General features: G+C 38.1%; 4 protein-coding genes and 1 non-coding gene across 7 annotated transcripts; 3 read left to right on the forward strand and 2 right to left on the reverse strand.

Annotated features, from left to right (window-relative positions):
• The first annotated feature begins 80,106 nt into the window (after positions 1 to 80,106).
• On the forward strand, positions 80,107 to 357,500 carry grin2da (glutamate receptor, ionotropic, N-methyl D-aspartate 2D, a). The gene is made up of 19 exons (XM_038302815.1): positions 80,107 to 80,420; positions 202,156 to 202,755; positions 205,518 to 205,655; positions 211,264 to 211,530; positions 221,072 to 221,259; positions 227,281 to 227,421; positions 274,688 to 274,802; positions 286,104 to 286,309; positions 288,183 to 288,351; positions 292,293 to 292,446; positions 305,393 to 305,518; positions 307,424 to 307,536; positions 309,286 to 309,402; positions 309,903 to 310,063; positions 322,371 to 322,440; positions 330,759 to 330,876; positions 347,047 to 347,108; positions 347,288 to 347,458; positions 352,150 to 357,500. The coding sequence occupies exons 2-19, from the start codon at positions 202,303 to 202,305 to the stop codon at positions 355,276 to 355,278; spliced, it is 5,898 nt and encodes a 1,965-aa protein (XP_038158743.1). The 5' UTR covers positions 80,107 to 80,420; positions 202,156 to 202,302; the 3' UTR covers positions 355,279 to 357,500.
• A 58,436-nt stretch (positions 357,501 to 415,936) lies between these two features.
• LOC119795017 (voltage-dependent calcium channel gamma-7 subunit-like) lies at positions 415,937 to 482,697 on the forward strand. Its single transcript, XM_038302821.1, has 6 exons — positions 415,937 to 416,144; positions 459,313 to 459,508; positions 461,614 to 461,700; positions 467,236 to 467,376; positions 478,036 to 478,181; positions 481,669 to 482,697. The coding sequence occupies exons 2-6, from the start codon at positions 459,313 to 459,315 to the stop codon at positions 482,188 to 482,190; spliced, it is 1,092 nt and encodes a 363-aa protein (XP_038158749.1). The 5' UTR covers positions 415,937 to 416,144; the 3' UTR covers positions 482,191 to 482,697.
• On the reverse strand, positions 422,865 to 422,947 carry trnal-uaa. The gene has a single exon. It is a non-coding gene; the product is annotated as a tRNA-Leu (tRNA).
• An 8,069-nt stretch (positions 482,698 to 490,766) lies between the features above and the next one.
• On the forward strand, positions 490,767 to 506,402 carry LOC119795055 (voltage-dependent calcium channel gamma-4 subunit-like). The gene is made up of 5 exons (XM_038302879.1): positions 490,767 to 491,387; positions 495,929 to 496,183; positions 503,286 to 503,369; positions 504,358 to 504,498; positions 504,740 to 506,402. The coding sequence occupies exons 1-5, from the start codon at positions 491,357 to 491,359 to the stop codon at positions 505,579 to 505,581; spliced, it is 1,353 nt and encodes a 450-aa protein (XP_038158807.1). The 5' UTR covers positions 490,767 to 491,356; the 3' UTR covers positions 505,582 to 506,402.
• Positions 506,403 to 519,790: 13,388 nt separating this feature from the next.
• Positions 519,791 to 529,935, reverse strand: LOC119795075 (voltage-dependent calcium channel gamma-6 subunit-like). 3 transcript variants are annotated; one of them, XM_038302911.1, is made up of 7 exons: positions 529,792 to 529,935; positions 526,186 to 526,841; positions 524,096 to 524,206; positions 523,821 to 523,929; positions 521,007 to 521,081; positions 520,399 to 520,536; positions 519,791 to 520,282 (listed from the first exon to the last, which is right to left on the reverse strand). In XM_038302911.1, exons 2-7 carry the CDS (start codon positions 526,393 to 526,395, stop codon positions 520,062 to 520,064), a joined length of 864 nt encoding a protein of 287 aa, XP_038158839.1. In that variant the 5' UTR covers positions 526,396 to 526,841; positions 529,792 to 529,935; the 3' UTR covers positions 519,791 to 520,061. The 3 variants fall into 3 exon arrangements, with proteins under 3 accessions (XP_038158839.1, XP_038158840.1, XP_038158841.1); XM_038302912.1 differs by having other exon boundaries at positions 529,780 to 529,904; XM_038302913.1 differs by lacking the exon at positions 529,792 to 529,935 and adding an exon at positions 529,184 to 529,460.
• Between the last annotated feature and the right edge of the window lie 5,338 nt (positions 529,936 to 535,273).

Genomic DNA, 535,273 nt, shown 5'->3' on the forward strand with positions numbered 1-535,273 from the left:
CTGCCCCCCAAAATGTCTGTGCACGCCTCTGCTGACAATAACTCTGACAAAGCATCCATCTTTCTTTCAGAAGCTACTCTTAAGTACGCCGACATCATTCAGTCCTATTTCATTCTGTTCAAATATAGAAAAGTTTGTCCTTCACTTTAGATTTCTATCCATTATTCATAGTAAGGTGACCAAGTCAAAACATTCTGCCATAAGGGTTTTTTGGTAAAATTAATGTTTAGTTCTGAAGTAACATTTTGAGTACATTGCACTTAGGTCTCAATCTCTGCTTTTTTGATTAGGTTTGTTAAATGTTAGCTGTTTGGACTGTGAATCATGATAGATTTCTTTTCTTTAAAAAATAGTTTTTTATGTTCCCAAAATTGGTCTTAATCTTCAATTTAGTTTTACTGCTTTTTTTAGTAAAGCTATAGTTTATATGCCAACAGGTTTATTATTACTATTTTGTTTTTCTCCAGAGAGAAGCATCCATATTTACATGGTTTTTGGCGACGTTTGGTTCTCAGATGTAATTGGAGTGAACAAAAAGCTTGCTGTAGAAACAGGTTATACTTTATGGGTCACTGATATTGACACTGCATGAAAAGTGGGATTTTCGTCAATATGCGGCACTGTAGATTGTCGTGGAACTTCAGGTTAGCGGCAGTTTACGGCAATTTGCAGGCTTCGCCGAAAACTCCCGTAAATTGTCAGAAATTGACGTGGAATTTCTTAGGCAGTGTTCCCCCCATGCCTCCCCCCCATGGAATTCTAGGGGAGGCTTTAACATGTAAATGAACATGCTGTGAGCTATACAAATGCAAATCAGGGTTGCAGGGGGGGGTTTTACCCCAAGTGACATCTTTCTAAAAGGTAAGAACATCTCTGATACAAAGAGATCAGGCTCAGTATAGCCTCTTACATTTTAGCTTGAATTGATTTATTTAATTAAAGTATAGAGACCAAAACAGATCTTTAGCTGACAGAGCAATACATTTAGAGCAGTAATTATTTTAAAAAAAATTTGCATTTAAGATAAAAAATAAAATGTTGTCTGTCAATATGCTCAATTCACAATTACTTAAGTGGAAAAGTTTCAAGAAATGATTCTGAGATGATTCACTTTATAACATGGCACATTATCCTGCTGGAAGTAGCCATCAGAAGATTGGTACACTGTGGTCATAAGGACATAGGTCAGCATGCTAAATTGGTATTAAGTGGCCCAAAGTGTGGCAATAAATATCCCCCAAATAGATGGTAGAAATAGATCAGGCTCAGTATAGCCTAGTTATAGACTCTTACATTTTAGCTTGAATTGATTTATTTAATTAAAGTACGCTAGATTACTGTGTATGCAAATGTTATGTAAAAAAAATACACAAAATAATTTATTTCAAAAATTAGTTTTAATCAGAATCAGTTGGTAAAATGAAAAAACAACATTAGAATCAGAATGAGGGGTCTGTAGAGATCACAGTCTCCTAGAGCTCAACTACTGTGCATAGTGGCATGACTACTGTGACTTTTTCTTTGGTCTTACTTTAATGCACAGAGGATGTATTAACCACACATCTTCTTGCAATGCGCTCAACTGGCAGAAATGATGCTGGGTATGACGTGTCTGTTCCCTGCAAGCCCCAAACTTCTATTGGCTTTCCATAAAAATGTCTTTCCGGATGGGGATGAAGCCAGGAAACTTGTGCAATAACATGTTTAAATGCAGTACCCTTTGACACAACATTAACAACAATAAACTGCTTTATAATGGCTGGTCGTAGTTCTGCTAGAGAAGAAGAAACGAGAAGAAACTGCTGATTGCTATCAGCGGACTGTCTCGTCAGCTTACCCAGCATACTGCCGACATGAATGAGCGGCTCACTCAGCTGGAGAATTCGATGCACTCCAGGTTGCAGTCCATAGAGGACAAGATGGCGGCTCTGCAGTCCAGCAACTTTGCGGGCTATACGAACTCGAGGAAGAGAAGACGGGTGCACAACGCCAAGCTAGCGGTAAATATATGTTCGATTACTGGTAGCTATGCTAAAAGCAGCCTAGCTTAGCTAGGCAAGCTAAAGATAACCTAGCCAAGCTAGGTAAGCTAAAAGCAGCCTAGCTACGGCTAACAGTACCCTTGCAAGAACATGCTTTATTAAAGTGTATTTTTTGTGATTCACAGGAAGCAGTACGCCGTCTTCACAACTCGGAGACTAATTGCAGGCGCTATGAACCGGAGCAAGGGTAAGATTTAAAGAATATGCTTTCATTCTGCGGTAAAAGGAAATGGATACGGATAAATACCGACCATAGCTGTCCTTTTTTTTTCACAGACTACTGTCGCCTCACAATGAGGCGGTGACCTCCTATTTGCTCGGAGCCATCTCGGCAAGTCCAGATTTGCACGATGTTGATAAGGACGACATTGTGTGTAAGTGACTTGTTTTAATGTTTTATCCGTCCTTGTTACTGTGACTTGCGTTTGATTTTTTATTCATACCACTCTCATTTAATTGTTTTCCAGCTGCCTGTAAGACGTATTATGAGACGGTACGCAGGAGCTTCAGATATACGCAGCCAGCCAACACGCTGCGTGCGGAGGCTGCCAGGCAATCTGCTCGGAGTCGGGCCAGAAGAAAGAGGGTAAGACTTTATTTGGTGACTATTTTTCAGGTGCATTGATAGAGGTGTTGTGTCCATACGCAGTGCGCTGATTCATTGTTTTTTTTTTTTCAGCTGCTGAAAGCGAGGCAGAGTGTGCTGGCAGATGAGGAAGTGGAACTCTGGAAGTCCGCCACCGTCAACCTCATGTCCGACGAAAAAGATGGCGTCGTCGGGGGTGTCTCTGGATGGATTGTACGGTCGCCGCCACTTCGTAGGCCGGATCTCACTGAACTCTGTGTTAAGCTGCAGTCCCGGTTAGAAGCGATGCCGAAGTACAGGGCCACACACAGCAGGCGTCTGCACATCGGACCTGCCTCGGAGGGAATGCTGCCTGTTACCTCCAACCCCGAGGAAGCAAATGGACCGTTCACGGACTTTTAATTTTTAGAAACGCATGTGTTTGGATACGCTTTGTATATAGTTGTGTGTGTGTGTGTGTTTTCAATAAAGCTCTTTGTTTGCATAAACAGCTTCCTGGCAAATGTTCATTTCTTGTATATTTCATTCATGTCCTTGATGGTAGCATAATTGTGTAGTAGTGTAGGATAACATAAATACACACCATATGAATGAATAAATATATATGAATAAATATATATATATGAATAAATATATATATATATATATATATATATATATATATATATATATATATATATATATATATATATATATATATATATATATATATATATATATATATATATATATATATGTAAATTTATGTGTAAATATATATATATGCCAACCAATCACAAGCGACTTTACTTGTTTAAAAAGAAGTGGTTCCGTCCAATACTCAGTAAGAAAATTAAAGCCTGGCGTGGCCACGTGTGGTTTTGCTGCCAATCACGAGCGATTTCATTTGTTTGAGAATAGTGGTTTCAGCCAATACTGAGAAGGTTATTCAAGCCAGACTTGGCCAGCCATGCGGGTTTGCTGCATTCATATGCTAATTAGGGCCATTAGTACAGCTGATCGCTCTCCACATACGTCATGGTCCGTTTCCGACAATTTGTGGCACGACAAACGCGGACAAGCACGGGTTGCAAATTGTCGGAAACTGACGAAAATCAGGCAGATCTGCGGGAGTTTACGGGGGTTTACGGGGACGAAAATCTCACTTTTCATGCAGTGTGAGAAGCGTATACGGAGGGTAAAACATGATGAAAGACAAATGACACTGATAACAAATTGTGGTGTTTCATTTCACTTAAGTGGAGGACAATGTAGATGGTTTCCTACATTTCATAATTGTTTTGCATCATCATGATACACATTATTTAACTATTGGCATGCTGCATGATTTAATTGTGTCAGAGACTAGGTGAATTACATAGTGAGGTGATTTTAAGGAAACAGTTCCACCAGATAATGTTCAACATGTGCTCAAGCAAAGAAATCATCTGATGCTGTAAACGTCATTGGCACAGACATAAATTTTCTGAACAATCGACTGTTCTGCTCCACACAAAGGGTGCAATGTGACATTACCGATGGTACATCAGACAGCTGACAAGTGTGCACCGTGTTCTACCTTACTGATCAGAACATTTGAATTTCAATCGTTCGACTGCTCTGGACTTAAAAAAAAAATTAAAATATTCAAAGGCTGAAATAATTATAGAGAGATTGTGTTCTGAAATCTTTGCAAACAGATTTTAATGGTTCTGTCTGCAAACCTCAGACACTTTATGTTATGTTTTTCTCATGATAGTATGATGAGAAAAAGCAGAGAGAGCATACTGTAACATTAGAAATTAAACTAACAAATACAGCAGAATGGGAGAATAGAGACGGAATGAAGCAGAATGATTAAATGGGGTCCCTACGTCCTCCAGCAATCTAAGCCTATAGCAGCATAACTATAGAGATTTCTTCAAGTTTTTGAATATTATTTTTTGTGCATTATGGATTATGGATGGATGCTAAAAAATAGCATAAAGATATTCACATTTTTATTTATACATTCTGTCTGGGAACTGGGAACAAATGTAAAGCAATATCAAACATTTTTTTAGGACTCATATATTGCACAATATTGAGCTTCTTTCTGAAAATAAGGTTGAAGAAACACATAAAATTAACCCTCCCAACCTAAATTTTCCTTCATCCAAATCAGTTACAAATGCAACGATAACTGAAAAATGAGAAAACTCCACTCAAGTGTCACAAGTTTGCTTCACAGTAATTATGTTAAAAATGTAATAAGCCATGCTCTCTTCTGGGTTCCTGTAGTCTCTAATGGAAGCAGCTCTTGCTTGTGGATAAAGCATTTTATGCTGTATTTGTGCGCTTGTTGAACACTCTAGAAATGTGTACAGAATGAGCAAAACGGATGCCTTCTTTCGTTGTGAAACTGTTGATTAGGTTGCCGAATGAAGTGATGTTAATTGCGTGTTACTGGATTTGGGCTCGGGGCCCAGGCCAGCTGCTGTCATCACAACAAACACAGACACCCTCTCACACACATGTGCCACTTTCTGTCTGTTTAAGAGGAATCATATTATTTGATTATTATTTGGAGGGAGACTGTAATCCATGATCTCATAATCTAGATTATTTCCAAGTGAGCTTTCACTTAGTTCTTTAATACCAGGACAACCAGAAAAACAAAACAAAAAGCCACTCTTAATGAGCGATTTAATTAATGCAACAGCTGGTGGTACTTGTGGAAAATATGAATCCTCGGAGAAGATAACCCCAAAAAAAAAAAAAAAAAAAGACAGAGTAGAGGGTTGGAAAAAGTGCAGAACATTATATTTTTTTATTTGGTGTAAAATATTTGGAACTATTTAAGTCAACTTAAACATCAATCAACATCCACCGGGTCGCCGGCAGTACGTTTGAAAATAACACCATTTAAACTTTTACCAAAATAGACATGCTATACATCTTTAACTTGCTGTTTCTTTAGCTTACAAAAGCTTAGATTGTCCATAATTAAACTGCCAAGTTCATTAAATGGATATTAATTAATAAAGATATAGGAGCAATATAAATCAGAATTTTGACATCATGCATTTGAAAGGAATACTGGAATATAAACAATCTTATTCTTTTCGTCCGTAAGGGTATAGGGATAAAAAGTAACACAACATTCCAAGATGAGAAAATGAAATGGCCACATAAAGTCAGTTTTTTACCATTTGAAAAATTCTATCCTTGTAGCTAATGCTAATTACCCTAGCTTTTACAAACATTTCTGACTGTTCTTTGGTAATATTATTTTCCTAACCTTCCACCCTACAAAAAAAAAGTGACCCTATCGATTATGGTTTCCAGATTTGATGCCCTGACAACCCTAGAGCCATCACGAGTGCTCCCTCTCAGCTGCCATCTCTACGCATGGTCCCCTTCAAATTATTTCTCATAAATCCGGCTTCTATTGCTTAAGTCCACATGAAATGTTTGGCTCTAGAACCAATGGAATTACATTTAAAACAAGGGTAACCATGGCTGATTTGAATTTTGCATCCAAGATATATTGCCAGGCGTAAACGGCACACAGACACATTAAGTGACTCAATCATTGCCATTGATCTCTGTTTATTCACGGGATTGTTGATAAGCAGAAAAAACTGAAGACACCTGCCACCATCTTGGTACACCCACTATAACGGATTGCATCATAAATATGCCTATGTGTTTATCATTTGACCACACATGTAGGCATTGGCTGCAAAAACTTAAGCTGCAAAAACAAGCTCCAACATCTAAAAATGTTGGAGCTTGTTTTTCAATGTAGTCCTGTTTCTCTGACTGTGACTAACTGTATGTGCTCTCTTTCATCCTCTGACAATTAACAGTACTTACTGTGGTCAAAAGAAAAAGCTGAAGCACTCTTGTGCTCGTTCTTGTAGTGTGGGCTCGTGCGAACACACTTCAGAACCGAATAATCTGCTGCAAAGAAGACCAGCTTGATTCACGAGACTGATGTTCACAGGGGTAAGACAAGTAATTTTCTTATATTTGTCGTTTGAGAAACTAGGCTCTCATTAATATATTTTACACTCAAAAATGTATTAAAATGGTCTCATACAAATACAGACTATCAGTGCTACTATATTCTGCATATCATAGGTTCAAGTCTATATATCCAGGTTCCAAGTCTGAAGCAGGAGTGTTGGCCTATGATTAAAGCAGAGTGCTTGCGCCCTGAGAACATTGTAAGTACCCGATTTGATCCCTACATCTTCCATTCAGGGCTCCTCAGCAAAACCCTTAACCCAACACTGCTCCCCAGGCACCACACAATGGCAGCCCACTGCTCCCCAAGGGGATGGATAAAATGCGCAGACAATGAATTTCACAACTGTGGCACAATAAAGGGATTAACATTTTATGTTTATAGCTCCCTTACTTTCAATTTTATAGCTCCCTTACATTTATAACTTAAGATTTTTGCACATACTCGGAATATGATGTTTGTTCATCGACATGCCCTGGTAGTTTTTTTGGCATATCACAGTGCACCATTAAAGTTTTCCAACAAACACTTTGCCACTGTGCGGGCCTTTTGGTAAGGAGTAGGAATGACATCTGCAAATTTGGTAAAATTATCCATGATGGAAAAGATGTCTTTAGTTCCACCTCTCTCCAGTTCAAGACATTTGAAATCCATGCAAAGGAGTTCAAGGGGTCAAGTGGTGTTAATGTTGACTAAGGGTGCTGCTCTCTCAGATGTTACATTTCTCTGCACCTACCTTCCTACCACATGTCCTCACCAATCTGAAACACCATCTCTTTCAGCACCTTACCATAATCTTTACCACTATGCTTGGTAAAATATCTGTCAATCTTGGTAGTGTACACACTGCCTAGTGTCTTTACCTGATAGGACATGAGTGGATCACCCTTTATGGTGTACACATGCGGCAAGTAAGGTCCCACGCTTTCTAAAGCTGACCCACTCGATTACCCAATGATTAGGTTGGGGTAGAGCTCATCGGATGGATCATCAACAACAAGAAATCTCTCGATTTTGCTGTACCTCTTTGGATAGTCAATTACTTGTTCATTTTGATTAATCACCTTTGTTAGCCCACTAACAATAACTGCATTTGGGATTTGAACCCCAGACCTTTGCACACTTTGGACATCAACTTCAGTATCAATGTTCAATTTATCTGGCTCCTAGCTGCCTCGCCAGTTCTGTAACCCTTGTTATGGTATACTAACTAGGCACAGGAAAATATCAATAGCAATAACTGGACCAATAACGGAATGCACTAGATTATTTTAGGAGCCAATATCTTGAACATCAGTAATGACACAGATAGCCATTTAGTTTAATTTGTGCAGCTACTTATTGCAAACCAACTAATTAGATGTAAACATACACTGTTTGAGGAACAATAAACACAAAATAACAAACTAACATAATAAAGCCGGCAAAATAAATAAATAAATAAAATACTCTTGTACTCAAAATCCATCTTTGTTGCAATGAGTCATTCTTTATATCATTCCTACCACACAGTCCATAGGAAAGGAGGAGCTGAAGGATACTGTGCACACTCAGTTTCACTATGAGTTGTCAGGCTCGCCACCCAGTTAACGCTGGGAATCTGTAGATCCTGGAAGCACTCCAGCAGGTGATGGAGCTTGGTCTTTCCTTAATCGTGTCTCCTAAAAAAAAAAAAAAACCTGACCTAGAGATAGACCAGATGCAGTTCCAACATCTCATTACAATTATTCTGTCTGCATAATGTTCACATTCTAATCTTCCATTAATCATCACCAATCATCAATAATACTTTCAAGAGATTTTCAAGAGATTTTTTTCACCAAGATTTAAATCTTTGTTAAAAGCTGAGAACAGTAAACAGTTCTGTGGCTGATCTGGCTTGTTTTGAGGTTTTCTGCATCCTTACACCTGTTTAGAAGACCTAGAGAGATGATCAATCTAAATCTGAAATTAAGGGCAAAACCTAAAGCTTACTCCATATTAATTAATATGTCATTGATTAATAGTTCTGATAGCCATTTGATTTAGAATATACACAATCCACATTCATAAATATGAATTAACATTCTAACATAAAGAATCTGATTTAAAAAGTATGTCATGAAGAGAAGAAAGCTCAACAAACTAGGATACTTATATGGATCTTGCAGTTCTACTCAAAACAGCGTTTCATCTTTACAGGCTCAATATATTCCTGACTCAGGACCTATTACTTATAATATTCATTTATCTTTGCACTTCAGGACTTTTCCATTTAGTTTCCCCAGATCAAATGGATGTTTGCGACGGAACATCCCATTTGGGTTACTTTTTCTAGAAAATGTAAAAATAGGCTTACTGTGAGCAACAAATGAGGAGTTTAATCTCTTCAAGACATTTTATGAGGTCAGTGAATGTTTCTTCAGGTTATTTCTTTTAAAAGAACAAAGATTAATGCAGGAAACAAAAAAAGAGTTTATATGGGTGATGTAAAGTCCTGTTTTGTGGACAGTGTCGGCATGTTTTCTCTGAAGCTGCAGAGGGAACTTTCCTTACCTCAGTACCAATGTGAGCATGACCCAGACTAGAAGCATTAATAATGTCTCAAAGATGGATGGATGCGACCACAGGTACATGTGTAATGTTAGAAAATGACTTGTCATTACTTGATTGCCTGCTTCAATCCCACCATTCTGCTGCAGACCTAAAACTAATGTTTTCTTGCATATGAAACCAGGTCACATGTAACTTTTACAATTGTGTTCAAACTCTTACCTGATAATTAAAATTAAGCTAATAATTGTTATCCTTTTAGCAGTGTGTTCACAAGAACTTTGTCGTAATCAATCACTCTGTCAGTAGGAGTCAAATTATGTTTCTCCTCATTGAGTGAAAAGGCTGAAGCACATCCTGTTTCTGATTAGACTGACCCAGATTTCTGATTTGTAGCATGAATGCTAATTTTAAGATGGAAAAAGGAAAGAGAATATTTGTATATGGGGAAGGGTCTGCTTGAACACTGAAAACAAAATTGGAATAAGGAATATAGCATGTTGGTGATTTCTTTTTTTAAAATTAAAGTACCCTTTTTCTTCATGATTTTTATAGGAGGACATTGGAGGGGTCCATTCTATTTTTTCCAACTTCTCTTTTAATTTCACGCTTGTAGCTTATCATAGTTGCACTGATTTCTATGTCTGTAATTGCTCTAATATGCACAAAGGAAATAAATAAACACAAGGTGACTGAAAACATGAGCCAAGAATTGCTAAAGGCCAACTATGCCCTGCATACATTTGGACATAAGTGCTTCAAACAACTGCATCATAAAAATAAAGTAGGGAACAAAGTCTATAATTCAAAAGGGAATTTTAAAGGAACAGATTTTAGCTGCAATTAGTCCGGATTCCAAAAGGAATCTATGAGAAAGGTTCTCTGAGAGACATTAGTTTGCACACCTTATAGAACAGCACTCGTGGTGCAGCCATCTGGCAAGTCAAAATAAAAAGTAATCCAGAAGAGAACAATTCTGGCACCTTTCAGCTCGGGAGGACTGTTTTTTTCACTCTGGATGTAAAATGTAGCTCCATTTTAAATGAACTTCTTCAATTAGTAACAAGTAATTGAATTAAGTTTGCCCAACATATTCAGTTAAATTCAATTCAGTTTATTTATATATAATGCAAATTAAAAAGACATGTCATCTCAAGGAAATTTACAGAGACAATTCAACCAGATCATAGAGTAAGAGTGGTGAAAGTTTTCTATCCAATGGAAACCCAGCTGATTGTAATTGAGTCTTTGACTTGACAGCATTTCTCACACCAAGCATGCTTGTAGCAACAGTGGAGAGGAAAACTCCTTTTTAACAGGCTCAGTGTGAGCAACCTTCTGCTAAGGGTAATTTCTGCTAAAGGGTAATTTTGTCAAGGAAATAATAAATTTCTCTTGAAAATAAATGGCATTTCCACTCTGGAGTTCCATACAATGCATTGTTATTCACAAAGGGTAAAGACTCATTTTATGTCAGGATGCTGCATTTAAAATTCCCTAAGATGTTTTAAAGCAATAATCAGAGTGGCTAATGGTTACCTATGTTTCATATTTTTAGTATTGTTAATTTTTTACTTTCTTTTTGTTCCAAAATATGGCATTTTCCCATTAACATTTACCGAAATGTACAGGGACAAAATGCTAAACTAACTTCCCAGTTCTCAGCCCAAAACTCTAATGACTTGATTCCCTTAAGCTACTCCCACAGTGACACTTTGAGGTAAATTGTTCACAGGTTGTTTTTGGGTGAAAAGAAGGGATAACAGCAGATGACAAACACTGTCAACAGCATTTCAGTCCTTCTAATCATGAGGCGTTACTAAACACTGCAGAAGGTATAGATATTGTTAGGTTTCTGTTTCTGTTATGATTTTCTTTTTAGTATTCAGTCTTCTTGGTTTTCCATTTGTTGTCCTCTCCTGCCCTCTTGTGTCTTCTTTCCCTTGCTCTGTTTTCTGTTCTGCCCTCACCTGTTTTCAATTCCCTCGTTAGACCTCTCTTTGTCTCTGTCCCCTTTAAAAGCCCTCCCTCTTCAGTTCCTGTTTGCTGGATCCCCGTCAAAACGTCTGTCTGTTTACCTTCCTAGAGTTTGGTTTCCCCTGATGTCTCCCTGGTTCTGGTTAGTGTTATTTTGTTGGATCTTTGATTCCTGCCTCCGTATCTGTAAACCTCAATAAACCCACCAAAATTCACCTCTGCCAACATGCCGCTTCATGACAGATATGGGGCATATTTTATTGGAAATACTGTAACTTCCCACAGGCGCCTTGCTGTTTACAATTTTAAACAAACTTAACTGTTGAGATTTCAATTAGAGTATTTGCTCAGACACTGGTTTAAAGTGAAATGTGCTGGCCTTAGCCAGTCTATTTTCAAAGCTGACATTTTATCAAAGTCTCTGGCTTCTCCAGTGCTTTTGGTGCCTGACTCACCTGCCATTGCAATTTTAGATTGCGGCTTGTGCACCTGTGGTCCTTTCAGTTCTGCACAGCATATTACCTGTATTGCAGTAATTGGACTTCTAATTAAGCTGATGATGTTCACCTCTGGCTGTTTTTATAGGTGCCATGGTGTGTGTTTACCAAAGGTGGATAAGCTTTGCTTGATCAGCTGAGATGCAATGGTATTGAATTCTAAAGAAGCTTAAGCTAACCTTCCCCTCGACATCAATCATCGGATGGCTTGTTTTATGTTTTTTAAATAATCATTATAGAAATAAGAATAGCTGGAAATGGAGACAAAATTTTAAAAGGTCTATTTGGTCCTTTTGGATTCTCCTATGTTTCCTAAGTTGATACTTTATGAGTTCCATAGGTGATGCTAAGTTCTTGTCCCAGTGTCAAAAAAGCAACAGGCAACATATTTGTTGTTAAAAAAAAAAAGCTTTTATCTTACATAGTAACTAAAATGAAATCACTACTGATCAATGTGTTTGCAGACAAACTTGGTCTTCATCGGAGTCATTGCCTGCTGTGGTTAACTCCAAGTTGGTTTAAAACATACATACAATGAAAACCATAAACAATTAACGCTAAGAAACGTAAATATGAGTGATATAAAGTAATAAAATAAACATGAATAAAAAAGCAGGGGATACATAAAAAAATAATATAAGCAGGGGATACATAAAAATTGAATATTTCTTATTCTGTTATATCAGGAAGTCCCAGGTATATTGTCCTTTAAGTGCAACAATCAATCAACTTTCTGATTCTTTGCTGTTGCTTTGTATCCAAAGACCTGCTTACAGTAGAAAGGTAAAAAACACACCAAACAAAAAGTATTATTTTTCCCAAACAGTGAATTTATTTACCACACCTGACTGCCAAGTAATTAATTGAACCTTCGGTAATCAGTCCTTATCCCCTGGAAGCTGCAGGTCTGTCTGGATGCCAATGTTTTGGTTTGTTGCATTGCCAGTAACTCAACCTGTTTACCATTCTGTCTGGCTGAATATCAATCTCTTTGGATATGTCCCTGTACTTAAAAGATGATTACTAAGTTTGTTCCTATCAGTGGCTTTGAGTTTTGAATCTAAAGTTATTATGGTAGTCAAAATTCAATGAGATGATAACCAAAAAGCTATTTAAAATTATAGAGCATCCTCAATACCCATTTTATTTTATTTTTTTTCAAACAAGTCGTATATTTTACTTCCAAAAGCTACTTAACACACTGGAATAATTAATTGTATTATTGCAAGACATTGGCTCTGACCTAAAAAATATTAACTCCTTTGATATCTGAGAACATTTGACCATGTAATGAAATACAATAAACATAAACCAAAAATATCATACTCAATGCGTGTTAAATCATCAAACATCCCAAGCAAGACTCAACATTATGTAATCAGTGACTTAAAGATAATTAAATCCCCTGATTTTAAACTTTTGCATCTAACTATTTATTCCCTGTTTTTACTGTATGATTGCTTGGAGGAATTGATTGACTTGTGTCAGGTGTTAGGAGGTAGTTAGTAATGAATGGCTTCCAGCACTATGTTAATCATGATTAACGAGCAAGAGTGGCCAGAAGGAAGAAAGCCTGACAATAGAGAGTCAGTGGGGTGCAGCAAACAGCAGAGTACACTCAGCAGGGGAAACTCGGCCTGACAAGGTCGGCCATAGGAACCCTTCAGCATTTTCAGAATCACATTCTCTTTTTTCTCTCTCTTTCTTTGAAGGTTCGCATTGTGCTAGCCCTAATCATTTGTCCCCATCATCTAGACTAAGGAATCCAAAACGGGGATATTAACATGTGTCAAACTAGGATGTGTCTACATAAAACAATGTTAAAACATTTAGTGTCCTGTTAACATACTTTAGCCAACAAATTACATAGCAGCAACATCTCCTTAGGCATTTACATGTGGTAAAGATGACTTGATGAGGTTCAAAGTGAAGATCAAAATGGGGAATAAAGTTTATTTTGGTTAATTAACATTGCTTCTTCTAGCAAACAACTGATAAATAAAAATTATTCTATCAGGTTTATAGATTATGGTCAGAAACAGATCAAATATAACCGACTGTTACCATAAAGAGGCTTGTTTAATTCAGATGTCAGAGGTTAGATGTTAAAGGAAATGGAACAGCAGATAAAATACCATTCACTTCAATCAAGGTTTACTGAATACCATCAATACATATGCCAGAGGATCACACATTCACATGCCTGTTAAGGGTGAGACACAACAGACCTATTTTTTCCATCCAATGTGAGCATAAAACAGATCATATGAAGTTATAGCAAGTATATCTGGTTGAAATTATTTGGGCAAGACAGACTACTTGCGATTATCTGGCTTGATCATGCTGGGGAAATTTTCAGTACATAATATGTGTAAATACATTATATTAATCTCACAAAGATATTGGTCCGCAGGAAGACACCCTGCACAGCCAGTATAACAAGAAAAGAAACACATTTCCAGCTTTAAAGTCAACCCAAGCAATGTGTCTCAGACCTTTTATTGAACCTTAGAACTGAACCAGCTCTATTCCCTCTGTTGTGAAACCCAAATATATTTATTGTCCACCCCAGGAGGGGTGGTAAATATCTTATTTAATCAGATATTATTTGGACTTTTATATGTTGTTTATGAACACACGCCCTACTGGCTCGGTGTTAGAATAACAAATGAAAGTATGAATCAAGCTCAAATCTTTTTCAGACAGGTAATTCTGCATATACATGGAATAAATTCACCACAACTTCCATTCAAAATATGATTTTATTAACAAAATTCATTCAGCTCCTATTCAAATATATTTCATTTAAAACCCTTTGACTAAAAAGTAGTGGAACTCAACAAAGCTTAACTACTATATACAAAGTGTAAGGGAAGCTAAAGTTGAAAAGTATAACCAATCAGACAATGCAATGGTATCACATTTTAGTATGGATTTTGTGATTGACAACGAAAGTTTATCTTGGAGAATTTTGAATGTGATTAAATGTCCACAAATTTCGACTGAATGGAATGTTTTCAAACCAATTCACAAATGTGTATAAACATTATTTGCCCAAATAATGTTTTATTCAATAATTTGCTTAATAAGGAACCAGTAACTTTTAGTTAAATTATTCTTTACCTTCTTTAAAATAACTATCAGTGAATAGACATGATGATTCTATTAAAGCTACAGTGTGTAATTTTCAGCGACATCTAACGTCCAGACTGCAGACCGCAGCAACATGAACATCTCCCCCCCACCGCTTCTCACCCCCAACAGTACGGCAAGCGTCACGGGACAAAATGTCTTCCACGACGTCCGCATCACCTACCTTCTCAAGTGATGAGGTTTGGTTACATAGATAATTTTACAGATAGTATTTTATTAGTCTGTGTGTTCAGTACCGTCTCAGTTCATCTCTCTCAACTTGCCGTAGTTACTTTCGAGCGTAATGGGCGATCTCGCAATCGCTAGTTTGTTGGCTCTGCGCTGCCGTAGCGCAAAGATGTCTGCCTCCATGGCTGCGAGACCCGCTCCTATGTAATTATAAATAACGAATTCTAAGGCAACGCAAATATTAAGGTTAAGAGGCTGAGCTCGTAGATGATGATAAATAACATAGTTATGTATAATATATTACATTTCTGACTGTATATCCCTGTAATTATTACACACTGTAACTTTAAATGACTTTTGGTCATAATTTGGTAATTGAAATTGAAATCAAATTGAATTCAGGAATGACTAGGGTGAGCCAAAGCAGTGACCTCAAACTAGAGGCAAAATACTTAGGATGTCCTTTCTGCAGCACCTCTGTTTTGCATATTTGTGTTATTACAGCAGCTTAATCCTTGAGTGCCGAGAGAAGCTCATTCAATGCAGGTTTTAAGACATTTTCCTTTTAAATTAGGGCAGGCTGGGAGAATGCGTCCTGCAAGTTAAAGGAGCCGACATCATGCTAGTTAACTCATTGCTAAGCCATAGATGGCCATCAGCTATGAGTTCAGTACCACCTTCACTGCTATCCAAAGAGGTGCATATTATCCATAGTATCAAGGCGGTTTTGTATTCACAGCCAAAGGAAACTGCACCAGAGTCTGTTTATTACAAGATCATGTCAAAAGAAGACCAAATGTTGCAACTGGAAATAAACTCTGATACTGCTCCATCACTATTCCATAGCTGGCCTGCATGTCAACATCATAGTTCATATCATAGAAAAACTATACATCTCTGACCAAGCAGCATTGCCCATAGTTTTTTATGTAAAAATATTACACTGTATGAGTGTCGCGTAGAGAGTATTTGCTTCACATAGATGTCACTGCTTTAAACCTAGGTGCTATGCAACTGTCCCAGAAATATCAAGTCAAAATACTTTTCAAATTTTCTTTTTACTATCCTGCTCACTTATTCTTTGTAAACCTTATTTCAGTGCAACACCTTTTCTTGATATCTCAGGTTTACTCTGGTGCAGATCTCGTACTTAAGGAAATTGTTTCACCTCTCCACTTGTTTGATAATTCCTGGTTTCAGTTAATCAAGCCATTTTTATATTGTCTTTATGGGTCATCATTTCCTGGCTTGATCTCAACAATACTTAACTTCAAACCAGCTTTTATAAGAGGAAATGCTGAAGACACTTGCATGATATGCTCAACTGTGTCTCATTGAATCCATAGGAGAGCTGCTGAATCTTCACATAAGATGTATGTTTAATCCATACTTACCAGCTATAACTGCCTGTCCTCTCTCCATTTTTAAAAATATCAAGCTGGAGCACTTAACTACACCTATTCTCTCAAATCTCTCTCCCTCCACACATAATTCTGCTCCACTCAATATAGTATTGAGTAAATCCACATTGATGAGACTCATATACTTCTTTGCTCTTTGGCTCAAATACTGAAGGATCTCAAACGACTCTCTAGAACTTGTAAGCTGCAGGAGATTAAACAATTTCTTTTTTAAACTCCAACCAAAACTAACATTTTCATTTATATAAACTGGGTATAAGGTAAGCCACTTTCATTTTAAAGTGTTTTTTTTTTTTCATTTTCACATAAATTTTTAGGTCTAGAAAATTTGTTTTAAAACCATCTTACTGCTGCCCTGGAATGGTTAACAAAGGCAACTGTAGTTAAAATTTCCTACTGATCCAAACAACACATGCTGGTTAAAGCTCTTGTCATCTACTCATGATTTGGTCGTAGCTCCAGGTATAATTATGTATTCAACTCACTCACATTTCTGTCTACAGATACTGGAGCCACTTTATGTATTCCTTTTTCTTGTCTTTCATTTCTATCAAATTTCAATAAACTTTTTGACCATGAAAAAGGCTAAAAAAAATATATTATTTGAGGATAATTTTTATAAATCTGACAAGTAGGTCTAAGTGTAACGATCAAGACAAAAGACTCAAATTCTCAGCCAGAGACACAGAATGAGAATTTAACTGTCCATTCTGAACTCAGGACTCCAGGAGGTCCAAGGAAAACTATGAATGGAGATATAGGTTAGTGGCTTGAAGGAGTTCAATAATGAAATGAAATGCATGAAACATAAAAAGTCAGATTTAATTTGCTGTTAGCTATTAGTTCTGTAATTGTTTTTTTTTTTTTTTAACAAATGTTTCTAGTTTAGCTGCCTCCGTTATGTTATATTCATGTGTTCTTGTAGTTTCTTCTGCATCAGCTGTTTTTCCCATAGTGTGCATACTTCTGCTATATCTCTGGATGTAGCTGGAGATTGCTTTTTTCATATACAAAGTCTATTTGAAAAGGTAAAATGTCCAACTATTTAGAGCATAATGAAAATGAAAAAAATAAATAAATAAATAAAATAGCTCTGGTCTGTTTTGATGATAACACATCTGGCATCTGTGCATTGTTTATTTTTCCCTTCAAAGGAGGCCTGAGGGAGGAGGAAATTACCTTGTCGCTCGTCAGTGAGCTGTTGTAATAGCTACTTTCGATTGGGCATATAACAGCAGTAAACATGGGAATGCAGATGTAGGTGTGCATCACAGGTGCTTCAATAAAATGGCAGAATGTGGGTCTGTGTTTTTTTTCAAGGTGCTGTGACTATCTCTCTCATATATATATATATATATATATATATATATATATATATATATATATATATATATATATATGTGTGTGTGTGTGTATCAACATTTACCCTTTGTGAATTACATATTTATATTTAAGTCCAAAATAAACTGACACAGAGTATTCATAATTTCCATCCTGCTTAACAGAAGCTCGAGTATACATTTTATATAAAGGAATAATTAACTACAGAGAAAATGCAAATTCTTCTTTCAGGTCGATTCAGTCTAAAGCCATGTTAGAATGTCAGATTCCTGTTAGGTTTAGCTTTGCATCATCCTTGGCTGTTGCTGCAACTCTGTTAACAGCATCAACAATGCAATTTTGTTTTGTTTTTAGTGTAGAAAAGCAGCGCAATCTACCAACATTTTTTTTATTGTAAGTATAGCTTTTCTCCTCTACCTGAGTGAACCTACTATGATCCTTTGTCATAGTAGAATGCTCTTTAGTACTTTTCTTTTGCATATTATAATGTATTTTGTGTTTTTTTTTCTTTTGTCAAATTGATATTTGAATTCTATAGTTCTGAATTGTTCTACTCTTCCGTTTCTATGCCTCTTTTCACCTGATTTGCTGTTTGTGTTTTATTGGACTCATTTTTCTTCCTGTTGACATCAAGTCTAATCATTTTGATCCATTTTGCATAGTTCTCTAGTTATTATGACTAGTCTGCTCTGTTTAGGCATTACCTTTATATTGTGTACTGTTTCTCCACAGCTGAGCCATCATCATGTATCTCCCCCAATTCACATTTGTGTCCTTTCCTTTTTGTCATACTTCTGCAACCTCATTTTCAGGTTTTAACCTTTTCATTCAAAAAAAAAAAAAAAAAAAAAAAAAAAAAGATTTAAGTGTAATTTTGTACTCCTGCTTGTTTGTGGTCCTCCATTTTCCCCACCAAAGCAAATGTTAACAGTTTAATTTGGAGTTTTAATGTCATATACCGGTATATATATATATATATATATATATATATATATATATATATATATATATATATATATATATACTTAAATGTGCCTTAAATGTATAACAGACAGTTTCAATCAATAAAATAAAATATTCAATAAAAATATTGTTGAACAAGGGATGTAACAAACCATTTGAATTAAGTACTTATTGCCTTCTGCTTTTTATGTGTCTGCCCTCAACAATATATTCAACATGTGAAAATATCCATATTTGTTAAAAAAATCTAATTGATAAAACTTCCCCATAGATAGATGGACTTGAGCAAGGATAAAAAAAAAATCCATGCTGCTTACAACGAACTATTCTTCAAATTGCCATCTACCTATAAAGGATTGCTACATTAACCAGACAGCAGTAGCAATCTTGGGTGTGCAGCTGTCAATGGACAGGATAGGCCCTTCAATAAATCAAGTTAAAATATGTGTCTGTGGATGTGAAAGTGTCCAAGTCTGCATATGTATGTCACCTAACTGACATAAACAACATTTCTGAGTGTAAACTCAGACCACTGCATAATTCATAAAATATTTGTGGAGAAGGACACACAATGTTATTAATGTTTAAAGCTGTATTTGGGCATTGGTTTTTCTTGCTTCTTAGGTCCGCTATAGCTATTCATGCTAGGGCCAGAAAATTGACTTGCAGATTCTATCATAAAGAAATATTTTCTTGTAATTTCTTCAGAAATATCTTTTGGAAACACACAAGCATGTGCTTTTACATGGAGAAACCGAACAGTTTACATCAGCCTGAATATACCATTAAAATGGGGAAACATGTTATTGGAGGCTTCATGCCCAGGGACCCTTTTTCTTCTGCAGTGAAAGCTGCCCAGAGTTATTGAGAAGACAAATGGAGCACAATGCATGACAGCCTAGGAAGAAAAAGGCCACCTTCCAGTACAATTAAATTTAAAGCACGCAATCAGAGCTAGAATAAAATGGTTTCAACATGTTATCACGTGTTAGATAAGAACACCCAAAATGCAGACAGTAATCAAATTGTTAATTTTAACAACTACACTTTAAAATGTTTTTTTTTGCAAAGAACTTTACACTGTAGATATGCAAAGCTCAAATAGACATTTATACACAGACAAAAATTTAAAAATATATGTATAATTTTACGACTTTGTATATCCTGTTGAAAAGTCCTTTTGTTATTTTGTTTTAATATAAACCTCAGTGGTCACATGAAATTACTGCAGTGTTTATGTAAACAAAGGCCTTATGTGAACATATCACGAGAATGATTTACAATTAGGAGAACTAATTATTTGCATGATCCTTTTAGCCAGATTCGTCAAATTCATTCATTCACTTGTCCCTGCTAATTTTTACCTGATGTTAGCACCTATTTCTCTTTCCATTTAGGCTTGCTGTCTGTTTTTTTGGATCCTCACTATGCAGCATTCTACTGTTTGTCTGGCTTCTGGTCAAGATCTAGTCCCTTAATTTAATTGTGGTTTAGTTTTATAAAAATCAATTGCCAGTTACATTAATTAAAACTTAATATTTATTTGTGGATAAAGAAACCCAAGGACAAGAAAGTTTTGAAAGTTCAACCATTTCTGGTAAATTAGATTGCTTGTTAATCATTAATTTAAATTATTATGTGTATGATTAAGTGCTAATAGCCCAGTGATAGCAACCTCAAAATTTAATTAAAATCTTTAAAATATAAATTCTGGATGATATTAGCTAAGAATTATGTATTTTTTATACTGATTTTTAAACTTGCAAACTTAAAATGAAGTTTATTCTGATTCTTATCCAAATTAATTAGCATATTACCTATTGTGTGCCATCCTATTGTTTTAAAATAACAAATCACTTGAGTTTTGTAAACATAAAATATGGAGATTTTAGCTTACACAGTACATTATCATTTGTGATGTAATATCATTTAGGGTATTCATATTTATTAGAATATGATTGAAAACTTAATTAAAGATTACTTTTGTAGAAATTCTACCAACACATGCCTTCAGTCATCACTGATATAAAAACTTGTTTTGTTCCACATGATATTCCACAGAGGGTTTTCCTTATTGGTGATCCCAACATGTAACTGAATAGTTCAAGATCAGTTTGCCAGCTGTTTTTTAATGCTATAATCACGTGATATAGAGGAGTGGACTGATTTGTGAAACAAGTGACTTTGTAGCAGCCCTTTCTGAGGTAGGCTAACTGATTTCTCTCTCATATTTTGCCTGTTTATTCATAGGCTATTATCTTGTAGACTGCATGAAATGATCTGATGATCACTGGGCTAAATGAGCTGTCATTAAGCTCTGAATATGGAGGACCTTTTCAAGCTATTGCGCCGCCCTTGTTGAGATCTAACTGTTTTGTTAATTTCTTTACACTCCTTTTGCAGCAATGATGATATGGATCTTTATTCGGTTGTTATGACAACATCAGGACGACATGTTGCATGGCTTTAGAAGAAGGAGATTGTGCTAAGGTCCAGCGATGCATTGAGTTGCTTTTACTGAGCAAACCTGTCTGTCTCCTTCAACTTGTGTGTCCTGTCCGTCTCTCTGCTCTTATGTCTCCCTGTTAACCCTTCCTAATTGTCCCCTGGGGACAATAAAGATTGGGCTGAACTCTGCAGTCTGTGAATGACAGAGTTGCCAGGGTAACACAGTCCAACTGTATGCAAACCTGTCGACCTTCGCAATTTTCTGTCCACCTGTCCATCAGACTGTCTCTCCTCCTGAGGGTGATCCATGGTTAAATTGTCCTTATGTTCAGTTCCCTCCTCCTGCTAATGCTCAAATGCCTCTCCTGCTTGTAGGTTTCCATCGTGAAATAGTCCTATAGCTTGTCAGGGGATTCTTCCGACCACCTGTCTCTCAAACACAACCGACTTTCAAAGCCAAGACCTGAATTTGTATTTTTTGTAACCATCTTAAAAGAGGGAGAGTAGAAAGTGATTAATCAAAAGCCAGAACTTCTCCTACTGAATGGGTTTCCTAGAATAAGGCTTTCCAGCTTATCGTTGGCTGATAGCAGATTTAAGATTTGGAGAAAAATTACTTTTTCACTGGCAGCTTTGCCAGCAGGAAGACTTTTCCAATGAAAAAGAAATGATGTTTTCAAACAGGACGCAGTGTAAAAGCTGCCAGCATAATGTGTCACACACTCTCTAAGCCTTGGATAGAGCTCGCTGGTATGACATGATGTGGTTGTTGTCATTATTTCTAACCTCAGGATTTTTAACAGTTTACAAATAAAGTGTTTCCTGCACACGTTTCTGTTGAAATCCCAGGGTTCTGTGATCAGAATAATTTAAACAACTTTTCTAAATACATAAAGCACCTGGAAAGTATTTATGTGGCTTAGTTCTTTTAAATCCCTTTTTTTTTTTAGAATCTCAACAAATTCTTCAGGTTCTACTCACAATACTCCTTTATGACAACGCAACATTTTTTTTATCGGTTTGTCGTGACAATCCAAATGGAGCTGAGGTTCAACCTGTTTCCAGTGGTCATTCTTACGTTGTTTCTCTAGCTTTCATGGATTTAAATTCATCTGATTGGACCTAATCAGTAAAGGCTTACACTTGTCTTGAGGAGGTGCTATAGCTTAGCAATATAAGAGATCAACCACAATGCAGGAAGTCAGAAAAACTGACTGTAGACCTCAGATACAGGATTGGCACACATCTGTGGAAGGGTCTAGAAACATTTCTGCAGTTTTACAAGTACCAATTAATCTACTGTAGTGGCCTCCATTAATGGCGAATAAGGCTGAAACCACCAGGGCTCTTTCTACAACTCGCAAAACTGTCTAAACTGAGTGAATAAGGAAAAAATATCTTAGTCAGGGAGGAGACAACAAACCACAATTCTCACTCTTTTGGAGTTCCATAGGTCAAAGCAGAAGGACAACCATGTCTGTAGCAACTAACCAATCTGGCCTGTGATGTGGTGACCAGATTAAAAGCATCTAACTAATAAAAAGAATCTGGAGCCCATCTGGAGTGTACCAAAAGACTCCATTCCATATCCTTCATTCAGTTCCATTCATGTACATCCCGTGGAGCACTTGCACAGTCCTCCTAATCAGTGAGAACTATTCAACATTCAATGTGTCTCCTATCAACATTAATCTCTAAATATGTAGCAAGACTTTTGTTTGCTCCAGTCTCATCCGCTGGAATCTGTGCAATTTCCATCATAACAGCAAAAAGAATGTTAACAAGATCAGATTTGTCAAGGAAAAATAGAGTAACAACAGATCTGTAATGAACCTCCTTTTTGTCAGGAACTTGAATAGTGGACCCAATAATCCAGCAGACAGATTTGGATGATTTTACACAAGTCTTTTGTGAAATCAGAAGGAAAGTAATGTAGGAATGGGAACTCTGGTCAGTGACTCAGAATTAAAATTCTGTGTGATCCTTGTCCCTCTTTTTACAAACACACAAAACTAAAAGAAACGGTTTGGTCAGAAATGGTCTTTATCCTGGATGCTGATGGTGGGTTTTGATTATGTCATATAAAACAAAGCATTCATGTTATGCTCAGATAAATCAACAAATAACAATATTGTGAATGAGCTCAAAGAAAGTCAGAGTGGAGCAAGACAGGAGGAACCATAGAGGCTGTAGGCGTTGCTTTGTGGAGGCAATCTGGAAGGGAGTGGAGGGGAAACATTACAGAGCATATGGAATTTCGAGGTCAACCCATGAGACACAAAGACAAAGTTTGACTGACCTGATGAGATAAAGACTGAACTATCTGTGGGGGTTCTTAGTTTCCATAAGAAAAAAAAAAGCTCCGGGAGTAAAACGTCAGTGTTTTTTTTACAATTAGTTGCTTAAGCAAAACAATAACCATAGCATTTATCTTGTATGCACTATGAGACAAAGACTAAACTATATTATATTAATGCCAGGCGTCAGATTTGGAGGAAACCACACACTGCTTATCACCTAACACTCGCCAATAAGAAAAGAGATTTATTTATTACCATTTGGATTGAGGAAAAAAATGCAGCAATGTTAATACACTGCAGAACTTTAGTGATATTGCATTAAGAATACAATGCATGCTAATTTTATGTGCCTGGAGAATATGGGGCTTGTTGGATTAAGCTTTCAGTACAATCAGTCCCCACATTTGGTGTATATTAAAAGTGGCTGGACAAAGCTGCTTCAACATTTTGGGATAATGTGATGAAGAAAAGGAAGGAAATAACTCAGAGAAAATTGACTTCACTGGAATAAAAAGTCTCTCCTTATATCATCAGGTCTTGGGGACCCTTTTTTAAAATAGTTCCAGACGTTCCATCATGGGTGTAGAAATAAGGGAGATTTTATATAGCCTACAGATATCTACTTGGAAGCAGAGTTTGTTAATATGTCAAATATTTAGATCAACAAAAGCAAGTCTTCACCCAAAGAAAAAGGTATAGATTGAGCCTACTCAGCATCCAAACTGTATCTGACAGACAGTGTGCAGGGTCATCTGAAGAGGGCTGAGGAGAAGTGATTTCCTATTAACCTGATAGATTTTGTGACAGACTGGACAATTATTATGAAGTCAGAATGTTTTATGCTTGAGGTCTCGTACCTACGGGGGCTGAAGGCTTAAATGGATCAAAAATGGTTCAACAAAGTATTACTTTTAGGATGCACATATATACAACTAAGCATTTGAATCTTATAATTGAATGTTTTTTCCTCTAATACTTGTGTTTGTTTTCTTTCATTAACTGAACATTATAAAAGCCATAATATAAGCAAAGCTGAATTTCTGAATTTGTTTAAAAGGTTTTCATAGAAATAGCTTTCTCAAAATGTTGAACAGTTAAATTTTTCCTATTCTGTTTTAAACTTTTATTGTTCATGATAATTACTGTACCTGTAGACCAGTAGGGCACTTAGTGAGCATAAAATATTTTTAAAAACATGAAGAACAACATTACCTTGAGAGATAAAAATATTTTTTTAATGTCTAAACAAGCAATTTCCATAAAGGTTAAACAAGATTTCAGAATACCTTTTAGAAATTAGTTAAAGGGTCTGCTAATCCTTGCAACAAACTGAACTTCGACTTGTTGGAAGTCTATACATTTTAAACCCCTTTTTAGACTGCTATATGGGAATCTGGGTAGTTTAATTTAAAGCCTCAAATTTACATCAAGTTTGATTTGCAATGGTGTCACTTCTCCTCCAATAACAGAAAGGGTCGCAATTACTTTATCTACCCATTTCATGTAGGAAAAGCATGTATTTTTCAACAGTAAAACTCTTCCTAGCCTTTGAATGAAGGCTAGTATTATTAGGGGTGTCAATAATACATAGTAATATAGTAAATTCTTCAAATTATTATCAAATCCTTCTTAGCTTTTCATTTTAGAAATTTCCTCTATACTTTTTTACATCTACTATATGGTATAACTGCTTTTTCTGTTGTTTGATTCTACCTTAGGCTTTTTTTAAGGTGACTTTAAATCTCTGCATAGCAGAATTAATTTACTTTGACAAGTTTGTTCAGTTAATTGGCGCATTTTTAGCAAGTTTTGCCCAATTTTCAGGGTTTTGTGAGGGAACAACGGGGAACAGCAGACCTGTGTTGATTATATATATTTTAATGAAGGGAAATAATAAGCTCAAAGACTCAGAGGAGACACAGGTTGATAATAGTTTAGAATGAGAAAACACAGATTCCAAACTCCCCAGCGCAGGGGGATATCCAATTTTACCACCACCCAGTCGATCCATGCAATTATTTCAAATAATTGTCAGAAGTTCAAACTGTTAAATTACAAAAGACAGTTGTGATTCAGAACAGATCTCCTTTTATACAGTTTTAGTTTTCCAGCCCATGCTACTGTAGAGGATAACTTTAAAGCTGATAAATAAATACATTTACTTGGTTAATATTTTCTTTTGATAGGGAAACAGTTGGGTTTTTACTCACATATTCAAGAGCATGTCCAGATATGTCAAGTGTTTTTTTTTTTATCCTTTTGCCGAAGACGAAAATAGTCTTAAAGGAATAGTACACCCAAAACATGATTAGCCTTCATTTTCTACTCACCCCCATGCTGAACAACACTCTGGAGTACTTTTTTGATATCTCAAATGCATCTGGAGATCTGGGAGGCTTCTTGCTGTCTGCTGACATTCAAATAATGGAGGTCTATGGTGCCCGAGACAGAAAGGTCCATAAAAGTCCACAAAAAACGTGTCAATATTCCTCCATGCTGCTCGTCCAATGTATTCCAAGTGTCCTGAGTGGGTAGCGTCCATAATTTACTTGAAACAAAGTAATTTAGAATGTTTTTAGAGCATAAACAGTAGTGTATAGGATTTCCTAAAAGCGCGTTCACGAGTCTACGGAAACCGCGGCAGACCAAACCAGACGAAAGTGCGCATTCAGCTCGGCAAAGAACTCATGCTCTTCCTCAACACTCAAGTCCTCAGACATTTTTCTTTCGTTGTTTCTTTCTTTGCACAGGTAAACAGCACATTTCTTCTTCTACGCTTGCATTATCGGCAGAGCAGACGCTGAATGCGCACTTTCATCTGGTTTGGTCTGCCGCGGTTTCCGTAGACTCGTGAACGCGCTTTTAGGAAATCCTATACACTACTGTTTATGCTCTAAAAACATTCTAAATGACTTCGTTTCGAGTAAATTCTGGATGCTACCCACTCAGGACACTTGGAATACATTGGACGAGCAGTATGGAGGAATATTGACACGTTTTTTGTGGACTTTTATGGACCTTTCTGCCTCGGGCGCCACAGACCTCCATTATTTGAATGTCAGCAGACAGCAAGAAGCCTCCCAGATCTCCAGATGCATTTGAGATATCAAAAAAGTACTCCAGAGTGTTGTTCAGCATGGGGGTGAGTAGAAAATGAAGGCTAATCATGTTTTGGGTGTACTATTCCTTTAACCTTGATCAGTGGATTTTCAGGGAAAACAAGCAGGTATAAATCGTCTCTTTAGAAATCTGTTCATATTTCTGAAAGCTGACTGCAACTGTGTTGTGCAAGTTTCCTAGAAGATTATGAATATATTAAATAAATAGAACTGAGAGTTATAGTTAATTAATAGGTCATTGAAAGCGGAGGTAAAACCAATTAATGTAATATTATAATTGTAAATTACTTCCTCACCAGGGTACTTAGTCCTTTACAATAAAATTGGACTCCTGGGTTGCCGGTTTATAATTCAGTTACCTTCGTCTATGGCTATCAGTTATCCATCACTAACCAAATAAATTAGAATAGAAGAAAGAACAGATTTTCAACTTTATTGTCATTACATTGTCACAAGTACAAAGCAATGAAATCAACTCTCTGCATTTAACCCATTCCCTTGGGGAGCAGTGGGCTGACATTGTGCGGCACCCGGGGAGCAGTGTGGGGTTAGGGGTCTTGCTCAGGAAGCCAGAGTCGTAGTACATGGGGGTGGGGCTGGAACTCAGAAGCTCTGGGACCCAAGTCCCTTGTAAATGGTCTCTGATCATTCAAATTTTACTTAAAGGAGTAACTATAAGGATCTGACCTGAGTGATAATTTGTTCACTGCATAAAATAACAACAAAAGGTTATAGGTTAAAATACAATCGTATCGTCATTAAAGTCGTAGGGAAACAGCTGTTCCAACCGTTGCATTTCCGAATTTTCCCGAGTGGTGCAGACTTTACATGAGTTAATGTGATTGGTTGTTTATCAAAGTGGCGGGAATGTTGTTTTTGAAGGTTCGCAAGTAAGTTTGGTTGTGGCTGGTGTCTCGGAAGCATCTTGCTATGCAGTTAGCAACTTAGTGCTTGTACCTTCCCAATGGGAAATTACATTGGGACCAAGTAGCACTTAGCAACAAAAATGTCAAGGAATGCTACGGACAGCGGAAACATGCAAGAAGAGGAGAGTTTTGTGTCAGAGGTCATATATGAGTCTCCTCAGTTCAGTTATCTGACAACTTATCCTTGTTAAAGACTGTTTTCTCTGTGTTAAAAATGAATATGGATTGCCTTCAGGGAGAGGTGGGAGATGTGGTAGTCAAGTCATCTTTATGTCATGTACTGTATTTGTTCTGCCCAGCTACTGAACCAGTAAACTGAATTGTGCAGATTGGAGTCACCCAACATATTCTCATTATCAGTGCGTATGAAATCGTACGAAAAGTTATGCACACTATTTCGTAGGTTTTGGACGTTTTTCCTCAAAAAACCACATCAGTGCGCATGCACTGTCAGACAGAAAAAAAAGCAGATCCGCTGACGGACGTAAAACTGGGAAAAACAGTGCAATCATCACTTATTCATGTCTCTAACTATGTTGCTTGCTGTTTTATATATTAGGGTCAGGGTTAGGGCTAATTGTAATTTATATTCTATATTCGTGAATGGTGCGTCAGATGCGCATGCGCATACGACGAAAAAAACGTCCAAAACATACAAAATGATGGTGCATAACTTTTTGTACGATTTCATACACACTCTTAATGAGAATAGGTTGAGTCACCTGGTTTAGTGGCTGGGCAGAGCATTTATATGACATAGAGATGACTTGTTGACTTCACACCTCCCACTTCTGTCTTCAGGCGAACATTTTAAACCGCTGGATACACTGTCTGCCATTTTGATCCTGACTGAGTATCTGCTCAAGAGGAGAAAAACCTAGAGAGATGGTGTTTGATGTCTTACCATAGCCTATCTAAAAAAGATACCGTTAGTTCTTCACAAAATAATGACTTTGTTTTTTTTTAAATCAAAAATAATGAAAGTATTTACCCTGGGTGCAAATGATTTAAAGAAGACATTGTTAGTGAAGCATGGTGGGGAGAATTTCTTCAAACTTTCTTCAACCTTTCCTGTAACTTTTTTTTTGTGAGTTCAGACGCTGTGATGATACCATTCACAATTATCTGTCCATTTACAATGTACTTCAAAACATACATGTAACTCTGGTCCCTTCATTATATTAAAAGCTTTCCATTCATGTGACTTCAGTCTTCCCATTTCAAAAGCATCTTTATAAAAGCATCTTTATCCTGTGGTTTGTGTGACCGGCAACACTGATTGTGGACACTACATTGTTGCTTTGATCACTGAAACCTTTTATTGGATCACAAACATACAGTGGAAAATTAACTTATTACATTGTGGAAAGTTTTATCATTTACAGGAAAAAAATAGTGTTTTTTTTGTAATGCACCACAGATTTACACATTGTAATATGTGAACATCTTTACTGAACCTCTATTGTTCCAACATTAGTTCTAATTGTACTGTACCTCAGATGTTATCATTATTTGCACATCAAAGGTGTTCTTATGATCATTTAAAGCACTGATTTTACAAATATTTCTTTGAAAGATGTACCTTTTTAAAATTTTGTAAGTGCCTAAAAAGGCATCTGTTCATTAGACAACACAAACGGCACTGTTACGCACACATTTCCAATCCATTAAGCTCATGAGGGTGTCATGGGAGAGCTTGTTAGAGCCATAGAGTACCTTAATGTGCTGGGGGAACGAGATGAGTGATGGAATAAGGTTTCCAATGTGCCTTTCATCCTCTGGTGTCTTTAGAGGTAGACATGTTAATAATCTGTATTCAGATTGACGACAAGACCTGAATTAATGCCCCTGAGTCATTCTCTCTTTTAGCCCCTACAATCCTGCCTGATCTAGTCATAATGCTGTTTATTTGATTTACAGGTGCTGGTCATAAAATTAGAATATCATGAAAAAGTTGATTGATTTCAGTAATTCCATTTAAAAAGTGAAACTTGTATATTATATTCATACATTACATACAAACTCATATATTTCAGATGTTTATTTTGTTTAATTTTGATGATTACAAATGACAACAAATGAAAATCTCAAATTCATCATATCAGAAAATTAGAATATTGTGAAAAGGTTCAAAATTGATGGCCCCTGGTGCCACACTCTAATCAGCTAATTAACTCAAACCACCTGCAAAAGCCTTTAAATGGTCTTTCAGTCTAGTTCTATAGGCTACACAATCATGGGGAAGACTGCTGACTTGACAGTTGTCCAAAAGACGACCATCGACACCTTGCACAAGGAGGGCAAGACACAAAAGGTCATCGCTAAAGAGGCTGGCTGTTCACAGAGCTCAGTGTCCAAGCACATTAATAGAGAGGCGAAGGGAAGGAAAAGATGTGGTCGAAAAAAGTGTACAAGCAAGAGAGATAACCGCACCCTGGAGAGGATTGTGAAACAAAACCCCTTCAAAAATGTGGGGGAGATTCACAAAGAGTGGACTGCAGCTGGAGTGAGTGCTTCAAGAACCACCACACACAGACGTATGAAAGACATGGGTTTCTGCTGTCCCATTCCTTGTGTCAAGCCACTCTTGAACCACAGACAGCGTCAGAAGCGTCTAAAGAGAAACAGGACTGGACTGCTGGTGAGTGGTCCAAAGTCATGTTCTCTGATGAAAGTAAATTTTGCATTTCCTTTGGAAATCAAGGTCCCAGAGTCTGGAGGAAAAGAAGAGAGGCACTTCATCCACGTTGCTTGAAGTCCAGTGTAAAGTTTCCACAGTCAGTGATGGTTTGGGGTGCCATGTCATCTGCTGGTGTTGGTCCATTGTGTTTTCTGAGGTCCAGGGTCAACGCAGCCACATACCAGGAAGTTTTAGAGCACTTCATGCTTCCTGCTGCTGACCAACTTTTTGGAGATGCAGATTTTTCTTTTTCCAACAGGACTTGGCACCTGCACACAGTGCCAAAGCTACCAGTACCTGGTTGAAGGACCATGGTATCCCTGTTCTTAATTGGCCAGCAAACTCTCCTGACCTTAACCCCATAGAAAATCTATGGGGTATTGTGAAGAAGAAGATGCAATACACCAGACCCAACAATTCAGAAGAGCTAAAAGCCACTATTAGAGCAACCTGGGCTATCATAACACCTGAGCAGTGCCACAGACTGATCGACTCCATGCCACGCCGCATTGCTGCAGTAATACAGGCCAAAGGAGGCCCAACTAAATACTGAGTGCTGTACATGCTCATACTTTTCATGTTCATACTTTTCAGTTGGCCAACATTTCTATAAATCCTTTGTTTTTATTGGTCTTCAGTAATATTCTAATTTTCTGATATGATGAATTTGAGATTTTCATTTGTTGTCATTTGTAATCATCAAAATTAAACAAAATAAACATCTGAAATATATGAGTTTGTATGTAATGTATGAATATAATATACAAGTTTCACTTTTTAAATGGAATTACTGAAATCAATCAACTTTTTCATGATATTCTAATTTTATGACCAGCACCTGTATGTTGATGTCTTTGATTCCTCTTCAAATTACACTGATGATCCTGCGATGGACTGGCGACCTGTCCAGGGTGTACTCCGCCTCTCGCCCATAGACAGCTGGAGATATGCACCAGCACCCCCCATGACGCCACTTGGGATACAGTAAAGGTGACGGAAAATGGTTGGATAGATTGATTACACTGATGATTTCACTAATAGTGTCAGCCAAAATTCTGATCAAATTGAGTCTTATATGTACACCTTGTAAGAAGAGCAGCTGGTTAGCATTTGATTAACAATAATATGTTAAACTAAAATCCACAACATCACATAACACTTAAAAATACATTTTAAAGAAAATCATTGGTAATCAAGTGTGTGAGCATTTAGATAAAAAAAAAATACAAATTCAGAGATGGAGGATCCCACAGAAGCATGTTCATCCAATCTGCACAGTGACCTGGTTCAGTGGCTAGTTAGAACTGATTTGTTGACTCTAGATCAGTAGTTTTCAACAGGTGAGATGCGCTTCCCCTGGGGGGTGCCAAAGAGTCACAGGGGAGGCGTTCAGAAATATAACTCTTTCTGTAAACATCTGCAGCAGGCTAATTGTTCGTGCTTGCATGGTTAAATAAGTAGGCCTAATAAAATGCATTGTTTTCTGACACCACAAAATAAGTCAGAAGGAAGGGAAGAGTCTATTAAATAGGATATATGATCCTGATTATTAAAAATTAGGTTTTACATGTTTCGGTGTAGAGAGCGAACCTCACAATGTGTGGTGTGCAAAGGAATGTTAGCAAATGACATGCTGCCATGCAAACTGCGGCATATGGAAACAAAGCTCACTAATTTAGTTAACAAGCAACTGAAGTTTTTTTGAGAGGAAACGTTATGAATTGCGGCGACAACAAGCATGAATGATTTAATTTGGCCCCACTAACATCAAGGCAACTGAGGCATCTTAACTGGTCTCCATATTGGGAAGGCAGGCAAGCCCCATACTGATGGAGAAACATTTCCGCTCCATGCAGCTAGGGATATGTGTTCAGTGATGCTGGGAGTAAGAACTGCAGCTAAAAGAGCAGGTGGTGAACAGTGTTTGCAAAAGCCCAATCCACGCCATTAAACTGGATGAGTCCACTGACGTTGCACACTGCGCTCAATTGATGGTGTACTACAGGCTCATTATGACATTGGCGTCTGTTTATTTCAGTTTGTTTGCTATTGAAAAGAGTCATTTAGAAATATGCTCTAATGAAAGTTCAATTTTAAAAGTAGGCCCTCTGTTTGTGATTTTCAGTAGAAGTTGCCTCTATGATGGAAATATTTGGATGGATGTTTTATAAATAGGCTTTTTTTATTAATGTACTTTGTTAAAAGACATACAATAAAAAAAATAATAAAAATTTCCAAGGGGTCGCTCACAATCAATGAATTTGAAAACCCCTGCTCTGGAATCCCCATCTATGCTTAAGTTTTACAACTATAGACTTAGGCAGTTGGAAGAGATAAACACTGAAGGATGCGCCTCAAACTACAAGTACAGCTTAACCCCAAAATTTGACATCCTCTTCAACTTCTCTCCATTCCAGACTGCCTCCATGAAGCAATGCCTACAGATTCTGCATATCTCACTTTCTCTCAGTTCCTTGAAGCCCGAGGAGAACATGTTTGGTTACACTTTACAATATTGTTAAGAGGCTGCACTGTTTCTAATTTGACTGACGTGACTACCCAACGTCCATGGTTGCACCAATTGCATAAGGCAGGTTCAGTGGTGGAAGTGAATACACAGACATTCCTGAGGTACAGCCTCAACTCCAAGCAGAAGCCTATAAAATATGATTAGCTAATACATAAAAAAGTGGCAAGATTTATTTTTGCAAATTGTAAAATTTCAATGTTATTTCCAATGCATGCATCAAATGTACAAAATTGTTTTTTTGTCGTTGTCATGGTTTTATCTCTGAGTTTTCATTGGTCTTATATCCATTTTCATGTTCTAGTTATTTTTGATTGTATTTGAGTTCTTTAGATATTTCTTGTTTGCCCTCTTGTGTCAGTCTCCTTTTCCCTAGCTCCATTCTTACCTCCGCTGTTCACACCTGCCCCCAATTTACTGATTAGCTGGTCTTTGTTTCTCTCTCCCATTTATTCTCCTACTGTTCAGTCACTGTTTGTTAGTTTCTTGTAATTTTTGGCCCCTGGTTCTCAGTTTTTGTAGATTTTGAGGATTTATGTTTTGGATTTTTGCCTCTGTTGAACCTTTAGTTAATTAAAACAGAAAAAAAAAAAAAAACGCTTCATCCTTTGTGTCTGCATTTGGGTCCTGTCAAACCTTCTGTCCAACTGTGACAGTCCTAAATAATTGTATAATCAAATATTTTTAATTTAAGTGATTGAAGATAATGCATAACTTTCACTCACTGATTTGTTTTTATCACTCATTTTACAAATCAATGTTTTTCTAGCTCTCTAAAAGGTAATTTAGAAATTTGCATTTTCAGGTATGTATTTACCAAATGTTGGATTAAAAGAATGATCAATTAAGACAGGGGTTTTCAATCTGACACAAGTACCATTGCCTTTCATGTTTAAGACGTCCCTCAGTGCTAGCACACCTGATTTAAATGATTGCAAAGACTCCTCAACAGCCTGATTCATTTAAGTCGGGTGTGTGCCAGCAAGGAGATATCTAACACATGCAGGGTGGTACATGACAAACAGTATTGAGACCTAATGATATAAAAATTTCACTGAGACTTATGGGGACTTATATCTTATTATTTTTTTCCCAGGCCAATCCATATATATATATATATATATATATATATATATATATATATATATATATATATATATATATATATATGTACTCTATAAAATGTGTATGTAGAAATGCATGTCTAAGCAGAATAGCTGCTTGGCCATCACATAGTAGCTAAAAAACAAATCTTGCCATACATTAATGATGAAAATATTCTCTCCCAGCTCATCCCAAGACTCTTTGCTTTTATGCTGTGGTGCTTTGGAGTAGAACAAACCTATTGTCATGTTTAAAAAAATTATTTTAAGATGTTTTCACCATAGTGAAATGGTGCTTTATCTTGATTTATCTTGCCTCATCTGACTTAGTAATCTACTTTTGTAATATTGTAGGTCTTGAGCACTTTGATTTTTTTCAAACGGGCTTTCAATTTTGTATTTTTTTTCACTTGCTTGTCATTTTTGATCCTTGCAATGTTTTTCGTCGATTGCAGCATTTTGCTTTTGCAGTGTTCTCCGTTGCATCTGCTTTTTGTGCCTGTTTGTTTTCTTGTAGTTTACATCATTTTCTGTTCTTGCAGCCTTTTTTCACTGCACTTGGTTTGCATCACTCATGTGTCTGCAGCATGTTTGGCTGTTTGTGGTGCATTCGGACGTGTGGTTCGTGTTTGCACCTGTCACTGCTTCTGTACTGATGACAGACTGCCGCAGCTGTCCTTCTGCAGCAGTTCTGCAACGGCTTTTTGAGGCATAGTAGAAGACATTTTCACAACATGAGCCTGGTCAAGGGGATATACAGCATCAAAACCATCAAACTCCCTTATATTCCATTTATTCCCCATTCTGATGTTCATAGTTTTTGTCCTTACATCTAGACACCTAGACAAATTGAATTGCTTTAGATTAATTAGATAAGTCACTATCCAACTTTATTAGGAAGATTAAGAATGTCAACCTTGTAAACAGATGGTGCCTTTTTTATTTTAGCACAATTTGTAGTGAAGAACTGGTCTCTATATCACAGCTCCACAATACTGAAGTATTCCTTGATTTGTCTCTGTTCATTTCTATGAAATGATTTCTCTGACTTTGCTTTCATTGATCAGTAAGGGCAAATTGTGCTGTTTGGTTGCTTTTTTTTTAATCAATCAACTATACCTCAAGAATCTTACCCTGTCAGAGAAATCACTTTGTGCTGGTTCAGTAGCACAAACTGTATTTTTATACTTACACACATACACCCTCTTCGCCAATAGAAAACCCTGGAATTCTTTTTCTTGTGTTGCATATGTTTAATTTGTAACTTATAAATTAATTCAATAATTAAGACAAAATTCCCCCGACTGAATAAAGTGGTCTGAGAGACCGTTTTCGCATTCGAAATTAACAATGAATTATGTCTTTGAGATATTTCTATCACCCCAGTAATCCATCCTCTTAGTTATGTATAGTTCCCCTAAAATATTATGAGATGTTTAGTTTACATTAAAAAAAATATAAAAAATGTAAACCTACAACTGATCAATTAAGTATTAAATTAATTCAATCACCAAATGATCCATCACTTCTCACCCTTGGCTTAAACTTATTTCAAAGATTCTCCATCTGTCAGGTTACAATATAACAGAATAGAAAATCCTTATATTGTCCCACAACGGGGAAATTCTGGTGTTTACAGCAGCAAAAAGATTATAAAAAAAATGGTCACACAAATGTGGACCTTAGAAATGCGTATAACAATAACATAATAGTGAAGAGTTAAAAATATAAACAAATAAAATACTGTACTGTAAAGTGTTTTAACAATATAAAACTGCACCTGGAGAATAGATAATCAATACACAGCTATGGACATTTTTACAGTAATGGAAAATAGCAGCAACATCCGATATGTGCAAAATGACACCAGCATGTTATTGAACTGAATAAGCAAAATCAGCATGAATATAACAATTTATTTAGGTTGTTGGGAACAGTGGTGATTATAAAGTCTTACAGCTGCTGGGAGGAAGGATCTGTGATAACGCTCCCTGGTGCATTTAGGGTCCAGCAGTCTGTCGCTGAAGGAGCTCTCCAGTTCTGTAACAGTTGTGTGGAGGTTTTAAGAGGACCCAAATGCAGACATGAGTTCACATGATTTAATAAAATGCAGATGGCAAAAGAAGCACATGTCCAGGAACAAATTAAAGGAAACCCAAACCAGGAGATGCAAAAGAGAAACACACATGAGGAGTGAAGCCATGAAGAGGATCCAGCAATGAGGAATGGCACAGGAGGTGTACTGCATATGGGCGACACAACAAAGAGCTGATGGGGAGCAGGTGTGAATAGAAGTAACTAGTAGTGAGCTACAGGTAAGAAGACAGGCACAAGGGGGCAACAGTTGGTAACTCAAGAAATACAACAAAGATCAAATATAACAAAATAGAAAAGAAACAAACGACCAACAAAACACAGAATGACATAAATCAAAGTGTAACTGAAAACTCAAAAAGAAACATAAATATAAGTCCAATAAGGGCAAACTTATGACACCATAAGATTAAATTTGGTCTTACATACTTGGAAAGCATGTCCAAACATCTAATTATACTGCAAATAGAATAAATATTGTTCGGGTATATTTTTCAAATATATGAAAGGCTTTGGATGCAACTATGGAGAAAATGGAATGATCCAATCATTACAGTTTATCCTATTAAATATGCAAGAAAGGCGAAAAAGAATGAGGACTCAGAGATCTGAGGTCGAGGTTTAGTGTTTATTTGATGCCAGCAACACTTTATGAAAAAAAAACTCTGGGGTAGGGGTTTTGTGCCAGTGAAAATTACCTACAGCATTTGCACTAATTCACTTTGTTACCTTCATGGCGGCTGACTTTTGATCCAACAGGAGGAAAGTAATCTCAGTCACAATCCTATTTCTTATTGATTCCTGAGCTCTTATTTAAGGTTTTTGTAGTTTTTATGTAATTTCTCAAACTTATTTTGTGTTTTTTGCTTTCTTGGTGGTCTCTTCCATCATTTGAAAGATAATCACTCACAAATGACATCAAACTACCTAGTATCATAATGGAGTAAACCTTTAGATGTAACAATGCAATTCACCAAAAGAATACAGAAGATCTGTACAAGCAGGCCAGAGGCTATAATCCCCTGATGTTGCACATTGTATTCCCTGCTGCTTCTCTGTCATATCAGGCCTGTGACCGCTACCTGCTGTGAATACAGACCAGACACACATCCACACACATTTATCTTAGAACAACATGCTGCTTTGAGGGTTAGTGATACAGTTTTATTTCTTCTCTTTTAGTTCCCTTACAAAAAAATTCAGAAATACTTTTAAAGTTGTTGGTATCAATAGTGGCAAACATACTTAAAGAAGCAATAAGTAAAAAGTGTTATTTCAGATAAACAAAAAGTTATTTTTCAAAGAACTAAATTTTAATTTTTTAGATGTGGTAAGATGTCACACATCATCTCCCTGTCTGGTTCTCCATTCTTTTGTGTTTATTTCCAGTCCAGGCTAGCTGTGCACCCCTGCATGTTCTCACTCGTAAACAGCTGCCACTCTGAGCTTACAACTGTAGCACAGTAGCAAAATGGCAGCCAGCACATCCAGAGGACAAAAAGTTCACCTTATGAATATCGGGACTTATCATTGCCACAGTGATAGAAGTGGCAAGGCAAGAAAAGGGACAAAAGGAGAACTAACAATTGCCTCCTGCTTCCAAGTGAGAGAGCAATTCAAGAGCAGACCCAGCTCCAGTTTGACTTGGAGCTAACTTTTCTCCTCCTGGATGAGTAACAGCAAGAAGTCAAATGTTGTTTTTGTCGGGGTAACATCTTCTTTAGACTTAAGTTTACATTTACAAAACAGACCAGGCAACAGAAAATCGACATACCGGTAGTCTTCAGAGAGTAAATATAACTTGAGGGCTGTCCTTCTCCCTCCTCCATCATATTGAAACACATGATCTACCAACAATATCAATATCTTTCATGCGACCCTAAATTCCTGATGGCTCCCCTGAATTCAAGACTTTTTCTTTTTGAAAGATACTCTAAATCTTAGAGGGATAGCTGGTGCTGAGATGATTAGTCAGTAGCTTGACCCGTTAGTGTTTTCTGCTCCCGGGATTTGGTATAGTTACTATGAGTCTTTACCCCGACAGAAACTTGAGTGTATTGTCTCTTTTACTATAAATCAAAATTAGATAAGGCTAACATTAGATCTCAAATGGCTTATCAAAATTAATTTAACAAATCAATGCAGTATAGGGAAAAGCAGGTTATTTTACAACATCATAATTGTTGGGATCTGGAGGTCTGTCCACTTTCTCCACCAAAGGGCGTACTAGATCTCCTGGAGCCGGAGCTGATTGCAACCACCTGTCGCTCATCTGCTCATCAGGAGATCTGTATTTAAGGAGGCAGAGGACTTCTCTCCAGTGCAAGAGTGTTTGCCAGTTACGGTTAGCAAGCCTGAGCCAACCTGCCTGTCTGAATCTCTGACTCCCTGAAAACCAGAACCTGAACCTGATCTGTTTTCTCCTCTCTGCTTCCTAGATTGAACCTGTCTGAAACCTGAAACCCAGAAGAGTGTCTCTGCCGGTCATCTGCCTGTCCGTTCTCTGAAGAACCCTGGAAAACTATTCCTGTCAAAGACCTGCCTGCCTGCTCTCTGAAAAAAATGGAAGGGAAACTCTATCGGTAATCTGCCAACACTCAAACCAAGCTCTGCCTCCGCCTAGCCCTCAGCCTGCCGACAGCCTCTGGACCCTCAAGGTTCCACCCTCAGCCGCTCAGCTCAACTCCTGTACAGGTACAGCCCTGCACACTCTCATCCTGCAAATTATCTGGACCTCCACTAACTCCCCTGTCCCCCTCTGCAGTGAACCCACTTGTGACCAGTCCTGGACCTGTTAACTCTGTGTGCATTTCAGAATCCACTCGTGACCAGACGAGTTACCCTTGGGATCTGTTTATTTTTTGTATTCCATCTTCTAAATAAACCTTTGAACTTTTATCCTGTCTCGGAGTGTTCTGCATGTGGGTTAGGCACCTGAAGCCAAACATGACAATAATATGTACTCAGTCTGAATTTCAGGGGAGCAGTCAATCATATTATGATTAACATTTTGTTATTAATTAAGTTAAACAAAAAACAGTTTGTGTCATTTTAATGAGCTTGATAGAAAGTAGTATTAAAATGTGTTATCTTTGTCTTCTTACAGTGATCAACAGTGCACTTAGTTATAAAATATTGCTTAATGCTCTTTTAAATCTACTTAGAATCCAAGAACTCAAACATGGAAAAATCTGCTTCTCATTTTACGAATGATCAGAAATATCTCTGTATTTAACTGAAAATGAAATGGGAGTCTAATTAACATGTTGAGTTTTACAAAGCAGAAAGATCCCAAAAATGAACATCTGTGCCTTACCTTGGATAAATAATTCTTAAAAAAAAATACAGGTTTATTTAGAGGAGGAGATAGAGACGGAACTGGAATCTAAAGGAGGGACCAAACCATCTGATATAATTTTTAAAAACACAGTTTGTATCTTCCAGAATAATCAACTGCAGCTCAACATGGTTATATAACTGAGGGCACATTCAATAAGGAATAGTACACAAATGGCCAAATGTTAGTAAATGTATCTCTTATTTATGATATTTTGTAGTTTTTACACAATCCCTGTTTCTGTTCTTAGATTATTAACTCTCTGACATTTGAATTAGTCTATAAAAATATATATATCATGTAATTTCTCAGAGACGAATACATCAATTTGATTTCATCTAGCTACTTACATCTCCACAAAAAACAAGACTTTTTTTCACTTTGTTAGAAGTGTATTGGTTTAATTTTTGTGTAATAATATTAATAACTGAACTTTATTGATTTCACATTGGAGAAATTTACTTGGAGAAATTACTAACCTAACCCTTGGAGTGTGGGTGGGGTGTTGCTCAGAGGCCCAAAGTGGCAGTCTGTGGGAGTGGGGCTGGAACTCAGAGCCTCAGATTCCAAGCTCTTTGCCCTAACCCCTAGGCCTCCACTCCCCAAGTACATAACGTCTACTTCCTCCTTTTTCTTACTTATTTTTTATCCTAATTATTTTTGTTCACCAAAATTGTATCTTAAATGGATATAACAATGTTAGCAGCATTTTATTTGGAATTGTCTGTGTGCTGCTTACAGCAATTCACTATGACAAATGAAAAGTAAAGACCCTAAAGCGTACTTTGGAAAATGTTTTAAAATATACAATAGTGACATTTTCATACAACTTTGAGAATGATTTTCTTTTCTTTGTGGTCTTCAATAAAATTGATGGTTATGATTTTGAACAGTGACTAGATTCACTGATATCACTTTGCATTTGATTATTTGCCACTTAAAACAGAGGTGCAGCTGGGACATCTGTCACATTTCTGTTCATTGATGATTTCCCACATCTAACCAGCTGGGAAAAAGCCTGGGGGAATTAGAGAGAACCAGTATACTTCCAGGAATCTTGCATTAACTTGTTTCAAAATGGTTCAACTTTCAGAAATTAGATTTAAACATTAAGGAATGTAAATACAGTAGTTAAGAGGTATTGCCAATGAAAATCACCTGCTACAATAAACATAGTCTTTGTTTTATTGTAACATTTAAATTTGGCAAAACTGACATGTCCAGGGTGTACTCCTCCCCTCGCCCATGGACTATTAGATAAAGGCAACAGCCCCTCTATAACACTGACAAAGGACTAAGCATGAGAAAATGGATGTATGGAAATTCTGCAAACTGCATATCTATTAAATAAATATCTAGTCACATTCAATGAATTCAAGTCTTGCTCGTACCTGTCCTCTTCCGCCTGTCAGGGACCGAATAGCAAGGGCAGCAGTCTCAGAGATTCTGGAGGAAGCCAAGACACATAATACCTTTGGTGTGACCTAGGCCTTCTACTGGGCCTTCTCTTGATGGGATGTTCTTCAAGTACCTCCCAAGTGAACTGTCCAGGGGTCATCTGTTGAAATTCTCTAAGTGATCTCTGCTTACTCCTCACAATGTCGAGGAGAAGCTCGTCCTCCACCAAATAGCCAACCCTTTCACCCTTTCTCTAAGAAAATGCTAGGCCCCTTTTTTCAGGAGGCCAAATTCAATCAGTTGTATCCACTGATCTGTAAAGCGAAAGCTTTGCCTTTTGACTCAGCTCCCACTTCACCACAACAGACTGATGCAACACTTAGCAGTGAACTGCATGTTATGAGTCTTGGCAGGAGGAGGCCAGTGCAACCATATCAACCCTAAAAAGCAGAAACGATACTTGCTGATGATTAAACCAGACCTCCCCTGCCCCTCGGCTGAAGGATTTAGAAATCCTGTCCAGGAAGGTTAATAAGATGACTGGTGATGCAGGGCAGACCTACTGGAGTCCAATACTAGATACAGGTTAGACTTTATGTTGGCAATACGAACCAGGCTCCTGCCTCGCTTGTACAAACCGGCCCCAAATGAAGGGCCACCAACTCCTGAATAATAGAGTGCCTCCCAGAGGGCACCAAGAGGGACATGGTCAAATGCCTTCTTCCAGGCCTCAATGCATGTGTTTACCAGTTGCGCAAACTCCCATGACCCCCCAAGCAGCCTGCAAGGGGTGTATAGCTGGTCCAAAGTTCCAAACTCTTTGCTGCTCCTCCTAAAGCCGAGGTCCTATAATTTGCTGCACTCTCCTCTCCAGAACCTCTGCATTCTAGGGGAGGCTAAGAATTGTGATTCCCTGTAGTTGGAACGCACCCAAAGATCCTCACTCTAAGAGGCTGATTATACTACCGCATCAGTGTGTCGCAGTGAGCGTGTTGCAGATATTTTTGATTTATGCCCAAGATTAAAGTGTGGTCTGTGCTATGTTATTCCACGCCACACCGCAAGAGGGACAATCACGAACTAGCTGTGGGTCTAGATACGGCCGAGGCGGTGAGGAAGTGGGGGAAAGTTTGTGCAACGACGGAGGGACATAAGGATGAAAAAGAGCAGTTATCCAGGTGGAAAAAGGATCCCGGCATTCTTGCTCCCCTCGCTCTTCTAACTGGTCCAACTTCATGAGTAGTTTTCCACAATGGCGGTTATACAAACAAAACATGCCGATAAAGCACCAAACAGGAAAAAAACATAATATAGAGCAGATGTAGATTTGACCAATCAGAGGCCTCGTGTCTGCGGCACTATCTGAGGTCACCTACAATTTGGGAGAGGTGCACCAGAGTGTCTGAGGTAGGGGCTGGGGCACATTTGCGTTCACTGTGACACACATGCAGGTGACCTGTTTTCTGAGTATAAATCAGCCTTAACCATCAATCCAACCTAAACCCATTTCAAACCCTAGTCCTAAACCTAATCCCTAAATAAAAGAGAGAAACTTTCCCCAAGGGGGCATTCAGCTGGTTCTCATGAAGACCTGTAAGTCCTTTTTTAAATGATTGATAGAACAAAAGTACAGATGTTGTGGAGTGTTCCCAGGGGTCCTGCCACTACCTCATGGTGGTTAAATCTATAGACTCACAATAATAATAATTATGAGTAATACTTTGTAGCAGTTTTTAAAGCAACTATTACAAAGCTGCTCTACATAAAAAAAATCAATCAGTGTAACAACATCAATGATTTGAAAGGAAATACACACTATGTTTATACCAACAGCAGTTTTAAAACTGTTAGGAACGACCCTAGTAGATAAGAATTTGATTAAAAAAATTAGAATATGAGAAACTATAAATGTGAAAACATCCCTTAAAAAAAATCCTGATTTATTCTCCTCAGTAAGTAAAACTAAGATAAGAGATTTTTCTCCTCATACTCAAGGGCAGAGACAGATGGCGCAATTTGACCTATGATATTACAAATATTTGAATTTTAAAATAATGACAATACATAATGTACTTACAATCTGACAGACCCTGACACAAAACAAAATTAGTTCAGGAATAAAACGAGGATCAGAACAAGTTAAAGCATCTGTGGGATCAGCTGCTAAAACAGGTCCGACACATGAAAGCTCCACCTTTCAACTTAAGAGACTTTTAGAATCTTAAAGCCATCTGGACCTGGTGAAGTTCATGCCTGATTGGATCAAGCTTTTTTTTTTTGGTTTGGCAAAGAAATGTGGACCAACAGATTATCTGCCAGGAGGTTGTGATGCAGTATCAGGTCATCCATTTCATATCTAGGCCTTCAGTAGTGCTCCATCGGAATCAATGTACCTCTTAATAATTGATTAACAACAATAAAAAAAAAATCTTACTAAGCATCTTATTAAGCTTCATAGAATCATTGCATTGCATATATATAGGCTTTACTACAGAAACAAATCTGGGATGCTTTAAAAAAAAAAAACTCCTACTAAAGTTGCATTTCACTCAGCAAAAACCAATTATTTGAACATAACATCCATTCTTCTGTCTTTCCTCAAGTGGAGCCTGATTACTCTGTTGGTCAGTTTATCTATGCATTTCAATTCCATCAAGTGGTTCTGTTCTATCGCCATGGAATCTTCTTTGATGGACACATCTGGTTTGTAATACAGGACCAATCCAATCTGTGAGCTGTTACTTCTGTCTGTCCTATCATTAACTATAAAACAGACACATGGTGCTTTATTAGCTTGCCTTCTTATCTATTCTCCCATCCTTTCAGCAGTACCTATGAATGAGTGTTTTTTTGTTTTGCTAAATGACCTACAAAACTCCTAATAAACAGACAGGTGGTAATGTGCAACTATATTTCTCCCAGCAATGAAAGAAAAATGCTCTATATAGTCACACCGATGCTTGGATCCAGCTCTTTTATTGTGTCCCCAAGATGAAATTACTGCCCCCTCCTCCCTCCAAATAAATTGTCACCTTTTCAGTGGAGCTCTCTTGACTTTAACACTTTTTCATAGCTGTAGATCCACTCTGGTTTCCCTGAGGATTTTGGAAAGTGATGTTGCTTTTGAGCTGTGTTTTGGTCTCTTGTTGCCACCTTTGTTAGGCAAGTCAAATTCACTAACCCTTTGTGGCCCCAAACACAATGCTGATCAGTGACAAATAAGCACACCCAGTAATGCAGGTTACAGTTTTTTACTTTTTTTTTAGGACATTGAGCCATGGGTTCCACTCATAAAGGACAGAAAGTAGCTCACAAATCATTTTCCTGTAAGAAGCTTAAACTTTCTTCACCTGCTTTTTCTGTCTTTGTTTGAATTCAGTCTTGAAGATGTCTTTGATAATAAATATGCGACTGAATCCATTTCTACATTTCCTTTAACCATTGTGGGTTTACAGAACAGCTTCACCACAGTATACAAATTTTTGATTGTCCAGCTTGCTATAGATGGAGTTTTCTAGCTCTGGTTAGCACATTTGAAAAAAAAGGGTTTATGTACATTACCTTGATGTGACTGTACGTTTCTTGGATGCAAAGGCTGGCATGTGCTTGATGCATCTGCAAGGTCAGCACAGCACAGTGCAGCCAAATTATATCATATTTGGACATTCATGCATAATGTTAGCATCTTGTCCAAAAATTCTGCATTGCACCCCTTCTAACATCTGCTATTACGTGGGCATTTCCTCATGGTAAATAAAAGGGGACAGGATATAGCTCCTTTTGGCAGGGGTTTGCAAATATAAGCAACATAGTAATCTTATTAACTGGCCCAGAAATTGTAAACAACTCTCGTAAAAAGTTTGTTTCACTTTTGATGTGGAACAACTTTACAAATGTTGGATACAACTCTGTCTAATTGCAGTAGATCAGCATGTCTACTGCTAATACTAGTCTGCGGGTTTACAGATCGTTTGGCAGAGTTTTATGAACTAACAAAGGAAGAGTCGGGACAGATAAAGCTCATTCATGTTTTTGTGCAAACTGTCCAGACAAGTCCGTACTTCAAATTTAAAGCGACACATCAAGTTAAAGCATCCAAGCTATCTATGGAAATAACTGTTTCTGCATACATAAGAAATCCTTTTTGATACAGATCTTTTCATCAAAACTGGATTGAACCTGCATTTTTATGAAGTTCTGTGTAATTTGGATAAATAAAGGCTTCACTGCACATACAGTATACCTTGACTGCATTGAGTATTTTCCATTTCTTTTTATATATTATGATCACACATTTTAAGGGTGAAATATGAGGTTCTATTGTGTAGGATTGTGCTTAATTTACCAAATGAATTTGAACTAGTTCATTTAATGTATAGGTTTTGTGCACTTTTTTCAGATTCCATAACAGTTTCTTCCCCCACTGCCATTAGATTGCTGAATGTTTTTTAAAATAGGTTATTTTATTTTATTTATTATATTTTGTTATTATAAAAAATAAAAATAAAACTGAAATGTTAGAACAGTGTGGGGGGAGGCACAGTGTAGAAAATGCTGAAAACAGCAAGGAAGCATAATGTGTCAAGCATAAACCTACTTTAAGTGTTGCCAGGTAAAAATATTGATTAGTTAAAGCAATAATTTCATTGACACTTTTATGTAGCCTATAAGGCCAACAGAACTTACTGTATTGTGAAGGCCTCTAAGCAGATTTATTTAACCCTTAGAAGTGAAATAGTGGCTTACATGTAATGGGTTAAAATATTTAATATGAAAACTGTTTGAAATGATTTGAATGTTCTGTTTTTCTGATATTTTAAGGTAGTAGAGAAGGTCTTGTAAGTCCTGACAGTATGTTATTGACAGTTAGTGTAAAACACTGACTACTAGAGAACAAGCTGCTGAAAATGCGTTGTCTTGCTCTTGTAAGATTAGCAGTTCCTTAAGTAATCCCCTCGTTATTCACCACTAATTGTGATCAGTTTGAACAAGGGATTCCAATTCCACCATTCTGCAGCCAATGCTCCTCTAAATGTGGCTACCCTCGAATGAATCCCCAGCAGGCTGTCAGATCCCTTTGGCTTCCCTCAGCTCTGTAAACATCCTGAGCAGCAGCATCAGGGGAACAGGCCACCAAAGACTGAGAGGAAAGTAGCTCACAGTTTCTATTTTGTGTCATATTTTTGAAAGGGAAGGACCAAGAAAAGACAGCAGAAAAATGTGTCAGAGACTAGATGCATAGACATTTCCCTGCTTCTCTTTGTGAATAAGCTTATGATTACAAAGAAACTATTTTAAGAGATTAATCTTCATTTCTCAGAGGAGCTCTTTTACGCAAAGGAAAATTGGGGTGCTTGGTATTTCTGTTTAATGGGTCTATTTTATTTAATATTGAATTTACATTATAAGAAAGATGCCAAACTGTGACTAAAAAGGTCTTAAAGGATATGCTTCACCACCATTACAACAAACTGAAGCTAAAGTAAATGAGTCCTTTCAACCAACAATATGGATCCATCAGTTTATAAAGCTGCAAGTAAGCCTTGGAGCTCAGCAGCTTTTTATACCCGATGACTGAGGCTATTCATGTCACCATTTACATTACAGTCCTTTCTACAAGGCTGCCTGTAAAATATAATTTAACCTATTTCTTATTTTTTAAACAGGTTTCAGAAAGAAGATCAGTTGAATATTCTTTTAAAAATTGTATAAAGATAGACTTTGACATTTGCCAAATATTTAAACATACTGAATGTTTAGAAAATAATATTAAATGTTTATCTTTTACAAAGTTAATGGTGTTTCAATCAAACACCAATGGAAAGACTCAAACTGTCAGGATTTATCTCATGTTTGCTTTTAGAAATGAATTAAAATATGTGTGCTAACAATGTGAAGTGGAAAGCCTGGGATTTGTGTTTGCATTTTTTTCAAGGTTAAAGTGTGTATACACCGTCTGCAGAATGCTATACAGTGAGGTTCTTATTTTATATTTAACTGCTTAATGGGGACCTGTCCAGGATGTTCCTTCCCCCCAAAAGTCTGTTTGAGCATCAGTCTTCCATGAGCCTGTCGGATGAGAGGTAGAAGATGGATGTATGGATGGAGGGATGGATGAATAGGTGGGTGGAGGAATGGAGTGTTAAGAAACTAACATCACGCATGAATATTTCCAGGTTAATAAATGTCTTAAAAAAATATGCTCAGGAAAACAAGTCTACTTATTTATTGAATTCAAAGAGCAAATGTTACATTTCCTTTTAGAGTAATTCACATTTCTCATTGAGTTTATGGTCTTTTTCAAACATGTCTTTTTTAGTCAGTTTACAATATTTTCAAAATTCTTAACTTGTAGGGATATTGTCAAAACTGCAGTCTCATAGTAATGCAGAGTAATTACAGACTCAAACGATCCAGGAGAATGGCAGATGGGTCTCTGATTATAATCTGTGAATCTGCTTATGCTGGCCAAACACTGTACTATTTTTTTTTTTTACTTTTCGGGTGATTTTCCCCCAAAATTTTTTCGATCGGACCAAGTTCCATCTTTATCATGTGTCTGCGTCATGTAGGACACAGGGTATAACGAGTGGCTATTAGCCTCTCACGACCATGATCCGATCAGGAATCGTAAGGTGGGAGGAAAATCAAACATATCTGAAATTCAGTTGGACCTCAGTAGCTGTTTGTGAGAAAATCCTGCTGTTGAAGCATCGTTACGAGTGTCTACAATCCGATTTACCAGAACCTCATGCACTGCGCATGTGCAAACAACTTCCTCTTCTTCTTCTTCAATATTGACTGCTCTAACTTGCGCCATCTCTCGCTGTAGAGTCTGACGTTTGGTTTTTGGACTTGCAATGTGAGCAGTTAGATTGCATCAGAATGTTGGGCCATACAATGTAAGAACATACATTGTGAGCTGTAGACTTTTAAATCCTGTGATTTCATCATATAGTTTGAGCTGGAGCTTAGCACAGCAATTGAAAATGTATACAGTGTATGCTCAGCCTTAGCAAGGTGGGCCTCCAGGTGCTTTAAAGCAGCAGATCTCCAATTGTAGGTTGTGCTAGCAAGAGTCTTGTCTTGAGAAGGGTTTGGTTCATCTTGAGAATTTTTTACAAAAGCCTGCTTCACTGTCATATAAGAATAGTAATTTGGACCACAGAACAAAGTGTTGCTCATTTTCTTAATATCAAATTATACTTATTTTTTTAGGATATTCCAATACCGATTATTTTGACATCAGTCTAACTGATCCCTGATATGTTGCTGTTACAGTAACTCTGCCTTAGGAGGATTTTTTTATGCTGACATTGCTATTTCTTCCTCAAGTAACATTATAAAAAATGACAGTATTAATTCGACACAAGTCTAAATTGAAACAAAAAAGAAATATTTATAAATGTGACAGTGTTGGGTCCCGTCACTGATCTTGCGTCCTGACTACATGGCCACAGTGATGTCCTTTGCCTGACTGGTGTGGGATCATTTCACCCAAGATCAAATTTTGCCTGAACCCATGTGCTCCGTTAGCCTGGGTGCCATTCCGAACTTAGTCCCGCCCACAAAGTTTGAGGTCGGGAAGTTCGGTCTGGCTCTGCTCCATAGTAGCGCGAGTATTATCACCCACTGTCAGGCGATCCAATCAAATTGTCAGGGCAGGCTTTATACGATGATGGACAGATGACCAACAGTAACGTAATCAACCACGTGACCAATGCGCGCTTGGGTGACAACAATAATGGCTGCCGCTGGAGAGTTTAGGTGAGTAGATTCTGCTATTAGGTCTGTTCTAGAAGATATCGACAGCAAATTAATTTTAAAAGAGGAACAGAGAAACGCGATCAAGTCTCATCTTCTTATTATAGGCGTGCAACTGCACGCTTTGATTTTTGTGGACAACAACTATGCCTCGCTTAACATACGTCACGCACTCCGTTGCTCTTATTGGTTGTACGTCTGTCCAATTGAGTGCAGAGGCATTTTTTTCCTGGTTCGTTCGAAACACGCCCCATAATCACAGCTCTATGGAGCAGTATCAGACTCATATTCTGACTAGAATTGAGTCGGACTACGTCAGGCTAGTGCTCCGTACCTTTCCACATAAACAAATCAAACGAAATAAACAATGAATAATAAGTGGTGAAAAAAACTAATGTATGCAATCACATGATCTTAAGTTGTGGCTGCTAAATGGCCTTATCAACTGCCAAAGAGATTTCCATTATCAGCCAATGTCAATAGAAGAAAAAAAGATCATATCTATCCTACAAGAAATGCAGAATTTAAATCCTATATATAGGATTAAACTGTGCCTAGTGTATTTCACTGCACTGACTCCAGTCTCAGTTTACACCTTGTGAAGCTTCAAAAAAATTGTGATGCATTTTCTTTGTTGCTGTGTCCCCTTTTTCTACCACACAACTCAACCATATATGCATGTTTTGATGCAGCACTTAGTAAGCAAGCAGCTTCTAGTGGTTGGGATCAGTGACTGTTCTGGACATCAGTCCAGTCAGCAATCTTCTCTATGATTGTGCTGCCTAGTGACCCAGAAGGAGAGACAACTTAGAGGCTCAAGAAACCTTTGCTGTTTTATTTCTGTTGTTTAGCTGATTAGAGTACATCTGCATGACTTCCCAATATTTAACTTCTTACAATATTCTAATTTTCTGAGACACTGGCTCTGTTTTGTTTTATCATTTCTATGCCATAGTCATTAAAATTACAAGAAAATGGACTGAAAATACTTCATAAATCTGCATTATTTATGACTTTCATTTATTCTGTGAGGAAAAACAATATACTGAATTAATGGTTCTGGAATTTACACTTGTGCAGCAACGACTCCAAAAGACTAAGCTCTATAATTCATTGCTTGCATGTTTCTACAGTTATGAGTACTGGTGATTTCAGTGAGTGCTGTACGGATCTTATTTATGCGGGTAAAGAGGGACCCCCAGCTGCAGTCAATTATGATCACTAACGAGAAGTTAATGGGTCTCAATCTTGACAAGTTAAAACATATTCCACTCCCCTCTCACTAAAACACCCAGAGACCTAAATAGGGCCCTACTTATTTTTTCTTTTCTTTTTGCTTTTGATTTAGTAATTATACCTAGAATTAAGAAAAGCTCAATTCAATTAGTACATGCATTACATTTATAGACATGATCAAATTTAAGTTGATTAAAGCAGCATTTTAGAGCTGTAGCTTGAAGTGTTATGCTCTACATTTAGTATTTACATTTTTCAAAATTCTTGTGTATCCCCCAACATCCAGATGACTTTTGTTTTGTTGCATATATAAGCCACTCTGGTAAATATGTTCCCCCACAGCAGGATTATAAATCCCTTCAAAAAACAGATGAATTCTATGGCTGAGTCCTACTTCAGGGGCTCCATCGAAGACTGCTTTCTTAGATTGATTTTGCCAGAGATTATGATGAAGGCTGTCCCAATCCACACATACTCCTAAACACAAATGTACACAGCATCCTCTCCACCTATCTTTGAACTGCCAAGCAAACATGCAATAATTTTAATCAGTAAGAGCGTCTACAGTACAGCGAGTTGACGTCACAGCTCCTTGGAGCTCCTGTGGGTTTTTTACTACAGTGGAGAAGAGTAGTAATGATGATGATTTGGAGAGAGGAGATGTTTGCAGCATAACGGAGCAGAACTGTACTAAGTGTAAACTGGAGGTAAGAATCGTGATGTAAATTTTGCCAACAAATGTGTACTTTTACCCATTTTTTAAGAATTAGTAGGGTGTCCTTCTTGGCCTGATGATTCATTGACAGATTTGTCAAGCTCAGGCAATGATGGAGGCTATAAAGACAGACAGACAGACAGACAGACAGACAGACAGACAGACAGACAGACAGACAGACAGACAGACAGACAGACAGACAGACAGATAGATAGATAGATAGATAATCTATTTAATAAAAAGTAGATATTAAAACTAGTTTACGGATAGCTCTCCCCCATTCACTCGATACCTTGTTTTTGTCAATTGTTAAAACCATTGTTAGCATAATTATTGTAAAGTTTATATAATATTAATTTATATTGAAATTTTAAAATGGCAGTTTAATAAAATTAAAATAAAGATACAAGAGAGACCATAACTGTGGCCTCACCTTTATTTCGAAATGCCCACGAGCAGAATAGACATACTCGCTAAACTACTTTTGTGCATGGTTTATCTACCACCCCACAAAAAGATCACACATGCACGAGAAACTGCCGCTTCGAGAGGAGAAAATCGTTCTCCACGTGGGCCAGCTCCTCCCACGCACTCTCGGTATCGTGCGCACACGATTTTCTATCCAGCAGCCTGCGCTCTTGAAAGCTTCTCAGCCCTCAATCTGTTTTCTCCTCGCATGAAGGAAAATTGTGTTTTGGCAGGTTGGGCGGAGACAAACCTCTTCTGTAAGCCTCCTCCTGATTGGGCCTTGCAGACACGGTTTCAGTGACTCTTGCGCCTCCAGCCGTCGTCTTCACATATGGATGAAGAGCTGTTAGTCAAAGGCTTCTTGACACTACTCCCGTGTGATCACATATAGTTTAACATACATGTGAGTTTGTTCATTTTGCTCACAGGCATTTTGAAATAAATATAACGCCATAATAATTGTTTGTATGATGTTGATCAATATGATGTGCTTCCATGACTTTGAAACCGGTTCATGAATGTCATATGCTCCTTTAGATGATAAAACAAATGAAGCATGGTTCATGTTTTATTCAAAACTTAAGCCAGTGAATTTTTGCCTGAGTCTGAACTACATCCACATCTGTGACCATCTCTCTGCCAAAATACAGAAAAAAACACTTCTGAGCCAATTTGTGCAGGACATGACCACTTCATTTGAAATGATCATCCTGGCATTAGCCTCAAAGGAAAATTCAGAATTCCTCCTTTGATAAACCTCCCCTGCTTTTGTTTTTGTTGGGCTTAAACATTTTGGAGTCACATTTTGAAAGAGTTCCTATTATTCAATTTGTTAAGTTGCTATTGAAAAAAAAATAACAGAAAAATCTTGTATTCCTTCTAAACCTAATGACTTTCTGCACCATCCCTGGAGGCAAGAGCTGGCATAAAGCATTTCTGATACAATCAGGTTTTTTTCTTTGCTGTCGAGGAGTTGTAGAGAATTCCGCATTGGGGGGGTGGGGAGTAGGGGGTTAGAGTGATAAAGCCCAGCTTAAGGCAACAGTTACCATCTTAGTTGAATTTACCTTTTCATTTTGTCAAGGTCATTAAAAAAAACTATACATCTTGTAGAAGTTGGCTTGGTGGTTTGTACCCAATCCGTGGTCTGCTGCAATACAACCTAAGTAAATTTAGGATCACAAAAGGATGATATCTTCCCTTAGGACTTAATGCTAAGCAGCAGCCCTCTTGGTTCTGTCAGATGCAACCAGTTGTCAAGATCCTTGGTGGTGATTGTTGTGCTATTTTTGAGGTTATCGAACTAAGGGATCCTAAGGATGCTGCTATGCTGATTGCTTCTCCTGCACCTGTGTGGCATGCCCTGTGTGCCATCATCACCAGGGCAGCATAAGAAGACTGATTCACCATTCACTCCACCATGGAAGTGTTATCCTCTCATGGTAGCATTAATCCACTCAAGTGCTAGGTTTACCTTTATTTGCCTAAGCCTCTGCGTATCTGAGCCTTGCCTCCCTTCTCCTGTGTGCACAGTACACTCGCCCAAGGTTATACTACAGATTTGGATTCCTTCGTGACAGATCTTAAGCCTGTTAGAATACAGAAGTCCTGACTGTCACATTGGAAGATCTTCAGCCTGGAAGCTGTGGTATTAATGTATGATTGGTGCTGATCTATGTGACAAACCAAGATGGTCCATCCAAGTACGCAGATCGATCATCACCGTTGCTTCTATCTGCAGCAGCCACAGCCTTACATCAATAGTCATCTGGATATCTTTGTTTCAACCCCCCACAATCAAAAACCCTGGATAAACTTTTCCCTCCCGGGCGACATTAGGAAGTAGGAACAGCAGTGATCAGAGGAAAGTCCCACCAAAGAAAACATAAGGTATCAGTCTTCTATGAGGACAATACCTTGTGTGTTATTCTGCATCTAAAATGCAAAACTGCTTTAATCCACTGATCATTAATAGGGAATAGCCTTAGAAACCTTTAAAGCTCTAACCAGTTTTCTTCTTTGAAGCAAAATACTAAATATTTGATATTTAACTTGCTGGCAAGTTTGACCTTATTCAGAGATGATTATAGCACAATGAAACAACCATAATAGCATCTGAGCAGTGCCTTTTGGGTCTTTATAACCTGGTCTGTAATTTCAGTGCTGTAATGCATGCTGGGACATGTGGCTATAGTTTTTCACTTCCATAAAGGACCTACCTAACAGCACATAAGCCAAACAATCCAACCAGAGTCCCTAAGCAGGCAAATACTGGCTGAAAATAAAACCAAAGCTTTAAAAAAGGCAGACTGAGGTCATGTGGTTTGGAAATCGATTGTCATTTTCAGGCACTGCAGTAAGGGTTGGGTGTTATTCTGGATAATTCTCTTAAATTGGACAAACAGATAAGTACTATTACTAAGTAAAGCTGTAATTTAACTTCAACTCATTGCCAAGGCAAAACCGTATCTCTTTAGGTAAGATCAATCATCCATTCAGCATCATAAAGTAGTCCAGGATGTTTTTTTTACTCTTTTTACTCTACAAAAAAGCATGAACACACTATTGATGATTTAAAATCTGCATTTGCTTATTGTTTATCACTGGACATATTTTCAAATTTAAACAAATGTGTTAAATTAATAAACACTGATTATTCTGATCAGCTGAACTATTGAACCTTATTTCTACATGTTTACACAACTCATAGCACAAAATCATTTAACTGTCTGTTAAAAGTACATTATGCGAGAACAGAAGAAATCCGGTGCAACTTTTGTTGTATTATCCAAAAAAATAAAATAATAATAATTTTGAAAATAAAGATTATGCATACATACAAATATTTTCTTGGCCTAAATTATATAACCCAATCTGAAAATTTTGGAAATATGTAAAAAATCTTCCTATGATCGGTTCCAGTAAAACTACTATATTAAAACATATCTGGATCATGTAATTAAGAAAATAGAGCGTGTGAGAAAGGCTCTCATGCCAAAACAACAAAATGTCTTATTTTGAGATCTAAAAACTGATCTGAAATGTCCTCCCTCAGTATGTGAAACATTTCTGCTCTGAGTCTTTTGAAATCCATTTCTATGCTTCCCTAAAAACTGAAAAAGACAGTTTATAAGACTGTTGTTGAAGGATCACGTTACACCCAAATCAGTGTTTTAACTTATTTCTATAGCTTTTTATAAACTTGTGGCATCCTGGCATTCTTGCTGGAGATATAACCAGACTAACTTGAAGACTGTTCTCCTTCATTTTCACCAGCATGTGGACTTTGCAACTCGGGGTGAAAGCATTTTAGACCTGGTTTACTCTTACATCAAAGATTTGACCTCCAAAACAACAACCTCGCTAATCGCTAAAAGCACAGAACTCAGCTTTCAAGTGTGGTGATAAAGAGGCACATAGAACAGTGCGTGCCAACTTAAACCGTGCCATCAGATCATCGAAGCAGAACCACAGCCAGAAGATCTGGGATCTTTTCTACGATGCCAGCAACACCAGGAGGATGTGGAAAGGCATTCGGATGATCACGGACTACAACACACCCTCCACCCCGGTAGATGCAGCAAACACTGACTTCTTAAATAAAATGAACAACTTCTTTGGAAGGTTTGAGGTCGTAAACAGCACGGTCCAGCAGATTCAAGAACAGTTTCTTCCCCACTGCCATTAAACTGCTAAATTTTATATAAAATCAGTTCTAAAAAAAAAAAAAAAAAAACCCTGAATGTTGTAACTTTAAATATACAGTTGTATGTTTACATAATGTTTTTTCACCACAGTGTTTTTTATCACTGCTGCTTTATTAAGGCTGCACTTAAAAAAATGAAAAAGTCTAGAAAGCTGTACTAAATGAAATTTCATTTTGCATACAGTTGTGTGTACAAAATGAAAAAATTTAACCTGTCTAAGTCAATTACTGGGATTTATCTAAAAGCTATTTGTTGTTTAAGGGATAGGATAAGGTAATTAAGGAAGACATAAAAAATATATTAAAAACAAAAGAGAAAAATATTAAGAAAATCTGAAGAAACATAAAGTTAAATGGCCAGGCTGCTAAAAATTGAAATTCTGTTGGTGTGTACCTGTTTAGACGGCACTCAGCTTTCTTGCTTCGGGACCTTATCATGTTCTATGATTAAGGCAGCCTTGAGCTCCCTCCACATGGTGAAATCATAGTGAAGCAGGAGAGAGTTGTTCAAGCAATCTGTCTCTTTAGAAACGCCTTGGCATTCATGCTAAATGCCTGCCACGACGTCTGAGGTTGGAAATTTAGCAATTTCCTGCAGCACCTGTGGCATGAGGTGAATAGGGAATGGGAAAACCTTCAGCTTCCAATTTTCTGATTCCCAGATCATTTAAACTGATTAAAAATTTAATCAGGGAATTTCCTTGGCTGAAAACAGAGAATTTAGTTGGCATCCATTACTTTTTGGTATCTACCTCTTATCCTGTTAGATTAATTGATTTTAGCTGTGAGTCCCGTGCTCAAAAAATGCCTTGCAAAAGTATTCATGTCCCTTTAACATGTTCACATTTGGTCTGATTGTTAGGGCAGATTTCCGATTATTTCCTTGGAATTTTAAGGCATAAACCAACACAAAGTTTGACATTACCATAGGTTGGATGATGTTTTTGTGGTTTTAAATGTTTCTTTCAAAGACATGTGTTAACCTCAAAGGTCAAAATACATTAGTGAAGAAACATCAACATAAAGACCAAAGAGCACAGCCGAAAGGCCAGAGAGAAGATGAAGAGAGATTCAAATTGAGGTAGGTAATTTATGGAAGGATTTCCAGGATTTTTCTAGGTTTCTCTGCAAAAATGATTGGGAACTCATAATTAAAGAATAAAGTATTCATACCCTGAGCCAATAAAGATGAGACAGCCTTAGACAGGAAACACTATGTTCTGTAGACTATCCTTCATCCAAGCTTCACTAAAGTGTCTCCTTTAGCTTTCCACTCTGATTGGGTCAATCAGCTGAATTAGTGACTCTCCATCCCTCATTAATTATCCCCCGTCTCAGAATTTTGAGTATTGTCAGTCTGATTACTTTATTTGAACTCATACTTTTGTCTGATTACGAAAATAATCCTGTATATAAGCTTTTGCTGACCCTCCAAAAGCATTACTTAGTTAAGACTCTTCAGTTATTTAGAGAATTTGAAAACATGTTTTTACTTAATTTTGTCATAGTTATTGATGGTTTTTGTAATAGTTAAAAGAATGCCTGAGGGTTAATTTTCAGCTCAGACATACAATGAAATGTAATGGATCGGGTGGAGAGTTTGCTAGAGCCACTGCGTCTGAGTGTGCCGCCACTCATGGCTGACCTGACAAGCATGGTTGGGGGAAACTGGAGGGCCTAGAGGAAACCTACGTAGATCTAGGACAACCATAACCTGACTCCGCCAGATGGATTTGAGTAAATTGTTAACATTTGTTAACATGCCTATTTATACCTGCCTCTTAGTTATGTCATAGCAAAAAGTTGTCAGAGTCTGGAGTGGCCTTTAAAGTGGCCGAATCAAGTGAAAAAAAAACTGAAGTGACAGAGAGAAACTGAGGCTTTTGAAAATAACGACAGATGCGCCCACGTTGCCAGCCTGACTACTTCTTATGAGTCACTACATGTGCTTTCCTGATTTGTCATGCCACTGTCAGGTGTTCACTGCTATAGAGCCACACATCATATCCTTCCTTGTTCCTCCAACACACCAACTCTCAGACTTGTGTATTCTTTACCATTTAAAGTTTATTCCCAAAAATCAAATAGTCCGGACCCAAAATCTTTAAACTTTAACTGGAAATTTTAATGTTTCACATCGCATACGGTGTTAAAATGAGAAGGTTAAGGTTTTACACTCACATTCATGGATGAAATTTACTCTTGGTGTTTTAACAGTACCTTCTAATATTAATATACCTCTTGGTTTTCGATTTTTTTTAATATACACTGCTTAAAGAATAAAAGGAACATGTAAAAAACGCAAAATAACTTCAATCAAGTCAAACTTCTGTGAAATGTAACTTAATTGGCAATTATGAAAACACAATAAAGGATTGTTTCTGCAGGTCGGAACCACAGAACACTTCTCAGTACCAATGTGAATAAACTTATATTCATACATTTCATTTATGATATGAGCAAATCTACAGTTTAGATATCTTTGAGAACTGTTTTCACAAAAATCTATTGAAATAAATGTAATCTTTCATGTTGTTTTTTTCCATTTCTGATATTTCATATTTTTGGATTTGTTGCCAGTTTTCAGTGTGCAATTTGTTCACAGAGTCTAATAAGTTTAGTTATTCTTATAGCAAGTGCGACAGCCTGTATGATGCAAGTAAGCCAACACCACCCGCACAGATTTCTGTGCTTTTATTACACTTGTCAGATGAGTCCCTTCTGTAAAGTGTGTGCTTGAAGCCATCTGTGGTGTGTCCTCTCTCCGCTAGATGACCCTCGGAAAGGAGTTGCTTATGAGATTGGTTAGTTTATGCCATCCACATATCCAAATGTCCTTTTGATCAAGTGAAATTGGCCTGGGTTCACAGTTCTGTCAGTCTCTTACATTAGCACTGCCATAAATCCTGCGCATGCCCCAGTTAGCGTTATTGTCACCAAGATCAACACTGATGCAATTTAAAAGATAAGCATCAAGGACAATATATATATATGTATATAAAAAAAAATTGTCATTGGCAGGCCAACTGAAAGATCACAGAGTCTGTTTTTTTTTTTTACTGCAGCTGATTAATGCAGAATCTCTGGAAAAAACAAAAATGAAATATTTCAAGCAGAAGCTGGTGGCTTTTATTCAGCAGTTCATTCATTTGGATGACATTTCCATCAACACTGCACAACAGGTATGCAGGATTTAATTGGTTTCGGAAGCATTTCGGAAATATTGGTTGGATGATTCTACCCCTGTGGGTTTTTAAATGATATTAGGATCATTGATGGGAAATCCTAGATCATTTGTGTTTTCTGACTCTTTCTCAACCATGTCCCCTAAAGGCTGGTATTAACAAGTAAACTAATATTCCAGAAAATATTGGTCATGAAATTATACCTATTATTCTCATTTAAAGTACTGGACATGATAATTGGGAGCCTCAGAAATTACTTAAACCCATAATAATGCTTACTCCATAATATCTTATCTGGCTGTTAAATGTTTTTTGCATTTTAATCGACAAGCAAAAAGACTTAGTCAAGCAGATCAGTGCAGAAAAACAATCTCCGGGTCTTTTTTCCTATTTTCAGAGGTGAATAATAATCCTGGAAAAAATTGCTAACCTTGGGTTTTATTGGGGAGCTGGAATACCTGTTAGCAGAGTACAGCATGTTAATCTTATTTTAGAAATATAAATTAATACAAAAACATGTGGCAGAAATAACTTGTGAGCAAATCCAGCTTCTAAAAGTAAAAACCCTGCTTATGTTTAGTTAAGTAATTTGATGAAACATTAGTTCCTGTCTACTGTGGAGCTGGACATACAGATGGTTGGAATGAATCCCCGTCCAGCTGTTTTACTTACTGAACCTGGATTGCCCACCTCTGCCTGTGAGCAGTTTCCAGTTACTCTAACAGTAGTAATGATATAGTATGCTCAAATTGAATGCATGGTGGGAATGTCATGGTTGTCTAAAATTCACAGATGACCATGAATGGGCAATCTTAGGACGCAACAGAAAATAAGTGAAATGAGGAAGTTTGATGAGTTCTTTGATATATTGTTCCTGGGCATTACTGCATGGAGCAAAGGTGAGAATCTGGAAGGAGTTGTTAATGATAATTTTACAATTATTTTAGTGTGGGTGAAGCTTTTCAGGGATTTGGTACAAGATAAGACAAAACTTGACCTGTCATGAGCATTTCTGGGCATCTATGCGGAGGTTGGTAGGCTGTTCTGACTATAGCTGTTCAAGTTGTTTTACAAAGAGTTTTTTCAGGATGAGGCTCAGGGAGAATTTTAGAGAGGGATCCACATACAACTCCTTATTCCACAGATGTCTATACTGACCCCGATCAAGGACCGGGGGTAGCCTACAGGGTCTCAGCCCCCAGACTGGATATATGCAGTTCTTAGAAAAGGAATGTACCAGAAGGAATGTAACTGAAGAACACCTGAGAACCAGGTTTTCAGCTCTATGATCCCTTCTTACAGGCATACAACAACATTCAGATGGATAAGATCCTTATCCAATGTGGTGGAGAATATGAACCCTATTTTCTGAGGACAGTAGCCCTCCCAGTTCGTAAGGTACTGGAATCCTTAGGCTGAACAAGATCTAGGTAATTGGAAAGTTCGGATTGACTCTGAGAATTTTGGGGTGCCTAAAAAAACCTCATAGGACTATTGATAGTGGTGATTACATAGGGACCAATAAATGTAAAAGAATAATTTCAAATAATTTTTACTAGGACCTTAGTGTGGTGGCGGAACTCTCTTTCATTCAGTTAAACCCAAATTTGCTTGCTTAACCATTAAAAGATAAAATGAAAAGGGTCCTGGAACTACAGAATTGTTGGCAGAAGAATTAAATTTTTGGGATGCTACTGTAAGGGCTCCGATTAGAGGTCCTGGTGTGTGTATTCAGGTTTAGCCTCTGGAGGTAATTTTCTATCATCCAGAAAATATACAATCCTAAATGTTTTAACAACACTGTGTAACCTTTGACCCAATTGTTTGCTCTATTTGGAAGATGTCAAATTATTTTTTTAAGTAGATATCCAGCACTTGACAAATTTCAATGCTCAGATCAGGCTCCCCTTCTTAAAAAGTTGCCTATTTAACTCAACAGCTTCAAACAGGAAAGATAACTTTGCATAAAGTTGTGGTTAGGCTTCAAAGCAGATATGACACTTACCAGGTCAGAGATTTTTTTTTTTTCGGTTTTCTGTAGGATTTAATCTAGTGGAGAGAATGTGACCTTGTTTTTACAAGTAATTACTTCAATTCTCAATCTGCAGGTCCAAAAGTGGTCTGCTATCATATTCCAAAACACAGAGGGAGACTGTTTAATTTGATGACAGTGCAGTTTTGTAAGTTGCTTCTAGTGACTTAAGCTACATAGTGTTCCTTTCAGAAAAATATCAAGCTGTAGTAGATTATTTTTGCGAATTTTTGAAAAAGAAAATGCTCATGCACAACCCTGTATCCGCTCCCGAGAGGGAACACCTATTAAACGCATTTGAGAGTATGCACAAGCCCATTTCTCCTCGTGCACACTCTGTTTAAAATTTGCTGTTTGCATTGCTCATACAAGCTTACTTTCCAAAATAAGATTTGCAATTTTCCCACTATGTCAGACTCACCACCGGTAAGTGAAATAGTATCAAGCACATAGGAGGGCCTTACGTAAACATATCACCAGAATGATATATAATTACGAGGACCACTTATTTTGATGATCCATCTGGAAAAAGAACATCCTCCACTATACCTTTAACTGTACATATCTTCTCCTATCAATCATTGCCAGATGATCCTATCATGTCCCTAATGGTCTAGTCTATTTGTCCCATGTCACATGTCCCAAGGCGTGAAGTGCTTAAAATCCTTCTTAGGTAACAATTCAGGGCTGAAGTCGGGTTTTGAAAACGTGGTAAATGCTGAAACTTACTCCACGGTGAAGCCCTTGCATATGCACAGCATGACTTAGCGATGGTGCAATGACTGTTTATATTCTAGCATATGTTGTTAAGCTTCGAGAGCATGCCACCCACTAGTGGCTCGGCCTGTAAATTACACCCTATTAACATTTTCACTACTGTTGAGAGACTGGGAATCACAATTACAATTTCCTCAAGGTGGTTGTTGATCAAGAGGGAAGACGCATGAAGTAACGCATTGCTTGAAAACCATGTGTGGCCTGATCAACCCGGTCGCCCAATAGAGGGCGTCTAAAGATCAAGACCCAAAACACCCTATGACCCTGGATCCTTCACTGAAGATGTGTTCATGCTGCACCATCTGGGTGTTTCAAAATCTCTCATAAATGTATTAACAGTAAGAAAAGAATCACATTTTAATGGACCAGTATCTTCCACTGATGGCTTTTTTTCCACTTCTCTCTCAAGCAACACTTAGGATTTAATTCTGTGATTTATTACTTTTTTTCTCAAACCTCTTTTTCACTGTTGATCCTCAGCTGCTTCGGCATACTTTAGGCTGGTATCTTTGGCTGGCAACATATCATTGTTGTCTCACTTTGTAATTATTTGAGATAATGTCACAACAGTAATTTACCCTCTCCAGATCCATTCATTTTGTATTGAGACTTTTATAATTACAAAAATATGCAAACACGACTTTAATTTCTAAACGGTAATCCTCTCTATAAATTAAAAATCCTTTAAAATAGGGCAGGACGACCCTTTGTGTTTTCCATGGCAGAATTCCAAGGTAATTCATTTTCCCGTTGGCATTGTAAATTCCTCTGACATTTACTTTGTTTTCTGAACTTAATAAATTCAATGTGTTTTGTTCATAAGGCATAGATGACAAATATACCCATACACTGTTCTATCATAAGCTTCTCCTGGCAGCTTGAATTTGTAGAAAAGGATCCACAAATTCTCCATGAGGGAACTAATCCTCAAGAGGGCTCTCCATTTCCCTCCTCCTCAGGTGACCAATAACCGCTGACTGGGGCCGCCCTGTTCTCACTAGAATTCTGGCTCTTAGTCCCAGAAATGTACAAGACTTGATAGATATGACCAATCAGGAGTGAGTATATGAGTCAAATCCGATTCGTCTGTAAACATCTAAAAAAAATAAACGGCAGACATCCACCACACATTCATCAGTGATTCATCCTGTCTGAGTATTTGTTTAGTTGTACAGTCAGCAAACCCACATGGAACAAATTTTGATGTTTAAAAATAAAGCAGGCTCATTTTTCTTTTTGCCAGCATGTTTTTGATCATTTACAGTCTGCATTTTTCACAGATTTTATATAACATTTGTGAGGTAGTATGTACTATTGGCTACATGGCCTCTGCTCCTGTCTTTAAATTCTGTTAATAAAGAGCCTCTACATGCTGCTGACTGTATTGGAAATGTACAATACCTTGGGAGTATATTCCTCTCCCATAAAGTTTTCCACACTTATTTTAATGTATTTTATTATTCTATGTTAAAGAAGGTGCTGCATATTGATGCAATAATTTTTTTATGGCTTTTAAATAGATTCAGAACTTTAAATAAAATACAGGATTAAATTTGTTCTTGGAAGTGAAATGAATACATGAGGGTGGCCTAAAACAATACTGAGTTGTAATTTAAACTATGCATATGTGCTGCTAGCAGTGTTGAGAGTAACTACATTATATAAAAAATGGCGTTGGTAAGTGCATTAGTTTTTCGTAAAAAAAAAAAAATTAATCTACCTAACTACTTCTCAAATATTGGTAACTGACGTTACTTCCAATCAAACGCAGCACATTATTACAACTTCATTAGTTAGATATTTCATAAGCTAAATCGTTCTGGTGTTGGGACAGGGGTGCTGACAGACAAATGTGTTGTTGATTGGCTAAGTAACCACAAGCTGAAAGGAAAGAGGATGCCGCAGAGCTTTAATTTCAATGACGGCATTCTTAAAGAATTTCTTCTTGAGTCAAAAGCTAAATGTTTCTGTAATTAGCTCACAATATGCACAAAAACTTTATCACCCAGTTAGAAACCTCTAACCAAAAGAAGCTCCTCCCATCATGTCACAGTTATCGCTACTGTTACATGATTTAAGAAGAGGTGGACTGAGGTTTCAGCTTTCAAAAACCTACAATGCAACAATTGAGCTAATCCCTTCCCTTCTATCATCGCAGCCCCAGCCTCTGTACAAGAGATTGGAGGACTTCACCTATTCAGCCAGGCCAACAATTCCCTTTAACAACCGACCTTTCAGACACTTAGATGGGTATGGGGCATTGCAGCCTAACAAACATTTGTCCGTTCACAATTAGCATATTTTCAAAACAAAAACCAGGCTTATTTGGGCTACTGTGTAAAGCCTCAAACTCAAGGCAATTCCTGACATTTTGAATTGAAAAAGCTTCCTGGATGGGAAGCAAAACATCTTCAATCTTGGAAACAAAGTCTAGTGATTTGCTTTTAATTTTCTTCTCTTTTTTTTGGAGTCATCACTACTGACTGACAGCTGGCTGCACTCATGTTTCGCTTAATTCACTTGTAGGGTTTCCTGCTGTTTTCCTAGAGAAATACAGAGATTACACAGTCCTGGTAGGTTTATCATTTTAGAGTGGAAAAGTGTAACACTTGTTTCTATTGCAAAGTATATTTTATTATTTTCAACTCGCATAATAGACATTTATTATTTTCATAGCTATTTTAAAGCCAGTTAAATTGTTTCAACATGCAAATATATAGAGTTTAAAAATATATAATTTACTTAATTTCCCTTTTATCATAAAAAAATCATACCTACATATTGACTTTGCCACTCAATTGCGAAACTTCAATCAGTAAACTGGCACAGACTTATATTCATTATTTTTAGATATTTAATTCCTTTAAATAATCATTTATCTATGTTTTATAAATCTTTACTGTTTTGTTTTATTTTTTCTCTTTTCATGCACTCTCCTGATAGTTCTTATCCCTTCTCTTTCTCCCCTCCCTTTGTGTCTATTGTGTTATTTTACTCCAGAAATAATTTTCAATTAGGTTTCATATACAAGTACCAGGTAGAATCTTATGGCAACATTAATAATGGTCTGCTTCTGAAAGCAAAGCTGCTGGGCTATCGTCTAGCTCTGGGACGTCTATTCTCAAGGCCATAAAAGCAAAACAGAACACACAAAATTTTATTTAAGTCATTAATTAAATCAAACATTTTATATTTAAAGTTCCGATAGTCATCCAAATGTTACTTTAACAAGTAACCAGTTACTTTGATTGTGAATTGGAACTGGACTTAGTTTTTTTGAAGTAATAATGCAAACATAGTTTCTTAGCTCAAAACAAATCTATAAAAATCTGTGATGGATATTTTTTCCTGAGATTTTTCTATATTGTTAAATAAATGCAAGTAAATCATGTTCATGTTTTCCTCTATCATTATATATTGGTAGCAGTCATGTTTTTTTTTTTTTCCCATAAACCCATTATAAAAGGAAACCATTTTTAATCCAAAATCCTTCTAGAACAAATAAAAAATTGCCTCTTCATTGCCTTGGAAAGTTGATATTAGATTCTTTATTTAGCAGACAGGCACTGCAACAATACAGCTGTTAGTACAGTGTGCTTCAGAGGGAGTCTGGCCTGTGGTAGCAGGAAGTCCACTGGGATCAACAAGGAGCAAGGTATATCTGTCAGCAGAGAGAATGGATGAACTTTGAAATCCAAGCCTCAGGGCACCCAAGACACAAATCTGTCAGCCCTGAGAAACAAGGTGAGGAAACGAGTGTTGTCTGAGGTAAAAAACGAAGTTGTGAAGATGGTGAAACAACAGAGAGGTGGTTGCTGAGATTCCATTGGAGGCCAGAGAAGAGGTAACTTAAAGTTAGGTTGGCCTTTTCAATTTAAAAGCTTAAAACATATGTTATCATGAGCCTTTTGTGGCAGTCAGGGTATTTGTAAGCTTCAATATTGAAAAGCTGGATTTGATATGCTGCATCCAATCTATCGCAGAGAAACAACAATGTTAAATCAGGCTTGGCTTTTCATCTGGGTGGTCCTTATAACTTCAGAAACGTTGTTCTCTTTCAATGTCATTTTGATCACTTAATTAAATATTGAAACATTATTTTTCTTTGTTTGAATGAAAGTCTCAAATGAAATTTTAAAGGAAACCCAACCATTGTCAGAGTTACATGTATGTTATATTTGACACGTATACTGTATTTCTAGAGGTCTTATTGACATGTTTTTTGACCAGATGTCGGTAACAATCCCTTCAATCCACACATACAAAGAAATCAAAGCATTGAAAGCCAAGAAACCAGACAAAATCTCTCAGTAAATAGAAAGCAATCCTGCCCCAAATTAATATCAGCTGGTTCAGTCCCAAATGATGGCCTATAAAACGTTGTTTCTGGTATCACACAAGAAACATCTCATGATGGGTAAAAGTAAAGAGCTTTCTCAAGACCTTTGCAATCTTATTGTTGCAAATAATGATGGCATTGTTTACAGAAGGATTTGTATACTTCTTAATGATCAATGAGCACTGTTGGGCTCATACTTCTGAAGTGGAAAGGTTATCATCTCACCATAAATCGAACACGACTAGGGGCTTCTCGCAAGATTTCTGACAGAGTAGTGAAAAAATTGAACAGAATTGTTGTCCAAGAGCCAAAGACTTGTTGAGAGCTTCAGAAAGACCTGGAATTAGGATAATATAGTCTGGTCAGATGAGACCAAAAATGAATTCTTTGGATGCCATAATGCACAACATGTTAGGAGGTCCAATGGCACTGCATATCACCCCAAAAACAAAAAACCAACAGAGCAGTTTTGAGGTTGGAACATCATGGCTTGGGGCCGTTTTTCAGCTTATGGTACTAGCAAACTTCAAATAATTAAATAAATAATAACTTGAAAAATGTTCAGGGACATTGATCATTAACTGCTGCCATCTACTATGATGATGAAGATGAAACATGGATGGACATTTCAGCAAGACAAGGACTCCACACACCCTAGAAAACTCTCAATTGGTTTCAGGGAAAGAAAGCTGCCAGAATGGCCAAGCCAATCACCAATTAGCCCAGTCGATCACTTGAATCTATGAAAAGAACGAAACCTTCAAGATTTGAAGACTGTGTGGAAGAATGGGCCAAAATCACACATGAGCAATACATGCGATTAATTTCTCCATTCAGGAGGCGTCTTGAAGTAGTCACTGCCAACAAAGGTTTTTGCATAAACTATTAAATAAATGTCCTTGTGAAATTTCTCGTTATCACATATTACTTAATTTCTGGACATCTATGGTTTAAATTCTTTATATGTGTGGATTGTATGGATTGTTACCAACATCTGGTGAAAATGTTATGTCCATAGCACCTCTAGAAATATATTTACTGAGAAAAAGAATGGCGTGTTCAATACTTATTTTACCCGCTATATATATATTAGGGCTGAAACAATTAATTGGATTAATCATGAGTAATCAATTATTGAAATAATCATCAACTAATTTAGTAATCAATTAATCGTTAACTGGAGTGTAGAGACTCTAAAACATGCCTTTAGCTGAAAGAGCAACCACTTAAACCAGTAATTATATCAAGATTGTGGAAAAATATATAAACATTTTGCATTTAAGACGAAAAAACTTTTTCATCTATCAGTATGCTCTATCCTAAACTCCTCAAATGGTTTTAGTTTCACATGTTTTCATTTTAGTCTTCTTTGTGGAACGTTTTTCTATCAGATTATTAATCAATTAAATAATTAAAGATAACTGAAAGATTAAGTAATTTGCAAAATAATCATTAGTTGCAGCCTTACAGAAAAACTTAAAAAAGCAACAAAAAATGGTATAAAATGATAGAGCCAAGACCCTGTTGAACTTTAAGATGCAGTGTGATAAATAGAAAACTAACCAGGCACTGTTTAGTAGAAGCGGCACACAGAGCAGCAGTCAAACATATCACAAACCACTGAACATCATGAAGAAAGTACTCCAGAAGCACAGGGAATCCTTTACTAAATTCTCAAAGAGGAAACAGAGAATCTATAAAGAGTCCAGACCTTACTGGTGCAAGTATTTATTTGGTTGCACTTAAGGTTTGAGTACCAGACTATAGGATCAGCTGCTGCAGAAAATAGTTTAAGATCTGTTTACAAGATCTTAGGGAAAAAAAAGCCACCAAGATGCTGTAAATCCTTAAGCTCACAGGCCTGTGGTAAAGCACAAAAGCTGATCACATTGTTGGTCCTTCTGCTCAGCAGTAAATTTATGGATATTCAAAATATTTTATTTAGGATTAAGGAGAAGTCTGAAGACAAGGGTAACCCCCACCTCATCTTCACAGCCTAACAGTCGCCATCTACACATCTAACCTGGAAAGACAATGAACACTCAGAGATAGTTTCCCTTTATGTTAGAATTTTAAAACTTATTTCTTTGCAGAATTGACATTTGAATAACCTTCCAAAAATCTGGACACTGCTATCACTGATGTTATATGGCTGTCTTTCAGACATTCAGATTGTGCTCTATGTCGATTCTTATGATGCTAATTTTCTCCTCAGTGGATTTAAGTCTATAAACTGGGGCACACTGATAAGCACTTAAATGTCATGGAAAGCAACAGCAGGGCTCCATTGAGGCTAATAAGAACCTGCTTAAATTGTAGATTCATAAGCCAAAATCTGCAGATAAAACAAATTAGATAGTTAAAAAATACATTATGTACAGAGTGGAATTTTTACACGTTAATTTCTTTCCTATCAAAGCATGTCTTACAGCTAGTGAAAAAAAAAAAAAAAAAAAAGGATTTTTGGAAATATATCTAGATTTACCACAGATTTTATGTTATGGGGACTCTGTCCTTGTAGACTGCTGAGTTGACAGTTGTTCAGCAGACTGTCACTGACACCCTTCACAAGGAGGGTAAACCACTAAAGGTCAATACTAAAGATGCTGCCTAATAGCATGGTTGGATTCAAGCATACTGATGTAGACATAACTAGACACTAAAAGTGTGGTTGAAAAGCCAGCACTGACAACAGATGCTGATTTTATTTTCCAGCAGGTACTTCCTCACATTGCCTAAAGTGCCTTTGCTTGGTTTAATGATCATGGTATAAAAAAAATGTGTATCATTATATCACCAAATGACATAAAATCCTCCCTTTAGATAGAAAGAATGTACATTTATCCACCATAGTTTTGCTGTGTTGCAGTAGCTGGTGTATACATTGGACAGATCATTCATCTTTTAAGCCACAAAACCATGCACACACACGGCTATTCATGTTTCTGGGTTCTGGAAGGTTGCCTGCAGAGAACCTGCTAGGTGTATGCATGCTGGAACTACCCTGAATTCAAACCCAGGACCTTCTTGATGCACTTGATCACTGCTCCTTTGAACAGCTTTTTGTTTTAACTCAATCTAAGACACAAACAACTGTCAATGTTCTGATTTCTCTAGATACATTATATATACAGATGTTTATTTAAAAAATTTCTAAATGACATCTGCTCTGATTGTTTGGGGTTGAATAAACATATGTTTATAGATCATTTATTTATTTTTTATTATAATACTGCTTTCTACTAGTTCTTACATTTTCTGTTATTAAAATATTTCAGAGCTTCAAAGAGATGTACGCATACAGTATACTGATTTATTTGCTTGTAGAAACCTAATGCTTTGTTTGCTGATATGTTTAATTTTATCACCATGTTACCTCTTTAGAAACTTCTATAAAGTGCCGTCTGATTAGGGCTTAAAAAACACCTTGACTGATTATTTAATTCTTCTTTAAGATGTGTATAGTGGAGCCCTTGAGGCTTAACAAACATGGAAAAATATGAGAATGTGTAAAGTGTTTCTGATAGGATTAGGAAGTTTAACAGATTAGAAGCAGAACATGAACTATTATTTCCATTTTTACATTTTACCTCTTAAATTGTCATTTTTAAATACCAACCGAGTTTTCTGTGCCTTAAAGGAAAAAATCTTAGAATTTCATAACAAGTAAAGAACGAATGGCAAAGTAACAAACAAGTAAGTTGAGCTTTCTCCCCAGGGACACTGTTCTGAGTTTCATCATGAAGGTGAAGATTGGATTAGGGTCTATACATCGAAAAGAGTCAGCCAAGGTGATTTGGGTCTCTGATTAGAATTTGTGCCACACACCTTCATGTGGAAGTTTGTAGGGCATTTCTCATCCCAAGGGGAACACTGAGCAGACCCAGAACCCACTGCAGGCACTGTATGTACATATCCCAGCTGACCTGGTGAAGTTTTGGGATTCCTCAGACCAAACTGGAGGGAGTCACTAAGGAAGTCTCTCAAAGTCAGGTTTCATTATGTCGAGTTGGAGGTTAACACAAAATAAATCCAACATTTCTGTATCATTAGTAATATTTTTCATCATTTCCGTATGTTATACCCTCCCATCAGAAGTGAGTTTCTATCAAACTAATTTCCGTTCATTTGCAGAGTTTACACTTCTTTTGTCATCCCTTTATCCACATTTTTCTATTTTCTGAACACTGTGTTAATGTGTTTCCATAGTCTGGTACATGGACAGCATTTGGAATAAAAGAAATCATCCAAGGCTCTAGGTTAAACTGACCTTTAGATTCAGAGGAACTATTGATCAAGAGGATTTTTAAAGATTACAATGAAGTTTGACTTTTACCCTTGTATGCAGAGTTTAAAAATGCATTCTACAAAGAAAGGTTATTATGGGCAATAGAAAAACATCTCACACTGACCTGTACATACTGAAATAAAAATAAAAAAGCATAAAAAAACAGCGTTACTTCAGTTAAAATAGATAAGCCACTCCATCCTTCAAATCCATGCACCACTAATTTGTAAAAATATCAAAAACCAACACGAAACATAGTGGAATACACTGAGCTGAAGGAAACTGCTTCTCATGCCGCATCCAAAGATGAACACTGCATTTTTCTAATAGCGTTGGTTCTTCCTGCCATGAGCTTCCTACCATACATATGTTTTACTACACACTTTATGTTGGATTTCATTCCAAGCTCATCCTGTGGATAGAGGGAAAAGGCTATTTTCAGATGAAGGTAATCACCCATCATCATCCTCTGCTTCAGCAGGTCAGATATAAAGGGAGAAGCCGTGGATCTATATTTCATGGTAGTCATCCAAAGGCTTCTTGGTGGACAACCACAATAATTTCCATTGTTTTCTCCTGCAGGTTTGATGTTTTGCTTTATGATTTGTTGCTGCAGAATTTTTTTGTCTCACCATACTGCAGCGACTTAAATACAAAAATCAGCCTGAACTATAACCTTTCCTCTGCTGTTGGCTCTGTTAAGTCAGTATGATTCACCTTCATCCTTCTGGCATTTGTAATGCCAATTTCCTGGAAACTGAATCCCAAAAAAAAGAAAGAAAAACATTAGATTTTTAAGGAAAATTTGAAAGAAAATAATGTAAACTTTCAGGTTTTCTTGTATAAATATACTTGTTTTAATCAAATTTTTATGGATTAAAAAAACATTTCAATGAACAATAAATATATTTTTTCCAGTGTATTTAAAAATGCAACTTTTATCATTAATGACTCAATAAGATACCTACAGTAAGTATTACAGGTATAAAGGTGGGAAACAGAAACATTTATATATATAAGGCACAAGAGAATGAAACTGAAAACTCTAAATAAAGAATCATAAAGAAGATGGAACTTTTATAACAATAAACACAATTTTCTTTAAAGAACAAAAATCCAAACACAGAGAAGCTAAAAAAACAAACATAAATCAATCAGACTATGAAAGCACAAAGTTTGTTAAAGGCAAATATGGCCTCAATATTAGAATGGATGATGAACTGGATATGCAGAGAGACAGAGAGCCTTAGAAAAACTGTAGACGGCTGTTGATTAGCAAATACTGACTCAAAGTGACAGAGCAGAACAGAAAAAAAAGGAAAAGATGACTCTGTAGAACCAAGATAAAAAGAATAAAGAACCAATTCCAGATTGGAGTAAACAAAAATTGGCATGTAAATCAAGACCGCGTTATTCATTATGAAATATTACAGAAATTATATTATTTCAAACCCAATAAATAATAAATAGAAGGTAGTTGCTGATCTCTGGACCTGTGCCATTAAACTGCGGTTTGTACAGTTTGTTTTCCAGTGGGCTCACTTTGCTTAGCAGGTTTTTCACATTACATTGTTTCATTGCATGCAGTGCAATGTACAGCAATGTTTGGCCTGGTCTGATGAAACAGTCATGTTGGTTTATACTACAACACAATAGGACATTTCATCTAGTGTAGTTTACAGAATAGCCGGAATGGAAATGAGCTCACTTTCCATATGTTTTAAGGGGATATTTCAAATACCAGCATGATGACATTTTAGGTCTTTTTTAAAAAGAAGTTCAAACAAAAAAGGAATCGTAAACTTATCTAACCAGCTATCTTTGGTGTAAATGAAGATGTCTGTGATGATGATGGTGTAACTTGGTGTAACCTGCAAAAGCTATATATGTAACAATAACCAACCCATTTGTCTATACAACAGCCAACAGGGGCCTTTGACAGTCTTTAGCTAAGTGTTGCCTGAAGGGATGAGTAGCTAGAAGGTAAAATATTAACCTTTTTACAAAGATGGGAGTCCTGAACATACTTCCATAGCCGTGATAAATCTTTTAAATCTAGATATCAAAGAAGTATTAAACAAAATGTCTCTTATCTTCAGTTGGAAATGTGTTTATGGTAGGGGTCACCAACGTGATGCCCATGGGGCCCTCAAGGACACATGGGGTGCCCTCAGCATCTTTTGAAAACAGAACAATTCACCAGTGGACTATATCTGAAATGTTATTTTTTACTGAAGCTCTTATTTTAAAGCATTTATAAAGCATTTTATCATATCAATAAATTAGAACATTTGAGGATTTATATGGATTTCATAATGAGAATATCTAAAAGCAAATTCAAAATGAAAAGAAACAATAGAAATATGTTTATTATCAATGAAGTTCAGGTGAACGCCGACTCCTCTAGTTCATAGGTCAGTATTGGTAGCCCGTCCTATGACTCAGTACCCATAAAGTAGCCCTCAGCCTTGAAAAAGTTGGTGACCCCTGGTTTATGGTAACAAGGTTCTGATTGGTGCTGGCTACTTTCCATCAGTTCTGATATCGTTTGGGATTTTAGCTTTTAGGGTTAAATGTTTCACAACATCAGATGAATAGTTTTACAGAATACTCTGGAGTTTACTTGCATTTTATCCAGTGCAAAGATTCCACCCTTTTATTTAAGGGAAGAACATCAATCATGTTTACTAGGCGTTTCATGTTGGTTATCTTAAGGTTTTCCAAACACACACCTCCTCACATACAGTACATGATGACATACAGTCCTACTCGAACATCCCTGCTTACAGTTAAACAGACCATCAGCCCATTTCATAGACCCCACCTGCAACAGCTGCACTATACTCACTACATACTCATTTCCTATGTATATATTTGTCTTCTTGGGTCCTTGGGTCTCATTATGGCTTCATAATGACAGCAAAGATTCTTGATTCTGTGTCTGTTTCCCAGACTCCATCATTAATTCCCCTGTATTTCATGCATCTTTTTTGCTCTCATTCATCTTGGCTGTTGTCTCTGCTTATGGGAAAACTTCTTGACCCTAATCAAGCATCTGTTTTCCATGGCTCATTGCAGGTCATCCTCATTTTCAACTAAAATTGAACCACACAAGCAACAGCTATGCCTTGCATCTTGCAAAGTTAATATGAAGAGCCCTTTACTGGAGTATATGGAGCCACAGCCGATGCAGCACTGGCATCCTCGAATATTAACAATTAGTAAGAACATAAAAGTTATTCTTTACCAAAATCCATCTAAACATCTAAACTGAGAAGAAACATCTGTTTTAACAACAGGAAGACCTAGGAGATGTTGATCGATTTCAGGAGAAGAACCCCAACCCCTGTTGTCTGCTGGGCCGCTAGCAGTGCATACCGGGACAAAAAAGAGACTGAACAAACTGGTGAGAATTGCCGTTTCTGTCCTATGCTGTACTCTGGACTCAATGGAGGAAGTGGCTGAGAGGAGGGTGCTGTCCATCCATCATGGACAACACCTTCCACCCCCTGCACCAGACTGTAGAGGAGCTGAGCATCTCCTTTAGTAAAATACTTTTTGACCCTGCTTGTAAAAAGGAGCGCTACCGCAGGTCATTCATCCCTGCTGCCACCAGACTCTACAATGCGACACTACAACGGCAATAACTTGTGCAATGTATGATATGCAATTTACCATTTGACACCCTGTGCAATAACTGTTTCTCTATATTTGACACCCAGTGCAATAACTATATATATAAATATAAAAATCTATCCATATAAATACCCTGTTAATAACCTGGTATAATGGTCCTACTATAAAAAACACAAAATCAAACAAATAAAAAAATAATAATAACAAATAAAAAAAAGCTATCATATGTGGACGCACTTTATATACTGTATATATTCCATGTACATTTTTCTCCTTTGGCGCATTCTTATCCTTTGTCCATTAGAGCTGATGTAACAAATAAATTTCCCCACTGTGAGATCAATAAAGTCTATCAATCAATCAGGTTCTTCTTAACCAAATTCCATCTAAGCATATTCTACCACTTGTCCATCAGGGTCACAGGGAGCCAGTGCCTATCTCCAACAGACTTTGGGCAAAGGGGTTGCCAGTAGAGACTGACACGGGAGTGGATTTTCACTCCTGCGCCATCCCACTCCCACAGAAAAAAATTGTGTCCCGTCCCGATCCCGGGCCAGAGTAGAAATCTTAATCCTGTCCCGTCCCACTCCTGGTGAAATTACTCCCACTCCCATCCCGCTCCCATTCAGAATGACTCCCGCTCCTGCACCACTCCCATTCTTGTTGTCTTCAATAAGAAATCTGCCGATACATTGAATCTGAATTTCTATGAAGGGTCAGTTAAGTTCCTGGTTCTAACTGTAGTAACTGTTGGTCCATCCATTGTTGTTTTTGAGCACTGTTGGTTTTGGGTCGTGTAGTTTTTTTGACTCGCATGTAGGCTTCAAGGAAAAAAACTACAAAATGGCGGCGCCAGTACTGGATTTTTTTTCTTTCTATTTTATTTTATTTTTTGGCATCGATCCTAGTTTTTTTTTGTTACTATTGGTTTGCTCCCGCTCCCGTCTGCTCCCGTTAATGTTAAATCCTGTACCGTCCCAATCATGTGATCGTTACTAATACTGACTCCCATCCCACGGGAATCCCACGGGAATCCCGTGACCCATGGGATTCCCGAAAAAATGTCAGTCTCTAGTTGCCAGTCCATCGCAATGCTGCACAACCATGCACATACATGCTCTCACTTTAGGGCAATTTAGAGATTCCAGTCAACCTAATGGTCATGCTTTTGATCTATGGGAGGAATCTAGAGTATCTAGAGAAAATACTGACATGCAAACTCCACAAAGAAGGGCCACTGGGAGTCAAACACAGGTTCTCCTTGCTACAACATAACAGGACTACAAATTGCACCACCATGCATGAGGCTGACCAGGATCATCAAAATTATACTTTAAATAAGGATTTGTTCATTTCAAGCCATCAAAGGTAATATCAAAAGTTTGAGTATATTTATACATTTTCTTAAAAAACCATGGGGATTTCCTACCAAGAACATCATATCTGACTGGTAGCTAAGCCAGGCTGTGATCGATACATGGACCTCACTGTCTTGGAAATTAAGCAAATAGGACCCCAATATAGTAGCAATGATCCAATAATATCATTAGCTAATCTTGTGCTTCGCTATGCAGATATTCCCTCTGCACCAATATATAGCTCTAGCTGTTTTCTTAATAGTATTGAATGCAGCTTTTTATTTGGGCCTTTGGGAGCATTCCCTCTGTGTATAAAGAACTGAGCTTTCATTTCCAGATCATTACATGGGGGAAAAAGAGACGAAATGAACAAATTAACATACCCCATGTACTGTCAAAGGGTAAGATCCCTCCATTCACATGCCTCATAAATTTGAAAGAAGTTGTTCACTAAATGGCTACATTTCTTCATGTTTAGGCTTAAAGGGATACCGCAAATTACAAAATGAGATAATTACTTTTATTAGTTGATTAAAATATTTTAGGTAGAAAATCTTCAATCTTTGGCACAATTATCCACTAGAGGCATGTCATTTTGTTTTCTAGTCCTAATCAGCACTTGTAAAGATGATATTTTCCTCACCTTCTCCACAGTTAACTTGCACCCTGGGAGGCAAGGATTTTAGAGGCCAGAGGTTGAATCCCAGTGTCTCATTTACCACAACAACACTGCAGGGTAAACAAGCCCCAAAACGGCTGCCCGCCAGTGCCTCTGAGCTATCCTCTGATAATTAGGGCTTGTTTTTATGTTTCTCTGAGCCTGCTGCCTGCCATCTCTTTTCCATCTTTAAGCTAATATGCATGTACTGAGGCAGCTGGGTAAAAAAGGGGGTATTTTAGAACAATATAGTAAAAATACACACTTCATGAGCATCATTTTTGTTTTCAGTCTATATTTTCGGAGAGATGAATGTCCATGATGGGATGGTAAAAGATCAAGGCAGCACTCATGGATTTAGAGTTTTGTAAATATGGAGCCCAGAAAAACATTACTCTTCTCTATCTCTCTTTGTGCTAGTGTTCTGTCACTACAGAAACTGGAAACACACTGTGGAACAAAAACATCTATTTAGTCTTGATAAAATATGAAAAACACTAGTTATAGAATGAAGGTAAATTTTGTATGGATGTGAATGATTTTTAGATTAAGCTGAGGACTAAATCTGTCACTAACATCAGTGGGAGAAATATAAAAGGGAATGTGTAAAAACATGAAGGGGAAGGAAAATAAAAGATGCAAAGAAAAAATCCAAGCAGTAATTAACATTGACTTCCCTCTGTGTTGAAAAGGGAATGGCAACAAGAACAAGAACTTTTTTTTACTTTGATTACATGTTATTATAAAGTAGTTTATCAATCATCTTTGCACAGACTGAAGGCTGATCAGAAAACTACTTCAAATTATAAAGTGCATCAGAGTATGCACAGCCCAATGTAAAGGAAAAACAATCCAATAGGGGAAAGAAGGATGGGCTGTAGGTGTAGACAATGCAAAAAATCCATTCATCCGAGTTACACATGATTACTTTTTGTAAGAGCTTCTTTTTTTAATGGGTTACTCAGCTCTTTCGCAGACTTTTTCTAGGTTTTCTAAAAAGATTCCTCAGAGATTCTTTTTATCTATATATATATATGTATATATATATATATATATATATATATATATATATATATATATATACACTACCGTTCAAAAGTTTGGGGTCACATTGAAATGTCCTTATTTTTGAAGGAAAAGCACTGTACTTTTCAATGAAGAAAACTTTAAACTAGTCTTAACTTTAGAGGAATACACTCTATACATTGCTAATGTGGTAATTGACTATTCTAGCTGCAAATGTCTGGTTTTTTGTGCAATATCTACATAGGTGTATAGAGGCCCATTTCCAGCAACTATCACTCCAGTGTTCTAATGGTATAATGTGTTTGCTCATTGGCTCAGAAGGCTAATTGATGATTAGAAAACCCTTGTGCAATCATGTTCACACATCTGAAAACAGTTTAGCTCGTTACAGAAGCTACAAAACTGACCTTCCTTTGAGCAGATTGAGTTTCTGGAGCATCACATTTGTGGTGTCAATTAAATGCTCAAAAGGGCCAGAAAAAGAGAACTTTCATCTGAAACTCGACAGTCTATTCTTGTTCTTAGAAATGAAGGCTATTCCATGTGAGAAATTGCTAAGAAATTGAAGATTTCCTACAACGGTGTGTGTAAGGTGTGGTAAGGTGGGAGATTTGTACAGGGTAAAAAGGATTCTGAATAAGGAAGGCTATCACTCCATTTTGCAACGTCATGCCATACCAAGTGGACAGCGCGTGATTGGAGCCAATTTCATCCTACAGCAGGACAATGACCCTAAACACACCTCCAAATTGTGCAAGAACTATTTAGAGCAGAAGCATGTAGCTGGTATTCTATCGGTAATGGAGTGGCCAGCGCAGTCACCAGATCTGAACCCCATTGAGCTGTTGTGGGAGCAGCTTGACCGTATGGTACGCAAGAAGTACCCATCCAACAAATCCAACTTGTTGGAGCCGCTTCTGGAAGCGTTGGGTGCAATTTCTCCAGATTCACTCAACAAATTAACAGCTAGAATGCCAAAGGTCTGCAATGCTGTGATTGCTGCAAGTGAAGGATTCTTTGACGAAAGCAAAGTTTGATGTAAAAAAAATCTTATTTCAAATACAAATCATTATTTCTAACCTTGTCAATGTCTTGACTCTATTTTCTAATAATTTCACAATGTATGGTGGTGAATAAGTGTGACTTTTCAGGAAAACACAAGATTGTTCAGGTGACCAAACTTTTGAGCGGAAGTGTGTATACCGGTATATATATATATATATATATATATATATATATATATATATATATATATATATATATATATATATATATATATATATATATATATATATATACATATTATCAAAGCAGCACTCACATCAATTCATCAAATAACTAATTTAAAATAACATTTACCACATTTTGTCAAACTAATTATTTCCTTATCTTCACCAAATACTCAATCTAAAACTTAACAGACACCATGGTGACACCATCCCAGGCAGAAATATTAGCTGGGCTGCTGACATCAATACTTCTGATTATAGATGATAATCTTTGGCCTGTTTTGCAGTGTTTAGTCCTGTTTCTCTCCTAGACATAGCTATAGTCCTCATGGACTGAACTGTTAAACCAGAGTGTCAGTGATTGGGCGGTGTCTGCAGATCCAAAAAGTTGCTGATGGCTCATCTCCTTAGCTTTCTTTCCTAGATAGAGCCACCTTTGATTTCATTCAGTTTTTTTACATTATCAGTACATAAATAAACTGAATGAAATCAAATTAAACATGTTTGTTTCAATGAGGCAGCTCTTCTTCCTCTCACAAAATTATTTTCAAGGAAACTGAGAACTTTGGTAATGCTTACTTGGTTATGTACTTACATCCCTTTGGGAACTGACATTCATCTATCTATTGCCTTATCCCCAACTGGGTCATGAAGAAAACAGGTCCAGAATGAAAATATGTGTAATCCATCTCTCCAGCTTATTATTTGAGGAATGGTGATCACATCTTATAAGTTATTTCAATTAATGTAGGTCATAAATAATATGGTGTGTATTTTTTTCCTTAAAAATATCTGTTCCTTTTAATCAATAGAGAAATGCAGGATTAAAAGGAAAGAAGATCTAAATACACTGTAGCAGATCATCATTTAACAAAGAAAAACTTTCAAACGTAAGTAAGATCTAGACAGAACAAATAATTGCCTAAAGAAATGCCTCACACTTCAGTTGAGCTGTTTTAAATTTAGTTACAGCCACTGAACTCATTTTAATCAAATACAATATATATGAACCCTCAAAACAAAGTATTTTATTTAATCATTTGTGTTTAGCCCTGTGGTATCAATGCTTCATTTGACAACATTCTTCTACCTGTTAGTGGCTCTACATTGTTCATTGGAAACTACAGTATACATGAATTTCTTTATGAGTTTTCCCTTAACAAAGATTTCTTGCTGTAACTGTTTTCATACTGATATAGTTGGAGCTAAATAAAGGAAAACCCTACCAGCAAATACGTTGGATGTTGCAGAAGACTTGAAAAGTAGATGTTTTACTACAAAGCATAGTAATCAGACCTGGTCCTTAGCCAGAATTACAATGGATTAAATGTTTTTGATTACTTTGACCTCATTAGACTTCAGGCTTGGAACAGACTTGAGACACAGTGGCAGGATTTAATCCTTGCTGCTGAAAGATCCCCTAAATTTAATCTGAGTCAGACATTAGCCACACTTTTCAGACAATGATAATAAATTTATGACAAAGTTTGTAATGCTGACAAAGGGAAATGGTTATGATGAGTTTTACAAGGCACTTCACTCACAATCTGCAGGTTTACTAGTGGTTCCTATAGAATATCTAAAAGTAGAATGGGAGGCAGATCTTTTAGTTATCAGGCTCCTATCCTGTGGAGCCAACTACCAGTTTTAGTCCGTGAGGCAGACACCCTGTCTACTTATAAGGGTAGGCTCAAAACTTTCCTTTATGATAAAGCTTATAGTTAAGGTGGCACAGGTTATCCTGAGCAATCTCTATAGTTATGTTGCTATAGGCTTAGACTTCTGGAGGACATAGGGACCCCTTTTTCATCATTCTGCTTCATTCTATCTATATTCTCCCACTCTGCAAACAAGTTTAATGTTAAACGTTATGCTCTTTCTGCTTTTTCTCATAGTAGCTTCGCCTCAACACCATCCTTGAGAGAAATATCAGCTGTGCTGCCGCCATCAACACCTACAGTAGATGTTGATGGCAGCAGATGTTCAACACTATAGATGTCCAAGATCGGCCTGTTTTTCCATTGTAGTCCTGTTTCTCTGACTGTGACTCACTGGATGTGATCTCTTCATCCTCTGACATGGGAGTTTGCTTGGAGCTCGTCTACCTGACTGTATGTTTCCTGGATGGGGCCGCCTTTTACAGTTGCCTTTTGTTTCTCTGCTTCTGTCTCCTTGAACCCCAGTCGGCCTCGGCAGATGGCCGTTCACACTGAGTCTGGTTCTGCTGGAGGTTTCTTCCTCTTAAAAGGGAGTTTTTCCTCTCCACTGTCGCTACAAGCATGCTTACTATGAGGGATTGCGTTTGAGTCAATGAGTCGATGCAAACAACTGGTTTTCCTTAGATAGAAAACTTTGAATCAATTTGACTTTATGTTCTGGTGAACTGTAAAGTGCCTTGAGATGAAATGTGTTGTAAATTGCTGCTATATAAATAAACTGAAATAAATAAAAAATACATCAAGACAAACAAGATAATGATATATGTATTCTGACATGTACAATCCCGAAAAATTATTTTTTTTTAATCTATTTATTTATCTATTTATTTATAAACAATCTATTTATTTATAAACAAATAAAAAATTATGATTACATAAATAATGGCTTAAGACTTTTGCAATGACCTATGCTTAAATACCAACAGGAAAATGCATTTCTATAATAAATCCAAAAATTCAAAACATACATTTGTCATTTCTCTTTCATCATCATATAACAAGATGAGTAAGAACTCGGTTTTACACTTTATTAAGTATCTTAATGTCTACATAGTTCATAAAGGAAAGGAAGCAGAGGAGGGACTGAAATAAAATATTATAGCGGGGAGAGGATGTGAGTGATGAAGCTGATGGTGAAGAGAAGAAGGTAAGGCGCTAGAAGATACATTATAATTAAAACCACGGAAAGACCAAGTTAGGTTAATATGAAAGTAATGATTCCAACTTAGTTTAGCATTCAACACGTGTCGTTGGGAAGTGATGAGGAGAGGGAGGTGAAGGAAGGAAGGAGGGAGGAGAGGGAGGTAGAGAGGCGTTGCTAGGTGACGGAGCGTACATAGGCCTACTGAATTTTAACAAAATCACGGGAGAGGAGATAGTGAGTGAGAGGGACACAGAGGGTAGCAGCCAGCCACATGTAGCCTCTCCGAGTGGAGGAAAGGTCCAAGCTGTGCGCGCGCCTGATTCCTTCTCTTGGGTTTGATTTGTTCTTTTTCTTTTCTGGAGGGACAACATGTTTCCGTTTCATCCCGGGGACATTATCCCGCAACATTAGTATTGATCCGGCTGCATGCCGCAGGAAATGTCCAGCGGAGGGATGGACAGATGGATTTTGGTGCACGGGGAGAAGAACTGGAGAGCAAAAAGAGAAGAGGAAGAAGAGTGTGGGGCTGCTGAGAACGGTGAGTGGATTCCTCCCCTGTCTTCTGTCGGACACTTGTTTTCTGGCTCCCTTTTGGGTTTTCTCACGTTTGAAGGTGAAAACATTGCGCCACGTCTCGGGGAACTGTCTCCAGCTTTGCCCTTCATATCCCGGCGCTCCACTGCCTGATGCTGTTGCATTTCTCCACAGCTTCTCGTGCAGACTCCACTGTCACGGGCAGGACGCGGCCGGCCGGCGCGCGTGACTTTGACCCCTATGTCATTGATGCGCACGCACGCCTAACTGCTTGTGTTTTTGGCTGTTTCACACCGGCGCGCACAGACCGGTGTCTGGTCCGTTTCTCCCACCCCCCCCCCCCTAAACACCCCCAGCCCGGGCTTTAACTCAGACCATAAGTTCCGGTCAGTGACAGGCAGAAGCAAGCAGCTGTGATTCAGAGGTGACATTTCTGATAAGCCGCATACATGCGCCGGCGATCAGCGCACAGGCGTTTGCATCCTGTCATATCTCAGCAGGTTGTTGCGCATAGCCATCATATGTGAGTTATGGCTTTCTCCCCAAAACTCCCCCTTCCTCACCCCTCCTACTTTTCTCCCCCTCGGTGTTACCAGCTGTGGGGCACCTATTAGATCTGGGATCCGTCTTCTAGTGGTTTTGTGTGCGCGCATTAACAGCTGGTGCACCAAGGAACAAGCTGTTTGCTTGAAGATCACTCCTCAGGACAGACAAGGGAGTTCAGCATTCACAGGAGAATGAACCTTCATTTTTCCTCTAATCTAAATACACGCAGTTCCTCAAATCTCAAATTAGACAAAACAATTCAGGGATTGATAATAATGATGCTGATGATGCCATTTCAGCGGTGTGTGTGGGCTTGATTCAACAGTTTGTCTTTATGCTTCAGCCTGCCTTGAATTGAATTTCCAGTCATGTAGCAAAAACACACTAATCATCCTTTCATTTCTTTACAGCTGCCTGTGTGAGTCTACATGGAACAATTTGGCAGAGTAGGAGCTCATGGCCAGTGTGGCATTAGCAGGGAAGATTGATATTTTCTTGGGAGAATAGCGGGGCATGAAGCAATTATTTCTGTGTGTTGGCGCCTTTCTAAGTCTGATACTCCCATGATAAACACAGAAATGAAATTCAATTAAAATCTGTTTTTTTCCAAATCCAAGCAGACCGTTGAACATTAGCATTTTGCACTTGCTTGTCTGACCTTGTGGCCCTCTCTGTAGAAAAAAATAAAAGTAATAATTCTCTGCATCACTGTCTTCTTGCTTCCACCATTTTAAGCTCAAAGCTGCTGAGCCAGCAATATTATCCTGTTTGGCCCTATCCAGACACCCTGTCTTTTGTTGAAGTGGACTCTGGGTAATGGATAGAGATGCTTTCAAGCTGAAAATGATAAGATCTAAAAAAAAAAGAATCTCATATTAACTCTCATTTTCAATTTTTTTAAGGTCTCTGCCAAGGCGAGGCTCTCCAGAAATTAGAATGGTGTGGTTAGAGCTAAACAGACAGTTTTTATCCAATTGTCACGTGAGTTTTAAGCAAAAATGTTTTATGTTACAAAAAAGAAGTGTCAGGCTTGTTTCAATCTGCTGGTTTGGAGCAAATTAACCAGGTATGCAAATTTCACCAGGATTAATTGTTACACGTGGCTGTGATAAACAGGAAGGAGAGATGAATGGAGCATAGATCTGAAAAAAATGAACAGAGGTTTTCGGAAATGTGTTGCTATTGGGCAAGTTGGATTTGTTCTGTCCTGTAAACCAGTGGTCCTGCGTGCTTCAGACATGCTTGTGCTGCAGATTAACTTCATCAACAATTAGCAAGACCTCAGCAGCAACCAAGGGCTGCAGAAGCTTGGCAATCAACCACTTATTTTGGTCAGATGGAGGGAGGCAAGGACATCCCTCAGTACTGGGTTTGTAAACTACTATTGGTGAAGTTACACACTGTCAAGAGACAGAGAAAAAAATATGATAACAATCATAGTATAAGAGACAACACCCTTTTGTGGAAACTGCTGATCGGTCACGTGATGGAAATTTTTGTTTTCAAACATGTGTCCATTTCCTGTTAAGTGCATCAGAAAAGTCAAAAATCACCTCAAGCAGCAAAAAACTTTTTGAAATTGGGGGAGTTATTTTAATTTAAGTTAATTTTTAATTTCTGCATTAAACATTTGTAATGTAAATCTTCAAAATATGCATTAAACCTTGATGGAAGATGGCTAATGTAGGAAAAAAACAACAACACAAAACAAGGCATGCCATTAAATCCAGAGTTTCTGAATATTTGTGCTCTTGGAATGCAAGTAATGGATGAAGAAGTTGATAATTTCTTTGCTGAAATTGCAGACTTGTAGATGGTCACAATGCTCTGACTAATTAGTGCATCTTTCCATCACTGCGTATGTTTGAGGTTGGGAAATAGAATTGAGCACATCTGATTCGGCTCAAATGATAATGGCTGGACAAATAGGTCCGAGCCTCTCCAAAACTGCAGCTGTTCTGGGTTTTTCCAGTCTGCAGTCGTCCGTTTCTATGAAGCATAGAAAGGAATGAGCAATATGATTATGGGCAGCCAAAGCTCCCTGATGCACATTTGGAGCAAAGGCTGGCCTCTATGATTTGATCTCACAGAGGACCTGCTGTAGCTCAAACTGCTGAATAACTCATTGCTGGTTACAAGAGAATGAGCACTGACAGAGCACAGCTGTGTGTTACTATTAGGCTGCATAGCTCATGGAGACAGTGTCAAACTTTAAGCAATGTTCTACATGAAATCTTTTTGTCTTGAGTTACAAGTGGATGTCGCTTTGACATATGAGACATACCTAAGCATTATTGCAGATCTAGTACACACTATACTTAAAATGTAATATAATATAATGTAGGAGAAAGAAGAGAAGGTCTAGGTGAGGATTTTAGATGCACCATTTCTTCATCCGTTTGAGCAAAGAGGGAACCAATATAAGGTTATGCAGGTTGTATTAATGTTATGCTTTATCAGTGTACAACAAAGATTAACAAAATGTGAATTGGTTGACAATCAATATCTTGGAAAAATATTTTCATAACCCTAATGATAAAGAAAAAGTGTATTTGCTACAACTGCAATGTTTAGAAATAATTATAATAAAAAATAACATTAATAAATAACATAATAATAACAGCAATTCACACATCAGAGGTATTTGAAACATGCATCTGGATATACGGTTCAATGTCTTATAGGACTAAAAAGAATTTCAGAAATAACTGTGATTAACCAATAACTGAATTCTTCCTCCACTAATTTGGTAATCAAATCAAATCATTATCTAGCATAACGGCACACAGACTCTAAAACATGCCATAACCTATGCAATATTTACCGTTATTGAAAATAATATTGAATATCAATATATATATATAGTCCAGCAGAAAAAAAACAGACTATTTATTCAAGTAGGAATGGTTGGACAGACATCTGAAATTTAAAATCAGGGTTGCTTGGGACTCACTGAGGAGGATCCAACTTCCAGGTACAACTCCAATGCAATATTTACTGAAGTGTTCTTACTGGTGGTACTAGAGGCATTTGTGTAGGTAGGAGTCAACAATCTTGATTCCCATTCTGAAGACCATGACTAGTGGTCTGTTATGATTATTTCAGCCCTTCTCTTCTTGGTAAATTTTAGTAGGATACTTTCTATGAAACGCAGAAAAATGTGCTGCTATATTTTTATGTAATACTGGTTCAGGTAAGGAACCATTCTAGTCAGCCATCTCTGCAGCCTCCAACATTCAGCACAAAATGCTGATCTAAAAAAATCACAGTGCTTATCCAATTTGGGATTTTAGGAAGCAGCCTGATACAGCTTGTATTAGCTATCATTCTAACAGACTTTTGGGAGCATATCTACTCCCCTCACATTAAATAACAACATCTCTATAGTCAAGTAAAAAGACATACTTTTGCATTTTAAAGGAATTTCCTTTACCATTTCGGTCTCTGTGTAGCCACCAAAACTGGAGTAGCCATTGTTATCCGGGTAAACACTGTCCAGAGGAGGCTTTTGATCCTACATTTTCTGGATGGTATGACACATTTAGATATTTCAGCTTTCAGTTCTGATGCTCCTGATTGAAATAAGGCACACATGGAATGCAGTCATACCGTACACAAATACAGTATAATAGGAAGGGCAAGTGTCCCTAATGGAACCACCCGAAAACCATATTACAACTAGAGGAAAGCCAACGGGTATAAAAAGTAATGATTAAAATATCCTTTTCAGCTTTTTTATTTGAACACTAATGTAATAAATTTGGAGCACATAAAGACATGCCCTTATTGGACATTGTTATGACTCCACAGGGTCAGAAAAATGTATACTTCTGAGGGCATGTTGCTTAGATACTCTTAAGAATATGTATACATTAGCAGCCATTCAAAATTTCCCCTCTTTCCTTGCCTTACAATTCCTTTTTAAACATCAATCTTTGTACTACAATATTCTTTCAGTCATGATTTGTGGCCATTAAGATCTAAAGAGCGTTATCTCCTGTAATTCAGTGAAAGGGTGAGGTCAGAGTAAAAAAATATGAACGCCCAGGAGAAGGCCAGTTGCTTGAAGTTGAAGGGGATTCTGCTGGGAGATCAAGTTGGCTGCCATTTGGCTGGCTTTTGACTGGGAAGGGCCATTTGAATGGCTGCTACTGTATGTGCTCTATGTGTATGTTTCCACAACTTATCATGCAGGGGTGTAGTGATGAAAGTAGTGCAGGTTGGAAAATTGGAAACTGAAACTAGAAAAGAGAATTGAGTCAAACCTGAGATGTGCCAAGCCAGCCAGAAATGGTAGTTTGAATATAAATGAACAGAGAGATCTAATGATGCCATTGGACTGAACATTGTTTATGCCTTAAAGATATCTCAATTTAAGTATGCTATAGATCAACAACACCACCATGACTTATGCATATCATGCAATGATGCTGCAGTCTTTAGAAGTTAGTTTTAGAAAGTGAGATTTTTTTTGTAGTTAGTAAAACAGCTTATTAGCAAACTGCTCTGCTCTGTGTAACACATCACCTGCATCTGTTCCAACAGGCTTAGTGTGATAGAATTCAACAGCTTTTTTTTTTAGAGAGTATCTGTCAGTGCATAATTCCTCTTACTAATTAGGGAAAAGCCCTGCAATTTACCAAGGGGACTCACTGGCTTTAGACCAGGACTTTACCCTCATTTAGGTTCTCTGTGACATTTAGGTTGCTCTTTCATTTGCCTGGAATCTGGTTTTTGACCTAAATGGTTTTCTGGCCTTTTAGATTTTTGCTTTTATTGTGTGAACTGTTTAGATCTCTGCTTTGGTTTAGAAATTAATTCATGATTGATCTACAGACTGTGGCGTACCCAGGTCTTGCAGAAAAAGAAATGACCAAACTCTCACACTTCAATCTCTGTTTCTAACAGTGAGGGGTTTGTGCTGATGTGCTGTTTTATGCATTTAACAAATATTCTGTGGTGATCAAAATTCTCACTAAGGTGTAATTTTACTGAATAGGAAATGTAGGCTGGGGTACCATCATTTAATTAGTGATAGAAGGCCTTCGTCGTGAAACGCTTTGCTGCCATGCAGGAAATTTGGCACATATTTAAAATGCATCTGGTCCATCAGTCAACAATGCATATTATGCGAAACCTTTCCTAAAATGCAGCATTTTGTGTCTACTTAAACTCCACTATGCATTCCCGTCAAGTGGTAAACTGGATTATAATTTTCGCAAATGCTGCAATGTAAATAAAATAGGAAAGAGCCAACAGTTTCAGTGTAAACCTTCTGTGAGTCTAGTACAGTTATTTATTGTATTTATATGAAGGTGTTCCTTTCAGGTCCTGCAGGTTAGGCTGTGCTTTGGTTCATATTTTGGGTGGTTTTGTCTTTACTTCTGCTAGTTTTTGTTTCTGTATTATTGGATAAGTGTTCTTTAGTTTCTTTCTTGCTTTTTCCCCTGTTTAATCATTTCCTCCTTTGCCAGAGCCTTCAGTTAATTAATGATTTCTCCCTTTTCTCCACCTGTGCCCAGCTCTACTTAGGCAGTCACCCTGCAGTTGTTATTCATTGTACCGTTTGTTTTTGTCACCTGTTTCAATGCCTTAGTTCTGTTTTATTGCAAATCTTTATTTGAAATAAATCAGCCATTCACCATGCTGCTTCCCAGGGTCTGTCTGCCAAAAAAATGGTCTATTTTTTAAGACTGATTTTGCAAAAGTCTCGATTTACTGTACACAGTGAACATCAGCAGTCTCCATTCTTAACTTGTGGACACACCACATGCTCTTCTATTAAAGTTGTCAAAGGTTTGGGAAAGATTTGACTCAAAGGCTGGGAATCATACCAATAACAACACATGCCTTCCGAGGGACTACAGGATTACTTTCAGTGACTAAAACCAACTGTGTGAAACAAACATGTGATGAAACTTGTGAGGACTACAAGAAAAAACATAGAATAACGTGGAAGCAATGCGTTATTCTTCCAATTTGAACAGGTTTTTTTTTTTGTAACAGCAACACATGAAAAGCAAAAATTTAACATAGATCAACTTCAACGAAGAAGTCAAAATGGCTTGGATGCTGTTGCCTGTTTTCTTTGGTATAATCATGGTATGAGTTGGAACATGTACTGTACTGTTTATGGGGTTGAAATTGATAAGTGATCTAGAAATGTCTTCTATTTTAACAAATAACAATGTTATTTTTAATATAGAACAGGCATATAAACATTAAGGATCATTATTTTATGCATACAATTATTCATTTAAAAATGGTTGTTCTTTGAATTGTAATAGAATAGAAATATTATATTTTATTGTCCCACAATGGGGAAATGTGGTTGCGACAGTGGCAAAAGCAGACAAAATCCATCCATCCATCCATCCATCCATCCATCCATCCATCCATCCATCCATCCATCCATCCATCCATCCATCCATCCATCCATCCATCCATCCATCCATCCATCCATCCATCCATCCATCCATCCATCCATCCATCCATCCATCAACTTCTAAATCTTATCCCTCTGAGCCATAGGGGCTGGTGTCTACCTCCAGCAGTCTACGGGGGAACGGCGGGTTACACCCTAGAAAGGTCACAAAAGAGCAACATTCCTCTGTAGTTATGACTGGGAAGAAAGCATACTCAATTCAAAAGATAATAATGAAGTTTGGCTAGGAATTATTGCTTGAGTCTAATAAGTGTTATGGGTCCCTGGAAATGGGTAACCCTGACTGCATGGTTGCCGCTGTCCATGGTGCTGAGCAGTCAGGTTTATCCGGTTTCGAATTATAACGTATTAGAACAGTTTTACATTTTAACCCTTTGGTGTAGTTTCCCATTAATCCAAATTGTGATTATTATTTTTCTCATAACTTTAATATTTTAATGCATTTCAAAAATTGACCAGTGTATATTAACTAAAGCATGAGACAAAATTTATAAAAATTTAGAATTGTAAAAATAGTCAAAGAGGTTTTTTAAGAAGTGCTGAATAAGAATTGTGTTTGTCTTTTATGATTGAAATGAAAAATGATTTTATTTAGATGTATTTTAATAAAGATGATTTAGTGGAAGAGGTGCACTTAAACGTACCATAAGGTTAATGCTGTGGCCATAAAACTGTACCGTAGTCTGCTAACAATGCAGAACTGCTGCCTTAAACATATTTTAGCATTGGTCACCTGTCCACAGTAGTATGATTTACAGCTCACACATCATATATGATAAATGATACCCTGTGCATTAAAAATACAGTTTAAATTCACCGCTGCTTTCCTGCTGCCAACAGACCTTTGTCAAAACAACCACTGTCAGCAAGATCCATTCATGCATGCAAGTATCTCAAGCTTTGGATCTATATATAGCTTTGTTACCCCAAAAAAACTTTTATAGGGCAAAGGAATGAGAGATATTTGAAATTAAGTCAGACCTAACTGTCCCAGGTGTATCTATTCCTTAAATGACAAATAATCCTATAATCCGGGTGATCTTTTAGGCTGCATGACCTGACTCTAGGACCAGTTTTATGTTTCTTGTTTTATGTGTAGCTTTGAAAATCACCCAACACATGTAAAATTTTGCAAACCAGCCTAAGTCCTTAAGGAGTAGCAGATAGGAACCCCAGTCATTAAACTGCCACAAAGATTTCATTACCAGACAAACTTTCACTTTTAGCTGAAACTTTCCTAAAAAAAAATCTGTAGTTTCTAAAGAAAAAAAAAAATACTACATCCGCTTTTTCTAGATAATTGTCAAGTGAACTGATTAGCTGCACCTAGCTGCTGCAGTATTAGCCATTCAAAATCTTCCCACTTTCCTCAATGGCTCCTTGGCTGGTCTTCTACAGTACGTTTTTAAACTTTAATCTTTGTACAAAAATATTCCTTCTTTCATCATTTGTGGTGTGCTACTGTACTTTTCATCTTGAATGTATTAGAAGCCCTAGCAATGCGATCAGTGAAATGAAGTGGAAAACGTGTCTTCTGGTGATTGGAAGTAGCGGACAAAAACCTTTTTTAAATAGAAAATATCAAAATGTATTTATTTTATGGCTTTCCAAGGTTCATTGCTAAAATCATACTTTAATTGATCATTATAAGTCTAGGATCCCTCAGAGCCTGAGGGGGCTTGCAAGTGAAAGTAGCAGTAAATCCCTTACAGACGATGTAAACACCATGACTAGACATTCATGTTGACATCAGTGTTAAGAAAACATTTTATTGAATGCTTGTACTTCATGTTCATCCAGTACTAAGTTTGAAAAAGCAGTTTCTGACATCACACTAATTTTGTCAGTACAGTAGATAAGATGATATATCACACATGAGAATGAAGGCACAGCATGTTTTGGGAACAGAGTTCCCTTTAATAGCTTAGTATGCTGCTACATGAGTCAGAGTGCAGAAAAACTAAAGCTCCTGCTTTTAATGTAGCTGTGCTTTACCAAACAGGAGCAATATAGAGTTATGCTTGAAAGTTTACACACCCTCCAATTAAAGAAAATGATAAATTCATATTTGCAATTCAAATTACACATACTGAAAAGTAATTATTAAAAAACTGCTGAATGATAAATTTAGTAAAATTGAATGTTTATTTAGAAAAATGATTCTGTCCCAGAAAAATGAAGGTACCTTGCTCAGGAACAGTGAACCAACATATCTGTCAACAGGTGCAAAAGTCCTACTGAACATTTCCTCAACATTACAGAAAACACAATTTTAGTGTTGCTCAACAACATTTTTTTCAGGAACTCAGGCTTGTTTTATACATTAAATATACATATACATACATTTTATACAATAAAGTCAATATAATGTTTTTTTTTTTTGTATTTTTTTTGTATTTTTTTTTGTATTTTACTTGTCAATTTCAATTTATTTAACTGGCAGCAGATTTTTTTTCTGTCTTTAATGGAAGGGTGTGTAAACTTTCAAACACAACTGTATGTCTGTAAATAATTTAACTGAAATGCTTAAAGGTCTGAAAACAATCCTTTGTTGTTTGATTTGTAATTATCATCCAATCTGCCATGTGGTTTCTCTATAGGTCAGTGTTTGACAGGACTGAGAATGGTGCTGGAACTGTTAGCAGCAGCTGTTAGCTTTTTAGCAACAGACCTCATGGCATCTGAGATTTTTTAACTGTAACATGAGAGACAGCAGAATAAAAGGGGCTTATCCAAAGACATGGGAGTGAAGAATTGGTGAAGCAAGGGAAGAGGGTGATAAATGAAATAGATTAGAGCAAAATGAAGGCACAACAAGAATCAACTCCCCCACTTGTTGTGCGGAGGCGCCTCTGTGTAACTTGCCACCTGCTCTGCTGTGTTGCTGTGTTTGAATACAGCACTAGAACTTGTCATGTGTCATCACTTCCCACAATCCATCACAGCTTAGTGGTGGCGAGGCAGAGCAAGCTCGTCTCTTCCTCTCCTTCTCTCTTCCTATCTCGCTCTCTGTCTCTTTCTCCCTTTCCCTTCTCTACAATCGCAAGCAGTTAAACTGTGACATTGGGTAGACTAAATATATCGTCTCCCATTTAGAAAATCTTACCATGTGCTGTTCGTTGATCGGGTGTTCATGAATGGTTTTACTATGTGTAAAGTGGGATTAGTGTAAGTTAAAAACATGTCAACAGACTACTTGCACAATATGTTTACATCCTTTTTTTAATCATTTGCTCTTCCACCTCATGCCCTTGTAGTCATTGGATTCGCCCTTTAATGTCTTTGTTGTTGTACAATTTATATCCAAATTAATCTTTTCCTTAATGATTTTCCTATTATATCTATGAGTCTTCTATTCTATCCTCTTAATTCCCTTGTTTAAATTTTTCTTCCTACTTTCCTGCATTCTGTTAATTTGTTACTCATGATATCTTAGAATGTTTAACAGATACCTGCATTTTGTAGCACAGTAACTAGGTATTTTCAGGATTCTTTTTCCGCCTTTTGCTGTTTTTTAAAATCCCATTTTACTTTTGTTCTGTTCTGTTTTCTTCACTTCATATTTACAGTCGGTACGGAAAGTATTTAGAGCCCTTTGAGTTTTTCTTTTTCAAGAAATTTGCAAAAATTTCTACATTTCTGTTTTTTTTTTTCTGTGCTGTGCTGTGCTCTGTGCTGAGTTCACATTAATGAGAAATAAAATAAACTTTTTCGAATTTTAGCAAAAGAAACAAAGAGTGAAAAAATTTAAGGGGTCTGAATACTTTCCATACCCACGGTATATTCTTCATATTCTTCCCAAGGCTGATAAATACATTTTCTAAACTTATCTGATGTTGGAATCTGGTGGCAACAGGTTAAGGAGGGAAACACGGACACCCGTCTCTCTCCAATGGTGCCCTTTGATTCTGTAGAAGAATCCCAAGTTCCCTCCAGTCTATTAGTGATATGGAGGACTTCATAGAGGCTGTAGATCCTCGACAGACTCTCCTTCCAGTGGCCCATGCCTGGAAACTCTGTAAAGGGAGTCAGATGCCAAAGCAGCTCAGCACACTGCTAACAGTGCTCAGGAGCAGCCCATATAATCTACCCTGGAAGTCTGAGCTCCTCAACTTATCTCTAAAGCTTAGCTAAGTCATCCTACAGAGCAATCTCATTTTAAACTTTGGGCGTAAAAATGTACTTTGCTGTCTGTCTCAGCTCTTTTTTTTTGTAGGCTGAAGCGATAGGTTTAGATATTGAAGAAAGAAAATACAATTATGGAATAAAACAACATAATTTTCAATAATTGACCTGCTGATAACCGATTAGAGCTAATAAAGGAATACATGGCTTATTCACATCCAATGAGTGCAGCATTTCTAAAACAATTAATTGTTAGTGAGCACAATTCTATAGTCATCCAGGGGTTCATGTTATATTTATCAAAAGCAACATAGATAGAAATAATCCAAGTATGTTTTGCATTTCAGTGTGATTATTGATCCGCATTTAACCGTGGGAGAGCAGTGGGCAACTTTGACTGTGCTTGAAGAGTAACACGCATTATGGTTTCATCTAGATATCGACCTTTTATTAAATACTGATGTTGATACTCATTATTTTGATATCAGCCTAACCAATCCCTGCTATCTGCTCTGGATATTTTTGGAACGATTCTTCTTTCTTTCTATTAAAGTTTACACAAGTCTCAGTTGTACCAAAAAATAAATATTTATTGACAAATGAAACAAAACATTAACAACAGATAACAGATGGAGGGAGCAGCAATGCATGCAATTCAATTGTTTTCTTGGCATGGCTCCTGGATGCACGGATGAATCAGCCAACGCATGCATGTATCAACAGATACCGCACTGTAAATACCACTAACAGATGTTTTCATGTCTCTGCTTTGAACCAAATACTTGCAGCCCTTTCAGAACATGAGCGCCCTGCTTTGAACGCTAGACTATAAAGATTTGATGCATCTCCAGACCAACATTAAACTTTTTTTTTTCTGTAGTAACAATCAGACAGGGTTGGGATTTTAACCGAGAATGCCCTGTTTACCAGAAATACGTTTTGACCGACTAAACCTCAGTGCCTCATTTTGATGACTTTTTGTCTTTTTAAATTTTTCTAAGGTTGTCTTTGTTCGTGTATTTTGTTTTAACCTTCTTTTTTCAGATTTTTCCTACTCAGATCTAAAAATCATGTCCCCCACTCTACGACATTTTATTCTGACCTGTTTATACTTGTTTATCCTTCTTTAACAGTAGCAGTTGAATATTCTTGTATAAAGCAGGTCTTGATCTGCATCCATCTATTTCATGAATTTATTAATTTTTACACATAACTTTACGTTTCAACCTCTATACATGGTTCATTTGCAATTAATCAGTTGGCGTTATTATCTGCACCTCTCTCTTTTATTCTTCATTCATTCTTTTAACATCCAAACTGCCCCCCAACACACATACACACACACACTGAGCTAGACTGTTCATATCTGCCGATTTCTTTTCCTTACTTCCCTCTTTATCAGAATGCTCCATCAGCATCTTTGAGTAGATGCCAGAGAAAAGGAGATGGAGGACCAAAATTCAGCCCTAGGTGTTTTTCATCAAGTTTCGATATGATCCCCCCCATTCCTCCTCAATCACACACTTACACAAATATATACTAATATACTATTCAGTTTTGTGTGTTCTGTTTTTTGTCGCACCTCAATTTTCCCACTGGTCGATAATCCAGGTCTCTTTTTTTAACAATGTGGGCATAATCCTTAATGTACCCTTGGCATGTAGTATTAAACCCAGGCGATGGTTAGTTTGAGGTGAGAGAAGCGCAAAAGGAGGAGAAAAATATTAAAAGTATTCAGCTTGGAATGAAAAGTACATCTCAAACAATGAGGCAGAACAAAGGGATGACATTTTTAGAAAGGCACTCTAATAGTGTTATATAAGGTTATAAGTTAATGAGAGGAAGATAAATGAAGAGTGATGAATAATAAAAGTGAAGCAAATGGTGGAAATGGTGAAAAAGAGGTGAGGAGGTGATGAAACTTGAAAGAAATAACAGGAAATAGGGGAAGTAAGGTGCAGGCAAAGTGCATAGAGATGAGGAACAATATGGATAGAAAATGTTTTAGAGAGACAGGTAGGAATAATCTGTTTCTAAATAAAGAAGAATGCAAGAAATGAAACAAAAAAGAAACAATGAGAAAAACAAGGTGCAGAAAAACACTAAAAGCATATTAGCAGGTAGCAATAGCTTGAATTAAAGTAAAGCTGAAGAAAGATAAGGGAGACTTAAAGGGAGCAGAAGAGTTGATGGTCCAGGGCAAAATCCTGCAGCATCAATGTTCTTCTCAACACACAGAGTTAAGGTTTGCAGGTGTTTAGCAATATTTGTGTCTCCAGCAGGTTTGGCAAAACACAGAGGAAAAAAACAACACAACTTTAGAGTGATGGATTAATCAAACACCCATGTGATTCTTTTGATGAAAGAAATTTATGAGCCACTGATTAAATCAGAGCCAAATTAAGTTTGCTGTTTCATTTAACCTTGACTGGACAGAAGTAGCTCTACCCCCCTGAAAATAATCTATGAACTTCTTGTTCCTATTCCGCCTCTATGAAACGTATTCACACTGCCAAGGGATTCTCATCTATGCAATCATCATATCTACCTTTGATAAATGGGTTGGCCTTTACAGAAGCGTGTAAGATAGAAAATGGTTTCCTGTTGGCGAGTGCTTGGCTGCACATGGGAATTATATGTGGTCACATAAATGGCCCATTCTTTGGTACGTTATCTTTTGTGTTCAGTTGACTTTCTTAAATATTTCTGAATGCTTTCTTGCTTCTTTTTTAATTTAATTTTGACCCAGTTTCCAACCAATGAAAGCCGGACTCCTTTGTTGCTTAACATACGTTTCCTTTACTTTCAGAAAAGGGATAAAACATGCCTGAAAAGCAGTACAATGATTTTAGATCCTTAGTGAAAACAACAGCATGAGATGAAATATCTTTGAAAAGCTTTGTCAGTACTGATTTGAGCATATTCAACTTTCCTCGAACTACTATGCTTAGCAACTTTTTTAATTTATTGTTATTACTGGTCAAGAATCTTTATATCAGATGCAAATTTGACAGAGATAATGCACTTTAAAACAGCTGTTTTCACACATTCAAACAAAAACATTAATATAATAGAATTAGCAATAATGCTGTCTATAATCTGGTCTACAATTAGCATACATGGTTAGTGTCGTTAGCATTAATTCAATTAAATTAAATTCAGCTTATTTATATAGCGCCAATTAACAATGCATGTCATCTCAAGGCACTTTACAGTTCACCAGATCATCCAGTCAAATTGATTTAACGTTATATACCTAAGGAAAACCAATTAATTGCGTCGATTTATTGACTTGAAGCAATCCCTCACACTAAGCATGCTTGTAGCGACAGTGGAGAGGAAAAAACTCTTTTAACAGGAAGAAACCTCCAGCAGAACCAGGCTCAGTGTGAGCTGCCATCTGCCGTTGCTGACTGGGGTTCAAGGAGAAAGAAGCAGTGATACAAAAGGCTAAAAGGTGGCCCCATCCAGGAAACACACAGCCAGGCCGACGAGTTCCGAGCCAACTCCTTAGTCAGGATGAAGAGAGCACATCCAGCCAGTCACAGTCAGAGAAACAGGACTAGTCTGAAAAAGAGGCTGATATCCAACATCTATAAACAAAGGTGTTGATTGCAGCAACCCAGCTGATATTTCTCTAAAGAATGGTGTCAAAGCCAAACAGGAACAGACGAAGCGAAGCTACTATGAGAAAAAGCCGAGAGCATAACATTAGAGATTCAACTAAAAGATTCTGCAGAGTGGGAGAATAGAGATAGAATGAAGCCGAATGATCAAATAGGGGTCCCTATGTCCTCCAGCAGTCAAGCCTATAGCAGCATAACTACAGAGATAGCTCAGGGAAAGTTTTAAGCCTACCCTTAAATTCTGCATTACAGAAACACTTGATTTCTTCTTTACAAGATAATGTCGCTTGTCTTTGTGTATTCCTTAATTCTTGCCAAACTTTCGAGATGCAATATGTCTTATGACAGACAGAGATTAAAAGATCACAAAAACAAACCAGAGTAGCTTTGTTAAGCCTTCTTGTTATCTTGTGAAATGTGCAGCCTCAGAGATTCACAATTTTTTCTCAACATGTGGTAGAAAATACTATTTTCTCCTAAATGGCCTGTTAAATGTATTCTATCTAACTCAGGGTCTTTGCGCCTCAGCCATGGATGCTTTCCGGAGTGAAAAATGCTGCACCCACATGACTGATTACAACAAGTAGGCTATATTTCTTGACTTGTCTTTACTGTATGTGATGAATATTCTTGGTCCCTATTGGCTGTAAAATGGTTAAAAGCTAAATATTTTCCTTTCCTTTGTATTTTTTTTTATAAAACTAGCTCTTGATATGTAGAAATGAGAAACCACATGCATGCAAAATCAATTCCGGAATGTCTACACAGCTTAGTGTCAACTGCAGACCTTTTAACTTCAGGGTTAGCATAGCTAACCGCAGCTCGGCCCTGGCCCTTCATTTTTAATGCAGCTGCCTCGCTCTGGGCTCCCTCTTGATCTGTCGTTGAGGCAAATATTTGTCAATACTCCCTTTTCAAAATAAGATAACAGTATCCCCAATGTGTATGTTAAGAGTTAAAGTTGCTGGTCCTGGTGTTCAGGGCTGAGCTTATCTCATTCTCTAGTTGCTGTTTCTGTCGCTGCAACGTGCCTCGTTAATCCCCTGCCTCTGATTATCCAAGCAGGTACATCCGATACTTAAAGGAAACAATGTCAGGGATCAAAGGCACACTGTTTTGTGGAATGAGAGAGGAAGCTGAAGAAGAAGGTGAGAGAGAAAGATAAAAAAAAAGGACATTCAGCAGAAGATTCTGGAATCGAAGTGAACTAACCAGGGGCTCACTGGGTGTTTCTGTCTCTGCAAATCTGCATCAGCAGATTAATGTGGCTTTAGTCGACTGCAGGAGGAAACAAGTCGTTGGGAATAAGGGATTTGTTCAGTTCACCTGTGACCCCTACTGATGTAGATCTTAAAGACAAGGGCACTGTGGAATAACAGTGGATGAGCGGTAAGATGAAGAATAGAAGGGAAAAAAAGGTGAAGAGAAAGTAGATGAGGCTCCATCTTTAGCATTTTATCACCTAGGGATTCTACTCTCCGTTTCTTTTTCTTTTGCTTTTAGTGTATGTTCCCTTGTGAGTTCCTACATATCCCCTTTCCTTTGCTCACCTCTTCCCTCAAGTCCACAACCTTTTCTTTGTTTTGCTTCAATCAGATGGACGTCTAAGCTCAGTTCTTTTTAACCCTCCAGCCACTGTACATTGCTTACTTTTCTGCGTATTAGCCTTGAGCCAATATGAATGTCCTTTTCAGCTAAAATCTAAGCTGAATATTGTCAGGGGAGCTTTGAAGAGAGATATGCTGTTAAGAAAATGCCTGCATGACCCTTGGTCTGAAGCACCAAGCTCAAGTTAGACAAAATTTCACTTTCCAGGGTTTCAGTGACTACAGTGCAGTAAATGCAATGCAGTCACTTAGACAGGGTTAGAGTCATTGCACAGACCTGCTGAGGTATCAGACTAAGACTATCCCTTTGTTTAAAGACTACTACTTGTCATGGTCTTGGTTCTGTTGTTCTTTACTTTGCGCCTTGTTTTCTAGTTTTATTGGTTTAATTCCAGTTTTGTTGTAATTTCTAGATTTATGTTAGTTCTCATGTTTTTCTGTTGCCCTTTTGTGTGTGTGTGTGTTCCTTTCCCCTTGGATCCCTCGTTGTCTCCTTTCACACCTGCTCCTTGTCAGCTCGTTAGCCCTCCCTTTGTCTCTGTCAGCTATATATGCTCTCCCTCTGCTCTCACTCTTTGTTAGTTCCTTGTCTTTGCTGTCCTCCCATGCTGTTGTCCACCTACCTCGTCTCTCCCTGGCTCCTCGTGTTGGGTTTCCCCAGATGTCTCCTTAGTTCTGGTTTGTTTTTTATTATTAGTTGGATTTTTGGATTCCTGCCTTTGTTTAGGCTACTGTTTTTTTCCCATTAAACTCCAAGAAATCTCCTCAGCCTCTCTGCTTCTGTATTTGGATCCTCCAAACCACAACCAAACCCTGACACTACTAAGGTGGAGTTTATAAAGCACTTTGTCTGCAGCCCCCCCTTAAACAGATGGACTGCTGTGGATCTACAAGGCAGTTAAGACTGGATGAATACAGCAGGTCATGTATCAAGCTGAAATATATATCAAGATTTCCCGATGGACCTTTAGGTGTTTCACCACTGATATTAAATCATAAAGCTATAGCATTTGGAATAGAATAGTTTTTGTCTCCTTAAAGAAATATTTATTTTTACTCCTGGTAGCTTTAAAAATTGTTAAGATAATCTGTTAATTAGTAATCAAATCTTCTAAATACATATGATTTTCAGAGTACATTCATCGTCTCAGGTTTTGTGTTTAAGAAGTCTATAGCTTTAAGAAGTGTATGCTGAGATAGTTTTAAACAATTTATTGAAAAATCACGGTAAATATGTAGCAAGTAATGTTAAAAATTCATTACAAGATGTTTTTTGTGTTTATATTGACTTTGCATAATTCATTTTTCTTCCACACAGACACATCCAAATGTGAGGTATTAACTGTCAATTTCAAGATGTATGGCTTTCATGCATGAAAAGAAAATCCATGCTTTGATCTCCTGTGCTCTGTAAACATGTATTTGGTTGCTCAACGTAAACTCATACATGTTGCACAAACAGGGCTGATCACTGAGGCTCTTATGTGATCGCATTTCATAAGAGACATCCCAATACATTTTTTGTCCCTGGATTTTATTAAGACTCATTGAAGATGAATAAGATGAATGATGCCGCAATCCAGAGAAATGCACATAGATTATGACTCCATTAAAATGATTAAAATCAATGCCTCTGCTCTTTGAAACGTGATGCCAAACCCAGCTTGGAGCTCCAGTATCATCCATTACCTTCTTTTATATACCGTGCTTTGTCAGCATAATTCTAGACACACTTGTCCATCTGTGACATTTACTCTGTCCTGGTGGTCTGCTTTACAGCTTCTGCTGTGTGATACTTATGCCACTGTTGGTCATGTGGTGACAAGCCACTGAGCATTCAGGATCAGCTTGTCAAATAATTGACCCAAAATGTCTTTAATGCAAACAAAATCTTAATAACAGTCACCTATGATGGGAAAAAACAAACAGTAGTCAGGTTTTAGCACTAATTCTTTTGTTCTGCTGATGTACAAGGGTTCGTTGTCAAAACTGCTTTAATTACCACATGCTGCTGCTATGTCAGATCTAGTTTATTTACTGCTAATTACCAATGCAGATAATAACAGATCAATAAGTAATCAACCCTGAGAAAATCACTATAATAGTTGAATAGATTTTAAAAAAGGAGCCTCCCAATAGGATATATTTGCTACAGATTCTTTATCAGATGACAGCTGGGTGAGCATGTTGTTCCTTGGCTGGTGTTTGTCTTTGAGCTTTAAGCAGACACTTCATTAACATCACCGCAGATCAGTGGATGGGTACCACTGCTGCTGTGAGCTCTTCATGCACCGTGGAGCCATCCTGTCTTGGATCACTAAGGCTCCACTGCATGGTGATATTTAGCCAATTTCACTTTTCAAAAAGTATAAATGTTTCTGACCTTTCCTAATTAAAATAAAACTTGGCGACCGTGACATGTTTTCTATTTTATTGATCTTTTCCTGCTTTAGAGATGTGTGTTTATCTTTACCTCCTTTCTGGTGAGATCAATAATGAACTCTTGGTTATTTTTGACATTGAGCGGTTATTCTCTGTGCACCACACTGATATGACTGATGACAGCGGTTCAGCTCCAGAGACTTTTCAAACTTCACGGTAAACTTCTGTGTGTGTCAGAGGTACAGCTAATGGTGGAGGATAAGGCCTGTTTCTGTCCTAAATATAAATATATCTGAAATAGAGATTACTTTTGACCAATGGTGAAAAAAATCTGCAGAGAAATATAGGCTTCATAAATAGAACTTGCTACCTGCTTTGAGTTGTTATTAAAAGGTAGATTAATTCAAAGGATCTAGTCTAATAAAAGGCTTTGAAGACACATATACCATCCAGCCAGCCAGCCAGCTTGTGGCATTTGTGTCAGTAGGAGTAAAAAAATAATTCCATCATTCAAGAAAAATAAATAACTTTGGTTCAGCAGTGTATATAAACATATGTACATGAATTCCATTAACATAACTTGTGTTTCAATGAATGCATCCTGCAAAGTAAATGATTATGCAGATGTAAAGTAATATTTTCCTAAAGTAGGTTTTTTTGTTTGTTTTTTCCAAAAAGCACTAAGTACATTTCTCAAGCTAATTTAGTTTGTAGCTCTAAATGTTTTCTCTTACAGTAAGCTCTACTCTTAAGACGCCAAGGACCGTTGCTCTGCAGATTTCCCTCATCTGCTCACAGTCCACTAGGCTAATAGGATAATAAGGACCATTTGCTTCAAAAGGTCTCTTTAGTTCTACCTAAATCCTTTCTAATTAGGCAATTTGCCGACTGACATCCATTGTTCACTGTATTCAGAGATAAAAATGGTAGTGTATAATCAATGAGCTGTGTAGGGCTGATTTTCACAAAAACTCTTTACCTCTTAATCTTTGAACTTTCATGTTTCTCTAATCCTGCTCATTTTTTTTCAGATGTCTTTTGCAATCTTGTTAATAAAAAAATTATCTTTTTTTTTTGCTCTTTTCTTATTAGGGGATTACATGTATAATGTTCTGTGAATCATTTTAAAATTTTGGATAAAATTTCAGGTAAATGACTGAACGCAAAGGTTTCTGTAATGATTTCTGCTTGTTATGCTTGTGGCATGATATGCAACCTTAGGGGAAAAAAAGGAACTTTGTACAACACATTGTTTTCAGCTATAGCTTTGAATCTCACAGTTTACAGAGTCCTCTATGTGCCACTGAGCCATATTAATGAGGTGTTTGTTGCTCACCTTGTCAATGGCTGCGAGGGAAAGGTGTGATGCCACCTGTAGAACAAGCTAGTGGATACCCCAGAGATAATAATAACAGTAGGGTGTGACATAATAGAGCAATAGAATTGGTTTTAACTGTAGGTTCCCATGTTGGCTTTTTAGAACACCACAGCCAGCTCTCCAGGAAACTGACAATTGCTTCACATTCACTTCCAAAATTGGCACATTTTCTGAAACATTGTCTGTGCTTTGTTGAAATGCAGGTTGGGGATTTGATGTTAAAACGAAGTGTCTTTGTTTGCTGCAATGAACTGGAGACCTTTGCCAGATACAACCTGTTTCCAGCTTGGTGTTACTGTAACCCTATAATACACCACATGGTTATTTTAACCGTATAATGAATATAAACAATAATTAGGGGTGTTGAATTTTGTGCAGGAAAAAATGAAAACCAGCTGGGCCATGAACTACAACTGAACTTTGTTGAACTACAACTATAGTACCATTTGGCAATCAATGCAGTAATGCTTTATCCTTCTAACAAACCTAATGATTTTAAGTATAAAATTCCTAGTCGATCTGTTTAATCTAACGTATCCATGCAATGTCTGCTTTTCATTGTTGTGGCATCTCATATTTGATCTTAGCTCATTGTAATTTTTTACAGCAGCTTAAAAAAGAATTTTCTGGATAGCATGTCTGCATGATTTACATTTTACAGTCCTAATATGTTGACATGCATATTGAATATTCTTTCTCACCATTATCTGTCATTGCACTTATACCTCCCTTGACCTATGCCTATACATTACAATGACCCACCACAATGACTACATTCATTTTTGCATGCAGGTTTGAACCTTACTTTCATATGAACCTGAAACCTAGCCACAAAAACTGTGGCCATAATCCTTTTTAGCTTCGTTAAATTGCAATGCAACCCATAAATACTTGGATTTCATATCCTCCTCCCAGTGTTTTTCATGTTTTGATGATCAGCATATGCTCTATGACTACAGTCTAGACTCTAGACTGAAAGTGCTTGCAATTTTTATGATTTCAAAGCTACAAATCTTGGAGCACCTGGTTAGTTGACCAGCTGTGGTCACTTTAGTTTACATGTATTTTTTTTTAACACTAACCTTAAGAGCCTAGGAACAGAAGAATTCTTAAGCAAAAATATTTTGCTAAAGTAGCAGGAAATCTGTCAAGCATGCTGTATTTCCCATTAACTGTAGCCTACCCACCCAGGCTTTAAAATATTCAGTCTTTATGTGATCTATATAAGAAATCTGTCTGAAAACATTGACAAAAAATAATGAACTTCGCAACACTGTAAGACTGTAACCGCTGTGCTCAGAAGCTACCTCCCTTTAAAGAATGCTTTTAAATTTAACCCAAGTTTAATAAATGGGTGCAGCGAACTATTATGTTGAGTAAAGTTACTGGTTTTCAGTAAAACTTAATAAGAAATTGATGTATGACTCAAAGCAGAATTTTTAAAAGGATGGATAGTGTGTGCTGTACCTAACATTTCAGTGGTTAAAAAATTATTCCATTCGAGAAGAAAAACCTTGTTTTTTTAAGAAAGTAAACGTTTTGGGTAAATGTTTGTTTATCTAACCTTGTTAAACCATTAGGATGTGTATTATTCCACTTCAGTTAAGTTTTTAATAAGAGCCTTATTTTTAATTGTCTTTAATATGAGTCAATATATGTATTACATAAAAGTTAATTGTTCTAAGATGAGTACATTTCAATAAACTGCATTACAGCTAAGCCCAATTTTTTAAAGAATGTAGTTTATTGAAATGAGGAATACAATAGAATAGCCTTTATTCATCCTTTGGTTAAAACATCACCTCAATACAAAATCTGTTCACAATATATATATTTAAAAATATAGGATTTGAATGCACCAGAAAAAACCCAGAATATATGAGATTATGAAAAGTTAATGACAATATTACCAAAAGATATTAAAGACATTAAAGCTTTTAAAATATATTAGTAGTAGTTGTTCTGTGTGTAACTCTTGAATTTTTGTAAATTCAATGTTATCAATCAAGCACAAATATAACCTTTTTTCTTTCTTTTGCATATGCTGTCACCCTGTCAATACAGGGTTTGAAGAAGTTGATCACTTCCTGGATGATGTCTGTTTGGGTCATTAGGATGTAATGGTGCCTTTCAAAACTGAAAAGCTTTCACAGAGCTTTGGCCCAAAGAACCCACTTACCTGCAGGAGTGCAGAGGGATAGTAAGGAGGGACAGAAAACTGCTTGACTCTGAATGCTTTTAAAAATGCTGAGACTAATTTCACTTCTATTTTAGTTTCTGAGAACTTTAGCAAGCCTCAGATTCATTTTGATTTTCTAAACTCCCTGTTTAGCCTTATGAATTCCATTGCCTCTTTTGCTTTTGAAAAAAGTTTTATTTCTTTATTTTTCATCAATCAATGTCCAGGCTGGGAGGTTTTACACCCACTTTGCTTCCTCAACTCGGTTTAGCTGTCTACATCCTAAGCTCTTTCCTATCGTCAGATTTCAGTGACATCCTAAAAGATAAAACCTTCATATGGTTCTGATGAAAATATTTTTTCCCCAGATTGTTGAAGGTTTCTATTGCCGCAGGCCTCTTGTTTAATTTTTTAGGTTGTATACTAGTTGCTTTTTATTCTGAAGAAAACCACATACTTCTGTCAAACAAGGTTGTTTTCCAAATTAACTTAAGGTTATTTTTAACAACTATAAGACCAGTCATTGTTTCTCTTTTTGCCTTTTATTGGTGATTGTATTGCTTATATTGATCATTTTTTAGGGGAGTGGTGGCCTAGTGGGTAGGGCATTACAGTGTTGAAGTGCTCGAAATCGGTCTTGGTCTCGAGACCGGTCTTGAGACCATTTTTTGATGGTCTCGGTCTCGTCTCGGACTTGACCGCATTTGGTCTCGGTCTTGTCTCGGTCTCGGGCGCTGAGGACTCGGCATTTTATTTCGAGACCGGTCAAGACCACAACTGTGGAAATAACGGTAATCATCAGAATATTATCAGTTTCTTTAAGATCCTTATTTTTATTGGATGCTTGGATTCAAATCCAAGCAATAACCTGTCTTATTGGTAAATGCATGTTTTTTTGTGTTTGTTTTCTTTGTTTTTTGTTTTTTTTTTGTTTACCGCTGTCACGCCCACCCCCTTTCACCTGCGCGCGGCCTGCAGCACTTCGATTGAAAGTCACAAGTGGTTGTCTGAGAACGGGATAAGATGTCGGCCAAATCATCGGTTATAAAATTCGGCTATTTAAATCACAAAGAATATATTTGTAAAGCAACATTGAGAAAAATGCATACAGCACAATGTAAGTTCTGCAGTGCTTCACTATCAGAGACGGTAGGGACTATGTCCAACTTTTATCGACACCTTGAAAGAAAGCACGAAGGAAGGTGTGCTACGTTTAAAAGTGCTAACTAGAGAAATAAACTGCTTGGTCAAAAACAAACCATCTGATCCAGCAACAGGGTCTTAGAACTGACTAAAGTCAGTCAGGCTTTTGTGCACGTATTTCAGTGGGGTTTGTATTTCTGCAGATGTCAGTAGTAGCTCAGGGAGGAAGTGAAGGAGATCAAACTATTTTTTTCAACAAATTATCTGTCTCATAACATATTTTCACGACTTGGTGACAGATTTAGATTTATTTAAGAAAAGTTATATAATATAGCTTTAATCTGTATATGAAAGAGAAACATTTTTTCACTTTTACACATTTGCACATTGTTTTGAAATAGCACATTTAAAAACAACATAAATGTATGTACTGTTCATAAAAGGCAGAGAAAATACTATTTTGATCGACTTTGATTAATTGTTTGAAATTCTGTGATTACTACACAGAGGTACTAAATAAAGATATTTACGGTTATTCCAGTTCTCTGTGTTAAATATCTAGTTGTTTTTATGTGAATGTGGGTCCTTTAGATCAATTTTAGTGATTTTGATCATGTTTCACATTTTATTGTCACATACGGGCACTGGTCTTGGTCCTGACTTGGTCTCGGACCCTAAAAGTCTTGGTCTTGTCTCGGTCTCGATACACTCTGGTCTTGGTCTTGTCTTGGTTTCGGGTTAGGTGGTCTTGACCACAACACTGGGGCATTACGCTTGAAATCCAGAGGTTCTGAGTTCCAGCCCCACTCCCACAGACTGCCACTCTGGCTCCCTGAACAAAGACCCTTAACCCCCAAACTGCTCCCTGGGTGCCGCACAATGGCAGCCCACTGCTCCCCAAGGGGATGGGTTAAATGCAGAAATTAAATTTTGTTGCTCTGTACTTGTGACATTGAAATGACAATAAAAACTTTATACTTTATTCCTAAATGCTTTTTAACATTTTTATATTTTCTATTTCATTTTTTATTCGCTTTTACTGGACTCTGTGTCATTTAGCTTGTAAAGAGCTTTCAAAAATAAATTAATTAATCAATGAAAAAAAGAAATCAATTGATCAATCTTGAATCATGATGATGGAGAGGATGTCCCCACTAATTGACCTTCTCTGCCTTTAAACTGTACCAATGTATCAATATAGCTTCATTTTCATATACATTTTGACAAATTAATATAACTTGATAAAGTGTGATCAAATGCACTAATTGAAGATGATTTTTACAGTTCAGTTTTCCAGTTCAGGGCAGTTATCCTAGAATACGAATATAAATATGTAAATGATGTCCCTGTAATTTATGATCCACCATCTTTTTAAGCCAATATTTAATAGATTTCAATATCTTAAAATAAATCATCATGTATTACTCCCTAAATAAATCTGGAGATTGGCTAATTTCTGCTGTGAGACGAATCTGTAATAACCGCGCCTGATATCGCTTGGCTCTAACATAAAGTTGACTCACATGAAACCCACAGAGTAAAACTGTGTTGCTCCGTTTGTTTTTCATTTTAAAAGAGAGATCTTAAAACCTGTGGAAAATGATTTGGAGTATTTTGGAAGAAAAAGAAGTTAGAAAAACCAGAAGAAAGAGGATGTACATCTTTATGTGACATGAAAACATTTAGCTGCAGTAAATTCTAAATATGGAAATCAAAGTTATTGTCTTTTTTCCCCTCAGTGTTTGTTTTTCAAGGTTCCTCAGCTGAAAGCCTCTTTTCTCTAACCACTGATAAAACTGACCTTGTGAGTTTGTGTGCATCACGACGTGTCCTGCGTCCTGATTGCTGAGGAAATACTGTGATTATCTCAAGTGTGAGGTAAATAATTCACATGCTCTCAGTCCTACAAAGAACCTTGGTGGCTCTTGGGCATCTCCTGCCGGAAAACCACATTTCTGAGCATAGATGTCTGGTCAGAAAGGTCATTAATAATGCTTTAGTCTTCAAACGCTTAAGGTAATTCTGGTTACAATAACAGAGGGAGAAAGCTATGCAGTTGAAGATTTTGTCTCCTGTGCTTGTGAGCGAAAACAAAACAAGAAGAGCTGGTAGAATGATGAAGATATAGCTGGTTTATTAATCAAACAAGCTTATAAATTAATGCTCCTCTAGAAAGGAGAAGGCAACAACTCCCAAATGAAACAATCGAAAAGTACAGCAGTGGCTGGGTACCTAACAATGTATAGCATTGCTACCATAAATCGTTACCATAAATATAGTGTTCAGTATAGATGCCAACATTAATCTAGATTAATAGAAGGGAAATCAGAATAGACCTCCAGAATCTAACAGGCTCAATGAACAGCAGCCATTTAGAGGGGCACAGTAGAGCTAGGTTGAATGAACAGTTGATCTAAATAAGGATGAGAAGAAAAACAGAGCTATATAGACACAGCGCAAGTGGGGAAAAAAAACAATCGCTAGGAAAACAGAGACATGGAACAATGAAAAACAAGAAGTTTACAGGGAAAGACTTTACTCTTGATGTGAGTATTAAAAGTTGATGTCAAGCAACAAATAAAAACAAAAAAATAAAAGCCATAAAAATTAAATAAATCCTGACTTTTAATTAAGTATTCTAAACCAAAACATTAATAATTCTGCCTCTAAGTGACTATCAGGTTGAGAATAAGGTTGTTTAAAATAATACTTCAACATGTTTAAAGTGTAAATCCCTTAAGCTCAAGCTTCTAACCTCTTTCCATTCTTTGATTAACTCTGATCATCATTTCCATTTAAGTTTCTTGTGATTCATTCTGTCTGTATACATTCACATTTTTGAAGCCCGTCCTATGAAGGACAGCACTTCCTAATTTTTTAAATCCCAATTAGAACCCATGGTAAAAACTGAACAAGCTGATAGAATTCCTGAAAAAAACAATTAGGGTCACATTTTTTATTTTAGTCTTTGATTGCAAAATATTGAGAGAAAATATTGTTTTGTTTAGCCATAGTAGAGCCAAACAAAGATAAGACAATAAAAAGATTTTCCAACTATATTCAATCAAGTATAACACTGGACAGCAGACCTTATTTTTTTATATAACCAACAAATATTCAGCCACATGAAAACAAAACAGACGGAGAATTTAAAATCTAAATTTTTCTCTGTTTATTCTTACCTTAGATCTCTGGGTATGATATCATCACACCACTGCTAAGCCCCTAGAAATATGGTTTAATTGGATCACACATGAACCAATAACAGCTGCCACCAGGGGACTTGGCCTGCTTGAATAGTTCATTCATGAGGTGCCAAAGACTACAAGAGGATTATCTTTGCATGACTATCACATTGCCACCTGTGGAATGGGGGTTAACTTTTTGAACCAACTGCTTGATGTTTTTTTTATGTCTTCCTCATGCCAACCAGCCTCTCAGCCACAAGAGGAAGTCTGGATCTCTGGTTTTGTCAGCTGGCATGGCCTCAAAATGTCCCACAGAAGCTTTATTTGCCTTAACAGCTGTTTTGCTTTAAATATAATGGCTTGCTCTGTTTTTATTCTTAATATGTAATAGAAAACAATAACTTATTTCTACTTTATTTTATCTAAGTGAACAAAGTTGTTTAAGAATATAAAGCAAGGTTAGATTAAAGCCTGATTAGATAAATGCTTTCGATGGCAATGGATTAAACTCTCACTATGCAGTTTTGATTGATATTGGTACCTAAAGCTCTCAAACGGGCCTCTTAGATCACCTTCCCTTGCAGTCCACATGATAGGGTGCCATAGTGTGTTGTATGTTAACCCTTTTTTCATAAACATAGCCAGTTTTTAAAGGCCAATTTATACTTCTGACACATAGCCTCTGCAACCGTCAAATCTGTCCTTGTGCATGACCACGCCCCCCATGCAGAGGTTCTATAACCATCGTCACGAACCTCAAAAAAAGACTACACGACCTCAAGCAAGGCAAGGCAAGGCCAATTATTTGTATAGCACAATTCAGTACAAAGATAATACAAAGTGCTTTACATGATTAAAATACAGGAAGATAAAACAGAACCAAAGCAAGTAGGAAAAAATTAAAAATGAATAAAAAAAAAATGCAGAAACAAAAAAGAATATTAAAAACAGTTGGGTTAGCATTTGATCAAAAATTTCTCCTTGGGCAGTTGACAATTCCCCAGAACCTTGCCTTTTGTTCCACTACCATAGAAATGCAAAACCTTTCCCATTATCTACAGGTAATTTAACTCTGTCCGATATGCAATTTAACTCTGCCCGATGCACACCAATCCTATGGTGCCAACCTCTATAACTGGGGGGGATCCCACTCTAGATTACCGACGTCTCAGTAAAATTAAGTACCTTCTGGTGGCACCTACAACCTTCCTCTCACTCTTAGAGAGAGCCTCACGTTTCTATGTGAGGCCTTTTGGTTCATAGGTGGAACAAAACCTGAACTGCCTTTCTGCTCCCCAAAAAGAAAAGTTATCTTTTATTTTGTCTTTAACATTTTTATTTATTGCAACATTAAAATAACCTTATTTTCTTAGCAATTCATCAAAAATTTCTCCTTGGGCAGTTGACAATTCCCTGGAAACCTTGCCTTTTGTTCTACTACGATAGAACTGCAAAACCTTTCCCATTATCTACAGGTAATTTAACTCTGCCCGATATGCAATTTAACTCTGCCCGATACACACCAATCCTATGGTGCCAACCTGGATAACTGGGGGGGGATCCCACTCTAGATTACCGACGTCTCAGTAAAATTAAGTACCTTCTGGTGGCACCTACAACCTTCCTCTCACTCTTAGAGAGAGCCTCACGTTCCTATGCGAGGTCTTTTGGTTCATAGGTGGAACAAAACCTGAACTGCCTTTCTGCTCCCCAAAAAGAAAAGTTATCTTTTATTTTGTATGTATATTCTTTATTATTATACTAATGGTAATGCTTTTGAAATGATTAATTTAAAGAAAAAATGTTTTAGTTGAACTGTTTAACTAGAACGGTGAAAGGCGATCCTAAACAAATGTGTTTTTAGTCTTGATTTAAAGGAACTCAGGCTTTCCGCACTTTTACAGTTTTCTGGAAGTTTGTTCCAGATAAGTGGAGCATAGGAACTAAATGCTGCTTCTCCATGTTTAGTTCTGGTTCTAGGTATGCAGAGCAGGCTGGAGCCAGAAGACCTGAGTGGTCTGGAGGGTTGATACACTGATAGCAAGTCTGTGATGTATTTAGGTGCGAAGCCATTCAGAGATTTATAGACTAACAGAAGTATTTTAAAGTCTATTCTCTGAGATACAGGGAGCCAGTGTAAGGACTTTAGAACCGGGGTGATGTGCTCTACTTTCTTGGTCTTAGTGAGGACACGGGCAGCAGCGTTCTGGATCACCTGCAGCTGTCTGATCCACTTTTTAGGCAGACCTGTGAAAACACCGTTGCAGTAATCAATTCGACTAAAAATAAACGCATGGATTAGTTTTTCCAGATCAGATTTTTCCAAGCGGAAGTGCACAGACAAAAAGCAGCTGTGATTGGTCCTTGGTATGCCTTTCCAGCTGTCTGTGTGGTCGTCCTCCTCAATTCGTTGCGGGGGCGAGGCATTTTTAAAAACCGAGGAGTAATAACGACAAAGGATAACCATGACAAAAGGTTGATCGAGGAGGTTTGAAGTACAACCATTGTACGATGACTCAGACATGTTGTTTTGAAAAAGAAACACTCCCGTCGGGCACCGCCGAAGTAGTTTTCGCGAGTTCTCGAATGGGCTCCCGCAGCGCTTTGGCCGGAAACTGCTGTGCGTCCCTAGAAATTCCAGACGGACGTTGCAAACGTATACCAGCAAAACTGGTTTGCGACCAGATGCAAGCGCAGTTTTTATGTGTGCGGTTGCAGAAGTATAATTTGCTCTTAAAGGAATAGTACACCCAAAACATGATTAGCCTTCATTTTCTACTCACCTCCATGCTGAACAACACTCTGGAGTACTTTTTTGATATCTCAAATGCATCTGGAGATCTGGGAGGCTTCTTGCTGTCTGCTGACATTCAAATAATGGAGGTCCATGGCGCCCGAGACAGAAAGGTCCATAAAAGTCCACAAAAACGTGTCAATATTCCTCCATACTGCTCGTCCAATGTAATCCAAGTGTCCTGAGTGGGTAGCATCCAGAATTTACTCGAAACGAAGTCATTTAGAATGTTTTTAGAGCATAAACAGTAGTGTATAGGATTTCCTAATAGCGCCCCCATGCGCGCTCACGATTCTACGGAAGCCGGCAGACCAAACCGGAAGGAAGTGCGCATTCAGCGTCTGGTCTGCCGATAATGCAAGCGTAGAAGAAGAAATGTGCTGTTTACCTGTGCAAAGAAAGAAACAACGAAAGAAAAATGTCTGAGGACTTCAGTGTTGAGGAAGAGCATGAGTTCTTTGCCGAGCTGAATGCGCTGGTTTGGTCTGCCGGCTTCCGTAGAATCGTGAGCGCGCATGGGGGCGCTATTAGGAAATCCTATACACTACTGTTTAGGCTCTAAAACGTTCTAAATGACTTCGTTTCGAGTAAATTCTGGATGCTACCCACTCAGGACACTTGGATTACATTGGACGAGCAGTATGGAGGAATATTGACAAGTTTTTGTGGACTTTTGTGGACCTTTCTGTCTCGGGCGCCATAGACCTCCATTATTTGAATGTCAGCAGACAGCAAGAAGTCTCCCAGATCTCCAGATGCATTTGAGATATCAAAAAAGTACTCCAGAGTGTTGTTCAGCATGGGGGTGAGTAGAAAATGAAGGCTAATCATGTTTTGGGTGTACTATTCCTTTAAGACTATCTGTGTTTCTAAGACCTGGTTTTAGAAGCTTATAACTGCTGCCTTTCTGCTTTGGATTTACTCTCTCTGTTAAAAAATACAGGAGCATTAAACCAGCTGATGAGTAGAAGCTGTAGAGTAGAGGTTGGCACTTAATTGCATTTCCATGTAATCACATAAAAAAAAACTCGAATCGTGGAGACCTTTTTCTTTCCTCCAGCCCTTTAGGTGGCAGTAATCTACTGTATCATTAGGTTTGCTTCCAGACAACAGGGAAGAGAGAGTTGCCAGCAAGCAGGTCTATTCATGCCATTTAAGAAAATGCGAACAATGGTAACCAGGAGCCAAACATGTATGCTGATTTTCAGAAGGAAAACCATAATGATCTTTCTGGAAACATAAATAAATAAATAATGCAACTTTTAAATTGTGAGAAAACTGAACGTTGCTACTGTGGAGCAACTGTTAGTACTGATAACACCCTTAAAAAATGTATATCCTCATCAGACCTTTTCTTCTCTACCCTCACATTTTGACTACCTCTTTAAGCATCTTAGATATTGTCTTAATTTGTGTTTGTATAGATCTGTTGGTATAGATTTAAGTAAAATTGCTTCACATCTACTGTGTTGCTTGGATGTAGGTCCTTTGTACCTTTAATATAACTACAGTAAATATGCAGAAAACAAACTGTCCTATTTCAAATGCTGATTTTCCTTTTAAGTTACATCAAGCACTTTTGTGTAAGGATAGATATGGTTTTAACTGTAGAATTAACCTCTTATTTATGTAAAACTTCAGAAGTGTGTATCTTTATCGAGGAACTGAAATTGTTTCCTTTTTAGCAGCAAAATTGCTTAATTTTAGTGACTTTGTATGGAAAAGATACTTTTTCGAGGCCAACCCCAGTCTAAATTATGTACTTTGACTGGCCTGTTCTAACCCACAAACATCACTTGTTCTAAACCACTTAATGCTGTGGAATTGCTGAGCTCCACTAGTCCCACTTTTTATCTGCCTTGTATCTAACTCTAACCCTAAACCCACCCTTATAAACAAGCTTAAAATTTAAATATACTTACTTATAAACTTCAAAAGAATTAAGGAAGAGTTGCACCAAGAACTGCTCCATGTGAAAAAATGTTTTGGTGGGCGGGTGGTACATCAATAGTCTTACAAATGTAAATATGCTTCAAAATTTCCATTAAGATAAATCTGTTTTACAATGTTGTTGGTTGGTGCATTCATGTTTCCATTTTTATGTTCTTTAGTGACTTAATTTTGAGAAATCTAAAAATAATTTGTACCACTCAGCCAGTATCTTGTAAAGCAGCAGAAGTTAAATGAACTCAGTAGAAGAGACCAAAACCTGCTTCATCACTACTGTGTTAATCCAACTTTTAAAATGCACTCTCCAAGGAACTGTTCAACAGCAGCAGAAAATAAGCCAAGGTTGAAGCTAATTGGCACCAGTGCACAATAGAATTGGGAATGTTGGTTGTAGTTTTAGTGATTTTGAAGTGAACTTTTATTGAGATAAGGTTTGAATTTCAAGAAGATGAAAGCAACCATGAGAAATTTCCATGATCTCTTTGGCATACTCCAGAACTGGAGCTGATTAAAGCAGCCCTCAGCTTTTGCTCAAGCCCCCTTCTGTCTTTAGAAATGCTCTTCTACATGTTTCTGCTTTATGTTTTGAGTCAATGATTTTCTTTTTTCCTCTGCAGTATATTTGATCCCACCTGGATTGTATTGGGATGATTATGGGTCCCTTACATCTTTCCCTTATCCGATTCTTTTTGTTGATTTGTGGCAAAGCGGATTAGGTTGGAAACAAAATTATCCTAACTTAGGTTGTTGTATAATTGGTTTCTGCTCCATCTCTCTAAATAATCTAAATTCCATTCCGGTTTGTTGTGAGAAAAGTTTTTAACTTTTCATGTGTTCAGATTATTGACCAATAATAATAATGCCACTTGTAAACATTTGCTTTCCTCTAAGTAGATTTAACTGCTTAGCTTATTGCTTGGCTTACCTTACAACGTAAACAGTTTTAACCTTGTTTGTTTAAAGTGCATTTTTGTCAGTGTCTTTTTTCTCTACCAACCAATAAAAAAAAATGTAGCATTTGCAAGGCCTGTCTGAAGCACTCACATCATCAAACTTTTTAAATGTTTTCACAAACTAACCGCTGTGTGTTTTAATGATAGAGTATTCATTAGACCAAAACAGGTCAGTGCATATTGGGAAGTACGGTATATCAAATTTTTATCTTTTTTAATTTTCCAATTTTGTAGAAACAGCAACCTGAACTTGAATATTCTCATTAAACAAGTGAAATTAACTTTAAACCTTTTTTCACAGATATTAATATCCCAATATCACAGTAAAGTATAGAATACATACAACCACAGAATAACACTTTTAAAAGAATAAAGAAAAATATATTTGAAATGGTTAAATAACTACAGTTACAATTGCAGATTTATGTAGATCATGTTTGACATTTAAGGCATTTTAAGACAACTGTGTTAATATAAATTGAATGTACAAGTTATATTTGATTCATAGTTGCCTTAACCCCACCACTCCCATCAACCCAATGCATCCACTCTAAGCAACAGGAGATCGAGGTGGTCTGCTCACTTCTAAAGAGTGATAAAGAGTCCTTAGTAAGTTATTTTTATAATAAACTATAAAAAATACCTCAAAATAAACTGAATACAGCGAAATCTATCAAAAATGTCTGTACCACCGGCTCAACAGTAACCAGTTGACCTCATCAGCCTTCAGACTAAAAGAAACGATATGCCTCATTTCTGATTAAGGTATGAATGCAAGATCTCATACATCTTTAATAACTAAAACTTAACACATCTTCATGACAAATTGTTAGTCAGAAACATCCCAAAAAATTTGAACGAGGAAGCTCCCACCAGACATTAAAGCTAATCTTTGCAATTTGCACACAAATGGAAGTGAAAGTAAACCTAAATGTCAAGAGAGTATCTATATAAAACCAACCACTTTTTTTCTAATACAGACTGAAAAAATGAGAAAAGGTCTTGAATAGGAAATTAAGGACATTTTACTAATGTTGAGGTCGAAACTATTGAAATCAGATAGAAAGACATTTATTTCCCAAAAGAAATTCACTTTCATTTCATTTTGATGGAGCTAACCTTGAACTACAGACAAGGTCTTTTCTACCAGGTTAGACACATGCGGAGTGAGAGTCTCTTAAATATTTTTTTTTCCTTATGAGAAGGGTACATTAGTCTAGGCTTGATGTGGACAAGTGGCCCAAAGGTCAAAGATGTGACTGCAGCATAATTAAAATCTGATTTTTACCTAGAATGTTCTTACTTTTTTTGTGTCTTGAATTTTCTGTGCTCTCCTTTTTTTTTGCCCGAGTAAGATATTGATTTTTTTTTATTTATTTTTTTTACGTAGGATGATAGATAGAAAATGGATCTTTTCTGCAGCAAGACTTCTCTATGCTTCAGGTTTTATTAACAATAATCATAACATTGAATTGACCTGGTAAAGGTATCACTGAGAAAGAACATGTAAAATTCTATCATAGTTATTAGGTTCAAGGAGTTTTACTTTTGAGACAGCACCAGTTTACAAATTAATCTTAGTTCTACCAAGAGTTAGCCAAGGTTCAGTCAGCCATTGTTAGTGTTGCGATTGGAGTTACTGTTGCTGCTTCCAGGATTGTTAAGGTATACCTTCAGAAACGTCCAAACTTTCTTCATTAAAGAAAAGTATGTTATCGCACTCTGGAACAGATGCTTCTGCTTTTCTCCATTAACGTCTTTGCTTAGAGGTTGAATTTACCAGCTGGTTCCACTTGGCTGGTCTGAACTGATTGATTGTGTTACAACAACAACACCCCAGATGGATCTATATTATAAACCACCTTATACATCTGGCTGTTGAATTTGCCATGATTGCAGTGTAGTTATTTTAGAATTATGATTTGCAGGATGTTATGCAGAAATGCAAGTACCAAAATTGGTCCAGTAATCTGGATTGATTGCTTTGGCATAGGGGGTTATGTTTTTCTTTTGTTTTTTTGGCCTAACTTTGGGTGTAGTGCTTGTTTGATTCCATGAGCCATTTATTAGAACAAATTTCTGCTCTGTTCTTAAACCCAGCTTTTGATTTTACCACCTGCTAATGGTCAAGTAGCCTTAGAGACATACACTCCCTGGTTTTTAGTTTTTTTAGCCTATTAATGTAACAAAAAATAAATTAATTACAAATGTTAAACTGGTTTGGGATTCCCTTAAGTTTATATTTTCTGTTTGGTATACAGTAGAGATTGATCAATGTATGGAAATTACTTGATTAAACAAAATCCCAGGGAAATATATTGGGTAGGAAAACACAGATCACAGATTAATTTATTTTCATTGCAAGCTTAAAGAGCAAGCAGTTAGATGAATGGTAATATGGTTGCTTAATAACAACAGGTTGAAATCACAGCTGAGTGTCTTTGTTGACATTTCTGTTAGAAGGTATGCAGTGTCTTCATCCCAATGTCGAAACACCTTAATGTTATGTGAATACATGCTGCAACAGAGGGATGTATGTCACTCACAACCAAGTCTTAAGTAATCTGTTTTCATTGAGATAAGGTTAGGACCGATCCAAGAGCTTAACGTTAACCTACTGCTTGATGTTTGCCTGACTCATTAAAAACAAGTTGTTGTTTGATTGGGATCAAAGTCCTGTTTTGAAGACCAAACTATCTCACATTTTTAAACTACTTCAAATTTTGAGCCTTCCATTAAAACCAAATGATTAAGGTGTTTGAGGGTAACAAAGCAACCACTTCAGAGTTTCAAACCATCACAATGTTTCTCTCACTCTTAAATAATGTTAAACTCGAAGCGTACTAAAAAAGCCTCTATTATACAATCATCACTTCCGAGATGGAGTGAAATTTGCAGTAATCCATGTAGAAAGGGTAAAAAGAAAATAAGGGCTGGGCAATTACTAGCATTTGCCAAATAATCACAATATAGCAAACCTGAAATACCAGCACTGCATAGGAAAAGACTGATGAAGCTACTATGATGAGAAAAGGCTGCGACATTAGAGATTTAACTAACAAATAGTGCAGAATGGGAGAATAGAGATAGAATGAGGTAGAATTATGAAAGGGGGTCCCTATGTCTTCCAGCAGTCTAAGCCTATAGCAGCATAACTATAGAGATAGTTCAGGATAACCTGAGCCACTCAAACTATAAGCTAAACTATAGCAAAAAGGAACATTTTTAAGCCTAACCTTAAAATTAGACAGGGTGTCTGCCTCAAGGACTAACTTGTAGTTGGTTCCACAGGAGAGGGACCTGAATTAAATAGTCCAGCCTTGAAGTAGCAAATGCATAGGCCAGTTTCTCAGCAAATGATGGACACTTGTAGATAGTCCCAGTGGTGGAATCTTCCAAAAATAAGATCAAAATTGTTTCTGAAATAGAAAAAGCCAGCACACATGAGGCCATTGGACTGGTCCCGATTTGCACCCTGTTTCTACTTTGCTTAAAACCTGTGGCTGTAGCGGGACGCCTACCAATTTCACTGAACTGGAATTAGTTCTAATAAGCAACAGTCATGCCACAGATATACCAGGAGCTTTTTGATGGCTGGAAGAGTTGCAAATTCTTCAGGAAAATTAATAATAATTGAACTTTATTGATATCACATTGGAGAAATTTATTTCTGCATTTAACCCTACAAGCATGCTTAATGTGAGGGATTGTATTTGAGTCAATGAGTCGATGCAATCAAATGGTTTTCCTTAGATAGAAAACTTTGTATCAATTTGACTGTATGATCTGGTTGAACTGTAAAGTGCCTTGAGATGACATGTGTTGTGAATTTGGCGCTATATAAATAAACGGAATTTAATTGAACTCATCCCATTTGGAGCAGTGGGCTGCCATCATGGGGCACCCGGGGAGCAGTGTGGGGTTAAAGTCTTGCTAAGGGAGCCAGAGTGGCAGTCTGTTTGCGGTGGGGCTCAAACTCAGAATCTCAGGATTCTAAGCTCCATGCCCTAACCACTAGGCCACCATTCAATCAGAATTGTAGACATGGTTTAACTATATATGGGTTTGTGTTTACAGTTTGCAACTTGTGAATTGGAAGCAGTCCAAAGTGTAACTTTTATGAAAAGCAATCAATAAAGTTAGAAGTTGTATGATAATTCCGCTCAAGAAATACAAAACTCTAACTTATCAAATGACTGCGAAGGCCCCAGGAACATTTTGTTAAATTATTACAGCACTAATGTAATCTAGTTGTCATAAGAGGAAGATGAATTATTAAAGTGCAATTAAATGTTTGAATTAAGGGGTGATACTTATGTAATATAAAGTTGGAAGTTGATTTTAGCTTTGTGAAATGTTCCATCATGGAAAAAAAATTGCCTTAAGTCCTTCTTCTTATAAACAAGAACTTTTATAAGACTTTTCAGGACATATTTACATTTTACTTCAGCATATAAACCAGGTACAAGGATTACAGCATCAAACATCTTTGGTCCCCCTCAGATGTTGGCCTGAAGTTTAAAGCCCCTGACAGGAAGGTCACAGGAAGAGGCAATGTTGGTTGATTGCCAGAGACAGAGTAATTTTCCTGGCTCTTGTCTTTGTAACCTACTCAAACCCTGACCTTAGCATCCACAGGCCAAAGTAAACAGTGACTTCTTTAGACCACTTGATGACCAGACTACTTATAATTGCATGAAAAATAGTGGTGGCTGTAATTGATGCAGTATTGAGGTCAAGTTTCCTTTTACCTTTGGTAACTGTTCTAAAGCTCTATCTGCAGATGTGCTGGTTATACAGGAGTGATGATTTTTATTTTTTTTTTCAATTAGATTTTATAATCATGACAACATTCATTATGAACACAGCCTTTATTTGCTCTAGGGAAAATGGTATTTAATTACATCACTTGACTGGTGATTGTACATTGTGGGCCCATGTGGGGAAAGCCCTTGATTAGCTAAACTCCAGCTTTCAAGAAATCCATGGGAGAGTTACTGTTCCTGATGAATACATTCTGGCTGGACATGGTTAGACCATATTTGACTCACTAATGATCAGCTTCCCAGTGTATGCCTGACTTGAGGACATTGAATTCATATTTAATGGAAGCGGTAGGTGTTGTGCAGAGCTTATTAAAGCCGCAAATATGTGTTCCAGTTTTGCCCACCATCTGAATGGCAAATGAGCATTCGGTAAATTTTAATCAGCAGCATGTGTCAGGCTTGGGTCGCAGCAGAACAGCAATGAAATATGTTTAACCATAATTAGAGAGTCAGTGTTTGTTAAGGTGTTAAAAGTGTTTTATAGAGAGAATGTGTTTTTATGCAGCTTTCTCTGATATTCATGGATAGGACTTTTCGAGCAAAAAGCTGCTCCGATTGAGGGGCCAAGGGACTGCATTGCTCAAGGGCACATCAGTGCAGTAGGAGTCCTCTATTGAAAATGCTATCAAAGCAGTTTCTGTGTTTAGGGGGTAAAAACATTTTTTTGTTCTGCATGCCAATTACATTAAGTTGAATAGTTTAGGATACTGTTTAGATAATATCTATTTTTAAACATCTTTCAATTTCTTAACAGTCCTTCTATCCTTTTCCTTTCAGTTTACATGCATGCTTTAGCCTTTGATGCATACATAGTGTATATCCTCTGTACTATGGAAAATCAGCATATATTTCTAATAACTATGGGGGTGAAAAAAATGATAGAAAAATCTTTTTTTTTAAATACATTTCAAAGAGATTTTTTTTTTTTTTTGTATCTCCAGTACAGGATATGTTGCGCTGTCATGTGGGAAATCATTATCTTCTTTAGCTTTTTCAGCATCTTAAGCATTCTCACTTCCCTCGGGATCTTCAGCTCCACTCTGACTATATCAATGGCAGCCTTTCCTTTTTTTTTTATAAGAACTTCATTCCCTCTTTCAGTAGCATTCTCCTTATTTTTTAGTCAGATTTTTTCTAAACTAACCATCAAAAACTACTTAATGTCTAAATGTCACAAGTTAAATTAAGCTTTACAAAGCTGTTAAATATTGTTTTGGTCACATAAGAAGCAAGTGTAATAAAAAAAAATAGATGTTTTTAGTGAAAACAAGGTAGATGTATTTTATTTTCAAGAACAGGTCATAGTTATGATATTAATTTTACAGTAACTAATTTAGATATGGTGCAGAATGCTTAGTTTAATAAATAAGCAAATTTTTTTCCCCTCACTGTGTGGAATAAAAAGCTACTTGATATATCTGGACTTTAACAGTCATAGGTTCTCTTGTAATTGTCTTCTCTTGCTTTATCCGGGACTGGGTTGTGGGGGCAGCAGTCAGAGTTGCAGACTTTCCTCTTCCCAGACATCTCCTGCAGCTCTGCTGGGGGAAGCCCAAGGCGCTCCCAGCCCAGCTGAGAGACATGGTCCCTCGGGCATGTCCTGGGTCGACCCCTGGGCCTCCTCCCGGTGGGACGTACCTTCAAACCTGCTGAAGGGAGGCGTCGAGGGGGCATCTGCAAAAGATGCCTGAGCCCCCCTCAGCTGCCTCCTCTCGATGTGTCGGATGTATTTGTAGTGGTTAGTTGATACTACCAATCTTTATAACCTGCAAATGTCTTATATAAATCCTAGTATAGCAAAACAATTACTACCGGACTAACTTTTCTAACTGTTATTTGGCTGGAACACACACACATAGAAAATATTATTGGTTTCGACCGGCCATCTAGGTTTTAAACCCTATAGAAAGTTTGTGGGCGGAGCTAAAAAGAAGTATTTTATAGACTGAATTCCAAAGGAATGACCTCTGTGTCTGTAGCTGTTTTGTGAGGTTATTCTTCTTTTGCTCTCCTAACTCAGGTGATTAATATTAGCTATTAATAAGATGATCCTCATTTCCACTATTGCAAACAAGGCAAACACTACAATTTTTTAACAAATTATTATTCGGGATAAATAATTTAACAACCTGTTCAATTATATGTATATTGAACAATATCACTTTGTGTGTCCACTCAGAGCAGGTCTATTATGTTCGTTCATCAAACCCCTATTAATCCAAGTTAACTAGTATCTACTGTAGTGGTTGGCAAAGAATACTGAGAACTGTCAGTCTAGGTTAATTTCCTTTTAAACTGTCCAAACCTTGATTTGGCTTCACATTGCAGCTGTCCTGTAATATCACACCAGCTGACAGCTTTGCCTCTTGCACTGACAGTCCTTTAAATTTTAATGGTCCATTTGTCTTGTTTTCTCTAACCTCCTGACATCCTATTAATGTTGCACATAAACTACCTCAATGACCTGGGCCAAGATGACCGAGACCAATTGTGCATATTGTCAAAACATATTTCACCTCAACAGCTAGAGCAGCATTTTGCTTTAAGAATTTTAGCTGGCTGTTTTTTTTTTTTTTTTTTTTTGTGCTGGCAAAGCTAATAATAACTAATGAAACTGTTATCCATAACACTTCTACAATTTTAGAAGCGGATGGCTAGCTCAAGTGGTAAGTCACCCGTCCTGCAAACGGGAAGCCTGGTGGGCAAGACCCTTCACCCGGACTTTGGGTGGTTAGGGCATTGCACTTGGAATCCAGAAGGTCTGAGTTCAAGCCCCACTCCCACAGACTGCTACTCTGGATCCCAGAGCAAAGACCATTAACCCCACACTGCTCTCCAGGGTGAACTCTTCACTGCTGAGAGTTCATTTTGTTGATCTGTACTTGTGACAGTGTAATGACAATAAAAAAACTAAAAAAAAAAAAAAGAAGAAGCTTTTCCCTGTGGGATATAAAAGCAGGTTGATCTCCATGTGCCTCTATAGCAATTCTAGATATTGACCATAGTTTTTATAGTTATCATCTAAAATGATAAAACCAACCTAGCATCAGAATCTGTCCCAATTCCGGTTTGGGATTCCTTGGAACACTCACCTCTACCTCACCTCTCACCTCCACCTCCTATAATAACCAGAGCGGTACGACTCAATACTGCTCACCTTCTCCACAGGACTTCTCCTCAATTTCCTTGGTGTCTAGTGAAGGCGGTGGAGAGAATTCCTCATAGGACCGCTCCATTATGAAAACTCTTGTCAAAGTGATTGCTCTGCTCCTAATGTTTATTTTCCCCTGCTTCACTACCCACCCCAGCTGATATTTCCTACCTGCACATTACCTGGTCACCTTGACCGCACCTCCAAAAGATGTTGTATATTTACGTGGAAGTAAGGCTCTCTAATGGGATGTTTTTCTTTGAATAAACAGGTATGGAAAGCTACAGTAAAACAACAACGGCAAATGTTTATCTTAAAGTTTTCAAAAATACAATCAGTCTGTGAAATGATCTTTTACGTGAGAGATGAGTAACGTAACTTGGGTTTTAAAACTGGTTTAACTGAACTGGAAGGCTTATTCATTAGAACACACATTAAACTATAGGTTTTAAAGTAAAAACAAAAAAGACAGCACAATGCAAAAAGGAAATAAAACAGTTTGAAGAGTGAAGGATTTAATGACAAACTGTAGGCCAGCTGTGACGGTAAGATCCAAAACCATAATGAGAGAATGTAGCTAAGTGAACAAAGCAGGAACTGGTCCCGCAATAAATCCAAGGCTAACCGAATTAAACAAAATGATCTGAACAGAACCTTAACCAGAATGTAACACTGAGGGCACCGAGCCAAACGCTCCGTTTCTAACTGTACATGTCTAAATGTATATCCAGGACTGCAGGCTGAAAACCCTGCAATCTATTGATTTTAGCTCCCTTCTTTAAAATCTACTGTAAGCAACTAAATGGAGGCTTGTAGTTTCATCCAAGATGATATGCTAAAAAAAAACAAGGATCCAAATATAACCTAAATGGATTATACAGAGGTTTTTAACATTTTTTTATATAGAGAATTTAAGTTTAAATACTTAAGATACAGTATAGATTACCTTTTCCTGTCTGATGGCATGAAAAAAATAAAATATGGTTCTTGCGGACAAACAGGCTGCACTTCTTTTTATGAACAGAATCTGGCTGAAAAAGCCGGATTCTGTTCATATGTGCTTTCTGATTAGATCTTTATCAGGAATTACTTAATAACTTGGTGCAAAGCTAGAACATCTTGGAGGTTTTTTCAGAACCTTGGATGTAACGTTGTCAATAAAGGCACTTTCTGCTTTTAGGTCGTAGTAAGGTTTGTATTGAAAGCCAGAAACAAAGGAAATAAGTTGACTGTCTACAGTAGAGATCCTGTCTGGAGATGCAAGGACAACACATGTATGAAGAGGATATTGCAGGGATTTGTCTCTCAGGGGTGACATGAACACCAGTCTACACACCTTAAGAATATCAAACATAGCAAGCAATGTGGTTCAGAGATCACAACCTTTAAAAAAATTTTGATTTGGATTCAAGTTTTAAGATTTTACTCATTGTTTAGCCTTGCAATAGACTGGCGGTCTGCCCAGGGGGTACTGTGCCCTTCACTTATAGGCTACTGGAGATAGGCACCCGCCCTACCATGATGCTGATCGATAAGTGGGAGAAGATGGATGGATGTATGGAACAAAACCATCTAAATATCATTTGAATCTGCCTTTTTTTTGTAAACCAAATTTTAAACACTGAATTTTGTTACACCGTATTTTGAACACATTTTTAACAATTTATTTTGAACACTGAATTTTTTTATACATTGAATTTCTTATGTTAATTTTTTTTTCTGGTAAAATTCAGCTACAAATAATTCCCAGGCAAAAAATTCAACTGCAAAAAATTCAACTGTAAATGTGTCTACCTTTTGGTGAACTAAGCCAAACCAATCTACACTTGATGCAGTCGAGCAGCTTCTGGCCAATAAAATTGGCTCATTTGGTCAGAAGAAGAAAAAAGGTTTGCAGCTGGCTGCGGTTTCTGGATCAAACCAAAAGCCTTGGCAGACAGGGGTGCCGCCCTAACTATGATTTGCTCATTTATTTCACCCAGTCCGATTAGAAGAAAAACTCTAATAGCTGTCTATTAGTAGCTACCTGACGTTTTGTAATGATATCTTTTAAACAAGAAAAACAACTGTTGTGTCACATGACCAAATGAGCTAACTTCATTGGCTATAAGCTGCTCGACTGCCAAAAGGTCAACACATTAGCACCCTATTTTTTGCAGGCAAATTTTTACCAGATAAAATTCAGTGTAAGGAATTCTGTGTTTAAAATTTGGTGTAATTCGGTGTACAAAAAAGGCAGATTCCAATGAGAACATTTTTCTTCCATATGAATTGATCTTATGGTTTAACTTAACCGTAGTACTGTTTGGGTGCAACAATGTCATCTCAGTGCTAATAAGATATTCAAGCCTCTTAAAAATATATTTTTTTTACATTTTGCCACATAACCCCAAGAAACTCATTTACTTTAAAATGTATAATGTCAACATCAGTCTTTTAAATATTGCCTTCAATATAGTGAAAGCATGGTTGTGTGTTTTGGGGGCAGGGTTGTCTCCCTGAAGGATGTTAATCTTTGCCCCAGACTTTTTAGCCTCGAACAGATTTTCTTTAGGGAAAACCCACTTTTTTCTCCATTAATTTCTGATTTGAAAAGCTTCTCCTACGTCCTAGAATAAATGATCCTCACAGTATGAAGCTGCCCCCAGGTTGGGAGCTCTCAAAGGACTGGATGTGGACAACACTCTTTTACATCTGTCTTTGCTTCCAACACACCTCAATCAAATGGCTAAATTACGTGCTGAGCATCAAGCCAGGATCTCCAGATTAATTAATTGCCTAATTATCTGATTGTTTTTACTCACGTGTCTTAAAGCAGAGACACATCTAAATAGGTGGGGGATGCCTGACCTCCAGAACTGGATTTAAGGACTCCTGGTTTAGATTAGTGATGGGTCATGCTCATAAGTATCAGTTCAGAGAGTGTTGTTTTGACTGACAAAAGACTTGTAACCAGTCGCAAGGAAGGAAATGGGATCACACAATTTAGGCAGAGTTTGGTTCTGTTTCTATAATGGTCTTGTTTATGTGGATTTTCTGCATATAATTTGTTCCTTTGTTTTTATCTTGAATATAAGCTAAAAGTCAGCCGCCCTCTGGAAGTGTTCCAGGCATGTCCCACTGGGATGCAGCTTAAGGAAGTTCTCAGGCAGACATAGCTAAGTATAGTCTCCTCGACATAGTCTCTCGGCTGGCCTGAGAACACCTTGGGTTTCCCCCAGCAGTGCTGAAGGAGGTGTCTGGGGGCAGGAAAGTCTGGCAGTCTGTGCTGAGACTGTAGCCCCGATAAGCAGCAGACGAACATAAAATACATACACATTTGCCAACTTAACCTAAAATAGGAGGTTACAGATAATAATAAATAGATAGGCTTTTAGGACCCAACCCAATAGAGCCAGCTCTCTGAAAACAGCCACACTTTCCACTACTAATTTACATCATGAAAAATTGTTGTCATGTGTTATGAAAATAAAATAAAAGACACTTCTTGGCCAGCCATCGTTTCCACCCTTCCAATTTATAAATTTATTGTTGCATTTTCTTGTCTGTGTGACTTGATTTTAAATCAAACCTGAATTAAATTAGACACCTTATTTTGTTTCTTAATATGGGACTCTTATTTTTTTAAGGGACAGTTGTCAACATTATTTGTGCAGCTCCTCTTAAGTTACCAAAGACTATTTGCTCTTTCTCTGGTTAATTTTTGCCATCTCAATTTATGAATACCATGTTATGTGACAGTTTAACACTGATTTAAGATGTTTCACAACTCAATCTTTCCACAGTGCTCTGATTTGATATGTAATTACTTGATAACCATACATCCATACCAGTGAATGCTGCAATTCTGCAACATTTAGAGCGTATATACCTGTGTAAATGTTCAGTCATCCGGGTCAAACGGGCTTAAATTGGAAGGCAACCAAGACTTTCATTCAGGTTTTTTTTTTATACCTATCCAGGAGTCTTTGTCCTTTCTGTCAGCTCGCACCAGAGCATTTAGAGGTTAAGATGACTTTTGTATGGTCCAGTTAATTAAATCAGGAAGAGAATTCTTGCAACAAATCTGTGTCTTTTTGCAATTTCAACAGCTAACACCTATATTAGTTGACGAGATTTAGATGGTTATGCTTTTGCACCTTGTATTATTAAAATAGAACAGGGAGATGATGGATAATAACACTGCAAAGTAGTCAGCAGATTTCCCGCATTTAAAGCAGAGCACAGCTGCAGAATATTAGGTTTGTCTGCTTGTTTATTCTGATGCTGTTTCTAGTTAGTTTGTCCTTGTTTCTGTGCACACACTTGAGATAAGTGGTTTTACGTTACCTATGGTGAGATCTGTGTGACAAAATGGAAATACTCTCATCACAGATAGACAAACGGATTACAAAGAGAATCAATATTAGTGTCCCTGCAAGTGAGGCTCATACCAAAGCGAAAAATAACAAGGGGAAAAAAAGTGTTGTAAAAATATGCCTTGATCAACATCCAGGGGACAAACACACTTAAGGGGAACAATCCACTTTGGCACGTGCTATCACCTTTACCATCTGGCTTAGCTGTGATGGTGAGCCAGACATCTGCCAACATGGAGCCTGGACCGACTTCAAGGATGTGCTTGTTGGTTTTTGCTGCTGCAGCCCTCAGGGAAGAGTGAGATTTAAATCCCCCAGCAGTAGATGAGACCAGTACCGCCACTGCCCACACGGCACCACAAGAGCAGCTGGCTTTCCCTTTCTGTACCACTGTTTGTTTCCACAGCGAGACATCATGTTTTTTAACACTCTGAAAGCACAAACAAGAACAAATCTCCTGCCATTTCAGACTCAGAATATTCAGCATTCGGTCCAACTTTAGCCTGCTGCTGAGTCCAATCTAAAATGTTACGGTTAAATGCCTCCTTTATGGCAAACGTAAGATAAATCAACCCACATCCTTCCCTGGACTGTACTTAACATTTCAGTGTTGCAAAGTAGGACAGCAGGTGTTTTTTTTCTGTTTTTCTTCGAGTTATCTGGAGATTAAAAGCAATGGCAGCTTTGTGCTCGGACTTTACTCCTCTCATAGTAACCAAAGGCTCCAGATAGCCTCCAACTGCTCTCATTCAAATGTTCAGCCTTAAGTTCTTGATATGTGCCGGAGATTGGCTGCGCATGGCTTCTAATGGGCTTGTGCTCCGACACGTGTGGTTATAAGAGCGCTGATGAGTGGCAAACAGATGGATTCTGTCTTTCATATGAACTGAAAATTTTAAGTGAGGGCTCCAAACTGTTTTTCTGAGCATTGCTGAAAGCTTTTATTCAAACCGTTTAATCGTGAAAAATCTCCTCGCCTTATCTCCTGCAGTGCTGTCACCAAATGTGTACAGACCTTTCTCTGCTATTTAAAGACTGTCTAACTTTTGATGTTGGTCATATCCAAAAAGATCTTTAATTGCTTTTTTTCTATTTGCAGTATCTTCTGTATTTATTAGTTGCTTGTCAGATCTACCAACCATTTCCATAGACAAGAAAGAGATTTTGGGAGTTTCTTTGATTTTGAATGGCAGACCTCTTACTGGTATATTTCTTTTGTATCAGCTAAGAAATAATTAGTTACAAAAGTTTGCTGCAACATACTGAAGAAACAGGTAGTTCAAATGACAGTTGTGCTGTTTAAATCAATGAACCAGAATTTTTTTTTTTTTTTTTTTTAAGTAAATGCATGCATGTGTGTGACTCCTGCTTTCCATGAAAAGTTTCTAACACGTACAGGCACAAAAATAGCGGGTCCTGGACAAACAATCTTTACTAATTCAACATGAGCAGAGATTTGCAATTCAGATTTCTGGCCTGAAACACAAAAACGGGGCTGAGAAGAGGAGCTGATGTTGGCACGATGTGGCGTCCTATTCACTGCTCACAGGGATGTTCTCATTGTAGCTCAACAGGTGCATGATCTATTGTTGCAGTATAATGTGGCTGGAGGAGAAGAGGGGTTCTGTTGTGAATATTGCAGCCGTAGGGCTCAGGAACTTCACTTCTTTTAAGGATTTGTGAATATCAGTCTGAAGCAGACATTCTGTCCAGATCAAATAGATATTTTATATTTTCCTTTTTTGTATAGCAGTCCTTATATTTACTTTGATGGTTTGACGACTAAGGAAAAAACCACTTGAACATCAAACACATTTTTCTATTTCTTTTTTATATTTTATATTTCCTATGTGTAAATAGGGTGTGTGAAATTAGCCCACAAAGTAAATATGTTCGATTGTACATCCTGACCTTCAATGGTATCAAAAACACATCTTAGCATATATAGTATTTATGGAACATCTACCTCTAATATCAGTGAATAAAGTTGATTGTAATAAAAGCCTGAAGCATTATTTAAAGGTGGCTGTTGCCACTCATTTACCAGCACAAAATGAAATCTCATGGTCATCATGTCACAATAATTAACTCTTTTGCAACACAGACTGAAAAATGCACATACAGGTGCTGGTCATAAAATTAGAATATCATGAAAAAGTAGATTGATTTCAGTAATTCCATTTAAAAAGTGAAACTTGTATATTATATTCATACATTACATACAGACTCATATATTTCAGATGTTTATTTTGTTTAATTTTGATGATTACAAATGACAACAAATGAAAATCTCAAATTCATCATATCAGAAAATTAGAATATTGTGAAAAGGTTCAAAATTGATGGCCCCTGGTGCCACACTCTAATCAGCTAATTAACTCAAACCACCTGCAAAAGCCTTTAAATGGTCTTTCAGTCTAGTTCTATAGGCTACACAATCATGGGGAAGACTGCTGACTTGACAGTTGTCCAAAAGACGACCATCGACACCTTGCACAAGGAGGGCAAGACACAAAAGGTCATCGCTAAAGAGGCTGGCTGTTCACAGAGCTCAGTGTCCAAGCACATTAATAGAGAGGCGAAGGGAAGGAAAAGATGTGGTCGAAAAAAGTGTACAAGCAAGAGAGATAACCGCACCCTGGAGAGGATTGTGAAACAAAACCCATTCAAAAATGTGGGGGAGATTCACAAAGAGTGGACTGCAGCTGGAGTGAGTGCTTCAAGAACCACCACACACAGACGTATGAAAGACATGGGTTTCTGCTGTCGCATTCCTTGTGTCAAGCCACTCTTGAACCACAGACAGCGTCAGAAGCGTCTTGCCTGGGCTAAAGAGAAACAGGACTGGACTGCTGGTGAGTGGTCCAAAGTCATGTTCTCTGATGAAAGTAAATTTTGCATTTCCTTTGGAAATCAAGGTCCCAGAGTCTGGAGGAAAAGAAGAGAGGCACTTCATCCACGTTGCTTGAAGTCCAGTGTAAAGTTTCCACAGTCAGTGATGGTTTGGGGTGCCATGTCATCTGCTGGTGTTGGTCCATTGTGTTTTCTGAGGTCCAGGGTCAACGCAGCCACATACCAGGAAGTTTTAGAGCACTTCATGCTTCCTGCAGCTGACCAACTTTTTGGAGATGCAGATTTCATTTTCCAACAGGACTTGGCACCTGCACACAGTGCCAAAGCTACCAGTACCTGGTTGAAGGACCATGGTATCCCTGTTCTTAATTGGCCAGCAAACTCTCCTGACCTTAACCCCATAGAAAATCTATGGGGTATTGTGAAGAAGAAGATGCAATACACCAGACCCAACAATTCAGAAGAGCTAAAAGCCACTATTAGAGCAACCTGGGCTATCATAACACCTGAGCAGTGCCACAGACTGATCGACTCCATGCCACGCCGCATTGCTGCAGTAATACAGGCCAAAGGAGGCCCAACTAAATACTGAGTGCTGTACATGCTCATACTTTTCATGTTCATACTTTTCAGTTGGCCAACATTTCTATAAATCCTTTGTTTTTATTGGTCTTCAGTAATATTCTAATTTTCTGATATGATGAATTTGAGATTTTCATTTGTTGTCATTTGTAATCATCAAAATTAAACAAAATAAACATCTGAAATATATGAGTTTGTATGTAATGTATGAATATAATATACAAGTTTCACTTTTAAATGGAATTACTGAAATCAATCTACTTTTTCATGATATTCTAATTTTATGACCAGCACCTGTATAATATGCAGATTTAGGTTGAAAAAATAGAGGATGAAGAGCATCCTTAGCGGAGACTTAGGTATTGTGGATAATGTTCTTTTTGCGGCGGATCTTCTAAATAAGTGGTCCTCCTAATTGTCAATCATTCGGGTGATATGTTTACATAAGGCCGTCCTACGTGCTCGTTGACATTTTCCGTTACCTGTTTTGAGTCTGGCATATAGAAAAAAATTGCAAATCTTCTTTTGGAAAGTAAGCTTGTATGAGCAATGCAAACAGTACTGTAACCTTTGAACAGAGCGTTCACGAGGAGAAATGGGCTCGTGCATGCTCTCGGGAGCAGGTACAGGGATGTACATTTTTTTTTCAAGGTGGAGAGGTCAGGACTTTTTGAAAAATTTGCCAAAATGCTCCACTATACCTTTAAAAATGTAAAAACAAGAACATAAAGATGGAATGTAGCATATAGTATACAGTATGTTCATACAGTGCAGCTTGTGCTAAAACAGTCCATAAAATTGGTTAGAGGTTTTTTTGGTTTTAAGAAGGAACATTAGTGTCTCTCTGCAGGGGGTGATTGCCTTCACCGCTTTGGAACAGAAACTATTCCTGGGTCATTTGATTTGGATGTAATATTCCTGATACCTTTTCCTGACTGAACTGGTTCAAATAGTTTGTAGCCTGGGTTGGGGGGGATCTGTAGCAAAGTGAATGGCCCTTTTCTTGACTTCTGTAACATGAACCGAGTCCATATAGGTGGACGGTGTCCTACAGTTCTCTGTGGTGTCTTCATCAACCGTCCTTTCACCCCGTGCTCTGCAGGCTGCTGTACCACACTGTCGTCCAAAAACAGCATGCTTTCTACTGTAGACCTGTAAAAGTTTGTTAGTAGCTATGGAGAGAGTCCAAATCCTTTTAACTTCCTGAGAAAGACAAGCTGTTGTTGGAACTCCTTCATCAGAGGGGATGTGCTTCAGTCCAGAAGAGGTCAGAGGAGGTGTGAATTCCCAGAAACTTCATGCTGTCCACCTCTCCTCCACCTGCTTGTGTATGCTTTTTTTTTAAGCCTAACTTTACTACTTGTTTCCTATTTTTTCTACCTCTCTGCTATGGAAGGATTTTTATTGTTTTTATCATTAAATTTACCATCAAGTGAAGAAATTTTCCACTTTTGTTAAACCTAATCATCCATCATATTAACAAAACCATGCAGAAAGTTTCCTAAATTGGGTAAAAACTTTATTACATTTGATGAAAAAAAAACATATTTCTTGAGCTGAAAGGTTACAAAAGGTACACCTCCTTTTTAAATGGCATGCATAATCAATCAAATATATTTTACCTTTCTGCATTTAACTGACCATTTAATTGTAAACAAATATATATAGTCACCCCAACTGCAGCCCAGTCAGTAATAAAACTTTCTAACAGTGAATTAATTAGCTCATATAGCTGGAAGTGTTTAACGACTCCAGTAGACTTCATTAACGCTTTGCCCTCTGGAGAAAGTGGACACCCAAACTAATTTAAAAGTTTACCGCAAACACATTTACATGAGTTTTAAACACACAGGGAGATGGGAAAACCCCCCACCCCCCACTGCAGGTCTGTAATGTCAGATCTCTTCAGGGTCAACAAGGTTTTGTGTTGTCAGCCACATAAACACAGTAATTAGTTCTAGGTCTTTATTCCATCACTAAAGCAAAGTTTAAAGGCTGTGTTTGCTCTCCTACTCGTCCTTTGTTTACCTCATCTGGCCAAACTCTTCTTAAGAAACAATTAAGGTAATGATTGATACTATCAGAACCTGCATCACTCAAATATGCTTAAGTCTCTCCTGCCTGACTTTGCAGTCTATACAGTCGTACACTTTCATGCCTTGCTGCGGTAATGTTGAGTACTTTTGCTTGACTTGTAGCATTTTTCTGTAGCTTTGCCACTGAAAAAGTAGTCTGGTCCCATACTACTTGCAGACTTCTGCATAACCTATCTGAAGTTATGTGAAAGGTATAATAAATAGCCCTGCAATAGACTGGTGACCTGTCCAGGGTGTGTCCCGCCTTTCGCCTTTAGACTGCTGGAGATAGACACAAGTGCAACCCTGGTAGTTCTAAATGGAAAAAATGGATGGATGCATGGATGGTATGAAATAAGCCATTATTTGTGACAAAAAACAATTACAATGAAGTAACAATATAGTTTCAATAGTTAGTATAACATAACAATGTACAGCAGAGTAAAATATGAAAACTATCAATACCTCTTACAGTTACAAGTTACAACCAACCTTTTTGGATTTCATTTGGATTATTTGACATTATCCAAAACAAAGTAGTTCAGTGGTAGTAAAGAATGTGGCTTTAAAAGCTTTTAATAAATAGTATTTAAAAAAGATAATTAGAGCCACCTCTTTCTACAATCCCAGGAATGCTTTTAGAATCTTTGCAAATTACTTTAAGTTGAATCTGACTGGATGGAATATATATATATATATATATATATATATATATATATATATATATATATATATATATATATATATATATATATATATATGTATATTTGGAAGTCTTCCTTTTTGTACAATATGTTTTCAGCTGAAAAATCCCACTGGGACTGTAAATAGCTGTATATTTCTGTTTGTGTCTCTTCTTGCTGAAGCTCAGCTTCCCCAGCCTGCCTTTAGCATTTTCTACCGTGATGATGGAAGTTAAGCGTAACATGAAATGTGGGATTACTGCTAGAGTGTAGACCAGCAACTTCAGCCTCATTCTCATTGGACTTTCCCATTTTTTAGGTCAAATTAGAAATTAGATTTTTATAAGGATTACAATTTTTTTTTTCATTAGCTTTTTTTTTCTTCAGTTCAGGTTTATAAAAGGACATTAAGAAAAAAATATATACAAACACTATCCATTTAATTTTAAAAACAGTTTTTCTGAAATATTAAATGGTATTGACCATTCACTATAAGTAAAAAGAAAGTGTTAGATTTCTCCCTGTTATAATTAGCTTTTTCATCTCTTTGCATGTTTTGGGATTTTTACAACTTTGCAAATATGGGAATTGTTGCATTTCATTCTAGCGGGACAATGTTTAACACTTAGTTTTTTTTACCAAATCAGAGACAGTTACTCAGATTGCACTGGACAAAACGGGTTGGTATCCGGGAAGATATATTAAGATCACAGTATATGGATCTGACAGGAATGTTGAATACAGGCTGTAGAAAATGCAATGTAGCTCCTTATTTTGTCATTTTCTTTAATATCTTTACAAAAGCTCTGCTTTATCTGACCTTGGGAAATTGACTCCTGGGGAGATGAACAAGTTTCCTTAAAATGTTCCATCACCTCAGATAACCTGAACATAACCTTGGAATTCATTGAAAATAAAAACTGTAACAAATGCTTCTATGTATTGCTGAAGTCATATGTTTGGGGAATGTGTAACCTGAATCCTTTTTTTTAAGGTCCTCAGGTCCTCAGGCAGCCTCTTTTTAAAAACAGCAAGAAAATCATACTCTTTTAAACCTTCAGCAGGTTAGCATAAAAACTGCAAAATATCAATATTACATTATTAATTAAAGCAAGTGTCATTTATTTTTCTTTGGAAATTTCATTTGATCAGTTTTAATTAAGAATGCAATAGAGAACATGGGAAGAAAAGGTAATTAGTCTTCACAAAAAGCAATTGAATGAATGGGTTCAGTATTGTTTATTAGTTTTTTAAGTCACTAAAAATTTTTTATGTCTTCTTAATATGATAAATTTTGTGTTTGATACCAAACAGCGGAGAAGCTGGTACCTATCTCTGGTGGTTTACAGGAAAAAAGCAGGATACACCAATCCATCAGAAGGCAATACAGACATAATACTCTACACACTCACAATTAAGCGCAATTAAGAGTCACCAATTAACTTATATCATATTCGTCAACTGCATGAGGAAGTTGGAGAACCAGGAAAGAACCATGTATGAACATGCCAACTCCATTTGGTTAGTTGCACAGCTTACTGTCGCTAGTTAACTGCACAGGTGGGAAAAATGACTGGTAATGATGCCATCAGCAGAGCTGCATGTAAACAAAGTAGTTGGCACTGGATCAGGTGTACTTTCTATTAGACGACTCTGTTTGTTGCACCATTATTAAACTATACAATTTGAATCCCCACAATTTGAAAGAGAATGAAAACGAAAGAGAAAAAAAGAAAACCAGCAGAAAAAAAGCTAATTGAGGCAACATGCGAACATTATCTAAAAAAACAGAAGATAGAATTATATAAAAAACAGAAAACCCATAGGAGAAGTCAGTGCATGCTTTTTCAATCAAAGTGTGCCTTTTATATAATCCAGTTCCAGAGGATGGTAATTGATATGCTTTGAATCTCATGTAGAACTGAAACATGTTTTTCATTATAAGAAATAGGTCTTAAGACATTGTTGGAGCAAGATTCAATTCAGAGCACAAAAGATGTCAGGAAAGAAGTAATCTTCTGCTGAAAAAGAGGCAACTGCTTGACTTGATAAAATCATCTGTCTGAATGAATTATTAACAAAATGTCTCATTACCAACATCAGCTTTGTTCTGCATAACACCTCATAAAATGGGTTTATTCTTCTGCTTGAAATTGAAAACATCTAAAAAAAGTCAGGCTTTGTCCGCCTCGTTTGGTTTTAAACCTCCATCTGCTTTCATGTTTCTGGGTTTACCCTCTGGATTATATTTGATGTTTTCAGCAGTGGACGACTCAGAGAGGAAAAGTAGGCTTGGTAGGAGGAAAATGTTTGCTTCTAAACTGAGGCTTTCAGGCAGAATCATAGTGATGACTTGTCGTTATTAAATATTTTTAGTTGCAGGCTGTTTATGGAATTTCTTTAAAGTTTTAAATGATGAAGGCTTATTTTAAACATAAGCCATACAGGATATGCATTGAAAATGGAGGAATGAGCAGTCAGAACAGTCTGTTTTTGTCTTTAGTACAGCATTGGGACTGCAGCAAAAACTTTTAAAAGAATATATATTTCCTTAAAAAAGACTTCATAGTATTAATACTCAGATATATGTATCTGGCAGTAGCTTGAACTATATGTGTGGCTAATAGGCGGTCATGTTTCAGAATCAAAGAAATCTCACACAAGCAACAGTTGCAGGAAATGGAGATTAGGGAGCATGGGCTGTAAAATGGGTTAATGTTTCCTATGGGGGAATCAGTGTAAAATCTGAACTATCTTACCTTAAAGGTGCTACTCAAACAAAGAGTAGCCTAAAGCTTTTTCTTCAAACTGATTTCTTTTTCTAGGAAGACAAATGTTTCGGAGCAGTTGAAGTGAAATGGGCTGAAAGCAAAAAGCACTCTCTAACAATCAATGTAAACAAAAACTGCATACATCAGCAAGCAATGAAGAGTTGGAGTGGACAATAAATAGGAGGTGAGAAGTATTTGCACTGCTGAAAGCCTTTTTATGCCTTTAAGACACAAAGCTGTTAGACTTTGTCAGCAGCTTGGGCATGGGGAGCAGTAGCTGGTATAAATGAAAGAAGGCAGGTAAAATATCTGTAGCAGGCAAGCATGCCGTTAGACCCCCAGTGGTGCTAAAACGCTTTCCCTTTTACTCAGGGTTGACAGTCGCTGGGCTCTTTCTGCCCAATTTTGTTCTTCATTCATCAATATTTGAAAATAAAAAATTATGCTTGCTACTGTCAGGTCGCTACAAAACTGATTTGCTTTTCCATGAGTATCAGAGCTCCTTTTAAAATACTATTTTGAATCTTTTAGAATCCAACAGGCTAGGTCAACATCATATAAAAGACTTTGCCCCTCTTCCTCCTCCTCCTCTTACACACTAGGCCCTACTGCAGCAGCCCTTACAGTTCTCCTCTGATCCGTAGCATCAGACAAACAGGCATAGTCAGTGTTTGTTGAAGTGCTGACATTTGGTGCAAAATGAACCGTTATATTTAACATCATAGTAGCATGTGGTCCACAGAGCGTTGGTGCAGCGGATTCTTATCAGAATACGCTGCACCAACGCTCCCATTTCCCTGGGAGCGTTTCAGAGCGGAGCGCCTCTGAGCGGTTAGACTTTGCCATCACGTAATGTAAACAATAAAGTGGGTATTTGGTCTGTACAACTAGTCAGGGGCACTGCCAGGAATTAGGGCCCCCATAATAGATGTTGATTCTTTTTTGCAAACCATTAAATATTTTTTTTTTTTGTTTAACTTAGAAGCTCCTCCGGATCTAGTTTGCTTTTTAGCAACCGATTTCCAGGAGGAATGATTGCGGCATTAACACATTCGATGGGAGCCTGAGGTTAAGGTTTAAATTGGAGACAATTAAATAAATCGATCAATCTTTATATAAAGTCCACAGATCTTTCATTTGAATTTGCAAGCTTATTTTATACACCTAAAAAATGGCATTCCACAATTAATGCATATTGTTAAACTTTTTCTATTGAAATAAATTTTCTAATAGCACATCACAAAAAAAAAAAAAAAAAAGAAGTCTGAAGAGGAATTTCAAGCAGAATGACCATTAAGAATAGTCACCTTTCTTATGTTCTCCAACTGGCTGGAAAAAAAGATATGTAACAACTTGTCCCTGCATTTGCAGTGGAGGCCAGTTGCTCCTGCTATTTACTGGTAAAAATTGTTAGATAGCTGAAGACATCTGTTCACAGGACAACAGAGCAAGTAACAGAGACATAGAGATACTGTATGCTAATAGGGGATTTTAACTTGTCAGAACAAAAGTCAGACACCATGTTTTACCTTTTGAGAAACAGTAATTTCATTTCACGCCTTCCTCGACCTTTTAGTTGTCAGTCTGGCTCTTAGCATGACAAGTGGAACTAAATCAGTTTTGTTGTTTGCATAATGACTCACGGAATTAACATATTTCTAATCCTGGGGGTTAAATAAAAGTAATCATTTTGATATGGCGTGTCATATTTTAGTTTAAAATGACAGGTATACATTTTCAATTTTAAACCATGTGTAATGTGTTTGCATCAATTTGAGTCAATTATCACCTCAAATAAGAACTTTGAGACCTCTCTAAAAAACCAACTCATTGCAGTATTTTATATCTTTCTGTACTTATGTTCTCAGGCTTTTTTGTTCTTATTGTTGTTTTCGGTGCTTCCTTTTGAATATTTGTGATTAACCTGCTATTAACAAAAACTTTGTACTTTTTGCTGACATTTTGGACCAGTCAAGCATAAGCAAAATATATAGGGCCTCTAACTGCACTTATGCTGTGGAAGCTTCGAGAGCCATAGTTTGGCTGATGATCAAACTGCAGAGTTTCAGATGGGAAGAAAAGCAATGTTGCAGTCATATGTACTTAAAGCCACAGATCTTTTTCTCCTTTGAAATGCAAGGAAGATATGCTGTGTGGGAGATTTATTCTCACTCTCGGCTCGCAGTTTGGGGGGTCCACAAAAATCTTAGATGCACATATTTGCCTGAAGAAGAAAATAATCACACACAAATGCAAATGCACACATTAAGCCTAGATGGCAAAAAAAAAAAAAAAAAACTCTCAGGGAGGGATTGAAGTTTTTTGTAATATGACGGTATTTTTACCTTTCTCTCTTTGAAAGTCATGATCTCATCCTTTATATCTAAACTGAAAAATAAACTGCTCTTCTAAAATTGAAGTGTTTACAAATACTGAACAATTAATAATTTTTAAAAAGCCTGATGCAAATCCCATCATCAATAAAGACAACGAGACATTCATTGTATTCCATAAATGTTTCAAATAAAACCAGAATAAAGTGTCAGTAAATTTTGGAATTTGGCAGTTACATTGACAATAAATGAAAATTATGTTAACAGTAAGTGAACAATGACACATGTGTGGCTATGAAAGCCATGCTGGGAGAGCCTGAATCAATGTTGGAACTCTGTAAACAGCTTTAATTAGAAGACAAGCTAAGGCTGCAGCTAAAAATCTTTGGTTAAAGTCTTGCTTTCAGGGAAAACATAGTTTTGTGCTTGCATGCAATGTTAAAGTGAACCTTTTTGCCTCATGATTAATACATTGCTTTTTTAAGCAAAAAAAAAAAAAACATGCAAACAAACAACAACAACAAAAAAACAAAGCAATTTAACAAAAAATACTAAATATGCTTTTTAGGACACTTTTTGATGCTAAGTTAATGACCAACAGATTGCACACTTACAATATACCTTTAAACTTTCTCCACTCAACTTTACTTCTGTAACAATTTTTAATATAATTCAGTTTGCTACTGTACTGTTTCCTCCTGATATAGCACATAAAAGAATTAATAACAAAATAAAACTAGTATTATAAAAAGCAGTCAATATATATATATATATATATATATATATACATATTTATCTTTTTAAAAGCTAGGTACCTGAAGATTTTAGAGAAGATTTGAGAGCATAAAGGAAGTCTGCTTGCCTGATAAGTAGAGAGAATTCCTGTTAGAGTTTTGGTGAGAGGGACACATCTGCACATCCTCTTCAGAATCCATAATGGAAACGAATCTACCAACCTGAGAAATCAAGATAGAGCATGCAGATGAAAAGGATCTAACAGAAACTGCAATGCAATGTCATAAAGATATTGAATTTTTAGTTTTTTTTTTTTTTTTTTTTTACAATCCAAAAAATGAACCATAAGGCAGTTAATTGCTTTTCTAACAGGAGGAATATAAACTTGATTTTTGGTACTAGATAAAAGGCTTGCAGCAGCATTTTGGACCAGCTGTAGTCAAGCCTCTAATGTTTTGTTAGGAACAGCATAAGGTGCATTAAAGTAATCCTAATGAGTTGTAATATAAATAAGAGTTAAAATCTCAAAATGGTGCTGGAGCTGTAATGGTGCAATTTTGGCCAGATGTCTAAATTAGAAAAAAATAAATAAATAAAAAATGAAAAAAACCTTAACCTGACCACAGATTTTATCTCAGCATCCTGTTTAATTTCACACCCGGTTCTGTAGCAGTCTGTGTCATAAAGGACCTAAAAGGCCGGGGTCAGTATCTGGCATAAAGCTGCATTTACACTTTGTTTATTTTTCTATCCTTTTTTCTTTTGCATCTAGTAAGATTTCATGACAGTTTTTTTGTATGGTTTCTGTTCTTTAAATATTGTTTAATGATTTCTGATTTTGCTGAAAAATGTGATTATTGAATAAATGAATCATCCAGTCATCCAGGTCATAGTCAGTACAAAATGATGATTTTGAATTGAAAAAGCTTCCTGGATGGGAAGCGAAACGTCATCAAATTTGGAAACAAAGTCCAGTGGATTGTTGTTTTAAACCTTTTTGGAATAAATGAATACATAACTTATCACATGTAAACTATTGTTTTGTATTAACAGCTTAATGGGGCCCAAAATTAACTTCTAAACAACATTGTTTTTCCTCAGGTTACATAGAAAAAGTGATTAATTTTAATAGTGAGTTGTCTAAATATAAGTTAATTAATAATGATAATAATTATTATTGTCATTATTATTATTATTAAAAAAAAGCTTTTTATTCTGCACTGATGCAGATTTGCAATTTAAAGGTCCATTCACCCCACCCACTGTGTGGTTTGAGATGACTTTTAATGTGGTGAACCCTCCGTTTAACCACCAAATGGAGGGGAAGTGCTTAGGGGAAGTGTTAAGAGGCCGGTTTGGGTCTGTCCAGTGAATATAAAAAAACAACTTAAAAAAAAAATTTCTCCTCTAGTTAGGGGTTGTCTTAGAGCTGAAGTTATTTATTACACCCAGTATCTGGTATGGAAGGTGGTATATTATAGATGGTGCGTGGAGTCTCAAGCTGCAGTCTTCTAGAACCACTACTCTGCAACTTCTAGATACACCTCTAATCCAACAGCATTACACTTCGCAGTATTTAGTATTAAGAGATTAAGATCTCTTAAGATTGTGAGTCATGTTCTAAATATATGTAATTTGCGATGCAGTACTCAACTGACTGAGCTCCATTTGGTTTGGCCTTTGGATCCTAAATTTTAGACGACAGTGCTTCTTACGACACAGACACTACAATAAAATAAGGGACAGCCACAGGGCCAAAGATGAAGACTTGTCAGCTTGAAAAGAGCCAGCTGCTGAACATAGAAACGTGTGGTCATCGTTAAAGAAAATGGCCTTTTCACTATGAAGTAAAATCTGCTTGAATGCCCTTGAGCACAGCACTAAACCTTTTTTGTCGTTGTTCATTATAGTGTTGTCAATAGAACTTGGCGTGTGTCCTCTGTCCACAGTGTTACATTTTGTTTTGTGGAGAAGAAAATGGGTTTTATTTAAATTTCTATTTGAGTCCGTGAAAAGAAGTTAGCAGTTTCAAAAATTAAATTGTTTGCTCTTCCTTGTAAATCATTTAAAATGTGGCTGGCAGAAGATTGGTCTTTAAACCACTGTGACCCTCTTTGTATTATACTGATTTAATATGTTTCATAAAATATGGGACTTGATTATTGTACATAGTGTCTTTTTTGCAGTCATTCCAGATTTAGCCATAGTCTTAGTATTTCGGAAAAGAAAGTGACAATTTAATCATTTCATATGCAATAGTTTTAGTCAACAAAAAATTAAAAAGCATTCAGTCTAATTTTAGTCAAATTTAGTAAAGAGCAGGAAAAATAAGTAGGCTACTACTTCTGTAAACACTAACAAATGGTTGCAGCTTTTTCTGTTTATGTTTTGTTGACTGTTTTTGCTTCTATTTTCAGTGATTGCTGCATTTTTTGTTTGCAGTGTTCTTTTGTTGCATCTGTTTATTTGTTTTTAAATGTTTCATGGTTTGCATCAGACATGTTTGCAGGCGATTTCACTGTTTGTTGCACCTTTAAACATGTCGGCCACCATAAGGATCCGCCTTGACAGTATTACAAACATATACTCTCACCATATCACAGGAAATCTGCCTCAGAATGATGACAAGATAATACACTGCTCTTTTATCTCATCAATGGGATCAGTTACCTTGACAGCTGCACAGAACACAGTATTTTATTTTTATTTTTCATTTATATAACACTTAAATTCACATTGACCACTGTCTGTGAGATGGACGGTATACAAAGTACTGTAAATCAATAGGTCTTTTTTTTTTTTTTTTTTTAAACAAGCTGAAGACTTAAACATGCTATGGCCACTCTTAGGGGTGGAAGCCAGTGCTAAATAAGGACAGGATGGGGTTCATCCTACAGCTTTGATTATAACAACATATATAAAGGCAGAAAAGTCACTGATTTTGACTGTCCAACTTATTTCATCACTGTCTCGTTATCGACGTGAAAATAAAATGATACAGTACAAGAGAATTTCATCATTGTTAAAGGAAAAAAAAAAGATCACTGACTATAGACTCAATAAATAGAAGTAAGGGAGAAATTAGGTTGTTAGGTTTGAATGCTCAGAGGGAATGTAATAAATTGTAGGATTTGCTTGTTTTCATATCTTTAAATAATTAATCCTCCTGTTATCTGCTTGTTTTTTATTCCATGTCCCTTTATGGCAGATATAAAATTCACACATTTCAAGGGGTCTTTTAAATCTCCTCGAGGATATTTTGTGTATTTATAAGATATATGGCCTCTATTGCTCTTTTGAATGCATGCAGTCTGTCTGCTAATGTGTCAACAAGCTCACTGGGAGAAATCCTGGGTGTAATTTCAGTGTCAGGGGGCTTTGCTTCAGACTTTGACATCTTGTCTCTGGATCTTTCTGTCTAAAGGCACTTCGAAGTCATTGTCCATTAGACAGCAGTTTTAAGATGAACATATCTCACATTTAGCTTCAGGGATGTTCCAGCCAAGAATAAATCTCACTGCAATAAATGTTTTATGTATTATGTGTCTTGTATATTAAACATCATTTATTTCTCTGATGTTGACATATGTGGTTCCTTGGGTTTAGGCATACTGCGTGGTTACTGTCTGGTATTGTTGCTGCTGGAGGAGACAAAGATGGATGGTCGATAAGCAGGGGGAGGGTCAAAGAAGCAGCTGACTCAGTCACTGCCTTGTGCAGTTGAAGCCATTCTAGTTTTCAATAAGATTACTGAGTACAGTAGCAGCTTTATCAAACCCAGTACAAAAACATATATTTTACATATGACTTCCTTTGCATGCTTTTATGAAAAAAAAAAGACTTTTTTTTCCAAATTAAAAGGTGTTGTCTCTTGTTTAACTGTGCCTATGTATTAAGCTCTAGCAATTTTCTGGATGAAGCTGTAGAACGGTTACAGCTTCGATTAACTTCTGACTATTATTATTCTCCTTGAATTGCTTTAACAAATCCTTATTGAATGGAGTGGAGTAAGAAATAAACCTATTGCTGCCAATAATGTTGTACTTTCTCTGCCTTAATTCTCCACAGAAAGTATGGTAGGCCCTAGGACTTGACTAACTTTTTTTGCTCTCAAATCACTTTGGCTGGTGGTTTTTCAAAGTTTCCAGCCTCTTGACACTAACACCAACAACAATATTGTTGTATTAAACTATGTTTAATATAAATAAAGCTGACAATGGCATGTTAAAGTTTACTTAAACTAGATTTGCAGCATTTTTAATAGCAAATAATAACTCTTGTGCACATTCATATCAAGACTACATACAATCTTGAACACAACAGTTTTTTGTGTAACGCGACCTTTATATGAAAGCATGTAGAAAATACAAAGTAAAAATAGTGTGGTTTCTTACTGGATATGAAAAATTGGACAGGGAGGTAAAAGATTATAAAAATAAAGCAAAAAAATGAACTGGAAATCTTATAGGCTATTTTAATATTTACCTACAGCAAATGCACAAAACTTAGCTTTTGCATAATTAACTAATTTATGGTTTGATCTACCGTATGCCTGTAGCATTAGCACCTCCAGGTAATTTGTTTATGTGAACAGTTTATCTTCACATAGCCTTTTAAACATATAAACCCACTATTGAATTTTGTTTCACTAAATTTTCTCAAGGAACTGATTTATTAGCCCCACAGAACCAGCAGCAAACGTATCTGTGTCCATCATGACATTAAACATTTTGATGCTAACTCCTCAATGAAACAAGCCCTGCTGAATACTGATTCCAAAAAGAAAAAAATATATGTATTAAATAAATTACACAGAAGTTAAAAAAGGAAATACCTTTTTTAGCTTCTGTGTTAATAAATTAATTCATAATAAATAAATGTTTATTAACTCCATATAAATAATAATTAAAACCACAATTATCATAATACTCCATACCATAGTTGTCTATTAGTTTTTTTTTAATTCTTTTGCTCAACATATTTAGTAATTTTCTCTTGCTCATCCCCATTGACACTGTACAGACAAGCATTTGCTTCTTTCTACTAATGCCTATATATTTTTTTAAGTGTTTTCTTTTGTAATATGTAGCAGTGCACATGGTGCTGAGGAGGTCCTGTTTGGATCTGACAATGACAGTAGTGGGATTAGTATTTCTTGCATTTTATTTTTTCAAACATTGTTAGGATCAGTGTTTAAGTTTTTTCTGAAACCTTAAATGTGCTGCCAAATCATCGCCCTACAGCTTCACAACTGCTTTATCCACAGAGACCGCCTGCCTTAAGTATAATCATTTATGAATGGACCAATGAGAAATCAATCTGCACAAGCAATGGTCATGCAAGTCTTGATGCTGTGGGGTCACATTTCAATTTCTTTATTAATTCAGATGCCATTTGAGAAAACTTTAAAAGTGAATATAGAATGAAACCTGCCAGTGGAGCTAAGCAGAGTGTGTTATCTGACACTACTAAAATTTACTCTTATTTGGCAGCATGGTGAGTTGTTTTCTTTTTTAATGTCTCCTACCTTTCCCTTTCAATCCCCATAGTTGCAGTCAGTGGCTGATCAAAAGAGGTTGGACTTTGCAGAATTTTTCATCCCCACTGTCCCACACATGCTTCCTCCAGCGTGCTGGAACATGAATGATAAAACGCCTGGCACCCATTGTTAGGTAATGAGTTGGTGCTGAAGAAAAAGAAGTTAAGCTTGTTTCCAGGGTGTCCTGGACTCTGCCAGGGATTATTATCTTTATGATCTCTGGGCCTACAGTAGTTTGGGAGCGAAGGTTTTCTAGCTTTGAAGCCTTAGGACTGCATCATTTTTTTACTAACAGTCTTGTTCTGGGTTAAAGAGCCTCCTTATGTCTTGTTGCTCTGATGTGTCACAGTCAAGAAAGTGGAGAGCCATAGATCCAAGCTCTTAACCAGACCAAATGGTCTGCGTTTCAAACCTCGCCTGAGGCCATAAGAGATGGATTATAGCTGAAAGACAGAGATCTCAGATGCAAAGAGCAGAACAAGCTATCATCCTTGCAGCTATTGTGCTCAGTCTCCATATATATGTTTGTTTAACTGGGTCCTTTAGGGGAGCTTGGAGTAAAGCATTATCCAGGATATAGAGTTACCTGTAGCTAAGGGGGTTCTAGCATCTGATTAGTACACCTACCTGGTACCTTCTGTTGGCATTGCCCATTGGGAAAAGGGCCCAAGGCAGACAGTCAGTGTTTTATATCCCCCTTGGCTGAAAAAACCTTGGCAACCAAAAGAATGAGCCTGAAAGTGTCTCTGGGGCAATATATGAATGTTTCCTCCTAAACATTCTACCCCTGCAAGCTCTGAAAAATGAACATTTAAACATTAATCTTTTTAAAGCTGGAATTATTTTGATTGTTATGAATTGAAACTAAATTGTATTTGATTCTGTATTATATAACACAAATCGGATCTGATCTCTTTTCTCATAAGGTAACTTAAGTTTAAATTTGCTGTGAATTGATGCAGTTGAAAAAAATTCTACTGAATCAGGTTGCTAGTTTTGAATATGCCATGATAGTGGTGTGTGATATATCTGGTAAATGTATCATGTCTTTCATATCAATCAATATCAATTAGGGCTGCAACAACGAATCGATAAAATCGATAAAAATCGACTTTTAAAAGCGTTGGCAACGAATTTAATCATCGATTAGTTGTGTCGCGCGATTAATGCGTCATCCGCCGCCGCCGTCATCCGGGGGAAGAAAAAAAAATATGGCGGAGCGAGTCAGTGCCGCAGGTGCAGTGTTGCCAACTCAGCGACTTTTCAGACCCCTCCAGCGACTATTTTTCAAAAAAGCGACTAGCGACAAATCTGGCGACTTTTTACGGTGTCACTGGCGGCTTTTGCCTGCCGTGGGGCGCCTCCCCCATCCCAACGCCTTTCTCCCTCTCCCACAGTAATCCCTCTCAGCGCAGCAGTCAGAGTCAGAGCCGCAGGATTTTAGTGAGGAGTTTACCCTCAGCGTCCAGACTGCAAATGAAGCGCGCATGCGCCGGGATTGACGGCGCAAATTGATCACAATAATTAAAATAGCCTGCGCTTTGTAAAGCGAAAAAAGTCGTAACATGCAACTTTTGTAAAAACAAATGAACATGGCACGGAAGCACCACTGTTATGACGCAGCACCTGAAAAGAAAACACGTTGGAGCCTTCAATGGCAGTGAAGAGAGCTGATCAGCAGGATGAGTAACCATGTTTGTTACATTTTAAAGAGGGGAAACGTAACGTTAGTTTCTCAGGTAGCTCATCTGATGCTTTCCTTACCTTGTTAGTAGGTTACAGACAGTGATAAGGTTGGCTACTTATTTTACTTTTAATTTCATTTAAATTTGTTTAAGCAGCGTTTATATTTACTTTATAAATAAATTAACTTGCAAATTATGAGGGCAAGGCTTTTAAAGTTTAAATCTTCTGGCAAAGATAAAGAAAAGAAGATCCTGCAATTTATGGAAGTAAAGCAGAATAAAATCCAGTAAGATCAGTAATATGTCAATTAATTATCTGCCACATTTCCATGTAAATATCTGTCTTTGGAGGACTTGTTTTTTTTACCACCCCTAGTTCTCTCATTTTTATTCCAAATACAATTTATAATTTGAATCACAGGGCTATTTTTATCTCTATGGTTCAGTATTTTCTCAAGCAGCAACTTTAACTGCTATACTTTCCTGTCTTAAAAGGCAGAACTCTTCTAGTCTAAAAAAAACTCATTTGTTGAAATGGGGGGGCCTATTGTTTGAACCCCTTAGGGGCTTTTAAAAACAAAAATGCCTGTCTCTTTTTGCGCTTTATGAAACAAAGTAGCCTATATTTTGTGGATGTACAGCTACATTTCTCATGTAAGTTTGCGTAGTTTTTACACAAACATTTATTTTTCATATTGCACCAGTACAGTTAATGAGCAACCTGTACTTGTGTGCTTGTTTGTTCTGTCTAAAATGTTTATTTTGGAATAAAGAGGTTAATATAAAAAATGTTTTTTGTCCGATTCATCGATTAATCGAAAAAATAATCGGCCGATTCATCGATTTTTAAAATAATCGTTAGTTGCAGCCCTAATATCAATAATAATGGAGTAATGTTTATATATTTTTATATATATATATATATATATATATATATATATATATATATATATATATATATATATATATATATATATATATATTTATTAAGGATGGAACGGTTTATGAAAACCATCTGAACCGTTCGGTTCGACTGTCTCGGTTCGGTTCGCGTGTGTTGCGTTCGGTTCATGCGCTGCTCCTTTTTCTCATAGGCGAAGCGTTTACACTCCAGAGCAGAAGGTGGCGGTACTGCGACCAAAGCCAACCACCAGTAGTAAACAAAAAGTGGAAGAAGCGAAGCAGCGTAGCCGGATGTAGCAGAAAAAAAATCAGTTGTTGTGGAGAATTGTGTGTGTATGGCGAGTGGGAAAGAACAGGAGTTGGAAGACGCGCCAGCAGCACTTTATAGGTCTGCTGTATGGGACCACTTTGCATTTAGAGTGACCTACGATGACAGCGGAAAGAAAGTTGTGGATAAAAGTGCAACAGTGTGCAAGCATTGTGCAACACGTTTTGTTTATGCTAACAGCAACATGACCAACATGTCAGGCTAACCCCGAAATCCCACATACTCCATCAGCGCTCCGCTCCAGACGGCTGCACAAAGCAAAGCCGACAGCCTCCGCTGTGGCTCCCGTCCGCTCCGCTCTGAGTTCCTTGGAGATCGTAGAGGGCATGCGCGAGATGATTAAATTCAAAGCAGCAAAACATGCGGAAATGATCCATGGTTTCCACGAATCATTAAAAATAATTACAATTAATGAATTTTGGGGGATTTTTTCATTAATTTCATTAAAAAATTTTTTTATTAATTTTCTATCATTTTTATACATTTTTTTTTCAGTGTAACAATAAACCGAACCGGATTTTGTGAACCGTTCCACCCCTTATATATATATATATATATATATATATATATGTATGTATATATATATATATATATATATATATATATATGTATGTATATATATATATATGTATGTATATGTAGAGGGGTGAAAAGCCAGTTTTAGTGGATAAAACAAAGAAGTTGGAAAACAGGCACCCCAACATTATTTTTTCGTTTTGTGTCTTTGATTTTTCATTTTATTAGATTATATGGTGTTATTCATTTAGTCCATGTAATTCCGGTCGCGGCCGCTAGGGGGCGCTGACGCGTTGGCGGCATGAAAAAGACTGAACACACAAGAAGAATAAATCTTCCGGTTGAAGGTAAAGAAGCTCAACATGTGTGTTTCGTCTTTCTCATACCACAGCACCACACGTTGAGGGAAGATCATCGTACACATTACCCTCAGCCATCCGAGGTTGCCGGGTAACAAATTTGGGGGCTCGTCCGGGGTAGCACCTCCTGCTGGCTTGGTGCTATCTAAAAAACAAAAAAAAAACCTTGGGATCCTAACCTTATATGTTACATGAACTGATGCTCTAAGGGCAAGACATCAGGTATCCAGAGATGACGACGCTACATGAGCTTCAGTGGGAGATCCAGCAGCTGCTTCACCAACTGATTGATGACGCCAGAAGAGAGCTGCTTCACCAACTAGCAGTATCGTGCCAAGATGAGGTGGGAGAAGACGCGCCAGGGGAGGAGTCGTCCGAAGTGGAACTCTATGACTTCATTGTTGACTTTTTAAGAAGTAAACGATTGAGGAATTTGGAGGACCAAGGGATGTCGCGGCTGCTGGTGTTTCGTGACCTCGTTGATGAGCTACTGTCAGCACAAGAAACAGAGAACCCGCATCATTCAGTGGATGTAGACAAAGTGGCATCAGTGAACGAGACTGAGCAGATTGTAGCAGCATCAGTGTCGAGTAAGACAGTGTCATCACCAGTTGTTGCTGATCAGGTAACCGGGTTAGTAAAATTGACAGATGTTGCTGCATTACTTCCACGAAGAGAATTTCGGATTCATGCTGGTCAGATCTCAGATTCTGACTCAGATGTGAGTTTTAACTGTTTGTGTAAGCAAATTGATGAAGGATTGAGTGAAGGTTTCACTGAGGCTGAGATTATTAGGACAGTTCTCAGAATAATTAAACCGGGTACATTTAAAGATACGCTGATTACAAAAGATACTCTGACTGTAACTGAGCTGAAGCGTTTTCTCAGAGCGCACCTTAAAGATAAGAGCAGTACTGAATTATTTCAAGAACTGAGCAACGCAAGGCAACACGATAAAGAAGGTCCACAACAGTTTATGTATAGACTGATGGGGTTAAAACAGCGTGTGCTTTTTGCTTCTAAAGTAAGCACAGGTTTCCAGTATGACAAGAAATTAGTTCAGGGAGTGTTCCTACATTCACTCTATCAGGACATACATGAAAAATATTCATATGTCCGACGAGATCTCAAACCCCACCTTTCAGATGAGAAAGTCACTGATGACTTTATCCTAGAAGTGATAACAAAGTCAGTAGGTGAAGACACAGAGAGACAGAATAGACTAGGTCAGGCTCTCAAACCAAAAGCAGTTAGTGTCAGTACAGTGCAGATGGACAAGAAAAGTCAGAATGCAGTTCAGATGCAGGCAGAAGTCCAAGCTAATCGTACTGCCATACAAGAGCTAACAGCACAGGTTTCATCACTGACCAAAAGTTTAGAAAAGGCTTTAACACCTATTGTTGGTTCAGGGACTGAAAACATTCACACACCTTTTCCCCACCAAAACCAGCCAGCAAAGTCAGACGCTAAACGAAGATGTCAGCAATGTGTCTCCCAAGGAAAGGATAGCTGTAGCCACTGTTTCAAGTGTGGGAAAGAGGGACACAGGGCAATTGGCTGTTTGATGAAGAACAATCTGTCGGGAAACTGGGCGAGGTCGCTGGGACGGGACCACCAGTGACCAGAGCAAAAGCAGGGTCCCATCCCACTCCAAAGCTGTATCCTCAAGAGGGCGCACCATCGTCTGCCAGGCTCATCAAACAAAATAGCACTACTAAGAAGAAACATGTTGCCCAGCTGATTGGTGGTAGATGCACTGTGACATGCCAACTAAATGGGGCCGAGTTGCAGATGCTATTGGACAGTGGGGCACAAGTGAGCATAGTGGAGAAGTCATGGGTACAGAAAGCTCTACCAAATGTAACAATCCAACCTCTTGAGAGCCTACTACCAGAACACCCTCTCAAAGTCACAGCAGCAAATGGAACAGAGGTGCCATTTGATGGATGGATAGAAGTCCGACTCGAAATCAAAAGTATCAAATATGGTTCTGTGGCTCTCTATGTTCCGTTGCTTGTAAGTCAAGAGAGTATAAGCAGCCCGTTGCTAGGTTTTAATGTGATACAAGAAATCATAATGGGAAACACTGACCAGACAAACACCATCAACTTGGTGGACTTACTGTCAGAGGCTTTGAGAATTCAAAAAAGTAGTGTCGAAACTCTGGTCTCTGTGGTTTGCACTATGCCGTCTCAGGAAGAATCAAAGAGTTCAGCAGTGAGAGTTGGAAAGAAGGGTCTTAATGTTCAAAGTGGCCAAATCTGTGAAGTGAAATGTCGCATCAGAACGTTTCCAGGAGGAAGAGTAATGTTGTTTGAACCAGACATACAGAGTATTGTGCCAGAAGGGTTGGAATTATTTCCTGCTTTGGTTGATGTACCTGTTGGAGCTTCAAAAATGGTGAAAATTCCAGTCCAGAATTCAACCAACCATGACATTTTCTTACCTCCAATGACAGCTTTAGGAGTCATTGAGGAAATTGATGGAACCAAATCTATAAACATCTCTCTATCACCTCATGAACACGTTAGTGGACAGAGTGATCCACCCTTGTGCGCCGCCCATGTGAACTCGCTAAATAATGGGGACTCCACTAAAAAGGGAAACCATACACCTGCTCATGTACAAGAGAAATGGCATCCAAATGTTAATCTGGATCATCTCCCTGAGCATGAACAGGATATGGTACGCCAAATGTTGTATGAAGAATCGGATGTGTTTGCATCTGAAGAAGGCGACATTGGATGTATTCCTGGTTTACAGCTCCAGATCACCACAACAGATAATACCCCTATCCAAAAAAATTATAACTCTATTCCTCGGCCATTGTATAAAGAGGTTAAGGATTATATCTCAAACCTTTTGGATAGAGGGTGGATTAGAAAGTCAGTTTCAGCATACTCCTCACCTGTTGTCTGCGTGCGAAAGAAAGACCACAGCCTGCGTCTTTGTGTTGACTTCCGAGAGCTCAACCGTAAAACCACTCCTGATCGCCATCCACTACCACGCATTCAGGATCTGTTGGACAGTCTTGGAGGGAATTCATGGTTCTCCATTTTGGACCAAGGGAGTGCATATCACCAAGGGTTTGTGAGTGAGGAATCAAGGCATCTGACAGCATTTAGCACACCTTGGGGTCTCTACGAATGGATAAGAATCCCCTTCGGACTGACCAACGCACCAGCTGCATTCCAGAGATGTATGGAAGGCGTATTAGAAGGCATCAGGGATGAGTGCTGCGTACCCTATTTAGATGATGTCCTCTGTTACTCAAAAACATTTGAGGAACACGTCGACCATTTGAGACAGGTTTTCTGCAGAATGCGACAACATGGCATTAAACTTCGACCAGCCAAATGTGAGCTTTTCAAGAGACAAATTCGTTATCTGGGACGAATGGTTTCAGGAGAAGGCGTCCAGATCGACCCAAAAGATTTGGAAGCTGTAATAGCTCTGAAGGAGAAGAAGCCTCACACAGTTGGAGAAGTTCGGACATTGCTAGGCTTCCTTAGTTATTATCGATCCTTCATTCAGGATTTCTCACGACTTGCAAGACCTCTGTTTGAACTCCTTCAAAGCTCAGCCGACACAAGTAAGAACAACAAACCCCAAACTTCTAAGAGTCGAGGTTGTAAAATGAAAGAAAACACAGGTCAGCTTCCCTCTCGCACACCTGTTATATGGACAAATGAGCATCAGACTGTGCTTTCCAAGCTGGTGGAGATGCTGATTAATCCGCCCATCTTAGCTTATCCCGACTTTGATCGTCCATTTGTTTTGCATACTGATGCGTCAAATGAAGGACTCGGAGCGGTGTTATATCAGTCCCAAAACAACAAGCTGCGTGTTATTGGCTACGGATCAAGAACCTTAACACCTGCTGAACGTAACTATCACCTTCATTCGGGTAAACTTGAGTTCCTAGCACTCAAGTGGGCCATTTGTGATAAGTTTCGAGACTATCTGTATTACGCACCAACTTTCACGGTCTATACAGATAACAATCCCCTGACCTATATTTTGAGTTCTGCCAGGCTAAATGCTGTAGGTCATAGGTGGGTTGGGGAATTAGCCGACTTCCACTTTGATATAAAGTATAGACCGGGGAAGAGGAATGCTGATGCAGATATGTTGTCCAGACACCCAGTAGACCTTGAACAGTACATGGAAGATCATACTGAGACAGTGTCCCCTGAAGTTGTGTCTGCAGTGTGGCAAGGTAACCAAGCTACACAAAGCAATGATGTTCCCTGGATTGCTGCATTACAACTTGCTGATGAAAATGATGCTAACATACTTGGCAGTGTCATGACCATCATGCCTGAAAACATCAGGGAAGCGCAACAAGAAGATACAGCAATTAAAGAGATTGTGTCATTGAAACAAATAAATTGGAGTCCAAATGAAAAGGATAAAAGAACCATGGATAAAGAAACAAGGAGACTGTTGTACGAGTGGAACAAGTTAGTTGTGGAAAACGGACTACTTTTCCGGAGAACAGTACAAAACAGACAGCTAGTTCTCCCTGACAAACTCAAATCACTAGTGTTAAAGAGCTTGCATGACGACATGGGCCATGTCGGGCCTGATAAGGTGATTCATCTTGCTCGAGAACGCTTTTACTGGCCAAACATGCAACAAGACATTGAGGATTATGTGACCAAGAAATGCCAATGTATTAAACAAAAACATCCCAATGTCCCACAGAGAGCACCAATGGGATCCATCACAACTAGCGCACCATTTGAGTTGGTCTCTATTGATTATTTGCATCTGGAACCAAGCAAAGGAGGATACGAGTATATCCTGGTTGTCGCTGACCATTTCACCCGATTTGCACAAGCGTACCCAACCAGAAACAAATCCGGAAAGACAGCAGCTGAAAAGATATTTCAAGATTTTATTCCTCGGTTTGGGTACCCAGAGAAACTACATCATGATCAGGGACGTGAGTTTGAGAATAGCTTATTCCAAAGATTACAACAGCTCTCAGGAATTTCTCACTCACGCACTACTCCCTATCATCCGCAGTGCAATCCAGTGGAGCGACTGAATCGTACTCTTCTTCAGATGTTGCGCACGTTACAAGAGGAGAAAAAGAGTGAATGGAAAGATTATCTGCCACAAATCGTACATGCATATAATTGCACGAGGCACGAAGCGACAGGATACTCGCCTTTCTTCCTATTGTATGGCAGGGCTCCACGCCTACCAGTTGATTTGCTCTTTGGCACCAGGAGAGAGACTGAAGACTGCAACCATCAAACCTTTGTTAAAAAGTGGGCTGAAAGGATGCGTATGGCGTACCAAATTGCTGCCAACAACAGTCAAAAATCTTCAGCTAAAGGCAAAAAGCAATATGACAGACATGCCAGAGGTGTCACTCTTCAGGCAGGCGATAGAGTCTTGGTTAAAAACCTCTCAGAAAGGGGAGGTCCAGGTAAACTCCGCTCATACTGGGAACAGACAGTGTACCGCGTGATTGAAAGAGTGGGGGATGGACCTGTCTATAAAGTGCAGCCAGAGAGAGGGAACAAAACCATGCGTGTGCTTCACAGAAACCTGCTTCTGCCTGTCAATGACCTACCTCTGGAAGAGGAACTTCCTGTGAGAAAACAGACAAAACAGAAAAATCAGCGAACTGAAAGCTGCGAGAATGAACCTGAAATACATAACTCGGATGAGGAAGAAGAAGAGTTTACATACCACCATGACCTCCGGAGCAGAATCCCGTGTTATGGATTTGTAAACCCACAACAACTACAGACAGACCAAACTCAAAATCCTGAACAAGAACTTTTGACAAGACAGAACCAAGAAAATCAAAATAATCTGCGTGCAACGGCTGAGGAGTTCTGTCCCTCTGACAGAGAAGCAACTGTCAATAAAAGAGATGCTGCTGAAACTGAAGAAAGATCTGAGATGTGTGAAAGAGAGCAGGATCAGATGGAGATGGATGAAAACAGAGTGGAAAGTGATATACGGAGATCAGAGAGAAGAGGGAGACCAACAGAAAGACTAACATATGAGACCCTTGGCCAGCCATCATATAGCTGCTGGAGTGCAGGTGTTAGTCCGTTGCTGTTTAACCAACCCTTCACAATGACATCTGGTCTACTGCCATTTCCCTATATTCCATATCCATATTGTGTATCAGCAGTACCCTTCCATACAATGAGACTCACCCAAGAAATTGTTAATGTCAGGAGACATTTCTTTAAGTGAGGGAGAGTGTAGAGGGGTGAAAAGCCAGTTTTAGTGGATAAAACAAAGAAGTTGGAAAACAGGCACCCCAACATTATTTTTTCGTTTTGTGTCTTTGATTTTTCATTTTATTAGATTATATGGTGTTATTCATTTAGTCCATGTAATTCCGGCCGCGGCCGCTAGGGGGCGCTGACGCGTTGGCGGCATGAAAAAGACTGAACACACAAGAAGAATAAATCTTCCGGTTGAAGGTAAAGAAGCTCAACATGTGTGTTTCGTCTTTCTCATACCACAGCACCACACGTTGAGGGAAGATCATCGTACACATTACCCTCAGCCATCCGAGGTTGCCGGGTAACATATATATGTATATATATATATATATATATATATATATATATATATATATATATATATATATATATATATATATATATATATATATATATATATATATGTATGCAATATCCTACTTGAAATAAGGGTTGAGAAATAAAAGCCTTAATTGAAATTGCCAACCTAACTCTATTTAAGATAAATGATAACTATTAAAAAAAAAACTTTATCCCTACCACCAACTTTATTTAGTTTGATTGCCTTGGTTTGAAAGACTAAATCTTTTCTTCTGCCTCTCCCCTAACTCTGTTTTTGAAGCTGAAACAAATGTGGGGACGCTGCAGTGTTTTCATTCTGATTCTGAATTGATTTTAGGTAGGTGTTTTGGCCTGGCTCTTGTAGTAACCTAATGTGCAGAATGCAAAATAATCAATTAATACTTTATTTCTAAAGTGCTTAAAGAAATCATAATGCAACCAAAGTTCTGAATGAAGAATTCAGAAAAAAACACACACAGGTACAATTTAATAGAAGTATAGTAGGAAGAAATGGGGGTTTCAATCTAGTTATTGCAGGAAAAATACTTTCTGGTTTAAAACCCACCGCTGCCCTTAAGTACAGTGGATCAATAGTTGTAGAGAGAGTTGAAGAGCATAAGCTTCAGCTCGATTGTCTCTTATTTTAATGACAGTCTTCATGGCTTTTGGTCGCAATTGAAAAGTCCCTTGAAGCTCCGTTAAGAGAAAAACATTTTCGCTATGAATAAAAAATGCACTTTATAGACTTCACCAATAGATTTGTGTGATTCGGTGGGGTTTATAAACTAATACATAAACTGTTACCCCTTTTCAGGTTATTTAACTTCGAAAGAGAAGATTTGTTTTTCCTTACTACTTTGAACATAACATGGAAAAGCCTTTTTTTTTTTTTTGTCATTGTCACTTTATGTTTCACTGCATTTTATGAAAATAATTTGTCTTTCAGATGGTATAATTTTGGACTGTCATGCACAATCAACTTTCAAAACAACAGCCGATCCTACTCCCTATTAATGAATATAGATAATGATAAATCTGTTCTGGCCCAGAAGTTAGTTTCTATAATTTTTCAACAATTTCTGGCAGCAATCTGAGTGAGACAATGAAAGAGGGTTAATTTAAATGAAAATTAGATGGCTTGTTTAGAGCTTCAAGAGCCAAAGAACCTAGATTCTTTAAATGGTATGTTTATAGAATTAAAAAATCACAATTGAAATCTGACGTTCTTACTTTTTCTTAAAAGCACTTTGATTCCCTTTGATCCCTTTCAACTGTCTTCATTCATTCATTTTATTGTATTTGTATTCATTTTTGTGTAATTAATAAGCACATCTCCTACATGGACAATTTAAACTGACTCTTGATAATTGGAGTCAAGGTTGCTATTGATTTCATTCTGCATTACTGCAAACCAGAGAGCCACCCCTAGGCTGGTCGTCCACCTTTTCAGTTGTCCACACACAAACGCAAGTTATTGCTTTGTCGATAACATAAAACCACATAGCTTTTCAACTGTCATGAGTAGATCCTCACGCATCTAACATACACTTGTGCAAGCAGATCTGGAAACGGCTGCCTCAGGTATGTAAAGGCAGGGCTGCTTGTTTAGCCGTAATCTATTCTGCTGCAGTGTATGATTACTATGGCTGAGGAGTGGTCCTCCAGGGAATCACAGACCAATCAGATATACCCATTTAGTTATTTTGGTTTGTGCATTGGGCCACATTTTAACCATTGAAGTGATGTAGAGAAGTGTGAGCTTGTTACTTCTTGTTAAGTTGCAAAGCACTTTCCAGCTTCAGTGCACATCAAGTGTGAATATTTATGTGAACTTTGTAGATTGGGTTGTTCCTGCATTCTTTTAGAGTACCCTACCTATGTTAGGCATCTGATGATGACAGAGCTGTTGTGTTTGCTTAGTTCTTGTCCCTGCCAAGCTGCTGAAGCTCAAACACAAACAGCAGGCTGATACTGAGCAGATTAACTCGGGTCACACTAAATTCCCTTGAGCAGATCCATGCAGTGGTCAATATTTGGGCAGTAACATGGCCCAGTGGTTACAGGAATGTTCCTGTAATCAAAGCAGTTAAGCGGAAGTTAAGTACCCAAAGTAGACAGATTCAAAGCTGGATTTCAGACATGGTTTTTTTTTTTTTCTCCAAATCCTAAACATATTTATGAAAGGTAAGAATTGGAAAAAGGAGGTTATTTTTTGTTAACAATGTTGGTGATTTTATAAAGAATTGTTTTGCAATGCTTTGTAGACTGTCTATGTTGTTTCCCAATAACTGCTGGACATTGGCAAGAGAATCTGCCAATGTGTTATGTTATCATCCCAATAAATGGTCATTATTAGAGATAATCAGTCCCCTACCTACCAGTAGGCTCAGTAATTTGTTTTCATCGAATTAATCCAAATCCTAACCCTAAGGTAATTTCTGATCTGAAAATAATTTTAGTATTGATCAACACCTACCCAGCCAGGGGAGCGGTATTAGGAAAACCAGGGAGTTGTTTTGTTTTTTTCAAACCATAATCTGAAGGCTAAACCAACTGGAATCTAAACTAATATTCAAATTCTAGGTGAAGTATTTCTTTCAGAATTGAAAATAAAAACAAAATGTATCAGAAAGAAAAGCATCTATCTATCTGAAAGAAATCAAATCTTAAGTAGAAAAGGTCCTGTTTGACTGATGTATTAAAGCTTCAGATGCTTAGCTTTGTATCCTAATTCTTCAGAACATTATTTCCAGTCAACACAGAAAACGCTCTTGCTCTGCCTAATCTATTCATTAAAAATATGAGGAATAAAGAGACCAAGTGTATAAAAATCATGGCAAATTGCATAAGTATAACTACATAAAAAAATTTTTTAGTTGTTGATGTCTTACAACCATAGATCAAATTACAACTACAACGATACTAAGTAGTGAAAAGGGAAGCATGTTTTTTTACTTCGGAAAAGTTATTTTCCAGATACTTTAAATCTGGTCATCCTAAAACAAGGATCAGCACCCTTTTTAAGACTTAGAGCTACTTCTATACTGACCTATGAACTGGAGAAGTCAGTGCCTAATGAAGGGGTCCGTGCATAATAAAAAATAGTTTTAATGTTTCTTTTAATTTCTAATGTTTTTTTTATATTGTCATGTTGAATTCTCTATAAATGCAGATGTGATTGAAAATTAACAAGCGACATAACAAAATAATCAAGGAGTTGTGCTGTTTTCAGAAGAAGTAGAGACGCCCTATGTGGTCTCTGAGGACGCATTGGTTCCCCCGGATCATCACGTTGGGGAACTCAACCACCATGTTTCTCCCCTGAATATGAAGCCTCTCCTTTTGCGGGATTTACCTGTTTTTCATTCCATCCATCTTTTCTTTTGGTTCAGGTTGGTGTATAGTGTTTTTTTTTTTGTCAACAGGACCATGGATTGCTTTCAAAGAACGAAATAGAAATAAGAAATAGCATCTTCCTGCAATCTTCCATAAGGTTAGCTTTGAATTGCACTTCTCCCTCTATGGCAGCCAGCAGATAGTTCTCCACAGTTTCTCAAGACACCCGGGGCTGCTGGGTAGTTGCCCTCTACAGCCTCCTCCACGTCTCCTGGTGTACTGGCCTTTCTCCTGATACTGCCTTCAGCCTATGGACACAAAACTGACAGATGCAGTAAAACTTCTGGTGTGTCATCCTGGATGACCTGCACTACCTAAGCCATTTGCATGGGTTGTAGAGTTAATCTCATGCTGCCACGAGTGTGAAAACACCACTAACACTCAAAGGTGACCAAAACGTCATCCAGAAAGCATAGGTGCTGAGAAGTGATCTATGGTCCCCTTCTGCAGAACCACTCCTTTATTGAGTGTTTCTTGCCAATAATTTCCACTTATTGTCTATTCCATTTGTACAAATGCATATGAAATTGATTGTCAATTGGTGTTGCTTCCTAAGTAGATAGTTTATTTTCACAGATGTTTGATTTGATTGAAGTTATACTGTGTTGATTATGTGTTCCCTTTATTGTTTTGGTCTGTGTGTATATACAGTCATAGCCATTCAAAGTCACCTGTTTCCCATGTCACTTTCTACCATTCACGCAGTAAAAAATCTTCATTACTAAATTCTTTCCTTAAGCTCACAGTTTTAAGTGCTCTTGCCTTTGTATAAAAATGAGCAAGTTATTATTTTCATTATTAAACCCTTTTACCTGACCATTTCTACCTATGGTCTACCTGCACCAATGTATAAAAACCTCACCAGATGCATGTAAGCACCATTTCTAATCTACTCTTTGATTAAAAAACACATCCTGTAAATAAAGTTCATAGATACAAGTTAAACTTCTCCTGGCCAGTAAGTGTTGCTCTCACATTTGCTAGCTCTCCGCCTGTACCTTCACCAAAAGCTACAGTAATGCTAATACTAATACTAAGCAAAAGGAATTTTATTCTACTTAATTCGGTATAATATTATTTTTGCATTATTTAAAAAAATAAATCATTTTGATGAAACAGCTGTAGCTATGACGTTTAAAGAAACAATAAGTGAAAATGTTTCCACTAGGCGGGGCTTTTCATCACTGTAGACCAAAACATGATAGGTGATAAGTGAGGCCCATGTCTACCTTCACTCCATTTGCAGAATTTACTTTTTCAAAGTAAAACAAAGCTGAGAAACTAACTAGAAAAACAAACAAAGAAAAATATAAGGTATTTTTTCTGTGGTTGTGAACAAAACACAAATGTTATACAAAAGGACATAACACTGGGGCTTAGCAGATACACTATATTGCCAAAAGTATTTGCTCACCTGCCTTGACTCACATATGAGCTTAAGTGACATCCCGTTCCTAATCCATAGGGTTCAATATGACATCGGTCCACCCTTTGCAGCTAGAACAGCTTCAACTCTTCTGGGACGGCTGTCCACAAGGTTTAGGAGTGTGTTTATGGGAATTTTTGACCATTCTTCCAGAAGCGCATTTGTGAGGTCGCACACTGATGTTGGACGAGAAGGCCTGGCTCTCAGTCTCCGCTCTAATTCATCCCAAAGGTGTTCTATCGGGTTGAGGTCAGGACTCTGTGCAGGCCAGTCAAGTTCATCCACACCAGACTCTGTCATCCATGTCTTTATGGACCTTGCTTTGTGCACTGGTGCACAGTCATGTTGGAAGAGGAAGGGGCCAGCTCCAAACTGTTCCCACAAAGTTGGGAGCATGGAATTGTCCAAAATGTCTTGGTATGCTGAAGCATTCAGAGTTCCTTTCACTGGAACTAAGGGGCCAAGCCCAGCTCCTGAAAAACAACCCCACACCATAATCCCCCCTCCACCAAACTTTACACTTGGCACAATGCAGTCAGACAAGTACCGTTCTCCTGGCAACCGCCAAACCCAGACCCGTCCATCAGATTGCCAGATGGAGAAGCGCGATTCGTCACTCCAGAGAACGCGTCTCCACTGCTCTAGAGTCCAGTGGCGGCGTGCTTTACACCACCGCATCCGACGCTTTGCATTGCACTTGGTGATGTATGGCTTGGATGCAGCTGCTCGACCATGGAAACCCATTCCATGAAGCTCTCTGCGCACTGTTCTTGAGCTAATCTGAAGGCCACATGAAGTTTGGAGGTCTGTAGTGATTGACTCTGCAGAAAGTTGGCGACCTCTTCGCACTATGCGCGTCAGCATCCGCTGACCCCGCTCCGTCAGTTTACGTGGCCTACCACTTCGTGGCTGAGTTGCTGTCGTTCCCAAACACTTCCATTTTCTTATAATACAGCTGACAGTTGACTGTGGAATATTTAGGAGCGAGGAAATTTCACGACTGGATTTGTTGCACAGGTGGCATCCTATCACAGTTCCACGCTGGAATTCACTGAGCTCCTGAGAGCGACCCATTCTTTCACAAATGTTTCTAAAAACAGTCTGCATGCCTAGGTGCTTGAATTTATACACCTGTGGCCATGGAAGTGATTGGAACACCTGATTCCAATAATTTGGATGGGTGAGCAAATACTTTTGGCAATATAGTGTAACTACTCCTTATTTATAAGGCCCTTTAGCATTGCTGATGGGCTTTATGCTTTGCTATGGGAATGCATAATACTCAGCAACTGTTTTAAATGAGATGGAGTGAATGTCTGTTTTCATGATCCAATATTCAGCCTCACAGCTATAAAAGCATGGAGTGGTCTCTCTGTGGCCTCCAGAGGATCAAATAACCTGAATGTTCCAGTCTTTCCAAGGTAAAAGCGAGCTTCTACACCTCTAATGTGCTGCTGAGATTTAAGGTCAGCGCAAGCGGTGCCAGAGGAATCGCTCGGGTTGGAAAGGGCCCTTGGCAAGCCTTGGTGTCCAATAATGAGAAGTGTATATAGGGAATAAAGCAGAGGGCTTGTAAGCATCAAACACTTAGATGAAGTAAACTATTCTTTTACAACTATGGGCTACTTAAAATTACAGTAATGTCTAAAAACCTACTGGCCTGAATGACTATCAAAAATCCAATAAGTTCTACAAATTATAACTGGAATTAATATATCTGAATATGAAATTTCACATGTTGTTTAAAACAAATTTTTAGTAATATTTCAAGATTAAGCAAATAGTAAATAATAAGTAATATTAAATTAGCAATGTGTATTTGCAGTGTTATTTACACTCACTGGCCACTTTATTAGGTACACCTGTCCAACTGCTCGTTAACACTTAATTTCTAAGCAGCCAATCACATGGCGGCAACTCAGTGCATTTAGGCATGTAGACATGGTAAAGACAATCTCCTGCAGTTCAAACCGAGCATCAGTATGGGGAAGAAAGGTGATTTGAGTGACTTTGAACGTGGCATGATTGTTGGTGCCAGAAGGGCTGGTCTGAGTATTTCAGAAACTGCTGATCTACTGGGATTTTCACGCACAACCATCTCTAGGGTTTACAGAGAATGGTCCGAAAAAGAAAAAACATCCTGTGAGCGGCAGTTCTGTGGGCAGAAATGCCTTGTTGATGCCAGAGGTCAGAGGAGAATGGCCAGACTGGTTCGAGCTGATAGAAGGGCAACAGTGACTCAAATAACCACCCGTTACAACCAAGGTGGGCAGAAGAGCATCTCTGAACGCACAGTACGTCGAACTTTGAGGCAGATGGGCTACAGCAACAGAAGACCACACCGGGTGCCACTCCTTTCAGCTAAGAACAGGAAACTGAGGCTACAATTTGCACAAGCTCATCGAAATTGGACAATAGAAGATTGGAAAAACGTTGCCTGGTCTGATGAGTTTCGATTTCTGCTGCGACATTCGGATGGTAGGGTCAGAATTTGGCGTCTACAACATGAAAGCATGGATCCATCCTGCCTTGTATCAACGGTTCAGGCTGGTGGTGGTGGTGTCATGGTGTGGGGAATATTTTCTTGGCACTCTTTGGGCCCCTTGGTACCAATTGAGCATCGTTGCAACGCCACAGCCTACCTGAGTATTGTTGCTGACCATGTCCATCCCTTTATGACCACAATGTACCCAACTTCTGATGGCTACTTTCAGCAGGATAATGCGCCATGTCATAAAGCTGGAATAATCTCAGACTGGTTTGGAGTTCACTGTACTCAAATGGCCTCCACAGTCACCAGATCTCAATCCAATAGAGCATCTTTGGGATGTGGTGGAACAGGAGATTCGCATCATGGATGTTCAGCCGACAAATCTGTGTGATGCCATCATGTCAATATGGACCAAACTCCCTGAGGAATGCTTCCAGCACCTTGTTGAATCTATGCCACGAAGAATTGAGGCAGTTCTGAAGGCAAAAGGGGGTCCAACCCGTTACTAGCATGGGGTACCTAATAAAGTGGCCGGTGAGTGTATGTGCTGGTCAAAAAAGATACAAAGAAAGGTACAAAGAAGCAAAGCAGACAAGAAAACTTTATCAGTGTCTGATTTATAGACTTACATAATTCAGTTCAGTGGAAGCCCTCCTAAATTACATTATAGACTTGCTGTACCTTCTTGGCTGAAGTGAAATCAAAGGCAACACTTTCCCATCGCTGTATCCATACCATACCTCTATGATGATTAATACATTTTTTGTGATGTTGGATACAGCTTAATATGCTGCATCTGTAAGCAGGGGCATTCCTGATTTCTTTTCTTTTTTTCCCAATTTATTGATGTATAATTTTTACTACACTAGTTTTTCTGTTTCATATACAACTGATCAATTATATTTGTCTAGTTATAAGAAATTTGTAAATAATTTTTGCTTCATTTTAAAGTCCAGAATTTTCAACTTTAGCAGCCTTTCCCAAAGTAGGGGTGTGGACCCCCAGGGGGCAGACACACCAAATGGTGGGGGTCAGAAGATAGTTTTCACAATTATTGTGATGTGATCCCTGAAGGATATGGAGGGCTAAAGTATGAGATGAAATACATTAATTTGTCCCATAAAATACAAAAAAGTACCTTTTACAGAGAAATGCAAAAACATATTAAAATTGTATTTTTTATTTGTTTATTTATTCTTTCTCACACATGATTCATATACTTATTTTGGTATTTATAACAATAATTACAACACTAAAATTGATGGTGAGAATAAAATAAATCTATCTAATCCTATCAAAAATAAATTCTAAATGATGCAATAGAAAAATATTATTGTAAAAAAATTATTTAATATCCTTAATATTTTTGTTATTAATGTAAATAAATATAGAGTAAATTAATTATATGTATGTTCAAGGGGTCACCAGTCTGTTACATTTCTGGGTTCACAGGCAGAAGCATTTGAGCATTAGTGTATCTAGAATGAATGTTTCAGTTAAACCTGAGGGTATTCATATAAATATACAGTACATACACATTATGAACCATCTATGAAACATATGGACTACTTATTTACACTAACAAATATGTTTTACTGCAAACTTCTGTGAACTTAGAATGATACAAAATACTAGCAAGGAGTTACAAATAACAGATGGTGTTCCTTTCTTAGAATTGACTTTTTCCGTTACAACATCCCAAAACTTGAAGGAGCTTAAATGACAGTAAAATATTAATAAGGCCTTTTTTGATAAACTGACAAATCTCCATCTGCTTTTTGCTGTGATTGCTCCAGGAAGGAACAGATGATTATTGGGTACACAATAATCATCTGTTTAAAGCTGCCCATTTACAAAGCTGCATACTGGGGATCACTTGTATTAACTCTAATTATTTCTATTAGTAAATTAGGCTAATTTAAATTAACACTTTCCTCTTTGTATTAACAGTAGCTGGGATTCAAACAACATTTGACATTTCAGTCACAATTAAATTACTCTAGTCTTATTTTTTCTAGCATAATTTTTGCAGCTCTGTGGCATATTGAACATGTAACATTAGTCTTCATCAGTTCAAAAAGTATCCATAATCTTGGCCTTAGAGCTGCCAGGGCTTAGAGCCAGACAGCTGGCAAGATACTGGCAAGATGTGTCAGCTGACACTGGCTGCAGTGGGAGGCTGAGGAGATGCTGCCCTAACCAAAGGGTTAAAGGAATATCTAAAACAGCAACTGCTCTACACATGATACTTTTCTAATGAGAACAGGTTTGGGTTTCAGAAACAATAAGATCAGGATATAACCAGGAAATTACTCAGTTTGGGGTGTTTTTAATGGTGAGTAGAATGTGGATACTTTCAAATGGTAGAATAATTAACTTCTTAACAGCCACCTCACTTGGGAAATTCTCGTCTATTTTTGCATTCCAAAATGGAAAAGCTAATAACTTAGGAGCTGTAAGACCAAATTACGTGTGTAATACATTATTTGAAAGCTAACACCTTCTAGTTTCTGGATATGAAAATGAAATTTGAGTAAAACACAGACCAAGCTGCATCAGTTCAAACATGACTCCAAAGCTGTTGTTTTTATTTCTTAAAAATAATACCTTATTTGAACATCAGTAATACAGACATGCTCAAGCAAAGGCGTGTCTCATTTTATTACAGTTGTTCAACATCATGTCAATCACAAATGCAGAAAATTTCAGATCTCTGGCTACAACAGTTCCAGAGCTGTGGGGCTTTGAACTTTTGGTGTCAACCGAGTCTCCAAATCTCTCCAAATTGTGCCAAATGCTATTACTATGCTTTGTTTTACTATTTGACCCATAGAATAACACTGAAGCATTTTGATGGCCACAAAACATTTATAAAGCAAGTATTTTCCACTTTTTTTCAAAATCAGTGTATAAAACAAAATGTAACCTTTTTTACACCTACAATAACAAAGAAATCTATGGAAAATAGTGAAACTGCTGTTTTTCAAGCTAATATAAGCCCTAGTTTCTGAATATATATAAATTAAAATTTGGTGAGTAGAACTTTTAAGCACCAGAAACACACTATAAATTGAAGTAATTGTAATGTAACTATGAAAAATTGTGGCATTAATAACATACTGATTTTTGACATAAAGCATTTTCTTCAGTATTTTGGTACTTGCATTATTTCTGTTTTTCTTGTGGTCAGCAGGTGCTGTAAACGCTGCAGTCACTCTGCTGAGCTCTACAGCCATTGTCTTCATCAAAATATGAACACAAGGGCTAGAAATACATCACAGATTTAATCTTTAGTCTTAGAGCCACAGGAAAAACGATCATTAAAAGCTCCAATTCCAGATCTCTGCATGTAAGGTCAGTTAGCTGCAAATTATACTCCATTTCAGCAGTAATTTAGGGTTGACATAAAAGAATGGGAAAGTTTGTGCAAAATACTCTCTGACTGGAAGCAGCAGTATTGGGACAGATTTGTAGTAGTATTATCTTTTTACAAGCTTTGAAATGGATACATTTTATCTATCCTTTAAAACAGTGATAGTAGTAGTTTTAGGAGGGAAATCGAATGTGTTGTCAGAATTTCTATCCATCTATTTTCTGACACGCTTAATCCCAAGTGGAGTCGCAAGGGGTGCTGGTGCATATCTCCGGTGCATATCTCCATTGCAGGGCAACACAGAGACAAACAGGACAAACAACCATTCACTCACACCTAAGGAGAATTTAGAGAAGCCATTTAACCTAACAGTCATGTTTTGGGACTGTGGGAGGAAGTCAGAGTACCTAGAGAGAACCCCCGCATGCTCAGGGATAACATGCTAACTCCATGCAGAAACACCCCGGGCCGGTAATCGAATCTGAACCTTCTTGCTCCATGCAGCAGTGTTACCCACTACCCCAGAATTTCGATAAATATCAAAATCTTTAGAAGAATTTTATAACCTGACTAGTATTTTTCTGGAATGCTGTTTAAACGAAAGTTGGGCTGATTAAGAACAAGCATCCCTAAAGTTTTTTTTTTTCTAAATTAGTCTTAAAATATTATGCTTAGAGAATTCCTTCTCTACACAAGAGCCTTTAAATCTTATCCGTTTAGTAGTTTTTTTTTTTTTATTCTCTTCATTTATTTGGGTTCATGATAGAATGAAACCCCTAGTATCATGGGGTCCTGTTCACAAGTGAGGGGAGATTTGAGAAGAAGATAGATGGATCAGTGTAGCTGCTGCTTCAGTGCAGATGCTGCATCGTCCTGTGGTGGTGAAGAGAGAGCTGAGCCGAAGGGAAAGCTTTTGTCGATCTATGTTTCTACCCTCCCCTTTGCTCATGAAATATGTTTTATGACCAAAAGAAAGAGATCCGGGAAACAAGCAGCTAAAATGTGCTTCCTCGACAGGGTGGTTGAGCACTCACTTAGGGATAGCCTGAGGTGCTTGGTCATCAAGTCTTTCAAGTGTCATCAAGTGTTTAATGCAAGTCGTACTGGGAGGACACCCAGGGTATGGCCCAGGACACTGTGGAAGACTATGTCTCTTAACTAGCCTGGGAATGCCTCTGTAGAGCTGGAGGGGGTGTTGCCACATCACCCAGTCCCAGATAACTGGAAGTATGACTGCAAGTATTAGCCTTGATTAATTATTTAATTACCTTTGTTTAACTGCAATGTGCTTTTCCTTTTTTAATGTACATCACTTTTCTTGCTACTACAATGTGCTATGTGAATAAACTTGCCTTGCATGGCCTTGCCTTACAACTCAAAAAGAACAGTAGGGTAAATTTGACAACTGTAGCAATAGTTCATAACATTAAGAACATTATTATGAAACCCATTGAAAACATATTAAAAAAGATCCTTGTATTGGGTCTCACAGACAAAATAGTTCTGCTTAGTAAGAGTCAGAACGAAACTCTTAAGGGTTTTAACTCCAAAGGTGCCAAAAAAATGATGTTGCCTTGAGAAAAAAAATAGTTTTAGTATTTCCTATTTAAGCTCCGAAGTGTCTGGAAATTCTTGACACTTTGTGTTTTTTTCACAATGGTAAAAATGTGGAGAGCTGATTTGGTTATTATGTCAAAACCATAGAACAAAACTTATGTTTTAACATTATTAGATTACAATATAACATATGATTACTGATTTATTGATGATAAATATTTCCTCTATTTTCTTTACTGATTTGAAGTTTTTGTTGTTAATCCTCCATTCTTCTGAAAAACATTTGCTTTATAATGGTTTATGGATCTACAAAGACAATGCTGACTTTATCTTACTGGTAATGATCATGTCTGCATGTGACATGTCTTTTTATACAGAGAGGAAAACTGCAACCACTTCAGGCTGCATTTTTAAATAGTTCCCTAAGAGATTTCCTGGACTTCCATTCATGGACAGTAAATTAGATACAGCATCGATTTGAGCCAACGTTTGCGATTGAGTAGATATTAACATATAAACTATGGTTTACACGATGCACCCTCTGCTGCATGTAGGCTGAGTTCATGTAAAGAAATTCAAATGTTCTGATTTATTGCTGATTTTCAAGTTACTATAACCACAATACAGATTCTGAAATGCTTAAGTATGAACAGTTGAAAGATATCTAAATTATCGGAAATAAAAGTTCCTCAGTATTTAGATCGATGGAAACTCTAATATACCGTAGAAGGACTATTGAAGGTCATTTCAGTACATTTCACTACTCGGTCATTTCCCTTCTGTTGTATGTTTTTAATTATGTAAAAAATGGATAAATGAACAAGAAGAAAAAATACAAGGCTTTTAATGCTGTAAAGAAGCCATTCCTTGTAGAGCTTTCCAAATTTCCTGTTTTTGAAAAACAAATGTTTTTCTACTTTCAAAAAAAGAAATTATCTTGTGAATCCATTTTGTGCAGAAAGGAGCTGTTGTGGATTTCTAATTAAGAAGTGCATGGCAATTAGCAGTTATGGAAGTAAAGGCTATTAATTCCAGTTTTTTAACAGAGATATTGACCCCAAAGGCAAAAAAAATTTAATGAGTGGTGAAGTTTCAAGAATTTTGGAAAGCACCCTGGACATAGTATGAAAAAAAAAAAAAAAAAAAAAACTATTTCAAGGGAAGATAACGTAGCAACAAGAAGACAACCAACGTAAACATAAAAAAAACTTCCAGAGTAGCATGACATTCAGAAATAACTTTAAAGTGTGTCAGGATCAAGAGGGCACAGATGGAGATTTTGTTAATGACCTGTAGTGCAGATTCCCAACAACGGTCATTTAAGATTAATCCTGATTCCTTCTGCAAATAGTTTTTTTATGTTGGTGGTTTAACAGACCTCATGATTGAATGAATGTTGTAAAAGTTCACCCATGAATACTCAAGCAGAAGGTGAGGGAGGTCAGACATGATCATGAGATGAGCAATATTCTTTTAATTAACTTCATGTGAATTATACTTTCCCCTTCATCTCTAAGAGTAAGTGAAAAGTTCTAGTTTGGACAAAAAGGTTGAATTTGAGCGGTTCTATGTGTGTTAAGCCAGGTTTCTGTTAGAAAAAGATTTGGCATGTAACAGTTCTAAGGGTCATCATAACAGTTATCTGATATTATTAACTTTTAGTTTTGGATTTATGGATGGAACCCAATGTCATTCACAATATGATTCAGCATCACATCAACATAGTGGATAGTAACATCATGTCCACTGGACATGCTGTGCTCCGTCTAGAAAGGTGATGTGACTCACATCATCCACTGGAAAATAAACTTTTTGTGATCAGATCTCCAGTGATCAGCCAGTTTCCTGGCTGACAATACTACCTCAATTGAAGAGGCAAAATGAAACGTACAAAGACATGTTAGAAAATCACTCAAAGTATGTGGGTATCCAAAATTGGTGGTTTGTTAAGTCAGCCAGACCAACTAGCAGGAAGAACAACACAGAGGAGAAAACAGAGAGACGCAAAAACATTGTAATTTCATATGCATCAGGAATTTGGGATAAACTAGGAAGGATTTTCTTATGCTTTACTTATGCGATTCACTGAGGACTGTACAGCCCCCAATATTGGAAAAACTAAACAAGAACTAATAGCTCTGGGCAAGATTAAGCTGTACAGTTGCACTTCATGAACAAAGGACACACCTTTGAAGACAAAAATTGTCCATTTCGGACAGAGATGACAGATGGTTTGAAAGCGGCGCCAAGGAAGCAACTTTGTGAAAAGAGAAAAGCCATCAGTGAACAGAGGGGGATGATTGCCGTTTCAGCTTCCAAGGATTTTCAATACAGTCGTGGAACTCATAACTATTTGATCTGGATCTGTTTTGGAATTTGTGCAAGAGGATGGAATGTTACTTAAATACACCATCTTTCCAACTAGAGTTTGCGATGATGCGAGCCAACAGAACTGACAAAGTCCCCTGCATAGATGTCAAAATATCTTCAAAAACTGAGTAAAAGTCTAGCTGCCTTCCAATTTAAACATGTTTCTGGATGCCATAATCCAGATAACTGAGCATTTACTCAGGCACATTTATGTATATTGACATTTTTGGGGTCATCATAAATTTACCCTTTACCTTGCTTTGTATGAATTTCTTTTTTTTAACCATATCTGTAAAGATGGAAATAATGTGAACAGAATACGCTTAAAGAGTGAGCTTAGTGAAGGATGGGCTTTTTCAACCAGAATTGTGTAGAAAAAAAAACTGGGACTGGACTACTGGACTCCACTGGATTTCATTAGACCTAGATTGCTGGACTCACATGTTGTTGGTCTAAATGTTGGTTTTGGACAGAATGTTGCCACTGTAACTTGAATTTCCCGCTCTTTGTAATGTAGAAGTTCCTCCAGTTAAATGCAAAAAAGATTGATTTAGAACTCAATCTGATGGTTGATGATAATGACTGCTAACTGGGACAGTGCTTTTCCTTAGCTGAGGATTGCTTCGGAAATGGAAGCACTTAATTATGTCTTCAACAAGTGCTGAAGAACAAATGTGGGGTTTTGTGTGAATGTATGCTTGCTGTGCAGCTGTTGACCATCTGCCTTCCAGCTTGAGCAAAAGAAGCTCTCAAACCATGAGTGCACATCATGCACACCACAATAATAGAAGCCACAAGACTCAACTCTTACAGAGTTAGAGAACTCCCAACTTATAGCCTGTTGGGCAGAAACTTTTCACTTGCACACTTATACACAAAGGCAAGCCTGGCAGCAGTAATACACATTCTTACAAGCACATACACATATTGGCATACAGAGACTCAACACCAATAACTCACGGTGAAACCTTACAGTAAAAGTGCGATGGATGGCACTTGACAGCCAGCAGGAGATGGGTAACTGTTGGCTGTTTTTGTGTTGTGGGATTGCGAGACACGGGAGTGTCATGGAGCACTGCACAGTGACAGGGAAGGGAAAATGAGTTCAAAAGAACCAGCATGTGTGGTCGACTGGCAGATTGAAAAGGATGATTTCCTTGGCTGACTTGTATTCAAAGTCATATTAAAGGTCTCAGTAAAGAGGCTTTTGTATATGCATCCAAACATCAACTGAACTTAAAAGTGTTTTCAAGTTCTGTATGCTTCCAACAACCATATGATATTTTCCTGAATTTCCCAAGGAAAGAGAATTCCAAGTGTGGTTTGTTTTAAGCTTTCTGTCTTGCCCTGAGTTTTCATACTGTGGGTAACCTCAGGCACAGAGAGAATAAAACTAAGAGCCTTTTACAGGATTCAAAACTACAAAAAAGAAAAAAGAAAACTATTTTTCAGACTCAATGTTTCAGTTTTGAAAGCTACAGAAATCTATATAAATTAATGAAAAATAAAAACTCACAGTTACGATGATCATGATCCAATACCCAAAAGTTACAGTAATTAAATCAACCCATTGTCTTTCTTCATTGCAAAAAAACTAACTAACACCCCAGGCCTTCTGTGCCATGTCAGATCCTATCTTCCTGAACAAGACACCACCTGAAACTTCTCTTCTTGATGCAGAGCGCGATTTCCTTCCAGGAGAGGACCATCCAACTGGTCCCAGATCGATACCAGACTAAAGGCAGCTGAATGTGCTACAATAAAGCCTGAGCATTAGGATTAGTCATATTAGGTTTTGAGCTCCTATTTTTAAAATATATTCTTATTGAAGATACTTTTTCATTAAGCCAAAACACTTAAAACTCATATGAGGATTAGCCATCCATCTGTTTTAAATTCTAAAATGTTTTTTTTTTAGTTTTTATTATCCGTTAATGTTCTTCTAATTTCTGTCTAGATATGTCTTGATACCTGCTTTATAATATAAAGCTTAAAACATTTATTAAGGATTGAAGTCTGTAGTCTTGCAATCCCACGTCATGACCTCATGATGTACTTGAAAGATTCAACCTGGCCTGTCATTAGTGCAAAAAATAAAAAAAGTTATAAAAATGGTGTACAGTCCCTAAATATTGTATAGTCCCTTTTTTTTTATCTCAGCAGATTATCCAAAGTCTTGTTTATATGATTGAGAAAACCACTGGGAACAGATGTTCCTTCTATAGCAGATGGTATTTTCTTGAGTTCAGCCTATAGTCATTGGCAAACCACTTGCATCTTTTATGATTTATTTTGGCTTGGAGTCCAGAACAAGCTAGGCTGTTTTTTGGTTATATTATACATCTACTTCTGTAGATTCATCTGTACCTATACTCTTTTGTCTCAAATATAAGACATTTTAGTCAATGGTCTACCCACTTGCTTCATGGTCTTAAGGCATGATGGGGAGCTCTCCTCCTCGAAGGAAAAGATTGGGTTTCATTTTGAAAGATGAAAAATCTAAATGCATAGATTTCTAAAGACTGGATGTCTGTGATAGCAAGTCAGACAAGAGGATTCATTGGTGATTACTGCATGGCAGACTTCGTTATGGAAGACCGAGCAAAGTAAACCCAGAGGTTGTAACAACTACAACTGTCACATTTGCACCAGTTTTCTTGATAAGAGTTTTTTTTAGCTAATTTGAGAGCTGTACAGATTCCTTAAAACATTGACAGCATCTATAGATATCTAATTTATTAGACTAAAGGTGTTGGATAGGGCAGAAATTCATTTTGTAGAGAAACATGCTGTACATACAGTATGACCAGTTAACTTCCAGAGTATCTAAAATTGTTATGGTCAGCCTTTGTAAAGGTTTACAAAGGCTTTAGAGAGTCAGAGTGATTTAAAAACTTTGAAAACTGTACAGTGCACTGGAAAATGATCTAGAAATAAGTAAAAAATTATTAAAATGGGTGTATTTACCCTTAATTTGAGAAGGTAAATAAGGTAGTTTGCCAATGTAATGAGTTTTTTTACTATAAGATAATTAGATACAATGCACTTTAAATAAGACAATGCAATTGTGTTTTCTTGTTTTAGGGGAAAATTGTCCGGTTCCATTGGCAAAATGTCTCTTTTACCTCCTCAATCCAAGAACAAATGCACTTATTTTAAGAAAAAAATTACTTATCTAGATTTCGATTTTTTCCAGTGTGTACAAGTGTTGAGTGTGACTGAAGGTTTTAAAGGCTGAGTTGAACAACTTCCCCACCTGCTGCATTGTGCTGTTGTTTAGCCAAAAAACAGCTGTTGCTATACCAATTCAAGTCCTTAAAAATTATCCAGATCAACATTTCACAAAGTTATACAAAAGTATATTACTCTTGTTAGGATTATTTTATTGATGGTATGTGAGCGTGTTAAACCCTAATAATACCTGCCTGTTACATGTCAAAACTCATGTTTTCCGAAGTATTTTTTCTAAATAGGACAATTCTCTTGTCATAGAAAGTCAGCTTCATTATGTACGTAACAAAAATTCTGGAATGGAATTAGAGGAGTGTCCTTGATCTAACAATATAGTGTAATATCTTGACATGACTGGAGTCATGGATGTCTCCTCATTTACATATGGGTATGGTCGAATGATGTGCTGATATGGCATACAGCAGTTGTATAAATTGCTTCTTTAATCGTGTCACAGGGCCGACGTCACGGAGAAATGAATCTGTTTGGTAAGCACTATCATCTGTAACCCTAAGCAATTCCTCTGGTCTGAGTAAGATTACAAGTTATGTCTAAATCTGTTCTCATGTCTCATGGTTATTTAACACATATACATTATGAAGTGTTATTTAAACAGTTTGTCCTGATTGATCTCTTCTCAGGAAAGAATCGGAGAGAGAAGCTTCAAGGTGTAAACAGAAACCTTTCTTTTACAAAATCTTTGTGTTTCAGCCCACATCTGTTGGTTAATAAGTGTGATCTACGCCATTGGTTGATTTTCATGTAATAAGATTTTTTTCTCTTATTTACGGTTTAATATTATTAAACAATATATTAAGCCTGCTCAGTGGCTCCGTCGGATTTGATTCCCAGCCAGGGGTCTTTCTGCATGGAGTTTGCATGTTCTCCTTGTGCAAGCGTGGGTTCTCTCTGGGTACTCCGGCTTCTTCCCACAGTCCAAAAACATTACTGCTAGGATAATTGGCTTGTCTAAATTCTCTTTAGGTGTGAGTGTGTGTGTGAATGGTTGTTTGTCCTGTTTGTCTCTATGTTGCCCTGCGATAGACTGGCAACCTCTCCAGCCTCTCACCCGTAGACATAGGGTTAGGGGGACTTAGGATAAGTGTGATGGAAAATTAATAAATGTATAATATTTTCTCTTATATACATTTTACACAGTTTATTTTATTAGCTAACAAACTTACATCAGTGAATCAAACTGTTGTAGCCATATATTACAAGGACTGAGTTCATTTACTGGAAAAGCTTTGATGCTGTATATAATTAAATCATGTTTGTAACGAAGATCAACTCCACTCTCCCACCAGTAATGACGGTGTCTCATTTTGGCACGAATCAAAGAAAGCCTCTTTGTAAATTGATTTAACTTTAAGACAACAACATGGGCATCCTATATGGAATATTGTCTCCTTCCAGACATACGGCCGGGTCAAACACACACACACTCCTTTAACTCCGCCATCGTGGCCGATGGCTGTGTGGGCCTTTTATTATGTGCCTGAATAATGCAAAAGGTTTTTCACAAATCACAAGTGGTTCCTTGCCTCATTGCAGCCCTTACTGCCCAGCCCTCCCTGAGCGGAAGATAGCCCGACTATTTCTTCCTTTCATTTCTCCTTAATAATTCCTTCCGCCCAATTTTCCTCCATGTCGCACATTTCCAGTATCTACCACTTCCCCCCTTGCCACTCTACTCATTATGTTGTGCACTTACTGTAATTTATTGCCCTGACAGCTTTCTGTTTCCTTCTTGCAGCTCTATGTCTCCCCCCAAAATATAGACCAAATAAAATGTGATTATGTACCCTTACATCTCTGAGTTTATTGCTGTTCCTGCCTCTTTTTCAACTTCTCCTTTTTTTCCTTCCTTTTCTCTTAATTATATTTCCATCAGTTACACTACACCAGTGCTCATGTCCTGCTTCATCCCTGAAATGAAAGGTTTTTATCATCTTAATCTTCCATTTCAGTTGAGTTCTCCTACACAGAGTGAAAGCCAGGGAGAATTTGGAAGGAAACAGGTTGTTGAGTCAGAAAAGGGATGATGAGGTAGGATGGGGAGCTGGAGTTACGTCAGGCACCCTTCTGGTTTATTAGTAAGTGCTGTTGGGGAGAAAAGCCAATCTCAAAGGAGTATGGCAGTTATAGATTGTGTTTACAGTCATGGCAGAAGTGCAAAGGGGATTCATTCTGAGATGTTTTGGATTTCATTGCTGACCTGCTGAGATTGGATTCAGTTGGAAATATTAGTTTTGTCTTCTTCAATCAAAAGGTATTTTGATAAATTTAAAGATGAGAATGTAAAAGTACAAAATAGTGAAGCAAATAAATCAGTGAACTTTCCTGATTGGTAGCAGGGACAACATCTTTCACTCACTCAGTGCCAGAAGGAGCACCACCGCAGATCCTTCATCCCCACCTGTCAAACTGCTCAGTTATAAGGTTTAACTCATGCAACAATCTCAGTTTTTGCACATACCTTCAATGATTGTCAATTTAGCAAAATTCCATCCTCTGACACTGCAAATATCCATTTCATAATATACCATTGTTTTTAACTTAATTGTTTTGTTTTCATTTGTATTTATATGGCACAAAGTTTAATTAATACATTTTTCGAAGCTATTTGCACACCTCTTCTTTTTCCAAAAGCTGCTAAAAATTTTGAATTTCTCCATTGTGATGGAGACCACACTTATCTGATACTCATCTGGTACTTATTCGATCTTACTGAATGATTTAATCTAAAATATCAAGGTGGTAACAAATCATTGTTAAGGGTATTTTAAGTATAATTTAGTCATTTCGACGCCGTTTTCTCTTTTGTTTTTATTTTCTGTGATTGCAGCATTTCTCCTTTGCAGCATTTTCCTATCACATATTTTCTGTCAGTGTTACTTTTGCGTTTGTTGAGGTACAGATGCATAATTCTGCAGTACTTTTTAAATTTGGTATTTGTATTACATTGGCACCCTCCTTCACTATAAAACAAGTACATAAAACATTACATACTTAGAAAATATAATAAAGCTGTAGTAAAAAGATAAGAGCACCTCTGTTGTGAAACTGTCAATAAAAAGCTCACTTTCAGAGGATGTAAGCTTACAAACTTCCCTGTGGTCCATTGACATTATTATTATGGACTTTATTCTGGAAACAGTTGTTGACTTTTTTATTGACAGTTCGACTTTATTATCAATCCTTTTTTTTAAGTTCAAATTACATACTTGATACTACTCCACATTTCTATTATTTCCTATTCAATTACTATTATTATTATTATTATTATTATTATTATTATTATTATTATTATTATTATTATTTTCCACTATGGCCCTAATACTCCTTCATAGTATTACTGCAAGAAAAGAGCAGCCATATTTCCAAATTTGTCATTTGCACATGTAAATAAGTAAAATTACTTTGGTGCTTCCTGTTTTATGTTGAAGACCAAGACACGATATACCATATAGTGAAAGGTAATGCCTCTATGTTAAAAATTCAGTATTTTTGACATTACAATAAAATATTTCCCTTTGCATTTATCTTTAAAAAAAAACTAGGAAGACCTAGTTTTGTATCAATAAGGATCTTTTCTTCTTATCTTAAAGATCTTTTCCCAACTGTGCATACAGAATGCTGCTATGGACACAGCATCTAAAAAAAAAAATTTGTATGTTCAATCAGATGTTCTTCTGTTTTGTCAGAGTCCATGCATGGTGGAATAGCGTGATAAACTCACCCGCTGCTCATCCTGTCTTTCTCAACCATCCTCTCTGCTCTCTGTCTGTCAAAGCTCAACAGGGTCTGCACACCACAAATCATCCATATGTATGAATTCAGTTTCACTTCATGGAATAAATAGAGTATGTTTTTTTCCCCTTTTTTTTGGAACTGCTCATTTTGCAGTGCAATGGTTTCATTGTAAAGAAGATCCTAATGGTGTTGGGTGTGTTCACTAGAGGGGAAAATGTGTGTTTCAGTGTCTCCTTTTCAGCATGAGGGGAGAAGTTTGTGGAGGGCAATTATGTATATGAATGAAATAAGGTGGTCGACAACTAAAGCTAATGAAGGAAAGAAGGAGGAAAGTGTGTTGAAGATGTTTGAGGCGTGTGTTGAGCTCAGTGACTTGAAGATGATGCATTAGCTTGTAAGTTCTAGTACTCCCAGTCGAACCATCATTCTGACTGCATCCTATTCCTCATTCAGGAAGATTGATGCAGAGACACAAAATGCACAAACACCTGGAAGACAAACATAATTTAAAAAACTTTAAATAAAGTGACACAATAATTAGCCATTAGATTATTTTGATCTTCAATTCCCTGTTCATCCCAAAGGTATTGTATGCAACATACCAGAATTTGACTACTAAGGTTAAGTTCACATTGTAAGCCAATAAACTAGATCTAATTTTTATTGTCCTTATGCAACACATATCTGGGTTTTTCTCTACTGTCTGGACAGACCAATCCAAATATTTTCCTCTTTCAAAAAATCCAGATTGTAGCACTTCTTTATGTGGTACTAAATCAGATACTTTTCATCCAACGTACATGTTATCATCCAAGCTCTGTCTACTCATACAACCCTCCTCTCCACCACAGGAGTCACTGTTCCACAAATACACACTGTAAATAGTTCTGCTCACTTTTTTCCCCTAATCTTTTCATCTCGTGATGATGGGATCATAATATTGTTGTCTCCTATTGTTCAACAGCTTTTAATAACACTGACACCAACATCATGTTTTTTCTTTCATAAACTGTGCACTGCTGTGTGTGTCTGTCCTTCTGTGGATGTGGGTCATATTGGGCTTTTAAAATGTTCATACTGGTCTTATGGTGGCTGCATTCAATCTGAACAACCATATAGGAAAAAATCCTATATTAGAAAAAATACGTTAATTTTTATTCGGGGATTTGACCCCTTGTATTTTGTCATATCATTGGAAAAAAACTGCTGCTTTAGGAGTAGGAGAAACTATTTTTTTAATCTACATCAGCTATCAAGGGGAGTGAATCACTTTAATAGTGTTTTAAAATTCAAATAGAAAAACAAACTTTTTCTTCAGTAGCAATAAAGCCTTTCATAAAGCAATGAAGTGTGAATTTTTTATAAATGCTTTGAAAGGGGGGAGCATCTGGGCAACAAATATAAAATGAAAAAGATGATAGGTAAGTAGTCCAACACGGTATAAGGTTTTATTACCAAAACAATGAGATCAAAATTTTTATCTTTTTATGGTTTTCATTTGGACATATTTTGTCTTAAGAAACAAATTTGTTTTGTGTAGTTTAATACATTTAGGCCCATTCAATGTTACAGGCTGACAACTGGCAGTATAAATAAAATAGAATTTCCTCTGGCAAATTTGTACTTTGTCAGTCAATGTAGAGAGAATGGCTTGGGAAAAAAAAGAAAGAAAAAAATCAACTGGCAGAAAATATCCATAGGCTATGAGATGGGTTTAGACAGGGCTTGTGATTAGTGAGATGCATTTGTTAAAACAGCAAAAATAGAGGAAAAGCTTAAATTACAAAAGCATCGTTCACATCTATTCTAATGCTTACCAGCCCGTCTCATAGATCGGTACTTTGTTATTTTCACTTGAAGCTTTTGGTGTTTCCTTACTAATCCTTACATAAATCCAGGTCTCTTTCTGTATGTCAGTAAAAGGAAACCTTCTCTGCTTTAATACATAGTTCCTCTCTGTAAAATGGAACTGTGATAAAAAATATATTTTTTTATTTCCTGTCTGTTAAAAAAGCATTTCAGAATATGCTTCAAAAGGCTGCTGTTGTTGCAACTTCCACAAATACAAAGCTGTGGCTACTGCTGGCACTGCTGCAATATGCTTCATCCCTCATTCACACAAACAAGCACACACACCAACATGAACGTCATTATTTACAGAGCGAGTGTTTAGAGTCATGACCCTTAGCCCCCTGCTTGTTCTAAAACCAGCAGTCGCTGCTGCAACGATATAAAACAGGACACACAGCAGGTTGCTGCCACTAATGATGATCAGCTGGGTGATGGTTGTGCTCTCGACTAGTGGTGTTTTACAAGCCCTGGTGAGATGTGTTGATGTCATTCTGTGCTGCACGAATGAGAATGGTAATAATGTCTTTCTACCTTCATGCTCTCCCTTATCTATTAAATGTTTTAGATATTCTGATTTAAATAAATACAGTCAGAGCTTTATGGTGTCGTGTGTGTTTTTGTGTTGTGGTGTCTAACTACAAATTTTAGGCATGTCTCTCTCCATGCGCTTCAATGGTGTGAGACTGAGCCATCAATCAGCTCAGTTTGTAATGAATTCTGATGGCCCATGAAAGATAAAGGGGAGGAAAACGGGAGAATGAAGAGCAGGAGCAGAGGGAAGAGTGGGAGCAGGAGCAAGGGCGTGGCAGAGGAGATGAGGCAGGAGCAGAGGGGAAAATGCTTGGAACAATGAAAAAAATGATAAAAGAGAATAATGAGGGAGGGAACAACAGTTTCACGCCGCATGGGTTCATTGATTGATCACAGAAAACATAATTCAGTCTGGTCGCCCACTGTTCTTTTTAAAAGAGCAGCAGAAATTTTGCCATCATAGCTGCTTTCAGAGAGACCATTATATGCTGCATGTAACTTATTTCCCTAAAGTTAAATAAGGATGAATCTAATTCAGGAGGTTTTTTTTATTAAAACAGGCTCCTTCTTTGTGTTTGATGAAAAGCAAACTTCTAAATGGAGTTTCACATTATCTTAATGCATTTTTGCTGCCTTGCGGCTTCCATTCATTAAACGGCTTCTCTGCAAATACTCCTAGCCTTAGTGGAGTAAAAAAAATGGCAGTGACATTTAGACTTTTCCTCTCGCATCTCAGTTTATGACAAATTAACATAAAGCAAATACCTGTACATAACCTAATTAGTATGTACGTTTTGCTTGTTTACTTTAATTGCACTGTAAGTACATTTTCTTTCCAACGGAATGTAAAATTCACTTCGGTAACATTAATGGTACGAAGGATGTTAGGATGGAGAAGGTCGACCATCTCACCACAATAGATTGCCTGACATTTAAAGTAATTGAATATCATAATTAAATCCTTCTATATATGAGCTATCATAAAAGTGCAGTCAGAGGAATTACAGTGCCTTACAAAAGTATTCACCCACCACTATTTTCCTGTTTTACTAGAATCCAATCTGTAATTTAAATGTTTTTTTTTATGTCATGGATCTGCACAAAATCCGATTAATCTGGGGGAATGAAATGAGGAAAAAAGCAAATAAAAAAGGATGAAAATGTATATTAATATCATATAAATAAATGCCTTTTTTATCTAGCCCAAAAAAAAAAGGTTCTGGTGCAGCCAATTACCTTCAAAAGTTACAATCAGTTAAATAAAGTCCGCCTGTGTGAGAAACAATTGTCACATCTGTTACTATTAAAACACCATTTCTGAAATGCTCCAAGTGCTGAAACACGACTAAGCAAGAGGTATCACACCACAAAGACGGAGGAGTTCTCCAAACAAGTCAGGGACATTACATTGAATAGGTGGTTTTCATCAGCAGGAAAAAATCATTCAAGTCCAGGAAACAATGGATGCTGCTAAACAGCCGATATTATAGACTGAACCCGCTGTCTGAGATTTTAGTCTGAGATGGACGTTATTTTGCGGGTCAACCTTATATCAATTGAGTAGCTTAAGGGAAATATTTAAATGTGTTGAAATGGCCAGAGTTAAACTCCAGTCCTCAATCCAATTAGGAATCTGTGATAAGACTTGATTAGACATTGCAGTTCAATACAGTTCTGTTTTGAGGAATTGGCAGAAATTCTAATGGCAAGTTGGTGAAAAGTAATGAGAATGTAAAAAGGGGAGAACATTTTTCAATATCGGTTTGTCCATAAGTATTCCCCCCCTTAGCTACGAAGCCTCTAAATGGTTCTCTGAAAGGTAAAAAGGCATCAAACAGATTTGATGTTACCTTCTCTGTTATTTTTCTGGGTTGTTTTGCACTGTTTTTCTGATAAAAGTATTGTTGAGTTTTGAAAAAAAAAAATTGTACAGGCAGTGAAACAACTTTCCTTGAGGTCTGCATGTTGGCTAAGTTCAAAAGTCCAATCTGTGTTCTGATCAGAGAGACGGTGCTCTCCGGGGAAATGATCAAACACTCCGTCTCCTCAAAGGTTAGTTGGTGGGAGTGTTTTTTTTTTTTTTTTTTTAACAAGACTTATTTCTTTAGGAATTCAAGTAGTTCAGTCAGCTTGAAAGACTTAGAGGTTTCAACAAAACAGTACAGCTGAATATCATCTGCATGAAGGAAATATAATAGTATTATAAAATAGGTCAATGACCTATCCAAGTGAAAATATAGCAGTTGGTGCCACTAGGACCTAGAGGAAATATTCATTTTTGTTTATTGTATATGGCACCAAATTCACTTCAAGTCATCTTAAGGTATTTTACAAAAAACTAATCCTTAATTAGTTTAGTCTAGCGAATTTAGGATTATCCTATCTGTATGTTGCAAATTGCTAGATTATTAAATCCTAAAGAAAATAATCAATCATACTTTTGTGTTTTCTCAGATAGCGTGAAGGAAATATGAAACTGAAAGTAAGCATGAAAGAATAACAACAAATATAAAATGTAAAGTTAGGAGGCTTAGATTAAACATCGTAACACCAGATATTCAAAGAAGCTTACATTTTTTACATCCAGATTGGACATATTAGTCAGTTTCTGTCAGCTCTACATGCTGATAATTGAGTTTTTTTGTATTTCCTAAACACCACCGATCTTTTATTTCATCAGGTGAAAAAAGCCAACCGTTACTGGATCGCTCTTTGTGTAATAGGCTAGATTTTGATGGAAAATGTTGAAAAGTCTTCTGCCTCCCCTAACTTATAGAATCAGAAAATCCTTCATTGGTAAGAAGTGTTTTACATGTATGAGGAATTAGCTTTGGTAATTAGTTCCCAACGACAGACAAACACACAGTTGACATAAATACCGTTTTGATCGTATAATGTGGAATAAACAAATATAAGTCTTGCTGGAATATTGTGAGGAAAGTAAAAATAGTCCAACATTTTGCTGAAGGAGAGAAATGTGGTCAATATTTAAAATATACATTAACAATAACACCGAATTAGATTCATAGTATTTACATCTGTGTTTAAATCCACAGTGACACTTTCCCATTACATTATTTGCAAAAAAAGTCAGTGGGAGGATGTTGGACTTGTAAAATGGCTAGCATCAGACGGGATAAAACTTTATGTGGTGGGAAGTTGTGGTTCTGATGGACAGCAGAATCATGGCATAGAGAAAAGTATGAAGCAGTTTATGTCTAGGATGAGAACAGCTGCTGTCTTTCCTGCTTGCCTCTTGGTCTTACAGATGTGCAGTTGTTAAAACAAGGAAGACTGCAGCCAATCACCTTCCCTACACAGTGAATGTTATGCTGGAGCCAGCCGCCGTTGCTGTCCATGGCAGCAGTGTAACAGAGGGAGCATGTGAGCCTTCACCAAAATGTATAATATTTCCTCCTGATGCAGGAAAAGTGGAAAATACTGTAAATCCACTGGAGTTGTCAAAATGAGCTTTTCTATTATGAACTGCTTGTTTCTCAGGAAACACTGTCTTTTTGTCTTGTTGAATTCCATTCTAATAAAATGAAGTCCACCTCTTGAGGATTCGTTTAGAACACTTTGCAGATATGGTTAAAGAAGAGGCGGCATCTGCGAGTTATTGTTGTCACACCGGGTGTGACCCAGTGTGAAGATGCTCTCCGTTTATCTCTAAAATGGCCTGCTCTTTCAGCTTCAATCACAACTCTCCTCATAAACTTTAATTGCTTCTCTATACTCACTCCTTTCTTTTTTCTTCACACACTATCAGTCTTTAAATGTAATTCACAAGTAGAAAGCAAACAAACAAGACATTATTGAATTGCTGTCTGCCTTTCTTGTTCTATATCATTTTATATTGATCAAAGCTCACCATCATTTGTTTATATGAAGTCAATTATGGCTCCCGGCAAAACAGTGAGACAAGAGTCAGATAACACTGCAGTCATGTTGATTTGTAGTTTTTTTTTAACCCACATGCAGAATAAGAAGGAGACACAGTGTATTTTAAAGTTTTATTTACAAAACGCAAGAAGAATCCTGTAGCGTGGAATTGCAAAATATTGGTTGTAATTTTCTGGTTGGTCTGACTGCAGACTGATCAGGAAGGAGTTAGCATGGATCTGTAAGTGTTTGATTCAGCAGGCTTTGCAGACTGTACCCCAGAGGTCCAGGTGATTGTAAGTTAGAGTTCAGAGTGTTGCTACTTGCTAGAGATACCATGCTGGAGAGGGGGCAGGCAGGTGAAGAAGGCTGAGAGCTGCTGTTCACAGAAGAGACCTTTTCCATTAAGATCAAAGACAAACAGAGGTTCACTGGTTGTCTGGAACAATAACGGAGTCCACATTGAAAGAGATTCACAAAAAGACAAAGAGCAACAAGAAAGATATTCCTTTGGTTCGGTCTTTGGCTGGAATACCATCAGGGGTATTTATCCAGCGTAGAGAGATGATCCTTCACCTCGTTATAAGCTAGGCAACTAGATTGAGAAATGCCAGTTGTGCAGCAACACGGATCAGTGCAGCCACCTGCAAAGATCCTGAAAAAGACCTAGGTCGATCTATCTATCTATCTATCTATCTATCTATCTATCTATCTATCTATCTATCTATCTATCTATCTATCTATCTATCTATCTATCTATCTATCTATCTATCTATCTATCTATCTATCTATCTATCTATCTATCTATCTATCTATCATCTATCATCTATCTATCTATCTATCTATCTATCTATCTATCTATCTATCTATCTATCTATCTATCATCTATCTATCTATCTATCTATCTATCTATCTATCTATCTATCTATCTATCTATCTATCTATCTATCTATCTATCTATCTATCATCTATCTATCTATCTATCTATCTATAAAATTATTTTTTCTAATTTTTGAACAGATCTAGTACAATTTTTAAAACCATAATATTAGCATAAAGTACTTTAAAGCACATATTGTTAAAATAGATGAATAAATGAACCATGAAACTAAATAAAAGTAACATTCATTTATCATTACATGATTTAAATCATAAATACTCTAATCAATTTAAAAATGCACAATGGGAATTCTAATGGTCCATTAAATAATAAAAAATACATTTAAAGTAATGAAATACTTAAAAGTCAGTTAAGTTTGTATTTATTTATTATTGCCGACTTTGCTATATGTATACATACATATAGAATGAAGTAAGTATATTCATTATTAGTGGGTTGCCAGTTTGTTTAATACTGTAGTTGTTTTTTTTCGGGGTCACAAGCTGACATGACAGACCCCTGTTTTACAATCTTCAAACCTGGATTGATTTATTTCAAACCTGTGTGCTACATGTTCTTCTGGTTTTAATTACCTTACTCAGTTTATCCATTAATCAATCAATTTACGCTTAGTATATGTCAGGGTTTCGGTTGCGCCAGTGCCTATCTGCAGCAGTCTATGGGCAAGAGGCGGGGTACACCCTGGATAGTTCATCAGTCTGTCGTCAGTCCATTGCAGAGCAACTCAGAGACACACAACCATGCAACCACACACTCATGCCTAAGAACAATTTAGAACAATTAACCAAACAGTCGTGTTTTTTGGGCTGTGTTAGGAAGCCAGAATACCCAGAGAGAACCCATTAATGCATGTGGAGAACATTCAAACTGATGTTGTTTACAGTTATACATGTTGAGTTTTCAAGTTCTATAAAAGGCATAACCTTTTAGTGTTTACAGATTTAGAAGTATTATTAAAGAACAAGTTTAAAGGTGAAACAAAAACAACAATGGAACTGAACTGTAGAACCTTTAAAACATGTAAATTAGAATTTAATTAACCTAGTATGTCAGCTTGTATTAGGTGGGTCATGTACATCTTGAAGAATACCAAGTAAACAAAATTAAAATACAAGGAATATTTTGAATTTTCATTCGAATACCCAACACCAGAAAAATGCATCATTTTCTGCTTCAATGTTTCTCTTTGAAGATACTTTCATTATATTGTTTTAATCTAGTACATGTTTTATTAGATTCATTTATTTATTATGACCCGTGTGTGTATATAACCCTGATAAATTTGCCTGAAAGTAGCTTCTTGATCATCCAAAAAGGATTTATATCAACGAGGAAAGAAAAACCCTGATTCCAAAACAAGAGCTATCTTTTACACGTTTTCATATGCATCCAGGATCAACTGCATATAGCTGAGTGAATGTACAGTTGAAATATGTAGATGAATGAAAGGGATGGACTGAAATAACAACATAAAAGCAGCTGGAATCTGCAATTGCATCAAACAGCCTGGATTTCATATGCATGTTTCCTCCTTTTTATTTTAATTTTTTGGGGTGAAGTGTACCCCTCTCTATACATTTTTGCATCTGTCTGATCTACTCCGTTTGTTCTGTTTTATTTGATGCTGTATTTCTCACTTTTTCTGTCTTCCTTCTTTGCTGCAGAAAAGTTTTCAAGGTGGCCATTTTATTTGACAAAAATAAAACAGAAAAGGAGTAAAAGAAGTGCATAAAATAGATGAGTATCTGTGTCAGAATGCGGCCAGTGTAAAGAAATTAAACGTATGCAGATTGACATTTATTTTAGAGATCTACTTCCTGAGTTGCATGTTTGTAAATGCCTGCAGGTTATGTGCACCACCCTGCTTCTCAGGGAAAAGAATACTTACTGATGATCGATGATACATGAACAGCTCACCAACCGGGGCAGACAACATGAATGCTGCTACATAAACTGCACAACATGCCGGAGATGAAACCTAACAAGAAACAGCTTTGACAGTGTTTCTGCTTTTCAACCCCCATGAGGCTGGTTGTGTAGGATGTGTTTTGTTTTTACTAACAATGGTTTAATTTGCATGTGGGTTTTAATAAATTCACAACCAACAAGGATGTTTGTTTTGGATTTTCCACGCTGAATTTTCTAAAGTCCTATTATAGAGTTACCAACCAAATATCACAGCTCTTTTATACATACAGAGAGAGGTGACCAGAATATTAGTTTTAAATTACATTGAAATGGATTTTCACCCCTTATATTGATGAGCATCTTGGTAGTATGGAACTGAAAAATAAATTCCTCTGCAACACATTGACGTTTACAGCAAACCCTGGATGCAACATTTACAGAATTTTTCCTTTAAAGTTTGTAAGCAATAAAATGATGCATTGTGGTCACCATTTTCCTCTTTCTTTTGAATTAGTTATTTAATCTAAATCAAATCTTCTCTCCAATATGGTCATCTCTCTAGTAACATCACATAAGACATAACACATCTGATCAAAGATAGTTTTAGTTTTGTTTATTTATTCAAATATTTGCTTTCAATTGTTCAGCTTTTTCCTGTATGACTGCATAAAAATTTTAAAAGTTAGTTAACAGTTACCTGTTGTATCTGCTTCTATGTTCTTGGACTCCAGTCGTCCTCAGCAGATAGCTGCTCACACTGAGCCTGGTTCTGCTGGAGGTTCCTGTTAAATTGACAATTTACTCTCCACTGTTGCTGCATGCATGCTTGGTGTTTGGAATTACTGAAGAGTCAACAACAAAATGCAATCAAAAATCATTGCTTTCGGCTCATCCAGGATCTGGTTTTCCTTTACAGAAACGTTTAACCAATCTGACTGTCTCTGTAAAGTGCTTTGAGATGACATGTGTTATCAGTTGGCACTGTGTAAATAACTGTATTGAATTAAATTGACAAGAAAGTCATATTACAGATTAATTCTATTAATAGACTGGAAAAGCAAGATTTCACTCTCAAATGTCTTCAGTGATTATTTTGAGCCAAGTTTAGGACTTTTTTTTGTTGTTATTTTGTTGTTTGTTTTTTATTTGTAATTTTTTTTTTGTTTTTACCAACCATCCTCCCTGCAGAGCTGCTTATTCTTTTGCCAAAGAGTACCCCCTGGCAGATAGACTTGTACTAAGGCCAAATGTACATTATCACTTTGCCTAGTCATGTGATGCATCCGACCGATGCATCTGTAGCTTCTTTCAGAAAACAACGCTCTCTGGGCATGTTCTGATAATCAATAAAGCTGGTGGTGTCTTGCACAATTGTGAGCTTTCCAAAATATATGCAGAACTACCAGAAACCTGGAGTGGAGCACAGCACGGTCAATATAGAATGAAACACATAGATTAGGAGTCAGAAACCTCATTAAAAGATGAATGAATCATTGGCATTTGACACTTTTACTTTATAATTAGAATATTGAAGATGAATTAGTTATCTGATATCAATGGTCCATTGGCTTTCTTTAGGGCAACTCCTCCAAATGTGTTTTTATGTCAAGGAATGTGTCCCATACTCGAGTGGAAGAGAGATGTTCTGTGTATTCCTGACCAGCTATCTGGCTCTGTGTGATTGCTCCCTCATATGCTTTAATGAAAATGTTGGTTCATCCTTTCAAAATTCAGGCAACACATGGATGGATTACTTTGCCAGGAGAGTCAGGGGTTTAATCAAGGTGGGTTGATTTCGACCCACCTTGCTGTTTCTGTCCTTTCATAAACAGATCAGGAAGGCAGCCTTGAAGTGTTCAGTTGTAGGAACTTCATCATCCCCATTGTTCAAGTCAAGAGGAAAAATGGGAAATCCCATTACTTAAATGAACCCTGAACTCTTTGCAATTTCAATATAAAAAAAGCCTTTAGAATCTATGACAAGTAGGCCATCCACTGTAGTGTTAACTCTCTCAGCTAATTAGCTTGATTGCTGTGTGACCTGTGATTCACTGATATGAAAACAAACAAAGGAGAGCTGGTAGTGCTTTGTTTTTACTGTGTTAAAGCCACCATGTTAAAAGCAGGCAGTATCACGATTTCGGCCTCATTTAAGAATGACAAACTTGGTAATCCTTTAGCTTGCTCAAATTACAAGACCTTTTTGCAGCAACAGCACCAGGAAACCTATTAGTCATTGAATCAGCCATTCATTCATTTTATACCAAAGTATTCTTGAGCCAAATGTTGGGGTATTAGTTTGCTAGCTGAAGTCTGACCCAAATAACCCAAACGTTTGAACTAAAGAGAGAGAAATACTCAATGTGCTGCATTGTTGAAGCTCTGAGCTCAAAATGAAATTGTGCATTGGGCTGAAACAGTGTAGTTAAATGGGCCAAAAGTCCTCAGGACTGATGTAGGAGAGCGATAGTGCCACAAAAAACCACAATGACACTGTTATTGCTAACAGGGTCTGCCAGGTATTGAATCATTATGAGCTTATCACACACAACTGCTGCTCATTTGTTTTTATCTATTACAGGAATAAGGAAAATACATAACATTCAGATTCAACAAATTAACCTAAAAATGTTTTCTCAATTTTAATAATGATAATTAAAAAAAAATTGAATAAAATATTTTTTTTTACCACCACATCATAAGTGCTGCCAAGTCAGACTCAGTGGAATCAGCTTGGTATCGTTAGATAAAATAACCTGGCAGCCAGATTGATACGCTCCAGCAACTGGGATTAGTTCAACACATTAATAATCTGGGAGTGATTAAATTTCGATTCAGTTCAGTTTATTTATATAGCGCCAATACACAACACATGTCATCTCAAGGCACTTTACAGTTCACCAGATCATACAATTGATTCCAAGTTTTCTATCTAAGGAAAACCAGTTGATTGCATCGACTCATTGACTCAAAGGCAATCCCCCACACTAAGCATGCTTGTAGCGACAGTGGAGAGGAAATCTGATTAAACTTTCTGAGCTGAATGGATAAAGCGACACCTAGAGTCTACCTATCAAAGCTTGGTTACAGACAATTACAGCAACAAATTAGATGGCAGCAGAAGCCATAAGAAACAACAACTTACACTTCTACGGTCATCATGTTACACTTTTAAAGATGAAATTATGGTGTCTGACAAACAGATGTGATAGTCCTATCCTCCTGCACTCCCTGATTATTTTTGTTCGGCTTTAGGCTTGGCAGCTCTTGCTTTCATCAAAGCTTATGTCCCATCTGGAACCGTATAACATAACCGCTTACAGTAGATACTTTTGCTAGAAAACTATTTCTCAAAAACTATAGATAGATAGATAGATAGATAGATAGATAGATAGATAGATAGATAGATAGATAGATAGATAGATAGATTTTTTTTAATATATAGAAATGTTATTGAGCTCTCAGAAACGAGGCATTGAGAAACTTCACCTGTCGCCTGTAGGATTCATTTTCCTGTTTTACAGGTTAGAAAAGGGTATAAACCACATGAAATGAGTAAAAAAGTACTTTTGAGAAACACAGCTAAATGTGACATTATAAATCAGTCAGTAAACACTGAATTTTAGCTGAGTTTCAGAAAAGAATTGAAGAAGCTAAGTTAAGGCGACGCCGCTGGCGCCGTTTTGTGTTCTTTGGATATTTTTTCAAAAGCTCCTTTTTGGTCATCTGCTCCTAATTGTACCCTAACATTGTGTCAAGTGTTAATATGTAATTTAGAGAGTTTATATGTTTTTTCTTATTGTGAGAAAAAGCTTAAAGTGAATATTGAAATCTGAAGTTGTAAATACAATAAAAATATAAACAACTTAAAGGTGTTAAAAACAGGTTATGGATAAATAGTGAATTTTGTCAATGTAAAAAAGATACTTGGGATGAAAGTCATTTAATAAAAAAGTTACTGTACAAGAAGGACAATCTATTCTTGACACAGGTTAATTCAGTTCAAGACTCATCCTATCTATAACATCCTATCTTTGTGAAGCGGGATTTTCTGCGGTTACAGCAACCAAAACAAAGCTACGGAGCAGACTGGACATCAGTAGCACACTTCGTCTGTCATTTTCTCCGATTACGCCCGGCCGGTCCGTGAAAATATTGTCTGACATATAGCGGTCCGTGGTGCAAAAAAGGTTGGGGACAGCTGCTCTAGAGGTTATATATTCTTAAGACTGGGTCATGTTGGTTGTGATCATGTCTTGGAAATATCAACTGCAACATTTTAAAGTCTACACAGAAGTCTGATGGCTGCCAGAATTAAAGGGAAGTCTATATGCTTAGAAGTTCTAAGGAAGCATGGTGGAAATTAACAGGTAATCCTAGGTAAAATATTGTTGATTCAATATATTAACTCAATACTTTTAAATAAACCCTCCTTAAGAAAAAAAAAAGAAAACGAGACACACACAGGGTGGTGAGTTCTGGTTAAATTTTTTGGAACTTCTTTAATATCTGTGACTTTATTTTACTTTCAAGGAGCAGAACTTTCTTTTGAGCTTTTTACTGAGTTTTGACCAAACATTCTTCAGGCTGTCTAAAAACCTTCAAAGGTTTTTCTTTCCTTTAGAGGGGGGGGGGGCACAATGAGCAGATATGTGAAACTCAGCAATTTCTACCCATCAGTTGGCCCCTTTTACACTCACTGAACATTTCAGTGGGTGAAATTATAGCAGATTACTAAACAGCCTGGGAATTTTTTACCAGGAGCGCCAACTGAGTAGATCAGGTTCAAACAGGGCCACTGGGTGTCATGGCTGAAGTGTCCAACCAGATACCCCCTGTATGATTGGTTAAAGAGAAAAAACATAGGTGTATTTTTTTTTTTTTTTAGGCTCATTCAGCTGCCCTTAAAACTTTGTCACCATTTTCCTGACTTTATGACCTTCACCTTGTTGAGAAAGTGGAAAAAAAATGACATTTTTGGACCGACAGAAAAAATTTATGAAAATCAGTTCTTCATGAATTTGAGGAAAACTAGAAACACAAAGGCTGAGAGATGAATTATCAATCTGCTGATTATCCATTGTTAAGACATCATCATAAATGTGGCAGATTTAAATTAAGAGTAATATTTTGATGTCTCTTCATACTGGATGCATTTTTAACATGGAGGAGTGGCCCAGTTGTTGTTATAATTATTTCTTTATTAAAGAATAACACTTTTAAAACTTATGTTTAAAGTGAGCAAAGTTGAGCTCGGGTCAGGGTTGCAGTTTGAATTTGAGAGAATGAGTAAATCCCACATCCTGGAAATAATGACCAGCTTCCGTTAAAAGAACATGTTATAGCTGTACAGCTTTAAAAGCATATTTAAAGAGAGAGTGTGTACCATTTACCTCCATCTAACAGTGCACTAAATCAGGCATGAGACACCAACTATGAAAGCTACAGTGACATTTTACTCTTTCTGAATGGAGAGGACACATCAATCATGCTTTTCTAATCAGCTAAAATATATGAGGACATACAGTACACACAAAAAAAAAACCTTTAAAGGAAAAACTAAAAGAAGCTCACAGTCACGTGCCTGTAAGACCTTTCCAATCACTGGACAAAGGGTACAGAAATTGGAAGGTAGTATGATCTGGCCATTTTTTACCCCATCAACAAAATCATCAACCTGTGAAGGGGAATAAACTAAACTTTTCCCCACTGCAGCACTGCTCGGGGACAGAGAGGAGACAGAAAGGGAAATAGAATCTTTAAAATGTATAAATGCACTATCTGATAATGATCTGCAAAAGCAAAACCTTCTTTTGGGGGAGGAGTAATCAGTAAGTCAGACTGAAAGATTGTTGCTACTCCTCCTCCTCGCCCAGAATTTCTAGGTATGCAAAAAAACTAGCAGGAGTTTCCTCATTTATGCTCACACAATCCTCTTGCAGCAGCCAAGTTTCTATGAGTGACAATATGCTGATGAAGATTCTCAGTCATCCAGGTCATAGTCCTTCCATAATCAACCTGTCTATGATTGTTAAGGGTCGGTCGTTAAGGAGGTATTGGCTCCGGCTGGAGCGGGTAGGTGTGGTGATATCTGGAAGGGATCATGTCTATGACGGAATTGTATGTTACATACAATTCCATCATAGACATGATCCCCCATAGACAGGTTTCAGGTATTACAGGAGACGATCCCCCCCTTAAAGGCACACTATGCAACATTTTTCAGTTAATTAATGTGTTCCATAACGTTATGGATGATTAAATGAGTCATTTCAGGTTGAACAAAGGTATTCTCGGCCGCCCTGGTGGTCTGTGGGGGAAATACTGCACTTGCAACTGCAGGAGCACCGACCCGCACCCACAGGCTCAGAAGTCTCGTGAGAGTCAGTCTTGCTTTACGGCGAGAACTGCTAGACGCCCCCAGTTAAAAGCATTCTCGTTGCTAGCACAGTGGCAATCTTTGTGCAGTTATGCTACGTTCACGCAGCAAAAGCAGCAAAATCGCGTCTGCTGCTTCATTTTTGCTGCTTGTACCAGTTAGTTCTGACGTGCGGCTGAAGCAGCTTTGCTGCTCTGGCTGCGCGGTGCAAGACGCGCGAGACGGGACCTTTTGCTGCGCCTTGACGCGCATCAACCATTGACTTTGCATGTAAACTCGCTGCTTCTGTCGCGCCAGCTGCGTCCAGTGTGAACGCAGCATTAGTCATTCGCTGCTAAGCTCAAAACAACCGCGCCTGGCTTGATGGAGAAACCAGGAGAACAGCTGAGCATATTTACGACAGTGCACTTTTACTTTCGCCCTCTGGGGGGAGCCTCGCTGGAAAATCAACACCGGTTGCATAGTGTACCTTTCATGGCCACCCCACCCCCCCTTTATGACTGACCTTCAGAATCATAGACAGGTTTCAGATATTACAGGCTAACAATGGAACCAAATGACCCATTCATTGGTTACCATTTGCATGTTTCAAAGCAATACAATGCTTTTTCTATATAAGACTCAAACTCACTGCGGATCCAGACATTTGAATTAAGAAAGCTTCCTGGAGAGGTGGCGAAACGTCTTTAAATCTTGGAAACCAAGTCCAGTGGATATTTTTTTTACTTTTACGGTATAAGTGACAAATCAATTTGATTATCACAAATCAAGTCTTTAACTAGGAGACTTTTTGAAGAAAGATATCTTATGTCAAATAAACCACATTTAATCATTTTAACTTTTTACCCAATTTGAGTTATTTTAATATAATAACTACTAATATTAGTAAGTACTAACTACTAATAACTACTTTGGGAATCTTTTCTAATTTATTAGATTTTGGTCGTGGGCAAGACACTGTCTGGATGGAATAAAGAGTGGGTAACAGCAGAGAAGCTGCACAGAGGTGTGTTAAACTGCTTCCTGGTCTGCACCCTGGGTTGTGTGTAAAATTAAATTTGTTACACACTGTCCCTTTATAATATATCCATTAATCTAGAGTACTAACTTGCTGAAATTCAGGACACAAGTTGAGGCATACATAAAGATTTTCCATTGAATACTGAGGTCGATTAACATTGTTTAATTTTTGAGAGATGCCCTCACACTAATTCTATCAGAGGCAAACCTGAGTCAATGGAAATCATCCAGTTTATATGTGGTTGTTTTGTTTAAGGTTAACACTGCTTCACCTGCAGAGAAGGAGCCATGTTTAGCTGAATGATTCATGGTCAGTGTTTAGTTGAATAACAGTTCTTTTAAAATGAGAACATAATGGACTGGACTGAGTCACAGTCGAAAGAAAAAGGCTAGAAGTCTTTCAGAATCATTCAGACAATAATAATGAGTGAGTGTAAAAGAACATAAAGTGTCTTAAAATCTTAGGACAATAATGTTGTCTAGTGGGTTTAGGGCTATTAGTCAATCTGTTTTAAGTTTCGATTCAGTTATTCTTATTTATCAAGTCAATGTGGCCATCAACATGACACTAAAACCCTAGTTTTATTCCGATATTGTATTTAAGAATGTAAATGTGTGTAGATAGAGGTGTTCAAAACCAGTGCTTACTGGAAGTATCCTGCAGATTTTAGATGTTTCCATACTTATGCACAGCCTTTGATTGCATATTAACAAGCTTTGCTGAGCTGCAATTATCTGAATCAGGTGTGTTAAAACAGGGAAACAGCTAAAACCTGCGGGAAAGGAGCCCTTCAGCTCCATCTTTGGAAACCTGCTTAAATGCGATTGTTAAATTACTCTGATACTTGCTGGGAATGTTATTACTTGCAGCTGTTTAATTGCTTGTTAACAAAAAAAATACAATTCATCCAATGACAAGAAAATAAATGCCTTTAGTAATCTAGATTTGGACAAGGCAATTTGGCAAATTTTAGGGAGAAATACAATCCTGCCTCAGTAATGTTAGAATAAAATACATGACTTGTTTGAGAAAGCGGAAATAGCTTAAAAAATACATTTTTAGAATCATAGAATGAAATTATATCCTCCAGAAGTCTAGAACGTCGAAGCAGATGAACCTTACCATCTGCAGACTGAATAGGATGTTACTTCAGTCAACTTTAATGATAAAGCAAAATTATACTGCCACAGCCTACCTAAACAACACCAACCATCCCTTTATGAACAGAGTGCATCCATTTTTGGTAGCTTCTGGCAGAATAAGGCAACATTTATCAAAGCCTGCAGTAGCTCTTAAAAAATACAGCAGGATATGATGCTGTGGGAAATTTGGATCAAAAGGGTCAAATGATCAAAAGGATCAAAAGTCAATGAACCTGCCATCATTTTTTTGTAATAATTTCAGCAATGGTGGGTAGCAACCAGCTACATTTACTCGGTAAAATTTACTTCTGTTATTTTTAGAAGAAAACAAATATTTAGGAGTAGTTTATTTTGCTGTTTTAAGTAATATTCTTGTATCACTACTCTTAATTGAGAAAACTTTCTCTACCTTAGCCTCCAAGAGTACCAAACTACCTTAGGCGAATATGAAAACTGTTCTCCCTCATTTTTATCAACACGTGGATTTTGCTACTCGTGGAGAGAACACTCTGGACTTAGTTTATACAAACATAAAAGACGCATTCAGAGCAGCCCCCCGCCCCCACATCGGCTCCTCAGACCACCTTTCTGTGATGCTAATTCCTGCATACAGACCCCTGCTGATCAGAGCAAAACCTACAGTGAAGCAGGTGAGGGTCTGGACGGAGGGGGCCATGGATGCACTCCAGGACTGCTTTGAATGCTCTGAATGGGACATGTTCAAATCAGCAGCAACATATGACAACAAGATCAATGTTGATGAGTACGCCATGACTGTTTCAGCCTACATCAACCACTGCATCGAGGACGTCAGCACAACAAAGACCATCACCACCCGAGCCAACCAACGGCCCTGGATGACTGAGGAGGTCCGCCACGCGCTAAAAGCACGGAACTCAGCCTTCAAGTCTGGTGACAAGGAGGCACTGAGGACAGCTAGAGCCACCCTGAACCGTGCCATCAGGTTAGCAAAGCGGAACCATAACCAGAAAATCCAGCATCTGTTCCACGACGCCAACAACACCAGGAGCATGTGGCAAGGCATACGGGCGATCACAGACTACAACACGCCCCCTGCCCCGGTGGATGAAGTTGATGCTGACTTCCTAAACGGACTAAATAACTTCTTTGGGAGGTTTGAGGCACTAAATCGCACTCCAGCAGTGAAGGCTGTCCCACATCAGGAAGAGGAGGTTCTCTGCCTTGACACAGCCGACGTGTGGAAGACTCTGAGGAGGGTCAACCCGCGGAAGGCCCCAGGTCCCGACAACATACCTGGGCGGGTGCTCAAGGAGTGTGCAGGTCAGCTAGCTGGTGTCCTCACGGACATTTTTAACACCTCGCTGGAGCAAGCCACAGTGCCAGCATGCTTCAAGTCTGCCTCCATCATCCCAGTGCCAAAGAAACCTCAAGTCACCTGCTACAACGACTACCGGCCCGTCGCACTGACTCCCATCATGATGAAGTGCTTTGAAAGGCTGGTAAAGGAACACATCGTCTCCAGTCTCCCCCCAACACTCGACCCGTTCCAGTTTGCCTACCGGCGAAACCGCTCCACTGAGGACGCCATCTCCTCTGCTCTTCACCTGAGCCTGGCCCACCTGGAGGAGAAGAACACCCACGTGCGGATGCTGTTCCTGGACTTCAGTTCAGCGTTTAACACCATCATCCCACAGCACCTGGTGGGAAAGCTGGAACATCTGGGCTTCAACACACCCCTTCGAAACTGGCTGCTGGACTTCCTCACCAACAGACCTCAGTCAGTCCGGGTCGGTCAGAACACCTCTGATGTCATCACCCTCAGCACGGGCTCCCCTCAGGGCTGCGTCCTGAGCCCCCTGCTGTTCACCCTGATGACATATGACTGCGTCCCCAGGTTCACCACCAATCACATCGTGAAGTTTGCGGACGACACCACGGTGGTGGGCCTCATCAGGGACGACAACGACCGGGACTACAGAGAGGAGGTGGAGCAGCTGGTGGACTGGTGCAGTGAAAACAGTCTGATCCTGAACGTGGAGAAGACGAAGGAGATCATCGTCGACTTCAGGAAAAACCGCCCCCACCATGCTCCACTGCTCATCAACAGCTCAGCTGTGGAGGTGGTCAGCAGCACAAAGTTCCTGGGGGTGCATATCACGGACAACCTCACCTGGACTGTAAACACTTCATCTCTAGTGAAGAGGGCACAGAAGCGCTTGTACTTTCTGCGGAGGATGAGGAGAGCCCGCCTGCCCCCGCCCATCCTCACAACCTTCTACAGAAGCACCATAGAGAGCGTTCTGACCAGCTGTCTCTCTCTGTGGTGTGGAGGCTGCAGAGCTTCTGACTGGAAGAATGTGAGGAGGGTGGTGAGGACAGCGGAAGGAATCATTGGGGCTCCTCTTCCCTCCATTAAGGACATTTCATCACAGCGCTGTGTGTCCCGAGCCCGTAATATCATCAAAGACCCCTCACACCCCCACCATGGACTGTTCTCCCTGCTGCCCTCTGGAAAGAGGTTCCGCAGCATCCGCTGCAGATCCACCAGGTTGTGCAACAGCTTCTTCCCCACTGCCATCAGACTGTTGAACCTTTGATCCACAATCCGAACTCTGCACCTATTGCACATTATCGGGCATCAAATGCTGCTGAACTTTTAACTTTTAGCCCTTTAAATTGTTCATCTCATTGTATTTTTCAATAACGCATTTTTTGCACAAATGCCATTTTGCACTGAACCACTGCAACTTGCACACTGTCTCTTATCCTCTGCACTGTTCACACTTTGACCACTGCTGCACTTTTTGTATTTTTCTATAACTCGTGCCATTTGAAATATCAATGCAACGTTCATAAGCTGTATGTAACGCAATTTCGTTCTGTATGCACCCTGTGCATACAAAATGACAAATAAAGAAGTCTAAGTCTAAGTCTAAGTCTTATGTAAAGTCTATGATGAAAAATGATGATATGGAAAGATGTTATTTCTGCTCAAATGTGTTATTTTGGTTAGTGGGACAGTTAAGTTATTTATGAATTTAATATTTTGAGAAGGACAGATCTTAAGCAGACATGTTGCTTAGAATGCTCTGCAGACTGCTTATGATGACAGACTTTACATTGAGCTACAGGCTAAATGGTTTGTCAGGGGACTAAATAAAAAGTCTTTTGAAACACTAAAGTTAACACATTTTAAATTTAATTCAAAGGAATCCTATTAAACCTATTTCAGATTCATGGTAGAATGTTTGGAAGGATTGCCCTGCCTCTTTTTTAGGATGTTTCTTACTTTTACAAACTTTACGTGGTATTTTTCAGAAAATCTCCTAAAAGGCAAATATCTCTTTTATCTTTTATTGTCTTACTTAGTCATGAGCTAGAAACATTTTCAGCTTATTTAAATGTACCTGAAACTCAATAGGATTAAAAATCATCTTCATGATGCTTTTAAACAGATTTGATGAATTTACCCTGACACTTTTTAGGAGGAGAGGGAATCTTCCTTTGCAGTTGTGGGTTCAGCACTGCAAAGTGTCATTTATGTTCACAAGCAAACTGCAGCAAGAACTTCTGCTCTTGACAGTATTCAAACTGTCTGCAGCACACTTGTTAACTTTAATCAATACAGAGAAGATAATCTTGTCCTCTGAAAAGATAAGAAAACATAAAAGGAGCTGAGATTTTAACAATGCTGTCTGTAAAGTGGGTCAGTGCACAGGCAGAGAAAGAACGTGTTACAGCTACACTCAAATATAACAGACAGATCCATTATTTTTCTTTACACTTGCATTTCATTTCTTTTAACCATATAAAGTAACATAGCAAATAATAGTTTTTGTATTTTTTATTTTAAATACATTATTTTAGTCATTAGTTTTAAGTCATGAGTCAAAATCTTTAAATCAATTCCTTTCAGAGGATTTAATCAAACAGCCAAAACTAATGTTAAGCTGTGTTATAGCTGCAACACTTTCTGTAAATGAACATGCAATCAGAGATTATGATCATGCCAATAGCTTTTCATCCTCTGCTTGGCAGCCTGCAGTCCTAAAACTGTATCACATCCCCACTCTATCCTGTGCATACGAGACTCAGCAGCCTGAGCTTGTGCAGACAGTTCAGCCAAGGCCAACAGCATGACTAATGGCTGCTTACAATAGTAAGAGGTATGAGTCACATCATGCAGGCTTTCCGTGCACTCATCGATACATTTTCATTTAGTGACACCTTTGCCAAAATTAAAGAATTATTAGAGTCTATTTTTTTATTCCATTTATTCAATTACTCAAGCTTTATTTGATTTATATAGTGTGTTCCAACCTCTTGGAGGTCAATTGTTTATTCCTACAAATCCTTCCTGGTGCTTTGTCTGATCCTTCTAAAGAACGTTTTGCATTACATTTTTTCTTAAACTCGTACTAAATAAATAATACTGACAATTTATTTAAAAAATATATAGAAACAGCACTTTTGGATTGTAAAATCAGCACCTAAAACAGATATTCAAATTTGTCAGTGTTTAGTCACTGCTCTTTGCTTTACACTTACCTTACACTCTATCTTCTTGATAAATTAGTCCTAAAGTTTATTTTTATTCCAGACCCTGGTTGTTCAGTTTGAAAAATCAGGGATAACGATCCCTTGTATCTCTGCATGAACCAAGTAACAATAAAACCGGTTTAACCATTTGAACTGACTTTAAACTGGTATGGGCATCATTGAAGTTTAGCAGTGCAAGAAATTATTTAAAGATCTGCAGCTTATCTCTTATCTTGTGAGACTGTTATCTAGCTTAAAAAGAAAGTGCATTGAGTTTGCACTGCAGGATACCATCATCACTAAGACATTTTCATCGATTCTTCTCTCAGATATATTAAAATTGGTGTTAACAGCACTTGAATCTGAGTCTTTTCAAAGCACAACTATGTACATAATGTCTACATTAAATCTGGTATTTCTGTGCATGTAACATGCACTTTTTCCTTCCTGTTTACGCCAGTTTTCTTACTTTTTCACTGCAGTCTGTGGGACATGCCCATTGTTGGCAGATTCAAAGTAAGCCTTATGTGTAAGGGTCAACACATGCCTTTTTCTGTTGGATTTATCTTATTCTTGTGACAGACTGGTGACATGTTCAGACTGTACCTTGTTTCTCACCCATTGAACTTGGAGATAAGCAGGAAGCCCAAAGCAGCTCCGACCAACACCGCCTGGAGGAAGGAGTGAATAAAAATTTAAATGTTCTGTGAAGAAACAGATTGACTTTGATGCACGGTCGACATTTATTATTACAACCGTACGTTGAACAAGCTGTGGGTTCTCTATGAATCAAGGTAAAAACATGAATAAATTATTTACATCCGAATATATTCTCTAGATTTCCAGTAAGACATTAAAGTTTAATAAAAACTGCTCTGTTATGCAACTTCACATTATTCTCAGAGGGTAACAAATAAGACACCATAGTACTGTAAACTGAACGTTAGGTGTTAGATATCGTCTGACTGAGTTACAGATGTGTTTAGCTTTCATTAAGTAGTGGTAGGGGGAGTTTGGAAGTGATATACCTCAGAAGGGAGGCTTTCTCTGTGGGTAAGGAGAACCTTTATCATCTAGATAGCTAAACTGGCTGCAGCACAGTGGGATTATAGACTGGTAAGCATAACTTACCATGGAATGAAGCCTATACTGCTGTCTGTCGGTGCATTAGTGAACTACATGTGATATAAACTGCGTAACCATAAAAAATAATATATTATGTGGCGCAGTAATTTGTTTATTTTTTAAACTCTTCGATGCATTAAATTTCACCTATGCTTTTTTGTAATCAATGTCAGCGAAACTTTACAGCCTCACTCTGTGCTTCTCTGGAAGCCATCATTTTACTTAAACAGGTCTCAGTATATTAAACAGCCTTAAGGCGTAGGTTGATGCCTGACTCACTCTAAACGTGGTGCAGCTGCCGAGCGGGCACCACAAGGAACCTAAATCTTTGAAATCAATGTGTAAATTCAGATCAGAGAAAATAAAGTTTGGCCGTACACCATAAGTCTTGCACTGCACACACCAAACAGGAAAAGCTAAGTGCCAGAAAGAAAAAAAGTTCTGGTGGATTTTAGAATAAATTTGATCCACCAACCTAAGCTAACGACCAGTGAAAACAAAAACAGAGAGGCTGAGGTTGAGTAGGAATATATTATGTGCATCGATAATAAGTTTTGCCTGACAACTCCTGGAAGCAGCATAAGCCCACCTGAACGTCTGTTCTCCAGAGTGCAGTATCTGTAGCACGGACAACCAAGTCACAGCATTCGGTTTTAGTGATTTTCTGCAGCACAGCTGCTGCACCGCGTTCAGTGTAAGCCCAGCGCCACTGTCAGCTTACGGAGAACTCCTAAGAGTGGTAACAGCAATTAAAGGTGTTCAGTATGAGCGAATGAAATAAGAAGCAGTCAAAGGGCATTTGGTACAGTACTTCAAAGTTTATGACCGGCTATGCTTCAGATGTTTGGAATTGAACAGTAAGAGCAGTATTTAAGCAGTATTTTATGATTCTGTAATTTTGGGAACTTTGTTTAAGCACTGCTTTTGTTGTAACTCCATTTTCTGAAATTGTCTGAGCTCTGCTGTAATATCTGAACTTTGGTCATCACTCTTAACACAACTGGATTCTCGTGGCAAGAAATCCTTAAAATTAGGAAAATGCTTTTGAGTCTCAGCGGTTGCAGCTTTTGTCTCTGATATATATATATATATATATATATATATATATATATACACTATATTGCCAAAAGTATTTGCTCACCTGCCTTGACTCACATATGAGCTTAAGTGACATCCCGTTCCTAATCCATAGGGTTCAATATGACGTCGGTCCACCCTTTGCAGCTAGAACAGCTTCAACTCTTCTGGGAAGGCTGTCCACAAGGTTTAGGAGTGTGTTTATGGGAATTTTTGACCATTCTTCCAGAAGCGCATTTGTGAGGTCGCACACTGATGTTGGACGAGAAGGCCTGGCTCTCAGTCTCCGCTCTAATTCATCCCAAAGGTGTTCTATCGGGTTGAGGTCAGGACTCTGTGCAGGCCAGTCAAGTTCATCCACACCAGACTCTGTCATCCATGTCTTTATGGACCTTGCTTTGTGCACTGGTGCACAGTCATGTTGGAAGAGGAAGGGGCCAGCTCCAAACTGTTCCCACAAAGTTGGGAGCATGGAATTGTCCAAAATGTCTTGGTATGCTGAAGCATTCAGAGTTCCTTTCACTGGAACTAAGGGGCCAAGCCCAGCTCCTGAAAAACAACCTCACACCATAATCCCCCCTCCACCAAACTTTACACTTGGCACAATGCAGTCAGACAAGTACCGTTCTCCTGGCAACCGCCAAACCCAGACCCGTCCATCAGATTGCCAGATGGAGAAGCGCGATTCGTCACTCCAGAGAACGCGTCTCCACTGCTCTAGAGTCCAGTGGCGGCGTGCTTTACACCACCGCATCCGACGCTTTGCATTGCACTTGGTGATGTATGGCTTGGATGCAGCTGCTCGACCATGGAAACCCATTCCATGAAGCTCTCTGCGCACTGTTCTTGAGCTAATCTGAAGGCCACATGAAGTTTGGAGGTCTGTAGTGATTGACTCTGCAGAAAGTTGGCGACCTCTTCGCACTATGCGCGTCAGCATCCGCTGACCCCGCTCCGTCAGTTTACGTGGCCTACCTCTTCGTGGCTGAGTTGCTGTCGTTCCCAAACACTTCCATTTTCTTATAATACAGCTGACTGTGGAATATTTAGGAGCGAGGAAATTTCACGACTGGATTTGTTGCACAGGTGGCATCCTATCACAGTTCCACGCTGGAATTCACTGAGCTCCTGAGAGCGACCCATTCTTTCACAAATGTTTGTAAAAACAGTCTGCATGCCTAGGTGCTTGAATTTATACACCTGTGGCCATGGAAGTGATTGGAACACCTGATTCCAATAATTTGGATGGGTGAGCAAATACTTTTGGCAATATAGTGTATATATATATATATATATATATATATATATATATATATATATATATATATATATATATATATATATATATATATATATATATATATATATATATATATATATATATATATATATATATCTTCATACATGTTGAGGTTCCTGCCATGTCACTTTTGTTTTGTTGTTTCCTTTTTTTTCTTCTTTAGAAGCGGTGCTCTGTTGTCTGGTGCTAATTAATCTACATGTTGTTCCTATTATCACCTTGAATTGGCCATTGATCTAGCCGAGGGGTCCACAACCCAAACTGCTCCAAGAGCCATATTGGACCAAAAAAAACACAAATCAGTCTTATATAAGCCTCATATGGCAACAAAGGCTTTCATAGCCCACTATAAAAAAGGACTACGTTGGCTTAAATATATAAGCATTCATGATTAAATGTTTATCCTGGAGCAAATGTCACATAGCTGCATGAGCTGAGGGAGGAGCAGTGTGTGCTCTCACTGCGTGGAGTTCACCGCCCTTTACCACATGGTTTAGGTTTCGTTGTATTGATGAAATGATAGTAAACCAGTAAAGGAATCTTTCTATGGTGGAAGTGTTTCTGTTGGTTAGGAGTTGATTGAGTCATGAGGGACCAAGCTGGAACTGACATTCATCAGAGCAGTGCTCTCTCACCCCAAAATCCCACTTCCTCCATCTCCAGAAGTTCTGCAATCGCAATCTTTCTCTCACTCCCAACTTGGTAGTCGGCTGCCAATTTAGTATGCCTTCCCTGGAGATGCCTTTCCAAATTACTCTCTTTATTTTTTGACAACCTCTCATTACAAAGCAAACATGCAGGCAATCCTTCCGCATTGGTAATGAAAGCAAATAATTTGCTCCATTCTTCTTTGAATCCTCTGTTCTCATCAGCTATCTTCCCTTTTTTCCCTTTGGGATCAATATGAGATACACCCGCCGCTTTGTTTGCCTGGCACCGTGCTGCACTGAAACGTGTGTTGCAGGCTATGACCACTGATCTCCATGGCTGGGAGGTGAATGTTTGTTGAAACATTTATTGTTTAAATTTATTCATTTATTATACACATTTCTACAGCATTGGAAAATATAATGAATGTTTGTTTGACCTCCTGCACACCACATTAAAATAAAGAAATAAAAAAAAAAATCTTTTTTAATAAATCTTTGAAAAAGCTCCAGGAAGCTGCGTCGGGGGCACTAAAGAGCCACATGCAGCTGACCCCTGATCTAGACCTTTCATGCCCGTGACCTTCCATCTGTTTCTCAGTTCTATACTGTATGTCTACATTGTTTACAGTCATTGTTCTTCTGAAACCAGCCACATGGAGACAATGTAGCACTTAGTTTGTATTGAGGAGGAAAACAAATATTTCAAGGTTTTTTTGCGGGGTTAAACAGGCTGAAACATTTTTTTCCAACATTTGTTTCCTTTTAAAGAAGTGCTTCCCTCTTAAAGATGTCAAAACCAAGCCTATTTTGTGAAGTTTACAAGTTCAGAACTTAAAAAATAAAGATTAAATTAAATCAATTAAAACATATTTTGTGGAACCCACCTGCAAGTCTTGAGGCTAGTTTCTTAAATCATCTCTGTGTATATAAAGTTCAATTTTGTTTTCTAATCATGGTCCCAGTTAACACAAAATGTTGCTGAAAAGAGGGGTTTTGCCTCTTTAATTTATTTACAAATGAAATTGTGTCAGAATATGATTTATAAGGACAAAGATAAATGGGTTTTATTCTGAGTCACGTACATACCTTGTCAGCAAAAAGTAACTGCTATATAACACCCACATTAATGAACTGTCTCCAAATTTAGTCTATGTATGCATACTTTTACATTAGCGACAATTACAAACTATTTTTGTGGCTCAAAAATATAAATGGCAACAGACCAGTTTTCAATGTTTCTCTTTGTTTTGTCTGCAGGGTCTCCTTTTCACACTGGGTGAAGCATTGTAGGCTGCCAGGCTCCCACCGCCATCTCCTTCATCCTTCAAACAGAATCCTCCACCCTGCCTGGCCTCACCTGGCAAAACCCCATCAGACAACCACCACTGGCCCTCCCTTTACCCCATGGTGGCCCCAAGGCCTACCCTCTCACTGCTACTGGCAATCCTGGCCTGCACGGGGCCCGCACGCCCCTCGCCCCCCCTGCTCCTCCGGCCCCGGGAGAGAGAGAGGGACTCGGGTGGCATCAACATAGCCGTAGTCCACTCTGGCTCCTCCCTGCTCCCGGAGACGGCGGCGGTGGGAGGTGCGGGGGTTGGCGAGCCGGGTCTTGGGTCCGGTCTGGGAACTGGTCCGGGTGGAGGAGGAAGGGGGGTGACGGATACAGCCTCGTTGGCAGGAGTCGCTGCCATGGCCTCTTTGTCCTCTTCAACATACCTGTCACTGGCGGCACTTTCCACTGAGACGGTGATGACACCATCAGGCCAAGCCAACGTCATTTACCTGGCAGTGAATGAGAGCAGTCCAGGAACCCTGCTGTTGCAGCTGTGTGAGCTGCTGGCCACTACACCCCTACAGGTAGCCATACTACACAAACCAACCCATTTTACTCATACATTACTCCTGAGCTTTGCCATGAATTTGTCATGTCACTGAGAAAAAAAAACACTTGAAGCATTCAGACAAACCATATTTGAACAGACCAGAAGCCCCATATGTCAGTGATGTCCTTGAGGTCATGGCTGCTGAACTGTCTGAAATAGTTTAAAAATTCAGCTGATGTGAAATAGCAAAGGCACCCTTTAAGCCAGAAATAGTTCAGCTGCTCTGAAACTGTTCAATAAATACTGAAATTTATAGACGTTAAAAAGAAAAATGTTTTCTAATGAAACTTTTATTTTTCAGATTATCTTCAATACCACAGCTTTAGGACGTGATATGATTTTGAAAGTAAATTCTTACTTTGTTTTCATTATTTTTTACAATCTTCTTTCATTAAAGATAAAAAGCGTGTTTTAAGAAACAGCAAGACAAACCCAGCTATATTTAGCTGACCTACAAATGCGTCAATGGTGTTTATCTGCTGTCGTTTGAGTCTGTTGCTTTATTTTACATCAGAGTAAGGATAAGTATGAAGCATCTACATGAACCTAATCAACCACTGGCTGATGAAGAATCCTGCAAGCCAGTGAGAAGTTGAAACAGGCAGGTCATGGTTTTTGTATAATATTGAGTTCAGCTTAGTTAATTTATACGGTGCAATTCATAAAAATGATGCAAGTTTACACAACAAGTGGATTCAAAAGCAGTTAATAAGTTAAAAATAGTTACAGTAGCAGCCATTCAAAATGGCCCTTTCCAGTCACACGCCAGCCGAATAGCAGCCTACTACGCTGCAACTCCCAGCAAAATCCCCTCCAAATTCCAGCCACTGACCTTCTCCTTGGGGTGCTTTTTTTTTTTTTTTACTCTGACTCCACCTTTTCACTAAATTACAGGGTCTCACCAGGACACAATACTTCTCTTGAATGGCTACTACTGTATAATAACATTTAATCAAATTCAGTTTTTAATGTGACTGGTAAAAACCCAATACAATTATAGTGTACCAATCAATTTTGTAAAACATTGCTGTACAATTTTAATATATTCATTGCCCACCCCAGTAGAGGTAGTTAATGTTATTTAATCAGGCAATATGCAGACTGTCATGTATTGTTTGTGAACAAACAACCTTCTAAATGTGTGTTAGAACAACAAATAAAATTGTGAATCAAACTCAAATTCACCATCAAACAGATAACTGCACTTATATGGAATAAATTCATTGCAATTTCCATTCAAAATAAAATAGTTTATTAACAAAGTTCATGCAGCTCCAAGTCAAAAATTCAAAATTTCAATTAAATACTATTAACTAAAATTATTGAAACTTAGCTATTTGTACACAAAGAAGAAGGAAAGCATAGTTGAAAACTGTAACTGATGAGATTATGCAATGATATTACAGTTTAGCATGGATTTTGTGTTTGAAAACTATAGTTAATCTAAAAAAAAATCTCAATGTGATCAAATGAGGTTTTAAGTAGTTTAGAACAATCTGAATTTATTCAAATTGATGCAAAACACATAAACTTTTTATCTGTTTAAAATGAAATCAAGCTTGTTCTCTTGTTATAAAGAACAGCCCAGACATTTTAGCAAAACATCATGCAGTCCATTTTGTTAGCTTTGTCCTTACTCAACAGTAAACACATGAAATGATCAAAAATCATCAAAAGAAATATTGTATTTTTTCTGGAAGATCAGTCCCTAAATGTGTCAGACCTGCAAACTATTTGCTTCATGTGGAAGTCTAGAATTTTCTTTTATGACTCCCACCTTTAGTCAGCATTTGAAAGTTTTGAAAACTCAGAGCAAGTTAGTTGCAAGTCAGTCAAGGCAGCAGTGCTACCCATTGCGCCACTGAGCAGCCTACAGTACTTAAGCAGTATCTGTTACAATTTAATTTGAAAGCGATTCGATTTTTCTGCACCTCTGAGCATTATATATTTATTTTTATCTCCTTACATATCGCAAGCCATTCAATGAGGCATAGGTGACTTTTCATTGTAACGACCCATCACCTTCAGATGTCAACAGACATAGGCAGTTTAACTGATCTTCGTTGGGTTCAGTGACAAGGAACAATCAAAGATACACATTTTTGGAGTGCTAAAGGACTCCACACCCAAGGTATGCAAGAATGGCTAGCAATCTACCGACTTATGATTCACTCAGCAATGCGGACAATGTGTTGATGGTTTTATTCATATGGTTGCAGTAGACAGCAACATCCAATCAACCTAAACTCTATACAGCAGGTTGGAGAAATTTACAATCTGAGTCAGTTTTCCAACTAACTACAAATGCTGCATTCAGGTACAGTCAGTATACAACACTATATGTACTACTAAACATTGGCAATATGAAGTAAAACATTGTGATTGGTCCAGATACATAACAATAACATAAGTCGGTATTTGTGTGCCAAGTTAGGAGCTGCTTGGGTGTAGCAAGGCCTTTCAGAGTGATACAACAAATTCACGCCCAGTATGTGTATTTATGGTAAATGAGCATGTAAATATTGAATAGGAGGGGGCCCCAGAATGGAGCCTTCAAAGAACCCTGCATGTGATTTATCTGTTCTCTGGTTTAAAGTTGGTTGATGGTAATATTCTATTTTTATTTTTGTAAACATGCTATAATATTAAAGCTCACTCATGGTGTATTTCATTCTTGTATCTCATTCATTTAATCTCTTATAGCTTCATACCTAAAGCAAACTTTGTTTTACTTAGGGTTTGGTGTTTGAAGAGGAGAGACCACCGCCACCAAACCGCGCCCCTCTGGCCCCAATGCTTGAGTTTGTCTCTGCTCAGACTGGGGTTCCTGTTGTTGCCGTCGGGGGAGGAGCCAGTCTGGGACGGGAGCCACAGGTAAAAATGAATTACTTGTCATTGCATCATCACCACCCTTATTTCTTTCTCCTGAACCAAAGAAAGGACAGTCTTTGAAATACAATATGGAATGCCGCATTTTTCTGCTGTCGCATTAAACAGATTCTTGCTTTTATGTTGCTTAGAAACCATACTCTATATGCAAATAAGATATCTGATGTCCTTAAAATGAACAGCTTATTTCAATAATATAGTGAGTTTTTGAGGGTGGAACAATTAGAAAATATTTAAAGTAAGAGCTTGATATCCTTCCTTTCCATCAAAATACTCCTGGTATTAAATATTTGCAAGAACAGTTGAAAAAATTAAATGCTATTCTGTTCCCAAGTAAACATAAATCTTAGATTTTAGGGGGCGCTGTAATACTAGCCTAATATCAATCAAATAATGAGCTCAGTGTGGATATTCTGAGTATAATATCTACCTGGGGGGCATAAGTTGAAAAAGCAGCTCAACAATGACAGGTAAATTCATTAAGTGCAGCAGATTGTTTTAATCGGATCACCTTTACAAGATGGAGTTATATTTTTTTCATTGCTTGGCTGCTGTAACAGTTAATCCAGTTTACCTGGGTCTAAACCAGCTGGCATGTTAAAATAATCATTGATAATACATGTTGGTTTAAAACAAGAGGTGAAGTTGCTTTGAAAAAGTGCAGGTGCTCGACTTTCTTTTGGAATTCTTAAGTGAAATATGTAACGTTTTTTTCTTCATCTCAAAAACTAGACCACTGCATTCAGATGCTTGGTTATCCCATGAATAGCACCGCATTATAACCAAACATATCGGTTGCTGTAAAATCTGCTCATTCATTTACTACTGCTTGTATGTGAGGGGACTGGTATCTTTATTCAGCAATCTGTCCTTCGCAGTGCCTCACAGAGACATAACCATAACCACAGACGTAAGGACAGTTTAGAGATACCTAGCAGTTATTTGTTCTTTTTCCTTCTGGACTGTGAGTGGAAGCTGAAGTATCCAGAGAAAATCCATGTATTAACGGGGAGAACATGCAAACTCCATGCAGACAAAAACCAGACTGGGAATCGAACCAAGATTGTTCTTGCTGCAAGGCAGCAGTGCTGCAAACCGCCCCACTCTGCAGCCTTAGAAAACATTCCGCAACTGTTTTATACCAATTTTAACTACTGATAATATCAAGTCATTGTCTATACACAATTTTTTTTTCAAATACTGGATTGTAGGTATTTAATTCATTTTGGATTCCACAGGCCAGCCGCCAGTTTAAGAGTCTTTTTCTGTTGATTCACCCTTAAATAAATGAAAAAATCTAAAATAAGAAGTAATAAAAAATTGGAAATCTTCAGCTAAGTGTGCTCAAAAAATATATTTACATTGCATTGTGTTTTCTGATATAATAGCTACTATGAATGATAAATCAAAGTGACTAAAGTGGCATCATCACATAGTCCCCTGGGGGCCCTGGGCTCTTACAAAGAAAGACAAAAACATAAAACAAAGGATCCCTTTCTGAATCATGCTTTTCTGCATTATCTGTTAAAAATACAATTTGTAACCTTTTTTAAAACAACAAAACAACAAAAACAAAGAATCTATTAGAATTCATGAATAAAAGCTATTTGATTTTTCAACCAGCCAAGAAAAATAACATCACCTCCAGCTATAGGAAGCCAGTCTCCTATTTTTCAGAGAAACAAAAACACATTTTTTTTTTTTAAAGAACCAAAAGGCAGATAAGAAAAATCTTTTTCCTTTGACAATGAAAGGCAGCTCCTCTGTTGGATCATTTGCAATCGCTTTTCAAAGTAAAAACCTCCTTTTTTCACAATTTGTCACATTACAAGAATAAGCCTAAATTTATTTCACTGTAATCTTCTGCAACAAGGCACAATGAACTATTGCTTCACCAAAAAGGTAATATAAATTATGCTTTCAGATGTTTGTTTGGGAAAAGTATAATTCAGACGTGTATTCAGCCACACCATAAACAATACTTTGTTGAAGTACCTTTTTCAGCTACTGTTCCTTATAGCTCGAAATCCTATCCAGAAGGTCTCTGCCAGCTGTGCATCTACTAGATGTAATGAGAAGGCATATTCTGACATTTTTCCTTCATGTAATTATGCCAGGGCCCTGGGACACAGTGTGTGATTTAATGATGTGACAGATACATGGTTATTGTCTTATTTAACTGGTTGTTAAATTATCGCACTGTTTCCCAGCTGTGAACGTAACACCTCGCTCCATTCATGTTGCCCCACGTTTCCTATTTAATTATTAATTTATTTTAACAGACTACATTAAAAAAGGTCACCTCGCATCCTATTGCAAATTATATAATAACGTATAATGTGTGTATGCGATCCATTTTCAAAAACAGGCTCGGGGTCAGTGGCTGTGGCTTGCAATACATATTTTTTTAAGGATTAAAAACAGTGTGCCTGCAACTGTTTTTCAATTCAAAAACATGTTGAAAATTTCAAACTTAAATCAAATAAATTTCATTTTACAAATTCTATAATCCAGCATTTTTAGTTGACGTCAGCGCATCTGAGCTAACTGGAGCAGAGCAAAACCCTTGCTCTGGCCTATGAATTGAAAACCGCTCTGCGCTCCATCATATTTCTTCCGTTCCGGTCTACCACTCGCTTCACTCTCCACTCCGCTCAATGCTCTGATATAAATATATATATTTTTCTTTTTGTTATTGCCAATCAAAATCAAACCTTGAAATCAAAAATAGAAAACCTTTTCAAGCATTAAACGTTGTTTATCCTTTCCTGTAACTGTCTATCCTGTCTTTGGTGAAACAAAGCATTATTACAGCATCATTCTGCCATGTTTCATCGTAATCATGTTTTTGTCAGCTTAATGGACAGCTGTAGTTTTTTTATTTACATCTAACTGTAGGGCAGTTTGGTCCAAAGACACCAAAGTACCAACTTCCAAATGTTTGCTGTTTCTGACATGCCTTGCAGCAAAACTATATTCTTATGGCTTTTTCCTTTGCGACCCTCCCTTATAGGCCCAGATTCCCTGGACTGTGGACCTGATTTTGTTTTTTGGTCCTCCTGAGCTTTGGATCTCTGCTGGCCCCTAAAATAACTTTAGCCTCTTTTCTGCCTCACTGGTCATGTTTTCCTAGTCTGGTCTATCAGTTTAGGTCAACAGTCATTTGCAGTTAGTAAGTATTGAACAACTAAATATTTGTGAATGATGGATTGAACAGTGTGCAATAAGTGGGGTTTTATTTGTTATTTGTTTTTCAGTTTGACCCCAACAATGGATATACAAGAAGCCTTGTTTTTCAGTTTAATTTATTTTGGTTGATGAAATAATAATAAAAAAGGAAATCAGCTTATTTTGTAATTTAACGATTCCTACTAAAATTAAATACAAAGAAACAGATAACTTGTCTATGATTTTTTTTAAACATTTACTAATTTAATAGTGATTTTGTTTTGGAAGGATTATGGACTGCATAGTAATCATGCAAAGAACAGACGATTTTGTATCCTAATTAGATACATGTCCAGCAGGCTGAGTTGTTTGTAATAGCGCTTTTAAAGAGATGCTATCCAAGCCCAAAACAAAATACATTTATTTAATTTAGTACGACAGTGAGACATTACTGAAGGAAAAGCGCTTTCAAAGTGAGGAACACTGAATTCAAATGCTCTCCACATTTCTGTATAACATTTCCTTCCATTTCACACATTTTGACTACTTTTGTTCGTCCGTCAGATGTGAAAATAAGTTTTTAAAACATGGAAAAGCTGAAGGAATGGGAATTGTGTTGCTAGACTTTAACCAAAAAAGATCAGTGAGCACAAAGGCTGGATGATGGGTCACCATCTCTTCCAATTTTTAAAGCGCATCTTGAATCAGTTAACCTTGTGGCAACATGTCTTCTAAAATGTTGACTTGGGATGTGACATCACTCATTCATGGTTTTTCGTAAGCTTAATGGGGCTAGTAAACACATTTTAGCTCCATCTTCAAGAGAAACTCGGAAACATGATTAATGCTCCAGTCTTCAGCTGCAGAGCTTGCTCCTAGCATGTTTCCTTTACAGATCCCCCTCAGCCAGGTTGAGAAGCAGATAAGCTTATATTTGGAGTCAGACTGCTAGTTAGCTAGCTGACTGACTTCAGTGTAGTGAGACTGGAGGTGAGGTCTGATGCCATGGAGGATCGAACATTATTCCTGGAGGTTTTTCCCTTTGATCATCCGCATGTCTGCACAGAAGCAGAACCATGATTACTAATTTACAGATATTCCCTTGGCTTCTGGTGTTTTTTTTTTTTTTTTTTTGTGCAGTACTTGAAATGCAGCACTCAGAAAAAAATAAAACTAAAAACAAACTTATATTTCAGTGATTTATTCATGTGATTTATCTGTTCTCTGATTTAAAGTTGGTTGATGGTAATATTCTATTTTTGTAAACATTGCTACAATATTAAAGCTTAGTCATGGTATATTTCATTTTAATGTAATTGCATTTAGAGCTGCATTAATCTGAGCCATCCCCCCATCACATCTTTATACCCACTCATATTATACTACTTCTGTTATATCTAACAGTCCAAATGTGTTCACATCTGAACAACCTCTCTTCATAATCTATCATTGTACCAATGCATTAGCCTGGCCAGCCAGACTTTTATAATATATAGGCTAAACAGCTTATCAGTCTGGTAAAGGGCTGGTACAGCTTGATTTTAAGGGCGGGACTTACAGGGTCAGTGTCATCAGGTTGGAACCAATAAGATAACTACAGTATGGATATGAAGAAAAAAACAGTAGCAGGCACACAGTTTTTAAAAACCACTTAAAAAATCTGATGATATAAGCCCTGATCTCTCAGTATTGCTCTGTTGAGGTTGTCAGGTTGTTATGCTAGCAAATAGAAGCAGACAATATCATAGAAGCAGAAAGCATAGAAGCAGAACCATGATTACTAATTTACAGATATTCCCTTGGCTTCTGGAGAATGTTTTTAATTTGTGCAGTACCTAAAAAATAAGCAGCACTCAGAATAAAATAAATAAATAAAAATCTTATTTTATTTTGCTGTCCAAACCTACATTCAGTCCAATCATCAGTAAATATGGATTTTTCCATTTTAAAACTTTCCTCTTCTGTTGACAAAAATACAGTGGCTGATAGAAATGGATAGCTTTGTCACACTGTGCGTAGCTCATGCACATATGGTTATTAAAATGACTGCAGGGCACAGAGGGAGGCTACCACTGTTTCTCACATTCATGTTAAAGCTTTTATTTAAAAGCTGAAGCCGGATATGACAGACTGCTTCATTCCTCTGAGCCCCCCCTTAGAAAAACCTGAAGATATTAGACGCAAAGCAGAAAGAGCTCTAAGAAAAAGGAGAATGGTTTGATGCTGCCTGATGATCCTCTTTATGAATATGCTCCATTGTATACAACACTTGTTCAGCATGAGTGAATGGTACTTTATACTAAATATCAGCCTACATAAAGTACATGGAGTTGCAGGGCAAGTAATATCTTTTCTGATATTTATAAACTGTATTTTTATTATTCAAATTGATTGTTTGGCTTCAAAAATTGTTCTCTGCTAACAGGAGAGCGGCTCAATCTACCTTCAGTTCACTTGCTCCACAATGCTCCAACTCGAGGTCATCTTTGAAGTCCTGGAGGAATATGACTGGACGGCGTTCTCTGTTGTTACAACCCGTCACCATGGCTACGAGGACTTCCTGGCCATGGTGGAGGGTATGACGGATGGCTCGTTCATTGGCTGGGAAAGGAAGAGCGTGGTGGTTCTTAATGTGACAGACGACCCCGGTGGGGCAAGAACCAAGCGAGTGCTCAAAGACAACGAAGCCCAGGTGAGTGGTCAGAAACACAGGTGTCAGTGTTGACAGAGCTGTTATTTATGCTGAGATTTAAGTACTGCTAGGCTCTCAAAATAAAATTGATTTAAAGGAGAAGTCCGGCCAGCAAGGAATATCATCATTATCATTATCTATATCTGAAACTAATACATTTGCTGTGATTTAATGAATTTAGCATTAATCAGTAAAAAAATAAAACAATAATTTTAATTATGATCACCGAGTCTGGGACCAGCCATTTTTCCCCAAATATTGTAACACCTCACTCCTGACATCTTCAAGCAGTGACGTCAGGGTGTGGTAAGCCTAGCGCGATTCTCCCCGCTTTACAAGCAAAATCAATGGGAGCTACTAGACACATCTGCAATCAACAAGTTATTGAAGTTTTCAAGAGGACTTCACCGTTGAAATTCACTAGAACTGTAGTTAAAGTGACAATGCCCACGTGCATGGCAGTTGAATGTTGTAATACATTGGGTAAAGGTGAAAAGAGAATTTGTTATTTCACCTTTCGTCGTTTGATTGCCAATATGAAGAGGGAGGATTTGACATTACATTTTTGGCCAGAGAAAAAACATGTAAATGTTGCCAACATTTCAAAGAAAAATGTTTTCAAGATGACTTGGACGATAACGCACCAGATACAGCAGTGAGACTTGGTCAACCGCCGATACCGCACCGTGACGTCACAAACCGATAGGTGACAGTAGTGTTCTTTGACAAACATGGCTGCCTCCAGTAAAGCACATTAAATAAAAATTACTTTTAATTAAAAACACTTGTCATTTATTGGAGAGTATGTATGCTCAGCATTAGGCAAGCTGACATCTTTACTGGGGCCCAGGACAACACAGTCTTTTTGGGCCCCCCTCTACACCAAATGGAAAAATGGTCCTCACTCTGAGGGCCCTATATATAGTAAGCATTGCCAGACTATTGAACCTTTCCTGGGACATCCTAGAGCCCAGAAGGTTTTTTACTATCTTCATTTAACTGAAGGCCTGCTCATCCCCAGCGAGTTACAGGTAGAGATAGGAAAATATGAAGCAGGTTCTTCCATTTCCAATAACAATGTTTGTGTACACAGTTTTCTGTATTTTATGTTTTACATTTTCATCTAATCTATTGAGTTTAGTAAACTAGTTGATTTTTTTCTCTACTCATAGGAGAACAGTAAGCACGGCAGGTAAAATGTGGCCTTTTTTGACCTGCTGTATATTAGCCAGTCCCTAACAATTCCCTTCCTTGTGAGAGGTAGAATAGGTTAGATACTTTGGGAATTCTCTGCCCTCTGAATATTCTGGCATCTTATCTGCAATCTCTGATAAAGGCTTCCTTTTTTGCCATTACAAACATTCACTCAATCAGAAATTGTCATTTTTGTTGCGCACAGCGCAGGATCATTTAAATTAACTCGTGATCCGTCTCTGAGACACTATGCTCAGACTCTCTGCTCGGGCAGGAAGCCCCTCCACCTGCACTGCATTTCGACAGGGATGGCTCTCCCTGTCTTCTCCTCAAACACACCCTCCCCCTGCCACCTGAAGCTGCGACGCCTCAGCTGGCTCTCCTGCTCTGCCCTGTCTTTCACACTGCTTCTAGACCTCTGCCATCTCTCTGCTCTAATGGCACTAAGCTAACAGATGCTATAAATTAAAACACTACAATTAAAAGATTGCTTCTTACAGTCCTCTGAATGGACTTCATTCTTCTGCAATTCTGTTCCTTGACCTGTTCCTGATTCATCCTCAGTTTATTCTTAATATTTACTCCTAAAATCCCTCAAGCCTTTGGGGTCATCTTCCCTTTTTCTCTTTTTTTCTGTGCGCTACACTTCTGAAAACCTTACAATCTTAGGTTGCAGTGAAACAAACTTTAAAAGTTGCAGCCCGCCATTGTCCTGGTCAAACCATTTTATGTTGGGTGGAGGGAGTTATAATGGCCTATTATTTAAAGAAACTATATTATATACAGTATAGCCAATGTGGATATATTTATATATTCAGTTACTCTAATATAAAATATTTGTTTCTCAGTTATTTTATGTAAAATTACTTCTGCCTGTATTTTTAATGGTCAGATTGTCAATTTTGGGCCCTTCTCTCTGCTTTGTCCTGCCTGTCGGCGGGCTTGATCAGCAACCTGCTCAGATTAAGGCAGCTTAAGAGGAGCTAGGTAGTAAAGATGAAAACATAATGCCCAAGTGTAACTTTGTTTTATTCATAACTTGAAGGTAGAGATGTTAGGATGAAACTTCTTTTTACCCCTCATCTCTTTGCATGAGTAAGGTTAACAAGAAGATGTCTTCCTTTTATGCTTTAACATTTTTTTGCTCTAATTTTGGCTGTGGTAACAACATGACCTTTGTTAAAATAAGGCTCTGAAAAGAAATGAGTGAAAGCAAGGGCAGATCGAGCAAGTGGAGAACATTATGCATCTTACCTTGTGACGTTAAATGGGACATCAATTTAAAGACAAATGCTGTTCCTTTCCTTTCTATTCTTTTTCAAATTATTATTCAGAAGTGTGAAAGAGTCAAACTGAGAAAGGCAAACAGCTGCAGCTGAAACTCTACTAAATATTTGCCCTAACAAATTTTGCTGCAGCAACCAAGAAAAGTTTTATTCTTGGTTTCTCCTCTCTCAGAAAGTCCACTACTTAATAACAATAACAGAGGGAAAAATGCTCCATGATGGAGAGGTCACACTTTAGGAAGCTCTCCAAAAATATGCCTATCCTTTTTCTGCCTCTATGGCCTCTCTTGCCCTCAGGGTGTTGTCTTACTGTCCCTGTGTCAGCATCATCCATTTGAATTTAGCCTTTTTCAACGACTGAATGAAAACCCACGTCCTCGGATATCCTGCTTGCATTTATACCGAATGCTCACCAGCAGCCTCAATTGGTGGATGACCTAATTTATTTTTAGTCATCTAATGTCGATTTGCAAAAAGAATACTTATATCATTGACTTCTCGGTCTTAGTATGAGAAGGTAGGCAAGTGAGATCAGTTTATTGCATAAAATGATGGGGTTGTGGGTGAGTGGTATTATAGAATTTATAAGGCAAACCTACTTTAAACTCTACTTTAAAAACTTTTATTGTCAAAAGTGAAGCCTATGAGGTCAACAGGTGATGCCATTGTCACCTGTCCAAAATATATATGGAGAAAACATTGCTTTTTCAAAGTGAAGCATGCACAGCATCACAAAGGGTTATGACAAGGAAAATCCAGTTCAGATTCATATATTGAAAAAATTTTTTGCCCCTCTCTTTGCTTAACAAGAACAATGACACCCTTATCAAGAGGGTAATAGAGGGAGATAATAAAGGCATCTTGGTGAAAGTCACAAAGCCATTTGTGCTAAATGCTGCTGCTAAAGTGTGGAAACAAGTGTTTGCTTATCTGTTTCTATCTCATGGTGAAGGGAAAGTGGTGGATAGGCTTGTTCAATGCCAACTTCCTTTAAAGGAAGCTAAATAACCATTCTTACATCTAAAAAAAATACAAAAAACAATATAACAGTAACAGACTGGTACAAGTGGTAAATGAAATGAAACAACACAAAAAATGCAGTGGTTCAGTGAGCAACACTGAAACCATAATCCAGCAGAAAAAGAGCATCATTGCATCATAAACCCACCAATGCCAGGCACATGCATATAAAAACATGTATGCCACAAGAGAATATATCCTGTTTGCTTCCCTCTATTTAAAGTTTCTCCAGCATCCATATTGATCCCTAAGGGGGAGTGGTTAGGGCATAAAGCTTGGAATCCTGAGGTTCTGAGTTTGAGCCCCAATCCGACAGACTGCCACTCTGGATCTCTGACAACCTGACAATTTACATTGTTATGGTGGCCAAAACACTTGAAATTCTAATAAACTTCTAATAAACTTTTCAATCAGTCAAATATTTTCCCTGCAACTTGATGAATGATGAATATTTTAATAATGCCTATCAACATTTTGGCCATAATGCTGAGTCAGAGAAGGTTTATCATAAACACTTTCAAATAACAGTGGAAGATTAGTTTAATCAGGTCTCCCATATCAATAAATAAAAAAAAGCTTGTTGAAGATCCTGAGCTAAGACCTTGGATTGGATTGATAAATACCATAGCTCTACTTTAATCTTTTTTTTTATTCATGAGTGAATGGGTTTAAGAGATGAATCATTGCACTCTCTTTCATAATTCATAGTGCTGCAATAACCAGACATTAAAATCAGAAACAGCAGTCAGAAGGTGTTTGATCCTGATACACAAATCTGCTCTTCTGGGTAAAATACCTTGATCTATTGATCTCTTGGTGAATATGTATGCCTGCTGCTTTGGTGGCTGAGGAGAGGCTGCAGTGTGATGCAAAATTAGGAGTGAGTTCTTTACATCTGCATGTTGTTTTCTAATCACTGTAAGTTTTGCAGATTTTTTATTTTTTTTTCATACATGCCCAGCAGTCCATTATTTAGTTGTAATGAATAAAATAAAATAAAATAAAATCCCTTTCAAGTGTTTGATCTTGTTTAGCAAAAACTTAAACAGTGTAGGAAAAAACAGTTATACTGATAAACAAATTCTTTGGTTATAACATTCCTGGCAGGTAATAAATGGCTTAAAATCTTTGATAGAACTATGCACATATAATAAATAATATTTATTCTCTCTCAGAGGAAATCTATTTAAGAAACCATAACCTAAGAACTTGTGTTCTCATAAAGAAGACCTACTGCTGGTTTTCCCAACCATATTACAGGAAGCCGTAATCTGATAAAGTCAAATTAGTTTTTTTTCTCTCTGTTTTGGTTCCTTATGCAAGCTAACATTTACATAATTTTTCAATTTGCAATAACATACTGATTCCGTATTTTTTTATTAAAAGCTAGATAATTTGTCTGTTCTGTGAATTTTTTTGTTTCAGAGCAGAATGGGCAGGTCCTCTAACAGCTAAACACAAATGTTTTCAGTTTTCTCTGATTTAACTCTTTGTAACACACTTAGTACTTAGGATGATTGATTTTATTTGAATCCTCTGATCTGATTCAAAAGTAAAAAGATCTCTTTCTTACCGAGCGATTAAGCAAAGTCTTCTTAAAACATTGTGTTTTGACACCTTTTACTTTTTTACTTTGTTTCTTTCACTGTGTATGTAAATCTCGTAGTGTTACAAATTGTGATCCGATGAGTCTTTTTCAAGCGCACCTCAAGTTAGAATTAGCTTTCATTGCTTCACCCGTAGAAAATTCATGTCTCTAAAAAACATAAACAGGCCTTAACCTCTGAAAACCCTGCTAATATGAAATTATTGATGTTACGTGTTCTATGCATAATCTGAGGCACTCAGGAGGGTTTAGCGCTGCATGCGCCATTTGTTTTATTTCAAAGCCTGCCGTTGCTAATTAGCATATGGCACGCATTGCTTGATGATTTGTATCTCAGTGCTGTGACTGGTAAGAAATGCAGCAGCCATGCTGTTTCCTTCTGCATGCCTCATTCAAGGTTATCATTAAAGAACACAAAATAAACGACAAATCAAATATTTTAGAAAGAAACAAGCTGTGAAATGCTTTTCAAACATTGTCTTCCTTTTTATTTAAATGCTAGAAGCCTATAGCTTACCTAATGTTAGTTAAGTAACACATCGAGAAGGCTTCTAAACATGTTTATACTAGCACACATTTTCTGGGGTAGTGGCATTCAATTAGGCTTAATATAAAATCTTAAAGTATTTTAGGCTTTTAAAATATTGATTTTCTTGTTTTGTTTTTGTAATGATGTCAAGATACAAATTGGAAAAAGAAGAATCCAGTGATAAGTTGAGCAAACCAAATTGACATAACTTTTGGCTAAATGACGCAACATCAGTGAAGACGGGTTCACTGATTGGACCACAGATGTGTGTCATCATTTATAGTAAAACTATATTAGATTCTGTTGATAGCCAAAAGTAAAAATAAAAAATGTCTTAACATGTGCAAACTGGTTTTCATGGAGAAAGCTGAACTTAAAAAAAAGATACAATTTGTACTTTTGTGGCACCCGAGAGGTGCGATCGTCTTAAATAAAACAACCATAAAAACCAAACAGACTGCGGCGATTGTGAGCAGGGCTCTAAAAAGTTTAATTGGTTAAAATCCAATAAAAAAGAGATAAAAAGATAAGTTAAAAGGAAAAGGGTTAAAAAGAAAGATAAAAGATTAAAAAGAAAGATAAAAATCCAGATGGTGGAGATCAGCAGAGTCATTGGGCAAGTCTGTTAAAAGACGCGCACTTGGCGGGTATAATGGAGGGCACCGTCCACCCCAGCGCTGGGTCCTCGTTTCGGCACGCTGCGCGTGTGGGCCTCCCCAGCGTAGCTGGCCTGCGAGGTCTCCTCCAACACGCGCCTCTCGCCAGCGTGCCTCTGCGCCTCGCTCCATGACGGGCCTCTCTGCACCCCGCTCCGGTGCGCGTCTCTCCGGCGTGCGTCCTTGCACCTTGCTCCGGTGCGCGTCTCTCTCTCCGGTGCGCGTCTCTCCACCTCGCTCCGGCGGGCCTCCTGCCGTCAGTCCCCAAGGCTCTCCCGCTGCTTCCCTCTCACTCGCTCCGTCCGGCTCCCTCCAAGATCGGCCTTCCCCAACCAAACCTTCCCATGTCCGGTGTCTGTCTCACCAACCAAGCAGCTGCCTTTTTTAAATCAGCGTCCCAGTCGGCACGCTGCTTAGTTGATTGGGGACACCTGTGCCGTTGTGGGCGTGTCCAGGTGTGTGTGGCAATGTGGCCTCCAAACAAAATCCGAAAAAACATGCAACACACAAAATTGAAAACAAGCAGACAAGTTCAAAATAAAGAAAATCCAAAATTAGAAAACATGCAATAAACTTAAAAAAAAGGGCCACATTACCACACTTTGGGTCTAAATTGAGCTTAACTGTGTTTGTGGCAAACATTTTAATGTTTGTGCCATTGTTAATATTTGTAGATTATATTTTAGTGTGCAGACAGCACACATTCAGGGGTGGAGGATTTGCTAATCCAAATACTTCAAAACCCACACAGTGATTTATCAACCTGAAACTAATTGTATGCACATCTATTTTAAGTGTGTTTGAAAGTGAAATTCAAACTCACAATCAAACATGTCTGTGGTCATTGTGGCCACAAAGAAGGCATTTGTAGGCCAGCCAGACTGAAGTACATGAGCCTAATTCAGTCCGGTAAACAACTCTTGAGTCCAACCAGATATGTCCGGACCAATCACAGCGCAGGAGGCAAGACTTTACAATGGATGACTCTCAGCACCAAATCTACTCATAATGCAGCACTACATTTCTGCTACCGTCACAACAAGCTGGTGACTCCAAAGGAGCAATGAAAATTAACAATGTACTTGACAGCAAACCTTATATCCTCAGATGTTTGAGGCATAACCAGCAGAAAGAGAGTTTCTTCGATGGCTTGACAAGTTTCACAGACTGCAAAGTTACAAAAAAAAGAGCATGTTGATGAGAGTGTTTGCATCACGGTAGTTATTTAATCGGTTCTAACCTGATGAGGTTAGTCCCCCCTTTGAAAAAGCTTTACCAGACTCATATGCCGGGTATACGTCGTAACAGACTGGCTGACCGGGCATTGGTTGTATGACAGATTATAGAGAGACTAAATCAGCCTTTTATCACCCGAAGAACATCTCCAGGATTAAAGGACTAAAGTCCAAGCAGGATCTAGAATCACTGAATGGATCAGCAACTAAATACAAAACAGATCTGCTGTCAGTGTATCAACCTCCCAGAGCACTCAGGTCTTCTAGTTCAAACCCGAGCTAGAACCAAACACGTAGAAGCAGCATTGAGTTCCTATGCTCCACTTATCATCCATGACATGCCTTTCTTTTTTTAAAGTCCACTCTTAAACTGCCAGCAGCACATGCAATTTACTCATTCAAATAAGGCAAATTACCCACGATAATCCCATTTATTGCACATGCATTTCTTTTTTGTAAAACAATTTTCACTCCTTATTGGAATTAGCCCCAGGAATGTTGGAATTACTCTGTTATACATTAATGTATCCCACACAACTTTGTCTAATCTTTTAGAGAAGATTCTTATAGATAGTGACCATTATGTTATTGATTTATTACTATTTTCAAATGGTACAATAATGTGTTTCCTTAACACAAACAAATGAATTACATTTATCTAGATTTAAAGTACTTTAAAAGTTTTTTTCACTTTATAAATGTTAAAATTCAAATAACAAAGCCCTAGTATTACCATCACAGAATTATATCACAGCCTAGGTGGTGCACGTATGGTGTGTGGATTAAAGATTCATTTAATTTCATTTGTATTAAAGCAGCTAAGCTCTGACAAACACGGACCTGAAAACCCATGAGGACTCTAATTAAAAACCAAATTAGGTGTCCATCATTATAAAAATGCGAAGCTGTACAAGGTCTAACAAACTGCTGGAGTGAATGGTGGTTTATATGTATTGCTTGTTTGGAAACATCTTGATTCAAGCATCAAAGCAAAACAACAATTTTTAAGAGTAAAACAAGGCCAAGACATTTTTTTTCCCCCCATCAGAAATATGGATTTTCTATGTAAATGAGTCTGTCTATATGCTGACTGCTGAGGTGGTGTGATAGATGGGGATTGAACGTCTGCGTAGACCTCATGCCAACCTTGAACTGGTCCTCTGTCGGCTGAGTAGGAGGATCGGCGTCATCTGGCCATCTTCTCTGACGACAGTCACAGCAGTTAACATTCAGCATGTGATTATAACGCCACACGCCTGCTGGTATTGCTGCTGTTCTTCCATATTCCAGTGTTGACTGATTGGAGTTTTTATATGTTCACTTATTGTCTTCCGAAATGGTGGCACACATTTTCCCAAAGTGCTTCCTCTGAGCAATCATCTGAAGGACTCTTATAACCCCCCTAGCCTCTCACACACACATTCTCATCTTGCTATATGTAGTGAGAACCACATCTTCCATTCATTTTCTGTCAATTCAAGCCTTTCTATGCCCAAACCAGGGCAATAACCCTAACCCTAAACATTACCAGTGCTTAATGCAAGGGTTAGCAAAAAAGAAAGCGAGCACCATCAAAATATCCTCTCTTTGGCACAAGAGATGGTGAGTTCAGGGAAGTGGTCCTCACTCTGATGCCAAGAAAGGCACAAACACACAGACTGATTAATTTGTCTTCCTCTTGTTGATGGCGTATGAATAGAAAATAAAAATGCAATCAGAACAAGATTCCTAATTTTTTTGAAGTGGAACTTCTTATTTGTAAAGCATTTAACATTAAGTACAAATCTGCTACGCTATATAACATATTAACAAATTAATATCCTGCACAATGCTGAATAGAGTATGGAAGGTCATGGAACCAAGTGAAAAACTGTAAGGATTAAAAATGTGATCTTTATCTGTGTGTCTTTGCTCTGCATCCATCAAAGTGTTTAATCTAAATTGGTGCTACACTCTATTATCTCCTTGGTTTATAACCGCCACCTGAACGTCTTTGTCCTATAATCCTCTGCCAGGTCCGTCTGCTGTACTCCTCTCTGGAAGAGGCTGAGATGATTTTTCGGGCAGCCTGGGCAGCAGGACAGGCCGGCCCAAGTCACATGTGGTTTGTCGTGGGACCTGCCCTGTCTGGATTGGGCTTGGAAGGACTGCCAAAAGCCTTGTTTGCCATCAGGCCTCAGGGCTGGAGGGACGAGCCACGCAGGTATGAGCCAAGCAGCCGATTCCCCATAGGTCATATTTGGTTTTTAACTAACTTTCTAACAAGGTGAGATTAATGCAAACTCATTCCTCCTGGTCAGCTCTGCCTTTCACACAGATCTAGTGTCTCACCTCACATTTTCACGTCCAAACCAGATTTATCTTGTCATGCAAATCTCCTGTGAATGTGAAGCAAATCTCACAGCAGTAAAATAAATTCAAGAGAAAACTGACAGATTAATTTTTCTTTTCACCATTTTCCTAAAGAGCAATGGGCCATCAGATGATCCTAAACAAAGAAAAAATCAGATTCGTTGTTTACTTCACTTTCAGTTATTCAGGACCAGATGTATTAAAAGAAACACATATATTAAAAATTATATTATGTTTTCAGTGTTTCACAAAATACTCTTATCTTTATAATGTTTGGACCCTTATAACACAGCAAGACAGCTGTCTGTCTAATTACTTTATTCGTTGTTAGTGATTCTTTGCAGATAAACCTTTCTTTGGACATGGAAAAAAATGGCCTCGTACATTTTTACAATTGCTTCTTGACATTTTATGGACTAGAATATTACACAAAAAAGCGTTGTTGTAATGCCTGACTTATTCTATTGCAGGAAGTTCTCCTTTATTTAAAAGTAAGTTTATTTCCCTCATTGAATGAAGAATTTACAAGGATTAGGAAAGTCCTGCACTCCTAAGCCTTCACTAAAACCCAACTTGGTGATTTGAAAAATGCATGAGGATCAGTAAGAAAATAAACACTCTTTTTTTATACTGCAGAAACACTTTTTGTGAATCCATGTTGTTTTGCTACTTCAACATTCAGAGGTACACAAACCTGTTTTAAGGCATGCATGATGCATCCTCTGCAGGATTGATGTAATTTTACAGAGATTTTTATCTCGATTTTTCTACTTGAATAATTGATTGACTTAGTGTGACAAATCCAATAAAAAAAAAAAAAGACATTTACATTGGTCATCTCACCTGGAGATTAGTATTTCTCGGTGAACCCTCATTCCAATTAGCATTAATTGATGAAATTGGAAAAAAACAAAAACAAAAAAAAACAAAAACAAAGCACATCTGTCCAGGATAAATTTCCATTGAAATGTGTCAAGTCATTTTAAGCCTTACAAGCCATTTAAATCTACTGAGCTTTAGAATCCCTTTTCACCCTGACAAGCTACACTTTGCTTTCATCAGATTTTAATGCCTGAAAAATGTTTGCACACGCTCAACGCAAAACCCAAGAGAGCAACAAAGTTGTCACAGCCATGCATAACATGCCCATTCATTCTAATACACAGATGTTACAAGACAGAGGCAGCAGACCTAAAGGCGTTTGATAAACAAAGATGTCTTCCTTTAAATGTTTGATAGGGCCCAGCAGCTGAGTTGAAATGATTATTTAAATTTGTTCTTTTTCTAAAAAAGAAAGAGATAAATTTCCTTGTTAAGGTTAATGTTGTAACATCTGCCAAATGACAGCGCGGGATATGGCAACAGTAGCTTTATTGTAACAGGATGGGTTACTGTAGGCCGTAACCACGCCAACGACTGCAGACCAGCCACCTTACAGAACAAACCCAAAAACTAAAACTCTTAATCTCAGTTGCTGAAAAAAAACAGCGGCTCTTTCTAGAAAAAAATTAATAAACATTTCTTCCATTACGCTGTTCTTACTCGCTCCACACCTTCAAGGACCATGGGAAATTATAACATCCTAACATTTTACGCTACAATATTTTTACCCCGATTTGGTCTTCAAAATGTGCTTTTTCTAGCCTGGAAATCATTAGAAGATGCTTATTTCTGATGAAAATAGTTTTCTTATAGCTAGCTGATGGTGCACAGGAAAAAGTGTTGGAGAATAAGCACTTTTCTTTAGTAGAGGGAGAAGATTTTTTCACTTTCTCTCCCACATCTTTAAGAGTATTTCCAAAATGGTTTGTCCACATGGACCAATATCTGTAAGTCCTATATTTGATCTTTACAATTACTGCAAAATAAGGCTTATTGGATGGAAAATAAAAAAATGTACCCCAAAACAAGTTTTGTGACATTGAATCATGATGTAAATATTAATCAACCAATAAAGTAACTACCCAAATGATTAAACTAATCCATTTTCAAGATGGTGTTTTGAGAATTTTTGTCCATCCTTTCTCACAGAACAGCCATAAAATACCAGAAATGGACTTTACATTTTGATTAGTGTGATATGAAGTTATTGTTCACCCCAGGCCCCAGTCGGCCTCGGCATATGACCGCTCACATGGAGCCTGGTTCTACTTGAGGTTTCTTCCTCTTAAAAGGGAATTTTTCCTCCTTACTGTCGCTACAAGCAAGTTTGGTGTGAGGGATTGTCTTCGAGTCAATGATTCAATGCAATTAGGGGGTTTTCCTTACATAGAAAACTGAATCAGTTGGAATATATGATCTGGTTGAATTGTCTCTGTAAAGTGCCTTGAGATGACGTGTTGTGAATTGGCGCTATAAAAATAAACTGAATTGAATTGGTCATTCTATGAGTAAATATGTTTAAATTTCCTTTACCAGTATCTTTAACTTCATGAACCTAATAATTACTGACATGGCTGAGAAATAATATAACTGCAACCAGCCCCTTTATCCGTTTCATTGAGTATTTATGTTTACTGCATGGAAGACTACGTCTGTCTAAAGTGTCAGTTTCACTTTGTATGATACAACTAGAGGACATAAATAACAAAATTGGATTTTAAATACATTTGTTTATTAAGTTGTTTGGTATTAAAACCAAGTGTGAAATATAGAGTGTTAGAGTTTAATGGTTGAAATTAATCAGAGTCAGTTTTGACCTTAAAGGGCCTCCTTTAGCTGCAATGCATTACGCCTGCTGCAGAATCTTAACAGATATTTTCTCCAAGTCATAATTGGGATGTGTATCCGATGTTTCCCGAACACATTCAAGTTGCACGTTTTTTGCAGAGTTTAGAATTTCCCCCAGAGCTAAACAGTTATTTCGAGTCACGTGTAAAATGGAATTGTCATCGCTTTTTAAGCTGATTGAAAACATCAAACCCTGCGAGATAAGATTTTCATTTATCCTAGCTTCATCACTTTTCCTTCCAGTACAATCAGAAAGGATTCCAACAGAACATGCAAAAGGAAATGATCTGTTTCTGTTGAAATGGGAGCAGGAGGAACAAGCTGAGAGCTTTTTTGCAACTCTTTCGCTTACTTTTTGCTTATATGTGCGTTTTTATGCCTTCTGCTTTTATACTAGTCAAGCAGTTTTAGTCATAACTGAATAGTAATGTGTTTTTTATTTCTTTATTTTATACTCGTTCATGTTCTCAAACTATTATTGATTTAAACATTTTCTCTAATTCTCATTCGGAATTATTTCCCATTTCGTAATATATTCAAATAAGTTTTGAATTTGTTTGCGTAGCTTCTCATTGGTTTTTTTTGTTTGATGTTTTATTGACTTTCCTACCAGAAATGGCTGTGGAACATCCACTGACTCATTGCAATATTCAGGGTTATGCTGAAACACCCTAAAAATCCACAGCCGGTAGGATGGTGACAGTCACATTTTTATTCTGTTGAACTCTTGCCCTGTTACATTTTTTCAGTTTCTCATTCTTATTCCCTGTAGATTTTCAATGGCTGGGTGAAAAAAGCCATTCATTGAACATAACTTTTGTTTTTTTGTTTGTTTTACTCTGCTTTGTTTTCTTCGTTGTATGTTTCTATTTTTATTGTCAGCTTCATGTCAAATGGGACACAAGAAATTATTGCTTTTTTTATTGTCATCTCAAAGAGCCTTTCGCTTCTTTAAAGATTCCTGCAGATCAAAGAAGGAGCTATTAATATTTTTCACAGAAACCTAGATATTTTTATTTACTGGGCACATGCATAAATTTAGAACCCACCTTTGCTGTAGTATTTTGTGTTTCCTCTGTGTGATTTCAATCTAAATTTTATTTATTTATAATCAGCCATTATATCACACACATCACTGCTGGGTGTTTTGACGATTACCACTGCCTTCGCCCAGCATAACTTCATCCATTAGGAAGTACTTCTCTCATCAGGATCATTTTTTTTCATATCTTTTTATAAGATATATAATAGTTCCACCTACAGTTCCTTGTAAAAAATATTTAGACATTTTAAAATGTTTTTTATTTTGCCTCGTTGTAATAAAAAACTCTATAATATATATTTTCTTTATTTCTTTAACAAATTCAAGTTTAATTGATGCAGCATGAATATGTATCCAGTCCAAATCACTTTGATGAGTAAGATCCAGAGCAATTAGCAGACTTCAAAAATAATCTAATTGAATAAGTGAACCGAATAAGTGCACTTTGAAGCTCTCATGCTTTAGATTGCTTTACAATGCAAGTATCCTAAATCTTTTTAGTTGACCCGAACTTAAGCTTTAAGTGAACGCTACATTATTTAAGCAAAACAATGAACTGCCATTGACGATCAATATCTATTGTTTACAAATTACTGACATATGAAAATTGAAAGTGTTTGTAATTAAGTGTCAACATCCTTTATTACATCCAGGTAAACCGTTCCAACTACTTTCATCAAAGTGCTGATGAAGATTCTCAGTCATCCAGGTCATAGTTATTCCGTAAAAGTTTAAAAAATATCCACTGGACTTGGTTTCCGAGATTTAATATTTGAATTGAGAAAGCGTCCTGGAGAGGTGGCGACACGTCTTTAAATCTTGGAAACCAAGTCCAGTGGATATTTTTTGAACTTTTACGGAATACTTTTATCAAATCAAATTAAGATCAGATCTTTTTTGCTGAATAATTGCAACAAAATCCAATTTTAAATTGTCCTTATTTTTTGCCGTAACATACATTAAGAGTAACTGGGATCTTGTAAAATGTGATGGAAATATTTAAGGGCCTTTAATTACCTACAAGATGTTTGATTAGCAGGACTATGGTGCTAATGCTGAAAGTCTGTATGAGGGGCTGTGACTATATAAGAATCTTCAGTATTAATTTTTTTTGTAAAAATATCCTCATGCATGTTGACGTCCTGCAGGACAGGTTTTTTGTTGAAAATACAGATTTTAGCATGTACAGGACTCCAATGTAACACTGATCTATTAATCTACCTTAAGAGTCTTAAGTCACACCAAAATGATCTTTAACAATATAAACCCCCATATAAATAGGCTGTTAATCATCACGTTTAATTTTATATATATTTTTTGTTTGAATTGCATTTTTCTTAGCTGGTTGTTAATTGTCGCTATACATCTACAGTATATAGAATGTATCAATTTTACATTAGAAGCTGCTTCACAAAGCAGAGCAGCTCAGGAAAAATCTGTGGAGAGCAGCTGCTCTCTCCCATCCAGCACTCCATCAGAGATCTGCCATCTGAGACATGTTTTCACATCAAGACAAACTTGACTGATGCCTTGGTAGATCAAACAGAATTCAGGATGTGATGACTGTGCAATGGCAATACTGTTCTTTTAATACAGCACCTCACATACCCATAAAAAAATAGCTTTTTCTTACTGCAAAATAAAAAGTAAATAAAATAAAGATGAATACTATTATCTGCATAGCGAATTACAAATGCATTTACAACAACCCTCAAATAAATTATTATCTGTGGTAAATCATCAGAAAGTGTTGATTTAATTTGTCTTTTTTTTCTAACCTCTTTCAGCAAAATGTCTTTTTGCCTAAATGTTTTCTTTACCACATTTCTACAAAATGTACAAACTGAAGATAAGTGACAAGTTATGCTGAAACAGACATATTTAGATAAAGGAGATGCACGCCATCAATCATTTGTAATCCGGGTTATATTAAAGAAGTATTATTGTAATTTACACCGTATAGAGGTGTAGTTTTTTTTTTTTCCTTTTATTACTCTTGCTTAGTCAGTTTCCTTTCCTGTTGTGCACGGCAGTGTCATAGAAGACATTTGAAATGTCCTATTATCTCTGGCTTAAACTCTTCTCTTGTTGATCCTGCAGACGTATTGCCAAGGGAGTGTCTGTGCTCACTCATGGGGCGATGGCTCTGCGGAGGGACCAAGGGTCAAACAGTCGAACCCAATATGCAGGGAACTGCCAAAGTGATGGAAACCAGACCCATCGAGTGCCGGACAGAATCAGGTGAGTGCGGGTAGAAGAAGGCAGAAGGGGTTTCTTTGGTTATTGATGTAGTTTAAAACTGCAGGATGGGGTCAAGCATTGCCTTGCAGATCTGATAAAGGAAACAGAATCAAGAGCAGAGAGTTGAGTCATTACACCGCAGATACCTCAGTGAAAATACACATAGAGGTCAAATGAAAGCTTAATATTCAATAAAGTGCGATTTAATTAAAAATACTTCATGAATCCTGTTTTGTGTACATTCTAATGCAAGTTGTTTATATATGTTTTTTGTAAGCAGATAGTGAAAATGGTAACAAAAAGTTAAATAAATTGAAAAATGAACAAAAACATCTGTTGTACGTGTTGATAGCTTTAGGCTCGAAGGATCTTTTGTTGCAGTATGTCTTGCACAATCTTCTGGAGAGGATGCTGACATTTATCCATAATATATCACATTCCTATATATTTCCATAAAGTACTGCAGTAGTTTTTACATTTTAGATATGTTCTGTGGTGACCTGCAGACCAGCAGTGTGTGCAGTCCTAATTTATTATTGTTTTAAAAGCAAAGACTATTTGGTCTGTATTTTTCCTTTTATCTTATTAAGGTTTTTCATGAGCATCAGATGTGAACACATGTGTTCCTGTTTTGAGGCTGCTATTTTTCACAGATATTTTTTTTTTTCATACTGATAAAAATTATGCAGAATAAGTATCATAATAAATGTAAAGCTAGAGAGCTGATTAAAATGAAAATCCATCCATTTTCTTACACACTTATCCCGGGGGAATAGGTATCAGCGGAGTGCTGGTGCCTATCTCCAACTGTCTACGGGCGAGAGGCGGGGTACACCCTGAAAAGGTTGCCAGTCCATTGCAGTAAAATGAAACATGAACATTTTAAAATTATATAGAAAAAATAAATAGAACCTCTTCAACAGAAAAAAAGGAAAAAATATACAGGTGCTGGTCATAAAATTAGAATATCATGAAAAAGTAGATTGATTTCAGTAATTCCATTTAAAAAGTGAAACTTGTATATTATATTCATACATTACATACAAACTCATATATTTCAGATGTTTATTTTGTTTAATTTTGATGATTACAAATGACAACAAATGAAAATCTCAAATTCATCATATCAGAAAATTAGAATATTGTGAAAAGGTTCAAAATTGATGGCCCCTGGTACCACACTCTAATCAGCTAATTAACTCAAACCACCTGCAAAAGCCTTTAAATGGTCTTTCAGTCTAGTTCTATAGGCTACACAATCATGGGGAAGACTGCTGACTTGACAGTTGTCCAAAAGACGACCATCGACACCTTGCACAAGGAGGGCAAGACACAAAAGGTCATCGCTAAAGAGGCTGGCTGTTCACAGAGCTCAGTGTCCAAGCACATTAATAGAGAGGCGAAGGGAAGGAAAAGATGTGGTCGAAAAAAGTGTACAAGCAAGAGAGATAACCGCACCCTGGAGAGGATTGTGAAACAAAACCCCTTCAAAAATGTGGGGGAGATTCACAAAGAGTGGACTGCAGCTGGAGTGAGTGCTTCAAGAACCACCACACACAGACGTATGAAAGACATGGGTTTCTGCTGTCGCATTCCTTGTGTCAAGCCACTCTTGAACCACAGACAGCGTCAGAAGCGTCTAAAGAGAAACAGGACTGGACTGCTGGTGAGTTGTCCAAAGTCATGTTCTCTGATGAAAGTAAATTTTGCATTTCCTTTGGAAATCAAGGTCCCAGAGTCTGGAGGAAAAGAAGAGAGGCACTTCATCCACGTTGCTTGAAGTCCAGTGTAAAGTTTCCACAGTCAGTGATGGTTTGGGGTGCCATGTCATCTGCTGGTGTTGGTCCATTGTGTTTTCTGAGGTCCAGGGTCAACGCAGCCACATACCAGGAAGTTTTAGAGCACTTCATGCTTCCTGCAGCTGACCAACTTTTTGGAGATGCAGATTTCATTTTCCAACAGGACTTGGCACCTGCACACAGTGCCAAAGCTACCAGTACCTGGTTGAAGGACCATGGTATCCCTGTTCTTAATTGGCCAGCAAACTCTCCTGACCTTAACCCCATAGAAAATCTATGGGGTATTGTGAAGAAGAAGATGCAATACACCAGACCCAACAATTCAGAAGAGCTAAAAGCCACTAATAGAGCAACCTGGGCTATCATAACACCTGAGCAGTGCCACAGACTGATCGACTCCATGCCACGCCGCATTGCTGCAGTAATACAGGCCAAAGGAGGCCCAACTAAATACTGAGTGCTGTACATGCTCATACTTTTCATGTTCATACTTTTCAGTTGGCCAACATTTCTATAAATCCTTTGTTTTTATTGGTCTTCAGTAATATTCTAATTTTCTGATATGATGAATTTGAGATTTTCATTTGTTGTCATTTGTAATCATCAAAATTAAACAAAATAAACATCTGAAATATATGAGTTTGTATGTAATGTATGAATATAATATACAAGTTTCACTTTTTAAATGGAATTACTGAAATCAATCTACTTTTTCATGATATTCTAATTTTATGACCAGCACCTGTATAAGTCTGTAATAAAGTTTCTGACAGTAGTCAGCCTGTGAAGTACCTTCATATTTGTTTTCACCGAATAAAAAGTTGGAATCAATAATAGATGTGCAGGCTAATTTCCTGATTCTACAGGTTATTTGCTTCTGATATGAGGACCTATTTGATGTGAAATATTGTGTGCAAAAAATAAATAAATAAATAAATAAATAAATAAATAAATACAAATAGGGAGGATATAAGAATATTAAAATAACATAAGTTTCACAAACTAATGTCCCTTAAATTGCATGCTGCTGCTTGACCTGATGCAGTTCTGTTTTATTATTTCTTCTAATTTAGTTGAAAATGTATTCAAATAGGACAGCATGTACATATAAAACACATGGAAAATTGGCTTAGCGCTCAGATTTCAGACGATTTAATTTTCCTCTCCAGTAGGAATCTCACAGGAGAAAAGGAAGTGTTCCAGGGTTTAACTGCATGCTTGATTGGCTGCTGCTCTCTGGCCCCATGTCCTCAGGGAACTGTTTGGAGAAGTCATATTTTTCTGTTATTTAGCTGACGGGGTTACAAGAGCTGTCTGTTAACCTGCTGCCACTCTTACTCTGGAGATTTGAATATAAATGTTCTAATGCCACTCTGCTGGATTATATTGTCAGAAATTTGAGCCGTGAAATATTCTAAAATATTCCAAAATATTAAAGGAAAATATTTACTTTGTTAACTATATTTGTCAGGATATACATGTTAAGGCGCATGCTGAGACATAACGTGTTTTCTGAAATGTAATAATTGATAGTAAAGGATCTTTACTACAGTGTTAAATACATTTATTTGTAAATTTGAACAGAAATCAAAAGAGTGTTTTATACATGATGTACTGATGAGAGAAAAAACAAATTCCAACACAAAAAATGTTAAGGAAGTAAGAAATTCCAGATAACCTTCCTCTTCTTTTTTTTATAAATTTAGCAGTTTAGCAGATTAAATGTTAAATGTCTATTACAATCTTGCCAGTTATTTTCTTTCATTCAGTAGCATGGTTTTCTCTTACCCCGAGCTCATACAGAACATGGTGCGGCTGCTGTGCAGGTGGTGCAGCAGTGAGGCCTAATCATTAAAATCAATGTGTACACTCACATCAGCCACGGTGCGGACCGCAAGGAGGAGGTTTCGCCAGACGCCGCAGTGGTCTTCGCATCAAGCTCCTGAATTTCAGGACAGAAAGAAAAAAAAAAAAGTCCCAGTGAATTTCAGAATAAAATCACCGTACCAAATCTACACTAATCTGAGTAAAAGTACCTTCCAGTTGAAAAGTCAGGACAGCATGACCACACTTTGCTTCCACATTTAGTATGGCAGCATCTCACATAAACAGCAGTAAAACTTTTTACCTTGACGTATCAGCATATCTAATGTGACGTTCAGTTAGTCATACAGGTTTAAAGGACAAGATGTATTAATTCTTTTTATATACACAAAATACTTTATAGGCCTATTAGCCCTAAATCTGTCACATACCTTTTCCTTTGTATGGGTGGACAAAAAAACATTGTTAGACAAGTGATAAACAAATGATAGTTTCTTACACAGCTTCTTTGCAATCATTATTTAAAATAAAGTCCTTATTAGTTGACCAAAAAAAAAGGATATCAGAAATAAAACTGTTAAATATTGATGTAATTGCTTGATATATTAACAGCACTTACCATTATATCTATATCTACCTGGGCAGAATTAAAATATCAAGGCATCTCTGCTGGTAACTGTATCTACTTTCATATTTCATGCACTTGATACAAAAGGTTGGCTCTTCTACATAATCTCTTCCCCATCAATGCACTGATCAGAGATAATATAAATGTGACAAGAGCTTAGCTCACTTCATGTGTGAAATTGCAGGAGGTGCTTTCTGTTGGCTTGTTTCATGAGCCGGAAATGTTGAATCAAGTGGCATTTCAGTGTTTTTTTTTCCATCTTCACCAGACTCAGTAAAAATTAAAATCTTTCACTGTAAAGTCTGTGATTTTCAGCTTGAAAATATTGCTGCTTTCATTATTTATTTTTTAAACAATTTGCTTGAAGCTTGCATTATCCGGAGTCTAAAATGAACACTTTCTCTTTAGAAGAATCCTTTACTTTTACTTTCTGATCATTGTGACTTTGAAGTTCAGTGATAAGAAGACTATAAGTGATGTGGTGAATAGAAAAAATGTAAGCCTAGGCTGTAAAATAATCTGGTATCACTGTGAATTCTTTATTTCTGTAGTTGCTTAGAATAACTAAGCAGGAACTAATAGATAGTTTTACTTTAATTAAGGGTAGACAGAAAGATCAGATACGGTAAGGTACTGGCTAGGTAATTATTAGTTCCTTAGTAAATTCACTTTTCTTTAGGGTACACCCAAACATTATATAATAGGCAGGTGCAAACTATGTGAGTAATAGTTCCTCAGTAATTATTTGATATAATACTTGACTCAATTAAGTCCATAAAATAATACCTAGGCCATGATTTGGTAAAATATTTTTCTGTAATCAACTTCTCAGGCTTAGGGTTAATTCAGCAGCAGCAATGAGAATTTCTAAATTTCTACTCTAATCTTGCGGTAAAGAACCAGAAGATAAATACTGGTTATCTATCATTTAGTTTTTATTAGTTCATTTTTAGTCACCTTGGTAACACACCCATTAATTTCTATTTATTTACAAATAGTTTACTTGATATTAATTCCCCTTAGTTACTAATTAGTTTTTGTCCTTGGTAATTAGTACCTGATGAGTTACTCTAAGTTTTTCAGGTAACTAAGCAGTAGTCTCATAATAGGTCTGGGATTTATGCAAATACTGGTAACTACCGATTAGTTCCTTATTAGTTTTCTAATCATTCTCTAGTAGATAATCCAGAATCACATTTTGTGTACCTTATTGTAAAGTGTTAATCCTCAAAATCAAGTTCCTGCTGGTATTTTGGTCATGCTTCAATCTCACAATGAATGACAGTTGAATTTTGTGAAAAAGATTGTCATTGGTGTTATTAGATTTAAATGCATTACGACTGAAGAACCTTCTTAATTAAGGTGCCTTTAGCATGTCCCATAAAATGCGCCTTACAGCATACATTGCTATCAGACCCCTGTAATATCCATATAAAGGCGCAGGCATAAAAATATGTCCGAAAAACATTTCTGACAGTATCCTACCAAAACATTCATATCCTAATACCCTAATCTCAATAAACAATGTTGTACGGGTTAAACAAATGCAAATATCTAATCTCTCATCAAAATTTCTAAGCTCATTCTCTTGATGCAGTTTTTATTTGGAAACCATTATCATTGCTAATGTCTCTTAACAAATAAAGCACACCGGTCTTGTGCTGGTTAAAGCGAAAATTACTACTAATTGTTATGTCCTTTCATCTTTCAATACAAAAAGTTCCAAATCCACTTATGATCACATCATTTTCCTTCAATCTAGAGTCCTACTGTAGAGGAAGTGTTAATTAAGAGACCACATTAAAACAGTGTAAAAACATCCTGCTTGCTGCAGAAAAGTCCAGGTGACACTGTAACAGTCTGTCAGTATGTCTTTGGTATGGAAATGGAAGTCTAACTTACTAATTACTTCCTGTACAATTAAAAATGGTCTTAATTAAAAATTGTCTTAATGTGCTTTGATACCAGTCAATCAAAAAACTTTATAATTATAGGGGTGATTACCATAGGTTTACAGTCAATTCAATTCAATTTCAATTCAATTTCAATTCAATTCAATTCAATTCAATTCAGTTTATTTATATAGCGCCAAATTCACAACACATGTCATCTCAAGGCACTTCACAGTTCAACCAGATCATAAAGTCAAATTGATACAAAGTTCTCCATCTAAGGAAAACCAGTTGATTGCATCGACTCATTGACTCAATACAATCCCTCACACTAAGCATGCTTGTAGCGACAGTGGAGAGGAAAAACTCCCTTTAAACAGGAAGAAACCTCCAGCAGAACCAGGCTCAGTGTGAGCGGCCATCTGCCGAGGCCGACTGGGTTCAAGAAGACGGAAGCAGAGACACAAAAGCAGCTGTAATAGGCGGCCCCGTCCAGGAAACACACAGCCAGGCAGACGAGCTCCGAGCCAGCTCCCATGTCAGAGGACGAAGAAAGCACATCCACCCAGTCACAGCACAGCTGATGTTTCTTTCCAGGATGACGTCACAGCCAAACAGGAACAGACAAGGCAAAGCTACTCTGAGGAAAAGCAGATAGAGCAGAAGGTTAGAGATTGAACTAACAGATTCTGCAGAATAGGAGAATAGAAAGAGAATGAAGCAGAATGATGAAATGGGGGTCCCTATGTCCTCCAGCAGTCTAAGCCTATAGCAGCATAACTATAGAGATAGCTCAGGATAACCTGAGCCACTCTAACTATAAGCTTTATCAAAAAGGAAAGTTTTAAGCCTAGCCTTAAAAGTAGACAGGGTGTCTGCCTCACGGACTAAAACTGGTAGTTGGTTCCACAGGAGAGGAGCCTGATAACTAAAAGATCTGCCTCCCATTCTACTTTTAGAAATTCTAGGAACCACTAGTAAACCTGCAGATTGAGAGCGAAGTGCTCTGTTAGGAACATAAGGAACAATCAGATCTCTGATATAAGATGGAGCTTGGCCATTTAAGGCTTTATATGTGAGAAGGAGGATTTTAAATTCTATTCTTGATTTAACAGGAAGCCAATGAAGAGAAGCCAGGATAGGAGAGATGTGATCTCTCTTTTTAATTTTCATCAGAACTCTGGCTGCAGCATTTTGGATCAGCTGAAGACTCTTAACTACAGTTTGTGGACTTCCTGATAGTAAAGAATTACAATAGTCCAGCCTTGAAGTAACAAATGCATGGACTAGTTTCTCAGCATCACCCCTGGACAGGAGATTTCTAATTTTTGCAATGTTCCTCAGATGAAAGAAGGAAATTCTAGAAACCTCTTTGATATGGGATTTAAATGACAGGTCCTGATCAAAAACAACACCAAGATTTTTTACTTTATTATCTGAAATCAGTTTAATCCCATCCAAATGAAGTGACTGACTAATCAGCTTATTTTTCAAAGACTCTGGTCCAAAGACTATAACTTCTGTTTTGTCTGCATTCAGAAGCAGAAAGTTAAGAGTCATCCAGGTTTTTATGTCTTCAAGACATGCCTGTAATCTATGTAATGGGTTAGCTTCATCTGGATTTATAGACAGATATAGCTGGGTATCATCAGCATAACAGTGAAAATTAATCCCATGCTGTCTAATAATTCTACCAATTGGGAGCATGTATAAAGTAAATAGAATTGGTCCTAGCACTGATCCCTGTGGTACTCCACAGGTAACCTTTGAGCATGTTGAAGATCTATCATTAACATGAACAAACTGAAATCGATCAGATAGATAAGATTTAAACCAGTCTAATGCTGTTCCTTTAATTCCAACAAAATGTTCAAGTCTTTCTAAAAGAATATTATGGTCAACTGTATCAAATGCAGCACTAAGATCCAACAGGACGAGCACAGATACAAGTCCATTATCTGAGGCCATGAGAATATCATTAGTGACTTTCACCAGAGCTGTTTCAGTGCTATGATGAGCTCTAAAGCCAGACTGAAACTCTTCAAAAAGTTCATTATGGTGTAAGTGATCGCAAACTTGCTGGGCAACTACTTTCTCAAGAATTTTGGATAAGAAAGGAAGATTGGATATAGGTCTATAATTAACCAAGTCATCTGGGTCAAGAGACGGTTTCTTAAGCAGAGGTTTAATTACAGCAACCTTAAAAGCTTTAGGTACATATCCCTGAAACAGAGATAAATTAATCACATCTAAAATGGAGGAGGAGATCAAAGGGAATGCCTCCTTAAATAACCTGGTTGGAACTGGATCTAACATACAAGTTGAAGGCTTAGATGAAGACAATAATTTTGCTAATTCAGAGAGTTCAACTGGATCAAAGCAGTCTAAACCCGGTTCAGATTCCATGACTACCTCAGGTACAATCGCGGATAGAGGAGTGCTTATGATCTTATTTTTAATAAGATCAATCTTATTTATAAAGAATCCCATAAAATCATTGCTGCTAAGAGCAGGTGGAATGGACGGTTCAACAGAGCTATGGCTCTGGGTGAGTTTGGCAACTGTATTAAAAAGAAATCTAGGATTATTCTTATTCTCCTCTATTAATGAGGAGAAGTATGCTGCTCTTGCTTTACAAAGGGTCCTCTTATACAGCAGTAAACCATTTTTCCAGACTAGGAAGGACTCCCGCAGGCCTGTGGAGCGATATTTTCTCTCCAGTTTCCTAGCATTTTGCTTCAAAGTACGCAGCTCTGCATTAAACCAAGGAGCAAGCTTTCTATTTTTAACGGTTTTCATTTTCAAAGGAGCTGCATTGTCTAAGGCAGCACGCAGAGAACTAGCAACCCCATCAACAAAATCATCAACCTGTGAAGGGGAATAAGCTATGCTTTTGCATTCTGCAGCACTGCTCAGCGACAAAGAGGAGAGAGAAAGTGAAGCAGATTCTTTAAAATTTATAACTGCACTATCTGATAAAGATCTACTAAAATGTAACCTTCTTTTGGGGGAGGAGAACTCTGTTAAAGTAATCCTGAAGGTTATTAGAAAGTGGTCAGAGAGGACAGGGTTGTGAGGAAATACTGTTATTTCTTCACATTCTATGCCGTATGTCAGCACAAGATCCAAAGTATGAAGATGAGAATGTGTGGGACTATTCACATTTTGAACAAAGCCAATAGTGTCTAAGATAGCATTAAAGGCTGCTCTTAAGCTATCGCCTTCAATGTCAGCATGGATGTTAAAATCTCCCACTATGATGACCCTGTCAGTTTTTAATACCAAATCAGAAAGGAACTCTGAAAACTCATCTAAAAATTCAGAGTAAGGACCTGGTGGACGATACAAAGTTACAAAAAGAAGAGGTTTTCTTGCCTTGAAATTTGGATCAGGGAAATTAAGGGTTAAATGTTCAAAAGAGTTGTAGGTATTAACTGTTTTGGGAGTAATCAGTAAGTCAGACTGGAAGATTGCTGCTACTCCTCCTCCTCGCCCAGAACTTCTGGGTATGTGAAAATTTAAATAGCTTGAAGGAGTTGCCTCATTTATGCTCACATAATCCTCTTGCTGCAGCCAGGTTTCTGTAAGGCAACACAAGTCAATGTGATTATCACAAATCAAGTCATTAACTAGCAGACTTTTAGAGGAAAGAGATCTTATGTTAAACAGACCGCATTTAATTGTTTTAACTTTTTCCCCAATTGGAGTTATTTTTATTTTAATTAGATTATCATGATTTACTCCTTTAGGAATATTTGCTAATTTATTAGATTTTGGTCGTGGGCAAGACACTGTCTGGATGGAGTAAAGAGTCATTACCCTGATGAAAATATTTCTTTTTTTAGAATAGATATCATAGTAAATGTCTTAAGATAGGATGAGAGGATGGTTTGAGCAAGGAAGAAATAGAATACGTTGATGAATCGCAGCACAAATTTGTAAGCACATACTTTGTGCCAGATCCTTTAAAGGTTTATGTGAATAAAAACTTGTGTTGCACCGATACCGATAGCAGTATCGGACAGGGCCCCGAGACTGCACTAAAATGGTGGTATCTGTATCGGTGAGTACCAACAAATAGGCACCGATACCATTTTGAGAGCCAAAAGTTTATTCAACTATTGTCACCCATTCCAGGTAGGCAATTAAATGTTCTACTGGATTCCCTTTGTATTCTTATTTTTCCTGCTTCACAAAGGTAGGCTGCAGCTTTACAAAGCCATGATGACAATCCAAGACATGACATCCAAGTAGTATGCAGTTCTTCATATATACACACGCATCAATTTCAAACAGATGTTATCGGTATCGTATTGATATCGGCCCATGCTGCACAGCTAGGTATCGGGTATCGGTATTGGCGCCAAAAAATGGCATTGGCGCAACACTAATAAAATCCTATCCAAACCTGTAACCATACCAAAGGCTTATATTAAAACAAGGTGCAAATTAATATGAATGTATAAAAAGACAATACAGTAGGTGTAAAGAAAATTGCTAGTCTGCCTTTATTCATCAATTCAGTTTTTGTTCAGTTTTTGCATCTGCATTTGTTTTTACATCTGTTTTTGTAAATGCATGCAGTCATTGTGGACACAAGGGAGGCATTGGTAATAATAATTAATGCAGTGGAAAGGATATGATCCTTATGCAATTAAACCATCATGAGAAACACCTTTGCTGCATTGCAATATGTGACATGTTTATTTTTTATTTTTTAACAAAGACAAACAAAAATAAAAACAACAAAAAAAGATGTTAAAAGCCACTAAACAACGTCCATCAGTGAAACTGTAAAGTGACAATGAGGGGACAGGTGTTGTGAGGAGTAGGTGGAAGTAAATCCAGCTGTTTAGAACTTAATGTTTTTTGAGCTGGGCTACTTCCCAGAGTATATAATTTTTGCATAAAATTAAGTGCTTATTGTTATTGTTTAAAAAAAATATACGTTTAAATGTGGAAAGCTTTTAAAAAGACCAAAATCTCTCTCTCAGACACTCCCTTGGCAATCTCTTTAGTTCACAGAATGACCTATTAATGATGTCTGATATAAAGGTTTGTCTAAAGGATGCTTTAGCACCATTTTTGGAACACCAACATCTAACCAAAGCAAGCACATTACTTGATGAGAAGTAAACAATGTTTTTTTTTATTTTTTTTTTATTTTGTAACTCACTGACACCTGGTTGGCTGGGAAGTGAAGCACAACCACAATAAAACTTAGCATTATAAATTACTACAAAATTATGAAACGCTTAGAACCAGGTTAATGCTGTATGAGGCTGATGTTATTATAAAGATTTATTAACTTAAAGTTTTAAAAGTAATGAGAACGGAGTTTAAATTAATGCTTTCCTCCTCACGGTTTCACACCATACCTCATAAATCATTTACACAATAGAAAGTGTGTTTAAACAGCCTCATCAACATTGTGCTTTATCTTTTAATGAGAGGTGTTTGCAAACAACCTCCACACAATTTGCCTTTGTCCTTTCTAGCATTTTATATCAAGCATTCTATTGGCTCTTTTTATGTGCTGACAGCAAAAACCAATGTGTGTTTTAGAAAAAAAAAAGGCATCACTGTCAAAGCTCCATGACCCTAATCATTCACCAGAAGCCAGGAAAATCTCTGCAGTACAAGATGCTCAGAAAGCTGCACAAATATCAAGATGTGCACGCAGAGAGAAAAGAGAGATATGTGTGAGGACTTAAAAGGCAGGAAATATGTGTCATGCAAGTTTGGCAGGCAGAGCTTGAGAAGTGTTGAGGGGAAGGATGGATGAGGGAGGAGAGAGAGTAAATGGAAGACATAAATGACAGGAGACAGAGGCAAAGATAACAGTGGATGTGATGTGGATGTCTGCTTAGAAATCCGTTTGCAACTTCAAGCTGTACAATTACAACCAACGGAAGTCAGGCACAATGCAAACTTGTGCAATTAGATAAATGAATGCATGACAAACCACACAGAACAGTCAGAATGTGACATTTAAAACGATTGAATGCCTTCAAACAATCTGCAGCTCACTGGAACACAACAGGAAAATCTAACAGCCTACTGCATAGAGCTAATGTTGTTTAAGCACATACAAATAAAATGATAGATTTATTGGAAACAGCTATAGGGCGTTTGGACCTTTATATTTTCAGATTATTTTTTAGATGAATTTTTTCCTTTTCCAGCTGCAGGGAGGTGAAGCTTTTTAAAGTTATGTAAATGTCATCGACGTGGAAGACAGTCGGAACACAACAATCAAGTGCCAAATGTTTTTCATGCTGTTAGGAAAAAAAAACTAAATGTCATTTGATTCAGAAATAACAACCAAAAAGTGTACTTTCCGACCTCTGCTCAATTGCACATTATTTCTTTGATAATCTACAAACACAAGGGATGAAGATGAAAGGCTGAGAGGTGGATTAACCTGCTACAAAAGTTTCTCAAAGATCATGGTAACACTGAGGGGGCAAGTCTTTCTATTCCTTGAGACATTTGAAAGAGACTTAAGTTTTTTTTATTGATATTTGAAAGAACCTTTGATTGTTATTAGTGATGTTATAAGAGATATAAAACATTGAGGTAATAGTCCCTTCATATTCAGTAACACTGTCCACCACATACATCACTGTGGTCATGGTCTAGGTCGTGTGAAATTTCGAACAAAAAACTTACACTGTAACAAGACTGTAGTGGTCAAAAGAGGAGAAGAAGACCATCAAAGTCTATCCAAGTGTTGAATTATGCATGTCTGCAGTATGCACACTCAACATACCAAGCTCCTGCCCAGGATTATTACTAACAAGACTCTCCCATGCAGCCTAAAGACAACCATGGCACTGTTCTTTTCCTCATCCCACAGGACCCTTCCCTCTGTCCGCACTATGTTCTATCAAAAATTATCATGATGACTTTCAAGGCACTTCACCATCATGCCCCCCCATATCTGTCAGACCTCCTGCATGTTCCCACCCCCTCCCGTGCTCTTAGATCCTCATCTGCTTTGCACCTGTCTGTCCCCTCCGCCCGTCTCACCACCATGGGGAGCAGAGCATTCAGCTGCTCTGCCCCCCGCCTCTGGAACTCTCTACCACCCCAACTTCGAAATACGGACTAAATTCTCCATTTTAAAATACAACTCAAAACCCATCTGTTCAAGATTGCTTATTCTCTTTAAAAATATCAATTTCACTGTCACAGCCTCTGTATTTTTAAATGTTTTTAAATGTTTTTATAATTATAATTTTTATTTTTTCTGACACTTTTTGTTTTGTACGGTGACCTTGAGTGTCCAGAAAGGCGCCTTTTTAAATAAAATGTATTATTATTATTATTATTAAAAACATCCCAATATGAGCGCATAGCTTGATCATATGAGCCTGCAATAGAACAGAAAAAAAGAGTTGAGCAGAGTTGAGTTCTGTGTTCTTGGCATCTCTGCATGTGTATTCCTGATATGAATTCTTAACAATTATACTTCCTTTACTCACCAATGCTGAACCCATTATTATTAATAACATAGCATCGCCATAATAAACCACCACAATAAGGCTGCCGAAGCTTTGTACATCTAGTTCTTAAGATATTACATATGATTCTTCATAACGGGGGACATACTGTCTTCTAAACCCTTGAAGACTTCACTGAGGCTTTGGAAAGAGCAACCTGATCCTGGGTGAACTTTGTATCTAGATTAGAGGGATTTATACAATGTTAAAATTATGCTTAAAATTACATTTACAGTGACATGATCTCCTTCAAAGTGATTTAGTTGCAATAAGAAGTTGTTTAGTGCAGAAAAACTGAAATACTTGTTTTAAAATGTTTAGTATTTTTTGTTTTTATTTTAACTGTAGCTTTTCTTTGTGAAGTTAGCATGATATTTCTACCCATACTTGGCTTTTCTCTAAATGCTCTGGTTTTCCTGTATGCTGGATTAAGCTGTGTTTTGTTACTGCCTTAAAAATGAATGGTGGCATGTCCAGGCTTTGGAGACTGTGATAATATTTAGAGTGCTCTACAAATGTTAGCATTTGATAAGAGTATCTAATCATTGGTGTGCAATCTAGAAAAAACTATATTGTTCATAAAAAATATGTGTAACTTCTTTTTCTGAGTTATTAAAACATACTTTTTTTTTTTACAGTATCCTCCATGCACAATTTTTTGAATCTGAAAGTTTAAATCTGAAAGCATGTGTTTGCTAAAAGGAAATGTTATTGCCATAAAGCTACTTACTTCTGCATATCTGCTGTGCGGAGAAATGTTATTTTGTGCTTTGAAATCCCACGTTTTCTGTTACTTATGAACTTGTCATATACAGCAACTGGGGGGCTTTTAGAGAGAGATTAATGTCTTATACACTAGATTAAGATTCAGGAAAATAATACTTTTAAAATAAATGTAAATGTATTTTTTTTACTTATTTTGCAAATGTCAAAAGAGGTAACTTTCACCATATTTTTATTTTTTACCATCTGGCACTTGTTAGATCAGTGCTTCTCAATCCTGGCCCTGAGGTATCACTACCCTTCATGTTTTAGATGTCTTTCTGTTGCAGCACACCTGATTCAAATATTTCTTGGTGTGTTTGAAATCCGGTGGCTGCGACCTCCAAAGGACAGATTTGTCCGCCTCCTTTATGACCTTCTCAGCAGCTTTAAAGGGCTGCAGAAGCCTATTAATCACTCATCCATATAAGTCAGTCAGTCAGTTGTGTGGCAGCAAGTAGACATCTAGAGCATGTGTATCTGAGAAGGATGATTGAGAACCACTGTTACAATATGCTAAATAGGAAATGTTTCTGTGTATAATGAGCTTAGATGTCCTCAAAGTTGTGTCTGTCACTCGTTTCATTCTGATACTATGATTCACAGGACTTAAATTGCCACAACCATCTGCCCTGTTGCAAAATTGGATTGCTCCTGTTTTAAAAGCTTTATATTGTTACATCCACTTAACCACATGACAGTCTTTTGAGAGATTTAGACACTCATCAGATTAAACCAGGTAAAAGTTGGATTCATCCTGAAACTGAACCAATTGAGGGACTTCATTTAACCACTGCAAAGTCAGGAAGGTTTGGAGAAGGATTTAAGAAGGATTTATTGTTTTTAGACAGCTAAGTGGGTGGTAGGAGAATAAGTAAAACAGGAATTTGTGGTGAAGAAGAGGATTTCTGATAACTAATCAAAACAAAACATTATTGGTAGCTGGCAAAAAAAAAAAGGATTTGGGTGTTTGTTGTATGATAAAATAATTTAATTATTATGTTTTACTGTTTTATTAATGTTTTTAATTACATTTCGATACTTTAAGGTAACCATATATGCAGACAGAAAAGAAGAATAAAATACATGCTGGAAAAAAATAACTACAAAAAAACATATGCTACTGTATGAGGAAAGGATTTATTAGCAACTGTAAAAAATGACAGCACAATAACAATAAACGAGACTTTGAAACAGCAGATAGAAAAAAGAAACTGGAGGTAAGGGAACAATACAGGAAAGGTGAAATAGAAAAGGAAAAGAGTTGATAAGGAGCTAATGAAACTCAACTCAAAGTAGGTTCATCCAGGAAAACAATCATGCCAATTTCTGCTCTACTTTTCCCCTTCGATGAGGCCTTGACGTCACCTCGATAACTGGGCCCCTGTGTATTGTTTTAAGAGTGATTGGGTCTGCTTCGAAGTATGTTAGGACTGATCTTAAATCAGGGAAATCCAATATGTTGGGTTGTCTTGGGCCGATATCCTACTGTGTGTGGCGTATCCTCCAGGAAAATGGAGCAATCATCATTCCATTATAGCATCCTAGCGATTCTCTCTTTATCATGAGCAGTCACAGTGATGAGTCCTGCTTTGTTTTTATCTAAACCAGAGTCCTCCACAAATCCAAATTTTCAAACCCCTATCCACCCTCACTTATATAGCTAATAACTGAGATTGGACCCATTTTACCCATAATTAACCCCTTTTAAAACCCTGCTTGAACCATGACTAAGAAACTGTGACCCAAACCGTGATTACAATTTCTACAGACAAGCACTAAGTTTTACAAAGACTTTTTAGAATCAATGCATGTTTTTTTCAGCAGCACAAAACATCAAAATCCTCTTCTTTTGGTCTCCTAAATTTAAAAATAAAAACAATAAAAATAAGTTTTAATTATGTCAAATGACTTTGAATGACAATGTGAACACATTCCAATTGTTCTTAATTAATTTTAAAATTAACTTAAACTAATTCAAAATGGGGTGAATGAAATTTTTGTTCTCAAACATGAAGCCATATTGAAATGTCATATCCACCCCTACACGTTCTGCATATACTCCCCAATACTCATGAGTAAAGGTGGTGTACACCCTTGACAGGTTGCAAGTCCATCGCAGGACTCAGTAACATAAGTCATTGCAATGTTTTAAAGTCTATTTATCTATTTATCTAAGTTGGGTGGTACTGGGGTTTCGGGGATGGCCCAGGGGTGAGTGGGAAGCACCTAACTTGGTGGGGTTTTGTATGTATGCATGCCCAGGCCATTTCCTAAAGTGTAGGGCCCCCATCTGATGGTCTCTAGCTTCTGGAGGTCAGTTGGGCAGGCAGGGTGCTGCAAGTGCTGCTCTGCAGTCTGGTGGACATCCCTCCCTTTTGATTTGTGGCCCTACAGGGTGGAATATAATGCTCCCATCCTTTTTTTTTTCTTCAGGAATATGGCTGCTGGGGTGAGCTGGTGGCTGCCGGGCATGTTGGGGGCTCTGGGCCGTGTCCTTTTCATGAGGACAGTATGTCTTAATGCACAGAGAAATTATGGGAACTTGACCATCAGTGGGGAGCTGGTTCCCATGCTTAGCCTGCAGGGCTCAGGCTGGCAGTGTGGGTACGATTGGGCATTTGGTGCCCTGTGTTTTGCTCTCTGTCTCTTTGGTCTTCAGGCTGCTACTTTTTCTGCCTTTCTTACAAATGTGTGGGGAGCTTGGCTGGCCCGGGGTGATACTTTGTGTCTCTCTGGAAGTACTGCAGCCTTTTAAAGCTAGGTTCCCACTGCTCCTTCATGCTCTTACATGCTGGGGGCCCTCTACTTTTCTTGCTACACTTGCAAGAAATAGTGAGGACCGTGTGTCAAATCCCATGGACTTCCAATGGTTTTGAATCCTTTTTAACCTTTTCTCACTTACCGTATTTTCACGACTATAAGGTGCATATAAACGTCTTTTTTTCCCTCAAAATGTGTTGTGCGCCCTATGTGTGTTGTTACTGCGGACATTGTGGAGACCACCATGAGAACGTTAAAGGGGGAAGTGTTGGCGTGGATTGTGTATAAAAGAACAGGTATGTGCTTTATGCAGAACTCCTCATCTCCTCATTGAGGAGATGATGAAAGCGTGGCTGAGGGAGGTGTGTGTTTTTTTCCACGCATCACCATTGCTGTTAATCTGTGACTCCATGCGTGCCCATCTCACAGCTGATGTGAAAAACATGGTGAAACAAATGAACGCTGTGCTTGTTGTTATTCCGGGAGGTCTGACAAAGGAACTTCAACCGCTCGACATCGGTGTGAACCGGTCGTTCGAAGTAATGCTACCTTCATACCGGACGCAGCAAGAGCAGCAAAATCGCGTCTAATGCTTAATTTTTGCTGCTTGTACCAGTTAGTTCTGACGCGTGGCTGAAGCAGCTTTGCTGCTCTAGCTGTGCGGTGCAAAAGTGTGTCTGACGTGCGTTGGGTGGAGCTACTCTATCCTTTTCTTTGCCTTGCAGCTATATTTGCTGTGATCAGTGGGAATAAAGTAGTTTTAATATGTTTTTAAGTGAGAAAGTCCACCTGAAAATCATTGCAGTCAGTTCATCCAGATTACTATCCTGCCTTCTAATATTAGTTCTGTCGGAGCCGCTCAGACTCCCACATACCAGTGGTGCACTGTCAGTAGGATCGCATTCAACAGCAGCCTCTGGCCAGGTCGCCTCCTCGCGATTCACTGCGGCAGCTGGTAGGTGTTTTTCATCTAAATAATCTAAACTGCAGGCACCAGGATAATAAAAGCGAACATATTCTGCCGGCAGATTTCTGCATTTTAAGTTAATTTATGCGTCAATAAACTGTTTCAGAGGAGTGATCACAGCGCTCTGTGTCATCAGCGATGTGTCTGTCTCACGTCCAGCTCCCAGGTTTGATTAATACTTTGTAATAAATACATGAATAAAGCACAAACATACTCAGTTTTGCTCCCGCTCTATTTTTAAATACACAGTAGAGGTATTTAAACATAGTAGAGGACATGCACCTGTATATAAAACCCGCGCCCTATAATCCGGTGCGCCTTATGTGTGTGTTAAATACAGTAATGGCACACATAACTGAGACTGCGCCTTTTAGTACGGTGCGCCTTATGGTCGTGAAAATACGGTAACCCTGACCCTACCCATAAACCCTAGCCATAACCAGTACATAAATCACTTTAACCCTAAACTACGCTCGATTCACACCTTATCCTTAAATCTAACCAGGAAAATGTCCTCCACAACAACTGGACCGTATTTTACTGGTAATATAAAATAATGGTTCTCACTCAGATGCCCAAACAGGAACACACCCATGTACAAACATACATTTAATCTAATGGATTGAATTCCATACTAATGTTGTCAGAATATTAACGTGGCCTACTTACTTCTATGATGGACTGTTCCTGGATTAAATAAAGTCAATCACAAATTTTGGAGATTGTCTTTTAGAGCATAACTGCTCTGGCACATGTTGGCAATATGGTATCCCTGCAAAAAAAAAAAAAAGGTTTCATCATACTGTAGGTTAGACCAGATATATAGGTGATTAAAAAAACATGTCTTCTTTTAGAATTATGAATCTCATCTCATGTATGTGATTTGCTTTTTGTCAGATTTAAAAATTAAATCCATAAATTTTTGGTGAGTTAGTTCATTCAGCCTGTTTTTTAGCCACTCATGCAATCTGAGCTAATTATCAGCTGTGTTTCTACCACTCAGGTATGCTCTCTATGAGCACATTGGTGTTAAATTCAAGTTTGTGCAAAACTAGGCCATTATGTCTCATAGTTCACTGCTACACATTGAAACACAGAACTGCAGTATGTGAATATGAGAATTAGAAGAGATTAGGTGTAACCACAAAAATATTTTACATTCCAAGCGCGTATCCCAATTGATTTGTTGTTTTGGGAGAAAATAAAACATAAATTTTTCATGTTTCAGGCGGTGCATGCAGGCCGCATCTTTTTTTATGTTTTTAACTAGGACATGGCTCAACCTTCCTCTGTAACCTGTATCCGCCTCTTCGATGCCATTTAGCTTCATTTTCTCTCATATGAGCTGTCAGTGCATGTTCAGTGTTTTTAGTTAGTGGTTTGAATCTGAGACCGTGGCAGTGTCACAGCATCACCGAAGGGACCTGACATGTGTACTACAGCATCTTGTGAGATAAAAAAAATTCCTTGAATGTTTCATTTATTTCAGCCTAAAGCTTTTTCTCCGAATACATTTGAAACAGTGTGTAAGTGTATTTTCTAAAACACATACTGTTAAACATAAAATATATCCGTATCAGTAAAACATAAAATGACCGAAATTGGTCCAATATCAGCCAAAAACAGATATCTGATTATATGCGCCTACATCTCAAATCTCCTATATTAGCTTGCTGATAAAACTCTGTGCTTCTGTTTAAAGTTTTTACGACCCAATGATTAATAAAAATGGGTCAGCTGTTCTCATACCTATTGTCGGCTATTATTCTCAGAGACATACAATTTGATCAATTCTTTTCTGTCAAAGCTCAGAACAGAGGATCCAGTATTCAAGGCAAGACAGATGGGGTTACTCAAAAAAACGTATATAAAAAAAACAGATCTGTGGTAACAGCTGCTGGGGTGTTCATCGCAGAAAGAAAACACAGGTTAGTGACCATGATATTCTGACTGAGGATGATTATTAACAGGTGAGTCACTAACCTGGTTTAACAGTTCAATCTGTACCCATAGAATGAGGTAGGATCCAGCCAGAGGGCTGCGAACAAGATGTGGCAGGCGCCGCCCAGAGTGTCCGAGATGCTGCAGCTCAGAGAACATGCAGCAGACAAGATCCGAGCAGACAAAGGAAAGCAGGATAATCCAGAGGGTGAAAAGAACGTGCTCAGGATTCAGAACCAGGAGATCAGAAATCCAGACAGAAATCCAGGTTGGTAAGAGGAATCAGCTCCAAGTTCACAACAAACAAGCAGAATCTAGCAGTAGTCCATAGACAGGTCAGGCAAACAGATCAGACGGGAACAGGCAGACTCAATGATTGAGGGGTAGAACAATTCAGGATAGGGTAAACAGAAATTCTAAGGTAACGCTCACCACCGAGAATAATCTCGGGTGAACACTGAAAGCAAGCAGGTTAAAACTGATCAGACGTGAACAGGAGGGCCCAGTAGTTGAGAGGCAGAACAGGTATTCAGAAACACAAAGGTAGCACACACTCCCTCCACTGGCTTGAGAGAAATAATCCGGGCCTGATGACTGTTTAGCGGGCTGGTAAAATAGAAGCAGGAGCAGATGGATTAGATGAGCAGTAATGACAAACCAGGCAGAATTAGACAGTGTCATGATTGGTTATTAGGTTAAACCCACATGCAGAACACAAACGGAGGCTGAGTAAAAGTTTAACAGAGTTTATTGAAGTTGGATTGACACAAGAACATGAACTGGATCAGGTACTGGTCCGGGTTGGGTTCACTGATGTCTGCAGAGATGGACAGTTTGATTAGCCAGGCAGTCAGAAGATTAATTGAGTTTTAAGATTGTTCTGAGTCTACCTTGAAGGAGTCCAGGCTTAACTTGTGAGGGAGGGAACCGTTGGGTCCAGAGACTGTTGGTTCAGCAGAGTGCACAAGCAGCAGCAGCGTCTAGCTTCTGACTTTGAATGGCAGACCTTGATCAGAGTTTCCAGCTCTTCTCTAGACTGGAATCTTCAGGTTTGGCTCACCAGGGCTGGCAGGCAGGTTAAGCTCACCCAGAGCTTCAGACTTGAGACAGGTTTCCTGTGAGCAAAGACAGAGGCAGATAGAATCAGGTTTCTCACTTGAGATGACTTAGATTCTTTCTGGTAACAGAGGCTCAGGTTTGCTAACCAAACTAAGGTCAACACTGCGGCGTTGAAGGAAGGTCTGGCAGCTGCTTATGTAGGGAAGGTTCCTAATGAGCAGACGAGCTCCAGGTGTGCAGGAGGGCTCCAGCCCAGGAGACCCACGGCGCACTCTGCTGGAGAAAGGTGGTACATCCCCAGATCCCAACAGTAACCTAGTCCCTAAAAGAACACAAAAAACAGAAGAGGATCCTCGGCGCCCTCTGGTGGGCAAGCCTCAGGATCCCAACAGAGAGGTGAATAAAACTAGTAATTAAGGCAGCCGTCAGTGGCAAGATCATGACATTTTCCAGCTTTATGTATAATTAATACCGATATCCTGTAAGGTCAGTATCGGTATTAGTCAAGACTCAGAGCTGCAATATCAGTATCGTGTCAGAAAAGAAAAAAGTTGTATTTGGACATCCCTAGTATTAAATCTTAATGACTTTTTCTTCCATGTTAAAAAGATTTGTTTAGATGGAAACATATATTGGAGACATTTCCGCCAATTCTCTATGTAGACAGACAGACTATTTACTCATTTTCCTACAGTATTTGTAGGCAGAAGTTCTCAGAGTAGCATGTTGTTGTAACTTTTAACTATATGGGCGGAAAACACTATTTTTCATTTGAACATACAAAAAACAAACAAAAAACAACAATCATTTGTTGATTCCGTTTTTAATTTATCAGCGATGCATGCTAAAATCTCTTTCTCTTTTAATAACATTAAAGTGGCTTTAATTTCCAGTCTAATCTGTAAATCCATTGTCAGTCACAAAGTGTAGAGCTTGATAATTAAATATTTATTTACTTTTGTCCAGGAGGTATATAGTTGTTACTAAAATAAAATCACAGTGTATGAGACGGCTCCCATCTTTACATATTATCTTTTTCTTACTCGGCATGTTTTATTTTTATGAGCTATGAACAGATCGCAACATCAGGATGAGAGACTTAGCTTGTAGCTTACACTCAACCCCCTGCAGTGAAAGGCGAACAAGAAGACACATTCTCCACAAGGAGCCGCAAACAATCACATTACCTGAGTCTTTATTTAATCTGTTTGGGAGCTTGCAAATGTTCACCTGATCTCTGCAGGTGAAGGGCACAGAATATGCAGTTGACTTGTCACATTTGCTTCATGATAAATTACTGGTTGTCAGAACCTGTGAGCAGATCTCCTTTAGCTCTGTGCCTTCCTCTACCTCCACCGTGGGAGCTGTCGGCTCTGCAGAGCACATGGAGACACTCCCTTCTCATCCTTGCTTTGACCTGTTCCATCAGGCCTAATGAAAGCAGCCACATCGGAATGATGACAGAGGTGAAGTGCTAAGGTGAATATATGTGGCCTTGGTTTGTGCATGGAAATGGGAACTTAAAAGACACAATACATTTTTCCTGATGTTGTTTGATGTTGAAGGAGCTGCTTTTCTCCCTCAACTATTGCTCTCATTTCTTGCACTGCTATTTTCTTCTTTTCCATCTCTGTCTGCCTTAATAATTGTCTGTTTGCTTCTCCTGTATTTCCATCACTTGCTTTTTTCTGTCTGTATTTCTTATTGTGTCTCGACTTTTAGTTCTTTCTCTGCTTCTTGTCTCTGTGTCCTCTCTCTATTCCCTTTTCTGTTAAATGCTCTCCCTCCAGTTTTCTGTCACAACTATTCTTTCCTTTGGATGTTTCAGGGTTTTTTTTCTTTCAATTCTATAAGTTTCTGTTGCCATATGTGTAAAAGGAGCTTTAAAAATAAAAACTGGCCTGACTGTTCACTGTTTCAAACATATTTAACTAAATGTGCTGATATTTAAATTTAGTTTTTAAGTTTTTTTATGGTAACACTGACTAATAATTAAACAGTTTGATCTATAATCAACATAATTTTTGTTCTGTAACAGAAATATTAGATAGACCTCCTAATTAAAAATGTCATTTGTGCATTTTACAAAAACATTTATTGTGTGTTTAATAAAGTCTCGGGAAAAGAGAGCTAAAAATGCCTTCAATTATCTATGCTTAATGTAATTCTGTGCTATGCAGATGCTTTTCTCTGCATGCCAAATATCTTAAGGAACAGCATGATCTTATTTTCTTTCCATTTCAGCTAATTGGATAGCTTGAAGACCCTCATAGATTTTGTACAGTACAGACAACAGAACCCTTTCCATTCATAAAATATAATCTAGGAAAGAAAGACAGTAGCATCTCACTGACAGCAAAGTTGTAAGCACTGTTTTGCCTTTTATACATTTTTAAACTATCTATACAAATATGCAAATACCACCAAAAACTTTTAATATACTTTATACTGGGGTTCATTTATCCTTTATTTTATTTTATTTTATTTTTTTTAAAGCCTATATATTAAAATGCTTTTGTCCAGATGTTTGAACTGAAAATGTTCTTTGTTGGTCTGATATGATACTCCAGTCTTTAAGAAATAAAATGTTGAGTGTTCATTAGCTTTAAGCAAATGAGATCATAAACAAAAAAATTTATTTGATGCACCTGTATATAAAACAGGTATAATTAAAAGCAACAAATGACATCCTATGAGTCAATTTTTAACACAATTTCCTTAATTTTAACCTTAAATGACAAAAGTTTTACTTCCTATATCTCCTAATGAAAAGGGTGCCTGCACAGCCACCATAGATTAGGGTGAGGGGGTGGAGGAGGTGAAAGACTAAGAATATCTGGGAATGATGATCAACACTAGACTGGATTGGAAATCAAACACAGATGCTGCATGGAAGAAGGGGATGAGCAGACTATTTCTCAAGGAAACTGAGACCCTTCAATATGTGCAGCAAAATGTAGGAGATGATCTACCAGTTAGTTGTTACCAGTCCCATCTTCTTTGCTGCTGTATGTTGGGGCAACAGAATCAGAGCAAGTGACTCCAGCAGACTGGACAAGATCATCCAGAGTAGTGTCTCAGTAGTGGGTCTTAGGTTGTGGAGAGAAGGGCACTCAATGAACTGCTTTCTAACAATGGGGAGCTCCCTCTCCACCACACGCCGCCAAAAGGACAGATAGAGAAAAATCTTTCTTTTTTCATGCCATTACATTGTTTAAAACGTAACTCTTGTTCATTGCACGCAACATGTTTAATTTTACTGCACCAACTTGTTTTTGTTCTACTGGTTATTTATCGCTGGTCCATATTAGTGCTGTATTTATATTTTTAATACTTCCTGTAAATAAGAAAATTTTGTGCTTTTATTGTTTTTTTATTTATTTATTTATTTTGTGTTTCTTGTCTTGCTGTTGCACTGCAATCTCCCAGCTTGGCATCAATAAAGTACATCCAATCCAATCACCAGCTGTATTATCACCATCAGACAAGGAATCATTAGGTAGCGCCCCTGTAATTAGAAATATCTGTTTGGTATACATGTCTTATTAACCTTTAACTCTATCCTGTCATAAATGTTTCTCACCGTTCGGTTAGTGTACTTCCGTTTAGATTTTTGTCTGTTTAGTTGCAATAGTAAAAATGCTCTGCTTACAAATTAAATCATGTAAGTATGCTAATACCCCTTATGAGGTATCCCTCATCCCTGTATTTTAAGTTCACATTAGTCTTTTTTTGTTGTTTTTTTATGTTATTTTTTGCTACATATTTGTTTACATTTTTGTTGGTGCTTTATATCTGCACAAATCTGTACTCTTTTTGTCCCCCTTCCACTTATCTGTGCATTTTTCTGGTGGAAGTCTGCTCTAGTCAAACAGGGCTCAGGCTCAGCAGCTTTGTTTCACTTAAGCCTTAGCCTTCTCTGGAATTAGCCGACACATGTAATGTCAAGCTTTGCACATTTTCACGAAAACTCTGCTGAAATATTGCACGGTTGAAAGATAAAGAAAATTAAATATGCAGGATGAAACTTTGCAGTACATTGCATAAAATTAAATATCTTAATAGCTTAATTTGCAATTGAGTATGATTTTATTACATACATAGTGATGGATATAACCCTATAAAATTCAGCTTTCAAATGAGCTTAACCATTTAATATATCCTTAAACCACCAAAATCCCTGCACTATCTGAGATGAGGAGAAAGTACTACCAATTACCAATAAAAAAATAATTTAGGAAAACAAACCCTATCCCTTATTTTGTGTCCCCTTTCGGAAGCTGAGGTCTCAGGGCTGGAACCTGCTCATGGTCCTTCGCACTTACTACAGGACCAGGGGAGATTGCTCCTTTCAGGGGGTTGCACTAATACTCTGGAATGATCATCCGCTTTCCTTGCACTTACTTGATTCTGTCGATGTTTTTAAGAGTGAACTTAAAACCTATTTGTTTAAGAAAGCATTTTAATTCTAGTAGATTAAGGGTTGTTTTATGACCAGATCTTATGTGACAGTAAATTAATTTTTATTTGTATTGTAATTTTGTGAAGCACTTTGTGACCTCTATGTCTGTGAAAGGTGCTATATAAATAAACATTACTTACTTACTTACTTATCAGTAACTGTACACTTATGCAAAAAGCTTATGCATCATATGTTCATCATATGTTCATACTTTATAACCTCTTTTCATTATTAACATAAATCACGTCAATGAAGTACGCTGTCTCTATGTATGTACATCATCCATCCCCTCTCAGGTAATGGACTGGACCCACTCATATTTTTATTTTCATCCACGGAGTTTCAACATTACACCCATATTTCCTGTGTATTCGCCACATTTGTTTTCTTTCTTTCACCTAAGGACATCATTACCATCCATAGATCAAATTTTCTGAGCGTCGCCTCATGGTGGATAACTCCTAATACCAAGAAAATGTTGTAATTTGGTAAACATTAGGTTGGTTTCTGTGTGAAGGTTGTTGTCTGAAGCTCTTATCACACTGAATCTCATTTACCCATACGCTGAGAGCTAATAGCTACCAACTGGAGGCTCTCATATAAGTTCAGTGAGTGCCTCCAGTTGTTCAAACATTTATTATGCCAATTATTATAAAGTCGTTTGTAATGAACCAATATTGAACCCTGATCAAGTCTTCCGGGGGAGAGTAAATCTGTTTGTTGATGACAGTTTGTGTAGCCAATAAGCCATAAGTAATGTCTTTAACTTGTCTTTGTTGGGATACATTGCATCAATTTGGCAAAGCCTCTGCTCATGTCTCATACATTTTAGATTTTATCTTTAAGGTGAAATGTGCTTAAAATTGCAGTTTAAAAAAAAAGACAACCATGAGAACCATGTTAGTATAATAGTATTTACTTTATAGTTGAACTCTCTGCAGGGGAAATTGTTATTGTAATTCATCAGATGACATTCACTTCCTGAAAGTGTGAAGCTCATAAACATGTTTTAGTGTTCTTTCAAGTTGTGATGCTTCTGGTGATAATAATGTAATTTTCTGGTCTGCTAAAGTATCAGGTTAGTGTTAAATGGTGTGTGGGGATTTTTGTGTCAGAAGCTGATTTCTGTGTGTGATGACTGACATTTTGCTTCAAATGCTCAATAAATATGGTGTTTTTATCACTGCAACATGATTAGAAAAACACATTCTTTGTTGTTGGATTACTACTGTATGGTTGTAAATTGTATAAGCTACGTTCCATGTGACAAAATCTGATCAAAAATGGGTATATAATCAAAAATTGTTTAACCTTATCAATGTTTCCTTACCTTTACTACTGTGAAACATTTTATCGCAACTAAGTTGGGTTGAAAATTATTATTTTTCACTATATTTTTTACTATATTTTTTACTTCCTTTTGTTTAAGCATTATTTTGTATTAACTCATCAGTTATTCAACACAGAATTTTGAAAAGAAGCAATTCATATTTTATGTTATAACTTTAAATTACGCTGTTCATAAGAAGTGGAATTAACAAGTTGAACAAGATCAAGGTGACCTAAAATGACCTAAAACAAGATTGCTGCTTTGGTGGAAAATGTGGAAAGTGGAAAAGGTCAATAACAATGGCCTAACAGGTTTAAGCTGCTTGTTAAATGCTACTCTTTCTTATACGGTAAGCATATCCTTAAAAACCTTTGACTTCTATCTAAACCCCCTCCACCTTTCTAGTTATTTTTTTTTATATTACATCCTAGTGTTTCCAGATTCCGAAGCATGAAGCAATTACTCTTCTTCAGACCCAAGAGAAAAGGATTTTTTTCTTAACACTTCTCAATTTTATTAGTATTTTAGTATCTTGATCTATCCTGTGTTCTCCCTGTGAAATATGTAGAGGGCCTTTTTCCTTACCGCCTCTCCTTTTCCCTTGTGGCAACTCAAATGGTGAGCTGCTCACCTCAGATTTTATTGATTTTACTTCTTTGTCTAACACCAACAGTGCTTGGCTTTCATGAGCTCTCAAACCATCCATTCATCATTATTTAGAAATCACATGCTGTTGACATGAACTGGTGCTTCACACATTATTCGTGCTTTGCTGAATTCAAAATGACTCCATAGCCTTTGAAATGCAGTTTTGCCCTCTATCAGGGATCCTTGGCTACCCCATTTATACTTGACTCCCTCTTCCAGTCCCCAAGTGACATTTTTAAATGATTGAAGAGCCACACTTATGAGTTATCCCATTCTGATGTGGAAGTTGACACTGGACCTGGAAAGCAACAACTATTCTTTATTGCACCCCTCCAGGTATGTTTGAGCTTAGAAAGTCAAACACTAAAGGAAGTTGTGGACACCCTTCGAGTTGGCTCAGAAACATCTGTTTCCAAAAGACTAACATTCATGAACTTTTCTTACAAAAAGAAAGGATCACATTATACATTAAATAATTATAAAAGCTGGCTATATTATGCCTCTGAATAAAACTCTAACATCTGACACAAATCTCTAAATTTTGACCTGCTGCTTAAAAAGATAACTGTTAGCCTCAGGTTTCTGTTTTTAAATAACATATTGACTTTTTTACGAATCACAGTTATAGCTTAATACTCAATATTTTCAAAGTTTCTCTGCTTACATGCAAAGTAAAAAAGAAATACTAAAGCAAATATTGCCATAACCACAGCAATGCGGCTGTACTCTGTTTTCTGGGGTTATCTGATTTCTAGAGTTATTTACAGTAAATCCGATTCCCCATTCTCTAATTTCCTGAAATCGCACTCACCCATTTAAACCCCCATGTACTAGTTTGTCGTTGTTGTTTAACATCTAACGTTTTACAAGAAAATGGCCGAACAAGGAAATAAGTGGAACTTTTTTTAGTTATCTGTCAGATTGGCCTGCGAGTGAGAAAGAAGCTGATTAAATAGGTTAAACCATTTTACAGTTGCATTATGCAGCTATATTTTTGGTGTTGAGGAAATTCTAATTTAGGTGCGGTTTGTTATTTAAATTTAGGAGCAACAGAAAATATAAGTGAAGCTGTCAGTATGAAAATTTATTTAAGTATCCATAGCTCTAACTACTTAATGGGGTAACACACTTCTTCTTTAATCATTGTTACGTAAAATGCATCAACAGGCATTAGTGGGGCTTTTACTGCTTGGCAACTTTGCTGAAAGCACATGTTTGCTGAGACTTTTAAAAAAGGGGCTTTAACTTGATTCAAGCTTGATGCTTCTGTTAGACCTATGTAGCCAAATTATGTCCTTCACCCTTTGTGGAAAGACCTTACGACTGGACCTAGGAAATTATGCAACTACTCGGACAATTCAATGTGGAAAATACGACAAGCAAGCAACAGCTCCTACTAGGGAGGGTTCACAAATATATCCATCAGTGAACAGCCAGTGATTTAGCTCCTAAAAACCATCACTATCAACAGGTTGTGGAAACCACCTGGAAAGAAATTACTGTTGGTGTTGGACGGCACGGAGACGCTGTGAAAACGTAAACAGCTGTGTTTTCTACCTCCTTATGTATTGCAGTGATGTATGCTTTCTGTTTGTGCCAAACACGCCCCTATAAATGCTTCAGATGCTGTGATGTGTGGCTCATTTTCTGCACAGATTGTTACGTCAAGCCTGCAGAAGCAAAGCGGCCCTTCCTGTAGGTCTAACAATTTTATAGAGAGATGTTAATAGTAGGGTCCATGTGAGCAAAGTACAGATAGAAAACCAAGGCATACCAGTCCCTTGAATCATAATTGTACTTTTTTTCAAGATCTGTAAATGTCTTCTTTTTTTTTATTTTTTAGGGAAAAAATGGAGGCAGTATGACTTGAATTTCAAGAAACTCAGTTGAATAAAACAAATCAGATTCTATGTTTTACTGATGTCCATCTCTGCTGAGTCTTAGACACACAGAAAGAATTGTTGTCTTTACCTCCCTGTCCCCACACTTTCATGGTCACAAGTCTTTCATTTGTATGCGGTGATTCATGCACAGACCTTGTTCTTCCTTTTATATGCTGAGCCTACGTGTGCAAATGCATATAATACAAGCATTAGTCTCCTGAATGTAAGAGCGTTCCAGAGGATAGGACCTGGCCCCACAGCAGTTCTATCATGAAATAAGAGACTATGAATCATTTTTGTCAGAAGGAGAGTATAGAAAAAAGTGGGAGAAAACAATCAATGCAGGATGGGAAGGACAGTAAAAGGGAAGAAAATCTCTATTTAAAAAGTTTAGTTTGTGATCAAGAAAGTTATTTAGGTTGAGAGGGTGTAATGCAAAAATTGAACCTGGTTGCAAATGCAATTAAACATAACAAAATCGCATAAGTCTGGATTGGACAAATTCCCAATATACTGTATATTTTAAGTGAATTCTGGTGTTTCAAAAGAAAATTTATTTATGCACACCAGTTTTTGCAGTTAAAGCTTTAAACATTAGTTAGTTTCCATGCTTAACTCTACATCTACATTATTTAAAAAAAAGATCCACATGAGTTTAACAGGCAGATTGCTTTTCTGATCATCATGTCTTCTCTGTGTGCAACGGGTAAACCTGCTGTCTTATTCTACCTCTCTAGCTCTGTTTACCCCCTCTGGGTTATTTCCATGTAGCTGCCATTAACACATCAATATTTCTTCAATAATCATGTATTCTTGAATATAATTACTTTGCTCAGCCACTTTTCAAGTGGGACATAAACAGTTTATTTCCTTTATTTTTGCATTTTCCTTTGTTGAGTTAAGGGGTGCCCCCTAGGTTCTTTGCGAAAACTGCACCTCGGTCTGTGTCAACTAAAAACATATAAAGCACTTCTATAAGTTTGTGAATGGTGTGGCACAGACTGATGCAACAACTCAACGTGGAGTACATCTCTAGGTTTAAGCTGCTTCAGAGATGAAGAGATCCTTTAGTGAAAGCCTGTTACACTCCAAGGTGCACAAAGTAGCATTATCACAGATCCTTCTTTCTGACTGTTATATCTTCTAATCTGTGCCAAGCTGATGTCCAGTAAATGTTTACAATCATAATGATATATTCATATAAGTTCTCTACTCATTAAGTTTTTTTTTTATTATGTGATATTTTTATAGTTTTACCAGTTATTTCAGTGTTTTTTACATCCACGCATAGTTTCTGTCCATGCATCTTCTTGACCTCTTATTCCTAAATGGGGTCGAGTGGGGGATTGGAGTTTATCCCAATAGTCAATGGGCTTTTGGACTGTGGGAGGAAGCTGGAGGACCTGGAGAAAACCCATGCAGACAGAGGGAGAACATGCAAAATCCACATAGAATGGTCCTGGTTCCCCCCGGACACTAACCCAGAACCCTTTTGCTGTGAGGCAGTGGTGCTAACCACCATACCACAATCCTGCCCAAACATGCATAGTTTTTTTTTTTTTAATCTTTTTCATTTAATTTCATTTTATTTTTTTCATTTCATCTGACTATGCCATTTTCTTTTTGCATGAGAGTTTTCCTTTGCTATACACTCTGTTCTAACCTTGATTTTTTTTCCATTGTATCTGTATCTTGTATCTGTCATAATTCTTGGCACTTGTACTGGTTTAATTCATCATTCAACACACCAAGTCAGCTTTGCCCCGTCACCATCAGCCTTCATTAGTTTCAACTGTTACCTGACTATAAAACCAACTCAGAGACCGGTCCCTAATGCCAGATTATTACGAGCCATCGGCCAGTCCAGCATTCTTCTGCCTACCTGAACCCTATCGGACCTGTCTTAGTGTGTTTTGGGATCTCTCACATGTATATTCAATTCAGTTTATTTCTATAGCGCCAATTCACAATACATGTAATCTCAAGGCACTTTACAGTTCACCAGATCATACAGTTAAATTGATTTTAAGTTTTCTATCTAAGGAAAACCAGTTGATTGCATCGACTTTTTGACTCGAATGCAATCTCACACACTAAGCATGCTTGTTGCGACAGTGGAGAGGAAAAACTCCCTATTAACAGGAAGAAACCTCCAGCAGAACCAGACTCAGTGTGCGCGGCCATCTGCTGAGGCCGAACACGGTTTAATGGCATATTCTGTGCTGTGACCTTGCTCCCAGATTCTCCCCTGGATTGTCTCTGGATCTCAGATCACCTGACTTTGACTCTGGACTGAATCTTGGATTCCGTACTCTGGTTTGTCTCCTTGATCATTCTCCCTGTCTCTCATGGATCTGACCCTGTGCATTTTCTTGGACCAACGGGTAATTATGAAGGACTCCTCCAAACCAACCTTGACGGAATCAGGAATCAACAGAGATTTACCAGTGATGTCACACACCAACCGGCTTCCTCAAAAACTCTCAAAGGTGCCCCTCAAGACGTTCGGTGAATCCCTCCATATGCGACAGCTTCATATTTTAATACTCTATTCAAAGGTCATATATTTCCTCTGGTTGAATTCTGGGTTTTCTGTTTCCCGGTCATTACACTTTTGTCTTGTTTATGGCATGTTTACAGTACTGCTGACAAAAAAGAGATATGCAGGCCAAACAAATAAGAGGATATACTTTGTCAATGCACTTTACTGTTGAAGCTGTTGACAACACCAATATCCATCTGAATGCTTCGTTTGAGTGATCCTCAGCAAAGCCTCTTTTTCTCCACACACCAGTCCCAGCTAAACATTAACATAATCTCTGCACTGCCTGAGACAATTTGTCTGCCTATAAGTATCAAAGGCACTTTGAGGATGGTGTTTTCCTTCCATTTATCACACCATATGAATGAGAATGCTTATAGTGATGTCTGCAGGTCAGTATAAAAATAATTAAGCCAGTCAGGATTTTTGTACCTAGGATGCTCACCGAGCAATAACAACAAATTAATTATACCAGTTGCAATATCTTTAAAATAAATTCAGAAAGGAACACTTTTCTCACTCTCTGTTTAAGTTTGGAGGCCTATTTGCTCTAATGTACTCTGTCTTCTCAGAGTGCTGGGAAATTCTCATTTGGTTTCTCGAGGCAAAAGCTCTCAAAATGTTTAATTTATTGATCTCACAGTGGAGAAATGCACTTGTTACAACTGCTCAATAGTCAAAATGAAAAAGAAGGCAACAAAAGGAGGAAAAGGTGCATGGGGGTATACACAGTGTGTCCAAAAACACACATACATGTTAAATTCATTAAAATCTAGGACTGGTCAGCATTTATGAAGACTCATGTGTTTTTCATCAGTAGTCATCTACCAGGGAACATTCTCTACTGATCCACACATGAAGACTTATGTGTTTTTCATTGAATATTTGCTTAAGAAAGAGTCACTTGTTTGCTTTAGTTCTTACTTACTAATGTGAGAAAAGCTGAAATATTCCTTGAGATTAGCTCTAATTTTCGTTGAACTGGTCTCTCCTGTCTCCACTAATTCCAAGGTTTTATCCTTTTGATTATGGCTAACTGCTCTTTTACATTGCCGATAAGTTGATCCCTGTTTTTTCTCTGTTACGTTTATTGTAGAAATTGTTTGGTCAAAATTCCTAAAAGCATTCTCCTTAAACTTTTAAATTCTTTTCATATTTATTCAAGAAGTTTATTTACTTTTGTCATTACTTTTTCCAATATTGAGCACTGCGCATCAGAGTCTAGCAAACCATGAAAAATAAATGCTGACCAATCCTAGATTTTAATTATGTGAAGCATGAAATGGGCTCTGATCATTCTGCTTCACACATCACTCTCTCTGTCACAGTTTTTTTTTTCTTTTCTGCTTTTTAAAGCCCTATCTCTTCTTTATTTGATGCTCTTTCTTCTTACTTCTGAGGAGGTTGCCATGGTTACAAAGAAAGCTTTCTCGCATCAGGCAGCAAAGAGGCGAATGTTTCCACTGATGGAAAATCGCTAAACTTCACACATGGCTGCCATTATTGGTTTTATATTCTTGCAGAAGTGTTAACCATTATTCCATAGCGTAAATCACACAGACAGGCATATAACTCTTACTGTGCTTTTCTCGTCCCTCTGCCTGGAGGAACCATATTCTATCTGTTGGTGGCTTTTAATGTTAGAGTTTAGTGATGTTACTGTATATCTTCTGTATTGTATATCTTTGCTGTTTTGTTATAAGTTTTCTCTTTTTATGCACTCTATCCTGTCTCAATCTCTTTCTCTCTTCCCTTCGTTCTTATGCCCTCTTTCTTTTTTTTCTTTCGCCTAAATTATTTTCAATAAAAATTCATATACAGTTATCAAGCAGAACCTTATGGAAACAGTCATAATGGTCTGCTTATGAAAGCAAATCTGTTTGGCTATCATCTAGCTCTGGGACATCTTTTACCAGAGCTATATTGGCAAAACACAACACAAAATATAAATAAATAAATAAATAAATAAATAAATAAATAAATAAATAAATAAATAAATAAATAAATAAATAAATAAATAAAAATGGGTTGTGTAATGAAGCTACAGAACTGTTCATTAAAAAAAAGAATCACTTTTTATAACCTTTTTTAAACATATAGTCATCTCATACATTTTTCATACTGTCAATCGTGTCATTTGCTATTATTTATATAACCTTCTCTGAAGATCATTGTGACATTATGTTTTTACTGGTCATCAGAAATACTTCAACTCCAAATAAGCAGTGGGAGTTGTTCAAGATGTGTTTTCCATTTTGATTATCCAATGCTTGTATAACAGGTTTGTTCAATGTGCGATCTAACGGTGCTGCAGTCATAGCAGCTCCTCAGGCTGAGATGGCCTTCGTCGTGATTGGTTAGAACAAACAAAGCTGAGCTGACAGCAGGCCAACAGCAGTGCAGGAAGCCCAGGGTAAACTCTTATCTCCAAGTAATGGATTACAGGTGCTGGTCATAAAATTAGAATATCATGAAAAAGTAGATTGATTTCAGTAATTCCATTTAAAAAGTGAAACTTGTATATTATATTCATACATTACATACAAACTCATATATTTCAGATGTTTATTTTGTTTAATTTTGATGATTACAAATGACAACAAATGAAAATCTCAAATTCATCATATCAGAAAATTAGAATATTACTGAAGACCAATAAAAACAAAGGATTTATAGAAATGTTGGCCAACTGAAAAGTATGAACATGAAAAGTATGAGCATGTACAGCACTCAGTATTTAGTTGGGCCTCCTTTGGCCTGTATTACTGCAGCAATGCGGCGTGGCATGGAGTCGATCAGTCTGTGGCACTGCTCAGGTGTTATGATAGCCCAGGTTGCTCTAATAGTGGCTTTTAGCTCTTCTGAATTGTTGGGTCTGGTGTATTGCATCTTCTTCTTCACAATACCCCATAGATTTTCTATGGGGTTAAGGTCAGGAGAGTTTGCTGGCCAATTAAGAACAGGGATACCATGGTCCTTCAACCAGGTACTGGTAGCTTTGGCACTGTGTGCAGGTGCCAAGTCCTGTTGGAAAATGAAATCTGCATCTCCAAAAAGTTGGTCAGCTGCAGGAAGCATGAAGTGCTCTAAAACTTCCTGGTATGTGGCTGCGTTGACCCTGGACCTCAGAAAACACAATGGACCAACACCAGCAGATGACATGGCACCCCAAACCATCACTGACTGTGGAAACTTTACACTGGACTTCAAGCAACGTGGATGAAGTGCCTCTCTTCTTTTCCTCCAGACTCTGGGACCTTGATTTCCAAAGGAAATGCAAAATTTACTTTCATCAGAGAACATGACTTTGGACCACTCACCAGCAGTCCAGTCCTGTTTCTCTTTAGCCCAGGCAAGACGCTTCTGACGCTGTCTGTGGTTCAAGAGTGGCTTGACACAAGGAATGCGACAGCAGAAACCCATGTCTTTCATACGTCTGTGTGTGGTGGTTCTTGAAGCACTCACTCCAGCTGCAGTCCACTCTTTGTGAATCTCCCCCACATTTTTGAATGGGTTTTGTTTCACAATCCTCTCCAGGGTGCGGTTATCTCTCTTGCTTGTACACTTTTTTCGACCACATCTTTTCCTTCCCTTCGCCTCTCTATTAATGTGCTTGGACACTGAGCTCTGTGAACAGCCAGCCTCTTTAGCGATGACCTTTTGTGTCTTGCCCTCCTTGTGCAAGGTGTCGATGGTCGTCTTTTGGACAACTGTCAAGTCAGCAGTCTTCCCCATGATTGTGTAGCCTATAGAACTAGACTGAAAGACCATTTAAAGGCTTTTGCAGGTGGTTTGAGTTAATTAGCTGATTAGAGTGTGGCACCAGGGGCCATCAATTTTGAACCTTTTCACAATATTCTAATTTTCTGATATGATGAATTTGAGATTTTCATTTGTTGTCATTTGTAATCATCAAAATTAAACAAAATAAACATCTGAAATATATGAGTTTGTATGTAATGTATGAATATAATATACAAGTTTCACTTTTTAAATGGAATTACTGAAATCAATCTACTTTTTCATGATATTCTAATTTTATGACCAGCACCTGTATAAACCCCTCAAGGCCAGAAAATCTCAATCAGCATACATTTAAATGCCCAGAAGATTTAACAGGAGAAATGGGGATTAGAATTTTCTTTTCAAATTTTCTTATTTTTTTTTGTTATATATTTGTCTTTTGTTTTGTTTTGTTTTTGGTTTAGTTTATCACTCGTTTACTGGATAAAGTCACAGATTTTTTTCAAATTTTTTATTTTTCCTGTGTCGGCTTGGAGTGAATGGGAGGAAAAGGGTTTTAACCAACCAGCCTGAAATATTGCCTTTCGGTTGCTATCTTGTACCTCTTATTTTAATTCATCTTTTCATCCGTTCAAATTCTCCTGACTCCTAATACCTTTAACTATCCCTCTCTTTCATGTCATCAGTTAGAAAGTCATAAAGATAAGCTTCATTTTTAACAGGACGGAGGCACAGCTGTCATGTGTCTCACTAATCAATCTGTTGATCAAATTTCACCCCATCTCTGGTCTTACACTCTGAGCTTTTCTCAGCCTACATGTGAAGCAGCTTCAGCCCCTCCTTTACTAACCTGTCTTCTGTAGCCCTCTTCCTGCCCAAACGCTACTTTTTTTGTGATTCTTATATAAATAAAATTGCATTTAATAATTTTTTTTCATGAATGTGCTTTGATTGAGTTGGAATATTTCAACAGTTTAATGAATTGCAGGGTGAGCATATAAGTTTGACATATTCCCAGCTAACTTGACTCTAAAACTGAAAAAAGAAGCATCCTTGAACAACACTGAGATGGGTTTTGCACTTTGTGTTTTTGTGTAACTTTTCATCTTGATGGAAAGTGAATATTTGTGGTATGCTTGCATTTAGCTGAAGTTTTTATTCATTAGCCTTTTTTCCCACAGAAGATAAGCTTTTCCACAGCACGCTACCAACATCATGCTTCCGTGAGGTGATTGTGAAGAGCAGCCTTCATGAAGCATAACATTTTCCATGCTGACCAGGCATTTAACTATCTTCCCATTTACCAGAGTGCATGTTTAACTAGGTCCCCTAAAAGGTTTGTTTAAAAAAGTCTTTCTTGAAACTTCCAAACAGGCTTGATTTTTCAAAAAACATATCAAACAATTCACATTAGATTCTTCTAGGTGAGCTGTCTAACTTTACAGCTCTATAGTTACCAGATTTAGGGGCAACTATCCTCGTGGGATCAGTCACTTTAGATGCTCAGTCATGTTTTGCCTTCATGCCCTTTAAATTATATGACATTTTTCTTGTAGATGGTTAATCAATCTACCGGTCAAACAATAACATTTTATTTATAAAATGCTATACAATAAAACACAACCTTAAAAAAGTGAAGTAAAATAAAAAAGTAACAAGAAGGCTAATAGATGAAAATACATTATATCTAAATAGTATTAAAAATTGTGATCGTACAAGTAGACATCTTTTCGTGTCAAAAGCCAAACTGAACACATGCGTCTTTGGGGGGGGGGGTTGATGGAGTACAGAGAGTTCCACAGTTAAATCTAGCCAATGAAAAGCCTGATCCCACCACTGTTTACACCTCAACTGTGAGACCACCAGCAGGTGATGTTCAGAAGACTGAAGGGCTCTGCTGCATTGGTGGTGGTGGTGGGGGGCAAAATGTCCCTGAGTAAAGATGGAGTAAGGGCCGTGGATTGGCCTGAAAGATACAAAAGGATTTTTAGATGGATGCTGAACTGAACCTGGTGCCGACGGAGGGAATAAAGAACCAGAGTGATGTGGTCAAGCAGAGTGGCATTCTGGATGAGATGCCGACACTGCATGAAGTAATGAGTTGCTCTCAGTTGGATAAAGTTTGGATATATTCTAAGAACAGATTGGTTAGAAAAACAACCAAGCTAGTTGGTTAAAACTATTTTGGTTATAAGATGTAAATTAATGGTTATACGATGTAATGAGCAAAATCTAAGCAAGCCACTGATTACTGTTGTCAAATTTGTGTTAAGTAGTATTGCTTTCCACTACTAGTTGCCATTACTAGTGGCTTTAGCTGTAAGACAAAGACTCCAAATCTTAAGATTGTTGGTATGAAACCCATATTAGACTTTTGAAAGATTAGATAATACTTAAAAAGTATTTTCGGAAATGTGACTAATTTGTATTGGTTTGGCGCAGATGCGCTGATCTGTCCCAGAAGCATGATCCGTCCTGCACATGCACAAACAGATAAACGTCCGGGTGTCCATAAATAATGTAATTGTGGTACTAAAACTACTTATTCCTATCCTTAACTCACTAAAGAATGCTAATACACATTTAAAGAAAAATGTTTTATGACTTTTGTGAGACAATTTTTATGCTTTTTACATTTTCTTCTTTAAACCGCTTCTCTGACGACATCATCAGACATGCTCAGAGCAGTCCTGCAAAATATGATTAAACCGTGTTTATCTGCATTTTAGTTATTTCTTTCTTCAGATTATGCACTATATAGCATAAGGTTAAAACTAAAACATAAAACTCAAAAAGACTAGATTTATGTTTAAATCTAAAGCCAAAAAAGTTAGTCACCGGAAGTAGCATTGGCTCACATTTCCAGTGCAAATCGGAAGGCATTTATTTTCTCAGGAAATACATTATCATTATTATTAACCTTTGGCACATTATATTTTAGTATTTTTCCTATTTTTGGGAAGGGAAAACATCATTTATGTTTATAACAAAATAAAAGCGAGGACGGCCCGGATGTATAACTGGATGCGCATTCGCAAATGCGCTGATAGCGCATGCACAGGACGGATCGGATAGTAACATGCACTAGTACAAATATAGATTGGGTAAAAACACTGCAAAATTAGATTGGTTGGTTTAGCATTGCCATATTTGCACCAAAACTTTAGCTGTCTGTTTGAGTTTATATCACTAAAATGGCAGAAAAACAGTGTACATTAAATAATTCTTGTCTTCTAAGAAATTTGACAAAAAACAAACATACAAAAGATTTTATTATTCACATTAAGCATTACCAATTGTAAAGGAACTTAAATGGGAAAAACAAGAAAAACAATTACAAAAAAATCACAGATTATATTACTAACTGCACTCCGGTAGTAGTTGGTAACATGTTCACATTATGCTTCATGGACTGTGGGGATTGCTGAACCATTTAGGCCAAATGGTTCAATGCCTCATGAGTCTTCATCTCACCACTACTACTTAGTTACATGATTCTTCAATTTATTTCTGTTAGGTTAATGGTTTCATTTACATTTTGTGTCATTCTAATTGTTTTCTGGTTGTATTTGAGTTCCTATGTATTTCTTAGTTACTCTCTGTTGCCCTCTTGTTCCAGTCTCCTTCTCCTTGGTCATTTCTAGATCATTCAGTCCACACCTGCTCCCAATCAGTTAATTGCCCCATTATTTTTGTCTGTTTGGCTTATATACTCCTCCTCTGGAGTTACTCAGTGCTGGATTCTCTTCATTCCCTCGTTCCTCGTTGTTCTGGTTCCCGTGTTCCTTGATTCTGTCATTCTGGATTTATGCTTCTGTTGCCCCTATTCGATATTAAACCTAAAAGAAACCACCTAAGCTTCCTTCTATGCATTTCAGTCCTCAAAAAACCTCTAAAAAAGTTTTTGTTTTTACATTTTTTTTGAAAGATTTGTATTGTAAAGTGAAGCATGTTCAGTGGCATCCTGCCATCCAGAACTCAACCTGTTTTGCTTCCTCAGACTTATTTCTGTCTGTCCTTCCTTTCAATAATGTTTTTATCTTTTTTTCCTTATTCACTGCCTCATCCTGTTTGTCAACTTCTTTTGTTTTCGCCCTAGTAAGGCTTCACTCCATTTTTTCATGGTTTTAACCTCTAGTTTCTACTGCTTAACCTTATTCTCTACTAACTGCATCGAGGTAAAGTTAAGTTAGATAAAAATAGAATCTGAAATTGCAGATAAAAGGAAAATAAGACAAAAAATAAAGAAGGAAGCATAGAGTCACCATCAGAATAATAATACTTGGCAAAACCAAAGGAACTGTTTTCTTATGCCACTCTGAACCTTATAAAAGTATTTTTTTCTCTCTGGTGGAAGCCCTTGAAAGAGGAACTCTAGAGAGGCTTTAAGATGTCGGTCTCTATCATCTGCTCATGGACATGGCACCTGATCTTAGGCCTCATCTTTCTAAACTCTAGCAATGAGGTCTGAAGAGTCTGAATTAAATAGAGATTAATACAGAAGCACATTGGTCAGAGCCTTTTGGTCAAAGTTTTCTTTTCTGGTGGGTGTAGTTGTTTTTGTGGCAGCTAAGCTGTATTTATATTAGCTGATGATTTAAATCAGAGGCTGCAGGCTGAAATTATTACTTACACAATTCATATTGTGATGTTCCCACTGATATAATGGTTGCAGTGTTTATCACTGCTTTGCTAACCTGACAAATGCTCGATGGATGTTGTGATTATGAGGTGGGGAAGAATTTTATGTTAGCGAAAGCTGAAAGTGATTCAGCTAGCAGCCATCCCTTCATTTCAATTGAAGTGGGAGTCTAATTTCACTGTCATTCCTCAGTTATACTTCACCTGCGTGGATCTGGGATTTATATGAGCAAAATAAATACATTTGAAAAAACTCTTAGCTCATGTATTTATACTGAATCTTCTAAGTGGGGAGCTTGGAGGGGAGTGGCAGCCTAGTGGTTAGGGCATATAGCTTGGAATCCTCAGGTTCTAAGTCCGAGCCCCAGTCCCACAGACTGCCACTCTGGGTCTCTGAGCAAAGACCCTTAACCCCCGATTGCTCCCCGGGCACCCTACGATGGGAGCCCACTGCTTCCCAAGGGGATGGGTTAAATGCAGAGGTAAATTTCTCCACTGTAAGATCAATAAAGTTCAATTATTATTATAAGAGTATGATGAGCTCTCTGTGCCTGCAACCAGGAGAATGCTCAAATATAGCAGGAATGAAATGAACAATGAAAAAAATAATGCAAACGTTTTTGGCATTTAACTTATCTTATTTAGTTACTTTAACACTTTTGTGTTTTATGTGTTTTAACACTAAATTGTTTTATGTTAGCAGGGTAGGACATAAAACAATTGTGTTAAAGTACTTAAATATTGCATTATCTTTTCAGTGAAAACCAAACTCTTTATATGCAAAGTGGAAGCCAATTATACAGAAAATATATATATTTTTTCAAATAATATCGTGCTCATTACTGTATTTCGTCACCAACTGGACATAAATCCTAAGCCTATGTAGTAACATTGTTTGTAATGTAAATGCACTGTCTCACACAAACATTAATTAGACCCCTTGCTGTGTACATGTGCACCCCGGAGCAGGGTTCCTCATACCGTTTGGATCCTATTTACATGTTTCCTTTACATATCTTGAGGTACAGAGTTATCTAAAACTAATTTAATAATAATTTAGCATAATACTAGAGAGCTGGATGCAGAATTTGCAATGGACTGAAATTTGTTGCCCAGCAGGCCACATCCATGACGAGCTGAATCCACACAGAAAAATTAGAATCTAAAGATGAACCCACATGAAGCTGTACGTGCAATAGGCTTTCTAATACTTATAGAAAACTGATAATAGGAGCGATAACGGTGCTACAGAAGTAAAGAACGAAGGAAGACCTGGAGGGTAATAAAACAACAGATGCAGGTAAAACAAAATAGGAACGTGTGTGCTCCTGATGACAGCAGCAAAATGTGTTGATGTAAAAACCACAATAAAGTGAATAGATTATAAAACACAGCCACAACTCTGAGGTTCACCATATTTGCTGTTTGTGTCAAATCATACTTATTAAGGGAGGGACTTTATTGGCTTATATATGCAAATGTGCCTCACTTGTGAGGTGAGCTGTAAAAAGTTCTACTCTTTTGTCGTTTTTTTACAGCTAGCTAATAGCATATAATGGCTGTCTTATAACACATTAAGGACTTTCAAATATTTAAATATCATAGTTAGAGTTTCTTTTCATAAAAGACATGCACTGTATCTTTTTACAAATAATGCATAATAATATCTAGACTTGGGCAGCATAAAATTATTAATTTGATGAAAAAAAATATTAGTAACTATTTTATAAATTTCCAAAATACATTAATATTTACTTGTGGCCATGCTGCAGAGCATCTGTTTAAGTCTGCACCAACCTGACATATGAGGACACATAAGATGGAGCTCAAGTGTTGCCCGATTCTAGTAGCTCCATGATGGAGCTGAGAATGGTTTTGTTCATGCCATTACATTTATCCGATTTAAGAAAAAAAATAATAAATTGGAAGCAAAGCAAGGGTGGATATCAGACAAGCTTTGAGCATTGGTCCTCGCTTAAGAAGGCCAAATGGCTGAGAAGCCACACAGAGGTTGCTGCCTTTCTTCTGAAATGGTAAGTTAAATGTTAGGTCTAGGTTGCAGGCCACACTGTAAGTGGCAGGTACAAGCTATCACCTTTAAAAATACCACAAACAGGTTTTACTTTCTCCACAGAATCCTCAAACCTATTACCCCCAAGAGTTTGTAAAAAATTTCCCTAAAACTAATTTTAAGTTATCAAGGGAATATAAAATGTTACTGGAAGTAAAACTAAGCCACTTTGAGAAAAGTTGGTCTTTTTCATGTAATCAACTTGTTTATCCTAATTCTAATATGTGCAACAGTTAAACAATAATCAACCATTGCTTCAACTTCTCTGGGCATATGGAGTTCTGCGTTGACATTATCTCTTTTCCATCCATTAACAATGGTCTATTGTATCTGTCGCTTTTACAGATAACAAAGGGAGCACAGGAATCAGCTCTTATCATGGCTGACAGATATTTCAGGGACATTTCTATCAGTAAGGAACTCTCTTGGGGTGGGAGAAAAAAATTCCATTGAACTGAATGCTTTCTCGTCCTGTCCTTTTTTCATGTGTCGGGTTTTACACAAAGGCAACTGCACAGAAACTGTGCAAATGGCTGGCACAAAAATGCTTTCGTCTGCACTTATCTGCAGATCATCTACTGATAAGCCAGTCATGCGAAAACAAAGTAGGAGAAGTCAGCTGAAAATATGTCATCATGAAATCTTAGGTTGGCTGGAGATTTATTTGGAGTTGGTCATTGGACTAAACATGGAATAACTGAATGCAAAACAGCTGAGATTTCTTTGATCAATTAGATAAACTTTACTTTTAAAGCATGGACGAAATTTTGATTATACAATTGGTGGGATACAAGTATTTTTTTATATAACAAATTTTTTAAATACCTAAATAAACACGCTGTGAAATAACCCTGTAGAATGACTATAAAGGACTATAAAAAAAAGAAAAGAAAAAAAAGCCACCATATGTGGACAAACTGCATATATACTGATCCTGATATAAACATTTTGGTTAGTTTTACACTTATTAGGAGCTTGGATATATAAAATCACATTTTTAGATTCCTTACTTGATGATATATATATATATATATATATATATATATATATATATATATATATATATATATATATAAATAATTTTGACTTATCAGCACTTATCATTACTTATCCACCCCCAAGCCCCCCGATTATGACTGTGATTTAAAGGAACCTTAACTAATATCTGAATTCACACACTCGCTCACAGAAGAGATCTCAGGCTGGAGAGACTTAAAGGGACAATATGCAAAATTTTTTCGGTTAAAGTCACTAATTTTAATACATTTCCAAAAACTTCTGAGACCAGCTCTGCATATTCGATGCTTTGATTTAAATGTAGGGCATGCTCCACATCATAATGTGTTTGCAGAAAATAAGTGAAGCCCCAAAAGTTTACATATAATTAGGGGTTCTTCACCTGCAGTTCATGAAGGATTGTTTTTTGGGGGGTTTGGTTAGATTTTCTTTAAACTTTGCCTGTGTTTGTAAGGATGCTTTAATTAGGTTGCATCACTTAGCTTTTTTCCCTTTTTTTAATGTTTCTTGAGGGAATATATCAAAAGTAAAGCTATTGTGTTTTCTCTTCTGCTACCCCTTCATCATGAAGATGCTCCCTGCATCTAACCTTTCAGTACTACAAGTTCAGCTGAGCATTTTCTCCTGCAATGTTTGCATGGTTTGAGTTTATCTGATTTGTTCTTTTCTGCTTTGTGAGCCTGTGCAGAAATACAACTGAGGGAAACTTTTTAGGAGTTCTTCTCCCTTTCTGGCCTCTTACTTCCTGCCTCACATTCTCTTGTCTCATTTCTTTCACTCTGTGATCTCTACTTCACAGCAGTGACATTTTCCTGTTATATACACCAGTGTCTGTCTCCCTGAAGAGAAAAAGGTTTAATGTCTGCACCTAAACCTTTGGTTTCCTTGACTCATGTTTTTTTTTTTTTTTCCCATCAGAGTACAAACAGTCTCTGGGATGCCTATTAGACTATTTTGTTTTAGAAACCTGTGTAAATATAGAACACATTCCTGTTGGGAACTTATTAAGTGAACAAATAAAAGGGGTACCCTTTTCACTAGTATTGCACGGTTTGGTGAAATCATCTCTCTGGAATGTCCTAAACCATTGTTTAATTTAGCTTCCTCTCAGACCATTAGCAGCTGTTTTACATAATCAATAGAATAGGTGTATTATGCAACAAACTCCCTGAAGCATTACAGTGTGAAACCACATTAAACATTTAAAGAAAATCATTGGACAAAGTAGATGCTAAGACTCTTTGAATTGTGCTGCCTACTACTGGTAGAAATATGAAAAACCCTGACATATATTAATCTCTTGTGTTTTATTTAGGAAAAAAAAAAGTTCACTATTGCATTTATTTTTTCACATCGGTAAAAAAAGTTGTTTCAGCTGAATCCCAAACCACTGAACTTTCCTTTTAAAAGAGAAACAGCTTATTGATACATTGCTACTGCAGATTTTGAGCCGAACAACATTGTGTTCGGTAAGTTTCCATTGCTACTATTGTATTCTGTCTTTATTTCAGCAATTTCTTTGTATGGTATACAAAAACACAAAAAGAACCCTCTCTGTCCCACCATCACAAATGTAAACATCTGGAATTGTCCCTCTGAAAACCAGCATACCAGATGTAGAAAACCAGGAACAATCACATAGCACATGAACAACAAAAGACTCCAACAATCCAGAAGAACAAGGGGTCACTATTTAATTTGCATCTGACTTGGAATGTGCTTAAGAGGATGGAACTCGATGCTGCTTAAATACATAGGAGTCAAAACATCTTCAAAAAACCTCTTCCAATTTAAGCCTGTTTTGTGGTGAGAATTTACACCAAAAATATTTGTTGAATAAGGAAGAAATAAGGATGGATTATCACTTTAGACTTACCAAAAAAGTTAAAAGACAATTCACTTGACATTGTTTCCATGTTTGAAGACGTTTTGCTTCTCTGCCAGAAATTTTTTTTTAATTCCAAATGTCCGAAATAGTGTCAATTTCAAGATTTTATAGAAAGGACCAAAAACAAATTGATCCGGAAGAACGGGGTCGTCCCTTTGGAATGAAGATCGTTTGGGTTCTTTGTTAGCCTGCAATACCCGATACATGTCTATGTGTCTGAAAGGGGGGTTCATTAGAGGGACGGACCCGTTTGTTCAATTTGCATGTTTTTAAAACCAAAACAAGGATTTGATTTTGGTCCCCTCTATAAAGCCTCAAACTCAATGCTATTTCAGACATTTAAATTGAACAAGCTTCCTGGATGGAAAGGAAAACGTTTTCAAACTTGGAAATAATGTCCAGTGGATTGTTTTTTTTTACTTTTTTGGAATGACTATGACGTGGATGGCTGAGAATCTTTACCAGCACAGTTTAGACTTAGAGTTAAGGCTGATTTATACTTCAAAACTAGGTCGTTTGCGTAGGTGTCGCAGTGAACGCAAAAACGTCCCCACCCCCTCTGTACACATTCTGCTTCACTTCTCCCAAATTGTAGGTGACCGCAGACAGTACCGCAGATATGAGGCCTCTGGTTGGTCAAATCTACATCCGCTTGCCAGCTTGTTTTGTTTGTATGACTGCAATTGCGGAAAACAACTCGTGAATTTGGACCAGCTACAGTAGAAGAGCGAGGTACGCGAGAACACTGGGACCCTTTTTCCATCTGGATCCCTGCTCTTTTTCGCCCTCATGTTCCTCCGTTGTCGGACAAACTCGCCCACACTTCCTCACCGCCTCGGCTGTATCTACACCCACAGCTAGTTCCTGATTGTCCCTCTTGCAACCAGTGCAACAGTGATCAAATGTAAACAGTGTGGGAGAAAAATAAACATGGTGCAAATGAGTATAGTGTCTAGTCCTCCATCTGGAGGAACTGTGATGCTTTAACCTGATGGTCCTTTCAAGGCTTGGGGAAGCTTATTGGTGTGAAACAGAACTGAAACTCTGACAATACTGCAAGATTAGAGAGAAATTCTACCAATAAATTGAACATGGTTTACCTATGGTTTCTTTCTGTGAAAGTGAAAGCCCTTTGGGAAACTCCTCCAACTCCCATTGTCATTGTGACACAGCGCACACAAGTGAACACTGCACACCATGAAATTGCATTTATGCCTCACCCGTGCAAGGGGGCAGCCCTCAATGGCGCCCCAAGGGAGCAGTGTGGCAGGACGGTACCATGCTCAGGGTACCTCAGTCATGGAGGAGGATGGGGGAGAGCGCTGGTTAATTACTCCCCCCACCAACCTGGCGGGTCGGGAGTCGAACCGGTAACCTTTGGGATCCAAGTCTGACACCCTAACCGCTCACCCACGACTGCCCCGTATCTGAACAATACTTTAAAGAAATAACGTTAACATACAAGTTGTTTACTAGATCCAATAATTGTCATCTTTCCTGGATCTAAATACTATTCTAAGCTGCAGAGTTCATTGAAAGAGTGGGGACAATAAAAAGACCCAGAACTGTGGTTGATGCAGACTGTTTGAAGGAATGGACAAAGACTCTTATCATGGTTGCCCCAACCTTGACAAATGTTTACATTAGAGAGGTCTGTGCTGTTCTATAAAAAAAAATATATAGATATATCTTTACAACGTGCATGCATGGGGAATATCTGTAAATAATTTTAACATGTCTGAATAGGGAAGTTAATTGTAGAGTAAATATGCCCAATTTTATCGTAGGATGTTTTTAAGTTTGTGCTATTGTCTCTGTTTCTGCCATAGCACCAAATCATTTCCAGACTGTATTTAATGAAGCCACATGTTTCTTTTCTGTTCCCTAAATTACATCACAGGTATTTCACCAACATTTCCCTCAGTGGACGAGATTATTCCTTCAACAGCGATGGGTACCTGTCCAATCCCCTGATTGATGTCATTTCCTACACCAACGGCAGAGGCTGGGAGGAGGTCAGTTATACAGCTGTTCACTTTGCTGCTAAATTTCACAACACAGCAACTAGATAGACTAACCGTAATTTCACACTCCATCAGACACGGGAACTCATCACTGTACATGTTCACCTCTAAGCTGTCGCACAGCTCTGTCTCTCCCCTATCTCATTAGATCTCCCCCTCCTTTCCTCTCCCTCTCTTGTCTAGGCTTGTCAGCCTTGTTAGTCAGTGCTAACTCATGGAACAATATCCTCGACATCAGAGGTTGTGTTTAACAGTCGTACAGTAATACCACCAAATCCAAGGTCATGCCCTCTGCTAAAACCTTTCAGTTTTACCTCTCTTCAGACCTCCACTACAAAGAAACAAGCAAACCTCTTTTTCTGCTTTTTACCCTGAGCTCCATTTGCTGCTGACCTTTTAAGACTCAGCATGTTTATCACTGCAAAGCAGTCTAAAGAATTGCTTGGTTCGATAAAACAGATGTGAGGTTAGTCTTTAACTTTTCAGATAGGTTAAAGGTCTTTAGACATGCGCAGAATACATAAACCAGATAATCTGCAGGTAGCCATAACCTATTATGTATCTTAGATGTCTCTATATGCATTGAGTTCATATCTTACCGAACCTATATGGAATACCCATTAAGTCATCTTTTGTTATTTTTCTCCATTTACCACACTGATAAACTAATTTTCCAGTTTTTGTTACAGGGACTGATTGGCCTTCACCCTTATTGTCATTTTAATTGTATTTACTAGTTATTTTTAGAGGCTTGGCTGTCATACATCCACATCATCATCATGTTGTACAGCCTTAATAAAGCTCCATATAAGGATGGATTAAAGTACGTTTCTGCAATAAAGTTCCTTTGGATTGGGAGCAGATTTGGAAAAAAATGTTACGAACAACATTAACTGGGAAGAAAAGACCCCAGTGATCAAAGAGCTGCAATAGAAAACGCTTTGGTTGGCAGCGGAGGAAGCTGTAGGTCAGATATAAGAGTGGTTATACAACGATTTCTAAGGAAAATGATAGGTTTTCTATTTTAGTTTTACCACTTTTCTATGAATTTTTTATTTTTATTTTTAAGTTTCATGGAAATCATATAACTGCACTTAAAGGTGCAGTATGAGATCTTTTCTGATGCATTTTTTTTACCATGTGGCTTGAAGATCTCCCCACAGCCGCTTAGCAAGCAGTGAAATAGAAGGTCTGGAAGTAAAACTAAAATAAATGGTCCCCGCTACAGTGAGAAATCAACGAATAACCCCAACCAATGCTGAAACATTTGGTTTCAGCACCAAATGTCAGACATCTACAAAAAGTCAAATAAGGGCAGGGATGAAGTTTTCATAATTTTTGTTGAATGTTTTCAGTCAAACATGTATTATGTGATAATTTCTAGAAAATTTGAAATCTACATAATACTCATAGGCCCACTGCCAGAATTTTTCAAATATAGCATTACTGAATTAACTATTTGGGATGTTCTACCCATAGCACAGTACCTACTGTAATTGCTCGAATCATGTGTTTTGACATTTTCTCATGATAGTCGTGCATAATATTTGCGTTCTTTCATTGTCGTTTTTATTATTTAAAAATATTTACAATTTTAAAAGGTAAATTCTTTATTTTAAAGAGTTATTCAATTAAAAAAATTAAATTAAATAAATATCAAATTAAATTACCACATTGCTTTTAAATCTAAGTATTTCAAAAGTAATGTAGGAAATGGGCATAAACTCAACATGGAAATATGATGAAAGTGTTTGCTTTATCTAATGTATGTGCTGGTTATGAATCAGTAGACATCAGTGGTACAGTCTATATATTTCACTTTGAAAGGATGCTTGAAGCAAGTATCCAACTGTAGACAACAAGAGAACCAAAATATATTATCAGGTAGAAACCATAATATGAGGCTGTGAATTTTTGCTCTCTTAGTTTCAGTTTTCCTGCTTATGGGTACACATCAATCAAAAAATAGAGAAAAAAAAGTTGCGAGAGCACAAAGGGCTCAAATTTCTCTAGTGTTTCAAAGGATTTTAAAATTATGTTTTAGCAACTGCAGGTATCCTTAAAAGTATGACACAGAGCAGAAGCCAGATTATGGGATGGGGTAAAAAAAAAAAAAAAAAAATAACTGAATCATCAAGACAGTTATAAAAAATGTTTTGCATTGTATCTACTAGTTTTAAAGAGATATGAGTTAAGAACTTTCATTAGAAAAGTATTTTAAACTTTATAATGGTGCAAAGGCCTTCAGTATAGTACAGAATGGAGAATACCAGCATGCCTTTCTGCTGTTTTTGTTGCTACAGTATTAATACCTTGGGTTTTTAATAAACTAAAGGTATAAGTCATCATTTATGCTTAATGAGAGAATTCAAAAAGAGGAAGAAACCGACAGCAGACAGTAAAACTTACAGCCTTTATGTCACTGTATCTTCAAGAGCTGTTCTTTTTTGCAACAATACAAAAAATGAGGTTTTTGAACCAGGGACTTGACTGCTTTATTGCTAGCCTCATGGGGCCACATGGAAACGCCAAAAAACTGTAGAAATGGCCATTGATTGGCTTTGGTTCCTCCCCTCGGTATTGGCCTGGGGATGAACTGTGCCAATAGCGGAGCAAAATTGAAGATGGGATCTGATGGCGCCACCTACGGTCGCCCTGGTCCTCTCGTGCGCCCTGTTTTGTCTGTTTTTGTTAGTTAATTGTGCGTCTGCATGCTCTTACTCCCGTGAAGAGCTTCTAAACATTAGAGCTACCACTCCTAAGGATTTATTACCAGTTTTTTTAGTTTCTGCCGTGGACTCGGTCCTATTTCTGGCCAAGAGAGGAAGACGCCGTAAGAGAGGCAAACGTGCCGGAGCTCTTGTGCGCCTTCGCAGACGGGGGACACGCACGCCTTTACCTGGCGTATTTCTTTCTAATGTCCGAGCTCTCAGCAACAAGATGGATGAGCTGGCGCTGCTCATGAGAAGGAACAAAGACCTTTCCTCCTCTTGTGTTTTGTGCTTCACGGAGACATGGCTCAGCGGACAGATCCCGGACAGCGCGCTACACCTGGAGGGATTTCAACTCCTCCGTGCGGATCGCAGCGCGGAGCTCTCCGGAAAAACAAAAGGCGGCGGAGTCTGCTTCTACATCAACAACAGCTGGAGCACCGATGTGACGGTGATCTCACAACACTGCTCTCCTTCTCTGGAATATCTCTTCATTAACTGTAAACCATTTTATTCTCCCCGTGAGTTTGTTTCATTCATCCTGGCGGCTGTATACATCCCACCCGCCGCTGACGCACGTGAGGCTCAGCGCGCGCTGTCGGACCATGTCTTACATGTGGAGCGGACTTTTCCTGACTCTCTTGTTATTGTGCTTGGTGACTTTAACAAAGTAAATCTGAGTCAGGAGCTACCCAAATACAGACAGTTTATTAAATGCCCCACCAGAGAGCAGAACACTTTGGATCACTGTTACACAACAGCAAACAACGCCTATCGCGCCGTCCCCCGTGCCGCCCTCGGACTATCAGATCACGTGATGGTCCATCTCATACCCACATATAGACAAAAACTGAAGCTAGCTAAGCCTGTAGTTAGCACAACTAAGATCTGGACCAGTGAGGCTGTGGAGGAGCTCCGCACGTGTCTGGAAACCACAGACTGGGAGGTGTTCAGGGCTGCTACAGATAATCTGGACGAGTACACTGACATTGTGACCTCTTACATACAGTACAATGAGGAGCGCATCCTACCAACGCGCACCAGGGTGCGTTATGCAAACGACAAGCCCTGGTTCACACCTAAGCTCGGCCAGATTCGACGAGAGAAGGAGGCAGCACGCAAGAGCGGGGACAGAGACAGCTACAAAGAGGTGAAATACAGGTTTAGCAGGGAGATGAGGAAGGCTAAATCTGTGTATGCAAATCGCCTCCAGCAGCAGTTCTCTGCCAACGACTCTGCCACAGTGTGGAGGGGCCTCAGGGCTATTACCAACTACAAGCTCAAAGCCCCCCGAGCTCTGAATGACCGGGCACTGTGTGAAAGACTGAATACACACTACTGCCGTTTCGACTGTCCCAGAGCCGTTAGCACCTCTCTGGTCTCTCCAGCCACCCCCTCCTCCCCCAACACAACTGAGGCCACTCCATCAAAGGCCCCCTCAATCCACCCCTTGTCCCCCCCTGCCCTCTGCATCCTGGAGCAGGACGTGCACAGACAGTTTCTGAAGCTGAACACCCGTAAAGCTGCTGGCCCTGACGGCGTTTCTCCCTCCACCCTGAAACACTGTGCCAGCGAACTGTCTCCTGTCTTCACTGACATTTTTAACATCTCCTTGGAGTCATGCCATGTGCCGGGCTGCTTCAAATCCTCCACCATTGTTCCTGTCCCGAAGAAACCAAGGATCACAGGACTAAATGACTACAGGCCGGTGGTGCTGACGTCTGTGGTCATGAAGTCCTTTGAGCGATTGGTTCTGCAACACCTAAAATCCATCACCGCCCCCCTCCTGGACCCGCTGCAGTTCGCCTACAGAGCCAACAGGTCCGTAGACGACGCAGTCAACCTGGCCCTCCACTTCATCCTGCAGCATCTGGACTCCCCAGGAACCTACGCCAGGATCCTGTTCGTGGACTTCAGCTCTGCCTTCAACTCCATCCTCCCGGGTCTGCTCCAGGACAAGCTGTACCAGCTCAACGTGCCCAGCTCCCTCTGCAGGTGGATTACTGACTTCCTGACGGACCGGAGACAGCACGTGAGGCTGGGAACAACTGTCTCTGACACACGGACCATCAACATCGGATCCCCCCAGGGCTGTGTCCTTTCCCCCTGGCTTTTCTCCCTGTACACCAACTGCTGCACCTCTAGCCATCAGTCCGTGAAACTGATCAAGTTTGCGGACGACACCACCCTCATCGGGCTCATCTCCGACGGTGATGAGTCTGCCTACAGGAGGGAGGTGGACCGGCTGGTGTCCTGGTGCAGCAGCAACAACCTGGATCTGAACACCCAAAAGACAGTGGAGATGATTGTGGACTTTAGAAAGGTCACAACCCCACCGTCCCCCCTTGCCCTCACAGACAGCCCCACCCCCATCTCCAACGTGGAGTCCTTCCGCTTCCTGGGCACCACCATCACCCAGGACCTCAAGTGGGAGCCGACCATCAGCTCCCTCGTCAAGAAGGCCCAGCAGAGGATGTTCTTTCTGCGGCAGCTGAGGAAACTTAAGCTGCCAACCCGGATGTTGGTGCAGTTTTACACCTCCATCATTGAGTCCATCCTCACATCCTCCATCACCGTGTGGTACACTGGCGCCACCGCCAGGGACAGATACCAACTGCAGCGCATTGTGCGCTCCGCTGAGAAGGTGATCGGCTGTAAGCTGCCATCACTCCAGGACCTGTATGTCTCCAGGACCAGGAGACGTGCAGGTCGCATCACAGCCGACCCTTCTCACCCTGGACACAGACTGTTTGAACCTCTCCCCTCAGGGAGGAGGCTACGGTCCATACGGACCAGAACCTCCCGCCATAAAAACAGCTTCTTCCCCTCTGCCATAAGACTCATGAACACTATATGTCAGACTCCATAACCTGCCCATGCCATTCACACTGCTGTATTGCACACTGCTCTATTTGCACTATCTTGTACATTTTACTTTTTATATTTATCCATATTTTTATCTTAAGTGTATATATTAGTATATTTTTGCATGCCTTATACCCTAGTGTTTTTAGAGATTTTTATAATTTTATTTACTATTTCATATATGTTTCATGTTGCACGACTGTACCACAGAAATTTCCTAGTTGTGAACCTCTTCACTAACAATGGCAATAAACCCGATTCTGATTCTGATTCTGATTCTTATGTCACTTTTACATGTCCTAGATATAAATGAGCACTGACCGAGATCAGAGTGGTTTTCTCATTCTTCTCAATATTTCTCTCCTGAGAAATAAGTCTTAAAGAGAGCATTGTGAAAGTTCTCCAAATTCTCTTATAATTCTCTCTTTTCCAGATCTCAGCTAAGAGAAAAATTTGAATTATTTTGGAAATTTCAAATATGTCTCAATTTCATCTCCTTACTTGGATCCACTGTCTCAGTTCTGGCTCATTGAGAAATAAAATTGGCAACTCTCACTGCCAACTGTTTGAGTTCTCAGATTCATCTCATCTCATTCTCTTTAACTTCCATTCAACACAACCAAGACATAATTGAGATCAGGGGTTGTGACAATGGCGACAGATGCAGAAGTTTGTCTTGCAACCAGAGGGTTGTTGGCTAAAGCCCCAGTTCTAGCTTTCAGTGTCGTCGTGTCCTTGGGTAAATGACTGAATGTAGTTTAAAGCGCTTGTCTCCTGACTTGAAAAAAAGCTTTATATAAGTAAATTCCCTTTACCATTGTGAGATCTCTTTTTCTAATTGTACTTCTTAAATACTGCTCAAATGGTTTTCTCTCCTTATGTCTTGTCTCTTTTGAACTTATGTCTTGCTCCTAAGGGAGTCTTATGAGATGTACTGTAACCCAGAAACAAATTATCACAAAATTATGTGAATATGAAAAGCTCAAAACATGATGGCTAGCATTCAAACAATGAATTCAATCTATGCTTCCCCTAGTCTAAGTCCTTTAGGAACCTTTTGATATACTCACACAGGCTGCCATGTGCCTTTTAATAAGAAGAATTTTTTTTGACTACTTTACCATACAGACCTGTTATTCTTCTCTCTTCTTAAAGAGGAACACTGGAACTCTGACAGAGAGAACATTGTGTTTTTGGTCACCTCTCCAACTAAGGTCCTTCTTCCCTGACTGAAAACGTCTCTAGGAAGAGTCCCTGTCATTCCAAACATCTTCACTTTAATGGTTGAGGCCACTGTGATCATTTGGAAATTCAAAGCAGAATGTTTCTGGATCCTTTCCCAGATTTGTGACTCTATGGACAAATTAGTCTCTGAAAATAATTCTGTTTGTTTGGTCTCTGACAACACTGTCTACTTTAGGACCCCATATAGAGCTTCATGGTAAGGCTTTAGTTAGACTGAGAGACACTGATGGTTTTCAGAAGATTTTTTGCAGTTTACAGGAGAACACATAAAAGTATATATAAGGATCTCTTTCGTCGTAGAGCTTTTTCTTTCAGTAAAAAGGTTGCCTAAGTATGCAAGAGTTTGCCCTGCATCTGTACGGCCGCTGGTTTAAACCCCAGCTCTGTCTTTCTCATTTATTGTGTCCTTGGGCATAACACTTCACCTTCTTTGTCCACATATGGTGTTCAGAGAGCCTGAGTTGTGTCTGTGTGCAGCAGCTTTGCTTCTCTCAGCATGTCCAAAAGCAGCTGTGGCTATAATGTAGCTTAACACCATCAGTGTGTGAATAAATGGGTGGGTGACTGAATGTAGCATAAAACACTTTGGGGTCCTTGGGCATAATAAAGTGCTTTTTAAATGCAGGCTATTTACTAAAACAAATGTGAGAGTGGTGTAATGTTACATTAGATGAATGCATGTGAAATGAAGTGTTTAAACTTTACTGTTTGAACTGACCTTGCTATGCACTTTATTGTTGCTCCTAAACTCCACAGAATCAGGTAATCATTATTCACTTTTGAAATCAGTTAGTTAAGTTAAAACAAAAGCACAAACAACACTCAGACTACATTGTCAATGTCAATAAGTGACAATGCGCTGATGAAGGTTCTCAGTCATCCAGGTCATAGTCATTCCGTAAAAATTCAAAAAATATCCACTGGACTTGGTTTTCAAGATTTGAAGACGTTTCGCCACCTCTCCAGGAAGCTTTCTCAATTCAAATGTCTGGATCCGCAGTGAGTTTGAGTCTTATATAGACAACGCCTTGTATCGCTTGGAAACATGCAATGGTAACCGATGAATGGGTCGTTAGTTCCATCGTTACAGGCTAACGATGGAACTAACGACCCATTCATTTTTTGAATTTTTACGGAATAAGTGACAATGTAAAAAATTGTAATGTTCCCTCTTCTTCCTCAAACTCTGGGCTTACAGAGGCTTTTATTTTCCAAGCAATGAATAAGTAGGAAATTAGAAGAAATCTTTTATTCGAGCAGATTCTTTGGAACATTTCTTCTAACGTTATATCGATTGATATGCACATTATGTTGCTACTTTATGCGTGAGTTTCATGACTATATATAAAAAGAAAAAAAAAATCTGCCTCACCCATCGCGGGTAGTCTTCCCCAGTTTTTTGTGTATATATATATATATATATATATATATATATATATATATATATATATATATATATATATATATATATATATATATATATATATATTTATGTATATATTTATGTATGTGTGTCAATAATTTCTTTTATTGATTTAGCACAATGTAAACATTGATTATACACATAATGCATAATTGTGTACAAGACAGCTGGAGTTCTTTTATTCTTTTTTGGTGACATTTTTTGTCTCATCTAAAAGGCTTTTTCAATGTGCTGCTTGGTTAAAAACCAAAGCATTAAACTGCAATAAACTGAGAACAGGAGAGTTAACTTGTTAAGTCCCTTATTTTAGCACTTGTAGGACTGAAAGAGTGTGAAATTTTAGTTATATTGGAGGCATTTTTTTTACTTTGATAAAGACGTTCTTGTTTGAGAATAAGCCGACAAGATCTTGGTTTCCTTTTTTTCCTTTCTGGAATTATGTGATTAAGCAGTCATACTACAAATTATGGTCTTAAAAAGCTACTCTTTCTTAATTTAATCAAAGTGTGAGTGCTTACAGTCAGTCCATTAATTACTCTTGAATTAGTAAGAACAGACTTTGTTTAAATTCAGACTGAGGGGAAGTCTTACATAACAAATAGTTTAAATGTTTGATTGATTTTTTTTTTCTTATAACCCCTCAAAATGAGTTGCATTAACACAAAATTGCTGGTTTTAATATTTCATTGAATTAAATTTTACTTTTTAATTTTCTGTGCAATTTGCTAAATTTTTTTTCAAAGCACAAACATTAGAACAGCAGAACAAAGACAGAAAATGGAAAAAAGTAGAAACTCTTAAAGGCTGTTAAACAAGAGTCACTTGACTGCATACTCACTGACTGTAAAAAATGAATTTTTTTTAAAACAGTTTTTATGTGCATCATCAATAACTTATCTCCATTTGAACCAGAGTGGAATTCTGTAACATGTATAGTATAAGAGAATGGTAAAACACACAAATGTACAACACAAAATGTTGTTCTTGTCCTAACGTGGTTTCTTTAGGTAAAAAATGTCCAAAATAAACAGCAGGAACAAACACTGATGGATATATTTAGCAGTTTATATTACATTCCTGTCTGAAGCACTGACTGCAAATCTTTAAAATTTCACCATTAAATATGTGACTGATTCCTTGGAAATCAGGGTAATTAGAGAAAAAATAGAGAATGAAAAACTAAAATTCTATCTGCCAAAGATCAATTTGTTCATTGTCTAAAACAATATACTTATTAAGATTGTGTCTTTTGTCATTTTTTGAAAATAAGTATTCAGCACCCCAAAACAATGAAATACTTGATTACCCATTTTTTTCTCAAATAACCAACAATATATTCTTTTTCATTGTGTTTATTTGCAGTGCTCTGCAGAAATGTCATAGTTCTTTAAACTTGTTCACATTTTCTATTATTTAAATTTGAAATGTTTTCAATTCCCTTAATCATTGAAAACTCTCCACCAAGTAATTTATTCTCCTTTGATTAATCTCTTGACTGAAAGTTTTCCATGTTTTGTTTTTTTGTTTTATTTTGTATGATTTAAGAACATTAATCACTATGCATCATGAAGACAAAAAACATAGCTAACAGGGGGTCGGGGCTTTTTCTGGGAAATCTGAAATAGTATTACTGTAGGTTATAAACTGATATATTGAGCATGGAGGATTCTTTAATCTATCCTCTGAAAGTGAAAACAGCATGACACAACTCTAAACCCACTGGGACATGGCTGTCCACCTAAACTGAGCAGGTTGGGCCGGTAAAGAAAGCATTAATCAAAAAAGTAGCCAAGAGGCCTAAGGCAATCCTGGAGGTGCAGGAAAGCTCCACACTTCTGGGCTGGGAATCTGTTTGCTGTAAAGTTATTACTCATGCACTCTACAAATCTGCCCTTTATAGAAAAGCCTCAAGAAGAAAGACAGTGGTGAAAGAGAGCTGAGAGGATTCTTGTTTGCAGTTTATGACAAGCAGTGTAGCAGATAAAGCAAACATGAAGGTGCTTTGGAATGAGGAGACTACAGCTGGACTTCTAGCTTTATGTTTTAAAAACAGCATTGCATTTTGCCTTTAGTAGATCATATCATGGATTTTTGGACTGACTCACTTGGGACAAAGAAACTACCTGGTGTTGATGGGATTACAGATTTGTTCATTGCATGGTAAGCTTGCAGCAAAAAACCTGTTAGAGGCTGCAAAAACAGCTGAACTTATTATTGCATATTTGAAGTTAAGTTCTTAGCTACTTTTTGTTAAACTATCACATAAAATTTTGATCAAATGTATAGTTTTGTGCGAAGAAGTTCAAAAGGTGGAAGTACTTTTTCAAGGTGCTTTTCATGTCAAGGAATGCAATTCCTCTTCCAAAAAATTGTGCTCTCTTTGGTCATCTCCCATTAAGTTCACTTTGGCTAAAGCAAAAACGGATAGTGCGCTCTGACACTGAGGTTCCTTGAGCTTGAGGTTCATCTCTAGTCTCTTTTCTGGGCTCTTTTGTTTCCTTTTATATTATCTGTCTCTTTAATTTGTAATTATTTCCCTCTAGTGGCAAAACTTGCAGAGATAGGCTACAGACAATGGATCATACATTTTTGAATAAGTGCAATTTAAGTCGAATGAACATGAAGCTGCTTGCAGATGGTCTTATAGCCTTTACCTTTAACATACTTGTCTTTAATTTTCTGTCTTATCTTCTGAGAAAACACTTTCCTTTGCTTCCTCTAGTCCATGTTGAGTGTGGTACACACCATGTTACCAATCAGCACTGTGACTTCCTGTATAAGGGCCCTATATAAGAGCCTAATGACAAGATTGTAGCCACCTGTGATGCTAATTGGTAATTTACTTTGTCCTGTTAAGTTTTTCTAGGGATACCATCATTATTGTCCAAGCCTGCTTCATTAGTTTGCTTCGTGTGGGATTAATAAACGAGGGCTACCAACAATTTTGTCCACATCTATGGAAATATATATTTGTTGCTTCTTAACCTTTAAATTTGAAGATATTGATAACTCATATGAGAAATTTTCATTGTTTTCGTGCTTTTTCAGGTTGGCTGGTGGGAAAATGGACACCTGCGCCTACGTTACCATCCCTGGTCTCGTTACGGCTCCTTTCTGAAGCCTCTGGATGATGCTCAACACCTCAGAGTGGTCACCCTGGAGGAGAGGCCCTTCGTTATTGTGGAGCCTGCTGACCCTGGAACAAGCTCATGCATTCGGGACTCTGTTCCCTGTCGCTTGCCTATTAATTCCAGGTAATAAGTACAGATGAGTTTGAGGAATGACCCTTGAAGCATAGTTGCAAAGAAAGATTCAGCATCTAACATTTGACATTTGACATGTGACGGAGGTATTACACAATAGGAATCATCAGTTTCTTGCATTTTTAGAGTAGACTATTATGGAATATTTTGGATCAATTCCCTGCCCTTACATGTTCTCTTACAACCATTTCTGCTTAGTAATTCAAGTCATGAAAACCTCATCATACAATTTCTGGGATCCACAAAAAAAAAAAAAAAAAAGGTGAAGGCTCTTATGCAGTTGAACCTCATGGCCATTATCAGCATCACCCTCATAACCTACTACAGGGCAAAATATGTTTGATAAAATAATTTTCTATAGAGATGCATTGATATGCATGTAGAAATTGTTTTTATTTGATTTGGATTGCAAGATTCTTTCTTTTATATCTAAATTAAGAACATAGCATCGGATCAAAGCAAGCATTTATGGAAAAAATTGCTTAAACTATTAATTAAAACCCAACAGAGGCTTGAAACCACTAAGTAAGCTGAGGTTAAATACCTGTTCCAATCAATGCATAAACATCCATTGGATAAACAAAGTAAGAAAGAGGCAGATGTCGGGATAAGACAGAAAATCCTGACTTAGATGATTAAAAATAAATCCTGATGGTCGCTTTAGTGGTACACTTGGAGGAAACTCAGACATGATCAAACACTGGAGGCAAAACCACTCAGTGTTTAAGGCAGCAATAGGTACCACTTGGGTTGACACTCAGGCAAGGAATGATCAACAACCACCTCCTTATATTCCTCAGCAGGTGATTCATTCAACTAGGGATAGGTGTGCTGCTGTAATTAACCCAATACTGCCTTCTAGGTAACGGCAGCTTCAAGAAAACAACACACAGGGACCGTATCAACCTGTAGTTAACAAGAAAATGCATTTATAATATTCATGTTAACCAAAAATGTAAACATAGTAATATGATTGCCTGCCTTAAATTTCTCAGCTAATCCTTTACTTGCTCATGATTTAAGGTCTTTGGATATTTAACAGCCAAACTACTGATTAGCACATAACTAAGAATGCAGTCAAAAACAAAATTTGTTTGTTTTAAACACCCTGTAGATAATTGTGGCTGTGAAATTGCAGGTATTCATTTCGTTTGCAAATGTATAACAACTCTTACATTAATAAAATATATTTTGACTAAAATGATTCTTTAATGGTGAACTCCGTTTGCATTTTATTCATTTTCTGCAAAGGTCAGACCTATTTCAAAGGTTCTTACAACAAAATTACTATCTTCTGAAGGGTGTTTTGTCCCATTTTCCCCCAACCTTACTGCGGCTTCTAATTGAAACAATCCCCCCCAGAGTGCAGGCTGTGTTGCTTGGTAACAGAGTCAAGAGGTTACAATAGCTAAGTGCCTGAGAGGCCATCAAATTCACTCTTGCTATGGAGAGCTGACGGAGGCCACTGCAGCCACTTGACTGATAGTCATCAAAAAGTACTTGATTTTCTCTATGTGTAGCTTGAAGCAGTTTTCTCACTGCCTACATTTTGAAAACTAGCCTCTTTGGAGGAATGTAACTTGATTTTAGTGAGACTTATATGAATAGAAATGCTTTTTGTTTAAATCATGGTTTAACTTTTGTTTTCTTAAAAATTGTCAAAACATCCCCTCTCTAAAATCATCTGCAAACTGTCAGCACTGATCCACTCACTGTCGCCAAAAAACGTCTCCCTTCCCTTTCTTATGTTACACCATCTCCCTCGACATTGGATATCCTCTTTTTACAGATTTTACTGCCTTATTGTTATCAAAGTATTAAGTGTTTTCTAACATATTTCCTATGTGTTTTTTATTTTTAATAGTTTGGTCCTGGATGGTGCTGCACCCATGAAGCATTGCTGCAAAGGGTTCTGCATTGATGTTCTGAAGCGCTTGGCCAAAATTGTGGGCTTCACCTACGATCTTTACCTGGTGACAAATGGCAGACATGGGAAAAACATTGATGGGGAGTGGAATGGCATGGTTGGAGAGGTGAGGGCTTTTATATTAATAAAATGTGATCTCCAAATTACCAATTTTGAGATGGTTCTGATGGTGCTGATGGTTCTCTAGGTGTAGGATTAGTTTGTTTTTTTTGGTGGGGGCTGCTGGGCTGGGCCTGAGCCTCCTGTCCCTGTGGGGTCCACACTAGGGGCATTGTGCCAATGGGCAATGGGCAACGGGGCTCTCATCAGGATCTATTTTGGGTGTGACCGCCCATGGCCTTAGTGCTGCAATCTCGGCACCATGGTCTCAGTTTGGCCCCTCAGGGGTCGGCCTCCAGGTGCCCTCATCTGCCCTTCTCTGGTGGTTGGGGCTGTCCTTATGTCTGTCCTCCTTGTGTCCCACTGATCTGGGGTGCGAGTCTGGGGCAGTCCACACCTGCTATTGAGCATATTATCCTTTTGCAGAAGCTGCATAAATCCTTTATAATAGAGCATGGTTATCCACACATACCATGGGAAATTAGTTCCTGGTGTCCACGGATGCACAATAATACCAAATACTAAGCTGCATCTCCAGATATATAGCAACCTGAGTAATGGTGTCTTTGCCTGTCACACAAATGGAAATCTAAGAGATTCTCACTTCTCTGGAAGTTTTTTTTTATGTTCGCTTTGGTTGTCTGTTTTCTCCTCTTTACAGTTGTTATGTTGTGTTCCCTCTTGCCTCATATAGGTGTGGAAGTAGACTTCTAGGAGTTACTTTATATCTTCTTTGTTGTCAGTTTTTGCTGTTTTGTTTTATTCTATCTTCTTATGCACTCTTTCCTCTCCTCTTAGTTCGTATTTCTCATATCTTTCTCAAACTCTCTATCCTTCTCCATGTTCTGTGTAAATGGTTTTACTTCCTAAAGGGCTCATTATACTTGGCACAAGGATATTCCGGGTGGAAACTGAGCTGTCCATCACAGCATCTGTATACTGTTTCCCCCCCGACAATGCTACATGAAGAACTAGAAAACAGAGCCATTTACAACTTTGTCGAAGTCTCTTCATGCCGTTAGCCACTGTCTGTTGATAGTGGTGATATCTATGAGCTAAATCATGGGATGTGTCTTATGTTTCCGCACCATGTTTTCCACTCAGATCCAGCCGCATAGTTACAACTTTTCCAAATTTTTCCACATGGAGGGGTGTGAAATCCCAAAATGACATAATTTGGCCATGCAGACCTTGAGGTTGTGTCCAACATAAACCAAGCTTAAATCATAACTACCAAGCAGTACTTTATGGCAACAACCATGATGGTCTACTTGTGAAAGCAAATCTGTTTAGCCGCGGTACATCAGTTTTCAGAGCTATATTGACATCAGTTCTCAGGGCTATATATTTTTTTCTTTTTAGAATGGCTGGCAACTGATATAAGAAGGCCAGACTACATTATGATTAGTTGTTGTAAAGATGTGATAGTTTACTTATTTAAAAAAAATAGACTATTTTGGAGCAAGAGAAGCATTTCTGTCCTGGATGTCCTCTGGACCCGGTCTATCTCTCTGTCAGTGTTTGCGTCTCTCTCCCCATGTCTCCAGCTGTCCCCAGTCTAGCATCTCTCTGTAACTCATTAAGTTGCTTAATTACAGTGTCACACAAACACATGTGAGTAGGGGCAGTTAAGCGTGTTAGGAAATTCATCACATCCTATCCTTGGCTACTTCCTGCTGCCTGAGCAACCCTTCTTAAAGAATACACTGAAAGCTGTCCATTTACATTAGATTTTTTATTTTCGTCCATACCTCAGTTTGCTTGCATGGATAGTAAAAGCTGCCTTTTGAACAGACAGTTCTGATATTTCTCATTATGTCCCTGAGCACTGCACTTATCCTTCCTGTGTAAGTGCCCTCCAATAAGGGAGTAATTTCCAACATTCTTAACGTTTTCTCACCCTACACGCTGAGTCATCCTGGCAGAATCGTTCTTGTTCCCAGTATGACGCCTCTACTGCAATGAAGCACATCCTGAACAAAAGTGTCACAGGTGTTTCTTTCAGGCGTGGCTGTGTTCAGATATCTGAAATGATCAATTTGGAATAGACAGGATGAAAAATAATGTTTAATTGATCCTACAGGCAGGGATCCAACTAAAGAAACATTATCGAAAGCAGGAGATTCTTTCTCTTAGATTTGGAAAGAGAGGACAATGAATTTATTCATGTATGGATGGACGTTTTAATACACTGGTCCATAGGGGGCAACAGAATCCAAAGCCATAGCACAACAACAAATGGCACAAAATATGTTAAAATTAGATGGAAGTAGTCCTGAAGTGGAAGCCAGATGAGCCTGGTACAATTATAGAACATAGGAGACCAAAAATAAGGATTATAGGAAGAAATTTTTGTTTATGACTCTAAATCTGTGGTAATAGGTTAGATACATTCTAAAATGGCAGTTTGTTAGCATCTTGATCCCAAAGAAAACATCCAATTAATATTTGACAGTGTCAATCTCAGCATGACAGCTGCTTCAACTTGTGTAGGGATTAGCCAATAGAAATGCAGCTGCTGCTGGGGATGGATATCCGTCAGAGAAGAAGACTGCAAGGCTACCTATTTCCAGGATGTTTTTTGGTCCTCCAAAGAGAAGCAAATGCAAAAACAAGCAACTGGAAGATCACATGTTAGAACATAATTCATAGTTGTAAGCAGGAAAAAACGATAATAAATGACTAGCATATAGATGTAAAATTATTACTTGTAGTGTTCTAGTGTTTTTTTTTGTGTTTTTGTTTTTTTTTGTCATTACACTGTCACAAGTACAGAGCAATGAAATTAACTCTCTGCATTTAACCCCCATTCTGTTGGGGTGCAGTGGGCTGCCATTGTGCGGCGCCCAGGGAGCAGTGTGGGGTTAAGGGTCTTGCTTAGGGACCCAGAGTGGCAGTCCATGGGAGTGAGGCTCGAACTCAGAACCTCTGGATTATAAATATATATATATATATATATATATATATATATATATATATATATATATATATATATATATATATATATATATATATATATGAGACCCAATTTATCCACTGAGAGAATCATCTGCACCATGGGATCATGAGAGATTATATAGGGAGAGAAGTCTGGCAAGAGGTGGAGGAGAGACTAGCACATTCCAAACAGCCCTTCTCATAAAAAAATGCACAAAGAAATTTGGGCCCCCATATTTTTAAGGACTTTGCAGTGAAGGTAGAACACACATACTGACCATAATGAGACTTTGAAGTACACTTGCAAGTTTTCAAGAAAGTGCAGAAATAAAATGTGTCTCTTCTTTTTGCTCCATAGACAATAGAAGAAAGTGAATACGTTTTAAGACCTAAGAGCATTTAAGGTATCTCAATGGTGTTGGCCCAGACACTGCAAAGCCTTTATTGTTTCACAGATTCTTTGTGCCAAGCCACGGCAGAATAATGAACTCCTGGTCAGCATCCAGCTTCTCTAACTTTCGCAGTCCCTCAGTTGCTGTCATGCAACCCCTGTTCCCTGCCAGGTGAAACATGACAGGGCTGTGAATTCCCTAATTTCTTCACCTGCTGACCACCTGAGCCACAATTATTGCTTCCAGAGGAGCTTTGAAGAGAAATACAGCTGCGATTCATTTTGAAACCAAAGAGAGGAGAAAGAAAAGAAATTCAAGTTCTGGTCTTGGTTCATTAACAAAGACTCAATGCATATGTCAATATAATACTGAGAAAAACATCAACCGTCAGAACTGCATTCAGATCTGTTAATTACAGTAACCTGAAAACTTTAATCCAATCTCCTCAAAGTATATTACACAGTTATTATAGAAAAATATTTGGTTCTTTGACCTGATTGTACATTCACTGTAACACTTTTTTGTCTTTAATCGTTGTAATTTACAGCTGTATGAGTGAAAGTCAAATATTTTCCTTCATTACTTTAAATTCCACCTAAAGTAGTTTTTTGTTTTCTAGGTCGTCTCCAACAGGGCTGACATGGCCATCGGTTCCCTCACCATCAACGAAGAGAGGTCAGAGGTTGTAGAGTTCTCCGTTCCCTTCGTTGAGACCGGCATCAGTGTCATGGTGTCCCGCAGCAATGGCACAGTGTCTCCATCTGCTTTTCTTGGTAAAGATGTAAATGTACCTTTATGATACTGGATGGACCAACTTTTTGATTTTACTGGTGAGGCAGAAAAAGGAGAAATTTGTTCTGAGAGGTAATGGATTGAAGACCCAAAATGATGAAGGAATTCTTCACCAAGGAATTTAATGCCAAACTGGGGAAACCAAGTCTGCACATAATTCACCACAGTGGGCAAAAAACTCTTTTGTTTTGTTTTTTTGTTTCGTTTTTCCCAAAAGAGACCCTTGTTGTTAACCCTAGATATGATTGCATGGAAGGAAAATCAGCATATTGAATTACAATCTGTTACTTATTGGGCTCAGACACTCAGACAAAAAACAGCTGCAGCTAGTTACAATAATACTTGTTGTAAAACCTTGCTGTTGCTTTTAAACATAGTCAGTTGTTTTCTTTTATAACTTCTAAAACTGCTTTCGTGCATTTCCTTGACTGTGTGAATGTCGCAATAACTGTGCAGTACCCAGTCTGGGATTTAATGACCTTCTCTGGTTCATTGTCTTATAACCTCACTGCCGCCATATTATGAAACCAAGCCTGACATTCAAAAACTTTCATAGTATATATAATCTTCACCTGAGGCATGATTGTAAATTTTTATTAAGGTAAATGTGACCCAACACAGGTAATTCTTTTCTGGTATTGCAATTTTGTAGCTTTATTGGTGCCGAATGATTTTATTTTAGGGGATAAAACCTAAATCATGGTTTTGTTCCTGTCAGTGAGATAAATGCTAAATTTTTTAACCAGCCTTATATGTTATCTCTCTGAAGTTCTTTTAATTTAGACATTATCAAGAGTTGGGCTTCTCCAGTAACTGTATAAAGTGCTTTGCATTACAGTGTCCTCATTTTAGTTAAACTTGTTACTTGTGTAATTTAGCTTTATAACCAATTATTGCTTTCCCCACTTTGTCACAATAAGCATTTTTTTTTGCATTATTTCAACAAGAATTATTTAACTATCTCAGTACTATCCAATAAACCTTCCTTGAATCCACTCTGAGGAAGATACAAACACATTTGTGTTCTCAGCCAGAGTTTGGAGGTTTTGTCAAGAAAAGAAAAATAAAGCAGTTTGTGACTCAACAGGAATCTGTAGCTGTGATGCAGTCTTAGCTGCTGGAGAGGGCCTATATTGAGAATCTTTGAGTATTGACCTATTATTACTGCTGCCTGGAAAATATCTCTTCAAATCCACTCTAAAGCCAAAGTCGACTGCAGGGATTATTTATGTACACAGAAAAAAAAGCTAGAAGATGAGATATCAATATAGCTACTGCTCATCAGAGCCAAGAGGGGATGCTGGTTGATGAGGAGACAAATGCTGGCAAAAAGGAGAAGGATGTAGAATAAAAGCAGATGTTTACAGATGCAGAAAGAAACTGATGCAAACAAGGTCCAAATGTCCCAAAACCTGAATTAACCTGAAGTCTAAATAAATTCAGAACTAAACTGGAAACAAGGAGAGAGGATGACAGAGGTTAGAATTACTTCAGACAAACTAGAGGAGGATTGAACGGTATCAAGCAGACAAACCAACAGTGACTAAGGAATCCACAGGGGAATATATACTGAGGAAAATTTATGGGTGGGAAACGGAAAAGATGAGAATAATGATCAGAGCAGAAATACCTGAAAGTAAAATCAGAGTACAAAGATGGAAGAAATCTGAAAGAACAAATATGGAGCAGGATCTAAACACAGACTAATAAGCAGGAAGTTATAGGAAAAAAATAATCCTAACTTCAAGAAATACATTCACATAAAGTGGATAAGCAAAGTCTTCTACATGACCCAAATCTTTTTTTCTTTTTTTTCTCGATTCATGTCATTTCATTTATATTAATTTATTCTATTTGCATTTTAAGCCAGTTTCTCATCAAATGTTATTAAGTTGCCTAATATTGATAAAGATCCTTCATCTTATGTCGCTAAAATGTAATAATATTAGTAGTATTGTCTCTAATATACAATTATTATTTTGATTTTATAGGCTACGTAAAAAAATAACTCAATTCAGTAACAATGTATGTAAAAATTAGCTTATATATATATATATATATATATATAGTTATTTTAATAAATTTTCATAATCTGTTCAAGTCAAATGGAAACTAACCTTTGTTCAGGAAATTATTTTAATTTTTGTGGCACAGAGAAAGAAGTGAAAAAGAAATCTGCACAGATCAGCCCACCCTGCGCAGTCGGAGCTTTTATACACAGTTAGTGTGACATGGAAAAAAAATCGGATCAGAGATTGAAAAGGTGTGACCTGGCCTTAACCCTGGAGCTTTAAACCAGCCCCGTGCTGTTTCCCAAATTCCAGCAGCACATTCAAGCATTTCTAAAAGAGTATTTTGATGTACTATATAAAATGCAGCACTGAGATCTCACAGGACAAGTAAAGACACCAGTTATCTAAGGTCATGAAAATATTGTTATTGACTTTTGCCATTGCAGTTTTAGCACTATGATGAGCTCCAAAACCTGCCTGAAACTAATCAAAAAGAATTTTGAATAAGAAAGAAAGATCAGATATGGGTCTATAAGTCATTTAGACCAAGAGAGGGTTTCTTAATTATATGTTAGGGGTTAGGTTTCATTACAGCCTGCTCACACTCTGCAATACATATCCCTGCTTTACGGATAGATTAGGCATATCTAAAATGTAGGTGGAATTCAGAGGGAATAATTTAATAGTTTTGTTTGAACTGACTCTAACAAAAAAGTCGAAGTGGTTATTAAAGATTATAATTTTTATAACTCAGAAAGCTCAGCTGGGTCAAAACAGTCCAAACACAAGTTCTATATTTACCTCAGTTTCTAAGGAATAATTAATCATATTTTGAAGAGAGCCACCAAACTTCTTTTTAGGAAAATCATTCTTGTTTATAAAAAATCCCATAAACTCATTACTACTGAGAGCTGGGGGAGCAGACAACTCAACCGGGAGTCTGGCAAATGTATTTAAAAGAAATCTAGAATTATTCTTATTATTCTCTGAAGAGAAATATGTTGTTCATGTTCAGCAAATGGTCATTTTATAAAGCAATAACCGTTTTTTGCAGATTAAGAAGGATTCCTTTAGATAAGGAGAGTAAAATTTTGTCTCCGGTTGACTTATGCTTCACAGTAAATAGCAAATTAAAGCAGGGAGCTGGCTTTAAATTCCATTTTTCCTCAGGGACGCTACTACTCCAAGGCAGTATACATAGAGGAAGTAACCTCTCAACAAAATCATCTATTTGTGAAGGAGGAATACATTAAATGTTTGCCCTCTGAAGTATTGTTCTGTGATACATAGGAGAGACAAAGTGGAACGGATTCTTTAAAATTTATAACTGCATTATCTGACAATGATCTGCTAAAGTGAAACCCTCTTTGGAGGGAGGAGAACTCAATTAAATAACATTTCAAGGTTACTTAAAATGGTCAGATAGGGTAGGGTTGTAAGGAAATGATAACATATAAAGATAAGAGTGTGTAGGTCTATGCTAAATTTGAACAGAGCCAATCAAGTCTAAGATAGCATGACAAACTGCATTAAAGCTCTCACATTTAATGTAGTCATTAAAGTTAGAATCCCACGCTACGATGACCTTGTTGGTACTTAACATTTAATCAAGTGTGCAAACTGATCTAAAACTTCAGAGTAAATCTCCGGTGGACAATGCAACATAATATAGAGAAGTGGTTTTGTTGCTTAACAATTTGGAGGTGGGGGAAGTAAGGGTTAAATGTTTGAAAGAATTGTACAGTAATTATTCTTTGGCTTTGGAATATTTAACAAATTAGACTAATAGATCATTGCTACTGCTCCTTGGTAATAATTTATAAGCATGTGAAAATGAATTAACTTTGAAAATTTGACCCAATTTAAGCAAGTATAATCCTCTTGCTGCGGCCATGATTCTGTAACATAACATAAATTAGTTGATAAAAATTAACAACTAATAAACTCTTTAAGGAGAGAAATCTTCTATCCAGTCCATTTTCTCCCGCTTAGTCCATGTCAGGTTCTCGGTGGGGCGAGAAGCGGGGTACACGGGGTACACTCTGGAGAAAGCGCCAGTCTGTTGCAGGGAAACACAGAGACACGCAACCATGCACACACACACTTACACCTAAGGACAATTTAGAGAAGCTAAATAACAGTCATGTTTTTTGACTGGAAGGAAGCAGGAGTACCCACGGTTGCACAGAAGGAACATGCAAATTCAATGCAGAAAGACTCCAGACCACGAATTGAACCCAGAACCTTCTTGTTGCAAGGCAACAGTAGCAGCAGAAATATTATGCACAATAAATTAATGTTTTTATTTTTGTTAAATTTGAGTCGTCATAATTTTAATTAGATTATGATGACTTATTTCTTTAATATTATTTTCTAATTCATTTTATTTTGGCCATGAAAAGATAATGTCTGAATGGGGTCATGGGTGGGTGCAATAAAAAAATCTACTGAGAGGTTTAAAAACTATGACTGCTTCCTTATCTGCACCCTAGTTTGTCTGCATTTTGGAGGTCTAATACAGTGGGTACTTGTTGGAAATGGACACTTCACTCACGCTCCCCGTGTTTCACGAATTGCGTGAAAAACATGTGACTACTATAGCCACTAGGTGGCAGTCTGAGTCCATTTCGGCATCCCATTCAGCTAGATTCCTAGAAAGTAGTTTTGCACGATCAAAACGGGAATGGATGCCCCCAATTATCCGACCAGGTTTTCCTAAAAAGAGGCTGCCAATTATCAACATAGGCCACATAATTTTCAGGACATCACCTAGACTGCCAGTTGTTGAAAGGAACTACATGTCATCATTGGTCCAATTAGGAGGAGGCCAGGGAAGATTATGGAGTCTGATATTGTTTTGTTAAACTTACACACCAAAGAATCAATAGCTACTGTCCTGGGATCCAGGATATTCAGGAACTGATGGAGGATCACTTGTACACCACTTTGAATTGTGATGTTACAGAAATGTGCTATATAAATAAACTTGCCTTGCCTACATGGCAGTGAAGCTAATATTGGTGGGTCCGAGCTGCCAGCCACTTTCTAATTCCTGGATATTCAACAAACCGAATGAGGGACTCCAGCTTTGACTTCCTCTCCTTAAAGGTTACTAAAATACTAAACTTATTACATGTACCATTACCACTAAAGGAGGGAGAGGAATAACTGAACATCTGAGACACTGAGTAAGATATAGGAGGAGATTTAGACACATAGATCAGAAAGGCAGGAGGAGAGAATAGGATAATGTTAAGGATTTTTTTTCAAGCCCAAAGTTCAAGCTAAGATAGCCCTGTTCCACCAGTTTTAGAAGAAATCCTGGCTTACTATAAACGTGAGGCAACATTGAGAACCACAAATGATTAGATATGTATTGGGTTAACTGAATTTAACATATCTAGTAGCCTCTTAGTAATACTTTTTGCACTTGGTTATGAAAATACTTCAAATGGAATAATATTAAAACAGGCTACGGAGAGAACGTTGCTCTGTCCTAAAATATGCTTAATTTTATATTTTAACAATTGAGATTTTAAGTCTCTGAAGGGGGTAAACTGGTGATATAGTACTGCACAGTGCTCTCTGTAATTCCTCATACATGTAATATGCCGCCACTTTTCATAGGCTTTACTCTCACATGGCCGAGTCTAATTCGTGCTTTTGTTTCTCAAGCCAAATCTTAAGCATACAGACTTTAAATTTGATTTTGGATCCACTCAAAATGAGCAGACTTCTAAGATAACACCTGCTAAGTAACCAATCTTCTTAAAATAATTATCTACATATGAAAGCAATAAGATTAGAATTAGATATGAATTGTAAGATGCTGAGGGGAGGAAGCTGAGAAGTTGTTGAAAGGGAAGAAATCTTGTTTCACCCACAGAGAGGGGTACTTTTTGTTCGTTATATGCAGCACAAAAGAGTTAGTGAGCATGGTTTATTGCCTTTGCTGGATCACCTGAGCTGTTTAAAATGCTCTCAGATGTTTGAGTGAACACGGTGACTGGTGTGTGCTCATATATGTGTGTGAGATCTGTGTCAGCCAGATGAGGCTGTGCCCTGTGGTAAAAATGACTTAACAGAGTTCAGTGTCTCAGGTGATTACTTTGTAAACCTTCCATCTGTGCTTGTGTATATTCTGCGTACATTTTATTGCACTGAGTAGTGCTCATGTCTTTGTTTTGCAAAACAAGAACCTGCGCATATCTGCGGAAAACAAAATGCTGTAAACATTTAGGGTGAAACTGCATATACTTACCTCATTACATTTTTAAATTATGATGATTTTTTTTTTGGCAAGTAAGCCTATCAATATTTAATTTATGTTCAAGCTTTGAAGCCACTTAATGCAAAAAAGAAAATAGCCGTCTGCAAAAACTAGTTTGAACTTTTCTGTTTTTTTTTCTGTCTTCATAATATTTCCTTTTTAAAGGTCACAGATCAGACAGAGTCAAGTTCTCTCCTCATAGAGCTGATCTTTCCTTTACACCTTAAAGGTACCTTAAGTAATATGTTCACAGCTGCAGTAGTATATCAGTCCATCTGTCACTAGAGATTTGCAGGACAATCTGAAACACATCACGGTTGGACGGAGGTGCAGTGCTTTTTTTCAATCTTGTTTTATCTGGGCTGCATGTACAGACAGTGGTGTAATACGAGAGCTCTGGCCTCTTGGTGGAAGGTTTTACTGTACTTTTAGATCCAATTTGTGATTGGATGAGGTGAGGACAGAAAGGTGCCAGTAAGCGTGGCCAGAGAGAATCAAGATCAGAAAGAAAACACAACAATTAAATAGTGATATAATCACTTGACTGCAAGACTGCAAAAAGACGTAAGACTGCTGCAGGTGTTCACCTTTCAGCATGTCAAGAACCTTAAAAATCAGCCAGACCTACAGTACAATGCACTGTATGTTCACACACCCTCTGTATCAAATCTGTCTGTTTAAACTTTGCATATAAGCTATTGGCTTTAAGAGTAGTGGTCATATTCCCCCCACAGTTACATGCCATAAGACATGTATTGTTGGTCGAAATATCCCTGATACAGAAGCTGGAGATATTGGAAATAAATCGTAATGGCTTTAAGCTCCGCAAACTTTGGATGGTTAAATACGAAAAGTACTCCTTGAATTTGATTATTTTGTTACATTTCAAAAATATGCTTAAACTATTTTCTGCAGTCATTTTGGAGCAATTGTAAAATGTAATTGTATCCATAGAAAAACTTTACTACCTCAGTTGTAACCTTCATTCTTAATTTTGACCTCCTGTAGCTCCCGCAAAGTGGCTACTAGTCTTCCTTGGGTTCAGGAAAAATGTAAAATTATATTATATAAATCACGTCCAAATAAAATAAAGACACATCACAATTTTTTATATATCACAATAAAATGCAATAAAATATACACAAAATTACTATGTACAAAAACCCAGTAAGATAAAATAAAACAGACCCACAATATGCTACATAATTCACATGAAAATATTCTGGAACAAGTTCATACCCAAATAACATCCACAATGACCCTGCTAAGAGATTTTAATTTTTTCTTTTTAAACATAGTTCTTTCTTCATCTGTCCAATATGCAGGTTGGCATTTTTATGGTATTTTTCATCAAATACATTTTATTTAACCAGAAAAGGATAACAATAAATACAAAATTCAAATTATACATTTATATATTAGGTATAAAAGAAGCCATCAAAAGCAATCCAGATAATTTTAAGAAAAGTAGTTAATATTACATCTTTAACCTGATGACTGACCTAATCTAACAACGATCAGTGTTTGTGATGATACTTACTGTAGCGAGTCTTGTGAGTCTTTTACCTGAATTATTTTTTTTTTGTTTTCCTGGGTGCAGTGATGCACTTGGACTCTTCTAGTTTTACATTTTAAGTTTCTCCTACTCTCTTAAACCACTTGTCTTTTTTAGACAAAATGTCCACATTACTCTCTTCAGAAAGCCCCTTGTCTCTGAGATGTAATTAAGTTATTAACTTCTGTCGGGGCGACAGTGGCGTTGGATGTAGGAGTTTGCCCTGAAATTGAAGGGTTGACGGTTCTTGCCAAGACACTCCACCTGCATTGTCTACTGATGGTGGTCAGAGGGCCCGGTGGCGTCAGTGTACGGCAGCCCCGCTTCTGTCAGTGAGCCCCAGGGCAGCTTTGGCTACAATGTAGCTTGCCACCATGAGTGTGTGTGTGAATGGGTGAATGAATGTGGTGTAAAGCGCTCTGGTCAAGTCTCCTAACTTGAATAAAGGCGCTATATAAGTACATGCCATTTACCATTCTATGTCTGGGTGTCTTTTTTCGTAGTAACTGTTCAGTCACTCGAATGTTGAGGTCTAAACACCCCTCCCTGCATAGAACACATTGCCTAACTTGTTTTTAGGTGTTTAATCTTTAGGATGAACACGTCTTTTCCTGACAGATTTGTGTTAAAATGCAACGTTACACAATATCCATGTTTGTCTCTCAGGTACTGTATCCCAGTCTCTAACTGAATGACAATTTTTTCCTGCTTTTTCTCTCCAATAACCACTGTGCTCTGCAGTCATGAGTCCTCTTCCCTGGTGGTTTTTCAGTTCACTGCTTGAGACATATGACCAAAGAAATTTGAATGTCATTGTTTGTGATATGTTTGGATTGTAAAAGAACAAGCCAAATGAAGGCAGAGCCAATGACTTGTGCATTGCGTTTTTCCCTTCTTTGCATATTGAGCAAGACATTCTACCTAAGATCATGCCAAAGTAATTAAGTAGACATAGAATTGGCCACTTCAAAACCTATTTTTTGTTTGAGTCGATCTGAAGAAGTTTCTTTGAGTCCTTCCGGACTGGCATAGACTTAAATCGTTTGTTTTGGTTCCTCAGTGAGAGCTGATGCCTGGGTAATGACATCACAGCAACGGAAGAGGAGGAAAAACAAACTGGTTATATTTATAGCAAAGGCCACTGACAGAATGGCTAAACAGATCTGAGTTTGAGACTTGAGGCGAGTATTCAATATGCAGACACAGCGTCACGTTCAAGAACATCTGAAAGACAGCAAGAGAATTGAGTAAGGGCAAGACGAGACACTGAAATCCAGGATAAGAACAAGATCAGGCAGGCAACGGAAGAATTCTGGATAATCTTTCAGACAAATACTTTCAAAAAATCTGGCACTGTTGGCTTAACCAGTTGAGCCAGGAGACAAAGTGAACTGAGTTGTGCTAATTGGTGTGCAAGGTTGGCACCGGTGGAAAGAATGAGCACTAAGCTTGGCAGTGAAGAGCAGAGCAGAACACTACTGATCAGTCAGGCCACAATCCCAACAGTCTGTGGAACAATCTTTCGCTCAATACTTTTTATTTTAAATGAATTTTATTTTATCTTAAATAATAGATCATATCATCCCCTTATACATATATATGTATATATATATATCATGTGTTTACTCACTTTAATCTACCAGACGATCATATTTGTCTGATGGCTTGTAAAATGTTAGTGAGACAAACATGTTTACGTACGTATATTTCTTCCACATTAGAAAATGTGTTTGCTGTCATATTTTCCTTGAGTTTAATTTATTATCACCCTTCTTTTAAAAAAGGACCATTCTAGTCACTATTGCCAACTAATGCCCCAGAGACTGACAGTAATCTGTTTAAATCCCTCAATACCTGCTGTGAACATACTGGCATGCAAAACAAATTCATAATGCTGGCTTTATTTAGCACCTGCTGCTAACCTTGCAGTAGGACATATAAACCTCATTAACATCAGCCTTTAAACCAAACGTGCTTCAGTGGTTCAAGAACCTGACTGGATTTCACCTGACCTCACCCAGGAGTAGAAACAGAGAATTTGGCATCAGTTTGTGAACACTGCGTCAATATGGACCCAAGATTTGATTACTGTTCTCCCAAAAGCACACATATCTGCTGGAAACCAAACTGTAGGGTGTGCTGAATGACAACCGACCCTCAATGTCAGTTAAATCAATAAATCTGGTTTCATATTAGCTTATGTCTGACATTACTTTGAATATAACGCTGCATCTTTTTCTTCCCTCACCTACCTGAGTGTAAGAACACAAATGACATGCAGCTATTTGTATTTGCTGGGTCAAAGTAATTATGGTTCTCCCTTTTGGACTTCTTTTGGAGTTTTTAGTAATTTATGTCATTCTGTTTTGTTGGTCATTGGTTTCTTTTTCATTTTGTGTTATATTTAAGCAGTGTTGCATTTTTTGAGTTACTTTCTGTTGCCTCCTGGTGCCAGTCTCTTTTCCCCTAGCTCCCTTCTAGCTGTTTCTATCCACACCTGCTCCATATCAGCTCATTAACCCATTTTTTTGTTCTCTTCCCCATATATATAGCTCCTGTGCAGTTCTTTATTGTTAGTTTCTCGTTGTTTCTTTGCTCCTCATGTGTAGTTTCCCCTGACCTCTCCTTGTTTTGTTTTTGGACTTTGTTTCTGTTGCTTTTCAGTCTTAATTAAATCAGCAAATACTCATCTCTGCCTCCTTCTACTCTGTGTTTGGGGCCACAACCACATCCACCACCAGTTAACAACTTGGTCTTTCAAAGCAACTTTGATTTATCCATAAAAAGTAGGTGTGACTAGATTGAAGACCACACAAATGAATTTCTGAAGAAAATTTATAAGCTTGCTCCTCTTTTTGGGATCCAATTTAACTGTGCAGTACACACCAAAAAGTCAATAAATTCACATTCATAAATGCTTAAGATTTTATTTTATAAGCATAACCTCATTTTTGGGTCTTGTGCAATATTTTCTTTTGCCTCTTAAAGAGTATTTTTCTTCTCCCTACAATGCAATAAAAATATTTCTCTATTTATTGTGCAATCAAATTATGCACAGTAGAATGATAAAGGTTTCTGTTCCTGTGGTGTGAAAAATCTTGGTAGAACTATAAAGCAGGGCCTCAGTCCTGCTGGTATGCAGTTTGGCAGCTCATGGAGCCTTAAAAGCATATTAGCCCTGCCAGGCAGCAGGTTTAATGGATAAATCCTTAGAGTCTCCACCTGCTCCCTCACTGTACATCTCTGCAGGGAAGCTTCAGCTAAAAGCCTGCCGTGTAAACAGAACTTGTAGCGCTTTGGTATGCCTGCACAGAATCGACTTTGATTTAGCACCTTCTCCTGGAAGGTGGCGATGAGTCAATCAGGGCCTTTGCGTATCTCTCCAGTGTAGTTCGATTAGCAGAACATCTGTCAGAACTCAGTCTTTGTTGCAAAGTGGAAGATCTCAGATAGATATCTTTGTTTCTTGGCCAATATTTTCAGTCATACCTGTTTTGTTGGTTAAAAAAGATGTGAAATGAAGAAGATTTTTCTTTGTTCTTAAATAGATGTCATGATAAACTGTTCAACTGATCATGACACAAACACTACTTGTGCATTTTATATTTTTTTTCTATCATTTAGTTTTACTGAATATGCTGTTAATAACAAATAGCTCTGATCCATTGTGAGTTTTACCAGTAATTGCAGGCTTAGCAAGAACATTTTCCTCATTTTGGTAATTTATTTAATTGTTGAAATGAAATATAAGCTCTGATTTCCATTTTCTCTTTAGTGGTCTTTGAACACAGCACATTTTTCATCTCGTTTCAAGAGTTGATTTTTTATTTTGTGTGTCAAACTTTACGCAATAATCCTGTTTGCAGAGATCTTGTTAAGTGAAACCATCTTGCTGCGCTGAAAAAAATTAAAGATGCTATCACTTGTTTAGCAGACCTTCTCTATCAGATTAGTTTTTTTTTGCCTCTTGTTTTTCTGTGTAACTATATTAAAGGTATAGTGGAGGATTTTTGCAAAAAAAAAAAAAAATGCATATGAACAACCATGACCCAATCTTGAGATGGAACGCCTATTATTTGTGTGCGAGAGCATGCACATGCCCATTTTTCGTCATGCATGCTCTGCTTAAAGTTAAACATACGCTCTAACCCCAAAATACCTGGACTTTATTGTGAACTTAGTTAACTGAGCGTTCGGACAGAGGATCACTACTTCTTGCTCCCCGTTGGTCATGTGATTTAGCCTCCCCTTACTGTGCCTGCACCATCTTTGTTATTAGTCGCCGCTGTCGGGTAGTGACAGCCTATGGCAACAGCACGCTGCTGTGACAGCAAATCACATAATGCTTTGCAAGGAGAGCTCTCTGCGCAAAGCATTCCAGGATATATCTGCCTCTTCTGAGGCCTTTTTTTTCTTCTCATACACTTTGTAGACACTTTTTCTCATATGACCCTCTGCCATTTTCAAAGAGCCGCAGTGAAAAAAGGCAAGCTTCAATGACTGTCTGAAACCGTAGCTCAACACATATATACACCTGAAATTGCACATGTGTAGAAAAATGTATAATTTCATAAACATATCACCTGAATGATTATGATTGACAATTAGGAGTACCACTTATTTTGTTGATCCACCCAATGAAAGAAAATCCTCCACTGGCAAAGTTTAAATAGTTAAGTGAAGGTTTCTCCAAAGGAAAACATTATTATTGGTGTGGAAAAGGGACTTCTTAGAAGTTCAGAAGCAAAATGTTGAGTCATGAATCGTGGTACATAAAGTGGTGATTATGCATGATATATTTAAAACAAAAACAATGTTTCTAATTGTGCTTAAAGGACAAAACTTAACATTATATTTTATTAACTCAATATTCCATTTGATTGTAGCTGAATTATACAGAATATAGATGAAATCAACGTTTAGATTCAGAGCAGTTAACATAGAATATGTAGCTGAATCTCTTATAAAGAAGCACGTGTGAGTGTGTGTTGTTCCATTGCGTTATGCAGCTCTTTGTAGATGGCAGATACTTTTCTTATACTTGATCTGATTTTTGCATGGGTTTTTGTGTGTTCTTCTGTGTGTTGCAGAGCCCTATAGCCCAGCAGTGTGGGTGATGATGTTTGTGATGTGCCTGTCAGTGGTGGCTGTCACCGTCTTCATCTTTGAGTTCTTCAGCCCCGTGGGATATAACCGCAGCCTGCAGAGCGCCAAGAGTAAGAGATGGAGTCCCTCCAGGATTGGCATGCCAATCAACCCACCGCCACTGCTCATTTTACTCTATTATTACTTACTTGTCAATTTGTCAGTTAAGGAAGCAAGGGGGGGCTGATTTGAGGGGGACGTTTGAACAAATTATGCAAAGGGACCTATTTTTCTTAATTTTATTTATTTATTTAACTGCACAAGTCAAAGCAATCACTCCACAGCATGACTTATATGTATATATATATATATCTATATATATATATATCTATATATATAGATATATATATAGATATATATATATGATGTGAAGCAAACACTGAGGAAGATGATTTAGACACATTTCTACCATATATTAGTTTATTATTGACATTTGACCATCTGCAATCATTTTACAGAATAATTCAGATCATTAAAAATTATTTTATATATGATTGAAAGAAAACATGATAATAATGTAGTCAAAAGAGCCATGAATGGTTTATCCTATTTTTTTTTTTTAAATCTTGAGTTAACCCCTGGACACTTTTCTATTTTGTTTTCAATTAAATCTGCACTTATTATTATCCCTGACATGCAATAAACTTTTGAAAACTTTTGCTGTGAAGGAGAAAAAACTAACAATGCATCATAGTGAAACCATATAACCCCTAAGTAACAATGAAGGGATGCCTCCCGGTCAGATTTTTATCCTTACATTAAATCTGACTGCAGAGGGGCAGAACCAGCATACAGTATAAATATAAAAAAGACACCTAATGTATTTATCAGTTGATTCTTGGTGCATGTTAACTGCCACTGTTCTTACTGTTGGACTAAAAAAAGGTTTGGCAAATTTTCACTTTTTAAAAAAGTAACTTTTTCTACTTCTTTTTGGTTTATATGATTTTTCAGAAATGTTTTATTTAGTCAATACTTAACTTTGCAAATATAGCACCTGTGTGAAGAGCAAAATGTGTTATTTCAAAATGTATATGAATAGTTTCCATAATCTTAAACATCACGTCAACTTTATATGTAATTTCTTTCTTATGTGTTATTAAAATAAACTTCTAAATCTTGTCACACTGGAATACAGTAAATTATCAGTGAAGAAATTAATTTCAGTAGCTTCTTGAACAAATGTGGAAAAAGACTATAAGATTGTTATAAATTATTTATATCTTTTGATATCTCAATTTCTAATGGTAAGATATTTCTATTTTTTTTTTTTTTAGTAATTTATTTTTTACTGTAATTACTGTTCCTGTTTTTTGAGATATTTTTTGTTTACCCCACTGTAAAAAAAAAAAAAAAAAAAAAAAAAAAAAAAAAAGGAGCACATTGCTCAATAAGTCATGTTAATGTTTAGTATTTAAGGTCCACAGATAAGAATTGGAAGAAAGAAATATATTCTAATATCCTCCTTAATAACTAGATTGAATATTAAAGTTTTTTTTTATTAGAAAATTTTTTTAATAAGAACATTTTCCTTATTAATTTAGTTCACCATAAAGCTGATTGATAGTGAACCATTATTAGTTCTTGAGATTATTGTCTCTCTGCTATATACTGTAGAAAAGGATTTATAATCTTAAAGCAAGAAATGTTTTATTACATTTTTAAAAGGAATATCACAATTTCAAATAAAATCCATATACTAACAGAACAGTGGAATTACAAATATGTTTAATAAATATATCTAAGAAAAACTGTTGAAAGTCTCCCTTCACTAGATATGTCAACGAAACGCTGCATCCAAAATGTATTTTGATTAGTAACCTAAGGGAGGAATTTAAGTACATCATTAGATTTCAGATGACATGAATAATCTTTTTGTTTTTCAGTTTTGTAACCCCATATTTTTGGTGCATTCCTCAAATGTTACTTCCCAAACACTGCCTCAATCTAACCTCCTTGATGGATCTTCTTTCCAGAATCGGGTGGATCTAAGTTTACCATTGGGAAATCCGTGTGGCTGCTCTGGGCTCTGGTTTTTAACAACTCTGTTCCCGTTGAAAATCCCAGAGGAACCACCAGCAAGATAATGGTAAAACCTCTATGTGACTCACCAGATTTACCTTTCATTTAACTGGCTTGCTTTGTGCTAATCTATCTTTTATGGCTTTGGTTTTAATTGATCGCTGACTTTTTTCCTTCAATTCCTTTTTATTTTCTAACTTGCAGGTCACACTCATGCCCTCAGAATACACTGACAGATTCAACTTGTCTTTTTCTTTGCCTGTAGTGTCAGTCCAAGTGCTTTTTGCAGCAAACCTAATCATCTCTACAGCTCATTAGCTGCTTAATTACGTCTATCAAGAACTCAGTGTCGTAAAGGTTATTTTAGCTTGCAAAAAAAATGTTTTATAAGAAGATTACAAAGTAGTAATATTTGTGCTTCTTCAATAAGACTCTTTAAGTTTCACTATATGTATTTTTAAAGATATCTAGTGTAAAGATTTTTTTTTATTCTGTAAAAGAAAATGAATTTACAGCATTTTTCCTAAGCTTTAGTAGAAATTAGGAAAAGGAACTTTACAGGAACAGAAACAAAACACCCCATTAATTGCCAATGGCAAGAATTAATCTAGTGCATAGACTAATCCACATCTCTTACTTGATTTAGGGCTTAAAGTCAACAGAGTTCACTGATGTGGGGCAGTGAAAGCATGATCTCTGAATAGCTACATTTTCATGCTAAGTGCTTATAGCTTCAGACGTTCTGTTATTCTAATCCTGCTATCTATGAGAGGCTCTCCTATGGAATTTTGGAAAAATCATGATTATCTTTTGTCAAGTATTTCCAGAGTGTAATATTTAGAACAAATTTAATTGGAAAAATCAGGAGAAGTGGGCATATTTTTGATTTGGACACAGCAGTGAATGTTCCATAAGGGATCTCTGTTTGATCTCTGATTTTTGTTATTGTTGTAATAATTGTAATTATTAGTTGTAGTAGTATTAGTATTAGCATTATTAATATAGAGCTTCTTCAACACTGCTCTATTTGCACTCCTTGTAAGATGCTATTTTACTTTTTATATTTTATATCCATATTTTTATCTTAAGTGTATATATTAGTCTATTTTATTGCATGCCTTAAACCCACAGTGTTTTAGATATTTTTATAATTTTAATTACCTATTCCATATTATATGTTTCATGTTGCGCGATTGTACCACAAAAAATTCCTAGTTTGTGAACTCCTTCACTAACAATGGCAATAAACCTGATTCTGATTCTGATTCTGAACATAATCAGTATTTTGGGGACGGTCTGGTTAAGCTTCTGGTTCACAACTGAAATAATAAAGAATAAACAGTGAACAGAGCAGGTTTCACCAAAATTTAGGACTATTTTCTTTCTTTTTTACTCAGAAATAAATTGATTGAATATAGATACATTGTGTCACAGCCAAAGCATGCATCTTCATATTCTAACAGATTTATACTGATAAATTAGTTGAGCTGAAACTAGACAATGCTTTGTGAGTGAGACTTCACCATGACTAGAAATATGTGATTGCTGAGTTCCAAGGTTTCCTTCAGGCAACCAGAGTTTTGGAAAAAAAATCACCATTTGGCAAATCTAATTACTATATGATCTTTATACACTCAGTTAAAAACACACTTGCCAGGTTTAAGTGACATATTTAGAGGCTAGAAGTGATTAACTGACAAATGACACACAGTTTAATACAGATCTTCAGCTGCAGGTCCAGATATTAAAATTGTCTCCATATTTGTAAAGAACTCTCCCTTCCTTTCTTTTCCTCGCCAATTATCTCCATGTCCAGGTTCTTGTTTGGGCCTTCTTTGCTGTCATCTTCTTGGCCTCCTACACTGCAAACTTGGCTGCCTTCATGATCCAGGAGGAGTATATTGACACAGTGTCAGGACTGTCTGATAAGAAGGTAGGATCTTCAACAGATAGCGCAGATAAAAGCAATACACAAATTAATGCTCTATATGGGATCATATAAGTGAACGCAGTAAAAATAATAAATTATCTTTATGGTAAATAAATAAAACATTTGTACAAATGATTAAAAGCTGCTACAGTATAATTGGCTGCTATTTTTCATAGCTTTAGAAAAACAAAGTAGAGATGTTCCTTATTTAGCCGCCTGCTCTTCACAGGATATTGGCATTAGAAGCCACAAAGTGCATCATGCTGTGATAACATTTTAAAACTTTGCATGTTTTATTAAACTCCATCTAAGCTCTTCAGAAAATCTGAGCACCAAGGCCTCTCTTTGAAAGTGCAGACTTAGAATCTTCTTAGCATTTCATCCTGCAGCGGGGATCAACTCCTCTGCTTGATTTTTTTCTTTTTTTCTTCCAGCGACTCACTTTTTACTTCACACCTCCCGTCTGTCACTTTAATCTCTGCCCACCTGTTCCTCTTGTGCAGTTTCAGCACCCGACAGAGCAGTACCCACCACTGCGCTTTGGTACGGTGCCGAACGGGAGCACTGAGGAGAACATCCGCTCCAACTATCCCAGCATGCACCAGTATATGATTCGCAATAACCAGAAAGGCGTGGAGGAGGCCATTGAGAACCTTAAGACAGGGTAAGGAAAGGGGAAGAACACTGAGGTCGTTGAGGGAGGAACTGTTACAGTACAACTGGGTGCTATTCAAAAATGTATGCAGTCATATTGGATACATAAAAATCTCATTAAAACATTTCTGTTATCAGGTAATAAAAGCACAGCATTTAATATTACTATTTTAGATTTGACCTATGCATTAAACTATATTAACTATCTGATTGAAGGTTTCGTATTTAAGGCACTTTTATGTTAACATACGAGCCTCACCAGAAGCTTCTTGTAGTTTATTGAATATGACTTGCCACTCAATTTGAACATGGCCATGAAATGTCTTTCAATAGACATATTTTTTATTCTTTATGTTAGGAAGAAAAAAGTAAATTATTTTAGACAAAAATGTCAATACATTTTAGAAAGCTGTATTTAATTTTAAGTATATTGAGGCAGTGACGTACAAACTCATTTATATAAATCCAGTGCTGTCCTAGTTATGACTGTCTAGCTGTTTATTTCGGGTAAAGTGGAAAAATTCCGTGGTATTCTTATATTATCTACCCCATTTTTTTTTATGCTGAAGAACCACTGGCAGACCATCTGACTGATGCTTCCAACCACCATGTTTGAAAATTATAGACTCTTCCTAAGTTTTAATTCTTCACCTTGATTTAGACAAAAATGCTTTGCTTTTAAGTCTGAATAGTTCACATTTGAAACATAAACCAACCAACCATTGTGTTTTAAGAAGAATAGTCAAATATTCAGTCATCTTTTAGATTTTAAATATTTGTGGTTTGTCTACATTTTTGGAAGGGACTTTTATCAAAATGAAGCTCTAGCAAAAATTCTATCTTATCAACTTCATCTGAAAATCCTGCCATGTCCATCTTTTAGCTTCAACCTTCGGAATAAATACAGAATCAATTCTGACTAAAGCTGCCGTTATTTGATTTTCTAACATTGGGAAAAAAATACTCAAAAATGTCTCTAAAAGTAAAACATTAATATGGCATTGATGCCGATTAGCATTGGTTTACATGTCTTACCAACACCGTAAATAGTGAGTTACCGGTAAGGTAAACTCGGTGCTGTGATGCTAAACAGTTCTGTAATTAATACTGAGAAGACTGTTTTTAGGGGATGTGGTTTTTCGGTTAACAGCATAACATATTTCCCTGCGGTTCACATTAGCACTCGGTATTTACAGAGTTTTCAAATTGTTTGTCTCAGTTAGTTTAAAAGAAGGGAGGCTCGACTGAATAAAATAAACAAAATTACTTCCTGAAACAAGTTTCAATTTAGTCAAGATTGCACTTAGTCCCACAGACTGAGTGGTTCATCTCATTAATTTGCAAAGATACACTCAGTGGAGCCCATTCACTACTCTGAGGTGATGGCTAATGTAGTTGGAGGATAATTAAAGACCAGACAGAATTGTCTAATTTCTCTTGGGGTTGTATCTGACACCTTGTCACACAAACACAAACAGGTTCAGTATACACACATCAACACTAAAAAAAGAGCTGATGGCTGTATTAAATAAATATAATTTGCTTTAATTTATCCCTTAAGCTTTCAGTACCAAAGTGTTGAGATAATGTTTTGTCTTTGTCGGTTAGTGTAAGGATCCGATTCCAGAGAACAGAAGCAACTTACACTTTAAACACTTCCCTGGAAGAAACAAGGAATGGGCATGGTTGAGAGAACAGAAGCAATGCTTCGAACTTAAAGGAACCAGTGATGAGAAACGAAAAAACAGTTATAAAGTTGCATACATTTAAGTAAAAAAACAAAAAAACTAAAAGTAAAGAAACAGGCACAAGGAACAAAACTGGCCAAACTGAGATAAAGTAGAAAAGAAAGAAACAGAGGCATGATATATAACCATTACTTAATCAATAAAGGATCAGATCAGCTTTAACAATCCCAGTGACAATATTAAAGGGATAGTTAAGGTTTTTGAACATGAAGTTGTGTGAAGCACATTCAAGAGAAAGAGATGGCTAACCAATGTCTGTGCTGGAGGTAGGACCATGAAACAATCCTTCTAGGGGTAAAATAATAGGGCCTTTTTAAAAAAAAAAAAACTCCCACAAACCTCTTAAGAGTGCTCCCCAGTTTATGCTTTGTCAACATTATTTTCTCCATCATACATTTTGATTAAGAAAAGATGTCTACTTGTTCACATCTGCTGAGATGAGGGGCTGTGTTTTTAGTCTAAACAGGTGTTTGAGCTGTATAGGGCTGACCTAAAAGTTCTTTTTTATAAATATGTTTTACGTATTCTGCACCTTGAGCTACTTGATCCATCCCACTATGCGGTGGAATGGTGCTAATTGATAGCAATAGGATGTTTTAACATTGTTCAAATAGTTTAACAAAACACATGAATAGTTTTTCTAGCTTAAATACCTTTGGTTAAAAGTGCCCCCATTCAGTACCGGAACTACTTTTTTCCTAGTACTGGCCGTTTCTCATAGCGGGAGGCTCTATGACAGCAGTGAACCTTTTCCATTTCTGTTACACACTGTGAACAATTCACTTAACTTTATATTCAAAACCTTTCAGCTTTTTATTTTTTATTATTTAACTCTCTGAATTTAACCCATCCCCTTTGGGGAGCAGTGGGCTGCCATTGTGTGACATCAGAGTGACAGTCTGTGGGAGTGTTGCTTGAACTCAGAACCTCAGGAACCTAAGCACAATGCCCTAAACCACTAAGCCGCCACTCCCCACTAACCTAATCTAACCTATCCCTTCAACAACATTCTGCTTTAGATGTTCATATGCTGCTCAAAGCTAAATCACAAGTGGGATTGAGAGATGTGCATACCTCCCAGTCTGTTTTTTGCATGTCTCTCAATATAGTTTAGTCGTGCTTCGATATTAACTTATCACTACATGTCATGCACAGGTTACCCAACTTTGCATGTTTTGTAGACATCTGACCCACAGCTACGCTAATTACTAAACTCATATCTGGCTTTGGCAGACACATTTTCTAGGGCAGTTTGCTAAAGTTCTCCCTGTGTCCCACTGGGAAGAGACTTCGAAGCATCCGATGCAGGTCCAGCAGATTCCAGAACAGTTTCTTCCGCACTGCCATTAGACTGCTGAATGTTGTATAAAACAGGGTTTATAAAAAAAAAAAAACAGAATGCTGGAAACTGTAAATCATATACAGTCCTATGTTTACAAAGCACAGCTGCTGGTTTTGTATACACTCTGTGTACAAAATGACAATAAAGTCTGTCTAAGTCTAGAGTATTCATCTTTACTGGATGTTTTGAAAAGGTGTTTTGATCACATAGCTAACATTTTTCAGTGGTTCTACTTTTGTGATGTCCTCAATCAACACTTTTAGTGTTGTTTTTTTATTTCTTCAGGATTGTTAGATTGCTTTGTAAGGATTGCTTTGAAAATGTAAACTCTCATGGTCAGTTTATCTGATGCTCTTTTTAACAGCTACAGATATCTGAGCACAGCATTTGGAGCAGGAAATGACAAATAGGCAACAGCAACACTGTAAAGGATGCAGAGCAATTGGACATTTTATAAAGAAAAACGGGATTGTTGATTTCAGCAAAATAATATACTAAATAGAAATTACAATTATACAAGATTTGCACATGAAAACAGGTCATAAATATGCTTTGTGTGTAGCGCTACATAGCTTTAAGTTTGGTTAGGTACCTCAAATATATTCAGTTTTGTTCTTGTTGGTGAATTTATCTTGAAATCAGATTGGGGATTTGTTTATTTATTTTTTTATCCATTTTATCAACAGGTTATTGAATGAATTATTTTAAATCTCTGCTTTGATTAATTAAAGTTGAGAATGATATGCTTAAAAGTAAGTTATTAGTAAAGATAAACACTAAAAAGAACTGACGTTAAAAATATCTATAACAAAAGTGTTCAGCAAAATAGAGTGTTAACATTATTAATGTTGTAATCCAATTCATCATGAACATCCACAGCAGCAGCTGTAATTTATAGTGACTGACATCTTTTTTTTTTTTTGTGTTATTAATATTCAGCAGCAAGAAGACTGTCTCAGCAGTTTGCCATTGAGAGGCCAGATGCACAACAGACAGGTCACGGCGTGTCGTGCTATCAACAGAGAAAGAAACAGGAATAAAAAACGTTCAACAAACTTGCTTTTAATAAATAACTTTAAAATCTGATGCAGGTCATTATGTAAATCAAAACTTGGATCTACACATTCCAACTATAAGAAGAATTATCTTGTAGGGGTGATGGGAGAGAAACATGTACAGTAGTGAAGAGTAAAGATGGCAGGGATAAAATGACAAAATAAAAAAAACTAGAACTTTTAAAGCAGACTTACTGGATCACAAAATATTTTACTGGATCAGATTTACTTCAGTTGTTTTGTTGAATCTAGAGTAGAATTTAAAGTCATTGTTCCCAAGTATAAAGCCCTAAAGAAACAAGTTCCACCCAATGTCAGGGATGTAATCGTCACTTAAGTCTAATTTCAGTTCTAATTTCATTTATGTCAGTATTAATCATGAAAAGCAGTCGGCCTTAGCAGATGGCTGTTCACACTGAGCCTAGTTCTGCTTGAGGTTTCTTCCTAAAAGGCAGTTTTCCTCTCCACTGTCGCTAGATGCATGCTTAGTGCGAGGGATTGCAGAGACTCAATGAGTCCTCCCTATCAGCTGGTTTTCCTTAGTTAGAAACTCTGAAAACTCTCGTCTTTTAACCATGAAGTACTTTTAAACTTCACAAATGTATCCCTGAAAACACTTTCTATCATTTATTTTTTCAAAGAGCATCCATATTTTTGTTCTAAATTGAAATGAAATTAAATGAAACACTGCTAAACTACAGTTACTAACTGAGTGACTTTATAAGGCAGGAGCCTTGGATGTTTTTCAGCAGTAGTAATCCAAATAAATGCAAATTAAACTCTTTCAGTTTTTGCTTTGCAAAGGTTATTTGCAACAATATATTGTTTTCCTTTTATTTCACAATGACGTTTTACTGTTTATTTTGGTCAGTTGTGTAAAATTACAAAATAATCCTTTGACTTCTACGAAATGACAAGATTAAATGTGAAAAGTTGCAGATGTCTAAAGTGTTTATCCAAACCGTAAACCCTGCTTTTGAAGAATTTGATCCCTGACTTCAGGCAGTTGTTCTATTCACGCTTGGATCAGTAACAAAATCATCTTGCATGACTTTTAAGACATTGATTTTGCTTCAGCTACCTGTCATAACCTCTGAAGTCCCATCAGGATCATTGTTGCTGCTCAAAATAGGAGAAGAGGGATGTAAACAAACAGTCAAAGAATATGAACAGCTACTAAATAATATATGCCACCCACAACTGCAGTGCAGTGGAAAAATCCTGACCCCCCACGGTCCTTACAGTGAAATATACATCATGCAGTTAACTCTGGGCTAGGAGTATGGGGGGGCAATGTGCGGGGGAGTAATGCAGATGAGACACATTTAAACAAACTGACAAGTTTTAATGTTCAATGTTATTAAAATTCCAGTGATTCTTTCCATTTATCACATCTGCTCACCATCTCACCTCCTACATCCCAAACGTTCTCTCTTTATCTTTATGTTCGTTTCACTCCATCTCTCTTGCTACAGTATCTATCATTCATCTTTTTCTCTCAGTATCTCTTATTATTCCTTCAAATCCTGATATTATTTTCAATGGAAGCATATGTTAACACCATCAAAGAAAGATGAAATAAAGATTCCTGAATTTTGGTAAATGTTACATCTCCATATTGTTATCTAATTTTTCTCACACTCATTTATTCTGCTTTATGTTTCCCCCCTTCCTCATTAACCGCTTACATACACCTAATGGACCTCTTTCCTCTTCTTTCCCAGCCTTCCTATGCCCATGTCATCTATCATCTCTTCATCATCACTCTCCCCTCCCCTTCACATGTAACCCATCTCGCTTCCCTTTGCTTTCGTAGAATCTCCTCACCTCCTTGCAGTTTCCCGCAGTCTCTGTGGTTCTATGACAGTTCTGGCTGTACTAAAGCAAGCTGCTCCCTGAGTGTGAATATAAATGAATGGGAACTGGAAAAGCAGGTGTAGCGACATATTTATCATCATACCCTCTGATGTGCATAATCAACCTGAGCTTAGCTGTTAAATTCAGTCTATTATTTCATTATTAATGGTTTTAATTCATTGTTATCTCCATTCATTTTTCATAGCCTGCCTCATCTTAAACTCCTCTGAAGTATTTTACTGATGTTTTTTTATGAGATCTGTGGATCTTGATTGACCTCGCATTAAAATGTAAATACAGTTCTATTTGAATTGCAGTGTTTGATGCCTTTGCATCTTGCATCTACATTTTTTTAGATAATCTGATCTGATCTGATTTCTTTCTTTTTTTTAACATTGATATGAAACACTCTGCCCTGCACTTTTAATTCAGCCTAAATCCTTACTTTACAAGGGTACACATTTTCTCCAGTTTAGTGCTAAAAGTCCAAATAAACAAATTACACTTAGTAACACTTTTGGTTTTGCAAATATGTACTAAAATTTGCAAATGCATACTAAGATCTAAAAATGTGTAGATCAGTCTGTAAACACACAGAGACACTTATGTCTGATGTATTTTCGCTTCAACACCAAGAAATACAGACAAATCATTGGTTACAAGTCAAGCAATTTCTCAGTAGGCTGTATTTACACACGCAATTTTTGCAATGCTTCTGCCGTGTGAGATTTGCAAATGCGTACAGAGGACTCGTATGTGTAATATCTGGATTTTCTGCCCTGAGTGTAGGTTCGCAGGCTCACTTGCTCAAAGGCTGCGTCATGTACACATTTGCAAATCTTAGCACACATTTGTAGATCTGAATACAGATTTGTGTATTTTTTACATATTTGCAAATTCGATTACACATTATTTTAAATCTTTGCAGATTTTTTGTTTGGAAACACAAATCTCGCACATTTTCAAATCCCACTGTGCAGACACGAAACAAGATACAGACACACAACTCTCCGAACACATTTGTAAATGCAGTAATATTGCAACAATAATGCCCTCATAGGAGATTCCTCAGTAAACTGAGTCACTAACAGCACTGATGGCAAGTTTAGGACTATTTAATTAAGATAGCACACATATGTAATAAAAAAAAAAAACAAACGTGAGTAGAATCTCCAAAAGATTAGCACTACTTTAAGATTTGTTTTCATTTAAGTAAAAGTAAAAAGCAGAACACCGAAAATTACACATAAGTCAAAAAGTATTTGATAGAATGGTTACTCAGGTACTTTGTCTCATAACTGTCATGATGCGTGGTTGGTTTGCTAGCCCAAGGATGCAGAACTCACAGACTCAGAGGCAGGGTAAAGTCCAATATTTATTTATGAACACTGGTAATCTGCCCTGGAAGGCAGAGAGGACAGAAAACAGGTTAAACTCAGGGATCAAAAACTAAACTGAAAACTCACGGGTTCGCTGGTTCAGGCAGGCAGAGTAACACAGGAAACGGACATGGCAAGGCGTGGCAAAACGTGGCTAACATGGCAAGACATGCTACATGGCTTGGGAACACATGGCTAGGAAACACAAGGCTGAACATGGCTGTGGGTAACACATGCTACGATCCGGCTCAGAGTGAAGCTGTCACACAGCTTATATGGGGAGAGGTTAATGAGCAGAGCTGATGGGAAGCAGCTGTGCGCTGAGAACCAGCTCCCAGGAGAAGGATCCACATCGCCCTCTGGTGGGCAACCTCTGGATCCCAACAGTACCCCCCCCTCAAGGGCGGATACCAGACGCCCAAAAACAAAAACCAGAAAACAAAACAACCCTCCTCGGGCGAGCAGAGGGGGAAACAGGCACGGGGGGCCAGACACGAAAACAGAACAGAGTCCAAAAATCAAAACAACCCACCCGGGGTGGGCGAGGACAGGAAAGTCTCAGGGGACCGGCCGTGGGGCCGGGTAGCAAGGCTTAGTCTCAGGGGGCCGGCCGTGGGGCCAGGTAGCAAGGCTTAGTCTCAGGGGGCCGGCCGTGGGGCCGGCAGCAGGACAGAGTCTCAGGTGGCCGGCCGTGTGACCGGCAGCAGGACAGAGTCTCAGGTGGCCGGCCGTGTGACCGTCGTCTCAGAAGCTGCAGGGGCCATGGAGGAGGACGCCTTCCCTGCTGCAGCAGGAAGCGCGGAGGAGGACGCCGACTCAGCTGCTGCGGGAAGCGCCGAGGAGGAAGCCGACTCAGCTGCTGCAGAAAGCGCCGAGGAGGACGCCGTCTCTGCTGCTGCGGGGAGCAACGAGGAAGACGCCGTCTCTGCTGCTGCAGGAAGCGCCGAGGAGGAAGCCGACTCAGCTGCTGCGGGAAGCGCCGAGGAGGACGCCGTCTCTGCTTCCGCGACACAGCAACAGGCTCTGCAGTAACCGACGACTGTGGCTCAGGAGGAGGCTCAGAGGAAGCCGCCGACTGCAGCTCCACCCCAGGAGCAGGGGAGACCACCGATCGCGGCTCCACAGGAACACAGGAGGCTGCAGATTGCGGCTCCGGATCAGGAACAGAAGAGGCCGCCCATTGCGGCTTCACTTCAGGAACAGGGGAGCCCGCTAGTTGCGGCTCCCGGTCAGGAACAGAAGAGGCCGCCCATTGCGCCTTCACATCAGGAACAGGGGAGCCCGCTGGTTGCGGCTCCCGGTCAGGAACAGGGAAGCCCGCCGATTGCGGCTTCGAATCAGGAACAGGGGAGCCCGCTGGTTGCGGCCCCCGGTCAGGAACAGGGGAGCCTGCAGATTGCGGCTCCCAGTCAGGAACAGGGGAGCCCGTCGATTGCGGCACCCGGTCAGGAACAGAGGAAGCCGCCCATTGCGGCTCCGCACCAGGAGCTGGGGAAACCACTGACTGTGGTTCCACAGGAGGAGGCTCAGCGTAAACCGCCGACTGCGGCTCCACCCCAGAAGCTGGGGAGACCATCGATTGTGGCTCCACAGGTAGACAGGTGGCTGCCGGTCGCGGTTCCGAATCAGGGACTGAGGAGGCCGCCCATTGCGGCTTCGAATCAGGAGCAGGGATCCCTAGACGCCCCCTCATCTCCTGCACAAAACGAATCCGCTCCTCGTCGACTCGTCTCAGCTCCGTCTCCACCTCTCGAAGGTAATTCCCTAAACTCCGGTGCATCCGCCTCTTTAAGAGCTGCTCAGGGGACTCTGGAAGGCACAAAGCGGGCTCAGGGGCTAAGGAGGCCAATAACTCATGGTAGTGTTGCAGCTGCGCCTCCCACTTGGGAGGCAGCAGACTGCGCCGAGCGGGCCCCACCAGGTGAGCGTGGATGGAGTCTGCTGGGCTAGCTTGTTGGCCGGATCGTTCTGTCATGATGCGTGGTTGGTTTGCTAGCCCAAGGATGCAGAACTCACAGACTCAGAGGCAGGGTAAAGTCCAATATTTATTTATGAACACTGGTAATCTGCCCTGGAAGGCAGAGAGGACAGAAAACAGGTTAAACTCAGGGATCAAAAACTAAACTGAAAACTCACGGGTTCGCTGGTTCAGGCAGGCAGAGTAACACAGGAAACGGACATGGCAAGGCGTGGCAAAACGTGGCTAACATGGCAAGACATGCTACATGGCTTGGGAACACATGGCTAGGAAACACAAGGCTGAACATGGCTGTGGGTAACACATGCTACGATCCGGCTCAAAGTGAAGCTGTCACACAGCTTATATGGGGAGAGGTTAATGAGCAGAGCTGATGGGAAACAGCTGTGCGCTGAGAACCAGCTCCCAGGAGAAGGATCCACATCGCCGTCTGGTGGGCAACCTCTGGATCCCAACAATAACGTCTGATTTAATGTTTTAAATTATGTACTATATATACGTATTTTCACGACTATAAGGCGCACTTAAACGTCTTTATTTTCCCTCAAAATGTGCGGTGCGCCCATTGGTGCGGTGCGCCTTATGTGTGTTGTAACTGCGACTTTTGAGACCACCTCATTGAGGAGATGATGAAAGAGTGGCTGAATGTAAGGAGACCATGTGTTGTTTTTCCACTCATCACCATTGCTTGTTAATATGTAACTCCATGCATGCCCATCTCACAGCTGATGTGAAAAAAATGGGGAAACAAATTAACGCTGTGCTCGCTGTTATTCAACCGCTCGACATCGGTGTGAACCGGACCCAGCAGGTGCAGCAGAAGCAGCGAGTTTACATGCAAAGTCAATGGTTGATGAGTGTATAGGTGCAGCAAAAGGTCCCGCAGCGCGTTTTGAGCAGCAGGCGCAGCGCGTCGGGAGCGTTTAAGCATCTGACGCACCGCCAACGCGCTGCTGCTGCTCGAGATGGAAAAAATTGAAGTTTTGCTGCTGGACGCGCCGCATCAACCAATCAGAGAAGCTGATCTGGGAGCTGACAGCGAGACAGACACAGCGCTCTGATGACATATGATATTAAATGAAAAAGGCTGGATGGATGAGGAGATGATGAAAGCGGGGCTGAGGCAGGTGTATGTGAGGAGACCAGGTGTTTTTTTTCCACGCATCACCATCGCTGCGTGCCCATCTCACAGCTGATGTGAAAAAAAAGGTGAATCAAATGAACGCTGTGCTCGCCGTTATCCCGGGGGTCTGACAAAGGAACTTCAACCGCTCGACATCGGTGTGAAGCGGCCGTTCAAAGTAAGGCTGCGAGCGGCGTGGGAGCGATGAATGACAGACGGAGACCACAGTTTCACGATAAGTGGAAGGCAGCGCCGGGCAATTAATGCCACCGTTTGCGGATGGATTGTAGATGCTTGGACTAACGTGTCTGCTGGCTCTGTTGTTCAAGCTTTCGCAAAAGCCGGCATTATTTCTGAGGAGCCGCGCGGCACGGAAAGTGACTCTGACAGCAAAGAAGGGGAAATTGGCATGTCTGATTTAGCGCAGCTGTTTTATTCAGAAACAGAGGATGATGACTTTGATGGGTTTGATTAATACTTTGTAATAAATACATGAATAAAGCACAATCATACTCAGTTTTGCTCCCGCTCTATTTTTCTACCTGAAAACTTAATTCAACAGCAGCCTCTGGGCGGGTCTCCTCTGGTTTCACCGCGGTGGCTGGCAGGTGTTTTTTCATCTAAATAATCTAAATCTTGCAGCTATATTTGCTGTGATCAGTGGGAATAAAGTAGTTTTAATGTTTTTAAGTGAGAAAGTCCACCTGAAAACTTAATAATTGCAGTCAGTTCATCCAGATTATTATCGTGCCTATACTATTTCTGTCGGAGGCGCTCAGACCCCCACATACCAGCGGTGCACCTAAATAATTTTCATCTAAATAATTTAAACTGCAGGCACCAGGATACCGGCAATAAAAGCGAACATATTCCGTCGGCAGGTTTCAGGATTTTAAGTTAATTTAGGAGTAATCACAGCTCTGTGTCATCTGCGATGTGTCTGTCTCATGGCCAGCTCCCAGGTTTGATTAATACTTTGTAATAAATACATGAATAAAGCACAGTCATACTCAGTTTTGCCCCCGCTGTATTTTTAAATACGCAGTAGAGCTATTTAAAGGTAGTAGAGGATATGTACCTGTATATAAAAAACGCACCCTAAAATACGGTAATACGGTAATCAGGCAGACAGTTATTTGTAAATTCTGCCATAAATTTTGTCGGCTTGCAACAGAGTCGATAGGATTGACAAAGACTCCTGGATAGGTGTTTAAATGTCTTAAAAAAACTGAGCGAGACTGGTGGCCTTCCAATTTAAGCCCATTTTGTGGCTGCTGTGACCTGGATGATTGAGAATTTACACAGGCAAAGTTTATTTTTGATATTTTAACCTTCTTATATGTTGAAATATGTGAAATGAAAAAATAGTTTGAGTGTGATAACAGAAATCTAGCTTGACAATACTGGGAAGACCAACATGTCTGCACATTTATGTAACAAACGTTTTTTCTGATTCAGCTGCAGACAGAGATTACAGCAACTGTGAGCTTTCTCTTCCAGAGCTAAAGCTACATTCACTCCCTTTTACTAGAATCTCAGCCTCCCCTGATGCTGCATTGTATTCAGTTCTTTTGAGGGTATTGTAGGAGTAGAAATGACATCTTTGCCTCCACCATGATAAATATCTCCTTGTAAGATTTTTGAAAGTTGGTGCAGAATGGTGTGTAGAAAGTGCCTCCTTTAAAATCAGTTTTCTTTTGTGCAGGGTTGTTTTTAAAGTGCTGTTTTTTTCTGTCAATTCTGTCATTTTGTCTGCTTGTTCTCTCGTCATTTAGCTCCAGGGGAGTGATTTCCAATTCTGTGATGTAATTTCCCTCTCCATTCTTACCCTGCAGAAAACTAGATGCCTTTATTTATGATGCTGCTGTGCTGAACTATATGGCCAGGAAGGATGAGGGCTGCAAGGTAAGAAATAGGCCTGACCTTTCAAAATTCTGCACATTTTTCCATGCATCCACATGGGCAGACTAAGTTATCTAAATGATTATGTGGTAACCTGGGAGGGGTGGTTGGATTTTCTCTTTTTTGCTTTTTATGAAATCCAAATACTAGATATTAAAGTTAAAGTGGGATACCAACAACGCCACCTGGAATAGCTCCAGGAAAATAAAATAATAAGGACACAGGTACGTTCTACTGGAAATGAGACAAGATTCAAATAGTTTTTACAAAAGTTTATTAATTCAATCTCCTTCCTTTGTTTAAAATGGTCACAATAATCTTCAACTAGATGGTTAAAAACAGTGCATGCATTTTAATTAAAATTAATTGTAAAACATTTAAATTTAGAAGGAACCTGAGGCTTACCAGTGGGAGGGGGGAGTGGTGAAAAGAAAAGGGGCAGCATCCAGTGAAGAAAAAGGATCACCCTGGACACTACAAAAACACAGCAAACAAAAAAAAGAAAGGTGCTCCCACAAAACACACAAAACAAGACACCGCCACCAGGGGTCACCACCGCCACCACAGAAGCCTCAGTCCCTAAAAGAAAGACAACAAAAAAAATAAAACAAGTAAAACAGTGGCACGACAACACTAAAATATTGCACTTTTATCCAGATGGAGTGCCATCAATGCTCCCGACATCAGGGGAAAATCAAACTAGATCTCTCAAAACAGTTCCTTTTAGGCAAAACAGCAGCGAGTATGAAATCCAGTATCATGATAATCAAGACTCATCAGGCGGCTAAAAGAAAAATAAAGCAAACCATCAATACAACTGCTGATGAAACTATTATGCATGATAGCCGCTTACCTGTTGCATTACCAGGCTGCCAAATAAACGGTTTCACAATTCCACCTATGCAGCGCAGCTGTAACAAAATGCTGTGTAAAGGCTTTGTTTATATGGGGTGGGTGTTATCTACCCATGCTAGTCCTTACCTTCCCAGCACCAAGCAAACAAACGAACAGATCAGTCCGGACTTTGGAGGAGCAGCAAAAGAGGCTAAATGGAGCAAACCAGTTTGCATTAATAACTAAAATAAACGCTGACAACAGAGAAACAGCCACGCTTACCCAGCACAGTTCAGCAGACAAAGGAGCCAAAATGATACGTCATGACGCAAGCAGCTTCATGGCAGATGGGACCTGCTTATATGCAGCAGCCGCAATTGATCTTAAAGTGGCAGCGTACCATTTATGCTGCTACAGTCTACCCCCCAACTTGCGTCGACGCCTCGGCGACGACTCCAAAAACACTAACACCAAGGTCTAAACAGTGCACAAACGGCATTACAGTGTGCATCAGGAAAGTTTGCAGCCCCATGCACTAATCCTGTTGCTCTTGGGAGATGGTGGACATTGGAGTGCTGGCCTGCTGTTGAGCGTGCAGTTCTTCTCATTATCCTTAAAGGGCCCTCATCTTTACTAGGCGCTTGAGGGGCCGATGTTGAGGGCGCTTGAGGGGCCGATGTTGAGGGCGCTTGAGGGGCCGATGTTGAGGGCGCTTGAGGGGCCGATGTTGAGGGCGCTTGAGGGGCCGATGTTGAGGGCGCTTGAGGGGCCGATGTTGAAGGCGCTTGTTGGTGGACATTTACCCTCAAAAACAAATCAGGATCAGTTTCACCCTCAAAGGATGAGTCACTTAACAGAGGTTCCCCAATTGGTGATACTGGGACGTCACTGCCAACAACTGGCTTCAGTAGAGATCTGTGGACCCTTTTAATTTTGTTCAGCTCATCTGCAGGAGCCACAGTGTAAACTGCTCCAGTGTCACCCAGTACTTTTAGGACCTTATACACCTTAGAGCGCCACAGATCCTGAATTTTGTGTCTTCCCTGTTGACCGGTGTCTCGCAGTAGGACAAGTTGACCTTCATGCAGAGGGGAATCTTGAACATGCTGGTCATTATTTCTTTTTCTCCTATCTGCAGCAATCTTCAGCTTCTCCCTGGCTTCCTCAAAAGCCAGTTGTAGGCGTGTCTGGTGCTCTGCAACCCACTTGTCAACACTGCCAGCACTTGGTTCTGATACATGGCCCAGCAGGAAGTCTAAAGGAAGCCTAGGTTGTTGGCCAAACATCAGAAAGAAGGGACTTTCTCCAGTGCTTTGATGTGGTGTGGTGTTATAACAAAAGACAACTTGTGGCAAATAAGAGGTCCATGCCCTTTTTCTGGTGGTGGGAAGGGTACGCAACAGATTATGAAGTGTACGATTAAACCTTTCACATTGTCCATTTCCAGCAGGGTGGTATGGTGTGGTCCTGGACTTCTTGATGCCATAGAATTGACAAAGTTGCTGAATAATAGAACTTTCAAAATTACGCCCCTGGTCCGAATGAACACGGGCTGGTACCCCAAACTTTGAAAACCACTCGTTCACCAGGACATGAGCCACAGTAGAGGCACGTTGATCTCTGGTTGGTATAGCCAGGGTGTACTTACTAAAAACATCAGTTAAAATGAGCACATTCTCCCGCCCATCTTGAGAAGGCTCCAGGATTGTGAAGTCCATTGCCAGAATCTCATTGGGTCGTGACGCCAGCAAATGGCCCATGTAGGTCCGTGCACGAGGTCGAGTATCTTTTGCTACTTGGCATCGCTCACATAACCTACACCAATCAACAACATCAGAGGACATTTTTGGCCAGTAACATCTTGTCCTCAGGAGTGAGAGAGTTCTGTCCACACCTTGATGGCCATGGTCCTGATGAGCTTGCGTCAGGGCCTCCTCCCTCAAGGCTGTGGGCAGCAACAGCTGTAGCATCTCCTCCGCACCATCAGGACGGAAGGTCTTGCGGTAGAGGACACCATCCTTCTCCACCAGGCGGTCCCACTGCCTCAGGAATGCCAACAAAGACAAAGATAAATTCCTTCGCTCTGTGCGATCAGGTTGTTTCTTGCAGGCCCAAAAGGTCCAAAGTTCCTGCAAAACTGGGTCAGCATGTTGTAATACTTTCATATCCTTTGTGGTACGTTCAGGGAGGACTGTAATGGCAGCTTGCATAGCATCCTGTCTCTCCATCATCAACTGCAGGGATTCAGGCAGGCTACTCCCAGGAAGAAAAGCACCAACCTGTTCTCCGGTAGATGGATGTTTTCTGGAAAGGGCATCTGCATTCCTGTTCGTACGCCCTGACCGGTACTGAATCTTAAAGTCAAAGGAGGCAAGTTGTGCAGCCCATCGGTGTTCAGTGGCACCCAGCTTGGCAGTACTAAGATAACTGAGGGGATTGTTATCAGTGAATACAAGACATTTATGGCCCAACAAGTACTCTCTGAATTTTTCAGTCATGGCCCATTTAAGGGCTAAAAATTCAAGTTTCATGGAGCTGTAGTTATCCATATTGCGTTCAGTTGGCCTTAATCCTCGGCTGGCATAAGCAATAGGACGCACCACCCCATCCCGTTGTTGGGAGAGGACAGCCCCCAGACCACCATGGCTCGCATCAACCTCTAGAATAAAAGGCAAAGAAAAGTCAGCGTAGGCTAGTACAGGTGAGGTAGTTAGCCTCCTTTTCAATTCATCAAAACTCTGTTGGTGTTCTGCAGTCCAGCCCTGAGCGATGTCCTGTCTTAGCCGCTTTTTTGTTTTTGAACTGCTTAAATGTGCCACTAGTTGGTGAAGGGGCGCGGCCAGCTTGGCAAAGCCTGCAACAAACCGCCGATAGTAACTGGCGAACCCAAGGAAAGACCTCAGCTCTGTGGATGTGCTGGGGCGCCGCCAGTTAGCCACTGCTTCAATTTTAGATGGATCCGTTGCAACACCTTTGCTAGAAATGACATGGCCTAGGTATTTAACTTCTGGCTGAAGAAAAGAGCATTTTGCGAACTTTGCCTTGAGACCCTCTTTCTTCAGGCGTCCAAGCACCATCCCCAGGCGCTCCAAATGCTGTTCCACAGTGGAAGAAAACACAACTATGTCATCGAGATACAGCAATAATGTCTGATTCTGTTCATCAGAGAAAATGCGCTGCATAAGTCTTTGAAATGTACTGGGCGCATTACAAAGGCCAAATGGCATTCTATTCCACTCGAATAGACCAAATGGGGTGCAGAACGCTGTTTTATGACGATCTGCTTCTGCAACAGGTACCTGGTTGTAACCACTTGCCAAGTCCAGAGTAGAGAACCAGCAAGCACCTGTAAGTGCATCCAACGACTCCTCAATGCGTGGTAATGGGAAGGCATCTTTACGGGTTTTGCTGTTAAGCTGCCGATAGTCCACACACATCCTCAGGCTCCCATCCTTCTTTTTGACTAGCACAATGGGAGATGCATAGGGGCTGCAACTTTCTCTGATCACATTAGTACTAAGTAACTGATTAATGTGATTCTTTACTGCTTCATAGTCTGACGGTGGTATACGCCGGTATCGCTGATTTACAGGAGTCTCATCAGTAAGGGGTATGTCATGGCTAATTATGTTCGTACACCCTAACTCACTGTCATTTTCTGCAAAGACAGACGAATAATCCCTAAGAAGGGTCCTCAGCTGCCCCTGATGTGTGCTGGGCAGTTGGGAGAGATCAATGGCCTCAATTTGGTCCTGCACTGTTGGGGCTACAACCTGAGAGGACACCTTAGCTGTATATGAGGGCTCTTCTTTAACACCGGCAGGCAGACTGATAATATTAACATGATGCAGAGTACCTACAACAGTACGTGGATAAAGCAAGATATCTGTAGAGCCTACATTAACAACTGGTATGTAGGCTGTGCCTCGCACCACACGGACCAGGGCAGGAGAAGCAAGCAAACCTCCAGGCAAACCTGCCTCAGGAGGCTCAAATAGTACAGCCTGTGACAGCTGATCAGAGCATGTAGCAGCCACAAGCTTCATAACCCCACCTGGGACCCTGCATGCTGCACGACCTCTGACCCTTACCTTCCCCACACAGTCTGATGGGCCCTGCAGGCTCGCCTGATGGCACTTTTGCAATGCGGGCCAAATTTCATAAGGGGCCTGGGGGACATTGTCCTGACTGAACAACCCTGCGCCATGCTGCACAAAGAGCTCATGATAGCATTTTTGAATTACATTCATACCCAAAACACCTGGTGTGAGAGCCACTTTGCCAGGAGGGTCTTTTACAATTAAAACCCCGCAGTTTGGGATGTCTTTGCCACAGAGTTTAACACTAAGCTCTATGTAGCCAAGGTAGGGGATATTTAACCCATTTGCTGCCTTAAGCTGCAACCAGTGACAAGGGCGTAAACCATCAGGGCCCCCAGACTCGAAATGATCCTTAAAGAAACTTTCTGTAAGGGTTGACACCATAGAACCAGTGTCAATTAGACAGGGCACCTGAACACTTCCCAAACACACATCTAAATGAGGACACGATGCAACAAGCTTTAGCGTATCCATACCATTATATGGTGCTGTGACTGAGCCAATAGTGGCCCCACCCGAACTGTGGCTCAACAATTCAGTGGGCACTAGTTTTCCGAGACCGCAGAGCTATGAGGCAGGGAATTTGAGGGCTGCTGAGGGCCTTGAGTGCGAAAATGGGAAGGGACACGTACACCATCACATTCTCTAGCATAATGGCCTGGCTGTTGGCACCGTCTACAGACTATAGGGACATTACGAGGGGGACGACTCTGTTGGCGAGTTTGACTAAGAGAGGCAATGCTCCGAGTGAGTTGATTTAATTGCTCTTGTTGTTGCGCCAACATATCACGCAGAGACCCCAATTCTGACCCCGAATCCCTTGAACTAATCTGAGAAGTGCCATGGACAGCATACTGAAATCCAAGTGATGGAACTGAAAAACTACGAGCCCTACTACCGCCTGATGAGCCCTCCCGTTCCCACCTAATAGCTTCAGCCCTGACATCAAGTAAAGTAGCTGCAGGTTTCTCCCGTACCAACTGTTTTAATGCACGCCGCAGAGGACCATCTAAAACATGCTCCACAAACTGATCCCTCAACAATACAGCAGCATTAACCATGCTAGTGGGTGCAGAAACTTTAACCCTCTCCATTAATCCCATTAGTGCAAGGGAAAATTCCTGAAGGGTTTCACCCTCCTGCTGCTTTCTAGAAAAGAAAGCCTCTTGCAACGAGACATAGGAATCGGTACAACCATATACCTCTTTTAGCACTCTAATAATGCAAGCTGGATCAGTCCGTTCAGCACTAGGACGGTATCTAAGTTCCTCTCGTGCCTCACCCTCGAGATGATCGTACAAATAAAAAGCCTGATCAACAGGTGATAAATGGCGTGCCCTCATACAGGCCTCAGCCTCCTCCAACCACTCGTTTAACCCTATTCCTGATCTTCCCCGGAACATCGGACATTTCCTGTCACGAGGCACAAACACCAACCTCTCTGACACAGGTGGACCAGGGGCAGGCAAAGCACTCTGAGATGTGCTAGGAGTAGAAGGAGCAGTAGAAGTACCTGGGGCAGAGCGTGACTGTTCCTGTCGTAATCGTTCGTTGTCTGCTTTCAATTGGGCAATCAAGTCCCGCATTTCTTGGATTTCCTCCTCCATGACCTGGATCCTTTAGGATTAATAGGCTCGCTGCTGTTTTGCCTGTACACACAACACAATTCTCTTCCAAGAACAAACAAAATACAACGCCACTACACAAACAAGAGAGAGAAAAAAAAAAACACAATAAAAACAAGAATCAAGTCTCAATTTACACAGCAGGTCCTACCAGCAACGCCAATTTGTGGTAACCTGGGAGGGGTGGTTGGATTTTCTCTTTTTTGCTTTTTATGAAATCCAAATACTAGATATTAAAGTTAAAGTGGGATACCAACAACGCCACCTGGAATAGCTCCAGGAAAATAAAATAATAAGGACACAGGTACGTTCTACTGGAAATGAGACAAGATTCAAATAATTTTTACAAAAGTTTATTAATTCAATCTCCTTCCTTTGTTTAAAATGGTCACAATAATCTTCAACTAGATGGTTAAAAACAGTGCATGCATTTTAATTAAAATTAATTGTAAAACATTTAAATTTAGAAGGAACCTGAGGCTTACCAGTGGGAGGGGGGAGTGGTGAAAAGAAAAGGGGCAGCATCCAGTGAAGAAAAAGGATCACCCTGGACACTACAAAAACACAGCAAACAAAAAAAAGAAAGGTGCTCCCACAAAACACACAAAACAAGACACCGCCACCAGGGGTCACCACCGCCACCACAGAAGCCTCAGTCCCTAAAAGAAAGACAACAAAAAAAATAAAACAAGTAAAACAGTGGCACGACAACACTAAAATATTGCACTTTTATCCAGATGGAGTGCCATCAATGCTCCCGACATCAGGGGAAAATCAAACTAGATCTCTCAAAACAGTTCCTTTTAGGCAAAACAGCAGCGAGTATGAAATCCAGTATCATGATAATCAAGACTCATCAGGCGGCTAAAAGAAAAATAAAGCAAACCATCAATACAACTGCTGATGAAACTATTATGCATGATAGCCGCTTACCTGTTGCATTACCAGGCTGCCAAATAAACGGTTTCACAATTCCACCTATGCAGCGCAGCTGTAACAAAATGCTGTGTAAAGGCTTTGTTTATATGGGGTGGGTGTTATCTACCCATGCTAGTCCTTACCTTCCCAGCACCAAGCAAACAAACGAACAGATCAGTCCGGACTTTGGAGGAGCAGCAAAAGAGGCTAAATGGAGCAAACCAGTTTGCATTAATAACTAAAATAAACGCTGACAACAGAGAAACAGCCACGCTTACCCAGCACAGTTCAGCAGACAAAGGAGCCAAAATGATACGTCATGACGCAAGCAGCTTCATGGCAGATGGGACCTGCTTATATGCAGCAGCCGCAATTGATCTTAAAGTGGCAGCGTACCATTTATGCTGCTACAATTATTATTATTTTTTTTTTTACAAGGGCCTTATCTGCGTTCAATAACTCAAGCAAACACAGCAAATGCTTTTTTATTGATCAGTAGGCCTCCAAGTATATTAATAATTTTTGGACAACACAGATGTAATTCATTTATAAGGTTGCATCTTACGCAGTTCTTGCAGCAGGGATAAAAACCGTTGACGACTATAATATATAATGAGGCTTGTGAGAGGTCCAAGCTCCCAGCTGGTTCATACAACAGCCACTGCTGCAGTAATTATTACCACTGATGTAAAGCTACCCCTCCCCTTCACAAAACCATATCTCATTCCCAGTGTTGGGCTTTTAAGGGGTGTAAATATTTAAACAGAGACAACTGCACTATAGCAGCAGTGACAGAAGGGATGCAGTAATGTTTATTTATCTATGTGTATCTGATCCCATAAAGGTAATGACTATTGGCTCTGGAAAAGTGTTTGCCACCACAGGCTATGGCATTGCACTGCACAAGAATTCTCGCTGGAAGCGACCATTGGACCTGGCTCTGCTGCAACTTGTTGGAGATGGTAAGAAAATAATACAGTTAAAGAAATTATAATAGAGAAGCAAGTACTCACAAGAGTAGTGTGGGTATCCTTTTATTTAATGCACTTAGGCCATGTAACTGCCTACAGAGGGCTGCCAACAGGAACTTTGTTTTGTTTTATGTTCTCTTCGGAACACTTAAAGACAACCAGGCACTAATATTGGAAGCGCAGTAGTGTAAAACACATAATATTTAAATGTCGCTGAGGGTCCGGGGTATAAAATAAAAAGCATAATAATGATAAAGCTCCCACTTAAAGAAAAGTATATCTTAAGAGAGGGAAATGGACTTGATAAAATGATGTGCAACTTTTACTATTTTGCCATGCACCAATTATTTATTTAGCCTTTTACAACGTCATATAGCAGAATATATTCAACATAAAATCTTGAAAATCAATTAAAAAATCACTTAATATCAATTAGATTATGAATTGATAATATCAATTAAATGATATTCAAAATGTTAGAAATGCGTAAGGAAATGCTACTGTGCTGCTGTATATTACAAGCCTTCATGAGTAAAAAGTATTGAATTTGAAGGAAAAAGCTAAGGCCAGTGATGGGACAGAGAAGCAGATGGAACCCCTTCTATAGCCTGGCTGCTGCACAGGAGAGGTTAGAATCATCTAAGTATTTATATTTACTGTAGTTCTTTGTACAGTCAAGACAAGGATCTCATATATAAATAAACTACAGACTGGCCTGAATTGAGGAGGACTGAGACTACAGTGGGACATCAAGAACTTATCAAACCACGTTAAAACTTTCCAACCGTGTCATGAAACCAGGAATAATTGGACATCCATCCCAAGCATAGACACCCCTGTTTACCTAGAAAACAATAAATATGAGACAGGAACAGAGACCAGGAAAAATTTACCTTTTTGAAGACAGAGACTAGCTACCTAAAACTTTTTTCCCCTCCACTGGGCTGTAGGACACAACATTTGACATCTGCACGACAAAACAATGCACCATCTGAGCAGAGATTCGCCCCAGCTGGTGGTCTGGGAGCTGGCTCTAACTGCTCTGTTCATCAGAGAATCTTAATTAATCACACTAGTTCACAGTTAAAGGGTGTGTCTGAACAGAGAAATAAACTGAGGATAAATGATCTAAATATTGGTTTTTTTTCTTTGTGTTAGAGGCTCAGTACCAAAAGACTGCTGAGCCTGATGCCATAATGTTAGCTTTACAGTAGGTTGTGGTTTATAGTAGAGAAAAACCTTACTTTCATGAGGGAATTATACACTGTGGTCTGCAATGTTACAGTTTTGTCTGATATTGCCTATTTTCCATAGGAATGTGAGCACTGTCCTTCTAAACATGCTGAATTGTGCCTTTGTGATTCCAGCTGTTAATGCTAAGATGGTATCCAACATTACTTGCTGCTGTTTTTAATACACAAATTCCTAAGTTTGCACTACAATAGGTCACCTTTCTAGTAAATTTTCCCCATTTGAAATTCCTCATAACTGTCAGGGTTTGGATGAGGTTTTGAGGACCCAAATGCAGAGGTGAGGAGGCAGAGGTGAGTTCTTGTGAATTTAATTAATAAACTGAGGCAAAAATTTAAAGGCCAAAGTACAAGATACAAGGAACCAAAAAACAGACAACTTCAGGGGAACATACAGGTGGGGAGCCAGGAAAAAAAAGGAACCAGGACTGAGGAACTGCACAGGGAGAGTATGGCTCTGTTCGAAAACCTGGGCTGCATCCTCCAAGGACGCGGTCTACCTAGACTGGATCCTTCGAAGTCCTTGAAAATAAGGAGACCGGAAAAGTTTTGGCTGTGAATTCGAACAGGTCTACCATTCGGCGGGTTTTACCGCTGTATGCTCTGTTGCTTAGCAACAGTGAAAGTTGACACACAAAGCAGGAAAAGAACGAATACTGAGGTTTTCAAAACTGTTGCTTATTTATTTATTTTAAAAAAAGTTAAAGTGAACAAAGACTACACTCACAAGAATCCAGAGTGGAATAAAGGTTCCAACCACCGGGAGCATTAACAGATAAAATCAAATGTAAACAATGTATGTATAAAAATATATCTGCAAAATCTCTAATATTCAACAACAAAAAATACTTAGTTAAGCATGTTGTGCAAAACAGCAATAACAAAATAAAAATTTTATCAGAATTATAGTCCCCACACTGCAGATATATTATAATTTGTCCTTAAATTACAGCCATCAACTCATTTACACAGTAACAGTTAAAAACCTTTAGATAAATCAAACATTACCGCCAGATATCTGAATCATTAACCATTAAAAACCATTCGTTCATCTCAGACGGAACTATTCGTATACTTGTATTATATTAAACTGAACTTCCAATTTTCACCACTGTTCGGCGCCAAGTAACCTTTCCTCTGATCACGGAGCAAATCACGGCTTGCTTGGTCTCGCAATGAATCCTGGGTAAACCAAGGATACCGAGGATACATCAGACCCGTCCTTCAAATCGGGCAAAAAGAAGGACGCATTTTAAGGCGGCATAACGAGGACTCTTGGAATCCGACCAGACCTCGGCGCCGCGCTATGACGTCATCGTCCTTCGAATCTGGCCTTCTAAGGACGTGTCCTAGGTTTTCAAACAGAGCACATATATGGGAGACTGAACAAAGACAGGACTGATGAGCTGATTGAGAACAGGTGTGAAAGGAGAATTCTAGAAAGTAGCTAGGGAAGAGGATCTCAACATAAGAGGGCAACAGAGGGCAACCAAGAAATACATGAGAACTCAAATACAGTATATCCAGAAAACATCACAAAAAAGGAATTAAACCAAAAAAAAAATAGAAAACGAAGAAAAACATGAATCAAAGTGAAACTGAAAACTCAAAAGAAAACTTAAACAGAACCAAAACCGTGACAATAACAGATCTTGATTCTGAAACAATGATATTGTTACTAAACTTAAGTATCACATCATTGTTTTATTTTTAGTACTTTTGTACGTTTTCTTTATTCCACTCCTTTTGCTTAGTATTTTAGTTCAATGTTACAAATCTGACCCCCGGCTCACACCAACTCCGGTCTTACCGTTGCGGTGCGGTGGGTGCGGCGCCGCAGTGATTCCAAGTCATTAAAAAGACGTAAACCTCTCTCACCGGCTGCTGAGCTGTCCGGCTGCGGTTACCGAGACACTCCGGCGCTGCAGAAAATTCCGCAAGAAAGCTATCCTTGCGGCGCGCCGGAGCCCTCCGCAACAAGCTCTCGCAAATATCCTTATTTAGGCCTCAAGTGAACTTCTGTTAAATCTCCGGACCTGTTGCCGGAGCCGCAGAGCCGCACCGCACCGTAGTCAAAAGGGCGGTGTAAGAGGGGGTGTGCGGGAGTTGCGGTCTCCGTCGGCTCGTTAACCGCACCGGAGCCAGTGTGAGCAAGGGGTCATTAAAGAATTCCTTAAGCATTATCATTTAACTGGAATTTAAAGTCTCCTAAGGAATAATTTTCTGTTTATTTTCTATATTTCTATAGCTCGGTGTGAATACCAGAGCATCTAATCACTCAATCTATTGTTTTATAATTCCCCTCACTAGGCAGGTACTCAACAGAGCCTTCTTTCGCTATTATTTCCTGATAATGAGGTGGTGCCCCAATGTGGGCATTTTGATTAAAATGACAAATTTGTCAATAATTATCCTTGGCATTCATAAAAAGTTATTCATAGCTAAAGAACACCTATTGTTACAGTATATTGACATTAGAAAATATGATGCCTAAACCAAAGAAAACATTCCCTTTGTAAGCATTAATTGAGTTTGTAATAACTTATTCATCAAATCCCCTCGCCTTTAATACTGTAGTTGTGTGTTTCAATATAAATGCACGATGCATTTTTTTTTAATCCAATTGATAATGACACCTGGACTGAACGGCCGATACCCTTTATCAATCCGATTCAACTGTGGAATGAACCATATATCTCGCCATGTGAGTCAAGGCTTAATATAAACATTGTTAAAGGAAAGCTTACAAATTATGCACAGATATATGTAATTTACATCATTCATCAACAAATAATCAGAAAAAAAAAGAAGTAACATTTCCATATCAAGTGCACTGGATTGGATTTCCGATATCCAATATCAAATCACCAATATCCGAACCAGCTAATTAGTCAATATCCGAGTCGATATCCTATCCAGATATCTCATTGGTGCATCTCTAGTTTTCAACTTGTCAAAGAATTCTGCAGCAGGGGCACTAAAGTTCTTTAAAAATATCTAAAAATAAGATGTATGAAACACTGAAAATAAAAATATATTAAAAATGACTTTATAAAAAAAACAAGAGAACAATAGGAAATCCATCATCCATCATCGACTTTTATTTTGATCTATATATTCGATCTCCAAAACCTTATTGACTCCATCACCTAATAACTGTGACCATCTCAGCACCATAGATGGTGTGGAGGAAAACTATTTTCATTAGCAATTCTATTTCAGCCGGTAGAGTTATTAAATCCTTCTGTAAACACTTTGCATACAGTGGCTTTCATCTGAAGCTCTACTGGTCGTAGCTGGAGAAAAGCTGGTTTGGATTGCAAAGTGTTCACAAATAGTCTTTTCTTGTAATGAGGAAGAACATATTCATGAGAAAAGCCATCTTCTTGCAATTTAATCCTTTACAAAACCGTGATAAAACAAACAGATCATCATACTTTTACTGAAAAATTTAATGAAGAAACAAATCAGTTTTATTGTAGAACTAATGAAATTTGACACTATGCAAATAGTAACAGACTGGCCAATGATGGTTATGAAGAATCGGTCTTCGGATTCGTCAGGCTTCTTAAAAACACTCTTTAAGGCACAGTCCCATACTCTCTTTAGGGTCGGGTGAAGAGTTATTAAATAGAATGGAAGAAATAGATTGAATCATGGCAGATTCATGTGTGATAGTTCAGAGCAATGGCTTCAAGATGACAATGCACAACACATGATCTTATCTTGAAAAAACACATTAAACAAAAAGAAATGTACTTTGTGGGTGCTCTCATAAAAGCTTACAATATTAAAAGTGAGATTTCTAAATGATACAAAGAGAAAATGTGAATTCCGTTCATTTTAAAATATGGATAAAAGTAACTTATTAGAGCTAACTTCAGCCAAGCAGTTTCACAATGCTGTCACTTTCTCAGGACACTGATGTCACTATCCGCCAGTTGGTGTGGAGTTCATAATCAGCAGAAGAACGGGAAAAGAAATTCGAAACATAGAGTAGCAGGAACAAGTAGAACTCATTAAGTCTCCACATTCATGTGTCTACATAAATGAGCAGCAAAGAAAGAGCAACACTTGTAAGAAATGACAGGCAGTGTAGAGGGGCAAGTCTTTTTTTTTCTACTCGAATGAGGTTTCAATTATATGTCTCATTCATATGACCCATTATTTCTGCTTTCTTATTTCCTGACATACCCTTTACATCAAGAAGATCCTATTGGTAAGCAGGATCTTCATTATGTTTAGATCTGCTAAGCTTGAATGTAACATGTTGCTTTTATTTCTGTCTTTTCTTTTTTAAATACTTTGTTTTTTTATATGCATTTTTTGTTTCTAACAGACAAAATATAATGCCCCTCTGAAAAAGAGTAAAGCTTTTTCTACATTCACAGCTTCAATGACAGATTCAGGACTCTTGCTAGGCAAATTCAACACATTTATATTTTTGTGGTCAAAAGAAACCTGTAAATGAAATTAAAATACTACCATAAACTTAAATCTAGGCATGAATCATTTTGGGCTTAACATTTTAATTCAGTTATTTGTATAGTGCTGCTTTGCAACCCTATTATCAAAGAAGATTCAATCTAATCATCACAACAGAATGGTTAAAAGTTAAACCCCAAGTGATAACATCCAGTTATTAATTTATCAGGATTCAGTCCTCATGAATGAGCATGTATTGACTGCAGTCATTTGCTCTAATTGTGCCATTGACTCTCTAGCAATCCCTTACATCAAGCTTGCATGCAGCGACAGTGGACAGGAAAACTCCTTTTTTGTTTGCAGAAGAGACATCAAGTAGGACCCCGCTCAGGAACAGACATAGAAAAGTAACAAATAAGCACTTCATAAAAACATTCTATGTTAGAAAAAGGTAACAGTAAACCGGTGGCTCAGTCTGAGAAGACTACAGTTATTCAGATAAGTTCTGAGCTGGTTTTCATGTGAAAGGTGATGAAAGTGAGCACATATATAGGTGTATAGCTTTGTCCAGGATAGAAACAATACTAAGGATTAAAGAAACAGATCCAACTCCATCAACTATAATGGAAGTTGTTGACCATTTGACGCTTTCCACCAGGACTATGTTACAGCTAAACAGAATAAGGCCAAATTAAACTACTGTGATGAGAAAGAAGCAGAGAGAACCTTATAATAGAAGTTGAACTAACAACCAGTGCAGAATTCGAGAACAGAAGTAGAACAATGAAAAGTGGCCCCCTTTGTCCTTCACTAGCCTAAGCCTATAGCACCATAACTAAGGATAACCTGATCCACTCTAAGTATATATTTATGGCAAAGGGAAGTCTGAAGTGTAATCCTAAAATTTTACAGTCTACTCCATGGATTAACACCTGGTAGTTAGCTTCACAGGAGAGGAGCATGTTAACAAAGGGATGTACTAATTTATTTTAAGAAATTCTAGGAATCTCTCAGAAACATCATAGAATCATGACCACAACAAAACAAATTAAAACTAAAACAAATACTTATGAGTAATGAAATTAAGTTGTGCGTCATAGTTGGCATAATTTTTTTTAAAGACTTCCCTAGAATGGATACAGCCTGCCTCAACCAACCAACTGATGTGTCTTTTCCACAATGTCAAGGCGTGCATGCCTTTGAGATGCATATTGTTAGGTTCAAAAATGTACCGGTAGGTTTGTAAAAGAAGAACTGAAATACACAGTAAGGGATTTTCAAACAGCTTCCTGCAGGAGGATAGACAGAGCCGCACCCAACTCACTACTCTCTCCGACCCCCCTCCTTGCAGTCGTCTTTTATTAACAGAACATAACACATGGTTACAAACAGAGTATTGTTCTGACAGAATAGCTGATCAGGTCATAAGATAGGACGCTCTCCTCTTGACTGAATCACAAGGCAGTGTGGTCTCTTGACTGAATCATAGACAGAGTGAACCATCTCTTTCTACAATGTTTCATATGAACACTTATACATTTTATAATCATCATTGAATAAACCCAGCACATATCTTTAAGATTAAAGCTGTATTATGGTTCTTTATTTTGAGATGAAGTAAATATATCTAGCTTTTGCAAGTTTTAGTGCTTACAGAAGGTAAGAACAATATAACTTTTATAGAAATTAAAGCTTAATTTTTAGAACCCTGTAAACATTCCAGGGACATAATGGACAATCTTAACATACAATATGATTGTATTTATGGGTATCTAGACATAAACACTGTTCCATAATTAAATGCTGCTGTAACTTTTTTTTTTTTTTATCAAATAACTTTTGGACTATTAAATGTTCTGATCTGGACAGATGCCCAACAGGCTGTGTGTTCTGAGCTTAAATCATTGTCAACAGCTTTCATTCATAATATTAGATTTTATTAAAATTTTAAAATTATTCAAAATCTGGTGCTGCTATGGTGTGGAGATACAGCGGATGACCATGTACTGGCTTTTGGAGTTTCGAGTCCCGCCCCTGCTGACCTTGAATGTCCCTCTCCTCTCTTCCAAACCACTTTCCTGTCACCATAATTTCAAAAATAACAAAATAAAGGCCTCTAGAGCCTAAAAATAATCTTAAAAATTGTTCAAATCCATGTCAATTATATTTCAATTGAAAACCCTTGACTAAACCCAGTTGGCTTCAGCAGATCGCCGCTCACACTGAGCCTGGTCCTGCTGCAGATTTCTTCCTGTTAAAAGGGAGTTTTCCTCTCTACTGCTGCTACAAGCATGTTTGGTTTGAAGAATTGTTGAATGGTGAATAGGTGCATGCAATCAGCTGGTTTTCCTTAGAAAAATTTGAACTAATCTGACTGTATGATCTGGTTGAATTGTCTCTGTAAAGTGTCATGTTGGGCTTCACTGACTTAACCCACATGCAGAACACACCACGGAGACTGGGGTAAAAATTCAAAGGTTTATTGAAGTTGCACAAAACATGTAATCACAGATTCAGGTACAAGCCCGGTACAGACTTCACGAGGGTTCTCTGTAGAGAAGGGAGAGTTTGGTTAGCCAGGGGTCTGCGGCAACTTGACTGAGTTTGATGTTGTTCTATACCTGAAGGTACTTAGACAGACACGATGAGAGGGGGAACCAGTTGGGTCCAGAGCTAGTGGGTTCAGCAGAGAGTTTACAGCGGCAGCGCTTGTCTTCAGACTTGAGTGTTTTTCAGACCTTGAGGATTTGCCAGAGTTCTCTCCTGAGAACAGAGTTCGGATCCAATTGCGACTCTTCAGGTTTGGCTCGTGAGGGCAGGCGGACAGGTCTAGGAAGCAAAGAGGACATAAACAGATTAGATCTTAGACAATACTCAGAATCACGGAAGATCAGACTAGCAGGCTTAGCTCAGGTTCTGCTAACCATAACTTGGCAACACTCTGGCACTGAAGACAGGTCTGGCTGCTGCTTATGTAGCTGGTCTCCTGATCAGCTTATGATCCTCAGGTGTGCCTGAAGCTCCTGCTCAGGAGACCCAGGGCGCTCTCTGCTGGAGACAGGTGGCAGAAACTCCAGATCCCAACATAAAGTTCCTTGAGATGACATGTTGTGAATTGGTACTATATAAATGAACTGAATTGAATTGGATTGAATTGAAGTAATGAAACTCATCTAAACTAAGGTAACATGTAAAGCCAAGAAAATAAATGAAAATGGTTGAAAACTATAATGAATTGAATTAGGAAATAATAACACATTTTTTTATGGATTGCATTTTTCAGAACCAAAGTTAATCTTAAATAGTTTGGATTGAGGTCAAATAAGCTTTTAACTAATTTAGACCAGTTGGAATGTCTTAAACCAATTCACAATGCAAATTCAGTAGGTAATTAAAACATTATTTGGTAAAATAATTAAATGATTAGCTTAATCAGAAATCAATCACTTTTTAGATAATTGATTCTTAACATTCTCTGACTTTTCCTGAGGAAACAATTGCTAGAGTAGAAACCCTTTAGCTTCTGAAGCATTGGGTTCATAAAGACAATGGAGTTAAAAGCTTGCAGACATAAGCTGACTCATTTTAAAGGAGTTATTAGTCATTAGCAATCAAATGTAATGATCATTGCAACAAACTCTTAAAAGTTTACTTTATGTTAGTGTTTAAACCCTTATTAGAATAACATCAGTTTTAACTTTAAAAACAGCAGTTCAAAAACATTGGTCCCCCAACTTCCATAATTAAAATTATGATTTATGAAACATAAACCCAAATCATTTAAAAATAACACCAGAGAGATAACATCCTGACCCTGATGAAAATGTATGTAACGGCAAAAAAAAAAGTTTAGTTTTTATTTATTTCTTTAATATCCTACATTAAAGATTTAGAAAAGATGGAACAAAAAGGTCTTGAATAGTACAGAAAAGCGTGTAAAAGCGGTATGAAAGGGCCATTCAGCATTATTTATAAGTCCACACATACAAAACGATCCCTATAGTCTATCAGACGTATAAGAAAGGGCAAAAGAAAGAGAAAACTGTTTGAACAGGTATGGCTCCAGAAACACTCACAAAATAGTTTTTCATCAAGGAGTTTTAATACATTCTATGACTATTTATAGGAGCAACTTGTTTTTTTGCTTGTGCTTGTTTTGGTTAATTGTGCTCTCTGGGTAATTCATTTAGAATCTCAACTCTGAGCTACAGCAATCAAGTAATCAACTTTAAATATATAATAATTTATCAGCTGCTGTAAAATGCTATGTGGCCCTAAACGGGTTCTGTAATTGGTCCTTGTAATCCAACTCTTTGTTAGAGGGATGTCATTTCCTTTTTTTCACATGGTCAGTCATCAAATTGGCTCCCTTGAGGAGCAATTTAGCCACTTTGCAATTAGTGAACAAGAGATGGTGGAAAATACCTCTGTTCAAATACTGACTGCAGCTCCCTGGGGCAGAGCACCCTACGGGCTAAAGGCACATAAATATTGAACAAAAATATGCTTATTCCTTATTTAAATTAGGTGTCTATATAACAGTATGCCCTGATGTATTTACATCTGATTCTGAAACAGGATTCATTGATAGAATTGCTTCTAAAAAAGCGTTGCCAAGCTAATAACCTCCCTCTGTGTTAATAAAATTTAAATGAGGGATTTTGCAATGTAAAGCTCATTCATCCATTACGACAGCTTGACATTCTTAAAGACCAGAGCTATTTGCAATATGCATGTTGTGTAGGAACATTCTCCATGTTGAAAGCAGTAGCTTTTAGATTTTGCTTTATTTCTTCAAGCTACTGTTGAAAAGTGAATCTTTTACTTGCTTGAGCATCATTTTTCTTTAGAAAATTATGAAGAAACTGGAGAATAAGAACCGAGGCATACCACCACTTGATATATATAATCTACTTGATACTAGACAGCTCAGAGTCAAGTCCCCTTGGATTTAACAAAGTTTATAGAAATAAACTACCGTTAAAGACATTTTATAAAAACTTCCAGATGCTGAGGTATATAACTGCTGACATTTTATTTTAGCTCAAATCCCTCAGCAGCATGCATCTAAAGTTGCCCCCACCACATGGTTTCTTTGTGCCTCTCACACAGTTCATGCTGACTGAGCAAAAGCAATAAAAAATCACCGCCACAAAAAGATGAAAAAGTAAATTTGAATACCGATAGCTTTCAGCATCAAAGGTGGGGGAAAACTGTTGCAGTTCTATACGCCCAGTGGGAAATTGAATTATTTGTTGTTGACATCCTTTTTTAAAATAGCGAGTTTCTTGTGACCCAGATGCTGATCTTCATTTTATAAACTGAAAGAAGGGTCAGATCTTTGTCTGGACTCGCATATTTCCATCAGGTTTTGTTTATTTCTACAGTCAGAGTTTGTTTTTTTCAGAAAGGATTTGTGCAATAGCATCTACTCTGCTTACTTTAGATCTTAGAATACTGCCTTCCTTAAGTCTGAATCATGTGTCACAAGATGTCATAGGTTTATATGACATCTTGTGAAAAAATCCCTCCATGAGAGCATCCAATCATGTGTAGCATTGCATTTTAGGCATGTACCTGCTTTCTATCTACCAGAGCTCACCCTCATTTAGCCAAAGGTAAACATTAACCCACTCTACCTGAAGTCAAAAACAACACATTTATAATGCAGTATGCAGGTCAGCTTTATGTCTGCAGGTATATGAATAAATTTATATCATAGGGTGGGGAAAAAATAAAGCTCATAAAACACTTTATGTTGATGTTATTTAAAACTTGATAAAGATGAAGTTTTTTTTTCTTTCTTTTAGAAACCTAAGAAAGTAGGCTAGTAATTTAGTGTTGCAAAACTAGGAGTGAGTATTGGTTTAAGGGTTTTTAACTAACAAATGGCCACTCTGTGTTTCAGGCTACAGCTGCTCTCAGACGTTTGGGTTTCTCTTTTTCAGATTCTTCTTTTTCTAAATGGTTATTCCATTTATACTGCAGTTCTGCATGCTGGAATGCTTTGAGATGTTACGTCAACTTACTTGAATCATTGAGAGTCATTATCCCCCCACAATCCAAAGAAACAATTTGAACTCAAAACAGAAAATCCAGAAATACAGCATCCACCATAATTATTGCTACTCTTGTTCAAACAGTAAAAAATCCTTAAAGCAAAGTGTGTAATATTTACAGGGATATACAGTCAAAAATGTAATATATTATACATAACTATGTTATTTATCATCATCTACGAGCTCAGCCTCTTAACCTTAATATTTGCGTTGCCTTAGAATTATTTATAATTACATAGGAGCGGGTCTCGCAGCCATGGAGGCAGACATCTTTGCGCTACGGCAGCACAGAGCCAACAAACTAGCGACTGCGAGATTGCCCATTACGCTCGAAAGTAACTACGGCAAGTTGAGAGAGATGAACTGAGACGGTACTGAACAATAGATGGCAATATTAAAATGATCTATGTAAACAAACCTCATCATATGAGAAGGTAGGTGATGCGGATGTCGTGGAAGACATTTTGTCCCGTAACGCTCGCCGTACTGTTGGGGGGGAGAAGCGCTGGGGGGGGGGGGGGGGGGTTCATGTTGCTGCGGTCTGCAGTCTGACCGCTAGATGTCGCTGAAAATTACACACTGTGGCTTTAAAGGTGAATAGTGGAGGATTTTCGCAATATTTTTGAAAGAAACCGCCCTCTCCACTTTAAAAATAAAAATGCACATGCACAACCCTGTACCCACTCCTCAGAGCGGATAGCTTGTACACCTATTAAAACACATGTAAAAGCCTATTTCTCCTTCTTCATGCTATGTTTAAAAGTTGCTGTTTGCATCGTTCATAGAAGCTTACTTTCCAAAAGAAGATTTGCAATTTTTCCACTATGTCAGTCTCACCAGTAAGTGAAAATAGGGTTGAGCATGTAGGACGGCCTCACGTAAACATATCACCAAAATGATTGACAATTAGGAGGACCACCTATTTTGCTGATCCACCTAGAAAAAGAGCATCCTCCACTATACCTTTAAGCTAATATAACTTGTTACACTAATGATATGTCATACTGAAAATGCAAATAATTTAACAGCTGTTCCACATTTATGTGAGGCCGTACATCTAATTTCCCCCCATTGAATTAATTATGCATTAGCTGCACTGGCTGTAGACTTATGCAAACAAATAGAATAGATACAGCCTTTATTGTCCAGCAGTAGCAACTTTCAGGTTTAACTGTAGCAAAACAAAGAAGACATAATAAAGTTTACAGGTAAACGTAACACAAAATCATAGGTTTTTTTGTTGCAAACAAAATACATATTTGAATTTTTTCTGCTAATTAAATGCTACGGCTGATATATGGAGGTTTGGGCAATAATGTTGATAAATGCACAACTCATGTACAGAGGGTTTGGTCCTCGAAGTAGCAGTTCCAGTCCCATCCTATTGACTTTTCCTGCATGCTGCAATATATGACAACTATATTAAATAAACTTTTAGTATTTAGTTCACATACACTGAGATATTCATATTGTTTGTGACCGGAATGTGTGAATACCAACAAAATTAATGCACTTTAATGCCAAGCAATTTTCACATTTTCATTTTTTAGAAAAATCTTCTTTTCTGTTAAGTCTAAAGAGTTACGCAACAGTTGATAAAAACAATATAGTTAATTTGAAATGAAAAAAACTGATTAAAGATTATAGTTTTGTGAATAGTGAGGGCTGCTGAAACCCGTGACATAAGAGACTTTCTTAAGCAAATTTGAACATTTCTTTTTCTTCATAAATGTAGTCAAAATAATTCTAAAAAACGTGTTATTCTGCTTCAAGGTTTTTCCAGACTTCTATACTGTGGGTGTCACCAAATGCAGAGTGTACTGTCATAAAAAAACAAGAGAGGAAAAAAAAAACCAACAAAAAACAATCTGCATCCTTCATTCTTTGACGTATAAAAAAACATCCTTCCTTTCAAACTTGTTGTTCAATCATTATCTCATCTTTTAAAGGTTTGCTGATGTCTTGACAAAGCAATTTCTCCCCCAGATAAATGACTCGACGGTGCCAAACATCATTTTGTTCTGCCAATCACAATGTAGCCTTTGTGCTACCTTTGAATTACTTCCCTGTGTTCTCTGTCCCAACCAATATTTATTTAAACTACGAGTACATTTTTGCTTATTTGTATGCCATGTAGGATTGCTTTCCAGAATGGCACACATCATAAAAAGTGCAAATCCAGACCAAATAAGAAATGAAAGAAATTTAATTAAACACAACAGTGCACAGAGCTGACAAAACATGTTTTATTTTTTGTTTTAGTATTTGTTAGACGGGGTTGTTTATGCATCCAATATGATTTAGCAAGGGACTATGCATTCATACTGAACTGCCATAATGAAAAAACGTTTAGCAGTTGCCATGACAGTGGAATGGTAATTTAATCTGAAATTTTGATGAATAAATATATATACACTCATTTTGAGTTTGAAACTTGCCAAATCTTCTTGGAAGAAAACATATAGGGGATTTTTTTTTTGAAAAAGTAAGCTACCATGAGTTCTTTCACCTTTAACTAATGAGCTTCCCTTGTCCTTATTTTCAAATTAAGATTATTTAAGTCGTTTTTAGTGTGGAAGGCTTTGTTGTTATTTACAAAAAAGGCAAAGAGTTACTCTTAGACATGATGATTCTATTATTGTTTAAGCAGTAATTTCTTTATGTTGGTGCAGCAGAAATCACATGAAGGAAACTCAGCCGAAAAAAATGTTCTTTCTGAGAAAATCCTATTGTTGTGATGAGCATTGGATAGTGTTTGTCTTGTTTGCTGGCTTTTGGAGTCACAAAAGGTGATGCTGTATGCATAGAACTCCTTCAGGTGATAATAGCCTTTATTTAATTCCGTAAAAATTCAAAAAATATCCACTGGACTTGGTTTTCAAGTGGATATTTTTTGAATTTTTACGGAATGACTATGACCTGGATGACTGAGAACCTTCATCAGCATAGCCTTTATTTAATGCTTTTCTGCACTGATTGGATAAGGGAGATGTTTCCTAAAATTTCATTGAAAGGATTAAAGATTCTGTACCGCATCTAATGTCAACCTGGTCGAGAATTACTGGAATGATATTAAATATTTGGGAATTTATGCTTGTGTGCAAATCAAAACATGTGCATTCATGCACTCCTGCTGCCTCCATCTTTTGAAGTGTCACATCCCTTTGACTGGAATGAATTACAGTTAAATGCAGAAAGTGAGCAAGTATCATAAGAAAAAAGAATCTTTCTGAGCTCCAATTTAAATATGGAGTATTAGATTATTGGAGTAAGCCGATTCTGAATGAACATTTATAGCAGCGTCTGTTGGGACATTTTAATTCAAGCAAGCCCTTTTACCAATGTCTGATTTTGTACAGTAGTTAGCACTGGAGAAAGATTTATGTTTTGTTTGAGCAAATTTGAAGTTTCCCTCATTGTGGCTGACTAGTGGAAGTCTAATCCATGCGGCACAGCATTATGGAGGGGTTTCCAGACCTCAGTAATTAATCCAAAGGTCAATTTATAATTGGGAATCAGATCCTCTAACTGGGGGCATCATGAAAATGTGTAGAGTGACAGTTTCTGTGCATTTTTTTAGACGCTGAGCCAGGGTGCTCATTTTAAAAGTCCTCTGCAACCCAGTCATGTACATCTTAAGCCTTGTACGTGAAAAGAAAAGGCATCCTTCTCCTCACAACCTCATGCTTTTTGATGAATGCAGTAATGGCCAGCACAGAGAGTCCCATCACACGGGAGTTCAGAGTGTGTGTTTGGGATAGCTTGAGCAGGAAATGTAATGCTTGTGTATTTTCCTCCTTTCATCTCCCATGTGCCGTCACATCACTTTACCCTCAGTGTACCTGCCTCAGACACCCAACCATTTCGCAAATGGCTTCAAAGGGTTTCTCTCTGCCACTAATTCCTCTCGATCTCATAACCTGTGAAGCAAATATCCTCTAGAATTTATCCTTTCAGACCTTTTTGTCTGTTCTTATGACTCTATGGTTTGCTTGCATCAGAAAAACTTTTTTTCTTGCTTTATTAATTGCCTGTATTCACCTTTTTTGTTTAAAGTTTTTGCAAGACTATTTCGAAAAGACTTGTTTCCTTTTTTAATTTCTCTCCATCGTGGTTGACTCCATCATCCCTTCCCTTCTTTCTCATCATTAAGACTCCATTTTTCTTTCTCATTCATTTCTCTTCCACTTTTCTTCTCATGCTTCAGTATTCTGCCTCAGGGGGATAAAACACCTTGATCTCATGACAAAGAGGTGGTAATCCCCTTCTTTGCATTTTTTTACATAAGTTCCCCTTTCCTTTTGCACTGACTGAACTCATTTCCCTAGTTGTCTTTTTGATGTGCATATTCCACGCTTTACCCTTTCTCCTTAAATGTCTCACCTGTTTTACTTTCTTTCTGCCCCCCCTTTTCCCCTTTCTTCCAGATGAGATTGATATGTTGGAGCGCCTCTGGCTGTCTGGAATTTGCCACAATGATAAGATTGAGGTATGATATCTTATCCAAATTTAAGACAGAAAATTACTGTGTGCTCAGTCATTTTTGGATTTATATATTGATAAGTAAGGCAGTCAGATGTTTAATTTATTTAACTTTTACTTTAAGGAATAGTTTTTTCCTTTTTTTGTATTTTGTTTTCTTTCTGCTACTTTATTCTGTTCCTGCAGGTGATGAGTAGTAAGCTGGATATTGACAACATGGCGGGGGTCTTTTACATGCTGCTGGTAGCCATGGGCCTCAGTCTCCTAGTATTTGCCTGGGAGCATCTGGTGTACTGGAAACTAAGGCATTGTGTGAAGAGGTCTGGGGGAATGGACTTTCTCTTGGCTCTCAGCAGAGTAAGAAAAACTATTGTTATTAAAAAAAAATTGTTATTTTTGTTGTTGTTTTTCTTTTTTTTTTTATTATAACCTTTAAATAAAATAAAATGATACTCTAATTATTGATTATCACAAATCATTATTAGGTTTTGTAATATCCAAGATCAAGTTCTTTTAAAATCTTTCCAAAACCATAAACTTTGTGTACCTTTCTTTGTTCAACAGTGATAAGCTCAAAACCTGCAAATTTTGGCCTGTCAGTAACAAACTGAAAAATCTAAATTTATTTATGCTTTAGTTCTAGACAGACCAACCTCAAGGTGTGGGGTTTCAACTAACAATAACTAGAAAAATATATCTCTGTAATGTCTGTAATTTCTTCAATTCAATAAATGTGTGCTTCTTTGCTAATTTCAATTCATTCCTATAATAAACAATAATTCGGATAAAGGCAATAATGTTTAGAAGGTGTCCTGCTCCAGGAGGTTCAGACAGATTCTAAGGCTCAGCTGCTCAGTCAAGAAGTGTAAAAAGATAGTATAAGATAACAGAAAGACACTCCTGTATCAGATGTTATAAACTGGCTCATTGTTAGTCTGAAGCAGTAGATCTAATCAGTGAAACAACCATTATATTCTTTCCAGGCTATATTAACAAAACTGATGCATCACTGATGCAGCAGCAGATGTTTTCATTAACCTAAAGGTTAATAATTTGGGGATTCTTTCTTTTTTTTTTATTATTTCATTAAAGTCAGAAAAAGTACAGATTTTCAGATGCAGTCAGGGTACAGAATACCCACAGACATATAAGAGTGCCAGCATCTTATTGGTACTTGTTTCGGTCTCTCAGTCACGACAAAGGGACAGAGCCCCAAATAGGTTAAAACATTTATTTTTGACATCCTTTTAAGAGTTTTAAGACACCGAGTAAGTATGATCACTTTGCTGTTGTGCAACTGGTTTGTCTTTTTTATGAGTGTAACATTTCTGTAGGCTGAGTGTCGGCAGATTGTAGTGTTTAGTGTATGAAAGGGAAGGTAGTTGGCATGCAAAAGGAATAATAAACAGAAGGAAAAGTATGAAATGAAAAAAAAAATGCAAGAATGAAAACAGAAAAAAGGTATTTTAAAGTGAAGAAATATAGGGTGTGATTTTGCAGAAAAAAACGTCAAGCTGCATTAAAATGTGGGGGAACTTCAAAATTAGAACCAAATCTTGTAGGTTCTAGGGGCCGGATTTATCAAGATCCAATTTTGCGTGCAGTAATTTGCGCTCGCAAACTGGAATTTTGCGCGAGGGGCTGAACCATGGTTTGCGGGTGATTTAACAAGAGCGATTGCGTAACTGGTGGAAGGTGCAAAACTGTTGGAGACGCCCTATTTAAATGATGGTTTTGCGCGTTTTGTGGTTTGCGGCAAAGTAGTTTGTAGTCTGTACAAACTAGTGCATTAAGAAATTTAAATCTTACAGTGACCCCCAACAAAAAAAATAAATAAGTAAATATAGTAAATATATATATATATATATATATATATATATATATATATATATATATATAAATTGGCAACCTTTATTCCCTAAGGTGGTATGTGCTGCAGTAAAAAAAACAAAAAAAAAACAGGTGTTTTGTATTGGCCTGTGACTGTGGATGAGATCCCCGCAGCATTTGGTACGTTGCTCCACAGGCGCAGGGGGAGAACCCCGACCCCGTCGGACAGCACTTCTGAAAAAACGAGATTGGGAGATCCCAGCTCTCGCTGCAACCGTACGCTGGAATGACCCAGATGCAAAAAAGTGAAATGTTGCAAGGAGTTTTGTGATATCTGGTATTGCGTGGGTCCTCCTTGTGGCTGGCTCCAAATCCATTCGGAGTTCCCCCAACAGCTCCAAAATGGCAATGCTGGATAAACGATATGTTTTGATGATCGTTTCCTCGTTCATTGCAAAAATATTCACACGGAGTGAAAAAATGCGTTCTCTGCGTCTCCTTGCTTTATTTCCATGTCTCCTTCTTGCGACAATAACCGCTGCCATGTGTGCGCAATTACGCATACAGACCATTTGCACCTTCTTTTGAAACGTGTTAAATATAGAGTCAGATACCGTTAGCAAAATTGCGTTCAGGTTTGATAAATCACTTTGCGAGTGCTAAATTAATATATTTACATGTTCTCCTCCCACAAGACGCACTTTAGCGTGTAAACGCCCCATATTGCATATTCATTGCAGAAAAAGTACTAAATGGATAAGAGGCGCTATTTAGCACGTTTTAAAGACCAAATCCTTTTAGCACGCTGTTGATAGATCAGTTTGTACATTTTTTAGCGTGCGCAGTGAAATAGCTCACGTTTTAATACACGCAAACCTTTGATAGATCCGGCCCTCGGTGTACAATTCAGCAAATGATTTATTTGGCAAGTAGAAAGACAAATGAGGATGAGGTCAAATGTCAATAGGTAAAATGGTCAAAGATAAGCAGCTCAGATGGATGTGGATATGATCGAAGCTTCAGTCAAGGTTTTTCCTCAGGATATATCAATGCCGTTTAGAAGGGAGGTTGCTAAAGTCAATGACACATTGCAATCAGTTCTTCATTTCTAAACAGATCAGTTCTTACCAGTTGGCACATCAAACAATATTCTTAATCATAACTAAAATTAAACTTTGACATGTTAATAATTCAACCTGAATCTGTCCATGTTACTGGATACGTGAATGGGACCGGGGTATGTTTAACTGTGAGGGCACCTGGAAATTAGTTTATTGTGAACTAGTACTGTGGTGAATTTGAACTACTGTAAACCTAGATTGAACTGCTTGAGAAAAAATAAAGGTGAAAGTAGACCTAACATATACACTAAAAACAGCTTTGTTTTTTGTTTTTTCTTATTGACTTGTTTTAAAACTTAAACCACTTAGTAAACCTTTATATTTAACCACTCTGTGATTTATATTGAATTACTTTTTTAGAATTACTCTTTTTAACATCTTTAAAATAATCACTTATTAGTCCATAAAATACAAGAACTTTAACCTCTGACATAGAAGTCAAAATGAGACTTTCATGTCGCGAGGGGCGCTGGTGCTTCTCTCCAGTAGTCTATGGGCGAGGGGCAGGGTACACCCTAGACGGGTCGGCAGTCTATTGCAGGGCCACACAGAGACAAACAGGACATACAACCATTCACACACACCCTCACACCTAAGGAGAATTTAAAGAAGTCAATGAACCTAACAGTCCTATTTTTGTACTGTGAGCAGAAGCTAAAGAACCTGAAGAGAATCAACACATGCACAGGGGGAACATGCAAACCTAAAGTATTTTGTTATTCTTTGTAGTTTAAACACTCAATTTTGGTTAATAGGGTGAAAGCTATTTCTTCCTTTGACCTAGCTGATATATAGAGATATTGCAAGTAGAGCTTCATTGTAGACAGCTTCATCATGTTCTTTACCTAAAGCTACATTGGGGTGCATTAAGACAAAAACTCTGGCAAATAGTTACTAAGATAAACATTGTCTTTACTTTTCTGCTTGTGTGGCTGGTTTCTGGTACCTTTTTTAGCCCAGTCAATGACTTATTTAAGTTCCAATTTCACAGTGTGCAGCATCAATTGCTCTAGGGACTGAGATAGCACTTCTGTCACTGGGACTGCCAATGCATTTGTCCAGGAGAGCCATTATTATAGTCCCTGCATTAGATCTATATCTGGTGGAGAGCAGAGATTTACAAGAGGCTGTGTGTGTTTTATCATTATTATGGTCTGGATATCATATGAGTCATCTGATCATATGAGGAATAATAGCAATTTTGTGATTTACATGACTACTCTCAGACTGTTAATTGAGCCCCATTCCTCTTCTCAAAGGTGTAAATAAAATGGATTAGAGCAGAGTGTCACAGAAGGGACAGAATTATGACACACATTTCAACTGAGTTTTTTAATTTGGGTTTTTGAAATGTATGATTTTAGCCATTTTTTATGTTCTGTGTCATAGATTTGAACAGAGCAAAAGCACATTTATGAGAGATGGGCAGGGAGAAAAAAATATTTTAGTAGATTAATTGTTTAAACAGAAACAAAGGCATTTGGTTGATAATTTATTTAAAAGCATTAAGGCAAGCAAAAATCCATGCAAGGTCTACTGTTAAAAAAAAAGTAATTGGAGAGCACGGGTGTAGGAACTGAAAACCAAACAATGTATAACAAATAGACATGTTCAAAATAAAACAGTGTTAAAGTTGAAAGAAAAAAAAGACAGAAAATAGACACTAAAGTAAATATTTCTTCTCATTAGAAGACATTTTAAAAATTTTATTTATTTTCTTGAGATGTTGTCTTAAACTCACCTCAATTTTGAAACATCATGTTATTAAACATCAACCTTTTTTCAAAAAAAGAAACATTTTTTAAAAAGATGCACAACTTTTGTTTATGATTTAATCTATCAAAAATGAATAAAGAAGTTAGTCAATTTTAACAAATTATTTGTGCATATGTTTAGTAGAGGTTGTTTCAAGAATTTCTATATATCCCTAAGCTATTGCTTTTAAAATCCCTTTCACATTATTTATTTTATGGATAAGAGGAAATAGACTAGAGTTCTTTTATCAAGACTGGGGGTGTTCCCATCTCTGTTTTTCTTATGTTTTCATATGTTTCTGCCTGCTTATCTAAATATCCTCTCTCTGTTATGTCATCTCAGGGAATGTACAGCTGCTGCCAGTTTGAGGATGAGACAGCTCCAGGAGGAAGTAAAAGCTCTTTGCCCCAATACCATTCTGTAACTACTATGCCTAGTGTCCCTCAACAACACCTTGTTACAGCCACAGTAAACAACACAACAGCCATTGCAATGGTGCAACAGCAGCAGAAGCACCACCAACAGCAACAAGGGCAGACCTACACGACTATGTTACCTGGATCGCCAATCACTACAGGACATTCAGCAATGGCTCTGGGTCCCTCAAACAGCCCTTTATTGGAAGGCCCTATGCCTTGCTCCACCTTCCTGCCTCGTCATGACCGCAGATTGGCCGTTGTTGATCGCTGGAACAGGCCAAAGCCAGAAAAAGTCATGAGTGGAGGCAGCAGTGGAGGAGTGGGTGTTGGAGGAATTGCAGGGGGTATAACTGAACTCCAAGCACAGCAGCAATATCAGCAGAACCTTGGAACACACTGGAGCCATCAGGGAGTGATCCCTGTTGGAGCAGGAGGCGACACAGGGCTAGATGAATATAAGCGCTACTATGGCCCAATAGATCCAGAGGGGCTAGGGGCTAACTTAGACCAACAGGCAGGTCCTCAACAGTCTACCAAAGCCAATTCTCGAGGCTTTAAAGCCCCAGGAATGCCAAGGTTGCCTCCAAAAGGCCCTCAACAAGGACAAGGGCACCTCATTTCTAAGCCACCCCCACCACTTCCATCTTCTCCACGGAGGCCACCCTTCTGGCGCAGAGGAAGCCTTGCTCAGGCAAGGAGAAAAGGCTCAGGAGGTCCACTTTATGAGAATATACTCCCTCTTGGGAGACGAGGAGGTGGAAGATATGGGGCAAGTGATGGAGTTGGAAGGAGGGGTCACAGACCCCCTCCACCACTTCCAGTACCCCTCTCCTCCCCTACACATACACCTACTACACCTTCTTCTCCATGCCGTTTCTACTCAACTTGCTCCAGTGCCTCATCTTCTTCGTCTTCATCTTCATCATCGTCATCATCTTCGTCATCAACTGGGTCACTTTCTCGATCAAATTCCCCTTCATCCTGCTCTAGTGAAAGCTCCTACAACTCCTCACTGAGTTTCCGATATCGAGCAGGGGATCGAGATTTCACGGTGGATGATGATTATGACTCAGATCTTCTTACAGAGGAGTCTAGCCTTCTTTTAGGGTCACGGAAAAAGATGCGTTCCCGGAGAATGTCATCTCGCTCACTGCCATGCAGCCCACCACCTCCTCCAGTCCCTCCGCGAAAACCCCATCCACAAAGAAATTTTGGAAGAGAGAGAACTGGCAGTCAGTTGGCACAGTTGCAGGAGTGGTGGGCATCATGGGGTGACAGAGACCGGGCAAGGGGAGGGACATTGAACAAAGGAGAAGGAGCAGTAAGTAAAGATGAGAAGAGACACCACAAGGAGAGAGAAAGGGAGAGAAAACAAAGAAAGAAAGGAAGAAAAAAGAAGAAACTGGAGGAAAGGGAAAGAGAAAGGGAGCGTAAGCGTCGTAAAGCAAAGAGGAAGAGGAAGAAAGAGGATAAGTTAAGAAAGAGAGAGCGTAAGAGGACAGAGCAAGAGGGTGGGGACCCAGAAAAACGAGAGGAAGTGAAATCAGCAACGCCAGATTTCCCTAATTACCCAGCTTTGAGGCAAGAGTCATTTCGGAAAAAGAGTGAGAGCTCCATCAGAAGCTATGGATGGAACATCCCAGGGGAAGAGGAAAGGAAGAACAGAGAGGGAAAAGAAAGAGATGATGGAGAAGAGGATAGAGGTAAAGAAAGACATCACAGAAGAAGAAATAGCAAGCACCACCCTAACTCTGGTAGGGCTTCTACATCTGTCAAGTTCTGGCGAGGAGGAAATCCTTCTGATACTCTCCCATCTGCATTTCTGCCCTTGTTACCTGCCTCTGCTAAAAGAAAGAAAAGCAAAGGCTCAGACAGAGATGCTGTAGGCATTGAAGGAGAAAGGAGACCACTCCTTGGTAGAAATGAAAGAGGCGAGATGCATTCCAAGGAGGGATTGTCTTTTCATGAGTGGGAATCTGAAGTAGATGATGAAGAAGATTCTGAGTCAGATAGGAGGAAAATAGGCCGTGGAAAAAGGCATAGAGGAGGTAGGACTGTTTCTGAAGAGGAGCGGGAACGTGATAAGGTAGTCGGGATATATTCTGATGATGACGGTTCTTCAGGAGAATTTGGGAAGTTTGAGAGGTACTGGGAGGATCATGAAGGAAGGGCAGTGGGAGGGATAGGGGGAGGGGGGTGGTTTTTTAGCACATATCCTTCTAGAGATAAAGCAGGTAGTGTCAACAGCAGAGATGATCTCTTCCAAGAGCGAGGAGAAAGATGGGGGACTGCAGAGACTGGGTGGGGCTCTGGTGCAGGTGTTAAAGAAGAGAGAAGTTGGGGATCAGGTTCCCATTGGCCACCTCCTCCTCTCACCGCACCCCCTCCCCGTCGATACTGGTCAGTTGACAAGCTTCACATACAGGATGAAAAGAAGAGTAAGCGCAAGACCAAGGACAAAGGAAGGGGGAACACGGCTTGCTCCTCCTGTCATTCACCTCGACATCATCCACACTCCTCAAAATGGGCTCGTTTGACTTCACGAAGCCAGGAAGAGCTGTACCATCATTGTCAGAGTTTTGGTGGTCCCTTGAAGCCAAAACATGACTCCTCATCATCATCCAAACCAGATCGGTCACACAATCTTTCTAAATCTGGAAGCCAGTCAAACATAAGCATCCAGCAACGGACACAAAGAACAGACAAGGATCGAGATCGAGGAAGACAACCATCCCCACCTCTTTCTCTTGTATCGAACTTGCCAGCACCACTCCCAGCCCTTCCGGCTCCTTCGTCCTCCTCTCACTCCATCCATGCTCCTCTCCCTACCTCTTCCTCATCTGTATCCTCTCCCTCAGTGGTCTCATCTGCACCAGGGGCTATTCAGGCCTCCTCGATGGCTTCTGCAAGTGCCAAACTGCAGTACCAGAGACTGCGCTCCGTACCCCAGCCCCAGAGGTTTCCTCAATCTCCTCATTTACCCCTAAAAGCCAAGAGCCTTTGCTCACGAAGGGGCTCAGCTCAGTTCTCCAGTGTGGAGAGTGAAGTTTGATTTAAGCCAGATAACAAAAGTTCTAAGAATGTCCTGCTAGGTCGATGTAAAGGACAGACAATGCAAACATGGTGGCATAGCTAAGTCAGTACACTTCTGAGCCTGTTCCTTAATGTTCTGCACAAATGAACAAACAAACCAGAAAGCTTAACAGACTTGGTGAAGTAGGTCACAAGAACACAGGACCATTTTATTTTTACCGTTGCCTCGATAAAATTTTCTCATTCTGTGACAGAAAGCAGCAATGACTCGCTGAACAGTGCAAAATGGTGAGATCAATTCTGATATGAAAAGAAGTGCTAATAAAGAAGGCATATTTGCTGTTATAAGTAAAGCATATTGAAAGGTGAAACAGGAAAATAGTCAGTGCTTTCAGCGAAATCTCAATACTTTCTGAGGGCTCAGGAACTTTATAGTACTGCACCCACTGCTCTCAGAAGCCTTTAACACAAAACACTGTTCTTATGTTTTCCTATTAAACAAAATGCTTACCTTGATTTTTCTTTATCCCAAGCAAACTGTTTACACTCCCGCAGAACTGTGAAAGCAACCTGAAGCATCTTTGTTGCTTGATTAATGCCTTCTTGTTCAGAGGGACGGGGGGGTGATACCACACCTTTTATTTTTGTTTGCTTCCCTTTCCTCCACTTTCTTACTCTGCTGCTTTTTAGATTTGTTTTAGTTTTTCTTCTGCCAACTTTCTGTGACCTTTACATACCAGTCTTGTTTCCACTCTCTCCCCAGCTCCTCCCTTGTCCTCCCCTCTTACTGCTTCTCTTTGATGTAATTATTCTGTGTGTCTGTGCTTTTCTGTGTTTGTATTCTTGACAACAGGGTAAGTCAGCTGTGACTGATATTCTTCTGGCTTAATGAAAAGCTGAGTGCCAAACTTAAGTAGAGCTCAACATCAACATGTATACTGTTGGCCGCTGTGTTTCATTTTATCTTGCAGATTATTACATCACCTCCAATATGTGCTCATGCTAACACACACATACATGCAAAAGCAAATACTCAAATACTTGTAAGAATACATGCACATCAACAAGTCAAATTATCTAATCTTCTTGAGCAATACATTTTACCATCTTTGTTCTTGTTAAAGCTTTATACTTAAATATCATTTCTTTACTTATGTGTCATGGTTGTTGTTGCTATTGATGGTGTTTTAGATGTCAAGACATGTATTAAGTCTAATACAATGTAATCACTGTGCCATACTACTCAAACCTGGGTACACCTAAAATGTTTTCACAACTACCTAACCACAAAACTGGGGGCAGTTTTTCTTCCTGCCTGTTTTATTGCCTGAATGTAAAGTCAGCCACTGACATGTGTGCTGCACCATTTACTGTAAGACACTTGAAAGTGGAACTTGTAGCACTTCAGAAGGTCTACATGGATGATAAAAAATATCTATATATATATATAAAGTTGATTTGGGTTATTGATGACAAAGCCTGGTGAATAACAATATGTGATCTTGTAGGATGGAGTTCTAAAGATTTACTTCTACCCTTGATCAAAACTAAATTTTTGTTTGGTTGCTTTCATTTCTAGTCTTCAAGTTAGTGCCAAGGCTAGAGAACAAAAAAACAACAACATATTCAATCATTTTTGCTTGCTTTCACCAGGCCATGTGTATTTAAGCAGTTTAGTTTTTGTTTAAAGATTGCTGGTATTATTAGCCTCATGGTAATTACTTCTGTCAAGTATGAGAACAAAGGTATGTTAATGTGTGATCAGAAAGTTATTTATTTTTACTTAGGTATACAATTAGTGCCAGAGCCGTTCTGATGTCACAGGGAAGATGGTTATGATGTGATAAAAGTTGGACTCTGAGTATGAGTACATGGAAGGAACAGAGGCACCTGTTGTGATATTTTGTTAAAAAAATATTAAAAAGCATTTTCCATCTTGTAATTGTTTGATTATAAGATCTAGCTTTTTAAATGATGGCATGGCTTATACCAGCAATTACTTTCGGATCTTAAGCACTCACTTAATTTTACATGTCTCATGTCAATTGTACTTCAAATTAGGTCCTTTTTTATAAACAGGTAAATGCTGATAGAGGTTTTATTGATTGTTGAAATTTCCTGAGCCATTTTTCCCTAACACTTTGGTCAGCTCATGTTGATTGCCTGGAACTGCATCTGAGCCATACATTTAATTTTACTAAATAAAACAAAGAAACTAGCTTTTTAAAATGGATTTTATCATATAGATTTACTCTTATTTTCACAGATTAAAAAGATATATATTTCATAAATATGTAAATAAAAAAAGATGGTGCGAGTTGCTACCATCATGGAAAATGTGAAAAATTTTAAATCTTGCATCTGTTTAAATAACAACATAGGACATGTCTTAAATGATGGCATACTAAACCAGATGGAATAAGTGATTTATTCCTACAAAGACCACCATTGCTTTGCATATTACAATCAACAACTTTTGATAAAAAATATGAAACATGGAAGGACATGCCTCTATACATTCACAAACAGAACTACTCAAATTTGTGTGCAAACTTTAAAGAAAGCCATTGATTTACGTGTGTGAAGACTGTCGCTAAAAAACTTTAATGTCAGTCAGCAAGAGGACTATAGATAGGAAATAATACATGAGCTCAGTTGCACAAAAGCTAGTAGCAGTGTGAACGTAACTTTTGAGTGTTTGCTTAAAAAAATAATAGGCCATTAATCTTTCCCTTTTTCCCTTATGTCTTTCCATTGTGCTGGTGTGTGTCTGCAATTGTAAAGCTGGTATGTTCTAAAAAATGGTATGTGGGTATATTTATTTCCTATAGAAAAAAAAGCCGATTTATATGTATATAATAGTATATTTAAAAACTATCATCTGTTATATAAGTTTGTCTACTAAATTCATGGTATTATCTTAATGAAACTGTCTTTTTGTCTGTGTCTCTCCTTGTCTAAGACCTACTGCCTAGCTCCCTCGCCCCCCGTGAAAGCAGAGACCAGTATGTAACTGTGTTTGTTACAATATTTGAGCGCAGTATATTGCTGCGCTCACATAAGATTAACCATCCGCCTACATTAGCTATCTTCAATAGCTAATGCAAAGAGCTTAACGTATAGTGAAAAAAGGAGAGGTGCACGACTGTCTTAAGACCATATCACTGTAGCAGTGATGTTGTGTGTCAGATTGGGAACTAATTAAATATTTTATGAATACAGCAGGTTTTAACCACAGGTTTCTCATTCTTGATCCTCAGTTTTAGACTATACCCGAGTGAAGAGTAAAGACATTTCTCTGAGACATGATGTGGCTAGTAACACAATGTCATTTTTGGAACTAAGCTGTCGTTTCACTACATTTACCATGCAAGGCGCCCCAACCAAATTATATACACATATATGGTGTCTATCTGTGAAAAAAAATATATATATATTTAGGGGTAATATCCCTTTATAGATGGCAGACAGACAGACTGCTATGGCTGATACAATATATGAAAGAGGAAAAGCTAAATCTGATGTATATAATTACAGCTTTGGCAAAATGGGGCTGTGAAAAAGCTTAGATTACATTAATATTCCATTCTTATATATCTATATATACAGATATAGATAGATCTACATACAAAAACATACATATATATTTATATATATAAATTATGTGTATATAGATCTGTCCATATCTCTTTATACAGAGACACAGATCTATATATATATATATATATATACGGTATATATATATATATACCTATATACAGTATAGAGTAGTTTTTTTCAGCATTAGTAAGGAACACTTCAAAGCTTTATTTCTTTTGATATTGTAACCCTGATTTATGATTAATGGAAATTCTAAGTGCAATGTTACAGAAGATTTGCATAAAATCTAAGGAAAGAATAGACACATCAAATACTTTTTTGCCTAACTTTGGTTTTGTTCTAAATGGGTTACTACACACACACACACACATCTGTCTACCACACAAACACATAAGAAACCACCACACATGTATATGTACCCCTACTTGTAAGTGCAGTATAATATAATCATTCTGATTTAACCACCTGCCTCTGATATGTGCAATTCATTTATATCTATTCCTTACTTCTTACATTTCTCTGCCGCCTTAATTATCATTCATTGTAGAGTAAAATATTATGCCTGTTTTACTCCTTTGTTACTGTTTGAACTTTTCTTCATAGTTAACTTTTCTGGCCCTTTACTTGATAACAAATCACCATACCAAATTACTGCAGTTTCTTTAATGAATCCTAAACTGCAGCATTGTTATTTTCTTACCTTTTTACACTGTACTGGAAGTTGTTTTCCTTTCTTTTTTTTTATATTTGTCACTGTATTTCTGGGTTTGGAAACCATTGAATTTTAGTTACAATGCTAAAAAAAAATACAATAACACACTTATCAGTGTGGCATGGCATGAAGGCCTTGACACTGCTTGATAGTGGCATTTAGGTTATCCCTGTTGTTAGGTCTAGTGTCTTACATTTTCCTCTCGGTGATCCATAGCCTCTTCATTGCTCTCAGGTCAGTGCGATTCTGCTTGCCAGTCAACCTCAGTAACATGGTCATTGAATCAGCAGTATACCTTTTTGCAGTGTAGACAGGTGCTTAGTCCTGCTGAAAAATTAAATGAATATCTTTAAAAAGTGCAACAGGTGAAAGAAGTCTGATCTAAAATGTCCTGATAGATGACTCAGAAAACACAGTGGACCAACACCAGCACCTGGAATTATAACTACCTATGGAAACTCCACACGTTTCCTGTGTCTCTTCCTCCAGACACTGGAACTTTCATTTCATTTCCAAATTAAATTCAAACTTTACTTTCATCAAAGAGGACATTTGGACCACTCAGCAATAGTTCGTATCTTTTTCTCTCAGCCAATATTTTCTTGGCAAAAACATTAAGGCTGTGGTTATTACTTTTCCTGTTACACTTTTTCCTACCAGAGCAATAAATAAATTAAATAATAGATCTCCATGAAGCTTAATGAGCAGGTTATTAAATTATCTTCTTCTAGCCTTGTGGGAAAGATGTAACAACTTCCTCTTATTATCTAGGAAAACATTGCATGAATCAGGAAGGTTTTATTATTTGAAAACATACATGTTCTTATCCACACTTTTGTGTCCTCAAGCATTGATTATTTATTGGGGGTAATGGAGTAAAGGTTATAGAGGTCTACCAATGGCTCAGAGTATCACAGCTTGCATTTTAAGTAAAATAGGCAAATATTGTCACATTACTCCAGTTCTAACATCTCTTCACTGGTTGCCTTGTCAGTTTAGAGCAGATTTTAAGGTCTCGATGCTCTTTAACTTTTGCAGCTTTTTATCTTCTTTGAACTTTTCAGCAGTTTATTTGAAAGGATTCCTTAAAAAAAAAAAGAAATTAGATTCTGTGGCTTAAACTTCTCTTGAAAGATTGTCTTCTGGCCATATGTCCAGTAATCAATGTTCGTCATGGCTATAAGGCCTACTTACCCCGATCATTATGAGGATTAGGAGACCTCTGAGGGTTTATTGAGATACAGTAAGTAGCTTATTGCGGTTTGATACAATAAGTGTCCAATTTTGTACTTTTGTTTAAATCCTTACATTTTTGAGACACAAAAACTGGTGTTTTCATGATCTTTCTGTATATATCAATCATCAGGATTACAAAAAATAAGGACTTGCGATATTTCACTTTGTGTAATAAATCACTATAATACACTTTCTGAAATTAGCGACTAAAATATTTATCATTTTCTCAGTATACAAATTTTCAGTTCTACATGTACACTGACTTAGTGATTTTTTTGCATTGACTGAGATGAAGATGGCAGCGCTTTTATCTCACGTCATTATGAACAACTTAGCAGATAGCCTGACTTTAAAATGCTTAACTATTTAATTCCACATTGTTGTGAATTGTTGTGCTGTTTGCATTTCCTATTGGCACTGTTAACTTATTTTTGACCATAGTGTCACCATATTCCTTGTTTCCTCTTTCATTCTTAATCTAGATAAGTTTTTTAGACCTACCCAAGTACCTGAAAGCAGCATTAGGGCCTTTATATCTAAATATTTCAAACAAATTCCAAAACCTCAAAATAAGAAGCTCATTGTGGGGCTATGAAAACTTTATCAGTTATCGGTTGCAAAAGTATAGTGACACACCATCTCCTAATCCACAGACATTTAATAATCGATACACATGTTAAACTCTGAATGGCAGAATAAGAACATCTCCTCAAAATATGCCTTAAAGCCAACAGGATATAGGCCATTTTGGACCTTAACTGCCACTTATGAGGTTTGACATCTGCGGTACTTCTTCAAACTTTCCCATATCAGCTTTAAATTTCCTTCTGTACATTCCTAAGACATCCTTTTTTCCTGAAGTGAAGGAACTCTTTACACACCTTTTATGTCGTATCAAATGAGAAGCCCAGGGAATGATGGTTTCTTAGTTATTGTATATGATTACCCCTGCTTTCATAACTCTTTAGATTGATGACTGTGTCAAATGCAAATTGTTTGATTCCAGATAGGGTTCGAGAACAGGCTCAAAATGTTGCTTCGAAACATTTATGGATGCAGTTTTGTAAATTCAAGTTTAGAAAGTTGACAGTTTTTAGTTCCTTATGGTTGTCCTTTACTGTTGAAATTGCCATTATGAAAATTACATGGTGTTTGATGAAAAGAGTAAATGGAAATATGATAAAAGCCAAATTAAAAACTTAGTTTATTGAGGATGATGTAAAGCATTTACCAGAATTCTGACCTGGCATGCCCAGCTTCAGCCTGCATCAGAAGCACACCTGCAGTTCCTGCTCATATACCTCTGAACAATGTTTAAGGTCTTCTATTACTATTCCTGTAAAGACTGAAGAACCGGTTCTTGTTCTGTGCTTTTTTGTCAGCGCAACATACTGGCAGACAAACATGACAAATTCATATGAAAGTCACAGATTCACAGATGTGGTGGGATGCTGCCAACATTCTGCTTTAGCCACAAAAGTCAAACAATGGAGGAAATGACAACATTGTGCTGTACTGCAAGTGGGACGAAAATAAAAGAAATGTTTTTAATTAAAAAAATGTGTCAGAGTTTTCTTCTGTTTGAATGCATTTATTTATTTAACCCTCCTGTTAGGCAGACCAGGGACATTTGTCATATTTTTCATCTGACTACTGTATGTTTCTCACAGATGGTTTAAATCAGATGAAGTGCATTTTATACATTGCACTGACATTTATCTATATATAATCAACACAGCTGAAAGCTGTCATCAACTTAAAGCTGACTTAAGAAGGTTCATGTCCGACAATTCTTGAAATCAAAAATATATTTCTACCAGTAGAAATGTTATAACATTTACGCACAACTGAAAATATAACAAGTAAAATTGAAATTTCAGATATCTAAAATTGAATATGCTATACAAAATGCCAATATAGATCATTACAAATGTATTGGACTAACTTTAAATAGAATAATAAAAACTATGGCTAGTAATAAAAGTAAATTGTAGATCTAAGATTATTTTTACATATCCAGAATGTTTATTTTAGATATGAAGAAAGTTATTTTAGACATCTGAAAGTAAAAGCCCTATACACATTAATGGGGAAAGAGATGTCATTTGTAATAGATACCTGTATGAACAATGTCATTTTCGATGTCTGAAATATTCATTTTGAAAAGCAACAAATGTATTTCAGATATCCAAAAAAAATATTTAGTCACACTTATAAATTTTAAAATTGGCTTGCCTTAGCCTATATTAACCACAATAACATTACAGGGGAAAACATTGTTTATTGTTCAAATGGTAGAGGATCAAAGTTTCCTATTAAGGCACAATCACCTAGTAGCACATGACAAAGTGCCTTTTTCAACCAGATAAGAGCTGTGCATCCCATGGGTACCTCCTCATTTAATGATGTTTTAAATAATAAATAAATTTGACTGTACAGTTGTTTTCTATGATGCTGTTATTACACACATCAGTGCTTTTTAACTGATATCAGCGTCTTTTAAATATCTTTTAAAGAAGTGTGTAATGCAGCAAATGTGAGGATGGATAAGTCGTGGATGGTTTTTTGATGGATTGCGAGGTGAGATGGTAGTGCTCATAAAGATAACTTTCTGAATATAAAGGACATCTTTGCGCGGTCAGAGAACCCTCTCTAGATGAATATTTAATTCCCTGCCACTCCTTCATTGATTGGATCCTTATCGAAATGACATGTTGTGCTTGTCTTTTTAACACCTAGTCTGTCTAACTGACCTACTGACTGATTTCTTTCTCTTCTCACAGAACTACAACAGAACTCTCCAGACTAATTCAGCTAATAAAACAACCTGATTGGCTTTGAATAGAGCAGAGACAATGTCTGCCCTAACACCTAACCCCTTGTACACTCTATAGAGCAGGGACTATAATGTGGAATATATAGTGCACAAATGTTAAATAAACATTTGGACAGATTACAACTATTTTGCTCCCTATTGGTCACACGACTCTGGTTCCACATATGGTCCCTGCGTCATCTTTCTATATGTAAGTTGACCACAGGAGCAAACTACTTTTCAAGGTGCATTTTGGGAAATTTTGAGTCCACTACTTTTTCTCCCACTAGACTTTAGGAAAGTCATATAAAATGGTATAACCCCCATCACGGCCGTAACTACCATTGAGGACACCTAGGTGGTACCCTCTGTATTTTAAGTTATTTATTGATTAAATTGTGATATAAACAAGAATAATTACAGTAAAACTGACTGTAGGACAATGATCTTGCTCTCCCACTAAACTGCGAGGTGTGTATGGTAACTACCACACAACACACCTACCGCCTTGTGAGTCCGTAAGTCCCTGGAAGAACACATACAGTTACCAATGCAGGCAGAGAGTGTTTTAAGCTGTTGATAATGGTAAGAAAGAACATGCAGTTTCATGAAGAAAGATTTCAGTCCAACAAGCCACTCAGAAAGCAAGGGAATATCGCACCAAAATTGATTTAACTCCGTCTGTACCGGTCAGTCAATTTTCATCAACGTCAGCATCCATTATGCAACTACCATTCAGCGACGTCTTCGGCTAAAAATGAAACCTTTATTCAGCGTTGCTTACTCAGTGTTGGATGTTGAACCTGTTTCATAATTCTGCTGAATGCAGTAAAACGGAGCAAGTCGCGCAAGACAGGAAGACGTGTGCAGAAACTAGATAAAACAGAAATCAATGTCATGCTTTCCATTTTTTTCTTTTTATTATTTATTATTTATTTTGTCATTTTCAACTCCCTTTAGTGACACCTGATTTGTTTGTAAACTTTCAAGCACAACTGTATTAGTGATCCAAATTAGTTCATGTATCTATAGAGAAATTCAGAAACATCTGAATATAACTAACTACAGGAGACCCTTTGTGCCTACAGATATTAACATCTACAGCAAATAGTTGAAGAAAGCACCTGTGTTAAAAAATACGCTGAACTGAATTGAAATAAAGGAAATTAATTGCAGCTTGTGCTCCTGTGTTGTATCTAAATCTTTTAGAGATTTACATCCAATATCTGACTGAAAAAAACACTAAAAAAAAGATTAAAAAAAGGGAAATTAAATAACAGTGTTTAAGTGCAAGATCAAGACAACAACAAGAACGGTGTATGGCCCGAACTAACAGTGTGAAATGAGAGAAAGAATATGAAGAGAAAGCAAGAAGATGCAACGTTCCATTCTGATGCAGTCTGGAGAGCAATATAGAGTACTGCCTGCATCAGGAGCACACTTACATTTCAGCTTGCTTTTTTCACTGCAACATCTTATGTTTATATAGCCACATACACAGAAAAACATCTGAGTTTAACTATATTTAGCATGACTTTGCATTGACTTTCATTATTTTTTTTTTTTATCTATTTACATGACATATCCCAGTCAATGTAATTTTTATTCATATATAGCACCACAGGTGTCAAGTAACAAAGTACAAATACTTTGTTACCCTACTTTTGTAGAAATGTTTGCCAGCTATACTTCAACCTGAAAAACCCACAAAGAGAGAAAAGACAATTAGGAGAAATTTATTGATACAAATACTTTGTTTTTGGCGCTCAGACCTCGGCAGGAAACATAGCACTTAATTTTGATAGATATGCATGAACAGAAGTAAAGAATAGGGATGTTTCCCCCCCAGGCCTGGTATTTCTTTTAGGTCTTCAGGAGGAAAGTAGAAAATGATCAGACCCTAGTTCTGACAGTAGTAACTGCCTAACTCTGACCTAAACAATACAGTCTTCACTCTTAAACCTTATTCCAAACTCAAGAAAAGTATGAATAAAAGGGAGGACGAGTTCCTGACGTTCCCTAAAAATCGAACTTTGCAGGTAAAATACAATTCTCTCTCTGCTGCAAGTAGAAGTGCACACACACACACACACACACACACACACACATTATTGTCTTGCTATATAATGTTGACTCTCATTGACTTCTACAGCTTTTTAATAATTTTCAACTTATTCTATTATCTAACCTTGAAAATAAAAACGCTGCTTGTGTCTTAACTCTACCATTTCTGATGTGGGTTTTTTTTCAGTCACACTGGCTGCTTAGAGGCTCCCACTGCACATAAAGTGACCAGATGGCCTGATTTGTGTCGGACTTTACCACATTTTATATAATAAAGAAATCAAAAAACAGTTGCTTCTCTTAAATTTATAGAAAGCAGAACTGCAGTCATTGTCAGAGAGCCACAGGTTTAGGATTTTAATGTACAAATTATAATATAAACTACATTTAGATAAAAGAAAATGCAGAAATAACAAAGAGAGTGAGCTGTTAATAAAAGGGTGAGACCAATTAAAGGTGATTCTCAGAGAGCTTTTTGTCAGTTATTTTTCAGCTTCATACAGAAGGAAGAGTGACGCAAAGCGACACTGTAAAACTAAGTAAGAGTGTCCTGCATTGTCACTATGTGTCCTTGTTGCTCCACAAGTACTTGTTTGAAGCTCAAAGAGGATTTCTCTTTAATCATTTACTGTATACCCAAGGCCCTAATATGGGAAAGTACTCTGTGTATTGAAATGTTTTATTGATTTTGTGTGAACCTATATGGGGAAGGAGGCTTGTTTTGTCTACGATTCAGAGATTAAAGTTTGTATTTTACCCAAAACGGATATGTTTTAATTTTTTTACTGTAACCTTAACCTAAACTCAAATCACACAGTCCTAAAACTAAGCATAAACAAAAAAGTCAGGATATGGTTTGTTTAAAGTAACATTCATAGTTTAGAACACAACACATGTTATTTTTGCTGTTTGTATTCTTAAACAGTCAGATTTTAGGACAGCAGTTTCAGCCCCTTACAAGGAACCCCATTGTTAGAGTTCATCATTATATTGCCTGAATACTTCTTTTAGTAGATGGGTTCAGTCAGTTATGTAGAAATGAATAAATGTGATATGACAGCCACCTTAAGCTGCACCTGAAGTATATCTGATAATTCACCCTCTTTTGACCTTTATGAAACATATTTGTCTCAAATGAGAGCAGATAGGAAACCATCAGTCTGCCATTTTTGTGGCTACACTGTGATGCTGTACTGCAGAATAATCATTTAGGGTTGGCACTAAAAAATAAATCTTTTGCACTATAAAGTTGCCAATATTATAGTCAGATGTGAGGTGACATTCATGTTTAAGGTATTTCATCTTACACAGGCTAATTTAGTTTATTTAGGATGTTTTGTTTTTGACAGGAGACAATAAAGCTGCAAGAAAAATGAAAAATCTTTTCTGCCTACAGCTATGAACATCTAGATAGAAGACAAAATGCCGATGTGTTACTACATTAGTTTCCCTTTGGGCCTACTAAATAATTGTGAACTGATTTGAAATAAATAAAAAAAAACACATGTTGGAAATTTGTGATTCCCTTTTCTGACATTACAGGAATTAAACACCTTCTAGATTTGCAGCTCTACCATTTGCATGTCTGTCATGGATTTTTTTGTGTGTTTCGGCGAGGCATTTTACCTGCATTTGCAAGTGATGGTGGTCAGAGGGTGTCTTGAGTACGGCAGCTTCACCTCTGTCAGTGAGCCCCAGGGCAGCTGTGGCTCTAGTGTAGCTCTGCACCATCAGCATGTCAATCTGTGGTGGCTGAATGTAGTGTAAAATTCTTTGGATTCCCCTGAGTTTCTATCAATTCAGGTAATTTTCCATGTACCTATTTAAAACTCTACACCTATCTGGTAAATTTAAGGCAGCCTAAAAAGCTCCATCTCTAATAATCAAAGATTAGATCAGAGAATATATTTCACCAAATATTTAAGAAAGAAAACCAGACTGTTTTTAAAACTGAAGTTAACTGCAATATAGTACTGTCTGGGTCCAGAATGATTTTTAAAAGAAAAAGGATCAAGCGTCTCAAAATCATATATTAATAGCTGAATTTAACCTTTTTTGTTTCTCAAAAACTTTCAGAGGAAATAAACCTCACATATTCTTTTTGAAATTCTTAGGAAACAGATTTGTCCATCTTGTATATTGGACAATGACATAAAAAACAAAACTTATGAAATATAATCTATTCCAGTTTCCCCAAATTGGTGGGGGAAAACTATTTAGGCCTTACTAAAGAGATAAGAATTGCTTCTTGTTTGCAGCTCACTTGTTAAACAAGTTCTAATGAACAAATGAAATAGAACAAATGACATCTCCAAATATTGATTGAAAACAGGTTGCAGTCAAGAAAGGATAACAAGTGCTACAGTATAACGCCTGGTTTTTTAAGATTTAATCTTGCATGATGCCACCAAAGGGTCTCCGTTCCTTTGACTGATGCCAGCGTGTCGACTTTGATGCATGTTGCATCATGAAAGCTCACAGACATCAGCAGGATTTTTTTTTTCCCCCATTGGCCTGTCTGTAGAAAATAACCATCACATTTAATTACAGTTTAAAGAGATCGGAGAAGAGCTGAACAGCTTGAAGAAACAGCTTCACACAGATACACAGTAGTATGACCTTGACCTGTTAGATACCACTTAAGGCAGCATACTTTCACAGGCATTTATTTAACCTAATTTACCGAAAGAAGCTGCAGGTCTTTCAAATTTACAGCTGGTGGGTTGGGTTAGCAGTTTTTTTTTAATGTTTTTTATTTTTTTTTAAATCAGCTGGGATAGATGTTATTAAAACAACTTGTACTTTTCAGCCATTTCTTTTAAATAGTCATCAAATTGCAATATGAAATATGCATGGTCATATAAATGTAGCCTACTACAGACACTTGGGGCTTTGGAGTTGGTGTGGGAGATGTTCTGCACAAATCAAATATCAATAACTTCTGCCATCCATGATTCACAGAGATGTATGGCTGCTCTGGGCTGATACAAATGGTTTCTTTGAACACATATGCTCAACCACTCACGCACATCCATACATACCCCCAGGGGCGATTCTAGGATCAGAGGTTTAGGGGTGCTGAGCACCCAGGGAGCTGTCTGGACAGGCGAGACACATTTCAATGTTTTCTACATACATTTTCAACAGATCATATCTGAGACTTTTGTGTTTTGTCTTGCGTGTTTTTGTCATCTTGGATGAGCTGTACCGAAACTGACATGGCTTTTCCTGATGGCATGTACTTATATAGCGCCTTTTTTTCAAGTCAGGAGACTTGACCAAAGCACTTTACACTACATTCATTCACCCATTCACACACACACTGATGGTGGCAAGCTACATTGTAGCCACAGCTGCCCTGGGCCTCACTGACTGACCACCATCAGTAGACAATGCAGGTGAAGTGTCTTGACACAACGACAATGAAAGTCAGAGCCGGGGCTTGAACCGTCAACCCTTTGATTTCAGAGCAAACTCCAACATCCAACGCCACTGTCGCCACAAGACCTTACACCGTGCTCCTCTCCTTCCCCTTGTAAACCTCTCCCTCTTTGTATTGCAATCCTAAAATGGATCGTATTTAACAAGGTAAATATATATAGTTGTGCTTAAAAGTTTAGACACACTCCACACCATAAAGAAAAGGATAAATTCACAACAGTAATTCTAATAACAAGAAACTGAAGAAAAAACATATAAATAAAAACATACAAAATTATGATTAAACTGAAATATTGATTTTGAATTGTGCTTTTAAAAATTATAATGATTTAAAGAAACTCCCAGAACATTAACATTTCACCAACAAACCATCAACAGAAGTAGAAATCTGACTGAAAATGTAGGAAAACACCTAATTGCAGTGATTCCCTCAACATTTTGGTTTAGGAGCTCCATTGTGCTGCTTTACCTGTTTTTTTGTTTGTTAATGTTATTAACATTTCTGTTGAACCACAATTCAATATTAGTGTTCTATTTTTGTATGTTTTTGTTTTACTTTTTTCAATTTAAAAAGTGCATACAGTATAAAAAAAAAACCACATGACCATCAAACCTAACTCAACTGGAATTGTTTTGCAAAGAAGAATGGTCAAAAATCCCTTCATCCAGGATCCAGGAACTCGTTAAAAGCTACAGGAAGCAACTGGAGGCTATTGTTTTTGTAAAAGGAGGATCAACTGAATATTAATGTCTCTTTTTTGCTGAGGTGCCAATATTTTTGCACCTGTCAAATTTTGTTTTAATGCGTACTGCACATTTTCTGTTAGTCCAATATACCTCAATTCACTAATGAAATATTAGTGTCCACAACTGAAATAGCTATTGCAAACAAGCAAATATTTAGAAATAAAAATAATTAAGATTAATGGAGTGCCCAAACTTTCTCATATGACTGTATTGGATCAGGCTTGGATTCAATAAAGTCAATCGTGTATTTAGAGAGCATCTTCAGTACATAGGGAAAAGCTGCTTCCATGCATGTAGGCAAACAGCTCCTGTATATGCTACCCCTGTAATGCAACAACAGGGCATAGTTAACTTTACAACATATATTGGAAGACTTGTTCTAATTAATTATAAAAAGCATTAGCATCAAAAAAACATAACCATCCTCTGATCCAGCTACTGAGTAAAGGGTATTACCTCCATGATCTTTGCCTTTTAAATCAGCATTGTCTTTCTTCTTTCTTATTATTTATCTTTGTTACTTGAAATAGTTTTCAGAATCAATTTAGTAGAATTAAAGAGTTATGTGCCTATCGCTTTGAACTGGCTGTATATGTTGACCCATTTTCTATAAGGATCGTCACTATTGGAAACAGCGACCCTTTCCAGGTTTAATCTGGTTAACTCTGATGGTCATAGAAAGATCATTCAAAAGCAGGGGAAGGTGTCTTTATGTCTCCTCTTTTAGAATATCCATCAATCTCAGGGGCAAAATACTCATGACAAAAACATTCTCCATGGGCCAACTGCATATCAATTATTAAACCCAAAGGCTGAGTAGAGTGTGGGAGATAACCACAATATAAGACAACTTATGTTGTGAAAACATGGAAAAAAGGCTATTTAAAAATAGGCTATTTAGCCTCAGTTAAAGACCTTGCTCATAGAGAATAAGTGGTGATGAATGTGCCCTCATTCAAAGATTTTTTTACTTTCAAAATGAGCCTATCTTCAAAAAGAGTAAGTACTTATTTTTATGTATATAAACTAGTCCTATAACACTTATTTTTTTGTGTTCTTTACTGTAACAGCAGAGTACAGAATACAGCTCTAAAATCAACCTAGATTATATAGTTTTTAATAAAATTTGGTCCAGAGAAAATAAAAAGTAATATCTACGACGGAGTATTAGGGCCACACATGAAGAGAAAAAATATTTTTGCCATGACGAGATTAAACTCGACATGTCGACTTTAAAGTCAACATGTCGAGTTTAATCTCGTCATGGCAAAAAGTTTGAGTTTAATGTCGACATGTCGACTTTAAAGTCGACATGTCGATGTTAAACTCAACATTTCGAGAATAAAGTTGAAATGTCATGTTGAGTTTAATCTCGACATGTCGACGTTATTATTATTATTGGACGTTACCGCTTCCTGTGATGATTATACAGTTGCAGCACGTCAAAGACTATCTTCACTCTTAAAACGCAGACTGCAGCTGTGGAGCGCGGTTGCTCTTTTCTCCAAACTTTGGAATGTCGAGATCGCCACGATATATCAACTTGGCGAGTTTAAAGTCGACACGTCGAGATTAAACTCAACATGACATTTCAACTTTATTCTCGAAATGTTGAGTTTAATGTCGATGTGTTGACTTTAAAGTCGACATGTCGAGTTTAATCTCGTCATGGCAAAAATATTTTTTCTCTTCATGTGTGGCCCTAATACTCCGTCGTAAATATCCCAATTGAACGTTTCTAAAAGTTTTTTTTTTTTTCCTTTTTTGCTTATTTAAGTTGTAGTACTTTTAAGGAGGAATAGTGGCCTAGTGGTTAGGGCACTACACATGGGTACTAGAGGTTCTGAGTTTAAACCCCAATCCCACGGACTGCCACTCTGGCTCCCTGAGCAAGACCCTTAACCCAACACTGTTCCCCTTGCACCGCACAAAGGCAGCCCACTGCTCCCCGAGGGGATGGGTTAAATGCAGAGAGTGAAATTTATTGCCTTGTGACAGTGTAATGACAATAAAGTTAAATTCTAATTCTATCCATTCTAAAAATTATAATTTAGAGAATTCAATAATATGGACTCAGACATTTGAATTCCAGGCCTGTTATTTGCATTTATACTTTTTAACAAAACATACTGTATCTGTGCAAAGCACCTACTTAACCCTATAATGCCAAATGTATCGTATTTGATACATACGGTTTCTGAAATGTTTTGCATCTGACACCTTTTGCATAATTTAATGGTAAAAACTTTGCTCAAAATCCTATTGTACACAATCAGATATACCTGATAACAGCCGGTAGAAGACTACACAAAAAATAATCTTGACTTATCGCATACTTATAAATTATTATTATCAAAAATGTATTTCTGTTTTTTCTTTTTACATATTTTGTTAAAAGGGCAAATAAGGACTTCAAACCAAAAAAAGTAATTTTCTGTTTTCTGTAAAAATTCAAAAAATATTCACTGGACTTGGTTTCCAAGTTCAAATCTTGGAAGCCAAGTCCAGTGGATATTTTTTGAATTTTTACGGAATGACTATGACCTGGATGACTGAGAACCTTCATCAGCATATTTTCTGTTTTGTTTTATTCCTGGGTCGGGCTTTAAAGGGTTAACTCACATATATATGTTTTTTAAGCATTTAAGATCTCCATTTGGAATCTTTGACAATCAGCTCCTCAGAATCATGTTCTTGAATCAAATCTTAGTATTATTTACAACAAATACAAAAAAACATGTTCTGATATTTAAAAGTAGCCTCTGTTGCTTGTTCCACAAGCCAGTGTTAAGCAGATACTTACATTTTCTGTAATAATTCTGACAACTATATTAGGAGGGATTTTTGATTTGATGTGCAACACTTTAGCCGCCATTTTCAACTGAACGATGATGCAAATGCAATTATTAAAATGAAATAGGTTACACTGTAATGTTATTATGAATACAACAAAATTCAAAAAGATTGGATAAGAATTACATTTTGTTTATTTTCATTGTGAAAACAAAATAAACAACACAAAACTAATGAGAATATCTCAATGTTATATTGAATTTGTCTGACTATTGAAAATTACTTTGATGTGATTGTCAGAATTTACCACTGAGCTTTTTATATGGAAAACATATTGATGCATCAAGAAAGTGAGAAAAAGCTGTCGAAAAATGCAGATAAAATTGAGTATAACTCGAACGAGAACCTGTGTGCGAGCATAATAAGGACCCTGTCATGATCGGTACACTAATGTGACCCAATTATGCAGAACACCACGACACAGGAAACAGATGAAAAGTTAACAGAGTTTATTGAAGACAATCCAACGATAGTATGTTCTGGTATGGTCCTGGGCAAACGGGTTCACCGGAGTCTGTGAGGAAGACAGTTAGTTAGCTGGGCTCTTAGCGGTTTGTCCTTTGATAGTCTCTGGTTTGTACCTTGTGGGTCCTTGAATGGATCTTGGAGAGGAAGGTTGTTGGAACTGGAGAGAGTCTGATTAGCTGAGTCCGTTAGCTGCTTCAGCGTCTTGCTTCTGAAAGGTAGCTGACCTTGACTTAGGATCTCCAGCTCTTGGTCCAGAGCTGCAAGAGAATCCAGGGGAAGTCTTCAGGTTTGGCTATGAGGGCAGGCTCGGTGGGTTAAGTTCTTCCAGAGCTTCACGAAGGAGGATCAGATTTTCCAACTGGCTCAACACTGCGGCGTTGAGGCAAGGTCTGAAGACAGCTTAAGTAGAGGGTCCTCCTGATGATGGTAACGAGCAGCAGCTGTGCAGAGGGCTCTGCTCAGGAGGATCCACAGCGGACTCTGCTGGAGAAGAGAGGTACTTCTCCAGCTTCCAACAGCACCCCCCCCTCAACGACCGCCCTTTGGCGGTCCGGAGGAAGTAGATGGGCAGGAACGCTCATACTCCTCGATCAGGGAAGGATCGAGGATGTAAGAGCCGGGAACCCACTGACGGTCTTCAGGTCCGTAGCCCTCCCAGTCGACGAGGTACTGCCAGCCGCGACCTCGCCGACGGGAGTCCACGATGCGACGGACGGTGAATGCAGGGTGACCATCGACTTCCAGGGCGGGTGGTGGGGAGTCGGATGGCGGGCACAGAGGGCTAGAGACTACGGGCTTGACCTGAGACACATGAAAGGTGGGATGGATGCGTAGACTCGGAGGTAGCTGGAGACGGACTGCGGAGGGACTGATGACCTGGGAAACCTTAAACGGACCGATGAATCTGGGAGACAGTTTCCGAGACATTCCCTTGAGGGGAATGTCCCGGGTAGACAGCCATACCTCCTGTCCGATGGTGTACTCAGGAGCGGGACGTCTCTTAGAGTCGGCAAAACGTTTGGAGGTTTCTGATGATCTGTTGAGAGTGGTGATGGTTTCCTTCCAAACCCTTTGACAGCGGCGGATGTGTTGGTTGATCGTCCTGACTGATATCTCCTTTTCATCTGCGGGAAAAAGTGGTGGTTGGTATCCATGACTGACCTGAAATGGTGACTGGCCGGTGGAAGCGGATCTCTGGGAGTTATGGGCGTACTCAATCCAAGGGAGATACTGGCTCCAGTCGGTGGGGTTGTTGGAAGTTAGGCAGCGGAGGGTGGATTCAAGGTGCTGGTTCATGCGCTCGGTCTGACCGTTGGATTGTGGATGATAACCTGAAGTCAAAGCAGACTTACAACCCAGAGCTGAACAGAAGGCTTTCCAAACTTGTGAGATAAATTGAGGACCACGGTCTGATAGGATTTCCTGGGGAATGCCATGTAATCTGAAGACGTGTTTCACGAGAAGCTGAGCAGTCTGGAATGCCGAGGGGAGCTTCCTGAGAGGGACTAAATGACAGGACTTGGAAAAACGGTCAACGATGGTGAGTATTGTGGACATACCTCGAGAGACGGGGAGACCAGTGACGAAATCTATGGCAATGTGGGACCATGGACGTGAAGGGATCGGAAGAGGTTGAAGCAGACCAGAGGGTGGCTGATGCAAGGCCTTGTTTCTAGCACAAATGGGGCAGGCCAGCACATATTCCTTTACGTCCCTGTGGAGAGTGGGCCACCAGAAGCGTCTGGTGATGAGAGCGATGGTTCTACTGACTCCAGGGTGAGCCGAGAATTTGGCAGTGTGCATCCATTGAATGAGCCTGGACCTGACGGAAGACGGGACATAAGTTCTGTTAGCCGGACCGTTACCTGGGTCGGGTTCCGTGGCCAGGGCGGAGTTAATGAGATCGGAGATCTCCCAGTTCACGACTCCCACAGTACAAGAGGCCGGGAGGACTGGCTCTGGAGTCTCGGGTTGATCGACGGAGTATAGGCGCGAGAGGGAGTCTGGTTTCACATTCTTTGATCCGGGTCTGTAGAAGATAACGAGATTAAATCTGGAGAAGAAAATGGACCACCTGGATTGACGAGGATTGGCCTGTTTGGCAGACTGGATGCTAGCAAGGTTCTTGTGGTCAGTCCAGACTAGAACCGGGTGCTCAGCTCCCTCTAACCAGTGTCTCCACTCCTCCAACGCCAACTTAATGGCTAATAGTTCTCGATCTCCAACACCGTAGTTCTGTTCTGCTGATGAGAGTCTGCGGGAGAAAAAAGCACATGGATGAATCTTTTGATCTGAGTCGAGTCTCTGGGAAAGGACGGCTCCGACGCCAGAATCCGAAGCATCAACCTCGAGGATGAACTGTTTAGAAGGGTCAGGCTGAATTAACACCGGTGCTCTGGAAAACAAAGATTTCAGTTTGTCAAAAGCAGACTGAGCTTCGGGAGTCCATTGAAAATTCCTCTTAACCGAAGTTAAAGAGGTCAGAGGTTGAGCCGTCTGGCTATAATTTCTAATGAAACGACGGTAAAAATTGGCGAACCCCAAAAACCTTTGAAGCTGTTTTCGAGTTTCAGGAATCGGCCAGTCCAATACCGCCTTTATCTTGTCCTCAGCAGGCTTAACCTGCCCGCCCTCGAGCACAAACCCCAAAAAGGTCACTGATGGTTGGTGGAATTCACATTTTTCTGCCTTGACGAATAACTTGTTCTCCAGTAGCCTCTGTAACACCAGGCGGACATGTTTCTTGTGATCAGTTAAGTTCCGTGAATAAATGAGTATGTCGTCTATATAGACAAAGACAAACACATTTAAAAAATCTCTGAGAACATCATTCACTAGTGCTTGAAAGCAGGCGGGGGCGTTAGTTAAACCAAAAGGCATCACCAGGTACTCGAACTGACCTAATGGTGTCTTGAAAGCAGTCTTCCATTCATCACCTTCTCTGATTCTGAGGAGATGATATGCGTTTCTCAGATCCAGTTTGGTGAAGACTTTTGCCCCCTGAACTGGTTCAAAAGCTGAGGCTAGGAGAGGTAGAGGGTACTTATTCTTTATAGTGATTTGGTTCAACCCTCTGTAGTCAATGCATGGTCTTAATGAACCATCCTTCTTTCAACAAAAAAGAAACCAGCACCCAAAGGAGAAGAGGACGGACGAATAATTCCAGCAGCTAAAGACTCGTTAATATACTTCTCCATTGTCTCTCGTTCTGGTTTGGAGATGTTGTATAAACGGCTGCTGGGTAACGGTGCTCCAGGTAACAACTCAATTGCACAGTCATATGGTCTATGTGGTGGAAGGGACGTAGCACTGACCTTACTGAAGACCGGGGCCAAGTCATGGTACTCAAAGGGGACTGAAGATAGGTCAGGGGAGTCCATCTCCTCCCCCCCTCTAGGAGGCCCCACCACGGGGGCTGCCGACCGAAGACAAGTCTCATGGCATGACGTAGACCATGCTTCCACGTGACGTTCGGTCCAATTAATGCGTGGATTGTGTTTCTCCAGCCATTCGAATCCGAGCACCAACGGGGAACATGCGGAGGGAATGACAAAAAATGTGATAGTTTCACGATGGTTACCTGAGAGGAGGAGCTCGAGGGGTTGAGTTTGATGAGTAACTTGGTGGAGATTTTTCCCATCAATGGCAGAGACACGGAGAGGTTGAGAAAGGGGAACAGTTTCAATCATCAACTGTTGAACAAGGTTAGAGTCTATGAGGTTCCGTTCACAGCCTGAGTCAATAAAGGCAGAAAAGGAGAGGTTCTGATTATCACAAAACAAAGTGGCAGGAAGCATCAATCGAGGAGATTTCTTAGAGTTGGTTTGGCCCGCCAGACTCCTCAGATCCTCTGGCGGGCCCTGCCTTTTGATTTAGCCGGGCAGGAAGCAATGAAATGTCCACTTTCACCACAATAGATGCAAAGTCTGCTCAAAAAACGTCTTTGCCTCTCCTCAGGAGTAAGCCGAGTGTGTCCCACCTGCATAGGTTCGACCTCCATACCATCAGAATGTGAAGCCTGAACAGGCAGAGGGAGGGACTGGGCTTTAGGTCGCCCTGTGGGAGGAGAAGAAACAGTCATAATATTTGAAGCAGATGTAGAGGCATGAGACCCAGAATTTCTTAACTTGGAGCTGCTTCTGGCTCTAATTCTGTTGTCCAATCTAATTGTCAGTTTGATTAGATCCTCAAGGGAGGCTGGCTCGTCGAGAGTTGCCAGTTCGTCTTTAATATTCTCATTTAAGGCCATGAAATAAGCTCCCTTCAGAGCACTTTGATTCCATCCGGAAGCCGCTGCCTTAACCCGGAAGTTGATCGAAAAATCAGCCACAGATGAGTTTCCCTGCTTAATACTGAAAAGAGCACGAGAGTCAATTGTTTGATCAGTTTCTTGATTAAAAATCTGGGAGAACTCAGAAATAAAATCAGAGTATCGGCAGTTGAGACTTTCATCTGAGGGGAATCTGGCCTGGGCCCACTCCAAATCTCTTCCTGTTAGTTGAGAGAGAATAAAGGTTATTTTCTTAAAGTCCGTCGAAAAACTGTTGGGAGAGTTCTGGAACAATAATCTGCACTGAAATAAAAATCCTCTGCAATCCTTCATATTACCGGAGAATTTTTCAGGGAGGCTTGGGCGGAACTCTGATGACGTCACTGCTGGTGACCGCGGAGGTGGAACTGGACCCGGAAATGGTTGCGCTGCCGGTATGGCGTTAGCACTATTTAAGTAATTAGCATAGCCTTGAATTACCTGGTTCTGCATTTCAATGCGGGTGTTTAGCTCACGTAAGGCCAAGGCATGTCCATTTAGTTGGGCCGCCTGCTCTTCCAAGTGGCGGGTGAAGTGATCTGCTGGGCCTTGTGTTTGGCCGCAGTGTTCTGTCATGATCGGTACACTAATGTGACCCAATTATGCAGAACACCACGACACAGGAAACAGATGAAAAGTTAACAGAGTTTATTGAAGACAATCCAACGATAGTATGTTCTGGTATGGTCCTGGGCAAACGGGTTCACCGGAGTCTGTGAGGAAGACAGTTAGTTAGCTGGGCTCTTAGCGGTTTGTCCTTTGATAGTCTCTGGTTTGTACCTTGTGGGACCTTGAATGGATCTTGGAGAGGAAGGTTGTTGGAACTGGAGAGAGTCTGATTAGCTGAGTCCGTTAGCTGCTTCAGCGTCTTGCTTCTGAAAGGTAGCTGACCTTGACTTAGGATCTCCAGCTCTTGGTCCAGAGCTGCAAGAGAATCCAGGGGAAGTCTTCAGGTTTGGCTCTGAGGGCAGGCTCGGTGGGTTAAGTTCTTCCAGAGCTTCACGAAGGAGGATCAGATTTTCCAACTGGCTCAACACTGCGGCGTTGAGGCAAGGTCTGAAGACAGCTTAAGTAGAGGGTCCTCCTGATGATGGTAACGAGCAGCAGCTGTGCAGAGGGCTCTGCTCAGGAGGATCCACAGCGGACTCTGCTGGAGAAGAGAGGTACTTCTCCAGCTTCCAACAGACCCAGTTGGTGAGAATGAGTATACTTGTATAACCATTCTATATTTGTGTCCATGAAAGGATTTATGCATATCTTTTTCTTTTCTGTATATGCGTGAGATTCTCTCTATGTTTATGTGTTTGTCCTTCAACATTGCACACAAATACACACTGGACGACGTGTCTAGAATACAAGGCACAACATGATGGTAGAAGAAAGGAGATTGCTCCCGTAACCAGGGGCAACGGAGGTAACAGGAGGATAAAGTGAGAGATTGAAGGAAGCCCTGTTTTGCTGCATTTCAAGAGCCTCAAGTCAGACTTGAAGGTATTTGTAGCTGTAACAGGTTTGTGAAAACTTTTGGTCTCATATTTATAATGAAGAGATTCCTTTTATTGACAGATTCATGTACGGATAGAAAACAACAGCTACCAGGTTTATCAGGGGGATATAATTGAAGCTACACGTACTAGCTGTTGATTCCACTGATTAAGGCTTCCTGCCTGGTCGGTAGTGCATTAATCAGTGTAATCACCTGATGGAGTGATAGTGTTTTAAACCCATGTTTATTTGGCTCACCTTGATATGTCAATATCTCTTCAAAATTCTTCTTGTGACATCTTTGCAAATCAGATGTAATGGAAATCTTTATTTCCTGAAGGATTAAAATAGCTGCATCACAAATTTGGAAAGCAGCAGGCCAAAAAAAGTCCATGCATTTAAAAAAATTATCAACTAGACCCCAAAATTTTTAAATTAATCCATTTACCATTTATCTTATAATTTGAGTCCCCAGGCAACAATTTAATCTCTTTATCTCCAATAAAAAATGTTTTAAGGATTAAGTTCAATGTCTAATGATCTAGTTCAGCCTCTCATTTATTTATTATTTACATGCATTACTCCACCATATCCTCCATCTTCGGCATGTTTTGATTGGGATTGTTTTAACTTTGAGAAAATGCAATGCTTTCATTTATACCCAGAGGAAAGATGCAAGCTCCTGATTAGAATAAGACACATTTGGTGAGATAATTTCTAGTTCTTCTCCTCGCTGTGTCCTACTTTCTGGGTAAGTGATAGAAGAGGATATCCTGCTGTTTGGAGTTCTAACAGGTAAAGAGAAAATGCAGATTTTTTTTATTTCCAAAGGCATTTTTTTTTTTAGCTTGCATGTAATTATGGTCAGCTTTGTGACCCCTGCCATAACAGTAACTTTTAAACCGGTCATAGCAGTAGCAGCTATTTTCTATACTTAAAAAAAACAAACACCTACTGCAACAAGAAATTTGAATAAATTATAATAAAATTATACTTCTAGACAGTGGCAGCTGCTGCAAACAGGGGAGGCTCAATGGTGTTAATTAAATCCAAACATCGTGAATTGAATTACAAAATGTTGAGACACATAAAAGACATGAAGAAAAGACAGGTGTAACTAGCTGTTGTGAAGCTCTTTGAAATAAACTCTGGCAAGAGTTTAGCACAAGCGTCTGTTCTGACTGAATGATAACGTTTCCCTCTCGGCCTATGAGGAGAACTTGCTTTCTGTCTGACCACTGTCATTCAAAAATCCTTTAGAATGTTTGCCAATCAGCATCGCGCAGACAGCTTCGCGAACCGCCCCTGCTCCATAGACCCCATAAGAGGTTTAGCCTCATTGCAAGTGATGCATTTTTACATGTTATCTGATCAGGGCTTTACTTTTTCACTGCTACCCTCAACAGACCGAGACTCAATACTAAACAGGGATTTCTCATAGAGGCTAAGCGTCCTGCTGTCCCAGAGCAGAGGGGTGCTCGCACCCGAGAGCAGAATAAACAGCTGATTAATGAGCACAAAATCTTGAAATCAGCCGAATTTTAGCACCTATTTAATGCGGTTTAGAGTACTACAGTTATTAAGTTTGACAATGAATATTTTACCAATAATTTTATGAAATTTAAAGGAGAGGTTTAATATCCCCAGTATTCAATGACAAATCACCTCTGCTTCTAAAAATTTGTTCCGGGGAAATTGTTCTTAAAGTACATTGAATATGACATTGAGTAGAGGTGGTGAATGCTTTTATTATAATGAAAGTTGGTCATTCTGAAGCACACACTAGGGCGATCAGCCTCTCTTTTGACTTAAGTCAACATTAACGCCGTATGTTAGAAATATAAACAAAAGTGCTTCTGTCAATGTGAACCAGATTAATTGTTATGCATGGATAGTGGATGAATTTTCAATTAAGTTTATTGATCTAGTGCCAATTCACAACATCATATGAAGACACATTACACTGATTATAGAATCAAACCATAAAGACAGATTGCTTATAGTTTTCTATCTTGGAGAGCCCATCTAGTTACAATACATCAAGTTATTGACTTTGCAGGATTCGCTCCTCCTGGATGAATAATGCAAAGACAATAGACATTTGCTTGCATTGTGTCGTTGTCTCTCCAGCAATCCCTCACACCATTCATGCAGCAATGGTAGAGAGAAAAAACTAACTTTTAACAGGAAGAAGCATCCAGAAGAACTAGGATCTGTGTGAGCTGCCTTCTACTGTTGCCGCCAATGGATTTAAGAAGACAGAACAAGACATAGAAAAGGAACATAGAAGCACTGATCCACAAATACTTTCTATGTTAGAAAAGGTAATGATTAAGCTCCATAGGTGGCACTGTCTAGGAAAGAAACAATGAATCAGATGAGTTCTGAGTCAGTTATCATGTCAAAACGATGAAAGAAACATCTCAGTAAAACCTAAGCGTTATTTTGAATAGCAACTTTTTAAAAATATGAGTTGAAGTTAGAGATTTCTTTAGAAATTGTAATGAATAATTTAACTTTCTATTATAACAGGTCATACCAAAAAAACTATCAATTCATTAGCCGATACTAATCAGCTTCTAGAAAGAAATAGCTTAAGAATGTTTACTTAACTGTCTATGTGTACTGTGTGACAGTTACCCTCTCCATATAAAAGAAAAATTGGATTGTCATGTTTGTAATACTGTATGCTCTGAGAGAAGTGACTGGAGATATGCCATTCCACTACTACCTGTCAAAACATTTTTTAAGCATTTTCCCTCACTTTCTTTTTAGCATGTGTCTTTTTTGGACTGTCTTCCTGGTTGAGATCTCTCTTTTTTTGGAATATGTTCCAGTGTCATAGTGTGAAAATGAAACCCAAAGATAACATGTCATTCCCAGTCTGTACTCGGTAGATGATTTGACATAAAAAAAAAGGGGCCAAGATGGAGACTGAGACTAATATGACAAAAGGGAATTGCTAAATTAAACACTGAGATAGAACTAATGGGCTGCACAGTGGGTAGCACTGCTGCCAAGCAGCAAGAATGTTCTGGGTTTAATTTCCAGCCCAGGGTCTTTCTTCATGGAGTTTTTACACTGCAAAAAATCTAAATCTAGATAAGTCATTTTTTTCTTAAAATAAGTGCATTTGTTGTTGAATTGAGGAGGTAAAAGAGAAATTTTGCCAATGGAACAAGACAATGTACACTTAAAATAAGAAAACACAATTCCATTGTCTTTCAATTTCAAGTGCATATTATCTAATTATCTTATTTTAAGACTAAAACTACTCATTCCATTGGCAACATATCTCATTTACCTACTCAAATTAAGGGTGAATACACTTAATTTAAGAAATTTTTACTTATTTCTAAATAATTTTTGCAGTGTATGTTTTCCCTGTGCATGCGTGGGTTCTCTCCGGGTACTCCAGCTTCCTCCCACAGACCAAAAACATGTCTCTTAGGTTAATTGGCTTCTGTAAATTCTCCTTAGGTGTGAGTGTGTGCATGAATGGTTTTTTTTATCCTGTTTGTCTCTGTCTTCTGTAACTTTTTAACTAGATTGTACTGCAGCACTGATCAATATTATTAGATTTGACATTCATAGATTTACTTTGAAGAACCTTCTTTTATCTTCTTTTAAAATTATGAATGGCTTGAAATGTGAACGAATCTTTCTAAATATGGGATAGAAGTGATGCAATATAATATATAATATAAACCTGACATGAAAGAAGTATTCCTGGACAAGGTGAGGGTGAGGTGGTACATAACTGATGTTGCTTAAAAATGCAAAAATAAACTATAAATAATATATCTAATAGATAGATAGATAGATAGATAGATAGATAGATAGATAGATAGATAGATAGACAGACAGACAGACAGACAGACAGACAGACAGACAGATAGATAGATGTTTTATATATATATATACATATAACTGTATGTATGTATATATATATATATATATATATATATATATATATATATATATATATATATATATATATATATATATATATATATATAACTGTATGTATATATATATATATATATATATATATATAAATATATATATAAATATAGATCGATTTATCTTGCCATTAGGATGGAAAATACTGTACAACAACAGCCCTTTCAGCCCCTTTAGAATATTTTTCTCCTCTTTAGGAATTACAAATTTCCAGAGGTAGTTGTTTAAATAAATGTTGTCCTGTTTCAAAGCATCATATGACATCACTGGCTCTAAACAAGTTTTATTTGGCTTGAATTAGAGCCAAATGGCTCTTTAGACTCTTACAATTGCAAACCATTGATCTATACCAACTCATTCTTGCAGGGCTGTTAGGAAACTAATGCCTATCTACGGTAGACTTTGGCAAAAAGGAGACTACATATTTCTGGAGATATCCCCAATCCACCACAGACAAAATAGAGACACATCACAGAAATATTTTGTTGGACCAATAAATTTACAGTATGTGGTGGATTGTGGAAGTAAGCCTAGTACAGAGAGACTCACACATGCACAGGGACATCATGAATACTCTACACCACCATGCAGTCAAAGAACAGATTCGTTAGGTGAATTGTCTTCTGAGATATAATTGCGTTTAATTGTCTACCGACCTAAATAAAATAGGGAAGTTTAATCAGTTTTATTTGAGCATTTTATGTGTAATAACATAATGTGCTGTTCTAGTTTAAACTTGACATATCAAAAATTGGCTAAATTACATGGTCAGTTAAACATTTTGTTCAATAACTCAAGGTTTAAAAACTGCCCTTAGAAGCAACACAGGAGAACTTTATGAGAATTAGATTTATTTTATTTTACCCTGTGTTGATTAAATTGTGGGCATTCCTCCATTGGGTTTGGGATCTAATATCACCCCCATCCTATCAATACCACTGCAAAAATCTACTCATATGTTCTCATGTCATGTTATTGCAACTCTCTTAGAGGACAGTGAAAAAAAAAAAAAAAAACAAAAAAAAACATGTGTTTCTTTTTTAGAGTCAGTCTGATCATAAAGCCCTACAGCTTACTGCAGCTAAATTGAGTTTGATCGAGGCTACATCGGACAGATGGGTTGTCGTGACCTCACACATACAATAAATGTGCCATAAATGATGATTTTCTGATTTCAGTAAGTTGTGGTGAAAAAAAGTGTTTTGATCGACAGGTAAGATCCAAACGAAGTCAGAACAAAACCAGAAACAGAGTAGTGGCAATCCATCAACTCCTGTCCTAACAGCTTCACTTTTATCTTTTTTTTCTGCAGATGTCTGAAAGTGTTCTAAGGGATTTGCTCCTTTTCATCTACAGCAGGGGATTAAGGCTCACACTGAGCCATCAAGTTCATCCCAAAAGTGTCTGATAGATCTAAGGTCATACAAGATACATTACATAATTAGTATACCCCAAATGGATTTCATCTTGAGTCTAACTTGCCTTAAACACTTTATCATGCAAATCATAAAGCTACTTTTTATTTTTCCGCTTTTTGGTTTTTTAAACATTTTAATCAACAAAAATCTGAAGTAATTTATTGCAGTTTGAAATAATGCTGCTAATTATTCAACAAAGCTTCTAATGCATTTCTGGGTTAAAAACACATTGAAAAAGGCCGTTTTTACTTTTTCACCAGCATTTATCATAAGACTTAGGCTTTTTGACAACCATGCTTTATTCATTAAAAAGAGTGTCTCCATGCAGAGTTGCTTGGAAGGCATTTTAGTTCTAAAGTATTTAGATATGTTAAACACATTATTTATATGTCCACTAGAGGGTGCCAGATGTAGGGATTTCCACATTATGAAAACCTTTTCTGGCTGAACACTTAATCTTTGATTCGACCTGATGTAATAAATCACATTATCAGGACCAGTGGCATACTAGTTAGATGGGGTGTGTATGTGAGTGTGTGGGCTGAACTCAAAGTGAAAAAGACAGAAATCCAATGGAGCAAAGAGAACTGGATCCAGGTGAGCTTTAATGAAAAGAGAACGACACAGGGAGTCCACGGCAGACAATCTTGCTATTCTGTCAGAACTAATTTAGTCTTACTGGGGTTTTGCATGTGTGTGGGTGATTTCTAGGTTATCAGCACAAACCCAAATCACTATAATCTTCTTTGTTTAAAATGTTTAACTTCTGTTTCATATTAATTTGTATCATTCAGTTCAAATAACTCAGTGGGTCCTTGTTTATGCAGAGAAAGATTATCTTAAAGGTAAAAAAAAAAGGATGTGGAGGTGGAGTGTTTTTACTTAAAGATTAATTGTTTTAAGTAAGTATGATAAAGCAAGATTTCAAAAATCAAGAAAGCAACAGAGACAATAAATTATTGCTTACACCTTGAAAAAAATAAAACAAGCTATTAAGTTCATATTCAAGTGATTTTTAAGCAACAATGGAGGGATAATAACCATATTTACAGACTAAAAAGGTCAAACTAAATAAAAATTTTGTTAAGTCTTCTCCAGATCAGTGTATTCTTATGGTACTAATCACAACAAGCTCTAAACCAAACCTTAACAGTCAGATCACAATTCCAACGTATTGCATAAGACCAATTTTTTCAGATGTTCATAATTTCCCTTTTGACTTTATTTTTGTTAATTAAACGATGAATGGGTCAAATCTGTGTTTTGTGCCTTACTCTTGAGGGTACTTATCATTAATCATACAGCTAGAAAATAAAGAGATTTTTATTAAACAAGGAAGGGGTTGTATTCTCTCTTTTTTCAGTTGATGGACAAGCTTACTGTCCTTCTTGCCTGCCCATAGTCAAACTGATAGTCAGCACTCCTCTGACCCAGAGCTTCCCTCTCATTCCTTAAATGTCTCATCCCAAATCTCATGTCTTGCCTCTATGTGGTTGTTCTCAACCAAATCAGAAAATTATACTGCCAAATTGGGGAGATTGGATTGCAATAAGTCACCAGATCCAGATGGTGTCAGCCAACCTGACTCCGCCAGATGGATTTGTTCCGCATATCTATCTTGAAACCTTCCATTGAAGTAATATTGGGAAGGGGTGAAAATACTGGTTAGCTGATTGGCCTATTTTGGTGATAGACAGGCCAAATAAACCAATCAGATCAACGAAGCATATGACGTACTAACAGAGCGACGACGAAAACACAACCACAAGCCAGGCTACTCTTGTCGAAACCAGTCGGGAGAAGAGCAAAAACATCTTTTCCTCTGAGAAAAGCCTCCAGAGCAGTGTTTTGCTCTTCTTTCAGTGAAGAAATACTCTGTAATTCCGATAAAACTTGCTCGATAGCCATGCTAACGCTAGTTTCATCGGCTGAAGCCGCCATGTTCTTTAGACTGAACTGTCGCGCTTCTCGTTGCGTCACACCTCAACCCGCCTCAAAGCCAACGCTGATTGGACGTTCATTTGGTGAACGGCTCCAAATTTTCTTTAACAGAGAGTCTCCAGACTGATCTGCGAGGGAAACCTTGAAAGCTCGTGAAATCAGGATGGTCTCACAAGGCTAGGTGTCAGCCCTGCAGTCCTGAAGTCCTGTGCTGAGCAGCGCTGTGGGAAATCTACAGCACATATTTTATGTAATCCTGACCCAGGAGATGATTTCAGTTATGTGGAAGACCTCCAGCTTTGTTTCAATAACAAAAAAACAAAAAAAATTGAAAGACTATTTAGACCTGTTGCCCTGACCTTCCAAATCATAAGGTACGTAGAGAGACTCCTGGTGGTCTGAACAAACAAACAAGCAGCTATCAGGACCTCCTGCAGTTTGCTTATGGACTCTGAGTTGTAGTTGAAGATGCCATTGCACACCTGCAAAACACCCACATCTATAAGCCCATTTTCATTTAGACAATGGAGACAGCACTGTGTGGATCATTACCTTTCATTTCTTCAGTGCATTTAATGCAATTCAGTCTGAATAATTTTGTCAAAAACTCCAGAAGACCATGAAAAACATACTGTAATTCATGAGTCTGAAGGGTCAACTGTCAGATCAGCAGCACAGGAGCACAACATGGGACGGTTGCGCTTGGTGGCATGGTGCTGAATTAATAATTTTATCTTGAGTGTGAAGGGAGAAGGAGAAAAAGCAACAAGTCGAATCTTATTACCATCATGGGAGAAGTGGAGGTGATAGAGGAGTCTAAAGATGTTGGTGTTCACCTGGACAACTAACTCGACCGGTGACACAACTCTAAGGTCATTCACAAGTAGGGGCACAGCAGACTTTACTTCTTAAGGAAATGTATGTCTTCCAGCATTTTAAGCACAATGCTACATATCTTCTATAAACCTGTTGTAGAGTATGATCTCTTCTGCCATCCTCTGCTGGGGTAACGATTCAATTCATTTTATTTATATAGTGCCAATTCACAACACATATCATCTCAAGGCACTTTACAGTTCACCAGATCATACAGTCAAATTGATTCAAAGTTTTCTATCTAAGGAAAACCGATTCATTGCATTCACTCATTGACTCGAATGCAATCCCTCACACTAAGCATGCTTGTAGAGATAGAGGAGAGGAAAAACTCTCTTTAACGGGAAGAAACAACCAGCAGAACCAGGCTCAGTGTGACGGCAATCTGTTGAGGCCGACTGGGGTTCAAGGAGACAAAAGTAGAGATAGAAAAAAACAACTCTAAAAGGCGGCCCTGTCCAGGAAACACAAAGCCAGGCAGACGAGCTCTGAGCCAACTCCCATGTCTGAGGATGAAGAGGATTAGCATCAGAGCAAACAACTTAAAGAAACTCAATAAGCGGATTTCTCAAATAAGAGTTCTTCACAAAATGAAGAAAATTATGAACCACAAAGAGCATCTTCCTACATCTACAACAACTGTTTTCAAAAATTTTCAAAAAGAAGGCACAAAAATATTTAGATTTCCATTTTCAATCAATTAAAGACTTTTCAATTGCTGTTAATTTATTTGAACCTCTGCTTCTACAAATGATCTCATGTACATGCAGTAACATCTTCATAAAAATTTTTTTTTGCTTGGTGTGATATGCATGAGAAACTGTACTGCAACTGTTCAAAAAAACTTCTTTTTAAACCTTTTACAGACCGAAAACCTGACGACCGTTGACAGCACAGTGAATTCTTTTAAACTCCAGACAAAAACAGGTACCTGCTGAGTTTGTCATGTTTGTCACTTGAAATCAGACCGTGACTGAGTGGATGTGCTCTCTTCATCCTCTGGAATGGGAGCTGGCTCGGAGCTCGTCTGCCTGGCTGCGTGTTTCCTGGACGGGGCCGCCTTTTATAGCTGCTTTTTGTGTCTCTGCTTCCGTCTCCTTGAACCCCAGTCGGCCTTGGCAGATGGCCGCTCACACTGAGCCTGGTTCTGCTGGAGGTTTCTTCCTGTTAAAAGGGAGTTTTTCCTCTCCACTGTCGCTACAAGCATGCTTAGTGTGAGGGATTGTATTTGAGTCAATGAGTCAATGCAATCAACTGGTTTTCCTTAGACAGAAAACTTTGTATCAATTTGACTGTATGATCTGGTTGAACTGTAAAGTGCCTTGAGATGACATGTGTTGTGAATTTGGCGCTATATAAATAAACTGAATTTAATTGAATTGAATTGAAATAACATCTAATGCAAACAGATAGGGAATGAATTTTTACTGTGCAAAAGTATTCAAAGTTATCAAAATATTCAGAAATATTGGAATTTAGAAGTAATAAATCATGACATAATTTATGTAAATGCAACTCAGAACCGAATTTTTAAATATTCAAGGCACTTTATAACAATACCATACAGTTAATTTAAAGTGGGGGTAGTAAAGGTCCTTTAACTAAGTGTGTGGTTATATAGTCTGACTTTTATGATTTCGGTATTTGATTAATGTAAGTGGCACAAGGCTGTGTGGCAGTTAGTACTGCTGGTTGAAACAGAAGATGAATCTGCCTAATTAAATATTTAAGGCCATGTTTATTACCATTTTCTTTCAAATGAACATTTTTCCTTTGAGGAACCAAAGATTAAAGTGTTTTTATTTAAATTTACTCAAAACATTTATTTTGCACATTTCCATGTTTTTCAGCGAGACATTGAATAGAGGTGTTCAGGAATACAAACGTCTTTTGTTATTTGGTATGTTGGTATGGCCGAGGTATTCTAGTTAATGACAGCTATTAGGATGTCTAGCACACCCTTTTCAGTTCAGCCACGTTTGAGAGGAAATAGGAAGCAGAAATGAGCACATTGGGTAACTGGGGAAAAAAAATGAAATACTTGGTTGTTTTTTTTAATCACACCATGATTTTGTAGTAAAATGTTAAAGAATAGTTTTATCAATTTTCTATATATATAGTGCTCAACAAGTTTTGAAAAACACAGTGCATTTTCAATACACTATAAAAAAAAAACATTTTGAAAATGACTTTTTTTTTCTCTTTATAGCAGCAGATAATATACAGCACATATGATGATTAAGTCTTATGGATGACAGTTTAAACCACACACATTGATTTAAACCGACAGCCTTACCTGGACCAGGGAGACTGCCCCCCACCCATGGCATTCAGTAACTAGTAGGAAAATCATCCATATTTATTTTTCGAGACAGTAATGATACTACAACCTATAACCAGATTGGTCATACTCAACCATTTTTTTAGCTTAATTTGTTGGTAGTTAAAGTATGTGTCCAACTAACCTTTTGGTTAAAACCACCAATATCTGGTTTTGCTTTTAACCTATCTAAATTGTGAAATCTTCAATACAATACAAATTTGTCACAAACTAAATATTGGTTAATTAGTGCAACAACATTGGAAGCCCAGTCCAGTTCCCACTGATGCTTCTTTGAATGTACTAATACATAATACTAATGTTACCATGTAACCAAGGTTAAAGCCAAGATTTGCATCAGAATCAGAAATACTTTAAGAATTTATTACTTCTATTTACTTTTATTTAATTACTTTATTTTAATTTACTTTAATTTAATCCTCCAGTTCATATGTGATGATAAATAACATACATATTGATTATATACTGTATACATACCATTTATGCCAGTAAATCCCAGCAGTTATTATACACTGTACAGTACCTTAGACAAATTATTTAGCTGCAAATTAGGTAAATATAGAGGATTTAAATATAATGACTTATCCAATCAGCAGGTTTTCCTTAGATATCTGACTTCATTATTTGTTTAAATTGTTTCTGTGAGGTGCCTTGCGATAACATGTGCTGTGAATTGGTGCCACTGTATATGAAAAAACTGAATTGATATATACCAGCGGTCTAGTTTTTTTTTACTATCTTTTTCAGTAAAAAATTCAATTATTCTTAATAATACAAAAAGTACAGCTAAGAACATTCTAATGCTAGAATATAGGTGAAAATAGAATAAGGTGTTCCAAAGAACTTTATGTAAAGAAATCAATGTTCTCCATTTCCACAAGTTCATCAGAAGAAAAGCACCCCTTTGACCAGCAAATTGTCCTGCTATTAAAATCACTGAAGTTGAATGCTTTCATTTATAACTCAAATTTTATTCGTTATTATAAGTACCTGTGGAGCAAAACTTCACTGTTTTTGTGTGTCTGCTCCATCCTTTCATCCCAAAGGCAGAGGAGAAACTCATGTGGCCCCTTATAATATTTTGGTAAAGGTTCAATGAAGGTAAAAGGTGGAGGGTTCAGGTTTTGTTTCAACATAAATGTTTATTAAAATTTGGATGCCAACTATTAACATATCAATAGGTACTTGATGTCATTGGCTGGGCGTTCTTAGGTTTGATCAACTGGCAATTTAAACAGAATTTAGTTGCATCATATTATGAGTGAGAATAACTGGAGAAGCGAACAGCTGATAATCACAGTTAGTTTTAAGTTGGCATATATAAGAAGAAATAAGCTCCACTTTGTGCTAAATAAATACATTTTAGGTAGGATCTACATAAAAATGAACATTCTTATTATTGATACTGTGTGTACCATAGTAGCCGTTCAAAATTTCCCAACTTTTCTTGATGGTCCCTTGGCTGGTCCCCTACAATTCTTTTTTAAACATCAATCTCTGTTCTAAAATATTCCCTGCTCCCACATGGTAAAGTTTTTAACTCAGAAAGGGGCAACCCACAATTCATTCATTAATTTCATTGTGTCAGGGAAGGCTTCCAGCGTAAAAGCCAAGTCTGTGAGCAAGTCACAATGCCCTGCTGTGGCAAACCCTGCATACAAGAAGAAGAGCTAAAAGGACACAAATGTTAGCGTGATTAAAAGTCAGGTGGAAAGATGTCTGTGGTTCACCCGCAGCAAATCCACTAATTGGACAAACAATTTTCTGTTTGCACAAGCTGCTCGGTGCTGCTTGTTTGTGTAATTCCTGAAAGAAATCCAAGATAAGATGATTTCCAGGTTCTAGCCTTAAATGGTGAAGTTCATTCATTATTTCATTGATTATTACCTGGTGTTGATACTGTTAATCTTTTAGACTTATTTTCAATGCATTCAGACAACAAGTTCCAAAAGAAAACATTTGGTAGTACAAATAGTTTATTCAAATTGACTTAGACACTTATGTTATGAAATTGCTACCCCACATTCATTAATATTATAATAGCACCTTGTGAAAAAAGAATGGTATATATTAGTTTATAAAGCCAGAATTACACAATGCCATTGAAAAAATATCTTTGCACCATGTGATCAGACAAAAATGATTACATCTTTGACTTGTTGTGCAGTTGTTCTGTGTTTGCTCATCTGAGTTAAGAAGAGAGACAGTAAAAACACCAATGGTAAATGAGGTGTTGATACTCAAGTGGACAGGGGTACGTTTTGCTGGAATTATCTCGTTGTAAAAATGTACATGATGAGCCAATCAATATGAAGATATTTTGCTGCCAGCTGGTGGTAACATCTATTTACTGCAACCCTATTTGAAGTTCTCATTTCTGTTTAGCAAACACAAATGCAGACACTCACTGAAGTTTATTTGTATAGGATATAAATGCATCATGCACAAACTAGCGAAGCAATATTTTTTGCATTTATGAAAACTGTGCAAAGGAGTAAAATCATGTGATTTTACAAGCGTAATCTATTTAAGTCCTGATTTTGAACTAAAATATGAATTTTAAACATTCACATGACAGATGTTTTGTCGTATCCACATCAGTTCAGGTTTAGACCATCACTGAACAAACTCTCCAGGTCCAGCCTCCAGTCCTGCAGGCTGTCACAGATGTGCTGTAGCTTAGTGGCTGAAGGCTAAAAAACAGTTAGCAGCTCAGCCATTCTGCCTCTTATTTAGCTGAGCAGGAGGCCCAAAGTGGGTCAGAAAGCATGGCAAACCTTAACACACACACACACATTCTTACATATGTATGTACACATACACTGGAGCAGAGATGTTTTAATATTAATTGGGCACATTCTCATAATGTTGTCACGAAGCCGCCCTGTCAAAAGATCACCATCAGTAGATCTCGTTGTCTTGAAAGGCTTCTAACACTAAATGTGATTTATGAATTTTGACAGCAAGCCCAAGTCATGTCCTATTCCAAAAAATGAGAGAGAAAATCTTTAGGCATTTTGTTGACTGACGCAAGCATAACTGCTACTTTACATAGATGTGTTTAAATAAGCATGAGTAAAATAAATGTTTCTTGGCCTGTGCATATCCATTAAGGGTCTCTGCATGGGGTGAGGGGGTTAAAATTAGCCCTTTGGAGTGGTGGAGTAAGATAAGGGCTTCAGGGCCCTTCAAGCCTTGGCAGCTTCTGCAGCTCCACTGTGGCCCCTGGGGTTTCTATAAGATGAATTAGCCATGTTATGAAAGCTGAGGAATTAGAGTAGCATTTTGGATATATTAACACATTTCTAGTTACATAAGTAAAAAAAAAATGTTCAATATAAATCTGCTTTACTATAGGGCGATGCCCAGCTATTTATCTATGTCCCTGTAGCCATTAGATCAGAAACCATTGGTAATATTGAACAATAATGATGCGATTTTTTAAAGTGCCTTTTAGGATTTCCAAGGATACTGTACAACAAAACAATCAAAAATACACAATATAACACAATATACACAACCTTTAAAACAGTTGAGGCAGTCAGTAGAGGTATTCAGTGTTGTACAGATGATATAAGGTATTAGTGTCAATATTTCAAATATCTGATGGTAGTGAATTCTAGAGTTTGGGATCGGCGAGGGAGAAAATTCTGCTCCCCATGGACGAGGCAACAAAGATGATCAGAGGTGGATGCAAGCAGAAGTGTTATAGGGATGGTGTCATGATTTTATGTAAGGCTCTGACCCACATGCAGTGAAACCAAACAGAGAGACACAGATGAAAAGTTTAACAGGTTTTATTGAAGAGGTTAAGCACGGTGCAGTGTTGCTCTGAACACTGCTCTGCCGGAACTGGAAGGTTAGGGGAAGACAGACTATTAGTTCAGGCTCAGTGGGAAATTTCATTCGTTGATTTGAAGAAGAACAACTGGTTGTTGACTCACGTTTCCAGAGAAGTGAAGGATCTTTGACTCCAATCTGTGTGTTGTTTTCCAGAGTTTGTCGGATTCGGTGGAGGGCGGAACAGGGTTTACCCAGAACTCGGACGGTGTAGGGGAACGGAGATGCTGGTTGCCACTCAGATTTCCTGCAGTACTTGAACGGGTCGAAGTGAAGATGATTCCCTTGCTCAGAGAGTAATTTCAACGTTCTCTCAAGGAGACTGGATCCAAACCTCTTGTTTGAATCCCTGGCTCAGTTTAAAGGAATAGTACAACCAAAACATGATTAGCCTTCATTTTCTACTCACCCCCATGCTGAACAACACTCTGGAGTACTTTTTTGATATCTCAAATGCATCTGGAGATCTGGGAGGCGTCTTGCTGTCTGCTGACATTCAAATAATGGAGGTGCCCAGCGCCCGAGACAGAAAGGTCCATAAAAGTCCACAAAAAACGTTTCAATATTCCTCCATACTGCTCGTCCAATGTATTCCAGGTGTCCTGAGTGGGTAGCATCCAGAGTTTACTCGAAACGAAGTCATTTAGACTGTTTTTAGAGCATAAACAGTAGTGTATAGGATTTCCTGAAAGCGCGCACATGCGCGATCACGACGCTACGGAAGCCGGCAGACCAAACCAGATGAAAGTGCGCATTCAGCGTCTGCTCTGCCAATAATGCAAGCGTAGAAGAAGAAATGTGCTGTTTACCTGTGCAAAGAAAGAAACAACGAAAGAAAAATGTCTGAGGACTTCAGTGTTGAGGAAGAGCATGAGTTCTTTGCCGAGCTGAATGCGCTGGTTTGGTCTGCCGGCTTCCGTAGCGTCGTGATCGCGCAGGTGCGCGCTTTCAGGAAATCCTATACACTACTGTTTATGCTCTAAAAACATTCTAAATGACTTCGTTTCGAGTAAATTCTGGATGCTACCCACTCAGGACACTTGGAATACATTGGACGAGCAGTATGGAGGAATATTGACACGTTTTTTGTGGACTTTTATGGAGCTTTCTGTCTCGGGCACCATAGACCTCCATTATTTGAATGTCAGCAGACAGCAAGAAGCCTCCCAGATCTCCAGATGCATTTGAGATATCAAAAAAGTACTCCAGAGTGTTGTTCAGCATGGGGGTGAGTAGAAAATGAAGGCTAATCATGTTTTGGGTGTACTATTCGTTTAAGGCTCAGCTGATCCCTGCTGGGAGCGGAGGTACGAAAAGGTCCAGTTTACAGGATGACTTCCTGCCAAGAGGCAAAGACAAAAACAAAGTTAAAACTCAGGTAGACAAGAACTCAGTCTTACTCAGCAAGAGCTTGGCTAGAGTACCAAAAACTGGCAAACACTCTGGCGTCGAGGTAGTGGCAATCAGCAGCTTAAGAGCACTCCATTAACGAGGTAACCGTCAGCAGGTGTGTGAGGAGGCGGACCGGAACCAGGCGCCTCCTGTTGGTGGAAGGGAGACAACACAAAAACAAACACACAGACTGGAATCCTAACTGATGGAAAGTAGATGCAGAAAACTATGGGCCCCAGGAGAGAGCCCTGATCTGAGTAGAACATAATTTGGATGAACAGAGTATGGGAGATGGTTTGATGGTGCTTTCCATTTGTAGTTGGAAGTCAGGATACCATGTAGAACAGTATTTTTCTCATTGTTATGGTTGTAACTACAGATATAATGGTGACTGTAGTGGCCATATACATAGGGAGAATATGAGCATTGAAAAGCAGAAAACTAGGAGATTACGTCACTCTGACTTGCCTATTCCATATTCTGAGGTAAATCTAACACACTAGATCAACCAGCAAGCATCCTGGGACACCCTCAATTCCAATTAATCAAATTATTCCTTCGAGCTCCTATCCCCTCAAGTTTTGGGGGTCAACTTTAAGGTATCAACTGTATGTAGGGTGCCTCCAGACTGCTGGGCCGAATCAAGAGATCTTTCCACATGTCATTATGCAACCAAAAACACACAAGTAATCACATCTTCTAATTTGTTACAGTATTTAAAAATTATGTAATAAAGCAGACAAAAATAAGGGAAAAAGCAATCGATGCAGAAGAAACAGTTTAGAACAGTTTAGATCTATTTTTCAAAATAAACCAATAATTAAAATTGGTAATGTAGATTTTCTACTGTATATTCACATGATCTCAACAAAACATAACATTAAAGCAACAAAGCTTTTGTTCAAACAAGAAGCTTCACTTTACCCTACATGTACACACTCAACAAAAATGACGCAGATAACGCAACAATTTTGGTTTTACTCACATTTTTTATGAAATGAACTCAAAGATCTAGAACTTTTTCCACATACACAATATAAGAATTTCCCTCAAATATTGTTCACAAACCCATCTAAATCTGTGATAGTAAGAACCTATCCAGATAATCCATCCCACCTCACAGGTTTGCCTTATCAAGATGCTGATTTATTGTGGTCAGTCAGGCACACCTGTGCACTAATCATGTCGTCTAATCAGCATCTTGATATGGCACACCTGTGAGGTGGGATGGATTATATGCATTATATGGCTCATTTAACTGCATCACTTAGAGGCTTTGAAGCATTTTTATTCTCTTAGCATCTTTGCACCCTGTTTCACTTTTGTCGTCTATCTGTTATCTACAGGTTGTAATGCAGTTGCCTCTTTAGCTCAAAAATAGCAAAAACAAAGCCACATTTCTTTCTTATATACCTATGTGGTCAATTTTATTTTTTTCAGTTTTTTGTTTATTCATGAGATCAATCTTAATTTGTAATAGTAGCCTTTGAGTCGGCCCAAAAATGTTTGTAAGCCCACTGGGCATCGCCTGGTGCACCTGATGGCAAGTCCAGCCCTGCATCCAAAGGATTGTTGAAATACATTTAGATCCTAAGTTCAAGATATGCAGGTCAGGAGGTCCTTTTGAAAAATGATCGATTGATAGGAAACATTCAGCTTCAGCCATCTTTCCAGAATCTCACAGTGATGTAAAGCTATTCTTAAGGTCAAATTTATACCTTTCACAGCATCTGCCACCATAGTTACATAGGGATTTAGTTACTTTTTGAAGTCTTTTTTTATGCATACCAACTAAAGAATTGCCTTAAACCATTCATTCAGTTATTTCTTGAATTCATCTAGATACTTTCATCTAATATACTTAGACCTGTACTCATTATCTTCCTCTGTTCTTGGACTGGTTTTTGAGGGCAGTAGTCTCAGTAGATTATTCCAGACTTCCCTCTCCCTAGACAGTTCTGTAGTTCCCCTTGCAGAACCAGAGGAACTCCTGGGTCAGCCAAGAGACATAGTCTTACCACTATGTCTCCTCCCATTGGAGGTGCATGAAAACATCTCCCATGGTAGAAATCCAAAGGGGGTCCAAAAAAGATTTTCCCCCTCTTGAGAAGTAGCAATACTCCAAGCCTCTCCTGGATGCCCTAGCTCCTCACCCTACAGTATATTTAAATCTGCAATAACCTTTTTATATTCAATGATATTGGCTCATATTGATATATATACAACCAGCTGGTCAAACACTAGGGCATCCCTTTTTATACCTGTTATAAAAAACTACAAAAGAGCACTGCAAATCAAGAAGCCATTTTCTTTAGCCTAGTAAACTAGCCCCACCCACCAGCGGCCAAAATAATTTTTGTCTACGAATTTGGTCTAGCCTCTATCAATGCCCAAGACCCTAGAACTGGCGGGCCAAACACAACGCAGAGATGTTTTGAATTTTTGGATGCAAAGCGGGCGGGTTTTTGAGGGCATGACGACAAAGCTGCACAACGCTGGAGAAAGCACAACAAGGAAGATGGCAACATCTATTGAACAGTAGCATGCACTGCAGTAGCCGCAGCTTTCTATGGAGCACTCCATTGAAAGTCAAAAGTTCTATTTTCTGTTGTCGTTGTTCAATAAAAGTGGGTTTTAAGATAATGTGAAGCAAGAATTATATACTTTAAAGCGTCAATATATGGTCCATTTACCGATTTAATGCGTAATATAAAAAATATTTCGGAAGTTGAGAGGACCGCAGCAACCAGTGGACCTCCGAGGTTAACAGCAGCCAGGGCTAACCGCAGCCCGTCTGCAGTGGCCCTCTCTTAGCAGAGTCGTGTGTAAAGGACCGCTGGCTCAGATGGAGATTTTTGACTCAGCTTTGGAATCAGTTTTGGAACGATTTGACTTTGGGTTTTCTTTGATAAGTGAGCAGGAAGAGGTCTACTCTCATTCATTTTTGAGAAGGACGAATTCGCCCGTTTTACCTCAAGGCTGTTTGTTTACACTCCCCCACCAGCTTTCTGTCACGCTTACTACGTCACAGTCAGTTGCGCTCATTGGTCAGAGCGTTGGCCAATAGGCACAGACATGGATTGAAAAACAACTGGTTGTTTTCATCAACAATCTTCTGATGTCTCATTCATTGGGGCCAGACTAAATTACACACTTCATCTCACATTTATTCTGGTTTATCAGGCTACATTTTCTTATCATCCCTTTACTATTTTGGATAAGTATAGGCTATTATCATTTGTAAATTAAAAAAATCTATCTGCCACTCTGTGGCCTGGCCCCTCCAAAACTCAATAACTTTATTAAACAAATATCCAAATGTGGGTCATCCTAAAATGTGTCTCAAGCCACTGTGAGAGGTGATTGTGAACTCCAAATTAGACAAAAATCTTTTTTAGAAAACCGCATGTCCACCTTGTGGAATACTATGCCTACTTCAGTGAGCGAATGCACAAGTTTTCAAAACTTTAAATAAATTTAAAAAGGTGATTGCTAAAAGATAAACAGGTCATGTGCGATATTTATTATCATTGTCACTTTCAGTGCAATATATCAGTAAGTGCAATACTGATCAAATAAGTGCATCATCAGTGCAATTCAAGTAATTAACTTGTTTTTGTTCCTTTCTTATAGTAATTGACTTATTGTTTGTCTGTACTAACTATGATGTACTTACACTGCATGTTTCTGTGTGTGTTTAGTGTGTGTTTTAAATATGTAATATGTCCATGACATAAACCTGCCAGGAGGATTGCAGATAGAGATTAGCCAAAGGCTATAATCTGGCATATTTACATCATATACTGTTCATGAATATGCATTGTCCTCTATTTTTTCTATAAGGAATAAGGAAGTGCCCAGCCATCCAGTGAAGAAAGCTAATTTCGGCCACCTATAATATCCATGGTATGAAGTACCAGGGATATCATATGCTCAAATCAATTATATTATATGCTCAAATTAATTGTTATTTTGAAATTGACAACAGCATTGTAAATGCGCCACCATTTGAATTCAGATGAATACTGGATTATATATACATATATATATATATATACATATATATATATATATATATATATATACATATATATATATATATATATATATATATATATATATATATATATATATATATATATATATATATATATATATATATATATATATATATATATATATATATACACAACACTTGGATGCTTTTTGAATTTTTCTTTAATTTTTCTTTATTGTTCTTTAAAAAGCCCAGGGATTTAATATGTAATCATAGCAACTAGTATCACCTGGAACCCTTTAAAGTTAGTCCTAAATCTAATAAACTAAGTTTTGTCTTTCTTCCACCTTCATGGTAAAGTGTGGTGGTGTAAGCTAGCTTGGCCAGCTTAAATTCCCTGATCTCTAATAGACCGACCAATCAAGATTGTTGCTGCAATACAGCATTGTTTTCATGATGCGCTTTAACATGTCCCAAATAAGCTGGGTATGTCATTAAAATTTTAACTACCCGCTGTTGCAAGACCTTTTCTTTTTGTAAAAGACTATTTTTCATCACATCTAGTTATGTTACAGGTTTCTAAACTGTTTCTGCTGACTCTGTTCTTTCCACCCTGATCCCACCTTTAAGACTGGGCGCTCCTTTCCAGACTAATAGGCTGTGTATATGTTGTGATTCAGTCTAGCTGGCCAGGTTGCGTGATAGCATCATGGTGTTTAGATGCTTTCCCAACTTTAACCAATGTTTCAGAAGGGTAATTAATCTGTTACCCAACTTTAAAACTGCTTTCACAAACTTTCTGGGCTCAAATTCACTAACCCTGATTTTTGTTGCAAATACAAAAGAACCCTTTTTTCTTTTTTACATCAGTTCACGTGCAAAGATGGCCAAAGACGGTGACTTACCACCAAGATCTGAAAGGTGGTAATCTTCAATTGTTGGTTTCAACCTTATTTTGAAAGCCATGCATTGTCTTTCTTCCCTTTTCACACTTATGATATGAGTGACCTTTAAATTGACAGTTTCAGGTAAACAATATTTCTTTGTTGACATTGTGTCTATATCACATATAAAGAAATGTTTCACCACTCATAAGGTTTAAATGAGCACCATTAAACTGAGACTAATGAAATACACTTAAGGACAGGGCCAGTGTCACATCTTACATAACCAAAACCACGTCAGTTCACTTCAACTCAGCCTGTAGCTGTGATCACTGCCATATTTAACTTTAAGAGCTTGGGTGCACTTTGATGGAAGCATCCTCAGGCCAGGTGCTGCTGTCATCATTTTCATCAAATTAAAACATTCCTCAAAGTTCACTTCAGTTATCACATTGCATTGCTTTCACACTGCTATCTCCGTTGTTGCTTGCCCATTTGTCATTTTTAGAAGCCTTCCTCCTTCTTAATTAAAATATCCTATGTTGTTAGTGCACTTCCAAGGTCCTGTGAGTTAGTTAATCAGGCACTATAGAAGGAATAAATTAAGAGTATTTTTACAGCAGTCTCCATTGCAAAACAGTACATGGAAGTTTGAAGGATGAAAATAAAACCCTTAGCTGAGGCATAATGTCTACACAGCACATATAATACTAAAGACTAATATCCATTTTCATTTAAAAACAACCTTCCACATTAAATCTCAGTTTCTATTAATCTGTCTCTTATTCTGCAGTGCAATGTGTCTCTGCTATTGTATACCTCTAATCGTTGCTGTGAAATATTTGGATCTTAATGACAATTACCATCAGATAGGTTTAAAAGTTGTTGATAAAAAAACTGCATAATGCAAATAGTGTTTTTATATAAAGTTTGATATGTTTTTAGGTATTTTCTGTCTGCTATACAGCCTTAAGTTAACATTTGGGCTAAACTGCTGCCATAGAAACAGAATATAATTTAAATTCAGTATTGTATGTAATAGAAACACTTCTAAAATTTCAGGTGAAAAATTCTCTAAGATCTCTCTACAACAGAGAAGTTGTTTAGTTTTTATGAACATTCTCCAAAAAGTCCCGTACTTCTGTACAACAAATTATATGAACTTGATTTTTTCTTTTTTCTTTTTTTTTTTTAAATCAATTATGTAATCAAATAAAATTCTTAATGGTTTTCTGTGTCTGAAACATTTATCTCATATATAATGTGTGAATATTTTTCCTATCATCCATTTATGAGGTGTTTTATTTATCATATTTGTTGCATGTATATGTACTTCCAATTTATACAGGCTTATATTATTAAATATCTTTTAAATGTGGTATAATGTCTGAACTGCATAAGTGTTTTTGGTCAAGGTACAATTTTTAAGGGAACACTGCCTAAAAAAACTTGGATTTCATCAATTATTAAGGTATTTAAACAATAGACTGTAAAATCAGCAAGAACATCTATAATTCAATTTCCATCTGAGGATTTTTTGTGTGGATCTCCAGTTTCTCCCTTTAGGGTATAAGCATGCTTGCTAGTCTAAGACTGTACAAAGCTGGGGATTGATTCAGGTAACAAATTGAATGAATGTAGACTTGACTTATTAAAATCGCGTAAGGCTTGGAGCTCAGTTTGAATTTCAGTGGCTTGTGACACATGTTCTGGGTCTTTAACTTGGCAGAAATTGTGCTGGTCTGAAAATGGCTCTCCTCAAATAACCTAGAACGCTAGACTGATAATGTGTAGCACTCAGATTACAAATGCAAGAATTTAGTTTGCAGGCAAGTAAAGACCCAATGTTTTTAAGCTGACATTTCTTTCTACAAAGAGTCTGTGATCTAACAGTAAATCAATGTGAACAAGTGAATAAATTGATTAGGACCAATATTTTTGCTTTAAAAACCATAGTTTTAGATAGTGTTTGTCAAATTACATTATATTACTTAGTTTTCGTTCTTCTTTTAAAATTGTTATACAATTTATTTTTTTTTTCTTAGAAATAACAGATTCAGATGTGTACCTTGTCTTTCAAAACAATTACCTACAAACCTAGAAAAACATATAACTAGACATTAAATTGATGCTCTCCCCAAAATGGGGCTGCATGGTGGTGCTTTGTAGCTCTGTTGCCTTGCAGCAAGAAGGTTCCAGGTTTGATTCCCGGTCCAGGGTCTTTCTGTAAGGAGTTTGCATTTTCTCCCCATGCATGCATCGTTCTCTCCAGGTACTCCGGCTTCCTCCCATAGTCCAAAGTATGAGCGTTACAGCAGGTTAATTGGAATCTCTAAATTGCCTGTAGGTGTGTGTGTGGGTGTATGGTTGTTTGTCTCTGTATTGCCCTGTGACACACTAGCAACCTGTTCAGGTGTACCCTTGGGCGACAGTGGCATTGGATGAAGTAGTTCGCCCTGCAAATGGAGGGTTGTGGGTTGAAGCCCTGGCTCTGGCTTTCAGTGTTGTTGTGTCCTTGGACAAGACACTTCATCCGCATCGCCTACTGATGTTGGTCGGAGGGACTGGTGGTGCCAATGTACGGCAGCTTTGCTTCTGTCAGTAAGCCCCAGGCCAGCTGTGGCTACAACTTGAAAAGGCCATTTACTATTTACCCCACCGCTTGACTGCCAAAAATAGGCACAGGCCCTACCACGACATGATGGAATAAGCGGGAGGTAGTCGCTGGGTGTTTGTTAAACGATATGATATCAGGGCACTGGATCTGACAGAAGTGGCAAAATTTGAATGATGTACATACAGGTTGTTAGAGACTTAATGCAGGATTTGATTGGTTCATCCAGAAAAAACTGAAAGACAATGTCTGCAGTTCTTTAATTCCATTTGGATTTAGAAGAAAAGGTGCTTAGATCTGCCAACTTAAGTGAAACTGTGAACAAAAGTATATTGCTTTTTGAGAATAATTTTGAATATGAGACTGTTAAGAATTAGTGCATGTTTGGTTGGGTTTTAAACATAGAGTTAACCTCAATAAAACTATGCACTGATGTGTAATTTTCGTACGAAGGAGGGCTCCATTCCTGAGACGGAAATGTCAACCTGTCTAATGGGAAACTATGTCGTTGTGTTGCTGCCATCAATGTCTTTGTTTGTTGATGTTCAAGCTTGGCCTTTTTTTTCAGTGTAGTCCTGTTTCTCTGACTATGACTAGCTGGATGTGCTGTCTTCGTCCTCTGACGTGGGAGCTGGCTCGGAGCTCATCTGACTGGCTGTGTGTTTCCTGGACGGGGCTGCCTGTGGAGTTTCTTGACAGTTGCCTTTTGTATCTCTGCTTCTTTCTGTATGTCTGAACCCCAGTTGGCCTCGGAAAGTGGCCGCTCACACTGAGCGTGGTTCTGCTGGGGGTTTCTTTCTGTTAATATGGAGTTTTTCCTCTCCACTGTCACTACAAGAATGCTTGGTGTGAGAGATTGCCTTCGAGTCAATGAGTCGATGAAATCAACTGGTTTTCCTTAGATAGAAAACTTTGAATCAATTTGACTGGATGATCTGGTTGAATTGTAAAGTGCCTTGATTTTTGTTGTGAATTGGTGCTTTATAAATACACTAAATTGAATTGATTTACGATAAAAATGCAAATTATTGACCTCTTCTATTGATATGGGAACTGGTCTGAACCATTTCACCTGCACCTGGAATCAAAGGAATGCAACCCCCCTTGGATGATGAGTTGTCAGTTCCAGGAGGAGTGATCATCAGGTTGAAAATAAACCTGTGAGCTGTCAGGAAAATAATGTTTATACACCACCTGATTGAATATGTGTAGAGGAACTTTGCAGCTTCTATGGTTCCCTACAGACATTTACAGGTACCATGTTAATGGGTCAGCCTAAGCTGATTAAAATGAGTCTCAGGTCCAGAATAAGGGCTTGCTGATGTAGCCTGGCTTTTGATGCCCTGTCCTGAGAAACAATGATAAAGTTTCAGATTTGCCTCACTTTCTCTCAAAAAGAGGGGCTGGGCAGCCTAAGTTGTAAGTTCTTGTTGTGACCATAAAGCTTTTATCCTAGTTTGAGTTTCTGTTTCCGCTCATGTCTTTTGAAGATGCTGACATTGCTGTTTTGTCCCCTTCAGTCAATGTGCCTCTGCTGCATTTCCTCTTTGATCCTTTCCCTCTATACTGTATCTTTTGCTCAGCTTGAAGTGCAGTAGTCATCATTTGCCTTTTAAATATCACAATAGGTAAAAAGCCTTTGTTTGTCTAATTAAGTGATAGATCTCCAAAAATGAAAGATGAAAATATTAAAAAGCATTACTAAAAAGGGAAGGATGATGGACATGGAATGAAAATAATTGAATATGTAAGTAATTAGTAGTGGTGGGATGCAATTACACATTTTAAAAGAGTTAATCACATAGTCTGTAGTTAATTAATTGAATACCAGGTGATTGACTAAATAAATCATCTTTCAATTCAAAACCCCTTTTCCTCTTCAGTGTCACACTGTCATTGTGGGGACATTCCATTGACTTGCATTAATTTCCCACTAATTTATATGGCCTAACCCTAACATTACCAATATACGTACCTAAACCTAACATAAACTCAATTCACACCTTAGTTTTATACCTTGTCACTTAGACTTAGAAAGAAGTTATTGTCATTTTGCATATACAAAATGTATACGAAACGAAATTTTGTTTTGTACAGAAATCAGAACATTTCCATTCCATAAACTGCAGCGGTGATCAACTGTAAACAGTGTCGGAGAAGAAAAAATGGTGCTAAAAATGCATTAATTTGAAAACTCAGAGCATAAAATATGTATGGTGCAAATATGCAGAATTTTGGTTTGGTGTGATTAATCGATCCGTACAAGAAGCACTTCGTACCATCAGTTAATTTACGCATGTGCAAGCAGATATTCATCCAGGTTGCCATAAATAATGTAATTATGGTACTAAAACTACTTATTTAAATCCTTAATTCACCATAGAATGCTATTACACATAAAAAAAATAAATATATGACTTTTCTGAGATTATTTGATGCTTCTTACATTTTATGTGTTAAATAGTTTGTTTGACATCATCATTGGAAATGCTCAGAGTAGTCCATTAAAAGCACTGTATTAATGCAGTTATTTTCTCAGGAAATACATAATTAACCTTAAAGACATTGTTTAAAACACTATCTTTAGGGAGGAAAAAAACTTAATTTAGGTCTATTTAACAAAGTAAAATCAAGGGCGACGAGGATGTATATCTGGTTGAGCATGCGCAAATGAGCTGATGGTACGGCTCGTGCTGCCGGTATGGACCAGGTAGTGAGAAGCCGCTAAGAGCCACCTAACATTAAGAAACACTTTTTTTTTTCCTCAGGAGTAATCACTTATCATTTCAATCCATTATGTAAATAGTAATGGAGTTCTGATTGTGCAAATAATTTAATAATATGCTATTTTATCAAATAGTGTTTTATTTACCTCTTGGTAATAACCTCTTTGCGCATCCATTTTAACACTTTCAAATGGCTATAAATTAGTTTAAAATGTAATTTAACCGTATTCCAAATTCTTCATTGTAAAATTCGGTTCTCAAACAAAATCCATGTTTAGGTATGATATCATTGTATCAATGATAACAGATTTCAACCATTTAGTTTCACTAGATCAGTTAGGAGATTTTAACTGAAATGTGCTTGAATTGGAGTTGAATCATTTGGTTTATACATTTTTTACACTACTATGTTGAGGAAAGGAAAATAATAGAGCTTAGTGTCCATCTTTACTGCAGTACAAGCATGCTGCAGTTCACTGATGCAGAAATCCTTCGTTTAAACACTATTGCTCACATGTGCAGATCAATGTACGCTGAGTTATATTTAGCTCTGCTCATGAATTGGATTTCCCTGACAGGAAGCTAAAAATAGAGTGTGGGGCAAGAAAGAGGGGGCGAGTGGGATCCCAGAGGGATAAGATAAACACACAAAGATGAAGGGAAGATGAGAAAGACGATCTTTAAGGACTCTGCATGCTGTGCAATGCAGTTTCTTTACATCCCCTTCTAAAATAGCTAGTTTTTTGTTACACTTGTGCTCTCATTAGAATTAGTTGGGTTTTAAATCTGTTTTTATGAGATATTATAAATACTAAGTTTTACTGGCATTGCAATGTTTGATGGAGAACTGGGCAGTGTTAAATGTTTGGATTTGTGCCAGGTTATCCCTTTAACATTTTGGTGCCAGGAGAGTTTTACTTCAATTACCCCACAGAGGAGCTCTTAAAGCATGCCTCTGGCAAAAGTAGTAGTTTTCCATGTCCACTGGGAGATTTCCATGTGCTGTGTTAAGCATACATTTGTGCTTAGTGCTGACGGGGCTACTGCTGCTACTGCTCCTCCTGTTAAGGCACCCTCTCTGCCTGCTGACAGCCTATGCATAACTAAAGATAAAAAAGAAGGCTTTTCTTTATGGCTGCCATGAAGATTGAAGTCATGTTACTATATTACAAACATATTGTAATTTTATTATATTTAACAAATTACTTTACAAAATATCTAATATTACTTAAGATTAGTATCTATGAATTTATTTTTAATAAATAGAGTGAACCAAATTGAAAACTAGAGCTAAAATCTTTCATGACACTATTTCATTTGATTTCTTTTTTCTGTTTTAAAAATTGGAATTCACATGTGGGATTTATGTCACACCAATTTTCATTTACACATTATCAAAAATATTTGTGACAAGCTCATTGTGACACACTGCTGTTGGAGTAAAACCAGCCCTTTACTCCTGTAGATTTAGAGAGAATGTTACAGGGGTCTATTTTTTTGGGAAAATGGTTCTGGGATTAGTCAGCAAGCCCACCATTTGAGCAGTCTGAAAAGTATAACTCCTCTGCTTGCATAGACATCCGTTAAGGAGATCCTCCCTAATGTGGCTGCCTTGGAGTTTCCACAGGCAAAAAGAATATGTGTGGGGGTAAACACAGGCTTCATACTAAGCAAAGCAGAGGGACATCATATGTACCTTTGATGTGTCTCTGGGGGAGTTCTACAAAGGGGATGGTGCAGACCAGAGGTCTCCATAGCTCAGCAGACATGGCAAAACAGTCCTGTCATGGTATAAAACCCAGTATTCACCCATGAAGAGCGAAACCAAACTGACAGGTATACATGGGACAGCATAGATAGGAACTAATAAGATGAATTAGGTGAACTGAATAACATGATTAGGCATGCAGGCATGAACAGGTGGAGTATGACGCTGTTCCAGTCCTATACCCCTCTATGAAGTGTGTAAGTGCACATAAGGGCTTGAGTGTGCAGGTTACCAATGTGTACAGATTGGAGAATCGGGACTGTATAATTTTGTCAGTTCTTGTGCATGTGCATAGAAACAGAAACATTAAAAATAAGGGAACCCATCACCCACTCTTAAAAATTATCTTAAAACTGCAAAAAGAAATTCGTTTTACACATGTATGATTTAAATTTAATGTATAATTTTTTTTTTTTTTATAATTTGACTTCACATTAGCTATGTTATTCCACGCCACAACGCAAGAGGGGCCATCAGGAACTAGCTGTGGGTCTAGATGTGGCAGAGGCAGTGAAGAAGTGGGGGCAAATTTGTGCGACAATGGAGGGACATGAGGGTGAAAAAGAGCGGGGATCCAGGTAGAAAAAGGGTCCCAGCGTTCTAAGCCTCGGTCTTTTGGCTGGTCCAACTTCACGAGTCGTTTTCCACAATAGCGTTCATACAAATAAAACAAAGCCGGTAAGGTACCAAACAGGAAATACGCATAGTGTAGAGCGGATGTAGATTTGACCAATCAGAGGCCTCCTGTCTGCGGCAATGGTTTCCAGCTAAACAGTTTAGGATTTTCTATGATTTCTGATAATTTCATGTGATCAGAAATTTACATTCATCAAAGAAAAAAGGTTTGTCTTTCACTGTGTAATTATGGGGTATGGTGTGCAGCATTTCAGAGAAAGAGAGTCAGCCAACAAGTGGAATAAGGCTATAATATAACTAGATGTAAAAAATATCAAAAGCTGAGAATATTTTCCGGATGCTATGTATCTTATTATTCTCCATCCAAAAAAAATAATTATTTACTTGTTCACTTTCCTCCCTACCAACAATAATGAGATAAAATGGGCAAAACATAGAGTAAGGCATTGAAAAGTGTTAGAATAGGATATCATCAACATACATTTCTAGAACGCAAAATATATTTTATCTATATTCTTTGCATTTCATCCTTCATTCAAAAACACTTCACTTATTGTTGTTGTAAAAAGAACAAACATTTTGTACAGTGATTCTTTATCTAAAATGGAAAGGAAAAATAATCAACTGCCTTAAATTTCATGATGATAATTAAACGATCACTGAAATAATTCAACAACATTTGTCATTTGCTCAAATCTGATACTCGTTGTTGCCTTTCAGAATATACAATTTTAGGTTATTACTCAATACATAAACACCTGCTTTGGGTTTTAAGCAGGGTTCAAGAAACAACAGCAAATGAATACAGGATGGCTGCATTTTCTGATATGATTTTCTGATCTCTGCAGCAGAAGGCATTTTCACTCAAGCCCAGTTGGCCTGACTTGGGAATAACCCATCAACTAGGCCATCCGCTCCCTTGCTATTACTATGTTTGTGATTATGAGTCACACATTACACCATAAATGGCAAGAGGGTTCCTAATTCCTCACTTTAGGTCCTATATGCCATCCTGAAAGTTTTAGCCATCTGTTATAAATTTTTTTTATGGGGATCAGCCAAGGATGAGTGACATAAAGATATAAATAAAACACAGCTGAGGTGTTTTTCTTTATTTTATTCGAGATTCTGCTATTCATTTGAGTAGATCAATGAAATATTGCTGTAAAAATGAGAACAGCAGCATCCTGATATGCTGTTCAAACAAACACAAAGTTCCAATCCCAAGAAGAATTGACTTGGGAAGTTCCGTGACATCAATCAGTTCCTTTTCAGGGTTTTACTGATCTTCACTTGCAGCTATACTTTTGGAGGCAGATTGCTTCCCTGAAGAGATGAGATAAGAGCCCACCTGAGGTGGTTGCGACCCATTTTGAAGCTGTACTTTGCATTACACTGATCATTTTGAAAGGATAAAGATGTAGGTCATGTTAAACTTTGCACGTGTGTCGGATGGGATAACCAGCATGCTTGTATCTTATGTAGAACCAACAGCACTTGCCAGATTGCTGCTGTGCTGTTGCACTTGAATGGTTGATGACAACAGATGCAAAAATGGAACATAGATTTTCTCATTTGTTTTTGTGTTCTACAAGACCGTGTCTTTTTTCTTTTTCTTTTCCAAATCTTCGATTTGCTGTTTGAAAAACTAATATACCAAATTACTCAACCAACTGGAGAATCTAACCTTTTAGATGAATTTACTTTGCAGCTTATGCTTGTTTTTAGGATTCACTGCTATTCTAGACTTTTTAAAGAGTTAAAGGTGTTTCAGTTGTAATTCTGTGTTAATGTTAAATATTTTACTAAGTCATAATGTCATGGATTTGGATCTTTTTAAGTTTTCTTTTTAAGTTTTTATTGGTTTCATGTTCATTTTGTGATATTCTAGTTGTTTTAGGTTATTTTTTTTTAGTTCTTATGTATTTCTTGTTTACCATCTGTTGCCCCTTGTGTCTGTCTCCTTTCCGCAGCTCCCTTCTAGATGCGTCCGTCCACACCTGTTGTTTATCAGCACATTCTTTGTTTTGTCTCCCGATTATACACTTCCTATGCAGTTTCTGAGTCCTGGTTCCTCGTTTTTTCTTTGCTCCTCTTGTGTGTTTTCCCTCACATATCCTCTTTTTTGGTTTTATGCATTTTGTTTTTGGATTTTTACTTCTGTTGCCCTTTGGATCAACATTAAATCTGTAAGAAACCACCTCAGCTTCTGTCTCTGCATTTGGGTCCTCTAGAAACCTCCACACAATCTGACACATAAACAAGTCTTTTATTTAGTTTGAAATCACACAATCTAGACATGCCTTGTACTGAATATAAACAAGAATCAGAAGACAAACAAGGTAAGCTAACTAAAAACATACTTTTTTCTCATATAACTATTACTTTTTAAACAATAAACCATTGGTCAGATCTCTTTAGTAATCTTTCACTTTTGCTTCTCATAATAGTTTCTGGGATTTTCAACCATTACTTCTGATCTGAGTCGTGCTAGTAGGCCTCTAGTCCGGCACCTTTTCTACAAATGTAGTTAATGGACTGAGCTTAGAGCTTTTTGATGCACGCTAAGTTTAAGATTTTTGTTTATTTGTAGCCTCCTGGCTTACTTTCCGGGCTGATGAGTTGGGATTTTAAATCAGTATTTCTAGATAGTTTTCCTTCTCTCTGCCATCTACTTTATGTTTGCAGCAAAACACCCAAACCACATGATGTGTCCTCCCCTGTACTTCAAAGGGGTGGTGTTGTGGTATCGTCTGGACAGCAAGACCTCACCCCCCAACTAAAGCAATTTTTTATCCATACATTAGGATGCCAGTTGGAAAGTATTAGATTATTTATTGCATAGACCTAAGATCTTCAAAAATTAAGATCTCTGTGTTAGTGGATACAAAGACCCCAACCTGGAGAGGAGATTAGGTGTAACAGCGAGGATATGTTTTTTTATGCAAGGTGTGCATCCAGATGGAGCCAGAGTCTTGTGAGAGCAGGGACAAAATATATTTTTTTAACCAGGCCCCAGAATAAAATAATAAAAAAAGAAACATTGGGTTAATGTTTCAGAGTGTACATGCAAGCCATGTATTTCTATTAATATTTATGTTGTAGCTCAACCTACCTCTATTATCCGCATGCACCACTTGACCTCCATGTTGCTGTGTACAGCGAAAGGGCTACAGTAGGTATATCCCCACGAACACCAGACATCATTTAGGCGTGGAATGTGTTTGGTCAGTCTGATTTTGTCCCACCTTACTCCAATAATAGAGGTGGGAAACTGAGTTTTCGATCTGAACATTGCCCCCTTTAACCTTTCTTTAACCTTTTCCTTTTCAACCAAATATAGATGTTCTTTGGATGTAAATCATGTCATCTTTTTAACCCATTTTACTCGGTGGGATGTACTATAATGTCTTCATTGGTGCTGTGTACACTTGTGTGGGTGCAATTTTGTTCTTTATGAAAATGCGGGCAAGTCCTCAAAGTAATATTTCTTTTGCTTCTGGGATAATACCTTTTTTTTTTATTTCTTATGGAATGGGCATTTACCATATATCAGCCCAAGACTTATTTTACTAATGATCTCTTTAAGCCCAGCACAGAAACAAACTGCTTTCCTAAGCAGTATAATGGTTCGATGTTTCCATGATGTTTTATTCTTATAAAAAATCATCTGAAAAAATAAACAGAGACTTTCCCATATCCCATATCAAGGAATTGCACCTAATGATGAACTGGTCCACAATTATTCTTGTGATGTCTTAAAGGAATAGTACACCCAAAACATGATTAGCCTTCATTTTCTACTCACCCCCATGCTGACCAACACCCTGGAGTACTTTTTTGAATGCGCTGGTTTGGTCTGCCGGCTTCCGTAGGCTCGTGAACGCGCATGTGCGCGCTTTCAGGAAATCCTATACACTACTGTTTATGCTCTAAAAACATTCTAAATGACTTCGTTTCGAGTAAATTCTGGATGCTACCCACTCAGGACACTTGGAATACATTGGACGAGCAGTATGGAGGAACATTGACACGTTTTTTGTGGACTTTTATGGACCTTTCTGCCTCGGGGGCCATGGACCTCCATTATTTGAATGTCAGCAGACAGCAAGAAGCCTCCCAGATCTCCAGATGCATTTGAGATATCAAAAAAGTACTCCAGAGTGTTGTTCAGCATGGGGGTGAGTAGAAAATGAAGGCTAATCATGTTTTGGGTGTACTATTCCTTTAAGGGATTTTCTTTTTCTTTTTTTTTTTTTTAGATTTTTCTCTCATGTTATACAGGGAAGCAATGTATTCGAGGTGTTAGGACTAGGGCTGTGAGGGCTCTTTTTTTTTAGTTAATAAGCTATTTTAAATGTCCAGTTCATGATTTTTGGATCAGAACACTGATGCATTTGCAGCCTCAATGGAGAAGGCAAAGAAAAAGACCCTGATGTGTCATAATTCATCCACTGCTCATCTCAACCAGCCAGACCTTTGTCAGCGCATCCTCTTAAACACTTTAGGTCCCTGTTACACAGAGAAGTCTTTATAGGGGTGAGCACCATTTTAGTTCGGGCCCTGTTATCTTATGTTTATTTTAGTTAGGGAGGGTTTCTGTTATTTTTCTAATTTATCTTAAATATTTCAGATAGTTGCCTTTTGTTTTGATGGGAAGCTCACCCTGAAGTTGAACTAAAATCCTTTTACTTGATGTAACAGTTTTAAAATGCATCCAATGATCTGTCTAAACCAGGGGTGGGCAATTCCAGTTCCCGAGGGCCGGTATCCTGCAGCTTTAACATGTGTTTTTGGTCAAACACACCTGAATCAAATGGCTGAATTACCACCTCAGTATGCTGTCAGTTTCTCTAGTCCTCTTAATCATCTATTTACTTGGTTCGGGTGTTTTCGACCAAGGACACATCTAAAAGTTGCAGGATAGTGGCCCCCAGGAGCTGGAATTGCCCAACCCTGGTCTAAACGGTACAAATTTGTGCTTACCATCTGATGAGGATCAATCATCTTAATGCTGTGGTCCTGCTAATCCTAGAAAGGTCATAAAATTAACTTAAAAAAAAATCTATTTTTTTCACACAAAAAACAGCAGACTGTGTCAGTCTGTGGGTCAATGGGGTCACCGGCCAAGATGAAGTTTGGGAAAGCAGAGCAAATATACAGTGCATGTATATTGTTTCGGGGTTTATACTGGCGTTTCGGCCAGTGGGGAATGGTATTTGTCTTTTTGTAATGCAGACTGGTTGAAAATATGTCAAACCTTTTAAAATAGCAAGGGTATCTACCTAGATGAAGCTACAGAACAACAAAGTATGTCATGATTAGGGCTGCTGTAAAAAAACAAATCCACTGAAAAACTTTAATGCAGATACGCACTGGAGCAACCAGCCTCAATAACAGAGATCCGATTGTGCAGAGAACAACTGTCTTTCAGAAAGAAAATACTGGATTTTAATTACTTTTTATGACTAGTCCCTGAAGACATTACTCCATTCAAGGGAAGAGCAGAAGGTCAGTAAAGTGAGAGGAACCATAATGTAAGGAATCTGTCTGAGTTATTTCTATTCAATCCACTTTATTTATATAGCACATTTAACAACAGAAAAAGTTTCCAATGTGCTGTACATAACGAATAATAAACAACACAACAATCCATAAACACAATACAACAATACATAAACTAAAAAGGACACAGAGGCCCACACAAACTACATGCTGTTAAAAGCCAAAGAGTGAAAGTTGGTCTTAAGACGAGACTTAAAACACTCCACTTTAGAGGCAGTCCATATATGGAGGGGCAAAGTATTCCAAAGTCTGGGGCCAACTTCAGAAAAGGCTCTGTCCCCTCTGGTTTTAAGCCTCGTCTTAGGCACTATTAACTGAAGATGGCCCTCAGACCTCAGGGCATGTGCCAGAAAATAAATCCTGAGGAGGTCAGTGATGTATTGAGGAGCCATCCCATTCAGGGCTCTAAACACAAACAATGAAATCTTTAAATCAATTCTAAAATGAACAGGGAGCCAGTGCAAAGACGCAAGAACTGGTGTAATATGTTGATGTTTTCTGGTCCCTGACAAAAGACGACCCGCTGCATTTTGGACCAACTGCAGACGGGAGAGAGCTTGGTGGTTAATGCCTGAATAAAGTGCATTGCAGTAGTCCAGACGGCTAGAAATAAAAGAGTGTAAATCCTGCTCAAAGAGGTTAAAAGATAAAAATGGTTTCACCTCAGATAAAAGTTCGTGATGATAAAAACATGATTTTAAAACGCTATTTATTTGTTCGTTCAGTCTAAACTCGCTGTCTATGGTGACACCAAGGCTGGTTACTTTGGAACACACAAAATGCTTGAAAGGTCCCAAGTCAGAGATGGCACTTCCAAACACCATCACCTCTGTCTTGCTCTCATTAAACATTAGAAAGTTTTTTGACAGCCAAGCCTTTACATCACACAGACAGCCAAGAAGGGGTGTCAGGGGGCAGTGGCTGTTTTTAGCAATTGGCAAGTAAAGTTGACAGTCATCAGCATAGAAATGGTACGCTATACCATGTATGATAAAAATCTCTTTGAGAGGAAGGAGATAAAGTGCAAACAATAAAGGTCCCTATCCCTAACCACTTTGATCATTACCTCTGGCTATATGTGTAGGCGTATTGTCCTGTTGTCATGATTAAATTAAAGGTCTGACCCCAAGATGCAGAAGACCAAACAGAGAGACCAGGGAAAAGTTTAAACAGGTTTATTTAGGAAAAATGTGATGAAACCAGTGCTGTAAGGAGTAGAAGGGAATGAGTCCAGTGTTGCTCTGAACACTGCTCAACGGGGACTGGAAGGTGAGGGGAAGACATTGCGGTTAGTTCAGGCTCAGTGGGAAATTTGAATCTTAGGTTTAGAATTGGAGGAATAGGTTGCTGACCCACTTCTCCAGGGAAAGGTGTCCTTTATGAAATCCAGACTGTGAGGATTGTACCAGAGATTGTCTTGTTAGGTGATGGGTGGACTGGGTTACTCAGACTGCGGTTGTTCCCTGGTGAATGGAGAAGCTGACTGCCACTCTGATTTCCTGCGATACTTGAACGGGCTGCGGTGCTGATGAAACCTTTGCTTGGTGTTAAGCTCAAACGACCTCTTGGGGAAAGTGGGTCCAAACTTCCTGTTTGGGACCCCAGCTCAGTTAGAAGCTCAGTACCTCTTAGGGAAGGTGGGTCCAAACTTCCTGTTTGGAACCCCAACTCACACTGCAAAAAATAGAAATCTCAATAAGTTATTTTTTCTTAAAATAAGTGTGTTTTTCCTTGATTTGAGGAGGTAAGTAAGACACTTTGCCAATGGAACAAGACAATTTCCTTTTAAAATAAGAAAAAACTATTTTATCCTCTTATTTCAAGTAAATATTATCTAACTATCTTATTTTAAGAGTAAAAATACTCATTCCATTGGCAAATCATCTTATTTATCTACTCAAATTAAGGCTAAATATACTTAATTTAAGCCATTTTTTACTTATTTCTGGATTGTTTTTGCAGTGCAGTTAGAAGCTCAGTTGAACCTCCCAGAGAGAGAAGGACCGAACAAATCCAGTTTGCAGGATGACTTCCTGCCGAGAGGCAAAAACAAAGTTAAGACTTAGGTTGACAAAAACTCAGTTTGACTCAGAAAAACGCAGCTTGACTAGAGAATCCAAAACTGGCAAACAAAAGCTCAGGTTAGACTCTGCTAAAATAAGCTTGGCTAGAGTTCCCAGTATTGGCAAAACAAAGGCTTAGGTTAGACTCTGCTAAACCTAGCATGGCTAGAGTACCCTGTATTGGCAAACACTCTGGCGTTGAGGTAGTGGCAGTCAGCAGCTTAAGAACACTCCACAGGTAATGAGGCAATGAGCTGCAGGTGTGCAGGGAGAACCAATGAGGACGGGGCACCACCTGGTGGAGGGGGGAAGGAAATACAAAAACAGACCACACAAACTGGATTCCTGACAGGTGTAACACTCTGAAATTTTGCAAACTAGTCCAGGTTTCTTCCTGCAATCTTCCAACCAACTCTGACCAGCTTTTTCCTACAGATCAAAAGTGGCCCCACAGCAAAATATTGCCATTGCAATGTTCTATGGCAGGAAAAGTGGATGAAAAGTGTTTGGGAAATGATGAGACCTTACCCCGCTGATATTTTAATTTGAGCTTGATTAACTCTTTCCAAACATTTTCCCCTTTTTATTTTTGTTCCCATTCACATTAGAGAGATGTTAGTGTGTTCATTATTGAGTTAACCTTAATAGCTGCCACGCGTCTGAATCCGTCACGCTGTCAGAGTGCATGATGTGTCCTCATTTCCAGCAGGCACCGCGCTCTTGTGCACGCAGCTTTTTTTCGTGCGCGTGTGCGTGAGCCTCCTTCTCCATCTAGCCTACATCACTGCAACCCCACCGCCACCACCCCACCCCACCCCGTTCCTTCACACATACACACGCAGGGGAGACACACTAGTCCCACCTCCCTGTACCCAAACTAGTGAAGCCAATCCAAGCAATTCTCCGCAGTGCTGAAAGAGCATCGAAGTAAAGGAGAAGGCAGAGGAGTGAGAGAGGAGGAGCAAAAGAGAGGAGGGGAGATTTGGGGAAACACGAGTCAGAAGCAGAGTGGGTGTGAGAGCAGCAATACTGTAGGGCAAGGGAGAGATAAGGGGGTGGGGGGCGCAAATTTGGTTTGGCTTCTCAGTTCGCACATCACACTGCCTGCACCTCCAGCTCCTTATCTGCAGGGTGAGTATATTCATTATCTTCTTATTCTTTTCTGACACTGCCCTAATTGCACAAATGTATTTTTAATTTTCCTAAGCATCCTCTCTCATCTCTTTGAAAATGACTCTCACTTACTGGTTCTTATTTGAGCTCTTACTGTCAGGACTTCCTCCACTGTAGGTAGAAATTATGCTCATTCATGTTTGTGTTTGCATATATGCTGTGGAAGCCTTCTTGGTTTAATGCAATTTGGTAGAAGTGTGGTCCTGCTGGGTTGGGAACAGATGCGCGCTGCCCTGCGGGCGGCCGCCGGTCCCTCAGCGTTAGTAGAAGAATGCGCTGCGCGCAGATTAGTGCAGCGCATCTGGAGGCAGCTCGCCTAAGCGATGTTGTACAGTCTCATCAGAGTCTGGAGAACAGCAGCGCAAAGCTGCTTCACTCCCAGTGGTGCGTGGAAAAGAGAAAACAGAGTGAGGTGAGGTGGAGAAGGAGGGATGAGGCAGGGTGATGTGATTGTGCTACAACGTGTGCATCAGAGAGGAGAAAATGGATTTAAGGAGAGACCAGATAATTTAGAAACACTCTTTGGTTGTCCTCGGTTTACTGTTGTTATAACTGCAAATATCATATTTTTGTTTGTTTGTTTTTGTTTACTAAATGTACCATACATTGACCTACCAGACCTGCACAAAAAAGAAAATAAAAATGCAGCATTCTGGTCAGAGATTTGAAACTGATATGATTTAAACATAGAGGTATTTTCCAATATTGCAACAAGATTTCTATCACAACATTTTTTGTTACAGACTATCCCACTGAGCTTATGGAAAATGTTCTAATTACTTTGGATACAATCTGAAGGCCGTCCGATGTTTAGAGCTGAAAGTAATGTTTCATAACTCAGCTGTTGGAGGATGCTTCATTGTTTGTGTGTTTCCACACTGCAGGAGTTCAGTCATAGGTCAAATGGCTGGAACAGATCTTTTTTCGGAGTCTTATTGCAGAAAAGAACTTTTCATTCAAGGAAATAATGTGCAAACTAAACAAACAAACAAACATGTTTAATGAGATATTTAACTTAAATCCCAAATATCATAACTGTGATCAACGATGTTACTTTTTCTGTTTGAAGATATTCCCCCCTCTTGGTACCATGAGGTCGTTCATAGTTTAACATTTTACAAAAATGACTTAATGTTATTGTAATATTAGGCACCAAATTGCAAGGAAAGCAGCTTTTTTTATGTTAGACAAGTCGTATTGTGACTTAACGTTGTGAAAAACATTTGCATAAAAAAGTTAAACATCAAATTTGCTTTGGGGTAGTTAAATAATTTTGGAAGTAAGCTCAAGCAGAACATACACTGCTCAAAAACATTAAAGGAACATTTTGAAAACACGTCAGATCTCAATGTGGAAAAAAAAATCATGCTCTTTATTTTATTTTTTGCATTTATTTTATTTTATGATATGGACTAGGTAATGTGTTAGGAACAAAAGGATGCCACATCATTAGATGGAAATGAAAATTATGAGCCTACAGAGGGCTGAATTCAAAGACACCCCAAAAATAAAAGTGGTAAAAATGATGCCACAGGCTAGTCCATTTTGCTGAAATTTCATTGCAGCAACTCAAAATGGTATGCAGTAATTTGTATGGCCCCCACGTGCGTGTATGCATGCCAGACAACGTCGGGGCATGCTCCTAATGAGACGACGGATGGCGTTGTGGAATATCTCCTCCCAGATCTGGACCAGGGCATCACTGAGCTCCTGGACAGTCTAAGGTGCAACCTGGCGGCATCGGATATCGAAACATAATGTCCCAGACGTGTTCTATTGGATTTAGATCAGGCAAGCGTGGGGGCCAATTAGGAGTGTTGTAAACGAATATTTTAGTAATCGAGTAATCTATTGATTATTCTTACGATTAATCGAGTAATCGGATAAAAAAAAATTATAAAATAAACTATTGGCAAATCTGCAATAACACCAGTTAGTCCAGATCAGTCCAATATCTCCTTTTTGAGCATCCCTAACAGTTAAATGTTTGTAGTTTAGAAAGTTTACTTGTAACAGTAGTTTGCTTTAACCTGAAGAAAAGTTATAAGATATTAAATTATATTCAAATAATAAAGTGGCAGGCTCACAAATATGCTTATAAAAATGTCTAAATGTAAAGGTTTGAGTTTGTACAGAGTTCTGCAGCCTTAACTAGTCATGATAAAATGCAAAAATGTTCATTGCTATTTTTATTAAAACGATGCTATTATTTATTCTTGATTGCTTAGGTATAAACAAATATAGAATTACTACAAAAAATATTAATCAAAAATTTCTAATTCATACATTACAGTAGCGAGAAGAAAAGACTAACTTTTCAGGATGGAAAGACACCAATAAATAAATGCTTTTCAGCTTATGCCTGTAATCTGTTGCTGCGTATTTTTATTAACAAACTTACATTAAGTCCTGCATAATTTCTTTCAGTTCCACCCTCACATACAATTTACACTACACCCGGTTAAGTAACCGCTATGTTTAGATGTAACGTTAGCAAAATAATGTGCCTCAATTTACATCTATAACATGGCAGATTATCACACAACGTAGTTAGCAAAGAGAACATAAACGTTACCTGTTGGCAACCGTGTACGAGTTGGATGCATGTAGCGGGTGTTTTCTCTTCAGATGCTGCAACATTGATGTCGTGCTGTTGTGGTACGCCAATTCTGCTTTGCAGTGGATGCATTGCGCTGTGTTGTCCTTTCTGTTTAGCCTAAAATGTTCCCAAACTTTAGACATTTTTTGTCGCTTTCGGGGTTCTCCTTCTGAGCTTTCTCCGGTTCTCTCCATAGCTACAAACTTAGCACAAGCGCTCCAGGCGCTAACGGAAGTGGTAGCGTTGTGCAACACAAAAACCCTCCGGCTAGACCAGTGTGCTGCGGATTTAACAGCATTGCTTATTACAATACAATAAATTTAGCGAAGCTTCGAGGCAGATAAATTTCCTCGAGGATTTTTTGTAATCGAGTTACTCGAGTTACTCGATGAATCGTTTCAGCCCTAGGGCCAATCAATGGTATCAATTCCTTCATCCTCCAGGAACTACCTGCATACTCTCTCCACATGAGGCCGGGCATTGTCGTGCACTAGGAGGAACCCAGGACCCACTGCACCAGCATAGGGTCTGACAATGGGTGCAAGGATTTCATCCCGATACCTAATGCCAGTCAGGGTGCAGTTGTCTAGCCTGTATAGGTCTCTGCGTCCCTCCATGGATATGCCTCCCCAGACCATTACTGACCCACCACCAAACCGGTCATGTTGAACGATGTTACAGGCGGCATAAGGTTCTCAATGGCTTCTCCAGGCCCTTTCACGTCTGTCATATATGCTCAGGGTGAACCTACACTCATCTGTGAAAAGCACAGGGCGCCAGTGGCGGACTTGCCAATTCCGGTGTTCTGTGGCACATGCCAATCGAGCTCCACGATGTGGGGCAATGAGCTCAGGGCTCACTAGAGGACGTTAGGCCCGTAGGCCACACACGTGAAGTCTGTTTATGATTGTTTGGTCAGAGACATTCACACCAGTGGCCTGCTGGAGGTCATTTTGTAGGGGTCTGGCAGTGCTCCTCCTGCTCCTCCTTGCACAAAGGAGCAGATAATGGGCTTGCTGATGGGTTGTAGACCTTCTATGGCCCTGCCCAGCTCTCCTGGGTAACTGCCTGTTCCCTGGAATCACCTCCATGCTCTTGAGATTGTGCTGGGAGACGCAGCAAACCTTCTGGCAATGGCACGTATTGATGTTCCACCCTGGAGGAGTTGGACTGCCTGTGCAACCTCTGTAGGGTCCAGGTAACACCTCATGCTAACAGTAGTGACAGTGACCCTAGCCAAATGCAAAACTGGTGAAAAAGAGTCAGAAAAAATGTCAGTGGCCTCCACCTGTAAAACCATTCCTGTTTTGATGGTTGTTTCATTGTTGCCCCTCTAGTGCACCTGTTGTTAATGTAATTTACACCAAAGCAGCTGAAACTGATTAACAACCCCCTCTGCTACTTACCTGACCAAATCAATATCCCAGATGTTTAATTAACTTGATGCTATACTCTGATTACAAAGTGTTCCTTTAATTTTTTTGAGTAGTGTATTTAGTGGACCTGCCTCGAACTAAGACAATCACACAGCCTGCCCCACTCCCTTAACTCCATCTGTGTGGGATTTTCTTTGCCATCGTCATGTAACAGATCTAGTTTGAAAAAAAAAAAAATTTGAAATAGAAAATACTAGCATGTAGTTTAAATATTCCTTTATTAAAAGAACAAAAATTTGTGTTGCTTGATAATTCAATCTTTTCGTTGAATCTTTCTATTATTTACTATTGACCTGCATAAACTAATAGTTTTCTTTTAGTTTTTTAAATCTACTGCATTTCACAATGTTTAAAAACGATGAATGGTAAACGGCTTGTACTTACACATAAAGCACCTTATTTAGCTTCCAGATTACATTTTTTTTCCCCGTGCTTTGCGTATAGTATTTATAGTAAATAAATGTTTATTTTATATTCATAGGTTTTTAGATTTCTGCATCGTTTCAAATGCTCTTTGCCATCCAGGTCAAAAAAGGCCAAAGTAGCCGTATTTCCTGCATGATAACAGATCTTCTAATTAGACAGCAAATTCTTTTTGACCAGCAATAAATTATTGCTTTATATAAAATGACCTTTAATTGCTGTTACAATAAAAAAAAAAAGAAAATGTTTGTGCCGAAGCCATCTCAGTACAGGTTCTCCTGGTCTCGCTTTGAAAAAATTGCACAAAAAAAAGGTCTGACTTTATTTTTTCCTAGTTGGCCTCTGTGTTAAAGCCAGAGGTTTTAAGATGCCCCTAAAAACTTAGGGTTTTGGACATACCAACAATACTGGGGAGGTAATAGAAGGGGTAAAAGAGCCCCTTTCTATATCTTAATAAACTCATCTTTCATTAATATGCAATATATACAGTTGTCTGCCCCTCTGCTAACGAAAATATTTGGTCTTAAGTTTTTGAGTAGATCACAAAAAATGAAGATATTAAAGGACATAAACATTACTGTAGAAACCCTTTCAAAACATATCTTTTATACAGGTTTGAAATGTCAAATATTTCAGAACAGAAAAATTCAGAAAATCCGGTTTTAACTTGATCTTTGCTCTCTCCATCCATCTGTTTTTTTTTCACTGCATTTATATTGTTCTTGCATAAAATCTTAATAAAGAGCTCCATTCCTGCATTTATGTCACAATCACCCAGAACTCTTTCAGACACAAAATTATATGGCAAAAACACACCTTCAATAAAAATTTTACTCAAAATAAATAAAATAAGTATTTGTTTTATTTCTTAAGAAATAGAAATACATTCTTATATCACAAGGACATATGAACAAGGAGATACACTGAGACACAATATTTTGTTTACCCGAAGTAGAAATGATAAGCTCCAGTGATCAGATACTAGCAGATGCCCTGGACACCAAAGGGCAGACTTAATAAACATCTGTCTGCTTCATTAAAAAGATGTTTTCAGGTCTGTTGAGTGCTTGTATGAGGCATCAGGTAACATCCCCATCAACTGCTCTGTGAGGTGAGGGAAAATGAATCAGTCACTAACTGGAGTTTTTGAAACAGCTGACTGATGATTTGAGTCATTCCCAGTGGCAGGGTCAGTTTCACTACCGGAGCTCAATGAGCCATGAAGCTTTTCAGATCTTACACAGAGAGACTAAAACATATCACCTCTGTCCGACAGGCTACTTTATCCTAACTTCAGAAAAAATGAAGATTAAACAGTGTTTTGTTTTTTATTTTTATAATTTTTAGCCAGTTATGTAGAACATGAAACTTTTGTGAAGAAATATATCCAAACTTGAACTTTGAAATATAATTATTATATTATTGTTTTTAAGAAGTGAGCAAGATTCCATTAAAATCTGTTTTTTTTTTTTTTTCATTTTCACCACTAAGGTTAATAATCTCCATAATTCCTGCTCCAGTTTCCAGCTGTTATTTCTTCTTTTATTTCAGCCTCCACATTCTACCTCTGGCTCTATATTCTTAGATAGCTCCCCTGTTCCCAATCACTAACCATCACTCCCATTATTTAGATTATCCGTCTGTTTACTGCTAATTTTTTGACAAAAATCCTTTCCCTGGATGTCCAGGATTTTTGTGTGTTTTGTTGTTTCTTCTTACTTGCCTTTATTTTGTCTCTCAAGTTTTGTATCATATCAATATAAATGTATATTTAGAATCAAGTTAAATTATAAATGTAAAACATTGAACTCGACTTTCATGCATATTATTTGGTACAAATACATTATATTGACACCTTTTTTCATAAGAGAAGCCAACAGATGCTGATGCTGGCTCAGTTGTTTCTTACCCATTGGGTCAGAGCAAATGAAACTAAATCATTTCAAGTACTCTTTAGAAGGATTTTTTGTATAACATTTGAACTTTATTGATCATATTGGAAAAATTTATCTCTGCATTTAACCCATCCCCTTGGGGAGCTCAAAGACTCAGGTTTGTAGTCTGTGGGAGTGGGAATATAACTCAGAACCTCAGGATTGCTTAATGCCCTAACAAATAGGCGGCCACTGTCCAAACAAAATCTAATATGGGCTTATTAGCAAAGCTTGATTGCTGGGTTTGGGTGTGCAGTTGCCAAGTACTGGGCTCCAAACAAGAGGTTACCAGGAGTGGGGTTTGAACCCACGTGAGCATTTGCTCATTGGATCTTAAGTCCAACGCCTTAACCACTCGGCCATCCTGGTCTGTGTAAGCTTAGGTAGAATTGAATCACGAGAGCGTCTCGATGCCTATCCAGAGGTCTTTGTCAGTTGTGTTGGTTCGCACCAGAGCAGTCTCTAGTTGGAGCTCGGATGTAATTAAAGGGTTGGTTATACTCCCCGCAGCAGTGTGTGGCAGTGAGCTTGACGCAGAAATTTTTGATTTATACTCAATATTGAAGCGTGGTCTGCGCTACGTTATATTCCACACCACAATGCAAGAGGGACAATCATGAACTAGCTGTGGGTCTAGATACGGCCACGGCGGTGAAGAAGTGGGGGCAAGTTTGTGCGAAAATGAAGGGACATGAGGGCAAAAAAGAGCGGGGATCCAGGTGGAAAAAGGGTCCCAGCATTCTCGTGCACCTCGCTCTTCTAGGAGGTCCACCTTCACAAGTTTTTTCCCGCAATTGCATCATACAAACAAAACAAGCCAGTAAGCGTATGTAGATTCGGGGGAAAAAAACTAAGTATTTCAAGATCCCTCTGTTAGAGTCTGTTAAACCTGACTATCTTAACAGTTTAAAATCATCCATTGGAATAAAATTATGATTATAGGAATAACACAACACAAAATCTGTATTAAAAAAATGAAATGAAAAAAAAAGAGAAACTTTAGCATTGATTGATGTTTTAATTAGTTTTTTTTTTACGTTGGTTCTCTTTAAGCTAAGTTTCATTGGTTTTATTGGTTTCATTGGTTTTATTTCTAGTTATTCTAGTTGTATGGGACTTCTTATGTATTTCTTGTTTACCCTCTGTTCCCCTCTTGTGTCAGTCTCCTTTTGCTTGCTCCCTTCTAGATTCTTCTGTCCAAACCTGCTCCCAATCGGCTGATTAGCCTGGTCTTTGTTCAGCCTGCCATTTATAGCCCCCCTAGTCAGTTACAGTTGACTGGTTCCTCGTCATTTCTTTTACCCTCATGTGTGTTTCTTTTGACATCTCCTGGATTTTGGCTTTCTGTATTTTGTTTGTGGACTTTTGCTTCTCTTGACCTTTGGAACATCATTAAATTGGCAAAACACATCTCTGCCTTCCCCCAATCTGACAATTTGTATTCATATGTACAGGCCAGTCAGAGCCAAATGTCCTTATAAACATCATTCACACTTCCTTAAAAAGCATGGACAGTAACAGGAGATTGTTTTTCTTTTAGTTGAGATGGCAGCTCTATAACATTGCATTTGCAAATGTGGTTCATGTATTGTAGAATACATGAATGAGTGTGATATGCTGCATGTGTGTAACAAGGGCTTTCCTTAATCTTTGGGTGAAGAAGTGTCCTTTAAATCTTTCTCCTCTGTCAACACCTTTCCACATCATATTATCCTGTCTTTCACATACCCAGCCTCCTCAGTGTTTATGGGTGCCTTTCCTTTATTCAGCTGCATAAGCTCATTATCGTTATCAGCCCAGCTGTCATTCTATAGGATGAGTGTTTGTTTCTCAAAGCTTTCATGGCTCTAAATACTGTTTTGAGAATGAAGCAGCTTCTCTGTTTCTGAAAGTTAACAAAATGCTGAGGCTAGCCAGATGTATTGGAGCAGGTATGGGATATTTATAAAAGATATGTTCTTTCTAGTGAGATTAGGGTAAATATCCTTTTCATATTTATATGTTATCTATCAGTCTCTCTTTGTGATACTTTTATCCTCTGTTTTCAGCCTCTCTCTGAATTTATCAAGAGACTTATTCTATCTCAATTTTATTTATTTAATCTTCTATCCATTGTTATATGGACATTTTTTTATTCTTCTTTTTTGTGCAGATTATTTTTTACATTAACCTGCGCTGTTCTTCTAATTTTTTCCATCTCTGATCATCATCCTGTCCTCTATGACTCCTTTTGCCCTCTTTTCTTGTTACCATTTCATGTCATCTTTAAATATCACCTAGCTTCCTGCCAACTGGCACAACCTTCTCTCTGCTGACAGAGGGACATATTGCCTCCTCCACAGAAAAACTACTCCCACCCACCTCACCCCCAATGCTAGCAAAACAAACCTGGGAACGCCATCTGTGGATCCCCCAATGGGAACCATGGGATGTGTAGTTGCGTGGTTCTCAGTAGTAGTTTTGCCCTGTATATAGTTCACACATAGCTGATGTCAGATTTTTTATCTCTTGTCTGTTTTGTTATTATGCCTTTCTCCTTTTCTTTTTTATTTGTGGATTCCTAGAATCTCTTTGTTTTGATGGAGTTTTTCTCTCAGAAAGAATTTTTCTTTTTATATCACATTTTCAAACTTTTTTCATGTGAATATAATCTTGACTTTCATAAAAGAAAATGTCAACAATAATAAAAACAATCTTGTAGCTATCTGTATATTCATGTCTTGTAAGAAGGTGTGACTTCACCCTACTCATAGTTTTTCTGCCTTAAACAGGATTCCTTACAGCACTCCCCTATATTTATATTCAACCAATTTACACTGAAGCCTACAAAAGACAGGACCCTACAACATCAAGCTACCACCGTCGCTGTTTAGCTTGTGAATTCCATCTCTAGGCCTATACACTTTGTCATTTCCTCTCAGATGTTACGATTCTAGTTGGTGTCAAATTATTCTATTTTTTCTTTCCTGGTAAGTTTGGTCTTCTGGGCAACAGTGGTGTTGGATGCAGGAGTCTGCCCTGCAACCAGAGGGTTGTCTGTTCAAGCCCTGGCTTCAGCCTTCAGTGTTGTTGTGTCCTTGGGCAAGACAATTCACCTGCCTTCCCTAGTGATGGTCGTCTCCTGGTGGCGCCAGTGCGCCAATGGAGCTTGCCACCATCAGTGTTGGTTGGTAAATGGTTGAATAGCTGAATGTAGTGTAAAGCGCTTTGGACAAGTGCTCTGACTTGTAAAAGTGCTATATAAGTGCAGGCAATTTACCATTTCTTTTTTGTTTCTAACTAATATGTCAGGCATGCTATATAGATAAGTTGGTTTGCTACATGTGAAAAGACAGTTTTCCTCTTCAAAGAATGAAGATGAAGTGTATGTGTTTTTGTTGAGAGGTTTTATGTGAGCTAGTTTGTCATTTGGAGGTACATAGCTGTTACCACTACTGAAAACAATAGACAGCCCATAATGCTCTGCACAAAAGAGCAGTGAAGGACTGGGTGACACTGCTCCAAATGGTCACAGGCGACTCAGGCAGACAGACACAAGGCACCACCTTAGAGCGACCGGACACCCAAATGAATGAAAGTACGAATGAAGATGTGAATTTTTAAATGCATTCATATCGGGGAGGTGTCTGAGAGGCTGCTGTGCTTGCTGACAGCAAAGTCGCCCCTATTGCCAAAGCTCAAGTGTCTCTAGTGTATATGCATTGAAGCACAGGTAGGGGCCAAACAGTCTGTAGGCCTTTAATAATAATAATAATAATACATTTTATTTCAAGCGCCTTTCAAAACACTCAAGGTCACTGTACATATAAAAACAATAGATGGTAAAAAGCAGTCGTCATAATTAAAAGAAACAACACAAATTACACAGAGGAAAGTAATATAAAATCATAATGAAAAGGCAATCTTGAACATGTGGGTTTTGAGTTTGGCTTTGAATACGGGTAAAGACTCGGTTTTGCAGATGTCAGAGGGGAGAGAGTTCCAGAGTGTGGGCGCAGAACGTGAAAAAGCTCTGCTCCCCATGGTTTTAAGACGGGCTGAAGGAACAACTAAGTGAGTGGTAGAAGAAGATCTAAGAGTGCGGGAGGGAGTAGAAATTTGAAGTAAATCAGAAAGGTATGGAGGGGAGAGATTGTGAATAACTTTAAAAGTAAGTAGGAGGATTTTGAACTGAATTCTATACTTCACAGGTAGCCAGTGGAGCTGCTGCAGGACTGGGGTGATGTGATGAAAAGAAGGGGTTCTAGAAATGATGCGAGCTGCTGAGTTTTGTACTGACTGAAGCCTGTGAATGGATTTTTGAGGAAGACCGAAAAGAAGAGAATTACAGTAATCAATGCGGGAAGTGACCAGACTATGAACAAGAGTGCAGGTGGAGCTAGTGGAGAGAGAGGGGCGAAGGCGATTGATATTGCGTAAGTGAAAGTAAGCGGAACGGGTAAGGTTGTTAATGTGAGAGGAGAAGGACAAGGTACTATCAAGGATGACACCCAGACTCTTGACCTGGGGTGAGGGGGAAATTATGGAGTTGTCAAATGAAAGGGAGAAACTGTCAGCTTTGGATAAAGTAGATTTTGTTCCCACTAAGAGGATTTCGGTCTTGTCATTATTCAGTTTAAGAAAGTTGGAGGTGAACCAGGATTTTATTTCGGTTAAGCAGGAGATTAATGAAGGAGGTGGGAGTGAAGAGTTTGGTTTACAGGAAAGATAGAGCTGGGTGTCATCCGCATAACAGTGAAAATTGATGTTGAATTTCCTAAAGATATTGCCAAGGGGGAGAATGTAGATGATAAAAAGTAGGGGTCCTAGAACAGAGCCTTGGGGAACACCGGTGGTAACTGGAGAGGAGTTGGAACGATATGACTTAATCTGAACAAACTGAGTGCGGCCAGAAAGATAGGATTGAAACCAGGCTAGGGGAGTGTGAGTGATGCCAATTGTATAAAGTCGATGGAGTAGGGTAGAGTGTGAAACTGTGTCGAAGGCTGCACTTAGATCAAGAAGAATGAGAATGGAAATTAGACCAGAGTCACCTGCTATTAAAAGATCATTGATTATTTTTAAGAGGGCGGTTTCAGTGCTATGACGGGGACGGAAGCCAGACTGGAACTGTTCATAAAGGTTGTTGTGAGTTAAGTGAGAATGAAGTTGAGAAGCGACTGTTTTTTCCAATATTTTTGAAATAAAAGGTAAATTTGAAATTGGCCTGAGATTATTGTAATTGTTGGGATCTAGTCCAGGTTTCTTCACAATAGGAGTGATAATAGCAGTTTTGAAAAGAGATGGAACAATTCCAGAACCAAGAGAGGAGTGGATGATGGCAGTTATGAAGGGGAGGAGAGCGTGAAGGCAGGATTTAACCAGGGCAGACGGGATGGGATCAAGTGGGCAGGTGGAAGATTTAGATTTGTTGATAAAATCAGAAATATCGGAGAGGGTAGGGAGATAAAAGCTGCAAAAAAGCTGGCAGGGTGAAGGGGTTATAGGGGAAGGGGGTGACAGGATAGGAGACAGGCACTGGTGAATTATTTTGATTTTATCATTGAAAAACTGCATAATCGAATTGCAGGCGTCGGTTGAGCATAGGTGGGGAGGAAGAGAAGCTGGGGATTTGAAAATATTGTTAAACACCAAAAACAGAGTCCGAGAATTACTTTCGTGTGAGGAGATCAGGTTGGAATAGTAAGTGGATTTAGTTTTAGTGATTAGTTCTTTATATTGAGTTATCTGAGTTATATACATTTCACTGTGAATTGTTAAACCGGTTTTCTTTTTAAGTCTTTCAAGTTGACGGCACTTAGCCTTCATGGTCCGGAGTTCAGGGGTAAACCAGGGGGCGGAGTGGGAAAAGGTGACAGTCCGGGATTTTGTTGGGGCAAGGAGGTTCAAAATATCATTTAAGCAGTTATTGTATTAAGATGTCAGTTCATCCGGTGAGGAAGAAGAATCCAGGATTAAAGTTCTTAGGATGTGTGAAGAGAGAGTGTCCAAGTTAATGTTCTTAATGTTCCGGTATGAAAGGAGCCGTGGGGTCTTTGCTGTGAAGAGACGAGGGGAAATGCTGAATAGAAGGAGGAAATGATCAGATATGTGAAGATCCTCAGCTGAACAGTTAGAGGGGGTAAGACCAGAGCAACAAATTAGGTCAAGAGTATGACCTTTAGAATGAGTTGGAAAATTGGAAAACTGATCAAAACCAAAATTGTCCAGACAAGATAGGAAATCTCTGGCGAGGGGAAGGTTAAAATTGTCCATGTGAATATTAAAATCCCCCACCAATATTACATTGGGTGAGAGAGAGGAGAGGAGGGTTAGAAGATCTGTTAGTTCATTTAAAAAGTCACTATGTGGCTTGGGGGGGCGATAGACGGCCGCAACAATGGTAGGTGTAGGGCCAGAGAGTGTACAGGACAGGCATTCAAATGAGTTGTAGGAAGGCACAGTGACGGGAACCACCTTCCATTTCTCGTTGTAGAGTACCGCGAGACCGCCTCCTCGGCGCGTCACGCGGGGCTGGCAAAGGTAAACAAACCCGGGTGGAGTGGAGTCATTTAGTTGTGAAAAGTTATTAGGCTGTTGCCAAGTTTCCGTTAGAATCAGAAAGTCCAGTTCACGGTCAACAAGGATGTCTTGGACGAGATGACCCTTGTTTGTAAGCGAGCGGATATTGAGGAGACCGAAGTTGAGGGTGATGTTTTGGAGTTTGACTGGAGGCTTAGCCGACCTAGCTGGGCTGGCTAGCACGCTGTGGTTCACAGTCCGATGGGATTTACGTTGAGAGCGGCGAGTTGAGGACCAGTAGGATTTAACAGGTTTGAAGTCGCTGGGATGGAAGAGTCGGCGAGATCCGCGGTGTGTGTATTTCCGGCGGGGTAGGAGAGCAATATCAGGGTAGAAGTTTAAAGATGCTGGCGGAGGTTCAGTCAGAAGTGAGCGGATGCCGAGGAGCTCTATTGCGGTGTACTGGATTAGACCAAATCCAGGACGGAGAAGAGGCAACATGAAGATCAGGATTATTACGGTCCAGGTGAAAATCTGTGGAGGCCACATCATTTGTAGCAGCAGCTGGTCCGGGGGGTCGAAGGGCTGGATAGAGAGGCAGGTAAGATTACACTTTTGCCGAAACTTGACGAAGCATGAAGAGTATCCGTAACAAAGTTTCAGAGTAGCTCCAAGCGTTGGGTTGTGGAGGATTGTTCATTTAGTCCATGAAATTATTCGCAAAAATTGTAGAGCACAGCTGTCGGAGAGTAGCGGCGCCAGAAATCACGCCAGCGTCCACTCAACCGGAGAGTGATTGACTAATTGTCAATCATTCTGGTGATATGGTTATCTAAGGCCGTCCTGCGTGCCTGCCCATTAGCTAACTTTTTCTGAGCAAGTGCACATCCAGCCGCATATATGTGGTGAGCTACGGTTTCAGATAGTCACTGAAGCTCACCTTTCTCACCATGGTTCTTTGAAAATAGCCGGGGGTCAGAGAAAAAGTGTCCACGAAGTGTATGAGAAGAAAAGAAAGTCTTCAGACGATGCAAATATATCCCAGAATCCCAGTACTATGGGATTTGCTGTCACAGCGGCCCGCTGTCACCATAGGCTGTCGCTTCCTAGACTTCCTAGTCTTAGTCTAAATGAGGAAAATAGTTTTTTGTCTTAGTCAAATTTTAGTCATTTTAGTCAACACTGTAAATAATAGAACTTCTTCACACACCGCTTTTTTTTAAGCATATATATCACACTGTACAGAATAAAGGCCAGAGCACACAATCCACTTTACCATTGAGTTCTCCAGGGCTTTCTGCTCTTTGTCGTTGGTTTGTACGGTAGGGGTGCTCCCAACATCTCTGCAACAGACTTCCCTTCCTTTCCCAACCTCCAATTTGGCTGTGGTGTCACTGTGTCAGGTTTCTAGTTTAAATGATTAATATCCAGTGTATCAGTAGAACATCTTTCTTCCATGACAGAGTGACAGACAGATACAGACACAGGAATGCACACATCCACATGCATGCGCGCCCACACACACACACCCACCCGTTCCTTACCTTCTTACATATGGCAGCATGTTGGCACCTCAGATGTCGCTTGAGATTTGTTGTGTTCTTCCCTGCCTTGTTGAAGGCGCAGACTCTTTGGTGGCGTCCTTCCTCCGGTGTTTTCCTTCGCATTGTAAACAAAATGGCTCGATACATCCAGGCGTTGTTTAACAAACCACACACTGGTATCCACAATGACTGCGAAGTTGAGCTATGAGCCTCGAAACCAGGTCCTCTGTGTAGGTGTCGCACTGAACAAAAAGATGTCACTGCCCCCTCCGCAGACACTCTGCTGCACCTCTCCAAAATTGTAGCTGACCGCAGACAGGAGGCCGGCTTGTCTTGTTTTTATGACCGAAATTGTGGAAAGCAACTCGTGAAGTTGGACAAGCTAGAAGAGCGAGGTGCGCAAGAACGCTGGGACCCTTTTTCCACCTGGATCCCCGCTCGTTTTCGCCGTCATGTCCCTCTGTTGTTGCACAAACTCGCCCCCACTTCCTCATCGCCTTGGCCGTGTCTAGACCCACAGCGTATTGTAGCGCAGACCACGCTTCAATATTGAGCATAAATCAAAAATGTCTGCATCAAGCTCAATGCGACACATTGCTGCAGGAGTAACGTACTACTGACTGAGCGCCACAAGGCACTGTGGGACAGGCACCGTGTAGGGACAAACAGCGCAACAATGCGTAACCTGCTATGAAGCTCAAGAAACACTTATATTAACAATTACAAATTAATCATAAACAGTTACATTTCTTAATGTCCATTCGTCAATGGATCATAAATTTCGTCTGCCTCAGTCTCTTTGACGAAAATCCTTCTTTATTTTCATCATATTTTTATTTTCTGTAAACAATTTTTGTGCATTATTGTCTCGTCATCGTCACGGGAAAAAGGGGCATTGACGAAATATTTTCGTCATCGTCATGGTTGACGAAATGAACACTGCTGGCGACTAATAACAAAGATGGTGCAGGTACAGCGCAGTTACGTCACTAACAGAGCAAAAAGCTGTGATCATCTGTCCAAACGGTCAGTTAACTGAATTTGCTATAAAGTCCACTATATAGTCCCCGCTATACAGTAGTAGCCATTCAAAATTTCAAAATTTTTCTTGATGGGCCATTGGCCCACCATTGGCTGGTCCCCTACAATTCCTTTTTTTAAAATCAATATTTGTACTAAAATATTCTTTCTGTCATGAGTTATGGACATTAAGATCTAAAGAGAAGCATCATCTCCTGGTCAGACCTTTTAATTCAATGAAAGAAGGAGGGGGTCACTCCACTGGCTGGAAGTTGGCTGCCATTTGGCTGGCATTTGGGCCATTTTGAATGGCTGCTGCTGTATGTGGACAAAGTAAGCTTGTATGAGTAATCAGAACAGCATATTTTTAACAGGGCATGCATAAGGAGAAATGGGCTTATGCATGCTCTTGCACATGCATTTTTTTAAGTAGAGAGGGTGGGTCTTTTAACAAATCCTCCACAATACCTATTTTGTTATGCAACCTCTTTCTAAAATTTAATTCTTGGCATATTTGCAAAGCTACTGGGCCTCCTTTCTTATAAATGTGGATGGTTTTGTGGCAAGTTGTATATTAATAAGATTACATTCCGCTTAATAGAAATATGATCAAATTCATTTCCAAAGACCTAAGTTATTTCTAATAGAATTTGACTTTGAAATATTTTCCTCTTTTACAACAGGTTCAAAAAGCTGCTTTTTTATACCTGTTGGCTGTTGGGTTGCTTACTATTCAGAAGGTACATTAAAATACTTGCATAGTTACTAAAGAAAACAAACTAACATCGAGAAGAACTCACTCTGTTTGTGCTGCAAAGGTAGACCCTAGTTGCTAAATGGGTTATATTGAGAAATTAATTCTTGTAAACCAAGCCTCTAATTTGGGAAACTTACGATCATTACACTCATGAACCCATTTCAGGTCAGCAATGTATGTATGACATGATTCAAAAGTTGACTCTGGCGCAGACACAATGCGAGTAGGGAAGCAGTTAGATAGTTTATTGAAAAGTTTTACAGAATAAAGTTCAGCCTGGCGTGATGGTTCGGATAACTGCGGCTTCTTCAGGAACTGCACGGAGAGAGATATAAGTTAGATGCTGGCAGGAGGATCCGAGTTATTTAGAGAAGATGCTGATTTCTTACAGTTCTTGGAGAGCGGTGCAGCTGGAGGGGAGGTTGGAAGAGCCCACTGAGATTGAGTCTTAGACGGAGATGGAGGGCTTCGACTTGGGAGCTCCAGAGGGTGGACAGGCAGGCGAGCAGTCGAGGGGAGGATCCAGGAGGACTGAGAGGAGGACCGGCTAAGAAACAGCAAGGCTTCTAGGAGAGAGAAGGAGGACACGGAGATAAGCTTAAGTCTAAACTATTGGTTCAGTCTTAGGAGAGCTAGCAGGTAGGTTACCACTGTGTGGAACTTTAACCGACTGGCGTCCGTCCCAGGGAATCCACTCCTCTAAATACTGCTTCCTGATTGCGTCCAATTGGAACCAGCTGGAGGCTCGTCAGGACTGGAGTCTAAGGAGGAAAAGGTAAGAAAGAACCCTAACGCAGCTCAGCACACAATCCAGTGAGCCCAACAGTACCCCCCCCCCTCAAGGGACGCCACCTGGCGGACGAGTAGAAGAAGACGCCGAACGGCGCTCAAAGTCGGAGATGAGCGTGGGATCCAGAATGAAGGAGCGCGGAACCCAGGACCGCTGCTCCGGACCATAACCCTCCCAATCAACCAGATACTGGCAACCCCGACCACGGGGGCGGACATCCACAATGCGGCGCACAGTGAAGGCGGGGTGGCCGTCAACGATCCGGGCGGGTGGAGGGGGTCTGGACGGAGGGCACAACGGGCTGAAAGACACAGGCTTGACTTGGGAAACATGAAAAACGGGATGGACCCGAAGGTGAGAAGGAAGCTTCAGGCGGACAGTGATAGGACTGATGACAGCTTGGACAGGAAAAGGGCCCAAAAACCTAGGAGAAAGTTTACGGGAGCACCCCTTAAGAGGGAAGTTCTTTGATGAGAGCCAGACCTGTTGTCCAGGGGAATAGACTGGAGCAGGGACACGCTTGCGGTCAGCGATCTTCTTGTTGAGGGCAGCAGTTTGGTTCAGGGCTGCCCTGGTCTGGTCCCAGATCCGGCGACAAGCCTCCATGTGATCCTTCACAGAGGGGATGACGGCATCTGGAAAAGATGAGGGGATGAGGGATGGCTGATAGCCAAGAGAGGCTTCAAAAGGGGACAACCCAGAGGCAGCAGAAATGTGAGAATTATGGGCATACTCAACCCACGGTAAATATGTACACCAGGAGGAGGGGTTGTTGGAACAGACGCAACGAAGTGCGTTTTCCAGTTCCTGGTTCAGTCTCTCACATTGCCCATTGGTCTGGGGATGAAACCCTGAACTGAGGCGGGGTTTGGCTCCCAAGATAGAGCAAAAGTCTCTCCAGACCCGAGAAACAAATTGAGGACCCCGGTCTGAAAGAATTTCTAAGGGGATGCCGTGAAGTTTGAATACATGTGAAAACAAGAGGCGAGCAGTAACAGCAGCAGATGGAAGCTTGTTAAGAGGGATTAAGTGGCAGGCTTTGGAAAACCTGTCGATGATTGTCAGTATAACTGTCTTATTTTCGGAGACAGGAGGGCCAGTGACAAAATCCAGGGCAATATGCGACCAAGGCCGGTTAGGGACAGAGAGAGGTTGCAGGAGACCAGCTGGAGGGCGGTGAAGGTTCTTTCCACAAGCACATGTGGAGCAGGCTGAGACAAACTCCGACACATCTTTGTTGAGAGAAGGCCACCAGAAATAGCGGCGGAGCAAACCAATAGTACGGCTTGTCCCTGGGTGGCAGGAGAACCGAGAAGAGTGTGCCCATTGAATGGCCTGTGAACGGGTCTTAGCCGGAACATAAAGGCGGTTGGGGGGTCCCCCCCCAGGATTGGGATCGGCCTTCGAGGCTGCTTCAATGGCCTTCTCCAAGTTCCAGGAAAGCCCCCCAACCACACAGGATGGTGGAAGGATCGGCTCAGGGGTTTTGGAGACATCATCAGAGGCAAACTGTCTGGACAAGGCATCCGGCTTAATGTTACGGGAGCCAGGACGATAAGTGATGTTTAGATTAAATCTAGAGAAGAACAAGGTCCAGCGGGATTGCCGGGAGTTCAGTCTCTTGGCATTTTTGAGGTAGGACAGATTTTTATGGTCAGTCCAAACCACCACTGGAAGTTCTGAGCCCTCGAGCCAGTGCCTCCACTCTTCCAGTGAGAGCTTGATGGCTAGGAGCTCTCTGTCCCCAATGTCATAATTTCTCTCAGGAGGAGAGAATCTTTTTGAAAAGAAGGCACATGGGTGGAGCTTATTGTCTGCTGGGGACCGCTGGGAGAGTACAGCCCCAACACCGGTAGCTGACGCATCCACTTCCATGATGAACTGAGCCGTGGAATCAGGATGGATGAGGATGGGAGCCCTTGAGAATAGGGTCTTTAGCTCGGAGAAGGCCTTCTGAGCTTCAGGGGTCCAGACGAAAGGTCTTTTGGTGGACGTTAAGGCAGAGAGAGGAGCGGCTATGACACTGAAGTTTCTTATGAACCTCCTGTAGAAGTTGGCAAACCCAAGAAACTGCTGGAGCTGTTTTCTGGTCTCAGGGGTTGGCCAATCCAACACTGCCTTGATCTTGGCTGGGTCCGTCTTCACCTGTCCACCCTCAAAAACAAAACCAAGAAAAGTGGTTGAAGAAACATGAAATTCACACTTCTCAGCTTTGACATACAGGCGATTTTCTAGCAGACGGTGGAGAACCTTTCTTACGTGGACCTTATGTTCTTCCAGATCTCTGGAAAAGATCAGGATATCGTCTATGTAAACAAAAACGAAGATATTTAGAAAGTCTCTCAGAACATCATTTACGAGGGCCTGAAAAACTGCTGGGGCATTAGAAAGGCCAAAAGGCATGACCAGATATTCGAAATGACCAATGTGAGTCTTGAAAGCAGTTTTCCACTCATCTCCCTCCCGAATACGAACCAGGTGGTAGGCATTTCGGAGGTCGAGCTTGGTGAAAAACGGTGGCCTGGCTTACGGGTTCAAAAGCAGCAGATATGAGCGGAAGAGAGTATTTGTTCTTGACCGTGATTTTATTTAGGTCCCGATAATCAATACATGGGCGGAGAGTTTTGTCCTTCTTCTCGACAAAGAAGAAACCAGCCCCAACTGGAGATGAGGAGGGGCGGATGATACCTGCTTCGAGAGAACTGTTTATATAGTTCTCCATGGCCTGACGTTCAGGTCTAGACAAGTTGTATAATCGGCCAGAGGGCAGTGGGGCGCCTGGAAGAAGATTGATGGGACAATCATAGGGTCGATGAGGAGGCAAAGAGAGGGCTAAATCTTTACTGAAGACGCGTTGTAAATCGTGATAATCAGGTGGGACCTTAGAGAGGTCAGCTGGCGGTTGCTGAGGATTGGGCATGGAACTCTGAGGAGGGAGAGCAGAGCGGAGGCAGCAATTAGAGCACTCAGGGCTCCAGGACTCAAGGCGGGAAAGAGACCAGTTAATTTGGGGGTTGTGTTTAATTAACCAGGGGTAGCCCAAAACCACTGGGGAGTTCTTGGTGGGAAAAACTAGAAATGATATCTGTTCGTGATGGTTGCCTAGGGACACAAACTGAAGAGGGACAGTCTGATGAGTTATGGTCTTGAGAGCACTACCATCTAAGCCAGACACAAAAATTGGAGTTGGGAGTTTTTGAACAGGAATCTTGTACTGGTGAACAAGATCTGGGCTTATAAGATTCTGTTCGGAACCACAATCCACCAGGGAGAGCACGGGGAGGCTTTTACGATCGAAGCAGATGGACGAATGAATAGTTAGGCGGAGGTTGTTTTGAATCGTGGTTTTGCCCGTCAGCACCCCCAGATTTACTGACGGGCAAAGGCTTTTGGGCGAACCGGACAGGTGGAAATCAAATGACCTGGGTGACCACAATACAGACAGCAGCCAGATGCCAACCGCCGTTGGCGTTCCTCAGGTGAGAGCCGAGCTCTACCGATCTGCATGGGTTCGGGAGACGGGGGGCGAGGCTGAGGCTGAGGATCAGGTGCCATAGCATAAGCATGGTGTGATGGAGCAACATTTCGCTGACGGTTTCTTTCTCTGAGTCTATTGTCAATCCGGATGGCGAGATTAATTAACTGGTCCAGGGTTTCTGGTTCCTCTCGGCAGGCCAATTCATCCTTTAGCTTTTCACTTAGAGAATGTTGGAACGCCCCCTTGAGGGCTGTCTCGTTCCAACCGGATTCTGCTGCAAGAGTACGAAATTCGATTGCCAATTCTGCTGCTGACTTGTTTCCTTGTTTTAGAGTCCACAATTTTTTGGCTGCTTCTTCCTCACCAACATGTAAGCAAAATGTCTGTTTAAATAAATCTAGAAATTCTCCAAAGGTGTACTCATAAATGTTAGAATCATCGATTATTGCTTCAGCCCACCTTAAAGCCTTGTCTCTGAGCAGGCCAATGACGTAGGAGATCCTGCTTGCGTCATCCGGAAATGACTGCGGAGACCGCCCGAACACTAGGGAGCACTGTAGCAAGAATCCCTTGCTTTTGTTCAGGTCGCCGGCGTATGGCTCAGGAGTGGGCAAAACAACGTCTCTGGAGATGGGAGACCTGGAAGAGGCAGCAGAACCAACAGATAGGTTAAGTCTAGGAGGAGGAGGAGGAGAAGGCAACTTGGAGCTAAGTTCCTGTACTTGGAGTGACAACTGGCTAAGAGTCTGCATGATTGAGGTTTGTTGTTGAGCTATTGTTGAGATAGCCGAATCATGACGGCCAAGGAGAACTCCTTGTTCGGATAAAGCGGTTCGTAGTTGTGCTGCAGAGTCATGCTGGCCAGTCGGTTCTGACATGATTCAAAAGTTGACTCTGGCGCAGACACAATGCGAGTAGGGAAGCAGTTAGATAGTTTATTGAAAAGTTTTACAGAATAAAGTTCAGCCTGGCGTGATGGTTCGGATAACTGCGGCTTCTTCAGGAACTGCACGGAGAGAGATATAAGTTAGATGCTGGCAGGAGGATCCGAGTTATTTAGAGAAGATGCTGATTTCTTACAGTTCTTGGAGAGCGGTGCAGCTGGAGGGGAGGTTGGAAGAGCCCACTGAGATTGAGTCTTAGACGGAGATGGAGGGCTTCGACTTGGGAGCTCCAGAGGGTGGACAGGCAGGCGAGCAGTCGAGGGGAGGATCCAGGAGGACTGAGAGGAGGACCGGCTAAGAAACAGCAAGGCTTCTAGGAGAGAGAAGGAGGACACAGAGATAAGCTTAAGTCTAAACTATTGGTTCAGTCTTAGGAGAGCTAGCAGGTAGGTTACCACTGTGTGGAACTTTAACCGACTGGCGTCCGTCCCAGGGAATCCACTCCTCTAAATACTGCTTCCTGATTGCGTCCAATTGGAACCAGCTGGAGGCTCGTCAGGACTGGAGTCTAAGGAGGAAAAGGTAAGAAAGAACCCTAACGCAGCTCAGCACACAATCCAGTGAGCCCAACAATGTATGCCCAGCAATTAAGTTTGACTCAATCAATGGAATCCAAAGTCCAAATAAGATGCTACTAAACTAACAATAAAAAGTGTGGCCTATTTATGGGGCTGATGAACAGGGGTCACAATGAGAGAATGAATCTTAGAGTGAGATGTAAACTTTAGCAATCTAGTATTTTCTCGGACATCTATCTCCAAAACAGAAATATTTTTTCTTACTAATAATGGGCAAAAATGTATATTTGGATGTAAAATATATATTTGGATTGAAAACTGGGTTAAGCGGAGAACCTGTGTGTTTAACTAATCCTAAATAAAATATTTATGTCTGTTTCAAACATAAATGTGCCTGCATGAATCACGGGCTCTGCTTAGTTTGATACCTAGGGGAAGCAGTTAGTATTTACAGATAATTAAGGATGTTCTAAGATTTATCCTTGCACACCAAACAAACAAAAGTTCACGGATGTAAAAAGGATCACTGTTGATGAAAGAAACTAAATTATACATTTTGCAGTCTGAATACTACATTTTACTGACGGATCTGTTCAGTTTGGCCAAAAGTGTTTTTGAAATCATAAAAGTAGAAGAGAGAGTAAGTTTAAGAAAAAAAGAAAAAGTGAAGGAGGTGATTTTCCACAAAGAACACCAAGAAGTGGAATTCAGCACCATTGGGGTGAACAGCTCCCAGCTCCACCCCTATAATGTGGATGCTGCACCGGCCTGCTGTGTTCTTGAAATCTGGATCATGAAGAAAGAACGAGATCCAGAATAAGTTTCTGAAATTAGCTTTCTGGCAGGGTGGCTTGATACTTCTTTACAGACATGGCAGGGAGATGCTCAGAGTAGAGCCACTTCTCCTTCATATCAAGAGGAGTCAGCTGAGGTGGCTCGGACATCTTTTTCAAGGCACATTCCATTGGGAGGAGGCCTACAGGACGGCCTAGGGCATGATAGAGTTGTGGTCTCTGCAAAGAGGGAAGTCAGGGAGCCTCTACTGACACTGCTGGCCCCGCGACTTGGTCATTTGTGAAGCGGAAGACTACTAATATGAGTATGAGTACAAGATAAAAGCATGAAGACCTCCCGGGCAAAGTCAGCTGCAACTGAGGGCAAAGTATTGGTTTAAGGGAGTCGAATACAAATGCAGAGTACACTTTTCATATTATATGTAAAAAGCATATTGTAATTGTGCACTAATTTGTATCATAATCAAATTACATAAAATTGTTATGACATATTTTTTGTAAGACAGATCAATCTGCAAAACAATTCTCATTTCTATTTTTATACTATATGAATATATACCCATTTATCCAGCTTCCAGGTTATTCACCTTGTTGTAATTGTCCCCGTTCCTCCTCTTACTCCTCCTTCTCTCTAGTATTACCTCACTTTCCAAAGTGCCACTCATCATTACATCATGTCTGACTGTCCCTGCATGCACTGAGTTAGTAAGCAGCTGGTGCAGCTTGGGAATTGTTCCCATATTCTCAGGGTTTAAACTACAAAAAGAAGCTGAATCCAAATGTTGTCCACTGTTTTAGCAAACACACACTGGCTGGCTGTGTTGGTACCTGTGTTTATCACATCTTAAGGACAGAAATATGCGGGCACGGTTGGTTAGCAGTTCCTCTGGTCTTTTATGAAACAAACAGGGCGACTTCATAAAGTGAATCATTACACTTATGAACTCTTTGGATAATATGAAAAGGTTTGATGTGGAACTATATGAATATAAAAGCTGAAACCAGGCATGTGATGATTAAAGGGCAAAGAAGGTTAGGTCTGACAGGATTGGCTTTAAAATAGATTATTGTGTCCTCTAAAGACAGGATAGTGATATTGTGTGCATGTGGATATATGTGTGTATGTTTGTGCGTGTAATCAAATAAAACGTAAAAGCACTTTTCATCAGGGTTCGGTCTCTATGTTCCATTTTCCTGGCAGGATAAAACTTTTTTCAATAGTTTAATGTTGTAGCTAAAATCGACTTTTACTGAACTACCACCTGAAAAAAAAAAACACCAATACCCTAACTAGATAACATTTTACCATTGTGTGCAGAAAAACAGAAGAATCACAAAGTGCATGAACACAGGAGATATTTTGAGCTTCACTATACTACAGTAGTGGGCTAAAAGCTGCCCCACTGTGCTGACTCTGCATATTTATCTTCTCTCCACAGCTAATGTTTATTCCACACCTGATACAAAATAGATGTAATATGTCCCTAGCGGATTTCATTTTATTCCTTAACTTTCTTTCATCTAACTTTATAGCACCTGAATAAATAAATAGATCTTCCTTGAAGGTATTTTATGTTTAAATGAATTAATTTACTTACTGGTTTACTTGGTGCTATCCAAAAGAACTTATTAAAGAAGTTATTAAAAAAGCAAATGTAAAAAACAAGAAAATGTACATTAAAATAAAACCAACCCATGAAAAAATAGGCTTAGGAAAAAATCCTAAATTAAGGAAAATGAGTCATATAAATGTTAGTGAAAGACATCAAACTATGTTGGTGAGAAATATACTGTAGATGGACCCACATTCAGGAGTCAGTTCTGCTCTTAGATCATTGTCTTTCTTAAAAAAATCCACTTTTTTGACAACTTGAGAAAAAAAAGCAACAGTATCATATAGTATATGAATCACACTTTGTGAATTTGAATCATTGTGACACTCTTTACAACAAAACGCTGAATATTTAAATCACGTTGTTGCTCAGATGAATCCAGTCAGTGGCAGGAAATAAAATAGGAGGCTTTAGAAAGAAATTAACCTTTTCTTCAATTCATGAGCTGAAGCTTTATAGTGCTTCTTTGTCCGGCTTTATCTTCTTCAAACAGGTAGAAGATAAATTCCAAACAAACAAAAGGATATATTTAACAAGAAGTTATAACAGTAAACAGTATCTCAAACAGCAACATTATTACTCTGTACTAAAAATGACAGCTGAATATTAGTTATATAATCTGTAATAATATTTCTTTTATCCTGAATTAAACTACTCTTCGAATATTAAAGGGTGTAAAAATCCAATTAAAAGAAAACGATGTCTCTTTTAATGAAAGGTAAAGTTTCTCTTGGATTTCTTCAGGAAAGTTTTTAAATCCATATAGACCTTCCTCTACTAGTCCAATTAATTACCGTATTTTCACGACTATAAGGCGTAGGGCTGCAACAACGAATCGATAAAATCGATAAAAATCGACTTTTAAAAGCGTTGGCAACGAATTTAATCATCGATTAGTTGTGTCGCGCGATTAATGCGTCATCCGCCGCCGCCGTCATCCCGGGGAAGAAAAAAAAATATGGCGGAGCGAGTCAGCGCCGCAGTTGCAGTGTTGCCAACTCAGCGACTTTTCAGACCCCTCCAGTGACTATTTTTTAAAAAAGCGACTAGCGACAAATCTGGCGACTTTTTACGGTGTCACTGGCGGCTTTTGGAGACTCTTACGTGAAAGCATGTATCGTTCCTACTCTTGTCCTCCAGCGGCAGCTGCTGCCGTGGGGCGCCTCCCCCATCCCAACGCCTTTCTCCCTCTCCCACAGGAATCCCTCTCAGCGTGCAGTCCGAGCCGCAGGATTTTAGTGAGGAGTTTACCCTCAGTGTCCAGACTGCAAATGAAGCGCGCATGCCCCGGGATTGACGGCGCAAATTGATCACAATAATTAAAATAGCCTGCGCTTTGTAAAGTGAAAAAAGTCATAACATGCAACTTTTGTAAAAAACAAATGAGCATGGCACGGAAGCACCACTGTTATGACGCAGCACCTGAAAAGAAAACACGTTGGAGCCTTCAATGGCAGTGAAGATAGCTTATCAGCAGGATGAGTAACCATGTTTGTTTCATTTTAAAGTGGGGAAACGTAAGTTAGTTTCTCAGGTCGCTCATCTGATGCTTTCCTTACCGTGTTAGTAGGTTACAGACAGTGATAAGGTTGGCTTCTTATTTTACTTTTAATTTCATTTGAATTAGCTTAAGCAGCGTTTATATTTTCTTTATAAATAAATTAATTTGCAAATTATGAGGGCAAGGCTTTTAAAGTTTAAATCTTCTGGCAAAGAAAGTAAAGAAGATCCTGCAATTTATGGAAGTAAAGCAGAATAAAATCCAGCAAGATCAGTAATATGTCAATTAATTATCTGCCACATTCCCATGTAAATATCTGTCTTTGGAGGATGTGTTTTTTTAACACCCCTAGTTCTCTCATTTTTATTCCAAATACAATTTATAATTTGAATCACAGGGCTATTTTTATCTCTATGGTTAAGTATTTTCTTAAGTAGCAACTTTAACTGCTATACTTTCCTGTCTTAAAAGGCAGAACTCTTCTAGTCTAAAAAAAACTCATTTGTTGAAATGGGGGGGCCTATTGTTTGAACCCCTTAGGGGCTTTTAAAAACAAAAATGTCTTTTTTTGCGCTTTATGAAACAAAGTAGCCTATATTTTGTGGATGTACAGCTACATTTCTCATGTAAGTTTGCATAGTTTTAACACAAACATTTATTTTTCATATAGCACCGGTACAGTTAATGAGCAACCTGTACTTGTGTGCTTGTTTGTTCTGTCTAAAATGTTTATTTTGGAATAAAGAGGTTAATATAAAAAAAATATTTTGTGTCCGATTCATCGATTAATCGAAAAAATAATCGTCCGATTCATCGATTTTCAAAATAATCGTTAGTTGCAGCCCTAATAAGGCGCACATAAACGTCTTTTTTCCCCCCTCAAAATGTGCGGTGCGCCCTTTGGTGCGGTGCGCCCTATGTGTGTTGCAACTGCGACTTTTGAGACTACCTCATTGAGGAGATGATGAAAGAGTGGCTGAATGTAAGGAGACCAGGTGTTTTTTTTTTCCACTCATCACCACACCATCGCTGTTAATCTGACTCCATGCGTGCCCATCTCACAGCTGATGTGAAAAAAATGGTGAAACAAATTAATGCTGTGCTCGCTGTGAACCGGACGCAGCAGGTGCAGCGGAAGCAGCGAGTTTACATGCAAAGTCAACGGTTGACGAGCGTATAGACGCAGCAAAAGGTCCCGCAGCGCGTTTTGAGCAGCAGGCGCTGCGTCGGGAGCGCGCCGCCAAGGCGCTGCTGCTGCTCGAGATGGAAAAAATTGAAGTTTTGCTGCTGGAAGCGCCGCATCAACGAATCAGAGAAGCTGATCTGGGAGCTGACAGCGAGACAGACACATCGCTCTGATGACATATGATTTTAAAGCAAATGAAAGGGCTGGATGGATGAGGAGATGATGAAAGCATGGCTGAGGCAGGTGTATGTGAGGAGACCAGGTGTTTTTTTTCCACGCATCACCATCGCTTTTAATATGTGACTCCATGCGTGCCCATCTCACAGCTGATGTGAAAAACATGGTAAAAAAAATAAACGCTGTGCTCGCCGTTATCTCGGGGGTCTGACAAAGGAACTTCAACCGCTCGACATCGGTGTGAACCAGCCGTTCAAAGTAAGGCTGCGAGCGGCGTGGGAGCAATGGATGACAGACTGAGACCAAAGTTTCACGATAAGTGGAAGGCAGCGCCGGGCAAGTTACGCCACCGTTTGCGGATGGATTGTTGATGCTTGGACTAACGTGTCTGCTGGCTCTGTTGTTCAAGCTTTCGCAAAAGCCGGCATTATTTCTGAGGAGCTGCGCTGCACGGAAAGTGACTCTGACAGCGAAGAAGGGGAAATTGGCTGATTGTCTGATTTAGCGCAGGATGATGACTTTGATGGGTTTGATTAATACTTTGTAATAAATACATGAATAAAGCACAATCATACTCAGTTTTGCTCCCGCTCTATTTTTCTACCTGAAAACTTAATTCAACAGCAGCCTCTGGGCGGGTCTCCTCCTCTTCACCGCGGTGACTGGCAGGTGTTTTTTCATCTAAATAATCTAAATCTTGCAGCTATATTTGCTGTGATCAGTGGGAATAAAGTAGTTTTAATATTTTTTTTTAAGTGAGAAAGTCCACCTGAAAACTTCATAATTGCAGTCAGTTCATCCAGATTATCTATTTCTGTCGGAGGCGCTCAGACCCCCACATACCAGCGGTGCGCCGACAGTAGAAATCCATTCAACAGCAGCCTCTAGGCTGGGCAGCCTCCGGGTTCATGCAGTGGCTGGCAGGTGTTTTTCATCTAAATAATTTAAACTGCAGGCACCAGGATACTGGTAATAAAAGCGAACATATTCTGTCGGCAGGTTTCAGGATTTTAAGTTAATTTAGGAGTGATCACAGCGCTGTGTCATCTGCGATGTGTCTGTCTCACGGCCAGCTCCCAGGTTTAATTAATACTTTGTAATAAATACATGATTAAAACACAGTCATACTCAGTTTTGGGCCCGCTGTATTTTTAAATACGCAGTAGAGGTATTTAAAGGTAGTAGAGGACATGTACCTGTATATAAAAAACGCGCCCTATAGTCCGGTGCGCCTTATCTGTGTGTTAAATACAGAAATGGGACACATAACTGAGAGTGCACCTTTTAGTACGGTGCGCCTTATGGTCGTGAAAATACGGTAACATATATTTATAAAATCTTAGATCTCATAATTTATTAACAAGAAGTAAGGCTATAATATAGGAATTAATTTACACCAACAACAAATTAACAACAATATTATAAGACATTCATTTATCTTTGTAAACCTCAATATTACAAGATATCAAGACACAATTAAATATTGTTTCATATTTTTTAAGGCAAATTTTAGGGCAAATTACTAAAGAAATTGCAATATCGAAAAAAAAAGTAATAACTTATATTTGATTTTTTTTGTTGTTTAAAAAAAGATTTGCTCTTTTTTACATTTTCAATGATGTGTGATGTGTGCTGAGCAATCGAGGATAATCATCATATTGCCATTCCACAGTGATTTACCTGTTCCTGTCCTGCATAGTTCAGTGTGGTGCTACCATTGGTTCTAACTGGAAAACACAGTTGGTTGCAAGACCGAGATAATTTGCAAAACTATTCCGATATTCTGCTGATATTAAAGATGCAAATTATCGCAATTGTGGTATTTCCATTAAAGAAATACTATTGAAATTGCATTAGAATATGTTTGTTTACACAATAGACATGGCAGCAGAGGATGTAAACACATGAGATATATCTATATTTCAGCCACAGATTCAGTGCTCATTGCAATCATTGTTGCAAACTAAATGTAGAATCCAAATATGGAAAGCTGTCCTCTTCTAACAACTTCCAGTCATTTTATTCCAGTTGACAATCACGTGACTTATGTGATGCTGAAAAAGGGTTTCCATTGCAGTTTTTTGAAATATAAGAATTTTAATGCAATGGAAGAAACACCCTTTATTTTCATAATTACAATTTGAGCAATATGTTGGTTAATGGAAATGCAGCTCCTGTTTACCTCTGTATAAAAATGTCTCCCTCAGTAAGAGCCTCCAGCAATTAGTAGATTCGGTTCACCTCTTTTTCCTCATTACATGCCTTTGTGTTATCCTCTACTTAACTTTTCATTTCCATTTTTTTTGCCTTGTTGTATCCTCTGCATTTTTTCCTAGTGTTAAAAATGCTTTTCAGCTTGTTTTTCATTGTTGGCCTGTCTACTTCATAAGTTTTAAATATCTAGTTTTATTGACAACATATCTTGCTCGCTTTTGGTTTTCTGCAAATTGATCCACAAACCGAAAACCACACCTTGACCAAAGTACTGTAATGTTGCAGGCATAGTTTTGTTCAAATATATAAACTATGAGTACATGACAGTAATGTGTTTCATTGAAATATTTTACTGTTTTGCTGTTTACTATGTTAAAATAATTTTTTTGGTATTCATCGTCATGTTTTTTCTTGTTTTCTCTTTGAGGCATTTAGTTTACTTACAATAACCATTTAAGAGCTGTTGTTTTATCTAATGCAACATGTATCAAGAAGTACATATTCACTTGATACTTAAGCTTCAAAGAAATAGAGAATTCGACATTTATGTGGATCCATGTTGATATTCAGCTGTCTATATTCAGCTTTAAAGGTTTGACATTTTTATCACTAAGACCAGATCAGTCAAGCTAAAGTCAAAGTCACTTTTACTCAGAAGATGTGACATTTTTTTTCAGAAGTCTTCCTTGTATAAGAAATGGTCACTAGACTTGCAGGTATTTCCCAGAATGCAAGATGCTTTGCAAGAGCTCTCCTTGCAAAGCATCATCAGATTTTTTAAGGGGAGAACGAACAAAAGTGAAGCTGAAGTCATGTCACCAACAGGAAGCGAAAAGTAGTGATCATCTGTCTGAACAGTCAGTTAACTGAGTTCACTATAAAGTTCACAATATAGTCTCTGCTCTACATAGTGATTCAGGGGTGAGTAGTTAGGCCCGGTGTTCGGACACAGCCATGTAGTCTCTCAGGGAAACTAAGCTGCATTAATTTCCATCTTGATTAAAGAAAAATAGGTAAAGAGGAAGTGATGCATGCCGTAAAGCAGTCTGCACCTTTGTAGTCATTTTGTGTGGCAGGGTTACTGCCAACCTCCTCAATGTTGCTTATTGTTGGTGAAAGCGATGCAGACCTGCATGTGCCATGGTGTCATTTAACTAGTTGTAAGTCAATGTATAATCTATAAAATGACCAAAAAATATTTATGAAGGTGGAAAGTTAGTGGTTTAGAGCTTGTATTGAAGGTACAATGTTGTTTCTCCTAAAATTTCTCATAAGCCAAAATAATAGTCAAATATATTAGATAAGTATTTTATACCATGCCATTGAAACTTACAGAATGTTGTTTGTTTATTTAGAAGGCTTGTAAACCTAGTTGCATAAGTAGGCAGTAGCACATGTTGTGCTAATCTGTTCATTTGTTTGTAAACAATGGGATGTTTTAGTATGGTAAGATATTAAATAGTTATATTATGGGAATGTTGCATCAAGTTGAGTGGCAGGCCCAGACTTAATTCTCCCCCCTGACAGGTACCTTGTTCCTTCATCTCATCTGCTCAGTTGCTGTCTTGTCTTCTGAGCTTGTTTTCTGCTCCAATTCCCTCTCAGCAGCCTTTAGCTCTTCCAGCCTGAAGGATGAAAAACATCCTTCAATGCTTATTTTGACTGATTATAAGTAAGTGTGTTTTGTTTCAAAATGAAAAAAGCCACAACTGCATGAACAAAAAATATGAATAAAGCAAGAGCTTTGGCCATGGTAAGGTATTTGTCAAAACCTGTATTAGTTTAGTTTAACAGTCCATGCTAGTTTTTTGTTGTATTTTATTTTGCAACCAGAACTGCATCCAACTCCTTTTATAAAAAATGTTTTGTAGTAGGCTATAGCGTGACTGATTTTTATGAACTCATCTGGTGCACACTGATAATGTTGCTTATTGTTTTATATTTTGAGCAATTTGGTAGGAAAAGGTGAAAGTACAATGTGCACTCATCATATTTGACATCATATTTGTCTTTTAATGGTTCATTCACAGCAAACATGAATTTCTCACCCTAAACAAATTATTTGCATGTTATCCCTATATAGAGGCCGGCTCAGGAGTGCTGTGAGGTGGTGCACTATAAAGGCTACAATTCTAGCAAGGCAAAAGGGTATTTGGTGAATACAGTGATGCAAGAGCGTCCATACAAAGTAAAGCGTCCATGTAAAGTAAAGTAAAGTAAAGAAAGTGAAATTTCTAGGAGTTGAAAATTTGAGAGAATATTTGTGTTGCAAAAAACAATCAATGCTAAGATTATGGCTATGATTTAGGTTGCATGAGTGCAGTGGAGATAATCTTTTTTTAATAAAAATGATAGATATGATATTAATGTTGACAAAGTATAAGATAGAGGATGGTCTATAGAGGTTTTTAGGTAGTTTAAAAAAAATGGTGGTCAGAGACCTGGGATCAAAGCCTTGCCATGGGACCCCTTATAGATTCCAATGGATATGTTTGTATTACTGCCCTTGCAATCATATGTTATATCCAAGCACCAGGCAGCCATGTTATTGTTAATACAGGATGTAGGTGTTGTTCTTAAAGGAATAGTACACCCAAAACATGATTGAGTACTCTGGAGTACTTTTTTGATATCTCAAATGCATCTGGAGATCTGGGAGGCTTCTTGCTGTCTGCTGACATTCAAATAATGGAGGTCTATGGTGCCCGAGACAGAAAGGTCCATAAAAGTCCACAAAAAACGTTTCAATATTCCTCCATACTGGTCGTCCAATGTATTCCAAGTGTCCTGAGTGGGTAGCATCCAGAATTTACTCGAAACGAAGTCATTTAGAATGTTTTTAGAGCATAAACAGTAGTGTATAGGATTTCCTGAAAGCGCGCACCTGCGCGTTCACAACGCTACGGAAGCCGGCAGACCAAACCAGATGAAAGTGCGCATTCAGTGTCTGCTCTGCCGATAATGCAAGCGTAGAAGAAGAAATGTGCTGTTTACCTGTGCAAAGAAAGAAACAACGAAAGAAAAATGTCTGAGGACTTCAGTGTTGAGGAAGAGCATGAGTTCTTTGCCGAGCTGAATGCGCACTTTCATCCGGTTTGGTCTGCCGCGGTTTCCGTAGCATCGTGAACGCGCTTTCAGGAAATCCTATACACTACTGTTTATGCTCTAAAAACATTCTAAATGACTTCGTTTCGAGTAAATTCTGGATGCTACCCACTCAGGACACTTGGAATACATTGGACGAGCAGTATGGAGGATTATTGACACGTTTTTTGTGGACTTTTATGGACCTTTCTGCCTCAGGCGCTGGGCACCTCCATTATTTGAATGTCAGCAGACAGCAAGAAGCCTCCCAGATCTCCAGATGCATTTGAGATATCAAAAAAGTACTCCAGAGTGTTGTTCAGCATGGGGGTGAGTAGAAAATGAAGGCTAATCATGTTTTGGGTGTACTATTCCTTTAAGGTCACCTGTTGGTTGGGCTTTTTAGCTTGAAAAAACCCAATGAAACTCAAGGTTTGTGGAACAAAAATGACTATTTCGGATGTTAAAAGGAAGGCAAAAGTTGTAAAAAAATAAAAAAATAAGGAAAGGAGGAGGCATTAATTCCTGTAGAGATGTGAAAACATCTTCAGAAAGTGAAGCAAATGTCTGGTTGCTATCCAAATTAAGCCAGTCTGCTTTACCCACATTGTCTATGGCCAAAGGGCCTAGTGGGGCCTGTATCCAGCAGTCTCCCTTCTGTCATTGTTTCCCAGGGCAGCTGTGGCTATAAGACTGCTAAGCACCAGAATATATTGTTAAGTGCTTTGGAGTCCCCTGGCTTGGAAAGGTACTATAAGCACAGACCTTTACCATTCATTCACCTTTCCAATCTCTCTCTAAGTCAGGGACTGTAATATACATTTGGGAAATAAAAGGCTTCCCCTCACCAGAGACTTCTTATGTAAAGGCTTGGATTTAATACATTTTTTGACTTTCCCACACACATTAAAGGTCATAGTCTTTATGTAAGCTACTCTTCGGGCCTCACACCATCAAACTGAACCTGAGTTAACACACCATTTTCCTCTCTTATTGAGATCTATAACTCTCATGTGACCATCATTCATTTTACTCTGGAATATTAGGGAGAATTATCAGGGCTGAAACAATTGTTTTGATTTACTGTAATTAGTTAATAAATAAACCATTTTCAACTGATTTTGTAAAAAATTATTGTTGACTGGAGTATACAGTCACTATAACGTGTTGTTTTCTGAAAGGATAACTCACTCAGAGCAGCGATCAAGCCAAGCTGTACCAAAAATAAATACACTTTGCATTTAAAAAAAATGCTTTATCCAGAAACCTGGCATATGGCAGAGTGATATATCATATATTGAAATGACATTGTGATGGAGCGCCACTAAGCGTCCATCCCAGACTCTAAAGGCCCATACATACCTCACGTTTGGCCTGCACGTCCGTATTTCTGTCCGTACGTTCTATCCGTTGACTCCTTCATACCTCCGTCCGTTGAGGTGCGCAATAACCCGTATTTCCTCTAGGTGGCAGTGCTGGGCGCCAATGATTCGTCATTGATCAAAACATGGCGATGGTCCAAGACCTGATTCTGTTGCATTTGCTCCGTAAGCGAAAGAAAAGTAAAAAACGAGATCGACGGTGGAACGTGAGGCCATTGAACATCAGTCGCCCTTTTGATGGGTAATTTTGCAATTTACAGGTGCTGGTCATAAAATTAGAATATCATGAAAAAGTAGATTGATTTCAGTAATTCCATTTAAAAAGTGAAACTTGTATATTATATTCATACATTACATACAAACTCATATATTTCAGATGTTTATTTTGTTTAATTTTGATGATTACAAATGACAACAAATGAAAATCTCAAATTCATCATATCAGAAAATTAGAATATTGTGAAAAGGTTCAAAATTGATGGCCCCTGGTGCCACACTCTAATCAGCTAATTAACTCAAACCACCTGCAAAAGCCTTTAAATGGTCTTTCAGTCTAGTTCTATAGGCTACACAATCATGGGGAAGACTGCTGACTTGACAGTTGTCCAAAAGACGACCATCGACACCTTGCACAAGGAGGGCAAGACACAAAAGGTCATCGCTAAAGAGGCTGGCTGTTCACAGAGCTCAGTGTCCAAGCACATTAATAGAGAGGCGAAGGGAAGGAAAAGATGTGGTCGAAAAAAGTGTACAAGCAAGAGAGATAACCGCACCCTGGAGAGGATTGTGAAACAAAACCCATTCAAAAATGTGGGGGAGATTCACAAAGAGTGGACTGCAGCTGGAGTGAGTGCTTCAAGAACCACCACACACAGACGTATGAAAGACATGGGTTTCTGCTGTCGCATTCCTTGTGTCAAGCCACTCTTGAACCACAGACAGCGTCAGAAGCGTCTAAAGAGAAACAGGACTGGACTGCTGGTGAGTGGTCCAAAGTCATGTTCTCTGATGAAAGTAAATTTTGCATTTCCTTTGGAAATCAAGGTCCCAGAGTCTGGAGGAAAAGAAGAGAGGCACTTCATCCACGTTGCTTGAAGTCCAGTGTAAAGTTTCCACAGTCAGTGATGGTTTGGGGTGCCATGTCATCTGCTGGTGTTGGTCCATTGTGTTTTCTGAGGTCCAGGGTCAACGCAGCCACATACCAGGAAGTTTTAGAGCACTTCATGCTTCCTGCAGCTGACCAACTTTTTGGAGATGCAGATTTCATTTTCCAACAGGACTTGGCACCTGCACACAGTGCCAAAGCTACCAGTACCTGGTTGAAGGACCATGGTATCCCTGTTCTTAATTGGCCAGCAAACTCTCCTGACCTTAACCCCATAGAAAATCTATGGGGTATTGTGAAGAAGAAGATGCAATACACCAGACCCAACAATTCAGAAGAGCTAAAAGCCACTATTAGAGCAACCTGGGCTATCATAACACCTGAGCAGTGCCACAGACTGATCGACTCCATGCCACGCCGCATTGCTGCAGTAATACAGGCCAAAGGAGGCCCAACTAAATACTGAGTGCTGTACATGCTCATACTTTTCATGTTCATACTTTTCAGTTGGCCAACATTTCTATAAATCCTTTGTTTTTATTGGTCTTCAGTAATATTCTAATTTTCTGATATGATGAATTTGAGATTTTCATTTGTTGTCATTTGTAATCATCAAAATTAAACAAAATAAACATCTGAGATATATGAGTTTGTATGTAATGTATGAATATAATATACAAGTTTCACTTTTTAAATGGAATTACTGAAATCAATCTACTTTTTCATGATATTCTAATTTTATGACCAGCACCTGTAGTGTTGCCTATGCGGGAGATGGATGACGAGCGGCATTTCCAATACTTCAGAATGTCCGCTCCCACTTTTGACAGGTTGCTGAGGCGCATTTCCCCCCGCATCCAACATGCCGCTTCCCACAGAGCACCGATTGGGGAGGCAGAGCGCCTGGCTGTGACCTTACGGTTTTTGGCTTCTGGGATCAGTCAACAAGCCCTGGCAGCCAGCTACAAACTGGGGATCTCCACGGTTAGTGGGATTGTGAAAGAGGTGTGTCGCGCTCTCTGGGAGGAACTGCGAGCGGACTTCATGAAGTACCCTCAAGGTGATGACTGGGAGGTGATCCGACGTGAGTTCTGGCAGCAGTGGCAGTTTCCAAATTGTATTGGGGCAATAGATGGGAAGCACGTTCGAGTGCAAGCGCCAGCCAACAGCGGAAGTTGTTTTTTTAATTACAAAGGGTTTTTTAGCTTTGTTTTGATGGCTGCCTGTGACGCGCGTTACCGTTTTTTTTTTTGTTGATGTGGGAGCGTACGGGCGGGACAGCGACGCTGGAGTTTTTGCCCGCACAGATTTTGGCTCACAACTGATCCGAGGTCAGCTTCCCCTTCCACCTCATGCATCGTTGCCTGGAATGGATATCTGGACCCCACCAGTGTTTGTCGCTGATGAGGCCTTTCCTCAAAAGGTGAACCTGATGCGTCCATATCCAGGTAATCAAACACATCTCATGAAGGAATGAATAAATTAATGACTACCTTGTAATATGAAATTACATTGACACAGCAGCTTCAACACTTAATTATATTATAATGTCATCATATGACTAATAAAGTTTGTTTCTAATAATGCATTCTGTTCTTTATATCCTGTTTTACAGGTCCAGTCCTATCAGAGGACCAGAAAGTGTATAACTTGCGGCACTCCAGGGCCAGGCGGGTCATTGAAAACGCTTTCGGCGTTTTAGCAGCCCGGTGGAGGATCCTTGGGCGTGCTATGGAGTGCTGCTTAGAAACAGCGGAGGACATACAGGTGCTGGTCATAAAATTAGAATATCATGAAAAAGTAGATTGATTTCAGTAATTCCATTTAAAAAGTGAAACTTGTATATTATATTCATACATTACATACAAACTCATATATCTCAGATGTTTATTTTGTTTAATTTTGATGATTACAAATGACAACAAATGAAAATCTCAAATTCATCATATCAGAAAATTAGAATATTACTGAAGACCAATAAAAACAAAGGATTTATAGAAATGTTGGCCAACTGAAAAGTATGAACATGAAAAGTATGAGCATGTACAGCACTCAGTATTTAGTTGGGCCTCCTTTGGCCTGTATTACTGCAGCAATGCGGCGTGGCATGGAGTCGATCAGTCTGTGGCACTGCTCAGGTGTTATGATAGCCCAGGTTGCTCTAATAGTGGCTTTTAGCTCTTCTGAATTGTTGGGTCTGGTGTATTGCATCTTCTTCTTCACAATACCCCATAGATTTTCTATGGGGTTAAGGTCAGGAGAGTTTGCTGGCCAATTAAGAACAGGGATACCATGGTCCTTCAACCAGGTACTGGTAGCTTTGGCACTGTGTGCAGGTGCCAAGTCCTGTTGGAAAATGAAATCTGCATCTCCAAAAAGTTGGTCAGCTGCAGGAAGCATGAAGTGCTCTAAAACTTCCTGGTATGTGGCTGCGTTGACCCTGGACCTCAGAAAACACAATGGACCAACACCAGCAGATGACATGGCACCCCAAACCATCACTGACTGTGGAAACTTTACACTGGACTTCAAGCAACGTGGATGAAGTGCCTCTCTTCTTTTCCTCCAGACTCTGGGACCTTGATTTCCAAAGGAAATGCAAAATTTACTTTCATCAGAGAACATGACTTTGGACCACTCACCAGCAGTCCAGTCCTGTTTCTCTTTAGACGCTTCTGACGCTGTCTGTGGTTCAAGAGTGGCTTGACACAAGGAATGCGACAGCAGAAACCCATGTCTTTCATACGTCTGTGTGTGGTGGTTCTTGAAGCACTCACTCCAGCTGCAGTCCACTCTTTGTGAATCTCCCCCACATTTTTGAATGGGTTTTGTTTCACAATCCTCTCCAGGGTGCGGTTATCTCTCTTGCTTGTACACTTTTTTCGACCACATCTTTTCCTTCCCTTCGCCTCTCTATTAATGTGCTTGGACACTGAGCTCTGTGAATAGCCAGCCTCTTTAGCGATGACCTTTTGTGTCTTGCCCTCCTTGTGCAAGGTGTCGATGGTCGTCTTTTGGACAACTGTCAAGTCAGCAGTCTTCCCCATGATTGTGTAGCCTATAGAACTAGACTGAAAGACCATTTAAAGGCTTTTGCAGGTGGTTTGAGTTAATTAGCTGATTAGAGTGTGGCACCAGGGGCCATCAATTTTGAACCTTTTCACAATATTCTAATTTTCTGATATGATGAATTTGAGATTTTCATTTGTTGTCATTTGTAATCATCAAAATTAAACAAAATAAACATCTGAAATATATGAGTTTGTATGTAATGTATGAATATAATATACAAGTTTCACTTTTTAAATGGAATTACTGAAATCAATCTACTTTTTCATGATATTCTAATTTTATGACCAGCACCTGTAACTAAGGCATGCCTCATCCTCCACAATTTCCTTGCAGCCAACGACCAAGGTTTGACGGAGACTGACCGCTACATCCCCCCCGCCATGTGCGACAGAGATGGCACGCCTGGTGAATGGAGAGAGTTGGTCCAGGGTGACACCAACTTCCGGAGCTCTCGAGCATATACTGCTGCAAGGGCTACGCAAGATGGACTGGCTGTAAGAGAAATCTTTAAAGAGTTCTTCCAAACAGACCAGGGCATGATTCACTGGCAAGAACAGCACGTCCAACGTGGGACCCTAGGTCATCATTAGTTTGTTTATTTGTTTATTAATTTGTTATTTGGCTGTTAAAAATCAAAATCAATATGTTTTGTTTAGTAGTAGTAATAACATGTACATCGAACAATAAAAAGACTCACATCAATCACAATCACTGAAGTTTTTTTTTAAATATTTAAGTGCAAAACAGTGCTGCATAAAGACATTGCATGCCATGACCTCAAACAGGTCAAATTTGAGAGAATAAGAGAAAACTGTAACATTATATATATAAACATATATATATATATATATATATATATATATATATATATATATATATATATATATATATATATATATATATATGTATATATATATATATATATATATAAAAACATGTATAGATATATAAACATATAGATATATAAACATATATATATATATAAACATATATATATAGATATAGAAACATATAGATATAGAAACATAAACACATCTATACTCATTAGTTTAACTAAAATAATTTAACATATCTAATTAAACAGAGCAGTCAAGGGTTGTTATATTTTGTAAAAAAAATAACAATAAAATGCCAAAGTGCAACAAAACGGGTGAAAATAGACATCAGTGATATGTCAAACATATCAATAGGTCAGCATAAGGCGCTGTATGTCCTTTACCAAGGCCTTGGCATCATTCTCAGGAAGCTCAAGTAAGAATTCATTTAAGTATGCAGTGAATGCTGTAAATACATTCTTGCTCTCATCGAGATTCCTAAGAATGGCGGCATCTATAGGGTCGATGTCCTCAGCAGACCTCTTTTTTTTCCTCTGGCCTGGTCTTGGCAAAGGACTCTCTGAGGGTGGAACAGAGCAGGTTCCACAGGCTGGAAGAGGTGATGATGCTGCTGCTGATGCTGCTGCTGATGCTCCTGCTGCTGCTGCTGCTGCAGGTGTTGGTGGAGGGGAGTCACTGCATGTCTCACCCATGTCATCATCTTCATGACACTACAAATGTGTGCAAAACGTTACAGAGTGTCATTATTTAACTCAAAAAAAAAGGACAACCACACTGAAATTATCTTAAGAGGCTAGTCATTAAAACTTGAGAGAAAGGGGGGTACGAAACAACATTATTACAAAACAGAACTTACCGCAGATGGAAAATTGCTCACAGTGGCTCGGTGAGAAATATAGGGGCTCAGCCACACCAGGCGTTGTAAAATTGGAGGGCCTGCTGCAGACATCCCGTTTGCGCCATCGCCGCTTTTTTTACATGCCACTTTATTATGGGCGCGCACATAGCGCTCCCTAATTGCGGCCCACTTGGCCTTTGCGACATCCCCTGTGATGCCCAGAGCCTCCCCGATTTCCTGAAAGCTATTTTTGATTTTTTGTTTGTCCCTGTGCCCCGGACACGACACATCGTACAGATGTGGATAGTTGCGGACAAGCTCCGACAGTCGTTCCTCGAATCCCGCCATTGTTTAAAGCCCAGAATTCTAACCTTCTTTGTGATTTTGTTGACATTTTGGACTAAAAACTCAATAGCGCCCCCACCGTTTCCGGTAGTATTGCTCCGTATTGATCCGTTTCGTCCGTAAGCGTAAGCTCCCAATTTTCGTGTCAAAGTACGGACGAAATCGACGGTTAGAACTTATGAAACACTCCACACGTATCCGTATCCGTCTTTTACGTGAGGTATGAATGGGCCTTAAGTATCCGTGCTTCCTCTGGCCCAGGGGAGCGCGGTGCCAGGAGCGCGCGCACGGGGAGAAAGCTCTCCCACGTGAGTGCGCTTCCCGGCAAACAGCTGCGTGCAGGCCCGCACCTGTGTCCCGCGGTCCTGCACAGTCCCAACGAACATTCCCCCCCGTCTGAACCGGTCATCGCGCGCGTCTGAGGGTGCACACTCGGCGCCGAGTTTCCACAAACACTCACCTCTCATCTCTGCTTCAGTCCCGCTGTTCCTGGTCAAGTGGCCAAACCGGAGCACTTCCGCGTCACGCTGGAAATAGCGCAGAGTGGCGCGCTTTGCCAGTCACGTGACAAAGGACTTAACCATTTTGGGTGTTTTGTTTTGTATTTTTATATTGTTTATGTTCCTGACATTTTGAACATTGTATGGAGTCATTTTGGTTCATTTTTAGTTTCTATGCAGAAAACTGAGTTTTGAGTTTTGTTATTTGGTTATTTTGTTTTTATCCTTAAAAACCCCTTAATTTGTATTTTGGTTTACCCGGGGGAGGGGCTAAAGGGGTATTTAAAGGGGAGCTGAGCTCATTTGAGGAAGAGCACTGGATCTGATGGTAGTGTTGGCTGTCCAAGTAAGTTGTCCTGTAAATAGTCCTGTAAATACTTGTTTTTGTTTTCTCGCTTCACTGTAAATATCGTCACTGTTTCACTATTTCCACCTGGGGAGCAATAAAAGAAAAAAGTACAAACGATATTTTTTTCGGCTGGGCCATCATTTTGTTTTGTATTTTTGAAACGAACCCGTGACAGACATATATCATATATGTCATTTCAATTTAAATCTATAGAATCTGGGAAGGCTCCTGTAGAAAGTGTTCACAAACGGGAGGGGCATTCAGTTCAATTCTTTGAGTTGAATGGGTAAAGCACCTGTCTCGGTACTGTAAATCACCTTTGGCACCTGAATGCCATTTTTCAAGCTTTTAGCCAATCACAGCAGCAGAAGCATATGGAGGATTTAGAAAGTTACCCTGGAAAGCAGCTCAACTCTTTCACTGGTTAGACTGCCACACTTAGTTAACAAAATGACCAATGAGGGATCTTGTTACGTAGGTCTGAGGAGAAGCTGTGATTGGTTAAAATTGTTTTCAGTGTGCTTAGTGACCAGAAGAGTCAGTCTAACTCTATACAGCGTTGGAAACGTTTTAGACAATCAGTAGTTGCCAGAGAGGAGAGGAACTCTTAGGAAATTTACTCCTAAGTCAAAACATACAAATATCCATATTAAACTTAGTTAATATGTTTATTGTACATTCATGGTAATTAGAATTCAGACTGTCCGGAAGTGTTGAATTAAAAAGCTTCTCTAAAGTAAAACAGAAACATATCTTTATAAAGACTTTTAGAATGGACAAATGGGAGCAAAATAAAGAGGTTAAAATATTTATTTTTAGGGGAGTTCAAACAACTAAAATAAGCACAAATCAGAAAGCAGGCTGGTGAAGGAATTTAGTTCTTGTGGTTAAGAAAAAGGATCTTGAGAGTTTGGTTTCCTAAAGTGGACATTAAACTCCTCTGCATGCCCAATGAGGCATTAAAGACATGAATAAAACCTTCATGAAAAATAATTTCTTATTAAAGAGGCTTAAACTAAAATCTGGACCGCTATGAATAAATTTTAAGTAAAAAAAAGAAAAAAAAAAGCTTAGACTGTCAAGTACATTAAAAACAGTATACTACACATTAAAATTTCAGCTAGTGTAATATGCTAAAGGCAGATCCTGTCACAATATTAATAATATGCATTATTTTCTTTCCAGAGGTAAAGTGGTAATTGTTTAGTGACCATGAGTATGAATACATTTGATTTAAAGGCTGTTTCTTATGCACTTTCACATGCACACATTAAGCCTTTAGCTTTAAACCATCTCAGAATATAGTTTCTGGTTTTAATGTTTGCCTTTTTCTGTCAGTAACTAGACCTGCAGATTTACTGACGTCATAGTTTTATAAAGAACCACAACAAGCTGCCTGTTAGTTTTGAGAATAACTGATTTATTTCCACATACTGCACTCATGAAATAATTTAACACCAGGATGTCAAGAAAGATTTTGTTCTGTCAGAGAAGATCAGTGCTCTGGGTCAATATTCCATTTTTTATTTTTTTTTATTGCTGAAGCCATCACATCTGTTACATCAAAACGATTGAGTGTATGATGAAGAGACCTCCATTTTGAGTAAATGGATGAATGTTAGTGTGCATGAGCAGAGAATATGTCTCATAGTGTCAACAGCCATAGTAAAGTATGACAGAGGCATCTTTTCTGCCACCTAGTGAATGACAAATTACACTACATGCTGCCTGGAAACCTGAAAAAAAGTCTCTCTTCTGGTGATTCATAATATCATCAGATGATAGAAGCATGAATTTAACCCAAACTGTTTATTTAGGGTACGCACTATTGAACTGAACATATCTGCAATACACTAAATGTGGTTAAATGATCATGTGGAATGCTTAATGTAGTCTGCAATATTAATTTTTTATGCTTTGCTTCTAACTAGGAGTTCTTCTGAATTTAAATTTGAACAGACCTACAAATATAAAAAACAGTTTGCATTAGAAAATGAGCTGTTCAGTTGCTCCACCCGACCAGTTAAGCAGTTCTCTATTCACTTATTTCACATCTTAAAATCTTTCAAATGTACGAAATCTCCCAAATGAAACATGTTACCACTTTTTAATTCCTAGACGCTTTATTTGCAACCATAGAGTCACATTTACTGAAACTGAGCCATTCTTTTCTCTTTTCTCCACAGATGAGTTCGTTCAGTACGAGAGCGCTCACACTTCTCTCGTCTGTCTTTGGAGCAAGTGGGCTGCTGCTGGTGGGTGTGGCCGTATCAACAGACTACTGGCTGCTGATGGAGGAAGGAATCGTTCTGCAGCAGAACCAAACCATGGAGGTCAAAATGGCGCTTCATTCTGGCCTGTGGAGAGTCTGTTTTGTCGCAGGTTTGCAACCATAACCAGTAGACAGCAGTTAAATGACTGCATGCAACTTATAATATCTGAAACTATAATCCTGTTTGCAAGGAAAGGGGAACCACAGGATACTGTCATTTTTTTTCCTGTATGCATTTTATTTTGAATTCTGCCTCGTGTTCACTGCAGAGTAAATAACTAATCTAAAGTGGGATTCAAAGTAAACTGTCCAGAATGATTTAGAGGTGTATGTTCACTAGTGCATGTAATTTAAACGCATTAATTACCTTCTCAACAGGTCATTAAATTCTCAGCCCTGCTAATGATCCATCAGTTTGATCTAAAACATGCAGAGTTCTTTGCTGCAAGGATCATTACTGAGAGAAAGAAACTGGCTTATCCAATTCCCAGCTTGTTTCTTACTACACATCTTTTTTATAAGATTCAAAGGAGAAACAAGATCAATTCGTACCAAAGTATATGAAATCCACACAAGTCCAAATTAATTTATTTTCAAAAACTGTACAGAGCTTAAATATATCATATCTCCTTCTTCACGGCTTGAAGACCCTAAACTCCACGATCATCCGACAATAAGCAGAAACCAATTCACAGGAGTTTATTTACTCATTGACACGGGAGATTTTCTCCCAAAGAAGATTTTGGCCCAAACAGAACATACCTAACCAGTATAAACTGGTTTTGAAAAAAAGAAGAGAAGCATAAAGCAACAGCTTTTTACATAGAATAGAATAGAATTGAATATAACGTATTTGATTTCAAAATGGAGAAATTCGCTTGTGACATTGGCTCTTATAATCAGCAGAGGGTAAACAAAGGAGGAAAAGGTGCATTCGAACTGGTCCACATTTCAAAGCTAAATCACGTCAAGGACTATGTCTAGAAATGGTGAGACTGTTTCTCCATGCCCGTCAATGGGTCGATCTTCTTGGTGCCTGTAAATAAACTGTAATACAGTATCCCAATTAGGATGCCACCAAACAGTAAAAACAAAGGAGCAATCTTTTTTGGCAAGTAACAAGGCTATGCGCAATTTAACATGTTATTGTGGGACTGATGTAGACGAGCTAGAATTTAAATCAGCACATTTCATATGCCAAAGTTGTTGTTGTGTGATTGCATGCAGAAAATACTTAAGGCTGACTCTAGCCTCTGGTTATTTTGATAACTAGATGTGGGTATCATCTCTGAAGGCAATGCTGTGTTTGAATCTTCTTTTTTTTTAAATAAACATAGTAAGAATAGAGTAATTGGATGTCAAATCTTCAATTTAGCCTTAAAATCAATAACTTGATAACATGTAATAGACTACTAAGTTAATAGATCAGTATCAAATTGAGTCAATTAAAAAGGGCTTCCCCATTTTCCATTAAAGATTTGGGTTTGTTTATAAAAGAGGTATTGTGGGTGCAACTGAAAATGATTGTTTTCATGTAGACACACATAATATCCAGACAGTCACAAATGACTGTCCTTTTTCTGCAGTAGCTGTCGCTGTGTTTTGGGTCATGATGGTGTCGCTCTGGGGAGGAAACCATGTTTCTGATGCTTGGTACAAAAGGTCAGAGGATGAAAACGCTGATGGCATTTTGAAGGGCCAGTCGTGCGTTGGCGTGTGGGTGAGAGAGGGAGGAGCCATTTCACATTTGTCTTAACATGTACGCATCACTTATTCAGCTTCTTTGTGAAAAGACGCGTTTCTGTGTTCTTGTTTTCGTCAGCTTATAGGCAGTTTAAAGTGAATTTTTGGGGCTTTATTCAGCCCTCTCCTTAGACTGACCTCCATCTGTCTGTGTCTCTAATTCTTTTGTTTTCTGCACATGTAAGTTTTATTTTTTTTATCATGTCCTTTGTGGTTTGCATTCAAGCTCCTTTCTCTTCTTTTTGGCTCCTCTGTCGCTCAGTCCTGCACCTCAACGTCTGACCTTGACTGTGTTTTTCAGTCTCTAGTTACTGTTTAGTTTGTGCTTTCTGGTTTGATTTCTGCAAGCTAATGTTTTTGCATTCTTTTTGTACCAAAGAAAGACCCCAATAAGGCTCCCAGCTCAGTTTCTACACTCATCTCTTTGAATTTTTTATTTTTTGTCTCACACTTATTTGCTCTTCTCTCTCAGGAACTGAGAAAGGCAGATGTGTGGCATCAGAATATTTTACTGAACCAGAAATAGAGATCACGACAGAAAACACAGCCAACATACTAAGTAAGTATAAACACATTTGATCTTTTAATCTATATCTGACACTAATATCTGCATGATATGACAGCTGTAATATCTATTATTGTAGAATTTTCTGAGACATTTATTTAAAAATGTCCCTTTATTTCCAAATTTCCTTATGAAAAGGGAAAAAAACATGCAATTTTATGCTGTATTTCACATCTTTTGGTGAAAACTAACTAACTAAATAGTGAAAAGGGTCTATTTGTGGGGAGCATTGCTGGTAAAGCTTTATGAATAGTGAATAGACATTGCCTAGCGAGAATAAGTCATTTTTTTAACAGGAAGATTAATTAATGAAGTTAGGTAATTAATTAAAAGTTAATGTTAAAGTTGGTATTATTTGTTTTGCTACAGTATAAGTATTTAGTTTTATATTGTCGGTTCAATTTTGGTGAAGGATCGTAGGTTTAAATATTACTGTTTTGTTTTTGACTTCATGTCACTTTTTCGTCAATGCCACAGTTTATTGTTTTTTTACCTGCTGTTTTCCTTTTCGCCTGTGAAGCTGCCAATAAATCAACATCTCTAGTTGAAATCCTCTTTGGTTCTGTTTAGGGCTGCAACAACGAATCGATAAAATCGATAAAAATCGACTTTTAAAAGCGTTGGCAACGAATTTCATCATCGATTAGTTGTGTCGCACGATTAATGCGTCATCTGCCGCGCCGTCATCACTGCCTCTTGACTGAAAGAGGAAGAAAAAAAAATACGGCAGAGCGAGCCAGCGCTGCAGGTGCAGTGTTGCCAACTCAGCGACTTTTCAGACCCCTCCAGCGACTATTTTTCAAAAAAGCGACTAGCGACAAATCTGGCGACTTTTTTCGGTGTCACTGGCGGCTTTTAGAGACTCTTACATGAAAGCATGTATCGTTCCTACTCTGCCGTGGGGCGCCTCCCCCACCCCAACCGCGTTTTCCCGAAGGAGTCCCTCTCAGAACTGCAGTCAGAGCAGCAGGATTTTTACCCTCAGCGTCCAGACTGCAAATGAAGCGCGCATGCACCGGGATTGACGGCGCAAATTGATCACAATAATTAAAATAGCCTGCGCTTTGTACAGTGAAAAAAGTCGTAACATGCAACTTTTGTCAAAACAAATTAACATGGCACGGAACCACCATGTTTGTTTGGTTTTAAAGTGGGGAAACGTAACGTTAGTTTCTCAGGTAGCTCATCTGATGCTTTCCTTACCTTGTTAGTAGGTTACAGACAGTGATAAGGTTGGCTACTTATTTTACTTTTAATTTCATTTGAATTAGCTTAAGCAGTGTTTATATTTTCTTTATAAATAAATTAACTTGCAAATTATGAGGGCAAGGCTTTTAAAGTTTAAATCTTCTGGCAAAGATAAAGTAAAGAAGATCCTGCAATTTATGGAAGTAAAGCAGAATAAAATCCAGCAAGATCAGTAATATGTCAATTAATTATCTGCCACATTTCCATGTAAATATCTGTCTTTGGAGGATGTGTTTTTTTTACCACCCCTAGTTCTCTCATTTTTATTCCAAATACAATTTATAATTTGAATCACAGGGCTATTTTTATCTCTATGGTTCAGTATTTTCTCAATTAGCAACTTTAACTGCTATACTTTCCTGTCTTAAAAGGCAGAACTCTTCTAGTCTAAAAAAAACCTCATTTGTTGAAATGGGGGGACCTATTGTTTGAACCCCTTAGGGGCTTTTAAAAACAAAAATGTCTTTTTTGCGCTTTATGAAACAAAGTAGCCTATATTTTGTGGATGTACAGCTACATTTCTCATGTAAGTTTGCGTAGTTTTAACACAAACATTTATTTTTCATATTGCACCGGTACAGTTAATGAGCAACCTGTACTTGTGTGCTTGTTTGCTCTGTCTAAAATGTTTATTTTGGAATAAAGAGGTTAATATAAAAAATATTTTTTGTCCGATTCATCGATTAATCGAAAAAATAATCGTCCGATTCATCGATTTTTAAAATAATCGTTAGTTGCAGCCCTAGTTCTGTTACTCTATGTTAGATCATCTGTTGCCATCATCCTGTTCTCCCTGGTCTTTTCTGTTCATTATATCATGTTTGTAACTGCCACCATGTCTCTGCATTTAGGTCCTCATGAACACCAGATCAAAAAAACTAAATATTCTTGATGCTGCCATTAACAAGATCATCAAGAATATTTTTATTGCTTTTCTGACATGTTTCCTATTATTTTTTATGTTGATCAAATATTTGAGATAGATATAACCTATAGGATAGAGCTACAGGTACATTTTGTAGAGGATAGTAGGCAACACGTTTCCATCAACCAGACATTGGCGGCTATATTTATCCAAAGTTATATTTCATCCTGTCATCTTAAAGGATAGAGATCCTAAAATATTTGCTAATTAGCCTATTACTCAGAGTTCAAAATCTACAATGGTTTATTCCTGCTTTATGTTCCAGTTCACATTGTTTCTAATTTAAGCAAATCAGATAACTGCAATTATGGTTAGAACATTAGGACAGGAATTTTAATTCACTTTATAGTTTGGGTTCAACAGTACAACGGTATATTAGGTCCATGCTAGAGATTTTTTGTTTTCTGTTTTGAGATTAAAATCATTGCATTACGAGAATAAAGTCATAAAATTACTAGAGCCGTAACATTACGAGAAAATAAAGTTGTAACATTACGAGAAAATAAAGTCGTAAAATTACGAGAATAAAGTCGTAACATTACGAGAATAAAGTTGTATAATTGTGATAATAGTCATAAAATCACGAGAATAAATTCGTAATATTAAGAGAATAAAGTCCTAAAATTTCAAGAAAAAAGTTGTATTTTATGACAACTCCTACAAGATGTCCTTTCTTCACTAAATGAGGAATGTCAAGCATCATGTGAAGTTATACTTTGGCTCTGGTTTGACAAATACTGAAATATTTTAGCACACTAACAACAAATAAGGTAGCATGTCAAAATGGACTCAGGTTGCTGTTTGGTTTTGCTGGTCGGACAACTTATGCTGGTCGGAGCTCAAAGCTTTCTTTCTGAAACGAGTTGTGGTATAATAACTACTTCATTCTCGTAATATTACTACTTTATTCTGGTAATATAACAAATTTATTCTCAAAGTAAAAAAAAACTCTAGCCTGGCACTGATACTCTGTCGTACACAGTGATGGGACTAACGGCGTTGAAAGTAACGGCGTTACTAACGCCGTTACCTTGTTTTAGTAACGAGTAATCTAACTAATTACTTTGACTGTAACTATAACGCAGTTACCATTGTAGACACCCCGTTACTGCGCGTTACTCAGGTCGCACAATGAACCGTTTTTCATGATAAGACTCGTGCGCTCTGCAAATAGACTGAATGGTTAGTGCAACGTTAGTGAAGATTTGTGCTGAAAAAAATATTGTTTGTGCTACTTTTGTTTAAGAGATATCAAAGATTATTTTTAGGTCATCCAGAGGTGCGCGCCTTGTCATGAGAGAGGGGAGGATGAGATTGAATGATGTATAGTGAGATTCCGTCTGTCAGTTGGGTAGGCGGGTGTTTCTGCTGGTGGGTGTTAACATACAGCACACACAGAGAGATGGAGAGTGAGGATGACTCCAGCAGCAAAACAGCGTTTTCCTGATAGAAAAATCGGTGTTAGGTCGAGCTGCGTTTCCCCATCACATACGGTTTCCCCTGCATCTCCGCACAGCGCAGGCGGCACAATTCACCGCGCACGCGACAGGAAACGCGCATGCTCGCTAAAGGCGCGCAACAGTCGCCCTGTGCTCGCGCCACAGGAGAACTATGGAGAGCGTGAACGATCAAATGATAGCCTATATGGAGAAAGGGAGAAATCTGGATGGATGGATGGATGGATGGATGGATGGATACTCTGCCTTCTCAACCTACTGTATTTTTTATTTTAAACATTATTTGATGGCCTTTGTGGCAGGGATGGAGATCCATATTTTATGTCACACACAGAGTATAGATAGATAGATAGATAGATAGATAGATAGATAGATAGATAGATAGATAGATAGATAGATAGATAGATAGATAGATAGATAGATAGATAGATAGATAGATAGATAGATAGATAGATAGATAGATAGATAGATAGATAGATAGATAGATAGATAGATGTTGCAGTACACAGGATTTCAGAATTAGACATCCCCAGTTATTAATTTCATATACTCACCAGATCTGAACGCCCTGTTATAAAACTTCACATGGCGTTCCCCCCTGATGTCATTTACGTTGAGTTGCAATAAATGCAAAACTCTCTGCAGGTTCTTGTCTTTGTCGTTCGCTCTATTCAGCTGGCTTTGGAAACACACGGCGAGAAGGTGGGGGCTGGGTGGTGAGGTTTACGGGGGGCGAGAAACGCAAAAGTAACGCAATAGTTACTTTTACTAGTAACTAGTTACTTTTATTGTGGAGTAACTCAGTTAGTAACTCAGTTACTTTTTGGGAGAAGTAACTAGTAACTATAACTAATTACTTTTTCAAAGTAACGTGCCCAACACTGGTCGTACAACAGAAATCGTAGAACAGATGATTTTTTTATTTTTTTTACCTTATATCCATAGTTTATTTTAATTTACTTCTTTAATGACACTCTCAAACAGAGCTAATTAAGTTTAGGGATTACTCTAAATTATCTTCTTGGTAACATGTGAAACTTAAAGATACAAGCAATTTAAAGTCTAAAGATTTAGCAGGAGCTAGACATACTGTATTGCTTGAACATCATACAAAATAAAATAGTATTTCAAATGCTGGAAAATAGAAGAGCCTTTAGAATAATTGCATGTGTTTTTGAAGTAACCAGTGTGCGTGAAATAGCTTCTGGTGGGGAGATAACTCAATTCTGTGTGTTTAAGAAAAGCTCCCAGTGGAGTTATTTTATCTATAAGCTGTTTCAATAATTTAAAAATTGACACCAAGAACGGGCCTGAAACATGTTCCACTTGATTTAGTTTGTTCTTTCTCTTAGATATGTGGCTCGCCTTGTTGGATGTACCCACAGGGAAGATGTGCTCTCTTTTAAATGGTAGATAAATACCCTAAGGTGAAAGCTCAAGTCATAACAGTGTGCTAGATCTGTGGAAGATACTGAAAAAATAATGAACATAGCCTTAAATCAGCTGCTTCAGATTGTGTTTACATTAATGAATTGAATGATTAAAATAAGCGGCCCCCCTTTCACATTACCACTATTTTGCACAATAATTAAGATATTTTCTGTGCGAGACTCACAAAAATAATAGAAAGTGACAGCTGATATTTACCTAGGCAGAATAATATCTGATGGCATACATTAGAAATCCAAAACATGCATTTTCTTCTTTTTCTTCTCTCAATACTGCTCTCTAAATATGCCACTTGTCAATAAATGTGATGTAAATTTAAAAAGTATCCTGGCAAAAAAAAAAAAAAAACTTGTTCTAAGAGTGTAGCTGAAGTTCAGGCTTTATTGATCCACATTCTCTACATGGATTAATTGGCTTGTTCTTTTTCTCTTTGCTTTACCTTTCTTTAAGAAATGGTCCGAACTGCTACTCCGTTCCCCATGGTCTCATTGCTCTTCGTCTTCACCGCCTTTGTCATCAGCAACATTGGGCACATCCGGCCACAGCGAACCATTCTGGCCTTCGTTTCCGGGATCTTCTTCATACTATCAGGTAAAGTAAAACACCATAAATACTCAGTGTAGTTATTTCGACATTCAAAGCTATCAAAACAGTAACCTCTATATGTAGATGTAACCAAGATGGTATAGATAATTTGGACGACAGAAGTCTAAAATCATATTGTTGAAATAGAATTTGTTTCACCACTTGAGAATGGGGTTTATAACTATAATCAAATTTGGGACTGGTTGTAATTTGGCTTGGAAACAAAGTGTTGTCCTATTTGATTTTGTTTTTTCATTGAACACCTAAACCATTCATTTAATTTGAATAGTAGCTTGAAAAGACAAATGTCCTACATTGTAGAACACCTTAAAATCCAATATGCCTGACTCATGTTAAAACCAATAAATGAAGTAATATTGCAAAACATTTGAGTTTCTAGATCTGATGAGCAAGAGTTGTATTACTTCTGTCCATTGCTTAAGTGTTTCAAACAATGCTGAATGGACGGATGGTTATGGCATGCCACGCTGGTTTTTATTATTACAATAAAATTAAATTCTACTGTAACTGAAACAGAGTAAATGTGGAGGTTTTTTTCCACATCTGAGTTTGGTATTGCAGGTAACTATAATGTAGCATAAACTCTGCTTTTCAGGAATAACTATATATATATATATATATATATATTAGGGATGGAACGGTTCGGTTCGACTGTCTCGGTTCGGTTCGTGTGATTTGCGTTCGGTTCATGCGCTGCTCCTTTTTCTCATAGGCGAAGCGATTACACTCCAGAGCAGAAGGTGGCGGTACTGCGACCAAAGCCAACCACCAGTAGTAAGCAAGAAGAAAAAGCGAAGCAGCGTAGCCGGATGTAGCAGAAAAAAATCTGTTGTTGTGGAGAATTGTGTCGGTATGGTACTTTGCATTTAGAGTGACCTACGATGATGGCAGAAAGAAAGTTGTTGATAAAAGTGCAACATTGTGCAAGCATTGTGCAACATGTTTTGTTTATGCTAACAGCAAAATGACCAACATGTCATGCTAACCCCGAAATTCCACATACTCCGTCAGCGCTCCGCTCCACCGCGCTCCAGATAGCCTGCACAAAGCAAAGCATACATCCTCTGCTGTGGCTCCCGTCCGCTCCGCTCTGAGTTCCTTGGAGATCGTAGAGGGCATGCGCGAGATGATTAAATTCAAAGCAGCAAAACATGCGGAATGGATCCATGGTTTCCGCTGATCATTAAAAATAATTTTAATTCATAAATTCTTTTGAATTTTTTCATTAAGTTCATAAATTTTTTATCATTTTTATTAATTTTTTTATTTTTTGGTGTAACAATAAACATATACCGAACCGAAAACCATGACCACGAAACCGTGAACCGAACCGTGGATTTTGTGAACCGTTCCACCCCTAATATATATATATATATATATATATATATATATATATATATATATATATATATATATATGTATGTATATGTATATATATATATATATAGTGAGAGTGAGAGAGGTTACATGCAGTGACTATGGGAATTATGGCAGCTCCAACAACCATTGTCATCATTGACAAAGAAACAACTACTAACTCAGTGTTCTAACATCCGCAAACGGCAGCTCCTATCACAGCTAGAAATTGACGAGGTACAACTGACATGCTGCGGCAAGGGGGGGTCAGGACAACAGGTCAGTAGGGAAATATCATCAACCCAACACATAGAGACTGGGTCCCCAGCCCCAACAACAACAAGGCCACTAAACGTAAGGGCAGCTGACCTGCGACAGCAGATCATAACGAAACTGGATCCCCTCGTACGACGACCAAGACTGCCAAGGCTAAGTGACAGAGTACCCTCTGAAAGTCTTCTAGAAGATGTAAATGCAGCACTACATACTATCCCTACTAAAGATATAACTGAGACCAATGAGCTGACCTATGCCACAGCTACAGTGATCCTAGAGATGCTTGGCTATAAGATAAACACCACAGGCCACAAAGCAGAGCCCCCATGGAGAAGAAGGCTGGAAGCCAAGATCAAGGCAACACGAAGAGAGGTTAGTCAGCTCTCAGACCTGCAGAAAGGTGTAGGGAAGAGGTTACCTAAGTACAACAAGCTGTCGATTCCTGAGGTTCTAGAAACTGCCAAACAAAGACTCGCCACCCTGGCCACCCGCCTAAAGAGATACAAGGGAGAAGCAGAAGCCAGGAGAATAAACCAGGTGTTCTCCACCAACCCATCCAAAGTGTACTCACAGTGGCAGGGTAATTCAAGATCAGATCCACCCAGGGCTGAGACTGAACAGTACTGGAGAAACATATGGGAGAAAGAGGCATCCCACAACACCAATGCTCAGTGGCTAGAAGATCTAAGAACAGATCACAGCAATCTCCCAGAACAAGAACCAGTAACCGTTACAACAGCAGATGTCCAAGAAAGAGCGGCAGGTATGAAGAGCTGGACAGCACCAGGCCCTGACATGATCCACACCTACTGGCTGAAAAAACTGACCGCACTTCATACACGCCTCGCAGCACAAATGAACCAACTGCTAATGGATGGGACCCACCCAGAATGGTTAACCCAAGGACGGACAATCCTGATCATGAAGGATCCGCAGAAGGGAACAACCCCATCCAACTACCGGCCAATAACTTGCCTATGTACAACATGGAAGCTCCTGTCAGGCATCATAGCGGCTAAGATGAATAGGCACATGGCTCAATACATGCACCCTTCCCAGAAGGGAATAGGCAGCAACACCAGAGGAGCCAAACACCAGCTACTAGTGGATAGAGCAGTCACCCGAGACTGTAAGACCAGGCAGACAAATCTGTGCACTGCCTGGATTGACTATAAGAAAGCCTATGACTCAATGCCACATACATGGATACTGGAATGCCTGGAAATGTACAAGATCAACAGGACTCTAATAGCCTTCATCAAGAACTCAATGAAGCTGTGGAAAACAAGTCTGGAAGCCAATGCAAAGCCAATAGCACAAGTCACCATCAAGTGCGGCATATACCAGGGTGATGCACTATCCCCGCTGCTGTTCTGCATAGGCCTGAACCCCCTCAGCCAGATCATCACAAAGACTGGCTACGGATACCAATTCCGAAGCGGAACAATCATCAGTCACCTCCTCTACATGGATGACATCAAGCTGTATGCCAGGAGTGAGCGAGACATCGACTCACTGATCCACACAACCAGGATCTACAGCAACGACATTGGGATGTCATTCGGACTGGACAAGTGCGGTCGCATGGTCTCAAAGAGAGGGAAGATGATCAGAACAGAGGGGGTTGAACTACCAGAAGGCCACATAACAGATGTTCAGGACAGCTACAAATACCTTTGGGTGCCACAGGCTAACGGAAACCACGAGGAGATGGCAAGAAAGACTGCCACAGCTAAATACCTACAAAGAGTAAGGCAGGTCCTGAAAAGTCAGCTGAATGGGAAAAACAAGATCCAAGCGATCAACACATATGCCCTACCAGTCATCAGATACCCCGCCGGTATAATAAACTGGCCAAAGGAGGAGATAGAGGCTACTGACATCAAGACGAGAAAGCTCCTCACAATGCATGGAGGGTTCCACCCCAAATCCAGCACTCTGAGACTGTACACCAAGCGTAGCGAGGGAGGCCGAGGGCTAGTGAGTGTCAAGACCACTGTCCAGGATGAAACAACTAAGATCCAGGAGTACATCAGAAAGATGGCCCCCAAAGACAAATGGCTTGGTGAATACCTCAGGCAGGAGAAAACCGAAAGTGAGGACAAGAAAGAGGAAGGAGAACCATCATGGAGGGACAAGCCGCTGCACGGCGTATACCACAGACAAATAGAAGAAGTGGCTGATATCAAAAAATCCTACCAGTGGCTGGAAAAGGCTGGACTGAAGGACAGCACAGAGGCACTAATCATGGCAGCACAAGAACAGGCACTCAGTACAAGATCAATAGAGGCCAGGGTCTACCACACCAGGCAGGACCCCCGATGCAGACTGTGCAAAGATGCCTCTGAAACAATACAGCACATAACAGCGGGGTGTAAAATGCAGGCAGGAAGTGCATACATGGAACGCCACAACCAGGTAGCTGTCATAGTGTACAGGAACATCTGCCATGAGTATGGGCTGGAAGTCCCAAGGTCAAAATGGAAGACACCTCCTAAGGTAGTTGAGAAAGACCGAGCTAAGATCCTATGGGACTTCAAGATCCAGACTGACAAACAGGTGATGGCTAACCAACCAGACATCATGTTAATCGACAAACAGCAGAAGAAGGCAGTAGTGATAGATGTGGCAATCCCAAGCGACAGCAACATCAAGAAGAAAGAACACGAGAAGCTTGAGAAATACCAAGGACTGAAGGAGGAGCTAGAAAAGATGTGGAAAGTGAGAGCAGCAGTGGTGCCAGTGGTAATTGGAGCACGGGAGGCTGTGACCCCCAAACTGGGAGAGTGGCTACAGCAGAGTCCAGGTAAAACATCAGAGGTCTCTGTCCAGAAGAGCGCAGTCCTAGGAACAGCTAAGATACTGCGCAGAACCCTCAAACTCCCAGGCCTCTGGTAGAGGACCCGAGCTTGAGCATGACACATACCACCCCACGAGGGGTGAGAAAACTGTTTTTTTTGTTTTGTTTTTATCTATAAAGGTCTTTGTTTCTTAATTACTGAAATAAGAGATACAAAATTCAATAGATTAAGGTTCTCTATCACTCTATCATGTTAAGCCCATTCCTCAGCGGCATATATTTTACTCCTTATTTGCTCAAACTTAATGCGAACACTTTTAATGATCCACTGAATGTTGTCTGGAACTTTCTTTCAATCCCTTCAGCTGCTTATAGTTAGTCTTGTCTTGCGAGATTTGCTATAAGGGTCTTCAAAAGCCATACAATTGAGGATTTAAAGCTTATCTTTGCATTAAAGATAAAAAGGCTTGTGATTAAAGGGTTGCTGAGGTTAAAGTCAGTCTTTTTGATGACATAGTCACCTTGCAGTGCTCTAGTTTAACAGCTCTTTTGTTGCAAAGGAGTTTAGTTTCATTGCTGCAAGAGCACAAACGCTTTATGCCTCGCCTGTCTTCACTCCATGATACAAGAAGCTGAGTTATTTCAAATGGATGTTTACTACAGTAAAGGCTTTCACAACATGAATTGTTTGATTTGCTTCTGTTCAGTCAGCCAGGAGATTTACAATTGGCATCTGCAGTCCAGTTTAGAAATGATAGACTTCTTTTACAGCTTGCTGAAATGAGATGTTAAACAGCAGCAGAGCAGGTGTGAGATGAGATGCTAGCCTTTATAGCGACAAATGGTTAGAAAAAAGAGAGTCCAGTGGATGGGAGAGTCACTCTGCTTCTCCTTTGTGTCATTCTGAGATGACAGCCTGTCAGGCCATACCTTGTTCTTGCTGCAGGCTATTTTATGGAGGTGATTTAATTCCAAATAATAGCTCTCTGTCAAGGAAACTACGGCTGTGATTTTATGTTTCACTGCTGGCTTTTATTTTCATTAAAACTGAACCCTTAGGATAGTAAAGTTTTATAGCATGACATTACTAAATTATTGAAAGTGTCCATTAATCTAGATTTTTCTTTATGAAATTATGTTCCTGGCTGCAGACAGATGATCATATTTAATGCTGCAGATAAACTTAAACTTTAAGAATGAGAGTATTTTATTTGTAGCTGTACATGAGGTAAGACCCAATGGATTAGATGATCACATTCGGTCACACTTGTTTTAGATGTTTGGATACTGACCTTCACAACCTGACTTAGGAGACAGGTATATCCATCAGAACACTCTTACAGCTCATACAAGGCATGCCAGTAAATGCAGACTAACATAGTTTAATATGTTAAATGCCAGCGGATTAAAAATATGATTGTAACTACAGAAACATATTTGTTTCACAGGAAAACATATTGAAAGATTAGCAGATGTCTATGAATGGTGTTTGTTTTTTATTTTTATGTCACTTAAATTAAGACAGGCTCAGTAACATGTTATTTATTCTGCTTTTTAGAGCTTTATTTCAAAGCACAAGCAATGCATTTCAGTACATTGATCCTACAAAGCACATTTGGCATCTTCAGGCATCTCATCACTGCACTTTGCAGTCTGTATAATTTTGGGTAAAGCCACTGCAGCCAACAGGATGACATCACCTCCTCATATCACTGCAGGACTACTCTTGCTGACCATTCATCTGATTAATAGACTAATGTGACTTGGCTCTAATTGTTGCACCTTTTTTGTGCCTGGGTGTTAACCTAACAGATGCTTTCTTAGTATGGTGGACTGCTGACTGGACACATGATGTCATGGCAACATTCATCATGGAGAGAATCACAGCATCACACAAACTTAAAGCATTGCATTTTACATACAGATTCAAACATCATCAAATTAGAACCTGCAAAAGAATATAGGAGTTTAGTCAAAAAGACCAGGGACATAGCGACATACAGTAGAAGTCCTCCATCAGTTCCTAAGCAGTCTGGATTCAGCTGAGGGTATGCAGAACGCAGCGTAGTACTAGATCCCCACCCATTGGTCACCTCCAAAACAACCGCATTTCTAACTAATTTTCCCCGATCAGTGATCCATCTCAGAAGTCGACCCTGGAAATGGATACATCCATAGTCATAAATGCAGCAAGAGAGACACCAGGGACCATAGTCAAAAAATTACAGTGAGCCAGGACTAGTAATATTAAATCCTAACAGATACTGCTTACTAAGTATAAGATTAAATACAGTACAATAGTATTCATGCTAGACAGTGTCTTGCCCAGAGCCATAATAAAATAAATTAAGAAAAACACATTGAAGGTGATAGTTTCAAGGCAGCCTTTGATGCTATCTTAGACTCAATTAGCTTTGTTCAAAATGTGTACAGTCCCATGCATTATCATCTTCATACTTTGGACCATGTGCTCACATAGGGCAATTATTGTGAAGAAATGACAATATTTCAATACAACTAGTGTTGCACGGATGCTAATACCGGTATCGGGCAGGGCCCCGATATTGCACTAAAACCATTTTGATAGCCAAAAGATTATTCAACTATCTTCACCCATTCCAGGTAGGTAATAAATAGTTCTTCTGGATTCACTTTATATTAGTCTTTTTCCTGCTTAACAAAGGTAGGCAGCAGCTTAACAAAGCCATGATGGCAATTATTTTAAATCCAGGTAGCATGCAGTTCTTCATATACACACACACACACATCAATTTCAAACAGATGTTATTGGTATGGTATCCGTATCGGCCGATACCGATGATCAGCCAGGTATCAGGTATTGGGGCCAAAAAAGGGCATTGGTGCAACACTAATTACAACCCTGTTGTATCTGAAAACTTTAGTAACCTTTAAGCACTTTTTAACAGAGTTCTGGCAGCCCTAATGATGGTTTCCTTTTAGCAGATTGTTTAGATAATCCTAACCCTACCCAAACATGTAATGCACTAATAAAGTTCAGTGAAACTATCATATTTTTTAATCTCCTTTGTATCACAGAACAATAACCATCTAATAAAATTCCCTTCAGAAATGGATGATTTTTGTTTATGGCCTTACTTGTTTTCTGCACTCTGCTATAGACAGGGTAGCTCCTTTGAAAAAGAAGGATTTTATTAATAGGAGGCTGGTTACTTGGGTTTAATTAGACCTAGACATTTTGAAGCATATTACTTGGAAACTGTAGAGTAAACGGTGCTCTACAGTACCTGCCTAAAGAAATCTGGAAACACAGTCTTCTATTGTATAAATTAAACCTTTATATAAGAAGAGCAGCATATTTTTCTTCATTGATTACTTTTTAGTACAGTTGCTGAACTCACACTGAGCCATACCTCCGTTACACCCCCCCGCTCTCAGCAGTAATGATTGTTATGGCATTCTTTCTTAATAACATTAAATCTGTCAAAAATCAGATCATTTGCACCTCTCTCTCTATGATGTGTTCATCTCTCAAAGTTGAGTGAGTACTCACCATAATGCCTTGCTTTAAAGAGCTTTAGTTTTTAAAGGTTTTAAAGTTCATCATAGCACTGAAAAGCAGCACTGGGAGAATGTACTAATTATATTCTTATGGCCTCAGATAATGGACTTTCATCTGTAGCTTTCTGCAGCCACAGTTCTGATGAAAACCAGAGAGATCTTATGTCATCTATCTTACCCTCCTTTTATTGGCGTTGCATTATATCCAGGATTAGATCTAAAACCAGCTTTCTAAATGACCAGCGTCCGTTTTAAATCAAAAATCTGATTGTTCCTTAGTTATCAGGCCCCTCTGCTGTGCAACCAACTACCAGTTTTAGTCCATGAGAAGGACACCCTGTCAACTTTTAAGACTAGGCTTAGAACTTTCCTTTCTGATAAAACTTATTGATAGATTAGCTCAATTATTCTATAGTTATTCTGCTATAGGCTTAGACTTCTGGAAGACATAGGGACACTTTTAATCAATATATTTCATCCTATTCTGGAGCATTTGTTAGTTCAACCTCTAACTTCATGTGCTGTCTCTCATCCATTTGAGATGAAAACTGGCTCAGAGCTTGTGTGGAGCTTGTTAAGCATTACCGTTTCTAAAATAGAAAGAATTTATGGATCAGTGCTTCGTTTTTTGCTTTGTATATATTTGCTTCTCTCTCCTTGAAGGCCAATCCGGCGTCAGGAGAAGGTCGCTCACAATAATCTTGGTTCTACTGGTTTTGGTTCTGCTGTCTTTTTTCCTTTTAAGAAGTTGTTTTTCTTCTACGCTGTTGCTACATGGATGCGTGGTATAAGGAATTGCTGTTGGGTCAACAATAAAATGCAAGCAAATATTGTCGCCACAAGCTCATCAAGGAAGAGTGTGTTCTGCAAGTCAATGACTTGATGGAACCCAGCTGGTTTTCCTTTGATAAAAACTCTTTATCAATCTGATTGGCGAACCTGATTGAAATGTCTCTATAGAGTGCCTTGAGATGAAATGTGTTGTAAATTGGAACTATATAAAAAGTTAAATTAAATTAATTGCTATGCTGTTTTGTCTTTCCTGTTTGTTTGCTTAATTGTTTTTTTTTTCTAATACACAAACTACTGAGATTCTAGTTGAAACCAAACTCTTGTGTTTTGTAAATGGATACGCATCTTTTTCTGTGGGTTTTGTTTGTCACTGTGTGCGGCCCATCATGTTATACTTGTGATAGCATATTTTTTGCAGCACATCAGGTGTTTGGTATCTTGCCTTTGCCTTTTTTTCTCTCATATAATTTATCTAAAGGACCCAAAAACATATTCGTTAGGATACTACCGAAAGCATTGAACTACAACACTACCATCTGATGGCTAAGACAAGGAATTGCAACTTCCTCATGATTTCTTTTTTTTTTTTTTTCTACTCAGAACCATTAAAAATCCTGGAGCCTGACACTAGAGAAAATAATGACATAATATCTGCAAGTGTGTATGTCTTTATGTCTTTTTACTTTCTCTAATTGTAGACAGAGTAGTTATCTTTGTTTATTTTCTGATTGTTTTTAAACACATCCTTTACTGCTGCATCAATGCCAGGTTTCACAGCAGCAACTCTGCAAACCTTGCTGCAGTGAGCCCCTCTTTATGAAGCTTCACTGACTTTATTGTATTGTGTCTTTGTGTAAGCAATATGATTTCATATTTGTCAATGTGTTTGTGTCTGACTGACGTTTCATTAAACCATGAGCATACATATAGGGTTTTAAAGAGTGTGAAGTAACACTAGGCTATTCTCATGTAATCTTTTTGCCAAAGCACTGCTGCCTCTGTTTAATCTATTTGAAGCACCGCTGGGACACATAATCATTAGCTTTTCCTGCTTGTTTTGTAGAGAACACAAATGATACAAGTAAAATGGAAGAGAAAAAAAATCAGTTCCCTGCAGATAAGGATCACATTACAGAGTAACAGCAGAATGTAAATTTACTATTTTGCGGTAGGAATTTAAGCTCTGTAATTTTATAGTAATGATATCTAAACCTTTCATTATTTTATATTTAGTTGTCCATTTTATCTATGAATGTCAAGATTTAACATTTATTTTTAATAGATTCATAACTTGCTTTTTTTTCTCTCTTTTTTTTTTTTTTTTTTACCAAGGTCCTTTCTTTCCTCTTAGCACCATCTACCTCTTATTGTCGATCTTACTGTATGGAGTGCTTTGGTGGCGCAGTGGTTAGCGCACATGACCCATATATATGTGGGGGCTTTAGTCCTAGGCCGACCCGGGTTTGAATCTGACCTGCGGTCCTTTGCCACATGTCTCCCCCTTTCTAGTCAGCCTACTGTCCAAAAAAAACAGTCATCAGTTCTGTCTTACTGTATATAATTAGACCACCCCAGTATTTTATTTTTGTTATACTTTTTGTATTTTGGAGGTAATAAATCTTTGAAACAGGAAATTGAAAGAAAAAAAAAAGGTGCTTTAATAATATTTTCAAAGGTTAGATGACAACACTTAAAGATAAAAAAAGAAAAATGTTCTATAAATCTCATTCTCTCTTCTGGTGTTTATCAGACGTGTAATCATCACTGTCTTTGAAATGAAAACATATAGTTTTAGTTAATGTCAGGTTATGGGTCATGTTTTAAAGAATGTATAAATACCTGATTCCAATTGTAGCATTTGCTTGTTTTCTTTTCTTCAGGTCTCAGTCTGGTGGTGGGTTTGGTTTTATACATTTCAAGCATTAATGATGAAGTGATGAACCGACCAAGAGAGGCAGAGCAGTTCTTTCACTACCACTATGGCTGGTCCTTTGCTTTTGCTGCTTCATCCTTTCTACTTAAAGAGGTAATTAAAGCAAAATGCATGTACACACACACAAAGGGGAATACACACCTTCTAGTGCACATGCAGTTATGATACTTGCTTGCTTCTGCATGTAGATAAGCATCTGACAGAAGCATTTGATGTTTCATAGAAACTTTCCTTCTTGATTTCTCAGCAAACTGCCACTGCTGCACACACTCTGATGGAAAACTCAGGTTAACATACAAAGCCTTTTTAGCCTTTTTAGATGCTTAGGTTTTAAAAAGTCAGGATGCTCACATCAACACACAGATTAAACAAATATAGTTTAGGTAAACATACATTTTCAAGACGTGACACGCACGCACACATACTAGACATATTCAGCTAAACACACGTTTGAAAGTGTCTGCGTAGGAGCTCGTCATTCTGCTCGCATCAATATTCATAAATGTTAATAGCTTGAATACTTGAGGGCAACAGCTCTGTCGCAGCAGAGCTTTATATGCATCAGAAAATTCCTCGCTGGCGGAGGCGGAGTTCTCTGCTACACTCATTCTTTAATCCTTCAGTCTTTTCATTTTTAAATCTTCTCTCTACCTCCTTCTCCATCATCTCTTTTTCATCTTGCCTATCTTCTTCTTAACAGTCTAGTCTTGTTTTCCCATGTCCTTTACTTTTATCTCATCCTGCCTGTTTCTTATCTTCAGGTTTTTGTATCTTTTCTTTGTTTCTTTTCCTCTTTTCTTATCCTTCCCTCTTCCTTCTTATGCCTTAGGTTAACCTTCTGTCACCAAGATGTTGATTTTCTTATTTATTTTTTTCACTCATATTCCACCAATTTCTTCCCTGACAGCTCAATTTTTCGCTTTGGTACCTCTTCCCATTTTTCCACCTCTCTTGATTTTCAAGGTCTGTTGTAAATACTTAGTTTTTGATTAACTATTTCCTAAATCTTCTACAACAGTTGTTATTTTCTAAAGCTTTTAAACCCTTGTACCTTATGATAACCTTCAAATATTCTTATATACTCTTTACACATTTCCTCTTCTGTGTTTTCCTGTCATATTTTCATTGAAGAAAATTAATAATTTATACATTGGAAGTTTTCATCCTCTTCAAACTAATTTCTGTATTTTTCCTGAACATTTTTACACACTTTTCTTCTCTAAAGCATGCTCACTTTAATCAGCATGCTAGTTTGTTCGTGGTTTTTGTAGTCATGTTATGAATGAATAGAGAATGAGCTGAGGAATCTCAGCGAAAGCCCTAGTGAAAACATGAATACATTTCAGGGTAATTGCTCATTCCACCCTGCAGCAGTTTTGAGGCCTTTTTGTCAACTCTTACCAAAATAATGAATGATTTATTAGTCTTTTCACCTCCTGATAGCTTTGTAAAATGCTGGGATTTATGCAAAGGATGATTTGAGTTTTGTTGCTTGTTTTCATTCCCTTTGGCCTTACAGATGTTATATTGCAATGAGACAAAAGGCAGAGCCCCTGTACTCTCTTCTTTTTGGTTTTCCATTGCCACTCTCCTACATTCATCAGCTCAAATTCCCTGACGGATTTTATAGCAGCCTTATTGCTAATTACAATAACGAAATGTCTGTCATTAGGTTGAGATCAGTGCTTATCTTACACATTCGAATAGAAGAATTACATCAATCCTAATGAAATATGGTTGTATTTGTCGTGGTTCTAAACAAAAGTTAGAATAATGTCTAATTTTATATTATTATTATTTGTATCCAGTTTCTGTAGTTGTGATGAATTAATTATTGGATTTGAATTAGTTATCTTCTCTGATTTTAACTTGGTATTAAGTTTGATTTTTACAGATTTCTAAATATAAATAAATCTTTCTGGAAAATTTCAGCTAACCCTTAGGCTTAAATTTCACAAAGAAGTTAAAGTTCACACTATATTTAATGAATTGTGTTAGTGTCTGACAACCCCTGTAAAGTGCAAAAAATGTAAAATGTCAGCATAGTTTGACTTCATTCATTAATTAGATTATTTCTGAACGTAAGGGTTTCACCAAACTTAATTTAGATTTACTTGAGTAAAAGTGACTGGATGCCCCCACTCTTCAGATGTTTTTTTTTTTTTTTTTTATTCTTAGTATGTGTAAAAAATTTATTTTGTGTGATAGCTTCTAATGTGTTTATGCTGTGTGTATCAGAGTAAAAAAATGTTTGTTAATAAGGATGACCTAGTATTATTATAGCAGTAAACAAGTAGATCTCATGCACCTGATTAAAGTATTTGCTAAAGTAAATGTCGTTGAATAATCTGATGCATCAAAAATCACATTTTTTTCTATGAAAATATATTATTTTTGTGCTAATAAAAAGAAAAATATATATATATGTATATATATAAACAAAGTTTGTCTGCATCAATTATACATTATATCGCTTCTTATTCTATCTTTTAATAAAATGGCTGTTTTAAACTGAGGTCCTTTTTTTAATGAATTCATTTCATAATTTAAGCTTTAGTTAAAACCATAATTGGACCCCAGACCAATCTTTTTAATTTGATTTAGCGCCTTAAGAGAATTATTTAAGTGTTAGAACTATTCTAAACACTAAATGGTATTGACTTGAGGTTTTTTCTTTTCATTTGAAGCACTCAAACTGCTTCCATAATATGAACTCAGTTAAACTCATAAAATTCACTCCCTGATTTGCAGCATCAGTGTACAGCATGATGTGTGGCCCCCAATTAAAAGCAGGCATTTGGTGGGAGAAAGTTGAATTGAAAGCACAACCTTCTAATTGCCATCTGACTGCTCCACCCACTGAGGCAGAATAAATTAATGTCAGCAACTAAATTACTGATTGAAATTCAGCTGAAAATGGTCGGAAATAAGAAGGGGTCTAATGTTAAACTCCATTCTTTCCATTAGTTGGAGAATTATTAACTTTTTTTTTCTTTTTTTACCAGAAAACATGTAATGGATAAACTTGGGAGTGTTGGCTTAGTGGTTAGAGAAGTGCGCTTTTGCTCGGTTAAAGGTTGCGAGTATCCACTTCTATCCCTACAGCCCGCACTCTGGGTCTCTTAACATATTAACACTGCTCCCGGGTTCCGCACAATGGCAGCCCAGTGCTCCCCAATGGGATGGGTTAAATGCAGAGATCAATTTCTCAAACAATAAAGTTCAATTATTATTATCATTATTATTAATATTAACTTAAGAACAGCCCACTTTTAAGTTCAGGTCGATGTATTTTAAAAAATATCTCTCATTGTTTTTATAGTGTACCAGTTTTCTTCTTTGCTCAATAACCATTGACATGGAAGAAATGGTGGTTTGTGATTTGGTAGATTTTAGTTTAAAAGAAAAAAACAAACAATCAAAAAAACGTCTAAAATCTTTATTTGGGAAGAGATTAAAAATGCCTGTGTGTGTGTGTCATTAATTAAAAGCTAAAAACAACACTAACAATTTTAGCCTACATCTGTAGAGGATATATAAAACTTTGTATATAACATAACTTCATCTGTCTCCATACCAGGGTGCAGGAGTGATGTCTGTCTACCTCTTTATGAAGCGTTATGCAGAGGAGGAGCTCTACCGCCCCCACCCTACTCTCTACCGCCCCCGCATGTCTGACTGCAGCGACTACAGTGGCCAGTACCTTCATCCAGACTCCTGGGCTCCACCGCAGCGGGGCCGAAGTCCCTCTGATGTGTCTTCTGATATCTCCATCCAGCTCAACCAAACCCCACCACAGCAGCAAACTCTAACACGAGGCAGTAGCTCCCAGGCAACACCTTCTTCATCTGGGCCTTCATCGGCTGCCAGCTACCAGCTTCATCCTGCGTCTTCCTCCTCTACTTCCTCCTCATATCCACACCACCTTCACCCAGGTGCCACCTCTACCCTATCCAGGGTGCCACATGCTCTCGCCCACTCCCAGTCCCATTCCCATCCGAGTGGGCCCCCACCTCAGTCCCTGCCCATGGTAGCACCTCCCTCTGCCGTGCCTCCTCCACACTACCACACACACACACGAATGAGTGCCTCCCCGTGCTAAGCTAAGGGAGCATGGAAGGGACGGGGTGGGGGGTGATTGAAAATACAGCTGGGTAAGGGGGAGTAAGTTGCCTGTTCTCCATGTGCTCTTAAAGCTCACACCAGATGCACACGGACATTAATCCTGTACCCTTAAGGTGTGTGGGAGGATGGATACAACGGAGTAGCCGAAAGAAGGAGGTTCAAGGAGCTGAAAACAAAGAGGGGAGAGGAGGAAAGAGGAGAAGCAGGTGGGCGAAGGGATGACTCACCATAATGCTGAGCTCAAGATGAAGACAGACACTTGACAAAATTTTGACACGCTGGGAGGAAACGTGCAACTGAAGGAGTGAGGAATACGATGATAAGTAGCAACAAAGCCACTTGTGGGGTATTCTCAAGATCATTAAGGCCATGATACAAAGGCAACTCTGAGAAGCTGTAAAGAATTAACACAATGCTGTTTTATGTGAAAACAAACATTTGAAAAATCAAATGGATGATTTAAACATCACATTATTTAATCAACTTATCTATATATATATATATATATATATATATATATATATATATATATATATATATATATATATATATATAGATAGATATATATATATATATACATAAGAGAAAAAAAATCAAATATATATATATATTTATATATATATATAACAAAATAAATGAATATATATATATATATATATATAGATATATATGAGAAAACAAACAAAAAATATATATATATATACAATTATTTTATTTTTTTTCTCTTATATCGAATCTTTAAGGCTTTACTTTTGCTAATGTCAAGTAACAATTTTAAATTTGCATTCTAAATATATGATGAATTCTCTTTAGAATTGTTGTTTTTCTTGAGCCTTTTTGATCCGTAATATTTTGATACCCACCATGTTCTGTGAGAAGCCCCCGCCCCTTTCTGGTGAGATGCCCCACCTCTCCACTAAGGGTATGACTGCTGCAGGGTCTAATTTTCGCTGTGTGCTAAAATGTTAATATATGACATGATACCATCCTGCTTTGCCACCACATTGATAATACATGCAAAGACAACGTAAATATGACCAGCATTGTTTTCACTTTTTGTCTTTGTATCATGACCTACAAATGCAGCTCGTTATGTAGGAGATAAACTGTATATGCATAGAGTTATACAACATTATTGTATAGATTTTTCTTGAATTTGTTTTTTTTTTTTGCCTAAACCTAAAAACCTATTCCTAATCCAAATCTGCTTTGGGTGTTAAGAACTGAGGACTTTCTTTCTATTTTAAAGAGGAACCTTTGGAATGAATGTTTCTGGAATGACGCTAATCTTGTCAATGAAAGATGTTATACATTTGATAACAGTTGGAGAACCTAAACAGATTTTTAAGAATATTTTAATTATCTGTATGAAACATGTCTGTTAAAATCATCAATAACTATTACTATCAGTTAACTGATTTCAGGTCAAATTACCTTTGAATTCTACTTTCATTCTTTTCAGAAAGAAAAACTCCTAGCAGGGCTTAGCTTTATGTTCAATTCAGAATTTATTCATAATAAAATATATAAAAGGGAATTTTAAGAGCAGTGACAGTTATTATAGTGGAATACACTTACTGTTTAGGAAGTTTAAAGACAGATATTAAACCCCTTTAGATATGTCTTTTGTATTGTTGGTTCAGAATTGTCTGAAATTTTGCTCAACAGACTTAAATAAGCAAAAGGTTTATGATGTGGAGAATTACAATTATTGCTGATTCACTTTGAGTATGTGAAATATTTTATGAGAGCAAACAGGAATCTTGTTTTAAATTTTTCTCTCTTCCCACTATCATGACCTCTGGTCAAAAGTTAAATACTAGAAAATACTTCTAAATCAGTATACACATAAAGTTCTATAGCTTAAAGTGCAAATATGCACAAATTTAAAAGTCAAAAGCCACATTAGAATGTTTCTCCAATTTGAATTTCTCATTTTTCGCGGTGACTGCAGTGATTGCCTGTTTTCTGTAGCTCAGTAGCAATCATACCTCCCATTGTTTGTAGCCGTTTTTTAGATTTATATGCTTTCACGCTGTGAACCAATTATAAAAAACTTCTAGCCAATTAAATGCAATGTTAAGATTACTTTCTGATTCTTTATGTAGTTATTAGACAATAAAAATATTTAGCTGCTGATAAGAGTTTTTTAATATATTTTGCAGATCAGTTTTTTTTTTCCGATCTGCCAAGAATTAAGTATCCATGCTTTAGAATTACATGCAAGTGCACAGATATGTCTATAAAGCAAAACAAGGTGTTTATTTGAAGACACCACAGCTGAGAAGTAAAGCTTTGAAAAATATTTATTGTTAACGTCAACATCTTTTGTTAAAGGCAGTTTTTGTAGGTGTAAATATTCCCACAGCATCTTTAGTATGCAATCAACCCAGGATTCTTTTTGTTAAGAGTTGGTGGAGATCTTGAGTCAGTTATATTAGACTCACTTGATACATGTCCAGGACAATGTGTATTTAAACAAGCTGTTTTATTACATAACTTTTCTTTTGTCATGCCTTAAAGTGTAGCATTTGAAGTGTTTTAACTTAGAAACCAATAAACTTTGCCTGGCTCCAGAGTTCCATTTGCTTGTTGTCAATTATGCACAGTTTTATTAACTTGCTCTAATTAGAATGTTAGGAAGGATTAATGTTGTTTAAAACAAAAATTCACTGTCACCAAATAACATGTTTAAAAGGTGTTCAGCTTTTGATTGCAGATCAAACATACAGTACCTGTTTTAATGCTGACCAAAAAAAAAGAAAAGCGATCCTGTTCTCGAATCACCTTAAAGTGGTGGAGAGGTTTCTGTGCCTGATGAATAAAGAGCCAATGTTGGCAGGGGCTTAAATGCCCCTGATAGGGTCTCCCAAGCCAAACAGGCTCTGGGTGTCAGGTCAGACAGAGCTTTCTGAAAGCCCCTATAAAAGACAATGAAATCAAGGTACAAGATACGTGATGTGAAATGGTGGAGCCAGAACCCAATCCTGGAGCCAGGCCTGGGGTTCGTGCCTGGTGGCAAGGTTCTACCTCTTTGGACCTGGCCAGGCCCAGCCCAGAGGCGCGGATCAAGGCCATCCCCCAGTGGGCAACCATCTAGATGTGAAACCATGAGGGACCGGTGCAGAGAGGATTGTGTAGAGGTGACCCGATCCACAGGCACTTAAGCTGGCTCTAGGGGCATGGAATGTCAATTGCTGGGGAGGAAGGAGTCTGAGTTTGTGCACGAGGTGGAGCAATACTGGCTAGAAATAGTTGGCCTCTTCTCCAAACATTACTGTAGCTGTGCTCTGGAACCCAACTTCTTGAGAGTTGCTGAACTCTCTTTTACTCTGGAGAGGCCCGTTTGGAGAAACAAAGGGAGGGGATAAGTCTGCTTGTCTCAACCCAGCTCTGCTGTCTCTAGTTGGACTTCAGCCCGGTGAACAAGAGGGTCACTTGCCTTCTCCTTCTGGGTGGTGGGGAAGGTTGGCAGTAAAGAGAATTAGGCCTTCTTAGTGTCCTTGGGGGTTGTTGGATAGCACACCTCCTGGGGATTCCATCATTCTGCTGGGCATGTTCAGTCCCAAGTTGGAAACAACAGTGACACCAGGAGGGTGATTGGAAGGAACGTACCCCCAGCTCTGAATTTGAACAGTGTTTCATTACTGGACTTCTGTGCAAGCCACAGATTGTCCATAATGACCACAATGTTCAAGCATAAACTTGTCCATCACTGCAATTGGCACCAGGACACTCCAGGCCAGAAGTTGATGATGTACTTTGCAGTCTAACCTTCTGACCTCCAACTGCATATCTTGGCACCAGGACACTCCAGGCCAGAAGTTGATGATGTACTTTGCAGTCTAACCTTCTGACCTCCAACTGCATATCTTGGACACTCTGGTTAAGAAATGGGCAGAGTTGTCCACCGATCAGACCTTGTGGTGAGCTGGATATGCTGGAAGAGAAGTAGGCCAGACAGACTTAGCAGGCACAAGCAAGTAGGGAGGGTCTGATGGAAACATCTGGTTCAGCCCTCAGTAAGGGACGTGTTCAACTCCCAACTCTTGGAGAGCTTCTCCCAGATTCTGGGGGAGGCTGGAGACATGGAATCCGAGTGGGCCACGTTCTCTGCCTACTTTGTTGATGCAGCCGCCCGCATCTAAGGTCCTAAGGTCTGCTGTGCCTGTTTTGGTGGAAATCCGACACTCAAGTCCTGGACACCAACTGTAAGGGATACCATCAAGCTGAAGAAGGAGACTTATCGATTCTGCATAAGAAGGGGAGCCAGAGGGTGTGTTCCAAATATAGAGGGATCATACTTCTCAGCCTCCCCCAAAAGGACTATGCCAGGGTCCTGGAGTGGAGAGTTCCGCTGATTGTCGAACCTCAGCCTTAGGAGGAGCAGTGTGGTTTTTTTGTACTGGCCTTGAAACAGTAGACCAGCTCCGTCCTGCCAAGACCTACAGCCTGCACATGGGCGGTGTGCAGCTGAGTGCACAGGATGAGAATCACTCCTCCAAGGCCATGGTTGTCAACCGGAAAAAGGTGGCTTGTCCCCTTCAGGATGGATAAGAGTTCCTGCCTCAAGTGTCTTATATCTTGGGGTCCTGTGAGGGGATAATGGAGTGGGAGATTGGTGTGGGTGCTGCTTTAATGCAGACACTGCACACGTCTGTAATGGACAGAGCTAAGAGAAAAGGTAAAACTGTTGATTTATAGATCAGTCTACTTTTCTACCCTCACCTATGATCATGAAATGAGAATCATGACCTGGAGGTACTATGTATCTCGGCTGGCCTGGGAGTGCATGAGATTTCCCCCAGCTGAGCTGGATGAAGTGTATGGGGAGAGGGCAGTCTGGGAATCTCTACAATCTGGTGTGGGATAAAGCAGAAGACAATGAGAAAGAAGGCAATTCTTTAATAATAAAATCATATTTTTATTTTCAAACCTTTGTATTTGTATTCAATTTTTGTAAATAAAAAGAACTTTTAAAAACTAAAAAGCCCAATGAATTAAAATTCAAACACAAAGAAAACAGTAGCTTTAGGAAGAAGTCATAAAGCTTTCACAGAAAAGCAAATCTATGCCATTAACTGCATTAATTGTTTTCTTATACTAATAAGTTTAAATCTTTTTCTGAAGGAAGTATTTATCAAGTTGGTGGTTCTTATTCTTTTTACTCACTCTATTCAGCAGATTGCTTTCTCCAACTATTTTGAAGTGAATCTTAAACGTAATCAAATCTTGATATTAATTTAACATAACTCAGAGGGAAAAAAATGTAACAGACTAAAAATATAAATCAATAAAAATATATAATTTTAGATACCACCAATTATGGCCTAAAAATCACACACCAAAATATGAGTCAGTCATTGCATAACACATTTGGATAGTAAAACATGCTGATGTTTTGTTTGCAGGTTATTAGGTGGCAGTAAAGCCATTTTTTTTTAATATGCTGTTATATGCAGCATCTAAGTGCATTATTAGAACCACCAGCTATGCTTTACTCCAATTATGAACAAACAAAAGTGCAATATATCTAACATATATCCCAATATATACTGCAGCTTTTATCCTGACGATTTCCTTAGGAACCTGACTTTAAACTTGACTGGAAACAAACTTAAATCTAAAGGTGTAACTTGGCAGGCCTGACATAAATGGTGTTGATGGTTTATAAGAGCTTCAGGAGGCTGTCCTTGAGTTCTGGTTTTAGAAGATTTCCTGAGGAAATCCCTTATCAGCCTGTAGATTTGTCAATTAATATACTGCTAAAAACTTTTTCTCCAGTTTTTCTTTTGGACAGTATTATCTTTATTATCAGCTTTAGATCTCAGCTCACCTGACACTAATTATAAAGTTTGAAACTTCCTCTCAGAAGTTGAGATTTCCTGCGACTGGGACTGAGTTAAAGCTGTCAGAGCCACTGAGCTCACAGCTGCACTTTTAATTTGAGCAGCAGGAACAGGCTGTTCTCATCAAAGGAGGGAAGGTTGCAGGCATTTTTGGAGAGACAGATTTGGGCAGCTGCTCTGTCCTAATTCATGTAAGTTATTTAAAACAAACTTAGCTGCAATGACGAAGTTGGGTTTAAATATTTTAAGATGTCAGCACAGTTATGAACTAATCAGACAGATACATTGACTGTAATTTGGTTTTACAGAGCAGTTACAAAAAAGCCATGAAGTTTTCTTAAATGCTGGTGTTGACTGTAAAAATAACAATAAAATATCAACTTGAATCTGGAAAGATCCAACCAGGTCATCTTTCATAATACCAGCCCATACCAGTGCTCCACCTCCACCTAGCTGGCATCTAACTTAAAGTGGAGATCTGTCTGTTACTCATTCATTCACAGGTCATTATTATTTCATCAGGCCATAAAACCCTCTCTTTGAACACTCTGTCTTCAGATATTTCTTGGCTCAGTCTAAAAACTTAAGCTCATGTGTGTTGGTCACTGGAGAATAGGTTTCACCCTTCCTTAGCTAAGCCATCTTTTTAAACTGGAATATCTTGTAAATAAAGATACCCTAGTTGTGTTGCAAGTGTAAAATAAGACAGAAGTGGAAGATAACAGTTTTCTGGAAGATTTATGCTTGAATCTTCGCGCATCTTTCACAGTTATTTCTTTCAGTACATTTTCTTTTAATCCTGTTGACCATTTACGACCAAACTTTTGATGGCTCTTTATACCAATACCATAATATCTTGACCAGTGATGACATGTTTAGCTGCATGTTATCATTGAACTGCTGATCATTATCATTACTCAAGCTGATTGGGTATCTGCCTCTAATGTCGAGTTTTTTAGCCAATCACAGCAGCAGCTTGATTTGTTTCACAACGAGCGGAATCAACCAATAAATCAAACTCTTACCAAATATGGTTGGAGGGACGTGGAACTATCTACTTATCTACTATCCACAAAGGCTCACTTTTTAAAAGAGAAATAGAGGTCGTTCCAGCTAAAACCGCTACAGCCATGTTTATTTTATTTCAACCTTTCACCTCTGGATGATCTCATACATGTGACTGCATTTCATTGGTCTGAAATATTTCTCTATTGAAGCTAAAGCAACTGCTGGCCTCTGGTACGATGTACTTTAGGCAGTTTGTGAATTCACAATTCTAACGACAATTCATCTTAGTTGCAAGGTAACCATTATCCAGTCTCACCAAGCTTAACCTTCTGTATTTCTCAAATAAGAGTCTGAACAACTTTTTTGGAAAGGAAAACTGTGCAGTTCTATCTGCAGCAAGAAGTGGTTTTAAAAAGTTCTGACTACAACTCTGATTGATATTGTCAAACAAACTTTTTCTGACTTGTATGTGTGAAAAAGTGTTGAAAGCCATGTATTAATTAGATTCCATTCGATCATTTTGTCAATCACAATGTGGCAGCTTTGGTCCTACAAGGCCAATATTTTGCATGCTGTCCATGCTTTAGCACAGCTTCTATCACAAGCATAATTTCTATGTTAAAGCAAGGAAAAATATTTTAAAAATGCAGAGGCAGCATTGACCAGCCCTGGTCCACCATCAAAACATACTAAAATCCCAGTGAAAACTGTTAGTTGGATTTAGCTGATTCGTGGAAAAACATAGAAAGGTCCAAGAAGTGTGATTACCCTTGCGAGATCTTATATTTCAGGATTCTATTTAGATATTAAACAGGATATTGCTGCTTTTCCTGGTTAATTTCAGAACACAAATTTGTGCTGTGAATTAGCTCTACATCTGCTGTTCACATGAAACAACTTAATACTTCATGCTGCAGTGACACAGACACCTCTCATTTGGACTTAGGGTGCCCCGTGGTTTTTGCAACAGCTTGAGGGAGGAAAATGAAAACAAACAGATGTAAAGCTTGACCTCTTGTCAGAGCTGATGTAAATGTCCTCTCCAGGAAAAATGTAGAAATGCAGGATGTTAGTTCAGGGTAAAATGCAGCTCCTTTGCTGGAATGCCCTTGGGATGAGTGTCAAATCCCCACTTGATCTTTAAACTGTGAGAGATTCACATAGTTCATATCAAAGTAAAAACCATTGCTAAGTTTTTGTGGTTAAGCTATCACACCAACAGGAAGAAAGTTGGATGGATGAAGCATGCCAAGATGCTGTGACCGCAGCACAAATGACTCACAAGTCTGTCATCTCTCCTGTGAATGTTCATTCCTCATCTTCAGAGTTGAATACATGTCCACTACATAAATACGTGTGTTTGGGCAGCCCGTGTCAACATTTAAGCATTTCTCTATGCAAATAGTATTCCCACACTTCTATTTTTTTCTTTAATCTCAACAAAATCCTCTCAGTTGTTACATCCATCCCTTTACTCCCCCATCACAGCACTGCACACTAACAAACACACAAACACACATACATGCACACTTGCCAGCTTCACCATAGACTTTGGAATTCACTGTTGCCATGGCAATGGACTAGAGCACGCTCTCTCCCATCGCTTGTTCTTTTCTGTTGCTTTTTCTCTCTCTCTCTTTCTATCTATCTCTCTCAGTGGAGGCAATCCAGCTTCTCTTTTTTATAGGGGGGCTTGTTTTTCCCATTGGCATTTGTTTTTTTTTAAATCTGATTTTTTAAAACTGCCATAAAATCATCTGAAGTTTAAAAAAAGGCTTGTTTTCATGCTTTTGTCCTGGAGAATCCTGTTTAAAATTGAAATCACCACCTACCTCATTTCATCTATGCTTTCTTCACATCCCATTCCCTTTCCTTTGCTTCTGTCCCTTTCTCTTTTGTCTTTTCTGGCAGTCTCCCTCATCTGCTCCCTCCTCACCCACCTTCCAAACACCACCTCCTTCTTCCCTTTCTCAGTAGCAGAAGATGACTGCCATGACAATTCAATGAGAGGAGAGGATACCGCATGAAGCACCCACCACTTGCTGAGAACAAGCAAAGGAGTGCCCAACATAGAAAAAACAGAGACAACTAAAAAGAAAAGAGACTGTGAAGAAGTAGGAAGGGAGATCAGAGGAAGTGGCAGTGATAAGAGGGGAGGAGAAGGGGAGAGAAAGCGAAGGATAAACGGTGGATGGAGGCGGTTCGGACCGGGGTTACCAAGCTCTCTTCACTAACGAAGAAGAAGAACAGCAGCAGCAACAGAAGCAGCGGTAGGGGGGACAGAAGATGGAGACGAAAGGGAGAAGCATACCCTCAGGTAACACACTTGCACACACATGTGCATTTACATACAGCCTCATATGTATCTGGATTTATATATCCACACATACGCCACAAATGAAGCAGGTAACAGAGAAAGACAAACTGTCATGCAGGAAATTACCCTTATATCCACACTAATACAGGCGCTCACCTTAAACTGCAGATGTGTCAAGAGGTCTGATTTTAGACTTTAGTACATACAGATGTGGTGTGGTGTAAGAAGCTGAGCTTTTGGTTACGTTTTAAATCACAGATGGCTTAAAATAAAAGATATTAATAAGATAATACTGTAATATGCTGATCAATTTTAGCTGCATAAGGAATTGTTATTTTTGTTGATTTTTATTTGAGCCATATTTACATGCATGGTCTTAACCTGTCAGAGTTTGGTCAAATCCCTGAAATCACCTAAAAATAGAGCAAATCAGAACAAGAGCACTATGAAAGAAAATGTTCCTTAGGTGTCAATGGTGAACGGGACACAATGTAGTTTCCAAATGGAAACAGGTTTTTGATGATGGTATCATACAGGAGAAACATTTGAAAAATATATATTTCATTTTAATCATTTTGTCTGTCTATATATCTATATATGTGAAGAAGGAATAAGGACCTAAAACTATTATTTGAAAAAATAAATAAATAAGCACTTTTGTCCCTTTTCAGTCAGGTAAGATGAAATCTCATCAAGTTTTTAATTTTTTTTAAATAACCACAAAAAGTATAAAAGTATGAGAAGAGGTATGAAGAGCCTGTTGCTTCATATTCTTTGGCCAGGGTCAACATAGCAACAAAATAATTGATGGATGGATGGATGGATGGATGGATGGATGGATGGATGGATGGATGGATGGATGGATGGATGGATGGATGGATGGATGGATGGATGGATGGATGGATGGATGGATGGATGGATGGATGGATGGATGGATGGATGGATGGAACTTTTACATTATTGCATAGATAATAAATATCCATGACATGTTTTATCATTTGAATTACAGATTTTTAAACTATTAAAGATAATAACCTTACATATTTTAATCTTCGTACAGATGCATATGGTGCCATCAAAAGTATATATTTCAGAGCAACAGGTCAGGTTGATGGGGGTTTTTTTTCTTCCTTTTTTGGAGAGTGTGTGTGTTTGTGTTGTCATGGTGGGGGTTACATTCTCACAACTTTAGGACTTTGATTACCATCAATTAAAAACCTCTCTTGGAAGATCAATTTCCAAAAAGGTTGAAAACCTCACATTGCTTGTCTTGATTAAAACATCAATTAATGCTAGATTTACACTTTTAACTTCAAGCACATGGCTAGGTTTATCTAATGTTACCTTGTTACTCTCCCTCATGCTGTTGACCTTCTAGTTCAAATCTTCCTTTTTCCTCAGCTGATTAACTATTTGTAGTATCTGATAACCCTGCTAGACCTTTTTCAGTCCAATCACAGTTTTCCAGACATTCTGAGCAAATGATCGTCATTTTTAACTGATTTTTTTATTGATAAATAAAACCTAATATAAATCTTTGTGCAAATGTTGAATTGATTCTGATTTGAAAAAATATGCAAATATTAGGATTTTACAGGAGTTTAACGCATATCAGCAAACCATGTGCATAATCCCTTTATAATCTAACTATCAAATGCAAGAACCTTGGCAATAAACTACAATACCAAAATACAATATTTTATTATAAAGTAAATACAAAGAATAAATTATTGAGTAAAGGAATTACTGAATAATAATAATAAAAAAAACTAATAGCAATTTTGAGATAATTTTATCTGTTTAAGCAAGTGTCTCTAACCTTGGTAAGATTATTAATAAAACATACAGGTGCTGGTCATAAAATTAGAATATCATGAAAAAGTAGATTGATTTCAGTAATTCCATTTAAAAAGTGAAACTTGTATATTATATTCATACATTACATACAAACTCATATATTTCAGATGTTTATTTTGTTTAATTTTGATGATTACAAATGACAACAAATGAAAATCTCAAATTCATCATATCAGAAAATTAGAATATTGTGAAAAGGTTCAAAATTGATGGCCCCTGGTGCCACACTCTAATCAGCTAATTAACTCAAACCACCTGCAAAAGCCTTTAAATGGTCTTTCAGTCTAGTTCTATAGGCTACACAATCATGGGGAAGACTGCTGACTTGACAGTTGTCCAAAAGACGACCATCGACACCTTGCACAAGGAGGGCAAGACACAAAAGGTCATCGCTAAAGAGGCTGGCTGTTCACAGAGCTCAGTGTCCAAGCACATTAATAGAGAGGCGAAGGGAAGGAAAAGATGTGGTCGAAAAAAGTGTACAAGCAAGAGAGATAACCGCACCCTGGAGAGGATTGTGAAACAAAACCCCTTCAAAAATGTGGGGGAGATTCACAAAGAGTGGACTGCAGCTGGAGTGAGTGCTTCAAGAACCACCACACACAGACGTATGAAAGACATGGGTTTCTGCTGTCGCATTCCTTGTGTCAAGCCACTCTTGAACCACAGACAGCGTCAGAAGCGTCTAAAGAGAAACAGGACTGGACTGCTGGTGAGTGGTCCAAAGTCATGTTCTCTGATGAAAGTAAATTTTGCATTTCCTTTGGAAATCAAGGTCCCAGAGTCTGGAGGAAAAGAAGAGAGGCACATCATCCACGTTGCTTGAAGTCCAGTGTAAAGTTTCCACAGTCAGTGATGGTTTGGGGTGCCATGTCATCTGCTGGTGTTGGTCCATTGTGTTTTCTGAGGTCCAGGGTCAACGCAGCCACATACCAGGAAGTTTTAGAGCACTTCATGCTTCCTGCAGCTGACCAACTTTTTGGAGATGCAGATTTCATTTTCCAACAGGACTTGGCACCTGCACACAGTGCCAAAGCTACCAGTACCTGGTTGAAGGACCATGGTATCCCTGTTCTTAATTGGCCAGCAAACTCTCCTGACCTTAACCCCATAGAAAATCTATGGGGTATTGTGAAGAAGAAGATGCAATACACCAGACCCAACAATTCAGAAGAGCTAAAAGCCACTATTAGAGCAACCTGGGCTATCATAACACCTGAGCAGTGCCACAGACTGATCGACTCCATGCCACGCCGCATTGCTGCAGTAATACAGGCCAAAGGAGGCCCAACTAAATACTGAGTGCTGTACATGCTCATACTTTTCATGTTCATACTTTTCAGTTGGCCAACATTTCTATAAATCCTTTGTTTTTATTGGTCTTCAGTAATATTCTAATTTTCTGATATGATGAATTGGAGATTTTCATTTGTTGTCATTTGTAATCATCAAAATTAAACAAAATAAACATCTGAAATATATGAGTTTGTATGTAATGTATGAATATAATATACAAGTTTCACTTTTTAAATGGAATTACTGAAATCAATCTACTTTTTCATGATATTCTAATTTTATGACCAGCACCTGTATTGATCATAGAAAAATGGCAGGTTAATGATTTAACTGAACAAAACTTTGGAGGTTTTTTAAGGGTTTTTATTTTAATTTTAATAATTTAATTTTTATAAATGAAAAGGAGCAAAAACTTAGTTTTTTGGTTTTTTATTCTTGACCTGCCAGCTACCATTCAGTACCTATCAGTCAAAACAGATGAAGCTATGCTTTCCTCCTAAAAATGTCTTCTTATGTAGTTTTTCTGGAAAAAATAACAGAACTTAATTAAAAGAATCAAAAATTGTCCTAGCTAAAACATCATCTGTATTGATGTCATATCTAGTTGTTACAGATCTATACACCAAACATATCTGCAAGAACATAAAGGAATAACTTTATATCACTGCATTTGATAACATACAAATTATTAGTAACATTACCAATGGTCTGACATCCATATTTCTACTTAAACTTCATGTTCTAATAGTATGGACATTTTGTTCTCAGCTGGCTGCTCTCTGCCAACGTTCCCTCACAGCTTTGAGCCATGTACTGTATGCTGTGCTTTCATCAAAAGCTACTCAAGTGTGCTTACATACATTGCAGTGAAAGGAGTCAATGCCATCAGCAGGTCCCATCAGTCATCCCCACGGTGCCCATGAGGTCAATCGCTCTATTTGATTGTGAAAAGTTTAATGTTTATGTGACAGCTAAGGCCTGTTTTTATCTTAAATCTTCACCTGGGAGAAACATGAACTAAGATCTTTTGATGAAAGCAAATTTATGCAATTTTGATCAAAACACTAAAACTTAGTATACTTTTTCCACAAGCTTAAATAAGATATTTTCAAACTGACAGAATTAATATGCAGTTCTGACTAATGTAAGATTCATAAGACTGTAGGTGGCTAAAAAAAAAATTACAAGATACACCAAGGTTTGCTGTCCGACCTAAAGGGTAAAACTTCACCAGTTGGAGAATTTGATATTATGAGTGAAATGATGAGTGAGAAAGAATTTTTCAAATAAAAAAAACAAAAGAAATCGCTTCTGTTTATTAAAGCTGTTTAAATTCAGCTGTAAATTAAAACTATTATGATGTCTTTCCTCTTCCTGTTTTGTAATAGACATTAGCTTCCTTCCACGACCAGCGCTGGTTTGGTGCGAGCGAGGAATCCAGGTGCTGTTGACCACTATGGGGGCTTTCGCAGCGTTTTCCCTCATGACGGTGGCCATCGGCACAGATTATTGGCTGTATGCCCGGGCATTCATCTGCAACAGTACTGCCAACTCCTCCCAGGAGGACTCATCCGGCAACAAGGACAAGAAAGACCCAGGGGCTCTCACCCACTCTGGCCTCTGGAGGATCTGCTGCCTGGAAGGTAGAGCTAGTTTCAGTGTTACAGATTAGCGAGAAAAAAAAAAAGGAAAAAAAAGTCTGGTGTGATGAGTGTATGTGCGGTTTCATTTTTTTTCTCTTCCGTGTGTTTGTGTGAGCCCAATGTGAGGTGGTGGGGGTTGTTGAGGTGAATGTGCTCGTCAAAGTAATCAAACCTGACATAAATAGGTGTCCTCTGACTTATAAGCATAGAAATAGCCACACAAAAAAGACTCATGTGAAATGTAGCCTTGTTCTAATGCAGCTCTTTGGTTATTCAATGTTGATGTATCACTGATGGTGGAAGGATAGATCTAATTGGAACCTTTTTGCTGCTGTCATTTTGCATGGATAGAGGATAAACAGAACTGCTTTTTATCCTTCTGAAAAACAACAAAAAATAAGTTCTCTCTTATTGAACCTATCTATATATCTATCTATCTATCTATCTATCTATCTATCTATCTATCTATCTATCTATGTATCTATCTATCTATCTATCTATCTATCTATCTATCTATCTATCTATCTATCTATCTATCTATCTATCTATCTATCTATCTATCTATCTATCTATCTATCTATCTGTCTATCTGTCTGTCTGTCTGTCTGTCTGTCTGTCTGTCTGTCTGTCTGTCTGTCTGTCTGTCTGTCTGTCTGTCTGTCCGTCCAGCCATCTATTAGATACAGAAAAGTTTGACTGATTTGCATCTTTTTCTACAAATCTTCCACCTTAAACTTGCAAGCCTCCCTTACGCTCTCCATGGTGCTGAAGAAACAAGCTGCTTTAAAAGAAAATACAGGTGCTGGTCATAAAATTAGAATATCATGAAAAAGTAGATTGATTTCAGTAATTCCATTTAAAAAGTGAAACTTGTATATTATATTCATACATTACATACAAACTCATATATTTCAGATGTTTATTTTGTTTAATTTTGATGATTACAAATGACAACAAATGAAAATCTCCAATTCATCATATCAGAAAATTAGAATATTACTGAAGACCAATAAAAACAAAGGATTTATAGAAATGTTGGCCAACTGAAAAGTATGAACATGAAAAGTATGAGCATGTACAGCAGTCAGTATTTAGTTGGGCCTCCTTTGGCCTGTATTACTGCAGCAATGCGGCGTGGCATGGAGTCGATCAGTCTGTGGCACTGCTCAGGTGTTATGATAGCCCAGGTTGCTCTAATAGTGGCTTTTAGCTCTTCTGAATTGTTGGGTCTGGTGTATTGCATCTTCTTCTTCACAATACCCCATAGATTTTCTATGGGGTTAAGGTCAGGAGAGTTTGCTGGCCAATTAAGAACAGGGATACCATGGTCCTTCAACCAGGTACTGGTAGCTTTGGCACTGTGTGCAGGTGCCAAGTCCTGTTGGAAAATGAAATCTGCATCTCCAAAAAGTTGGTCAGCTGCAGGAAGCATGAAGTGCTCTAAAACTTCCTGGTATGTGGCTGCGTTGACCCTGGACCTCAGAAAACACAATGGACCAACACCAGCAGATGACATGGCACCCCAAACCATCACTGACTGTGGAAACTTTACACTGGACTTCAAGCAACGTGGATGATGTGCCTCTCTTCTTTTCCTCCAGACTCTGGGACCTTGATTTCCAAAGGAAATGCAAAATTTACTTTCATCAGAGAACATGACTTTGGACCACTCACCAGCAGTCCAGTCCTGTTTCTCTTTAGACGCTTCTGACGCTGTCTGTGGTTCAAGAGTGGCTTGACACAAGGAATGCGACAGCAGAAACCCATGTCTTTCATACGTCTGTGTGTGGTGGTTCTTGAAGCACTCACTCCAGCTGCAGTCCACTCTTTGTGAATCTCCCCCACATTTTTGAAGGGGTTTTGTTTCACAATCCTCTCCAGGGTGCGGTTATCTCTCTTGCTTGTACACTTTTTTCGACCACATCTTTTCCTTCCCTTCGCCTCTCTATTAATGTGCTTGGACACTGAGCTCTGTGAACAGCCAGCCTCTTTAGCGATGACCTTTTGTGTCTTGCCCTCCTTGTGCAAGGTGTCGATGGTCGTCTTTTGGACAACTGTCAAGTCAGCAGTCTTCCCCATGATTGTGTAGCCTATAGAACTAGACTGAAAGACCATTTAAAGGCTTTTGCAGGTGGTTTGAGTTAATTAGCTGATTAGAGTGTGGCACCAGGGGCCATCAATTTTGAACCTTTTCACAATATTCTAATTTTCTGATATGATGAATTTGAGATTTTCATTTGTTGTCATTTGTAATCATCAAAATTAAACAAAATAAACATCTGAAATATATGAGTTTGTATGTAATGTATGAATATAATATACAAGTTTCACTTTTTAAATGGAATTACTGAAATCAATCTACTTTTTCATGATATTCTAATTTTATGACCAGCACCTGTAGTTATCATATCCTTTTCTTCAGTCAGTGAATATATTAGTTGTGCTATGCTCGAATGATCAAAAACTTAATGTTGGTCTTTTAATTTTGCCTCTTTCAAGTACATTAAAGAGATATTGTGTAAGTATTTACTAAAGGAGTATCTTTGAAGTAGCCTTTTTATATGACCCTTTACAACTAAAATATTGTTAAATGAACAGACTGACATCTTAATATGTGTGTGATTTTATCAATTAAATGGGAAAATCAATTCTATAAGCAACATAAGGCTATTTTAGGAAGGAGAACCATTTTAATGATCCCTAATCTTTAGTCCAATCTAACATATTTTTCCTAGTTTTCATCTGTAAACATGACACAGCAGTGAATCAGATCGGGGCAATAAAGAGTAAAAGAACAACATAAAATGTATCACATAAAGTTCAGAGAATGACTAAATGAATCTATTGCACTGCAACCTGAAACCAGATTGTCGACTGAGTCACTTGTAACCTATCCAAAGAAAGTACATGGAGCTGAAAGCTTCTAGCTTCATTTATTGTTGAGAAGATTTGAACTGGTGAATATTCTGGTGCAAGGATTAAAAAAAAGTCTCTAAAGCAGTTTCAGTCATGTTGATGGAAGAAAAGCTGGGCTTCTTGGAAGCCTAGAGACTGTTGATGTACAGAGTTTGATCAAACAACCATTGTTGACATAAGAGTTTATGTTTTGTCGTTAAAGAGTAAATGTATATGTCATATTCAGGTTAAAGCTCCATTATACATATTTAATTATTATTATATATTATTAATAATTATTTATTTTTTTTTTCATTTATTTGTCTCAAATCTGTGCGTGACTATGTGATTTATCCTTTGACATACTTCCCCTACCTTTAATTTTTTTGAAATTACATTTCTAAATGGGATAACTCTTATGCTTTTGTTGTGTACTCTCTACCAAAAGACAACTCGATCCTGTTTTTTTGCTCCTCACATTTTAAGAAGGTTGCCTTTGTCTGTGTTAACCTTGCTGAAGCTGGTTTGATTTCATCCAAATGCAACCTACATACAAATGTCACAGGTATCAGACGTTCACCAAGTCTTATTTTAAATTCCTTATGTTGTTGTTTTGTTTGTTTGTTTGTTTTTTGTTCATGGAGTAATTTTTATTCATTTTAGTTTTCTCGAGGTCGGTAAGACTGTCTAAGTTCTGACTAGTCAGGATAATTTGTTTTGGGTCTGAGGTGCTAGACATAAGTAGACATTCATTTGGGGAATGTAGAACTTGGAATAACTGATTGGAATAATCCTTGTTTTGTTTGTTTTTGTTTCCTCCAATAGCAACAGTGACAGTGGGGGATCTGGTCCTTGATTGTTAGGTTAGCTGCAGATGAGAAGAAAGTATTTTTGTGGTTTGATGTTTTGGTGCTGATGGGCTGCAGCCTCCTGCAGGAGCAGATAATCTGAAACTGCTTTTCTGCAGACTGGTAGGGGCTGACTGCAATTATACCTGCTTGCCTCTGGGTCCTGGAAGTGTACAGCTTCTGAAGAGAATTGAGCTGATCACCCTCAACAAATGGTATGCTGCAGTCTGTCCTTTTCCCTGGTGGTGGCTGCAGGATACTAACAGGGGAGGACATAATGGACTCATTTATGTCTTTGGTGGGCTAAACTTCTATATTTGTCAACATATGTACAACTACTGCTGTCCCTTCTTAGTGAGGAGGAGATGTTCAGCGCTTGATCTCCTGAATGATGACTGGAAAGTTGCACAGGGTGGTGAGGGTGAAGCTGTGCTCCGCAGCAATCTTTACTTCTGAACACTGAGATCCAAACTGTTCTGGCAGCACCACGTCACCAGATGATCAATCTCTCACCTGTGGGCAGAACTAACCCCCTAAGAGAGGAGCCCAATCAGTGTGGTGCCGTCAACAAACTTCAGGAACTTGGCGGACTGGCCTGGAGTTGCAGCTCTTGGTCTCAGATGTTCTTGATATGCATGTAAACAAGACTGGAAGCAACTTTGTCATTACTAACAGAATGACAAAAGAAAAGACAATTTCCCCCAATGCAACACATCTTACTAAAATGTTCCCCAATTACAGTTCTGTGGTCCAAGCTAGATTGCGGCCTCTACTTTAGGTTTAATACAGCCATGCGTGGCGACATAATATGGATAGATTTGCATTGCAGTGCTTGTTAATTTGCTTCAAACCAAATGAAAGCAACTTTTTTTTTAAATTTGCTTAAAATTAGATTTTTTGTTGAGAGAAACATCTATAGTGGTTAGTGACATAATTTCCAATTTGGAATAACTTTTGGAACAAAATAGCTGCATTTTTCTTAACATGAAAAGGCATTGAGAATGTTTACACATGTGTTTACAATGTTTACTCCTTCTATATGTTGTTTTTCTTTTTTCTAAACCTAGGGTCTGTGGGCTAGACTCCCCCATAGGGTTAGCCAGAATAGTTTTTACAAGGGGGAAAAGACGGATGGAATATTAAAATCAACAAACTGTGAGTCAGCAACTTTCAGCATGTCTTATTTTCATGCAGAACTTTAATGCATCAAGCATAAACAAGCTTTAACGGGTATACACTGGTGCAGGATGGAGAAGTTCAAGGGATCTTAACTGTTGACTCTCAGTACAATCAGTAGAACCAGTTTGGCTTATTTGCAAGTCATTTTATTTTTTTTTTTTTGATTGACCGTATTGATCTCAGTGGAGAAATGTACTTGTTACATAGGTTCAATAGTCAAAAAGGTGCCAAAAGAAGGAAAAGGTGCTTGGAGGTATTAAGTAGTAATTGCACATTATATATTTCACAAGTTATTGCTGTTACAGTGTCGCATTGTAGAGTCTGAAGGAAGCAGGAATAAATGACCTGCGGTAGCACTCCATTTTACAAACAGGGTGTAAAAGTCTTTCACTAAAGGAGCTGCTCAGCTCCTCTACAGTCAGGTGCAGGGGGTGAGAGGTGTTGTCCATGATGGATATAAGCTTGGACAGCACCCTCCTCTCAGCCACTTCCTCCACTGAGTCCAGAGTGCAGACTAGGACAGAAACTGCCTTTCTCACCAGTTCAGTCTTTTTCTGTCCTACTCTGCGCTGCAAGGGGCCCAACAGACAACATCGTACAGGAGAGCTGATGCCACCACAGAGTCGTAGAACGTTTTAAGCAGGGGCCTGCTCACTTCAAATGGACCTCAGCCTCCGCAGGAGGTTGAGGCGGTTCTGGCCCTTCTTGTACAGGGCGCTGGTGTTATGAGTCCAGTCCAGTTTATTATTGATATGAAAACTTAGGTATTTGAAACTCTCCATCATTTCTATGTCCTGCACCTGGATGTTCATGGGGGAGTGAAGAGGGGGTCTTCTCCTGAAGTCGATCACCATCTCCTTGGTCTTATTGGTGTTAAGACACAAGTGGTCCTTTTCACTTGATAAGGTGGGAGGCTTTGGATTTATTGATTATGATCTGTTTGAACCCCTCCCCTCCAATTGTTGTTTTCAGAGAACCAGTGGTTTTTGAGAACAGTATTTTGGGATCTCACACCTTCCCTTCTAAACTTGTAGGTTAACAAACTCAACAGCTCTTTTTAAATGCCTTCTCCTTTTCCCTCCTTACTTGTTTGAGTTACCTGTGAACTGTGTTTATCATTGTTATAACTGACCCTGGTAAATGTTGTACTGCGGTCCTAATAGCTGCTAATGTAGGACAGCAGAGCATTTGTAAACCCATCCAAGTTGTTGGTACCAGTCCTTAAAACATTCCACTTAGTGCAACATGCCTAAAGATCTTCTACACTAAGTCCTTTGTTATCTTACCAAAACTGTATGATTTTTTAATGGAAGACACAAGCTTCAAGCTAAACATATTAGAGATCAATTAAGGAAAAAATATTCTACATGTGTGTTTCCAAATCCGACCCTCTAGCGCTGATGCTCTGCATATTTTAGATCTCTTTCTCTTCCAACACTAATGTACTACTTCCTAGTACATTGTTGAAGTCTGCAGAGAACTGTTGGCTCATTTAAATTTGCTGTGTTGAACAAAGAAAACATATTAAGCATGCAGAACCAATCCTGCGGAGAGCTTATACCATTCAGATGCAAAATGTTCTAGCCTGAAATTAGTTTTTTTTTCAGCTAAAGCAGGTCTAGACCTAAACCTGAGCATAAAATAGCTGTTGTTTTTGCAGACACAGAATTATCTAGAAACTTTTTTATCGGTATTCTTGATACTGCTCTTGTATTCAGTATTTAGGAAGAGTATTAGGTATAAAGTTATACCATGCTACTTTACACATTTGTTTCTTTTGCAATTTTTATAGCAAAAACTTAAACAGAGTAAATGCGTGAGACAAATTCATTTAGTCTTTTCCTAACCCTTCTTTTTCTCAAAAGGGTAAAAGACCATAATTACAACTGTGAGAAAGGGAGAGAAAGATAGGCTTATATATAGATAGAAACTTCACCATATGTACTGTGGTCTGAAAAAAAATAAATCAATTAACCATCTAAAGTAAAATAAAACCTCAGTTTCGCTCATTTAAGTATCCAAGTCTGAGATTTGTTTACGTTTAATGGAACTAGAGTCAGAGCAATTCTTCGAAATACATTTTTATTTTGAAAATATAGCCTATCTAACAGTTTTGTACAAAGTGTTTATCTGTATCCTTCATCGTTGTCTTGTCTCTTTCTCTTCTTTATTGCTGTCAGGCTTGAAGAGAGGTGTGTGTTCCCAGATCAATCATTTTCCTGACGACGCAGACTATGACCAAGATGCTGCAGAGTATCTGCTTCGTGAGTAATGCTTACAGAATGCATCTTAAATTTACACAAAAAAATGCATTCAGACATTAGATAACAGCTCAATAGCATACCCACACACGGCACAGCAAACGACAGATACACACAATGGATTTAATCACACACAATACGGAAATGACAGAAGGGGATGGTGGGAGGACATCAATGCACAGATGTCATTTCAAAGCAAAGTGTCTCTGAAGGTGTTAGTAAGTTTGTCTCTGTGCAGGGATATGGATGTCCATGTTTAGGAGGTTGGTAGTCTGGGGGTGTACACAAGGTTGAATTTTTTCACAGATGGATTGAAGGATTGCATTCATGCATTAATGTGATTTAAAGATATCTATTTAAAAGAAAATCCTGTTCTTTATTAAAATCTCTTTAATGTAACATTGTATTCAATTGAAAAGCATGTAACACATGGTTTATTTCTTGTTATTTCTCAAGATGGTGCCAAAGAAAATTGACAGATGCATTACCTTGCATTGATAAAATCATAGAATAATAAAAAATAAACCAGAATAACATTGGGTTTTTTCCTAATTTATTCTAGAGTTGGCTCAAATCATTTTCACTGTCCTGACTGATGTTAACCGGGCATTTATGTTGACCCGTCCATTGTCCTCGTAACATCATTACTGTTTCTCCCTCCTAACATAAATCTCTGCTTGAGGTTAACATTTCCACCTCTTTGCATATCATCGAGGTCATCGACATTTTCTGAAAATTCTCAACCTTCTTCTTCTTCTTCCAAGTGCAGTGGCTTGAAGTAAAGCCAGAAAACCTCTTTGGTCCAGTCTGACAATCACGCCTTCTACTAGGCTTTCTCTCAAAGCACTGGATGTTTACTGGCAATATTAGGGTAGCTCTTTGCCTTCTGTATGAGGGTGCTTTTTGGTTTTTATAGCTCCTAATTTTAGTGAACCTTTGTGAGAAACAGAATCTTAAAAATGTTGTTTGATTTTCGTTCTGTTGTCTACAGGTGTGGTTAGAGCTTCCAGTATCTTTCCAATCCTCAGTGCCATATTGCTCCTTTTGGGAGGAGTCTGCGTTGCTTCCAGTGGCTTCTATAAGAGCAAAAGGAACATTATTCTCGGTGGAGGAATCCTTTTTGTAGCAGCTGGTAAGAATGCATCTTTGCTGCGGGTATTTCCATACAGTGTAGTAGAATAAACTATTCATAGCGATACATCTGTTAATGATGTACCTATCTGTGAAACATACAATGAAATTCTTATTAAGTCTGCCTTTTCCTATCTAACTTACAGTAAGTTTTTTTCAGTATGTCAACAGGCAAAACAGTTATGTAAAGCTGAGAATGATTTGTCTCAAAGGAAACATTAGATGTTTGTGTATCTCCTTAGGGCTTAGCAACATAATTGGCGTAATAGTGTACATCTCAGCAGCCCTCAGCGACATTTCTCCAAAGAAAGATGAGGATAAAAAGTGGCACTACTCCTATGGCTGGTCCTTTTACTTTGGTGGTCTGTCCTTTATCCTGGCGGAGATGGTTGGAGTCCTGGCTGTTAACATCTACATCGAGAAGAACAAAGAGCTGCGTTGCCGCTCTCGTACTGACCTGTTCAAGAGCACCACCCATGCCATGCTGCGTCTGCCTAGCTACCGTTTCAGGCGACGCTCCCGCTCTAGCTCCCGGTCTACCGACCCGACTCGTTCACAGGAGACCTCACCTGTTGGAGCTTCCAAGACCTTCGCCCTTCCCCCGTCTGCTCCACCTTTCTCCGTTGCCACTCTGCCCAACCCACACCACACCAGCAGTGGTGGGAGTGGTGGGGGTGGGGATATCTCCATGTATACTCTTTCAAGGGACTCCAAGCTGGGCAGCCTGGGAGGAGGTGCCCCGCCTCTCTATGGCACAGTGGACCGGGCCACGCTCTATCAGCTTCACAATTACTTCCCAAAAGATTCCAGTGGCAGTGGTGGAGGAGCAGGAGGAGGAGCTGCGATAAGCAGTGGTACACTCCCATCTCACTCCAAGTCCAACCTAGCGGCGGCGGCAGCTGCTGCCAATGCAGCGCCATTGAATACCTCCACCTCTGCTGCTGCAACAGCACAGTCAGCCCCAATTTCAACAGCTACAATGGAGCGAGACAGGGGAAACGTGGGAACCCTGGATCGACTGACAGCCAAAAGGGACAGAGATAGCAACTCTGATACACTTAACAGGAAAACAACTCCTGTTTAAAATGAAACCTCACAGAGAAGGGCTACAAAGTCCTGGAGATGTTCAAAAAGGTAGGGCTTCAAACGGGTGGGCAACATTTCAACAGTAAGGGTTAATGTCCTTGAGTCTGGGATATCTAACTGCCATAGATACAATATAAATGTATCATAAACAGTCATAAAACACCTAATACTGTGTGCACATGTATTACAACTGCCTTAAAACTACTGTGCAATATAATAATAACATTTTTAAGTAAGTTTTCTCTAGTTTACCTTGATCTCCTTTTGCTTTTCATCCAAAGTATTATACAAAACGGCCAATACAGCTAAACAGTACAGTTTTACCTTAAATTTCCCCTGGTTTAAATCTGTACTTTCCAAAGAGAATTACTAATTCAATTGTCCCATCCGGTTTTAAAATGTTCACAATAGTCCTGAAACACTCAGAAATGACCAATAATATGTGCCAAGATGATAAAAGCCATAGTTTTTTCACATATCTGTTTCAAGGAACATAATGTCATAATTTTTGCCACGTGAAAAGCTTTTCAGCTTTTCAGGGACCAATTCTAGATCCTTAGTGGCTACTTGACCTCTGGTCCACAGAGTATGACATAATTTATTCATATCTGCCTTTTTTAAGAGTTTTAAGAAAAAATCCACCGTTAAATGAAAGTTACTGTAGGCCACATGTGCAGAAAATCTGAAGAACAGGGATTAGGAAGGTGCTATGGTGGCATTAGAGTGTTTGATGATGGCCAAAACACATACGGAAAAACCAAAAATTCCCATCATTGTCCACAGATTGAAGCAGTGTGGTCACAGAATGATGATTATTAATTTTATTAGCAAAATACTGTATATTATCTAGTTAGGGAGTGATCATAACTGCAGTGAAAACGAATGAGCAGCTGCACTTTTGACTCTGCTCATAAATTATGATCATCGTGTGTCACCAGGAAGCTCCAAGTCAATGAAAGTTTAACTTTCATAGAGGGAATGTTGTGCACATTGTGTGATATTTAATTGCTTAAAATGCTTTAGGGCTTTTTATGACTGCTTATGAAAAATAATTAGATACTGAAGGCTCAAAGGCAGCATCTGTTGAATGTTCTTGCTAAGGGCTGATAAGGCAGGCATGAGGGATGGGGTTGGAATCAATTTACTCTCAGGGGGTGAAATTTTATTTATCATCAAAGGTTGGAAATTACTTTCAGGTGTAGCCCACAATGAAATATTGACTTATTCGAGTAAGTGTGGAAAAAAGTAGTATCAAATACATTATTGAATACGAGTAGTGAAAGAATTTAGTTGAATTTTAGGTGAACACATTTTACAGGATGTGTATTACCATAATTGGATTTTCCAGAAATATTTCTCTAGTATTGTTTGAATGGCCACAGGGTTGTATGGAAACCCAAATGCACTTTTAAATGAACTAATAAACCCAACACTTGTTATTAAGAAGGCAGAAAAAAGTTCTATAGTTCCTCTTCCCTCTGTCTTTCTATAGCTCTAACTATATACTGTTTTACAAAGTAGAATAATAAATGTAAAATAAAATATAATATCTAACTATTAAAGTATAATAAACTTTTCATGTCTGTTGAAGATAAACTTTGAGTTTTGACATTTTTTTTGTGAACATGGTAAGTGAGCATCGTCTCTAGGTTTCAGGAGGTTGTAACTTCTTAAGTGTTCTATGATCAAACTGGTTGTTGCAGGGTATTTTTATATTTTGAAAGTTCTTTTTTTTTATTTTCCAAATCCTCTTCATATATTTATTCTGCTGTTTTAATGCAAAAATAAGTAGTTTTGCATAAAGTGGGTGTAGAGAGATAGGTTATTTGGTCTACATTTGTTATTTTTGTTCAATATTATCTTTATTGTTGTTTTTGCATTTGTTTGTGCTTGGAGAGTTGACTGAGCATGCATGCTCTATTTGATCAACGCCGTGCTTTGGCCAAACACACTGAGACTGGAGGCTGCCCATTAACAACCGCAGTTTCTGACTCGTTTATAAAACTGGATCAACTCGGGGTTACTTGCTGTGCTCAAAAGCACAACAACATTTTCTTTTACAGCTTTTGTTATTTTCCTTCAAACCATCTATGGTTTTAATCATTTTATGGTGATAAACAGGCACATTTTTGTTTGTTTTTAATTCATTTAATTTTTTCTACTTTTTTAATCTATAATTTAGTAGAAGTGTAAAAGCTTTCTCTCTAATGGGTTTCACTTTTTTACATTTATTGGATTATTTCTCTCAATTAACAGTGTTGGCATTTTTTCTCTATTTCTTCACTTTTTTCTCTTAAGTGTGTATTTCTTAATTATTTTTGGTTAGCGTCTGTTTTTATACATTTCTTGTCTTTCTTCCACCCATCTTGTTATTATTTCCTTGTAGGAAATGCATAGATCAATTGACACATAACCAACGTAGCCTAAAAATCAGTGTTTTTTATTGTTCTCACCAGTGTATACCTGTAGGTGATAGAGTTTATATCAATATATTTATTTTGGTGGTGGTATTAATAGATATTCTTAATGTTCTATTGTTTTAGAGTTCCAGTACTTGTATCTTGGGACTTAACAGGTGACACCAGTTGCTGCAACAGATAGTTGATAACCTTAGTGCTGGCGAAATGAGCTACCTGTGGTCTGTGTTGGTGATGCTAAATGTCTTCAGAGAGTAAATGTTATGTACAACAAAGTATGTCTGTTCTTTCTAATAGAGAAATGTATGTAAATACTGTGAAGTATGTCTGTTCTTTCTAATAGAGAAATGTATGTAAATACTGTGATGTAGGCGTGGCCCAGTAAAAATATTATAGTTTCATGAAACTGCTAGATTTACAGAAGCAGTTGAAACAAAATTGCACAACATAATCCAATAGCTAGTATCATTCAAAGCAGAAGACTATAGATAGATATATTTTTTTAGCAGTAATAGATGTCACTATTACTGCTATAAAAATACCATAGTAATGGGTCAGAGTCCTTCAGTTTTTATTCTTTTTTTCTTGCAGGGAAAGGAAAAGATTGGAGGTTTCTTTCAGCATTCCAGATTCACAGCAACATGTAGGGGAGGGGTATTAGCTGCGTATTACATCGTGTTTTATACAAAAAGGAGAATTTCTCTTGCAGTTTCTCTGCCATTCAAATGTTTTAAATTGTAGAAAAGGTCTGACATTTTAGTGGTTTTTAAACTGTAATATTCTCAATCCGTTGTATTTCTGGATAGCTGGTCCCACTCCATGCCTACTGACATGTGTCTAAAGTTACATATCTTTGTGAAGTGTTAGTAAGAACTGCTCGATTTTATTTTTTGTATTTTATGTTAATGTACTGATGTTAAAGCCATTCTAAAGCCAATGTAAAACTGAGTTCCCTTCCCAGCACTTTGGCTACCGACGCAAGTCTGAATTGAAACTATTCAGAGATGAACCTTCATATTTCCTTTCAGCAGATAGATTCAAGAAAGGGACACTAATGACAAAGGGAAGCAATACATTATTCAGATCCTCTCTGGAAATGACAAAAAAACAAAAACACAAGGCATATATAAGATATAAATATATAGATATATTCAATAAAGTTCTCTACGTATAATTTGTTGTGTTTGGTGATTTATTTACTGTAAATGTTCCAGAAATGCTGGTTGTATGGTGAAAACAAAAACATCCAAAGGAAGAAATGATGTGATTTTAGATGAAAAACCTCTCTGGAGACCCCACGGAATGAGAACAGTTCAGGCCCAATATGTTTTTAATCCTTCAGTAAATCTACAGTCATACACCTTAGGCACATGTGCTTGGTTACCAAACTATGTTTAACTGTGGGTTTGGTGTCAAAGGTTTAATTGGCTGGCCCACGTCTGGCAACAGGAATGAGAAAATATTTTACTACAGTATATTATATTTCTTTACTAAACTCCACTTTCATAACCCTGATATGTGAAAAATAAACTCACTGTTATTTTCCTAACTTAGATCTATTTTTTTCAGATACTGAAAGTTGGGAATGAGAATCTGTTTATTTGTTCTTGCATGAAGCTTTTGTCAAGAGCAACAGTACAGTATGTACTGACCCAATACAGCTAAAGCTGTTGCCAACATTAAGTTCTCTTATTTGAACATTGGCTCCAGTCTAAGGAGCTCTACCTGTGACATCATTACAACAAATTTATCATAACCAATAGTTGATAGATTTGGGCCTTGATTTTTAGAATGTATTTCCTGAAGTATGTCTAGTTATTTAGAGATAGAGTCTACTGTAAAAAGTCAGACTTCAGGAAAACATCCCAGAATGATTTCTGTTAATGTGGGAACCATTTGATCTCCTCCACATTAATAATGGATTATTTAATATGCCAAGAAAAAGAACATTCACAACTTGCACCATAAATGTTTGATATGTCTAGGTTAAAATATAAACATATTTACAGGCTTAGAATCTATCAAAGTTTGCAGATGTCACTATAGCAAGAAAACATCACCAAGTATAAAAGAGGACCAAGAAACAATCCACTATCTCAAAGAAGGGTGTGAGACACTGGCAGGAAAGGAATAGGTGGAACATCATAACCCAGTGGCTGGTATAGTATACATAAACTTTTGTGCAGAATACACACTGGAGACCCCCAGGTCAAATTGAGATTCCCACACCCCAATGTGGTGGAGAATGAAAGAGTTAAGATCCTGTCTGGCTTCCAGATACAGAAAATGGTTGTGGCCATCTAACCTGGTGGACAAACAGAACATTTATTGGAAACGGAAATGCAGTGAACAGCGTCAGCGTCTAAGGCAGGAACCTCTGCAGGAGGAGCCAACAGGTTAGTGACCATGTCTCATCTGGAGGTGAATGATAAACATGTGAGTCACTAACCTGGTTTTATAATTCAGTCCAAGCTCAGAGGGTGAGATTGCTTCCAGCCGGTCGGTTGACAACAAGGCACGGTGGGCGACATCCCGAGAGTCCAAGACCCTGATGTATCGGTGATTGGAGGAAAGGCAGGGGATCAGAATCAGAAAGCCAAAGACATTGTTGGTGACGTGCTTGGTTGTCAGAGCCAGGAGCTCAGAGATGCAAAGAGGTACCAGGGAAGAATCCAAAACGGTGTTGGAAAAACAGTAACAGGCTCAGTTCACAGACAGGCAGAGATCCGGCAGGAGTCCGAAGACATATCAGGCAAACAGATCAGAATGGGGACAGGCAGGCTCAAAGGTCGAGAGACAGAAAGGGGCAGGATCAAGCATTCAGAAATAGAAGAATACAAAAGAAGTTCTAACCACTGGCTCAAAATAATCTGGCACTGATGACTAGTCTCAAGGCTGGTTAAATAGAAACTGAAGCAGGTGGATCAGATGAGTGGTAATGAGAACTGGTTGGAGCTAGACAGGTGAATAAAAAGAGTAACCAGACCAGACATCAGTACCAAGATCATAACATAAGCAGCATAGGACAGACATAATGACCGATGTTGCCATCCAAAATGATGGTAACATCAGGAAAAAAAGAACTTGAGAAATTGGAAAAATACCAAGGCCTCAGGGAAGAACCAGTGAGAGCCTGGAAGGCGAAGAATCTTATAGTGCTCATCATTATCAGAGTATTCAGGGCAGATATCTTGGAGAACCATGAGACATCTTAGTCCAGAAATGTGCAGTTCCAAGGACAGCTAAGATTCTGCAAAGAACCCTCAAGGTCCCATGCCTATATATATATATATATATATATATATATATATATATATATATATATATATATATATATATATATATATATATATATATATATATATATATATATATATATACTGTTTATATATGCATAAATTAAGCTCTATTCTAATATAATTCAAGGCAGTAACTTCTAACAACATTACTGTGCTTCACACAGAAAAGGCACAATGAGGGAACAAAATAAGCAGGTATATGCACTCTATAGTGTGATCTAAATATGATCTGTACATTTATAAAACAAATGCTTTCCAATTACTTTACACCCCCAATTAAATTGCACCTGGATTCCAGATCAGCCTTGTGCATTCTAATAAGTGTGTCTGTATTTTATAGTCACAAACCTTTTAAAGATAAGTTAACCTATCCATGGCAGACAACTGCGCTGTCATCCAAAAAGTAAAAAGCAGTTTTCAATATGGCCTTGTGTTTGCAGTTTTATGTTAACACAAGTCTGCCACCTGAGAAGACACTTAGCATTTTCATTTCCTCATGTCATTTAGTTTGAAGCCTGCTGTCTGCATGTTTCCCCTTTCATAGGGCTGCAGTGGTAAGGAGTCCATGCCTGCAGTTGCTGATAACAGCTTGAGGCTTACGCCGACCGCCATATGTTAATGAAGGGTAGGGTATTTTAAGGGGTTTGTCACTGAGAAGTCAAGTTCTTTTTAAACTAACTTACTTGCAGTGAAGTAGATTAAGAGGAAGCAAGGTTGCCTTAAGGATACCTATGAAATCCTAACCATTTAGAGTATTTAACATGTGAGGTCTGTATCTTACTCTGTATAATCTTTCTTATAATGTTACTTAAGGGAATCGAAAATCGAAAAGTTGTTAGTTTAATACTAGTTTTCCCCTGTAAATAATCAATGTACCCTTTGACAAAATGTTCTAACAAAAGTAACCTACTGATCTGCATGTTTAAATGTGTTTGGGTGAATGTGGTTTTTGTGTGAATCGCTTTGAGGTATATTTATGACTAGAGAAGCTCTACATAAATTTAGTACACAAACCATGAGCTGTTATTACCTTATCCACTGCATATGATTATCCTTCATATCACTTTAGTGTAAATCATAAAGAGACTTTCACTAGGCTGAGGCTAATGGTTAGTTTGAGAGAGATCATTAGAAAAAATAAGCTTTTTCCATCTTGAAATGACAGTCATCTAAAAAGTAGCATTGTGTTTTGCGGATTGAATTAAATGCCTTGAGATAACATTTTTTTGTAATTGGTGCTATACAAATAAGCAGAATGAACTTCTTTTATGCAAACACTATTTTTTACCTTTACAATTTTATCACATATTCATTGTGCAATTGTTGAAGTAGAAGCTAATAATGTTTTATTAGAGGTAGGAGATGGTGCCTCATAATTGATCCTCTGATGTTAAATGTAGGCAGAGATTGGAACATGTAAAGCATTTCTGGTTGGATTCACTAGCTGATTAGAAACGAAAGGCAGAATAAAAATCAATAACGGCATGTCAGCACATTTTACAAAGAGTGATCATTGATGGCACATCCTACTCCTATTATAATACGAAGTGAATAATAATCTGGTTCACCTTTAACCACTCCGAAAATCTTAAGCTGTTTTAAGATCAGGGACAGTCAGTTTAAACCTGTTTGTTTTCCAGCAGTCGCTTCACCTTCTAGAACCACCATTTTGGATTCAAACAAAGATACAAAAAATCTTTTGACTAACAAATATTTACAGCTTATATTTCAATGCAAATAAAGCAAAAATTAATTCAACTTACCCCTTCAGTTGAGACAACTAATATAACTATAATTTGTTTTTCTTAATTCAGAAAATCATTTTTTTTCCTGGATTTAGTTTGAACATTTGTCTTAAATATTACATTCATCATGTTAGTTTATTTTCTGTTGTTTTTATTTATTTTTTATTGCTATTAAAGGTTTGCTGCTTAAATCGCACCATATAGTCTTCTATATCTAAACCTGACAATAATGATTCATAACTGAAAACAAGTTGAGCACATATTGAAAGCTAACCCCCGACGACTTACTTAGGGGTCTTTACACTTCCCTAACTGGAATGATGATGGTGTTTATTTTCCTCTTAACATTGGCGTAGTTTCAGTGTTCTCAGCGTGTGATTAGGTGCCAACATGCGATGCTTTGTTCCACAGGTGGTGCATTGCAGGTTGCTGTCTTTCTAATAATTAGCAAGTTAACAGTGTCTTGTCAATCCAGAGGAACAGGTGCCGGGGAGTAAAACTGAGCTGCCAAGGGAGAGGTTTATGAGAAGGAGCAGGTCTTATGACAGACTGCTGACTCTAAAACACTTTTTTTACTGCAATGCATGTGGGCTCAGTTAACTTTATGACTTCTCCTTTTAACCTGAAGGTGGTTTATTGGACTCTGGGAGATATTAAAACATATCTGATGACAATAAAATGATTGGACATTAACAATTATGAGTGCATTTGTGGTTTGTGCATCTTTATATTTGCTACTCCTGATGTCTATAAGGTGGTAAAATGGTGTGGAAACGAAATCAGATTGGAAAATGTTAGTGCTCTGCAGCGAGTGAATTTGAGAATGTTTGTAGGCTCAGCTTCATTCCAGGTTTGTGTTTCTGTTGTTACGTCAGCCCTATTGGCTATGCTCTATATTTAGCAGGAGTTCTTAGCCAAACAGCGTGGGAGACGGTTCTGAGAGATGTGAGCCTGAAAAGAGGTCAACATGGTGACAAAGATGGGCTGTGAGCAGCAGAAGAAGCGCCAAATGAGCAACAAGTGTTTTGAAGGCTTATGGAGGGGTTTAAACTACAGATCTGAGCTATCCCTAATGATTATAATAACAATTACTGGTACTACTACTCCCACTAATAATAATGAAATTAAGCAAATGAATCAGTTTATGTCAGATATACAATGTCTTAACGAATTAGATATGACTTATCCAGATGATTGCTTTATATTCCGCGATTATCAACAATCAAAACCAAGTTTCCATCCTTATTATTTCATTAGGTAAACAATTGTGGGTAAAAGGAATTAAATTAGAGGGCCAAACTGGTGTCCAGCCCCCCCTGCAAACATGCACCTATCATATAACAGCTTGTAGCATGGGACTAAAACATCCAGGTTCAAATTTAGCCAGAGACCTTTGTTGTATGTCATTTTACTTCTCTTATTTCATGCTAGAATTTGAAGTATAGAGTGGAGAGAAACTGAATGTTTAGAATCAAGGCCTTCAAAAGGTTATAAGAGATATAACAACTTAGCAACTAGTTAAGAAATAATGTGTTGGATATTAATTACAAACTGTAGATCTAGTAATCTAGACCTTCCTAGTCTAAATATACTTTATAATATGAACTGGACATTACATGGAACAAATATGGGCTGAAGACCTTAATTTTATGTTTTGCTTTTTTTATTTAAAACTTCAAAGATATCTTCTTTTTTAATATTGCTTGTATACTGAATAAAGATAACAGACTTATTAATAGTAAATATGTTAGGCAGTCTTTTATGAAGATATCTTATATGTACTAGATTTATTCTACAAGTATCTAATTTTTTTCACAGTCAAAATAATATTTTTAAGGTTAAGTATTTGTTTTCTTATAACTTTGTTAAGCACAGTACCTTAAATTTGAATGATTAAAATAGACAATTTGAATAGCTTACTTTAAACATTTTCTAAAATGCTTCATTCCAACTGAAGTTATTGTTAGTTTTTGGTACTCAAAAAAAAATTGAAATGTATTTCAATGTGACATGAAATGATTACAGCAATAGTAAATCTTTTTAATGAGCATTTTATGTGAATTTTTTAAGTAAGTGTCCTGCACATACCCACTATCTTAAGGAGGGATAAGATGGAACAGTAGACCTTGATATTCAGATGACATTTCTATTCTTTTAAATAATGTATTTATGAAAGCCATAATCATGAAAATTGATCACGTTCTATAAAATCTTGAAAACCTATGTTAGAGTGATAACTATCCTGTGATTCAACCAGAAGGGTCATAAACTTTTATGACCCCTAGTAGGTCATGAGGCAGAATCACACGGTTGTGTGACTTCCATCCAGCCAGTTGGTCAATTCACACTATCTTATTACCTGCATCCTCCCAGAGAATCATTACTGGGTCTTCTGTTTTAGGCCCGCCTGTTTGATGTTGTTAACTGTTAATAAAAGGCTTTGCCATGAAGGGATCTGTGTGAGAAGGTGCTGGTTTTCCGAGCCAGCAGCTTCTCTCTGCTCTGCAGACGCTGACGTCACAAAACCCTGTCTCTGTGTTGATCATTTCCTTTTAATCTTTTAAACTCACATTTCTCTGGATTAAAACCCAACATAACAACCTATGTACCTAAAAGTGTTGCAAAGATATCTACAGTATAAAAATAAAAGGAAAAGGAAATGAGAGCAGCTCAGTTGTTATTTGTGGACTAATAAACATAAAGAGGAAGTAAAAGTGTCTACATCAAACTAAAATCTGTAAGAAACTATAAAATAAAACAGTTGTTTTATTGTAATTTTGTTACCATTATAATCTTAAAGTCATAGGGAAGTCATATTTCATCTGTCAATCTATTTTTTTCGGTCATAGCATCTTAATTCATATGTTGCAGCTAATATACGCAACGGTTGAAATAAAAAATAAGAGTCATTTAGTTTACCATTGAGTTCCGTCCCAGAGTTCACAGGGATGGATGTCGTTTATCTGCCACAAAAACGATAAAGGACGAATCACATTCACTTTATTCACTCGTGTAAAGTCAGGCACCACTCAGGAGAATTTGGAAATGCAACGGTAGGGCTGGGAATTGAAAAGATTTTCACGATTCCGGATCCCTTATCGATTCTCTGAAAGGATTTGTGATATAAAACAAGCTACTTACCACCAGAATTGCCTTCCATGCTGGTCAAAACTTCAGCTTATGTCCAGAAATACTAGAAACACGGTATTAAAATGTATGCCATATTGTGTGCGCAGGTGTTTCTGCATGTTAGATGTATTTCCTCCTGTGGATGTAATTGCCACTTTGCAATGATTGCAAAGCACCTTGTTGCCATATTTCTCTTCCTTAAAATGAAGCCAATCTTTCGAATGCTTTGACCGCTTTTGTTTTGCTTTTCTAGACTTACGCCTGGTCACGTCGTACTTGCTTACTGAATACTGTGTGCGTAACTTGCAGAAAAACGTGACATGAGTTTTGCTGCCCAGAGCCGCTCTGGTGCTGCCTGGAACCGTTAAGAGAATCGTTAAGTGAGATGCCAAATGGTGCCATGGCATTGGAACACACGGAACCGGTTCTGAACAAGAACCAGTTTTCAATTCCCATCCCTATGCAATGGTTGGAACAGCCGCTTCCCTACGCCTTTAAGGTGAGACAGCTGAACGTACATATTTAACCGTTAAAAAATTAAAAACACCCTCAAAAATGTAGAGGCAGACTCTGAAGAAAAAACACAAAATACTAAATATTTAACTAAATATACTTATATAGTTATTTGTAACAAAGAATTAATTATGGAGAGCATAACGCTGATACTTCAGTCATTTATATCATGAGAATTAGGATTAGTTATATTAAGAACCAACAGAGGAGGCAGTGACTATAAGAGGAGAACGTGTCGAGGGTGCAGAATAGAAGAGAAATGGAACTTAAAAGAGGGGATGGCATCAATTATTCATGTCATGTTTAATAATAAAATGAACTCATTCATACTCAATTGATACAGATCAAAAAAGGTGCAGAGACTTTGCACACTCAATCCAGGCACTAAGGAAGAAGTGCTCTAGCATAAATCATCAGACGACAAAAGGCTTCATTAAAAAACATGACAACATCTCATCATTTCCACATCTTCAGCATTTTAAAATAAAAAAATTAAACATTCTTGTGGCAATGTTATTGTATATATCCTATGCCTCATTGAAAACGGGTGTACTTATTCTTAGTGTTAGTATACAATGCATGATTTAGCTGGAACATTGACATAACTTTATCAGTACAACCCTGTTTTTAAAAAAAATCTTAAAAATATTTTAACAGTTGGCAAAAGAAAATATTATTGTCACTATCTACCCACCATGCTGAATTACTGAATTATCTTCATGCAAAATAAAAAATTTAAAACAAATATCCTATATAAACGGGTTTACACTAATAGTTTAGTACAAGAGTAAAAACAAAGTAATTCCTTCTACCATATTTTTCTTCCTTTTTTATTATCAAAAGAAACTTGATGAACTGCTGCTTTGTTGCTTGTAACACAAAGCAATAAAAACATTTATTTGCAACCTGTTTTGGAAGATCGACTATCAATGACCACTAACTTTCCCTCACCTGATTTAGTCTTAATTGATGGGACTTCTTCACTTGTACAAAAACATGTGTATACTGTTCTAAACACTAGAAATAGCTAATAGCAAACAAAGCAATTCAATATTAGTCTGATAAAACATTGTAGTTATCTCCAGCAATTGTCTAACAGGTCAAAGCATCAAAAAATTACATATTGTATTTTTTTTAAATAACAATGTGTATCCTGTTGTGCCTATCCAACATCTAAAAAACTTATTTTATTTTGGTGAATAATAAATATCAAACATCAAACTCATTAGTCAGCTGTTTTACTGTAGCTGTTGAATTATGAGCAACTATAGTCATTAATAAAATGTCAAATATACACAAACAAAATGTAACACAGTGAAAATGAACAAGTACAAACAAAACTTTATTTCTTTCTCACGTCATCTAAAAAGAGAATAAAAAGTTTTCCTGCTGAGGTTATTGCTTTGGAGGTAACATACTGTTACTTTAAGGAGGAAAGATAATTTTGTTGCTCATCTTATTTAGAAATCTATTCCAAATGATGTCATAAGAGAAGAAAATGCAAGAGCGAATATCTAAAAACAGGAAAATAACCGGAAACAACTTTCAATTAGCATGGTCAGCTGAACCAAACATATATATATATATATATATATATATATATATATATATATATATATATATATATATATATATATATATATATGTATAATATTTTTATAACCACACCTTTAGCTCTATGCATTTAAGAAAGCCTGTCCTTGTAGCTTGATACCAAGGAAGTGAACAAAAGTCTAAGTAAGAGATTGCTGAATTTCTCGAAGCCTTGTATTGCTGAATTAATAACCAACAGTGCATTGCCTCCAAAGCTTGTAGGTTTTTAGTAAGACACTATTTACATGTTTCCCACCCAAATCTAGTCAAAAAGATCACCAAATGAAAAATGAAGAATGCATTTAAAAAAACATTTAAAACTATGCTTTCTATCCTATTAGCATTTTTTTTCGCAGTGTCAGAAACTGAGGGAAGCACTGATCCATCATCTAATAGTCAGTTTTCTATTGATCACAAGTTTGAATATGTTAGCTTTGAATATACAGCTTTAAACACTTAGGTGCATTTCCTTTTTGATAACTCTAAAACACAACAGAGACCCAGGTTGGAAAACAATTGACAAGATCACTGCAAATGACAAAGGATTAGGATGCTTCAAATGTACACTATCTAAAACAAATGGTGGAAAATTACAGATTGTAGCAAAGCAATGAGTCAAGCGGTGTAAATCCAAGGTGGGTTAGAGGCCTCCATGCATATTTTATGACAGCAACAAACACCATGTCAAGTGTCAAAGTAAGTGTTGGAAACAACCGCTACTTCTCCTGACACAACCGCAACTTCCTTCATCAAGGCCGTCAAGGGCATGCATGCAGCATCACATGACTTTCACAATCCTTCCCCCAGTTCCTTCAATTTTAGCACCTTTAAAAATTCTTTATTTATCTTCTGCATAGCAGCAACAAATCATTGATGGACACCATATCCACAAAAATGTTTACATAAAAATGTATCTATAGAAATTGAGGGGGATAAAAAACATTGCGAAGTCATTTGTGAAGAGAATAAAATCAGGCTAAAATTAGATATAAAACTGATGCATCATCTGCCATAGCTACAGACAATGCAACAATGTTTCCATCAGCATGACTGCACTAAAATCATGATTCAACATTAATTCTTATAATTAAATCCTTTCTGATCTGCAGTGTGATCTACATTCTATTCAAACTAGATCTCTTGTGGCCTTACCAAGCCGTGTAAAGCAGAGTTGAGGTAGACCCAGAGTGAACCGGGAATAAGGCAATCTGTGATGTCTTAGAGTTACCTTCATGGAATTTGGAATTTGTTTCTTTAGGTTGGTCTGTAAAGGTATGTTTTATAAAGTGATTACTGTTGACACATCATAGCTGTTGAAGATTCTCAGTCATCCAGGTCATAGTCATTCCAAAAAAGTAAAAGAAAAAAGATAAAATATATATATATATATATATATATATATATATATATATATATCCTCTGGAATTTGTTTTCCAAGTTTGAAGATGTTTTGAAGATGTTTTGCAGAAGACAAAACTTCTTCAAACTTGGTCCAAACTTGGTCCAGTGGATTTTTTTTTTTTTTACAGTGTCCTGTCCCGCAATGTGGCAATAAAAAGTATTTTCTTGATGCCAAAAAGACCCCCAACAGATTTTACATTTTTTTTTTACTTTAACTTTTTCGGAATGACACATCATACCATAACTACCAAATATCCTTTATAATGAGCAGATAGGGTGATCTTTTTGCTTAGATATGTCAGGGAAACATCCTCACCTCTCCATCCCCTCCCTCTTTTCAGCAGGAGATGATAAAGTGCACAAATGATCACCTCAAAGCCATTAACTGCTGCCCTCCTTATGAGGGAGACACTTCTGCCAAGGGCTACAGGGAAGCGCCAGCAGCAGGAAGAGGATTCCACCCACGATAAGAACAGCACCTGCACAGCCTATACATGACACAGACCAGGAGAGCTCATGGTGGAGAGGAACCGTGTGGTCGCTTGCCAAGAAAGAAAGGACAGACTGGTGGAAAACTATGAGTGACAGAAGCACCAGAACACCTGTAGGAGGTAGAGAGCAACAGCAGATGAAAGGAACAATATAGATAGATACAATATCTTATGCAAATGAGGGATAGTTTAATGTTTCATAGCAGTCTGCAGCTACTTTTACTGACCTGAAAGAATAAAGCATATAGATGCTGGCTTTAGGAAGAACAGGATCTCTTTACTGAGAGACATTGTGATGCAGATGGCCCCCATCACCATCAGAAAAAGGCTGAACAGGGCCAACATTGCTGCAGCCACATTCAAGTCTGATCAAAGGAAAATGAATGCATCATTAAAGCACAAAAAATAACCTACTTCAACTTTATTTATCAGAATTAGTACGTGGAGGCGTACAGAGTCAGATCGATGTGTCACCAGTGGGATTTAGATGTACATCTGTCTTTCTTTATTCAGTCTATAGCACTGTGTAATTTTAATACATTATGAAGCTGCTGGAGAAAATGAGACGTTAGACTGCAGCTCAGAGACACTCCAACAGTGTGGGTGGAATACATATTAAAAACTCAGAGTGCAGACAATAGCTAACCTGAAAGAGTGAGGGAAAGAGGTGAAGATAAGCACATGGAAAACAGCATGAAAATAAGAGTGATTGAGATGATAGTAAGGAGGACAAGAGAAGCAAAGCAGAAGGGCCAGGAAGGCAATACAGGAAGGTGCTTTAAGGTGTAAAAATGGACATAAAAGAGGATGGATATAGTGGAACTGTGTGACTCACTCTTTTCTGTTGTTTTCTGAAACAGGACAGTATTTTCCCCCGTGGTGAAAAATTTGAAGTAGGTGCAGTTGGATTCTGCAGCAGAGAAAAAAGGAAGAATAGCTGCTATAATGGACATGGACTCAAACACTGACAGTTAATGTGCATCAGCGCAGCTTCCTATTGAAATTCAAGGAGTCACGTCTCACTTATTCTCCCACATCCCACTCTGGTACAATCTAATTTCAATTGTTCTATATCAACCAAAATCAGTTGTGAGCAACAAAGACAGACTCAAGGTGACGAACCCAAAGCTTCCTGTACACTTTGTATTCCGCTGTGGGAATTTTGTGTTACAGCAATAAGAGTTTGACAGTCAAATTGATTCTGACACCTCTATCTGTTAAACAAAACACGCACACACGTCACTTTTAATTAGTCTGATGAAAGCCTTAGCCTCAAAGTATTATGCTGTGTTTTGCAGATCGCAGCAATTTCATATAGTCCGTTCCACAGCTGGACAAGTGCAAATTCTGACATCAAGTAAGAGGAGTAGATAGAATTTTTTTTATTTTTTTTGGCAAAAAAAAAAAAAGAAATATATATATATATATATATATATATATATATATATATATATATATATATATATATATATATATATATATATATATATATAAAAAAGTATATTGAAAAAATTAGCTGATTGACATCAAAACGATCTCTACATTTGGTTGAAAACTGCAATTTTCAATAATACATAGAAAAGACATTCAAAAACAAGTTTTCAAAATCTTTTCAACGTCCATTATTGGACTAAAATGGGAGAAAATCTGACTTACCAGAGGCAGGCCAGTTTTCGGCAACTATTTCTGAACTAAATGAAGACTATGATGCACTAACCAGATTCAGCCTAAAAACTAACGTGTAAAACTAAATGACATCTGGTGTTTGACTGGAATTGTGATCGATAAGCACTGGTTATACAGTCGTATTTGATAAACTAGGAAAAATTTACCAATAAGGCTAGTTTCATAGATTAATATTCTTTTTAAAAAGTCTTTATTTAGTCATTATAAAATTATCTAGACTAATCTTATGCATATTTTTTCCATTAACTGTAAATAAAGAAAATCATCATAATCAACAGAATGACAGTCAGAATGTGTTTAATAATGTATTTAATCTGTTTCACTTCAGTAACTTGAAAAAGGGATCTTTTCAATAATATTCTGAATTAATTTTAATATGCAGAAATTCATGTATCAGCAATGACCTTCCTGTGTGAGTGAGGTCTACCGATAACAGAACCAGGGTGAGCCGTTTATGTCAGAGTACCAAACAAGTAAATACAGAACGCAATGTATGTAATTTTCAAGTTTGCACTGGCTCAAATCTGTAAAATGTGAGCCCAGGACCAGAGAGGAAAACCTGGGTGGGTTCTGCTCTTTCTCCCACTGCATTGTGAAGGCCTGCCCAAAGCAAACGTGATGATGCTTCTAATGCTTTAACGTGCATTAAACTTTTACTGTAAAATGCAATAGGTCAAAAATTGCATCCACCTTCTGGTTTCCACTTCTCCAGAGTAACATAAAATAAAGACTACAAGGCTACAAAGACTACAAAGATGCCATCTACCTTGACCCTTTAACATATTCTTCCCTAAATGGTCTTGAACTATTGCTTTTATGGCAATTAAACAATCTCTAATGAGGTAAAAATAAAAAAAAGCCATAATGTTAACCCTACTGTTATTTACTTAAATACTAAATAGATAAAGACTTGATGAAAAAAAATCTTTAAATATATGCAGTAAGGTTACATAAATCAATACTGGCATTCTTCAACAGCATATACAGTATATAAGGCCAATTACTCGGGCTGGGTGATAAATGGATTTTAATGTTTATGAGATTTGATTTGTTTTAGAAAAAAAAATATTTTTTTTAACCAATACACTCCTTGAGCTACCATAACTCAGAGTGAAATCAGTTCTTCCCTTTTTCTTTTTAGATGTCTATGCATAAAAGATAAACTAGCTCTATGTGTAACACTGCTAGCTGCACACAATAAATGTGTGATATTTTCATTGATTGTTTTCAAACATGATTGTTTAACATGAAGGGTTTGCAGCTTGGATTGTGTTGTTAAGGTCACCTCACAGCGGGGACGACTGAAATAAAAGCTAGTTTTTAAAAGTAATTGATCATTTTTGTTATGAAACTTGAGGGAGAAAAAAAATATGTTAATAGGATCTGGTAGGAAAAAAAATCCGAGATTTCATAATGTTCACACTTATTTGAACAAGATGCCAGACTAAGTTTTCTCTGTATGCATGTCTTTAGTGTCAGAACCAGCTTTTCCATATTCTCTTTCAAACCTACATCAATAATATTTAATGAAATGCCCTTAATTTATCAGATTTTATTCTCAAATGCTGGAATTGTAAAGGAAATATGTTATATTCATGATACTAAACATGATAGATTTACTATGTGGACACCCTAGTCAGAACCTCAAGTATCATAAGTAGTGTTGTACCCAATCTGAAAACAAAACTGGGATCATTTCAGCCTGACATGCTTGGAGTGACTCAGCCAGTTAGTCAGCCAGGTTTCAACCAATCGCTGTCACATTGTGAGCCAGGCATCATTTGTCTACCCGGAGAGTCAGGTAGACCACTCAGACAAGCTTACTCACTGCCTCAAACTGAGCTGTCTAACGGTTTCACAGTCAGCCAGTTGGCCTGTCAATCATCTGCCTGAACCTCACTTCCACCAGCAGAACAAATGAACCCCATGATCCAATCCAAGTAGTCAGATATCTTTTTGTCACCTCCAGGCAGCTCAGCAGGTCCACAGCTCTCCCGCTCTGGGTCGATATCTGCCACCCACAGGGTCTTGGTGCAGCCTTTCCATAAACCATAGTGAGCTGTCAGACAAGTCTGTGAAACAAATAACACATGATAGACAGCAGCATTCTTTGGTCCAAACGAAATGTACAAAAAGCAAGTTGCTTTTGTTGTTTTTTCTTCCTGATGCTACTGATGGAGTACCATCCATGGTATACCATTAAACCTATTGTAATGGAAGCACTCTTTCATATTTTACCTGATTGTTGTAAAAATGCTTTGGGGGTGCCAGCTCCACCCAGAACTCTGTCCCAACTCCGAGAACCGTCAGGACAACGCCCACTATGGCCACAAAGAACGCCAGCTTTATCTTGTGGGAAAAACACAATAAATCATCTGTTAATTAGAGGCTTTTTTATTCTTCTTGCTTTCACACTTTAAGAGTTAGCTCAGTTACAATGTTTGCTGTTACTGAGTCACTTAAGTACAGTATCCTTTTCTACTCAAACTGTCAAACATTGAAATTGTAAGTTAAACAGACAGAGAACATTTGCTCTCTAGAAAAGTTAAGAAAAAACATTCACTACATGTAGTGTGCCCATTCTTTTTGTCAGTAGTGAACGTCAAGTCTCACCTGTCCTTAATTATTTCACTCATGACAAACAAAGCCCAACCCCTTGGACAGCATCTCAAAACTCAAACACCATATTCACTGTTTCTAAACTGTTACTTTAAGCATGCAGATATTTTCAAACCAGTTTATCTCTCTAATAACATTTGATGAATACAACCTTAATGTACATCTATAAAGTAGCATGAAGTTTTTCTCCTGCAAAAAAAAAAAAGATCTGAAGCTTCTTACCATTTTAGGCCAGGTGGTAAACCAATATCGTTGGTAAAGTTAAAAATTCAATAGAAGATAACTAAAGTGTTCCGTTTGTATCCAGAAAAGCACAAATAATGTTATTTTTAAGGCATTACAGGCTGCAAGTAGCAGAAGAAAAGGAAACCTCCATCACTCATACAAATAATATAACACTGGATTAGCTTGGTGCTTAGTTGTGCTCCTTACAATTTATATTATGGAAAATAAATACTCCCGATTAAAAGGCAATGTTGTTTAAAAGTTGCTAGGGTTCATTAGCTGAGCGTTTTGATTTTTTGTAGGATCTAAATTACTTTTTGGGATTTATAACCTCGTAAAACTTCTCCAAAGGTATTCCCTGTTGGTTGACATGCCATTTAACTAAAAAAATGCTTGCTCAATAAATAAGAGAAAATAACAGCAACACTAAGTTATCCATCCATCCATCCATCCATCCATCCATCCATCCATCCATCCATCCATCCATCCATCCATCCATCCCCTCCTAGTAAATCCATCAGGGTTGTAGTGGGGCTGGTGTCAGACACCAGCAGTGTATGAGCAAAAGGCAGGTTACACACTGGGCAGGTTGCCAGTACACTAAGTTATGTTTTTTATAAAGTAGTTGTATTATGGGCTGCACAGTGGAGCAGTTTGTAGCACTGTTTCCTCCTTTCAATAAGATGGTCCTGGGTTCACGTTCCAGCTCAGCATCTTTCTGCATGGAGTTTGAATATTCTCTCTGTGAATATATGGGTTCTCTCTGGGTATTCTGGCTTCCTCCCGCAGTACAAAAACGTGTGTTAGTTTAATCGGAATCTATTAATTGTCTTAGGTGTGAGTGTGTGTGTGCATGCTGTTTCCCTCTAACAGATTGGCGACCTGTCCAAGGTGTACCCTGCCTCTCAGCCATAGACTGCCAGAGATAAGCACCGGCCCCAATGCGACCTCTATGAAATAAGCAAGAAAAGATGGATGAATGGATAGATAGTTGTATTATTTGTGTTTCTACAGTATAACCACTTGATAGTTTTCATTAATTGGTTTAAGGCTGCGTATTTACAACTGTCAGGGTGTCCAGGTTAAAAAAACAAAAACATTTTTCATTCCAGGTTTTCCAGACATAAATGTTTTCCTAACTCCTAACAACATGGTGCCCATATACTTATTGGTAGCATTATATATCTTTGGTCCTCAAAAGTGTCAACTTGTATTTTTCCAACTAGGTTTTGCTTGTGATGGTCAGGATCAAATTACACATATAGTATAAGCAGCCATTGTTGAAATAATATTTTCGATGGTTATTGGCAAAATCTAGAATGATGTTTCAATTAGAATAATTTGTTAAAAAAATAAAATTGAAAAAAAAAAATCATTCTAACCATATTAGCACATTGGACAATATACTACAGGTTCTTCAACCTTCCGATGTTTTGATTCACTTCTTTCAAGAATTTTCATGAACCCAATCTAAAGCCACCAACCTTTCCCTCTTGGGCTTCGCTCATGGCACGTCCAGTCGATGTTGTCCTTCGGCGCTTGTTCCCACCGAAGGTGCTGCGTCCACCCATCAAAGTGGCCAGGCCCCCTGCACCTTGTGCAGGTCCTCCTGGTGCAACAATCCCACTGGTTCCAGCTGTTCCTGGGACCACGGTGCGGCCCTCCTCATCCGTCACAAAAATAGTTGACCACATTTTGTTGGTAACAGCAGAAAAATCTGATTCCTTTTGGTGGTTGAAGGGCTTGTTAGTTGATATTGTGGGTGTGAAATATAAATATCAAGTATATGAAATAAGGGATGGGGGGATGCGGTGGAGAGTAAAGAATCTCTCTCTACAGCTGTATCTGACACATCTAAAAGGCCAATGCATAGGCAAAATAGAAAAAATCTCAAACAAAAAAAGTCTGAAAAAAATAAAGAAAATCAATAGCAGGAAAAGAAGAAAAAAGAAGTATCTTAAAAAGTCACTGATCAAGGCAGGAAGTTTCTTGGAAAGTTTTGTTGGTTTAACATCAAAAATTGCACAGATTCATAATAGCAAACTGCTTTAGCATGAAAAAAGGCCAAAACATGCAAAAAAGTTCTCAGTTGAGGAACATGAGTAAAAGTGAAGAGCAGAGGGCAAAAAGGCAACAGGAGCTGGGAGGGGAAAAGAAAAAAATAAAGACAAAGGCTTAGATTTAAAATATGAAAAACAACATTATCGGTTGCGTATGCCTTTAGATAGGTCAGAACTAAGAATGCAGCATTACAAAAACCTTCATTGAATGCTAATGATGAAAATAAGTTACTGCTAAAAGCTCTAAAACTGACCTAAAAATAATGAATGCTTTGTAAATACTGTCCACACATTCAAACACTATAACAGCCCAAAAAAACATCTCTAAAAAAGTAGCACTAATATTTAATTTCTGTTTTTAATCAATAAAGTATTTTTGATGAATTATAATAAAATCATAAAATTATTTGAAATACTTTAAGACTAACAGAATTATTATGAATTATTGATTTATTTTCTAATTCTTTTGAATCAGAATCAGAATCAGACATACTTTAATAATCCCAGAGGGAAATTACTTTGTCATTAACAAATCCAAAAATATATACTTTCTGTTAATGTTTTTCTATGTTTTCTTTTTCTTTCCTTATCTTTTTTTTCTATATTCCTGTTGTTATTAATATTGGCTGCCATAAAGCTGTTACAAGCCCTAGCCTGCTGTATAGATTCTGTGGAACAACATTGCCCATTGTGATGTCATTGATCCTCCTGTTTCCTGAGACTCTCTAAGTATCTCTGTTGCACACAATCCTGAACCCTTGCTGTCTGTCCTATGAATGAAGCAGCTGTGATTCTGCATTCTGCACAGATACAGTGACAACAGACATGACATGCAATCCTTTCTGTTGTTAGCAAAAATGAAACACATCCCCTGGGGAGAGCACATACTTTTCCTGACACATGAGCATCTGTCTTGTTAACAAGACAAACATCTTCACGTATTTAAAAGGTTTATTTTAAGTGAGACTATAACTAGGAAAAGGGAAAACAATATCTTAGTGACATATTTCTTACTATGTGTAAGATTCCAGCAGAATAGAAAAAAAACTATTTCAGCTGTTTTAAGGGTTTAGTTGTGTTCTTTCTTATTCGACAGCAATCATAAACTCCTTTTTTGCATTTTATCATAACCCAGCCACACACCTTAGTGTATTTTATATGGATTTGATGTCAAAGACCAAAACAAAGTAGAGCAAAGGAAAGGAAACTAAACTCAAACATGATTTTCGAAAAATAAATACAAAGGATCTCTGAAGCTCCTCCAGAGCTTTCATTTAATTATTCTAAAATAAATGCTGCCCTACCCTGGCCTCATCAATTAGCAGTTATACATTAATCTTTTCAATTTTGAACCGAAGGGTTTTCTTTTAAATGACCCTCAAATGTTGTTCTATAAGCCACCCTGCTCATGATTTTGTTTCTTCTCTTATTAAACCTTTGGTGTCTTAGCAAAGGAGATATCATTATCATAATAATAACTGAACTTTGTAGACCTCATATTGGAGAAATTTACCTCTGCATTACCCCATCCCCTTGGGGAGCAGGGCGCTGCCATCCTAGAGCAGTGTTCTCAGATTATACTACACCGTACGCCATCTATCAATTGCATAAATATTAAATAAGAAACATTAATGTGTTTGGCTGTAATTGTACAAAAACTTTTATGTTTAAGGTGTATTAATACTTTTGAAAAGGACTGCTTTAGACTGGGACGACAACAATGCTTCACGTTTGATCTTGGTTTTTTTGTCGTTAACGTCACAGCATCATTAGCAAAGTAATGTTTGAGACGTTCTTCAAAAGCCTTACAGTACAAAGTTTTCACAATATCAACTTCACACACTGCACAAGAACTAAGGTCTTGCTCCTGGCAACTGAAAATACATCTCACATATTTGTTGGAAAGGACTAATATTAAATTACTAATGATACACATTTAGACAGGAGCTCCAACATGATATCCAAGTGTAACCAAAGCAACTGCTTTACTGTTTGTTGCTTAAGTAGAAATCTAAATGTGGAGCTTTCACACAAAAATAAAAGCAGGTCGTGGACCAAAGACAGCTAAAGCATTTAAACTCCGTCATAAAAGCAACTTATGTGTCCCTTCAGCTGCTCCCATTTTCAAGGTTCACTGCTGCAATTCATTACAACTTGCTCACAGCCTTGGCAAAGCTTTTGCACCTGATGCTGTTCTTGACACAACCAGGATTTAAAGCCAGTTCCCTCACATTACAGTGACTGACTTTAACCACATTTTAAACTACTTTACAGGGCATTAGGTTACAAATTTCCTAAAGTTCAATTTAAGGGATTTTTACAACTGTCACTTTACTATTTATTAAGTTGTATGCTTTCTAAAACATCTTCAAAAATGCACCAAACTTAAGTTTGTGATAACAACAGTGATAAACACACAAACCTTGACTGATGAAAACACAAGAGTAATCAGCAACAACAGCAGTTTTCACACTTGTCATTACAGCTTAGCCTGGACTGATGCAGGTGGTTTAGAGCATTAGAGGGTGTTGAAAAGAGTCTCAGTACCAGCTACGAATGATGAATAAAATATTCTCTCCATTCTCCTCAAAGCTGCCAACGGTGCTCCTTCCAAGGCATCCACATGGACAGATTGGAAAGCCCAAAAACTCAAAACTTGACAAAACTTTTTACAGCTTTAAACAGTTTCAAAAAAAAAATAAAACATTAGCTAATGAATCTTAAGGTCTACAAAGCTTAATATTATTCAAGGTTTTAATCATTTCTCAAAAGCAACAAGGTCCACGAACACTCTATGCAAGCAACTTTGTTAAATGATGATCAGCAGCTCTTTTTGCTCCAAGCCCTGCCCTCCAATACGCACCAAACACATTTCAGAAGCTAAAAAAAACCATCAACACGCTAAAGTTAAAGCCATTACTTTTATTTTGTCACACTTTAACACGTGCGGCACGCGTGCCTCGGTGTTTGCCGTCACTTCACAAATATCACAACAATGACATTAACGAGGTTGCTGACCTGTTTGCTGACCTGTTTTTTGTGTGTGTGGTTCTGCTCGGAGTGGAAGTGGGCGAGGTGAGGCGTGGAGAGGGAGTGAGAGCACAGCAAGAGGCAAACGGGTGACAGAGGGTGGGAAAGGGGTGGAGGTCAAAGTAGCTTGATGTTACGTCTGAGGCAGGATAGGCTGGGCGGCTGAAGCGGCTGAAAACTAATACACCTTAGATGCCACTGTGTGTATGTAACTATGTCCTGCAGCTCTCTTTTCTGTTCTCACACACAGTTCCTAGTAAAATCTAATAATTTATATCTTTTTACTTGTAAAAGTATGTGCACATTCCTATATCGTCATATGCAAACTGGTGCATTTCGGTTTTCCCAACGACTTGTTGAGAATGTGTGTGTGAGGTATGCAGTCACACTGAAGCCTCTGTAAGCCAGTCTGTTTGTTTGTTCTTTCGATGATGGCGGCACAGAATGAGATTTCCATTTTCCCCTTTTTAAACACACTTGAGTGAAACTGTATCAGATTGCAGCCACTCAAACCTCTCCGTAACTGTGTGTACATACATGCATGTGACTCCTCCCCAGCTATTTTTGCCCCCCACCTGTTAATGACTATAAAGCCGACTGAGGGGAAAAGGCCATCGTCGGGGGGGGGGGGGTTGTGTCAGCTCAGTCCAGGGTGAGGGTCTCACGTCTGCAGCTCCCACTACAATCCTGCTTATTGAGGAGGCAATAGTTGAGTCAACACCTCGAAGACAAGTATCACAGCCGGTGGGGTGTTTGTGGGCGCCCTTGGTCCTATGTCAGAGCTGAGGGATCAGTTTCACCAGACAGTGAAAACCTGATACTATCCTGCCTGCTGACAGAGGCACTCTGTCCAATTTTTGAATGATGGGATTCAGAGTTGTTTTATACAGGAAGTTGAGTATATATATATATATATATATATATATATATATATATATATATATATATATATATATATATATATATATATATATATATATATATATATATAATTAAAGATCTATATATATATATATATATATATATATATATATATATATATATATATATATATATATATATATATAATTAAAGATCTATATATATATATATATATATATATATATATACTCAACTTCCTGTATAAAACAACTCTGAATCCCATCATTCAAAAATTGGACAGAGTGCCTCTGTCAGCAGGCAGGATAGTATCAGGTTTTCACTGTCTGGTGAAACTGATGTTTTTTGTAGTAACTACAGAAAACATCACATAGCTGCTGTCATAGACAGATGAGGAATACTTACTCTTTTCTCCTCCTTGCTATTAATACTCTAATCTTTTGCAATTCAATATGTTTTATAAAGAAATGCTAAAAACCAGTCATCCATTTTCTATAACCGCTTGTCCGTTAGGGTCACATGGAGCTGGTGCCTGTCTCCGGGGGTCCTTAGTGCAAGAGGCAGTATTTGTCCTTAGAAGGTTGTCAGGGCAACACAGACGGGTACCTAGAGGATATAGAGGGATATAAAGGGTCTGATCAATTTAGTAGTCATGTTGTTTTAGAACCAAGGGCAGAAGTTAGAGTTCGCTGAGAGAACATGCAAAGTCCATGCAGAGACGTCAGGTTCAAACAAAGGCAACACTTCTATCGACTACTTTACTACTAAGAACTTGCTTGTTCACATCTAAATGCAAAAAATAAACAGAAATAAATAGACCTACAATAGATTAGAGAAGAAAAGGAAAACATAAATGTAATATATTGCATATTTGAATTGACCAAATAAAAACAACCATTTAACCAATAACCACAGTTAGATGATCATAAAAAAAAACTTCAGTGTCTGAGTTTTTTTTTCAATGGTCAGAAAATTTATTAAGTCTTCCGTTTGTTCAGAGAGCCTCTAGGTGGCTTGTCCTCCTGTTGCCGTAGAAGTCAAGAAACTACTGCAGTGAGATATGCCTTGCATTGTGATTAGGCGGTGCAAGTGCGAGCAAGAAGGTCAGACACACAAAGACAGACGGCTTATTGTGAGTAGTGAAAAAAAAGAAGGAAAGTGCAGTGAAAAAGAACTAAAAAAATCCAGGAAAGTCAGACAATTCATGCAGAAAGAGCCGACTCCCCTCTAACCTGAGCGGACAAATGAAATAAAATGCCACACCATAACCATTATGTGAATTAGTTTTTTTTTTAATTTTAGTTATGGACATCATATATTCCACAATTACTAATCTGTTCTTTATCATAAAGAATATATGTCAGTTATTCTATTTTTTTATAAGTTCTTCCTTTGTTTGGTACAAATAGTAGCTACTGCAAATAGAACAGAAAAGAATATAAATTACAACAATTTATTATCTATACTTTCCATAAAATTGAAGCTTAAGTAACTCTTGTACACTAAACCATGAATATTAAGTCTTAAAAAACACTAACAGCTTCAAAAATACAAATAAATGAATCCATGGAACAGAGCAACTACAGTGGGAAGACAATTGTTTGAATTAGTTAGATGTTAGATCTTAAAAAGCCTCTTCTTAATATTCTAATGTAGGTGGCGTAATTTAAATGAATTATCATTTAATTGCATGACATACAATGCCTGTTGATTCTTTTTTCAGAATCTCTCCTGTTCTTTATTAACTGCTTCAGTTGGAACTTTTTTATCTGCATAAAAACACAACCTTTAACTCAGTCAAACAAGCTCTACTTAATGGCAAAGAGAGAGCTGTGGAAGGACGTCAGGGATAAAATAGTTGAAATATTTCCACCAGGTGAGGAATAAACAACCGTAAAGCAGGGAAGAGAAGGCAAGGCAAATTTATCTGTATAGTACAATTCAGTACAAAGACTATGCAAAGTGCTTTACATGATTAAAATATAGGAAAATAAAACAGAATCAAAGCATATAGGAAAAATAAAAAAAAAATAAAAAATGCAGAAAGGAAGGAATCAGCACCAGAGAGGCAGAACCTGGTCAATGACTGGAAAGTCAAGCATCCATCCCTCCATCCATTTTCTAACAAATGGGGTCGCAAGGGGTGCTAGTCCCTATCTCCAGCTGTCTACGGGCAAGAGGCAGGGTACACCCTGGACAGGTCGCCGGTCTATTGCAGGGAAAGTCAAGCAATAAAATTCTAAATACTCACTAAAGATAATTTAACTTTCATCGTTTTCTAAAACACTAGAGAGTACAAGTATAAATGTCCATCTACATAATGGAAGTACATACCTTTTATTTTACTGTGCAATTATTCTATGTCTTTATAAATGCTTATCTATGGTATACCATTTGTCATAGGAAATATGGATCTGGTCCTTTCTAAATGTATTTGTTTTACAATGTTAACAACAATCCTGAAGGTAGGTTTCTAGCCAGGAGTAGCTTGTGGGAGAGAAGGTTTTCCTGTAAGGAGTCTCAAAAAGGTTGTCTTTGCTATCCTTTTTTCTGTCAGATTTGTCATATTCACACCTCAAGTCAGAACATCCTGAAATCCACAACCAGTTATTTGTCTGTTGCTTGTTAAGGAGAAAGTTTTGGTCTCAGCCACTATAATTTGAAAAAAAATTATTCAAGAAATGCGGATTTTGACCTGTGTTGATTTAGAGGTATATGACAGATACATCATTACATGCAGTTTAAAAAAAAGCAATATGATATTATCAATAATATTGGTTAGACTATTTAGCCACTTTTGGGTATTGCAATCTTAATCCTATAATATTTACAATAATCAAATCAATAATTAAGAATACCAGTAAATTAAGACCCTGCCGATGCTCATTTGGTGGATTGTTTTATCAATGCACTCTATCAGTTATTGCAATATTCAAGAATATATGAGAGAACATGTGCATTTTACTCTTTGTCTTTTTTTAGACTATGTGTTCATGAAACCACATCTGCATGTATGTCTCATTGCACTGATGTAGTAAGATATTTAAAAATAGGCAACTACTTTCATACTATCTCATGTGTAATAGTAACCATCACCATTTGATGGCACTATGTGGCAGAGAGGCATAGAGGAAAGCAGGAGTGAAGGGTGTAAAGCTAAGCTGCTCTGATCCCTTAAGAATGCCGGGAGGTTGAACACTCTTGCTGTGTGCTACAGATGGGGATGAGAATAGATCCGGAGCATCCGGATGTCAGAACTGCCCATTTGCAGCCTCCTAAGATGGCTGTCCCTGGATGTTTGCAGCCTCCAAGAAATTGTGTTTATTCCTTTTTTCTTTTGTACAACTTAATCTCAACCCTTGCATTAAAATGTGACAGGTGTTTATATGACAAGAGTTTGTAGCATTTCTGTGTTCAATTTTGTCAAATGAAGCTGCAGATCAAACATTTTACTTTGTTGTACTTAAAGAGCAAAACAGGGCTTTATAATTTTCCCCACTTTTATAGAAACAAAAAAATGTTTTTTTTTCTTTTTGTTTTGTATTTTTTTAGCAGAAATCATAAAACATCATATTATTTCCATTGTTTTGGCGGTATTGTTTCTCTGCATATTGATATGTGTGCATAAAAAAGCAGCCCAGCTACCACAGAATACATTTTCTGACCTCAAAGTGGGATTAAATCTGTAAACATTACTGGTAGGTTTGAATCCGGATTTCCTGATTTTAGTAGGTCTTTTGGACAAGTTGTTATTTGTTGAAACATTTTACCTCTTTAGCCTAATAAAATGGAACATTTTAATGAAGAATCAAGAGCCTTTTAGTTTGACTTCATGTTTCTTACATGTGATTTAGATCAGATGTTATGGACAATAAAAATCAGAATCAGCTTTGTTTGCTCCAAAAAATGAATTTTACTTTATTCCCCTCTGCTCTCACTAGCAATAATTTTTATACAGTATAGGTTTAAATTAAAAGAAAAAATGATGCATAATTATGCAGTTACAGGCACAGTATGTAAAATACGTATCTTAAATTTTCATGATCAATATATTTCTAAAGGCACTATTGAAATAAAATGATAACAGGTGTTGGTAACAACACTATCAAAAAAATACGTGTATTAATGTGAAATGACAGTAAAAAGTACTGTACATTTACTGGTATTTTTCTAATTCTTTATCCAAAAGCCTTTTTTGGTAATTAAAGCTTCAAGATGCCTCCTGTATGGTGAAACTAGCCTCTTCTATGAATGATTTTAGTTCTTTTCTTAGATTTTCCATTGGATCCGGTGATTGGCTGGGCTGTTCTTTCTCTGAAGCCAGTTGAGAGTTTCCACGGCTCTGTGTTCGGGATCATTGCCAGTCTGAAATGTCCATCCCTGTTTCATCTTTATCATTCTGAAGGATGATGAATGCCTCAGTACATTTTTCCATTCGTCCTCTATTTAATTGTAAGACATTTGATAGACCCATACACAGGAAAACAGCCCCACACCATGATGTTCCCACCTCCAAGCTTCACACTAGTTAGGCTTTTTTGGGGGGGAAATGCAGTGGTATTCAGAAAGTTCAGTTTTTCTCTCATCTGAGCAGATTATTTTC

The sequence above is a fragment of the Cyprinodon tularosa genome, unplaced genomic scaffold (assembly GCF_016077235.1).
Source record: "Cyprinodon tularosa strain WSP-4 unplaced genomic scaffold, ASM1607723v1 ctg5, whole genome shotgun sequence".
NCBI classification, from domain to species: domain Eukaryota; kingdom Metazoa; phylum Chordata; class Actinopteri; order Cyprinodontiformes; family Cyprinodontidae; genus Cyprinodon; species Cyprinodon tularosa.

Excerpts from the sequence above, each read along its gene's own strand:
- LOC119795017 (XM_038302821.1), top strand. The coding sequence starts at position 459,313 with ATGAGTTCGTTCAGTACGAGAGCGCTCACACTTCTCTCGTCTGTCTTT. Across the intron at positions 459,509-461,613 it reads GAGAGTCTGTTTTGTCGCAG|GAACTGAGAAAGGCAGATGT; the intron begins GTTTGCAACCAT and ends CTTCTCTCTCAG. Across the intron at positions 467,377-478,035 it reads GATCTTCTTCATACTATCAG|GTCTCAGTCTGGTGGTGGGT; the intron begins GTAAAGTAAAAC and ends TCTTTTCTTCAG.
- LOC119795075 (XM_038302911.1), bottom strand. The coding sequence starts at position 526,395 with ATGTGGTCAACTATTTTTGTGACGGATGAGGAGGGCCGCACCGTGGTC. Across the intron at positions 521,082-523,820 it reads ACCTGCTGAGCTGCCTGGAG|AATCCAACTGCACCTACTTC; the intron begins GTGACAAAAAGA and ends TCTCTGCTGCAG. Across the intron at positions 520,537-521,006 it reads TCAGAAAACAACAGAAAAGA|ACTTGAATGTGGCTGCAGCA; the intron begins GTGAGTCACACA and ends TCCTTTGATCAG.
- grin2da (XM_038302815.1), top strand. The coding sequence starts at position 202,303 with ATGGTGGCCCCAAGGCCTACCCTCTCACTGCTACTGGCAATCCTGGCC. Across the intron at positions 211,531-221,071 it reads TCAAAGACAACGAAGCCCAG|GTCCGTCTGCTGTACTCCTC; the intron begins GTGAGTGGTCAG and ends ATCCTCTGCCAG. Across the intron at positions 288,352-292,292 it reads GGAATGGCATGGTTGGAGAG|GTCGTCTCCAACAGGGCTGA; the intron begins GTGAGGGCTTTT and ends TTTGTTTTCTAG.
- LOC119795055 (XM_038302879.1), top strand. The coding sequence starts at position 491,357 with ATGGAGACGAAAGGGAGAAGCATACCCTCAG. Across the intron at positions 491,388-495,928 it reads AGGGAGAAGCATACCCTCAG|ACATTAGCTTCCTTCCACGA; the intron begins GTAACACACTTG and ends GTTTTGTAATAG. Across the intron at positions 503,370-504,357 it reads TGCTGCAGAGTATCTGCTTC|GTGTGGTTAGAGCTTCCAGT; the intron begins GTGAGTAATGCT and ends TGTTGTCTACAG.